The sequence below is a fragment of the Ambystoma mexicanum genome, chromosome 12, assembly GCF_040938575.1.
Source record: "Ambystoma mexicanum isolate Mex_15411 chromosome 12, UKY_AmexF1_1, whole genome shotgun sequence".
Lineage (NCBI taxonomy): Eukaryota > Metazoa > Chordata > Amphibia > Caudata > Ambystomatidae > Ambystoma > Ambystoma mexicanum.
The window spans coordinates 329,885,596-330,462,311 of NC_090936.1; the positions used below are offsets into that span (position 1 = coordinate 329,885,596).

The following is a 576,716-nucleotide window of genomic DNA, read 5'->3' on the forward strand; positions in this document are numbered from 1 at the left end:
TCCTTCCCATTCCAATCCTGAGACTCTTCTGATAGCATGAGATGTGATATCTCAATGCCTCTAATACCAAACCTGAGATCCTACCTCTAACATGAAATGTGATATCCAACTCTTTCCCCTTCCAAACCTGAGAGCCTTCCTATAGCATGAGATGTGATATCCAAGTCCTTCTAATTCCAATCCTGAGACCCTTCCTATAACATGAGATGTGATATCCAACTCCTTCCCATTCCAACCTGAGACCCTTCCTATAGCATGAGATGGGATATCCAACTCCTTCCAAATCCAATCCTGATACCCTTCTGATAGCATGAGATGTGATATCCCAATGCTTCTACCAAACCTGAGACCTATACTATGGCATGAGATGTGATATCAAACTCCTTCCCCTTCCAAACCTTAGACACTTCCTTTATCATGAGATGTGATATCCAACTCCTTCCCATTCCATCCCTGAGACCCTTCCGATATCATGAGATGTGATATCTCAATGCTTCTAATATCAAACTTGAGACCCTCCTTATAGCATGAGATGTGATATCCAAGTCCTTCCCATTCCAATCCTGAGACCCTTCCTATAGCATGAGATGTGATATCTCAATGCTTCTAATACCAAACCTGAGACCATTCCTATAACATGAGATGGGAATATCCAACTCCTTCCCATTCCAATCCTGAGACCCTTCCGATAGTAGAGATGTGATATCTCAATGCTTATACCAAACCTGAGATCCTTCCTATAACATGAGATGTGATATCCAACTCCTTCCCATTCCAATCCTGAGACACTTCCTATAGCATGAGATGTGATATCTCACTGCTTATACCAAACCTGAGACCCTTCCTATAGCATGAGATGTGATATCCAACTCCTTCCCATTCCAATCCTGAGACCCTTCCTATAGCATGAGATAAGATATCTCAATGCTTTTAATATCAAACTTGAGACCCTCCCTATAGCATGAGATGTGATATCCAAGTCCTTCCCATTCCAATCCTGAGACCCTTCCGATAGCATGAGATGTGATGTCTCAATGCTTCTAATACCAAACCTGAGATCCTTCCTATAACATGAGATGTGATATCCAACTCCTTCCCATTCCAATCCTGAGACCCTTCCTATAGCATGAGATGTGATATCTCAATGCTTATACCAAACCTGAGACCCTTCCTATAGCATGAGATGTGATATCCAACTCCTTCCCATTCCAATCCTGAGACCCTTCCTATAGCATGAGATGTGATATCTCAATGCCTCTAATACCAAACCTGAGATCCTTCCTCTAACATGAAATGTGATATCCAACTCCTTCCCATTCCAATCCTGAGACACTTCCTATAGCATGAGATGTGATATCTAAATGCTTCTAATACCAAACTTGAGACTCTTCCTATAACATGAGATGGGATATCCAACTCCTTCCCATTCCAATCCTTAGACCCTTCCTACAGCATTCAATATGATATCTCAATGATTCTAATAACAAACCTGAGACCCGTCCTATAACATGAGATGGGATATCCAACACCTTCCCATTCCAATCCTGAGACACTTCCGATAGCAGAGATGTGATATCTCAATGCTTATACCAAACCTGAGACCCTTCCTATAACATGAGATGTGATATCCAACTCCTTCCCGTTCCAAACCTGAGACCCTTCCTATAGCATATGTGATATCCAACACATTCCCATTCCAAACATGAGACCCTTCCTATAGCAGGAATGTAATATCCAACTCCTTCCCATTCCAATCCTGAGACCATTCCTATAGCATGAGATGTGATATCTCAATGCTTCTAATACCAAACCTGAGATCCTTCCTATGACATGAGATGTGATATCCAATTCCTCCCCATTCCAAACCTGAGAACCTTCCTACAGCATGCAATGTGATATCTCAATGCTTCTAATACCAAACCTGAGACCAGTCCTATAACATGAGATTGGATATCCAACTCCTTCCACTTCCAAACCTGAGACCCTTCCTATAGCATGAGATGTGATATCCAACTTCTTCCCATTCCAATCCTGAGACCCTTCCTATAACATGAGATGTGATGTCTCAATGCTTCTAATACCAAACCTGAGATCTTTCCTATAACATGAGATGTGATATCCAACTCCTTCCCATTCCAATCCTGAGACCCTTCCTATAGCATGAGATGTGATATCCAACTCCTTCCCATTCCAATCCTGAGACCCTTCCTATAGCATGAGATGTGATATCCAACTTCTTCCCATTCCAATCCTGAGACCCTTCCTATAACATGAGATGTGATGTCTCAATGCTTCTAATACCAAACCTGAGATATTTCCTATAACATGAGATGTGATATCCAACTCCTTCCCATTCCAATCCTGAGACCCTTCCTATAGCATGAGATGTGATATCAAACTCCTTCCCATTCCAATCCTGAGACCCTTCCTATAGCTTGAGATGTGATATCCAACTCCTTCCCATTCCAATCCTGAGACCCTTCCTATAGCTTGAGATGTGATATCCAACTCCTTCCCCTTCCAAACCTGAGAGCCTTCCTATAGCATGAGATATGATATCCAAGTCCTTCCCATTCCAATCCTGAGACCCTTCCTATAACATGAAATGTGATATCCAACTCCTTCCCATTCCAACCTGAGACCCTTCCTATAGCATGAGATGGGATATCCAACTTCTTCCAAATCCAATACTGATACCCTTCCGATAGCATGAGATGTGATATCCCAATGCTTCTACCAAACCTGAGACCCATACTATGGCATGAGATGTGATATCAAACTCCTTCCCATTCCAATCCTGAGACCCTTCCTATAGCTTGAGGTGTGATATCCAACTCCTTCCCATTCCAATTCTGAGACCCTTCTTATACCATGAGACTTGATATCTCAATGCTTCTAATACCAAACCTGAGACCCGTCCTATAACATGAGATGTGATATCCAAATCCTTCCCCTTCCAAACCTTAGACCCTTTCTTTATCATGAGATGTGATATCCAACTCCTTCCCATTCCAATCCTGAGACCCTTCCGATATCATGAGATTTGTTATCTCAATGCTTCTAATATCAAACTTGAGACCCTCCCTATAGCATGAGATGTGACATCCAAGTCCTTCCCATTCCAATCCTGAGACCCTTCATATAGCATGAGATGTGATATCTCTATTCTTCTAATACCAAACCTGAGACCATTCCTATAACATGAGATGGGATATCCAACTCCTTCCCATTCCAATCCTGAGACCCTTCCGATAGCAGAGATGTGATATCTCAATGCTTATACCAAACCTGAGACCCTTCCTATGGCCTGAGATGTCATATACAAATCCTTCCCATTCCAATCCTGAGACCCTTTCTTTAGCATGAGATGTGATATCTCAATGCTTATACCAAATCTGCGACCCTTCCTATAGCATGAGATGTGATATCCAATTCCTTCCCATTCCAATCCTGAGACCCTTCCTATAGCATGAGATGTGATATCTCAATGCTTATACCAAACCTGAGAGCCTACCTATAGCATGAGATGTGATATCCAAGTCCATCCCATTCCAATCCTTAGACCCTTCCTACAGCATGCGATGTGATATCTCAATGATTCTAATACCAAACCAGAGACTCTTCCTATAACATGAGATGGGATATCCAACTCCTTCCCATTCCAATCCTGAGCCGCTTCCGATAGCAGAGATGTGATATCTCAATGCTTATACCAAACCTGAGACCCTTCCTATAACATGAGAAGGGATATTCAACTCCTTCCCAATCCAATACTGAGACCCTTCCGATAGCAGAGACGTGATATCTCAATGCTTCTACCAAACCTGAGACCCTTCCTTTAGCATGAGATGTGATATCCAAATCCTTCACATTCCAATCCTGAGACCCTTCCTATAGCATGAGATGTGATATCTCAATGCTTCTAATACCAAACCTGAGATCCTTCCTATAACATGAGATGTGATATCCAATTCCTTCCCATTCCAAACCTGAGACCCTTCCTATTGAATGAGATGTGATATCCAACTCCTTCCCATTCCAACCCTGAGACCCTTCCTATAGCATGAGATGTGATGTCTCAATGCTTCTAATACCAAACCTGAGATCCTTCCTATAACATGAGATGTGATATCCAACTCCTTCCATTCCAATCCTGAGACCCGTCCTATAGCATGAGATGTGATATCTCAATGCTTATTCCAAACCTGAGACCCTTCCTATAGCATGAGATGTGATATCCAACTACTTCCCATTCCAATCCTGAGACCCTTCCTATAGCATGAGATGTGATATCTCAATGCTTCTAATACCAAACCTGAGATCCTTCCTCTAACATGAAATGTGATATCCAACTCCTTCCCTTTCCAAACCTAAGAGCCTATCTATAGCATGAGATGTGATATCCAAGTCCTTCCCATTCCAATCCTTAGACCCTTCCTACAGCATGCAATATGATATCTCAATGATTCTAATAACAAACCTGAGACCCGTCCTATAGCATGAGATATGATATCCAAGTCCTTCCCATTCCAATCCTGAGACCCTTCCTATAACATGAAATGTGATATCCAACTCCTTCCCATTCCAACCTGAGACCCTTCCAACGGCATGAGATGTCATATACAACTCCTTCCCATTCCAATCCTGAGACCCTTCCTATATCATGAGATGGGATATCTCAATGCTTCTAATACCAAACCTGAGACTCTTCCTATAAGATGAGATGGGATATCCTACTCCTTCCCATTCCAATCCTAAGACCCTTTCGATAGCAGAGATGTGTTATCTCAATGCTTATACCAAACCTGAGACCCTTCCTACGGCATGAGATGTCGTATACAACTCCTTCCCATTCCAATCCTGAGACCCTTCCTATAGCACGAGATGTGATATCTCAATGCTTATACCAAACCTGAGACCCTTCCTCTAGCATGAGATGTGATATCCAACTCCTTCCCATTCCAATCCTGAGACCCTTCCTATAGCATGAGATGTGATATCCAACTCCTTACCATTCCAATCCTGAGACCCTTCCTATAGCCTGAGATCTGATATCTCAATGCCTCTAAAACCAAACCTGAGATCCTTCCTCTAACATGAAATGTGATATCCAACTCCTTCCCTTTCCAAACCTGAGAGCCTATCTATAGCATGAGATGTGATATCCAATTCCTTCCCATTCCAATCCTGAGACACTTCCGATAGCAGAGATGTGATATCTCAATGCTTATACCAAACCTGAGACCCTTCCTATAACATGAGATGTGATATCCAACTCCTTCCCGTTCCAAACCTGAGACCCTTCCTTTAGCATGAGATGTGATATCCAGCTCCTTCCCATTCCAATCCTGAGACACTTCCGATAGCATGAGATGTGATATCTCAATGCTTCTAATATCAAAACTGAGACCCTCCCTATAGCATGATATGTGATATCTAAGTCCTTCCCGTTCCAATCCTGAGACCCTTCCTATAGCATGAGATGTGATATCTCAATGCTTCTACCAAACCTGAGACCCTTCCTTTAGCATGAGATGTGATAACCAACTCCTTCCCATTCCAATCCTGAGACCCTTCCTATAGCATGAGATGTGATATCTCAATACTTCTAATACCAAACCTGAGATCCTTCTGATAACATGAGATGTGATATCCAAATCCTTCCCCTTCCAAACCTGAGACCCTCCCTTTAGCATGAGATGTGATATCCAACTCCTTCCCATTCCAATCCTGAGAACCTTCTGATAGCATGAGATGTGATATCTCAATGCTTCTATACCAAACCTGAGATCCTTCCGATAGCATGAGATGTGATATCTCAATGCTTCTAATACCAAACCTGAGATCCTTCCTATAGCATGAGATGTGATATCCAAATCCTTCCCCTTCCAAACCTGAGACCCTCCCTTTAGCATGAGATGTGATATCCAACTCCTTCCCATTCCAATCCTGAGACTCTTCTGATAGCATGAGATGTGATATCTCAATGCCTCTAATACCAAACCTGAGATCCTACCTCTAACATGAAATGTGATATCCGACTCTTTCCCCTTCCAAACCTGAGAGCCTTCTTATAGCATGAGATGTGATATCCAAGTCCTTCTAATTCCAATCCTGAGACCCTTCCTATAACATGAGATGTGATATCCAACTCCTTCCCATTCCAACCTGAGACCCTTCCTATAGCATGAGATGGGATATCCAACTCCTTCCAAATCCAATCCTGATACCCTTCTGATAGCATGAGATGTGATATCCCAATGCTTCTACCAAACCTGAGACCTATACTATGGCATGAGATGTGATATCAAACTCCTTCCCCTTCCAAACCTTAGACACTTCCTTTATCATGAGATGTGATATCCAACTCCTTCCCATTCCATCCCTGAGACCCTTCCGATATCATGAGATGTGATATCTCAATGCTTCTAATATCAAACTTGAGACCCTCCTTATAGCATGAGATGTGATATCCAAGTCCTTCCCATTCCAATCCTGAGACCCTTCCTATAGCATGAGATGTGATATCTCAATGCTTCTAATACCAAACCTGAGACCCTTCCTATAACATGAGATGGGAATATCCAACTCCTTGCCATTCCAATCCTGAGACCCTTCCGATGGTAGAGATGTGATATCTCAATGCTTATACCAAACCTGAGATCCTTCCTATAACATGAGATGTGATATCCAACTCCTTCCCATTCCAATCCTGAGACACTTCCTATAGCATGAGATGTGATATCTCACTGCTTATACCAAACCTGAGACCCTTCCTATAGCATGAGATGTGATATCCAACTCCTTCCCATTCCAATCCTGAGACCCTTCCTATAGCATGAGATATGATATCTCAATGCTTCTAATATCAAACTTGAGACCCTCCCTATAGCATGAGATGTGATATCCAAGTCCTTCCCATTCCAATCCTGAGACCCTTCCGATAGCATGAGATGTGATGTCTCAATGCTTCTAATACCAAACCTGAGATCCTTCCTATAACATGAGATGTGATATCCAACTCCTTCCCATTCCAATCCTGAGACCCTTCCTATAGCATGAGATGTAATATCTCAATGCTTATACCAAACCTGAGACCCTTCCTATAGCATGAGATGTGATATCCAACTCCTTCCCATTCCAATCATGAGACCCTTCCTATAGCATGAGATGTGATATCTCAATGCCTCTAATACCAAACCTGAGATCCTTCCTCTAACATGAAATGTGATATCCAACTCCTTCCCATTCCAATCCTGAGACACTTCCTATAGCATGAGATGTGATATCTAAATGCTTCTAATACCAAACTTGAGACTCTTCCTATAACATGAGATGGGATATCCAACTCCTTCCCATTCCAATCCTTAGACCCTTCCTACAGCATTCAATATGATATCTCAATGATTCTAATTACAAACCTGAGACCCGTCCTATAACATGAGATGGGATATCCAACACCTTCCCATTCCAATCCTGAGACACTTCCGATAGCAGAGATGTGATATCTCAATGCTTATACCAAACCTGAGACCCTTCCTATAACATGAGATGTGATATCCAACTCCTTCCCGTTCCAAACCTGAGACCCTTCCTATAGCATATGTGATATCCAACACATTCCCATTCCAAACATGAGACCCTTCCTATAGCAGGAATGTAATATCCAACTCCTTCCCATTCCAATCCTGAGACCATTCCTATAGCATGAGATGTGATATCTCAATGCTTCTAATACCAAACCTGAGATCCTTCCTATGACATGAGATGTGATATCCAATTCCTCCCCATTCCAAACCTGAGAACCTTCCTACAGCATGCAATGTGATATCTCAATGCTTCTAATACCAAACCTGAGACCAGTCCTATAACATGAGATTGGATATCCAACTCCTTCCACTTCCAAACCTGAGACCCTTCCTATAGCATGAGATGTGATATCCAACTTCTTCCCATTCCAATCCTGAGACCCTTCCTATAACATGAGATGTGATGTCTCAATGCTTCTAATACCAAACCTGAGATCTTTCCTATAACATGAGATGTGATATCCAACTCAGTCCCATTCCAATCCTGAGACCCTTCCTATAGCATGAGATGTGCTATCTCAATGCTTATACCAAACCTGAGACCCTTCCAAAAGCTTGAGATGTGATATCCAACTCCTTCCCATTCCAATCCTGAGACCCTTCCTATAACATGAAATGTGATATCCAACTCCTTCCCATTCCAACCTGAGACCCTTCCTATAGCATGAGATGGGATATCCAACTCTTTCCAAATCCAATACTGATACCCTTCCAATAGCATGAGATGTGATATCCCAATGCTTGCTTCTATCAAACCTGAGAACCATACTATGGCATGAGATGTGATATCAAACTCCTTCCCATTCCAATCCTGAGACTCTTCCTATAGCTTGAGATGTGATATCCAACTCCTTCCCATTCCAAACCTGAGAGCCTATCTATAGCATGAGATGTGATATCCAATTCCTTCCCCTTCCAAACCTGAGAGCCTTCCTATAGCATGAGATGTGATATCCAACTCCTTCCCATTCCATTCCTGAGACCCTTCTGATAGCATGAGATGTGATATCTCAATGCCTCTAATACCAAACCTGAGATCCTACCTCTAACATGAAATGTGATATCCAACTCTTTCCCCTTCCAAACCTGAGAGCCTTCCTATAGCATGAGATGTGATATCCAAGTCCTTCCCATTCCAATCCTGAGACACTTCCTATAGCTTGAGATGTGATATCCAACTCCTTCCCATTCCAATTCTGAGACCCTTCCTATACTATGAGACTTGATATCTCAATGCTTCTAATACCAAACGTGAGACCCGTAATATAACATGAGATGTGAATGGGAAGGAGCTGGATATCACATCTCATGCTAAAGGAAGGGTCTCAGGTTTGGAACGGGAAGGAGTTGGATATCACATCTCATGTTATAGGAAGGGTCTCAGGTTTGGTATAAACATTGAGATATCACATCTCAGCTATCGGAAGTGTCTCAGGATTGGAATGGGAAGGAGTTGGATATCCCATCTCATGTTATAGGACGGGTCTCAGGTTTGTTATTAGAATCATTGAGATATCATATTGCATGCTGTAGGAAGGGTCTAAGGGTTGGAATGTGAAGGACTTGGATATCACATCTCATGCTATAGATAGGCTCTTAGGTTTGGAAAGGGAAGGAGTTGGATATCACATTTCATGTTAGAGGAAGGATCTCAGGTTTGGTATTAGAAGCATTGAGATATCACATCTCATGCTATAGGAAGGGTCTCAGGATTGGAATGGGAAGGAGTTGGATATCACATCTCATACTATAGGAAGGGTCTCAGGTTTGGTATAAGCATTGAGATATCACATCTCATGCTATAGGACGGGTCTCAGGATTGGAATGGAAGGAGTTGGATATCACATCTCATGTTATAGGAAGGATCTCAGGTTTGGTATTAGAAGCATTGAGACATCACATCTCATGCTATAGGAAGGGTCTCAGGGTTGGAATGGGAAGGAGTTGGATATCACATCTCATCCAATAGGAAGGGTCTCAGGTTTGGAATGGGAAGGAATTGGATATCACATCTCATGTTATAGGAAGGATCTCAGGTTTGGTATTAGAAGCATTGAGATATCAAATCTCATGCTATAGGAAGGGTCTCAGGATTGGAATGTGAAGGATTTGGATATCACATCTCATGCTAAAGGAAGGGTCTCAGGTTTGGTAGAAGCATTGAGATATCACGTCTCTGCTATCGGAAGGGTCTCAGGATTGAATTGGGAAGGAGTTGGATATCCCTTTTCATGCTATAGGAAGGGTCTCAGGATTTGAATGGCAAGGAGTTGGATATCACATCTCATGCCATAGGAAGGGTCTCAGGTTTGGTATAAGCATTGAGATATCACATCTCTGCTATCGGAAGGGTCTCAGGATTGGATTGGGAAGGAGTTGGATATCCCTTCTCATGCTATAGGAAGTGTCTCAGGTTGGAATGGGAAGGAGTTGGATATCACATCTCATGTTATAGGAAGGGTCTCAGGATTGGAATGGGAAGGAATTGGATATCACATCTTATGCTATAGGAAGGGTCTCAGATTTGGTATAAGCATTGAGATATCACATCTCATGCTAAAGGAAGGGTCTCAGGATTGGAATGGGAAGGAGTTGTATATGACATCTCAGGCCATAGGAAGGTTCTCAGGTTTGGTATAAGCATTGAGATATCACATCTCTGCTATCGGAAAGGTCTCAGGATTGGAATGGGAAGTAGTTGGATATCCCATCTCATGTTATAGGAAGGGTCTCAGGTTTGGTATTAGAAGCATAGAGATATCACATCTCATGCTATAGGAAGGGTCTCAGGATTGGAATGGGAAGGACTTGGATGTCACATCTCATGCTATAGGGAGGGTCTCAAGTTTGATATTAGAAGCATTGAGATAACAAATCTCATGATATCGGAAGGGTCTCAGGATTGGAATGGGAAGGAGTTGGATATCACATCTCATGATAAAGGAAGGGTCTAAGGTTTGGAAGGGGAAGGATTTGGATATCACATCTCATGTTATAGGACGGGTCTCAGGTTTGGTATTAGAAGCATTGAGATATCAAGTCTCATGGTATAAGAAGGGTCTCAGAATTGGAATGGGAAGGAGTTGGATATCACACCTCAAGCTATAGGAAGGGTCTCAGGATTGGAATGGGAAGGAGTTTGATATCACATCTCATGCCATAGTATGGGTCTCAGGTTTGGTAGAAGCATTGGGATATCACATCTCATGCTATCGGAAGGGTATCAGTATTGGATTTGGAAGAAGTTGGATATCCCATCTCATGCTATAGGAAGGGTCTCAGGTTGGAATGGGAAGGAGTTGGATATCACATTTCATGTTATAGGAAGGCTCTCAGGATTGGAATGGGAAGGACTTGGATATCATATCTCATGCTATAGGACGGGTCTCAGGTTTGTTATTAGAATCATTGAGATATCATATTGCATGCTGTAGGAAGGGTCTAAGGATTGGAATGGGAAGGACCTGGATATCACATCTCACGCTATAGATAGGCTCTTAGGTTTGGAAAGGGAAGGAGATGGATATCACATTTCATGTTATTGGAAGGATCTCAGGTTTGGTATTAGAAGCATTGAGATATCACATCTCATGCTATAGGAAGGGTCTCAGGATTGGAATGGGAAGTAGTTGGATATCACATCTCATGCTATAGGAAGGGTCTCAGGTTTGGTATAAGCATTGAGATATCACATCTCATGCTATAGGACCGGTCTCAGGATTGGAATGGAAGGAGTTGGATATCACATCTCATGTTATAGGAAGGATCTCAGGTTTGGTATTAGAAGCATTGAGACATCACATCTCATGCTATAGGAAGGGTCTCAGGGTTGGAATGGGAAGGAGTTGGATATCACAACTCATCCAATAGGAAGGGTCTCAGGTTTGGAATGGGAAGGAATTGGATATCACATATCATGTTATAGGAAGGATCTCAGGTTTGGTATTAGAAGCATTGAGATATCACATCTCATGCTATAGGAAGAGTCTCAGGATTGGAATGTGAAGGATTTGGATATCACATCTCATGCTAAAGGAAGGGTCTCAGGTTTGGTAGAAGCATTGAGATATCACGTCTCTGCTATCGGAAGGGTCTTAGGATTGGATTGGGAAGGAGTTGGATATCCCTTCTCATGCTATAGGAAGTGTCTCAGGATTTGAATGGCAAGGAGTTGGATATCACATCTCATGCCATACAAAGGGTCTCAGGTTTGGTATAAGCATTGAGATATCACATCTCTGCTATCGGAAGGGTCTCAGGATTGGAATGGGAAGGAGTTGGATATTCCCATCTCATGTTATAGGAAGGGTCTCAGGTTTGGTATTAGAAGCATTGAGATATCACATCTCATGCTATAGGAAGGGTCTCAGGATTGGAATGGGAAGGACTTGGATATCACATCTCATGCTATAGGGAGGGTCTCAAGTTTGATATTAGAAGCTTTGAGATATCACATCTCATGATATCGGAAGGGTCTCAGGATTGGAATGGGAAGGTGTTGGATATCACATCTCATGATAAAGGAAGGGTCTAAGGTTTGGAAGGGGAAGGATTTGGATATCACATCTCATGTTATATTACGGGTCTCAGGTTTGGTATTAGAAGCATTGAGATATCAAGTCTCAGAGTATAGGAAGGGTCTCAGAATTGGAATGGGAAGGAGTTGGATATCACATCTCAAGCTATAGGAAGGGTCTCAGGATTGGAATGGGAAGGACTTGGATATCACATCTCATGCTATAGAAAGGCTCTCAGGTTTGGAAGGGGAAAGAGTTGGATATCACATTTCATGTTAGAGGTAGGATCTCAGGTTTGGTATTAGAGGCATTGAGATATCACATCTCAGGCTATAGGAAGGATCTCAGGTTTGGTATTAGAAGCATTGAGATATCACATCTCATGCTATCGGAAGGATCTCAGGTTTGGTATTAGAAGCATTGAGATATCACATCTCATGCTATCAGAAGGGTCTCAGGATTGGAATGGGAAGGAGTTGGATATCACATCTCATGCTAAAGGGAGGGTCTCAGGTTTGGAAGGGGAAGGATTTGGATATCACATCTCATGTTATCGGAAGGATCTCACGTTTGGTATTAGAAGTATTGAGATATCATATCTCATGCTATAGGAAGGGTCTCAGGATTGGAATGGGAAGGAGTTGGATATCACATCTCATGCTATGGGAAGGGTCTCAGGTTTGGTATAAGCAGTGAGATATCACATCTCATGCTATAGGAAGTGTCTCAGGATTGGAATGGGAAGGAGTTGGATATCACATCTCTTGTTATAGGAAGGATCTCAGGTTTGGTATAAGCATTGAGATATCACATCTCTGCTATCGGAAGGGTCTCAGGATTGGAATGGGAAGGAGTTGGATATTCCCATCTCATGTTATAGGAAGGGTCTCAGGTTTGGTATTAGAAGCATTGAGATATCACATCTCATGCTATAGGAAGGGTCTCAGGATTGGAATGGGAAGGACTTGGATATTACATCTCATGCTATAGGGAGGGTCTCACGTTTGATATTAGAAGCTTTGAGATATCACATCTCATGATATTGGAAGGGTCTCAGGATTAGAATGGGAAGGAGTTGGATATCACTTCTCATGATAAAGGAAGGGTCTAAGGTTTGGAAGGGGAAGGATTTGGATATCACATCTCATGTTATATTACGGGTCTCACGTTTGGTATTAGAAGCATTGAGATATCAAGTCTCATAGTATAGGAAGGGTCTCAGAATTGGAATGGGAAGGAGTTGGATATCACATCTCAAGCTATAGGAAGTGTCTCAGGATTGGAATGGGAAGGACTTGGATATCACATCTCATGCTATAGGAAGGCTCTCAGGTTTGGAAGGGGAAAGAGTTGGATATCACATTTCATGTTAGAGGTAGGATCTCAGGTTTGGTATTAGAGGCATTGAGATATCACATCTCATGCTATCAGAAGGGTCTCAGGAATGGAATGGGAAGGAGTTGGATATCACATCTCATGCTAAAGGGAGGGTCTCAGGTTTGGAAGGGGAAGGATTTGGATATCACATCTCATGTTATCGGAAGGATCTCACGTTTGGTATTAGAAGTATTGAGATATCAAGTCTCATAGTATAGGAAGGGTCTCAGAATTGGAATGGGAAGGAGTTGGATATCACATCTCAAGCTATAGGAAGTGTCTCAGGATTGGAATGGGAAGGACTTGGATATCACATCTCATGCTATAGGAAGGCTCTCAGGTTTGGAAGGGGAAAGAGTTGGATATCACATTTCATGTTAGAGGTAGGATCTCAGGTTTGGTATTAGAGGCATTGAGATATCACATCTCATGCTATCAGAAGGGTCTCAGGATTGGAATGGGAAGGAGTTGGATATCACATCTCATGCTATAGGGAGGGTCTCAGGATTGGAATGGGAAGGACTTAGATATCACATATCATGCTATAGGGAGGGTCTCAGTTTTGATATTAGAAGCATTGAGATATCACATCTCATGCTATCGGAAGTGTCTCAGGATTGGAATGGGAAGGAGCTGGATATCACATCTCATGATAAAGGAAGGGTCTAAGGTTTGGAAGGGGAAGGATTTGGATATCACATCTCATGTTATAGGACGGGTCTCAGGTTTGGTATTAGAAGCATTGAGATATCAAGTCTCATGGTATAAGAAGGGTCTCAGAATTGGAATGGGAAGGAGTTGGATATCACACCTCAAGCTATAGGAAGGGTCTCAGGATTGGAATGGGAAGGAGTTTGATATCACATCTCATGCCATAGTATGGGTCTCAGGTTTGGTAGAAGCATTGGGATATCACATCTCATGCTATCGGAAGGGTATCAGTATTGGATTTGGAAGAAGTTGGATATCCCATCTCATGCTATAGGAAGGGTCTCAGGTTGGAATGGGAAGGAGTTGGATATCACATTTCATGTTATAGGAAGGGTCTCAGGATTGGAATGGGAAGGACTTGGATATCATATCTCATGCTATAGGACGGGTCTCAGGTTTGTTATTAGAATCATTGAGATATCATATTGCATGCTGTAGGAAGGGTCTAAGGATTGGAATGGGAAGGACCTGGATGTCACATCTCATGCTATAGAACGGCTCTCAGGTTTGGAAAGGGAAGGAGTTGGATATCACATCTCATGCTATAGGAAGGGTCTCAGGTTTGGTATAAGCATTGAGATATCACATCTCATGCTATAGGACCGGTCTCAGGATTGGAATGGAAGGAGTTGGATATCACATCTCATGTTATAGGAAGGATCTCAGGTTTGGTATTAGAAGCATTGAGACATCACATCTCATGCTATAGGAAGGGTCTCAGGGTTGGAATGGGAAGGAGTTGGATATCACAACTCATCCAATAGGAAGGGTCTCAGGTTTGGAATGGGAAGGAATTGGATATCACATCTCATGTTATAGGAAGGATCTCAGGTTTGGTATTAGAAGCATTGAGATATCACATCTCATGCTATAGGAAGAGTCTCAGGATTGGAATGTGAAGGATTTGGATATCACATCTCATGCTAAAGGAAGGGTCTCAGGTTTGGTAGAAGCATTGAGATATCACGTCTCTGCTATCGGAAGGGTCTTAGGATTGGATTGGGAAGGAGTTGGATATCCCTTCTCATGCTATAGGAAGTGTCTCAGGATTTGAATGGCAAGGAGTTGGATATCACATCTCATGCCATACAAAGGGTCTCAGGTTTGGTATAAGCATTGAGATATCACATCTCTGCTATCGGAAGGGTCTCAGGATTGGAATGGGAAGGAGTTGGATATTCCCATCTCATGTTATAGGAAGGGTCTCAGGTTTGGTATTAGAAGCATTGAGATATCACATCTCATGCTATAGGAAGGGTCTCAGGATTGGAATGGGAAGGACTTGGATATCACATCTCATGCTATAGGGAGGGTCTCAAGTTTGATATTAGAAGCTTTGAGATATCACATCTCATGATATCGGAAGGGTCTCAGGATTGGAATGGGAAGGTGTTGGATATCACATCTCATGATAAAGGAAGGGTCTAAGGTTTGGAAGGGGAAGGATTTGGATATCACATCTCATGTTATATTACGGGTCTCAGGTTTGGTATTAGAAGCATTGAGATATCAAGTCTCAGAGTATAGGAAGGGTCTCAGAATTGGAATGGGAAGGAGTTGGATATCACATCTCAAGCTATAGGAAGGGTCTCAGGATTGGAATGGGAAGGAATTGGATATCACATCTCATGCTATAGAAAGGCTCTCAGGTTTGGAAGGGGAAAGAGTTGGATATCACATTTCATGTTAGAGGTAGGATCTCAGGTTTGGTATTAGAGGCCTTGAGATATCACATCTCCTTCCCCTTCCAATCCTGAGACCCTTCCTATAGCATGAGATGTGATATCACAATGCTTATACCAAACCTGAGACCGTTCCTATAGCTTGAGATGTGATATCCAACTCCTTCCCATTACAATCCTGAGAGCCTTCCTATAACATGAGATGTGATATCCAACTCCTTCCCATTCCAATCCTGAGACCCTTATGATAGCATGAGATGTGATATCTCAATGCCTCTAATACCAAACCTGAGATACTTCCGATAGCATGAGATGTGATATCTCAATGCTTCTAATACCAAACCTGAGATCCTTCCTATAACATGAGATGTGATTTCCAAATCCTTCCCCTTCCAAACCTGAGACCCTCCCTTTAGCATGAGATGTGATATCCAACTCCTTCCCATTCCAATCCTGAGACCCTTCTGATAGCATGAGATGTGATATTTCAATGCCTCTAATACCAAACCTGAGATCCTACCTCTAACATGAAATGTGATATCCATCTCCTTCCCTTTCCAAACCTGAGACCCTGCCTATAGCATGAGATGTGATAGCTCAATGCTTATACCAAACCTGAGACCCTTCCTATAGCATGAGATGTGATATCCAACTTCTTCCCATTCCAATCCTGAGACCCTTCCTATAACATGAGATGTGATGTCGCAATGCTTCTAATACCAAACCTGAGATCTTTCCCATAACATGAGATGTGATATCCAACTCCTTCCCATTCCAATCCTGAGACCCTTCCTATAGCATGAGATGTGATATCACAATGCTTATACCAAACCTGAGACCGTTCCTATAGCTTGAGATGTGATATCCAACTCCTTCCCATTCCAATCCTGAGACCCTTCCTATAGCATGAGATGTGATATCTCAATGCCTCTAATACCAAACCTGAGATACTTCCGATAGCATGAGATGTGATATCTCAATGCTTCTAATACCAAAGCTGAGATCGTTCCTCTAACATGAAATGTGATATCCAACTCCTTCCCCTTCCAAACCTGAGAGCCTTCCTATAACATGAGATGTGATATCCAACTCCTTCCCATTCCAATCCTGAGACCCTTATGATAGCATGAGATGTGATATCTCAATGCCTCTAATACCAAACCTGAGATACTTCCGATAGCATGAGATGTGATATCTCAATGCTTCTAATACCAAACCTGAGATCCTTCCTATAACATGAGATGTGATTTCCAAATCCTTCCCCTTCCAAACCTGAGACCCTCCCTTTAGCATGAGATGTGATATCCAACTCCTTCCCATTCCAATCCTGAGACCCTTCCTATAGCATGAGATGTGATATCTCAAGGCCTCTAATACCAAACCTGAGATCGTTCCTCTAACATGAAATGTGATATCCAACTCCTTCCCCTTCCAAACCTGAGAGCCTTCCTACAGCATGAGATATGATAGCCAAGTCCTTCCAATTCCAATCCTGAGACCCTTCCTATAACATGAAATGTGATATCCAACTCCTTCCCACTCCAACCTGAGACCCTTCCTATAGCATGAGATGGGATATCTCAATGCTTCTAATACCAAACCTGAGACTCTTCCTATAACATGAGATGGGATATCCAACTCATTCCCATTCCAATCCTGAGACCCTTCCGATAGCAGAGATGTGATATCTCAATGCTTATACCAAACCTGAGACCCTTCCTATGGCCTGAGATGTCATATACAACTCCTTCCCATTCCAATCCTGAGACCCTTCCTATAGCATGAGATGTGATATCTCAATGCTTATACCAAACCTGAGACCCTTCCTATAGCATGAGATGTGATATCCAACTCCTTCCCATTCCAATCCTGAGACCCTTCCTATAGCATGAGATGTGATGTCTCAATGCTTCTAATACCAACCTGAGATCCTTCCTATAACATGAGATGTGATATCCAACTCCTTCCCATTCCAATCCTGAGACCCTTATGATAGCATGAGATGTGATATCTCAATGCCTCTAATACCAAACCTGAGATACTTCCGATAGCATGAGATGTGATATCTCAATGCTTCTAATACCAAACCTTAGATCCTTCCTATAACATGAGATGTGATTTCCAAATCCTCCCCCTTCCAAACCGGAGACCCTCCCTTTAGCATGAGATATGATATCCAACTCCTTCCCATTCCAATCCTGAGACCCTTCTGATAGCATGAGATGTGATATCTCAATGCCTCTAATTCCAAACCTGAGATCCTACCTCTAACATGAAATGTGATATCCATCTCCTTCCCTTTCCAAACCTGAGACCCTGCCTATAGCATGAGATGTGATATCCAAGTCCTTCCCATTCCAATCCTGAGACCCTTCCTATAGCATGTGATGTGATATCTCAATGCTTATACCAAACCTGAGACCCTTCGTATGGCATGAGATGTCATATACAACTCCTTCCCATTCCAATCCTGAGACCCTTCCTATAGCATGAGATGTGATATCTCAATGCTTATACCAAACCTGAGACCCTTCCTATAGCATGAGATGTGATATCCAACTTCTTCCCATTCCAAACCTGAGACCGTTCCTATAACATGAGATGTGATGTCTCAATGCTTCTAATACCAAACCTGAGATCTTTCCTATAACATGAGATGTGATATCCAACTCCTTCCCCTTCCAAACCTGAGAGCCTTCCTATAGCATGAGATATGATAGCCAAGTCCTTCCAATTCCAATCCTGAGACCCTTCCTATAACATGAAATGTGATATCCAACTCCTTCCCACTCCAACCTGAGACCCTTCCTATAGCATGAGATGGGATATCTCAATGCTTCTAATACCAAACCTGAGACTCTTCCTATAACATGAGATGGGATATCCAACTCATTCCCATTCCAATCCTGAGACCCTTCCGATAGCAGAGATGTGATATCTCAATGCTTATACCAAACCTGAGACCCTTCCTATGGCCTGAGATGTCATATACAACTCCTTCCCATTCCAATCCTGAGACCCTTCCTATAGCATGAGATGTGATATCTCAATGCTTATACCAAACCTGAGACCCTTCCTATAGCATGAGATGTGATATCCAACTCCTTCCCATTCCAATCCTGAGACCCTTCCTATAGCATGAGATGTGATGTCTCAATGCTTCTAATACCAACCTGAGATCCTTCCTATAACATGAGATGTGATATCCAACTCCTTCCCATTCCAATCCTGAGACCCTTATGATAGCATGAGATGTGATATCTCAATGCCTCTAATACCAAACCTGAGATACTTCCGATAGCATGAGATGTGATATCTCAATGCTTCTAATACCAAACCTTAGATCCTTCCTATAACATGAGATGTGATTTCCAAATCCTCCCCCTTCCAAACCGGAGACCCTCCCTTTAGCATGAGATGTGATATCCAACTCCTTCCCATTCCAATCCTGAGACCCTTCTGATAGCATGAGATGTGATATCTCAATGCCTCTAATTCCAAACCTGAGATCCTACCTCTAACATGAAATGTGATATCCATCTCCTTCCCTTTCCAAACCTGAGACCCTGCCTATAGCATGAGATGTGATATCCAAGTCCTTCCCATTCCAATCCTGAGACCCTTCCTATAGCATGTGATGTGATATCTCAATGCTTATACCAAACCTGAGACCCTTCGTATGGCATGAGATGTCATATACAACTCCTTCCCATTCCAATCCTGAGACCCTTCCTATAGCATGAGATGTGATATCTCAATGCTTATACCAAACCTGAGACCCTTCCTATAGCATGAGATGTGATATCCAACTTCTTCCCATTCCAAACCTGAGACCGTTCCTATAACATGAGATGTGATGTCTCAATGCTTCTAATACCAAACCTGAGATCTTTCCTATAACATGAGATGTGATATCCAACTCCTTCCCATTCCAATCCTGAGACCCTTCCTATAGCATGAGATGTGATATCACAATGCTTATACCAAACCTGAGACCGTTCCTATAGCTTGAGATGTGATATCCAACTCCTTCCCATTCCAATCCTGAGACCCTTCCTATAGCATGAGATGTGATATCTCAAGGCCTCTAATACCAAACCTGAGATCCTTCCTCTAACATGAAATGTGATATCCAACTCCTTCCCCTTCCAAACCTGAGAGCCTTCCTATAGCATGAGATATGATATCCAAGTCCTTCCCATTCCAATCCTGAGACCCTTCCTATAACATGAAATGTGATATCCTACTCCTTCCCATTCCAACCTGGGACCCTTCCTATATCATGAGATGGGATATCTCAATGCTTCTAATACCAAACCTGAGACCCTTCCTATAACATGAGATGGGAATATCCAACTCCTTCCCATTCCAATCCTGAGACCCTTCCGATAGCAGAGATGTGATATCTCAATGCTTATACCAAACCTGAGATCCTTCCTATAACATGAGATGTGATATCCAACTCCTTCCCATTCCAATCCTGAGACACTTCCTATAGCATGAGATGTGATATCTCACTGCTTATACCAAACCTGAGACCCTTCCTATAGAATGAGATGTGATATCCAACTCCTTCCCATTCCAATCCTGAGACCCTTCCTATAGCATGAGATGTGATATCTCAATGCTTCTAATATCAAACTTGAGACCCTCCCTATAGCATGAGATGTGATACCCAAGTCCTTCCCATTCCAATCCTGAGACACTTCCTATAGCATGAGATGTGATATCTCAATGCTTCTAATACCAAACCTGAGACTCTTCCTATAACATGAGATGGGATATCCAACTCCTTCCCATTCCAATCCTGAGACTCTTCCAATAGCAGAGATGTGATATCTCAATGCTTATACCAAACCTAAGACCCTTCCTATGGCATGAGATGTGATATCCAACTCCTTCCCATTCCAATCCCGAGACCCTTCCTATAGCATGAGATGTGATATCTCGATGCTTATACCAAATCTGAGACCCTTCCTATAGCATGAGATGTGATATCCAACTCCTTCCCATTCCAATCCTGAGGCCCTTCCTATAGCATGAGATGTGATGTCTCAATGCTTCTAATACCAAACCTGAGATCCTTCCTATAACATGAGATGTGATATCCAACTCCTTCCCATCCCAATCCTGAGACCCTTCCTATAGCATGAGATGTGATGTCTCAATGCTTCTAATACCAAACCCGAGAACCTTCCTACAGCATGCGATGTGATATCTCAATGCTTCTAATACCAAACCTGAGACCAGTCCTATAACATGAGATTGGATATCCAACTCCTTCCCCTTCCAAACCTGAGACCCTTCCTATAGCATGAGATGTGATATCCAACTTCTTCCCATTCCAATCCTGAGACCCTTCCTATAACATGAGATGTGATGTCTCAATGCTTCTAATACCAAACCTGAGATCTTTCCTATAACATGAGATGTAATATCCAACTCCTTCCCATTCCAATCCTGAGACCCTTCCTATAGCATGAGATGTGCTATCTCAATGCTTATACCAAACCTGAGACCCTTCCTAAAGCTTGAGATGTGATATCCAACTCCTTCCCATTCCAATCCTGAGACCCTTCCTATAGCATGATATGTGATATCTCAATGCCTCTAATACCAAACCTGAGATCCTTCCTCTAACATGAAATGTGATATCGAACTCCTTCCCTTTCCAAACCTGAGAGCCTACCTATAGCATGAGATGTGATATCCAAGTCCTTCCCATTCCAATCCTTAGACCCTTCCTACAGCATGCAATATGATATCTCAATGATTCTAATAACAAACCTGAGACCCGTCCTATAACATGAGATGTGATATCCAACTCCTTCCGGTTTCAAACCTGAGACCCTTCCTATAACATGAGATGTGATATCCAACTCCTTCCCGTTTCAAACCTGAGACCCTTCCTATAGCATATGTGATATCCAACTCCTTCCCATTCCAAACATGAGACCCTTCCTATAGCAAGAATGTAATATCCAACTCCTTCCCATTCCAATCCTGAGACCATTCCTATAGCATGAGATGTGATATCTCAATGCTTCTAATACCAAACCTGAGATCCTTCCTATGACATGAGATGTGATATCCAATTCCTCCCCATTCCAAACCTGAGAACCTTCCTACAGCATGCGATGTGATATCTCAATGCTTCTAATACCAAACCTGAGACCAGTCCTATAACATGAGATTGGATATCCAACTCCTTCCCCTTCCAAACCTGAGACCCTTCCTATAGCATGAGATGTGATATCCAACTTCTTCCCATTCCAATCCTGAGACCCTTCCTATAACATGAGATGTGATGTCTCAATGCTTCTAATACCAAACCTGAGATCTTTCCTATAACATGAGATGTGATATCCAACTCCTTCCCATTCCAATCCTGAGACCCTTCCTATAGCATGAGATGTGCTATCTCAATGCTTATACCAAACCTGAGACCCTTCCTAAAGCTTGAGTTGTGATATCCAACTCCTTCCCATTCCAATCCTGAGACCCTTCCTATAACATGAAATGTGATATCCAACTCCTTCCCATTCCAACCTGAGACCCTTCCTATAGCATGAGATGGGATACCCAACTCCTTCCAAATCCAATACTGATACCCTTCCAATAGCATGAGATGTGATATCCCAATGCTTCTACCAAACCTGAGAACCATACTATGGCATGAGATGTGATAACAAACTCCTTCCCATTCCAATCCTGAGACTCTTCCTATAGCTTGAGATGTGATATCCGAAATCCTTCCCATTCCAATTCTGAGACCCTTCCTATACTATGAGACTTGATATCTCAATGCTTCTAATACCAAACCTGAGACCCGTCCTATTACATGAGATGTGATATCCAAATCTTTCCCCTTCCAAACCTTAGACCCTTCCTTTATCATGAGATGTGATATCCAACTCCTTCCCATTCCAATCCTGAGACCCTTCCAATATCATGAGATTTGTTATCTCAATGCTTCTAATATCAAAATTGAGACCCGCCTATAACATGAGATGTGATATCCAAATCTTTCCCCTTCCAAACCTTAGACCCTTCCTTTATCATGAGATGGGATATCCAACTCCTTCCCATTCCAATCCTGACACCCTTCCGATAGCAGAGATGTGATATCTCAATGCTTATACCAATCCTGAGACCCTTCCTATGGCCTGAGATGTCATATACAACTCCTTCCCAATCCAATCCTGAGACCCTTCCTATATATAGCATGAGATGTGATATCTCAATGCTTATACCAAATCTGAGACCCTTCCTATAGCATGAGATGTGATATCCAACTCCTTCCCATTCCAATCCTGAGACCCTTCCTATAGCATGAGATGTGATGTCTCAATGCTTCTAATACCAAACCTGAGAACCTTCCTACAGCATGCAATGTGATATCTCAATGCTTCTAATACCAAACCTGAGAACAGTCCTATAACATGAGATTGGATATCCAACTCCTTCCCCTTCCAAACCTGAGACCCTTCCTATAGCATGAGATGTGATATCCAACTTCTTCTCATTCCAATCCTGAGACCCTTCCTATAACATGAGATGTGATGTCTCAATGCTTCTAATACCAAACCTGAGATCTTTCCTATAACATGAGATGTAATATCCAACTCCTTCCCATTCCAATCCTGAGACACTTCCTATAGCATGAGATGTGCTATCTCAATGCTTATACCAAACCTGAGACCCTTCCTAAAGCTTGAGATGTGATATCCAACTCCTTCCCATTCCAATCCTGAGACCCTTCCTATAGCATGAGATGTGATATCTCAATGCTTCTAATATCAAACTTGAGACCCTCCCTATAGCATGAGATGTGATACCCAAGTCCTTCCCATTCCAATCCTGAGACACTTCCTATAGCATGAGATGTGATATCTATATGCTTATACCAAACCTGAGACCCTTCCTATAGCATGAGACGTGATATCCAACTCCTTCCCATTCCAATCCTGAGACCCTTCCTATAGCATGAGATGTGATGTCTCAATGCTTCTAATACCAAACCTGAGATCCTTCCTATAACATGAGATGTGATATCCAACTCCTTCCCATTCCAATCCCGAGACCCTTCCTATAGCATGAGATGTGATATCTCGATTCTTATACCAAACCTGAGACCCTTCCTATAGCATGAGATGTGATATCCAACTCCTTCCCATTCCAATCCTGAGACCCTTCCTATAGCATGAGATGTGATATCTCAATGCCTCTAATACCAAACCTGAGATCCTTCCTCTAACATGAAATGTGATATCCAACTCCTTCCCTTTCCAAACCTGAGAGCCTACCTATAGCATGAGATGTGATATCCAAGTCCTTCCCATTCCAATCCTTAGACCCTTCCTACAGCATGCAATATATCTCAATGATTCTAATAACAAACCTGAGACCCATCCTATAACATGAGATGTGATATCCAACTCCTTCCCATTCCAATCCTGAGACACTTCCGATAGCAGAGATGTGATATCTCAATGCTTATACCAAACCTGAGACCCTTCCTATAACATGAGATGTGATATCCAACTCCTTCCCGGTCCAAACCTGAGACCCTTCCTATAGCATATGTGATATCCAACTACTTCCCATTCCAAACATGAGACCCTTCCTATAGCAAGAATGTAATATCCAACTCCTTCCCATTCCAATCCTGAGACCATTCCTATAGCATGAGATGTGATATCTCAATGCTTCTAATACCAAACCTGAGATCCTTCCTATGACATGAGATGTGATATCCAATTCCTCCCCATTCCAAACCTGAGAACCTTCCTACAGCATGCGATGGGATATCTCAATGCTTCTAATACCAAACCCGAGACCAGTCCTATAACATGAGATTCGATATCCAACTCCTTCCCCTTCCAAACCTGAGACCCATCCTATAGCATGAGATGTGATATCCAACTTCTTCCCATTCCACTCCTGAGACCCTTCCTATAACATGAGATGTGATGTCTCAATGCTTCTAATACCAAACCTGAGATCTTTCCTATAACATGAGATGTGATATCCAACTCCTTCCCATTCCAATCCTGAGACCCTTCCTATAGCATGAGATGTGATATCTCAATGCTTATACCAAACCTGAGACCCTTCGTATAGCTTGAGATGTGATATCCAACTCCTTCCCATTCCAATCCTGAGACCCTTCCTATAGCATGAGATGTGATATCTCAAGGCCTCTAATACCAAATCTGAGATCCTTCCTCTAACATGAAATGTGATATCCAACTCCTTCCCCTTCCAAACCTGAGAGCCTTCCTATAGCATGAGATATGATATCCAAGTCCTTCCCATCCAATCCTGAGACCCTTCCTATAACATGAAATGTGATATCCAACTCCTTCCCATTCCAACCTGAGACCCTTCCTATAGCATGAGATGGGATATCCAACTCCTTCCAAATCCAATACTGATACCCTTCCGATAGCATGAGATGTGATATCCCAATGCTTCTACCAAACCTGAGACCCATACTATGGCATGAGATGTGATATCAAACTCCTTCCCATTCCAATCCTGAGACCCTACCTATAGCTTGAGATGTGATATCCAACTCCTTCCCATTCCAATTCTGAGACCCTTCCTATACCATGAGACTTGATATCTCAATGCTTCTAATACAAAACCTGAGACCCGTCCTATAACATGAGATGTGATATCCAAATCCTTCCCCTTCCAAACCTTAGACCCTCCCTATAGCATGAGATGTGACATCCAAGTCCTCCCCATTCCAATCCTGAGACTCTTCCTATAGCATGAGATGTGATATCTCAATGCTTCTAATACCAAACCTGAGACCCTTCCTATAACATGAGATGGGATATCCAACTCCTTCCCATTCCAATCCTGAGACCCTTCCGATAGCAGAGATGTGATATCTCAATGCTTATACCAATCCTGAGACCCTTCCTATGGCCTGATTTGTCATATACAACTCCTTCCCATTCCAATCCTGAGACCCTTCCTATAGCATGAGATGTGATATCTCAATGCTTATACCAAATCCGAGACCCTTCCTATAGCATGAGATGTGATATCCAACTCCTTCCCATTCCAATCCTGAGACCCTTCCTATAGCATGAGATGTGATGTCTCAATGCTTCTAATACCAAACTTGAGATCCTTCCTATAACATGAGATGTGATATCCAACTCCTTCCCATTCCAATCCTGAGACCCTTCCTATAGCATGAGATGTGATGTCTCAATGCTTCTAATACCAAACTTGAGATCCTTCCTATAACATGAGATGTGATATCCAACCCCTTCCCATTCCAATCCTGAGACCCTTATGATAGCATGAGATGTGATATCCAACTCCTTCCCATTCCAATCCTGAGATCCTTCCTATAGCATGAGATGTGATGTCTCAATGCTTCTAATACCAAACTTGAGATCCTTCCTATAACATGAGATGTGATATCCAACCCCTTCCCATTCCAATCCTGAGACCCTTATGATAGCATGAGATGTGATATCTCAATGCTTCTAATACCAAACCTGAGATCCTTCCTCTAACATGAAATGTGATATCCAACTCCTTCCCTTTCCAAACCTAAGAGCCTATCTATAGCATGAGATGTGATATCCAAGTCCTTCCCATTCCAATCCTTAGACCCTTCCTACAGCATGCAATATGATATCTCAATGATTCTAATAACAAACCTGAGACCCGTCCTATAGCATGAGAAATGATATCCAAGTCCTTTCCATTCCAATCCTGAGACCCTTCCTATAACATGAAATGTGATATCCAACTCCTTCCCATTCCAACCTGAGACCCTTCCTATAGCATGAGATGGGATATCCAACTTCCTCCAAATCCAATACTGATACCCTTCCGATAGCATGAGATGTGATATCCCAATGCTTCTACCAAACCTGAGACCCATACTATGGCATGAGATGTGATATTAAACTCCTTCCCATTCCAATCCTGAGACCCTTCCTATAGCTTGAGGTGTGATATCCAACTCCTTCCCATTCCAATTCTGAGACCCTTCTTATACCATGAGACTTGATATCTCAATGCTTCTAATACCAAACCTGAGACCCGTCCTATAACATGAGATGTGATATCCAAATCCTTCCCCTTCCAAACCTTAGACCCTTCCTTTATCATGAGATGTGATATCCAACTCCTTCCCATTCCAATCCTGAGACCCTTCCGATATCATGAGATTTGTTATCTCAATGCTTCTAATATCAAACTTGAGACCCTCCCTATAGCATGAGATGTGACATCCAAGTCCTTCCCATTCCAATCCTGAGACCCTTCCTATAACATGAGATGTGATATCCAACTCCTTCCCATTCCAACCTGAGACACTTCCTATAGCATGAGAAGGGATATCTAACTCCTTCCCAATCCAATACTGAGACCCTTCCGATAGCAGAGATGTGATATCTCAATGCTTATACCAAACCTGAGACCCTTCCTACGGCATGAGATGTGATATCCAACTCCTTGCCATTCACATCCTGAGACCCTTCCTATAGCATGAGATGTGATATCTCTATGCTTCTATTACCAAACCTGAGACCCTTCCTATAACATGAGATGGGATATCCAACTCCTTTCCATTCCAATCCTGAGACCCTTCCGATAGCAGAGATGTGATATCTCAATGCTTATACCAAACCTGAGAACCTTCCTATGGCCTGAGATGTCATATACAACTCCTTCCCATTCCAATCCTGAGACCCTTCCTTTAGCATGAGATGTGATATCTCAATGCTTATACCAAATCTGAGACCCTTCCTATAGCATGAGATGTGATATCCAATTCCTTCCCATTCCAATCCTGAGACCCTTCCTATAGCATGAGATGTGATATCTCAATGCTTATACCAAACCTGAGAGCCTACCTATAGCATGAGATGTGATATCCAAGTCCATCCCATTCCAATCCTTAGACCCTTCCTACAGCATGCGATGTGATATCTCAATGATTCTAATACCAAACCAGAGACTCTTCCTATAACATGAGATGGGATATCCAACTCCTTCCCATTCCAATCCTGAGCCGCTTCCGATAGCAGAGATGTGATATCTCAATGCTTATACCAAACCTGAGACCCTTCCTATAACATGAGATGTGATATCCAACTCATTCCCGTTCCAAACCTGAGACACTAACTATAGCATATGTGATATCCAACTCCTTCCCATTCCAAACATGAGACCCTTCCTATAGCAAGAAAGTAATATCCAACTCCTACCCATTCCAATCCTGAGACCCTTCCTATAGCAAGAGATGTGATATCCAAATCCTTCCCATTCCAATCCTGAGACCCTTCCTATAACATGAGATGTGATATCCAACTCCTTCCCATTCCAACCTGAGACACTTCCTATAGCATGAGAAGGGATATCCAACTCCTTCCCAATCCAATCCTGAGACCCTTCCGATAGCAGAGATGTGATATCTCAATGCTTATACCAAACCTGAGACCCTTCCTATGGCATGAGATGTGATATCCAACTCCTTCCCAATCCAATCCTGAGACCCTTCCGATAGCAGAGACGTGATATCTCAATGCTTCTACCAAACCTGAGACCCTTCCTTTAGCATGAGATGTGATATCCAAATCCTTCACATTCCAATCCTGAGACCCTTCCTATAGCATGAGATGTGATATCTCAATGCTTCTAATACCAAACCTGAGAGCCTACCTATAGCATGAGATGTGATATCCAAGTCCATCCCATTCCAATCCTTAGACCCTTCCTACAGCATGCGATGTGATATCTCAATGATTCTAATACCAAACCAGAGACTCTTCCTATAACATGAGATGGGATATCCAACTCCTTCCCATTCCAATCCTGAGCCGCTTCCGATAGCAGAGATGTGATATCTCAATGCTTATACCAAACCTGAGACCCTTCCTATAACATGAGATGTGATATCCAACTCCTTCCCGTTCCAAACCTGAGACACTAACTATAGCATATGTGATATCCAACTCCTTCCCATTCCAAACATGAGACCCTTCCTATAGCAAGAAAGTAATATCCAACTCCTACCCATTCCAATCCTGAGACCCTTCCTATAGCAAGAGATGTGATATCCAAATCCTTCCCATTCCAATCCTGAGACCCTTCCTATAACATGAGATGTGATATCCAACTCCTTCCCATTCCAACCTGAGACACTTCCTATAGCATGAGAAGGGATATCCAACTCCTTCCCAATCCAATCCTGAGACCCTTCCGATAGCAGAGATGTGATATCTCAATGCGTATACCAAACCTGAGACCCTTCCTATGGCATGAGATGTGATATCCAACTCCTTCCCAATCCAATCCTGAGACCCTTCCGATAGCAGAGACGTGATATCTCAATGCTTCTACCAAACCTGAGACCCTTCCTTTAGCATGAGATGTGATATCCAAATCCTTCACATTCCAATCCTGAGACCCTTCCTATAGCATGAGATGTGATATCTCAATGCTTCTAATACCAAACCTGAGATCCTTCCTATAACATGAGATGTGATATCCAATTCCTTCCCATTCCAAACCTGAGACCCTTCCTATTGGATGAGATGTGATATCCAACTCCTTCCCATTCCAACCCTGAGACCCTTCCTATAGCATGAGATGTAATGTCTCAATGCTTCTAATACCAAACCTGAGATCCTTCCTCTAACATGAAATGTGATATCCAACTCCTTCCCTTTCCAAACCTAAGAGCCTATCTATAGCATGAGATGTGATATCCAAGTCCTTCCCATTCCAACCCTTAGACCCTTCCTACAGCATGCAATATGATATCTCAATGATTCTAATAACAAACCTGAGACCCGTCCTATAACATGAGATGGGATATCCAACTCCTTCCCATTCCAATCCTGAGACACTTCCGATAGCAGAGATGTGATATCTCAATGCTTATACCAAACCTGAGACCCTTCCTATAACATGAGATGTGATATCCAAATCCTTCCCGTTCCAAACCTGAGACCCTTCCTTTAGCATGAGATGTGATATCCAGCACCTTCCCATTCCAATCCTGAGACACTTCCTATAGCATGAGATGTGATATCTCAATGCTTCTAATATCAAAACTGAGACCCTCCCTATAGCATGATATGTGATATCTAAGTCCTTCCCATTCCAATCCTGAGACCCTCCCTATAGCATGAGATGTGATATCCAACTCCTTCCCATTCCAATCCTGAGACCCTTCCTATAGCATGAGATATGATATCTCAATACTTCTAATACCAAACGTGAGATCCTTCCGATAACATGAGATGTGATATCCAAATCCTTCCCCTTCAAATCCTGAGACCCTCCCTTTAGCATGAGATGTGATATCCAACTCCTTCCTATTCCAATCCTGAGACTCTTCTGATAGCATGAGATGTGATATCTCAATGCTTCTAATACCAAACCTGAGATCCTTCCTATAACATGAGATGTGATATCCAAATCCTTCCCCTTCCAAACCTGAGACCCTCCCTTTAGCATGAGATGTGATATCCAACTCCTTCCCATTCCATTCCTGAGACCCTTCTGATAGCATGAGATGTGATATCTCAATGCCTCTAATACCAAACCTGAGATCCTACCTCTAACATGAAATGTGATATCCATCTCTTTCCCCTTCCAAACCTCAGAGCCTTCCTATAGCATGAGATGTGATATCCAAGTCCTTCCCATTCCAATCCTGAGACCCTTCCTTTATCATGAGATGTGATATCCAACTCCTTCCCATTCCAATCCTGAGACCCTTCCTATAGCATGAGATGTGATATCTCAATGCTTCTAATACCAAACCTGAGACCCTTCCTATAACATGAGATGGGAATATCCAACTCCTTCCCATTCCAATCCTGAGACCCTTCCGATAGCAGAGATGTGATATCTCAATGCTTATACCAAACCTGAGATCCTTCCTATAACATGAGATGTGATATCCAACTCCTTCCCATTCCAATCCTGAGACACTTACTATAGCATGAGATGTGATATCTCACTGCTTATACCAAACCTGAGACCCTTCCCATAGCATGAGATGTGATATCCAACTCCTTCCCATTCCAATCCTCAGACCCTTCCTATAGCATGAGATGTGATATCTCAATGCTTCTAATATCAAACTTGAGACCCTACCTATAGCATGAGTTGTGATATCCAAGTCCTTCCCATTACAATCCTGAGACACTTCCTATAGCATGAGATGTGATATCCAACTCCTTCCCATTCCAATCCTGAGACCCTTCCTATAGCATGAGATATGATATCTCAATACTTCTAATACCAAACGTGAGATCCTTCCGATAACATGAGATGTGATATCCAAATCCTTCCCCTTCCAAACCTGAGACCCTCCCTTTAGCATGAGATGTGATATCCAACTCCTTCCCATTCCAATCCTGAGACCCTTCTGATAGCATGAGATGTGATATCTCAATGCTTCTAATACCAAACCTGAGATCCTTCCGATAGCATGAGATGTGATATCTCAATGCTTCTAATACCAAACCTGAGATCCTTCCTATAACATGAGATGTGATATCCAAATCTTTCCCCTTCCAAACCTGAGATCCTCCCTTTAGCATGAGATGTGATATCCAACTCCTTCCCATTCCATTCCTGAGACCCTTCTGATAGCATGAGATGTGATATCTCAATGCCTCTAATACCAAACCTGAGATCCTACCTCTAACATGAAATGTGATATCCAACTCTTTCCCCTTCCAAACCTGAGAGCCTTCCTATAGCATGAGATGTGATATCCAAGTCCTTCCCATTCCAATTCTGAGACCCTTCCTATAGCTTGAGATGTGATATCCAACTCCTTCCCATTCCAATTCTGAGACCCTTCCTATACTCTGAGACTTGATATCTCAATGCTTCTAATACCAAACCTGAGACCCGTAATATAACATGAGATGTGATATCCAAATCCTTCCCCTTCCAAACCTTAGACCCTTCCTTTATCATGAGATGTGATATCCAACTCCTTCCCATTCCAATCCTGAGACCCTTCCGATATCATGAGATGTGATATCTCAAAGCTTCTAATATCAAACTTGAGACCCTCCCTATAGCATGAGATGTGATATCCAAGTCCTTCCCATTCCAATCCTGAGACCCTTCCTATAGCATGAGATGTGATATCTCAATGCTTCTAATACCAAACCTGAGACCCTTCCTATAACATGAGATGGGAATATCCAACTCCTTCCCATTCCAATCCTGAGACCCTTCCGATAGCAGAGATGTGATATCTCGATGCTTATACCAAACCTGAGACCCTTCGTATGGCATGAGATGTGATATCCAACTCCTTGCCATTCAAATCCTGAGACCCTTCCTATAGCATGAGAAGGGATATCCAACTCCTTCCCAATCCAATCCTGAGACCCTTCCGATAGCAGAGACGTGATATCTCAATGCTTCTACCAAACCTGAGACCCTTCCTTTAGCATGAGATGTGATATCCAAATCCTTCACATTCCAATCCTGAAACCCTTCCTATAGCATGAGATGTGATATCTCAATGCTTCTAATACCAAACCTGAGATCCTTACTATAACATGAGATGTGATATCCAATTCCTTCCCATTCCAAACCTGAGACCCTTCCTATTGGATGAGTTGTGATATCCAACTCCTTCCCATTCCAACCCTGAGACCCTTCCTATAGCATGAGATGTGATGTCTCAATGATTCTAATACCAAACCTGAGATCCTTCCTATAACATGAGATGTGATATCCAACTCCTTCCATTCCAATCCTGAGACCCGTCCTATAGCATGAGATGTGATATCTCAATGCTTATACCAAACCTGTGACCCTTCCTATAGCATGAGATGTGATATCCAACTACTTCCCATTCCAATCCTGAGACCCTTCCTATAGCATGAGATGTGATATCTCAATGCTTCTAATACCAAACCTGAGATCCTTCCTCTAACATGAAATGTGATATCCAACTCCTTCCCTTTCCAAACCTAAGAGCCTATCTATAGCATGAGATGTGATATCCAGGTCCTTCCTATTCCAATCCTTAGACCCTTCCTACAGCATGCAATATGATATCTCAATGATTCTAATAACAAACCTGAGACCCGTCCTATAGCATGAGATATGATATCCAAGTCCTTCCCATTCCAATCCTGAGACCCTTCCTATAACATGAAATGTGATATCCAACTCCTTCCCATTCCAACCTGAGACCCTTCCTATAGCATGAGATGGGATATCCAACTTCTTCAAAATCCAATACTGATACCCTTCCGATAGCATGAGATGTGATATCCCAATGCTTCTACCAAACCTGAGACCCATACTATGGCATGAGATGTGATATCAAACTCCTTCCCATTCCAATCCTGAGACCCTTCCTATAGCTTGAGGTGTGATATCCAACTCCTTCCCATTCCAATTCTGAGACCCTTCTTATACCATGAGACTTGATATCTCAATGCTTCTAATACCAAACCTGAGACCCGTCCTATAACATGAGATGTGATATCCAAATCCTTCCCCTTCCAAACCTTAGACCCTTCCTTTATCATGAGATGTGACATCCAAGTCCTTCCCATTCCAATCCTGAGACCCTTCCTATAGCATGAGATGTGATATCTCTATGCTTCTAATACCAAACCTGAGACCCTTCCTATAACATGAGATGGGATATCCAACTCCTTCCCATTCCAATCCTGAGACCTTTCCGATAGCAGAGATGTGATATCTCAATGCTTATACCAAACTTGAGAACCTTCCTATGGCCTGAGATGTCATATACAACTCCTTCCCATTCCAATCCTGAGACCCTTCCTTTAGCATGAGATGTGATATCTCAATGCTTATACCAAATCTGAGACCCTTCCTATAGCATGAGATGTGATATCCAATTCCTTCCCATTCCAATCCTGAGACCCTTCCTATAGCATGAGATGTGATATCTCAATGCTTATACCAAACCTGAGAGCCTACCTATAGCATGAGATGTGATATCCAAGTCCATCCCATTCCAATCCTTAGACCCTTCCTACAGCATGCAATGTGATATCTCAATGATTCTAATACCAAACCAGAGACTCTTCCTATAACATGAAATGGGATATCCAACTCCTTCCCATTCCAATCCTGAGCCGCTTCCGATAGCAGAGATGTGATATCTCAATGCTTATACCAAACCTGAGACCCTTCCTATAACATGAGATGTGATATCCAACTCCTTCCCGTTCCAAACCTGAGACACTAACTATAGCATATGTGATATCCAACTCCTTCCCATTCCAAACATGAGACCCTTCCTATAGCAAGAAAGTAATATCCAACTCCTACCCATTCAAATCCTGAGACCCTTCCTATAGCAAGAGATGTGATATCCAAATCCTTCCCATTCCAATCCTGAGACCCTTCCTATAACATGAGATGTGATATCCAACTCCTTCCCATTCCAACCTGAGACACTTCCTATAGCATGAGAAGGGATATCCAACTCCTTCCCAATCCAATCCTGAGACCCTTCCGATAGCAGAGATGTGATATCTCAATGCTTATACCAAACCTGAGACCCTTCCTATAGCATGAAAAGGGATATCCAACTCCTTCCCAATCCAATCCTGAGACCCTTCCGATAGCAGAGACGTGATATCTCAATGCTTCTACCAAACCTGAGACCCTTCCTTTAGCATGAGATGTGATATCCAAATCCTTCACATTCCAATCCTGAGACCCTTCCTATAGCATGAGATTTGATATCTCAATGCTTCTAATACCAAACCTGAGATCCTTCCTATAACATGAGATGTGATATCCAATTCCTTCCCATTCCAAACCTGAGACCCTTCCTATTGGATGAGATGTGATATCCAACTCCTTCCCATTTCAACCCTGAGACCCTTCCTATAGCATGAGATGTGATATCTCAATGCTTCTAATACCAAATCTAAGATCCTTCCTCTAACATGAAATGTGATATCCAACTCCTTCCCTTTCCAAACCTAAGAGCCTATCTATAGCATGAGATGTGATATCCAAGTCCTTCACATTCCAACCCTTAGACCCTTCCTACAGCATGCAATATGATATCTCAATGATTCTAATAACAAACCTGAGACCCGTCCTATAACATGAGATGGGATATCCAACTCCTTCCCATTCCAATCCTGAGACACTTCCGATAGCAGAGATGTGATATCTCAATGTTTATACCAAACCTGAGACCCTTCCTATAACATGAGATGTGAAATTTAACTCCTTCCCGTTCCCAACCTGAGACCCTTCCTTTAGCATGAGATGTGATATCCAGCTCCTTCCCATTCCAATCCTGAGACACTTCCGATAGCATGAGATGTGATATCTCAATGCTTCTAATATCAAAACTGAGACCCTCCCTATAGCATGATATGTGATATCTAAGTCCTTCCCATTCCAATCCTGAGACCCTTCCTATAGCATGAGATGTGATATCTCAATGCTTCTACCAAACCTGAGACCCTTCCTTTAGCATGAGATGTGATATCCAACTCCTTCCCATTCCAATCCTGAGACCCTTCCTATAGCATGAGATGTGATATCTCAATACTTCTAATACCAAACCTGAGATCCTTCCGATAACATGAGATGTGATATCTCAATACTTCTAATACCAAACCTGAGATCCATCCTATAACATGAGATGTGATATCCAACTCCTTCCCTTTCCAAACCTAAGAGCCTATCTATAGCATGAGATGTGATATCCAGGTCCTTCCCATTCCAATCCTTAGACCCTTCCTACAGCATGCAATATGATATCTCAATGATTCTAATAACAAACCTGAGACCCGTCCTATAGCATGAGATATGATATCCAAGTCCTTCCCATTCCAATCCTGAGACCCTTCCTATAACATGAAATGTGATATCCAACTCCTTCCCATTCCAACCTGAGACCCTTCCTATAGCATGAGATGGGATATCCAACTTCTTCCAAATCCAATACTGATACCCTTCCGATAGCATGAGATGTGATATCCCAATGCTTCTACCAAACCTGAGACCCATACTATGGCATGAGATGTGATATCAAACTCCTTCCCATTCCAATCCTGAGACCCTTCCTATAGCTTGAGGTGTGATATCCAACTCCTTCCCATTCCAATTCTGAGACCCTTCTTATACCATGAGACTTGATATCTCAATGCTTCTAATACCAAACCTGAGACCCGTCCTATAACATGAGATGTGATAACCAAATCCTTCCCCTTCCAAACCTTAGACCCTTCCTTTATCATGAGATGTGATATCCAACTCTTTCCCATTCCAATCCTGAGACCCTTCCGATATCATGAGATTTGTTATCTCAATGCTTCTAATATCAAACTTGAGACCCTCCCTATAGCATGAGATGTGACATCCAAGTCCTTCCCATTCCAATCCTGAGACCCTTCCTATAGCATGAGATGTGATATCTCTATGCTTCTAATACCGAACCTGAGACCCTTCCTATAACATGAGATGGGATATCCAACTCCTTCCCATTCCAATCCTGAGACCTTTCCGATAGCAGAGATGTGATATCTCAATGCTTATACCAAACCTGAGAACCTTCCTATGGCCTGAGATGTCATATACAACTCCTTCCCATTCCAATCCTGAGACCCTTCCTTTACCATGAGATGTGATATCTCAATGCTTATACCAAATCTGAGACCCTTCCCATAGCATGAGATGTGATATCCAATTCCTTCCCATTCCAATCCTGAGACCCTTCCTATAGCATGAGATGTGATATCTCAATGCTTATACCAAACCTGAGAGCCTACCTATAGCATGAGATGTGATATCCAAGTCCACCCCATTCCAATCCTTAGACCCTTCCTACAGCATGCGATGTGATATCTCAATGATTCTAATACCAAACCAGAGACTCTTCCTATAACATGAGATGGGATATCCAACTCCTTCCCATTCCAATCCTGAGCCGCTTCCGATAGCAGAGATGTGATATCTCAATGCTTATACCAAACCTGAGACCCTTCCTATAACATGAGATGTGATATCCAACTCCTTCCCGTTCCAAACCTGAGACACTAACTATAGCATATGTGATATCCAACTCCTTCCCATTCCAAACATGAGACCCTTCCTATAGCAAGAAAGTAATATCCAACTCCTACCCATTCCAATCCTGAGACCCTTCGTATAGCAAGAGATGTGATATCCAAATCCTTCCCATTCCAATCCTGAGACCCTTCCTATAACATGAGATGTGATATCCAACTCCTTCCCATTCCAACCTGAGACACTTCCTATAGCATGAGAAGGGATATCCAACTCCTTCCCAATCCAATCCTGAGACCCTTCCGATAGCAGAGATGTGATATCTCAATGCTTATACCAAACCTGAGACCCTTCCTATGGCATGAGATGTGATATCCAACTCCTTGGCATTCAAATCCTGAGACCCTTCCTATAGCATGAAAAGGGATATCCAACTCCTTCCCAATCCAATCCTGAGACCCTTCCGATAGCAGAGACGTGATATCTCAATGCTTCTACCAAACCTGAGACCCTTCCTTTAGCATGAGATGTGATATCCAAATCCTTCACATTCCAATCCTGAGACCCTTCCTATAGCATGAGATTTGATATCTCAATGCTTCTAATACCAAACCTGAGATCCTTCCTATAACATGAGATGTGATATCCAATTCCTTCCCATTCCAAACCTGAGACCCTTCCTATTGGATGAGATGTGATATCCAAATCCTTCCCATTCCAACCCTGAGACCCTTCCTATAGCATGAGATGTGATGTCTCAATGCTTCTAATACCAAACCTGAGATCCTTCCTATAACATGAGATGTGATATCCAACTCCTTCCATTCCAATCCTGAGACCCGTCCTATAGCATGAGATGTGATATCTCAATGCTTATACCAAACCTGAGACCCTTCCTATAGCATGAGATGTGATATCCAACTCCTTCCCATTCCAATCCTGAGACCCTTCCTATAGCATGAGATGTGATATCTCAATGCTTCTAATACCAAACCTGAGATCCTTCCTCTAACATGAAATGTGATATCCAACTCCTTCCCTTTCCAAACCTAAGAGCCTATCTATAGCATGAGATGTGATATCCAAGTCCTTCACATTCCAACCCTTAGACCCTTCCTACAGCATGCAATATGATATCTCAATGATTCTAATACCAAACCTGAGACCCTTCCTTTAGCATGAGATGTGATATCCAAATCCTTCACATTCCAATCCTGAGACCCTTCCTATAGCATGAGATTTGATATCTCAATGCTTCTAATACCAAACCTGAGATTCTTCCTATAACATGAGATGTGATGTCCAATTCCTTCCCATTCCAAACCTGAGACCCTTCCTATTGGATGAGATGTGATATCCAACTCCTTCCCATTCCAACCCTGAGACCCTTTCTATAGCATGAGATGTGATGTCTCAATGCTTCTAATACCAAACCTGAGATCCTTCCTATAACATGAGATGTGATATCCAACTCCTTCCATTCCAATCCTGAGACCCGTCCTATAGCATGAGATGTGATATCTCAATGCTTATACCAAACCTGAGACCCTTCCTATAGCATGAGATGTGATATCCAACTCCTTCCCATTCCAATCCCGAGACCCTTCCTATAGCATGAGATGTGATATCTCAATGCTTCTAATACCAAACCTGAGATCCTTCCTCTAACATGAAATGTGATATCCAACTCCTTCCCTTTCCAAACCTAAGAGCCTATCTATAGCATGAGATGTGATATCCAAGTCCTTCACATTCCAACCCTTAGACCCTTCCTACAGCATGCAATATGATATCTCATTGATTCTAATACAAACCTGAGACCCGTCCTATAACATGAGATGGGATATCCAACTCCTTCCCGTTCCAAACCTGAGACCCTTCCTTTAGCATGAGATGTGATATCCAGCTCCTTCCCATTCCAATCCTGAGACCCTTCCTATAGCATGAGATGTGATATCTCAATACTTCTAATACCAAACCTGAGATCCTTCCGATAACATGAGATGTGATATCTCAATACTTCTAATACCAAACCTGAGATCCATCCTATAACATGAGATGTGATATCCAACTCCTTCCCTTTCCAAACCTAAGAGCCTATCTATAGCATGAGATGTGATATCCAGGTCCTTCCCATTCCAATCCTTAGACCCTTCCTACAGCATGCAATATGATATCTCAATGATTCTAATAACAAACCTGAGACCCGTCCTATAGCATGAGATATGATATCCAAGTACTTCCCATTCCAATCCTGAGACCCTTCCTATAACATGAAATGTGATATCCAACTCCTTCCCATTCCAACCTGAGACCCTTCCTATAGCATGAGATGGGATATCCAACTTCTTCCAAATCCAATACTGATACCCTTCCGATAGCATGAGATGTGATATCCCAATGCTTCTACCAAACCTGAGACCCATACTCTGGCATGAGATGTGATATCAAACTCCTTCCCATTCCAATCCTGAGACCCTTCCTATAGCTTGAGGTGTGATATCCAACTCCTTCCCATTCCAATTCTGAGACCCTTCTTATACCATGAGACTTGATATCTCAATGCTTCTAATACCAAACCTGAGACCCGTCCTATAACATGAGATGTGATATCCAAATCCTTCCCCTTCCAAACCTTAGACCCTTCCTTTATCATGAGATGTGACATCCAAGTCCTTCCCATTCCAATCCTGAGACCCTTCCTATAGCATGAGATGTGATATCTCTATGCTTCTAATACCAAACCTGAGACCCTTCCTATAACATGAGATGGGATATCCAACTCCTTCCCATTCCAATCCTGAGACCTTTCCGATAGCAGAGATGTGATATCTCAATGCTTATACCAAACCTGAGAACCTTCCTATGGCCTGAGATGTCATATACAACTCCTTCCCATTCCAATCCTGAGACCCTTCCTTTAGCATGAGATGTGATATCTCAATGCTTATACCAAATCTGAGACCCTTCCTATAGCATGAGATGTGATATCCAATTCCTTCCCATTCCAATCCTGAGACCCTTCCTATAGCATGAGATGTGATATCTCAATGCTTATACCAAACCTGAGAGCCTACCTATAGCATGAGATGTGATATCCAAGTCCATCCCATTCCAATCCTTAGACCCTTCCTACAGCATGCGATGTGATATCTCAATGATTCTAATACCAAACCAGAGACTCTTCCTATAACATGAGATGGGATATCCAACTCCTTCCCATTCCAATCCTGAGCCGCTTCCGATAGCAGAGATGTGATATCTCAATGCTTATACCAAACCTGAGACCCTTCCTATAACATGAGATGTGATATCCAACTCCTTCCCGTTCCAAACCTGAGACACTAACTATAGCATATGTGATATCCAACTCCTTCCCATTCCAAACATGAGACCCTTCCTATAGCAAGAAAGTAATATCCAACTCCTACCCATTCCAATCCTGAGACCCTTCCTATAGCAAGAGATGTGATATCCAAATCCTTCCCATTCCAATCCTGAGACCCTTCCTATAACATGAGATGTGATATCCAACTCCTTCCCATTCCAACCTGAGACACTTCCTATAGCATGAGAAGGGATATCCAACTCCTTCCAAATCCAATCCTGAGACCCTTCCGATAGCAGAGATGTGATATCTCAATGCTTATACCAAACCTGAGACCCTTCCTATAGCATGAAAAGGGATATCCAACTCCTTCCCAATCCAATCCTGAGACCCTTCCGATAGCAGAGACGTGATATCTCAATGCTTCTACCAAACCTGAGACCCTTCCTTTAGCATGAGATGTGATATCCAAATCCTTCACATTCCAATCCTGAGACCCTTCCTATAGCATGAGATTTGATATCTCAATGCTTCTAATACCAAACCTGAGATCCTTCCTATAACATGAGATGTGATATCCAATTCCTTCCCATTCCAAACCTGAGACCCTTCCTATTGGATGAGATGTGATATCCAACTCCTTCCCATTTCAACCCTGAGACCCTTCCTATAGCATGAGATGTGATGTCTCAATGCTTCTAATACCAAACCTGAGATCCTTCCTATAACATGAGATGTGATATCCAACTCCTTCCATTCCAATCCTGAGACCCGTCCTATAGCATGAGATGTGATATCTCAATGCTTATACCAAACCTGAGACCCTTCCTATAGCATGAGATGTGATATCCAACTCCTTCCCATTCCAATCCTGAGACCCTTCCTATAGCATGAGATGTGATATCTCAATGCTTCTAATACCAAATCTGAGATTCTTCCTCTAACATGAAATGTGATATCCAACTCCTTCCCTTTCCAAACCTAAGAGCCTATCTATAGCATGAGATGTGATATCCAAGTCCTTCACATTCCAACCCTTAGACCCTTCCTACAGCATGCAATATGATATCTCAATGATTCTAATAACAAACCTGAGACCCGTCCTATAACATGAGATGGGATATCCAACTCCTTCCCATTCCAATCCTGAGACACTTCCGATAGCAGAGATGTGATATCTCAATGTTTATACCAAACCTGAGACCCTTCCTATAACATGAGATGTGAAATTTAACTCCTTCCCGTTCCCAACCTGAGACCCTTCCTTTAGCATGAGATGTGATATCCAGCTCCTTCCCATTCCAATCCTGAGACACTTCCGATAGCATGAGATGTGATATCTCAATGCTTCTAATATCAAAACTGAGACCCTCCCTATAGCATGATATGTGATATCTAAGTCCTTCCCATTCCAATCCTGAGACCCTTCCTATAGCATGAGATGTGATATCTCAATGCTTCTACCAAACCTGAGACCCTTCCTTTAGCATGAGATGTGATATCCAACTCCTTCCCATTCCAATCCTGAGACCCTTCCTATAGCATGAGATGTGATATCTCAATACTTCTAATACCAAACCTGAGATCCTTCCGATAACATGAGATGTGATATCTCAATACTTCTAATACCAAACCTGAGATCCATCCTATAACATGAGATGTGATATCCAACTCCTTCCCTTTCCAAACCTAAGAGCCTATCTATAGCATGAGATGTGATATCCAGGTCCTTCCCATTCCAATCCTTAGACCCTTCCTACAGCATGCAATATGATATCTCAATGATTCTAATAACAAACCTGAGACCCGTCCTATAGCATGAGATATGATATCCAAGTCCTTCCCATTCCAATCCTGAGACCCTTCCTATAACATGAAATGTGATATCCAACTCCTTCCCATTCCAACCTGAGACCCTTCCTATAGCATGAGATGGGATATCCAACTTCTTCCAAATCCAATACTGATACCCTTCCGATAGCATGAGATGTGATATCCCAATGCTTCTACCAAACCTGAGACCCATAGTATGGCATGAGATGTGATATCAAACTCCTTCCCATTCCAATCCTGAGACCCTTCCTATAGCTTGAGGTGTGATATCCAACTCCTTCCCATTCCAATTCTGAGACCCTTCTTATACCATGAGACTTGATATCTCAATGCTTCTAATACCAAACCTGAGACCCGTCCTATAACATGAGATGTGATAACCAAATCCTTCCCCTTCCAAACCTTAGACCCTTCCTTTATCATGAGATGTGATATCCAACTCCTTCCCATTCCAATCCTGAGACCCTTCCGATATCATGAGATTTGTTATCTCAATGCTTCTAATACCAAACTTGAGACCCTCCCTATAGCATGAGATGTGACATCCAAGTCCTTCCCATTCCAATCCTGAGACCCTTCCTATAGCATGAGATGTGATATCTCTATGCTTCTAATACCGAACCTGAGACCCTTCCTATAACATGAGATGGGATATCCAACTCCTTCCCATTCCAATCCTGAGACCTTTCCGATAGCAGAGATGTGATATCTCAATGCTTATACCAAACCTGAGAACCTTCCTATGGCCTGAGATGTCATATACAACTCCTTCCCATTCCAATCCTGAGACCCTTCCTTTACCATGAGATGTGATATCTCAATGCTTATACCAAATCTGAGACCCTTCCCATAGCATGAGATGTGATATCCAATTCCTTCCCATTCCAATCCTGAGACCCTTCCTATAGCATGAGATGTGATATCTCAATGCTTATACCAAACCTGAGAGCCTACCTATAGCATGAGATGTGATATCCAAGTCCACCCCATTCCAATCCTTAGACCCTTCCTACAGCATGCGATGTGATATCTCAATGATTCTAATACCAAACCAGAGACTCTTCCTATAACATGAGATGGGATATCCAACTCCTTCCCATTCCAATCCTGAGCCGCTTCCGATAGCAGAGATGTGATATCTCAATGCTTATACCAAACCTGAGACCCTTCCTATAACATGAGATGTGATATCCAACTCCTTCCCGTTCCAAACCTGAGACACTAACTATAGCATATGTGATATCCAACTCCTTCCCATTCCAATCCTGAGACCCTTCGTATAGCAAGAGATGTGATATCCAAATCCTTCCCATTCCAATCCTGAGACCCTTCCTATAACATGAGATGTGATATCCAACTCCTTCCCATTCCAACCAGAGACACTTCCTATAGCATGAGAAGGGATATCCAACTCCTTCCCAATCCAATCCTGAGACCCTTCCGATAGCAGAGATGTGATATCTCAATGCTTATACCAAACCTGAGACCCTTCCTATGGCATGAGATGTGATATCCAACTCCTTGCCATTCAAATCCTGAGACCCTTCCTATAGCATGAAAAGGGATATCCAACTCCTTCCCAATCCAATCCTGAGACCCTTCCGATAGCAGAGACGTGATATCTCAATGCTTCTACCAAACCTGAGACCCTTCCTTTAGCATGAGATGTGATATCCAAATCCTTCACATTCCAATCCTGAGACCCTTCCTATAGCATGAGATTTGATATCTCAATGCTTCTAATACCAAACCTGAGATCCTTCCTATAACATGAGATGTGATATCCAATTCCTTCCCATTCCAAACCTGAGACCCTTCCTATTGGATGAGATGTGATATCCAAATCCTTCCCATTCCAACCCTGAGACCCTTCCTATAGCATGAGATGTGATGTCTCAATGCTTCTAATACCAAACCTGAGATCCTTCCTATAACATGAGATGTGATATCCAACTCCTTCCATTCCAATCCTGAGACCCGTCCTATAGCATGAGATGTGATATCTCAATGCTTATACCAAACCTGAGACCCTTCCTATAGCATGAGATGTGATATCCAACTCCTTCCCATTCCAATCCTGAGACCCTTCCTATAGCATGAGATGTGATATCTCAATGCTTCTAATACCAAACCTGAGATCCTTCCTCTAACATGAAATGTGATATCCAACTCCTTCCCTTTCCAAACCTAAGAGCCTATCTATAGCCTGAGATGTGATATCCAAGTCCTTCACATTCCAACCCTTAGACCCTTCCTACAGCATGCAATATGATATCTCAATGATTCTAATACCAAACCTGAGACCCTTCCTTTAGCATGAGATGTGATATCCAAATCCTTCACATTCCAATCCTGAGACCCTTCCTATAGCATGAGATTTGATATCTCAATGCTTCTAATACCAAACCTGAGATTCTTCCTATAACATGAGATGTGATGTCCAATTCCTTCCCATTCCAAACCTGAGACCCTTCCTATTGGATGAGATGTGATATCCAACTCCTTCCCATTCCAACCCTGAGACCCTTTCTATAGCATGAGATGTGATGTCTCAATGCTTCTAATACCAAACCTGAGATCCTTCCTATAACATGAGATGTGATATCCAACTCCTTCCATTCCAATCCTGAGACCCGTCCTATAGCATGAGATGTGATATCTCAATGCTTATACCAAACCTGAGACCCTTCCTATAGCATGAGATGTGATATCCAACTCCTTCCCATTCCAATCCTGAGACCCTTCCTATAGCATGAGATGTGATATCTCAATGCTTCTAATACCAAACCTGAGATCCTTCCTCTAACATGAAATGTGATATCCAACTCCTTCCCTTTCCAAACCTAAGAGCCTATCTATAGCATGAGATGTGATATCCAAGTCCTTCACATTCCAACCCTTAGACCCTTCCTACAGCATGCAATATGATATCTCATTGATTCTAATACAAACCTGAGACCCGTCCTATAACATGAGATGTGATATCCAACTCCTTCCCGTTCCAAACCTGAGACCCTTCCTTTAGCATGAGATGTGATATCCAGCTCCTTCCCATTCCAATCCTGAGACACTTCCGATAGCATGAGATGTGATATCTCAATGCTTCTAATATCAAAACTGAGACCCTCCCTATAGCATGATATGTGATATCTAAGTCCTTCCCATTCCAATCCTGAGACCCTTCCTATAGCATGAGATTTGATATCTCAATGCTTCTAATACCAAACCTGAGATTCTTCCTATAACATGAGATGTGATATCCAAATCTTTCCCCTTCCAAACCTGAGATCCTCCCTTTAGCATGAGATGTGATATCCAACTCCTTCCCATTCCATTCCTGAGACCCTTCTGATAGCATGAGATGTGATATCTCAATGCCTCTAATACCAAACCTGAGATCCTACCTCTAACATGAAATGTGATATCCAACTCTTTCCCCTTCCAAACCTGAGAGCCTTCCTATAGCATGAGATGTGATATCCAAGTCCTTCCCATTCCAATTCTGAGACCCTTCCTATAGCTTGAGATGTGATATCCAACTCCTTCCCATTCCAATTCTGAGACCCTTCCTATACTCTGAGACTTGATATCTCAATGCTTCTAATACCAAACCTGAGACCCGTAATATAACATGAGATGTGATATCCAAATCCTTCCCCTTCCAAACCTTAGACCCTTCCTTTATCATGAGATGTGATATCCAACTCCTTCCCATTCCAATCCTGAGACCCTTCCGATATCATGAGATGTGATATCTCAAAGCTTCTAATATCAAACTTGAGACCCTCCCTATAGCATGAGATGTGATATCCAAGTCCTTCCCATTCCAATCCTGAGACCCTTCCTATAGCATGAGATGTGATATCTCAATGCTTCTAATACCAAACCTGAGACCCTTCCTATAACATGAGATGGGAATATCCAACTCCTTCCCATTCCAATCCTGAGACCCTTCCGATAGCAGAGATGTGATATCTCGATGCTTATACCAAACCTGAGACCCTTCGTATGGCATGAGATGTGATATCCAACTCCTTGCCATTCAAATCCTGAGACCCTTCCTATAGCATGAGAAGGGATATCCAACTCCTTCCCAATCCAATCCTGAGACCCTTCCGATAGCAGAGACGTGATATCTCAATGCTTCTACCAAACCTGAGACCCTTCCTTTAGCATGAGATGTGATATCCAAATCCTTCACATTCCAATCCTGAAACCCTTCCTATAGCATGAGATGTGATATCTCAATGCTTCTAATACCAAACCTGAGATCCTTACTATAACATGAGATGTGATATCCAATTCCTTCCCATTCCAAACCTGAGACCCTTCCTATTGGATGAGTTGTGATATCCAACTCCTTCCCATTCCAACCCTGAGACCCTTCCTATAGCATGAGATGTGATGTCTCAATGATTCTAATACCAAACCTGAGATCCTTCCTATAACATGAGATGTGATATCCAACTCCTTCCATTCCAATCCTGAGACCCGTCCTATAGCATGAGATGTGATATCTCAATGCTTATACCAAACCTGTGACCCTTCCTATAGCATGAGATGTGATATCCAACTACTTCCCATTCCAATCCTGAGACCCTTCCTATAGCATGAGATGTGATATCTCAATGCTTCTAATACCAAACCTGAGATCCTTCCTCTAACATGAAATGTGATATCCAACTCCTTCCCTTTCCAAACCTAAGAGCCTATCTATAGCATGAGATGTGATATCCAGGTCCTTCCTATTCCAATCCTTAGACCCTTCCTACAGCATGCAATATGATATCTCAATGATTCTAATAACAAACCTGAGACCCGTCCTATAGCATGAGATATGATATCCAAGTCCTTCCCATTCCAATCCTGAGACCCTTCCTATAACATGAAATGTGATATCCAACTCCTTCCCATTCCAACCTGAGACCCTTCCTATAGCATGAGATGGGATATCCAACTTCTTCAAAATCCAATACTGATACCCTTCCGATAGCATGAGATGTGATATCCCAATGCTTCTACCAAACCTGAGACCCATACTATGGCATGAGATGTGATATCAAACTCCTTCCCATTCCAATCCCGAGACCCTTCCTATAGCTTGAGGTGTGATATCCAACTCCTTCCCATTCCAATTCTGAGACCCTTCTTATACCATGAGACTTGATATCTCAATGCTTCTAATACCAAACCTGAGACCCGTCCTATAACATGAGATGTGATATCCAAATCCTTCCCCTTCCAAACCTTAGACCCTTCCTTTATCATGAGATGTGACATCCAAGTCCTTCCCATTCCAATCCTGAGACCCTTCCTATAGCATGAGATGTGATATCTCTATGCTTCTAATACCAAACCTGAGACCCTTCCTATAACATGAGATGGGATATCCAACTCCTTCCCATTCCAATCCTGAGACCTTTCCGATAGCAGAGATGTGATATCTCAATGCTTATACCAAACCTGAGAACCTTCCTATGGCCTGAGATGTCATATACAACTCCTTCCCATTCCAATCCTGAGACCCTTCCTTTAGCATGAGAAGGGATATCCAACTCCTTCCCAATCCAATCCTGAGACCCTTCCGATAGCAGAGACGTGATATCTCAATGCTTCTACCAAACCTGAGACCCTTCCTTTAGCATGAGATGTGATATCCAAATCCTTCACATTCCAATCCTGAAACCCTTCCTATAGCATGAGATGTGATATCTCAATGCTTCTAATACCAAACCTGAGATCCTTACTATAACATGAGATGTGATATCCAATTCCTTCCCATTCCAAACCTGAGACCCTTCCTATTGGATGAGTTGTGATATCCAACTCCTTCCCATTCCAACCCTGAGACCCTTCCTATAGCATGAGATGTGATGTCTCAATGATTCTAATACCAAACCTGAGATCCTTCCTATAACATGAGATGTGATATCCAACTCCTTCCATTCCAATCCTGAGACCCGTCCTATAGCATGAGATGTGATATCTCAATGCTTATACCAAACCTGTGACCCTTCCTATAGCATGAGATGTGATATCCAACTACTTCCCATTCCAATCCTGAGACCCTTCCTATAGCATGAGATGTGATATCTCAATGCTTCTAATACCAAACCTGAGATCCTTCCTCTAACATGAAATGTGATATCCAACTCCTTCCCTTTCCAAACCTAAGAGCCTATCTATAGCATGAGATGTGATATCCAGGTCCTTCCTATTCCAATCCTTAGACCCTTCCTACAGCATGCAATATGATATCTCAATGATTCTAATAACAAACCTGAGACCCGTCCTATAGCATGAGATATGATATCCAAGTCCTTCCCATTCCAATCCTGAGACCCTTCCTATAACATGAAATGTGATATCCAACTCCTTCCCATTCCAACCTGAGACCCTTCCTATAGCATGAGATGGGATATCCAACTTCTTCAAAATCCAATACTGATACCCTTCCGATAGCATGAGATGTGATATCCCAATGCTTCTACCAAACCTGAGACCCATACTATGGCATGAGATGTGATATCAAACTCCTTCCCATTCCAATCCTGAGACCCTTCCTATAGCTTGAGGTGTGATATCCAACTCCTTCCCATTCCAATTCTGAGACCCTTCTTATACCATGAGACTTGATATCTCAATGCTTCTAATACCAAACCTGAGACCCGTCCTATAACATGAGATGTGATATCCAAATCCTTCCCCTTCCAAACCTTAGACCCTTCCTTTATCATGAGATGTGACATCCAAGTCCTTCCCATTCCAATCCTGAGACCCTTCCTATAGCATGAGATGTGATATCTCTATGCTTCTAATACCAAACCTGAGACCCTTCCTATAACATGAGATGGGATATCCAACTCCTTCCCATTCCAATCCTGAGACCTTTCCGATAGCAGAGATGTGATATCTCAATGCTTATACCAAACCTGAGAACCTTCCTATGGCCTGAGATGTCATATACAACTCCTTCCCATTCCAATCCTGAGACCCTTCCTTTAGCATGAGATGTGATATCTCAATGCTTATACCAAATCTGAGACCCTTCCTATAGCATGAGATGTGATATCCAATTCCTTCCCATTCCAATCCTGAGACCCTTCCTATAGCATGAGATGTGATATCTCAATGCTTATACCAAACCTGAGAGCCTACCTATAGCATGAGATGTGATATCCAAGTCCATCCCATTCCAATCCTTAGACCCTTCCTACAGCATGCGATGTGATATCTCAATGATTCTAATACCAAACCAGAGACTCTTCCTATAACATGAGATGGGATATCCAACTCCTTCCCATTCCAATCCTGAGCCGCTTCCGATAGCAGAGATGTGATATCTCAATGCTTATACCAAACCTGAGACCCTTCCTATAACATGAGATGTGATATCCAACTCCTTCCCGTTCCAAACCTGAGACACTAACTATAGCATATGTGATATCCAACTCCTTCCCATTCCAAACATGAGACCCTTCCTATAGCAAGAAAGTAATATCCAACTCCTACCCATTCAAATCCTGAGACCCTTCCTATAGCAAGAGATGTGATATCCAAATCCTTCCCATTCCAATCCTGAGACCCTTCCTATAACATGAGATGTGATATCCAACTCCTTCCCATTCCAACCTGAGACACTTCCTATAGCATGAGAAGGGATATCCAACTCCTTCCCAATCCAATCCTGAGACCCTTCCGATAGCAGAGATGTGATATCTCAATGCTTATACCAAACCTGAGACCCTTCCTATAGCATGAAAAGGGATATCCAACTCCTTCCCAATCCAATCCTGAGACCCTTCCGATAGCAGAGACGTGATATCTCAATGCTTCTACCAAACCTGAGACCCTTCCTTTAGCATGAGATGTGATATCCAAATCCTTCACATTCCAATCCTGAGACCCTTCCTATAGCATGAGATTTGATATCTCAATGCTTCTAATACCAAACCTGAGATCCTTCCTATAACATGAGATGTGATATCCAATTCCTTCCCATTCCAAACCTGAGACCCTTCCTATTGGATGAGATGTGATATCCAACTCCTTCCCATTTCAACCCTGAGACCCTTCCTATAGCATGAGATGTGATGTCTCAATGCTTCTAATACCAAACCTGAGATCCTTCCTATAACATGAGATGTGATATCCAACTCCTTCCATTCCAATCCTGAGACCCGTCCTATAGCATGAGATGTGATATCTCAATGCTTATACCAAACCTGAGACCCTTCCTATAGCATGAGATGTGATATCTCAATGCTTCTAATACCAAATCTGAGATCCTTCCTCTAACATGAAATGTGATATCCAACTCCTTCCCTTTCCAAACCTAAGAGCCTATCTATAGCATGAGATGTGATATCCAAGTCCTTCACATTCCAACCCTTAGACCCTTCCTACAGCATGCAATATGATATCTCAATGATTCTAATAACAAACCTGAGACCCGTCCTATAACATGAGATGGGATATCCAACTCCTTCCCATTCCAATCCTGAGACACTTCCGATAGCAGAGATGTGATATCTCAATGTTTATACCAAACCTGAGACCCTTCCTATAACATGAGATGTGAAATTTAACTCCTTCCCGTTCCCAACCTGAGACCCTTCCTTTAGCATGAGATGTGATATCCAGCTCCTTCCCATTCCAATCCTGAGACACTTCCGATAGCATGAGATGTGATATCTCAATGCTTCTAATATCAAAACTGAGACCCTCCCTATAGCATGATATGTGATATCTAAGTCCTTCCCATTCCAATCCTGAGACCCTTCCTATAGCATGAGATGTGATATCTCAATGCTTCTACCAAACCTGAGACCCTTCCTTTAGCATGAGATGTGATATCCAACTCCTTCCCATTCCAATCCTGAGACCCTTCCTATAGCATGAGATGTGATATCTCAATACTTCTAATACCAAACCTGAGATCCTTCCGATAACATGAGATGTGATATCTCAATACTTCTAATACCAAACCTGAGATCCATCCTATAACATGAGATGTGATATCCAACTCCTTCCCTTTCCAAACCTAAGAGCCTATCTATAGCATGAGATGTGATATCCAGGTCCTTCCCATTCCAATCCTTAGACCCTTCCTACAGCATGCAATATGATATCTCAATGATTCTAATAACAAACCTGAGACCCGTCCTATAGCATGAGATATGATATCCAAGTCCTTCCCATTCCAATCCTGAGACCCTTCCTATAACATGAAATGTGATATCCAACTCCTTCCCATTCCAACCTGAGACCCTTCCTATAGCATGAGATGGGATATCCAACTTCTTCCAAATCCAATACTGATACCCTTCCGATAGCATGAGATGTGATATCCCAATGCTTCTACCAAACCTGAGACCCATACTATGGCATGAGATGTGATATCAAACTCCTTCCCATTCCAATCCTGAGACCCTTCCTATAGCTTGAGGTGTGATATCCAACTCCTTCCCATTCCAATTCTGAGACCCTTCTTATACCATGAGACTTGATATCTCAATGCTTCTAATACCAAACCTGAGACCCGTCCTATAACATGAGATGTGATAACCAAATCCTTCCCCTTCCAAACCTTAGACCCTTCCTTTATCATGAGATGTGATATCCAACTCCTTCCCATTCCAATCCTGAGACCCTTCCGATATCATGAGATTTGTTATCTCAATGCTTCTAATATCAAACTTGAGACCCTCCCTATAGCATGAGATGTGACATCCAAGTCCTTCCCATTCCAATCCTGAGACCCTTCCTATAGCATGAGATGTGATATCTCTATGCTTCTAATACCGAACCTGAGACCCTTCCTATAACATGAGATGGGATATCCAACTCCTTCCCATTCCAATCCTGAGACCTTTCCGATAGCAGAGATGTGATATCTCAATGCTTATACCAAACCTGAGAACCTTCCTATGGCCTGAGATGTCATATACAACTCCTTCCCATTCCAATCCTGAGACCCTTCCTTTACCATGAGATGTGATATCTCAATGCTTATACCAAATCTGAGACCCTTCCCATAGCATGAGATGTGATATCCAATTCCTTCCCATTCCAATCCTGAGACCCTTCCTATAGCATGAGATGTGATATCTCAATGCTTATACCAAACCTGAGAGCCTACCTATAGCATGAGATGTGATATCCAAGTCCACCCCATTCCAATCCTTAGACCCTTCCTACAGCATGCGATGTGATATCTCAATGATTCTAATACCAAACCAGAGACTCTTCCTATAACATGAGATGGGATATCCAACTCCTTCCCATTCCAATCCTGAGCCGCTTCCGATAGCAGAGATGTGATATCTCAATGCTTATACCAAACCTGAGACCCTTCCTATAACATGAGATGTGATATCCAACTCCTTCCCGTTCCAAACCTGAGACACTAACTATAGCATATGTGATATCCAACTCCTTCCCATTCCAAACATGAGACCCTTCCTATAGCAAGAAAGTAATATCCAACTCCTACCCATTCCAATCCTGAGACCCTTCGTATAGCAAGAGATGTGATATCCAAATCCTTCCCATTCCAATCCTGAGACCCTTCCTATAACATGAGATGTGATATCCAACTCCTTCCCATTCCAACCTGAGACACTTCCTATAGCATGAGAAGGGATATCCAACTCCTTCCCAATCCAATCCTGAGACCCTTCCGATAGCAGAGATGTGATATCTCAATGCTTATACCAAACCTGAGACCCTTCCTATGGCATGAGATGTGATATCCAACTCCTTGCCATTCAAATCCTGAGACCCTTCCTATAGCATGAAAAGGGATATCCAACTCCTTCCCAATCCAATCCTGAGACCCTTCCGATAGCAGAGACGTGATATCTCAATGCTTCTACCAAACCTGAGACCCTTCCTTTAGCATGAGATGTGATATCCAAATCCTTCACATTCCAATCCTGAGACCCTTCCTATAGCATGAGATTTGATATCTCAATGCTTCTAATACCAAACCTGAGATCCTTCCTATAACATGAGATGTGATATCCAATTCCTTCCCATTCCAAACCTGAGACCCTTCCTATTGGATGAGATGTGATATCCAAATCCTTCCCATTCCAACCCTGAGACCCTTCCTATAGCATGAGATGTGATGTCTCAATGCTTCTAATACCAAACCTGAGATCCTTCCTATAACATGAGATGTGATATCCAACTCCTTCCATTCCAATCCTGAGACCCGTCCTATAGCATGAGATGTGATATCTCAATGCTTATACCAAACCTGAGACCCTTCCTATAGCATGAGATGTGATATCCAACTCCTTCCCATTCCAATCCTGAGACCCTTCCTATAGCATGAGATGTGATATCTCAATGCTTCTAATACCAAACCTGAGATCCTTCCTCTAACATGAAATGTGATATCCAACTCCTTCCCTTTCCAAACCTAAGAGCCTATCTATAGCATGAGATGTGATATCCAAGTCCTTCACATTCCAACCCTTAGACCCTTCCTACAGCATGCAATATGATATCTCAATGATTCTAATACCAAACCTGAGACCCTTCCTTTAGCATGAGATGTGATATCCAAATCCTTCACATTCCAATCCTGAGACCCTTCCTATAGCATGAGATTTGATATCTCAATGCTTCTAATACCAAACCTGAGATTCTTCCTATAACATGAGATGTGATGTCCAATTCCTTCCCATTCCAAACCTGAGACCCTTCCTATTGGATGAGATGTGATATCCAACTCCTTCCCATTCCAACCCTGAGACCCTTTCTATAGCATGAGATGTGATGTCTCAATGCTTCTAATACCAAACCTGAGATCCTTCCTATAACATGAGATGTGATATCCAACTCCTTCCATTCCAATCCTGAGACCCGTCCTATAGCATGAGATGTGATATCTCAATGCTTATACCAAACCTGAGACCCTTCCTATAGCATGAGATGTGATATCCAACTCCTTCCCATTCCAATCCTGAGACCCTTCCTATAGCATGAGATGTGATATCTCAATGCTTCTAATACCAAACCTGAGATCCTTCCTCTAACATGAAATGTGATATCCAACTCCTTCCCTTTCCAAACCTAAGAGCCTATCTATAGCATGAGATGTGATATCCAAGTCCTTCACATTCCAACCCTTAGACCCTTCCTACAGCATGCAATATGATATCTCATTGATTCTAATACAAACCTGAGACCCGTCCTATAACATGAGATGGGATATCCAACTCCTTCCCGTTCCAAACCTGAGACCCTTCCTTTAGCATGAGATGTGATATCCAGCTCCTTCCCATTCCAATCCTGAGACCCTTCCTATAGCATGAGATGTGATATCTCAATACTTCTAATACCAAACCTGAGATCCTTCCGATAACATGAGATGTGATATCTCAATACTTCTAATACCAAACCTGAGATCCATCCTATAACATGAGATGTGATATCCAACTCCTTCCCTTTCCAAACCTAAGAGCCTATCTATAGCATGAGATGTGATATCCAGGTCCTTCCCATTCCAATCCTTAGACCCTTCCTACAGCATGCAATATGATATCTCAATGATTCTAATAACAAACCTGAGACCCGTCCTATAGCATGAGATATGATATCCAAGTACTTCCCATTCCAATCCTGAGACCCTTCCTATAACATGAAATGTGATATCCAACTCCTTCCCATTCCAACCTGAGACCCTTCCTATAGCATGAGATGGGATATCCAACTTCTTCCAAATCCAATACTGATACCCTTCCGATAGCATGAGATGTGATATCCCAATGCTTCTACCAAACCTGAGACCCATACTCTGGCATGAGATGTGATATCAAACTCCTTCCCATTCCAATCCTGAGACCCTTCCTATAGCTTGAGGTGTGATATCCAACTCCTTCCCATTCCAATTCTGAGACCCTTCTTATACCATGAGACTTGATATCTCAATGCTTCTAATACCAAACCTGAGACCCGTCCTATAACATGAGATGTGATATCCAAATCCTTCCCCTTCCAAACCTTAGACCCTTCCTTTATCATGAGATGTGACATCCAAGTCCTTCCCATTCCAATCCTGAGACCCTTCCTATAGCATGAGATGTGATATCTCTATGCTTCTAATACCAAACCTGAGACCCTTCCTATAACATGAGATGGGATATCCAACTCCTTCCCATTCCAATCCTGAGACCTTTCCGATAGCAGAGATGTGATATCTCAATGCTTATACCAAACCTGAGAACCTTCCTATGGCCTGAGATGTCATATACAACTCCTTCCCATTCCAATCCTGAGACCCTTCCTTTAGCATGAGATGTGATATCTCAATGCTTATACCAAATCTGAGACCCTTCCTATAGCATGAGATGTGATATCCAATTCCTTCCCATTCCAATCCTGAGACCCTTCCTATAGCATGAGATGTGATATCTCAATGCTTATACCAAACCTGAGAGCCTACCTATAGCATGAGATGTGATATCCAAGTCCATCCCATTCCAATCCTTAGACCCTTCCTACAGCATGCGATGTGATATCTCAATGATTCTAATACCAAACCAGAGACTCTTCCTATAACATGAGATGGGATATCCAACTCCTTCCCATTCCAATCCTGAGCCGCTTCCGATAGCAGAGATGTGATATCTCAATGCTTATACCAAACCTGAGACCCTTCCTATAACATGAGATGTGATATCCAACTCCTTCCCGTTCCAAACCTGAGACACTAACTATAGCATATGTGATATCCAACTCCTTCCCATTCCAAACATGAGACCCTTCCTATAGCAAGAAAGTAATATCCAACTCCTACCCATTCCAATCCTGAGACCCTTCCTATAGCAAGAGATGTGATATCCAAATCCTTCCCATTCCAATCCTGAGACCCTTCCTATAACATGAGATGTGATATCCAACTCCTTCCCATTCCAACCTGAGACACTTCCTATAGCATGAGAAGGGATATCCAACTCCTTCCCAATCCAATCCTGAGACCCTTCCGATAGCAGAGATGTGATATCTCAATGCTTATACCAAACCTGAGACCCTTCCTATAGCATGAAAAGGGATATCCAACTCCTTCCCAATCCAATCCTGAGACCCTTCCGATAGCAGAGACGTGATATCTCAATGCTTCTACCAAACCTGAGACCCTTCCTTTAGCATGAGATGTGATATCCAAATCCTTCACATTCCAATCCTGAGACCCTTCCTATAGCATGAGATTTGATATCTCAATGCTTCTAATACCAAACCTGAGATCCTTCCTATAACATGAGATGTGATATCCAATTCCTTCCCATTCCAAACCTGAGACCCTTCCTATTGGATGAGATGTGATATCCAACTCCTTCCCATTTCAACCCTGAGACCCTTCCTATAGCATGAGATGTGATGTCTCAATGCTTCTAATACCAAACCTGAGATCCTTCCTATAACATGAGATGTGATATCCAACTCCTTCCATTCCAATCCTGAGACCCGTCCTATAGCATGAGATGTGATATCTCAATGCTTATACCAAACCTGAGACCCTTCCTATAGCATGAGATGTGATATCCAACTCCTTCCCATTCCAATCCTGAGACCCTTCCTATAGCATGAGATGTGATATCTCAATGCTTCTAATACCAAATCTGAGATTCTTCCTCTAACATGAAATGTGATATCCAAATCCTTCCCTTTCCAAACCTAAGAGCCTATCTATAGCATGAGATGTGATATCCAAGTCCTTCACATTCCAACCCTTAGACCCTTCCTACAGCATGCAATATGATATCTCAATGATTCTAATAACAAACCTGAGACCCGTCCTATAACATGAGATGGGATATCCAACTCCTTCCCATTCCAATCCTGAGACACTTCCGATAGCAGAGATGTGATATCTCAATGTTTATACCAAACCTGAGACCCTTCCTATAACATGAGATGTGAAATTTAACTCCTTCCCGTTCCCAACCTGAGACCCTTCCTTTAGCATGAGATGTGATATCCAGCTCCTTCCCATTCCAATCCTGAGACACTTCCGATAGCATGAGATGTGATATCTCAATGCTTCTAATATCAAAACTGAGACCCTCCCTATAGCATGATATGTGATATCTAAGTCCTTCCCATTCCAATCCTGAGACCCTTCCTATAGCATGAGATGTGATATCTCAATGCTTCTACCAAACCTGAGACCCTTCCTTTAGCATGAGATGTGATATCCAACTCCTTCCCATTCCAATCCTGAGACCCTTCCTATAGCATGAGATGTGATATCTCAATACTTCTAATACCAAACCTGAGATCCTTCCGATAACATGAGATGTGATATCTCAATACTTCTAATACCAAACCTGAGATCCATCCTATAACATGAGATGTGATATCCAACTCCTTCCCTTTCCAAACCTAAGAGCCTATCTATAGCATGAGATGTGATATCCAGGTCCTTCCCATTCCAATCCTTAGACCCTTCCTACAGCATGCAATATGATATCTCAATGATTCTAATAACAAACCTGAGACCCGTCCTATAGCATGAGATATGATATCCAAGTCCTTCCCATTCCAATCCTGAGACCCTTCCTATAACATGAAATGTGATATCCAACTCCTTCCCATTCCAACCTGAGACCCTTCCTATAGCATGAGATGGGATATCCAACTTCTTCCAAATCCAATACTGATACCCTTCCGATAGCATGAGATGTGATATCCCAATGCTTCTACCAAACCTGAGACCCATAGTATGGCATGAGATGTGATATCAAACTCCTTCCCATTCCAATCCTGAGACCCTTCCTATAGCTTGAGGTGTGATATCCAACTCCTTCCCATTCCAATTCTGAGACCCTTCTTATACCATGAGACTTGATATCTCAATGCTTCTAATACCAAACCTGAGACCCGTCCTATAACATGAGATGTGATAACCAAATCCTTCCCCTTCCAAACCTTAGACCCTTCCTTTATCATGAGATGTGATATCCAACTCCTTCCCATTCCAATCCTGAGACCCTTCCGATATCATGAGATTTGTTATCTCAATGCTTCTAATACCAAACTTGAGACCCTCCCTATAGCATGAGATGTGACATCCAAGTCCTTCCCATTCCAATCCTGAGACCCTTCCTATAGCATGAGATGTGATATCTCTATGCTTCTAATACCGAACCTGAGACCCTTCCTATAACATGAGATGGGATATCCAACTCCTTCCCATTCCAATCCTGAGACCTTTCCGATAGCAGAGATGTGATATCTCAATGCTTATACCAAACCTGAGAACCTTCCTATGGCCTGAGATGTCATATACAACTCCTTCCCATTCCAATCCTGAGACCCTTCCTTTACCATGAGATGTGATATCTCAATGCTTATACCAAATCTGAGACCCTTCCCATAGCATGAGATGTGATATCCAATTCCTTCCCATTCCAATCCTGAGACCCTTCCTATAGCATGACATGTGATATCTCAATGCTTATACCAAACCTGAGAGCCTACCTATAGCATGAGATGTGATATCCAAGTCCACCCCATTCCAATCCTTAGACCCTTCCTACAGCATGTGATGTGATATCTCAATGATTCTAATACCAAACCAGAGACTCTTCCTATAACATGAGATGGGATATCCAACTCCTTCCCATTCCAATCCTGAGCCGCTTCCGATAGCAGAGATGTGATATCTCAATGCTTATACCAAACCTGAGACCCTTCCTATAACATGAGATGTGATATCCAACTCCTTCCCGTTCCAAACCTGAGACACTAACTATAGCATATGTGATATCCAACTCCTTCCCATTCCAATCCTGAGACCCTTCGTATAGCAAGAGATGTGATATCCAAATCCTTCCCATTCCAATCCTGAGACCCTTCCTATAACATGAGATGTGATATCCAACTCCTTCCCATTCCAACCAGAGACACTTCCTATAGCATGAGAAGGGATATCCAACTCCTTCCCAATCCAATCCTGAGACCCTTCCGATAGCAGAGATGTGATATCTCAATGCTTATACCAAACCTGAGACCCTTCCTATGGCATGAGATGTGATATCCAACTCCTTGCCATTCAAATCCTGAGACCCTTCCTATAGCATGAAAAGGGATATCCAACTCCTTCCCAATCCAATCCTGAGACCCTTCCGATAGCAGAGACGTGATATCTCAATGCTTCTACCAAACCTGAGACCCTTCCTTTAGCATGAGATGTGATATCCAAATCCTTCACATTCCAATCCTGAGACCCTTCCTATAGCATGAGATTTGATATCTCAATGCTTCTAATACCAAACCTGAGATCCTTCCTATAACATGAGATGTGATATCCAATTCCTTCCCATTCCAAACCTGAGACCCTTCCTATTGGATGAGATGTGATATCCAAATCCTTCCCATTCCAACCCTGAGACCCTTCCTATAGCATGAGATGTGATGTCTCAATGCTTCTAATACCAAACCTGAGATCCTTCCTATAACATGAGATGTGATATCCAACTCCTTCCATTCCAATCCTGAGACCCGTCCTATAGCATGAGATGTGATATCTCAATGCTTATACCAAACCTGAGACCCTTCCTATAGCATGAGATGTGATATCCAACTCCTTCCCATTCCAATCCTGAGACCCTTCCTATAGCATGAGATGTGATATCTCAATGCTTCTAATACCAAACCTGAGATCCTTCCTCTAACATGAAATGTGATATCCAACTCCTTCCCTTTCCAAACCTAAGAGCCTATCTATAGCATGAGATGTGATATCCAAGTCCTTCACATTCCAACCCTTAGACCCTTCCTACAGCATGCAATATGATATCTCAATGATTCTAATACCAAACCTGAGACCCTTCCTTTAGCATGAGATGTGATATCCAAATCCTTCACATTCCAATCCTGAGACCCTTCCTATAGCATGAGATTTGATATCTCAATGCTTCTAATACCAAACCTGAGATTCTTCCTATAACATGAGATGTGATGTCCAATTCCTTCCCATTCCAAACCTGAGACCCTTCCTATTGGATGAGATGTGATATCCAACTCCTTCCCATTCCAACCCTGAGACCCTTTCTATAGCATGAGATGTGATGTCTCAATGCTTCTAATACCAAACCTGAGATCCTTCCTATAACATGAGATGTGATATCCAACTCCTTCCATTCCAATCCTGAGACCCGTCCTATAGCATGAGATGTGATATCTCAATGCTTATACCAAACCTGAGACCCTTCCTATAGCATGAGATGTGATATCCAACTCCTTCCCATTCCAATCCTGAGACCCTTCCTATAGCATGAGATGTGATATCTCAATGCTTCTAATACCAAACCTGAGATCCTTCCTCTAACATGAAATGTGATATCCAACTCCTTCCCTTTCCAAACCTAAGAGCCTATCTATAGCATGAGATGTGATATCCAAGTCCTTCACATTCCAACCCTTAGACCCTTCCTACAGCATGCAATATGATATCTCATTGATTCTAATACAAACCTGAGACCCGTCCTATAACATGAGATGTGATATCCAACTCCTTCCCGTTCCAAACCTGAGACCCTTCCTTTAGCATGAGATGTGATATCCAGCTCCTTCCCATTCCAATCCTGAGACACTTCCGATAGCATGAGATGTGATATCTCAATGCTTCTAATATCAAAACTGAGACCCTCCTATAGCATGATATGTGATATCTAAGTCCTTCCCATTCCAATCCTGAGACCCTTCCTATAGCATGAGATGTGATATCTCAATGCTTCTACCAAACCTGAGACCCTTCCTTTAGCATGAGATGTGATATCCAACTCCTTCCCATTCCAATCCTGAGACCCTTCCTATAGCATGAGATGTGATATCTCAATACTTCTAATACCAAACCTGAGATCCTTCCGATAACATGAGATGTGATATCTCAATACTTCTAATACCAAACCTGAGATCCATCCTATAACATGAGATGTGATATCCAACTCCTTCCCTTTCCAAACCTAAGAGCCTATCTATAGCATGAGATGTGATATCCAGGTCCTTCCCATTCCAATCCTTAGACCCTTCCTACAGCATGCAATATGATATCTCAATGATTCTAATAACAAACCTGAGACCCGTCCTATAGCATGAGATATGATATCCAAGTACTTCCCATTCCAATCCTGAGACCCTTCCTATAACATGAAATGTGATATCCAACTCCTTCCCATTCCAACCTGAGACCCTTCCTATAGCATGAGATGGGATATCCAACTTCTTCCAAATCCAATACTGATACCCTTCCGATAGCATGAGATGTGATATCCCAATGCTTCTACCAAACCTGAGACCCATACTCTGGCATGAGATGTGATATCAAACTCCTTCCCATTCCAATCCTGAGACCCTTCCTAAAGCTTGAGGTGTGATATCCAACTCCTTCCCATTCCAATTCTGAGACCCTTCTTATACCATGAGACTTGATATCTCAATGCTTCTAATACCAAACCTGAGACCCGTCCTATAACATGAGATGTGATATCCAAATCCTTCCCCTTCCAAACCTTAGACCCTTCCTTTATCATGAGATGTGATATCCAACTCCTTCCCATTCCAATCCTGAGACCCTTCCGATATCATGAGATTTGTTATCTCAATGCTTCTAATATCAAACTTGAGACCCTCCCTATAGCATGAGATGTGACATCCAAGTCCTTCCCATTCCAATCCTGAGACCCTTCCTATAGCATGAGATGTGATATCTCTATGCTTCTAATACCAAACCTGAGACCCTTCCTATAACATGAGATGGGATATCCAACTCCTTCCCATTCCAATCCTGAGACCTTTCCGATAGCAGAGATGTGATATCTCAATGCTTATACCAAACCTGAGAACCTTCCTATGGCCTGAGATGTCATATACAACTCCTTCCCATTCCAATCCTGAGACCCTTCCTTTAGCATGAGATGTGATATCTCAATGCTTATACCAAATCTTAGACCCTTCCTATAGCATGAGATGTGATATCTCAATGCTTATACCAAACCTGAGAGCCTACCTATAACATGAGATGTGATATCCAAGTCCATCCCATTCCAATCCTTAGACCCTTCCTACAGCATGCGATGTGATATCTCAATGATTCTAATACCAAACCAGAGACTCTTCCTATAACATGAGATGGGATATCCAACTCCTTCCCATTCCAATCCTGAGCCGCTTCCGATAGCAGAGATGTGATATCTCAATGCTTATACCAAACCTGAGACCCTTCCTATAACATGAGATGTGATATCCAACTCCTTCCCGTTCCAAACCTGAGACACTAACTATAGCATATGTGATATCCACCTCCTTCCCATTCCAATCCTGAGACCCTTCCTATAGCAAGAGATGTGATATCCAAATCCTTCCCATTCCAATCCTGAGACCCTTCCTATAACATGAGATGTGATATCCAACTCCTTCCCATTCCAACCTGAGACACTTCCTATAGCATGAGAAGGGATATCCAACTCCTTCCCAATCCAATCCTGAGACCCTTCCGATAGCAGAGATGTGATATCTCAATGCTTATACCAAACCTGAGACCCTTCCTATGGCATGAGATGTGATATCCAACTCCTTGCCATTCAAATCCTGAGACCCTTCCTATAGCATGAGAAGGGATATCCAACTCCTTCCCAATCCAATCCTGAGACCCTTCCGATAGCAGAGACGTGATATCTCAATGCTTCTACCAAACCTGAGACCCTTCCTTTAGCATGAGATGTGATATCCAAATCCTTCACATTCCAATCCTGAGACCCTTCCTATAGCATGAGATGTGATATCTCAATGCTTCTAATACCAAACCTGAGATCCTTCCTATAACATGAGATGTGATATCCAATTCCTTCCCATTCCAAACCTGAGACCCTTCCTATTGGATGAGATGTGATATCTAACTCCTTCCCATTCCAACCCTGAGACCCTTCCTATAGCATGAGATGTGATGTCTCAATGCTTCTAATACCAAACCTGAGATCCTTCCTATAACATGAGATGTGATATCCAACTCCTTCCATTCCAATCCTGAGACCCGTCCTATAGCATGAGATGTGATATCTCAATGCTTATACCAAACCTGAGACCCTTCCTATAGCATGAGATGTGATATTCAACTGCTTCCCATTCCAATCCTGAGACCCTTCCTATAGCATGAGATGTGATATCTCAATGCTTCTAATACCAAACCTGAGATCCTTCCTCTAACATGAAATGTGATATCCAACTCCTTCCCTTTCCAAACCTAAGAGCCTATCTATAGCATGAGATGTGATATCCAAGTCCTTCACATTCCAACCCTTCCTACAGCATGCAATATGATATCTCAATGATTCTAATAACAAACCTGAGACCCGTCCTATAACATGAGATGGGATATCCAACTCCTTCCCATTCCAATCCTGAGACACTTCCGATAGCAGAGATGTGATATCTCAATGCTTATACCAAACCTGAGACCCTTCCTATAACATGAGATGTGATATCCAAATCCTTCCCGTTCCAAACCTGAGACCCTTCCTTTAGCATGAGATGTGATATCCAGCTCCTTCCCATTCCAATCCTGAGACACTTCCGATAGCATGAGATGTGATATCTCAATGCTTCTAATATCAAAACTGAGACCCTCCCTATAGCATGATATGTGATATCTAAGTCCTTCCCATTCCAATCCTGAGACCCTCCCTATAGCATGAGATGTGATATCCAACTCCTTCCCATTCCAATCCTGAGACCCTTCTGATAGCATGAGATGTGATATCTCAATGCCTCTAATACCAAACCTGAGATCCTACCTCTAACATGAAATGTGATATCCAACTCTTTCCCCTTCCAAACCTGAGAGCCTTCCTATAGCATGAGATGTGATATCCAAGTCCTTCCCATTCCAATCCTGAGACACTTCCTATAGCTTGAGATGTGATATCCAACTCCTTCCCATTCCAATTCTGAGACCCTTCCTATACTATGAGACTTGATATCTCAATACTTCTAATACCAAACGTGAGATCCTTCCGATAACATGAGATGTGATATCCAAATCCTTCCCCTTCCAAACCTGAGACCCTTCCTATAGCATGAGATGTGATGTCTCAATGCTTCTAATACCAAACCTGAGATCCTTCCTATAACATGAGATGTGATATCCAACTCCTTCCATTCCAATCCTGAGACCCGTCCTATAGCATGAGATGTGATATCTCAATGCTTATACCAAACCTGAGACCCTTCCTATAGCATGAGATGTGATATCTCAATGCTTCTAATACCAAATCTGAGATCCTTCCTCTAACATGAAATGTGATATCCAACTCCTTCCCTTTCCAAACCTAAGAGCCTATCTATAGCATGAGATGTGATATCCAAGTCCTTCACATTCCAACCCTTAGACCCTTCCTACAGCATGCAATATGATATCTCAATGATTCTAATAACAAACCTGAGACCCGTCCTATAACATGAGATGGGATATCCAACTCCTTCCCATTCCAATCCTGAGACACTTCCGATAGCAGAGATGTGATATCTCAATGTTTATACCAAACCTGAGACCCTTCCTATAACATGATATGTGAAATTTAACTCCTTCCCGTTCCCAACCTGAGACCCTTCCTTTAGCATGAGATGTGATATCCAGCTCCTTCCCATTCCAATCCTGAGACACTTCCGATAGCATGAGATGTGATATCTCAATGCTTCTAATATCAAAACTGAGACCCTCCCTATAGCATGATATGTGATATCTAAGTCCTTCCCATTCCAATCCTGAGACCCTTCCTATAGCATGAGATGTGATATCTCAATGCTTCTACCAAACCTGAGACCCTTCCTTTAGCATGAGATGTGATATCCAACTCCTTCCCATTCCAATCCTGAGACCCTTCCTATAGCATGAGATGTGATATCTCAATACTTCTAATACCAAACCTGAGATCCTTCCGATAACATGAGATGTGATATCTCAATACTTCTAATACCAAACCTGAGATCCATCCTATAACATGAGATGTGATATCCATCTCCTTCCCTTTCCAAACCTAAGAGCCTATCTATAGCATGAGATGTGATATCCAGGTCCTTCCCATTCCAATCCTTAGACCCTTCCTACAGCATGCAATATGATATCTCAATGATTCTAATAACAAACCTGAGACCCGTCCTATAGCATGAGATATGATATCCAAGTCCTTCCCATTCCAATCCTGAGACCCTTCCTATAACATGAAATGTGATATCCAACTCCTTCCCATTCCAACCTGAGACCCTTCCTATAGCATGAGATGGGATATCCAACTTCTTCCAAATCCAATACTGATACCCTTCCGATAGCATGAGATGTGATATCCCAATGCTTCTACCAAACCTGAGACCCATACTATGGCATGAGATGTGATATCAAACTCCTTCCCATTCCAATTCTGAGACCCTTCCTATAGCTTGAGGTGTGATATCCAACTCCTTCCCATTCCAATTCTGAGACCCTTCTTATACCATGAGACTTGATATCTCAATGCTTCTAATACCAAACCTGAGACCCGTCCTATAACATGAGATGTGATAACCAAATCCTTCCCCTTCCAAACCTTAGACCCTTCCTTTATCATGAGATGTGATATCCAACTCCTTCCCATTCCAATCCTGAGACCCTTCCGATATCATGAGATTTGTTATCTCAATGCTTCTAATATCAAACTTGAGACCCTCCCTATAGCATGAGATGTGACATCCAAGTCCTTCCCATTCCAATCCTGAGACCCTTCCTATAGCATGAGATGTGATATCTCTATGCTTCTAATACCGAACCTGAGACCCTTCCTATAACATGAGATGGGATATCCAACTCCTTCCCATTCCAATCCTGAGACCTTTCCGATAGCAGAGATGTGATATCTCAATGCTTATACCAAACCTGAGAACCTTCCTATGGCCTGAGATGTCATATACAACTCCTTCCCATTCCAATCCTGAGACCCTTCCTTTACCATGAGATGTGATATCTCAATGCTTATACCAAATCTGAGACCCTTCCCATAGCATGAGATGTGATATCCAATTCCTTCCCATTCCAATCCTGAGACCCTTCCTATAGCATGAGATGTGATATCTCAATGCTTATACCAAACCTGAGAGCCTACCTATAGCATGAGATGTGATATCCAAGTCCACCCCATTCCAATCCTTAGACCCTTCCTACAGCATGCAATGTGATATCTCAATGATTCTAATACCAAACCAGAGACTCTTCCTATAACATGAGATGGGATATCCAACTCCTTCCCATTCCAATCCTGAGCCGCTTCCGATAGCAGAGATGTGATATCTCAATGCTTATACCAAACCTGAGACCCTTCCTATAACATGAGATGTGATATCCAACTCCTTCCCGTTCCAAACCTGAGACACTAACTATAGCATATGTGATATCCAACTCCTTCCCATTCCAAACATGAGACCCTTCCTATAGCAAGAAAGTAATATCCAACTCCTACCCATTCCAATCCTGAGACCCTTCGTATAGCAAGAGATGTGATATCCAAATCCTTCCCATTCCAATCCTGAGACCCTTCCTATAACATGAGATGTGATATCCAACTCCTTCCCATTCCAACCTGAGACACTTCCTATAGCATGAGAAGGGATATCCAACTCCTTCCCAATCCAATCCTGAGACCCTTCCGATAGCAGAGATGTGATATCTCAATGCTTATACCAAACCTGAGACCCTTCCTATGGCATGAGATGTGATATCCAACTCCTTGCCATTCAAATCCTGAGACCCTTCCTATAGCATGAAAAGGGATATCCAACTCCTTCCCAATCCAATCCTGAGACCCTTCCGATAGCAGAGACGTGATATCTCAATGCTTCTACCAAACCTGAGACCCTTCCTTTAGCATGAGATGTGATATCCAAATCCTTCACATTCCAATCCTGAGACCCTTCCTATAGCATGAGATTTGATATCTCAATGCTTCTAATACCAAACCTGAGATCCTTCCTATAACATGAGATGTGATATCCAATTCCTTCCCATTCCAAACCTGAGACCCTTCCTATTGGATGAGATGTGATATCCAAATCCTTCCCATTCCAACCCTGAGACCCTTCCTATAGCATGAGATGTGATGTCTCAATGCTTCTAATACCAAACCTGAGATCCTTCCTATAACATGAGATGTGATATCCAACTCCTTCCATTCCAATCCTGAGACCCGTCCTATAGCATGAGATGTGATATCTCAATGCTTATACCAAACCTGAGACCCTTCCTATAGCATGAGATGTGATATCCAACTCCTTCCCATTCCAATCCTGAGACCCTTCCTATAGCATGAGATGTGATATCTCAATGCTTCTAATACCAAACCTGAGATCCTTCCTCTAACATGAAATGTGATATCCAACTCCTTCCCTTTCCAAACCTAAGAGCCTATCTATAGCATGAGATGTGATATCCAAGTCCTTCACATTCCAACCCTTAGACCCTTCCTACAGCATGCAATATGATATCTCAATGATTCTAATACCAAACCTGAGACCCTTCCTTTAGCATGAGATGTGATATCCAAATCCTTCACATTCCAATCCTGAGACCCTTCCTATAGCATGAGATTTGATATCTCAATGCTTCTAATACCAAACCTGAGATTCTTCCTATAACATGAGATGTGATGTCCAATTCCTTCCCATTCCAAACCTGAGACCCTTCCTATTGGATGAGATGTGATATCCAACTCCTTCCCATTCCAACCCTGAGACCCTTTCTATAGCATGAGATGTGATGTCTCAATGCTTCTAATACCAAACCTGAGATCCTTCCTATAACATGAGATGTGATATCCAACTCCTTCCATTCCAATCCTGAGACCCGTCCTATAGCATGAGATGTGATATCTCAATGCTTATACCAAACCTGAGACCCTTCCTATAGCATGAGATGTGATATCCAACTCCTTCCCATTCCAATCCTGAGACCCTTCCTATAGCATGAGATGTGATATCTCAATGCTTCTAATACCAAACCTGAGATCCTTCCTCTAACATGAAATGTGATATCCAACTCCTTCCCTTTCCAAACCTAAGAGCCTATCTATAGCATGAGATGTGATATCCAAGTCCTTCACATTCCAACCCTTAGACCCTTCCTACAGCATGCAATATGATATCTCATTGATTCTAATACAAACCTGAGACCCGTCCTATAACATGAGATGGGATATCCAACTCCTTCCCGTTCCAAACCTGAGACCCTTCCTTTAGCATGAGATGTGATATCCAGCTCCTTCCCATTCCAATCCTGAGACCCTTCCTATAGCATGAGATGTGATATCTCAATACTTCTAATACCAAACCTGAGATCCTTCCGATAACATGAGATGTGATATCTCAATACTTCTAATACCAAACCTGAGATCCATCCTATAACATGAGATGTGATATCCAACTCCTTCCCTTTCCAAACCTAAGAGCCTATCTATAGCATGAGATGTGATATCCAGGTCCTTCCCATTCCAATCCTTAGACCCTTCCTACAGCATGCAATATGATATCTCAATGATTCTAATAACAAACCTGAGACCCATCCTATAGCATGAGATATGATATCCAAGTACTTCCCATTCCAATCCTGAGACCCTTCCTATAACATGAAATGTGATATCCAACTCCTTCCCATTCCAACCTGAGACCCTTCCTATAGCATGAGATGGGATATCCAACTTCTTCCAAATCCAATACTGATACCCTTCCGATAGCATGAGATGTGATATCCCAATGCTTCTACCAAACCTGAGACCCATACTCTGGCATGAGATGTGATATCAAACTCCTTCCCATTCCAATCCTGAGACCCTTCCTATAGCTTGAGGTGTGATATCCAACTCCTTCCCATTCCAATTCTGAGAACCTTCTTATACCATGAGACTTGATATCTCAATGCTTCTAATACCAAACCTGAGACCCGTCCTATAACATGAGATGTGATATCCAAATCCTTCCCCTTCCAAACCTTAGACCCTTCCTTTATCATGAGATGTGACATCCAAGTCCTTCCCATTCCAATCCTGAGACCCTTCCTATAGCATGAGATGTGATATCTCTATGCTTCTAATACCAAACCTGAGACCCTTCCTATAACATGAGATGGGATATCCAACTCCTTCCCATTCCAATCCTGAGACCTTTCCGATAGCAGAGATGTGATATCTCAATGCTTATACCAAACCTGAGAACCTTCCTATGGCCTGAGATGTCATATACAACTCCTTCCCATTCCAATCCTGAGACCCTTCCTTTAGCATGAGATGTGATATCTCAATGCTTATACCAAATCTGAGACCCTTCCTATAGCATGAGATGTGATATCCAATTCCTTCCCATTCCAATCCTGAGACCCTTCCTATAGCATGAGATGTGATATCTCAATGCTTATACCAAACCTGAGAGCCTACCTATAGCATGAGATGTGATATCCAAGTCCATCCCATTCCAATCCTTAGACCCTTCCTACAGCATGCGATGTGATATCTCAATGATTCTAATACCAAACCAGAGACTCTTCCTATAACATGAGATGGGATATCCAACTCCTTCCCATTCCAATCCTGAGCCGCTTCCGATAGCAGAGATGTGATATCTCAATGCTTATACCAAACCTGAGACCCTTCCTATAACATGAGATGTGATATCCAACTCCTTCCCGTTCCAAACCTGAGACACTAACTATAGCATATGTGATATCCAACTCCTTCCCATTCCAAACATGAGACCCTTCCTATAGCAAGAAAGTAATATCCAACTCCTACCCATTCCAATCCTGAGACCCTTCCTATAGCAAGAGATGTGATATCCAAATCCTTCCCATTCCAATCCTGAGACCCTTCCTATAACATGAGATGTGATATCCAACTCCTTCCCATTCCAACCTGAGACACTTCCTATAGCATGAGAAGGGATATCCAACTCCTTCCCAATCCAATCCTGAGACCCTTCCGATAGCAGAGATGTGATATCTCAATGCTTATACCAAACCTGAGACCCTTCCTATAGCATGAAAAGGGATATCCAACTCCTTCCCAATCCAATCCTGAGACCCTTCCGATAGCAGAGACGTGATATCTCAATGCTTCTACCAAACCTGAGACCCTTCCTTTAGCATGAGATGTGATATCCAAATCCTTCACATTCCAATCCTGAGACCCTTCCTATAGCATGAGATTTGATATCTCAATGCTTCTAATACCAAACCTGAGATCCTTCCTATAACATGAGATGTGATATCCAATTCCTTCCCATTCCAAACCTGAGACCCTTCCTATTGGATGAGATGTGATATCCAACTCCTTCCCATTTCAACCCTGAGACCCTTCCTATAGCATGAGATGTGATGTCTCAATGCTTCTAATACCAAACCTGAGATCCTTCCTATAACATGAGATGTGATATCCAACTCCTTCCATTCCAATCCTGAGACCCGTCCTATAGCATGAGATGTGATATCTCAATGCTTATACCAAACCTGAGACCCTTCCTATAGCATGAGATGTGATATCCAACTCCTTCCCATTCCAATCCTGAGACCCTTCCTATAGCATGAGATGTGATATCTCAATGCTTCTAATACCAAATCTGAGATTCTTCCTCTAACATGAAATGTGATATCCAACTCCTTCCCTTTCCAAACCTAAGAGCCTATCTATAGCATGAGATGTGATATCCAAGTCCTTCACATTCCAACCCTTAGACCCTTCCTACAGCATGCAATATGATATCTCAATGATTCTAATAACAAACCTGAGACCCGTCCTATAACATGAGATGGGATATCCAACTCCTTCCCATTCCAATCCTGAGACACTTCCGATAGCAGAGATGTGATATCTCAATGTTTATACCAAACCTGAGACCCTTCCTATAACATGAGATGTGAAATTTAACTCCTTCCCGTTCCCAACCTGAGACCCTTCCTTTAGCATGAGATGTGATATCCAGCTCCTTCCCATTCCAATCCTGAGACACTTCCGATAGCATGAGATGTGATATCTCAATGCTTCTAATATCAAAACTGAGACCCTCCCTATAGCATGATATGTGATATCTAAGTCCTTCCCATTCCAATCCTGAGACCCTTCCTATAGCATGAGATGTGATATCTCAATGCTTCTACCAAACCTGAGACCCTTCCTTTAGCATGAGATGTGATATCCAACTCCTTCCCATTCCAATCCTGAGACCCTTCCTATAGCATGAGATGTGATATCTCAATACTTCTAATACCAAACCTGAGATCCTTCCGATAACATGAGATATGATATCTCAATACTTCTAATACCAAACCTGAGATCCATCCTATAACATGAGATGTGATATCCAACTCCTTCCCTTTCCAAACCTAAGAGCCTATCTATAGCATGAGATGTGATATCCAGGTCCTTCCCATTCCAATCCTTAGACCCTTCCTACAGCATGCAATATGATATCTCAATGATTCTAATAACAAACCTGAGACCCGTCCTATAGCATGAGATATGATATCCAAGTCCTTCCCATTCCAATCCTGAGACCCTTCCTATAACATGAAATGTGATATCCAACTCCTTCCCATTCCAACCTGAGACCCTTCCTATAGCATGAGATGGGATATCCAACTTCTTCCAAATCCAATACTGATACCCTTCCGATAGCATGAGATGTGATATCCCAATGCTTCTACCAAACCTGAGACCCATAGTATGGCATGAGATGTGATATCAAACTCCTTCCCATTCCAATCCTGAGACCCTTCCTATAGCTTGAGGTGTGATATCCAACTCCTTCCCATTCCAATTCTGAGACCCTTCTTATACCATGAGACTTGATATCTCAATGCTTCTAATACCAAACCTGAGACCCGTCCTATAACATGAGATGTGATAACCAAATCCTTCCCCTTCCAAACCTTAGACCCTTCCTTTATCATGAGATGTGATATCCAACTCCTTCCCATTCCAATCCTGAGACCCTTCCGATATCATGAGATTTGTTATCTCAATGCTTCTAATACCAAACTTGAGACCCTCCCTATAGCATGAGATGTGACATCCAAGTCCTTCCCATTCCAATCCTGAGACCCTTCCTATAGCATGAGATGTGATATCTCTATGCTTCTAATACCGAACCTGAGACCCTTCCTATAACATGAGATGGGATATCCAACTCCTTCCCATTCCAATCCTGAGACCTTTCCGATAGCAGAGATGTGATATCTCAATGCTTATACCAAACCTGAGAACCTTCCTATGGCCTGAGATGTCATATACAACTCCTTCCCATTCCAATCCTGAGACCCTTCCTTTACCATGAGATGTGATATCTCAATGCTTATACCAAATCTGAGACCCTTCCCATAGCATGAGATGTGATATCCAATTCCTTCCCATTCCAATCCTGAGACCCTTCCTATAGCATGAGATGTGATATCTCAATGCTTATACCAAACCTGAGAGCCTACCTATAGCATGAGATGTGATATCCAAGTCCACCCCATTCCAATCCTTAGACCCTTCCTACAGCATGCGATGTGATATCTCAATGATTCTAATACCAAACCAGAGACTCTTCCTATAACATGAGATGGGATATCCAACTCCTTCCCATTCCAATCCTGAGCCGCTTCCGATAGCAGAGATGTGATATCTCAATGCTTATACCAAACCTGAGACCCTTCCTATAACATGAGATGTGATATCCAACTCCTTCCCGTTCCAAACCTGAGACACTAACTATAGCATATGTGATATCCAACTCCTTCCCATTCCAATCCTGAGACCCTTCGTATAGCAAGAGATGTGATATCCAAATCCTTCCCATTCCAATCCTGAGACCCTTCCTATAACATGAGATGTGATATCCAACTCCTTCCCATTCCAACCAGAGACACTTCCTATAGCATGAGAAGGGATATCCAACTCCTTCCCAATCCAATCCTGAGACCCTTCCGATAGCAGAGATGTGATATCTCAATGCTTATACCAAACCTGAGACCCTTCCTATGGCATGAGATGTGATATCCAACTCCTTGCCATTCAAATCCTGAGACCCTTCCTATAGCATGAAAAGGGATATCCAACTCCTTCCCAATCCAATCCTGAGACCCTTCCGATAGCAGAGACGTGATATCTCAATGCTTCTACCAAACCTGAGACCCTTCCTTTAGCATGAGATGTGATATCCAAATCCTTCACATTCCAATCCTGAGACCCTTCCTATAGCATGAGATTTGATATCTCAATGCTTCTAATACCAAACCTGAGATCCTTCCTATAACATGAGATGTGATATCCAATTCCTTCCCATTCCAAACCTGAGACCCTTCCTATTGGATGAGATGTGATATCCAAATCCTTCCCATTCCAACCCTGAGACCCTTCCTATAGCATGAGATGTGATGTCTCAATGCTTCTAATACCAAACCTGAGATCCTTCCTATAACATGAGATGTGATATCCAACTCCTTCCATTCCAATCCTGAGACCCGTCCTATAGCATGAGATGTGATATCTCAATGCTTATACCAAACCTGAGACCCTTCCTATAGCATGAGATGTGATATCCAACTCCTTCCCATTCCAATCCTGAGACCCTTCCTATAGCATGAGATGTGATATCTCAATGCTTCTAATACCAAACCTGAGATCCTTCCTCTAACATGAAATGTGATATCCAACTCCTTCCCTTTCCAAACCTAAGAGCCTATCTATAGCATGAGATGTGATATCCAAGTCCTTCACATTCCAACCCTTAGACCCTTCCTACAGCATGCAATATGATATCTCAATGATTCTAATACCAAACCTGAGACCCTTCCTTTAGCATGAGATGTGATATCCAAATCCTTCACATTCCAATCCTGAGACCCTTCCTATAGCATGAGATTTGATATCTCAATGCTTCTAATACCAAACCTGAGATTCTTCCTATAACATGAGATGTGATGTCCAATTCCTTCCCATTCCAAACCTGAGACCCTTCCTATTGGATGAGATGTGATATCCAACTCCTTCCCATTCCAACCCTGAGACCCTTTCTATAGCATGAGATGTGATGTCTCAATGCTTCTAATACCAAACCTGAGATCCTTCCTATAACATGAGATGTGATATCCAACTCCTTCCATTCCAATCCTGAGACCCGTCCTATAGCATGAGATGTGATATCTCAATGCTTATACCAAACCTGAGACCCTTCCTATAGCATGAGATGTGATATCCAACTCCTTCCCATTCCAATCCTGAGACCCTTCCTATAGCATGAGATGTGATATCTCAATGCTTCTAATACCAAACCTGAGATCCTTCCTCTAACATGAAATGTGATATCCAACTCCTTCCCTTTCCAAACCTAAGAGCCTATCTATAGCATGAGATGTGATATCCAAGTCCTTCACATTCCAACCCTTAGACCCTTCCTACAGCATGCAATATGATATCTCATTGATTCTAATACAAACCTGAGACCCGTCCTATAACATGAGATGTGATATCCAACTCCTTCCCGTTCCAAACCTGAGACCCTTCCTTTAGCATGAGATGTGATAACCAGCTCCTTCCCATTCCAATCCTGAGACACTTCCGATAGCATGAGATGTGATATCTCAATGCTTCTAATATCAAAACTGAGACCCTCCCTATAGCATGATATGTGATATCTAAGTCCTTCCCATTCCAATCCTGAGACCCTTCCTATAGCATGAGATGTGATATCTCAATGCTTCTACCAAACCTGAGACCCTTCCTTTAGCATGAGATGTGATATCCAACTCCTTCCCATTCCAATCCTGAGACCCTTCCTATAGCATGAGATGTGATATCTCAATACTTCTAATACCAAACCTGAGATCCTTCCGATAACATGAGATGTGATATCTCAATACTTCTAATACCAAACCTGAGATCCATCCTATAACATGAGATGTGATATCCAACTCCTTCCCTTTCCAAACCTAAGAGCCTATCTATAGCATGAGATGTGATATCCAGGTCCTTCCCATTCCAATCCTTAGACCCTTCCTACAGCATGCAATATGATATCTCAATGATTCTAATAACAAACCTGAGACCCGTCCTATAGCATGAGATATGATATCCAAGTACTTCCCATTCCAATCCTGAGACCCTTCCTATAACATGAAATGTGATATCCAACTCCTTCCCATTCCAACCTGAGACCCTTCCTATAGCATGAGATGGGATATCCAACTTCTTCCAAATCCAATACTGATACCCTTCCGATAGCATGAGATGTGATATCCCAATGCTTCTACCAAACCTGAGACCCATACTCTGGCATGAGATGTGATATCAAACTCCTTCCCATTCCAATCCTGAGACCCTTCCTAAAGCTTGAGGTGTGATATCCAACTCCTTCCCATTCCAATTCTGAGACCCTTCTTATACCATGAGACTTGATATCTCAATGCTTCTAATACCAAACCTGAGACCCGTCCTATAACATGAGATGTGATATCCAAATCCTTCCCCTTCCAAACCTTAGACCCTTCCTTTATCATGAGATGTGATATCCAACTCCTTCCCATTCCAATCCTGAGACCCTTCCGATATCATGAGATTTGTTATCTCAATGCTTCTAATATCAAACTTGAGACCCTCCCTATAGCATGAGATGTGACATCCAAGTCCTTCCCATTCCAATCCTGAGACCCTTCCTATAGCATGAGATGTGATATCTCTATGCTTCTAATACCAAACCTGAGACCCTTCCTATAACATGAGATGGGATATCCAACTCCTTCCCATTCCAATCCTGAGACCTTTCCGATAGCAGAGATGTGATATCTCAATGCTTATACCAAACCTGAGAACCTTCCTATGGCCTGAGATGTCATATACAACTCCTTCCCATTCCAATCCTGAGACCCTTCCTTTAGCATGAGATGTGATATCTCAATGCTTATACCAAATCTTAGACCCTTCCTATAGCATGAGATGTGATATCTCAATGCTTATACCAAACCTGAGAGCCTACCTATAACATGAGATGTGATATCCAAGTCCATCCCATTCCAATCCTTAGACCCTTCCTACAGCATGCGATGTGATATCTCAATGATTCTAATACCAAACCAGAGACTCTTCCTATAACATGAGATGGGATATCCAACTCCTTCCCATTCCAATCCTGAGCCGCTTCCGATAGCAGAGATGTGATATCTCAATGCTTATACCAAACCTGAGACCCTTCCTATAACATGAGATGTGATATCCAACTCCTTCCCGTTCCAAACCTGAGACACTAACTATAGCATATGTGATATCCACCTCCTTCCCATTCCAATCCTGAGACCCTTCCTATAGCAAGAGATGTGATATCCAAATCCTTCCCATTCCAATCCTGAGACCCTTCCTATAACATGAGATGTGATATCCAACTCCTTCCCATTCCAACCTGAGACACTTCCTATAGCATGAGAAGGGATATCCAACTCCTTCCCAATCCAATCCTGAGACCCTTCCGATAGCAGAGATGTGATATCTCAATGCTTATACCAAACCTGAGACCCTTCCTATGGCATGAGATGTGATATCCAACTCCTTGCCATTCAAATCCTGAGACCCTTCCTATAGCATGAGAAGGGATATCCAACTCCTTCCCAATCCAATCCTGAGACCCTTCCGATAGCAGAGATGTGATATCTCAATGCTTCTACCAAACCTGAGACCCTTCCTTTAGCATGAGATGTGATATCCAAATCCTTCACATTCCAATCCTGAGACCCTTCCTATAGCATGAGATGTGATATCTCAATGCTTCTAATACCAAACCTGAGATCCTTCCTATAACATGAGATGTGATATCCAATTCCTTCCCATTCCAAACCTGAGACCCTTCCTATTGGATGAGATGTGATATCTAACTCCTTCCCATTCCAACCCTGAGACCCTTCCTATAGCATGAGATGTGATGTCTCAATGCTTCTAATACCAAACCTGAGATCCTTCCTATAACATGAGATGTGATATCCAACTCCTTCCATTCCAATCCTGAGACCCGTCCTATAGCATGAGATGTGATATCTCAATGCTTATACCAAACCTGAGACCCTTCCTATAGCATGAGATGTGATATTCAACTGCTTCCCATTCCAATCCTGAGACCCTTCCTATAGCATGAGATGTGATATCTCAATGCTTCTAATACCAAACCTGAGATCCTTCCTCTAACATGAAATGTGATATCCAACTCCTTCCCTTTCCAAACCTAAGAGCCTATCTATAGCATGAGATGTGATATCCAAGTCCTTCACATTCCAACCCTTCCTACAGCATGCAATATGATATCTCAATGATTCTAATAACAAACCTGAGACCCGTCCTATAACATGAGATGGGATATCCAACTCCTTCCCATTCCAATCCTGAGACACTTCCGATAGCAGAGATGTGATATCTCAATGCTTATACCAAACCTGAGACCCTTCCTATAACATGAGATGTGATATCCAAATCCTTCCCGTTCCAAACCTGAGACCCTTCCTTTAGCATGAGATGTGATATCCAGCTCCTTCCCATTCCAATCCTGAGACACTTCCGATAGCATGAGATGTGATATCTCAATGCTTCTAATATCAAAACTGAGACCCTCCCTATAGCATGATATGTGATATCTAAGTCCTTCCCATTCCAATCCTGAGACCCTCCCTATAGCATGAGATGTGATATCCAACTCCTTCCCATTCCAATCCTGAGACCCTTCTGATAGCATGAGATGTGATATCTCAATGCCTCTAATACCAAACCTGAGATCCTACCTCTAACATGAAATGTGATATCCAACTCTTTCCCCTTCCAAACCTGAGAGCCTTCCTATAGCATGAGATGTGACATCCAAGTCCTTCCCATTCCAATCCTGAGACACTTCCTATAGCTTGAGATGTGATATCCAACTCCTTCCCATTCCAATTCTGAGACCCTTCCTATACTATGAGACTTGATATCTCAATACTTCTAATACCAAACGTGAGATCCTTCCGATAACATGAGATGTGATATCCAAATCCTTCCCCTTCCAAACCTGAGACCCTCCCTTTAGCATGAGATGTGATATCCAACTCCTTCCCATTCCATTCCTGAGACCCTTCTGATAGCATGAGATGTGATATCTCAATGCCTCTAATACCAAACCTGAGATCCTACCTCTAACATGAAATGTGATATCCAACTCTTTCCCCTTCCAAACCTGAGAGCCTTCCTATAGCATGAGATGTGATATCCAACTCCTTCCCATTCCAATTCTGAGACCCTTCCTATACTATGAGACTTGATATCTCAATGCTTCTAATACCAAACGTGAGACCCGTAATATAACATGAGATGTGATATCCAAATCCTTCCCCTTCCAAACCTTAGACCCTTCCTTTATCATGAGAAGTGATATCCAACTCCTTCCCATTCTAATCCTGAGACCCTTCCAATATCATGAGATGTGATATCTCAAAGCTTCTAATATCAAACGTGAGACCCTCCCTATAGCATGAAATGTAATATCCAAGTCCTTCCCATTCCAATCCTGAGACCCTTCCTATAGCATGAGATGTGATATCTCAATGCTTCTAATACCAAACCTGAGACCCTTCCTATAACATGAGATGGGAATATCCAACTCCTTCCCATTCCAATCCTGAGACCCTTCCGATAGCAGAGATGTGATATCTCCATGCTTATACCAAACCTGAGATCCTTCCTATAACAAGAGATGTGATATCCAACTCCTTCCCATTCCAATCCTGAGACACTTCCTATAGCATGAGATGTGATATCTCACTGCTTATACCAAACCTGAGACCCTTCCCATAGCATGAGATGTGATATCCAACTCCTTCCCATTCCAATCCTGAGACCCTTCCTATAGCATGAGATATGATATCTCAATACTTCTAATACCAAACGTGAGATCCTTCCGATAACATGAGATGTGATATCCAAATCCTTCCCCTTCCAAACCTGAGACCCTCCCTTTAGCATGAGATGTGATATCCAACTCCTTCCCATTCCAATCCTGAGACCCTTCTGATAGCATGAGATGTGATATCTCAATGCTTCTAATACCAAACCTGAGATCCTTCCGATAGCATGAGATGTGATATCTCAATGCTTCTAATACCAAACCTGAGATCCTTCCTATAACATGAGATGTGATATCCAAATCCTTCCCCTTCCAAACCTGAGACCGTCCCTTTAGCATGAGATGTGATATCCAACTCCTTCCCATTCCATTCCTGAGACCCTTCTGATAGCATGAGATGTGATATCTCAATGCCTCTAATACCAAACCTGAGATCCTACCTCTAACATGAAATGTGATATCCAACTCTTTCCCCTTCCAAACCTGAGAGCCTTTCTATAGCATGAGATGTGATATCCAAGTCCTTCCCATTCCAATCCTGAGACCCTTCCTATAGCTTGAGATGTGATATCCAACTCCTTCCCATTCCAATTCTGAGACCCTTCCTATACTCTGAGACTTGATATCTCAATGCTTCTAATACCAAACCTGAGACCCGTAATATAACATGAGATGTGATATCCAAATCCTTCCCCTTCCAAACCTTAGACCCTTCCTTTATCATGAGATGTGATATCCAACACCTTCCCATTCCAATCCTGAGACCCTTCCGATATCATGAGATGTGATATCTCAAAGCTTCTAATATCAAACTTGAGACCCTCCCTATAGCATGAGATGTGATATCCAAGTCCTTCCCATTCCAATCCTGAGACCCTTCCTATAGCATGAGATGTGATATCTCAATGCTTCTAATACCAAACCTGAGACCCTTCCTATAACATGAGATGGGAATATCCAACTCCTTCCCATTCCAATCCTGAGACCCTTCCGATAGCAGAGATGTGATATCTCAATGCTTATACCAAACCTGAGACCCTTTGTATGGCATGAGATGTGATATCCAACTCCTTGCCATTCAAATCCTGAGACACTTCCTATAGCATGAGAAGGGATATCCAACTCCTTCCCAATCCAATCCTAAGACCCTTCCGATAGCAGAGACGTGATATCTCAATGCTTCTACCAAACCTGAGACCCTTCCTTTAGCATGAGATGTGATATCCAAATCCTTCACATTCCAATCCTGAGACTCTTCCTATAGCATGAGATGTGATATCTCAATGCTTCTAATACCAAACCTGAGATCCTTCCTATAACATGAGATGTGATATCCAATTCCTTCCCATTCCAAACCTGAGACCCTTCCTATTGGATGAGTTGTGATATCCAACTCCTTCCCATTCCAACCCTGAGACCCTTCCTATAGCATGAGATGTGATGTCTCAATGCTTCTAATACCAAACCTGAGATCCTTCCTATAACATGAGATGTGATATCCAACTCCTTCCATTCCAATCCTGAGACCGGTCCTATAGCATGAGATGTGATATCTCAATGCTTATACCAAACCTGAGACCCTTCCTTTATCATGAGATGTGATATCCAACACCTTCCCATTCCAATCCTGAGACCCTTCCGATATCATGAGATGTGATATCTCAAAGCTTCTAATATCAAACTTGAGACCCTCCCTATAGCATGAGATGTGATATCCAAGTCCTTCCCATTCCAATCCTGAGACCCTTCCTATAGCATGCGATGTGATATCTCAATGCTTCTAATACCAAACCTGAGACCCTTCCTATAACATGAGATGGGAATATCCAACTCCTTCCCATTCCAATCCTGAGACCCTTCCGATAGCAGAGATGTGATATCTCAATGCTTATACCAAACCTGAGACCCTTCGTATGGCATGAGATGTGATATCCAACTCCTTGCCATTCAAATCCTGAGACCCTTCCTATAGCATGAGAAGGGATATCCAACTCCTTCCCAATCCAATCCTGAGACCCTTCCGATAGCAGAGACGTGATATCTCAATGCTTCTACCAAACCTGAGACCCTTCCTTTAGCATGAGATGTGATATCCAAATCCTTCACATTCCAATCCTGAAACCCTTCCTATAGCATGAGATGTGATATCTCAATGCTTCTAATACCAAACCTGAGATCCTTACTATAACATGAGATGTGATATCCAATTCCTTCCCATTCCAAACATGAGACCCTTCCTATTGGATGAGTTGTGATATCCAACTCCTTCCCATTCCAACCCTGAGACCCTTCCTATAGCATGAGATGTGATGTCTCAATGATTCTAATACCAAACCTGAGATCCTTCCTATAACATGAGATGTGATATCCAACTCCTTCCATTCCAATCCTGAGACCCGTCCTATAGCATGAGATGTGATATCTCAATGCTTATACCAAACCTGTGACCCTTCCTATAGCATGAGATGTGATATCCAACTACTTCCCATTCCAATCCTGAGACCCTTCCTATAGCATGAGATGTGATATCTCAATGCTTCTAATACCAAACCTGAGATCCTTCCTCTAACATGAAATGTGATATCCAACTCCTTCCCTTTCCAAACCTAAGAGCCTATCTATAGCATGAGATGTGATATCCAGGTCCTTCCTATTCCAATCCTTAGACCCTTCCTACAGCATGCAATATGATATCTCAATGATTCTAATAACAAACCTGAGACCCATCCTATAGCATGAGATATGATATCCAAGTCCTTCCCATTCCAATCCTGAGACCCTTCCTATAACATGAAATGTGATATCCAACTCCTTCCCATTCCAACCTGAGACCCTTCCTATAGCATGAGATGGGATATCCAACTTCTTCAAAATCCAATACTGATACCCTTCCGATAGCATGAGATGTGATATCCCAATGCTTCTACCAAACCTGAGACCCATACTATGGCATGAGATGTGATATCAAACTCCTTCCCATTCCAATCCTGAGACCCTTCCTATAGCTTGAGGTGTGATATCCAACTCCTTCCCATTCCAATTCTGAGACCCTTCTTATACCATGAGACTTGATATCTCAATGCTTCTAATACCAAACCTGAGACCCGTCCTATAACATGAGATGTGATATCCAAATCCTTCCCCTTCCAAACCTTAGACCCTTCCTTTATCATGAGATGTGACATCCAAGTCCTTCCCATTCCAATCCTGAGACCCTTCCTATAGCATGAGATGTGATATCTCTATGCTTCTAATACCAAACCTGAGACCCTTCCTATAACATGAGATGGGATATCCAACTCCTTCCCATTCCAATCCTGAGACCTTTCCGATAGCAGAGATGTGATATCTCAATGCTTATACCAAACCTGAGAACCTTCCTATGGCCTGAGATGTCATATACAACTCCTTCCCATTCCAATCCTGAGACGCTTCCTTTAGCATGAGATGTGATATCTCAATGCTTATACCAAATCTGAGACCCTTCCTATAGCATGAGATGTGATATCAAATTCCTTCCCATTCCAATCCTGAGACCCTTCCTATAGCATGAGATGTGATATCTCAATGCTTATACCAAACCTGAGAGCCTACCTATAGCATGAGATGTGATATCCAAGTCCATCCCATTCCAATCCTTAGACCCTTCCTACAGCATGCGATGTGATATCTCAATGATTCTAATACCAAACCAGAGACTCTTCCTATAACATGAGATGGGATATCCAACTCCTTCCCATTCCAATCCTGAGCCGCTTCCGATAGCAGAGATGTGATATCTCAATGCTTATACCAAACCTGAGACCCTTCCTATAACATGAGATGTGATATCCAACTCCTTCCCGTTCCAAACCTGAGACACTAACTATAGCATATGTGATATCCAACTCCTTCCCATTCCAAACATGAGACCCTTCCTATAGCAAGAAAGTATTATCCAACTCCTACCCATTCCAATCCTGAGACCCTTCCTATAGCAAGAGATGTGATATCCAAATCCTTCCCATTCCAATCCTGAGACCCTTCCTATAACATGAGATGTGATATCCAACTCCTTCCCATTCCAACCTGAGACACTTCCTATAGCATGAGAAGGGATATCCAACTCCTTCCCAATCCAATCCTGAGACCCTTCCGATAGCAGAGATGTGATATCTCAATGCTTATACCAAACCTGAGACCCTTCCTATAGCATGAAAAGGGATATCCAACTCCTTCCCAATCCAATCCTGAGACCCTTCCGATAGCAGAGACGTGATATCTCAATGCTTCTACCAAACCTGAGACCCTTCCTTTAGCATGAGATGTGATATCCAAATCCTTCACATTCCAATCCTGAGACCCTTCCTATAGCATGAGGTTTGATATCTCAATGCTTCTAATACCAAACCTGAGATCCTTCCTATAACATGAGATGTGATATCCAATTCCTTCCCATTCCAAACCTGAGACCCTTCCTATTGGATGAGATGTGATATCCAACTCCTTCCCATTTCAACCCTGAGACCCTTCCTATAGCATGAGATGTGATGTCTCAATGCTTCTAATACCAAACCTGAGATCCTTCCTATAACATGAGATGTGATATCCAACTCCTTCCATTCCAATCCTGAGACCCGTCCTATAGCATGAGATGTGATATCTCAATGCTTATACCAAACCTGAGACCCTTCCTATAGCATGAGATGTGATATCCAACTCCTTCCCATTCCAATCCTGAGACCCTTCCTATAGCATGAGATGTGATATCTCAATGCTTCTAATACCAAATCTGAGATCCTTCCTCTAACATGAAATGTGATATCCAACTCCTTCCCTTTCCAAACCTAAGAGCCTATCTATAGCATGAGATGTGATATCCAAGTCCTTCACATTCCAACCCTTAGACCCTTCCTACAGCATGCAATATGATATCTCAATGATTCTAATAACAAACCTGAGACCCGTCCTATAACATGAGATGGGATATCCAACTCCTTCCCATTCCAATCCTGAGACACTTCCGATAGCAGAGATGTGATATCTCAATGTTTATACCAAACCTGAGACCCTTCCTATAACATGAGATGTGAAATTTAACTCCTTCCCGTTCCCAACCTGAGACCCTTCCTTTAGCATGAGATGTGATATCCAGCTCCTTCCCATTCCAATCCTGAGACACTTCCGATAGCATGAGATGTGATATCTCAATGCTTCTAATATCAAAACTGAGACCCTCCCTATAGCATGATATGTGATATCTAAGTCCTTCCCATTCCAATCCTGAGACCCTTCCTATAGCATGAGATGTGATATCTCAATGCTTCTACCAAACCTGAGACCCTTCCTTTAGCATGAGATGTGATATCCAACTCCTTCCCATTCCAATCCTGAGACCCTTCCTATAGCATGAGATGTGATATCTCAATACTTCTAATACCAAACCTGAGATCCTTCCGATAACATGAGATGTGATATCTCAATACTTCTAATACCAAACCTGAGATCCATCCTATAACATGAGATGTGATATCCAACTCCTTCCCTTTCCAAACCTAAGAGCCTATCTATAGCATGAGATGTGATATCCAGGTCCTTCCCATTCCAATCCTTAGACCCTTCCTACAGCATGCAATATGATATCTCAATGATTCTAATAACAAACCTGAGACCCGTCCTATAGCATGAGATATGATATCCAAGTCCTTCCCATTCCAATCCTGAGACCCTTCCTATAACATGAAATGTGATATCCAACTCCTTCCCATTCCAACCTGAGACCCTTCCTATAGCATGAGATGGGATATCCAACTTCTTCCAAATCCAATACTGATACCCTTCCGATAGCATGAGATGTGATATCCCAATGCTTCTACCAAACCTGAGACCCATACTATGGCATGAGATGTGATATCAAACTCCTTCCCATTCCAATCCTGAGACCCTTCCTATAGCTTGAGGTGTGATATCCAACTCCTTCCCATTCCAATTCTGAGACCCTTCTTATACCATGAGACTTGATATCTCAATGCTTCTAATACCAAACCTGAGACCCGTCCTATAACATGAGATGTGATAACCAAATCCTTCCCCTTCCAAACCTTAGACCCTTCCTTTATCATGAGATGTGATATCCAACTCCTTCCCATTCCAATCCTGAGACCCTTCCGATATCATGAGATTTGTTATCTCAATGCTTCTAATATCAAACTTGAGACCCTCCCTATAGCATGAGATGTGACATCCAAGTCCTTCCCATTCCAATCCTGAGACCCTTCCTATAGCATGAGATGTGATATCTCTATGCTTCTAATACCGAACCTGAGACCCTTCCTATAACATGAGATGGGATATCCAACTCCTTCCCATTCCAATCCTGAGACCTTTCCGATAGCAGAGATGTGATATCTCAATGCTTATACCAAACCTGAGAACCTTCCTATGGCCTGAGATGTCATATACAACTCCTTCCCATTCCAATCCTGAGACCCTTCCTTTACCATGAGATGTGATATCTCAATGCTTATACCAAATCTGAGACCCTTCCTATAGCATGAGATGTGATATCCAATTCCTTCCCATTCCAATCCTGAGACCCTTCCTATAGCATGAGATGTGATATCTCAATGCTTATACCAAACCTGAGAGCCTACCTATAGCATGAGATGTGATATCCAAGTCCACCCCATTCCAATCCTTAGACCCTTCCTACAGCATGCGATGTGATATCTCAATGATTCTAATACCAAACCAGAGACTCTTCCTATAACATGAGATGGGATATCCAACTCCTTCCCATTCCAATCCTGAGCCGCTTCCGATAGCAGAGATGTGATATCTCAATGCTTATACCAAACCTGAGACCCTTCCTATAACATGAGATGTGATATCCAACTCCTTCCCGTTCCAAACCTGAGACACTAACTATAGCATATGTGATATCCAACTCCTTCCCATTCCAAACATGAGACCCTTCCTATAGCAAGAAAGTAATATCCAACTCCTACCCATTCCAATCCTGAGACCCTTCGTATAGCAAGAGATGTGATATCCAAATCCTTCCCATTCCAATCCTGAGACCCTTCCTATAACATGAGATGTGATATCCAACTCCTTCCCATTCCAACCTGACACACTTCCTATAGCATGAGAAGGGATATCCAACTCCTTCCCAATCCAATCCTGAGACCCTTCCGATAGCAGAGATGTGATATCTCAATGCTTATACCAAACCTGAGACCCTTCCTATGGCATGAGATGTGATATCCAAATCCTTCACATTCCAATCCTGAGACCCTTCCTATAGCATGAGATTTGATATCTCAATGCTTCTAATACCAAACCTGAGATCCTTCCTATAACATGAGATGTGATATCCAATTCCTTCCCATTCCAAACCTGAGACCCTTCCTATTGGATGAGATGTGATATCCAAATCCTTCCCATTCCAACCCTGAGACCCTTCCTATAGCATGAGATGTGATGTCTCAATGCTTCTAATACCAAACCTGAGATCCTTCCTATAACATGAGATGTGATATCCAACTCCTTCCATTCCAATCCTGAGACCCGTCCTATAGCATGAGATGTGATATCTCAATGCTTATACCAAACCTGAGACCCTTCCTATAGCATGAGATGTGATATCCAACTCCTTCCCATTCCAATCCTGAGACCCTTCCTATAGCATGAGATGTGATATCTCAATGCTTCTAATACCAAACCTGAGATCCTTCCTCTAACATGAAATGTGATATCCAACTCCTTCCCTTTCCAAACCTAAGAGCCTATCTATAGCATGAGATGTGATATCCAAGTCCTTCACATTCCAACCCTTAGACCCTTCCTACAGCATGCAATATGATATCTCAATGATTCTAATACCAAACCTGAGACCCTTCCTTTAGCATGAGATGTGATATCCAAATCCTTCACATTCCAATCCTGAGACCCTTCCTATAGCATGAGATTTGATATCTCAATGCTTCTAATACCAAACCTGAGATTCTTCCTATAACATGAGATGTGATGTCCAATTCCTTCCCATTCCAAACCTGAGACCCTTCCTATTGGATGAGATGTGATATCCAACTCCTTCCCATTCCAACCCTGAGACCCTTTCTATAGCATGAGATGTGATGTCTCAATGCTTCTAATACCAAACCTGAGATCCTTCCTATAACATGAGATGTGATATCCAACTCCTTCCATTCCAATCCTGAGACCCGTCCTATAGCATGAGATGTGATATCTCAATGCTTATACCAAACCTGAGACCCTTCCTATAGCATGAGATGTGATATCCAACTCCTTCCCATTCCAATCCTGAGACCCTTCCTATAGCATGAGATGTGATATCTCAATGCTTCTAATACCAAACCTGAGATCCTTCCTCTAACATGAAATGTGATATCCAACTCCTTCCCTTTCCAAACCTAAGAGCCTATCTATAGCATGAGATGTGATATCCAAGTCCTTCACATTCCAACCCTTAGACCCTTCCCACAGCATGCAATATGATATCTCATTGATTCTAATAACAAACCTGAGACCCGTCCTATAACATGAGATGTGATATCCAACTCCTTCCCGTTCCAAACCTGAGACCCTTCCTATAGCATGAGATGTGATATCTCAATGCTTCTACCAAACCTGAGACCCTTCCTTTAGCATGAGATGTGATATCCAACTCCTTCCCATTCCAATCCTGAGACCCTTCCTATAGCATGAGATGTGATATCTCAATACTTCTAATACCAAACCTGAGATCCTTCCGATAACATGAGATGTGATATCTCAATACTTCTAATACCAAACCTGAGATCCATCCTATAACATGAGATGTGATATCCAACTCCTTCCCTTTCCAAACCTAAGAGCCTATCTATAGCATGAGATGTGATATCCAGGTCCTTCCCATTCCAATCCTTAGACCCTTCCTACAGCATGCAATATGATATCTCAATGATTCTAATAACAAACCTGAGACCCGTCCTATAGCATGAGATATGATATCCAACTCCTTCCCATTCCAACCTGAGACCCTTCCTATAGCATGAGATGGGATATCCAACTTCTTCCAAATCCAATACTGATACCCTTCCGATAGCATGAGATGTGATATCCCAATGCTTCTACCAAACCTGAGACCCATACTCTGGCATGAGATGTGATATCAAACTCCTTCCCATTCCAATCCTGAGACCCTTCCTAAAGCTTGAGGTGTGATATCCAACTCCTTCCCATTCCAATTCTGAGACCCTTCTTATACCATGAGACTTGATATCTCAATGCTTCTAATACCAAACCTGAGACCCGTCCTATAACATGAGATGTGATATCCAAATCCTTCCCCTTCCAAACCTTAGACCCTTCCTTTATCATGAGATGTGATATCCAACTCCTTCCCATTCCAATCCTGAGATCCTTCCGATATCATGAGATTTGTTATCTCAATGCTTCTAATATCAAACTTGAGACCCTCCCTATAGCATGAGATGTGACATCCAAGTCCTTCCCATTCCAATCCTGAGACCCTTCCTATAGCATGAGATGTGATATCTCTATGCTTCTAATACCAAACCTGAGACCCTTCCTATAACATGAGATGGGATATCCAACTCCTTCCCATTCCAATCCTGAGACCTTTCCGATAGCATAGATGTGATATCTCAATGCTTATACCAAACCTGAGAACCTTCCTATGGCCTGAGATGTCATATACAACTCCTTCCCATTCCAATCCTGAGACCCTTCCTTTAGCATGAGATGTGATATCTCAATGCTTATACCAAATCTTAGACCCTTCCTATAGCATGAGATGTGATATCTCAATGCTTATACCAAACCTGAGAGCCTACCTATAACATGAGATGTGATATCCAAGTCCATCCCATTCCAATCCTTAGACCCTTCCTACAGCATGCGATGTGATATCTCAATGATTCTAATACCAAACCAGAGACTCTTCCTATAACATGAGATGGGATATCCAACTCCTTCCCATTCCAATCCTGAGCCGCTTCCGATAGCAGAGATGTGATATCTCAATGCTTATACCAAACCTGAGACCCTTCCTATAACATGAGATGTGATATCCAACTCCTTCCCGTTCCAAACCTGAGACACTAACTATAGCATATGTGATATCCACCTCCTTCCCATTCCAATCCTGAGACTCTTCCTATAGCAAGAGATGTGATATCCAAATCCTTCCCATTCCAATCCTGAGACCCTTCCTATAACATGAGATGTGATATCCAACTCCTTCCCATTCCAACCTGAGACACTTCCTATAGCATGAGAAGGGATATCCAACTCCTTCCCAATCCAATCCTGAGACCCTTCCGATAGCAGAGATGTGATATCTCAATGCTTATACCAAACCTGAGACCCTTCCTATGGCATGAGATGTGATATCCAACTCCTTGCCATTCAAATCCTGAGACCCTTCCTATAGCATGAGAAGGGATATCCAACTCCTTCCCAATCCAATCCTGAGACCCTTCTGATAGCAGAGACGTGATATCTCAATGCTTCTACCAAACCTGAGACCCTTCCTTTAGCATGAGATGTGATATCCAAATCCTTCACATTCCAATCCTGAGACCCTTCCTATAGCATGAGATGTGATATCTCAATGCTTCTAATACCAAACCTGAGATCCTTCCTATAACATGAGATGTGATATCCAATTCCTTCCCATTCCAAACCTGAGACCCTTCCTATTGGATGAGATGTGATATCCAACTCCTTCCCATTCCAACCCTGAGACCCTTCCTATAGCATGAGATGTGATGTCTCAATGCTTCTAATACCAAACCTGAGATCCTTCCTATAACATGAGATGTGATATCCAACTCCTTCCATTCCAATCCTGAGACCCGTCCTATAGCATGAGATGTGATATCTCAATGCTTATACCAAACCTGAGACCCTTCCTATAGCATGAGATGTGATATTCAACTGCTTCCCATTCCAATCCTGAGACCCTTCCTATAGCATGAGATGTGATATCTCAATGCTTCTAATACCAAACCTGAGATCCTTCCTCTAACATGAAATGTGATATCCAACTCCTTCCCTTTCCAAACCTAAGAGCCTATCTATAGCATGAGATGTGATATCCAAGTCCTTCACATTCCAACCCTTCCTACAGCATGCAATATGATATCTCAATGATTCTAATAACAAACCTGAGACCCGTCCTATAACATGAGATGGGATATCCAACTCCTTCCCATTCCAATCCTGAGACCCTCCCTATAGCATGAGATGTGATATCCAACTCCTTCCCATTCCAATCCTGAGACCCTTCTGATAGCATGAGATGTGATATCTCAATGCCTCTAATACCAAACCTGAGATCCTACCTCTAACATGAAATGTGATATCCAACTCTTTCCCCTTCCAAACCTGAGAGCCTTCCTATAGCATGAGATGTGATATCCAAGTCCTTCCCATTCCAATCCTGAGACACTTCCTATAGCTTGAGATGTGATATCCAACTCCTTCCCATTCCAATTCTGAGACCCTTCCTATACTATGAGACTTGATATCTCAATACTTCTAATACCAAACGTGAGATCCTTCCGATAACATGAGATGTGATATCCAAATCCTTCCCCTTCCAAACCTTAGACCCTCCCTTTAGCATGAGATGTGATATCCAACTCCTTCCCATTCCATTCCTGAGACCCTTCTGATAGCATGAGATGTGATATCTCAATGCCTCTAATACCAAACCTGAGATCCTACCTCTAACATGAAATGTGATATCCAACTCTTTCCCCTTCCAAACCTGAGAGCCTTCCTATAGCATGAGATGTGATATCCAAGTCCTTCCCATTCCAATCCTGAGACACTTCCTATAGCTTGAGATGTGATATCCAACTCCTTCCCATTCCAATTCTGAGACCCTTCCTATACTATGAGACTTGATATCTCAATGCTTCTAATACCAAACGTGAGACCCGTAATATAACATGAGATGTGATATCCAAATCCTTCCCCTTCCAAACCTTAGACCCTTCCTTTATCATGAGAAGTGATATCCAACTCCTTCCCATTCTAATCCTGAGACCCTTCCAATATCATGAGATGTGATATCTCAAAGCTTCTAATATCAAACGTGAGACCCTCCCTATAGCATGAGATGTAATATCCAAGTCCTTCCCATTCCAATCCTGAGACCCTTCCTATAGCATGAGATGTGATATCTCAATGCTTCTAATACCAAACCTGAGACCCTTCCTATAACATGAGATGGGAATATCCAACTCCTTCCCATTCCAATCCTGAGACCCTTCCGATAGCAGAGATGTGATATCTCAATGCTTATACCAAACCTGAGATCCTTCCTATAACAAGAGATGTGATATCCAACTCCTTCCCATTCCAATCCTGAGACACTTCCTATAGCATGAGATGTGATATCTCACTGCTTATACCAAACCTGAGACCCTTCCCATAGCATGAGATGTGATATCCAACTCCTTCCCATTCCAATCCTGAGACCCTTCCTATAGCATGAGATATGATATCTCAATACTTCTAATACCAAACGTGAGATCCTTCCGATAACATGAGATGTGATATCCAAATCCTTCCCCTTCCAAACCTGAGACCCTCCCTTTAGCATGAGATGTGATATCCAACTCCTTCCCATTCCAATCCTGAGACCCTTCTGATAGCATGAGATGTGATATCTCAATGCTTCTAATACCAAACCTGAGATCCTTCCGATAGCATGAGATGTGATATCTCAATGCTTCTAATACCAAACCTGAGATCCTTCCTATAACATGAGATGTGATATCCAAATCCTTCCCCTTCCAAACCTGAGACCGTCCCTTTAGCATGAGATGTGATATCCAACTCCTTCCCATTCCATTCCTGAGACCCTTCTGATAGCATGAGATGTGATATCTCAATGCCTCTAATACCAAACCTGAGATCCTACCTCTAACATGAAATGTGATATCCAACTCTTTCCCCTTCCAAACCTGAGAGCCTTTCTATAGCATGAGATGTGATATCCAAGTCCTTCCCATTCCAATCCTGAGACCCTTCATATAGCTTGAGATGTGATATCCAACTCCTTCCCATTCCAATTCTGAGACCCTTCCTATACTCTGAGACTTGATATCTCAATGCTTCTAATACCAAACCTGAGACCCGCAATATAACATGAGATGTGATATCCAAATCCTTCCCCTTCCAAACCTTAGACCCTTCCTTTATCATGAGATGTGATATCCAACACCTTCCCATTCCAATCCTGAGACCCTTCCGATATCATGAGATGTGATATCTCAAAGCTTCTAATATCAAACTTGAGACCCTCCCTATAGCATGAGATGTGATATCCAAGTCCTTCCCATTCCAATCCTGAGACCCTTCCTATAGCATGAGATGTGATATCTCAATGCTTCTAATACCAAACCTGAGACCCTTCCTATAACATGAGATGGGAATATCCAACTCCTTCCCATTCCAATCCTGAGACCCTTCCGATAGCAGAGATGTGATATCTCAATGCTTATACCAAACCTGAGACCCTTTGTATGGCATGAGATGTGATATCCAACTCCTTGCCACTCAAATCCTGATACACTTCCTATAGCATGAGAAGGGATATCCAACTCCTTCCCAATCCAATCCTAAGACCCTTCCGATAGCAGAGACGTGATATCTCAATGCTTCTACCAAACCTGAGACCCTTCCTTTAGCATGAGATGTGATATCCAAATCCTTCACATTCCAATCCTGAGACTCTTCCTATAGCATGAGATGTGATATCTCAATGCTTCTAATACCAAACCTGAGATCCTTCCTATAACATGAGATGTGATATCCAATTCCTTCCCATTCCAAACCTGAGACCCTTCCTATTGGATGAGTTGTGATATCCAACTCCTTCCCATTCCAACCCTGAGACCCTTCCTATAGCATGAGATGTGATGTCTCAATGCTTCTAATACCAAACCTGAGATCCTTCCTATAACATGAGATGTGATATCCAACTCCTTCCATTCCAATCCTGAGACCGGTCCTATAGCATGAGATGTGATATCTCAATGCTTATACCAAACCTGAGACCCTTCCTATAGCATGAGATGTGATATCCAACTCCTTCCCTTTCCAAACCTGAGAGCCGTTCTATAGCATGAGATGTGACATCCAGGTCCTTCCCATTCCAATCCTTAGACCCTTCCTACAGCATGCAATATGATATCTCAATGATTCTAATAACAAACCTGAGACCCGTCCTATAGCATGAGATATGATATCCAAGTCCTTCCCATTCCAATCCTGAGACCCTTCCTATAACATGAAATGTGATATCCAACTCCTTCCCATTCCAACCTGAGACCCTTCCTATAGCATGAGATGGGATATCCAACTTCTTCCAAATCCAATACTGATACCCTTCCGATAGCATGAGATGTGATATCCCAATGCTTCTACCAAACCTGAGACCCATACTATGGCATGAGATGTGATATCAAACTCCTTCCCATTCCAATCCTGAGACCCTTCCTATAGCTTGAGGTGTGATATCCAACTCCTTCCCATTCCAATTCTGAGACACTTCTTATACCATGAGACTTGATATCTCAATGCTTCTAATACCAAACCTGAGACCCGTCCTATAACATGAGATGTGATATCCAAATCCTTCCCCTTCCAAACCTTAGACCCTTCCTTTATCATGAGATGTGATATCCAGCTCCTTCCAATTCCAATCCTGAGACACTTCCGATAGCATGAGATGTGATATCTCAATGCTTCTAATATCAAAACTGAGACCCTCCCTATAGCATGATATGTGATATCTAAGTCCTTCCCATTCCAATCCTGAGACCCTCCCTATAGCATGAGATGTGATATCCAACTCCTTCCCATTCCAATCCTGAGACCCTTCTGATAGCATGAGATGTGATATCTCAATGCCTCTAATACCAAACCTGAGATCCTACCTCTAACATGAAATGTGATATCCAACTCTTTCCCCTTCCAAACCTGAGAGCCTTCCTATAGCATGAGATGTGATATCCAAGTCCTTCCCATTCCAATCCTGAGACACTTCCTATAGCTTGAGATGTGATATCCAACTCCTTCCCATTCCAATTCTGAGACCCTTCCTATACTATGAGACTTGATATCTCAATACTTCTAATACCAAACGTGAGATCCTTCCGATAACATGAGATGTGATATCCAAATCCTTCCCCTTCCAAACCTGAGACCCTCCCTTTAGCATGAGATGTGATATCCAACTCCTTCCCATTCCATTCCTGAGACCCTTCTGATAGCATGAGATGTGATATCTCAATGCCTCTAATACCAAACCTGAGATCCTACCTCTAACATGAAATGTGATATCCAACTCTTTCCCCTTCCAAACCTGAGAGCCTTCCTATAGCATGAGATGTGATATCCAAGTCCTTCCCATTCCAATCCTGAGACACTTCCTATAGCTTGAGATGTGATATCCAACTCCTTCCCATTCCAATTCTGAGACCCTTCCTATACTATGAGACTTGATATCTCAATGCTTCTAATACCAAACGTGAGACCCGTAATATAACATGAGATGTGATATCCAAATCCTTCCCCTTCCAAACCTTAGACCCTTCCTTTATCATGAGAAGTGATATCCAACTCCTTCCCATTCTAATCCTGAGACCCTTCCAATATCATGAGATGTGATATCTCAAAGCTTCTAATATCAAACGTGAGACCCTCCCTATAGCATGAGATGTAATATCCAAGTCCTTCCCATTCCAATCCTGAGACCCTTCCTATAGCATGAGATGTGATATCTCAATGCTTCTAATACCAAACCTGAGACCCTTCCTATAACATGAGATGGGAATATCCAACTCCTTCCCATTCCAATCCTGAGACCCTTCCGATAGCAGAGATGTGATATCTCAATGCTTATACCAAACCTGAGATCCTTCCTATAACAAGAGATGTGATATCCAACTCCTTCCCATTCCAATCCTGAGACACTTCCTATAGCTTGAGATGTGATATCTCACTGCTTATACCAAACCTGAGACCCTTCCCATAGCATGAGATGTGATATCCAACTCCTTCCCATTCCAATCCTGAGACCCTTCCTATAGCATGAGATATGATATCTCAATACTTCTAATACCAAACGTGAGATCCTTCCGATAACATGAGATGTGATATCCAAATCCTTCCCCTTCCAAACCTGAGACCCTCCCTTTAGCATGAGATGTGATATCCAACTCCTTCCCATTCCAATCCTGAGACCCTTCTGATAGCATGAGATGTGATATCTCAATGCTTCTAATACCAAACCTGAGATCCTTCCGATAGCATGAGATGTGATATCTCAATGCTTCTAATACCAAACCTGAGATCCTTCCTATAGCCTGAGATGTGATATCTCAATGCCTCTAATACCAAACCTGAGATCCTACCTCTAACATGAAATGTGATATCCAACTCTTTCCCCTTCCAAACCTGAGAGCCTTTCTATAGCATGAGATGTGATATCAAAGTCCTTCCCATTCCAATCCTGAGACCCTTCCTATAGCTTGAGATGTGATATCCAACTCCTTCCCATTCCAATTCTGAGACCCTTCCTATACTCTGAGACTTGATATCTCAATGCTTCTAATACCAAACCTGAGACCCGTAATATAACATGAGATGTGATATCCAAATCCTTCCCCTTCCAAACCTTAGAACCTTCCTTTATCATGAGATGTGATATCCAACACCTTCCCATTCCAATCCTGAGACCCTTCCGATATCATGAGATGTGATATCTCAAAGCTTCTAATATCAAACTTGAGACCCTCCCTATAGCATGAGATGTGATATCCAAGTCCTTCCCATTCCAATCCTGAGACCCTTCCTATAGCATGAGATGTGATATCTCAATGCTTCTAATACCAAACCTGAGACCCTTCCTATAACATGAGATGGGAATATCCAACTCCTTCCCATTCCAATCCTGAGACCCTTCCGATAGCAGAGATGTGATATCTCAATGCTTATACCAAACCTGAGACCCTTTGTATGGCATGAGATGTGATATCCAACTCCTTGCCATTCAAATCCTGAGACACTTCCTATAGCATGAGAAGGGATATCCAACTGCTTCCCAATCCAATCCTAAGACCCTTCCGATAGCAGAGACGTGATATCTCAATGCTTCTACCAAACCTGAGACCCTTCCTTTAGCATGAGATGTGATATCCAAATCCTTCACATTCCAATCCTGAGACTCTTCCTATAGCATGAGATGTGATATCTCAATGCTTCTAATACCAAACCTGAGATCCTTCCTATAACATGATATGTGATATCCAATTCCTTCCCATTCCAAACCTGAGACCCTTCCTATTGGATGAGTTGTGATATCCAACTCCTTCCCATTCCAACCCTGAGACCCTTCCTATAGCATGAGATGTGATGTCTCAATGCTTCTAATACGAAACCTGAGATCCTTCCTATAACATGAGATGTGATATCCAACTCCTTCCATTCCAATCCTGAGACCGGTCCTATAGCATGAGATGTGATATCTCAATGCTTATACCAAACCTGAGACCCTTCCTATAGCATGAGATGTGATATCCAACTACTTCCCATTCCAATCCTGAGACCCTTCCTATAGCATGAGATGTGATATCTCAATGCTTCTAATACCAAACCTGAGATCCTTCCTCTAACATGAAATGTGATATCCAACTCCTTCCCTTTCCAAACCTAAGAGCCTATCTATAGCGTGAGATGTGATATCCAGGTCCTTCCCATTCCAATCCTTAGACCCTTCCTACAGCATGCAATATGATATCTCAATGATTCTAATAACAAACCTGAGACCCGTCCTATAGCATGAGATATGATATCCAAGTCCTTCCCATTCCAATCCTGAGAGCCTTCCTATAACATGAAATGTGATATCCAACTCCTTCCCATTCCAACCTGAGACCCTTCCTATAGCATGAGATGGGATATCCAACTTCTTCCAAATCCAATACTGATACCCTTCCGATAGCATGAGATGTGATATCCCAATGCTTCTACCAAACCTGAGACCCATACTATGGCATGAGATGTGATATCAAACTCCTTCCCATTCCAATCCTGAGACCCTTCCTATAGCTTGAGGTGTGATATCCAACTCCTTCCCATTCCAATTCTGAGACCCTTCTTATACCATGAGACTTGATATCTCAATGCTTCTAATACCAAACCTGAGACCCGTCCTATAACATGAGATGTGATATCCAAATCCTTCCCCTTCCAAACCTTAGACCCTTCCTTTATCATGAGATGTGATATCCAACTCCTTCCCATTCCAATCCTGAGACCCTTCCGATATCATGAGATTTGTTATCTCAATGCTTCTAATATCAAACTTGAGACCCTCCCTATAGCATGAGATGTGACATCCAAGTCCTTCCCATTCCAATCCTGAGACCCTTCCTATAGCATGAGATGTGATATCTCTATGCTTCTAATACCAAACCTGAGACCCTTCCTATAACATGAGATGGGATATCCAACTACTTCCCATTCCAATCCTGAGACCTTTCCGATAGCAGAGATGTGATATCTCAATGCTTATACCAAACCTGAGAACCTTCCTATGGCCTGAGATGTCATATACAACTCCTTCCCATTCCAATCCTGAGACCCTTCCTTTAGCATGAGATGTGATATCTCAATGCTTATACCAAATCTGAGACCCTTCCTATAGCATAAGATGTGATATCCAATTCCTTCCCATTCCAATCCTGAGACCCTTCCTATAACATGAGATGTGATATCCAACTCCTTCCCATTCCAACCTGAGACACTTCCTATAGCATGAGAAGGGATATCCAACTCCTTCCCAATCCAATCCTGAGACCCTTCCGATAGCAGAGATGTGATATCTCAATGCTTATACCAAACCTGAGACCCTTCCTATGGCATGAGATGTGATATCCAACTCCTTGCCATTCAAATCCTGAGACCCTTCCTATAGCATGAAAAGGGATATCCAACTCCTTCCCAATTCAATCCTGAGACCCTTCCGATAGCAGAGACGTGATATCTCAATGCTTCTACCAAACCTGAGACCCTTCCTTTAGCATGAGATGTGATATCCAAATCCTTCACATTCCAATCCTGAGACCCTTCCTATAGCATGAGATTTGATATCTCAATGCTTCTAATACCAAACCTGAGATCCTTCCTATAACATGAGATGTGATATCCAATTCCTTCCCATTCCAAACCTGAGGCCCTTCCTATTGGATGAGATGTGATATCCAACTCCTTCCCATTCCAACCCTGAGACCCTTCCTATAGCATGAGATGTGATGTCTCAATGCTTCTAATACCAAACCTGAGATCCTTCCTATAACATGAGATGTGATATCCAACTCCTTCCATTCCAATCCTGAGACCCGTCCTATAGCATGAGATGTGATATCTCAATGCTTATACCAAACCTGAGACCCTTCCTATAGTATGAGATGTGATATCCAACTCCTTCCCATTCCAATCCTGAGACCCTTCCTATAGCATGAGATGTGATATCTCAATGCTTCTAATACCAAACCTGAGATCCTTCCTCTAACATGAAATGTGATATCCAACTCCTTCCCTTTCCAAACCTAAGAGCCTATCTATAGCATGAGATGTGATATCCAAGTCCTTCACATTCCAACCCTTAGACCCTTCCTACAGCATGCAATATGATATCTCAATGATTCTAATAACAAACCTGAGACCCGTCCTATAACATGAGATGGGATATCCAACTCCTTCCCATTCCAATCCTGAGACACTTCCGATAGCTGAGATGTGATATCTCAATGTTTATACCAAACCTGAGACCCTTCCTATAACATGAGATGTGATATCCAACTCCTTCCCGTTCCAAACCTGAGACCCTTCCTTTAGCATGAGATGTGATATCCAGCTCCTTCCCATTCCAATCCTGAGACAATTCCGATAGCATGAGATGTGATATCTCAATGCTTCTAATATCAAACCTGAGATCCTTCCTCTAACATGAAATGTGATATCCAACTCCTTCCCTTTCCAAACCTAAGAGCCTATCTATAGCATGAGATGTGATATCCAAGTCCTTCACATTCCAACCCTTAGACCCTTCCTACAGCATGCAATATGATATCTCAATGATTCTAATAACAAACCTGAGACCCGTCCTATAACATGAGATGGGATATCCAACTCCTTCCCATTCCAATCCTGAGACACTTCCGATAGCAGAGATGTGATATCTCAATGTTTATACCAAACCTGAGACCCTTCCTATAACATGGGATGTGATATCCAACTCCTTCCCGTTCCAAACCTGAGACCCTTCCTTTAGCATGAGATGTGATATCCAACTCCTTCCCATTCCAACCCTGAGACACTTCCGATAGCAGAGATGTGATATCTCAATGTTTATACCAAACCTGAGACCCTTCCTATAACATGAGATGTGATATCCAACTCCTTCCCGTTCCAAACCTGAGACCCTTCCTTTAGCATGAGATGTGATATCCAGCTCCTTCCCATTCCAATCCTGAGACACTTCCGATAGCAGAGATGTGATATCTCAATGCTTATACCAAACCTGAGACCCTTCCTATAACATGAGATGTGATATCCAAATCCTTCCCGTTCCAAACCTGAGACCCTTCCTTTAGCATGAGATGTGATATCCAGCTCCTTCCCATTCCAATCCTGAGACACTTCCTATAGCTTGAGATGTGATATCCAACTCCTTCCCATTCCAATTCTGAGACCCTTCCTATACTATGAGACTTGATATCTCAATACTTCTAATACCAAACGTGAGATCCTTCCGATAACATGAGATGTGATATCCAAATCCTTCCCCTTCCAAACCTGAGACCCTCCCTTTAGCATGAGATGTGATATCCAACTCCTTCCCATTCCATTCCTGAGACCCTTCTGATAGCATGAGATGTGATATCTCAATGCCTCTAATACCAAACCTGAGATCCTACCTCTAACATGAAATGTGATATCCAACTCTTTCCCCTTCCAAACCTGAGAGCCTTTCTATAGCATGAGATGTGATATCCAAGTCCTTCCCATTCCAATCCTGAGACACTTCCTATAGCTTGAGATGTGATATCCAACTCCTTCCCATTCCAATTCTGAGACCCTTCCTATACTATGAGACTTGATATCTCAATACTTCTAATACCAAACCTGAGATCCTACCTCTAACATGAAATGTGATATCCAACTCTTTCCCCTTCCAAACCTGAGAGCCTTCCTATAGCATGAGATGTGATATCCAAGTCCTTCCCATTCCAAACCTTAGACCCTTCCTTTATCATGAGATGTGATATCCAACTCCTTCCCATTCTAATCCTGAGACCCTTCCGATATCATGAGATGTGATATCTCAAAGCTTCTAATATCAAACTTGAGACCCTCCCTATAGCATGAGATGTGATATCCAAGTCCTTCCCATTCCAATCCTGAGACCCTTCCTATAGCATGAGATGTGATATCTCAATGCTTCTAATACCAAACCTGAGACCCTTCCTATAACATGAGATGGGAATATCCAACTCCTTCCCATTCCAATCCTGAGACCCTTCCGATAGCAGAGATGTGATATCTCAATGCTTATACCAAACCTGAGATCCTTCCTATAACAAGAGATGTGATATCCAACTCCTTCCCATTCCAATCCTGAGACACTTCCTATAGCATGAGATGTTATATCTCACTGCTTATACCAAACCTGAGACCCTTCCTATAGCATGAGATGTGATATCCAACTCCTTCCCATTCCAATCCTGAGACCCTTCCTATAGCATGAGATATGATATCTCAATACTTCTAATACCAAACATGAGATCCTTCCGATAACATGAGATGTGATATCCAAATCCTTCCCCTTCCAAACCTGAGACCCTCCCTTTAGCATGAGATGTGATATCCAACTCCTTCCCATTCCAATCCTGAGACCCTTCTGATAGCATGAGATGTGATATCTCAATGCTTCTAATACCAAACCTGAGATCCTTCCGATAGCATGAGATGTGATATCTCAATGCTTCTAATACCAAACCTGAGATCCTTCCTATAACATGAGATGTGATATCCAAATCCTTCCCCTTCCAAACCTGAGACCGTCCCTTTAGCATGAGATGTGATATCCAACTCCTTCCCATTCCATTCCTGAGACCCTTCTGATAGCATGAGATGTGATATCTCAATGCCTCTAATACCAAACCTGAGATCCTACCTCTAACATGAAATGTGATATCCAACTCTTTCCCCTTCCAAACCTGAGAGCCTTTCTATAGCATGAGATGTGATATCCAAGTCCTTCCCATTCCAATCCTGAGACCCTTCCTATAGCTTGAGATGTGATATCCAACTCCTTCCCATGCCAATTCTGAGACCCTTCCTATACTCTGAGACTTGATATCTCAATGCTTCTAATACCAAACCTGAGACCCGTAATATAACATGAGATGTGATATCCAAATCCTTCCCCTTCCAAACCTTAGACCCTTCCTTTATCATGAGATGTGATATCCAACACCTTCCCATTCCAATCCTGAGACCCTTCCGATATCATGAGATGTGATATCTCAAAGCTTCTAATATCAAACTTGAGACCCTCCCTATAGCATGAGATGTGATATCCAAGTCCTTCCCATTCCAATCCTGAGACCCTTCCTATAGCATGAGATGTGATATCTCAATGCTTCTAATACCAAACCTGAGACCCTTCCTATAACATGAGATGGGAATATCCAACTCCTTCCCATTCCAATCCTGAGACCCTTCCGATAGCAGAGATGTGATATCTCAATGCTTATACCAAACCTGAGACCCTTCGTATGGCATGAGATGTGATATCCAACTCCTTGCCATTCAAATCCTGAGACCCTTCCTATAGCATGAGAAGGGATATCCAACTCCTTCCCAATCCAATCCTGAGACCCTTCCGATAGCAGAGACGTGATATCTCAATGCTTCTACCAAACCTGAGACCCTTCCTTTAGCATGAGATGTGATATCCAAATCCTTCACATTCCAATCCTGAGACCCTTCCTATAGCATGAGATGTGATATCTCAATGCTTCTAATACCAAACCTGAGATCCTTCCTATAACATGAGATGTGATATCCAATTCCTTCCCATTCCAAACCTGAGACCCTTCCTATTGGATGAGTTGTGATATCCAACTCCTTCCCATTCCAACCCTGAGACCCTTCCTATAGCATGAGATGTGATGTCTCAATGCTTCTAATACCAAACCTGAGATCCTTCCTATAACATGAGATGTGATATCCAACTCCTTCCATTCCAATCCTGAGACCGGTCCTATAGCATGAGATGTGATATCTCAATGCTTATACCAAACCTGAGACCCTTCCTATAGCATGAGATGTGATATCCAACTACTTCCCATTCCAATCCTGAGACCCTTCCTATAGCATGAGATGTGATATCTCAATGCTTCTAATACCAAACCTGAGATCCTTCCTCTAACATGAAATGTGATATCCAACTCCTTCCCTTTCCAAACCTAAGAGCCTATCTATAGCATGAGATGTGATATCCAGGTCCTTCCCATTCCAATCCTTAGACCCTTCCTACAGCATGCAATATGATATCTCAATGATTCTAATAACAAACCTGAGACCCGTCCTATAGCATGAGATATGATATCCAAGTCCTTCCCATTCCAATCCTGAGACCCTTCCTATAACATGAAATGTGATATCCAACTCCTTCCCATTCCAACCTGAGACCCTTCCTATAGCATGAGATGGGATATCCAACTTCTTCCAAATCCAATACTGATACCCTTCCGATAGCATGAGATGTGATATCCCAATGCTTCTACCAAACCTGAGACCCATACTATGGCATGAGATGTGATATCAAACTCCTTCCCATTCCAATCCTGAGACCCTTCCTATAGCTTGAGGTGTGATATCCAACTCCTTCCCATTCCAATTCTGAGACCCTTCTTATACCATGAGACTTGATATCTCAATGCTTCTAATACCAATCCTGAGACCCGTCCTATAACATGAGATGTGATATCCAAATCCTTCCCCTTCCAAACCTTAGACCCTTCCTTTATCATGAGATGTGATATCCAACTCCTTCCCATTCCAATCCTGAGACCCTTCCGATATCATGAGATTTGTTATCTCAATGCTTCTAATATCAAACTTGAGACCCTCCCTATAGCATGAGATGTGACATCCAAGTCCTTCCCATTCCAATCCTGAGACCCTTCCTATAGCATGAGATGTGATATCTCTATGCTTCTATACCAAACCTGAGACCCTTCCTATAACATGAGATGGGATATCCAACTCCTTCCCATTCCAATCCTGAGACCTTTCCGATAGCAGAGATGTGATATCTCAATGCTTATACCAAACCTGAGAACCTTCCTATGGCCTGAGATGTCATATACAACTCCTTCCCATTCCAATCCTGAGACCCTTCCTATAGCATGAAAAGGGATATCCAACTCCTTCCCAATCCAAATCTGAGACCCTTCCTATAGCATGAGATGTGATATCCAATTCCTTCCCATTCCAATCCTGAGACCCTTTCTATAACATGAGATGTGATATCCAACTCCTTCCCATTCCAACCTGAGACACTTCCTATAGCATGAGAAGGGATATCCAACTCCTTCCCAATCCAATCCTGAGACCCTTCCGATAGCAGAGATGTGATATCTCAATGCTTATACCAAACCTGAGACCCTTCCTATGGCATGAGATGTGATATCCAACTCCTTGCCATTCAAATCCTGAGACCCTTCCTATAGCATGAAAAGGGATATCCAACTCCTTCCCAATCCAATCCTGAGACCCTTCCGATAGCAGAGACGTGATATCTCAATGCTTCTACCAAACCTGAGACCCTTCCTTTAGCATGAGATGTGATATCCAAATCCTTCACATTCCAATCCTGAGACCCTTCCTATAGCATGAGATTTGATATCTCAATGCTTCTAATACCAAACCTGAGATCCTTCCTATAACATGAGATGTGATATCCAATTCCTTCCCATTCCAAACCTGAGACCCTTCCTATTGGATGAGATGTGATATCCAACTCCTTCCCATTCCAACCCTGAGACCCTTCCTATAGCATGAGATGTGATGTCTCAATGCTTCTAATACCAAACCTGAGATCCTTCCTATAACATGAGATGTGATATCCAACTCCTTCCATTCCAATCCTGAGACCCGTCCTATAGCATGAGATGTGATATCTCAATGCTTATACCAAACCTGAGACCCTTCCTATAGTATGAGATGTGATATCCAACTCCTTCCCATTCCAATCCTGAGACTCTTCCTATAGCATGAGATGTGGTATCTCAATGCTTCTAATACCAAACCTGAGATCCTTCCTCTAACATGAAATGTGATATCCAACTCCTTCCCTTTCCAAACCTAAGAGCCTATCTATAGCATGAGATGTGATATCCAAGTCCTTCACATTCCAACCCTTAGACCCTTCCTACAGCATGCAATATGATATCTCAATGATTCTAATAACAAACCTGAGACCCGTCCTATAACGTGAGATGGGATATCCAACTCCTTCCCATTCCAATCCTGAGACACTTCCGATAGCAGAGATGTGATATCTCAATGTTTATACCAAACCTGAGACCCTTCCTATAACATGAGATGTGATATCCAACTCCTTCCCGTTCCAAACCTGAGACCCTTCCTTTAGCATGAGATGTGATATCCAGCTCCTTCCCATTCCAATCCTGAGACAATTCCGATAGCATGAGATGTGATATCTCAATGCTTCTAATATCAAAACTGAGACCCTCCCTATAGCATGATATGTGATATCTAAGTCCTTCCCATTCCAATCCTGAGACCCTTCCTATAGCATGAGATGTGATATCTCAATGCTTCTACCAAACCTGAGACCCTTCCTTTAGCATGAGATGTGATATCCAACTCCTTCCCATTCCAATCCTGAGACCCTTCCTATAGCATGAGATGTGATATCTCAATACTTCTAATACCAAACCTGACATCCTTCCGATAACATGAGATGTGATATCTCAATACTTCTAATACCAAACCTGAGATCCATCCTATAACATGAGATGTGATATCCAACTCCTTCCCTTTCCAAACCTGAGAGCCGTTCTATAGCATGAGATGTGATATCCAGGTCCTTCCCATTCCAATCCTTAGACCCTTCCTACAGCATGCAATATGATATCTCAATGATTCTAATAACAAACCTGAGACCCGTCCTATAGCATGAGATATGATATCCAAGTCCTTCCCATTCCAACCTGAGACCCTTCCTATAGCATGAGATGGGATATCCAACTTCTTCCAAATCCAATACTGATACCCTTCCGATAGCATGAGATGTGATATCCCAATGCTTCTACCAAACCTGAGACCCATACTATGGCATGAGATGTGATATCAAACTCCTTCCCATTCCAATCCTGAGACCCTTCCTATAGCTTGAGGTGTGATATCCAACTCCTTCCCATTCCAATTCTGAGACCCTTCTTATACCATGAGACTTGATATCTCAATGCTTCTAATACCAAACCTGAGACCCGTCCTATAACATGAGATGTGATATCCAAATCCTTCCCCTTCCAAACCTTAGACCCTTCCTTTATCATGAGATGTGATATCCAACTCCTTCCCATTCCAATCCTGAGACCCTTCCGATATCATGAGATTTGTTATCTCAATGCTTCTAATATCAAACTAGAGACCCTCCCTATAGCATGAGATGTGACATCCAAGTCCTTCCCATTCCAATCCTGAGACCCTTCCTATAGCATGAGATGTGATATCTCTATGCTTCTAATACCAAACCTGAGACCCTTCCTATAACATGAGATGTGACATCCAAGTCCTTCCCATTCCAATCCTGAGACCCTTCCTATAGCATGAGATGTGATATCTCTATGCTTCTAATACCAAACCTGAGACCCTTCCGATAACATGAAATGTGATATCCAACTCCTTCCCATTCCAACCTGAGACCCTTCCTATAGCATGAGATGGGATATCCAACTTCTTCCAAATCCAATACTGATACCCTTCCGATAGCATGAGATGTGATATCCCAATGCTTCTACCAAACCTGAGACCCGTCCTATAACATGAGATGTGATATCCAAATCCTTCCCCTTCCAAACCTTAGACCCTTCCTTTATCATGAGATGTGATATCCAACTCCTTCCCATTCCAATCCTGAGACCCTTCCGATATCATGAGATTTGTTATCTCAATGCTTCTAATATCAAACTTGAGACCCTCCCTATAGCATGAGATGTGACATCCAAGTCCTTCCCATTCCAATCCTGAGACCCTTCCTATAGCATGAGATGTGATATCTCTATGCTTCTAATACCAAACCTGAGACCCTTCCTATAACATGAGGTGGGATATCCAACTCCTTCCCATTCCAATCCTTTGACCTTTCCGATAGCAGAGATGTGATATCTCAATGCTCATACCAAACCTGAGAACCTTCCTATGGCCTGAGATGGCATATACAACTCCTTCCCATTCCAATCCTGAGACCCTTCCTTTAGCATGAGATGTGATTATCTCAATGCTTATACCAAATCTGAGACCCTTCCTATAGCATGAGATGTGATATCCAATTCCTTCCCAATCCAATCCTGAGACCCTTCCTATAGCATGAGATGTGATATCTCAATGCTTATACCAAACCTGAGAGCCTACCTATAACATGAGATGTGATATCCAAGTCCATCCCATTCCAATCCCTAGACCCTTCCTACAGCATGCGATGTGATATCTCAATGATTCTAATACCAAACCAGAGACTCTTCCTATAACATGAGATGGGATATCCAACTCCTTCCCATTCCAATCCTGAGCCGCTTCCGATAGCAGAGATGTGATATCTCAATGCTTATACCAAACCTGAGACCCTTCCTATAGCATGAGATGTGATATCCAACTGCGTCCCATTCCAATCCTGAGACCCTTCCTATAGCATGAGATGTGATATCTCAATGCTTCTAATACCAAACCTGAGATCCTTCCTATAACATGAGATGTGATATCCAAATCCTTCCCCTTCCAAACCTGAGACCCTCCCTTTAGCATGAGATGTGATATCCAACTCCTTCCCATTCCATTCCTGAGACCCTTCTGATAGCATGAGATGTGATATCTCAATGCCTCTAATACCAAACCTGAGACCCTTCCTATAGCTTGAGATGTGATATCCAACTCTTTCCCCTTCCAAACCTGAGACCCTTCCTATAGCATGAGATGTGATATCTCAATGCTTATACCAAACCTGAGAGCCTACCTATAACATGAGATGTGATATCCAAGTCCATCCCATTCCAATCCTTAGACCCTTCCTACAGCATGCAATGTGATATCTCAATTGATTCTAATACCAAACCAGAGACTCTTCCTATAACATGAGATGGGATATCCAACTCCTTCCCATTCCAATCCTGAGCCGCTTCCGATAGCAGAGATGTGATATCTCAATGCTTACACCAAACCTGAGACCCTTCCTATAACATGAGATGTGATATCCAACTCCTTCCCGTTCCAAACCTGAGACACTAACTATAGCATATGTGATATCCAACTCCTTCCCATTCCAAACATGAGACCCTTCCTATAGCAAGAAAGTAATATCCAACTCCTACCCATTCCAATCCTGAGACCCTTCCTATAGCAAGAGATGTGATATCCAAATCCTTCCCATTCCAATCCTGAGACCCTTCCTATAACATGAGATGTGATATCCAACTCCTTCCCATTCCAACCTGAGACACTTCCTATAGCATGAGAAGGGATATCCAACTCCTTCCCAATCCAATCCTGAGACCCTTCCGATAGCAGAGATGTGATATCTCAATGCTTATACCAAACCTGAGACCCTTCCTATGGCATGAGATGTATTATCCAACTCCTTGCCATTCAAATCCTGAGACCCTTCCTATAGCATGAGAAGGGATATCCAACTCCTTCCCAATCCAATCCTGAGACCCTTCCTATAGCATGAGATATATCTCAATACTTCAATACCAAACGTGAGATCCTTCCGATAACATGAGATGTGATATCCAAATCCTTCCCCTTCCAAACCTGAGGCCCTCCCTTTAGCATGAGATGTGATATCCAACTCCTTCCTATTCCAATCCTGAGACCCTTCTGATAGCATGAGATGTGATATCTCAATGCTTCTAATACCAAACCTGAGATCCTTCCTATAACATGAGATGTGATATCCAAATCCTTCCCCTTCCAAACCTGAGACCCTCCCTTTAGCATGAGATGTGATATCCAACTCCTTCCCATTCCATTCCTGAGACACTTCTGATAGCATGAGATGTGATATCTCAATGCCTCTAATACCAAACCTGAGATCCTACCTCTAACATGAAATGTGATATCCAACTCTTTCCCCTTCCAAACCTGAGAGCCTTCCTATAGCATGAGATGTGATATCCAAGTCCTTCCCATTCCAATCCTGAGACCCTTCCTATAGCTTGAGATGTGATATCCAACTCCTTCCCATTCCAATTCTGAGACCCTTCCTATACTATGAGACTTGATATCTCAATGCTTCTAATACCAAACCTGAGACCCGTAATATAACATGAGATGTGATATCCAAATCCTTCCCCTTCCAAACCTTAGACCCTTCCTTTATCATGAGATGTGATATCCAACTGCTTCCCATTCCAATCCTGAGACCCTTCCGATATCATGAGATGTGATATCTCAAAGTTTCTAATATCAAACTTGAGACCCTCCCTATAGCATGAGATGTGATATCCAAGTCCTTCCCATTCCAATCCTGTGACCCTTCCTATAGCATGAGATGTGATATCTCAAAGCTTCTAATATCAAACTTGAGACCCTCCCTATAGCATGAGATGTGATATCCAAGTCCTTCCCATTCCAATCCTGAGACCCTTCCTATAGCATGAGATGTGATATCTCAATGCTTCTAATACCAAACCTGAGACCCTTCCTATAACATGAGATGGGAATATCCAACTCCTTCCCATTCCAATCCTGAGACCCTTCCGATAGCAGAGATGTGATATCTCAATGCTTATACCAAACCTGAGACCCTTTGTATGGCATGAGATGTGATATCCAACTCCTTGCCATTCAAATCCTGAGACACTTCCTATAGCATGAGAAGGGATATCCAACTGCTTCCCAATCCAATCCTAAGACCCTTCCGATAGCAGAGACGTGATATCTCAATGCTTCTACCAAACCTGAGACCCTTCCTTTAGCATGAGATGTGATATCCAAATCCTTCACATTCCAATCCTGAGACTCTTCCTATAGCATGAGATGTGATATCTCAATGCTTCTAATACCAAACCTGAGATCCTTCCTATAACATGATATGTGATATCCAATTCCTTCCCATTCCAAACCTGAGACCCTTCCTATTGGATGAGTTGTGATATCCAACTCCTTCCCATTCCAACCCTGAGACCCTTCCTATAGCATGAGATGTGATGTCTCAATGCTTCTAATACGAAACCTGAGATCCTTCCTATAACATGAGATGTGATATCCAACTCCTTCCATTCCAATCCTGAGACCGGTCCTATAGCATGAGATGTGATATCTCAATGCTTATACCAAACCTGAGACCCTTCCTATAGCATGAGATGTGATATCCAACTACTTCCCATTCCAATCCTGAGACCCTTCCTATAGCATGAGATGTGATATCTCAATGCTTCTAATACCAAACCTGAGATCCTTCCTCTAACATGAAATGTGATATCCAACTCCTTCCCTTTCCAAACCTAAGAGCCTATCTATAGCGTGAGATGTGATATCCAGGTCCTTCCCATTCCAATCCTTAGACCCTTCCTACAGCATGCAATATGATATCTCAATGATTCTAATAACAAACCTGAGACCCGTCCTATAGCATGAGATATGATATCCAAGTCCTTCCCATTCCAATCCTGAGAGCCTTCCTATAACATGAAATGTGATATCCAACTCCTTCCCATTCCAACCTGAGACCCTTCCTATAGCATGAGATGGGATATCCAACTTCTTCCAAATCCAATACTGATACCCTTCCGATAGCATGAGATGTGATATCCCAATGCTTCTACCAAACCTGAGACCCATACTATGGCATGAGATGTGATATCAAACTCCTTCCCATTCCAATCCTGAGACCCTTCCTATAGCTTGAGGTGTGATATCCAACTCCTTCCCATTCCAATTCTGAGACCCTTCTTATACCATGAGACTTGATATCTCAATGCTTCTAATACCAAACCTGAGACCCGTCCTATAACATGAGATGTGATATCCAAATCCTTCCCCTTCCAAACCTTAGACCCTTCCTTTATCATGAGATGTGATATCCAACTCCTTCCCATTCCAATCCTGAGACCCTTCCGATATCATGAGATTTGTTATCTCAATGCTTCTAATATCAAACTTGAGACCCTCCCTATAGCATGAGATGTGACATCCAAGTCCTTCCCATTCCAATCCTGAGACCCTTCCTATAGCATGAGATGTGATATCTCTATGCTTCTAATACCAAACCTGAGACCCTTCCTATAACATGAGATGGGATATCCAACTACTTCCCATTCCAATCCTGAGACCTTTCCGATAGCAGAGATGTGATATCTCAATGCTTATACCAAACCTGAGAACCTTCCTATGGCCTGAGATGTCATATACAACTCCTTCCCATTCCAATCCTGAGACCCTTCCTTTAGCATGAGATGTGATATCTCAATGCTTATACCAAATCTGAGACCCTTCCTATAGCATAAGATGTGATATCCAATTCCTTCCCATTCCAATCCTGAGACCCTTCCTATAACATGAGATGTGATATCCAACTCCTTCCCATTCCAACCTGAGACACTTCCTATAGCATGAGAAGGGATATCCAACTCCTTCCCAATCCAATCCTGAGACCCTTCCGATAGCAGAGATGTGATATCTCAATGCTTATACCAAACCTGAGACCCTTCCTATGGCATGAGATGTGATATCCAACTCCTTGCCATTCAAATCCTGAGACCCTTCCTATAGCATGAAAAGGGATATCCAACTCCTTCCCAATTCAATCCTGAGACCCTTCCGATAGCAGAGACGTGATATCTCAATGCTTCTACCAAACCTGAGACCCTTCCTTTAGCATGAGATGTGATATCCAAATCCTTCACATTCCAATCCTGAGACCCTTCCTATAGCATGAGATTTGATATCTCAATGCTTCTAATACCAAACCTGAGATCCTTCCTATAACATGAGATGTGATATCCAATTCCTTCCCATTCCAAACCTGAGGCCCTTCCTATTGGATGAGATGTGATATCCAACTCCTTCCCATTCCAACCCTGAGACCCTTCCTATAGCATGAGATGTGATGTCTCAATGCTTCTAATACCAAACCTGAGATCCTTCCTATAACATGAGATGTGATATCCAACTCCTTCCATTCCAATCCTGAGACCCGTCCTATAGCATGAGATGTGATATCTCAATGCTTATACCAAACCTGAGACCCTTCCTATAGTATGAGATGTGATATCCAACTCCTTCCCATTCCAATCCTGAGACCCTTCCTATAGCATGAGATGTGATATCTCAATGCTTCTAATACCAAACCTGAGATCCTTCCTCTAACATGAAATGTGATATCCAACTCCTTCCCTTTCCAAACCTAAGAGCCTATCTATAGCATGAGATGTGATATCCAAGTCCTTCACATTCCAACCCTTAGACCCTTCCTACAGCATGCAATATGATATCTCAATGATTCTAATAACAAACCTGAGACCCGTCCTATAACATGAGATGGGATATCCAACTCCTTCCCATTCCAATCCTGAGACACTTCCGATAGCTGAGATGTGATATCTCAATGTTTATACCAAACCTGAGACCCTTCCTATAACATGAGATGTGATATCCAACTCCTTCCCGTTCCAAACCTGAGACCCTTCCTTTAGCATGAGATGTGATATCCAGCTCCTTCCCATTCCAATCCTGAGACAATTCCGATAGCATGAGATGTGATATCTCAATGCTTCTAATATCAAACCTGAGATCCTTCCTCTAACATGAAATGTGATATCCAACTCCTTCCCTTTCCAAACCTAAGAGCCTATCTATAGCATGAGATGTGATATCCAAGTCCTTCACATTCCAACCCTTAGACCCTTCCTACAGCATGCAATATGATATCTCAATGATTCTAATAACAAACCTGAGACCCGTCCTATAACATGAGATGGGATATCCAACTCCTTCCCATTCCAATCCTGAGACACTTCCGATAGCAGAGATGTGATATCTCAATGTTTATACCAAACCTGAGACCCTTCCTATAACATGGGATGTGATATCCAACTCCTTCCCGTTCCAAACCTGAGACCCTTCCTTTAGCATGAGATGTGATATCCAACTCCTTCCCATTCCAACCCTGAGACACTTCCGATAGCAGAGATGTGATATCTCAATGTTTATACCAAACCTGAGACCCTTCCTATAACATGAGATGTGATATCCAACTCCTTCCCGTTCCAAACCTGAGACCCTTCCTTTAGCATGAGATGTGATATCCAGCTCCTTCCCATTCCAATCCTGAGACACTTCCGATAGCAGAGATGTGATATCTCAATGCTTATACCAAACCTGAGACCCTTCCTATAACATGAGATGTGATATCCAAATCCTTCCCGTTCCAAACCTGAGACCCTTCCTTTAGCATGAGATGTGATATCCAGCTCCTTCCCATTCCAATCCTGAGACACTTCCTATAGCTTGAGATGTGATATCCAACTCCTTCCCATTCCAATTCTGAGACCCTTCCTATACTATGAGACTTGATATCTCAATACTTCTAATACCAAACGTGAGATCCTTCCGATAACATGAGATGTGATATCCAAATCCTTCCCCTTCCAAACCTGAGACCCTCCCTTTAGCATGAGATGTGATATCCAACTCCTTCCCATTCCATTCCTGAGACCCTTCTGATAGCATGAGATGTGATATCTCAATGCCTCTAATACCAAACCTGAGATCCTACCTCTAACATGAAATGTGATATCCAACTCTTTCCCCTTCCAAACCTGAGAGCCTTTCTATAGCATGAGATGTGATATCCAAGTCCTTCCCATTCCAATCCTGAGACACTTCCTATAGCTTGAGATGTGATATCCAACTCCTTCCCATTCCAATTCTGAGACCCTTCCTATACTATGAGACTTGATATCTCAATACTTCTAATACCAAACCTGAGATCCTACCTCTAACATGAAATGTGATATCCAACTCTTTCCCCTTCCAAACCTGAGAGCCTTCCTATAGCATGAGATGTGATATCCAAGTCCTTCCCATTCCAAACCTTAGACCCTTCCTTTATCATGAGATGTGATATCCAACTCCTTCCCATTCTAATCCTGAGACCCTTCCGATATCATGAGATGTGATATCTCAAAGCTTCTAATATCAAACTTGAGACCCTCCCTATAGCATGAGATGTGATATCCAAGTCCTTCCCATTCCAATCCTGAGACCCTTCCTATAGCATGAGATGTGATATCTCAATGCTTCTAATACCAAACCTGAGACCCTTCCTATAACATGAGATGGGAATATCCAACTCCTTCCCATTCCAATCCTGAGACCCTTCCGATAGCAGAGATGTGATATCTCAATGCTTATACCAAACCTGAGATCCTTCCTATAACAAGAGATGTGATATCCAACTCCTTCCCATTCCAATCCTGAGACACTTCCTATAGCATGAGATGTTATATCTCACTGCTTATACCAAACCTGAGACCCTTCCTATAGCATGAGATGTGATATCCAACTCCTTCCCATTCCAATCCTGAGACCCTTCCTATAGCATGAGATATGATATCTCAATACTTCTAATACCAAACATGAGATCCTTCCGATAACATGAGATGTGATATCCAAATCCTTCCCCTTCCAAACCTGAGACCCTCCCTTTAGCATGAGATGTGATATCCAACTCCTTCCCATTCCAATCCTGAGACCCTTCTGATAGCATGAGATGTGATATCTCAATGCTTCTAATACCAAACCTGAGATCCTTCCGATAGCATGAGATGTGATATCTCAATGCTTCTAATACCAAACCTGAGATCCTTCCTATAACATGAGATGTGATATCCAAATCCTTCCCCTTCCAAACCTGAGACCGTCCCTTTAGCATGAGATGTGATATCCAACTCCTTCCCATTCCATTCCTGAGACCCTTCTGATAGCATGAGATGTGATATCTCAATGCCTCTAATACCAAACCTGAGATCCTACCTCTAACATGAAATGTGATATCCAACTCTTTCCCCTTCCAAACCTGAGAGCCTTTCTATAGCATGAGATGTGATATCCAAGTCCTTCCCATTCCAATCCTGAGACCCTTCCTATAGCTTGAGATGTGATATCCAACTCCTTCCCATGCCAATTCTGAGACCCTTCCTATACTCTGAGACTTGATATCTCAATGCTTCTAATACCAAACCTGAGACCCGTAATATAACATGAGATGTGATATCCAAATCCTTCCCCTTCCAAACCTTAGACCCTTCCTTTATCATGAGATGTGATATCCAACACCTTCCCATTCCAATCCTGAGACCCTTCCGATATCATGAGATGTGATATCTCAAAGCTTCTAATATCAAACTTGAGACCCTCCCTATAGCATGAGATGTGATATCCAAGTCCTTCCCATTCCAATCCTGAGACCCTTCCTATAGCATGAGATGTGATATCTCAATGCTTCTAATACCAAACCTGAGACCCTTCCTATAACATGAGATGGGAATATCCAACTCCTTCCCATTCCAATCCTGAGACCCTTCCGATAGCAGAGATGTGATATCTCAATGCTTATACCAAACCTGAGACCCTTCGTATGGCATGAGATGTGATATCCAACTCCTTGCCATTCAAATCCTGAGACCCTTCCTATAGCATGAGAAGGGATATCCAACTCCTTCCCAATCCAATCCTGAGACCCTTCCGATAGCAGAGACGTGATATCTCAATGCTTCTACCAAACCTGAGACCCTTCCTTTAGCATGAGATGTGATATCCAAATCCTTCACATTCCAATCCTGAGACCCTTCCTATAGCATGAGATGTGATATCTCAATGCTTCTAATACCAAACCTGAGATCCTTCCTATAACATGAGATGTGATATCCAATTCCTTCCCATTCCAAACCTGAGACCCTTCCTATTGGATGAGTTGTGATATCCAACTCCTTCCCATTCCAACCCTGAGACCCTTCCTATAGCATGAGATGTGATGTCTCAATGCTTCTAATACCAAACCTGAGATCCTTCCTATAACATGAGATGTGATATCCAACTCCTTCCATTCCAATCCTGAGACCGGTCCTATAGCATGAGATGTGATATCTCAATGCTTATACCAAACCTGAGACCCTTCCTATAGCATGAGATGTGATATCCAACTACTTCCCATTCCAATCCTGAGACCCTTCCTATAGCATGAGATGTGATATCTCAATGCTTCTAATACCAAACCTGAGATCCTTCCTCTAACATGAAATGTGATATCCAACTCCTTCCCTTTCCAAACCTAAGAGCCTATCTATAGCATGAGATGTGATATCCAGGTCCTTCCCATTCCAATCCTTAGACCCTTCCTACAGCATGCAATATGATATCTCAATGATTCTAATAACAAACCTGAGACCCGTCCTATAGCATGAGATATGATATCCAAGTCCTTCCCATTCCAATCCTGAGACCCTTCCTATAACATGAAATGTGATATCCAACTCCTTCCCATTCCAACCTGAGACCCTTCCTATAGCATGAGATGGGATATCCAACTTCTTCCAAATCCAATACTGATACCCTTCCGATAGCATGAGATGTGATATCCCAATGCTTCTACCAAACCTGAGACCCATACTATGGCATGAGATGTGATATCAAACTCCTTCCCATTCCAATCCTGAGACCCTTCCTATAGCTTGAGGTGTGATATCCAACTCCTTCCCATTCCAATTCTGAGACCCTTCTTATACCATGAGACTTGATATCTCAATGCTTCTAATACCAATCCTGAGACCCGTCCTATAACATGAGATGTGATATCCAAATCCTTCCCCTTCCAAACCTTAGACCCTTCCTTTATCATGAGATGTGATATCCAACTCCTTCCCATTCCAATCCTGAGACCCTTCCGATATCATGAGATTTGTTATCTCAATGCTTCTAATATCAAACTTGAGACCCTCCCTATAGCATGAGATGTGACATCCAAGTCCTTCCCATTCCAATCCTGAGACCCTTCCTATAGCATGAGATGTGATATCTCTATGCTTCTATACCAAACCTGAGACCCTTCCTATAACATGAGATGGGATATCCAACTCCTTCCCATTCCAATCCTGAGACCTTTCCGATAGCAGAGATGTGATATCTCAATGCTTATACCAAACCTGAGAACCTTCCTATGGCCTGAGATGTCATATACAACTCCTTCCCATTCCAATCCTGAGACCCTTCCTATAGCATGAAAAGGGATATCCAACTCCTTCCCAATCCAAATCTGAGACCCTTCCTATAGCATGAGATGTGATATCCAATTCCTTCCCATTCCAATCCTGAGACCCTTTCTATAACATGAGATGTGATATCCAACTCCTTCCCATTCCAACCTGAGACACTTCCTATAGCATGAGAAGGGATATCCAACTCCTTCCCAATCCAATCCTGAGACCCTTCCGATAGCAGAGATGTGATATCTCAATGCTTATACCAAACCTGAGACCCTTCCTATGGCATGAGATGTGATATCCAACTCCTTGCCATTCAAATCCTGAGACCCTTCCTATAGCATGAAAAGGGATATCCAACTCCTTCCCAATCCAATCCTGAGACCCTTCCGATAGCAGAGACGTGATATCTCAATGCTTCTACCAAACCTGAGACCCTTCCTTTAGCATGAGATGTGATATCCAAATCCTTCACATTCCAATCCTGAGACCCTTCCTATAGCATGAGATTTGATATCTCAATGCTTCTAATACCAAACCTGAGATCCTTCCTATAACATGAGATGTGATATCCAATTCCTTCCCATTCCAAACCTGAGACCCTTCCTATTGGATGAGATGTGATATCCAACTCCTTCCCATTCCAACCCTGAGACCCTTCCTATAGCATGAGATGTGATGTCTCAATGCTTCTAATACCAAACCTGAGATCCTTCCTATAACATGAGATGTGATATCCAACTCCTTCCATTCCAATCCTGAGACCCGTCCTATAGCATGAGATGTGATATCTCAATGCTTATACCAAACCTGAGACCCTTCCTATAGTATGAGATGTGATATCCAACTCCTTCCCATTCCAATCCTGAGACTCTTCCTATAGCATGAGATGTGGTATCTCAATGCTTCTAATACCAAACCTGAGATCCTTCCTCTAACATGAAATGTGATATCCAACTCCTTCCCTTTCCAAACCTAAGAGCCTATCTATAGCATGAGATGTGATATCCAAGTCCTTCACATTCCAACCCTTAGACCCTTCCTACAGCATGCAATATGATATCTCAATGATTCTAATAACAAACCTGAGACCCGTCCTATAACGTGAGATGGGATATCCAACTCCTTCCCATTCCAATCCTGAGACACTTCCGATAGCAGAGATGTGATATCTCAATGTTTATACCAAACCTGAGACCCTTCCTATAACATGAGATGTGATATCCAACTCCTTCCCGTTCCAAACCTGAGACCCTTCCTTTAGCATGAGATGTGATATCCAGCTCCTTCCCATTCCAATCCTGAGACAATTCCGATAGCATGAGATGTGATATCTCAATGCTTCTAATATCAAAACTGAGACCCTCCCTATAGCATGATATGTGATATCTAAGTCCTTCCCATTCCAATCCTGAGACCCTTCCTATAGCATGAGATGTGATATCTCAATGCTTCTACCAAACCTGAGACCCTTCCTTTAGCATGAGATGTGATATCCAACTCCTTCCCATTCCAATCCTGAGACCCTTCCTATAGCATGAGATGTGATATCTCAATACTTCTAATACCAAACCTGACATCCTTCCGATAACATGAGATGTGATATCTCAATACTTCTAATACCAAACCTGAGATCCATCCTATAACATGAGATGTGATATCCAACTCCTTCCCTTTCCAAACCTGAGAGCCGTTCTATAGCATGAGATGTGATATCCAGGTCCTTCCCATTCCAATCCTTAGACCCTTCCTACAGCATGCAATATGATATCTCAATGATTCTAATAACAAACCTGAGACCCGTCCTATAGCATGAGATATGATATCCAAGTCCTTCCCATTCCAACCTGAGACCCTTCCTATAGCATGAGATGGGATATCCAACTTCTTCCAAATCCAATACTGATACCCTTCCGATAGCATGAGATGTGATATCCCAATGCTTCTACCAAACCTGAGACCCATACTATGGCATGAGATGTGATATCAAACTCCTTCCCATTCCAATCCTGAGACCCTTCCTATAGCTTGAGGTGTGATATCCAACTCCTTCCCATTCCAATTCTGAGACCCTTCTTATACCATGAGACTTGATATCTCAATGCTTCTAATACCAAACCTGAGACCCGTCCTATAACATGAGATGTGATATCCAAATCCTTCCCCTTCCAAACCTTAGACCCTTCCTTTATCATGAGATGTGATATCCAACTCCTTCCCATTCCAATCCTGAGACCCTTCCGATATCATGAGATTTGTTATCTCAATGCTTCTAATATCAAACTAGAGACCCTCCCTATAGCATGAGATGTGACATCCAAGTCCTTCCCATTCCAATCCTGAGACCCTTCCTATAGCATGAGATGTGATATCTCTATGCTTCTAATACCAAACCTGAGACCCTTCCTATAACATGAGATGTGACATCCAAGTCCTTCCCATTCCAATCCTGAGACCCTTCCTATAGCATGAGATGTGATATCTCTATGCTTCTAATACCAAACCTGAGACCCTTCCGATAACATGAAATGTGATATCCAACTCCTTCCCATTCCAACCTGAGACCCTTCCTATAGCATGAGATGGGATATCCAACTTCTTCCAAATCCAATACTGATACCCTTCCGATAGCATGAGATGTGATATCCCAATGCTTCTACCAAACCTGAGACCCGTCCTATAACATGAGATGTGATATCCAAATCCTTCCCCTTCCAAACCTTAGACCCTTCCTTTATCATGAGATGTGATATCCAACTCCTTCCCATTCCAATCCTGAGACCCTTCCGATATCATGAGATTTGTTATCTCAATGCTTCTAATATCAAACTTGAGACCCTCCCTATAGCATGAGATGTGACATCCAAGTCCTTCCCATTCCAATCCTGAGACCCTTCCTATAGCATGAGATGTGATATCTCTATGCTTCTAATACCAAACCTGAGACCCTTCCTATAACATGAGGTGGGATATCCAACTCCTTCCCATTCCAATCCTTTGACCTTTCCGATAGCAGAGATGTGATATCTCAATGCTCATACCAAACCTGAGAACCTTCCTATAGCATGAGATGTGATATCCAAGTCCATCCCATTCCAATCCCTAGACCCTTCCTACAGCATGCGATGTGATATCTCAATGATTCTAATACCAAACCAGAGACTCTTCCTATAACATGAGATGGGATATCCAACTCCTTCCCATTCCAATCCTGAGCCGCTTCCGATAGCAGAGATGTGATATCTCAATGCTTATACCAAACCTGAGACCCTTCCTATAGCATGAGATGTGATATCCAACTGCGTCCCATTCCAATCCTGAGACCCTTCCTATAGCATGAGATGTGATATCTCAATGCTTCTAATACCAAACCTGAGATCCTTCCTATAACATGAGATGTGATATCCAAATCCTTCCCCTTCCAAACCTGAGACCCTCCCTTTAGCATGAGATGTGATATCCAACTCCTTCCCATTCCATTCCTGAGACCCTTCTGATAGCATGAGATGTGATATCTCAATGCCTCTAATACCAAACCTGAGACCCTTCCTATAGCTTGAGATGTGATATCCAACTCTTTCCCCTTCCAAACCTGAGACCCTTCCTATAGCATGAGATGTGATATCTCAATGCTTATACCAAACCTGAGAGCCTACCTATAACATGAGATGTGATATCCAAGTCCATCCCATTCCAATCCTTAGACCCTTCCTACAGCATGCAATGTGATATCTCAATTGATTCTAATACCAAACCAGAGACTCTTCCTATAACATGAGATGGGATATCCAACTCCTTCCCATTCCAATCCTGAGCCGCTTCCGATAGCAGAGATGTGATATCTCAATGCTTACACCAAACCTGAGACCCTTCCTATAACATGAGATGTGATATCCAACTCCTTCCCGTTCCAAACCTGAGACACTAACTATAGCATATGTGATATCCAACTCCTTCCCATTCCAAACATGAGACCCTTCCTATAGCAAGAAAGTAATATCCAACTCCTACCCATTCCAATCCTGAGACCCTTCCTATAGCAAGAGATGTGATATCCAAATCCTTCCCATTCCAATCCTGAGACCCTTCCTATAACATGAGATGTGATATCCAACTCCTTCCCATTCCAACCTGAGACACTTCCTATAGCATGAGAAGGGATATCCAACTCCTTCCCAATCCAATCCTGAGACCCTTCCGATAGCAGAGATGTGATATCTCAATGCTTATACCAAACCTGAGACCCTTCCTATGGCATGAGATGTATTATCCAACTCCTTGCCATTCAAATCCTGAGACCCTTCCTATAGCATGAGAAGGGATATCCAACTCCTTCCCAATCCAATCCTGAGACCCTTCCTATAGCATGAGATATATCTCAATACTTCAATACCAAACGTGAGATCCTTCCGATAACATGAGATGTGATATCCAAATCCTTCCCCTTCCAAACCTGAGGCCCTCCCTTTAGCATGAGATGTGATATCCAACTCCTTCCTATTCCAATCCTGAGACCCTTCTGATAGCATGAGATGTGATATCTCAATGCTTCTAATACCAAACCTGAGATCCTTCCTATAACATGAGATGTGATATCCAAATCCTTCCCCTTCCAAACCTGAGACCCTCCCTTTAGCATGAGATGTGATATCCAACTCCTTCCCATTCCATTCCTGAGACACTTCTGATAGCATGAGATGTGATATCTCAATGCCTCTAATACCAAACCTGAGATCCTACCTCTAACATGAAATGTGATATCCAACTCTTTCCCCTTCCAAACCTGAGAGCCTTCCTATAGCATGAGATGTGATATCCAAGTCCTTCCCATTCCAATCCTGAGACCCTTCCTATAGCTTGAGATGTGATATCCAACTCCTTCCCATTCCAATTCTGAGACCCTTCCTATACTATGAGACTTGATATCTCAATGCTTCTAATACCAAACCTGAGACCCGTAATATAACATGAGATGTGATATCCAAATCCTTCCCCTTCCAAACCTTAGACCCTTCCTTTATCATGAGATGTGATATCCAACTGCTTCCCATTCCAATCCTGAGACCCTTCCGATATCATGAGATGTGATATCTCAAAGTTTCTAATATCAAACTTGAGACCCTCCCTATAGCATGAGATGTGATATCCAAGTCCTTCCCATTCCAATCCTGTGACCCTTCCTATAGCATGAGATGTGATATCTCAAAGCTTCTAATATCAAACTTGAGACCCTCCCTATAGCATGAGATGTGATATCCAAGTCCTTCCCATTCCAATCCTGAGACCCTTCCTATAGCATGAGATGTGATATCTCAATGCTTCTAATACCAAACCTGAGACCCTTCCTATAACATGAGATGGGAATATCCAACTCCTTCCCATTCCAATCCTGAGACCCTTCCGATAGCAGAGATGTGATATCTCAATGCTTATACCAAACCTGAGACCCTTTGTATGGCATGAGATGTGATATCCAACTCCTTGCCATTCAAATCCTGAGACACTTCCTATAGCATGAGAAGGGATATCCAACTGCTTCCCAATCCAATCCTAAGACCCTTCCGATAGCAGAGACGTGATATCTCAATGCTTCTACCAAACCTGAGACCCTTCCTTTAGCATGAGATGTGATATCCAAATCCTTCACATTCCAATCCTGAGACTCTTCCTATAGCATGAGATGTGATATCTCAATGCTTCTAATACCAAACCTGAGATCCTTCCTATAACATGATATGTGATATCCAATTCCTTCCCATTCCAAACCTGAGACCCTTCCTATTGGATGAGTTGTGATATCCAACTCCTTCCCATTCCAACCCTGAGACCCTTCCTATAGCATGAGATGTGATGTCTCAATGCTTCTAATACGAAACCTGAGATCCTTCCTATAACATGAGATGTGATATCCAACTCCTTCCATTCCAATCCTGAGACCGGTCCTATAGCATGAGATGTGATATCTCAATGCTTATACCAAACCTGAGACCCTTCCTATAGCATGAGATGTGATATCCAACTACTTCCCATTCCAATCCTGAGACCCTTCCTATAGCATGAGATGTGATATCTCAATGCTTCTAATACCAAACCTGAGATCCTTCCTCTAACATGAAATGTGATATCCAACTCCTTCCCTTTCCAAACCTAAGAGCCTATCTATAGCGTGAGATGTGATATCCAGGTCCTTCCCATTCCAATCCTTAGACCCTTCCTACAGCATGCAATATGATATCTCAATGATTCTAATAACAAACCTGAGACCCGTCCTATAGCATGAGATATGATATCCAAGTCCTTCCCATTCCAATCCTGAGAGCCTTCCTATAACATGAAATGTGATATCCAACTCCTTCCCATTCCAACCTGAGACCCTTCCTATAGCATGAGATGGGATATCCAACTTCTTCCAAATCCAATACTGATACCCTTCCGATAGCATGAGATGTGATATCCCAATGCTTCTACCAAACCTGAGACCCATACTATGGCATGAGATGTGATATCAAACTCCTTCCCATTCCAATCCTGAGACCCTTCCTATAGCTTGAGGTGTGATATCCAACTCCTTCCCATTCCAATTCTGAGACCCTTCTTATACCATGAGACTTGATATCTCAATGCTTCTAATACCAAACCTGAGACCCGTCCTATAACATGAGATGTGATATCCAAATCCTTCCCCTTCCAAACCTTAGACCCTTCCTTTATCATGAGATGTGATATCCAACTCCTTCCCATTCCAATCCTGAGACCCTTCCGATATCATGAGATTTGTTATCTCAATGCTTCTAATATCAAACTTGAGACCCTCCCTATAGCATGAGATGTGACATCCAAGTCCTTCCCATTCCAATCCTGAGACCCTTCCTATAGCATGAGATGTGATATCTCTATGCTTCTAATACCAAACCTGAGACCCTTCCTATAACATGAGATGGGATATCCAACTACTTCCCATTCCAATCCTGAGACCTTTCCGATAGCAGAGATGTGATATCTCAATGCTTATACCAAACCTGAGAACCTTCCTATGGCCTGAGATGTCATATACAACTCCTTCCCATTCCAATCCTGAGACCCTTCCTTTAGCATGAGATGTGATATCTCAATGCTTATACCAAATCTGAGACCCTTCCTATAGCATAAGATGTGATATCCAATTCCTTCCCATTCCAATCCTGAGACCCTTCCTATAACATGAGATGTGATATCCAACTCCTTCCCATTCCAACCTGAGACACTTCCTATAGCATGAGAAGGGATATCCAACTCCTTCCCAATCCAATCCTGAGACCCTTCCGATAGCAGAGATGTGATATCTCAATGCTTATACCAAACCTGAGACCCTTCCTATGGCATGAGATGTGATATCCAACTCCTTGCCATTCAAATCCTGAGACCCTTCCTATAGCATGAAAAGGGATATCCAACTCCTTCCCAATTCAATCCTGAGACCCTTCCGATAGCAGAGACGTGATATCTCAATGCTTCTACCAAACCTGAGACCCTTCCTTTAGCATGAGATGTGATATCCAAATCCTTCACATTCCAATCCTGAGACCCTTCCTATAGCATGAGATTTGATATCTCAATGCTTCTAATACCAAACCTGAGATCCTTCCTATAACATGAGATGTGATATCCAATTCCTTCCCATTCCAAACCTGAGGCCCTTCCTATTGGATGAGATGTGATATCCAACTCCTTCCCATTCCAACCCTGAGACCCTTCCTATAGCATGAGATGTGATGTCTCAATGCTTCTAATACCAAACCTGAGATCCTTCCTATAACATGAGATGTGATATCCAACTCCTTCCATTCCAATCCTGAGACCCGTCCTATAGCATGAGATGTGATATCTCAATGCTTATACCAAACCTGAGACCCTTCCTATAGTATGAGATGTGATATCCAACTCCTTCCCATTCCAATCCTGAGACCCTTCCTATAGCATGAGATGTGATATCTCAATGCTTCTAATACCAAACCTGAGATCCTTCCTCTAACATGAAATGTGATATCCAACTCCTTCCCTTTCCAAACCTAAGAGCCTATCTATAGCATGAGATGTGATATCCAAGTCCTTCACATTCCAACCCTTAGACCCTTCCTACAGCATGCAATATGATATCTCAATGATTCTAATAACAAACCTGAGACCCGTCCTATAACATGAGATGGGATATCCAACTCCTTCCCATTCCAATCCTGAGACACTTCCGATAGCTGAGATGTGATATCTCAATGTTTATACCAAACCTGAGACCCTTCCTATAACATGAGATGTGATATCCAACTCCTTCCCGTTCCAAACCTGAGACCCTTCCTTTAGCATGAGATGTGATATCCAGCTCCTTCCCATTCCAATCCTGAGACAATTCCGATAGCATGAGATGTGATATCTCAATGCTTCTAATATCAAACCTGAGATCCTTCCTCTAACATGAAATGTGATATCCAACTCCTTCCCTTTCCAAACCTAAGAGCCTATCTATAGCATGAGATGTGATATCCAAGTCCTTCACATTCCAACCCTTAGACCCTTCCTACAGCATGCAATATGATATCTCAATGATTCTAATAACAAACCTGAGACCCGTCCTATAACATGAGATGGGATATCCAACTCCTTCCCATTCCAATCCTGAGACACTTCCGATAGCAGAGATGTGATATCTCAATGTTTATACCAAACCTGAGACCCTTCCTATAACATGGGATGTGATATCCAACTCCTTCCCGTTCCAAACCTGAGACCCTTCCTTTAGCATGAGATGTGATATCCAACTCCTTCCCATTCCAACCCTGAGACACTTCCGATAGCAGAGATGTGATATCTCAATGTTTATACCAAACCTGAGACCCTTCCTATAACATGAGATGTGATATCCAACTCCTTCCCGTTCCAAACCTGAGACCCTTCCTTTAGCATGAGATGTGATATCCAGCTCCTTCCCATTCCAATCCTGAGACACTTCCGATAGCAGAGATGTGATATCTCAATGCTTATACCAAACCTGAGACCCTTCCTATAACATGAGATGTGATATCCAAATCCTTCCCGTTCCAAACCTGAGACCCTTCCTTTAGCATGAGATGTGATATCCAGCTCCTTCCCATTCCAATCCTGAGACACTTCCTATAGCTTGAGATGTGATATCCAACTCCTTCCCATTCCAATTCTGAGACCCTTCCTATACTATGAGACTTGATATCTCAATACTTCTAATACCAAACGTGAGATCCTTCCGATAACATGAGATGTGATATCCAAATCCTTCCCCTTCCAAACCTGAGACCCTCCCTTTAGCATGAGATGTGATATCCAACTCCTTCCCATTCCATTCCTGAGACCCTTCTGATAGCATGAGATGTGATATCTCAATGCCTCTAATACCAAACCTGAGATCCTACCTCTAACATGAAATGTGATATCCAACTCTTTCCCCTTCCAAACCTGAGAGCCTTTCTATAGCATGAGATGTGATATCCAAGTCCTTCCCATTCCAATCCTGAGACACTTCCTATAGCTTGAGATGTGATATCCAACTCCTTCCCATTCCAATTCTGAGACCCTTCCTATACTATGAGACTTGATATCTCAATACTTCTAATACCAAACCTGAGATCCTACCTCTAACATGAAATGTGATATCCAACTCTTTCCCCTTCCAAACCTGAGAGCCTTCCTATAGCATGAGATGTGATATCCAAGTCCTTCCCATTCCAAACCTTAGACCCTTCCTTTATCATGAGATGTGATATCCAACTCCTTCCCATTCTAATCCTGAGACCCTTCCGATATCATGAGATGTGATATCTCAAAGCTTCTAATATCAAACTTGAGACCCTCCCTATAGCATGAGATGTGATATCCAAGTCCTTCCCATTCCAATCCTGAGACCCTTCCTATAGCATGAGATGTGATATCTCAATGCTTCTAATACCAAACCTGAGACCCTTCCTATAACATGAGATGGGAATATCCAACTCCTTCCCATTCCAATCCTGAGACCCTTCCGATAGCAGAGATGTGATATCTCAATGCTTATACCAAACCTGAGATCCTTCCTATAACAAGAGATGTGATATCCAACTCCTTCCCATTCCAATCCTGAGACACTTCCTATAGCATGAGATGTTATATCTCACTGCTTATACCAAACCTGAGACCCTTCCTATAGCATGAGATGTGATATCCAACTCCTTCCCATTCCAATCCTGAGACCCTTCCTATAGCATGAGATATGATATCTCAATACTTCTAATACCAAACATGAGATCCTTCCGATAACATGAGATGTGATATCCAAATCCTTCCCCTTCCAAACCTGAGACCCTCCCTTTAGCATGAGATGTGATATCCAACTCCTTCCCATTCCAATCCTGAGACCCTTCTGATAGCATGAGATGTGATATCTCAATGCTTCTAATACCAAACCTGAGATCCTTCCGATAGCATGAGATGTGATATCTCAATGCTTCTAATACCAAACCTGAGATCCTTCCTATAACATGAGATGTGATATCCAAATCCTTCCCCTTCCAAACCTGAGACCGTCCCTTTAGCATGAGATGTGATATCCAACTCCTTCCCATTCCATTCCTGAGACCCTTCTGATAGCATGAGATGTGATATCTCAATGCCTCTAATACCAAACCTGAGATCCTACCTCTAACATGAAATGTGATATCCAACTCTTTCCCCTTCCAAACCTGAGAGCCTTTCTATAGCATGAGATGTGATATCCAAGTCCTTCCCATTCCAATCCTGAGACCCTTCCTATAGCTTGAGATGTGATATCCAACTCCTTCCCATGCCAATTCTGAGACCCTTCCTATACTCTGAGACTTGATATCTCAATGCTTCTAATACCAAACCTGAGACCCGTAATATAACATGAGATGTGATATCCAAATCCTTCCCCTTCCAAACCTTAGACCCTTCCTTTATCATGAGATGTGATATCCAACACCTTCCCATTCCAATCCTGAGACCCTTCCGATATCATGAGATGTGATATCTCAAAGCTTCTAATATCAAACTTGAGACCCTCCCTATAGCATGAGATGTGATATCCAAGTCCTTCCCATTCCAATCCTGAGACCCTTCCTATAGCATGAGATGTGATATCTCAATGCTTCTAATACCAAACCTGAGACCCTTCCTATAACATGAGATGGGAATATCCAACTCCTTCCCATTCCAATCCTGAGACCCTTCCGATAGCAGAGATGTGATATCTCAATGCTTATACCAAACCTGAGACCCTTCGTATGGCATGAGATGTGATATCCAACTCCTTGCCATTCAAATCCTGAGACCCTTCCTATAGCATGAGAAGGGATATCCAACTCCTTCCCAATCCAATCCTGAGACCCTTCCGATAGCAGAGACGTGATATCTCAATGCTTCTACCAAACCTGAGACCCTTCCTTTAGCATGAGATGTGATATCCAAATCCTTCACATTCCAATCCTGAGACCCTTCCTATAGCATGAGATGTGATATCTCAATGCTTCTAATACCAAACCTGAGATCCTTCCTATAACATGAGATGTGATATCCAATTCCTTCCCATTCCAAACCTGAGACCCTTCCTATTGGATGAGTTGTGATATCCAACTCCTTCCCATTCCAACCCTGAGACCCTTCCTATAGCATGAGATGTGATGTCTCAATGCTTCTAATACCAAACCTGAGATCCTTCCTATAACATGAGATGTGATATCCAACTCCTTCCATTCCAATCCTGAGACCGGTCCTATAGCATGAGATGTGATATCTCAATGCTTATACCAAACCTGAGACCCTTCCTATAGCATGAGATGTGATATCCAACTACTTCCCATTCCAATCCTGAGACCCTTCCTATAGCATGAGATGTGATATCTCAATGCTTCTAATACCAAACCTGAGATCCTTCCTCTAACATGAAATGTGATATCCAACTCCTTCCCTTTCCAAACCTAAGAGCCTATCTATAGCATGAGATGTGATATCCAGGTCCTTCCCATTCCAATCCTTAGACCCTTCCTACAGCATGCAATATGATATCTCAATGATTCTAATAACAAACCTGAGACCCGTCCTATAGCATGAGATATGATATCCAAGTCCTTCCCATTCCAATCCTGAGACCCTTCCTATAACATGAAATGTGATATCCAACTCCTTCCCATTCCAACCTGAGACCCTTCCTATAGCATGAGATGGGATATCCAACTTCTTCCAAATCCAATACTGATACCCTTCCGATAGCATGAGATGTGATATCCCAATGCTTCTACCAAACCTGAGACCCATACTATGGCATGAGATGTGATATCAAACTCCTTCCCATTCCAATCCTGAGACCCTTCCTATAGCTTGAGGTGTGATATCCAACTCCTTCCCATTCCAATTCTGAGACCCTTCTTATACCATGAGACTTGATATCTCAATGCTTCTAATACCAATCCTGAGACCCGTCCTATAACATGAGATGTGATATCCAAATCCTTCCCCTTCCAAACCTTAGACCCTTCCTTTATCATGAGATGTGATATCCAACTCCTTCCCATTCCAATCCTGAGACCCTTCCGATATCATGAGATTTGTTATCTCAATGCTTCTAATATCAAACTTGAGACCCTCCCTATAGCATGAGATGTGACATCCAAGTCCTTCCCATTCCAATCCTGAGACCCTTCCTATAGCATGAGATGTGATATCTCTATGCTTCTATACCAAACCTGAGACCCTTCCTATAACATGAGATGGGATATCCAACTCCTTCCCATTCCAATCCTGAGACCTTTCCGATAGCAGAGATGTGATATCTCAATGCTTATACCAAACCTGAGAACCTTCCTATGGCCTGAGATGTCATATACAACTCCTTCCCATTCCAATCCTGAGACCCTTCCTATAGCATGAAAAGGGATATCCAACTCCTTCCCAATCCAAATCTGAGACCCTTCCTATAGCATGAGATGTGATATCCAATTCCTTCCCATTCCAATCCTGAGACCCTTTCTATAACATGAGATGTGATATCCAACTCCTTCCCATTCCAACCTGAGACACTTCCTATAGCATGAGAAGGGATATCCAACTCCTTCCCAATCCAATCCTGAGACCCTTCCGATAGCAGAGATGTGATATCTCAATGCTTATACCAAACCTGAGACCCTTCCTATGGCATGAGATGTGATATCCAACTCCTTGCCATTCAAATCCTGAGACCCTTCCTATAGCATGAAAAGGGATATCCAACTCCTTCCCAATCCAATCCTGAGACCCTTCCGATAGCAGAGACGTGATATCTCAATGCTTCTACCAAACCTGAGACCCTTCCTTTAGCATGAGATGTGATATCCAAATCCTTCACATTCCAATCCTGAGACCCTTCCTATAGCATGAGATTTGATATCTCAATGCTTCTAATACCAAACCTGAGATCCTTCCTATAACATGAGATGTGATATCCAATTCCTTCCCATTCCAAACCTGAGACCCTTCCTATTGGATGAGATGTGATATCCAACTCCTTCCCATTCCAACCCTGAGACCCTTCCTATAGCATGAGATGTGATGTCTCAATGCTTCTAATACCAAACCTGAGATCCTTCCTATAACATGAGATGTGATATCCAACTCCTTCCATTCCAATCCTGAGACCCGTCCTATAGCATGAGATGTGATATCTCAATGCTTATACCAAACCTGAGACCCTTCCTATAGTATGAGATGTGATATCCAACTCCTTCCCATTCCAATCCTGAGACTCTTCCTATAGCATGAGATGTGGTATCTCAATGCTTCTAATACCAAACCTGAGATCCTTCCTCTAACATGAAATGTGATATCCAACTCCTTCCCTTTCCAAACCTAAGAGCCTATCTATAGCATGAGATGTGATATCCAAGTCCTTCACATTCCAACCCTTAGACCCTTCCTACAGCATGCAATATGATATCTCAATGATTCTAATAACAAACCTGAGACCCGTCCTATAACGTGAGATGGGATATCCAACTCCTTCCCATTCCAATCCTGAGACACTTCCGATAGCAGAGATGTGATATCTCAATGTTTATACCAAACCTGAGACCCTTCCTATAACATGAGATGTGATATCCAACTCCTTCCCGTTCCAAACCTGAGACCCTTCCTTTAGCATGAGATGTGATATCCAGCTCCTTCCCATTCCAATCCTGAGACAATTCCGATAGCATGAGATGTGATATCTCAATGCTTCTAATATCAAAACTGAGACCCTCCCTATAGCATGATATGTGATATCTAAGTCCTTCCCATTCCAATCCTGAGACCCTTCCTATAGCATGAGATGTGATATCTCAATGCTTCTACCAAACCTGAGACCCTTCCTTTAGCATGAGATGTGATATCCAACTCCTTCCCATTCCAATCCTGAGACCCTTCCTATAGCATGAGATGTGATATCTCAATACTTCTAATACCAAACCTGACATCCTTCCGATAACATGAGATGTGATATCTCAATACTTCTAATACCAAACCTGAGATCCATCCTATAACATGAGATGTGATATCCAACTCCTTCCCTTTCCAAACCTGAGAGCCGTTCTATAGCATGAGATGTGATATCCAGGTCCTTCCCATTCCAATCCTTAGACCCTTCCTACAGCATGCAATATGATATCTCAATGATTCTAATAACAAACCTGAGACCCGTCCTATAGCATGAGATATGATATCCAAGTCCTTCCCATTCCAACCTGAGACCCTTCCTATAGCATGAGATGGGATATCCAACTTCTTCCAAATCCAATACTGATACCCTTCCGATAGCATGAGATGTGATATCCCAATGCTTCTACCAAACCTGAGACCCATACTATGGCATGAGATGTGATATCAAACTCCTTCCCATTCCAATCCTGAGACCCTTCCTATAGCTTGAGGTGTGATATCCAACTCCTTCCCATTCCAATTCTGAGACCCTTCTTATACCATGAGACTTGATATCTCAATGCTTCTAATACCAAACCTGAGACCCGTCCTATAACATGAGATGTGATATCCAAATCCTTCCCCTTCCAAACCTTAGACCCTTCCTTTATCATGAGATGTGATATCCAACTCCTTCCCATTCCAATCCTGAGACCCTTCCGATATCATGAGATTTGTTATCTCAATGCTTCTAATATCAAACTAGAGACCCTCCCTATAGCATGAGATGTGACATCCAAGTCCTTCCCATTCCAATCCTGAGACCCTTCCTATAGCATGAGATGTGATATCTCTATGCTTCTAATACCAAACCTGAGACCCTTCCTATAACATGAGATGTGACATCCAAGTCCTTCCCATTCCAATCCTGAGACCCTTCCTATAGCATGAGATGTGATATCTCTATGCTTCTAATACCAAACCTGAGACCCTTCCGATAACATGAAATGTGATATCCAACTCCTTCCCATTCCAACCTGAGACCCTTCCTATAGCATGAGATGGGATATCCAACTTCTTCCAAATCCAATACTGATACCCTTCCGATAGCATGAGATGTGATATCCCAATGCTTCTACCAAACCTGAGACCCGTCCTATAACATGAGATGTGATATCCAAATCCTTCCCCTTCCAAACCTTAGACCCTTCCTTTATCATGAGATGTGATATCCAACTCCTTCCCATTCCAATCCTGAGACCCTTCCGATATCATGAGATTTGTTATCTCAATGCTTCTAATATCAAACTTGAGACCCTCCCTATAGCATGAGATGTGACATCCAAGTCCTTCCCATTCCAATCCTGAGACCCTTCCTATAGCATGAGATGTGATATCTCTATGCTTCTAATACCAAACCTGAGACCCTTCCTATAACATGAGGTGGGATATCCAACTCCTTCCCATTCCAATCCTTTGACCTTTCCGATAGCAGAGATGTGATATCTCAATGCTCATACCAAACCTGAGAACCTTCCTATAGCATGAGATGTGATATCCAAGTCCATCCCATTCCAATCCCTAGACCCTTCCTACAGCATGCGATGTGATATCTCAATGATTCTAATACCAAACCAGAGACTCTTCCTATAACATGAGATGGGATATCCAACTCCTTCCCATTCCAATCCTGAGCCGCTTCCGATAGCAGAGATGTGATATCTCAATGCTTATACCAAACCTGAGACCCTTCCTATAGCATGAGATGTGATATCCAACTGCGTCCCATTCCAATCCTGAGACCCTTCCTATAGCATGAGATGTGATATCTCAATGCTTCTAATACCAAACCTGAGATCCTTCCTATAACATGAGATGTGATATCCAAATCCTTCCCCTTCCAAACCTGAGACCCTCCCTTTAGCATGAGATGTGATATCCAACTCCTTCCCATTCCATTCCTGAGACCCTTCTGATAGCATGAGATGTGATATCTCAATGCCTCTAATACCAAACCTGAGACCCTTCCTATAGCTTGAGATGTGATATCCAACTCTTTCCCCTTCCAAACCTGAGACCCTTCCTATAGCATGAGATGTGATATCTCAATGCTTATACCAAACCTGAGAGCCTACCTATAACATGAGATGTGATATCCAAGTCCATCCCATTCCAATCCTTAGACCCTTCCTACAGCATGCAATGTGATATCTCAATTGATTCTAATACCAAACCAGAGACTCTTCCTATAACATGAGATGGGATATCCAACTCCTTCCCATTCCAATCCTGAGCCGCTTCCGATAGCAGAGATGTGATATCTCAATGCTTACACCAAACCTGAGACCCTTCCTATAACATGAGATGTGATATCCAACTCCTTCCCGTTCCAAACCTGAGACACTAACTATAGCATATGTGATATCCAACTCCTTCCCATTCCAAACATGAGACCCTTCCTATAGCAAGAAAGTAATATCCAACTCCTACCCATTCCAATCCTGAGACCCTTCCTATAGCAAGAGATGTGATATCCAAATCCTTCCCATTCCAATCCTGAGACCCTTCCTATAACATGAGATGTGATATCCAACTCCTTCCCATTCCAACCTGAGACACTTCCTATAGCATGAGAAGGGATATCCAACTCCTTCCCAATCCAATCCTGAGACCCTTCCGATAGCAGAGATGTGATATCTCAATGCTTATACCAAACCTGAGACCCTTCCTATGGCATGAGATGTATTATCCAACTCCTTGCCATTCAAATCCTGAGACCCTTCCTATAGCATGAGAAGGGATATCCAACTCCTTCCCAATCCAATCCTGAGACCCTTCCTATAGCATGAGATATATCTCAATACTTCAATACCAAACGTGAGATCCTTCCGATAACATGAGATGTGATATCCAAATCCTTCCCCTTCCAAACCTGAGGCCCTCCCTTTAGCATGAGATGTGATATCCAACTCCTTCCTATTCCAATCCTGAGACCCTTCTGATAGCATGAGATGTGATATCTCAATGCTTCTAATACCAAACCTGAGATCCTTCCTATAACATGAGATGTGATATCCAAATCCTTCCCCTTCCAAACCTGAGACCCTCCCTTTAGCATGAGATGTGATATCCAACTCCTTCCCATTCCATTCCTGAGACACTTCTGATAGCATGAGATGTGATATCTCAATGCCTCTAATACCAAACCTGAGATCCTACCTCTAACATGAAATGTGATATCCAACTCTTTCCCCTTCCAAACCTGAGAGCCTTCCTATAGCATGAGATGTGATATCCAAGTCCTTCCCATTCCAATCCTGAGACCCTTCCTATAGCTTGAGATGTGATATCCAACTCCTTCCCATTCCAATTCTGAGACCCTTCCTATACTATGAGACTTGATATCTCAATGCTTCTAATACCAAACCTGAGACCCGTAATATAACATGAGATGTGATATCCAAATCCTTCCCCTTCCAAACCTTAGACCCTTCCTTTATCATGAGATGTGATATCCAACTGCTTCCCATTCCAATCCTGAGACCCTTCCGATATCATGAGATGTGATATCTCAAAGTTTCTAATATCAAACTTGAGACCCTCCCTATAGCATGAGATGTGATATCCAAGTCCTTCCCATTCCAATCCTGTGACCCTTCCTATAGCATGAGATGTGATATCTCAATGCTTCTAATACCAAACCTGAGACCCTTCCTATAACATGAGATGGGAATATCCAACTCCTTCCCATTCCAATCCTGAGACCCTTCCGATAGCAGAGATCTGATATCTCAATGCTTATACCAAACCTGAGATCCTTCCTATAACATGAGATGTGATATCCAACTACTTCCCGTTCCAAACCTGAGACCCTTCCTTTAGCATGAGATGTGATATCCAGCTCCTTCCCATTCCAATCCTGAGACAATTCCGATAGCATGAGATGTGATATCTCAATGCTTCTAATATCAAAACTGAGACCCTCCCTATAGCATGATATGTGATATCTAAGTCCTTCCCATTCCAATCCTGAGACCCTTCCTATAGCATGAGATGTGATATCTCAATGCTTCTACCAAACCTGAGACCCTTCCTTTAGCATGAGATGTGATATCCAACTCCTTCCCATTCCAATCCTGAGACCCTTCCTATAGCATGAGATGTGATATCTCAATACTTCTAATACCAAACCTGAGATCCTTCCGATAACATGAGATGTGATATCTCAATACTTCTAATACCAAACCTGAGATCCATCCTATAACATGAGATGTGATATCCAACTCCTTCCCTTTCCAAACCTGAGAGCCGTTCTATAGCATGAGATGTGATATCCAGGTCCTTCCCATTCCAATCCTTAGACCCTTCCTACAGCATGAGATGGGATATCCAACTTCTTCCAAATCCAATACTGATACCCTTCCGATAGCATGAGATGTGATATCCCAATGCTTCTACCAAACCTGAGACCCATACTATGGCATGAGATGTGATATCAAACTCCTTCCCATTCCAATCCTGAGACCCTTCCTATAGCTTGAGGTGTGATATCCAACTCCTTCCCATTCCAATTCTGAGACCCTTCTTATACCATGAGACTTGATATCTCAATGCTTCTAATACCAAACCTGAGACCCGTCCTATAACATGAGATGTGATATCCAAATCCTTCCCCTTCCAAACCTTAGACCCTTCCTTTATCATGAGATGTGATATCCAACTCCTTCCCATTCCAATCCTGAGACCCTTCCGATATCATGAGATTTGTTATCTCAATGCTTCTAATATCAAACTTGAGACCCTCCCTCTAGCATGAGATGTGACATCCAAGTCCTTCCAATTCCAATCCTGAGACCCTTCCTATAGCATGAGATGTGATATCTCTATGCTTCTAATACCAAACCTGAGACCCTTCCTATAACATGAGATGGGATATCCAACTCCTTCCCATTCCAATCCTTTGACCTTTCCGATAGCAGAGATGTGATATCTCAATGCTCATACCAAACCTGAGAACCTTCCTATGGCCTGAGATGTCATATACAACTCCTTCCCATTCCAATCCTGAGACCCTTCCTATAGCATGAGATGTGATATCCAATTCCTTCCCAATCCAATCCTGAGACCCTTCCTATAGTATGAGATGTGATATCTCAATGCTTATACCAAACCTGAGAGCCTATCTATAACATGAGATGTGATATCCAAGTCCATCCCATTCCAATCCCTAGACCCTTCCTACAGCATGCGATGTGATATCTCAATGATTCTAATACCAAACCAGAGACTCTTCCTATAACATGAGATGGGATATCCAACTCCTTCCCATTCCAATCCTGAGCCGCTTCCGATAGCAGAGATGTGATATCTCAATGCTTATACCAAACCTGAGACCCTTCCTATAGCATGAGATGTGATATCCAACTGCGTCCCATTCCAATCCTGAGACCCTTCCTATAGCATGAGATGTGATATCTCAATGCTTCTAATACCAAACCTGAGATCCTTCCTATAACATGAGATGTGATATCCAAATCCTTCCCCTTCCAAACCTGAGACCCTCCCTTTAGCATGAGATGTGATATCCAACTCCTTCCCATTCCATTCCTGAGACCCTTCTGATAGCATGAGATGTGATATCTCAATGCCTCTAATACCAAACCTGAGACCCTTCCTATAACTTGAGATGTGATATCCAACTCTTTCCCCTTCCAAACCTGAGACCCTTCCTATAGCATATGTGATATCTCAATGCTTATACAAAACCTGAGAGCCTACCTATAACATGAGATGTGATATCCAAGTCCATCCCATTCCAATCCTTAGACCCTTCCTACAGCATGCAATGTGATATCTCAATTGATTCTAATACCAAACCAGAGACTCTTCCTATAACATGAGATGGGATATCCAACTCCTTCCCATTCCAATCCTGAGCCGCTTCCGATAGCAGAGATGTGATATCTCAATGCTTACACCAAACCTGAGACCCTTCCTATAACATGAGATGTGATATCCAACTCCTTCCCATTCCAAACCTGAGACACTAACTATAGCATATGTGATATCCAACTCCTTCCCATTCCAAACATGAGACCCTTCCTATAGCAAGAAAGTAATATCCAACTCCTACCCATTCCAATCCTGAGACCCTTCCTATAGCAAGAGATGTGATATCCAAATCCTTCCCATTCCAATCCTGAGACCCTTCCTATAACATGAGATTAGATATCCAACTCCTTCCCATTCCAACCTGAGACACTTCCTATAGCATGAGAAGGGATATCCAACTCCTTCCCAATCCAATCCTGAGACCCTTCCGATAGCAGAGATGTGATATCTCAATGCTTATACCAAACCTGAGACCCTTCCTATGGCATGAGATGTGATATCCAACTCCTTGCCATTCAAATCCTGAGACCCTTCCTATAGCATGAGAAGGGATATCCAACCCCTTCCCAATCCAATCCTGAGACCCTTCCTATAGCATGAGATGTGATATCCAACTCCTTCCTATTCCAATCCTGAGACCCTTCTGATAGCATGAGATGTGATATCTCAATGCTTCTAATACCAAACCTGAGATCCTTCCTATAACATGAGATGTGATATCCAAATCCTTCCCCTTCCAAACCTGAGACCCTCCCTTTAGCATGAGATGTGATATCCAACTCCTTCCCATTCTATTCCTGAGACACTTCTGATAGCATGAGATGTGATATCTCAATGCCTCTAATACCAAACCTGAGATCCTACCTCTAACATGAAATGTGATATCCAACTCTTTCCCCTTCCAAACCTGAGAGCCTATCTATAGCATGAGATGTGATATCCAAGTCCTTCCCATTCCAATCCTGAGACCCTTCCTATAGCTTGAGATGTGATATCCAACTCCTTCCCATTCCAATTCTGAGACCCTTCCTATACTATGAGACTTGATATCTCAATGCTTCTAATACCAAACCTGAGACCCGTAATATAACATGAGATGTGATATCCAAATCCTTCCCCTTCCAAACCTTAGACCCTTCCTTTATCATGAGATGTGATGTCCAACTCCTTCCCATTCCAATCTTGAGACCCTTCCGATATCATGAGATGTGATATCTCAAAGCTTCTAATATCAAACTTGAGACCCTCCCTATAGCATGAGATGTGATATCCAAGTCCTTCCCATTCCAATCCTGAGACCCTTCCTATAGCATGAGATGTGATATCTCAATGCTTCTAATACCAAACCTGAGACCCTTCCTATAACATGAGATGGGAATATCCAACTCCTTCCCATTCCAATCCTGAGACCCTTCCGAAAGCAGAGATCTGATATCTCAATGCTTATACCAAACCTGAGATCCTTCCTATAACATGAGATGTGATATCCAACTCCTTCCCATTCCAATCCTGAGACACTTCCTATAGCATGAGATGTGATATCTCACTGCTTATACCAAACCTGAGACCCTTCCCATAGCAGGAGATGTGATACCCAACTCCTTCCCATTCCAATCCTCAGACCCTTCCTATAGCATGAGATGTCATATCTCAATGCTTCTAATGTCAAACTTGAGACCCTACCTATAGCATGAGATGTGATATCCAACTCCTTCCCATTCCAATTCTGAGACCCTTCCTATAGCATGAGATGTGATATCCAACTCCTTCCCATTCCAATCCTGAGACCCTTCCTATAGCATGAGATGTGATGTCTCAATGCTTCTAATACCAAACCTGAGATCCTTCCTATAACATGAGATGTGATATCCAACTCCTTCCACTCCAATCCTGAGACCCTTCCTATAGCATGAGATGTGATATCTCAATGCTTCTAATACCAAACCTGAGATCCTTCCTATAACATGAGATGTGATATCCAAATCCTTCCCCTTCCAAACCTGAGACCCTCCCTTTAGCATGAGATGTGATATCCAACTCCTTCCCATTCCATTCCTGAGACCCTTCTGATAGCATGAGATGTGATATCTCAATGCCTCTAATACCAAACCTGAGACCCTTCCTATAACTTGAGATGTGATATCCAACTCTTTCCCCTTCCAAACCTGAGACCCTTCCTATAGCATATGTGATATCTCAATGCTTATACAAAACCTGAGAGCCTACCTATAACATGAGATGTGATATCCAAGTCCATCCCATTCCAATCCTTAGACCCTTCCTACAGCATGCAATGTGATATCTCAATTGATTCTAATACCAAACCAGAGACTCTTCCTATAACATGAGATGGGATATCCAACTCCTTCCCATTCCAATCCTGAGCCGCTTCCGATAGCAGAGATGTGATATCTCAATGCTTACACCAAACCTGAGACCCTTCCTATAACATGAGATGTGATATCCAACTCCTTCCCGTTCCAAACCTGAGACACTAACTATAGCATATGTGATATCCAACTCCTTCCCATTCCAAACATGAGACCCTTCCTATAGCAAGAAAGTAATATCCAACTCCTACCCATTCCAATCCTGAGACCCTTCCTATAGCAAGAGATGTGATATCCAAATCCTTCCCATTCCAATCCTGAGACCCTTCCTATAACATGAGATTAGATATCCAACTCCTTCCCATTCCAACCTGAGACACTTCCTATAGCATGAGAAGGGATATCCAACTCCTTCCCAATCCAATCCTGAGACCCTTCCGATAGCAGAGATGTGATATCTCAATGCTTATACCAAACCTGAGACCCTTCCTATGGCATGAGATGTGATATCCAACTCCTTGCCATTCAAATCCTGAGACCCTTCCTATAGCATGAGAAGGGATATCCAACCCCTTCCCAATCCAATCCTGAGACCCTTCCTATAGCATGAGACATATCTCAATACTTCAATACCAAACGTGAGATCCTTCCGATAAAATGAGATGTGATATCCAAATCCTTCCCCTTCCAAACCTGAGGCCCTCCCTTTAGCATGAGATGTGATATCCAACTCCTTCCTATTCCAATCCTGAGACCCTTCTGATAGCATGAGATGTGATATCTCAATGCTTCTAATACCAAACCTGAGATCCTTCCTATAACATGAGATGTGATATCCAAATCCTTCCCCTTCCAAACCTGAGACCCTCCCTTTAGCATGAGATGTGATATCCAACTCCTTCCCATTCCATTCCTGAGACACTTCTGATAGCATGAGATGTGATATCTCAATGCCTCTAATACCAAACCTGAGATCCTACCTCTAACATGAAATGTGATATCCAACTCTTTCCCCTTCCAAACCTGAGAGCCTATCTATAGCATGAGATGTGATATCCAAGTCCTTCCCATTCCAATCCTGAGACCCTTCCTATAGCTTGAGATGTGATATCCAACTCCTTCCCATTCCAATTCTGAGACCCTTCCTATACTATGAGACTTGATATCTCAATGCTTCTAATACCAAACCTGAGACCCGTAATATAACATGAGATGTGATATCCAAATCCTTCCCCTTCCAAACCTTAGACCCTTCCTTTATCATGAGATGTGATGTCCAACTCCTTCCCATTCCAATCTTGAGACCCTTCCGATATCATGAGATGTGATATCTCAAAGCTTCTAATATCAAACTTGAGACCCTCCCTATAGCATGAGATGTGATATCCAAGTCCTTCCCATTCCAATCCTGAGACCCTTCCTATAGCATGAGATGTGATATCTCAATGCTTCTAATACCAAACCTGAGACCCTTCCTATAACATGAGATGGGAATATCCAACTCCTTCCCATTCCAATCCTGAGACCCTTCCGAAAGCAGAGATCTGATATCTCAATGCTTATACCAAACCTGAGATCCTTCCTATAACATGAGATGTGATATCCAACTCCTTCCCATTCCAATCCTGAGACACTTCCTATAACATGAGATGTGATATCCAACTCCTTCCACTCCAATCCTGAGACCCTTCCTATAGCATGAGATGTGATATCTCAATGCTTATACCAAACCTGAGACCCTTCCCATAGCAGGAGATGTGATATCCAACTCCTTCCCATTCCAATCCTCAGACCCTTCCTATAGCATGAGATGTCATATCTCAATGCTTCTAATGTCAAACTTGAGACCCTACCTATAGCATGAGATGTGATATCCAACTCCTTCCCATTCCAATTCTGAGACCCTTCCTATAGCATGAGATGTGATATCCAACTCCTTCGCATTCCAATCCTGAGACCCTTCCTATAGCATGAGATGTGATGTCTCAATGCTTCTAATACCAAACCTGAGATCCTTCCTATAACATGAGATGTGATATCCAACTCCTTCCACTCCAATCCTGAGACCCTTCCTATAGCATGAGATGTGATATCTCAATGCTTATACCAAACCTGAGACCCTTCCTATAGCATGAGATGTGATATCCAACTCCTTCCCATTCCAATCCTGAGACCCTTCCTATAGCCTGAGATGTGATATCTCAATGCCTCTAATACCAAACCTGAGATCCTTCCTCTAACATGAAATGTGATATCCAACTCCTTCACTTTCCAAACCCGAGAGCCTATCTATAGCATGAGATGTGATATCCAAGTCCTTCCCATTCCAATCCTTAGACCCTTCCTACAGCATGCAATATGATATCTCAATGATTCTAATAAAAAACCTGAGACCCGTCCTATTGTTAGGAAAGATTTCGTTATTGTAGGGAACTTTCCTTCCATGTGGCAACCCCTAAACTTTTTGCTATTGTTTTCAACCTGTTTTCTTGACTTTGCCAGAGAAGTGCAGCCTTCTGCTGTACTCCTCTGGGCTTTCGCTCCTTTCTTACGGGGAAACTGACATGCCCTTAAGACAGTCAGTACCGGGGAACGCTGTTTCCCGTAGTTTCTCTTATCGTGTCGCCATTTTAGTGCAACACGACACAAGAGGGCACTGTAAGCTAAGTTACAGCTCTCTTGGGTCTCTAGCCTTCTACAGACCCTAGACACTCTTGTAGGATGGTTTTTGGATCGGTGCAAGTCATTCAGGGACTGGGCTGGTGGCAGCGATCATTTGGTTTATTTTGAGCTCCTTTTGCCGTTCTGAGCACGTTTTTGCCGCGAACACAAAAGGGTGGCCCGGCTACACAAAATGGCCGGACCACGAGGCTCCTTTGTCTCGTCCACTGTCCGTCTTGCTCCCTTTACCTTCCCCCAGGTCAGGCGACCCGGGGCCTTCCTTATTTGGGCATGTAGTTTCCCGCGAAACACGGTTGCTTTCGCGGGCTTCTACATGTCGTTTGAGTGCCCCCAGGATGTGGGCTGGGCTGTCTGGTCCCAATACACATCCTGGGTGCCAGAGAGTCTAGGGTGGTGTGAATGCCTGGGACCACTGTGGTCCGTGATTGGTCCACGTATGGTATGGGTGTTGATGAGCGGATCTCCCATTGGCTCCCCTCCGTTTTGGCGCGAAGGGAACCGTGGATAAGAGGGAGCTGGAAACACCACTACCATGTCGATCTCCTGAGTTCTTACGAACCCAGGGATACAGGAGCCAAGTATCCTGCGAACACGAGGCTGGACCGAGGAATCACTGGTGACCCCCTGAAGAACTTCTGCTCCTCATTGCTGTCGTCCGGTGAAGCCCTTTCCACCTAAGATCGAACAAGAAGGCCTGTACTGGCGCTTCGACCTATTGGAATAGCAGGACCAGCTATTCCCGGCACCTTCATCAACTCCTGCTGTAAGCCTTCGGAAGTGTCTCTGGGCCATCCAGTTGACTGACCAGCTTACTAAGGAGGCCTGCTCTGTAATCGCCGACAGGTTGGGTGGTATTCTGAGTCCGGGGCATGCTCACACGCTTCGTTTGCTTAGCAGTCCTAAGCTAGAGGTGAGCGGTGCTCGTTTGGCTTGAATACACCCGGCCGTTCCGTTGCCCTGCGGTGGCGACAAAACTGTGCTTGTTTCTTCGATCGGGACGTCTTTTTACTCTGCACGACGACGAGACGTTCCCTGCTCTTCAGAACCTGCCAGAAGCTGCATCTATCGAGGAGAAGCTCGGGCCTGCTTGCTTCGGGGACCGGTGAGTAGATTAGCTAGGATCTGGTCGCCCTCCTGCAGTGCCCTTTGCTTTTCCCCGCTGTGAATACAGCACCCCTTGTCCGTACTCGCGCCCGGCTTCTGCCTCACAGTGGAGGCTGCGCTAGAGTCGCGGACCGTGTTCTCCTTCATTAGAGCTCCCTACAGAGCTGTTCAACGTCCTCCGAAGAGCTTCACCTTCTGCCCATTGGCACCGGCGTGTGCAGGTACTTTTGAGCGCTAGGCTCCACTCTTCGTAGGGATTGGACTACCATCCAGTTAGGGGCCTCAGAAGGCGGACATATCACTCGCATTGGTTCGCACTGCCTGTTTTCCTTCCCCTGCAGGTGGATAACATATTTCGTGCTGCTAATGCTGTGAAACTGTGTATTCTGTATATATATTGGGTGGATAGTGTATGTGTTGGTTTAATATCGTTGTATATTGCTGCTTTTACTGTGGTTATTAGTTTCAAGGCCTTATAATAAATGTGTATCTATTTTTGATATAAACAACTGTTTGGAGTAGTTTGTAAGCGCTCTTGCTTTGTGTGCTCATTGCGGGCTTTCAGTCACCCTCACCCCTCTTGAGACCTAGTCTTGACCGCCGCGATCGCTACCTTGATTGGTCTGGCTTGTCCAGAGGTTACCCTGTTCCAAGTAATTAGGTTGGCCTTCTGAACCTCTGCGCCACCAGGACAGAGTTCAGAAATCCGTCTTAACAAATTGGTGGCAGCGGTGGGATACGACTGAAGGTATCCAGTGTTGCGCACGAGCTAAGGCGTTTTCAGGTTATTCCAACCAGGGCACGCAGTAAAGTATTGAATATAACGTTAAAAAGGCCATAGTCCTATCGACAGTATGGAAACGAATACTTTATTAACCTTAAATGCTTCGAAATCTGAAACATTGAAGAAGATGTGTGCGGAGAGAGGGGTTTCCTCTCAAGGCACTAAATTGGAAATGATCCAGAGAATCGTGGCGTGGCAAGAAGCGCAGCTTGACGCTATAACTTCCGAGGACAGTGCAGAAGGTGGTGGGGCTGCTCTCACTGGCAGAACCGACGGTTCTGCCGCTGCACTGATCCATCACGACCACGAGGACAGGGAGGATGTAATGTCTAACGTTTCCTCTGCCAGTGTTGATGGGGAGGCTATGCTTGAATTCAAGAAGCAAGAGCTGCGGTTTAGGCAGCAGGAGCTTGAATTCAGCATAGCCAAACTGAAAATCGACCAGGCAGAAAAACAAAAAGACAGGGATCACCAGTTGGAACTGGCCAAGCTTCAGTTCGCAAATGGGTCCAAGGGTCCTGGACATGGTTCTGGGGCTTCCTCTCATCCACGGTTTCCAAAAGATCTGCTCAGTGTGTATGAGGAACGAAATGACATTATGGACTGGTTAAATGCGTTTGAGTATGCATGCGAGGTTCAAGAGGTTGATAATGCGGATAAGATTGCATGGTTACTCAGCAGACTGCCCCATTCTGGTTGCAGTGCCATTATGGAAATGTCGAAGGCTGAGCGCGCTGATTTTGCAATGTTGAAGCAGACTCTCATTTTAAAGTTTGGGAAGACTCCGACCCAATATTTGAAAAGGTTTAGAGAGTATAAGAAAAAGGAAGGTGGTACTTGGGTGTCGTATGTAGCTGAGTCCCTGAAAAACTTGACTGGCTGGGTTGAAGGTTATAAGGTTTCTACCTTCGAAGGCATGATCAATCTGGTCATGCTGGAACACATTTTTGCTTCTTCTTCCCCGGAGCTTAAGCAGCATTTGGCCGATTCGAAGGAGATAGATCCTAAGAAGCTGGCCATTGCAGCAGACTTATGGGTGTCACATCGAGTGTCCCATAAGGACAAAACTCATCCTGGTAAGCAGGAGGAAGGGAAAAAGTCCAAAGATATGGAGGGTGGGGAATCTGCTAAATCTTCTTCCCATAAGGGCCACAAAAAGAAAAATAAGGGTAAGCCATCCGAGAACTCACAGGGTAGTGGAGGTTCGCCTCCGAAACAGAACTCTGGTTATAATAAGCCTCCCTACGTAAACAGACCCAATGGGGCTTGTTTTTCTTGTGGAGCAACTGACCATGTGAAGGGGGATCCCCGTTGTAAGGTTAGACCTTTGGGGGTCCACTCCGCTAATCTGGCCTTCTCCTCCTACGAGGAAGAAGAGATTACAGGAGCATCCTTCTCCTCAGACTCATTTCCCAGCGGAATAGAGGCTGAGGTAGTTTTAGTGTCCCTGGGTTCCTGGGAGCCTAAAGTCGCAGAGGCGTATGCTAGGATTCCGGATAATACCAAGCACTACTTTAAAGACAGTGTGCTGATCAATGGAGTGGATACTCCAGCTCTTAGGGATAGTGGGTGCAGTCGAACTGTAGTGGATTCTACCTTGGTAGACTCAGAGGAAGTTGCCAGAGCTACTCTGATGCCCACTAAGTTGGCTGACGGCCCCCTCCGTATGTTTCCCGTGATCCCTGTTAATCTAACTTTAAATGGTACAGCAGTTAGGATTCCAGTGAGCATTCAGAGAAACGTCCCGGGAAAGGTCTTGTTGGGCAATGATCTCAGAGCTCTAGGGCTCGTAGGAGACACTGCCGAAAGACCCTACACACGGTCTCAAGCACGGGCAGCATTGGCCAAGTCCAATACGCCGCCCCAGCCGAAGGGGAAACCCAAGGCGAAAGGAGTCAACAAGTCCCGACGGGGGAAAGAGAATATTCCCCCGAGCTCGCCTACCACTGCGGTGGAGGGAGTTGGTCAATCGCCCGAGCCTGACGAGGAGGTGGCGATGCCTGAAGTGTTCGACCCCAACGACCATCCTGAACTAAAAGACTTGTTAGTTGAAGGAGGTCCTGATAGGGACGACTTCAGTAAGGGCCAACGTGAGTGCCCATCTCTGGAAGGCCTAAGGAGACAGGCCTGCTCCCAGCTTGAGGGTGAACCTCCTGGGAAGCATCGGATTTATTGGGAAGGTGGACTCCTGTACAGTGAGCCCACAGAGTCTACAGAAGGAGACCATAGGAGGTTGGTGGTTCCCCTTTCTGTTAGACCCTTCCTCCTGCAGTTGGCGCATGAAGTTCCCCTTGCTGGTCACCTTGGAATGAAGAGGACCAAGCAAAGGTTATCTATGCACTTCTACTGGCCCAAGATGGGGGTGCAAGTAGAAAGTCACTGCAGGAGTTGTGCCTCCTGCCAGTTGTCTGGTAAGGTTGGCGCGACAATCCAAGCTCCGTTGGTACCGCTCCCAGTTGTGGGGGTACCATTTGAAAGGGTAGGGATCGACATCGTTGGTCCCCTTGACCCGCAAACATCCTCAGGCAATAGGTTTATCCTGGTGCTGGTCGACCATGCAACCAGGTATCCTGAGGCCATCCCATTAAAGACTGTAACTGCCAAGTCAGTTGCAAAAGCGTTACTCGGCATATTTACTAGGGTTGGCTTCCCTAAAGAAGTTGTGTCAGATCGTGGCAGCAACTTTATGTCGAAGTATATGCAGGCTATGTGGAAAGAATGTGGGGTCACCTACAAGTTCTCTTCTGCATATCACCCCCAGACCAATGGTCTGGTGGAACGTTTCAACAGAACGTTAAAGAGCATGATTGGGGCTCTGGAGGAGCCCCAGAGGAGGAAATGGGACCTTCTTTTACCATGCTTGTTGTTTGCCTACAGAGAGGTACCACAGGAGGGTGTTGGCTTCAGCCCCTTCGAACTTCTGTTCGGTCATCCCGTACGGGGACCCTTAGCCATCGTCAAAGAGGGATGGGAGATGCCCACTCCCCCGGTTACTACCAATGTAGTTGACTATGTGCTAGGGCTCAGAAAACGGATGGTACTCCTGATGGGCTTGGCTAGTGAAAAGTTGAAGGCAGGACAAGCGCTGGTGAAACATTGGTACGACCAGAAAGCTTCCTTAATTCACTTTACCCCTGGTCAGCAAGTCCTGATCATGAACCCTATAAGGCCTCGCGCTTTACAGGACAAATGGTCAGGCCCTTACACAGTGGTGGAGCCCCTGGGTGAGGTGAACTATTTAGTGGACCTTGGAAGGCCTGGACAGGCCCCAAAAGTGTTCCACGTAAATAGGCTGAAGGCTTTCGTCCCAAGAGTCGAAATCGCAGCACTGCTACTGGCGTCAGACGTTGAGGAAGAGGAGTCAGAACCTCTTCCCGACCTGTTCCAAAGCGGTCCTTCAGATAGCTCCGTTGAGGGTGTCCGAGTGGCCCCTCACCTGACTTCTGATCAGCAGGCTGAGGTGAAAAGTTTGCTTAGGCAGTTTTCCCCCCTGTTTTCACAGTCGCCTGGTTTGACACCTTGGTGCAAACATAACATTGACACAGGAGACAGTGTACCTACCAAAAGTAGGGGATACAGGATGTCGGATAAAGTACGGTCTTATATTAAGACCGAGGTCAACAAGATGTTAGACCTTGGGGTGATTGAACCCTCTAGTAGTCCTTGGTCCAGTCCTGTGGTTCTGGTTCCAAAGGCAGGCACCTCTGAATTGAGGTTCTGCGTGGATTACAGGGCTCTGAATGCTGTCACCAAGACAGACGCTCACCCCTTGCCTCGAACTGACGAGCTGGTGGATACCTTGGGTGCCTCCAAGTACCTCAGCACGTTTGACCTGACTGCGGGCTATTGGCAAATAGCTTTAGCAGAACATGCCAAGGAGAAGACAGCATTTTCAACTCCCGACGGGCTTTACCAATTCCGGGTAATGCCGTTCGGATTGAAGAATGCACCTGCCACTTTCCAGAGGCTTGTGAATCATGTGTTGAATGGGTTGGACGAATTCTGTCTTGCATATCTGGACGATATAGCAGTTTTCAGTGCCACCTGGGAAGACCATGTGAAACACCTCGGGATTGTGCTCCAGGCTCTTCAGAAAGCCCACTTGACCATAAAGGCGAGTAAATGCCAGATTGGACAAGGCTCAGTGGTTTACCTTGGGCATGAAGTAGGTGGAGGAAGGATACAGCCTCTCCCCAGTAAAGTACAAGCAGTACAAGACTGGCCTACCCCCACTACACAAACCCAAGTGAGAGCCTTCTTAGGACTCACGGGTTATTACCGCAATTTTATGGCAGACTATGGCACCATAGCTGCTCCTCTGACTGCCCTCACAACTCCGAAGAAACCCAAGAAGGTAACTTGGACTGACGAGTGTGAGAAGGCCTTCAATGGCTTGAAAGACTCCTTGTGCCAGGCCCCTGTGCTCAGGGCCCCTGATTATCAAAGACCTTTTATCGTGCAGACGGATGCCTCTGACACTGGGATCGGAGCTGTACTATCACAAGTAGATGAGAAGGGTAAGGAACACCCTATCGGTTTTATTAGTCGCCAGCTTAAGGACAGAGAGCTCAGATGGTCCACGGTAGAGAAAGAATGTTTCTCTGTTGTGTGGGCCCTAAGGAAGCTGCGGCCCTACCTCTATGGGACCCACTTCACTGTGCAGACTGACCATAAGCCGTTAAAGTGGCTAATGAACATGAAGGGGGAGAATCCAAAGTTGCTTAGGTGGTCCATAAGTCTACAAGGCTTCGACTTCACTATTGAGCATAGGCCAGGTGTCCAACATAGCAATGCTGATGGGTTGTCCCGAATGTTTTACCGACCTGAACAAGAGACTCATCCAGGGGTGGATTAGTTCCCCCTGTCCATAGTCTGGGAGGGGCGAGTGTTAGGAAAGATTTCGTTATTGTAGGGAACTTTCCTTCCATGTGGCAACCCCTAAACTTTTTGCTATTGTTTTCAACCTGTTTTCTTGACTTTGCCAGAGAAGTGCAGCCTTCTGCTGTACTCCTCTGGGCTTTCGCTCCTTTCTTACGGGGAAACTGACATGCCCTTAAGACAGTCAGTACCGGGGAACGCTGTTTCCCGTAGTTTCTCTTATCGTGTCGCCATTTTAGTGCAACACGACACAAGAGGGCACTGTAAGCTAAGTTACAGCTCTCTTGGGTCTCTAGCCTTCTACAGACCCTAGACACTCTTGTAGGATGGTTTTTGGATCGGTGCAAGTCATTCAGGGACTGGGCTGGTGGCAGCGATCATTTGGTTTATTTTGAGCTCCTTTTGCCATTCTGAGCACGTTTTTGCCGCGAACACAAAAGGGTGGCCCGGCTACACAAAATGGCCGGACCACGAGGCTCCTTTGTCTCGTCCACTGTCCGTCTTGCTCCCTTTACCTTCCCCCAGGTCAGGCGACCCGGGGCCTTCCTTATTTGGGCATGTAGTTTCCCGCGAAACACGGTTGCTTTCGCGGGCTTCTACATGTCGTTTGAGTGCCCCCAGGATGTGGGCTGGGCTGTCTGGTCCCAATACACATCCTGGGTGCCAGAGAGTCTAGGGTGGTGTGAATGCCTGGGACCACTGTGGTCCGTGATTGGTCCACGTATGGTATGGGTGTTGATGAGCGGATCTCCCATTGGCTCCCCTCCGTTTTGGCGCGAAGGGAACCGTGGATAAGAGGGAGCTGGAAACACCACTACCATGTCGATCTCCTGAGTTCTTACGAACCCAGGGATACAGGAGCCAAGTATCCTGCGAACACGAGGCTGGACCGAGGAATCACTGGTGACCCCCTGAAGAACTTCTGCTCCTCATTGCTGTCGTCCGGTGAAGCCCTTTCCACCTAAGATCGAACAAGAAGGCCTGTACTGGCGCTTCGACCTATTGGAATAGCAGGACCAGCTATTCCCGTCACCTTCATCAACTCCTGCTGTAAGCCTTCGGAAGTGTCTCTGGGCCATCCAGTTGACTGACCAGCTTACTAAGGAGGCCTGCTCTGTAATCGCCGACAGGTTGGGTGGTATTCTGAGTCCGGGGCATGCTCACACGCTTCGTTTGCTTAGCAGTCCTAAGCTAGAGGTGAGCGGTGCTCGTTTGGCTTGAATACACCCGGCCGTTCCGTTGCCCTGCGGTGGCGACAAAACTGTGCTTGTTTCTTCGATCGGGACGTCTTTTTACTCTGCACGACGACGAGACGTTCCCTGCTCTTCAGAACCTGCCAGAAGCTGCATCTATCGAGGAGAAGCTCGGGCCTGCTTGCTTCGGGGACCGGTGAGTAGATTAGCTAGGATCTGGTCGCCCTCCTGCAGTGCCCTTTGCTTTTCCCCGCTGTGAATACAGCACCCCTTGTCCGTACTCGCGCCCGGCTTCTGCCTCACAGTGGAGGCTGCGCTAGAGTCGCGGACCGTGTTCTCCTTCATTAGAGCTCCCTACAGAGCTGTTCAACGTCCTCCGAAGAGCTTCACCTTCTGCCCATTGGCACCGGCGTGTGCAGGTACTTTTGAGCGCTAGGCTCCACTCTTCGTAGGGATTGGACTACCATCCAGTTAGGGGCCTCAGAAGGCGGACATATCACTCGCATTGGTTCGCACTGCCTGTTTTCCTTCCCCTGCAGGTGGATAACATATTTCGTGCTGCTAATGCTGTGAAACTGTGTATTCTGTATATATATTGGGTGGATAGTGTATGTGTTGGTTTAATATCGTTGTATATTGCTGCTTTTACTGTGGTTATTAGTTTCAAGGCCTTATAATAAATGTGTATCTATTTTTGATATAAACAACTGTTTGGAGTAGTTTGTAAGCGCTCTTGCTTTGTGTGCTCATTGCGGGCTTTCAGTCACCCTCACCCCTCTTGAGACCTAGTCTTGACCGCCGCGATCGCTACCTTGATTGGTCTGGCTTGTCCAGAGGTTACCCTGTTCCAAGTAATTAGGTTGGCCTTCTGAACCTCTGCGCCACCAGGACAGAGTTCAGAAATCCGTCTTAACACCTATAACATGAGATGGGATATCCAACTCCTTCCCATTCCAATACTGAGACACTTCCCATAGCAGAGATGTGATATCTCAATGTTTATACCAAACCTGAGACCCTTCCTATAACATGAGATGTGATATCCAACTCCTTCCCGTTCCAAACCTGAGACCCTTCCTTTAGCATGAGATGTGATATCCAGCTCCTTCCCATTCCAATCCTGAGACACTTTCGATAGCATGAGATGTGATATCTCAATGCTTCTAATATCAAAACGGAGACCCTCCCTATAGCATATGTGGTATCTAAGTCCTACCCATTCCAATCCTGAGACCCTTCCTATAGCATGAGATGTGATATCTCAATGCTTCTACCAAAGCTGAGACCCTTCCTTTAGCATGAGATGTGATATCCAACTCCTTCCCATTCCAATCCTGAGACCCTTCCTATAGCATGAGATGTGATATCTCAATACTTCTAATACCAAACCTGAGATCCTTCCGATAACATGAGATGTGATATCTCAATACTTCTAATACCAAACCTGAGATCCATCCTATAACATGAGATGTGATATCCAAATCCTTCCCCTTCCAAACCTGAGACCCTCCCTTTAGCATGAGATGTGATATCCAACTCCTTCCCATTCCAATCCTGAGACCCTTCTGATAGCATAAGATATGATATCTCAATGCTTCTGTACCAAACCTGAGATCCTTCCGATAGCATGAGATGTGATATCTCAATACTTCTAATACCAAACCTGAGATCCTTCCTATAACATGAGATGTGATATCCAACTCCTTCCCGTTCCAAACCTGAGACCCTTCCTTTAGCATGAGATGTGATATCCAACTCCTTCCCGTTCCAAACCTGAGACCCTTCCTTTAGCATGAGATGTGATTTCCAGCTCCTTCCCATTCCAATCCTGACACTTCCGATAGCATGAGATTTGATATCTCAATGCTTCTAATATCAAAACTGAGACCCTCCCTATAGCATGATATGTGATATCTAAGTCCTTCGAATTCCAATCCTGAGACCCTTCCTATAGCATGAGATGTGATATCTCAATGCTTATCCTTGATTCCTGTAGTAAATTGATTTCCTTTGCAGGCCGACTCCTGTCACGAATGCCTTGTCTGCATGCATTCTCTCCTGGCCATTCGCTCACCGGGGCTATTTGCCTACCCCCTTCCTCTCTCAGTGGATGGACTTCTCCATCCTAGCCTCCTACCACTCAACTCCGCCTACTTGGATAATTCAACATGAACCTGTATGCTTCCTGACCTGGACTTTTACGAGATCTGCAACTCTTCATGTCGCTGGCCCTACACACTGCAGGGAATACTCAGGATGTTGTGATCTCAGACCTCCCCCTCTGTAACCCTCTCAACAATCCTCTCCCGTGGTGATCAAGTTCTCATCTCCAAAGAAGGCTAACTGCCAGCTGTTCCTCCTCAGAGGAGTTCTCCCTTTCTGTCCCTGCTCCCTGCACCGTTTCGCGTTGCAAACACTCGCTTCCCAGCTCTCTGGTTTAGACGCGTGTTCCCTGCCTTCTCTCTTCCCGCTGCCTTCAAATCAAAAAATGAGCTCCAAAAGATACACAGTGCTCAGAATGCTCTATAACACCCATTATTCAACATATAGCCGTAACCCGCTAGACGTATTGAAACGTGCTGTAAACTAGCAAAAACAGCTAGAAAATGTACTTTCCTCGCGTTTTTGTAAATGCTAATTCTGATGGGTTCCCATGTATGTACTGTCCGTGCGTTTGTTGTCGAATCCTTAAGTTTTTAACCACTGTTCTCCCATACAAGGGGGGGGGTCAACGTCTACTGCTGTTCACAGGCTGAATGTATACGGCTGAAATCTTCAAGGCATTATCAGCTTTCCTGACTGTTTTGGAACGTGTATTTGCCATCTGTTCATGCAGTCGCCCTGTGTTCATCGTCCCTTCTACTTTACAGGCTGCACTCCCCTGGTGATCACATTCTCCTCTCCAGAGCAGGCTGACTACCAGCTGCTCCTCCTCATAGGCGTTCATCCTTTCTATCCCTGCTCCCTGCACCGTTCCGCGTTGCATGTACTCGCTTCCCAGCTCTCTGGTTTAGATGCGTGTTCCCTGCCTTCTCTCCTCTTCCTACAGCCTTCCAATGAGCTCCACAAGATAGTGTTCAGAATGCTTTATAAAACCCATTATTCAACATATAGCTGTAACCCGCTAGACGTATTGAAACGTGCTAAAAACGAGCAGAAACAGCTAGAAAATGTATTTTCTCGCGTTTTGGTAAATGCGAATTCTGGTGTATTCCCATTTTGTACTCTGTTCGTGCGTTTGTTCAGTCGAATCCTGATCTTTTGAACCACTCTTCTCCCATACAAGGGAGGGTCAAAATGTGTTGTTCACAGGCTGAATTTATACTGCTGAAATGCTCGCTTCCCTGCTCTCTGCTTTAGATGCGTGTTCCCTTGCCTTCTCTCTTCCTACAGCCTTCCAATGAGCTCCACAAGATAGTGTTCAGAATGCTTTATAACCCCATTATTCAACATATAGCTGTAACCCGCTAGACGTATTGAAACGTGCTAAAAAATTAGCAAAAATAGCTAGAAAATGTACTTCCCTCGCGTTTTTGTAAATGCGAATTCTGGTGGGTTCCCATGTTGTATGTACTGTGTCCGTGCGTTTGTTTCGAATCCTGAAGTTTTTAATCACTGTTCTCCCATACTAGGGAGTGGGGGTCAACATCTGCTGTTCACAGGCTGAATGTATACGGCTGAAATCTTCAAGGCATTATCAGCTTTCCTGACTGTTTTGGAACGTTTATTTGCCATCTGTTAATGCAGTCGCCCTTTGTTCATCGTTCCTTCTAGTTTACAGGCTGCACTCCCCTAGTGATCACATTCTTCTCTCCTATGCAGGCTAACTACCAGCTGCTCCTCCTCATAGGTGTTCATCCTTTCTGTCCCTGCTCCCTGCACCGTTTCGCGTTGCATGTACTCGCTTCCCAGCTCTCTGGTTGAGATGCGTGTTCCCTGCCTTCTCTCCTCTTGCTACAGCCTTCCAATTTGCTCCACAAGATACAGTGTTCAGAATGCTTTATAACACCCATTATTCAACATATAGCTGTAACCCGCTAGACGTATTGAAACGTGCTAAAAACTAGCAAAAACAGCTAGAAAATGTACTTCCCTCGCGTTTTGGTAAATGCAGGGTACACGCGTCTAAACCAGAAAGCAGGGAAGCGAGCATTTCAGCAGTATAAATTCAGCCTGTGAACAACACATTTTGACCCTCCCTTGTATGGGAGAAGAGTGGGTCAAAAGACCAGGATTCGACTGAACAAACGCACGAACAGAGTACAAAATGGGAATCCACCAGAATTCGCATTTACCAAAACGCGAGGAAAGTACATTTTCTAGCTGTTTCTGCTCGTTTTTAGCACGTTTCAATACGTCTAGCGGGTTACAGCAATATGTTGAATAATGGGTGTTATAAAGCATTCTGAACACTGTGTTTGTGGAGCTCATTGGAAGGCTGTAGGAAGAGGAGAGAAGGCAGGGAACACGCATCTAAACCAGAGAGCTGGGAAGCGAGTACATGCAACGCGAAACGGTGCAGGGAGCAGGGACAGAAAGGATGAACGCCTATGAGGAGGAGCAGCTGGTAGTCAGCCTGCTCTGGAGAGGAGAATGTGATCACCAGGGGAGTGCAGCCTGTAAAGTAGAAGGGACGATGAACACAGGGCGACTGCATTAACAGATGACAAATACACGTTCCAAAACAGTCCGGAAAGCTGATAATGCCTTGAAGATTTCAGCCGTATACATTCAGCCTGTGAACAGCAGTAGACGTTGACCCCCCCTTGTATGGGAGAACAGTGGTTAAAAACTTCAGGATTCGACAACAAACGCACGGACAGTATACATGGGAACCCATCAGAATTAGCATTTACAAAAACGCGAGGAAAGTACATTTTCTAGCTGTTTTTGCTAGTTTACAGCACGTATCAATACGTCTAGCGGGTTACGGCTATATGTTGAATAATGGGTGTTATAGAGCATTCTGAGCACTGTGTATCTTTTGGAGCTCATTTTTTGATTTGAAGGCAGCGGGAAGAGGAGAGAAGGCAGGGAACACGCGTCTAAACCAGAGAGCAGGGAAGCGAGTACTTGCAACGCGAAAAGGGCAGAAAGCAAGAAGGCCTCTGAGAAGGAAAAGCGTCTAAATAAGAGAGCAGGGAAGCGAGTGTTTGCAACGCGAAACGGTGCAGGGAGCAGGGACAGAAAGGGAGAACTCCACTGAGGAGGAACAGCTGGCAGTTAGCCTTCTTTGAAGATGAGAACTTGATCACCACGGGAGAGGATTGTTGAGAGGGTTACAGAGGGGGAGGTCTGAGATCAGAAAAACCTGAGTATTCCCTGCAGTGTGCACGGCCAGCGACATGAAGAGTTGCAGATCTCGTAAAAGTCCAGGTCAGGAAGCATACAGGTTCATGTTGAATTCTCCAAGTAGGCGGAGTTGAGTGGTAGGAGGCTAGGATGGAGAAGTCCATCCACTGAGAGAGGAAGGGGGTAGGCAAATAGCCACGGTGAGCGAATGGCCAGGAGAGAATGCATGCAGACAAGGCATTCGTGACAGGAGTCGGCCTGCAAAGGAAATCAATTTACTACAGGAATCAAGGATAAGCATTGAGATATCACATCTCATGCTATCGGAAGTGTCTCAGGATTGGAATGGGAAGGACTTAGATATCACATATGCTAAAGGAAGGGTCTCAGGTTTGGTACGGGAAGGAGTTGGATATCACATCTCATGTTATAGGAAGGGTCTCAGGTTTGGTATAAACATTGAGATATCACATCTCTGCTATCGGAAGTGTCTCAGGATTGGAATGGGAAGGAGTTGGATATCCCATCTCATGTTATAGGACGGGTCTCAGGTTTTTTATTAAAATCATTGAGATATCATATTGCATGCTGTAGGAAGGGTCTAAGGATTGGAATGGGAAGGACTTGGATATCACATCTCATGCTATAGATAGGCTCTCAGGTTTGGAAAGTGAAGGAGTTGGATATCACATTTCATGTTAGAGGAAGGATCTCAGGTTTGGTATTAGAGGCATTGAGATATCACATCTCAGGCTATAGGAAGGGTCTCAGGATTGGAATGGGAAGGAGTTGGATATCACATGTCATGCTATAGGAAGGGTCTCAGGTTTTGTTATAAGCATTGAGATATCACATCTCATGCTATAGGAAGGGTCTCAGGATTGGAATGGGAAGGACTTGGGTATCACATCTCATGCTATAGGGAGGGTCTCAAGTTTGATATTAGAAGCATTGAGATATCACATCTCATGCTATAGGAAGGGTCTCAGGATTGGAATGGGAAGGAGTTGGATATCACATCTCATGGTAAAGGAAGGGTCTCAGGTTTGGAAGATAAGGATTTGGATATCACATCTCATGTTATAGGAAGGATCTCAGGTTTGGTATTAGAAGTATTGAGATATCACATCTCATGCTATCGGAAGGATCTCAGGTTTGGTATAGAAGCATTGAGATATATCTTATGCTATCAGTAGGGTCTCAGGATTGGAATGGGAAGGAGTTGGATATCACATCTCATGCTAAAGGGAGGGTCTCGGGTTTGGAAGGGGAAGGATTTGGATATCACATCTCATGTTCTAGGATGGATCTCAGGTTTGGTATTAGAAGTATTGAGATATCACATCTCATGTTATCGGAAGGATCTCAGGTTTGGTGTTAGAAGTATTGAGATATCACATATCATGCTATAGGGAGGGTCTCAGTTTTGATATTAGAAGCATTGAGATATCACATCTCATGCTATCGGAAGTGTCTCGGGATTGGAATGGGAAGGAGCTGGATATCACATCTCATGCTAAAGGAAGGGTATCAGGTTTGGAATGGGAAGGAGTTGGATATCACATCTCATGTTATAGGAAGGGTCTCAGGTTTGGTATAAACATTGAGAAATCACATCTCTGCTATCGGAAGTGTCTCAGGATTGGAATGGGAAGGAGTTGGATATCCCATCTCATGTTATAGGAAGGGTCTCAGGTTTTTTTATTAGAATCATTGAGATATCATATTGCATGCTGTAGGAAGGGTCTAAGGATTGGAATGGGAAGGACTTAGATATCACATCTCATGCTATAGATAGGCTCTCAGGTTTGGAAAGTGAAGGAGTTGGATATCACTTTTCATGTTAGAGGAAGGATCTCAGGTTTGGTATTAGGGGCATTGAGATATCACATCTCAGGCTATAGGAAGGGTCTCAGGATTGGAATGGGAAGGAGTTGGATATCACATCTCATGCTATAGGAAGGGTCTCAGATTTAGTAGAAGCATTGAGATATCACATCTCATGCTATAGGAAGGGTCTCGGGATTGGAATGGAAGGAGTTGGATATCACATCTCATGTTATAGGAAGGATATCAGGTTTGGTATTAGAAGCATTGAGACATCACATCTCATGCTATAGGAAGGGTCTCAGGATTGGAATGGGAAGGAGTTGGATATCACATCTCATGCTATAGGAAGGGTCTCAGGATTGGAATGGGAAGGAGTTGAATATGACATCTCATGCCGTAGGAAGGGTCTCAGGTTTGGAATGGGAAGGACTTGGATATCACATCTCATGCTATAAGGAGGGTCTCAAGTTTGATATTAGAAGCATTGAGATATCACATTTCATGATATCGGAAGGGTCTCAAGATTGGAATGGGAAGGAATTGGATATCACATCTCATGATAAAGGAAGGGTCTAAGGTTTGGAAGGGGAAGGATTTGGATATCACATCTCATGTTATAGGACGGGTCTCAGGTTTGGTATTAGAAGCATTGAGATATCAAGTCTCATGGTATAGGAAGGGTCTCAGAATTGGAATGGGAAGGAGTTGGATATCACATCTCAAGCTATAGGAAGGGTCTCAGGATTAGAATGGGAAGGAGTTTGATATCACATCTCATGCCATAGTATGGGTCTCAGGTTTGGTAGAAGCATTGGGATATCACATCTCATGCTATCGGAAGGGTATCGGGATTGGATTTGGAAGGAGTTGGATATCCCATCTCATGCTATAGGAAGGGTCTCAGGTTGGAATGGGAAGGAGTTGGATATCACATCTCATGTTATAGGAAGGGTCTCAGGATTGGAATGGGAAGGACTTGGATATCACATCTCATGCTATCAGAAGGATCTCAGGTTTGGTATAGAAGCATTGAGATATCAAATCTTATGCTATCAGAAGAGTATCAGGATTGGAATGGGAAGGAGTTGGATAAAGGAAGGAAGGGTCTCAGGTTTGGAAGATAAGGATTTGGATATCACATCTCATGTTATAGGAAGGATCTCAGGTTTGGTATTAGAAGTATTGAGATATCACATCTCATGCTATCGGAAGGATCTCAGGTTTGGTATAGAAGCATTGAGATATATCTTATGCTATCAGAAGGGTCTCAGGATTGGAATGGGAAGGAGTTGGATATCACATCTCATGCTAAAGGGAGGGTATCAGGTTTGGAAGGGGAAGGATTTGGATATCACATCTCATGTTATAGGATGGATCTCAGGTTTGGTATTAGAAGTATTGAGATATCACATCTCATGTTATCGGAAGGATCTCAGGTTTGGTATTAGAAGTATTGAGATATCACATCTCATGCTATAGGAAGGGTCTCAGGATTGGAATGGGAAGGAGTTGGATATCACATCTCATGTTATAGGAAGGGTCTCAGGTTTGGTATTAGAAGCATTGAGATATCACATCTCATGCTATAGGAAGGGTCTCAGGATTGGAATGGGAAGGACTTGGATATCACATCTCATGCTATAGGAAGGGTCTCAGGTTTGGAATGGGGAGGAATTGGATATCACATCTCATGTCATAGGAAGGATCTCAGGTTTGGTATTAGAAGCATTGAGATATCACATCTCATGCTATAGGAATGGTCTCAGGATTGGAATGGGAAGGAGTTGGATATCACATCTCAAGCTATAGGAAGGGTCTCAGGATTAGAATGGGAAGGAGTTTGATATCACATCTCATGCCATAGTATGGGTCTCAGGTTTGGTAGAAGCATTGGGATATCACATCTCATGCTATCGGAAGGGTATCGGGATTGTATTTGGAAGGAGTTGGATATCCCATCTCATGCTATAGGAAGGGTCTCAGGTTGGAATGGGAAGGAGTTGGATATCACATCTCATGTTATAGGATGGGTCTCAGGATTGGAATGGGAAGGACTTGGATATCACATCTCATGCTATAGGAAGGCTCTCAGGTTTGCAAGGGGAAATAGTTGGATATCACATTTCATGTTAGAGGTAGGATCTCAGGTTTGGTAGAAGTATTGAGATATCACATCTCATGCTATCAGAAGGATCTCAGGTTTGGTATAGAAGCATTGAGATATCAAATCTTATGCTATCAGAAGGGTCTCAGGATTGGAATGGGAAGGAGTTGGATATCACATCTCATGCTAAAGGGAGGGTCTCAGGTTTGGAAGGGGAAAGAGTTGGATATCACATTTCATGTTAGAGGTAGGATCTCAGGTTTGGTAGAAGTATTGAGATATCACATCTCATGCTATCAGAAGGATCTCAGGTTTGGTATAGAAGCATTGAGATATCATATCTTATGCTATCAGAAGGGTCTCAGGATTGGAATGGGAAGGAGTTGGATATCACATCTCATGCTAAAGGGAGGGTCTCAGGTTTGGAAGGGGAAGGATTTGGATATCACATCTCATGTTATAGGATGGATCTCAGGTTTGGTATTAGAAGTATTGAGATATCACATCTCATGTTATCGGAAGGATCTCAGGTTTGGTATTAGAAGTATTGAGATATCTCATCTCATGCTATTGGAAGGGTCTCAGGATTGGAATGGGAAGGAGTTGGATATCACATCTCATGTTATAGGAAGGGTCTCAGGTTTGGTATAAACATTGAGATATCACATCTCTGTTATCGGAAGTGTCTCAGGATTGGAATGGGAAGGAGCTGGATATCACATCTCATGCTATCGGAAGTGTCTCAGGATTGGAATGGGAAGGAGCTGGATATCACATCTCATGCTAAAGGAAGGGTCTCAGGTTTGGAACGGGAAGGAGTTGGATATCACATCTCATGTTATAGGAAGGGACTCAGGTTTGGTATAAACATTGAGATATCACAGCTCTGCTATCGGAAGTGTCTCAGGATTGGAATGGGAAGGAGTTGAATATCCCATCTCATGTTATAGGACGGGTCTCAGGTTTTTTTATTAGAATCATTGAGATATCATATTGCATGCTGTAGGAAGGGTCTAAGGATTGGAATGGGAAGGACTTAGATATCACATCTCATGCTATAGATAGGCTCTCAGGTTTGGAAAGTGAAGGAGTTGGATATCACATTTCATGTTAGAGGAAGGATCTCAGGTTTGGTATTAGGGGCATTGAGATATCACATCTCAGTCTATAGGAAGGGTCTCAGGATTGGAATGGGAAGGAGTTGGATATCACATCTCATGCTATAGGAAGGGTCTCAGGATTGGAATGGAAGGAGTTGGATATCACATCTCATGTTATAGGAAGGATATCAGGTTTGGTATTAGAAGCATTGAGACATCACATCTCATGCTATAGGAAGGGTCTCAGGATTGGAATGGGAAGGAGTTGGATATCACATCTCATGCTATAGGAAGGGTCTCAGAATTGGAATGGGAAGGAGTTGGATATCACATCTCAAGCTATAGGAAGGGTCTCAGGATTAGAATGGGAAGGAGTTTGATATCACATCTCATGCCATAGTATGGGTCTCAGGTTTGGTAGAAGCATTGGGATATCACATCTCATGCTATCGGAAGGGTATCGGGATTGGATTTGGAAGGAGTTGGATATCCCATCTCATGCTATAGGAAGGGTCTCAGGTTGGAATGGGAAGGAGTTGGATATCACATCTCATGTTATAGGAAGGGTCTCAGGATTGGAATGGGAAGGACTTGGATATCACATCTCATGCTATAGGAAGGCTCTCAGGTTTGCAAGGGGAAAGAGTTGGATATCACATTTTATGTTAGAGGTAGGATCTCAGGTTTGGTATTAGAAGTATTTAGATATCACATCTCATGCTATCAGAAGGATCTCAGGTTTGGTATAGAAGCTTTGAGATATATCTTATGCTATCAGTAGGGTCTCAGGATTGGAATGGGAAGGAGTTGGATATCACATCTCATGCTAAAGGGAGGGTCTCGGGTTTGGAAGGGGAAGGATTTGGATATCACATCTCATGTTCTAGGATGGATCTCAGGTTTGGTATTAGAAGTATTGAGATATCACATCTCATGTTATCGGAAGGATCTCAGGTTTGGTGTTAGAAGTATTGAGATATCACATATCATGCTATAGGGAGGGTCTCAGTTTTGATATTAGAAGCATTGGGATATCACATCTCATGCTATCGGAAGTGTCTCAGGATTGGAATGGGAAGGAGCTGGATATCACATCTCATGCTAAAGGAAGGGTCTCAGGTTTGGAATGGGAAGGAGTTGGATATCACATCTCATGTTATAGGAAGGGTCTCAGGTTTGGTATAAACATTGAGATATCACATCTCTGCTATCGGAAGTGTCTCAGGATTGAAATGGGAAGGAGTTGGATATCCCATCTCATGTTATAGGAAGGGTCTCAGGTTTTTTTATTAGAATCATTGAGATATCATATTGCATGCTGTAGGAAGGGTCTAAGGATTGGAATGGGAAGGACTTAGATATCACATCTCATGCTATAGATAGGCTCTCAGGTTTGGAAAGTGAAGGAGTTGGATATCACATTTCATGTTAGAGGAAGGATCTCAGGTTTGGTATTAGGGGCATTGAGATATCACATCTCAGGCTATAGGAAGGGTCTCAGGATTGGAATGGGAAGGAGTTGAATATCACATCTCATGCTATAGGAAGGGTCTCAGGTTTGGTAGAAGCATTGAGATATCACATCTCATGCTATAGGAAGGGTCTCAGGATTGGAATGGAAGGAGTTGGATATCACATCTCATGTTATAGGAAGGATATCAGGTTTGGTATTAGAAGCATTGAGACATCACATCTCATGCTATAGGAAGGGTCTCAGGATTGGAATGGGAAGGAGTTGGATATCACATCTCATGCTATAGGAAGGGTCTCAGAATTGGAATGGGAAGGAGTTGGATATCACATCTCAAGCTATAGGAAGGGTCACAGGATTAGAATGGGAAGGAGTTTGATATCACATCTCATGCCATAGTATGGGTCTCAGGTTTGGTAGAAGCATTGGGATATCACATCTCATGCTATCGGAAGGGTATCGGGATTGGATTTGGAAGGAGTTGGATATCCCATCTCATGCTATAGGAAGGGTCTCAGGTTGGAATGGGAAGGAGTTGGATATCACATCTCATGTTATAGGAAGGGTCTCAGGATTGGAATGGGAAGGACTTGGATATCACATCTCATGCTATAGGAAGGCTCTCAGGTTTGCAAGGGGAAAGAGTTGGATATCACATTTTATGTTAGAGGTAGGATCTCAGGTTTGGTATTAGAAGTATTGAGATATCACATCTCATGCTATCAGAAGGATCTCAGGTTTGGTATAGAAGCATTGAGATATCAAATCTTATGCTATCAGAAGAGTCTCAGGATTGGAATGGGAAGGAGTTGGATATCACATCTCATGGTAAAGGAAGGGTCTCAGGTTTGGAAGATAAGGATTTGGATATCACATCTCATGTTATAGGAAGGATCTCAGGTTTGGTATTAGAAGTATTGAGATATCACATCTCATGCTATCGGAAGGATCTCAGGTTTGGTATTGAAGCATTGAGAAATATCTTATGCTATCAGAAGGGTCTCAGGATTGGAATGGGAAGGAGTTGGATATCACATCTCATGCTAAAGGGAGGTTCTCAGGTTTGGAAGGGGAAGGATTTGGATATCACATCTCATGTTATAGGATGGATCTCAGGTTTGGTATTAGAAGTATTGAGATATCACATCTCATGTTATCGGAAGGATCTCAGGTTTGGTGTTAGAAGTATTGAGATATCACATCTCATGCTATAGGAAGGGTCTCAGGATTGGAATGGGAAGGAGTTGGATATCACATCTCATGCTAAAGGAAGGGTCTCAGGTTTGGTAGAAGCATTGAGATATCACATCTCATGCTATAGGAAGGGTCTCAGGATTGGAATGGGAAGGACTTAGATATCACATATCATGCTATAGGGAGGGTCTCAGTTTTGATATTAGAAGCATTGAGATATCACATCTCATGCTATCGGAAGTGTCTCAGGATTGGAATGGGAAGGAGCTGGATATCACATCTCATGCTAAAGGAAGGGTCTCAGGTTTGGAACGGGAAGGAGTTGGATATCACATCTCATGTTATAGGAAGGGTCTCAGGTTTGGTATAAACATTGAGATATCACATCTCTGTTATCGGAAGTGTCTCAGGATTGGAATGGGAAGGAGCTGGATATCACATCTCATGCTATCGGAAGTGTCTCAGGATTGGAATGGGAAGGAGCTGGATATCACATCTCATGCTAAAGGAAGGGTCTCAGGTTTGGAACGGGAAGGAGTTGGATATCACATCTCATGTTATAGGAAGGGACTCAGGTTTGGTATAAACATTGAGATATCACAGCTCTGCTATCGGAAGTGTCTCAGGATTGGAATGGGAAGGAGTTGGATATCACATCTCATGGTAAAGGAAGGGTCTCAGGTTTGGAAGATAAGGATTTGGATATCACATCTCATGTTATAGGAAGGATCTCAGGTTTGGTATTAGAAGTATTGAGATATCACATCTCATGCTATCGGAAGGATCTCAGGTTTGGTATTGAAGCATTGAGAAATATCTTATGCTATCAGAAGGGTCTCAGGATTGGAATGGGAAGGAGTTGGATATCACATCTCATGCTAAAGGGAGGTTCTCAGGTTTGGAAGGGGAAGGATTTGGATATCACATCTCATGTTATAGGATGGATCTCAGGTTTGGTATTAGAAGTATTGAGATATCACATCTCATGTTATCGGAAGGATCTCAGGTTTGGTGTTAGAAGTATTGAGATATCACATCTCATGCTATAGGAAGGGTCTCAGGATTGGAATGGGAAGGAGTTGGATATCACATCTCATGCTAAAGGAAGGGTCTCAGGTTTGGTAGAAGCATTGAGATATCACATCTCATGCTATAGGAAGGGTCTCAGGATTGGAATGGGAAGGACTTAGATATCACATATCATGCTATAGGGAGGGTCTCAGTTTTGATATTAGAAGCATTGAGATATCACATCTCATGCTATCGGAAGTGTCTCAGGATTGGAATGGGAAGGAGCTGGATATCACATCTCATGCTAAAGGAAGGGTCTCAGGTTTGGAACGGGAAGGAGTTGGATATCACATCTCATGTTATAGGAAGGGTCTCAGGTTTGGTATAAACATTGAGATATCACATCTCTGTTATCGGAAGTGTCTCAGGATTGGAATGGGAAGGAGCTGGATATCACATCTCATGCTATCGGAAGTGTCTCAGGATTGGAATGGGAAGGAGCTGGATATCACATCTCATGCTAAAGGAAGGGTCTCAGGTTTGGAACGGGAAGGAGTTGGATATCACATCTCATGTTATAGGAAGGGACTCAGGTTTGGTATAAACATTGAGATATCACAGCTCTGCTATCGGAAGTGTCTCAGGATTGGAATGGGAAGGAGTTGAATATCCCATCTCATGTTATAGGACGGGTCTCAGGTTTTTTTATTAGAATCATTGAGATATCATATTGCATGCTGTAGGAAGGGTCTAAGGATTGGAATGGGAAGGACTTAGATATCACATCTCATGCTATAGATAGGCTCTCAGGTTTGGAAAGTGAAGGAGTTGGATATCACATTTCATGTTAGAGGAAGGATCTCAGGTTTGGTATTAGGGGCATTGAGATATCACATCTCAGGCTATAGGAAGGGTCTCAGTATTGGAATGGGAAGGAGTTGGATATCACATCTCATGCTATAGGAAGGGTCTCAGGTTTGGTAGAAGCATTGAGATATCACATCTCATGCTATAGGAAGGGTCTCAGGATTGGAATGGGAAGGAGTTGAATATGACATCTCATGCTGTAGGAAGGGTCTCAGGTTTGGAATGGGAAGGACTTGGATATCACATCTCATGCTATAAGGAGGGTCTCAAGTTTGATATTAGAAGCATTGAGATATCACATTTCATGATATCGGAAGGGTCTCAAGATTGGAATGGGAAGGAATTGGATATCACATCTCATGATAAAGGAAGGGTCTAAGGTTTGGAAGGGGAAGGATTTGGATATCACATCTCATGTTATAGGACGGGTCTCAGGTTTGGTATTAGAAGCATTGAGATATCAAGTCTCATGGTATAGGAAGGGTCTCAGAATTGGAATGGGAAGGAGTTGGATATCACATCTCAAGCTATAGGAAGGGTCTCAGGATTAGAATGGGAAGGAGTTTGATATCACATCTCATGCCATAGTATGGGTCTCAGGTTTGGTAGAAGCATTGGGATATCACATCTCATGCTATCGGAAGGGTATCGGGATTGGATTTGGAAGGAGTTGGATATCCCATCTCATGCTATAGGAAGGGTCTCAGGATTGGAATGGGAAGGACTTGGATATCACATCTCATGCTATAGGAAGGCTCTCAGGTTTGCAAGGGGAAAGAGTTGGATATCACATTTCATGTTAGAGGTAGGATCTCAGGTTTGGTATTAGAAGTATTGAGATATCACATCTCATGCTATCAGAAGGATCTCAGGTTTGGTATAGAAGCATTGAGATATCAAATCTTATGCTATCAGAAGAGTCTCAGGATTGGAATGGGAAGGAGTTGGATAAAGGAAGGAAGGGTCTCAGGTTTGGAAGATAAGGATTTGGATATCACATCTCATGTTATAGGAAGGATCTCAGGTTTGGTATTAGAAGTATTGAGATATCACATCTCATGCTATCGGAAGGATCTCAGGTTTGGTATAGAAGCATTGAGATATATCTTATGCTATCAGAAGGGTCTCAGGATTGGAATGGGAAGGAGTTGGATATCACATCTCATGCTAAAGGGAGGGTCTCAGGTTTGGAAGGGGAAGGATTTGGATATCACATCTCATGTTATAGGATGGATCTCAGGTTTGGTATTAGAAGTATTGAGATATCACATCTCATGTTATCGGAAGGATCTCAGGTTTGGTATTAGAAGTATTGAGATATCACATCTCATGCTATAGGAAGGGTCTCAGGATTGGAATGGGAAGGAGTTGGATATCACATCTCATGTTATAGGAAGGGTCTCAGGTTTGGTATAAACATTGAGATATCACATCTCTGCTATCGGAAGTGTCTCAGGATTGGAATGGGAAGGAGCTGGATATCACATCTCATGCTATCGGAAGTGTCTCAGGATTGGAATGGGAAGGAGCTGGATATCACATCTCATGCTAAAGGAAGGGTCTCAGGTTTGGAACGGGAAGGAGTTGGATATCACATCTCATGTTATAGGAAGGGTCTCAGGTTTGGTATAAACATTGAGATATCACAGCTCTGCTATTGGAAGTGTCTCAGGATTGGAATGGGAAGGAGTTGAATATCCCATCTCATGTTATAGGACGGGTCTCAGGTTTTTTTATTAGAATCATTGAGATATCATATTGCATGCTGTAGGAAGGGTCTAAGGATTGGAATGGGAAGGACTTAGATATCACATCTCATGCTATAGATAGGCTCTCAGGTTTGGAAAGTGAAGGAGTTGGATATCACATTTCATGTTAGAGGAAGGATCTCAGGTTTGGTATTAGGGGCATTGAGATATCACATCTCAGGCTATAGGAAGGGTCTCAGGATTGGAATGGGAAGGAGTTGGATATCACATCTCATGCTATAGGAAGGGTCTCAGGTTTGGTAGAAGCATTGAGATATCACATCTCATGCTATAGGAAGGGTCTCAGGATTGGAATGGAAGGAGTTGGATATCACATCTCATGTTATAGGAAGGATATCAGGTTTGGTATTAGAAGCATTGAGACATCACATCTCATGCTATAGGAAGGGTCTCAGGATTGGAATGGGAAGGAGTTGGATATCACATCTCATGCTATAGGAAGGGTCTCAGGATTGGAATGGGAAGGAGTTGAATATGACATCTCATGCCGTAGGAAGGGTCTCAGGTTTGGTATAAACATTGAGATATCACATCTCTGCTATCAAAAGGGTCTCAGGATTGGAATGGGAAGGAGTTGGATTTCCCATCTCATGTTATAGGAAGAGTCTCAGGTTTGGTATTAGAAGCATTGAGATATCACATCTCATGCTATAGGAAGTGTCTCAGGATTGGAATGGGAAGGACTTAGATATCACATCTCATGCTATGGGAAGGGTCTCAGGTTTGGTTTAAGCAGTGAGATATCACATCTCATGCTATAGGAAGTGTCTCAGGATTGGAATGGGAAGGAGTTGGATATCACATCTCATGTTATAGGAAGGATCTCAGGTTTGGTATAAGCATTGAGATATCACATCTCTGCTATCGGAAGGGTCTCAGGATTGGAATGGGAAGGAGTTGGATATTCCCATCTCATGTCATAGGAAGGGTCTCAGGTTTGGTATTAGAAGCATTGAGATATCACATCTCATGCTATAGGAAGGGTCTCAGGATTGGAATGGGAAGGACTTGGATATCACATCTCATGCTATAGGGAGGGTCTCAAGTTTGATATTAGAAGCTTTGAGATATCACATCTCATGATATCGGAAGGGTCTCAGGATTGGAATGGGAAGGAGTTGGATATCACATCTCATGATAAAGGAAGGGTCTAAGGTTTGGAAGGGGATGGATTTGGATATCACGTCTCATGTTATATTATGGGTCTCAGGTTTGGTATTAGAAGCATTGAGATATCAAGTCTCATAGTATAGGAAGGGTCTCAGAATTGGAATGGGAAGGAGTTGGATATCACATCTCAAGATCTAGGAAGGGTCTCAGGATTGGAATGGGAAGGACTTGGATATCACATCTCATGCTATAGGAAGGCTCTCAGGTTTGGAAGGGGAAAGAGTTGGATATCACATTTCATGTTAGAGGTAGGATCTCAGGTTTGGTATTAGAGGCATTGAGATATCACATCTCATGCTATCAGAAGGGTCTCAGGAATGGAATGGGAAGGAGTTGGATATCACATCTCATGCTAAAGGGAGGGTCTCAGGTTTGGAAGGGGAAGGATTTGGATATCACATCTCATGTTATAGGAAGGATCTCAGGTTTGGTATTAGAAGCATTGAGATATCACATCTCATGCTATCGGAAGGATCTCAGGTTTGGTATTAGAAGCATTGAGATATCACATCTCATGCTATCAGAAGAGTCTCAGGATTGGAATAGGAAGGAGTTGGATATCACATCTCATGCTAAAGGGAGGGTCTCAGGTTTGGAAGGGGAAGGATTTGGATATCACATCTCATGTTATCGGAAGGATCTCACGTTTGGTATCAGAAGTATTGAGATATATCTCATGCTATAGGAAGGGTCTCAGGATTGGAATGGAAAGGAGTTGGATATCACATCTCATGCTATAGGGAGGGTCTCAGGATTGGAATGGGAAGGACTTAGATATCACATATCATGCTATAGGGAGGGTCTCAGTTTTGATATTAGAAGCATTGAGATATCACATCTCATGCTATCGGAAGTGTCTCAGGATTGGAATGGGAAGGAGCTGGATATCACATCTCATGCTAAAGGAAGGGTCTCAGGTTTGGAACGGGAAGGATTTGGATATCACATCTCATGTTATAGGAAGGGTCTCAGGTTTGGTATAAGCATTGAGATATCACATGCTATCGGAAGTGTCTCAGGATTGGAATGGGAAGGAGTTGGATATCCCATCTCATGTTATAGGACGGGTCTCAGGTTTGTTATTAGAATCATTGAGATATCATATTGCATGCTGTAGGAAGGGTCTAAGGGTTGGAATGTGAAGGACTTGGATATCACATCTCATGCTATAGATAGGCTCTTAGGTTTTGAAAGGGAAGGAGTTGGATATCACATTTCATGTTAGAGGAAGGATCTCAGGTTTGGTATTAGAAGCATTGAGATATCACATCTCATGCTATAGGAAGGGTCTCAGGATTGGAATGGGAAGCAGTTGGATATCACATCTCATGCTATAGGAAGGGTCTCAGGTTTGGTATAAGCATTGAGATATCACATCTCATGCTATAGGACGGGTCTCAGGATTGGAATGGAAGGAGTTGGATATCACATCTCATGTTATAGGAAGGATCTCAGGTTTGGTATTAGAAGCATTGAGACATCACATCTCATGCTATAGGAAGGGTCTCAGGGTTGGAATGGGAAGGAGTTGGATATCACATCTCATCCAATAGGAAGGGTCTCAGGTTTGGAATGGGAAGGAATTGGATATCACATCTCATGTTATAGGAAGGATCTCAGGTTTGGTATTAGAAGCATTGAGATATCACATCTCATGCTATAGGAAGGGTCTCAGGATTGGAATGTGAAGGATTTGGATATCACATCTCATGCTAAAGGAAGGGTCTCAGGTTTGGTAGAAGCATTGAGATATCACGTCTCTGCTATCGGAAGGGTCTCAGGATTGGATTGGGAAGGAGTTGGATATCCCTTCTCATGCTATAGGAAGGGTCTCAGGATTTGAATGGCAAGGAGTTGGATATCACATCTCATGCCATAGGAAGGGTCTCAGGTTTGGTATAAGCATTGAGATATCACATCTCTGCTATCGGAAGGGTCTCAGGATTGGATTGGGAAGGAGTTGGATATCCCTTCTCATGCTATAGGAAGTGTCTCAGGTTGGAATGGGAAGGAGTTGGATATCACATCTCATGTTATAGGAAGGGTCTCAGGATTGGAATGGGAAGGATTTGGATATCACATCTCTTGCTATAGGAAGGGTCTCAGGATTGGAATGGGTAGGAGTTGGATATTACTTTCTTGCTATAGGAAGGGTCTCATGTTTGGAATGGGAAGGAGTTGGATATCACATATGCTATAGTTAGTGTCTCAGGTTTGGAACGGGAAGGAGTTGGATATCACATCTCATGTTATAGGAAGGGTCTCAGGTTTGGTATAAGCATTGAGATATCACATCTCTGCTATCGGAAGCGGCTCAGGATTGGAATGGGAAGGAGTTGGATATCCCATCTAATGTTATAGGAAGAGTCTCTGGTTTGGTATTAGAATCATTGAGATATCACATCGCATGCTGTAGGAAGGGTCTAAGGATTGGAATGGGATGGACTTGGATATCACATCTCATGCTATAGGTAGGCTCTCAGGTTTGGTATAAGCATTGAGATATCACATCTCATGCTATAGGAAGGGTCTCAGGATTGGAATGGGAAGGAATTGGATATCACATCATGCTATAGGAAGGGTCTCAGATTTGGTATAAGCATTGAGATATCACATCTCATGCTAAAGGAAGGGTCTCAGGATTGGAATGGGAAGGAGTTGTATATGACATCTCAGGCCATAGGAAGGTTCTCAGGTTTGGTATAAGCATTGAGATATCACATCTCTGCTATCGGAAAGGTCTCAGGATTGGAATGGGAAGGAGTTGGATATCCCATCTCATGTTATAGGAAGGATCTCAGGTTTGGTATTAGAAGCATAGAGATATCACATCTCATGCTATAGGAAGGGTCTCAGGATTGGAATGGGAATGACTTGGATGTCACATCTCATGCTATAGGGAGGGTCTCAAGTTTGATATTAGAAGCATTGAGATAACAAATCTCATGATATCGGAAGGGTCTCAGGATTGGAATGGGAAGGAGTTGGATATCACATCTCATGATAAAGGAAGGGTCTAAGGTTTGGAAGGGGAAGGATTTGGATATCACATCTCATGTTATAGGACTGGTCTCAGGTTTGGTATTAGAAGCATTGAGATATCAAGTCTCATGGTATAAGAAGGGTCTCAGAATTGGAATGGGAAGGAGTTGGATATCACACCTCAAGCTATAGGAAGGGTCTCAGGATTGGAATGGGAAGGAGTTTGATATCACATCTCATGCCATAGTATGGGTCTCAGGTTTGGTAGAAGCATTGGGATATCACATCTCATGCTATCGGAAGGGTATCAGTATTGGATTTGGAAGAAGTTGGATATCCCATCTCATGCTATAGGAAGGGTCTCAGGTTGGAATGGGAAGGAGTTGGATATCACATTTCATGTTATAGGAAGGGTCGCAGGATAGGAATGGGAAGGACTTGGATATCATATCTCATGCTATAGGACGGGTCTCAGGTTTGTTATTAGAATCATTGAGATATCATATTGCATGCTGTAGGAAGGGTCTAAGGATTGGAATGGGAAGGACCTGGATATCACATCTCATGCTATAGATAGGCTCTTAGGTTTGGAAAGGGAAGGAGTTGGATATCACATTTCATGTTAGAGGAAGGATCTCAGGTTTGGTATTAGAAGCATTGAGATATCACATCTCATGCTATAGGAAGGGTCTCAGGATTGGAATGGGAAGTAGTTGGATATCACATCTCATGCTATAGGAAGGGTCTCAGGTTTGGTATAAGCATTGAGATATCACATCTCATGCTATAGGACGGGTCTCAGGATTGGAATGGAAGGAGTTGGATATCACATCTCATGTTATAGGAAGGGTCTCAGGTTTGGTATAAGCATTGAGATATCACATGCTATCGGAAGTGTCTCAGGATTGGAATGGGAAGGAGTTGGATATCCCATCTCATGTTATAGGACGGGTCTCAGGTTTGTTATTAGAATCATTGAGATATCATATTGCATGCTGTAGGAAGGGTCTAAGGGTTGGAATGTGAAGGACTTGGATATCACATCTCATGCTATAGATAGGCTCTTAGGTTTTGAAAGGGAAGGAGTTGGATATCACATTTCATGTTAGAGGAAGGATCTCAGGTTTGGTATTAGAAGCATTGAGATATCACATCTCATGCTATAGGAAGGGTCTCAGGATTGGAATGGGAAGCAGTTGGATATCACATCTCATGCTATAGGAAGGGTCTCAGGTTTGGTATAAGCATTGAGATATCACATCTCATGCTATAGGACGGGTCTCAGGATTGGAATGGAAGGAGTTGGATATCACATCTCATGTTATAGGAAGGATCTCAGGTTTGGTATTAGAAGCATTGAGACATCACATCTCATGCTATAGGAAGGGTCTCAGGGTTGGAATGGGAAGGAGTTGGATATCACATCTCATCCAATAGGAAGGGTCTCAGGTTTGGAATGGGAAGGAATTGGATATCACATCTCATGTTATAGGAAGGATCTCAGGTTTGGTATTAGAAGCATTGAGATATCACATCTCATGCTATAGGAAGGGTCTCAGGATTGGAATGTGAAGGATTTGGATATCACATCTCATGCTAAAGGAAGGGTCTCAGGTTTGGTAGAAGCATTGAGATATCACGTCTCTGCTATCGGAAGGGTCTCAGGATTGGATTGGGAAGGAGTTGGATATCCCTTCTCATGCTATAGGAAGGGTCTCAGGATTTGAATGGCAAGGAGTTGGATATCACATCTCATGCCATAGGAAGGGTCTCAGGTTTGCTATAAGCATTGAGATATCACATCTCTGCTATCGGAAGGGTCTCAGGATTGGATTGGGAAGGAGTTGGATATCCCTTCTCATGCTATAGGAAGTGTCTCAGGTTGGAATGGGAAGGAGTTGGATATCACATCTCATGTTATAGGAAGGGTCTCAGGATTGGAATGGGAAGGATTTGGATATCACATCTCTTGCTATAGGAAGGGTCTCAAGATTGGAATGGGTAGGAGTTGGATATTACTTTCTTGCTATAGGAAGGGTCTCATGTTTGGAATGGGAAGGAGTTGGATATCACATATGCTATAGTTAGTGTCTCAGGTTTGGAACGGGAAGGAGTTGGATATCACATCTCATGTTATAGGAAGGGTCTCAAGTTTGGTATAAGCATTGAGATATCACATCTCTGCTATCGGAAGCGGCTCAGGATTGGAATGGGAAGGAGTTGGATATCCCATCTAATGTTATAGGAAGAGTCTCTGGTTTGGTATTAGAATCATTGAGATATCACATCGCATGCTGTAGGAAGGGTCTAAGGATTGGAATGGGATGGACTTGGATATCACATCTCATGCTATAGGTAGGCTCTCAGGTTTGGTATAAGCATTGAGATATCACATCTCATGCTATAGGAAGGGTCTCAGGATTGGAATGGGAAGGAATTGGATATCACATCATGCTATAGGAAGGGTCTCAGATTTGGTATAAGCATTGAGATATCACATCTCATGCTAAAGGAAGGGTCTCAGGATTGGAATGGGAAGGAGTTGTATATGACATCTCAGGCCATAGGAAGGTTCTCAGGTTTGGTATAAGCATTGAGATCTCACATCTCTGCTATCGGAAAGGTCTCAGGATTGGAATGGGAAGGAGTTGGATATCCCATCTCATGTTATAGGAAGGGTCTCAGGTTTGGTATTAGAAGCATAGAGATATCACATCTCATGCTATAGGAAGGGTCTCAGGATTGGAATGGGAATGACTTGGATGTCACATCTCATGCTATAGTTAGGGTCTCAAGTTTGATATTAGAAGCATTGAGATAACAAATCTCATGATATCGGAAGGGTCTCAGGATTGGAATGGGAAGGAGTTGGATATCACATCTCATGATAAAGGAAGGGTCTAAGGTTTGGAAGGGGAAGGATTTGGATATCACATCTCATGTTATAGGACGGGTCTCAGGTTTGGTATTAGAAGCATTGAGATATCAAGTCTCATGGTATAAGAAGGGTCTCAGAATTGGAATGGGAAGGAGTTGGATATCACACCTCAAGCTATAGGAAGGGTCTCAGGATTGGAATGGGAAGGAGTTTGATATCACATCTCATGCCATAGTATGGGTCTCAGGTTTGGTAGAAGCATTGGGATATCACATCTCATGCTATCGGAAGGGTATCAGTATTGGATTTGGAAGAAGTTGGATATCCCATCTCATGCTATAGGAAGGGTCTCAGGTTGGAATGGGAAGGAGTTGGATATCACATTTCATGTTATAGGAAGGGTCGCAGGATTGGAATGGGAAGGACTTGGATATCATATCTCATGCTATAGGACGGGTCTCAGGTTTGTTATTAGAATCATTGAGATATCATATTGCATGCTGTAGGAAGGGTCTAAGGATTGGAATGGGAAGGACCTGGATATCACATCTCATGCTATAGATAGGCTCTTAGGTTTGGAAAGGGAAGGAGTTGGATATCACATTTCATGTTAGAGGAAGGATCTCAGGTTTGGTATTAGAAGCATTGAGATATCACATCTCATGCTATAGGAAGGGTCTCAGGATTGGAATGGGAAGTAGTTGGATATCACATCTCATGCTATAGGAAGGGTCTCAGGTTTGGTATAAGCATTGAGATATCACATCTCATGCTATAGGACGGGTCTCAGGATTGGAATGGAAGGAGTTGGATATCACATCTCATGTTATAGGAAGGATCTCAGGTTTGGTATTAGAAGCATTCAGCCATCACATCTCATGCTATAGGAAGGGTCTCAGGGTTGGAATGGGAAGGAGTTGGATATCACAACTCATCCACTAGGAAGGGTCTCAGGTTTGGAATGGGAAGGAATTGGATATCACATCTCATGTTATAGGAAGGATCTCAGGTTTGGTATTAGAAGCATTGAGATATCACATCTCATGCTATAGGAAGGGTCTCAGGATTGGAATGTGAAGGATTTGGATATCACATCTCATGCTAAAGGAAGGGTCTCAGGTTTGGTAGAAGCATTGAGATATCACGTCTCTGCTATCGGAAGGGTCTCAGGATTGGATTGTGAAGGAGTTGGATACCCCTTCTCATGCTATAGGAAGGGTCTCAGGATTTGAATGGCAAGGAGTTGGATATCACATCTCATGCCATACGAAGGGTCTCAGGTTTGGTATAAGCATTGAGATATCACATCTCTGCTATCGGAAGGGTCTCAGGATTGGAATGGGAAGGAGTTGGATATTCCCATCTCATGTTATAGGAAGGGTCTCAGGTTTGGTATTAGAAGCATTGAGATATCACATCTCATGCTATAGGAAGGGTCTCAGGATTGGAATGGGAAGGACTTGGATATCACATCTCATGCTATAGGGAGGGTCTCAAGTTTGATATTAGAAGCTTTGAGATATCACATCTCATGATATTGGAAGGGTCTCAGGATTGGAATGGGAAGGAGTTGGATATCACATCTCATGATAAAGGAAGGGTCTAAGGTTTGGAAGGGGAAGGATTTGGATATCACATCTCATGTTATATTACGGGTCTCACGTTTGGTATTAGAATCATTGAGATATCAAGTCTCATAGTATAGGAAGGGTCTCAGAATTGGAATGGGAAGGAGTTGGATATCACATCTCAAGCTATAGGAAGGGTCTCAGGATTGGAATGGGAAGGACTTGGATATCACATCTCATGCTATAGGAAGGCTCTCAGGTTTGGAAGGGGAAAGAGTTGGATATCACATTTCATGTTAGAGGTAGGATCTCAGGTTTGGTATTAGAGGCATTGAGATATCACATCTCATGCTATCAGAAGGGTCTCAGGAATGGAATGGGAAGGAGTTGGATATCACATCTCATGCTAAAGGGAGGGTCTCAGGTTTGGAAGGGGAAGGATTTGGATATCACATCTCATGTTATAGGAAGGATCTCAGGTTTGGTATTAGAAGCATTGAGATATCACATCTCATGCTATCGGAAGGATCTCAGGTTTGGTATTAGAAGCATTGAGATATCACATCTCATGCTATCAGAAGAGTTTCAGGATTGGAATAGGAAGGAGTTGGATATCACATCTCATGCTAAAGGGAGGGTCTCAGGTTTGGAAGGGGAAGGATTTGGATATCAAATCTCATGTTATCGGAAGGATCTCACGTTTGGTATTAGAAGTATTGGGATATCATATCTCATGCTATAGGAAGGGTCTCAGGATTGGAATGGGAAGGAGTTGGATATCACATCTCATGCTATAGGGAGGGTCTCAGATTGGAATGGGAAGGACTTAGATATCACATATCATGCTATAGGGAGGGTCTCAGTTTTGATATTAGAAGCATTGAGATATCACATCTCATGCTATCGGAAGTGTCTCAGGATTGGAATGGGAAGGTGCTGGATATCACATCTCATGCTAAAGGAAGGGTCTCGGGTTTGGAACGGGAAGGATTTGGATATCACATCTAATGTTATAGGAAGGGTCTCAGGTTTGGTATAAGCATTGAGATATCACATCTCTGCTATCGGAAGTGTCTCAGGATTGGAATGGGAAGGAGTTGGATATCCCAACTCATGTTATAGGACGGGTCTCAGGTTTGTTATTAGAATCATTGAGATATCATATTGCATGCTGTTGGAAGGGTCTAAGGGTTGGAATGGGAAGGACTTGGATATCACATCTCATGCTATAGATAGGCTCTTAGGTTTGGAAAGGGAAGGAGTTGGATATCACATTTCATGTTAGAGGAAGGATCTCAGGTTTGGTATTAGAAGCATTGAGATATCACATCTCATGCTATAGGAAGGGTCTCAGGATTGGAATGGGAAGCAGTTGGATATCACATCTCATGCTATAGGAAGGGTCTCAGGTTTGGTATAAGCATTGAGATATCACATCTCATGCTATAGGACGGGTCTCAGGATTGGAATGGAAGGAGTTGGATATCACATCTCATGTTATAGGAAGGATCTCAGGTTTGGTATTAGAAGCATTGAGACATCACATCTCATGCTATAGGAAGGGTCTCAGGGTTGGAATGGGAAGGAGTTGGATATCACATCTCATCCAATAGGAAGGGTCTCAGGTTTGGTATAAGCATTGAGATATCACATCTCTGCTATCGGAAGGGTCTCAGGATTGGATTGGGAAGGAGTTGGATATTCCTTCTCATGCTATAGGAAGTGTCTCAGGTTGGAATGGGAAGGAGTTGGATATCACATCTCATTCATGTTATAGGAAGGGTCTCAGGATTGGAATGGGAAGGATTTGGATATCACATCTCTTGCTATAGAAGGGTCTCAGGATTGGAATGGGTAGGAGTTGGATATTACTTTCTTGCTATAGGAAGGGTCTCATGTTTGGAATGGGAAGGAGTTGGATATCACATATGCTATAGTTAGTGTCTCAGGTTTGGAACGGGAAGGAGTTGGATATCACATCTCATGTTATAGGAAGGGTCTCAGGTTTGGTATAAGCATTGAGATATCACATCTCTGCTATCGGAAGCGGCTCAGGATTGGAATGGGAAGGAGTTGGATATCCCATCTCATGTTATAGGAAGAGTCTCTGGTTTGGTATTAGAATCATTGAGATATCACATCGCATGCTGTAGGAAGGGTCTAAGGATTGGAATGGGATGGACTTGGATATCACATCTCATGCTATAGGTAGGCTCTCAGGTGGTTTGGTATAAGCATTGAGATATCACATCTCATGCTATAGGAAGGGTCTCAGGATTGGAATGGGAAGGAATTGGATATCACATCTCATGCTATAGGAAGGGTCTCAGATTTGGTATAAGCATTGAGATATCACATCTCATGCTAAAGGAAGGGTCTCAGGATTGGAATGGGAAGGAGTTTTATATGACATCTCAGGCCATAGGAAGGTTCTCAGGTTTGGTATAAGCATTGAGATATCACATCTCTGCTATCGGAAGGGTCTCAGGATTGGAATGGGAAGGAGTTGGATATCCCATCTCATGTTATAGGAAGGGTCTCAGGTTTCGTATGAGAAGCATAGAGATATCACATCTCATGCTATAGGACGGGTCTCAGGATTGGAATGGAAGGAGTTGGATATCACATCTCATGTTATAGGAAGGATCTCAGGTTTGGTATTAGAAGCATTGAGACATCACATCTCATGCTATAGGAAGGGTCTCAGGGTTGGAATGGGAAGGAGTTGGATATCACATCTCATCCAATAGGAAGGGTCTCAGGTTTGGAATGGGAAGGAATTGGATATCACATCTCATGCTAAAGGAAGGGTCTCAGGTTTGGTAGAAGCATTGAAATATCACTTCTCTGCTATCGGAAGGGTCTCAGGATTGGATTGGGAAGGAGTTGGATATCACATCTCATGCCATAGGAAGGATCTCAGGTTTGGTATTAGAAGCATTGAGATATCACATCTCATGCTATAGGAAGGGTCTCAGGATTGGAATGTGAAGGATTTGGATATCACATCTCATGCTAAAGGAAGGGTCTCAGGTTTGGTAGAAGCATTGATATATCACGTCTCTGCTATAGGAAGGGTCTCATTTTTGGAATGGGAAGGAGTTGGATATCACATATGCTATAGTTAGTGTCTCAGGTTTGGAACGGGAAGGAGTTGGATATCACATCTCATGTTATAGGAAGGGTCTCAGGTTTGGTATAAGCATTGAGATATCACATCTCTGCTATCGGAAGCGGCTCAGGATTGGAATGGGAAGGAGTTGGATATCCCATCTCATGTTATAGGAAGAGTCTCTGGTTTGGTATTAGAATCATTGAGATATCACATCGCATGCTGTAGGAAGGGTCTAAGGATTGGAATGGGATGGACTTGGATATCACATCTCATGCTATAGGTAGGCTCTCAGGTGGTTTGGTATAAGCATTGAGATATCACATCTCATGCTATAGGAAGGGTCTCAGGATTGGAATGGGAAGGAATTGGATATCACATCTCATGCTATAGGAAGGGTCTCAGATTTGGTATAAGCATTGAGATATCACATCTCATGCTAAAGGAAGGGTCTCAGGATTGGAATGGGAAGGAGTTGGATATCCCATCTCATGTTATAGGAAGGGTCTCAGGTTTGGTATTAGAAGCATAGAGATATCACATCTCATGCTATAGGAAGGGTCTCAGGATTTGAATGGCAAGGAGTTGGATATCACATCTCATGCCATAGGAAGGGTCTCAGGTTTGGTAAAAGCATTGAGATATCACATCTCTGCTATCGGAAGGGTCTCAGGATTGGATTGGGAAGGAGTTGGATATCCCTTCTCATGCTATAGGAAGTGTCTCAGGTTGGAATGGGAAGGAGTTGGATATCACATCTCATGTTATAGGAAGGGTCTCAGGATTGGAATGGGAAGGATTTGGATATCACATCTCTTGCTATAGGAAGGGTCTCAGGATTGGAATGGGTAGGATTTGGATATTACTTTCTTGCTATAGGAAGGGTCTCATGTTTGGAATGGGAAGGAGTTGGATATCACATATGCTATAGTTAGTGTCTCAGGTTTGGAACGGGAAGGAGTTGGATATCACATCTCATGTTATAGGAAGGGTCTCAGGTTTGGTATAAGCATTGAGATATCACATCTCTGCTATCGGAAGCGGCTCAGGATTGGAATGAGAAGGAGTTGGATATCCCATCTCATGTTATAGGAAGAGTCTCTGGTTTGGTATTAGAATCATTGAGATATCACATCGCATGCTGTAGGAAGGGTCTAAGGATTGGAATGGGATGGACTTGGATATCACATCTCATGCTATAGGTAGGCTCTCAGGTTTGGTATAAGCATTGAGATATCACATCTCATGCTATAGGAAGGGTCTCAGGATTGGAATGGGAAGGAATTGGATATCACATCTCATGCTATAGGAAGGGTCTCAGATTTGGTATAAGCATTGAGATATCACATCTCATGCTAAAGGAAGGGTCTCAGGATTGGAATGGGAAGGAGTTGTATATGACATCTCAGGCCATAGGAAGGTTCTCAGGTTTGGTATAAGCATTGAGATATCACATCTCTGCTATCGGAAGGGTCTCAGGATTGGAATGGGAAGGAGTTGGATATCCCATCTCATGTTATAGGAAGGGTCTCAGGTTTGGTATTAGAAGCATAGAGATATCACATCTCATGCTATATGAAGGGTCTCAGGATTTGAATGGCAAGGAGTTGGATATCACATCTCATGCCATAGGAAGGGTCTCAGGTTTGGTATAAGCATTGAGATATCACATCTCTGCTATCGGAAGGGTCTCAGGATTGGATTGGGAAGGAGTTGGATATCCCTTCTCATGCTATAGGAAGTGTCTCAGGTTGGAATGGGAAGGAGTTGGATATCACATCTCATGTTATAGGAAGGGTCTCAGGATTGGAATGGGAAGGATTTGGATATCACATCTCTTGCTATAGGAAGGGTCTCAGGATTGGAATGGGTAGGAGTTGGATATTACTTTCTTGCTATAGGAAGGGTCTCATGTTTGGAATGGGAAGGAGTTGGATATCACATATGCTATAGTTAGTGTCTCAGGTTTGGAACGGGAAGGAGTTGGATATCACATCTCATGTTATAGGAAGGGTCTCAGGTTTGGTATAAGCATTGAGATATCACATCTCTGCTATCGGAAGCGGCTCAGGATTGGAATGGGAAGAAGTTGGATATCCCATCTAATGTTATAGGAAGAGTCTCTGGTTTGGTATTAGAATCATTGAGATATCACATCGCATGCTGTAGGAAGGGTCTAAGGATTGGAATGGGATGGACTTGGATATCACATCTCATGCTATAGGTAGGCTCTCAGGTTTGGTATAAGCATTGAGATATCACATCTCATGCTATAGGAAGGGTCTCAGGATTGGAATGGGAAGGAATTGGATTTCACATCTCATGCTATAGGAAGGGTCTCAGATTTGGTATAAGAATTGAGATATCACATCTCATGCTAAAGGAAGGGTCTCAGGATTGGAATGGGAAGGAGTTGTATATGACATCTCAGGCCATAGGAAGGTTCTCAGGTTTGGTATAAGCATTGAGATATCACATCTCTGCTATCGGAAAGGTCTCAGGATTGGAATGGGAAGGAGTTGGATATCCCATCTCATGTTATAGGAAGGGCCTCAGGTTTGGTATTAGAAGCATAGAGATATCACATCTCATGCTATAGGAAGGGTCTCAGGATTGGAATTGGAAGGACTTGGATGTCACATCTCATGCTATAGGGAGGGTCTCAAGTTTGATATTAGAAGCATTGAGATAACAAATCTCATGATATCGGAAGGGTCTCAGGATTGGAATGGGAAGGAGTTGGATATCACATCTCATGATAAAGGAAGGGTCTAAGGTTTGGAAGGGGAAGGATTTGGATATCACATCTCATGTTATAGGACGGGTCTCAGGTTTGGTATTAGAAGCATTGAGATATCAAGTCTCATGGTATAAGAAGGGTCTCAGAATTGGAATGCGAAGGAGTTGGATATCACACCTCAAGCTATAGGAAGGGTCTCAGGATTGGAATGGGAAGGAGTTTGATATCACATCTCATGCCATAGTATGGGTCTCAGGTTTGGTAGAAGCATTGGGATATCACGTCTCATGCTATCGGAAGGGTATCAGTATTGGATTTGGAAGAAGTTGGATATCACATTTCATGTTATAGGAAGGGTCGCAGGATTGGAATGGGAAGGACTTGGATATCATATCTCATGCTATAGGACGGGTCTCAGGTTTGTTATTAGAATCATTGAGATATCATATTGCATGCTGTAGGAAGGGTCTAAGGATTGGAATGGGAAGGACCTGGATATCACATCTCATGCTATAGATAGGCTCTTAGGTTTGGAAAGGGAAGGAGTTGGATATCACATTTCATGTTAGAGGAAGGATCTCAGGTTTGGTATTAGAAGCATTGAGATATCACATCTCATGCTATAGGAAGGGTCTCAGGATTGGAATGGGAAGTAGTTGGATATCACATCTCATGCTATAGGAAGGGTCTCAGGTTTGGTATAAGCATTGAGATATCACATCTCATGCTATAGGACGGGTCTCAGGATTGGAATGGAAGGAGTTGGATATCACATCTCATGTTATAGGAAGGATCTCAGGTTTGGTATTAGAAGCATTGAGACATCACATCTCATGCTATAGGAAGGGTCTCAGGGTTGGAATGGGAAGGAGTTGGATATCACATCTCATCCAGTAGGAAGGGTCTCAGGTTTGGAATGGGAAGGAATTGGATATCACATCTCATGTTATAGGAAGGATCTCAGGTTTGGTATTAGAAGCATTGAGATATCATATCTCATGCTATAGGAAGGGTCTCAGGATTGGAATGTGAAGGATTTGGATATCACATCTCATGCTAAAGGAAGGGTCTCAGGTTTGGTAGAAGCATTGAGATATCACGTCTCTGCTATCGGAAGGGTCTCAGGATTGGATTGGGAAGGAGTTGGATATCCCTTCTCATGCTATAGGAAGGGTCTCAGGATTTGAATGGCAAGGAGTTGGATATCACATCTCATGCCATAGGAAGGGTCTCAGGTTTGGTATAAGCATTGAGATATCACATCTCTGCTATCGGAAGGGTCTCAGGATTGGAATGGGAAGGAGTTGGATATTCCCATCTCATGTTATAGGAAGGGTCTCAGGTTTGGTATTAGAAGCATTGAGATATCACATCTCATGCTATAGGAAGGGTCTCAGGATTGGAATGGGAAGGACTTGGATATCACATCTCATGCTATAGGGAGGGTCTCAAGTTTCATATTAGAAGCTTTGAGATATCACATCTCATGATATCGGAAGGGTCTCAGGATTGGAATGGGAAGGATTTGGATATCACATCTCATGTTATATTACGGGTCTCAGGTTTGGTATTAGAAGCATTGAGATATCAAGTCTCAGAGTATAGGAAGGGTCTCAGAATTGGAATGGGAAGGAGTTGGATATCACATCTCAAGCTATAGGAAGGGTCTCAGGATTGGAATGGGAAGGACTTGGATATCACATCTCATGCTATAGGAAGGCTCTCAGGTTTGGAAGGGGAAAGAGTTGGATATCACATTTCATGTTAGAGGTAGGATCTCAGGTTTGGTATTAGAGGCATTGAGATATCACATCTCATGCTATCAGAAGGGTCTCAGGAATGGAATGGGAAGGAGTTGGATATCACATCTCATGCTAAAGGGAGGGTCTCAGGTTTGGAAGGGGAAGGAGTTGTATATGACATCTCAGGCCATAGGAAGGTTCTCAGGTTTGGTATAAGCATTGAGATATCACATCTCTGCTATCGGAAAGGTCTCAGGATTGGAATGGGAAGGAGTTGGATATGACATCTCAGGCCATAGGAAGGTTCTCAGGTTTGGTATAAGCATTGAGATATCACATCTCTGCTATCGGAAAGGTCTCAGGATTGGAATGGGAAGGAGTTGGATATCCCATCTCATGTTATAGGAAGGGCCTCAGGTTTGGTATTAGAAGCATAGAGATATCACATCTCATGCTATAGGAAGGGTCTCAGGATTGGAATTGGAAGGACTTGGATGTCACATCTCATGCTATAGGGAGGGTCTCAAGTTTGATATTAGAAGCATTGAGATAACAAATCTCATGATATCGGAAGGGTCTCAGGATTGGAATGGGAAGGAGTTGGATATCACATCTCATGATAAAGGAAGGGTCTAAGGTTTGGAAGGGGAAGGATTTGGATATCACATCTCATGTTATAGGACGGGTCTCAGGTTTGGTATTAGAAGCATTGAGATATCAAGTCTCATGGTATAAGAAGGGTCTCAGAATTGGAATGGGAAGGAGTTGGATATCACACCTCAAGCTATAGGAAGGGTCTCAGGATTGGAATGGGAAGGAGTTTGATATCACATCTCATGCCATAGTATGGGTCTCAGGTTTGGTAGAAGCATTGGGATATCACGTCTCATGCTATCGGAAGGGTATCAGTATTGGATTTGGAAGAAGTTGGATATCACATTTCATGTTATAGGAAGGGTCGCAGGATTGGAATGGGAAGGACTTGGATATCATATCTCATGCTATAGGACGGGTCTCAGGTTTGTTATTAGAATCATTGAGATATCATATTGCATGCTGTAGGAAGGGTCTAAGGATTGGAATGGGAAGGACCTGGATATCACATCTCATGCTATAGATAGGCTCTTAGGTTTGGAAAGGGAAGGAGTTGGATATCACATTTCATGTTAGAGGAAGGATCTCAGGTTTGGTATTAGAAGCATTGAGATATCACATCTCATGCTATAGGAAGGGTCTCAGGATTGGAATGGGAAGTAGTTGGATATCACATCTCATGCTATAGGAAGGGTCTCAGGTTTGGTATAAGCATTGAGATATCACATCTCATGATATCGGAAGGGTCTCAGGATTGGAATGGGAAGGATTTGGATATCACATCTCATGTTATATTACGGGTCTCAGGTTTGGTATTAGAAGCATTGAGATATCAAGTCTCAGAGTATAGGAAGGGTCTCAGAATTGGAATGGGAAGGAGTTGGATATCACATCTCAAGCTATAGGAAGGGTCTCAGGATTGGAATGGGAAGGACTTGGATATCACATCTCATGCTATAGGAAGGCTCTCAGGTTTGGAAGGGGAAAGAGTTGGATATCACATTTCATGTTAGAGGTAGGATCTCAGGTTTGGTATTAGAGGCATTGAGATATCACATCTCATGCTATCAGAAGGGTCTCAGGAATGGAATGGGAAGGAGTTGGATATCACATCTCATGCTAAAGGGAGGGTCTCAGGTTTGGAAGGGGAAGGATTTGGATATCACATCTCATGTTATAGGAAGGATCTCAGGTTTGGTATTAGAAGCATTGAGATATCACATCTCATGCTATCGGAAGGATCTCAGGTTTGGTATTAGAAGCATTGAGATATCACATCTCATGCTATCAGAAGGGTCTCAGGATTGGAATGGGAAGGAGTTGGATATCACATCTCATGCTAAAGGGAGGGTCTCAGGTTTGGAAGGGGAAGGATTTGGACATCACATCTCATGTTATCGGAAGGATCTCACGTAAGTATTGAGATATCATATCTCATGCTATAGGAAGGGTCTCAGGATTGGAATCGGAAAGAGTTGGATATCACATCTCATGCTATAGGGAGTGTCTCAGGATTGGAATGGGAAGGACTTAGATATCACATATCATGCTATAGGGAGGGTCTCAGTTTTGATATTAGAAGCAATGAGATATCACATCTCATGCTATCGGAAGTGTCTCAGGATTGGAATGGGAAGGAGCTGGATATCACATCTCATGCTAAAGGAAGGGTCTCAGGTTTGGAACGGGAAGGAGTTGGATATCACATCTCATGTTATAGGAAGGGTCTCAGGATTGGAATGGGAAGGACTTGGATATCATATCTCATGCTATAGGACGGGTCTCAGGTTTGTTATTAGAATCATTGAGATATCATATTGCATGCTGTAGGAAGGGTCTAAGGATTGGAATGGGAAGGACTTGGATATCACATCTCATGCTATAGATAGGCTCTTAGGTTTGGAAAGGGAAGGAGTTCGATATCACATTTCATGTTAGAGGAAGGATCTCAGGTTTGGTATTAGAAGCATTAAGATATCACATCCCATGCTATAGGAAGGGTCTCAGGATTGGAATGGGAAGTAGTTGGATATCACATATCATGCTATAGGAAGGGTCTCAGGTTTGGTATAAGCATTGAGATATCACATCTCATGCTATAGGACGGGTCTCAGGATTGGAATGCAAGGAGTTGGATATCACATCTCATGTTATAGGAAGGATCTCAGGTTTGATATTAGAAGCATTGAGACATCACATCTCATGCTATAGGAAGGGTCTCAGGGTTGGAATGGGAAGGAGTTGGATATCACAACTCATCCAATAGGAAGGGTCTCAGGTTTGGAATGGGAAGGAATTGGATATCACATCTCATGTTATAGGAAGGATCTCAGGTTTGGTATTAGAAGCATTGAGATATCACATCTTATGCTATAGGAAGGGTCTCAGGATTGGAATGTGAATGATTTGGATATCACATCTCATGCTAAAGGAAGGGTCTCAGGTTTGGTAGAAGCATTGAGATATCACGTCTCTGCTATCGGAAGGTTCTCAGGATTGGATTGGGAAGGAGTTGGATATCCCTTCTCATGCTATAGGAAGGGTCTCAGGATTTGAATGGCAAGGAGTTGGATATCACATCTCATGCCATAGGAAGGGTCTCAGGTTTGGTATAAGCATTGAGATATCACATCTCTGCTATCGGAAGGGTCTCAGGATTGGAATGGGAAGGAGTTGGATATTCCCATCTCATGTTATAGGAAGGGTCTCAGGTTTGGTATTAGAAGCATTGAGATATCACATCTCATGCTATAGGAAGGGTCTCAGGATTGGAATGGGAAGGACTTGGATATCACATCTCATGCTATAGGAAGGGTCTCAGGTTTGGTATTAGAAGCATTGAGATATCACATCTCATGCTATAGGAAGGGTCTCAGGATTGGAATGGGAAGGACTTGGATATCACATCTCATGCTATAGGAAGGGTCTCAGGTTTGGTATTAGAAGCATTGAGATATCACATCTCATGCTATAGGAAGGGTCTCAGGATTGGAATGGGAAGGAGTTGGATATCACATCTCATGATAAAGGAAGGGTCTAAGGTTTGGAAGGGGAAGGATTTGGATATCATATCTCATGTTATACTACGGGTCTCAGGTTTGGTATTAGAAGCATTGAGATATCAAGTCTCAGAGTATAGGAAGGGTCTCAGAATTGGAATGGGAAGGAGTTGGATATCACATCTCAAGCCATAGGAAGGGTCTCAGGATTGGAATGGGAAGGACTTGGATATCACATCTCATGATATAGGAAGGCTCTCAGGTTTGGAAGGGGAAAGAGTTGGATATCACATTTCATGTTAGAGGTAGGATCTCAGGTTTGGTATTAGAGGCATGGAGATATCACATCTCATGCTATCAGAAGGGTCTCAGGAATGGAATGGGAAGGAGTTGGATATCGCATCTCATGCTAAAGGGAGGGTCTCAGGTTTGGAAGGGGAAGGATTTGGATATCACATCTCATGTTATAGGAAGGATCTGAGGTTTGGTATTAGAAGCATTGAGATATCACATCTCATGCTATAGGAAGGGTCTCAGGATTTGAATGGCAAGGAGTTGGATATCACATCTCATGCCATAGGAAGGGTCTCAGGTTTGGTATAAGCATTGAGATATCACATCTCTGCTATCGGAAGGGTCTCAGGATTGGATTGGGAAGGAGTTGGATATCCCTTCTCATGCTATAGGAAGTGTCTCAGGTTGGAATGGGAAGGAGTTGGATATCACATCTCATGTTATAGGAAGGGTCTCAGGATTGGAATGGGAAGGATTTGGATATCACATCTCTTGCTATAGGAAGGGTCTCAGGATTGGAATGGGTAGGATTTGGATATTACTTTCTTGCTATAGGAAGGGTCTCATGTTTGGAATGGGAAGGAGTTGGATATCACATCTCTGCTATCGGAAGCGGCTCAGGTTTGGAACGGGAAGGAGTTGGATATCACATCTCATGTTATAGGAAGAGTCTCTGGTTTGGTATTAGAATCATTGAGATATCACATCGCATGCTGTAGGAAGGGTCTAAGTATTGGAATGGGATGGACTTGGATATCACATCTCATGCTATAGGTAGGCTCTCAGGTTTGGTATAAGCATTGAGATATCACATCTCATGCTATAGGAAGGGTCTCAGGATTGGAATGGGAAGGAATTGGATATCACATCTCATGCTATAGGAAGGGTCTCAGATTTGGTATAAGCATTGAGATATCACATCTCATGCTAAAGGAAGGGTCTCAGGATTGGAATGGGAAGGAGTTGTATATGACATCTCAGGCCATAGGAAGGTTCTCAGGTTTGGTATAAGCATTGAGATATCACATCTCTGCTATCGGAAGGGTCTCAGGATTGGAATGGGAAGGAGTTGGATATCCCATCTCATGTTATAGGAAGGGTCTCAGGTTTGGTATTAGAAGCATAGAGATATCACATCTCATGCTATAGGAAGGGTCTCAGGATTTGAATGGCAAGGAGTTGGATATCACATCTCATGCCATAGGAAGGGTCTCAGGTTTGGTATAAGCATTGAGATATCACATCTCTGCTATCGGAAGGGTCTCAGGATTGGATTGGGAAGGAGTTGGATATCCCTTCTCATGCTATAGGAAGTGTCTCAGGTTGGAATGGGAAGGAGTTGGATATCACATCTCATGTTATAGGAAGGGTCTCAGGATTGGAATGGGAAGGATTTGGATATCACATCTCTTGCTATAGGAAGGGTCTCAGGATTGGAATGGGTAGGAGTTGGATATTACTTTCTTGCTATAGGAAGGGTCTCATGTTTGGAATGGGAAGGAGTTGGATATCACATATGCTATAGTTAGTGTCTCAGGTTTGGAACGGGAAGGAGTTGGATATCACATCTCATGTTATAGGAAGGGTCTCAGGTTTGGTATAAGCATTGAGATATCACATCTCTGCTATCGGAAGCGGCTCAGGATTGGAATGGGAAGAAGTTGGATATCCCATCTAATGTTATAGGAAGAGTCTCTGGTTTGGTATTAGAATCATTGAGATATCACATCGCATGCTGTAGGAAGGGTCTAAGGATTGGAATGGGATGGACTTGGATATCACATCTCATGCTATAGGTAGGCTCTCAGGTTTGGTATAAGCATTGAGATATCACATCTCATGCTATAGGAAGGGTCTCAGGATTGGAATGGGAAGGACTTGGATATCACATCTCATGCTATAGGAAGGGTCTCAGGTTTGGTATTAGAAGCATTGAGATATCACATCTCATGCTATAGGAAGGGTCTCAGGATTGGAATGGGAAGGAGTTGGATATCACATCTCATGATAAAGGAAGGGTCTAAGGTTTGGAAGGGGAAGGATTTGGATATCATATCTCATGTTATACTACGGGTCTCAGGTTTGGTATTAGAAGCATTGAGATATCAAGTCTCAGAGTATAGGAAGGGTCTCAGAATTAGAATGGGAAGGAGTTGGATATCACATCTCAAGCCATAGGAAGGGTCTCAGGATTGGAATGGGAAGGACTTGGATATCACATCTCATGATATAGGAAGGCTCTCAGGTTTGGAAGGGGAAAGAGTTGGATATCACATTTCATGTTAGAGGTAGGATCTCAGGTTTGGTATTAGAGGCATGGAGATATCACATCTCATGCTATCAGAAGGGTCTCAGGAATGGAATGGGAAGGAGTTGGATATCGCATCTCATGCTAAAGGGAGGGTCTCATGTTTGGAAGGGGAAGGATTTGGATATCACATCTCATGTTATAGGAAGGATCTGAGGTTTGGTATTAGAAGCATTGAGATATCACATCTCATGCTATAGGAAGGGTCTCAGGATTTGAATGGCAAGGAGTTGGATATCACATCTCATGCCATAGGAAGGGTCTCAGGTTTGGTATAAGCATTGAGATATCACATCTCTGCTATCGGAAGGGTCTCAGGATTGGATTGGGAAGGAGTTGGATATCCCTTCTCATGCTATAGGAAGTGTCTCAGGTTGGAATGGGAAGGAGTTGGATATCACATCTCATGTTATAGGAAGGGTCTCAGGATTGGAATGGGAAGGATTTGGATATCACATCTCTTGCTATAGGAAGGGTCTCAGGATTGGAATGGGTAGGATTTGGATATTACTTTCTTGCTATAGGAAGGGTCTCATGTTTGGAATGGGAAGGAGTTGGATATCACATATGCTATAGTTAGTGTCTCAGGTTTGGAACGGGAAGGAGTTGGATATCACATCTCATGTTATAGGAAGGGTCTCAGGTTTGGTATAAGCATTGAGATATCACATCTCTGCTATCGGAAGCGGCTCAGGATTGGAATGAGAAGGAGTTGGATATCCCATCTCATGTTATAGGAAGAGTCTCTGGTTTGGTATTAGAATCATTGAGATATCACATCGCATGCTGTAGGAAGGGTCTAAGGATTGGAATGGGATGGACTTGGATATCACATCTCATGCTATAGGTAGGCTCTCAGGTTTGGTATAAGCATTGAGATATCACATCTCATGCTATAGGAAGGGTCTCAGGATTGGAATGGGAAGGAATTGGATATCACATCTCATGCTATAGGAAGGGTCTCAGATTTGGTATAAGCATTGAGATATCACATCTCATGCTAAAGGAAGGGTCTCAGGATTGGAATGGGAAGGAGTTGTATATGACATCTCAGGCCATAGGAAGGTTCTCAGGTTTGGTATAAGCATTGAGATATCACATCTCTGCTATCGGAAGGGTCTCAGGATTGGAATGGGAAGGAGTTGGATATCCCATCTCATGTTATAGGAAGGGTCTCAGGTTTGGTATTAGAAGCATAGAGATATCACATCTCATGCTATAGGAAGGGTCTCAGGATTTGAATGGCAAGGAGTTGGATATCACATCTCATGCCATAGGAAGGGTCTCAGGTTTGGTATAAGCATTGAGATATCACATCTCTGCTATCGGAAGGGTCTCAGGATTGGATTGGGAAGGAGTTGGATATCCCTTCTCATGCTATAGGAAGTGTCTCAGGTTGGAATGGGAAGGAGTTGGATATAACATCTCATGTTATAGGAAGGGTCTCAGGATTGGAATGGGAAGGATTTGGATATCACATCTCTTGCTATAGGAAGGGTCTCAGGATTGGAATGGGTAGGAGTTGGATATTACTTTCTTGCTATAGGAAGGGTCTCATGTTTGGAATGGGAAGGAGTTGGATATCACATATGCTATAGTTAGTGTCTCAGGTTTGGAACGGGAAGGAGTTGGATATCACATCTCATGTTATAGGAAGGGTCTCAGGTTTGGTATAAGCATTGAGATATCACATCTCTGCTATCGGAAGCGGCTCAGGATTGGAATGGGGAGAAGTTGGATATCCCATCTAATGTTATAGGAAGAGTCTCTGGTTTGGTATTAGAATCATTGAGATATCACATCGCATGCTGTAGGAAGGGTCTAAGGATTGGAATGGGATGGACTTGGATATCACATCTCATGCTATAGGTAGGCTCTCAGGTTTGGTATAAGCATTGAGATATCACATCTCATGCTATAGGAAGGGTCTCAGGATTGGAATGGGAAGGAATTGGATTTCACATCTCATGCTATAGGAAGGGTCTCAGATTTGGTATAAGCATTGAGATATCACATCTCATGCTAAAGGAAGGGTCTCAGGATTGGAATGGGAAGGAGTTGTATATGACATCTCAGGCCATAGGAAGGTTCTCAGGTTTGGTATAAGCATTGAGATATCACATCTCTGCTATCGGAAAGGTCTCAGGATTGGAATGGGAAGGAGTTGGATATCCCATCTCATGTTATAGGAAGGGCCTCAGGTTTGGTATTAGAAGCATAGAGATATCACATCTCATGCTATAGGAAGGGTCTCAGGATTGGAATTGGAAGGACTTGGATGTCACATCTCATGCTATAGGGAGGGTCTCAAGTTTGATATTAGAAGCATTGAGATAACAAATCTCTTGATATCGGAAGGGTCTCAGGATTGGAATGGGAAGTGTTAAGACGGATTTCTGAACTCTGTCCTGGTGGCGCAGAAGTTCAGAAGGCCAACCTAATTACTTGGAACAGGGTAACCTCTGGACAAGCCAGACCAATCAAGGTAGCGATCGCGGCGGTCAAGACTAGGTCTCAAGAGGGGTGAGGGTGACTGAAAGCCCGCAATGAGCACACAAAGCAAGAGCGCTTACAAACTACTCCAAACAGTTGTTATATCAAAAATAGATACACATTTATTTTAAGGCCTTTAAAACAACGACCGTAGCGAGAAAATCACAATAACACAGTATTAAGCCAACACATACCAAATCAACACAATATATATACAAATACACAGTCGCAAGCGTTTAAAGCACGAAATATGTAGTCCACCTGAAAGGAAAGGAAAACAGGCAGTGCGATAACGCTTTTGACTCAGTTCGCCTTTAGAGGCACCTAACTAGATGGAAGGCCGAGCCCTGCAAAGAGTGGAGCCTTGTGCTCAAAGTACCTGCCACGCCGGTGCCAACGGGCAAAAGGGGAAGCTCTTCGGAGGAAGTCAGGCAGTTCGGGTTAGTGCACAGCAGAAGGAGAACAGGTTCCGCAACTCAAGCGCAGCCTCCACAGCAGGCAGAAGCAGAGCGCGAGTACGGCCAAAAGGGTGCTGTTTTTACGCAGCAGGGTAAAGCAATGGGATACTGCAGGAGGGCGACCAGATCCTAGCTAAACTACTCACCGGTCCCCGAAGCAAGCAGACCCAGGCTTCTCCACGTTTGTTTCAGCAGCTGGCAGGTTCAGAAGAGCAGGGAACGCCTTGTAGTCGTGTAGAGCAAAAAGACGTCCCAATCGACGAAACCAGCACAGTTTTGTTGCCGCAGCAGGACAACGGAGCGGCCGTGTGTATTCAAGCCAAATGTACACTCCTCCCTTCAGACTTGGGAACGCCAAGTGTACGAAGCGTGGGAGAGTGACAAGGACTCGAAATACAGCACAACCTGGCGGCAGTTACAGAGCAGGACTCCCTTGTAAGCTGGTCAGTCAACTGGATGGCCCAGAGACACTTCCGAAGGCTTACTTGGCAGGAGATGATGAAGTCGCCGGGAATAGCTGTTCCTGCTATTCCAAAGGTCGAAGCACCAGTACAGGCCTTCTGGTTCGATCCAAGGAGGAAAGGGTTTCACAGGACGACAGCAAAGGAGGATTCCTTCAGCGGGTCACCAGCGATTCCTCGGTCCAGCCTCTGGGTTGCAGGATACTTGGCTCCTGTATTCCTTCGTTCGTGAGAACTCAGGAGATCGACATGGCAGTGGTGTTTCCAGCTCCCTCTTATCCACGGTTCCCTTCGCGCCAAAACGGAGGGGAGCCAATGGGAGATCCGCTCATCAACACACATACCATACGTGGACCAATCACGGACCACAGTGGTCCCAGGCATTCACACCACCCCAGACTCTCTGGCACCCAGGATGTGTATTGGGACCAGACATCCCAGCCCACACCCTGGAGGCACGCAAACGACATGTAGAAGCCCGCGAAAGCAACCACGTTTCGCGGGAAAGTACATGCCCAAATAAGGAAGGCCCCGGGTCGTCTGACCTGGGGAAGGTGAAGGGAGCAAGCCGGTCAGTGGACAAGACAAAGGAGCCTCGCGGCCTGGCCATTTTGGGAGCCAGGCCACCATTTTGGGTTCAGGGCAAAAACGTGCTCAGAACGCCAAAAGGAGCTCAAAATAAACAAAGCGATCGCTGCCACCATTCGAGTCCCTGAATGACTTGCACCGATCAAATACCATCCTAAAAGAGTATCTAGGGCCTGTAGAAGGCTAGAGACCCAAGAGAGCTGTAACTTAGCTTACAGTGCCCTCTTGTGTCGTGTTGCACTAAAGCTGCGACACGATAAAAGAAACTACGGGAAACCACGTTCCCCGGTACTGACTGTCTTAAGGGCATGTCAGTTTCCCCGTAAGAAAGGAGCGAAAGCCCAGAGAAGTGCGGCAGAAGGCTGTACTTCTCTGGCAAAGTCAACAACAAGGTTAAAAACAATAGCAAAAAGTTTAGGGGTTGCCACATGGAAGGAAAATTCCCTACAATTATGAAATCTTTCCTAACACTCGCCCCTCCCAGACTATGGACAGGGGGAACTAATCCACCCCTGGATGAGTCTCTTGTTCAGGTCGGTTAAACATTCTGGACAACCCATCAGCATTGCTATGTTGGACACCTGGTCTATGCTCAATAGTGAAGTCGAAGCCTTGAAGACTTATGGACCACCTAAGCAACTTTGGATTCTCCCCCTTCATGTTCATTAGCCACTTTAACGGCTTATGGTCAGTCTGCACAGTGAAGTGGGTCCCATAGAGGTAGGGCCTCAGCTTCCTTAGGGCCCACACAACAGAGAAACATTCTTTCTCTACCGTGGACCATCTGAGCTCTCTGTCCTTAAGCTGGCGACTAATAAAACCGATAGGGTGTTCCTTACCCTTCTCATCTACTTGTGATAGTACAGCTCCTATCCCAGTGTCAGAGGCATCCGTCTGCACGATAAAAGGTCTTTGATAATCAGGGGCCCTGAGCACAGGGGCCTGGCACAAGGAGTCTTTTAAGCCATTGAAGGCCTTCTCACACTCGTCGGTCCAAGTTACCTTCTTGGGTTTCTTCGGAGTTGTGAGGGCAGTCAGAGGAGCAGCTATGGTGCCATAGTCTGCCACAAAATTGCGATAATACCCCGTGAGTCCTAAGAAGGCTCTCACTTGGGTTTGCGTAGTGGGGGTAGGCCAGTCTTGTACTGCCTGTACTTTACTGGGTAGAGGCTGTATCCTCCCTCCACCTACTTCATGTCCAAGGTAAACCACTGAGCCTTGTCCAATCTGGCATTTACTAGCCTTTATGGTCAAGTGGGCTTTCTGAAGAGCCTGGAGCACAATCCTGAGGTGTTTCACATGGTCTTCCCAGGTGGCACTGAAAACTGCTATATCGTCCAGATATGCAAGACAGAATTCGTCCAACCCATTCAGCACATGATTCACAAGTCTCTGGAAAGTGGCAGGTGCATTCTTCAACCCGAACGGCATTACCCGGAATTGGTAAAGGCCGTCTGGAGTAGAAAATGCTGTCTTCTCCTTGGCATGTTCTGCTAAAGCTATTTGCCAATAGCCAGCAGTGAGGTCAAACGTGCTGAGGTACTTGGAGGCACCCAAAGTATCCACCAGCTCATCTGTTCGAGGCAAGGGGTGTGCATCTGTCTTGGTGACAGCATTCAGAGCCCTGTAATCCACGCAGAACCTCAATTCAGAAGTGCCTGCTTTTGGAACCAAAACCACTGGACTGGACCAAGGACTACTAGAGGGTTCAATCACCCCAAGGTCTAACATCTTGTTGACCTCGGTCTTAATATAAGACTGTACTTTATCTGACATCCTGTATCCCCTACTTTTGGTAGGTACACTGTCTCCTGTGTCAATGTTATGTTTGCACCAAGGTGTCAAACCAGGGGACTGTGAAAACAGGGGGGAAAACTGCCGAAGCAAACTTTTCACCTCAGCCTGCTGATCAGAAGTCAGGTGAGGGGCCACTCGGACACCCTCAACGGAGCTATCTGAAGGACCGCTTTGGAACAGGTCGGGGAGAGGTTCAGACTCCTCTTCCTCAACGTCTGATGCCAGTAGCAGTGCTGCGATTTCGACTCTTGGGACGAAAGCCTTCAGCCTATTTACGTGGAACACTTTTGGAGCCTGTCCAGGCCTTCCAAGGTCCACTAAATAGTTCACCTCACCCAGGGGCTCCACCACTGTGTAAGGGCCTGACCATTTGTCCTGTAAAGCGCGAGGCCTTATTGGATTCATGATCAGGACTTGCTGACCAGGTGTAAAGTTGATGAGGGAAGCTTTCTGGTCGTACCAATGTTTCACCAGCGCTTGCCCTGCCTTCAATTTATCACTAGCCAAGCCCATCAGAAGTACCATCCGTTTTCTGAGCCCTAGCACATAGTCAACTACATTGGTAGTAACAGGGGGAGTGGGCATCTCCCATCCCTCCTTGACAATGGCTAAGGGTCCCCGTACGGGATGACCGAACAGAAGTTCGAAGGGGCTGAAGCCAACACCCTCCTGTGGTACCTCTCTGTAGGCAAACAGTAAGCATGAAGCAAGAAGATCCCATTTTCTTCTCTGAGGCTCCTCCAGAGCCCCAATCATGCTCTTTAACGTCCTGTTGAAACGCCCCCCCCAGACCATCGGTCTGGGGGCGGTATGCAGAAGAGAACCTGTAGGTGACCCCACATTCTTTCCACATAGACTGCCTATACTTCGACATAAAGTTGCTGCCATGATCCGACACAACTTCTTTAGGGAAGCCAACCCTAGTAAACATGCCGAGTAAAGCTTCTGCAACTGGCTTGGCAGTTACAGTTGTAAATGGGACGGCCTCAGGATACCGGGTTGCATGGTCGACCAGCACCAGGATAAACCTATTGCCTGAGGATGTTTGCGGGTCAAGGGGACCAACCATGTCGATCCCTACCCTTTCAAATGGTACCCCCACAACTGGGAGCGGTACCAACGGAGCTTGGATTGTCGTGCCAACCTTACCAGACAACTGGCAGGCGGCACAACTCCTGCAGTGACTTTCTACTTGCTCCCCCATCTTGGGTCAGTAGAAGTGCATGGATAACCTTTGCTTGGTCTTCCTCATACCGAGGGGACCAGCAAGGGGAACTTCATGCGCCAACTGCAGGAGGAAGGGCCTAACAGCAAGGGGAACCACCAACCTCCTATGGTCTCCTTCTGTAGACTCTGTGGGCTCACTATACAGGAGTCCACCTTCCTGGTAAATCCTATGCATCCCAGGAGGTTCACCCTCAATCTGGGAGCAGGCCTGTCTCCTTAGGCCTTCCAGAGATGGGCACTCATGTTGGCCTTTACTGAATTCGTCCCTATCAGGACCTCCTTCAACTAACAAGTCTTTTAGTTCAGGATGATCGTTGGGGTCGAATACTTCAGGCATCGCCACCTCCTCGTCAGGCTCGGGCGATTGACCAACTTCCTCCACCGCAGTGGTAGGCGAGCTCGGGGGAATATTCTCTTTCCCCCGTCTTGACTTGTAGACTCCTTTCGCCTTGGGTTTCCCCTTCGGCTGGGGCGGCGTATTGGACTTGGCCAATGCTGCCCGTGCTTGAGACCGTGTGTAGGGTCTTTCGGCAGTGTCTCCTACGAGCCCTAAAGCTCTGAGATCATTGCCCAACAAGACCTTTCCCGGGACGTTTCTCTGAATGCTCACTGGAATCCTGACTGCTGTACCATTTAAAGTAAGATTAACAGGGATCACGGGAAACATACGGAGGGGGCCGTCAGCCAACTTAGTGGGCATCAGAGTAGCTCTGGCAACTTCCTCTGAGTCTACCAAGGTAGAATCCACTACAGTTCGACTGCACCCACTATCCCTAAGAGCTGGAGTATCCACTCCATTGATCAGCACACTGTCTTTAAAGTAGTGCTTGGTATTATCCGGAATCCTAGCATAAGCCTCTGCGACTTTAGGCTCCCAGGAACCCAGGGACACTAAAACTACCTCAGCCTCTATTCCGCTGGGAAATGAGTCTGAGGAGAAGGATGCTCCTGTAATCTCTTCTTCCTCGTAGGAGGAGAAGGCCAGATTAGCGGAGTGGACCCCCAAAGGTCTAACCTTACAACGGGGGTCCCCCTTCACATGGTCAGTTGCTCCACAAGAAAAACAAGCCCCAGTGGGTCTGTTTACGTAGGGAGGCTTATTGTAACCAGAGTTCTGTTTTGGAGGCGAACCTCCACTACCCTGTGAGTTCTCTTGTGTCTTACCCTTGTTTTTCTTTTTGTGGCCCTTATGGGAAGAAGATTTAGCAGATTCCCCACCCTCCATATCTTTGGACTTTTTCCCTTCCTCCTGCTTACCAGGATGAGTTTTGTCCTTATGGGACACTCGATGTGACACCCATAAGTCTGCTGCAATGGCCAGCTTCTTAGGATCTATCTCCTTCGAATCGGCCAAATGCTGCTTAAGCTCCGGGGAAGAAGAAGCAAAAATGTGTTCCAGCATGACCAGATTGATCATGCCTTCGAAGGTAGAAACCTTATAACCTTCGACCCAGCCAGTTAAGTTTTTCAAAGATTCAGCGACATAAGATACCCAAGTACCACCTTCCTTTTTCTTATACTCTCGAAAACGCTTTAAATATTGGGCCGGAGTCTTCCCAAACTTTAAAATGAGAGTCTGCTTTAACATTGCGAAATCAGCCCGCTCAGCCTTCGACATTTCCATAATGGCACTACAGCCAGAATGGGGCAGTCTACTGAGCAACCACGCAATCTTATCAGCATTGTCAACTTCCTGGACCTCGCATGCATACTCAAACGCATTCAGCCAGTCCATAATGTCATTCCTCTCCATACACACTGAGCAGATCTTTTGGAAACCGTGGATGAGAGGAAGCCCCAGACCCATGTCTAGGACCCTTGGATCCATTTGCAACCTGAAGCTTGGCCAGTTCCAACTGGTGATCCCTGTCTTTCTGTTTTTCTGCCTGTTCGATTTTTAGTTTGGCTATGCTGAATTCAAGCTCCTGCTGCCTAAACCGCAGCTCTTGCTTCTTGAATTCAAGCATAGCCTCCCCATCAGCACTGGCAGAGGAAACATTAGACATTACATCCTCCCTGTCCTCGTGGTCGCGATGGATCAGTGCAGCGGCAGAACCGTCGGTTCTGCCAGTGAGAGCAGCCCCACCACCTTCTGCACTGTCCTCGGAAGTTATAGCGTCAAGCTGCGCTTCTTGCCACGCCACGATTCTCTGGATCATTTCCAATTTTGTGCCTTGAGAGGAAACACCTCTCTCTGCACACATCTTTTTCAGCGTTTCTGATTTGGAAGCATTTAAAGTTAACAAGGTATTTGCTTCCATACCGTTTGATAGGACTATGGCCTTTTTAAAGTTATATTACAACAATTCACTACGTGCACTGTTTGGAATAACCCGAAATGCCTTAGTTCGAGCGCAACACTGGATACCTTCAGTCGTATCCCACCGCTGTACACCAATTTGTTAAGACGGATTTCTGAACTCTGTCCTGGTGGCGCAGAAGTTCAGAAGGCCAACCTAATTACTTGGAACAGGGTAACCTCTGGACAAGCCAGACCAATCAAGGTAGCGATCGCGGCGGTCAAGACTAGGTCTCAAGAGGGGTGAGGGTGACTGAAAGCCCGCAATGAGCACACAAAGCAAGAGCGCTTACAAACTACTCCAAACAGTTGTTATATCAAAAATAGATACACATTTATTTTAAGGCCTTTAAAACAACGACCGTAGCGAGAAAATCACAATAACACAGTATTAAGCCAACACATACCAAATCAACACAATATATATACAAATACACAGTCGCAAGCGTTTAAAGCACGAAATATGTAGTCCACCTGAAAGGAAAGGAAAACAGGCAGTGCGATAACGCTTTTGACTCAGTTCGCCTTTAGAGGCGCCTAACTAGATGGAAGGCCGAGCCCTGCGAAGAGTGGAGCCTTGTGCTCAAAGTACCTGCCACGCCGGTGCCAACGGGCAAAAGGGGAAGCTCTTCGGAGGAAGTCAGGCAGTTCGGGTTAGTGCACAGCAGAAGGAGAACAGGTTCCGCAACTCAAGCGCAGCCTCCACAGCAGGCAGAAGCAGAGCGCGAGTACGGCCAAAAGGGTGCTGTTTTTACGCAGCAGGGTAAAGCAATGGGATACTGCAGGAGGGCGACCAGATCCTAGCTAAACTACTCACCGGTCCCCGAAGCAAGCAGACCCAGGCTTCTCCACGTTTGTTTCAGCAGCTGGCAGGTTCAGAAGAGCAGGGAACGCCTTGTAGTCGTGTAGAGCAAAAAGACGTCCCAATCGACGAAACCAGCACAGTTTTGTTGCCGCAGCAGGACAACGGAGCGGCCGTGTGTATTCAAGCCAAATGTACACTCCTCCCTTCAGACTTGGGAACGCCAAGTGTACGAAGCGTGGGAGAGTGACAAGGACTCGAAATACAACACAACCTGGCGGCAGTTACAGAGCAGGACTCCCTTGTAAGCTGGTCAGTCAACTGGATGGCCCAGAGACACTTCCGAAGGCTTACTTGGCAGGAGATGATGAAGTCGCCGGGAATAGCTGTTCCTGCTATTCCAAAGGTCGAAGCACCAGTACAGGCCTTCTGGTTCGATCCAAGGAGGAAAGGGTTTCACAGGACGACAGCAAAGGAGGATTCCTTCAGCGGGTCACCAGCGATTCCTCGGTCCAGCCTCTGGGTTGCAGGATACTTGGCTCCTGTATTCCTTCGTTCGTGAGAACTCAGGAGATCGACATGGCAGTGGTGTTTCCAGCTCCCTCTTATCCACGGTTCCCTTCGCGCCAAAACGGAGGGGAGCCAATGGGAGATCCGCTCATCAACACACATACCATACGTGGACCAATCACAGACCACAGTGGTCCCAGGCATTCACACCACCCTAGACTCTCTGGCACCCAGGATGTGTATTGGGACCAGACATCCCAGCCCACACCCTGGAGGCACGCAAACGACATGTAGAAGCCCGCGAAAGCAACCACGTTTCGCGGGAAAGTACATGCCCAAATAAGGAAGGCCCCGGGTCGTCTGACCTGGGGAAGGTGAAGGGAGCAAGCCGGTCAGTGGACAAGACAAAGGAGCCTCGCGGCCTGGCCATTTTGGGAGCCAGGCCACCATTTTGGGTTCAGGGCAAAAACGTGCTCAGAACGCCAAAAGGAGCTCAAAATAAACAAAGCGATCGCTGCCACCATTCGAGTCCCTGAATGACTTGCACCGATCAAATACCATCCTAAAAGAGTATCTAGGGCCTGTAGAAGGCTAGAGACCCAAGAGAGCTGTAACTTAGCTTACAGTGCCCTCTTGTGTCGTGTTGCACTAAAGCTGCGACACGATAAAAGAAACTACGGGAAACCACGTTCCCCGGTACTGACTGTCTTAAGGGCATGTCAGTTTCCCCGTAAGAAAGGAGCGAAAGCCCAGAGAAGTGCGGCAGAAGGCTGTACTTCTCTGACAAAGTCAACAACAAGGTTAAAAACAATAGCAAAAAGTTTAGGGGTTGCCACATGGAAGGAAAATTCCCTACAATTATGAAATCTTTCCTAACAGGAAGGAGTTGGATATCACATCTCATGATAAAGGAAGGGTCTAAGGTTTGGAAGGGGAAGGATTTGGATATCACATCTCATGTTATAGGACGGGTCTCAGGTTTGGTATTAGAAGCATTGAGATATCAAGTCTCATGGTATAAGAAGGGTCTCAGAATTGGAATGGGAAGGAGTTGGATATCACACCTCAAGCTATAGGAAGGGTCTCAGGATTGGAATGGGAAGGAGTTTGATATCACATCTCATGCCATAGTATGGGTCTCAGGTTTGGTAGAAGCATTGGGATATCACGTCTCATGCTATCGGAAGGGTATCAGTATTGGATTTGGAAGAAGTTGGATATCACATTTCATGTTATAGGAAGGGTCGCAGGATTGGAATGGGAAGGACTTGGATATCATATCTCATGCTATAGGACGGGTCTCAGGTTTGTTATTAGAATCATTGAGATATCATATTGCATGCTGTAGGAAGGGTCTAAGGATTGGAATGGGAAGGACCTGGATATCACATCTCATGCTATAGATAGGCTCTTAGGTTTGGAAAGGGAAGGAGTTGGATATCACATTTCATGTTAGAGGAAGGATCTCAGGTTTGGTATTAGAAGCATTGAGATATCACATCTCATGCTATAGGAAGGGTCTCAGGATTGGAATGGGAAGTAGTTGGATATCACATCTCATGCTATAGGAAGGGTCTCAGGTTTGGTATAAGCATTGAGATATCACATCTCATGCTATAGGACGGGTCTCAGGATTGGAATGGAAGGAGTTGGATATCACATCTCATGTTATAGGAAGGATCTCAGGTTTGGTATTAGAAGCATTGAGACATCACATCTCATGCTATAGGAAGGGTCTCAGGGTTGGAATGGGAAGGAGTTGGATATCACATCTCATCCAGTAGGAAGGGTCTCAGGTTTGGAATGGGAAGGAATTGGATATCACATCTCATGTTATAGGAAGGATCTCAGGTTTGGTATTAGAAGCATTGAGATATCATATCTCATGCTATAGGAAGGGTCTCAGGATTGGAATGTGAAGGATTTGGATATCACATCTCATGCTAAAGGAAGGGTCTCAGGTTTGGTAGAAGCATTGAGATATCACGTCTCTGCTATCGGAAGGGTCTCAGGATTGGATTGGGAAGGAGTTGGATATCCCTTCTCATGCTATAGGAAGGGTCTCAGGATTTGAATGGCAAGGAGTTGGATATCACATCTCATGCCATAGGAAGGGTCTCAGGTTTGGTATAAGCATTGAGATATCACATCTCTGCTATCGGAAGGGTCTCAGGATTGGAATGGGAAGGAGTTGGATATCACATTTCATGTTAGAGGTAGGATCTCAGGTTTGGTATTAGAGGCATTGAGATATCACATCTCATGCTATCAGAAGGGTCTCAGGAATGGAATGGGAAGGACTTGGATATCACATCTCATGCTATAGGGAGGGTCTCAAGTTTCATATTAGAAGCTTTGAGATATCACATCTCATGATATCGGAAGGGTCTCAGGATTGGAATGGGAAGGATTTGGATATCACATCTCATGTTATATTACGGGTCTCAGGTTTGGTATTAGAAGCATTGAGATATCAAGTCTCAGAGTATAGGAAGGGTCTCAGAATTGGAATGGGAAGGAGTTGGATATCACATCTCAAGCTATAGGAAGGGTCTCAGGATTGGAATGGGAAGGACTTGGATATCACATCTCATGCTATAGGAAGGCTCTCAGGTTTGGAAGGGGAAAGAGTTGGATATCACATTTCATGTTAGAGGTAGGATCTCAGGTTTGGTATTAGAGGCATTGAGATATCACATCTCATGCTATCAGAAGGGTCTCAGGAATGGAATGGGAAGGAGTTGGATATCACATCTCATGCTAAAGGGAGGGTCTCAGGTTTGGAAGGGGAAGGATTTGGATATCACATCTCATGTTATAGGAAGGATCTCAGGTTTGGTATTAGAAGCATTGAGATATCACATCTCATGCTATCGGAAGGATCTCAGGTTTGGTATTAGAAGCATTGAGATATCACATCTCATGCTATCAGAAGGGTCTCAGGATTGGAATGGGAAGGAGTTGGATATCACATCTCATGCTAAAGGGAGGGTCTCAGGTTTGGAAGGGGAAGGATTTGGACATCACATCTCATGTTATCGGAAGGATCTCACGTTTGGTATTAGAAGTATTGAGATATCATATCTCATGCTATAGGAAGGGTCTCAGGATTGGAATGGGAAAGAGTTGGATATCACATCTCATGCTATAGGGAGTGTCTCAGGATTGGAATGGGAAGGACTTAGATATCACATATCATGCTATAGGGAGGGTCTCAGTTTTGATATTAGAAGCATTGAGATATCACATCTCATGCTATCGGAAGTGTCTCAGGATTGGAATGGGAAGGAGCTGGATATGACATCTCATGCTAAAGGAAGGGTCTCAGGTTTGGAACGGGAAGGAGTTGGATATCACATCTCATGTTATAGGAAGGGTCTCAGGATTGGAATGGGAAGGACTTGGATATCATATCTCATGCTATAGGACGGGTCTCAGGTTTGTTATTAGAATCATTGAGATATCATATTGCATGCTGTAGGAAGGGTCTAAGGATTGGAATGGGAAGGACTTGGATATCACATCTCATGCTATAGATAGGCTCTTAGGTTTGGAAAGGGAAGGAGTTCGATATCACATTTCATGTTAGAGGAAGGATCTCAGGTTTGGTATTAGAAGCATTAAGATATCACATCCCATGCTATAGGAAGGGTCTCAGGATTGGAATGGGAAGTAGTTGGATATCACATATCATGCTATAGGAAGGGTCTCAGGTTTGGTATAAGCATTGAGATATCACATCTCATGCTATAGGACGGGTCTCAGGATTGGAATGCAAGGAGTTGGATATCACATCTCATGTTATAGGAAGGATCTCAGGTTTGATATTAGAAGCATTGAGACATCACATCTCATGCTATAGGAAGGGTCTCAGGGTTGGAATGGGAAGGAGTTGGATATCACAACTCATCCAATAGGAAGGGTCTCAGGTTTGGAATGGGAAGGAATTGGATATCACATCTCATGTTATAGGAAGGATCTCAGGTTTGGTATTAGAAGCATTGAGATATCACATCTCATGCTATAGGAAGGGTCTCAGGATTGGAATGTGAAGGATTTGGATATCACATCTCATGCTAAAGGAAGGGTCTCAGGTTTGGTAGAAGCATTGAGATATCACGTCTCTGCTATCGGAAGGGTCTCAGGATTGGATTGGGAAGGAGTTGGATATCCCTTCTCATGCTATAGGAAGGGTCTCAGGATTTGAATGGCAAGGAGTTGGATATCACATCTCATGCCATAGGAAGGGTCTCAGGTTTGGTATAAGCATTGAGATATCACATCTCTGCTATCGGAAGGGTCTCAGGATTGGAATGGGAAGGAGTTGGATATTCCCATCTCATGTTATAGGAATGGTCTCAGGTTTGGTATTAGAAGCATTGAGATATCACATCTCATGCTATAGGAAGGGTCTCAGGATTGGAATGGGAAGGACTTGGATATCACATCTCATGCTATAGGAAGGGTCTCAGGTTTGGTATTAGAAGCATTGAGATATCACATCTCATGCTATAGGAAGGGTCTCAGGATTGGAATGGGAAGGACTTGGATATCACATCTCATGCTATAGGAAGGGTCTCAGGTTTGGTATTAGAAGCATTGAGATATCACATCTCATGCTATAGGAAGGGTCCCAGGATTGGAATGGGAAGGAGTTGGATATCACATCTCATGATAAAGGAAGGGTCTAAGGTTTGGAAGGGGAAGGATTTGGATATCATATCTCATGTTATACTACGGGTCTCAGGTTTGGTATTAGAAGCATTGAGATATCAAGTCTCAGAGTATAGGAAGGGTCTCAGAATTGGAATGGGAAGGAGTTGGATATCACATCTCAAGCCATAGGAAGGGTCTCAGGATTGGAATGGGAAGGACTTGGATATCACATCTCATGATATAGGAAGGCTCTCAGGTTTGGAAGGGGAAAGAGTTGGATATCACATTTCATGTTAGAGGTAGGATCTCAGGTTTGGTATTAGAGGCATGGAGATATCACATCTCATGCTATCAGAAGGGTCTCAGGAATGGAATGGGAAGGAGTTGGATATCGCATCTCATGCTAAAGGGAGGGTCTCAGGTTTGGAAGGGGAAGGATTTGGATATCACATCTCATGTTATAGGAAGGATCTGAGGTTTGGTATTAGAAGCATTGAGATATCACATCTCATGCTATCGGAAGGATCTCAGGTTTGGTATTAGAAGCATTGAGATATCACATCTCATGCTATCAGAAGGGTCTCAGGATTGGAATGGGAAGGAGTTGGATATCACATCTCATGCTAAAGGGAGGGTCTCAGGTTTGGAAGGGGAAGGATTTGGATATCACATCTCATGTTATCGGAAGGATCTCACGTTTGGTATTAGAAGTATTGAGATATCATATCTCATGCTATAGGAAGGGTCTCAGGATTGGAATGGGAAGGAGTTGGATATCACATCTCATGCTATAGGAAGTGTCTCAGGATTGGAATGGGAAGGACTTGGATATCACATCTCATGCTATAGGTAGGGTCTCAAGTTTGATATTAGAAGCATTGAGATATCACATCTCATGCTATAGGAAGGGTCTGAGGATTGGAATGGGAAGGAGTTGGATATCACATCTCATGCTATGGGAAGGGTCTCAGGTTTGGTATAAGCAGTGAGATATCACATCTCATGCTATAGGAAGTGTCTCAGGATTGGAATGGGAAGGAGTTGGATATCACATCTCATGTTATAGGAAGGATCTCAGGTTTGGTATAAGCATTGAGATATCACATCTCTGCTATCGGAAGGGTCTCAGGATTGGAATGGGAAGGAGTTGGATATTCCCATCTCATGTTATAGGAAGGGTCTCAGGTTTGGTATTAGAAGCATTGAGATATCACATCTCATGCTATAGAAAGGGTATCAGGATTGGAATGGGAAGGACTTGGATATCACATCTCATGCTATAGGGAGGGTCTCAAGTTTGATATTAGAAGCTTTGAGATATCACATCTCATGATATCGGAAGGGTCTCAGGATAGGAATGGGAAGGAGTTGGATATCACATCTCATGATAAAGGAAGGGTCTAAGGTTTGGAAGGGGAAGGATTTCGATATCACATCTCATGTTATATTACGGGTCTCACGTTTGGTATTAGAAGCATTGAGATATCAAGTCTCATAGTATAGGAAGGGTCTCAGATTTGGAATGGGAAGGAGTTGGATATCACATCTCAAGCTATAGGAAGGGTCTCAGGATTGGAATGGGAAGGACTTGGATATCACATCTCATGCTATAGGAAGGCTCTCAGGTTTGGAAGGGGAAAGAGTTGGATATCACATTTCATGTTAGAGGTAGGATCTCAGGTTTGGTATTAGAAGCATTGAGATATCACATCTCATGCTATCGGAAGGATCTCAGGTTTGGTATTAGAAGCATTGAGATATCACATCTCATGCTATCAGAAGAGTTTCAGGATTGGAATAGGAAGGAGTTGGATATCACATCTCATGCTAAAGGGAGGGTCTCAGGTTTGGAAGGGGAAGGATTTGGATATCACATCTCATGTTATCGGAAGGATCTCACGTTTGGTATTAGAAGTATTGAGATATCATATCTCATGCTATAGGAAGTGTCTCAGGTTGGAATGGGAAGGAGTTGGATATCACATCTCATGTTATAGGAAGGGTCTCAGGATTGGAATGGGAAGGATTTGGATATCACATCTCTTGCTATAGGAAGGGTCTCAGGATTGGAATGGGTAGGAGTTGGATATTACTTTCTTGCTATAGGAAGGGTCTCATGTTTGTAATGGGAAGGAGTTGGATATCACATATGCTATAGTTAGTGTCTCAGGTTTGGAACGGGAAGGAGTTGGATATCACATCTCATGTTATAGGAAGGGTCTCAGGTTTGGTATAAGCATTGAGATATCACATCTCTGCTATCGGAAGCGGCTCAGGATTGGAATGGGAAGGAGTTGGATATCCCATCTAATGTTATAGGAAGAGTCTCTGGTTTGGTATTAGAATCATTGAGATATCACATCGCATGCTGTAGGAAGGGTCTAAGGATTGGAATGGGATGGACTTGGATATCACATCTCATGCTATAGGTAGGCTCTCAGGTTTGGTATAAGCATTGAGATATCACATCTCATGCTATAGGAAGGGTCTCAGGATTGGAATGGGAAGGAATTGGATATCACATCTCATGCTATAGGAAGGGTCTCAGATTTGGTATAAGCATTGAGATATCACATCTCATGCTAAAGGAAGGGTCTCAGGATTGGAATGGGAAGGAGTTGTATATGACATCTCAGGCCATAGGAAGGTTCTCAGGTTTGGTATAAGCATTGAGATATCGCATCTCTGCTATCGGAAAGGTCTCAGGATTGGAATGGGAAGGAGTTTGATATCCCATCTCATGTTATAGGAAGGGCCTCAGGTTTGGTATTAGAAGCATAGAGATATCACATCTCATGCTATAGGAAGGGTCTCAGGATTGGAATGGGAAGGACTTGGATGTCACATCTCATGCTATAGGGAGGGTCTCAAGTTTGATATTAGAAGCATTGAGATAACAAATCTCATGATATCGGAAGGGTCTCAGGATTGGAATGGGAAGGAGTTGGATATCACATCTCATGATAAAGGAAGGGTCTAAGGTTTGGAAGGGGAAGGATTTGGATATCACATCTCATGTTATAGGACGGGTCTCAGGTTTGGTATTAGAAGCATTGAGATATCAAGTCTCATGGTATAAGAAGGGTCTCAGAATTGGAATGGGAAGGAGATGGATATCACACCTCAAGCTATAGGAAGGGTCTCAGGATTGGAATGGGAAGGAGTTTGATATCACATCTCATGCCATAGTATGGGTCTCAGGTTTGGTAGAAGCATTGGGATATCACGTCTCATGCTATCGGAAGGGTATCAGTATTGGATTTGGAAGAAGTTGGATATCACATTTCATGTTATAGGAAGGGTCGCAGGATTGGAATGGGAAGGACTTGGATATCATATCTCATGCTATAGGACGGGTCTCAGGTTTGTTATTAGAATCATTGAGATATCATATTGCATGCTGTAGGAAGGGTCTAAGGATTGGAATGGGAAGGACCTGGATATCACATCTCATGCTATAGATAGGCTCTTAGGTTTGGAAAGGGAAGGAGTTGGATATAACATTTCATGTTAGAGGAAGGATCTCAGGTTTGGTATTAGAAGCATTGAGATATCACATCTCATGCTATAGGAAGGGTCTCAGGATTGGAATGGGAAGTAGTTGGATATCACATCTCATGCTATAGGAAGGGTCTCAGGTTTGGTATAAGCATTGAGATATCACATCTCATGCTATAGGACGGGTCTCAGGATTGGAATGGAAGGAGTTGGATATCACATCTCATGTTATAGGAAGGATCTCAGGTTTGGTATTAGAAGCATTGAGACATCACATCTCATGCTATAGGAAGGGTCTCAGGGTTGGAATGGGAAGGAGTTGGATATCACATCTCATCCAGTAGGAAGGGTCTCAGGTTTGGAATGGGAAGGAATTGGATATCACATCTCATGTTATAGGAAGGATCTCAGGTTTGGTATTAGAAGCATTGAGATATCATATCTCATGCTATAGGAAGGGTCTCAGGATTGGAATGTGAAGGATTTGGATATCACATCTCATGCTAAAGGAAGGGTCTCAGGTTTGGTAGAAGCATTGAGATATCACGTCTCTGCTATCGGAAGGGTCTCAGGATTGGATTGGGAAGGAGTTGGATATCCCTTCTCATGCTATAGGAAGGGTCTCAGGATTTGAATGGCAAGGAGTTGGATATCACATCTCATGCCATAGGAAGGGTCTCAGGTTTGGTATAAGCATTGAGATATCACATCTCTGCTATCGGAAGGGTCTCAGGATTGGAATGGGAAGGAGTTGGATATCACATTTCATGTTAGAGGTAGGATCTCAGGTTTGGTATTAGAGGCATTGAGATATCACATCTCATGCTATCAGAAGGGTCTCAGGAATGGAATGGGAAGGACTTGGATATCACATCTCATGCTATAGGGAGGGTCTCAAGTTTCATATTAGAAGCTTTGAGATATCACATCTCATGATATCGGAAGGGTCTCAGGATTGGAATGGGAAGGATTTGGATATCACATCTCATGTTATATTACGGGTCTCAGGTTTGGTATTAGAAGCATTGAGATATCAAGTCTCAGAGTATAGGAAGGGTCTCAGAATTGGAATGGGAAGGAGTTGGATATCACATCTCAAGCTATAGGAAGGGTCTCAGGATTGGAATGGGAAGGACTTGGATATCACATCTCATGCTATAGGAAGGCTCTCAGGTTTGGAAGGGGAAAGAGTTGGATATCACATTTCATGTTAGAGGTAGGATCTCAGGTTTGGTATTAGAGGCATTGAGATATCACATCTCATGCTATCAGAAGGGTCTCAGGAATGGAATGGGAAGGAGTTGGATATCACATCTCATGCTAAAGGGAGGGTCTCAGGTTTGGAAGGGGAAGGATTTGGATATCACATCTCATGTTATAGGAAGGATCTCAGGTTTGGTATTAGAAGCATTGAGATATCACATCTCATGCTATCGGAAGGATCTCAGGTTTGGTATTAGAAGCATTGAGATATCACATCTCATGCTATCAGAAGGGTCTCAGGATTGGAATGGGAAGGAGTTGGATATCACATCTCATGCTAAAGGGAGGGTCTCAGGTTTGGAAGGGGAAGGATTTGGACATCACATCTCATGTTATCGGAAGGATCTCACGTTTGGTATTAGAAGTATTGAGATATCATATCTCATGCTATAGGAAGGGTCTCAGGATTGGAATGGGAAAGAGTTGGATATCACATCTCATGCTATAGGGAGTGTCTCAGGATTGGAATGGGAAGGACTTAGATATCACATATCATGCTATAGGGAGGGTCTCAGTTTTGATATTAGAAGCATTGAGATATCACATCTCATGCTATCGGAAGTGTCTCAGGATTGGAATGGGAAGGAGCTGGATATGACATCTCATGCTAAAGGAAGGGTCTCAGGTTTGGAACGGGAAGGAGTTGGATATCACATCTCATGTTATAGGAAGGGTCTCAGGATTGGAATGGGAAGGACTTGGATATCATATCTCATGCTATAGGACGGGTCTCAGGTTTGTTATTAGAATCATTGAGATATCATATTGCATGCTGTAGGAAGGGTCTAAGGATTGGAATGGGAAGGACTTGGATATCACATCTCATGCTATAGATAGGCTCTTAGGTTTGGAAAGGGAAGGAGTTCGATATCACATTTCATGTTAGAGGAAGGATCTCAGGTTTGGTATTAGAAGCATTAAGATATCACATCCCATGCTATAGGAAGGGTCTCAGGATTGGAATGGGAAGTAGTTGGATATCACATATCATGCTATAGGAAGGGTCTCAGGTTTGGTATAAGCATTGAGATATCACATCTCATGCTATAGGACGGGTCTCAGGATTGGAATGCAAGGAGTTGGATATCACATCTCATGTTATAGGAAGGATCTCAGGTTTGATATTAGAAGCATTGAGACATCACATCTCATGCTATAGGAAGGGTCTCAGGGTTGGAATGGGAAGGAGTTGGATATCACAACTCATCCAATAGGAAGGGTCTCAGGTTTGGAATGGGAAGGAATTGGATATCACATCTCATGTTATAGGAAGGATCTCAGGTTTGGTATTAGAAGCATTGAGATATCACATCTCATGCTATAGGAAGGGTCTCAGGATTGGAATGTGAAGGATTTGGATATCACATCTCATGCTAAAGGAAGGGTCTCAGGTTTGGTAGAAGCATTGAGATATCACGTCTCTGCTATCGGAAGGGTCTCAGGATTGGATTGGGAAGGAGTTGGATATCCCTTCTCATGCTATAGGAAGGGTCTCAGGATTTGAATGGCAAGGAGTTGGATATCACATCTCATGCCATAGGAAGGGTCTCAGGTTTGGTATAAGCATTGAGATATCACATCTCTGCTATCGGAAGGGTCTCAGGATTGGAATGGGAAGGAGTTGGATATTCCCATCTCATGTTATAGGAATGGTCTCAGGTTTGGTATTAGAAGCATTGAGATATCACATCTCATGCTATAGGAAGGGTCTCAGGATTGGAATGGGAAGGACTTGGATATCACATCTCATGCTATAGGAAGGGTCTCAGGTTTGGTATTAGAAGCATTGAGATATCACATCTCATGCTATAGGAAGGGTCTCAGGATTGGAATGGGAAGGACTTGGATATCACATCTCATGCTATAGGAAGGGTCTCAGGTTTGGTATTAGAAGCATTGAGATATCACATCTCATGCTATAGGAAGGGTCTCAGGATTGGAATGGGAAGGAGTTGGATATCACATCTCATGATAAAGGAAGGGTCTAAGGTTTGGAAGGGGAAGGATTTGGATATCATATCTCATGTTATACTACGGGTCTCAGGTTTGGTATTAGAAGCATTGAGATATCAAGTCTCAGAGTATAGGAAGGGTCTCAGAATTGGAATGGGAAGGAGTTGGATATCACATCTCAAGCCATAGGAAGGGTCTCAGGATTGGAATGGGAAGGACTTGGATATCACATCTCATGATATAGGAAGGCTCTCAGGTTTGGAAGGGGAAAGAGTTGGATATCACATTTCATGTTAGAGGTAGGATCTCAGGTTTGGTATTAGAGGCATGGAGATATCACATCTCATGCTATCAGAAGGGTCTCAGGAATGGAATGGGAAGGAGTTGGATATCGCATCTCATGCTAAAGGGAGGGTCTCAGGTTTGGAAGGGGAAGGATTTGGATATCACATCTCATGTTATAGGAAGGATCTGAGGTTTGGTATTAGAAGCATTGAGATATCACATCTCATGCTATCGGAAGGATCTCAGGTTTGGTATTAGAAGCATTGAGATATCACATCTCATGCTATCAGAAGGGTCTCAGGATTGGAATGGGAAGGAGTTGGATATCACATCTCATGCTAAAGGGAGGGTCTCAGGTTTGGAAGGGGAAGGATTTGGATATCACATCTCATGTTATCGGAAGGATCTCACGTTTGGTATTAGAAGTATTGAGATATCATATCTCATGCTATAGGAAGGGTCTCAGGATTGGAATGGGAAGGAGTTGGATATCACATCTCATGCTATAGGAAGTGTCTCAGGATTGGAATGGGAAGGACTTGGATATCACATCTCATGCTATAGGTAGGGTCTCAAGTTTGATATTAGAAGCATTGAGATATCACATCTCATGCTATAGGAAGGGTCTGAGGATTGGAATGGGAAGGAGTTGGATATCACATCTCATGCTATGGGAAGGGTCTCAGGTTTGGTATAAGCAGTGAGATATCACATCTCATGCTATAGGAAGTGTCTCAGGATTGGAATGGGAAGGAGTTGGATATCACATCTCATGTTATAGGAAGGATCTCAGGTTTGGTATAAGCATTGAGATATCACATCTCTGCTATCGGAAGGGTCTCAGGATTGGAATGGGAAGGAGTTGGATATTCCCATCTCATGTTATAGGAAGGGTCTCAGGTTTGGTATTAGAAGCATTGAGATATCACATCTCATGCTATAGAAAGGGTATCAGGATTGGAATGGGAAGGACTTGGATATCACATCTCATGCTATAGGGAGGGTCTCAAGTTTGATATTAGAAGCTTTGAGATATCACATCTCATGATATCGGAAGGGTCTCAGGATAGGAATGGGAAGGAGTTGGATATCACATCTCATGATAAAGGAAGGGTCTAAGGTTTGGAAGGGGAAGGATTTCGATATCACATCTCATGTTATATTACGGGTCTCACGTTTGGTATTAGAAGCATTGAGATATCAAGTCTCATAGTATAGGAAGGGTCTCAGATTTGGAATGGGAAGGAGTTGGATATCACATCTCAAGCTATAGGAAGGGTCTCAGGATTGGAATGGGAAGGACTTGGATATCACATCTCATGCTATAGGAAGGCTCTCAGGTTTGGAAGGGGAAAGAGTTGGATATCACATTTCATGTTAGAGGTAGGATCTCAGGTTTGGTATTAGAAGCATTGAGATATCACATCTCATGCTATCGGAAGGATCTCAGGTTTGGTATTAGAAGCATTGAGATATCACATCTCATGCTATCAGAAGAGTTTCAGGATTGGAATAGGAAGGAGTTGGATATCACATCTCATGCTAAAGGGAGGGTCTCAGGTTTGGAAGGGGAAGGATTTGGATATCACATCTCATGTTATCGGAAGGATCTCACGTTTGGTATTAGAAGTATTGAGATATCATATCTCATGCTATAGGAAGTGTCTCAGGTTGGAATGGGAAGGAGTTGGATATCACATCTCATGTTATAGGAAGGGTCTCAGGATTGGAATGGGAAGGATTTGGATATCACATCTCTTGCTATAGGAAGGGTCTCAGGATTGGAATGGGTAGGAGTTGGATATTACTTTCTTGCTATAGGAAGGGTCTCATGTTTGTAATGGGAAGGAGTTGGATATCACATATGCTATAGTTAGTGTCTCAGGTTTGGAACGGGAAGGAGTTGGATATCACATCTCATGTTATAGGAAGGGTCTCAGGTTTGGTATAAGCATTGAGATATCACATCTCTGCTATCGGAAGCGGCTCAGGATTGGAATGGGAAGGAGTTGGATATCCCATCTAATGTTATAGGAAGAGTCTCTGGTTTGGTATTAGAATCATTGAGATATCACATCGCATGCTGTAGGAAGGGTCTAAGGATTGGAATGGGATGGACTTGGATATCACATCTCATGCTATAGGTAGGCTCTCAGGTTTGGTATAAGCATTGAGATATCACATCTCATGCTATAGGAAGGGTCTCAGGATTGGAATGGGAAGGAATTGGATATCACATCTCATGCTATAGGAAGGGTCTCAGATTTGGTATAAGCATTGAGATATCACATCTCATGCTAAAGGAAGGGTCTCAGGATTGGAATGGGAAGGAGTTGTATATGACATCTCAGGCCATAGGAAGGTTCTCAGGTTTGGTATAAGCATTGAGATATCGCATCTCTGCTATCGGAAAGGTCTCAGGATTGGAATGGGAAGGAGTTTGATATCCCATCTCATGTTATAGGAAGGGCCTCAGGTTTGGTATTAGAAGCATAGAGATATCACATCTCATGCTATAGGAAGGGTCTCAGGATTGGAATGGGAAGGACTTGGATGTCACATCTCATGCTATAGGGAGGGTCTCAAGTTTGATATTAGAAGCATTGAGATAACAAATCTCATGATATCGGAAGGGTCTCAGGATTGGAATGGGAAGGAGTTGGATATCACATCTCATGATAAAGGAAGGGTCTAAGGTTTGGAAGGGGAAGGATTTGGATATCACATCTCATGTTATAGGACGGGTCTCAGGTTTGGTATTAGAAGCATTGAGATATCAAGTCTCATGGTATAAGAAGGGTCTCAGAATTGGAATGGGAAGGAGATGGATATCACACCTCAAGCTATAGGAAGGGTCTCAGGATTGGAATGGGAAGGAGTTTGATATCACATCTCATGCCATAGTATGGGTCTCAGGTTTGGTAGAAGCATTGGGATATCACGTCTCATGCTATCGGAAGGGTATCAGTATTGGATTTGGAAGAAGTTGGATATCACATTTCATGTTATAGGAAGGGTCGCAGGATTGGAATGGGAAGGACTTGGATATCATATCTCATGCTATAGGACGGGTCTCAGGTTTGTTATTAGAATCATTGAGATATCATATTGCATGCTGTAGGAAGGGTCTAAGGATTGGAATGGGAAGGACCTGGATATCACATCTCATGCTATAGATAGGCTCTTAGGTTTGGAAAGGGAAGGAGTTGGATATAACATTTCATGTTAGAGGAAGGATCTCAGGTTTGGTATTAGAAGCATTGAGATATCACATCTCATGCTATAGGAAGGGTCTCAGGATTGGAATGGGAAGTAGTTGGATATCACATCTCATGCTATAGGAAGGGTCTCAGGTTTGGTATAAGCATTGAGATATCACATCTCATGCTATAGGACGGGTCTCAGGATTGGAATGGAAGGAATTGGATATCACATCTCATGTTATAGGAAGGATCTCAGGTTTGGTATTAGAAGCATTGAGACATCACATCTCATGCTATAGGAAGGGTCTCAGGGTTGGAATGGGAAGGAGTTGGATATCACATCTCATCCAGTAGGAAGGGTCTCAGGTTTGGAATTGGAAGGAATTGGATATCACATCTCATGTTATAGGAAGGATCTCAGGTTTGGTATTAGAAGCATTGAGATATCACATCTCATGCTATAGGAAGGGTCTCATGATTGGAATGTGAAGGATTTGGATATCACATCTCATGCTAAAGGAAGGGTCTCAGGTTTGGTAGAAGCATTGAGATATCACGTCTCTGCTATCGGAAGGGTCTCAGGATTGGATTGGGAAGGAGTTGGATATCCCTTCTCATGCTATAGGAAGGGTCTCAGGATTTGAATGGCAAGGAGTTGGATATCACATCTCATGCCATAGGAAGGGTCTCAGGTTTGGTATAAGCATTGAGATATCACATCTCTGCTATCGGAAGGGTCTCAGGATTGGAATGGGAAGGAGTTGGATATTCCCATCTCATGTTATAGGAAGGGTCTCAGGTTTGGTATTAGAAGCATTGAGATATCACATCTCATGCTATAGGAAGGGTCTCAGGATTGGAATGGGAAGGACTTGGATGTCACATCTCATGCTATAGGGAGGGTCTCAAGTTTCATATTAGAAGCATTGAGATAACAAATCTCATGATATCGGAAGGGTCTCAGGATTGGAATGGGAAGGAGTTGGATATCACATCTCATGATAAAGGAAGGGTCTAAGGTTTGGAAGGGGAAGGATTTGGATATCACATCTCATGTTATAGGACGGGTCTCAGGTTTGGTATTAGAAGCATTGAGATATCAAGTCTCATGGTATAAGAAGGGTCTCAGAATTGGAATGGGAAGGAGTTGGATATCACACCTCAAGCTATAGGAAGGGTCTCAGGATTGGAATGGGAAGGAGTTTGATATCACATCTCATGCCATAGTATGGGTCTCAGGTTTGGTAGAAGCATTGGGATATCACGTCTCATGCTATCGGAAGGGTATCAGTATTGGATTTGGAAGAAGTTGGATATCACATTTCATGTTATAGGAAGGGTCGCAGGATTGGAATGGGAAGGACTTGGATATCATATCTCATGCTATAGGACGGGTCTCAGGTTTGTTATTAGAATCATTGAGATATCATATTGCATGCTGTAGGAAGGGTCTAAGGATTGGAATGGGAAGGACCTGGATATCACATCTCATGCTATAGATAGGCTCTTAGGTTTGGAAAGGGAAGGAGTTGGATATCACATTTCATGTTAGAGGAAGGATCTCAGGTTTGGTATTAGAAGCATTGAGATATCACATCTCATGCTATAGGAAGGGTCTCAGGATTGGAATGGGAAGTAGTTGGATATCACATCTCATGCTATAGGAAGGGTCTCAGGTTTGGTATAAGCATTGAGATATCACATCTCATGCTATAGGACGGGTCTCAGGATTGGAATGGAAGGAATTGGATATCACATCTCATGTTATAGGAAGGATCTCAGGTTTGGTATTAGAAGCATTGAGACATCACATCTCATGCTATAGGAAGGGTCTCAGGGTTGGAATGGGAAGGAGTTGGATATCACATCTCATCCAGTAGGAAGGGTCTCAGGTTTGGAATTGGAAGGAATTGGATATCACATCTCATGTTATAGGAAGGATCTCAGGTTTGGTATTAGAAGCATTGAGATATCACATCTCATGCTATAGGAAGGGTCTCAGGATTGGAATGTGAAGGATTTGGATATCACATCTCATGCTAAAGGAAGGGTCTCAGGTTTGGTAGAAGCATTGAGATATCACGTCTCTGCTATCGGAAGGGTCTCAGGATTGGATTGGGAAGGAGTTGGATATCCCTTCTCATGCTATAGGAAGGGTCTCAGGATTTGAATGGCAAGGAGTTGGATATCACATCTCATGCCATAGGAAGGGTCTCAGGTTTGGTATAAGCATTGAGATATCACATCTCTGCTATCGGAAGGGTCTCAGGATTGGAATGGGAAGGAGTTGGATATTCCCATCTCATGTTATAGGAAGGGTCTCAGGTTTGGTATTAGAAGCATTGAGATATCACATCTCATGCTATAGGAAGGGTCTCAGGATTGGAATGGGAAGGACTTGGATATCACATCTCATGCTATAGGGAGGGTCTCAAGTTTCATATTAGAAGCTTTGAGATATCACATCTCATGATATCGGAAGGGTCTCAGGATTGGAATGGGAAGGATTTGGATATCACATCTCATGTTATATTACGGGTCTCAGGTTTGGTATTAGAAGCATTGAGATATCAAGTCTCAGAGTATAGGAAGGGTCTCAGAATTGGAATGGGAAGGAGTTGGATATCACATCTCAAGCTATAGGAAGGGTCTCAGGATTGGAATGGGAAGGACTTGGATATCACATCTCATGCTATAGGAAGGCTCTCAGGTTTGGAAGGGGAAAGAGTTGGATATCACATTTCATGTTAGAGGTAGGATCTCAGGTTTGGTATTAGAGGCATTGAGATATCACATCTCATGCTATCAGAAGGGTCTCAGGAATGGAATGGGAAGGAGTTGGATATCACATCTCATGCTAAAGGGAGGGTCTCAGGTTTGGAAGGGGAAGGATTTGGATATCACATCTCATGTTATAGGAAGGATCTCAGGTTTGGTATTAGAAGCATTGAGATATCACATCTCATGCTATCGGAAGGATCTCAGGTTTGGTATTAGAAGCATTGAGATATCACATGTCATGCTATCAGAAGGGTCTCAGGATTGGAATGGGAAGGAGTTGGATATCACATCTCATGCTAAAGGGAGGGTCTCAGGTTTGGAAGGGGAAGGATTTGGATATCACATCTCATGTTATCGGAAGGATCTCACGTTTGGTATTAGAAGTATTGAGATATCATATCTCATGCTATAGGAAGGGTCTCAGGATTGGAATGGGAAAGAGTTGGATATCACATCTCATGCTATAGAGAGTGTCTCAGGATTGGAATGGGAAGGACTTAGATATCACATATCATGCTATAGGGAGGGTCTCAGTTTTGATATTAGAAGCATTGAGATATCACATCTCATGCTATCGGAAGTGTCTCAGGATTGGAATGGGAAGGAGCTGGATATCACATCTCATGCTAAAGGAAGGGTCTCAGGTTTGGAACGGGAAGGAGTTGGATATCACATCTCATGTTATAGGAAGGGTCTCAGGATTGGAATGGGAAGGACTTGGATATCACATCTCATGCTATAGGACGGGTCTCAGGTTTGTTATTAGAATCATTGAGATATCATATTGCATGCTGTAGGAAGGGTCTAAGGATTGGAATGGGAAGGACTTGGATATCACATCTCATGCTATAGATAGGCTCTTAGGTTTGGAAAGGGAAGGAGTTGGATATCACTTTTCATGTTAGAGGAAGGATCTCAGGTTTGGTATTAGAAGCATTGAGATATCACATCCCATGCTATAGGAAGGGTCTCAGGATTGGAATGGGAAGTAGTTGGATATCACATCTCATGCTATAGGAAGGGTCTCAGGTTTGGTATAAGCATTGAGATATCACATCTCATGCTATAGGACGGGTCTCAGGATTGGAATGGAAGGAGTTGGATATCACATATCATGTTATTGGAAGGATCTCAGGTTTGGTATTAGAAGCATTGAGACATCACATCTCATGCTATAGGAAGGGTCTCAGGGTTGGAATGGGAAGGAGTTGGATATCACAACTCATCCAATAGGAAGGGTCTCAGGTTTGGAATGGGAAGGAATTGGATATCACATCTCATGTTATAGGAAGGATCTCAGGTTTGGTATTAGAAGCATTGAAATATCACATCTCATGCTATAGGAAGGGTCTCAGGATTGGAATGTGAAGGATTTGGATATCACATCTCATGCTAAAGGAAGGGTCTCAGGTTTGGTAGAAGCATTGAGATATCACGTCTCTGCTATCGGAAGGGTCTCAGGATTGGATTGGGAAGGAGTTGGATATCCCTTCTCATGCTATAGGAAGGGTCTCAGGATTGGAATGGGAAGGAGTTGGATATTCCCATCTCATGTTATAGGAAGGGTCTCAGGTTTGGTATTAGAAGCATTGAGATATCACATCTCATGCTATAGGAAGGGTCTCAGGATTGGAATGGGAAGGACTTGGATATCACATCTCATGCTATAGGAAGGGTCTCAGGTTTGGTATTAGAAGCATTGAGATATCACATCTCATGCTATAGGAAGGGTCTCAGGATTGGAATGGGAAGGACTTGGATATCACATCTCATGCTATAGGAAGGGTCTCAGGTTTGGTATTAGAAGCATTGAGATATCACATCTCATGCTATCGGAAGGGTCTCAGGATTGGAATGGGAAGGAGTTGGATATCACATCTCATGATAAAGGAAGGGTCTAAGGTTTGGAAGGGGAAGGATTTGGATATCATATCTCATGTTATACTACGGGTCTCAGGTTTGGTATTAGAAGCATTGAGATATCAAGTCTCAGAGTATAGGAAGGGTCTCAGAATTGGAATGGGAAGGAGTTGGATATCACATCTCAAGCCATAGGAAGGGTCTCAGGATTGGAATGGGAAGGACTTGGATATCACATCTCATGATATAGGAAGGCTCTCAGGTTTGGAAGGGGAAAGAGTTGGATATCACATTTCATGTTAGAGGTAGGATCTCAGGTTTGGTATTAGAGGCATTGAGATATCACATCTCATGCTATCAGAAGGGTCTCAGGAATGGAATGGGAAGGAGTTGGATATCACATCTCATGCTAAAGGGAGGGTCTCAGGTTTGGAAGGGGAAGGATTTGGATATCACATCTCATGTTATAGGAAGGATCTGAGGTTTGGTATTAGAAGCATTGAGATATCACATCTCATGCTATCAGAAGGGTCTCAGGATTGGAATGGGAAGGAGTTGGATATCACATCTCATGCTAAAGGGAGGGTCTCAGGTTTGGAAGGGGAAGGATTTGGATATCACATCTCATGTTATCGGAAGGATCTCACGTTTGGTATTAGAAGTATTGAGATATCATATCTCATGCTATAGGAAGGGTCTCAGGATTGGAATGGGAAGGAGTTGGATATCACATCTCATGCTATAGGAAGTGCCTCAGGATTGGAATGGGAAGGAATTTGATTTCACATCTCATGCTATAGGTAGGGTCTCAAGTTTGATATTAGAAGCATTGAGATATCACATCTCATGCTATAGGAAGGGTCTGAGGATTGGAATGGGAAGGAGTTGGATATCACATCTCATGCTATGGGAAGGGTCTCAGGTTTGGTATAAGCAGTGAGATATCACATCTCATGCTATAGGAAGTGTCTCAGGATTGGAATGGGAAGGAGTTGGATATCACATCTCATGTTATAGGAAGGATCTCAGGTTTGGTATAAGCATTGAGATATCACATCTCTGCTATCGGAAGGGTCTCAGGATTGGAATGGGAAGGAGTTGGATATTCCCATCTCATGTTATAGGAATGGTCTCAGGTTTGGTATTAGAAGCATTGAGATATCACATCTCATGCTATAGGAAGGGTATCAGGATTGGAATGGGAAGGACTTGGATATCACATCTCATGCTATAGGGAGGGTCTCAAGTTTGATATTAGAAGCTTTGAGATATCACATCTCATGATATCGGAAGGGTCTCAGGATTGGAATGGGAAGGAGTTGGATATCACATCTCATGATAAAGGAAGGGTCTAAGGTTTGGAAGGGGAAGGATTTCGATATCACATCTCATGTTATATTACGGGTCTCAAGTTTGGTATTAGAAGCATTGAGATATCAAGTCTCATAGTATAGGAAGGGTCTCAGAATTGGAATGGGAAGGAGTTGGATATCACATCTCAAGCTATAGGAAGGGTCTCAGGATTGGAATGGGAAGGACTTGGATATCACATCTCATGCTATAGGAAGGCTCTCAGGTTTGGAAGGGGAAAGAGTTGGATATCACATTTCATGTTAGAGGTAGGATCTCAGGTTTGGTATTAGAGGCATTGAGATATCACATCTCATGCTATCAGAAGGGTCTCAGGAATGGAATGGGAAGGAGTTGGATATCACATCTCATGCTAAAGGGAGGGTCTCAGGTTTGGAAGGGGAAGGATTTGGATATCACATCTCATGTTATAGGAAGGATCTCAGGTTTGGTATTAGAAGCATTGAGATATCACATCTCATGCTATCGGAAGGATCTCAGGTTTGGTATTAGAAGCATTGAGATATCACATCTCATGCTATCAGAAGAGTTTCAGGATTGGAATAGGAAGGAGTTGGATATCACATCTCATGCTAAAGGGAGGGTCTCAGGTTTGGAAGGGGAAGGATTTGGATATCACATCTCATGTTATAGGAAGGATCTCAGGTTTGGTATTAGAAGCATTGAGATATCACATCTCATGCTATCGGAAGGATCTCAGGTTTGGTATTAGAAGCATTGAGATATCACATCTCATGCTATCAGAAGAGTTTCAGGATTGGAATAGGAAGGAGTTGGATATCACATCTCATGCTAAAGGGAGGGTCTCAGGTTTGGAAGGGCAAGGATTTGGATATCACATCTCATGTTATCGGAAGGATCTCACGTTTGGTATTAGAAGTATTGAGATATCATATCTCATGCTATAGGAAGTGTCTCAGGTTGGAATGGGAAGGAGTTGGATATCACATCTCATGTTATAGGAAGGGTCTCAGGATTGGAATGGGAAGGATTTGGATATCACATCTCTTGCTATAGGAAGGGTCTCAGGATTTAAATGGGTAGGAGTTGGATATTACTTTCTTGCTATAGGAAGGGTCTCATGTTTGGAATGGGAAGGAGTTGGATATCACATATGCTATAGTTAGTGTCTCAGGTTTGGAACGGGAAGGAGTTGGATATCACATCTCATGTTATAGGAAGGGTCTCAGGTTTGGTATAAGCATTGAGATATCACATCTCTGCTATCGGAAGCGGCTCAGGATTGGAATGGGAAGGAGTTGGATATCCCATCTAATGTTATAGGAAGAGTCTCTGGTTTGGTATTAGAATCATTGAGATATCACATCGCATGCTGTAGGAAGGGTCTAGGGATTGGAATGGGATGGACTTGGATATCACATCTCATGCTATAGGTAGGCTCTCAGGTTTGGTATAAGCATTGAGATATCACATCTCATGCTATAGGAAGGGTCTCAGGATTGGAATGGGAAGGAATTGGATATCACATCTCATGCTATAGGAAGGGTCTCTGATTTGGTATAAGCATTGAGATATCACATCTCATGCTAAAGGAAGGGTCTCAGGATTGGAATGGGAAGGAGTTGTATATGACATCTCAGGCCATAGGAAGGTTCTCAGGTTTGGTATAAGCATTGAGATATCACATCTCTGCTATCGGAAAGGTCTCAGGATTGGAATGGGAAGGAGTTGGATATCCCATCTCATGTTATAGGAAGGGCCTCAGGTTTGGTATTAGAAGCATAGAGATATCACATCTCATGCTATAGGAAGGGTCTCAGGATTGGAATGGGAAGGACTTGGATGTCACATCTCATGCTATAGGGAGGGTCTCAAGTTTGATATTAGAAGCATTGAGATAACAAATCTCATGATATCGGAAGGGTCTCAGGATTGGAATGGGAAGGAGTTGGATATCACATCTCATGATAAAGGAAGGGTCTAAGGTTTGGAAGGGGAAGGATTTGGATATCACATCTCATGTTATAGGACGGGTCTCAGGTTTGGTATTAGAAGCATTGAGATATCAAGTCTCATGGTATAAGAAGGGTCTCAGAATTGGAATGGGAAGGAGTTGGATATCACACCTCAAGCTATAGGAAGGGTCTCAGGATTGGAATGGGAAGGAGTTTGATATCACATCTCATGCCATAGTATGGGTCTCAGGTTTGGTAGAAGCATTGGGATATCACGTCTCATGCTATCGGAAGGGTATCAGTATTGGATTTGGAAGAAGTTGGATATCACATTTCATGTTATAGGAAGGGTCGCAGGATTGGAATGGGAAGGACTTGGATATCATATCTCATGCTATAGGACGGGTCTCAGGTTTGTTATTAGAATCATTGAGATATCATATTGCATGCTGTAGGAAGGGTCTAAGGATTGGAATGGGAAGGACCTGGATATCACATCTCATGCTATAGATAGGCTCTTAGGTTTGGAAAGGGAAGGAGTTGGATATCAGATTTCATGTTAGAGGAAGGATCTCAGGTTTGGTATTAGAAGCATTGAGATATCACATCTCATGCTATAGGAAGGGTCTCAGGATTGGAATGGGAAGTAGTTGGATATCACATCTCATGCTATAGGAAGGGTCTCAGGTTTGGGATAAGCATTGAGATATCACATCTCATGCTATAGGACGGGTCTCAGGATTGGAATGGAAGGAGTTGGATATCACATCTCATGTTATAGGAAGGATCTCAGGTTTGGTATTAGAAGCATTGAGACATCACATCTCATGCTATAGGAAGGGTCTCAGGGTTGGAATGGGAAGGAGTTGGATATCACATCTCATCCAGTAGGAAGGGTCTCAGGTTTGGAATGGGAAGGAATTGGATATCACATCTCATGTTATAGGAAGGATCTCAGGTTTGGTATTAGAAGCATTGAGATATCACATCTCATGCTATAGGAAGGGTCTCAGGATTGGAATGTGAAGGATTTGGATATCACATCTCATGCTAAAGGAAGGGTCTCAGGTTTGGTAGAAGCATTGAGATATCACGTCTCTGCTATCGGAAGGGTCTCAGGATTGGATTGGGAAGGAGTTGGATATCCCTTCTCATGCTATAGGAAGGGTCTCAGGATTTGAATGGCAAGGAGTTGGATATCACATCTCATGCCATAGGAAGGGTCTCAGGTTTGGTATAAGCATTGAGATATCACATCTCTGCTATAGGAAGCGGCTCAGGATTGGAATGGGAAGGAGTTGGATATCCCATCTCATGTTATAGGAAGAGTCTCTGGTTTGGTATTAGAATCATTGAGATATCACATCGCATGCTGTAGGAAGGGTCTAAGGATTGGAATGGGATGGACTTGGATATCACATCTCATGCTAGAGGAAGGGTCTCAGATTTGGTATAAGCATTGAGATATCACATCTTATGCTAAAGGAAGGGTCTCAGGATTGGAATGGGAAGGAGTTGTATATGACATCTCAGGCCATAGGAAGGTTCTCAGGTTTGGTATAAGCATTGAGATATCACATCTCTGCTATCGGAAGGGTCTCAGGATTGGAATGGGAAGGAGTTGGATATCCCATCTCATGTTATAGGAAGGGTCTCAGGTTTGGTATTAGAAGCATAGAGATATCACATCTCATGCTATAGGAAGGGTCTCAGGATTGGATTGGGAAGGAGTTGGATATCCCTTCTCATGCTATAGGAAGTGTCTCAGGTTGGAATAGGAAGGAGTTGGATATCACATCTCATGTTATAGGAAGGGTCTCAGGATTGGAATGGGAAGGATTTGGATATCACATCTCTTGCTATAGGAAGGGTCTCAGGATTGGAATGGGTAGGAGTTGGATATTACTTTCTTGCTATAGGAAGGGTCTCATGTTTGGAATGGGAAGGAGTTGGATATCACATATGCTATAGTTAGTGTCTCAGGTTTGGAACGGGAAGGAGTTGGATATCACATCTCATGTTATAGGAAGGGTCTCAGGTTTGGTATAAGCATTGAGATATCACATCTCTGCTATCGGAAGCGGCTCAGGATTGGAATGGGAAGGAGTTGGATATCCCATCTCATGTTATAGGAAGAGTCTCTGGTTTGGTATTAGAATCATTGAGATATCACATCGCATGCTGTAGGAAGGGTCTAAGGATTGGAATGGGATGGACTTGGATATCACATCTCATGCTATAGGTAGGCTCTCAGGTTTGGTATAAGCATTGAGATATCACATCTCATGCTATAGGAAGGGTCTCAGGATTGGAATGGGAAGGAATTGGATATCACATCTCATGCTATAGGAAGGGTCTCAGATTTGGTATAAGCATTGAGATATCACATCTCATGCTAAAGGAAGGGTCTCAGGATTGGAATGGGAAGGAGTTGTATATGACATCTCAGGCCATAGGAAGGTTCTCAGGTTTGGTATAAGCATTGAGATATCACATCTCATGCTATAGGACGGGTCTCAGGATTGGAATGGAAGGAGTTGGATATCACATCTCATGTTATAGGAAGGATCTCAGGTTTGGTATTAGAAGCATTGAGACATCACATCTCATGCTATAGGAAGGGTCTCAGGGTTGGAATGGGAAGGAGTTGGATATCACAACTCATCCAATAGGAAGGGTCTCAGGTTTGGAATGGGAAGGAATTGGATATCACATCTGATGTTATAGGAAGGATCTCAGGTTTGGTATTAGAAGCATTGAGATATCACATCTCATGCTATAGGAAGGGTCTCAGGATTGGAATGTGAAGGATTTGGATATCACATCTCATGCTAAAGGAAGGGTCTCAGGTTTGGTAGAAGCATTGAGATATCACGTCTCTGCTATCGGAAGGGTCTCAGGATTGGATTGGGAAGGAGTTGGATATCCCTTCTCATGCTATAGGAAGGGTCTCAGGATTTGAATGACAAGGAGTTGGATATCACATCTCATGCCATAGGAAGGGTCTCAGGTTTGGTATAAGCATTGAGATATCACATCTCTGCTATCGGAAGGGTCTCAGGATTGGAATGGGAAGGAGTTGGATATTCCCATCTCATGTTATAGGAAGGGTCTCAGGTTTGGTATTAGAAGCATTGAGATATCACATCTCATGCTATAGGAAGGGTCTCAGGATTGGAATGGGAAGGACTTGGATATCACATCTCATGCTATAGGAAGGGTCTCAGGTTTGGTATTAGAAGCATTGAGATATCACATCTCATGCTATAGGAAGGGTCTCAGGATTGGAATGGGAAGGACTTGGATATCACATCTCATGCTATAGGAAGGGTCTCAGGTTTGGTATTAGAAGCATTGAGATATCACATCTCATGCTATCAGAAGGGTCTCAGGATTGGAATGGGAAGGAGTTGGATATCACATCTCATGATAAAGGAAGGGTCTAAGGTTTGGAAGGGGAAGGATTTGGATATCATATCTCATGTTATACTACGGGTCTCAGGTTTGGTATTAGAAGCATTGAGATATCAAGTCTCAGAGTATAGGTAGGGTCTCAGAATTGGAATGGGAAGGAGTTGGATATCACATCTCAAGCCATAGGAAGGGTCTCAGGATTGGAATGGGAAGGACTTGGATATCACATCTCATGATATAGGAAGGCTCTCAGGTTTGGAAGGGGAAAGAGTTGGATATCACATTTCATGTTAGAGGTAGGATCTCAGGTTTGGTATTAGAGGCATTGAGATATCACATCTCATGCTATCAGAAGGGTCTCAGGAATGGAATGGGAAGGAGTTGGATATCACATCTCATGCTAAAGGGAGGGTCTCAGGTTTGGAATGGGAAGGATTTGGATATCACATCTCATGTTATAGGAAGGATCTGAGGTTTGGTATTAGAAGCATTGAGATATCACATCTCATGCTATCGGAAGGATCTCAGGTTTGGTATTAGAAGCATTGAGATATCACATCTCATGCTATCAGAAGGGTCTCAGGATTGGAATGGGAAGGAGTTGGATATCACATCTCATGCTAAAGGGAGGGTCTCAGGTTTGGAAGGGGAAGGATTTGGATATCACATCTCATGTTATCGGAAGGATCTCACGTTTGGTATTAGAAGTATTGAGATATCATATCTCATGCTATAGGAAGGGTCTCAGGATTGGAATGGGAAGGAGTTGGATATCACATCTCATGCTATAGGAAGTGCCTCAGGATTGGAATGGGAAGGAATTTGATTTCACATCTCATGCTATAGGTAGGGTCTCAAGTTTGATATTAGAAGCATTGAGATATCACATCTCATGCTATAGGAAGGGTCTGAGGATTGGAATGGGAAGGAGTTGGATATCACATCTCATGCTATGGGAAGGGTCTCAGGTTTGGTATAAGCAGTGAGATATCACATCTCATGCTATAGGAAGTGTCTCAGGATTGGAATGGGAAGGAGTTGGATATCACATCTCATGTTATAGGAAGGATCTCAGGTTTGGTATAAGCATTGAGATATCACATCTCTGCTATCGGAAGGGTCTCAGGATTGGAATGGGAAGGAGTTGGATATTCCCATCTCATGTTATAGGAAGGGTCTCAGGTTTGGTATTAGAAGCATTGAGATATCACATCTCATGCTATAGGAAGGGTATCAGGATTGGAATGGGAAGGACTTGGATATCACATCTCATGCTATAGGGAGGGTCTCAAGTTTGATATTAGAAGCTTTGAGATATCACATCTCATGATATCGGAAGGGTCTCAGGATTGGAATGGGAAGGAGTTGGATATCACATCTCATGATAAAGGAAGGGTCTAAGGTTTGGAAGGGGAAGGATTTCGATATCACATCTCATGTTATATTACGGGTCTCACGTTTGGTATTAGAAGCATTGAGATATCAAGTCTCATAGTATAGGAAGGGTCTCAGAATTGGAATGGGAAGGAGTTGGATATCACATCTCAAGCTATAGGAAGGGTCTCAGGATTGGAATGGGAAGGACTTGGATATCACATCTCATGCTATAGGAAGGCTCTCAGGTTTGGAAGGGGAAAGAGTTGGATATCACATTTCATGTTAGAGGTAGGATCTCAGGTTTGGTATTAGAGGCATTGAGATATCACATCTCATGCTATCAGAAGGGTCTCAGGAATGGAATGGGAAGGAGTTGGATATCACATCTCATGCTAAAGGGAGGGTCTCAGGTTTGGAAGGGGAAGGATTTGGATATCACATCTCATGTTATAGGAAGGATCTCAGGTTTGGTATTAGAAGCATTGAGATATCACATCTCATGCTATCGGAAGGATCTCAGGTTTGGTATTAGAAGCATTGAGATATCACATCTCATGCTATCAGAAGAGTTTCAGGATTGGAATAGGAAGGAGTTGGATATCACATCTCATGCTAAAGGGAGGGTCTCAGGTTTGGAAGGGGAAGGATTTGGATATCACATCTCATGTTATAGGAAGGGTCTCAGGTTTGGTATAAGCATTGAGATATCACATCTCATGTTATCGGAAGGATCTCACGTTTGGTATTAGAAGTATTGAGATATCATATCTCATGCTATAGGAAGTGTCTCAGGTTGGAATGGGAAGGAGTTGGATATCACATCTCATGTTATAGGAAGGGTCTCAGGATTGGAATGGGAAGGATTTGGATATCACATCTCTTGCTATAGGAAGGGTCTCAGGATTTAAATGGGTAGGAGTTGGATATTACTTTCTTGCTATAGGAAGGGTCTCATGTTTGGAATGGGAAGGAGTTGGATATCACATATGCTATAGTTAGTGTCTCAGGTTTGGAACGGGAAGGAGTTGGATATCACATCTCATGTTATAGGAAGGGTCTCAGGTTTGGTATAAGCATTGAGATATCACATCTCTGCTATCGGAAGCGGCTCAGGATTGGAATGGGAAGGAGTTGGATATCCCATCTAATGTTATAGGAAGAGTCTCTGGTTTGGTATTAGAATCATTGAGATATCACATCGCATGCTGTAGAAAGGGTCTAGGGATTGGAATGGGATGGACTTGGATATCACATCTCATGCTATAGGTAGGCTCTCAGGTTTGGTATAAGCATTGAGATATCACATCTCATGCTATAGGAAGGGTCTCAGGATTGGAATGGGAAGGAATTGGATATCACATCTCATGCTATAGGAAGGGTCTCTGATTTGGTATAAGCATTGAGATATCACATCTCATGCTAAAGGAAGGGTCTCAGGATTGGAATGGGAAGGAGTTGTATATGACATCTCAGGCCATAGGAAGGTTCTCAGGTTTGGTATAAGCATTGAGATATCACATCTCTGCTATCGGAAAGGTCTCAGGATTGGAATGGGAAGGAGTTGGATATCCCATCTCATGTTATAGGAAGGGCCTCAGGTTTGGTATTAGAAGCATAGAGATATCACATCTCATGCTATAGGAAGGGTCTCAGGATTGGAATGGGAAGGACTTGGATGTCACATCTCATGCTATAGGGAGGGTCTCAAGTTTGATATTAGAAGCATTGAGATAACAAATCTCATGATATCGGAAGGGTCTCAGGATTGGAATGGGAAGGAGTTGGATATCACATCTCATGATAAAGGAAGGGTCTAAGGTTTGGAAGGGGAAGGATTTGGATATCACATCTCATGTTATAGGACGGGTCTCAGGTTTGGTATTAGAAGCATTGAGATATCAAGTCTCATGGTATAAGAAGGGTCTCAGAATTGGAATGGGAAGGAGTTGGATATCACACCTCAAGCTATAGGAAGGGTCTCAGGATTGGAATGGGAAGGAGTTTGATATCACATCTCATGCCATAGTATGGGTCTCAGGTTTGGTAGAAGCATTGGGATATCACGTCTCATGCTATCGGAAGGGTATCAGTATTGGATTTGGAAGAAGTTGGATATCACATTTCATGTTATAGGAAGGGTCGCAGGATTGGAATGGGAAGGACTTGGATATCATATCTCATGCTATAGGACGGGTCTCAGGTTTGTTATTAGAATCATTGAGATATCATATTGCATGCTGTAGGAAGGGTCTAAGGATTGGAATGGGAAGGACCTGGATATCACATCTCATGCTATAGATAGGCTCTTAGGTTTGGAAAGGGAAGGAGTTGGATATCACATTTCATGTTAGAGGAAGGATCTCAGGTTTGGTATTAGAAGCATTGAGATATCACATCTCATGCTATAGGAAGGGTCTCAGGATTGGAATGGGAAGTAGTTGGATATCACATCTCATGCTATAGGAAGGGTCTCAGGTTTGGTATAAGCATTGAGATATCACATCTCATGCTATAGGACGGGTCTCAGGATTGGAATGGAAGGAGTTGGATATCACATCTCATGTTATAGGAAGGATCTCAGGTTTGGTATTAGAAGCATTGAGACATCACATCTCATGCTATAGGAAGGGTCTCAGGGTTGGAATGGGAAGGAGTTGGATATCACATCTCATCCAGTAGGAAGGGTCTCAGGTTTGGAATGGGAAGGAATTGGATATCACATCTCATGTTATAGGAAGGATCTCAGGTTTGGTATTAGAAGCATTGAGATATCACATCTCATGCTATAGGAAGGGTCTCAGGATTGGAATGTGAAGGATTTGGATATCACATCTCATGCTAAAGGAAGGGTCTCAGGTTTGGTAGAAGCATTGAGATATCACGTCTCTGCTATCGGAAGGGTCTCAGGATTGGATTGGGAAGGAGTTGGATATCCCTTCTCATGCTCTAGGAAGGGTCTCAGGATTTGAATGGCAAGGAGTTGGATATCACATCTCATGCCATAGGAAGGGTCTCAGGTTTGGTATAAGCATTGAGATATCACATCTCTGCTATCGGAAGGGTCTCAGGATTGGAATGGGAAGGAGTTGGATATTCCCATCTCATGTTATAGGAAGGGTCTCAGGTTTGGTATTAGAAGCATTGAGATATCACATCTCATGCTATAGGAAGGGTCTCAGGATTGGAATGGGAAGGACTTGGATATCACATCTCATGCTATAGGGAGGGTCTCAAGTTTCATATTAGAAGCTTTGAGATATCACATCTCATGATATCGGAAGGGTCTCAGGATTGGAATGGGAAGGATTTGGATATCACATCTCATGTTATATTATGGGTCTCAGGTTTGGTATTAGAAGCATTGAGATATCAAGTCTCAGAGTATAGGAAGGGTCTCAGAATTGGAATGGGAAGGAGTTGGATATCACATCTCAAGCTATAGGAAGGGTCTCAGGATTGGAATGGGAAGGACTTGGATATCACATCTCATGCTATAGGAAGGCTCTCAGGTTTGGAAGGGGAAAGAGTTGGATATCACATTTCATGTTAGAGGTAGGATCTCAGGTTTGGTATTAGAAGCATTGAGATATCAAGTCTCAGAGTATAGGAAGGGTCTCAGAATTGGAATGGGAAGGAGTTGGATATCACATCTCATGCTAAAGGGAGGGTCTCAGGTTTGGAAGGGGAAGGATTTGGATATCACATCTCATGTTATAGGAAGGATCTCAGGTTTGGTATTAGAAGCATTGAGATATCACATCTCATGCTATCGGAAGGATCTCAGGTTTGGTATTAGAAGCATTGAGATATCACATCTCATGCTATCAGAAGGGTCTCAGGATTGGAATGGGAAGGAGTTGGATATCACATCTCATGCTAAAGGGAGGGTCTCAGGTTTGGAAGGGGAAGGATTTGGATATCACATCTCATGTTATCGGAAGGATCTCACGTTTGGTATTAGAAGTATTGAGATATCATATCTCATGCTATAGGAAGGGTCTCAGGATTGGAATGGGAAAGAGTTGGATATCACATCTCATGCTATAGGGAGTGTCTCAGGATTGGAATGGGAAGGACTTAGATATCACATATCATGCTATAGGGAGGGTCTCAGTTTTGATATTAGAAGCATTGAGATATCACATCTCATGCTATCGGAAGTGTCTCAGGATTGGAATGGGAAGGAGCTGGATATCACATCTCATGCTAAAGGAAGGGTCTCAGGTTTGGAACGGGAAGGAGTTGGATATCACATCTCATGTTATAGGAAGGGTCTCAGGATTGGAATGGGAAGGACTTGGATATCATATCTCATGCTATAGGACGGGTCTCAGGTTTGTTATTAGAATCATTGAGATATCATATTGCATGCTGTAGGAAGGGTCTAAGGATTGGAATGGGAAGGACTTGGATATCACATCTCTTGCTATAGATAGGCTCTTAGGTTTGGAAAGGGAAGGAGTTGGATATCACATTTCATGTTAGAGGAAGGATCTCAGGTTTGGTATTAGAAGCATTGAGATATCACATCCCATGCTATAGGAAGGGTCTCAGGATTGGAATGGGAAGTAGTTGGATATCACATCTCATGCTATAGGAAGTGTCTCAGGTTTGGTATAAGCATTGAGATATCACATCTCATGCTATAGGACGGGTCTCAGGATTGGAATGGAAGGAGTTGGATATCACATCTCATGTTATAGGAAGGATCTCAGGTTTGGTATTAGAAGCATTGAGACATCACATCTCATGCTATAGGAAGGGTCTCAGGGTTGGAATGGGAAGGAGTTGGATATCACAACTCATCCAATAGGAAGGGTCTCAGGTTTGGAATGGAAAGGAATTGGATATCACATCTCATGTTATAGGAAGGATCTCAGGTTTGGTATTAGAAGCATTGAGATATCACATCTCATGCTATAGGAAGGGTCTCAGGATTGGAATGTGAAGGATTTGGATATCACATCTCATGCTAAAGGAAGGGTCTCAGGTTTGGTAGAAGCATTGAGATATCACATCTCATGCTATCGGAAGGGTCTCAGGATTGGAATGTGAAGGATTTGGATATCACATCTCATGCTAAAGGGAGGGTCTCAGGTTTGGAAGGGGAAGGATTTGGATATCACATCTCATGTTATAGGAAGGATCTCAGGTTTGGTATTAGAAGCATTGAGATATCACATCTCATGCTATCGGAAGGATCTCAGGTTTGGTATTAGAAGCATTGAGATATCACATCTCATGCTATCAGAAGGGTCTCAGGATTGGAATGGGAAGGAGTTGGATATCACATCTCATGCTAAAGGGAGGGTCTCAGGTTTGGAAGGGGAAGGATTTGGATATCACATCTCATGTTATCGGAAGGATCTCACGTTTGGTATTAGAAGTATTGAGATATCATATCTCATGCTATAGGAAGGGTCTCAGGATTGGAATGGGAAAGAGTTGGATATCACATCTCATGCTATAGGGAGTGTCTCAGGATTGGAATGGGAAGGACTTAGATATCACATATCATGCTATAGGGAGGGTCTCAGTTTTGATATTAGAAGCATTGAGATATCACATCTCATGCTATCGGAAGTGTCTCAGGATTGGAATGGGAAGGAGCTGGATATCACATCTCATGCTAAAGGAAGGGTCTCAGGTTTGGAACGGGAAGGAGTTGGATATCACATCTCATGTTATAGGAAGGGTCTCAGGATTGGAATGGGAAGGACTTGGATATCATATCTCATGCTATAGGACGGGTCTCAGGTTTGTTATTAGAATCATTGAGATATCATATTGCATGCTGTAGGAAGGGTCTAAGGATTGGAATGGGAAGGACTTGGATATCACATCTCATGCTATAGATAGGCTCTTAGGTTTGGAAAGGGAAGGAGTTGGATATCACATTTCATGTTAGAGGAAGGATCTCAGGTTTGGTATTAGAAGCATTGAGATATCACATCCCATGCTATAGGAAGGGTCTCAGGATTGGAATGGGAAGTAGTTGGATATCACATCTCATGCTATAGGAAGGGTCTCAGGTTTGGTATAAGCATTGAGATATCACATCTCATGCTATAGGACGGGTCTCAGGATTGGAATGGAAGGAGTTGGATATCACATCTCATGTTATAGGAAGGGTCTCAGGGTTGGAATGGGAAGGAGTTGGATATCACAACTCATCCAATAGGAAGGGTCTCAGGTTTGGAATGGGAAGGAATTGGATATCACATCTCATGTTATAGGAAGGATCTCAGGTTTGGTATTAGAAGCATTGAGATATCACATCTCATGCTATAGGAAGGGTCTCAGGATTGGAATGTGAAGGATTTGGATATCACATCTCATGCTAAAGGAAGGGTCTCAGGTTTGGTAGAAGCATTGAGATATCACGTCTCTGCTATCGGAAGGGTCTCAGGATTGGATTGGGAAGGAGTTGGATATCCCTTCTCATGCTATAGGAAGGGTCTCAGGATTTGAATGGCAAGGAGTTGGATATCACATCTCATGCCATAGGAAGGGTCTCAGGTTTGGTATAAGCATTGAGATATCACATCTCTGCTATCGGAAGGGTCTCAGGATTGGAATGGGAAGGAGTTGGATATTCCCATCTCATGTTATAGGAAGGGTCTCAGGTTTGGTATTAGAAGCATTGAGATATCACATCTCATGCTATAGGAAGGGTCTCAGGATTGGAATGGGAAGGACTTGGATATCACATCTCATGCTATAGGAAGGGTCTCAGGTTTGGTATTAGAAGCATTGAGATATCACATCTCATGCTATAGGAAGGGTCTCAGGATTGGAATGGGAAGGACTTGGATATCACATCTCATGCTATAGGGAGGGTCTCAAGTTTGATATTAGAAGCTTTGAGATATCACATCTCATGATATCGGAAGGGTCTCAGGATTGGAATGGGAAGGAGTTGGATATCACATCTCATGATAAAGGAAGGGTCTAAGGTTTGGAAGGGGAAGGATTTGGATATCATATCTCATGTTATACTACGGGTCTCAGGTTTGGTATTAGAAGCATTGAGATATCAAGTCTCAGAGTATAGGAAGGGTCTCAGAATTGGAATGGGAAGGAGTTGGATATCACATCTCAAGCTATAGGAAGGGTCTCAGGATTGGAATGGGAAGGACTTGGATATCACATCTCATGATATAGGAAGGCTCTCAGGTTTGGAAGGGGAAAGAGTTGGATATCACATTTCATGTTAGAGGTAGGATCTCAGGTTTGGTATTAGAGGCATTGAGATATCACATCTCATGCTATCAGAAGGGTCTCAGGAATGGAATGGGAAGGAGTTGGATATCACATCTCATGCTAAAGGGAGGGTCTCAGGTTTGGAAGGGGAAGGATTTGGATATCACATCTCATGTTATAGGAAGGATCTGAGGTTTGGTATTAGAAGCATTGAGATATCACATCTCATGCTATCGGAAGGATCTCAGGTTTGGTATTAGAAGCATTGAGATATCACATCTCATGCTATCAGAAGGGTCTCAGGATTGGAATGGGAAGGAGTTGGATATCACATCTCATGCTAAAGGGAGGGTCTCAGGTTTGGAAGGGGAAGGATTTGGATATCACATCTCATGTTATCGGAAGGATCTCACGTTTGGTATTAGAAGTATTGAGATATCATATCTCATGCTATGGGAAGGGTCTCAGGATTGGAATGGGAAGGAGTTGGATATCACATCTCATGCTATAGGAAGTGTCTCAGGATTGGAATGGGAAGGACTTGGATATCACATCTCATGTTATAGGAAGGATCTCAGGTTTGGTATAAGCATTGAGATATCACATCTCTGCTATCGGAAGGGTCTCAGGATTGGAATGGGAAGGAGTTGGATATTCCCATCTCATGTTATAGGAAGGGTCTCAGGTTTGGTATTAGAAGCATTGAGATATCACATCTCATGCTATAGGAAGGGTATCAGGATTGGAATGGGAAGGACTTGGATATCACATCTCATGCTATAGGGAGGGTCTCAAGTTTGATATTAGAAGCTTTGAGATATCACATCTCATGATATCGGAAGGGTCTCAGGATTGGAATGGGAAGGAGTTGGATATCACATCTCATGATAAAGGAAGGGTCTAAGGTTTGGAAGGGGAAGGATTTCGATATCACATCTCATGTTATATTACGGGTCTCACGTTTGGTATTAGAAGCATTGAGATATCAAGTCTCATAGTATAGGAAGGGTCTCAGAATTGGAATGGGAAGGAGTTGGATGTCACATCTCAAGCTAAAGGGAGGGTCTCAGGTTTGGAAGGGGAAGGATTTGGATATCACATCTCATGTTATCGGAAGGATCTCACGTTTGGTATTAGAAGTATTGAGATATCATATCTCATGCTATAGGAAGGGTCTCAGGATTGGAATGGGAAGGAGTTGGATATCACATCTCAAGCTAAAGGGAGGGTCTCAGGTTTGGAAGGAAAAGGATTTGGATATCACATCTCATGCTATAGGTAGGGTCTCAAGTTTGATATTAGAAGCATTGAGATATCACATCTCATGCTATAGGAAGGGTCTGAGGATTGGAATGGGAAGGAGTTGGATATCACATCTCATGCTATGGGAAGGGTCTCAGGTTTGGTATAAGCAGTGAGATATCACATCTCATGCTGTAGGAAGTGTCTCAGGATTGGAATGGGAAGGAGTTGGATATCACATCTCATGTTATAGGAAGGATCTCAGGTTTGGTATAAGCAATGAGATATCACATCTCTGTTATCGGAAGGGTCTCAGGATTGGAATGGGAAGGAGTTGGATATTCCCATCTCATGTTATAGGAAGGGTCTCAGGTTTGGTATTAGAAGCATTGAGATATCACATCTCATGCTATAGGAAGGGTATCAGGATTGGAATGGGAAGGACTTGGATATCACATCTCATGCTATAGGGAGGGTCTCAAGTTTGATATTAGAAGCTTTGAGATATCACATCTCATGATATCGGAAGGGTCTCAGGATTGGAATGGGAAGGAGTTGGATATCACATCTCATGATAAAGGAAGGGTCTAAGGTTTGGAAGGGGAAGGATTTCGATATCACATCTCATGTTATATTACGGGTCTCACGTTTGGTATTAGAAGCATTGAGATATCAAGTCTCATAGTATAGGAAGGGTCTCAGAATTGGAATGGGAAGGAGTTGGATATCACATCTCAAGCTATAGGAAGGGTCTCAGGATTGGAATGGGAAGGACTTGGATATCACATCTCATGCTATAGGAAGGCTCTCAGGTTTGGAAGGGGAAAGAGTTGGATATAAAATTTCATGTTAGAGGTAGGATCTCAGGTTTGGTATTAGAGGCATTGAGATATCACATCTCATGCTATCAGAAGGGTCTCAGGAATGGAATGGGAAGGAGTTGGATATCACATCTCATGCTAAAGGGAGGGTCTCAGGTTTGGAAGGGGAAGGATTTGGATATCACATCTCATGTTATAGGAAGGATCTCAGGTTTGGTATTAGAAGCATTGAGATATCACATCTCATGCTATCGGAAGGATCTCAGGTTTGGTATTAGAAGCATTGAGATATCACATCTCATGCTATCAGAAGAGTTTCAGGATTGGAATAGGAAGGAGTTGGATATCACATCTCATGCTAAAGGGAGGGTCTCAGGTTTGGAAGGGGAAGGATTTGGATATCACATCTCATGTTATCGGAAGGATCTCACGTTTGGTATTAGAAGTATTGAGATATCATATCTCATGCTATAGGAAGGGTCTCAGGATTGGAATGTGAAGGATTTGGATATCACATCTCATGCTAAAGGAAGGGTCTCAGGTTTGGTAGAAGCATTGAGATATCACGTCTCTGCTATCGGAAGGGTCTCAAGATTGGATTGGGAAGGAGTTGGATATCACATCTCATGCCATAGGAAGGGTCTCAGGTTTGGTATAAGCATTGAGATATCACATCTCTGCTATCGGAAGGGTCTCAGGATTGGATTGGGAAGGAGTTGGTTATCCCTTCTCATGCTATAGGAAGTGTCTCAGGTTGGAATGGGAAGGAGTTGGATATCACATCTCATTCATGTTATAGGAAGGGTCTCAGGATTGGAATGGGAAGGATTTGGATATCACATCTCTTGCTATAGGAAGGGTCTCAGGATTGGAATGGGTAGGAGTTGGATATTACTTTCTTGCTATAGGAAGGGTCTCATGTTTGGAATGGAAAGGAGTTGGATATCACATATGCTATAGTTAGTGTCTCAGGTTTGGAAAGGGAAGGAGTTGGATATCATATCTCATGTTATAGGAAGGGTCTCAGGTTTGGTATAAGCATTGAGATATCACATCTCTGCTATCGGATGCGGCTCAGGATTGGAATGGGAAGGAGTTGGATATCCCATCTCATGTTATAGGAAGAGTCTCTGGTTTGGTATTAGAATCATTGAGATATCACATCGCATGCTGTAGGAAGGGTCTAAGGATTGGAATGGGATGGACTTGGATATCACATCTCATGCTATAGGTAGGCTCTCAGGTGGTTTGGTATAAGCATTGAGATATCACATCTCATGCTATAGGAAGGGTCTCAGGATTGGAATGGGAAGGAATTGGATATCACATCTCATGCTATAGGAAGGGTCTCAGATTTGGTATAAGCATTGAGATATCACATCTCATGCTAAAGGAAGGGTCTCAGGATTGGAATGGGAAGGAGTTGTATATGACATCTCAGGCCATAGGAAGGTTCTCAGGTTTGGTATAAGCATTGAGATATCACATCTCTGCTATCGGAAGGGTCTCAGGATTGGAATGGTAAGGAGTTGGATATCCCATCTCATGTTATAGGAAGGGTCTCAGGTTTGGTATTAGAAGCATAGAGATATCACATCTCATGCTATAGGAAGGGTCTCAGGATTTGAATGGCAAGGAGTTGGATATCACATCTCATGCCATAGGAAGGGTCTCAGGTTTGGTATAAGCATTGAGATATCACATCTCTGCTATCGGAAGGGTCTCAGGATTGGATTGGGAAGGAGTTGGATATCCCTTCTCATGCTATAGGAAGTGTCTCAGGTTGGAATAGGAAGGAGTTGGATATCACATCTCATGTTATAGGAAGGGTCTCAGGATTGGAATGGGAAGGATTTGGATATCACATCTCTTGCTATAGGAAGGGTCTCAGGATTGGAATGGGTAGGAGTTGGATATTACTTTCTTGCTATAGGAAGGGTCTCATGTTTGGAATGGGAAGGAGTTGGATATCACATATGCTATAGTTAGTGTCTCAGGTTTGGAACGGGAAGGAGTTGGATATCACATCTCATGTTATAGGAAGGGTCTCAGGTTTGGTATAAGCATTGAGATATCACATCTCTGCTATCGGAAGCGGCTCAGGATTGGAATGGGAAGGAGTTGGATGTCCCATCTCATGTTATAGGAAGAGTCTCTGGTTTGGTATTAGAATCATTGAGATATCACATCGCATGCTGTAGGAAGGGTCTAAGGATTGGAATGGGATGGACTTGGATATCACATCTCATGCTATAGGTAGGCTCTCAGGTTTGGTATAAGCATTGAGATATCACATCTCATGCTATAGGAAGGGTCTCAGGATTGGAATGGGAAGGAATTGGATATCACATCTCATGCTATAGGAAGGGTCTCAGATTTGGTATAAGCATTGAGATATCACATCTCATGCTAAAGGAAGGGTCTCAGGATTGGAATGGGAAGGAGTTGTATATGACATCTCAGGCCATAGGAAGGTTCTCAGGTTTGGTATAAGCATTGAGATATCACATCTCTGCTATCGGAAGGGTCTCAGGATTGGAATGGGAAGGAGTTGGATATCCCATCTCATGTTATAGGAAGGGTCTCAGGTTTGGTATTAGAAGCATAGAGATATCACATCTCATGCTATAGGAAGGGTCTCAGGATTTGAATGGCAAGGAGTTGGATATCACATCTCATGCCATAGGAAGGGTCTCAGGTTTGGTATAAGCATTGAGATATCACATCTCTGCTATCGGAAGGGTCTCAGGATTGGATTGGGAAGGAGTTGGATATCCCTTCTCATGCTATAGGAAGTGTCTCAGGTTGGAATGGGAAGGAGTTGGATATCACATCTCATGTTATAGGAAGGGTCTCAGGATTGGAATGGGAAGGATTTGGATATCACATCTCTTGCTATAGGAAGGGTCTCAGGATTGGAATGGGTAGGAGTTGGATATCACATTTCATGTTAGAGGAAGGATCTCAGGTTTGGTATTAGAAGCATTGAGATATCACATCTCATGCTATAGGAAGGGTCTCAGGATTGGAATGGGAAGTAGTTGGATATCACATCTCATGCTATAGGAAGGGTCTCAGGTTTGGTATAAGCATTGAGATATCACATCTCATGCTATAGGACGGGTCTCAGGATTGGAATGGAAGGAGTTGGATATCACATCTCATGTTATAGGAAGGATCTCAGGTTTGGTATTAGAAGCATTGAGACATCACATCTCATGCTATAGGAAGGGTCTCAGGGTTGGAATGGGAAGGAGTTGGATATCACATCTCATCCAGTAGGAAGGGTCTCAGGTTTGGAATGGGAAGGAATTGGATATCACATCTCATGTTATAGGAAGGATCTCAGGTTTGGTATTAGAAGCATTGAGATATCACATCTCATGCTATAGGACGGGTCTCAGGATTGGAATGTGAAGGATTTGGATATCACATCTCATGCTAAAGGAAGGGTCTCAGGTTTGGTAGAAGCATTGAGATATCACGTCTCTGCTATCGGAAGGGTCTCAGGATTGGATTGGGAAGGAGTTGGATATCCCTTCTCATGCTATAGGAAGGGTCTCAGGATTTGAATGGCAAGGAGTTGGATATCACATCTCATGCCATAGGAAGGGTCTCAGGTTTGGTATAAGCATTGAGATATCACATCTCTGCTATCGGAAGGGTCTCAGGATTGGAATGGGAAGGAGTTGGATATTCCCATCTCATGTTATAGGAAGGGTCTCAGGTTTGGTATTAGAAGCATTGAGATATCACATCTCATGCTATAGGAAGGGTCTCAGGATTGGAAATGGAAGGACTTGGATATCACATCTCATGCTATAGGGAGGGTCTCAAGTTTCATATTAGAAGCTTTGAGATATCACATCTCATGATATCGGAAGGGTCTCAGGATTGGAATGGGAAGGATTTGGATATCACATCTCATGTTATATTACGGGTCTCAGGTTTGGTATTAGAAGCATTGAGATATCAAGTCTCAGAGTATAGGAAGGGTCTCAGAATTGGAATGGGAAGGAGTTGGATATCACATCTCAAGCTATAGGAAGGGTCTCAGGATTGGAATGGGAAGGACTTGGATATCACATCTCATGCTATAGGAAGGCTCTCAGGTTTGGAAGGGGAAAGAGTTGGATATCACATTTCATGTTAGAGGTAGGATCTCAGGTTTGGTATTAGAGGCATTGAGATATCACATCTCATGCTATCAGAAGGGTCTCAGGAATGGAATGGGAAGGAGTTGGATATCACATCTCATGCTAAAGGGAGGGTCTCAGGTTTGGAAGGGGAAGGATTTGGATATCACATCTCATGTTATAGGAAGGATCTCAGGTTTGGTATTAGAAGCATTGAGATATCACATCTCATGCTATCGGAAGGATCTCAGGTTTGGTATTAGAAGCATTGAGATATCACATCTCATGCTATCAGAAGGGTCTCAGGATTGGAATGGGAAGGAGTTGGATATCACATCTCATGCTAAAGGGAGGGTCTCAGGTTTGGAAGGGGAAGGATTTGGATATCACATCTCATGTTATCGGAAGGTTCTCACGTTTGGTATTAGAAGTATTGAGATATCATATCTCATGCTATAGGAAGGGTCTCAGGATTGGAATGGGAAAGAGTTGGATATCACATCTCATGCTATAGGGAGTGTCTCAGGATTGGAATGGGAAGGACTTAGATATCACATATCATGCTATAGGGAGGGTCTCAGTTTTGATATTAGAAGCATTGAGATATCACATCTCATGCTATCGGAAGTGTCTCAGGATTGGAATGGGAAGGAGCTGGATATCACATCTCATGCTAAAGGAAGGGTCTCAGGTTTGGAACGGGAAGGAGTTGGATATCACATCTCATGTTATAGGAAGGGTCTCAGGATTGGAATGGGAAGGACTTGGATATCATATCTCATGCTATAGGACGGGTCTCAGGTTTGTTATTAGAATCATCGAGATATCATATTGCATGCTGTAGGAAGGGTCTAAGGATTGGAATGGGAAGGACTTGGATATCACATCTCATGCTATAGATAGGCTCTTAGGTTTGGAAAGGGAAGGAGTTGGATATCACATTTCATGTTAGAGGAAGGATCTCAGGTTTGGTATTAGAAGCATTGAGATATCACATCCCATGCTATAGGAAGGGTCTCAGGATTGGAATGGGAAGTAGTTGGATATCACATCTCATGCTATAGGAAGGGTCTCAGGTTTGGTATAAGCATTGAGATATCACATCTCATGCTATAGGACGGGTCTCAGGATTGGAATGGAAGGAGTTGGATATCACATCTCATGTTATAGGAAGGATCTCAGGTTTGGTATTAGAAGCATTGAGACATCACATCTCATGCTATAGGAAGGGTCTCAGGGTTGGAATGGGAAGGAGTTGGATATCACAACTCATCCAATAGGAAGGGTCTCAGGTTTGGAATGGGAAGGAATTGGATATCACATCTCATGTTATAGGAAGGATCTCAGGTTTGGTATTAGAAGCATTGAGATATCACATCTCATGCTATAGGAAGGGTCTCAGGATTGGAATGTGAAGGATTTGGATATCACATCTCATGCTAAAGGAAGGGTCTCAGGTTTGGTAGAAGCATTGAGATATCACGTCTCTGCTATCGGAAGGGTCTCAGGATTGGATTGGGAAGGAGTTGGATATCCCTTCTCATGCTATAGGAAGGGTCTCAGGATTTGAATGGCAAGGAGTTGGATATCACATCTCATGCCATAGGAAGGGTCTCAGGTTTGGTATAAGCATTGAGATATCACATCTCTGCTATCGGAAGGGTCTCAGGATTGGAATGGGAAGGAGTTGGATATTCCCATCTCATGTTATAGGAAGGGTCTCAGGTTTGGTATTAGAAGCATTGAGATATCACATCTCATGCTATAGGAAGGGTCTCAGGATTGGAATGGGAAGGACTTGGATATCACATCTCATGCTATAGGAAGGGTCTCAGGTTTGGTATTAGAAGCATTGAGATATCACATCTCATGATATAGGAAGGGTCTCAGGATTGGAATGGGAAGGACTTGGATATCATATCTCATGCTATAGGGAGGGTCTCAAGTTTGATATTAGAAGCTTTGAGATATCACATCTCATGATATCGGAAGGGTCTCAGGATTGGAATGGGAAGGAGTTGGATATCACATCTCATGATAAAGGAAGGGTCTAAGGTTTGGAAGGGGAAGGATTTGGATATCATATCTCATGTTATACTACGGGTCTCAGGTTTGGTATTAGAAGCATTGAGATATCAAGTCTCAGAGTATAGGAAGGGTCTCAGAATTGGAATGGGAAGGAGTTGGATATCACATCTCAAGCTATAGGAAGGGTCTCAGGATTGGAATGGGAAGGACTTGGATATCACATCTCATGATATAGGAAGGCTCTCAGGTTTGGAAGGGGAAAGAGTTGGATATCACATTTCATGTTAGAGGTAGGATCTCAGGTTTGGTATTAGAGGCATTGAGATATCACATCTCATGCTATCAGAAGGGTCTCAGGAATGGAATGGGAAGGAGTTGGATATCACATCTCATGCTAAAGGGAGGGTCTCAGGTTTGGAAGGGGAAGGATTTGGATATCACATCTCATGTTATAGGAAGGATCTGAGGTTTGGTATTAGAAGCATTGAGATATCACATCTCATGCTATCGGAAGGATCTCAGGTTTGGTATTAGAAGCATTGAGATATCACATCTCATGCTATCAGAAGGGTCTCAGGATTGGAATGGGAAGGAGTTGGATATCACATCTGATGCTAAAGGGAGGGTCTCAGGTTTGGAAGGGGAAGGATTTGGATATCACATCTCATGTTATCGGAAGGATCTCACGTTTGGTATTAGAAGTATTGAGATATCATATCTCATGCTATAGGAAGGGTCTGAGGATTGGAATGGGAAGGAGTTGGATATCACATCTCATGCTATGGGAAGGGTCTCAGGATTGGAATGGGAAGGAGTTGGATATCACATCTCATGTTATAGGAAGGATCTCAGGTTTGGTATAAGCATTGAGATATCACATCTCTGCTATCGGAAGGGTCTCAGGATTGGAATGGGAAGGAGTTAGATATTCCCATCTCATGTTATAGGAAGGGTCTCAGGTTTGGTATTAGAAGCATTGAGATATCACATCTCATGCTATAGGAAGGGTATCAGGATTGGAATGGGAAGGACTTGGATATCACATCTCATGCTATAGGGAGGGTCTCAAGTTTGTTATTAGAAGCTTTGAGATATCACATCTCATGATATCGGAAGGGTCTCAGGATTGGAATGGGAAGGAGTTGGATATCACATCTCATGATAAAGGAAGGGTCTAAGGTTTGGAAGGGGAAGGATTTCGATATCACATCTCATGTTATATTACGGGTCTCACGTTTGGTATTAGAAGCATTGAGATATCAAGTCTCATAGTATAGGAAGGGTCTCAGAATTGGAATGGGAAGGAGTTGGATATCACATCTCAAGCTATAGGAAGGGTCTCAGGATTGGAATGGGAAGGACTTGGATATCACATCTCATGCTATAGGAAGGCTCTCAGGTTTGGAAGGGGAAAGAGTTGGATATCACATTTCATGTTAGAGGTAGGATCTCAGGTTTGGTATTAGAGGCATTGAGATATCACATCTCATGCTATCAGAAGGGTCTCAGGAATGGAATGGGAAGGAGTTGGATATCACATCTCATGCTAAAGGGAGGGTCTCAGGTTTGGAAGGGGAAGGATTTGGATATCACATCTCATGTTATAGGAAGGATCTCAGGTTTGGTATTAGAAGCATTGAGATATCACATCTCATGCTATCGGAAGGATCTCAGGTTTGGTATTAGAAGCATTGAGATATCACATCTCATGCTATCAGAAGAGTTTCAGGATTGGAATAGGAAGGAGTTGGATATCACATCTCATGCTAAAGGGAGGGTCTCGGGTTTGGAAGGGGAAGGATTTGGATATCACATCTCATGTTATCGGAAGGATCTCACGTTTGGTATTAGAAGTATTGAGATATCATATCTCATGCTATAGGAAGGGTCTCAGGATTGGAATGTGAAGGATTTGGATATCACATCTCATGCTAAAGGAAGGGTCTCAGGTTTGGTAGAAGCATTGAGATATCACGTCTCTGCTATCGGAAGGGTCTCAGGATTGGATTGGGAAGGAGTTGGATATCACATCTCATGCCATAGGAAGGGTCTCAGGTTTGGTATAAGCATTGAGATATCACATCTCTGCTATCGGAAGGGTCTCAGGATTGGATTGGGAAGGAGTTGGATATCCCTTCTCATGCTATAGGAAGTGTCTCAGGTTGGAATGGGAAGGAGTTGGATATCACATCTCATTCATGTTATAGGAAGGGTCTCAGGATTGGAATGGGAAGGATTTGGATATCACATCTCTTGCTATAGGAAGGGTCTCAGGATTGGAATGGGTAGGAGTTGGATATTACTTTCTTGCTATAGGAAGGGTCTCATGTTTGGAATGGGAAGGAGTTGGATATCACATATGCTATAGTTAGTGTCTCAGGTTTGGAACGGGAAGGAGTTGGATATCATATCTCATGTTATAGGAAGGGTCTCAGGTTTGGTATAAGCATTGAGAGATCACATCTCTGCTATCGGAAGCGGCTCAGGATTGGAATGGGAAGGAGTTGGATATCCCATCTCATGTTATAGGAAGAGTCTCTGGTTTGGTATTAGAATCATTGAGATATCACATCGCATGCTGTAGGAAGGGTCTAAGGATTGGAATGGGATGGACTTGGATATCACATCTCATGCTATAGGTAGGCTCTCAGGTGGTTTGGTATAAGCATTGAGATATCACATCTCATGCTATAGGAAGGGTCTCAGGATTGGAATGGGAAGGAATTGGATATCACATCTCATGCTATAGGAAGGGTCTCAGATTTGGTATAAGCATTGAGATATCACATCTCATGCTAAAGGAAGGGTCTCAGGATTGGAATGGGAAGGAGTTGTATATGACATCTCAGGCCATAGGAAGGTTCTCAGGTTTGGTATAAGCATTGAGATATCACATCTCTGCTATCGGAAGGGTCTCAGGATTGGAATGGGAAGGAGTTGGATATCCCATCTCATGTTATAGGAAGGGTCTCAGGTTTGGTATTAGAAGCATAGAGATATCACATCTCATGCTATAGGAAGGGTCTCAGGATTTGAATGGCAAGGAGTTGGATATCACATCTCATGCCATAGGAAGGGTCTCAGGTTTGGTATAAGCATTGAGATATCACATCTCTGCTATCGGAAGGGTCTCAGGATTGGATTGGGAAGGAGTTGGATATCCCTTCTCATGCTATAGGAAGTGTCTCAGGTTGGAATAGGAAGGAGTTGGATATCACATCTCATGTTATAGGAAGGGTCTCAGGATTGGAATGGGAAGGATTTGGATATCACATATCTTGCTATAGGAAGGGTCTCAGGATTGGAATGGGTAGGAGTTGGATATTACTTTCTTGCTATAGGAAGGGTCTCATGTTTGGAATGGGAAGGAGTTGGATATCACATATGCTATAGTTAGTGTCTCAGGTTTGGAACGGGAAGGAGTTGGATATCACATCTCATGTTATAGGAAGGGTCTCAGGTTTGGTATAAGCATTGAGATATCACATCTCTGCTATCGGAAGCGGCTCAGGATTGGAATGGGAAGGAGTTGGATATCCCATCTCATGTTATAGGAAGAGTCTCTGGTTTGGTATTAGAATCATTGAGATATCACATCGCATGCTGTAGGAAGGGTCTAAGGATTGGAATGGGATGGACTTGGATATCACATCTCATGCTATAGGTAGGCTCTCAGGTTTGGTATAAGCATTGAGATATCACATCTCATGCTATAGGAAGGGTCTCAGGATTGGAATGGGAAGGAATTGGATATCACATCTCATGCTATAGGAAGGGTCTCAGATTTGGTATAAGCATTGAGATATCACATCTCATGCTAAAGGAAGGGTCTCAGGATTGGAATGGGAAGGAGTTGTATATGACATCTCAGGCCATAGGAAGGTTCTCAGGTTTGGTATAAGCATTGAGATATCACATCTCTGCTATCGGAAGGGTCTCAGGATTGGAATGGGAAGGAGTTGGATATCCCATCTCATGTTATAGGAAGGGTCTCAGGTTTGGTATTAGAAGCATAGAGATATCACATCTCATGCTATAGGAAGGGTCTCAGGATTTGAATGGCAAGGAGTTGGATATCACATCTCATGCCATAGGAAGGGTCTCAGGTTTGGTATAAGCATTGAGATATCACATCTCTGCTATCGGAAGGGTCTCAGGATTGGATTGGGAAGGAGTTGGATATCCCTTCTCATGCTATAGGAAGTGTCTCAGGATTGGAATGGGAAGGAGTTGGATATCACATCTCATGTTATAGGAAGGGTCTCAGGATTGGAATGGGAAGGATTTGGATATCACATCTCTTGCTATAGGAAGGGTCTCAGGATTGGAATGGGTAGGAGTTGGATATTACTTTCTTGCTATAGGAAGGGTCTCATGTTTGGAATGGGAAGGAGTTGGATATCACATATGCTATAGTTAGTGTCTCAGGTTTGGAACGGGAAGGAGTTGGATATCACATCTCATGTTATAGGAAGGGTCTCAGGTTTGGTATAAGCATTGAGATATCACATCTCTGCTATCGGAAGTGGCTCAGGATTGGAATGGGAAGGAGTTGGATATCCCATCTAATGTTATAGGAAGAGTCTCTGGTTTGGTATTAGAATCATTGAGATATCACATCGCATGCTGTAGGAAGGGTCTAAGGATTGGAATGGGATGGACTTGGATATCACATCTCATGCTATAGGTAGGCTCTCAGGTTTGGTATAAGCATTGAGATATCACATCTCATGCTATAGGAAGGGTCTCAGGATTGGAATGGGAAGGAATTGGATATCACATCTCATGCTATAGGAAGGGTCTCAGATTTGGTATAAGCATTGAGATATCACATCTCATGCTAAAGGAAGGGTCTCAGGATTGGAATGGGAAGGAGTTGTATATGACATCTCAGGCCATAGGAAGGTTCTCAGGTTTGGTATAAGCATTGAGATATCACATCTCTGCTATCGGAAAGGTCTCAGGATTGGAATGGGAAGGAGTTGGATATCCCATCTCATGTTATAGGAAGGGTCTCAGGTTTGGTATTAGAAGAATAGAGATATCACATCTCATGCTATAGGAAGGGTCTCAGGATTGGAATGGGAAGGACTTGGATGTCACATCTCATGCTATAGGGAGGGTCTCAAGTTTGATATTAGAAGCATTGAGATAACAAATCTCATGATATCGGAAGGGTCTCAGGATTGGAATGGGAAGGAGTTGGATATCACATCTCATGATAAAGGAAGGGTCTAAGGTTTGGAAGGGGAAGGATTTGGATATCACATCTCATGTTATAGGACGGGTCTCAGGTTTGGTATTAGAAGCATTGAGATATCAAGTCTCATGGTATAAGAAGGGTCTGAGAATTGGAATGGGAAGGAGTTGGATATCACACCTCAAGCTATAGGAAGGGTCTCAGGATTGGAATGGGAAGGAGTTTGATATCACATCTCATGCCATAGTATGGGTCTCAGGTTTGGTAGAAGCATTGGGATATCACGTCTCATGCTATCGGAAGGGTATCAGTATTGGATTTGGAAGAAGTTGGATATCCCATCTCATGCTATAGGAAGGGTCTCAGGTTGGAATGGGAAGGAGTTGGATATCACATTTCATGTTATAGGAAGGGTCGCAGGATTGGAATGGGAAGGACTTGGATATCATATCTCATGCTATAGGACGGGTCTCAGGTTTGTTATTAGAATCATTGAGATATCATATTGCATGCTGTAGGAAGGGTCTAAGGATTGGAATGGGAAGGACCTTGATATCACATCTCATGCTATAGAAAGGCTCTTAGGTTTGGAAAGGGAAGGAGTTGGATATCACATTTCATGTTAGAGGAAGGATCTCAGGTTTGGTATTAGAAGCATTGAGATATCACATCTCATGCTATAGGAAGGGTCTCAGGATTGGAATGGGAAGTAGTTGGATATCACATCTCATGCTATAGGAAGGGTCTCAGGTTTGGTATAAGCATTGAGATATCACATCTCATGCTATAGGACGGGTCTCAGGATTGGAATGGAAGGAGTTGGATATCACATCTCATGTTATAGGAAGGATCTCAGGTTTGGTATTAGAAGCATTGAGACATCACATCTCATGCTATAGGAAGGGTCTCAGGGTTGGAATGGGAAGGAGTTGGATATCACATCTCATCCAGTAGGAAGGGTCTCAGGTTTGGAATGGGAAGGAATTGGATATCACATCTCATGTTATAGGAAGGATCTCAGGTTTGGTATTAGAAGCATTGAGATATCACATCTCATGCTATAGGAAGGGTCTCAGGATTGGAATGTGAAGGATTTGGATATCACATCTCATGCTAAAGAAAGGGTCTCAGGTTTGGTAGAAGCATTGAGATATCACGTCTCTGCTATCGGAAGGGTCTCAGGATTGGATTGGGAAGGAGTTGGATATTCCCATCTCATGTTATAGGAAGGGTCTAAGGTTTGGTATTAGAAGCATTGAGATATCACATCTCATGCTATAGGAAGGGTCTCAGGATTGGAATGGGAAGGACTTGGATATCACATCTCATGCTATAGGGAGGGTCTCAAGTTTCATATTAGAAGCTTTGAGATATCACATCTCATGATATCGGAAGGGTCTCAGGATTGGAATGGGAAGGATTTGGAAATCACATCTCATGTTATATTACGGGTCTCAGGTTTGGTATTAGAAGCATTGAGATATCAAGTCTCAGAGTATAGGAAGGGTCTCAGAATTGGAATGGGAAGGAGTTGGATATCACATCTCAAGCTATAGGAAGGGTCTCAGGATTGGAATGGGAAGGACTTGGATATCACATCTCATGCTATAGGAAGGCTCTCAGGTTTGGAAGGGGAAAGAGTTGGATATCACATTTCATGTTAGAGGTTGGATCTCAGGTTTGGTATTAGAGGCATTGAGATATCACATCTCATGCTATCAGAAGGGTCTCAGGAATGGAATGGGAAGGAGTTGGATATCACATCTCATGCTAAAGGGAGGGTCTCAGGTTTGGAAGGGGAAGGATTTGGATATCACATCTCATGTTATAGGAAGGATCTCAGGTTTGGTATTAGAAGCATTGAGATATCACATCTCATGCTATCAGAAGGGTCTCAGGATTGGAATGGGAAGGAGTTGGATATCACATCTCATGCTAAAGGGAGGGTCTCAGGTTTGGAAGGGGAAGGATTTGGATATCACATCTCATGTTATCGGAAGGATCTCACGTTTGGTATTAGAAGTATTGAGTTATCATATCTCATGCTATAGGAAGGGTCTCAGGATTGGAATGGGAAAGAGTTGGATATCACATCTCATGCTATAGGGAGTGTCTCAGGATTGGAATGGGAAGGACTTAGATATCACATATCATGCTATAGGGAGGGTCTCAGTTTTGATATTAGAAGCATTGAGATATCACATCTCATGCTATCGGAAGTGTCTCAGGATTGGAATGGGAAGGAGCTGGATATCACATCTCATGCTAAAGGAAGGGTCTCAGGTTTGGAACGGGAAGGAGTTGGATATCACATCTCATGTTATAGGAAGGGTCTCAGGATTGGAATGGGAAGGACTTGGATATCATATCTCATGCTATAGGACGGGTCTCAGGTTTGTTATTAGAATCATTGAGATATCATATTGCATGCTGTAGGAAGGGTCTAAGGATTGGAATGGGAAGGACTTGGATATCACATCTCATGCTATAGATAGGCTCTTAGGTTTGGAAAGGGAAGGAGTTGGATATCACATTTCATGTTAGAGGAAGGATCTCAGGTTTGGTATTAGAAGCATTGAGATATCACATCTCATGCTATAGGAAGGGTCTCAGGATTGGAATGGGAAGTAGTTGGATATCACATCTCATGCTATAGGAAGGGTCTCAGGTTTGGTATAAGCATTGAGATATCACATCTCATGCTATAGGACGGGTCTCAGGATTGGAATGGAAGGAGTTGGATATCACATCTCATGTTATAGGAAGGATCTCAGGTTTGGTATTAGAAGCATTGAGACATCACATCTCATGCTATAGGAAGGGTCTCAGGGTTGGAATGGGAAGGAGTTGGATATCACAACTCATCCAATAGGAAGGGTCTCAGGTTTGGAATGGGAAGGAATTGGATATCACATCTCATGGTATAGGAAGGATCTCAGGTTTGGTATTAGAAGCATTGAGATATCACATCTCATGCTATAGGAAGGGTCTCAGGATTGGAATGTGAAGGATTTGGATATCACATCTCATGCTAAAGGAAGGGTCTCAGGATTTGAATGGCAAGGAGTTGGATATCACATCTCATGCCATAGGAAGGGTCTCAGGTTTGGTATAAGCATTGAGATATCACATCTCTGCTATCGGAAGGGTCTCAGGATTGGAATGGGAAGGAGTTGGATATTCCCATCTCATGTTATAGGAAGGGTCTCAGGTTTGGTATTAGAAGCATTGAGATATCACATCTCATGCTATAGGAAGGGTCTCAGGATTGGAATGGGAAGGACTTGGATATCACATCTCATGCTATAGGAAGGGTCTCAGGTTTGGTATTAGAAGCATTGAGATATCACATCTCATGCTATAGGAAGGGTCTCAGGATTGGAATCAGAAGGACTTGGATATCACATCTCATGCTATAGGGAGGGTCTCAAGTTTGATATTAGAAGCTTTGAGATATCACATCTCATGATATCGGAAGGGTCTCAGGATTGGAATGGGAAGGAGTTGGATATCACATCTCATGATAAAGGAAGGGTCTAAGGTTTGGAAGGGGAAGGATTTGGATATCACATCTCATGTTATATTACGGGTCTCAGGTTTGGTATTAGAAGCATTGAGATATCAAGTCTCAGAGTATAGGAAGGGTCTCAGAATTGGAATGGGAAGGAGTTGGATATCACATCTCAAGCTATAGGAAGGGTCTCAGGATTGGAATGGGAAGGACTTGGATAGCACATCTCATGCTATAGGAAGGCTCTCAGGTTTGGAAGGGGAAAGAGTTGGATATCACATTTCATGTTAGAGGTAGGATCTCAGGTTTGGTATTAGAGGCATTGAGATATCACATCTCATGCTATCAGAAGGGTCTCAGGAATGGAATGGGAAGGAGTTGGATATCACATCTCATGCTAAAGGGACGGTCTCAGGTTTGGAAGGGGAAGGATTTGGATATCACATCTCATGTTATAGGAAGGATCTCAGGTTTGGTATTAGAAGCATTGAGATATCACATCTCATGCTATCGGAAGGATCTCAGGTTTGGTATTAGAAGCATTGAGATATCACATCTCATGCTATCAGAAGGGTCTCAGGATTGGAATGGGAAGGAGTTGGATATCACATCTCATGCTAAAGGGAGGGTCTCAGGTTTGGAAGGGGAAGGATTTGGATATCACATCTCATGTTATCGGAAGGATCTCACGTTTGGTATTAGAAGTATTGAGATATCATATCTCATGCTATAGGAAGGGTCTCAGGATTGGAATGGGAAGGAGTTGGATATCACATCTCATGCTATAGGAAGTGTCTCAGGATTGGAATGGGAAGGACTTGGATATCACATCTCATGCTATAGGTAGGGTCTCAAGTTTGATATTAGAAGCATTGAGATATCACATCTCATGCTATAGGAAGGGTCTGAGGATTGGAATGGGAAGGAGTTGGATATCACATCTCATGCTATGGGAAGGGTCTCAGGTTTGGTATAAGCAGTGAGATATCACATCTCATGCTATAGGAAGTGTCTCAGGATTGGAATGGGAAGGAGTTGGATATCACATCTCATGTTATAGGAAGGATCTCAGGTTTAGTATAAGCATTGAGATATCACATCTCTGCTATCGGAAGGGTCTCAGGATTGGAATGGGAAGGAGTTGGATATTCCCATCTCATGTTATAGGAAGGGTCTCAGGTTTGGTATTAGAAGCATTGAGATATAGCATCTCATGCTATAGGAAGGGTCTCAGGATTGGAATGGGAAGGACTTGGATATCACATCTCATGCTATAGGGAGGGTCTCAAGTTTGATATTAGAAGCTTTGAGATATCACATCTCATGATATCGGAAAGGTCTCAGGATTGGAATGGGAAGGAGTTGGATATCACATCTCATGATAAAGGAAGGGTCTAAGGTTTGGAAGGGGAAGGATTTGGATATCACATCTCATGTTATATTACGGGTCTCACGTTTGGTATTAGAAGCATTGAGATATGAAGTCTCATAGTATAGGAAGGGTCTCAGAATTGGAATGGGAGGAGTTGGATATCACATCTCAAGCTATAGGAAGGGTCTCAGGATTGGAATGGGAAGGACTTGGATATCACATCTCATGCTATAGGAAGGCTCTCAGGTTTGGAAGGGGAAAGAGTTGGATATCACATTTCATGTTAGAGGTAGGATCTCAGGTTTGGTATTAGAGGCATTGAGATATCACATCTCATGCTATCAGAAGGGTCTCAGGAATGGAATGGGAAGGAGTTGTATATCACATCTCATGCTAAAGGGAGGGTCTCAGGTTTGGAAGGGGAAGGATTTGGATATCACATCTCATGTTATAGGAAGGATCTCAGGTTTGGTATTAGAAGCATTGAGATATCACATCTCATGCTATCGGAAGGATCTCAGGTTTGGTATTAGAAGCATTGAGATATCACATCTCATGCTATCAGAAGAGTTTCAGGATTGGAATAGGAAGGAGTTGGATATCACATCTCATGCTATAGGGAGGGTCTCAGGATTGGAATGGGAAGGACTTAGATATCACATCTCATGCTATAGGGAGGGTCTCAGGATTGGAGTGGGAAGGAGTTGGATATCACATCTCATGCTATAGGGAGGGTCTCAGGATTGGAATGGGAAGGACTTAGATATCACATATCATGCTATAGGGAGGGTCTCAGTTTTGATATTAGAAGCATTGAGATATCACATCTCATGCTATCGGAAGTGTCTCAGGATTGGAATGGGAAGGTGCTGGATATCACATCTCATGTTATAGGAAGGGTCTCAGGTTTGGTATAAGCATTGAGATGTCACATCTCTGCTATCGGAAGTGTCTCAGGATTGGAATGGGAAGGAGTTGGATATCCCATCTCATGTTATAGGACGGGTCTCAGGTTTGTTATTAGAATCATTGAGATATCATATTGCATGCTGTTGGAAGGGTCTAAGGGTTGGAATGGGAAGGACTTGGATATCACATCTCATGTTATAGGAAGGATCTCAGGTTTGGTATTAGAAGCATTGAGATATCACATCTCATGCTATCGGAAGTGTCTCAGGATTGGAATGGGAAGGTGCTGGATATCACATCTCATGCTAAAGGAAGGGTCTCAGGTTTGGAAAGGGAAGGATTTGGATATCACATCTCATGTTATAGGAAGGGTCTCAGGTTTGGTATAAGCATTGAGATGTCACATCTCTGCTATCGGAAGTGTCTCAGGATTGGAATGGGAAGGAGTTGGATATCCCATCTCATGTTAGAGGAAGGATCTCAGGTTTGGTATTAGAAGCATTGAGATATCACATCTCATGCTATAGGAAGGGTCTCAGGATTGGAATGGGAAGCAGTTGGATATCACATCTCATGCTATAGGAAGGGTCTCAGGTTTGGTATAAGCATTGAGATATCACATCTCATGCTATAGGACGGGTCTCAGGATTGGAATGGAAGGAGTTGGATATCACATCTCATGTTATAGGAAGGATCTCAGGTTTGGTATTAGAAGCATTGAGACATCACATCTCATGCTATAGGAAGGGTCTCAAGATTGGATTGGGAAGGAGTTGGATATCACATCTCATGCCATAGGAAGGGTCTCAGGTTTGGTATAAGCATTGAGATATCACATCTCTGCTATCGGAAGGGTCTCAGGATTGGATTGGGAAGGAGTTGGATATCCCTTCTCATGCTATAGGAAGTGTCTCAGGTTGGAATGGGAAGGAGTTGGATATCACATCTCATGTTATAGGAAGGGTCTCAGGATTGGAATGGGAAGGATTTGGATATCACATCTCTTGCTATAGGAAGGGTCTCAGGATTGGAATGGGTAGGAGTTGGATATTACTTTCTTGCTACAGGAAGGGTCTCATGTTTGGAATGGGAAGGAGTTGGATATCACATATGCTATAGTTAGTGTCTCAGGTTTGGAACGGGAAGGAGTTGGATATCACATCTCATGTTATAGGAAGGGTCTCAGGTTTGGTATTAGAATCATTGAGATATCACATCGCATGCTGTAGGAAGGGTCTAAGGATTGGAATGGGATGGACTTGGATATCACATCTCATGCTATAGGTAGGCTCTCAGGTTTGGTATAAGCATTGAGATATCACATCTCATGCTATAGGAAGGGTCTCAGGATTGGAATGGGAAGGAATTGGATATCACATCTCATGCTATAGGAAGGGTCTCAGATTTGGTATAAGCATTGAGATATCACATCTCATGCTAAAGGAAGGGTCTCAGGATTGGAATGGGAAGGAGTTGTATATGACATCTCAGGCCATAGGAAGGTTCTCAGGTTTGGTATAAGCATTGAGATATCACATCTCTGCTATCGGAAGGGTCTCAGGATTGGAATGGGAAGGAGTTGGATATCCCATCTCATGTTATAGGAAGGGTCTCAGGTTTGGTATTAGAAGCATAGAGATATCACATCTCATGCTATAGGAAGGGTCTCAGGATTTGAATGGCAAGGAGTTGGATATCACATCTCATGCCATAGGAAGGGTCTCAGGTTTGGTATAAGCATTGAGATATCACATCTCTGCTATCGGAAGGGTCTCAGGATTGGATTGGGAAGGAGTTGGATATCCCTTCTCATGCTATAGGAAGTGTCTCAGGTTGGAATGGGAAGGAGTTGGATATCACATCTCATGTTATAGGAAGGGTCTCAGGATTGGAATGGGAAGGATTTGGATATCACATCTCTTGCTATAGGAAGGGTCTCAGGATTGGAATGGGTAGGAGTTGGATATTACTTTCTTGCTATAGGAAGGGTCTCATGTTTGGAATGGGAAGGAGTTGGATATCACATATGCTATAGTTAGTGTCTCAGGTTTGGAACGGGAAGGAGTTGGATATCACATCGCATGTTATAGGAAGGGTCTCAGGTTTGGTATAAGCATTGAGATATCACATCTCTGCTATCGGAAGCGGCTCAGGATTGGAATGGGAAGGAGTTGGATATCCCATCTCATGTTATAGGAAGAGTCTCTGGTTTGGTATTAGAATCATTGAGATATCACATCGCATGCTGTAGGAAGGGTCTAAGGATTGGAATGGGATGGACTTGGATATCACATCTCATGCTATAGGTAGGCTCTCAGGTTTGGTATAAGCATTGAGATATCACATCTCATGCTATAGGAAGGGTCTCAGGATTGGAATGGGAAGGAATTGGATATCACATCTCATGCTATAGGAAGGGTCTCAGATTTGGTATAAGCATTGAGATATCACATCTCATGCTAAAGGAAGTGTCTCAGGATTGGAATGGGAAGGAGTTGTATATGACATCTCAGGCCATAGGAAGGTTCTCAGGTTTGGTATAAGCATTGAGATATCACATCTCTGCTATCGGAAGGGTCTCAGGATTGGAATGGGAAGGAGTTGGATATCCCATCTCATGTTATAGGAAGGGTCTCAGGTTTGGTATTAGAAGCATAGAGATATCACATCTCATGCTATAGGAAGAGTCTCAGGATTTGAATGGCAAGGAGTTGGATATCACATCTCATGCCATAGGAAGGGTCTCAGGTTTGGTATAAGCATTGAGATATCACATCTCTGCTATCGGAAGGGTCTCAGGATTGGATTAGGAAGGAGTTGGATATCCCTTCTCATGCTATAGGAAGTGTCTCAGGTTGGAATGGCAAGGAGTTGGATATCACATCTCATGTTATAGGAAGGGTCTCAGGATTGGAATGGGAAGGATTTGGATATCACATCTCTTGCTATAGGAAGGGTCTCAGGATTGGAATGGGTAGGAGTTGGATATTACTTTCTTGCTATAGGAAGGGTCTCATGTTTGGAATGGGAAGGAGTTGGATATCACATATGCTATAGTTAGTGTCTCAGGTTTGGAACGGGAAGGAGTTGGATATCACATCTCATGTTATAGGAAGGGAATCAGGTTTGGTATAAGCATTGAGATATCACATCTCTGCTATCGGAAGCGGCTCAGGATTGGAATGGGAAGGAGTTGGATATCCCATCTCATGTTATAGGAAGAGTCTCTGGTTTGGTATTAGAATCATTGAGATATCACATCGCATGCTGTAGGAAGGGTCTAAGGATTGGAATGGGATGGACTTGGATATCACATCTCATGCTATAGGTAGGCTCTCAGGTTTGGTATAAGCATTGAGATATCACATCTCATGCTATAGGAAGGGTCTCAGGATTGGAATGGGAAGGAATCGGATATCACATCTCATGCTATAGGAAGGGTCTCAGATTTGGTATAAGCATTGAGATATCACATCTCATGCTAAAGGAAGGGTCTCAGGATTGGAATGGGAAGGAGTTGTATATGACATCTCAGGCCATAGAAAGGTTCTCAGGTTTGGTATAAGCATTGAGATATCACATCTCTGCTATCGGAAGGGTCTCAGGATTGGAATGGGAAGGAGTTGGATATCCCATCTCATGTTATAGGAAGGGTCACAGGTTTGGTATTAGAAGCATAGAGATATCACATCTCATGCTATAGGAAGGGTCTCAGGATTGGAATGGGAAGGACTTGGATGTCACATCTCATGCTATAGGGAGGGTCTCAAGTTTGATATTAGAAGCATTGAGATAACAAATCTCATGATATCGGAAGGGTCTAAGGATTGGAATGGGAAGGACTTGGATATCACATCTCATGCTATAGATAGGCTCTCAGGTTTGGAAAGTGAAGGAGTTGGATATCACATTTCATGTTAGAGGAAGGATCTCAGGTTTGGTATTAGAGGCATTGAGATATCACATCTCAGGCTATAGGAAGGGTCTCAGGATTGGAATGGGAAGGAGTTGGATATCACATCTCATGCTATAGTTAGGGTCTCAGGTTTTGTTATAAGCATTGAGATATCACATCTCATGCTATAGGAAGGGTCTCAGGATTGGAATGGGAAGGACTTGGGTATCACATCTCATGCTATAGGGAGGGTCTCAAGTTTGATATTAGAAGCATTGAGATATCACATCTCATGCTATAGGAAGGGTCTCAGGATTGGAATGGGAAGGAGTTGGATATCACATTGGATATTCCCATCTCATGTTATAGGAAGGGTCTCAGGTTTGGTATTAGAAGCATTGAGATATCAAATCTCATGCTATAGGAAGGGTCTCAGGATTGGAATGGGAAGGACTTGGATATCACATCTCATGCTATAAGGAGGGTCTCAAGTTTGATATTAGAAGCATTGAGATATCACATTTCATGATATCGGAAGGGTCTCAAGATTGGAATGGGAAGGAGTTGGATATCACATCTCATGATAAAGGAAGGGTCTAAGGTTTGGAAGGGGAAGGATTTGGATATCACATCTCATGTTATAGGACGGGTCTCAAGTTTGGTATTAGAAGCATTGAGATATCAAGTCTCATGGTATAGGAAGGGTCTCAGAATTGGAATGGGAAGGAGTTGGATATCACATCTCAAGCTATAGGAAGGGTCTCAGGATTAGAATGGGAAGGAGTTTGATATCACATCTCATGCCATAGTATGGGTCTCAGGTTTGGTAGAAGCATTGGGATATCACATCTCATGCTATCGGAAGGGTATCGGGATTGGATTTGGAAGGAGTTGGATATCCCATCTCATGCTATATGAAGGGTCTCAGGTTGGAATGGGAAGGAGTTGGATATCACATCTCATGTTATAGGAAGGGTCTCAGGATTGGAATGGGAAGGACTTGGATATCACATCTCATGCTATAGGAAGGCTCTCAGGTTTGCAAGGGGAAAGAGTTGGATATCACATTTCATGTTAGAGGTAGGATCTCAGGTTTGGTATTAGAAGTATTGAGATATCACATCTCATGCTATCAGAAGGATCTCAGGTTTGGTATAGAAGCATTGAGATATCAAATCTTATGCTATCAGAAGAGTCTCAGGATTGGAATGGGAAGGAGTTGGATATCACATCTCATGGTAAAGGAAGGGTCTCAGGTTTGGAAGATAAAGATTTGGATATCACATCTCATGTTATAGGAAGGATCTCAGGTTTGGTATTAGAAGTATTGAGATATCAGATCTCATGCTATCGGAAGGATCTCAGGTTTGGTATAGAAGCATTGAGATATATCTTATGCTATCAGTAGGGTCTCAGGATTGGAATGGGAAGGAGTTGGATATCACATCTCATGCTAAAGGGAGGGTCTCGGGTTTGGAAGGGGAAGGATTTGGATATCACATCTCATGTTCTAGGATGGATCTCAGGTTTGGTATTAGAAGTATTGAGATATCACATCTCATGTTATCGGAAGGATCTCAGGTTTGGTGTTAGAAGTATTGAGATATCACATATCATGCTATATGGAGGGTCTCAGTTTTGATATTAGAAGCATTGAGATATCACATCTCATGCTATCGGAAGTGTCTCAGGATTGGAATGGGAAGGAGCTGGATATCACATCTCATGCTAAAGGAAGGGTCTCAGGTTTGGAATGGGAAGGAGTTGGATATCACATCTCATGTTATAGGAAGGGTCTCAGGTTTGGTATAAACATTGAGATATCACATCTCTGCTATCAGAAGTGTCTCAGGATTGGAATGGGAAGGAGTTGGATATCCCATCTCATGTTATAGGAAGGGTCTCAGGTTTTTTTATTAGAATCATTGAGATATCATATTGCATGCTGTAGGAAGGGTCTAAGGATTGGAATGGGAAGGACTTAGATATCACATCTCATGCTATAGATAGGCTCTCAGGTTTGGAAAGTGAAGGAGTTGGATATCACATTTCATGTTAGAGGAAGGATCTCAGGTTTGGTATTAGGGGCATTGAGATATCACATCTCAGGCTATAGGAAGGGTCTCAGGATTGGAATGGGAAGGAGTTGGATATCACATCACATGCTATAGGAAGGGTCTCAGGTTTGGTAGAAGCATTGAGATATCACATCTCATGTTATAGGAAGGGTCTCAGGATTGGAATGGAAGGAGTTGGATATCACATCTCATGTTATAGGAAGGATATCAGGTTTGGTATTAGAAGCATTGAGACATCACATCTCATGCTATAGGAAGGGTCTCAGGATTGGAATGGGAAGGAGTTGGATATCACATCTCATGCTATAGGAAGGGTCTCAGAATTGGAATGGGAAGGAGTTGGATATCACATCACAAGCTATAGGAAGGGTCTCAGGATTAGAATGGGAAGGAGTTTGATATCACATCTCATGCCATAGTATGGGTCTCAGGTTTGGTAGAAGCATTGGGATATCACATCTCATGCTATCGGAAGGGTATCGGGATTGGATTTGGAAGGAGTTGGATATCCCATCTCATGCTATAGGAAGGGTCTCAGGTTGGAATGGGAAGGAGTTGGATATCACATCTCATGTTATAGGAAGGATCTCAGGATTGGAATGGGAAGGACTTGGATATCACATCTCATGCTATAGGAAGGCTCTCAGGTTTGCAAGGGGAAAGAGTTGGATATCACATTTTATGTTAGAGGTAGGATCTCAGGTTTGGTATTAGAAGTATTGAGATATCACATCTCATGCTATCAGAAGGATCTCAGGTTTGGTATCGAAGCATTGAGATATCAAATCTTATGCTATCAGAAGAGTCTCAGGATTGGAATGGGAAGGAGTTGGATATCACATCTCATGGTAAAGGAAGGGTCTCAGGTTTGGAAGTTAAGGATTTGGATATCACATCTCATGTTATAGGAAGGATCTCAGGTTTGGTATTAGAAGTATTGAGATATCACATCTCATGCTATCGGAAGGATCTCAGGTTTGGTATAGAAGCATTGAGATATATCTTATGCTATCAGAAGGGTCTCAGGATTGGAATGGGAAGGAGTTGGATATCACATCTCATGCTAAAGGGAGGGTCTCAGGTTTGGAAGGGGAAGGATTTGGATATCACATCTCATGTTATAGGATGGATCTCAGGTTTGGTATTAGAAGTATTGAGATATCACATCTCATGTTATCGGAAGGATCTCAGGTTTGGTGTTAGAAGTATTGAGATATCACATCTCATGCTATAGGAAGGGTCTCAGGATTGGAATGGGAAGGAGTTGGATATCACATCTCATGCTAAAGGAAGGGTCTCAGGTTTGGTAGAAGCATTGAGATATCACATCTCATGCTATAGGAAGGGTCTCAGGAATGGAATGGGAAGGACTTAGATATCACATATCATGCTATAGGGAGGGTCTCAGTTTTGATATTAGAAGCATTGAGATATCACATCTCATGCTATCGGAAGTGTCTCAGGATTGGAATGGGAAGGAGCTGGATATCACATCTCATGCTAAAGGAAGGGTCTCAGGTTTGGAACGTGAAGGAGTTGGATATCACATCTCATGTTATAGGAAGGGTCTCAGGTTTGGTATAAACATTGAGATATCACATCTCTGCTATCGGAAGTGTCTCAGGATTGGAATGGGAAGGAGTTGGATATCCCATCTCATGTTATAGGACGGGTCTCAGGTTTTTTTATTAGAATCATTGAGATATCATATTGCATGCTGTAGGAAGGGTCTAAGGATTGGAATGGGAAGGACTTAGATATCACATCTCATGCTATAGATAGGCTCTCAGGTTTGGAAAGTGAAGGAGTTGGATATCACATTTCATGTTAGAGGAAGGATCTCAGGTTTGGTATTAGGGGCATTGAGATATCACATCTCAGGCTATAGGAAGGGTCTCAGGATTGGAATGGGAAGGAGTTGGATATCACATCTCATGCTATAGGAAGGGTCTCAGGTTTGGTAGAAGCATTGAGATATCACATCTCATGCTATAGGAAGGGTCTCAGGATTGGAATGGAAGGAGTTGGATATCACATCTCATGTTATAGGAAGGATATCAGGTTTGGTATTAGAAGCATTGAGACATCACATCTCATGCTATAGGAAGGGTCTCAGGATTGGAATGGGAAGGAGTTGGATATCACATCTCATGCTATAGGAAGGGTCTCAGGATTGGAATGGGAAGGAGTTGAATATGACATCTCATGCCGTAGGAAGGGTCTCAGGTTTGGAATGGGAAGGACTTGGATATCACATCTCATGCTATAAGGAGGGTCTCAAGTTTGATATTAGAAGCATTGAGATATCACATTTCATGATATCGGAAGGGTCTCAAGATTGGAATGGGAAGGAATTGGATATCACATCTCATGATAAAGGAAGGGTCTAAGGTTTGGAAGGGGAAGGATTTGGATATCACATCTCATGTTATAGGACGGGTCTCAGGTTTGGTATTAGAAGCATTGAGATATCAAGTCTCATGGTATAGGAAGGGTCTCAGAATTGGAATGGGAAGGAGTTGGATATCACATCTCAAGCTATAGGAAGGGTCTCAGGATTAGAATGGGAAGGAGTTTGATATCACATCTCATGCCATAGTATGGGTCTCAGGTTTGGTAGAAGCATTGGGATATCACATCTCATGCTATCGGAAGGGTATCGGGATTGGATTTGGAAGGAGTTGGATATCCCATCTCATGCTAAAGGAAGGGTCTCAGGTTGGAATGGGAAGGAGTTGGATATCACATCTCATGTTATAGGAAGGGTCTCAGGATTGGAATGGGAAGGACTTGGATATCACATCTCATGCTATAGGAAGGCTCTCAGGTTTGCAAGGGGAAAGAGTTGGATATCACATTTCATGTTAGAGGTAGGATCTCAGGTTTGGTATTAGAAGTATTGAGATATCACATCTCATGCTATCAGAAGGATCTCAGGTTTGGTATAGAAGCATTGAGATATCAAATCTTATGCTATCAGAAGAGTCTCAGGATTGGAATGGGAAGGAGTTGGATAAAGGAAGGAAGGGTCTCAGGTTTGGAAGATAAGGATTTGGATATCACATCTCATGTTATAGGAAGGATCTCAGGTTTGGTATTAGAAGTATTGAGATATCACATCTCATGCTATCGGAAGGATCTCAGGTTTGGTATAGAAGCATTGAGATATATCTTATGCTATCAGAAGGGTCTCAGGATTGGAATGGGAAGGAGTTGGATATCACATCTCATGCTAAAGGGAGGGTCTCAGGTTTGGAAGGGGAAGGATTTGGATATCACATCTCATGTTATAGGATGGATCTCAGGTTTGGTATTAGAAGTATTGAGATATCACATCTCATGTTATCGGAAGGATCTCAGGTTTGGTATTAGAAGTATTGAGATATCACATCTCATGCTATAGGAAGGGTCTCAGGATTGGAATGGGAAGGAGTTGGATATCACATCTCATGTTATAGGAAGGGTCTCAGGTTTGGTATAAACATTGAGATATCACATCTCTGCTATCGGAAGTGTCTCAGGATTGGAATGGGAAGGAGCTGGATATCACATCTTATGCTATCGGAAGTGTCTCAGGATTGGAATGGGAAGGAGCTGGATATCACATCTCATGCTAAAGGAAGGGTCTCAGGTTTGGAACGGGAAGGAGTTGGATATCACATCTCATGTTATAGGAAGGGTCTCAGGTTTGGTATAAACATTGAGATATCACAGCTCTGCTATCGGAAGTGTCTCAGGATTGGAATGGGAAGGAGTTGAATATCCCATCTCATGTTATAGGACGGGTCTCAGGTTTTTTTATTAGAATCATTGAGATATCATATTGCATGCTGTAGGAAGGGTCTAAGGATTGGAATGGGAAGGACTTAGATATCACATCTCATGCTATAGATAGGCTCTCAGGTTTCGAAAGTGAAGGAGTTGGATATCACATTTCATGTTAGAGGAAGGATCTCAGGTTTGGTATTAGGGGCATTGAGATATCACATCTCAGGCTATAGGAAGGGTCTCAGGATTGGAAAGGGAAGGAGTTGGATATCACATCTCATGCTATAGGAAGGGTCTCAGGTTTGGTAGAAGCATTGAGATATCACATCTCATGCTATAGGAAGGGTCTCAGGATTGGAATGGAAGGAGTTGGATATCACATCTCATGTTATAGGAAGGATATCAGGTTTGGTATTAGAAGCATTGAGACATCACATCTCATGCTATAGGAAGGGTCTCAGGATTGGAATGGGAAGGAGTTGGATATCACATCTCATGCTATAGGAAGGGTCTCAGAATTGGAATGGGAAGGAGTTGGATATCACATCTCAAGCTATAGGAAGGGTCTCAGGATTAGAATGGGAAGGAGTTTGATATCACATCTCATGCCATAGTATGGGTCTCAGGTTTGGTAGAAGCATTGGGATATCACATCTCATGCTATCGGAAGGGTATCGGGATTGGATTTGGAAGGAGTTGGATATCCCATCTCATGCTATAGGAAGGGTCTCAGGTTGGAATGGGAAGGAGTTGGACATCACATCTCATGTTATAGGAAGGGTCTCAGGATTGGAATGGGAAGGACTTGGATATCACATCTCATGCTATAGGAAGGCTCTCAGGTTTGCAAGGGGAAAGAGTTGGATATCACATTTTATGTTAGAGGTAGGATCTCAGGTTTGGTATTAGAAGTATTGAGATATCACATCTCATGCTATCAGAAGGATCTCAGGTTTGGTATAGAAGCATTGAGATATATCTTATGCTATCAGTAGGGTCTCAGGATTGGAATGGGAAAGAGTTGGATATCACATCTCATGCTAAAGGAAGGGTCTCGGGTTTGGAAGGGGAAGGATTTGGATATCACATCTCATGTTCTAGGATGGATCTCAGGTTTGGTATTAGAAGTATTGAGATATCACATCTCATGTTATCGGAAGGATCTCAGGTTTGGTGTTAGAAGTATTGAGATATCACATATCATGCTATAGGGAGGGTCTCAGTTTTGATATTAGAAGCATTGAGATATCACATCTCATGCTATCGGAAGTGTCTCAGGATTGGAATGGGAAGGAGCTGGATATCACATCTCATGCTAAAGGAAGGGTCTCAGGTTTGGAATGGGAAGGAGTTGGATATCACATCTCATGTTATAGGAAGGGTCTCAGGTTTGGTATAAACATTGAGATATCACATCTCTGCTATCGGAAGTGTCTCAGGATTGGAATGGGAAGGAGTTGGATATCCCATCTCATGTTATAGGAAGGGTCTCAGGTTTTTTTATTAGAATCATTGAGATATCATATTGCATGCTGTAGGAAGGGTCTAAGGATTGGAATGGGAAGGACTTAGATATCACATCTCATGCTATAGATAGGCTCTCGGGTTTGGAAAGTGAAGGAATTGGATATCACATTTCATGTCAGAGGAATGATCTCAGGTTTGGTATTAGGGGCATTGAGATATCACATCTCAGGCTATAGGAAGGGTCTCAGGATTGGAATGGGAAGGAGTTGGATATCACATCTCATGCTATAGGAAGGGTCTCAGGTTTGGTAGAAGCATTGAGATATCACATCTCATGCTATAGGAAGGGTCTCAGGATTGGAATGGAAGGAGTTGGATATCACATCTCATGTTATAGGAAGGATATCAGGTTTGGTATTAGAAGCATTGAGACATCACATCTCATGCTATAGGAAGGGTCTCAGGATTGGAATGGGAAGGAGTTGGATATCCCATCTCATGTTATAGGAAGGGTCTCAGGTTTTTTTATTAGAATCATTGAGATATCATATTGCATGCTGTAGGAAGGGTCTAAGGATTGGAATGGGAAGGACTTAGATATCACATCTCATGCTATAGATAGGCTCTCAGGTTTGGAAAGTGAAGGAGTTGGATATCACATTTCATGTTAGAGGAAGGATCTCAGGTTTGGTATTAGGGGCATTGAGATATCACATCTCAGGCTATAGGAAGGGTCTCAGGATTGGAATGGGAAGGAGTTGGATATCACATCTCATGCTATAGGAAGGGTCTCAGGTTTGGTAGAAGCATTGAGATATCACATCTCATGCTATAGGAAGGGTCTCAGGATTGGAATGGAAGGAGTTGGATATCACATCTCATGTTATAGGAAGGATATCAGGTTTGGTATTAGAAGCATTGAGACATCACATCTCATGCTATAGGAAGGGTCTCAGGATTGGAATGGGAAGGAGTTGGATATCACATCTCATGCTATAGGAAGGGTCTCAGAATTGGAATGGGAAGGAGTTGGATATCACATCTCAAGCTATAGGAAGGGTCTCAGGATTAGAATGGGAAGGAGTTTGATATCACATCTCATGCCATAGTATGGGTCTCAGGTTTGGTAGAAGCATTGGGATATCACATCTCATGCTATCGGAAGGGTATCGGGATTGGATTTGGAAGGAGTTGGATATCCCATCTCATGCTATAGGAAGGGTCTCAGGTTGGAATGGGAAGGAGTTGGATATCACATCTCATGTTATAGGAAGGGTCTCAGGATTGGAATGGGAAGGACTTGGATATCACATCTCATGCTATAGGAAGGCTCTCAGGTTTGCAAGGGGAAAGAGTTGGATATCACATTTTATGTTAGAGGTAGGATCTCAGGTTTGGTATTAGAAGTATTGAGATATCACATCTCATGCTATCAGAAGGATCTCAGGTTTGGTATAGAAGCATTGAGATATCAAATCTTATGCTATCAGAAGAGTCTCAGGATTGGAATGGGAAGGAGTTGGATATCACATCTCATGGTAAAGGAAGGGTCTCAGGTTTGGAAGATAAGGATTTGGATATCACATCTCATGTTATAGGAAGGATCTCAGGTTTGGTATTAGAAGTATTGAGATATCACATCTCATGCTATCGGAAGGATCTCAGGTTTGGTATAGAAGCATTGAGATATATCTTATGCTATCAGAAGGGTCTCAGGATTGGAATGGGAAGGAGTTGGATATCACATCTCATGCTAAAGGGAGGGTCTCAGGTTTGGAAGGGGAAGGATTTGGATATCACATCTCATGTTATAGGATGGATCTCAGGTTTGGTATTAGAAGTATTGAGATATCACATCTCATGTTATCGGAAGGATCTCAGGTTTGGTGTTAGAAGTATTGAGATATCACATCTCATGCTATAGGAAGGGTCTCAGGATTGGAATGGGAAGGAGTTGGATATCACATCTCATGCTAAAGGAAGGGTCTCAGGTTTGGTAGAAGCATTGAGATATCACATCTCATGCTATAGGAAGGGTCTCAGGATTGGAATGGGAAGGACTTAGATATCACATATCATGCTATAGGGAGGGTCTCCGTTTTGATATTAGAAGCATTGAGATATCACATCTCATGCTATCGGAAGTGTCTCAGGATTGGAATGGGAAGGAGCTGGATATCACATCTCATGCTAAAGGAAGGGTCTCAGGTTTGGAACGGGAAGGAGTTGGATATCACATCTCATGTTATAGGAAGGGTCTCAGGTTTGGTATAAACATTGAGATATCACATCTCTGCTATCGGAAGTGTCTCAGGATTGGAATGGGAAGGAGTTGGATATCCCATCTCATGTTATAGGACGGGTCTCAGGTTTTTTTATTAGAATCATTGAGATATCATATTGCATGCTGTAGGAAGGGTCTAAGGATTGGAATGGGAAGGACTTAGATATCACATCTCATGCTATAGATAGGCTCTCAGGTTTGGAAAGTGAAGGAGTTGGATATCACATTTCATGTTAGAGGAAGGATCTCAGGTTTGGTATTAGGGGCATTGAGATATCACATCTCAGGCTATAGGAAGGGTCTCAGGATTGGAATGGGAAGGAGTTGGATATCACATCTCATGCTATAGGAAGGGTCTCAGGTTTGGTAGAAGCATTGAGATATCACATCTCATGCTATAGGAAGGGTCTCAGGATTGGAATGGAAGGAGTTGGATATCACATCTCATGTTATAGGAAGGATATCAGGTTTGGTATTAGAAGCATTGAGACATCACATCTCATGCTATAGGAAGGGTCTCAGGATTGGAATGGGAAGGAGTTGGATATCACATCTCATGCTATAGGAAGGGTCTCAGGATTGGAATGGGAAGGAGTTGAATATGACATCTCATGCCGTAGGAAGGGTCTCAGGTTTGGAATGGGAAGGACTTGGATATCACATCTCATGCTATAAGGAGGGTCTCAAGTTTGATATTAGAAGCATTGAGATATCACATTTCATGATATTGGTAGGGTCTCAAGATTGGAATGGGAAGGAATTGGATATCACATCTCATGATAAAGGAAGGGTCTAAGGTTTGGAAGGGGAAGGATTTGGATATCACATCTCATGTTATAGGACGGGTCTCAGGTTTGGTATTAGAAGCATTGAGATATCAAGTCTCATGGTATAGGAAGGGTCTCAGAATTGGAATGGGGAGGAGTTGGATATCACATCTCAAGCTATAGGAAGTGTCTCAGGATTAGAATGGGAAGGAGTTTGATATCACATCTCATGCCATAGTATGGGTCTCAGGTTTGGTAGAAGCATTGGGATATCACATCTCATGCTATCGGAAGGGTATCGGGATTGGATTTGGAAGGAGTTGGATATCCCATCTCATGCTATAGGAAGGGTCTCAGGTTGGAATGGGAAGGAGTTGGATATCACATCTCATGTTATAGGAAGGGTCTCAGGATTGGAATGGGAAGGACTTGGATATCACATCTCATGCTATAGGAAGGCTCTCAGGTTTGCAAGGGGAAAGAGTTGGATATCACATTTCATGTTAGAGGTAGGATCTCAGGTTTGGTATTAGAAGTATTGAGATATCACATCTCATGCTATCAGAAGGATCTCAGGTGTGGTATAGAAGCATTGAGATATCAAATCTTATGCTATCAGAAGAGTCTCAGGATTGGAATGGGAAGGAGTTGGATAAAGGAAGGAAGGGTCTCAGGTTTGGAAGATAAGGATTTGGATATCACATCTCATGTTATAGGAAGGATCTCAGGTTTGGTATTAGAAGTATTGAGATATCACATCTCATGCTATCGGAAGGATCTCAGGTTTGGTATAGAAGCATTGAGATATATCTTATGCTATCAGAAGGGTCTCAGGATTGGAATGGGAAGGAGTTGGATATCACATCTCATGCTAAAGGGAGGGTCTCAGGTTTGGAAGGGGAAGGATTTGGATATCACATCTCATGTTATAGGATGGATCTCAGGTTTGGTATTAGAAGTATTGAGATATCACATCTCATGTTATCGGAAGGATCTCAGGTTTGGTATTAGAAGTATTGAGATATCACATCTCATGCTATAGGAAGGGTCTCAGGATTGGAATGGGAAGGAGTTGGATATCACATCTCATGTTATAGGAAGGGTCTCAGGTTTGGTATAAACATTGAGATATCACATCTCTGCTATCGGAAGTGTCTCAGGATTGGAATGGGAAGGAGCTGGATATCACATCTCATGCTATCGGAAGTGTCTCAGGATTGGAATGGGAAGGAGCTGGATATCACATCTCATGCTAAAGGAAGGGTCTCAGGTTTGGAACGGGAAGGAGTTGGATATCACATCTCATGTTATAGGAAGGGTCTCAGGTTTGGTATAAACATTGAGATATCACAGCTCTGCTATCGGAAGTGTCTCAGGATTGGAATGGGAAGGAGTTGAATATCCCATCTCATGTTATAGGACGGGTCTCAGGTTTTTTTATTAGAATCATTGAGATATCATATTGCATGCTGTAGGAAGGGTCTAAGGATTGGAATGGGAAGGACTTAGATATCACATCTCATGCTATAGATAGGCTCTCAGGTTTGGAAAGTGAAGGAGTTGGATATCACATTTCATGTTAGAGGAAGGATCTCAGGTTTGGTATTAGGGGCATTGAGATATCACATCTCAGGCTATAGGAAGGGTCTCAGGATTGGAATGGGAAGGAGTTGGATATCACATCTCATGCTATAGGAAGGGTCTCAGGTTTGGTAGAAGCATTGAGATATCACATCTCATGCTATAGGAAGGGTCTCAGGATTGGAATGGAAGGAGTTGGATATCACATCTCATGTTATAGGAAGGATATCAGGTTTGGTATTAGAAGCATTGAGACATCACATCTCATGCTATAGGAAGGGTCTCAGGATTGGAATGGGAAGGAGTTGGATATCACATCTCATGCTATAGGAAGGGTCTCAGGATTGGAATGGGAAGGAGTTGAATATGACATCTCATGCCGTAGGAAGGGTCTCAGGTTTGGTATAAACATTGAGATATCACATCTCTGCTATCAAAAGGGTCTCAGGATTGGAATGGGAAGGAGTTGGATTTCCCATCTCATGTTATAGGAAGAGTCTCAGGTTTGGTATTAGAAGCATTGAGATATCACATCTCATGCTATAGGAAGTGTCTCAGGATTGGAATGGGAAGGACTTAGATATCACATCTCATGCTATGGGAAGGGTCTCAGGTTTGGTATAAGCAGTGAGATATCACATCTCATGCTATAGGAAGTGTCTCAGGATTGGAATGGGAAGGAGTTGGATATCACATCTCATGTTATAGGAAGGATCTCAGGTTTGGTATAAGCATTGAGATATCACATCTCATGCTATAGGAAGGGTCTCAGGATTGGAATGGGAAGGATTTGGATATCACATCTCATGCTATAGGGAGGGTCTCAAGTTTTATATTAGAAGCTTTGAGATATCACATCTCATGATATCGGAAGGGTCTCAGGATTGGAATGGGAAGGAGTTGGATATCACATCTCATGATAAAGGAAGGGTCTAAGGTTTGGAAGGGGAAGGATTTGGATATCACGTCTCATGTTATATTATGGGTCTCACGTTTGGTATTAGAATCATTGAGATATCAAGTCTCATAGTATAGGAAGGGTCTCAGAATTGGAATGGGAAGGAGTTGGATATCACATCTCAAGCTATAGGAAGGGTCTCAGGATTGGAATGGGAAGGACTTGGATATCACATCTCATGCTATAGGAAGGCTCTCAGGTTTGGAAGGGGAAAGAGTTGGATATCACATTTCATGTTAGAGGTAGGATCTCAGGTTTGGTATTAGAGGCATTGAGATATCACATCTCATGCTATCAGAAGGGTCTCAGGAATGGAATGGGAAGGAGTTGGATATCACATCTCATGCTAAAGGGAGGGTCTCAGGTTTTGGAAGGGGAAGGATTTGGATATCACATCTCATGTTATAGGAAGGATCTCAGGTTTGGTATTAGAAGCATTGAGATATCACATCTCATGCTATCGGAAGGATCTCAGGTTTGGTATTAGAAGCATTGAGATATCACATCTCATGCTATCAGAAGAGTTTCAGGATTGGAATAGGAAGGAGTTGGATATCACATCTCATGCTAAAGGGAGGGTCTCAGGTTTGGAAGGGGAAGGATTTGGATATCAAATCTCATGTTATCGGAAGGATCTCACGTTTGGTATTAGAAGTATTGAGATATCATATCTCATGCTATAGGAAGGGTCTCAGGATTGGAATGGGAAGGAGTTGGATATCACATCTCATGCTATAGGGAGGGTCTCAGATTGGAATGGGAAGGACTTAGATATCACATATCATGCTATAGGGAGGGTCTCAGTTTTGATATTAGAAGCATTGAGATATCACATCTCATGCTATCGGAAGTGTCTCAGGATTGGAATGGGAAGGTGCTGGATATCACATCTCATGCTAAAGGAAGGGTCTCGGGTTTGGAACGGGAAGGATTTGGATATCACATCTAATGTTATAGGAAGGGTCTCAGGTTTGGTATAAGCATTGAGATATCACATCTCTGCTATCGGAAGTGTCTCAGGATTGGAATGGGAAGGAGTTGGATATCCCATCTCATGTTATAGGACGGGTCTCAGGTTTGTTATTAGAATCATTGAGATATCATATTGCATGCTGTTGGAAGGGTCTAAGGGTTGGAATGGGAAGGACTTGGATATCACATCTCATGCTATAGATAGGCTCTTAGGTCTGGAAAGGGAAGGAGTTGGATATCACATTTCATGTTAGAGGAAGGATCTCAGGTTTGGTATTAGAAGCATTGAGATATCACATCTCATGCTATAGGAAGGGTCTCAGGATTGGAATGGGAAGCAGTTGGATATCACATCTCATGCTATAGGAAGGGTCTCAGGTTTGGTATAAGCATTGAGATATCACATCTCATGCTATAGGACGGGTCTCAGGATTGGAATGGAAGGAGTTGGATATCACATCTCATGTTATAGGAAGGATCTCAGGTTTGGTATTAGAAGCATTGAGACATCACATCTCATGCTATAGGAAGGGTCTCAGGGTTGGAATGGGAAGGAGTTGGATATCACATCTCATCCAATAGGAAGGGTCTCAGGTTTGGTATAAGCATTGAGATATCACATCTCTGCTATCGTAAGGGTCTCAGGATTGGATTGGGAAGGAGTTGGATATCCCTTCTCATGCTATAGGAAGTGTCTCAGGTTGGAATGGGAAGGAGTTGGATATCACATCTCATTCATGTTATAGGAAGGGTCTCAGGATTGGAATGGGAAGGATTTGGATATCACATCTCTTGCTATAGAAGGGTCTCAGGATTGGAATGGGTAGGAGTTGGATATTACTTTCTTGCTATAGGAAGGGTCTCAGGGTTGGAATGGAAAGGAGTTGGATATCACATATGCTATAGTTAGTGTCTCAGGTTTGGAACGGGAAGGAGTTGGATATCACATCTCATGTTATAGAAAGGGTCTCAGGTTTGGTATAAGCATTGAGATATCACATCTCTGCTATCGGAAGCGGCTCAGGATTGGAATGGGAAGGAGTTGGATATCCCATCTCATGTTATAGGAAGAGTCTCTGGTTTGGTATTAGAATCATTGAGATATCACATCGCATGCTGTAGGAAGGGTCTAAGGATTGGAATGGGATGGACTTGGATATCACATCTCATGCTATAGGTAGGCTCTCAGGTGGTTTGGTATAAGCATTGAGATATCACATCTCATGCTATAGGAAGGGTCTCAGGATTGGAATGGGAAGGAATTGGATATCACATCTCATGCTATAGGAAGGGTCTCAGATTTGGTATAAGCATTGAGATATCACATCTCATGCTAAAGGAAGGGTCTCAGGATTGGAATGGGAAGGAGTTTTATATGACATCTCAGGCCATAGGAAGGTTCTCAGGTTTGGTATAAGCATTGAGATATCACATCTCTGCTATCGGAAGGGTCTCAGGATTGGAATGGGAAGGAGTTGGATATCCCATCTCATGTTATAGCAAGGGTCTCAGGTTTCGTATGAGAAGCATAGAGATATCACATCTCATGCTATAGGACGGGTTTCAGGATTGGAATGGAAGGAGTTGGATATCACATCTCATGTTATAGGAAGGATCTCAGGTTTGGTATTAGAAGCATTGAGACATCACATCTCATGCTATAGGAAGGGTCTCAGGGTTGGAATGGGAAGGAGTTGGATATCACATCTCATCCAATAGGAAGGGTCTCAGGTTTGGAATGGGAAGGAATTGGATATCACATCTCATGTTATAGGAAGGATCTCAGGTTTGGTATTAGAAGCATTGAGATATCACATCTCATGCTATAGGAAGGGTCACAGGATTGGAATGTGAAGGATTTGGATATCACATCTCATGCTAAAGGAAGGGTCTCAGGTTTGGTAGAAGCATTGATATATCACGTCTCTGCTATAGGAAGGGTCTCATTTTTGGAATGGGAAGGAGTTGGATATCACATATGCTATAGTTAGTGTCTCAGGTTTGGAACGGGAAGGAGTTGGATATCACATCTCATGTTATAGGAAGGGTCTCAGGTTTGGTATAAGCATTGAGATATCACATCTCTGCTATCGGAAGCGGCTCAGGATTGGAATGGGAAGGAGTTGGATATCCCATCTCATGTTATAGGAAGAGTCTCTGGTTTGGTATTAGAATCATTGAGATATCACATCGCATGCTGTAGGAAGGGTCTAAGGATTGGAATGGGATGGACTTGGATATCACATCTCATGCTATAGGTAGGCTCTCAGGTGGTTTGGTATAAGCATTGAGATATCACATCTCATGCTATAGGAAGGGTCTCAGGATTGGAATGGGAAGGAATTGGATATCACATCTCATGCTATAGGAAGGGTCTCAGATTTGGTATAAGCATTGAGATATCACATCTCATGCTAAAGGAAGGGTCTCAGGATTGGAATGGGAAGGAGTTGTATATGACATCTCAGGCCATAGGAAGGTTCTCAGGTTTGGTATAAGCATTGAGATATCACATCTCTGCTATCGGAAGGGTCTCAGGATTGGAATGGGAAGGAGTTGGATATCCCATCTCATGTTATAGGAAGGGTCTCAGGTTTGGTATTAGAAGCATAGAGATATCACATCTCATGCTATAGGAAGGGTCTCAGGATTTGAATGGCAAGGAGTTGGATATCACATCTCATGCCATAGGAAGGGTCTCAGGTTTGGTATAAGCATTGAGATATCACATCTCTGCTATCGGAAGGGTCTCAGGATTGGATTGGGAAGGAGTTGGATATCCCTTCTCATGCTATAGGAAGTGTCTCAGGTTGGAATGGGAAGGAGTTGGATATCACATCTCATGTTATAGGAAGGGTCTCAGGATTGGAATGGGAAGGATTTGGATATCACATCTCTTGCTATAGGAAGGGTCTCAGGATTGGAATGGGTAGGATTTGGATATTACTTTCTTGCTATAGGAAGGGTCTCATGTTTGGAATGGGAAGGAGTTGGATATCACATATGCTATAGTTAGTGTCTCAGGTTTGGAACGGGAAGGAGTTGGATATCACATCTCATGTTATAGGAAGGGTCTCAGGTTTGGTATAAGCATTGAGATATCACATCTCTGCTATCGGAAGCGGCTCAGGATTGGAATGGGAAGGAGTTGGATATCCCATCTCATGTTATAGGAAGAGTCTCAGGTTTGGTATAAGCATTGAGATATCACATCTCTGCTATCGGAAGGGTCTCAGGATTGGAATGGGAAGGAGTTGGATATTCCCATCTCATGTTATCGGAAGGATCTCATGTTTGGTATTAGAAGTATTGAGATATATCTCATGCTATAGGAAGGGTCTCAGGATTGGAATGGGAAGGAGTTGGATATCACATCTCATGCTATAGGGAGGGTCTCAGGATTGGAATGGGAAGGACTTAGATATCACATATCATGCTATAGGGAGGGTCTCAGTTTTGATATTAGAAGCATTGAGATATCACATCTCATGCTATCGGAAGTGTCTCAGGATTGGAATGGGAAGGAGCTGGATATCACATCTCATGCTAAAGGAAGGGTCTCAGGTTTGGAACGGGAAGGATTTGGATATCACATCTCATGTTATAGGAAGGGTCTCAGGTTTGGTATAAGCATTGAGATATCACATGCTATCGGAAGTGTCTCAGGATTGGAATGGGAAGGAGTTGGATATCCCATCTCATGTTATAGGACGGGTCTCAGGTTTGTTATTAGAATCATTGAGATATCATATTGCATGCTGTAGGAAGGGTCTAAGGGTTGGAATGTGAAGGACTTGGATATCACATCTCATGCTATAGATAGGCTCTTAGGTTTGGAAAGGGAAGGAGTTGGATATCACATTTCATGTTAGAGGAAGGATCTCAGGTTTGGTATTAGAAGCATTGAGATATCACATCTCATGCTATAGGAAGGGTCTCAGGATTGGAATGGGAAGCAGTTGGATATCACATCTCATGCTATAGGAAGGGTCTCAGGTTTGGTATAAGCATTGAGATATCACATCTCATGCTATAGGACGGGTCTCAGGATTGGAATGGAAGGAGTTGGATATCACATCTCATGTTATAGGAAGGATCTCAGGTTTGGTATTAGAAGCATTGAGACATCACATCTCATGCTATAGGAAGGGTCTCAGGGTTGGAATGGGAAGGAGTTGGATATCACATCTCATCCAATAGGAAGGGTCTCAGGTTTGGAATGGGAAGGAATTGGATATCACATCTCATGTTATAGGAAGGATCTCAGGTTTGGTATTAGAAGCATTGAGATATCACATCTCATGCTATAGGAAGGGTCTCAGGATTGGAATGTGAAGGATTTGGATATCACATCTCATGCTAAAGGAAGGGTCTCAGGTTTGGTAGAAGCATTGAGATATCACATCTCTGCTATCGGAAGGGTCTCAGGATTGGAATGGGAAGGAGTTGGATATCCCATCTCATGTTATAGGAAGGGTCTCAGGTTTGGTATTAGAAGCATAGAGATATCACATCTCATGCTATAGGAAGGGTCTCAGGATTTGAATGGCAAGGAGTTGGATATCACATCTCATGCCATAGGAAGGGTCTCAGGTTTGGTATAAGCATTGAGATATTACATCTCTGCTATCGGAAGGGTCTCAGGATTGGATTGGGAAGGAGTTGGATATCCCTTCTCATGCTATAGGAAGTGTCTCAGGTTGGAATGGGAAGGAGTTGGATATCACATCTCATGTTATAGGAAGGGTCTCAGGATTGGAATGGGAAGGATTTGGATATCACATCTCTTGCTATAGGAAGGGTCTCAGGATTGGAATGGGTAGGAGTTGGATATTACTTTCTTGCTATAGGAAGGGTCTCATGTTTGGAATGGGAAGGAGTTGGATATCACATATGCTATAGTTAGTGTCTCAGGTTTGGAACGGGAAGGAGTTGGATATCACATCTCATGTTATAGGAAGGGTCTCAGGTTTGGTATAAGCATTGAGATATCACATCTCTGCTATCGGAAGCGGCTCAGGATTGGAATGGGAAGGAGTTGGATATCACATCTAATGTTATAGGAAGAGTCTCTGGTTTGGTATTAGAATCATTGAGATATCACATCGCATGCTGTAGGAAGGGTCTAAGGATTGGAATGGGATGGACTTGGATATCACATCTCATGCTATAGGTAGGCTCTCAGGTTTGGTATAAGCATTGAGATATCACATCTCATGCTATAGGAAGGGTCTCAGGATTGGAATGGGAAGGAATTGGATATCACATCTCATGCTATAGGAAGGGTCTCAGATTTGGTATAAGCATTGAGATATCACATCTCATGCTAAAGGAAGGGTCTCAGGATTGGAATGGGAAGGAGTTGTATATGACATCTCAGGCCATAGGAAGGTTCTCAGGTTTGGTATAAGCATTGAGATATCACATCTCTGCTATCGGAAAGGTCTCAGGATTGGAATGGGAAGGAGTTGGATATCCCATCTCATGTTATAGGAAGGGCCTCAGGTTTGGTATTAGAAGCATAGAGATATCACATCTCATGCTATAGGAAGGGTCTCAGGATTGGAATTGGAAGGACTTGGATGTCACATCTCATGCTATAGGGAGGGTCTCAAGTATGATATTAGAAGCATTGAGATAACAAATCTCATGATATCGGAAGGGTCTCAGGATTGGAATGGGAAGGAGTTGGATATCACATCTCATGATAAAGGAAGGGTCTAAGGTTTGGAAGGGGAAGGATTTGGATATCACATCTCATGTTATAGGACGGGTCTCAGGTTTGGTATTAGAAGCATTGAGATATCAAGTCTCATGGTATAAGAAGGGTCTCAGAATTGGAATGGGAAGGAGTTGGATATCACACCTCAAGCTATAGGAAGGGTCTCAGGATTGGAATGGGAAGGAGTTTGATATCACATCTCATGCCATAGTATGGGTCTCAGGTTTGGTAGAAGCATTGGGATATCACGTCTCATGCTATCGGAAGGGTATCAGTATTGGATTTGGAAGAAGTTGGATATCACATTTCATGTTATAGGAAGGGTCGCAGGATTGGAATGGGAAGGACCTGGATATCACATCTCATGCTATAGATAGGCTCTTAGGTTTGGAAAGGGAAGGAGTTGGATATCACATTTCATGTTAGAGGAAGGATCTCAGGTTTGGTATTAGAAGCATTGAGATATCACATCTCATGCTATAGGAAGGGTCTCAGGATTAGAATGGGAAGTAGTTGGATATCACATCTCATGCTATAGGAAGGGTCTCAGGTTTGGTATAAGCATTGAGATATCACATCTCATGCTATAGGACGGGTCTCAGGATTGGAATGGAAGGAGTTGGATATCACATCTCATGTTATAGGAAGGATCTCAGGTTTGGTATTAGAAGCATTGAGACATCACATCTCATGCTATAGGAAGGGTCTCAGGGTTGGAATGGGAAGGAGTTGGATATCACATCTCATCCAGTAGGAAGGGTCTCAGGTTTGGAATGGGAAGGAATTGGATATCACATCTCATGTTATAGGAAGGATCTCAGGTTTGGTATTAGAAGCATTGAGATATCACATCTCATGCTATAGGAAGGGTCTCAGGATTGGAATGTGAAGGATTTGGATATCACATCTCATGCTAAAGGAAGGGTCTCAGGTTTGGTAGAAGCATTGAGATATCACGTCTCTGCTATCGGAAGGGTCTCAGGATTGGATTGGGAAGGAGTTGGATATCCCTTCTCATGCTATAGGAAGGGTCTCAGGATTTGAATGGCAAGGAGTTGGATATCACATCTCATGCCATAGGAAGGGTCTCAGGTTTGGTATAAGCATTGAGATATCACATCTCTGCTATCGGAAGGGTCTCAGGATTGGAATGGGAAGGAGTTGGATATTCCCATCTCATGTTATAGGAAGGGTCTCAGGTTTGGTATTAGAAGCATTGAGATATCACATCTCATGCTATAGGAAGGGTCTCAGGATTGGAATGGGAAGGACTTGGATATCACATCTCATGCTATAGGGAGGGTCTCAAGTTTCATATTAGAAGCTTTGAGATATCACATCTCATGATATCGGAAGGGTCTCAGGATTGGAATGGGAAGGATTTGGATATCACATCTCATGTTATATTACGGGTCTCAGGTTTGGTATTAGAAGCATTGAGATATCAAGTCTCAGAGTATAGGAAGGGTCTCAGAATTGGAATGGGAAGGAGTTGGATATCACATCTCAAGCTATAGGAAGGGTCTCAGGATTGGAATGGGAAGGACTTGGATATCACATCTCATGCTATAGGAAGGCTCTCAGGTTTGGAAGGGGAAAGAGTTGGATATCACATTTCATGTTAGAGGTAGGATCTCAGGTTTGGTATTAGAGGCATTGAGATATCACATCTCATGCTATCAGAAGGGTCTCAGGAATGGAATGGGAAGGAGTTGGATATCACATCTCATGCTAAAGGGAGGGTCTCAGGTTTGGAAGGGGAAGGATTTGGATATCACATCTCATGTTATAGGAAGGATCTCAGGTTTGGTATTAGAAGCATTGAGATATCACATCTCATGCTATCGGAAGGATCTCAGGTTTGGTATTAGAAGCATTGAGATATCACATCTCATGCTATCAGAAGGGTCTCAGGATTGGAATGGGAAGGAGTTGGATATCACATCTCATGCTAAAGGGAGGGTCTCAGGTTTGGAAGGGGAAGGATTTGGATATCACATCTCATGTTATCGGAAGGATCTCACGTTTGGTATTAGAAGTATTGAGATATCATATCTCATGCTATAGGAAGGGTCTCAGGATTGGAATGGGAAAGAGTTGGATATCACATCTCATGCTATAGGGAGTGTCTCAGGATTGGAATGGGAAGGACTTAGATATCACATATCATGCTATAGGGAGGGTCTCAGTTTTGATATTAGAAGCATTGAGATATCACATCTCATGCTATCGGAAGTGTCTCAGGATTGGAATGGGAAGGAGCTGGATATCAAATGTAGGGGAGGACTGGCCGCGAGGCCCTCCTCACCTACAGTCTTCTCCCCAGGTGAGGACCATGACTCGGTGGGCGTCCCCTCATGCCACCCGGGCCCAGGTGGAGGAGGGTTCACCCGCCGACGACATTGCCCACACATATCCTTTCGATGCATTTACCAAAATTCAGTTAGGCCTAGAAGCCATCTTGTCCAGCAAGCAAGCCATCTTGTCCAGCAAGCATGGCGTGAGTTCAGCACACTGTAACGAGGCCCCCACCTTTGGAGGGCCTTTCATGCATCTCTGCCGCCACAGCAGCCCTGGTGGATCCGCTGCGAGCGCGTTCCCATGAGAAAGTCAGATATGAGCTAAACCCGAGATGCCAACACTGTAACCTTCTCCCATTCACAATGTAATATTGCTCCTCGCATGACCCGGTCCGCAAGGCCGGGGTGACGGGGAAAGAGCTGACGCATCACTATCTGAAGAAAGTAGAAAATAATTCAAGTATTAGTATTAACGAACTACCTCTGTTTAAACAAGTCCTGTAAACTGTGAATAAACCACAAAAATGTAACGTTATATGATATCACTCCAGGTCTGTACTAGTGCTGCTATAACCACAGAGAAAGATGTTAACCAAACGTGTAACCTCTAACTGTATAAGTGTTTTTTCAATAGTATGTAGAAACCTGAACTCATATATGCTTTCTTAACCACCCAAAGCGGCGAGCATCAATCTCTGTAGGCCATAACCTAGTAATGCCTTGTATAACGTTTTATGTACATACAAATACGCACACAATGTAGTGAATATAATGTTAGGTAATGAAAAGGTACTGGAACCGACTGTATTAAAGAAATGTGTAACGAAATGAAAATATATATATGTGTTTAAATGACATCAAAATAAGGCGGAACAGTATAAAAGTTCTGCATTTAAAAGTTAGCAACGCACGAGGAAAAAAACCTTTGTGAGTATATGCAAGGCCATTCTCCCTCCCACCCGGCCAAGCCTGTCAGATAAGGAAGCTAAGGCCTGTGCCGCGCTCCCTCACCTCCCCCAACCAAGCTGGAGCCGCTTCAGAGAGTCAGAGGCCCCGGTACCGCACCCAAGGCCACAGCCCACCACCTGGGTTATTTACAGCACGGTAATAAACCCAAGTTTTGAATCCTCTGATCTACCAGCACCCTCTCGTAAAGTCCACAACCCTCCCCCCTAGACCACCCCAAGAACGACCCCCATCACTGGGACAAGACACAGAGACCCATTTGTATAATAACTTCTAACGCGGCAGACAGGCATGTACCAGTCGTCTCAGGCCCCAAAACTCAGCCCCTCGACCTAGAATACCGGTCAATAGGACACAGGTAAATCTCACCCTAACCGACAGTCACCGGACCTCTCAAGAGGTGCATTCCTCATGCGTTGCGTTTATTGTATAAGACAAACTGCGGAGCGATTTATTGATGGACTTAAATGTCGTTTCTTGAATAACTGCAGTGTGCATGGCCTAGGGCAAACGAGTCAGGAGAGGTATTCATCTTTGTCACAGGCTGCCCCAGCATACCAACACCGCTCGGATGACCTCAAGCTGGCCTGCCAGGCCCAACCCAACCCTCGAGGCTGACCAGTGACGTCCTCACGCCAAAGACCAACCGCGCTGCAGCAACACCTATAGTTAGTCGACGCCACCCAATCCCAATTAACTTGTGCCCCCTATAGTGTGTAGGTTCCGATGACGTTTTTTGTATTAGAAATACGCCTGTCTTTGCTATTGTCAGACAGAGCGCTCTCGTAGGTTGCAGAGTTCTTTGCATGCCTTATTTTTGGATAAACTCCCACTTACGCTCACCCGCACTCTGTCTTGGCCTTATTCCCACTACGGGAGAGTCCCTTATTGTCTCTCATTGCGGGGAGGATCGTGCTGAAGTTGGGGGCGCTTCCTTTCAGTGGTGACCCCGATAGCGTGATATCTCCAAATTACTTTTCCTAACTCCTTTCTAACGACCCCCTTGTGGCACGAGAATCTCCGGTCGAGAAGGGATACGCACGGTGAGCCGGCTCCGGGAGGCCGCCCGCCAACGGCGACCGGCACAATAAGAAGTGCGCACTCAATGAGAAAGGGTACGGGATCCCGATTGGAAAAAAATCCCCTTTGAGTGCCGCTCGCCCGAGCCAGGGGCTGACCGTTGAGGTACCGGTGACACCGCCTGGACGGACCCAGTTTCGGAGACTATCGGTTCAAGACGGGCACGTGAGTACTGAGTGCGAGCGATCGTAAAGGGGAAGGGAGGGGAAACGGTGAACAGGAGAACGGGGACAGGTAGAGGAGAAGAATATCGGGGGTCTACTAAAGACGGGTCTTGAAACTTTCTTTATCTTTTCTTTGCATATGGCCATTAGGAGTAAGAAATAAGTGAAGTGGTAGAAGTGACGGAAACCTAGCTCCGAAAGGGGGTGGAAGGCGGCGCCGCATAGTGCTATCTAAACTAGTACTGGGAATATATGAGGAAGTAAGAAATAAGTTATTGGTGTCTGGCAAAAGGAGACACCGGGAATATTTTTTAGTGATTGCTACTCTCTCTATTTCTTTTTTCCAATACACGGGGCAGGGGAAGAAAGCGAAAAGGGTATAAGATAAATATACTCGTAGAAGGGCTATAAAAAAGGAAGCACATTTTGACGAGTGGGGGCTAAGTAGTGGCACGTACAGACGTGAACGGAGCAACTTTAGCAGAAAAATAGGGACAGCTGGCCAGGGAGGAAAGGGAGGAAATAAGAAGAAGTGTGAGTGGAATGGCATTGTGATGGGTGCGCGCACCGTGTGAGTGTTGGGGACGATCGGTTGACCGTGAGGTGGCGCCAGAGAGTGTTGACCATAACTAGTACTTGATCAGTTGTGAGCGGAATCACACGGGAGTGTATGGGAATGGAAAGGAAATGAGCTATGGTAGGTGCGAAAGGATTAGTGCAGTAAATAAACTTGGGTGATAAAATTTGAGACGTCCGCTCTTGTCTGTGCCATAAAGGTATACATACATAGATCTACACCTAACTAAACGTAAAGAAGGTGGACACGGCTGTGAGAGTGATTTAGAAGATGGGGGCTGAAACTCCCTTGTCACATATTTGTAAGAGCTTACCGGGATACGCTGAACGAATAAATAAATATCACGATCAATGGGTAACAGAATTGAAGGGGGAGGGTCTGCCCCAGATTTGGCCCGAGGGAGGGTCTTTTGACAAAAGCGTTCTTGATATGGTACGAACATGCATTAGCCTCAAGTATAAGGGGAAACAATGGCAAAATAGGAAGGAGATATTAGACCTCTGGAGATTGTTTGAGGAGGTACCCCCACCCAAAGCTCCGGCACCAAATATTGATCTACCTTCCACCACAGATAATCCATTGATGATCCCAAGAGAGGACAAGGAACAGCTAAGTACAGCACAACCTGCGGAAGTGATTAGTTTGTACCCGATATTACCTAAACCAGCCCCCGCAGCAGGATACAGTGACCCTACGTATGTGCCTCCCCCCACAACTGGTACACCACAAAGACCAACAGCCCCCCCCGCCATACGAAAGCACCAGAGAGCGAGCCCAGGGAAGCACACAGAGGGTGGATATAGAGAAATTAACAAGTGACTTAGAGTCGAGGCTTACTGTGGCAAGGGATGAACTCTCAAGGATAAAAGACATATGTGAGCGTACAGCGTGTGCCCCCACACAATCAGGACGCACGTCTAGAGCGTCGAGCGAAGGTAGACAGATAGAGGAAGGATGGAAAAAGGGGGAAATACTGTTCAGGATTGAGGAGGAGCCGACACGAATAATAGAGGTAGGAGCAGTAGAAGGGAGCATTGGTGATGTATCACGAGAGAGAGGGATCAGAGAGGACTTGTTATGTGATGTCAGAGGAGGATTGGATGACAGTGATAGGTTGAGTATGGCAGTGGGAGGGGAAAGCGAGGAAGTGGACGGTACATGTTCTCTAGGAACTATAGACGACGAATGGATGGGACGACTAAGAAATAGGGTGGGGAAGATGGCGTCATTGGAATCAGCAGCGACTAAGGAAAGGGAGGGTGCAACTGCAAAAGGGAAGTTACAACTTCCATTGATACACAGAGGGGGGGGGGGACCAAACTATATACCATGGGCTCAGATGGATAAGGCCAATTTAATGAAATTATTGCCCCAGCTGTCAGGAGGGGCGAGCAAGTGGATATATGCATTTGAGAAACATACCGCCGGCATACCGTTGGCAGTAGGCGATGTGAAAAGCCTACTAGTAACCGCAGTAGGAGATCAAGCGGACAGAGTATGGGCTAAGGCTGGTTTCCCGGCCGTGACGTTAGATTATGATCGTCATGATGGAGCTTCCTTTAACACAGTACGAGCAAGGGTGTGGGACGCGCTGCGGGAGACATTCCCAGATACCCCTGATTTACAGTCAGTAATGCAATGTACAATGAACGACGGGGAGGATGCTATGGATTACATTCTCCGGGTGCAGGAGATGTGGAGAGCGGAAACGGGCACGCCCTGGCACCAATCCACATCTCTATTTTATTTCATCATTAAGAGAGGGCTCCCAAAAGAGGTGCAGAAGGCACTCGATAAGATAGCGGGCGTTGAGGCGAAGGGGTGGCCAGAGATCCAAAGTATAATAGTGCACCATTGCAAAAGGATCAAAGAAAGAGAGAGGGAAGTAGCACAGAAAAGGTTGGCAGACGAGGCAAAGTTGGTACAATCAAAACTAGTGAAGGTTGCAGCAGCGGTAGCAGGACTCCCACTCATGAGGGAGGGAGAGGAAGGAGAGGAGGGGCAAATAGCAATACAAGGGAGAATAGCAGCAAATTGGGCAGGACAAGGACAACGACAGTGGACTGAGCAGGAGCAGAACGGAGGTCCAATGTGGCAAGAGTGGGCCCCAAGAGGAGGAAGAGGTGGGTACCGGGGCCGAAGAGGAGGACAAGGGTATGGAGGAATGGGAGGTAATGGGTGGCAGGGTCCCAGAGGTCCACAGGGGAGCTGCTGGAATTGTGGGAGATGGGGGCACTACTCAAGAGAGTGCAGGAGCAGACAAAACAACGGGTTCCAGGAGACAGGACAGTACGGTCACCCCCACCCAGGAAGCCCCTACGGCCTCCCCATGGGACAATATCAACAACCAGAAAATGTAGGACAAAGAAGTAACGCACAGCTACACGGACATCAGTACAGGACACAAAACCACCCACAGAATAATGACAACATGCAATACACGCCAGGTAACACTTTCGCCACAGTAGCTAACGGAGCACCTGCTCCTGCACCTTACAGCGGAGTGTCAGTAGTTTCGGGGAACATTTTTGATCAAGGAGGGGCAATGAGACACCCCGCATAGGACAGCCCACAGAGAGCACTTGCGTGTCCAGTACTATCTACGACCCACAATGCATCAGAGGAACCATTGATAGGAGCGCAGATAGGAGACAAGCAGTTCATATTCATGGTGGATTCGGGAGCGGAGAAATCATGCATTAGAGAGGGCCGGTTCCCGTTATCTAATAGAACGTTAGAGACGCAGGGGTTCTCTGGGGCTGTAATTGAAGTTCCTTACACAGAAGCATTGGATGTGACAGTGGGGGGTAAAACAGTGAAAGCACCCTTACTGTACTATGAACACTCTCCCATTAATTTGCTGGGGAGAGATCTCTTGAGCAAACTAAACATGACAATATCATTCACGGGGAGCGGTATCGTATGTTCAACGCCAGGCATATGTCCTCTCCGCATATTAGCAGTAATACACGGCCACACAATTATGCAAGAGATCAGAGGGTTACCAAGAAACGAGGAGATGTTTGTTGAGGGCATGAGAGCATTGGCTCTCATAGTACCAGAACTAAAAAGGATGGATTGGAGGATTCCAGCCGAATTTCTCTTCCGCCCCATAGCAAGCCCCGACACTGCTCTAGGGTCAGTGGTATCGTTGGATTTACACGCAGTACACGTGTCAGCAAACAGAATATGTGTGATTGGCGTTGACATGGAAGGATGTGAGTGGCGGACAGTACTGTGTACAAATGCAAATATCCCACTGAGGGAGCTCTCGGACGAGGAGCTATTTTCAGACACTGAGACCGATGGCGAAATAGTGATGGAACTAGCAATGCCGTGTGACATTGTAATTACAGCCAGAAAAACTCAAGTTGAATTAATGGCAGTGGTAGGAGCACCACATGCATTTTTTGATGATGACATGCGGTTAGTACCCGATAACATATGGACAAATGGCCCCCATGACGTGGGGTTATTACATGAGGTTCAGCCTGTGGTAATAAAACTGAAACCGGGAGCAATTATACCCCGGGTAAAACAATATCCATTGTCACGCGAAGCAGAAGAAGGGATCAGAGAGACACTAGATGCACTGCTAGCACAAGGAATAATAGTGCCCTCAAACTCCCCATGCAACACATGTATTTACCCGATTAAAAAGGCAAAGGGAGGTTCATGGAGGATGATACAGGATTTACGCCCACTCAATGATGTGATTCAGAAGGAGTTCCCTTTAGTCCCGAACCCATCAACAATACTGTGCAACATTCCAAAAACGGCATCCCACTTCACAGTTATTGATTTAAAAAATGCATTTTTCTCGATTCCCCTAGCTGAGGAGAGCAGGTACTTAACAGCATTTACACTAGGGGGGAGGAGATTTGAACACTGCAGACTACCCCAAGGGTATTGCGAGAGCCCAAGCATATTCAACAGGGTACTACATGAAGATCTGGGGAATTTGTGCGTAGAAAGCACAGTGATTCAGTACGTTGATGATTTATTGATCTGTGCACAAACTGAGGAAGAGTGTAGAAAGGACTCAATAACACTCCTGACATTATTGGCCAATAAAGGGTACAAGGTGGACAAGGGGAAGTTACAATACTGTCTGACCGAGGTCCTATACTTGGGACAGCTAATATCAAAGGACGGCAAGCGGATCATACCCGACAGGGCACAGGCGATTAGAGCAGTTGGGGAGCCCAAAACAGTAAAAGAGATGCAGAAATTTCTGGGTATGTGCAACTATTGCCGAGCATGGATATTGGATTATGCAGCATACACAAGGCCCTTGTTACAGGCACTAAAAGAGGCACAGCAGGAAAACAAACACATAGAATGGACAGAAGAGATGAACACAGCATTTGACTCACTAAAAGAGCTGATATCAAGCGCTCCAGTACTGGCAAATCCAGACTATGGACGCGAATTCTTCTTATTTTCACACTGCAAAGGAACACTGATGACAGCAGTATTGACACAAAAGACATCGTTAGGGCACAAACCACTGGCTTACTATAGTGGCACCCTAGACGCAGTAATGCAAGGTCATTTCGCGTGCGAACAATCTCTAGCTGCAGCCGCGTTCGCGATTGAGAAAAGTGCCACGATAGTGATGGGCTGTCCTGTGACACTGTTTGTGGAACACTCACTCTTTGCAATATTAGAGCGATCAAAGAGCACATTGACGACACAACGCGCCACAGCATACGAGATAATATTGTCCAGCGCAAACATCCACATAGTAAGATGTAAAACAGTGAACCCAGCCACATTCATCACAGAGGCATGCACCGTAGAGGATATGCAAAACCAGAACTGCGCTACGTTCACAGGTGACGAAGGTCAGGATCAAGTGATTTTTGAGAATGCCCTGAACGAGGGAGAGGTGTATTTCGTGGACGGGTCAGCATCAATAGACATGGAGACAGGAGAGAAACATGTGGGTATGGCAGTTGTACGATTAGAAGAAGATGAATACGAGACACTAGTGCAACACCGCCTCCCATCACACTATTCAGCCCAAGCAGCAGAACTAATTGCGCTAATAGAAGCATTGCATGCCGCCAAGGGGTGCGCAGTGACAATATATACCGACTCAGCATACATGACAACGACAGTACACGGCGGGTTGGCACGGTGGGGGCGGAGAGGGTTCCGACGAGCAGATGGAACACCAGTTCAGCATGCAGAACTATTGAAAGAACTGATTGAGGCTCTGCAAGACCCCACGGCAGTGGCCATCGTAAAATGCCAAGCCCACACCACAAATACAGATTTTATATCTTTGGGGAACGCGGCAGCAGACGCCGCTGCCAAAGAAGCTTCGTATTTACAGAAAGGTGTAGTAGGAGAATACATGTTGCACCACACAGCACGCCAAGAGGTCCCCACAGGATACAACATGATGCCCACACAGGAAATAATAGAGCTGCAAGAGGGAGCTAGTGCAGAAGAAAAATTGCTGTGGACTAAAAGGGGATGCAGCAAATCGCCGACTGATTTGTTATGGCGACAAAAAAGTTCTGGAAAAGCGGTAATGCCAGTCACATTGTTAGAAATAGCATTTCAACAACTACACTTTCCCGCACATAACGCAAAGCAACACATAATGGCAGAGATACAAGAAGATTGGTTTGCACCTTGCCTCCATGAACATGTCACAAGACTGGCTTTAGAATGCACGACATGTCAGATTTACAGCTCAGGCATGACATTGCGCACACTGAGAGGAACGATACCCAAACCAAATGGCCCATTCAGAGAGCTCCACATTGATTATGTAGACATGGGAGAAAGATGTAACGGGGCTCGCTACATGATTGTGGTTGTATGTCCATTTTCGAGATGGGTGGAGGCAGGCCCCTGTGCGCGCCCTGATGCGAAGGGCGCCGCGAAGTTCCTAGTGCGGGAAGTGTTCCCGCGCTGGGGGATTTGCGAAGTTATTCGCTCAGATAACGGCACGCATTTTGTTAATGAATTATTCAAGGAAGTGACTACCCTATTGGGAATAAAGCACAAATTATGTTCAATTTATCATCCTCAAAGTAATGGCGTAGTGGAAAAAATGAACGGTCTGTTAAAAAGCAGATTGTCAAAACTGTGTTTTTCCCTTAAAAAGACCTGGATGTACTGCCTGCCTTTGGCCTTGTTCGAGTTACGAAATCAGCCAAGTAAAGACCACCACTTGTCCCCGCATGAGATCGTCACGGGAAGGAGGATGCACACAGCGCATTCACCTCTCCGTGAACGTTCTGATGCACACAGAAGCGCAGCGATATTAGGAGAGGAGTTCACAGAGTACTTGAGAAAACTGACACGGGCAGCGCGCGTAATTGCAAAGCAACTAGCCCCCCCCTCTACAAGAGAGGAGGGGAACACAACAGAAACAGAGACAATGCCTGAAAAACCATTACAACTAATGCCTGGTGACCTTATATATGTCCGAAGTTTTGTGCGAAGGTGGAATGCACCACGTTTCCATGGCCCTTATGAGGTAGTGTTTTGCACACCGACAGCAGTAAAGGTAAAGGGCCTACGATACTGGGTGCATTTGACAGACGTACGCAGAGCTTATAACGCCGCGGAAGGTGAGGTACAGGACGAGGCACAGACAACTGCGGACAATGAAATTGTGCAGAATGGATGATGGGAATTTTGTGTGCATTAAGTGTTGAACACTGCACACGAAAGGCGCACGACATGCGCACTGAAATGAACATGTGTATATACACATATATATATATATAATTTTTTACAACTTTTGAAGGTTTTTGTCTGGTTCTTTTTGGGTTTTGGAGAAGTTTTTTCTCTCTCTCTCTCTCTCTCTCTCTCTCTCGACTTTTCTCTTTATGTATGAAATAATGTACTGATAGTAATATTTGTAAAGTTACCTTGTCTGTGGACATACCCCCTCCCTCACCCACTCCCATACTTTACCGAAAAAAAAAAAATATTTTTTCACAACGTTCTAAATGTTTACATGCGTGTACTTAATGCACTTTTATGTCTCAAACAGGATTAACTATGGCATCGGATGGGCAGCCTGCAACTAATAGATTTGTTAGATTTAGAGAAATGTTAGTAGATAGATTAACGTATTCATACGAATGTGGTTTATCAATGTGTGTTATTGTGTTCTTCATCTCAATATTGTGCCTAATGACACATTGGGTCATAGCGTTCATCTCTACTGAGATGAACGAGGGGGGAGGGGGGAGTAACACCACCCTTGCCCCTGGCACGAATTCAATTACAAATATGAATATTAAAGAAGGTGATTTTTTGATCTGGGATGGATCCCGCCTTGTATGGGGTTACTACACTGCACCACCCACTGATGCCCCGTCACGATCAAAAGACAAAGGTATGAAAAATGACACAATGTCCCTACCTGAAATATATAACAGCCCCACTACCCTTCCCGCCCCGATACAAAACAGCGACTTGTTGTTTATCGAGGAAAATGGAAAAGTAATTACAATGACAGAACACAAGTCCCTACATGAAGAAGTGGAAAAGGGGGGAGGGAATGAGAAAGGGGGGCCTATCATTACATCTATCGGAACTATAAGGTATAGGAGGGGGGAGAGAAGTAGGCAAAGAAGAGAGACAAGCAGGAGGGGGTATGATGAGTATTATGGGTTAGGATTAGACAAGATGGAAGACCCACGACACCCCCACCAAGCAAATAAATGGTATGCAGATATGAGTACAACAGCTAAACAGACAACTAATGAAAGCTGCTATGTCTGTTCGCTCATCCCCCATGCATCAGGTACACCCAAAGTGTTGTTGCCAAGAGAATTGCCCATTGTGGATGCCCAATGTCTCCTTCATCTCACACTGTGTAGAATAAAGAACACCTTTCAAGCACACGATGTCTCTTTCAAAATAATACAGGACAACAAAACGTGCTATTCAAAAGCGTCTGGAGTGGTCTGTCCTAAAGAACCTTTCTTTGCAATACAAGGGACGCTGTTTTCAGAAAACAAATGGAAAGATGAAGAAGTACTGTGCAAAGCGGAAGCACTGAGAGGTGTCCAACCAGACAAGCTGCGATGGATGGAAAAAACGTGCTTACCAATATGGAAAGAACACATCTCTAAACTAACATGGGTAACAGCGATGGAGAAACCCTTCAAGCTACAAAGTGAAATACAAAACGAACTATGTTTCGAGGGAGAAGGAAAAGTGGCAATGGGAACGAACAAAAACTGTAACAAAACTCTCACCATCCCAGACATGAAAAAAGGAACAGCAGCACTAATGGACACATACTGGGTGTGCGGGAATCAGGCTTACTTGCACCTTCCCCAGGCATGGAGTGGCAGCTGCTCAATGGCCACTTTGCATTCGGCCCTAATGGTGATTCCAGAAAGCCACGTTGACAAAAATAAAAAGACGCAAGGAAACATGAACGAGGACGAGACGTCTCCCACGGCAGAAGCACACCTCTATGTCCTGTCCTCCGGAGGGAAAGAAGAGGAGCTATCACGGAACAAGCGAGCATCAAACTATATATCACAAGCGTCATCCGATTTATTGGCACAGATCCCAGACAGGTATCGCCCGTGGAAACATTTTTTGCCTCACTGGTTTCAAGTGTCCAAGCAAGAGCAAATGCAAAATGGCTTCAGATCACACGGTGGGAATTGATTCAGCTGGCCAATGACACTGAAGAAGGATTCAACATAATAAAGGTGGAATTACGAGCTCTGCGACTAATGACTGTTAAGACGGATTTCTGAACTCTGTCCTGGTGGCGCAGAGGTTCAGAAGGCCAACCTAATTACTTGGAACAGGGTAACCTCTGGACAAGCCAGACCAATCAAGGTAGCGATCGCGGCGGTCAAGACTAGGTCTCAAGAGGGGTGAGGGTGACTGAAAGCCCGCAATGAGCACACAAAGCAAGAGCGCTTACAAACTACTCCAAACAGTTGTTTATATCAAAAATAGATACACATTTATTATAAGGCCTCAAAACTAATGACCACAGTAAAAGCAGCAACATACAACGATATTAAACCAACACATACACTATCCACCCAATATATATACAGAATACACAGTTTCACAGCATTAGCAGCACGAAATATGTTATCCACCTGCAGGGGAAGGAAAACAGGCAGTGCGAACCAATGCGAGTGATATGTCCGCCTTCTGAGGCCCCTAACTGGATGGTAGTCCAATCCCTACGAAGAGTGGAGCCTAGCGCTCAAAAGTACCTGCACACGCCGGTGCCAATGGGCAGAAGGTGAAGCTCTTCGGAGGACGTTGAACAGCTCTGTAGGGAGCTCTAATGAAGGAGAACACGGTCCGCGACTCCAGCGCAGCCTCCACTGTGAGGCAGAAGCAGGGCGCGAGTACGGACAAGGGGTGCTGTATTTACAGCGGGGAAAAGCAAGGGGCACTGCAGGAGGGCGACCAGATCCTAGCTAATCTACTCACCGGTCCCCGAAGCAAGCAGGCCCGAGCTTCTCCTCGATAGATGCAGCTTCTGGCAGGTTCTGAAGAGCAGGGAACGTCTCGTCGTCGTGCAGAGTAAAAAGACGTCCCGATCGAAGAAACAAGCACAGTTTTGTCGCCACAGCAGGGCAACGGAACGGCCGGGTGTATTCAAGCCAAACGAGCACTGCTCACCTCTAGCTTAGGACTGCTAAGCAAACGAAGCGTGTGAGCATGCCCCGGACTCAGAATACCACCCAACCTGTCGGCGATTACAGAGCAGGCCTCCTTAGTAAGCTGGTCAGTCAACTGGATGGCCCAGAGACACTTCCGAAGGCTTACAGCAGGAGTTGATGAAGGTGCCGGGAATAGCTGGTCCTGCTATTCCAATAGGTCGAAGCGCCAGTACAGGCCTTCTTGTTCGATCTTAGGTGGAAAGGGCTTCACCGGACGACAGCAATGAGGAGCAGAAGTTCTTCAGGGGGTCACCAGTGATTCCTCGGTCCAGCCTCGTGTTCGCAGGATACTTGGCTCCTGTATCCCTGGGTTCGTAAGAACTCAGGAGATCGACATGGTAGTGGTGTTTCCAGCTCCCTCTTATCCACGGTTCCCTTCGCGCCAAAACGGAGGGGAGCCAATGGGAGATCCGCTCATCAACACACATACCATACGTGGACCAATCACGGACCACGGTGGTCCCAGGCATTCGCACCACCCTAGACTCTCTGGCACCCAGGATGTGTATTGGGACCAGACAGCCCAGCCCACATCCTGGGGGCACTCAAACGACATGTAGAAGCCCGCGAACGCAACCGTGTTTCGCGGGAAACTACATGCCCAAATAAGGAAGGCCCCGGGTCGCCTGACCCGGGGGAAGGTAAAGGGAGCAAGACGGACAGTGGACTAGACAAAGGAGCCTCGTGGTCCGGCCATTTTGTGTAGCCGGGCCACCCTTTTGTGTTCGCGGCAAAAACGTGCTCAGAACGGCAAAAGGAGCTCAAAATAAACCAAATGATCGCTGCCACCAGCCCAGTCCCTGAATGACTTGCACCGATCCAAAAACCATCCTATAAGAGTGTCTAGGGTCTGTAGAAGGCTAGAGACCCAAGAGAGCTGTAACTTAGCTTACAGTGCCCTCTTGTGTCGTGTTGCACTAAAATGGCGACACGATAAAAGAAACTACGGGAAACAGCGTTCCCCGGTACTGACTGTCTTAAGGGCATGTCAGTTTCCCCGTAAGAAAGGAGCGAAAGCCCAGAGGAGTACAGCAGAAGGCTGCACTTCTCTGGCAAAGTCAAGAAAACAGGTTGAAAACAATAGCAAAAAGTTTAGGGGTTGCCACATGGAAGGAAAGTTCCCTACAATAACGAAATCTTTCCTAACACTCGCCCCTCCCAGACTATGGACAGGGGGAACTAATCCACCCCTGGATGAGTCTCTTGTTCAGGTCGGTAAAACATTCTGGACAACCCATCAGCATTGCTATGTTGGACACCTGGCCTATGCTCAATAGTGAAGTCGAAGCCTTGTAGACTTATGGACCACCTAAGCAACTTTGGATTCTCCCCCTTCATGTTCATTAGCCACTTTAACGGCTTATGGTCAGTCTGCACAGTGAAGTGGGTCCCATAGAGGTAGGGCCGCAGCTTCCTTAGGGCCCACACAACAGAGAAACATTCTTTCTCTACCGTGGACCATCTGAGCTCTCTGTCCTTAAGCTGGCGACTAATAAAACCGATAGGGTGTTCCTTACCCTTCTCATCTACTTGTGATAGTACAGCTCCTATCCCAGTGTCAGAGGCATCCGTCTGCACGATAAAAGGTCTTTGATAATCAGGGGCCCTGAGCACAGGGGCCTGGCACAAGGAGTCTTTCAAGCCATTGAAGGCCTTCTCACACTCGTCAGTCCAAGTTACCTTCTTGGGTTTCTTCGGAGTTGTGAGGGCAGTCAGAGGAGCAGCTATGGTGCCATAGTCTGCCATAAAATTGCGGTAATAACCCGTGAGTCCTAAGAAGGCTCTCACTTGGGTTTGTGTAGTGGGGGTAGGCCAGTCTTGTACTGCTTGTACTTTACTGGGGAGAGGCTGTATCCTTCCTCCACCTACTTCATGCCCAAGGTAAACCACTGAGCCTTGTCCAATCTGGCATTTACTCGCCTTTATGGTCAAGTGGGCTTTCTGAAGAGCCTGGAGCACAATCCCGAGGTGTTTCACATGGTCTTCCCAGGTGGCACTGAAAACTGCTATATCGTCCAGATATGCAAGACAGAATTCGTCCAACCCATTCAACACATGATTCACAAGCCTCTGGAAAGTGGCAGGTGCATTCTTCAATCCGAACGGCATTACCCGGAATTGGTAAAGCCCGTCGGGAGTTGAAAATGCTGTCTTCTCCTTGGCATGTTCTGCTAAAGCTATTTGCCAATAGCCCGCAGTCAGGTCAAACGTGCTGAGGTACTTGGAGGCACCCAAGGTATCCACCAGCTCGTCAGTTCGAGGCAAGGGGTGAGCGTCTGTCTTGGTGACAGCATTCAGAGCCCTGTAATCCACGCAGAACCTCAATTCAGAAGTGCCTGCTTTTGGAACCAACACCACAGGACTGGACCAAGGACTACTAGAGGGTTCAATCACCCCAAGGTCTAACATCTTGTTGACCTCGGTCTTAATATAAGACCGTACTTTATCCGACATCCTGTATCCCCTACTTTTGGTAGGTACACTGTCTCCTGTGTCAATGTTATGTTTGCACCAAGGTGTCAAACCAGGCGACTGTGAAAACAGGGGGGAAAACTGCCTAAGCAAACTTTTCACCTCAGCCTGCTGATCAGAAGTCAGGTGAGGGGCCACTCGGACACCCTCAACGGAGCTATCTGAAGGACCGCTTTGGAACAGGTCGGGAAGAGGTTCTGACTCCTCTTCCTCAACGTCTGACGCCAGTAGCAGTGCTGCGATTTCGACTCTTGGGACGAAAGCCTTCAGCCTATTTACGTGGAACACTTTTGGAGCCTGTCCAGGCCTTCCAAGGTCCACTAAATAGTTCACCTCACCCAGGGGCTCCACCACTGTGTAAGGGCCTGACCATTTGTCCTGTAAAGCGCGAGGCCTTATAGGGTTCATGATCAGGACTTGCTGACCAGGGGTAAAGTGAATTAAGGAAGCTTTCTGGTCGTACCAATGTTTCACCAGCGCTTGTCCGGCCTTCAACTTTTCACTAGCCAAGCCCATCAGGAGTACCATCCGTTTTCTGAGCCCTAGCACATAGTCAACTACATTGGTAGTAACAGGGGGAGGGGGCATCTCCCATCCCTCTTTGACGATGGCTAAGGGTCCCCGTACGGGATGACCGAACAGAAGTTCGAAGGGGCTGAAGCCAACACCCTCCTGTGGTACCTCTCTGTAGGCAAACAACAAGCATGGTAAAAGAAGGTCCCATTTCCTCCTCTGGGGCTCCTCCAGAGCCCCAATCATGCTCTTTAGCGTTCTGTTGAAACGCTCCACCAGACCATTGGTCTGGGGGTGGTATGCAGAAGAGAACTTGTAGGTGACCCCACATTCTTTCCACATAGCCTGCATATACTTCGACATAAAGTTGCTGCCACGATCTGACACAACTTCTTTAGGGAAGCCAACCCTAGTAAATATGCCGAGTAACGCTTTTGCAACTGACTTGGCAGTTACAGTCTTTAATGGGATGGCCTCAGGATACCTGGTTGCATGGTCGACCAGCACCAGGATAAACCTATTGCCTGAGGATGTTTGCGGGTCAAGGGGACCAACGATGTCGATCCCTACCCTTTCAAATGGTACCCCCACAACTGGGAGCGGTACCAACGGAGCTTGGATTGTCGCGCCAACCTTACCAGACAACTGGCAGGAGGCACAACTCCTGCAGTGACTTTCTACTTGCACCCCCATCTTGGGCCAGTAGAAGTGCATAGATAACCTTTGCTTGGTCCTCTTCATTCCAAGGTGACCAGCAAGGGGAACTTCATGCGCCAACTGCAGGAGGAAGGGTCTAACAGAAAGGGGAACCACCAACCTCCTATGGTCTCCTTCTGTAGACTCTGTGGGCTCACTGTACAGGAGTCCACCTTCCCAATAAATCCGATGCTTCCCAGGAGGTTCACCCTCAAGCTGGGAGCAGGCCTGTCTCCTTAGGCCTTCCAGAGATGGGCACTCACGTTGGCCCTTACTGACGTCGTCCCTATCAGGACCTCCTTCAACTAACAAGTCTTTTAGTTCAGGATGGTCGTTGGGGTCGAACACTTCAGGCATCGCCACCTCCTCGTCAGGCTCGGGCGATTGACCAACTCCCTCCACCGCAGTGGTAGGCGAGCTCGGGGGAATATTCTCTTTCCCCCGTCGGGACTTGTTGACTCCTTTCGCCTTGGGTTTCCCCTTCGGCTGGGGCGGCGTATTGGACTTGGCCAATGCTGCCCGTGCTTGAGACCGTGTGTAGGGTCTTTCGGCAGTGTCTCCTACGAGCCCTAGAGCTCTGAGATCATTGCCCAACAAGACCTTTCCCGGGACGTTTCTCTGAATGCTCACTGGAATCCTAACTGCTGTACCATTTAAAGTTAGATTAACAGGGATCACGGGAAACATACGGAGGGGGCCGTCAGCCAACTTAGTGGGCATCAGAGTAGCTCTGGCAACTTCCTCTGAGTCTACCAAGGTAGAATCCACTACAGTTCGACTGCACCCACTATCCCTAAGAGCTGGAGTATCCACTCCATTGATCAGCACACTGTCTTTAAAGTAGTGCTTGGTATTATCTGGAATCCTAGCATACGCCTCTGCGACTTTAGGCTCCCAGGAACCCAGGGACACTAAAACTACCTCAGCCTCTATTCCGCTGGGAAATGAGTCTGAGGAGAAGGATGCTCCTGTAATCTCTTCTTCCTCGTAGGAGGAGAAGGCCAGATTAGCGGAGTGGACCCCCAAAGGTCTAACCTTACAACGGGGATCCCCCTTCACATGGTCAGTTGCTCCACAAGAAAAACAAGCCCCATTGGGTCTGTTTACGTAGGGAGGCTTATTATAACCAGAGTTCTGTTTCGGAGGCGAACCTCCACTACCCTGTGAGTTCTCGGATGGCTTACCCTTATTTTTCTTTTTGTGGCCCTTATGGGAAGATGATTTAGCAGATTCCCCACCCTCCATATCTTTGGTCTTTTTCCCTTCCTCCTGCTTACCAGGATGAGTTTTGTCCTTATGGGACACTCGATGTGACACCCATAAGTCTGCTGCAATGGCCAGCTTCTTAGGATCTATCTCCTTCGAATCGGCCAAATGCTGCTTAAGCTCCGGGGAAGAAGAAGCAAAAATGTGTTCCAGCATGACCAGATTGATCATGCCTTCGAAGGTAGAAACCTTATAACCTTCAACCCAGCCAGTTAAGTTTTTTAGGGACTCAGCTACATACGACACCCAAGTACCACCTTCCTTTTTCTTATACTCTCTAAACCTTTTCAAATATTGGGTCGGAGTCTTCCCAAACTTTAAAATGAGAGTCTGCTTCAACATTGCAAAATCAGCGCGCTCAGCCTTCGACATTTCCATAATGGCACTGCAACCAGAATGGGGCAGTCTGCTGAGTAACCATGCAATCTTATCCGCATTATCAACCTCTTGAACCTCGCATGCATACTCAAACGCATTTAACCAGTCCATAATGTCATTTCGTTCCTCATACACACTGAGCAGATCTTTTGGAAACCGTGGATGAGAGGAAGCCCCAGAACCATGTCCAGGACCCTTGGACCCATTTGCGAACTGAAGCTTGGCCAGTTCCAACTGGTGATCCCTGTCTTTTTGTTTTTCTGCCTGGTCGATTTTTAGTTTGGCTATGCTGAATTCAAGCTCCTGCTGCCTAAACCGCAGCTCTTGCTTCTTGAATTCAAGCATAGCCTCCCCATCAATACTGGCAGAGGAAACATTAGACATTACATCCTCCCTGTCCTCGTGGTCGTGATGGATCAGTGCAGCGGCAGAACCGTCGGTTCTGCCAGTGAGAGCAGCCCCACCACCTTCTGCACCGTCCTCGGAAGTTATAGCGTCAAGCTGCGCTTCTTGCCACGCCACGATTCTCTGGATCATTTCCAATTTAGTGCCTTGAGAGGAAACCCCTCTCTCCGCACACATCTTCTTCAATGTTTCAGATTTCGAAGCATTTAAGGTTAACAAAGTATTCGTTTCCATACTGTTGATAGGACTATGGCCTTTTTAACGTTATATTCAATACTTTACTGCGTGTCCTGGTTGGAATAACCTGAAAACGCCTCAGCTCGTGCGCAACACCGGATACCTTCAGTCGTATCCCACCGCTGTACACCAATTTGTTAAGACGGATTTCTGAACTCTGTCCTGGTGGCGCAGAGGTTCAGAAGGCCAACCTAATTACTTGGAACAGGGTAACCTCTGGACAAGCCAGACCAATCAAGGTAGCGATCGCGGCGGTCAAGACTAGGTCTCAAGAGGGGTGAGGGTGACTGAAAGCCCGCAATGAGCACACAAAGCAAGAGCGCTTACAAACTACTCCAAACAGTTGTTTATATCAAAAATAGATACACATTTATTATAAGGCCTCAAAACTAATGACCACAGTAAAAGCAGCAACATACAACGATATTAAACCAACACATACACTATCCACCCAATATATATACAGAATACACAGTTTCACAGCATTAGCAGCACGAAATATGTTATCCACCTGCAGGGGAAGGAAAACAGGCAGTGCGAACCAATGCGAGTGATATGTCCGCCTTCTGAGGCCCCTAACTGGATGGTAGTCCAATCCCTACGAAGAGTGGAGCCTAGCGCTCAAAAGTACCTGCACACGCCGGTGCCAATGGGCAGAAGGTGAAGCTCTTCGGAGGACGTTGAACAGCTCTGTAGGGAGCTCTAATGAAGGAGAACACGGTCCGCGACTCCAGCGCAGCCTCCACTGTGAGGCAGAAGCAGGGCGCGAGTACGGACAAGGGGTGCTGTATTTACAGCGGGGAAAAGCAAGGGGCACTGCAGGAGGGCGACCAGATCCTAGCTAATCTACTCACCGGTCCCCGAAGCAAGCAGGCCCGAGCTTCTCCTCGATAGATGCAGCTTCTGGCAGGTTCTGAAGAGCAGGGAACGTCTCGTCGTCGTGCAGAGTAAAAAGACGTCCCGATCGAAGAAACAAGCACAGTTTTGTCGCCACAGCAGGGCAACGGAACGGCCGGGTGTATTCAAGCCAAACGAGCACTGCTCACCTCTAGCTTAGGACTGCTAAGCAAACGAAGCGTGTGAGCATGCCCCGGACTCAGAATACCACCCAACCTGTCGGCGATTACAGAGCAGGCCTCCTTAGTAAGCTGGTCAGTCAACTGGATGGCCCAGAGACACTTCCGAAGGCTTACAGCAGGAGTTGATGAAGGTGCCGGGAATAGCTGGTCCTGCTATTCCAATAGGTCGAAGCGCCAGTACAGGCCTTCTTGTTCGATCTTAGGTGGAAAGGGCTTCACCGGACGACAGCAATGAGGAGCAGAAGTTCTTCAGGGGGTCACCAGTGATTCCTCGGTCCAGCCTCGTGTTCGCAGGATACTTGGCTCCTGTATCCCTGGGTTCGTAAGAACTCAGGAGATCGACATGGTAGTGGTGTTTCCAGCTCCCTCTTATCCACGGTTCCCTTCGCGCCAAAACGGAGGGGAGCCAATGGGAGATCCGCTCATCAACACACATACCATACGTGGACCAATCACGGACCACGGTGGTCCCAGGCATTCGCACCACCCTAGACTCTCTGGCACCCAGGATGTGTATTGGGACCAGACAGCCCAGCCCACATCCTGGGGGCACTCAAACGACATGTAGAAGCCCGCGAACGCAACCGTGTTTCGCGGGAAACTACATGCCCAAATAAGGAAGGCCCCGGGTCGCCTGACCCGGGGGAAGGTAAAGGGAGCAAGACGGACAGTGGACTAGACAAAGGAGCCTCGTGGTCCGGCCATTTTGTGTAGCCGGGCCACCCTTTTGTGTTCGCGGCAAAAACGTGCTCAGAACGGCAAAAGGAGCTCAAAATAAACCAAATGATCGCTGCCACCAGCCCAGTCCCTGAATGACTTGCACCGATCCAAAAACCATCCTATAAGAGTGTCTAGGGTCTGTAGAAGGCTAGAGACCCAAGAGAGCTGTAACTTAGCTTACAGTGCCCTCTTGTGTCGTGTTGCACTAAAATGGCGACACGATAAAAGAAACTACGGGAAACAGCGTTCCCCGGTACTGACTGTCTTAAGGGCATGTCAGTTTCCCCGTAAGAAAGGAGCGAAAGCCCAGAGGAGTACAGCAGAAGGCTGCACTTCTCTGGCAAAGTCAAGAAAACAGGTTGAAAACAATAGCAAAAAGTTTAGGGGTTGCCACATGGAAGGAAAGTTCCCTACAATAACGAAATCTTTCCTAACAATGACCATGCAGAACAGGTATGTTCTGGACCTGCTAACAGCAATCGATGGAGGTGTTTGCCGAAAAATAGGAAGTGCGTGCTGCACGTTCGTACCTTCTGAAGACGCAGAAAATGGGTCCTTGTCCCACGTCATTGAAGCAGTCCATAACCTGGGAGAGAAAATGAAGCTGGAAGGTGGGGCTAAAGACAGCTCATGGTTCGACAATATCTTCTCCTGGGTTCCCTCCTGGCTTGGAATGACGATGAAATTATTGATACCGGTTGCGGTGGTCGTCCTCGTGGTGTTCTGCTTGTGCCAGGTGGGCCTTCGATGTTGTGCTAACGCAGTCCCTAACGGTGCGATGATGATGGTGACAATGGGCAACTCAGGTGGTACAATTAAGGCGACACAAGAAGTACATGTACAGACAGGACCGGATAATACTCCCAGATACCAGTTAGTGCCTATGTGCCGTGATAAGTACATAGTAGATAAACTATGGCACACCACTATCAAAGAACCCCGAGATGTGGAACTAGAATGGTATGAGGAGGTCTGGGTGGACTTGGAAGAGACGGGTGACTGTATATATTTAACCTGTACCCCAGATGAGTATGCCAGAAGAGGTGAGAGCTTGAGAGGGGTATGCAGAGCATGGATGCCTAGAAAAGGAACACCTGCATGGGATGACGCAGTGATAGAGGAGCAGGAATGTAGAAGGTTGGAAGAGCTAAAGAATTCGTTACTTTAGTAACGAAAGGGGGGAAATGTAGGGGAGGACTGGCCGCGAGGCCCTCCTCACCTACAGTCTTCTCCCCAGGTGAGGACCATGACTCGGTGGGCGTCCCCTCATGCCACCCGGGCCCAGGTGGAGGAGGGTTCACCCGCCGACGACATTGCCCACACATATCCTTTCGATGCATTTACCAAAATTCAGTTAGGCCTAGAAGCCATCTTGTCCAGCAAGCAAGCCATCTTGTCCAGCAAGCATGGCGTGAGTTCAGCACACTGTAACGAGGCCCCCACCTTTGGAGGGCCTTTCATGCATCTCTGCCGCCACAGCAGCCCTGGTGGATCCGCTGCGAGCGCGTTCCCATGAGAAAGTCAGATATGAGCTAAACCCGAGATGCCAACACTGTAACCTTCTCCCATTCACAATGTAATATTGCTCCTCGCATGACCCGGTCCGCAAGGCCGGGGTGACGGGGAAAGAGCTGACGCATCACTATCTGAAGAAAGTAGAAAATAATTCAAGTATTAGTATTAACGAACTACCTCTGTTTAAACAAGTCCTGTAAACTGTGAATAAACCACAAAAATGTAACGTTATATGATATCACTCCAGGTCTGTACTAGTGCTGCTATAACCACAGAGAAAGATGTTAACCAAACGTGTAACCTCTAACTGTATAAGTGTTTTTTCAATAGTATGTAGAAACCTGAACTCATATATGCTTTCTTAACCACCCAAAGCGGCGAGCATCAATCTCTGTAGGCCATAACCTAGTAATGCCTTGTATAACGTTTTATGTACATACAAATACGCACACAATGTAGTGAATATAATGTTAGGTAATGAAAAGGTACTGGAACCGACTGTATTAAAGAAATGTGTAACGAAATGAAAATATATATATGTGTTTAAATGACATCAAAATAAGGCGGAACAGTATAAAAGTTCTGCATTTAAAAGTTAGCAACGCACGAGGAAAAAAACCTTTGTGAGTATATGCAAGGCCATTCTCCCTCCCACCCGGCCAAGCCTGTCAGATAAGGAAGCTAAGGCCTGTGCCGCGCTCCCTCACCTCCCCCAACCAAGCTGGAGCCGCTTCAGAGAGTCAGAGGCCCCGGTACCGCACCCAAGGCCACAGCCCACCACCTGGGTTATTTACAGCACGGTAATAAACCCAAGTTTTGAATCCTCTGATCTACCAGCACCCTCTCGTAAAGTCCACAACCCTCCCCCCTAGACCACCCCAAGAACGACCCCCATCACTGGGACAAGACACAGAGACCCATTTGTATAATAACTTCTAACGCGGCAGACAGGCATGTACCAGTCGTCTCAGGCCCCAAAACTCAGCCCCTCGACCTAGAATACCGGTCAATAGGACACAGGTAAATCTCACCCTAACCGACAGTCACCGGACCTCTCAAGAGGTGCATTCCTCATGCGTTGCGTTTATTGTATAAGACAAACTGCGGAGCGATTTATTGATGGACTTAAATGTCGTTTCTTGAATAACTGCAGTGTGCATGGCCTAGGGCAAACGAGTCAGGAGAGGTATTCATCTTTGTCACAGGCTGCCCCAGCATACCAACACCGCTCGGATGACCTCAAGCTGGCCTGCCAGGCCCAACCCAACCCTCGAGGCTGACCAGTGACGTCCTCACGCCAAAGACCAACCGCGCTGCAGCAACACCTATAGTTAGTCGACGCCACCCAATCCCAATTAACTTGTGCCCCCTATAGTGTGTAGGTTCTGATGACGTTTTTTGTATTAGAAATACGCCTGTCTTTGCTATTGTCAGACAGAGCGCTCTCGTAGGTTGCAGAGTTCTTTGCATGCCTTATTTTTGGATAAACTCCCACTTACGCTCACCCGCACTCTGTCTTGGCCTTATTCCCACTACGGGAGAGTCCCTTATTGTCTCTCATTGCGGGGAGGATCGTGCTGAAGTTGGGGGCGCTTCCTTTCACACATCTCATGCTAAAGGAAGGGTCTCAGGTTTGGAACGGGAAGGAGTTGGATATCACATCTCATGTTATAGGAAGGGTCTCAGGATTGGAATGGGAAGGACTTGGATATCATATCTCATGCTATAGGACGGGTCTCAGGTTTGTTATTAGAATCATTGAGATATCATATTGCATGCTGTAGGAAGGGTCTAAGGATTGGAATGGGAAGGACTTGGATATCACATCTCATGCTATAGATAGGCTCTTAGGTTTGGAAAGGGAAGGAGTTCGATATCACATTTCATGTTAGAGGAAGGATCTCAGGTTTGGTATTAGAAGCATTAAGATATCACATCCCATGCTATAGGAAGGGTCTCAGGATTGGAATGGGAAGTAGTTGGATATCACATCTCATGCTATAGGAAGGGTCTCAGGTTTGGTATAAGCATTGAGATATCACATCTCATGCTATAGGACGGGTCTCAGGATTGGAATGGAAGGAGTTGGATATCACATCTCATGTTATAGGAAGGATCTCAGGTTTGATATTAGAAGCATTGAGACATCACATCTCATGCTATAGGAAGGGTCTCAGGGTTGGAATGGGAAGGAGTTGGATATCACAACTCATCCAATAGGAAGGGTCTCAGGTTTGGAATGGGAAGGAGTTGGATATCACATATGCTATAGTTAGTGTCTCAGGTTTGGAACGGGAAGGAGTTGGATATCACATCTCATGCCATAGGAAGGGTCTCAGGTTTGGTATAAGCATTGAGATATCACATCTCTGCTATCGGAAGGGTCTCAGGATTGGAATGGGAAGGAGTTGGATATTCCCATCTCATGTTATAGGAAGGGTCTCAGGTTTGGTATTAGAAGCATTGAGATATCACATCTCATGCTATAGGAAGGGTCTCAGGATTGGAATGGGAAGGACTTGGATATCACATCTCATGCTATAGGAAGGGTCTCAGGTTTGGTATTAGAAGCATTGAGATATCACATCTCATGCTATAGGAAGGGTCTCAGGATTGGAATGGGAAGGACTTGGATATCACATCTCATGCTATAGGAAGGGTCTCAGGTTTGGTATTAGAAGCATTGAGATATCACATCTCATGCTATAGGAAGGGTCTCAGGATTGGAATGGGAAGGAGTTGGATATCACATCTCATGATAAAGGAAGGGTCTAAGGTTTGGAAGGGGAAGGATTTGGATATCATATCTCATGTTATACTACGGGTCTCAGGTTTGGTATTAGAAGCATTGAGATATCAAGTCTCAGAGTATAGGAAGGGTCTCAGAATTGGAATGGGAAGGAGTTGGATATCACATCTCAAGCCATAGGAAGGGTCTCAGGATTGGAATGGGAAGGACTTGGATATCACATCTCATGATATAGGAAGGCTCTCAGGTTTGGAAGGGGAAAGAGTTGGATATCACATTTCATGTTAGAGGTAGGATCTCAGGTTTGGTATTAGAGGCATGGAGATATCACATCTCATGCTATCAGAAGGGTCTCAGGAATGGAATGGGAAGGAGTTGGATATCGCATCTCATGCTAAAGGGAGGGTCTCAGGTTTGGAAGGGGAAGGATTTGGATATCACATCTCATGTTATAGGAAGGATCTGAGGTTTGGTATTAGAAGCATTGAGATATCACATCTCATGCTATCGGAAGGATCTCAGGTTTGGTATTAGAAGCATTGAGATATCACATCTCATGCTATCAGAAGGGTCTCAGGATTGGAATGGGAAGGAGTTGGATATCACATCTCATGCTAAAGGGAGGGTCTCAGGTTTGGAAGGGGAAGGATTTGGATATCACATCTCATGTTATCGGAAGGATCTCACGTTTGGTATTAGAAGTATTGAGATATCATATCTCATGCTATAGGAAGGGTCTCAGGATTGGAATGGGAAGGAGTTGGATATCACATCTCATGCTATAGGAAGTGTCTCAGGATTGGAATGGGAAGGACTTGGATATCACATCTCATGCTATAGGTAGGGTCTCATGTTTGATATTAGAAGCATTGAGATATCACATCTCATGCTATAGGAAGGGTCTGAGGATTGGAATGGGAAGGAGTTGGATATCACATCTCATGCTATGGGAAGGGTCTCAGGTTTGGTATAAGCAGTGAGATATCACATCTCATGCTATAGGAAGTGTCTCAGGATTGGAATGGGAAGGAGTTGGATATCACATCTCATGTTATAGGAAGGATCTCAGGTTTGGTATAAGCATTGAGATATCACATCTCTGCTATCGGAAGGGTCTCAGGATTGGAATGGGAAGGAGTTGGATATTCCCATCTCATGTTATAGGAAGGGTCTCAGGTTTGGTATTAGAAGCATTGAGATATCACATCTCATGCTATAGGAAGGGTATCAGGATTGGAATGGGAAGGACTTGGATATCACATCTCATGCTATAGGGAGGGTCTCAAGTTTGATATTAGAAGCTTTGAGATATCACATCTCATGATATCGGAAGGGTCTCAGGATTGGAATGGGAAGGAGTTGGATATCACATCTCATGATAAAGGAAGGGTCTAAGGTTTGGAAGGGGAAGGATTTCGATATCACATCTCATGTTATATTACGGGTCTCACGTTTGGTATTAGAAGCATTGAGATATCAAGTCTCATAGTATAGGAAGGGTCTCAGAATTGGAATGGGAAGGAGTTGGATATCACATCTCAAGCTATAGGAAGGGTCTCAGGATTGGAATGGGAAGGACTTGGATATCACATCTCATGCTATAGGAAGGCTCTCAGGTTTGGAAGGGGAAAGAGTTGGATATCACATTTCATGTTAGAGGTAGGATCTCAGGTTTGGTATTAGAGGCATTGAGATATCACATCTCATGCTATCAGAAGGGTCTCAGGAATGGAATGGGAAGGAGTTGGATATCACATCTCATGCTAAAGGGAGGGTCTCAGGTTTGGAAGGGGAAGGATTTGGATATCACATCTCATGTTATAGGAAGGATCTCAGGTTTGGTATTAGAAGCATTGAGATATCACATCTCATGCTATCGGAAGGATCTCAGGTTTGGTATTAGAAGCATTGAGATATCACATCTCATGCTATCAGAAGAGTTTCAGGATTGGAATAGGAAGGAGTTGGATATCACATCTCATGCTAAAGGGAGGGTCTCAGGTTTGGAAGGGGAAGGATTTGGATATCACATCTCATGTTATCGGAAGGATCTCACGTTTGGTATTAGAAGTATTGAGATATCATATCTCATGCTATAGGAAGTGTCTCAGGTTGGAATGGGAAGGAGTTGGATATCACATCTCATGTTATAGGAAGGGTCTCAGGATTGGAATGGGAAGGATTTGGATATCACATCTCTTGCTATAGGAAGGATCTCAGGATTGGAATGGGTAGGAGTTGGATATTACTTTCTTGCTATAGGAAGGGTCTCATGTTTGGAATGGGAAGGAGTTGGATATCACATATGCTATAGTTAGTGTCTCAGGTTTGGAACGGGAAGGAGTTGGATATCACATCTCATGTTATAGGAAGGGTCTCAGGTTTGGTATAAGCATTGAGATATCACATCTCTGCTATCGGAAGCGGCTCAGGATTGGAATGGGAAGGAGTTGGATATCCCATCTAATGTTATAGGAAGAGTCTCTGGTTTGGTATTAGAATCATTGAGATATCACATCGCATGCTGTAGGAAGGGTCTAAGGATTGGAATGGGATGGACTTGGATATCACATCTCATGCTATAGGTAGGCTCTCAGGTTTGGTATAAGCATTGAGATATCACATCTCATGCTATAGGAAGGGTCTCAGGATTGGAATGGGAAGGAATTGGATATCACATCTCATGCTATAGGAAGGGTCTCAGATTTGGTATAAGCATTGAGATATCACATCTCATGCTAAAGGAAGGGTCTCAGGATTGGATTGGGAAGGAGTTGTATATGACATCTCAGGCCATAGGAAGGTTCTCAGGTTTGGTATAAGCATTGAGATATCACATCTCTGCTATCGGAAAGGTCTCAGGATTGGAATGGGAAGGAGTTGGATATCCCATCTCATGTTATAGGAAGGGCCTCAGGTTTGGTATTAGAAGCATAGAGATATCACATCTCATGCTATAGGAAGGGTCTCAGGATTGGAATGGGAAGGACTTGGATGTCACATCTCATGCTATAGGGAGGGTCTCAAGTTTGATATTAGAAGCATTGAGATAACAAATCTCATGATATCGGAAGGGTCTCAGGATTGGAATGGGAAGGAGTTGGATATCACATCTCATGATAAAGGAAGGGTCTAAGGTTTGGAAGGGGAAGGATTTGGATATCACATCTCATGTTATAGGACGGGTCTCAGGTTTGGTATTAGAAGCATTGAGATATCAAGTCTCATGGTATAAGAAGGGTCTCAGAATTGGAATGGGAAGGAGTTGGATATCACACCTCAAGCTATAGGAAGGGTCTCAGGATTGGAATGGGAAGGAGTTTGATATCACATCTCATGCCATAGTATGGGTCTCAGGTTTGGTAGAAGCATTGGGATATCACGTCTCATGCTATCGGAAGGGTATCAGTATTGGATTTGGAAGAAGTTGGATATCACATTTCATGTTATAGGAAGGGTCGCAGGATTGGAATGGGAAGGACTTGGATATCATATCTCATGCTATAGATAGGCTCTTAGGTTTGGAAAGGGAAGGAGTTGGATATCACATTTCATGTTAGAGGAAGGATCTCAGGTTTGGTATTAGAAGCATTGAGATATCACATCTCATGCTATAGGAAGGGTCTCAGGATTGGAATGGGAAGTAGTTGGATATCACATCTCATGCTATAGGAAGGGTCTCAGGTTTGGTATAAGCATTGAGATATCACATCTCATGCTATAGGACGGGTCTCAGGATTGGAATGGAAGGAGTTGGATATCACATCTCATGTTATAGGAAGGATCTCAGGTTTGGTATTAGAAGCATTGAGACATCACATCTCATGCTATAGGAAGGGTCTCAGGGTTGGAATGGGAAGGAGTTGGATATCACATCTCATCCAGTAGGAAGGGTCTCAGGTTTGGAATGGGAAGGAATTGGATATCACATCTCATGTTATAGGAAGGATCTCAGGTTTGGTATTAGAAGCATTGAGATATCACATCTCATGCTATAGGAAGGGTCTCAGGATTGGAATGGGAAGGATTTGGATATCACATCTCATGCTAAAGGAAGGGTCTCAGGTTTGGTAGAAGCATTGAGATATCACGTCTCTGCTATCGGAAGGGTCTCAGGATTGGATTGGGAAGGAGTTGGATATCCCTTCTCATGCTATAGGAAGGGTCTCAGGATTTGAATGGCAAGGAGTTGGATATCACATCTCATGCCATAGGAAGGGTCTCAGGTTTGGTATAAGCATTGAGATATCACATCTCTGCTATCGGAAGGGTCTCAGGATTGGAATGGGAAGGAGTTGGATATTCCCATCTCATGTTATAGGAAGGGTCTCAGGTTTGGTATTAGAAGCATTGAGATATCACATCTCATGCTATAGGAAGGGTCTCAGGAACGGAATGGGAAGGACTTGGATATCACATCTCATGCTATAGGGAGGGTCTCAAGTTTCATATTAGAAGCTTTGAGATATCACATCTCATGATATCGGAAGGGTCTCAGGATTGGAATGGGAAGGATTTGGATATCACATCTCATGTTATATTACGGGTCTCAGGTTTGGTATTAGAAGCATTGAGATATCAAGTCTCAGAGTATAGGAAGGGTCTCAGAATTGGAATGGGAAGGAGTTGGATATCACATCTCAAGCTATAGGAAGGGTCTCAGGATTGGAATGGGAAGGCCTTGGATATCACATCTCATGCTATAGGAAGGCTCTCAGGTTTGGAAGGGGAAAGAGTTGGATATCACATTTCATGTTAGAGGTAGGATCTCAGGTTTGGTATTAGAGGCATTGAGATATCACATCTCATGCTATCAGAAGGGTCTCAGGAATGGAATGGGAAGGAGTTGGATATCACATCTCATGCTAAAGGGAGGGTCTCAGGTTTGGAAGGGGAAGGATTTGGATATCACATCTCATGTTATAGGAAGGATCTCAGGTTTGGTATTAGAAGCATTGAGATATCACATCTCATGCTATCGGAAGGATCTCAGGTTTGGTATTAGAAGCATTGAGATATCACATCTCATGCTATCAGAAGGGTCTCAGGATTGGAATGGGAAGGAGTTGGATATCACATCTCATGCTAAAGGGAGGGTCTCAGGTTTGGAAGGGGAAGGATTTGGATATCACATCTCATGTTATCGGAAGGATCTCACGTTTGGTATTAGAAGTATTGAGATATCATATCTCATGCTATAGGAAGGGTCTCAGGATTGGAATGGGAAAGAGTTGGATATCACATCTCATGCTATAGGGAGTGTCTCAGGATTGGAATGGGAAGGACTTAGATATCACATATCATGCTATAGGGAGGGTCTCAGTTTTGATATTAGAAGCATTGAGATATCACATCTCATGCTATCGGAAGTGTCTCAGGATTGGAATGGGAAGGAGCTGGATATCACATCTCATGCTAAAGGAAGGGTCTCAGGTTTGGAACGGGAAGGAGTTGGATATCACATCTCATGTTATAGGAAGGGTCTCAGGATTGGAATGGGAAGGACTTGGATATCATATCTCATGCTATAGGACGGGTCTCAGGTTTGTTATTAGAATCATTGAGATATCATATTGCATGCTGTAGGAAGGGTCTAAGGATTGGAATGGGAAGGACTTGGATATCACATCTCATGCTATAGATAGGCTCTTAGGTTTGGAAAGGGAAGGAGTTGGATATCACATTTCATGTTAGAGGAAGGATCTCAGGTTTGGTATTAGAAGCATTGAGATATCACATCCCATGCTATAGGAAGGGTCTCAGGATTGGAATGGGAAGTAGTTGGATATCACATCTCATGCTATAGGAAGGGTCTCAGGTTTGGTATAAGCATTGAGATATCACATCTCATGCTATAGGACGGGTCTCAGGATTGGAATGGAAGGAGTTGGATATCACATCTCATGTTATAGGAAGGATCTCAGGTTTGGTATTAGAAGCATTGAGACATCACATCTCATGCTATAGGAAGGGTCTCAGGGTTGGAATGGGAAGGAGTTGGATATCACAACTCATCCAATAGGAAGGGTCTCAGGTTTGGAATGGGAAGGAATTGGATATCACATCTCATGTTATAGGAAGGATCTCAGGTTTGGTATTAGAAGCATTGAGATATCACATCTCATGCTATAGGAAGGGTCTCAGGATTGGAATGTGAAGGATTTGGATATCACATCTCATGCTAAAGGAAGGGTCTCAGGTTTGGTAGAAGCATTGAGATATCACGTCTCTGCTATCGGAAGGGTCTCAGGGTTGGATTGCGAAGGAGTTGGATATCCCTTCTCATGCTATAGGAAGGGTCTCAGGATTTGAATGGCAAGGAGTTGGATATCACATCTCATGCCATAGGAAGGGTCTCAGGTTTGGTATTAGAAGCATTGAGATATCACATCTCATGCTATAGGAAGGGTCTCAGGATTGGAATGGGAAGGACTTGGATATCACATCTCATGCTATAGGAAGGGTCTCAGGTTTGGTATTAGAAGCATTGAGATATCACATCTCATGCTATAGGAAGGGTCTCGGGATTGGAATGGGAAGGACTTGGATATCATATCTCATGCTATAGGGAGGGTCTCAAGTTTGATATTAGAAGCTTTGAGATATCACATCTCATGATATCGGAAGGGTCTCAGGATTGGAATGGGAAGGAGTTGGATATCACATCTCATGATAAAGGAAGGGTCTAAGGTTTGGAAGGGGAAGGATTTGGATATCATATCTCATGTTATACTACGGGTCTCAGGTTTGGTATTAGAAGCATTGAGATATCAAGTCTCAGAGTATAGGAAGGGTCTCAGAATTGGAATGGGAAGGAGTTGGATATCACATCTCAAGCTATAGGAAGGGTCTCAGGATTGGAATGGGAAGGACTTGGATATCACATCTCATGATATAGGAAGGCTCTCAGGTTTGGAAGGGGAAAGAGTTGGATATCACATTTCATGTTAGAGGTAGGATCTCAGGTTTGGTATTAGAGGCATTGAGATATCACATCTCATGCTATCATAAGGGTCTCAGGAATGGAATGGGAAGGAGTTGGATATCACATCTCATGCTAAAGGGAGGGTCTCAGGTTTGGAAGGGGAAGGATTTGGATATCACATCTCATGTTATAGGAAGGATCTGAGGTTTGGTATTAGAAGCATTGAGATATCACATCTCATGCTATCGGAAGGATCTCAGGTTTGGTATTAGAAGCATTGAGATATCACATCTCATGCTATCAGAAGGGTCTCAGGATTGGAATGGGAAGGAGTTGGATATCACATCTCATGCTAAAGGGAGGGTCTCAGGTTTGGAAGGGGAAGGATTTGGATATCACATCTCATGTTATCGGAAGGATCTCACGTTTGGTATTAGAAGTATTGAGATATCATATCTCATGCTATAGGAAGGGTCTCAGGATTGGAATGGGAAGGAGTTGGATATCACATCTCATGCTATAGGAAGTGTCTCAGGATTGGAATGGGAAGGACTTGGATATCACATCTCATGCTATAGGTAGGGTCTCAAGTTTGATATTAGAAGCATTGAGATATCACATCTCATGCTATAGGAAGGGTCTGAGGATTGGAATGGGAAGGAGTTGGATATCACATCTCATGCTATGGGAAGGGTCTCAGGTTTGGTATAAGCAGTGAGATATCACATCTCATGCTATAGGAAGTGTCTCAGGATTGGAATGGGAAGGAGTTGGATATCACATCTCATGTTATAGGAAGGATCTCAGGTTTGGTATAAGCATTGAGATATCACATCTCTGCTATCGGAAGGGTCTCAGGATTGGAATGGGAAGGAGTTAGATATTCCCATCTCATGTTATAGGAAGGGTCTCAGGTTTGGTATTAGAAGCATTGAGATATCACATCTCATGCTATAGGAAGGGTATCAGGATTGGAATGGGAAGGACTTGGATATCACATCTCATGCTATAGGGAGGGTCTCAAGTTTGATATTAGAAGCTTTGAGATATCACATCTCATGATATCGGAAGGGTCTCAGGATTGGAATGGGAAGGAGTTGGATATCACATCTCATGATAAAGGAAGGGTCTAAGGTTTGGAAGGGGAAGGATTTCGATATCACATCTCATGTTATATTACGGTTCTCACGTTTGGTATTAGAAGCATTGAGATATCAAGTCTCATAGTATAGGAAGGGTCTCAGAATTGGAATGGGAAGGAGTTGGATATCACATCTCAAGCTATAGGAAGGGTCTCAGGATTGGAATGGGAAGGACTTGGATATCACATCTCATGCTATAGGAAGGCTCTCAGGTTTGGAAGGGGAAAGAGTTGGATATCACATTTCATGTTAGAGGTAGGACCTCAGGTTTGGTATTAGAGGCATTGAGATATCACATCTCATGCTATCAGAAGGGTCTCAGGAATGGAATGGGAAGGAGTTGGATATCACATCTCATGCTAAAGGGAGGGTCTCAGGTTTGGAAGGGGAAGGATTTGGATATCACATCTCATGTTATAGGAAGGATCTCAGGTTTGGTATTAGAAGCATTGAGATATCACATCTCATGCTATCGGAAGGATCTCAGGTTTGGTATTAGAAGCATTGAGATATCACATCTCATGCTATCAGAAGAGTTTCAGGATTGGAATAGGAAGGAGTTGGATATCACATCTCATGCTAAAGGGAGGGTCTCAGGTTTGGAAGGGGAAGGATTTGGATATCACATCTCATGTTATCGGAAGGATCTCACGTTTGGTATTAGAAGTATTGAGATATCATATCTCATGCTATAGGAAGGGTCTCAGGATTGGAATGTGAAGGATTTGGATATCACATCTCATGCTAAAGGAAGGGTCTCAGGTTTGGTAGAAGCATTGAGATACCACGTCTCTGCTATCGGAAGGGTCTCAGGATTGGATTGGGAAGGAGTTGGATATCACATCTCATGCCATAGGAAGGGTCTCAGGTTTGGTATAAGCATTGAGATATCACATCTCTGCTATCGGAAGGGTCTCAGGATTGGATTGGGAAGGAGTTGGATATCCCTTCTCATGCTATAGGAAGTGTCTCAGGTTGGAATGGGAAGGAGTTGGATATCACATCTCATTCATGTTATAGGAAGGGTCTCAGGATTGGAATGGGAAGGATTTGGATATCACATCTCTTGCTATAGGAAGGGTCTCAGGATTGGAATGGGTAGGAGTTGGATATTACTTTCTTGCTATAGGAAGGGTCTCATGTTTGGAATGGGAAGGAGTTGGATATCACATATGCTATAGTTAGTGTCTCAGGTTTGGAACGGGAAGGAGTTGGATATCATATCTCATGTTATAGGAAGGGTCTCAGGTTTGGTATAAGCATTGAGATATCACATCTCTGCTATCGGAAGCGGCTCAGGATTGGAATGGGAAGGAGTTGGATATCCCATCTCATGTTATAGGAAGAGTCTCTGGTTTGGTATTAGAATCATTGAGATATCACATCGCATGCTGTAGGAAGGGTCTAAGGATTGGAATGGGATGGACTTGGATATCACATCTCATGCTATAGGTAGGCTCTCAGGTGGTTTGGTATAAGCATTGAGATATCACATCTCATGCTATAGGAAGGGTCTCAGGATTGGAATGGGAAGGAATTGGATATCACATCTCATGCTATAGGAAGGGTCTCAGATTTGGTATAAGCATTGAGATATCACATCTCATGCTAAAGGAAGGGTCTCAGGATTGGAATGGGAAGGAGTTGTATATGACATCTCAGGCCATAGGAAGGTTCTCAGGTTTGGTATAAGCATTGAGATATCACATCTCTGCTATCGGAAGGGTCTCAGGATTGGAATGGGAAGGAGTTGGATATCCCATCTCATGTTATAGGAAGGGTCTCAGGTTTGGTATTAGAAGCATAGAGATATCACATCTCATGCTATAGGAAGGGTCTCAGGATTTGAATGGCAAGGAGTTGGATATCACATCTCATGCCATAGGAAGGGTCTCAGGTTTGGTATAAGCATTGAGATATCACATCTCTGCTATCGGAAGGGTCTCAGGATTGGATTGGGAAGGAGTTGGATATCCCTTCTCATACTATAGGAAGTGTCTCAGGTTGGAATAGGAAGGAGTTGGATATCACATCTCATGTTATAGGAAGGGTCTCAGGATTGGAATGGGAAGGATTTGGATATCACATCTCTTGCTATAGGAAGGGTCTCAGGATTGGAATGGGTAGGAGTTGGATATTACTTTCTTGCTATAGGAAGGGTCTCATGTTTGGAATGGGAAGGAGTTGGATATCACATATGCTATAGTTAGTGTCTCAGGTTTGGAACGGGAAGGAGTTGGATATCACATCTCATGTTATAGGAAGGGTCTCAGGTTTGGTATAAGCATTGAGATATCACATCTCTGCTATCGGAAGCGGCTCAGGATTGGAATGGGAAGGAGTTGGATATCCCATCTCATGTTATAGGAAGAGTCTCTGGTTTGGTATTAGAATCATTGAGATATCACATCGCATGCTGTAGGAAGGGTCTAAGGATTGGAATGGGATGGACTTGGATATCACATCTCATGCTATAGGTAGGCTCTCAGGTTTGGTATAAGCATTGAGATATCACATCTCATGCTATAGGAAGGGTCTCAGGATTGGAATGGGAAGGAATTGGATATCACATCTCATGCTATAGGAAGGGTCTCAGATTTGGTATAAGCATTGAGATATCACATCTCATGCTAAAGGAAGGGTCTCAGGATTGGAATGGGAAGGAGTTGTATATGACATCTCAGGCCATAGGAAGGTTCTCAGGTTTGGTATAAGCATTGAGATATCACATCTCTGCTATCGGAAGGGTCTCAGGATTGGAATGGGAAGGAGTTGGATATCCCATCTCATGTTATAGGAAGGGTCTCAGGTTTGGTATTAGAAGCATAGAGATATCACATCTCATGCTATAGGAAGGGTCTCAGGATTTGAATGGCAAGGAGTTGGATATCACATCTCATGCCATAGGAAGGGTCTCAGGTTTGGTATAAGCATTGAGATATCACATCTCTGCTATCGGAAGGGTCTCAGGATTGGATTGGGAAGGAGTTGGATATCCCTTCTCATGCTATAGGAAGTGTCTCAGGTTGGAATGGGAAGGAGTTGGATATCACATCTCATGTTATAGGAAGGGTCTCAGGATTGGAATGGGAAGGATTTGGATATCACATCTCTTGCTATAGGAAGGGTCTCAGGATTGGAATGGGTAGGAGTTGGATATTACTTTCTTGCTATAGGAAGGGTCTCATGTTTGGAATGGGAAGGAGTTGGATATCACATATGCTATAGTTAGTGTCTCAGGTTTGGAACGGGAAGGAGTTGGATATCACATCTCATGTTATAGGAAGGGTCTCAGGTTTGGTATAAGCATTGAGATATCACATCTCTGCTATCGGAAGCGGCTCAGGATTGGAATGGGAAGGAGTTGGATATCCCATCTAATGTTATAGGAAGAGTCTCTGGTTTGGTATTAGAATCATTGAGATATCACATCGCATGCTGTAGGAAGGGTCTAAGGATTGGAATGGGATGGACTTGGATATCACATCTCATGCTATAGGTAGGCTCTCAGGTTTGGTATAAGCATTGAGATATCACATCTCATGCTATAGGAAGGGTCTCAGGATTGGAATGGGAAGGAATTGGATATCACATCTCATGCTATAGGAAGGGTCTCAGATTTGGTGTAAGCATTGAGATATCACATCTCATGCTAAAGGAAGGGTCTCAGGATTGGAATGGGAAGGAGTTGTATATGACATCTCAGGCCATAGGAAGGTTCTCAGGTTTGGTATAAGCATTGAGATATCACATCTCTGCTATCGGAAAGGTCTCAGGATTGGAATGGGAAGGAGTTGGATATCCCATCTCATGTTATAGGAAGGGTCTCAGGTTTGGTATTAGAAGCATAGAGATATCACATCTCATGCTATAGGAAGGGTCTCAGGATTGGAATGGGAAGGACTTGGATGTCACATCTCATGCTATAGGGAGGGTCTCAAGTTTGATATTAGAAGCATTGAGATAACAAATCTCATGATATCAGAAGGGTCTCAGGATTGGAATGGGAAGGAGTTGGATATCACATCTCATGATAAAGGAAGGGTCTAAGGTTTGGAAGGGGAAGGATTTGGATATCACATCTCATGTTATAGGACGGGTCTCAGGTTTGGTATTAGAAGCATTGAGATATCAAGTCTCATGGTATAAGAAGGGTCTCAGAATTGGAATGGGAAGGAGTTGGATATCACACCTCAAGCTATAGGAAGGGTCTCAGGATTGGAATGGGAAGGAGTTTGATATCACATCTCATGCCATAGTATGGGTCTCAGGTTTGGTAGAAGCATTGGGATATCACGTCTCATGCTATCGGAAGGGTATCAGTATTGGATTTGGAAGAAGTTGGATATCCCATCTCATGCTATAGGAAGGGTCTCAGGTTGGAATGGGAAGGAGTTGGATATCACATTTCATGTTATAGGAAGGGTCGCAGGATTGGAATGGGAAGGACTTGGATATCATATCTCATGCTATAGGACGGGTCTCAGGTTTGTTATTAGAATCATTGAGATATCATATTGCATGCTGTAGGAAGGGTCTAAGGATTGGAATGGGAAGGACCTGGATATCACATCTCATGCTATAGAAAGGCTCTTAGGTTTGGAAAGGGAAGGAGTTGGATATCACATTTCATGTTAGAGGGAGGATCTCAGGTTTGGTATTAGAAGCATTGAGACATCACATCTCATGCTATAGGAAGGGTCTCAGGGTTGGAATGGGAAGGAGTTGGATATCACATCTCATCCAGTAGGAAGGGTCTCAGGTTTGGAATGGGAAGGAATTGGATATCACATCTCATGCTATAGGAAGGGTCTCAGGATTGGAATGGGAAGTAGTTGGATATCACATCTCATGCTATAGGAAGGGTCTCAGGTTTGGTATAAGCATTGAGATATCACATCTCATGCTATAGGACGGGTCTCAGGATTGGAATGGAAGGAGTTGGATATCACATCTCATTTAATAGGAAGGATCTCAGGTTTGGTATTAGAAGCATTGAGACATCACATCTCATGCTATAGGAAGGGTCTCAGGGTTGGAATGGGAAGGAGTTGGATATCACATCTCATCCAGTAGGAAGGGTCTCAGGTTTGGAATGGGAAGGAATTGGATATCACATCTCATGTTATAGGAAGGATCTCAGGTTTGGTATTAGAAGCATTGAGATATCACATCTCATGCTATAGGAAGGGTCTCAGGATTGGAATGTGAAGGATTTGGATATCACATCTCATGCTAAAGAAAGGGTCTCAGGTTTGGTAGAAGCATTGAGATATCACGTCTCTGCTATCGGAAGGGTCTCAGGATTGGATTGGGAAGGAGTTGGATATTCCCATCTCATGTTATAGGAAGGGTCTCAGGTTTGGTATTAGAAGCATTGAGATATCACATCTCATGCTATAGGAAGGGTATCAGGATTGGAATGGGAAGGACTTGGATATCACATCTCATGCTATAGGGAGGGTCTCAAGTTTGATATTAGAAGCTTTGAGATATCACATCTCATGATATCGGAAGGGTCTCAGGATTGGAATGGGAAGGAGTTGGATATCACATCTCATGATAAAGGAAGGGTCTAAGGTTTGGAAGGGGAAGGATTTCGATATCACATCTCATGTTATATTACGGGTCTCACGTTTGGTATTAGAAGCATTGAGATATCAAGTCTCAGAGTATAGGAAGGGTCTCAGAATTGGAATGGGAAGGAGTTGGATATCACATCTCAAGCTATAGGAAGGGTCTCAGGATTGGAATGGGAAGGACTTGGATATCACATCTCATGCTATAGGAAGGCTCTCAGGTTTGGAAGGGGAAAGAGTTGGATATCACATTTCATGTTAGAGGTAGGATCTCAGGTTTGGTATTAGAGGCATTGAGATATCACATCTCATGCTATCAGAAGGGTCTCAGGAATGGAATGGGAAGGAGTTGGATATCACATCTCATGCTAAAGGGAGGGTCTCAGGTTTGGAAGGGGAAGGATTTGGATATCACATCTCATGTTATAGGAAGGATCTGAGGTTTTGTATTAGAAGCATTGAGATATCACATCTCATGCTATCGGAAGGATCTCAGGTTTGGTATTAGAAGCATTGAGATATCACATTTCATGCTATCAGAAGGGTCTCAGGATTGGAATGGGAAGGAGTTGGATATCACATCTCATGCTAAAGGGAGGGTCTCAGGTTTGGAAGGGGAAGGATTTGGATATCACATCTCATGTTATCGGAAGGATCTCACGTTTGGTATTAGAAGTATTGAGATATCATATCTCATGCTATAGGAAGGGTCTCAGGATTGGAATGGGAAGGAGTTGGATATCACATCTCATGCTATAGGAAGTGTCTCAGGATTGGAATGGGAAGGACTTGGATATCACATCTCATGCTATAGGTAGGGTCTCAAGTTTGATATTAGAAGCATTGAGATATCACATCTCATGCTATAGGAAGGGTCTGAGGATTGGAATGGGAAGGAGTTGGATATCACATCTCATGCTATGGGAAGGGTCTCAGGTTTGGTATAAGCAGTGAGATATCACATCTCATGCTATAGGAAGTGTCTCAGGATTGGAATGGGAAGGAGTTGGATATCACATCTCATGTTATAGGAAGGATCTCAGGTTTGGTATAAGCATTGAGATATCACATCTCTGCTATCGGAAGGGTCTCAGGATTGGAATGGGAAGGAGTTAGATATTCCCATCTCATGTTATAGGAAGGGTCTCAGGTTTGGTATTAGAAGCATTGAGATATCATATCTCATGCTATAGGAAGGGTCTCAGGATTGGAATGGGAAGGAGTTAGATATTCCCATCTCATGTTATCGGAAGGATCTCACGTTTGGTATTAGAAGTATTGAGATATCATATCTCATGCTATAGGAAGGGTCTCAGGATTGGAATGGGAAGGAGTTGGATATCACATCTCATGCTATAGGAAGTGTCTCAGGATTGGAATGGGAAGGACTTGGATATCACATCTCATGCTATAGGTAGGGTCTCAAGTTTGATATTAGAAGCATTGAGATATCACATCTCATGCTATAGGAAGGGTCTGAGGATTGGAATGGGAAGGAGTTGGATATCACATCTCATGCTATGGGAAGGGTCTCAGGTTTGGTATAAGCAGTGAGATATCACATCTCATGCTATAGGAAGTGTCTCAGGATTGGAATGGGAAGGAGTTGGATATCACATCTCATGTTATAGGAAGGATCTCAGGTTTGGTATAAGCATTGAGATATCACATCTCTGCTATCGGAAGGGTCTCAGGATTGGAATGGGAAGGAGTTAGATATTCCCATCTCATGTTATAGGAAGGGTCTCAGGTTTGGTATTAGAAGCATTGAGATATCACATCTCATGCTATAGGAAGGGTATCAGGATTGGAATGGGAAGGACTTGGATATCACATCTCATGCTATAGGGAGGGTCTCAAGTTTGATATTAGAAGCTTTGAGATATCACATCTCATGATATCGGAAGGGTCTCAGGATTGGAATGGGAAGGAGTTGGATATCACATCTCATGATAAAGGAAGGGTCTAAGGTTTGGAAGGGGAAGGATTTCGATATCACATCTCATGTTATATTACGGGTCTCACGTTTGGTATTAGAAGCATTGAGATATCAAGTCTCATAGTATAGGAAGGGTCTCAGAATTGGAATGGGAAGGAGTTGGATATCACATCTCAAGCTATAGGAAGGGTCTCAGGATTGGAATGGGAAGGACTTGGATATCACATCTCATGCTATAGGAAGGCTCTCAGGTTTGGAAGGGGAAAGAGTTGGATATCACATTTCATGTTAGAGGTAGGATCTCAGGTTTGGTATTAGAGGCATTGAGATATCACATCTCATGCTATCAGAAGGGTCTCAGGAATGGAATGGGAAGGAGTTGGATATCACATCTCATGCTAAAGGGAGGGTCTCAGGTTTGGAAGGGGAAGGATTTGGATATCACATCTCATGTTATAGGAAGGATCTCAGGTTTGGTATTAGAAGCATTGAGATATCACATCTCATGCTATCGGAAGGATCTCAGGTTTGGTATTAGAAGGATTGAGATATCACATCTCATGCTATCAGAAGAGTTTCAGGATTGGAATAGGAAGGAGTTGGATATCACATCTCATGCTAAAGGGAGGGTCTCAGGTTTGGAAGGGGAAGGATTTGGATATCACATCTCATGTTATCGGAAGGATCTCACGTTTGGTATTAGAAGTATTGAGATATCATATCTCATGCTATAGGAAGGGTCTCAGGATTGGAATGTGAAGGATTTGGATATCACATCTCATGCTAAAGGAAGGGTCTCAGGTTTGGTAGAAGCATTGAGATATCACATCTCTGCTATCGGAAGGGTCTCAGGATTGGATTGGGAAGGAGTTGGATATCCCTTCTCATGCTATAGGAAGTGTCTCAGGTTGGAATGGGAAGGAGTTGGATATCACATCTCATTCATGTTATAGGAAGGGTCTCAGGATTGGAATGGGAAGGATTTGGATATCACATCTCTTGCTATAGGAAGGGTCTCAGGATTGGAATGGGTAGGAGTTGGATATTACTTTCTTGCTATAGGAAGGGTCTCATGTTTGGAATGGGAAGGAGTTGGATATCACATATGCTATAGTTAGTGTCTCAGGTTTGGAACGGGAAGGAGTTGGATATCATATCTCATGTTATAGGAAGGGTCTCAGGTTTGGTATAAGCATTGAGATATCACATCTCTGCTATCGGAAGCGGCTCAGGATTGGAATGGGAAGGAGTTGGATATCCCATCTCATGTTATAGGAAGAGTCTCTGGTTTGGTATTAGAATCTTTGAGATATCACATCGCATGCTGTAGGAAGGGTCTAAGGATTGGAATGGGATGGACTTGGATATCACATCTCATGCTATAGGTAGGCTCTCAGGTGGTTTGGTATAAGCATTGAGATATCACATCTCATGCTATAGGAAGGGTCTCAGGATTGGAATGGGAAGGAATTGGATATCACATCTCATGCTATAGGAAGGGTCTCAGATTTGGTATAAGCATTGAGATATCACATCTCATGCTAAAGGAAGGGTCTCAGGATTGGAATGGGAAGGAGTTGTATATGACATCTCAGGCCATAGGAAGGTTCTCAGGTTTGGTATAAGCATTGAGATATCACATCTCTGCTATCGGAAGGGTCTCAGGATTGGAATGGGAAGGAGTTGGATATCCCATCTCATGTTATAGGAAGGGTCTCAGGTTTGGTATTAGAAGCATAGAGATATCACATCTCATGCTATAGGAAGGGTCTCAGGATTTGAATGGCAAGGAGTTGGATATCACATCTCATGCCATAGGAAGGGTCTCAGGTTTGGTATAAGCATTGAGATATCACATCTCTGCTATCGGAAGGGTCTCAGGATTGGATTGGGAAGGAGTTGGATATCCCTTCTCATACTATAGGACGTGTCTCAGGTTGGAATAGGAAGGAGTTGGATATCACATCTCATGTTATAGGAAGGGTCTCAGGATTGGAATGGGAAGGATTTGGATATCACATCTCTTGCTATAGGAAGGGTCTCAGGATTGGAATGGGTAGGAGTTGGATATTACTTTCTTGCTATAGGAAGGGTCTCATGTTTGGAATGGGAAGGAGTTGGATATCACATATGCTATAGTTAGTGTCTCAGGTTTGGAACGGGAAGGAGTTGGATATCACATCTCATGTTATAGGAAGGGTCTCAGGTTTGGTATAAGCATTGAGATATCACATCTCTGCTATCGGAAGCGGCTCAGGATTGGAATGGGAAGGAGTTGGATATCCCATCTCATGTTATAGGAAGAGTCTCTGGTTTGGTATTAGAATCATTGAGATATCACATCGCATGCTGTAGGAAGGGTCTAAGGATTGGAATGGGATGGACTTGGATATCACATCTCATGCTATAGGTAGGCTCTCAGGTTTGGTATAAGCATTGAGATATCACATCTCATGCTATAGGAAGGGTCTCAGGATTGGAATGGGAAGGAATTGGATATCACATCTCATGCTATAGGAAGGGTCTCAGATTTGGTATAAGCATTGAGATATCACATCTCATGCTAAAGGAAGGGTCTCAGGATTGGAATGGGAAGGAGTTGTATATGACATCTCAGGCCATAGGAAGGTTCTCAGGTTTGGTATAAGCATTGAGATATCACATCTCTGCTATCGGAAGGGTCTCAGGATTGGAATGGGAAGGAGTTGGATATCCCATCTCATGTTATAGGAAGGGTCTCAGGTTTGGTATTAGAAGCATAGAGATATCACATCTCATGCTATAGGAAGGGTCTCAGGATTTGAATGGCAAGGAGTTGGATATCACATCTCATGCCATAGGAAGGGTCTCAGGTTTGGTATAAGCATTGAGATATCACATCTCTGCTATCGGAAGGGTCTCAGGATTGGATTGGGAAGGAGTTGGATATCCCTTCTCATGCTATAGGAAGTGTCTCAGGTTGGAATGGGAAGGAGTTGGATATCACATCTCATGTTATAGGAAGGGTCTCAGGATTGGAATGGGAAGGATTTGGATATCACATCTCTTGCTATAGGAAGGGTCTCAGGATTGGAATGGGTAGGAGTTGGATATTACTTTCTTGCTATAGGAAGGGTCTCATGTTTGGAATGGGAAGGAGTTGGATATCACATATGCTATAGTTAGTGTCTCAGGTTTGGAACGGGAAGGAGTTGGATATCACATCTCATGTTATAGGAAGGGTCTCAGGTTTGGTATAAGCATTGAGATATCACATCTCTGCTATCGGAAGCGGCTCAGGATTGGAATGGGAAGGAGTTGGATATCCCATCTAATGTTATAGGAAGAGTCTCTGGTTTGGTATTAGAATCATTGAGATATCACATCGCATGCTGTAGGAAGGGTCTAAGGATTGGAATGGGATGGACTTGGATATCACATCTCATGCTATAGGTAGGCTCTCAGGTTTGGTATAAGCATTGAGATATCACATCTCATGCTATAGGAAGGGTCTCAGGATTGGAATGGGAAGGAATTGGATATCACATCTCATGCTATAGGAAGGGTCTCAGATTTGGTATAAGCATTGAGATATCACATCTCATGCTAAAGGAAGGGTCTCAGGATTGGAATGGGAAGGAGTTGTATATGACATCTCAGGCCATAGGAAGGTTCTCAGGTTTGGTATAAGCATTGAGATATCACATCTCTGCTATCGGAAAGGTCTCAGGATTGGAATGGGAAGGAGTTGGATATCCCATCTCATGTTATAGGAAGGGTCTCAGGTTTGGTATTAGAAGCATAGAGATATCACATCTCATGCTATAGGAAGGGTCTCAGGATTGGAATGGGAAGGACTTGGATGTCACATCTCATGCTATAGGGAGGGTCTCAAGTTTGATATTAGAAGCATTGAGATAACAAATCTCATGATATCGGAAGGGTCTCAGGATTGGAATGGGAAGGAGTTGGATATCACATCTCATGATAAAGGAAGGGTCTAAGGTTTGGAAGGGGAAGGATTTGGATATCACATCTCATGTTATAGGACGGGTCTCAGGTTTGGTATTAGAAGCATTGAGATATCAAGTCTCATGGTATAAGAAGGGTCTCAGAATTGGAATGGGAAGGAGTTGGATATCACACCTCAAGCTATAGGAAGGGTCTCAGGATTGGAATGGGAAGGAGTTTGATATCACATCTCATGCCATAGTATGGGTCTCAGGTTTGGTAGAAGCATTGGGATATCACGTCTCATGCTATCGGAAGGGTATCAGTATTGGATTTGGAAGAAGTTGGATATCCCATCTCATGCTATAGGAAGGGTCTCAGGTTGGAATGGGAAGGAGTTGGATATCACATTTCATGTTATAGGAAGGGTCGCAGGATTGGAATGGGAAGGACTTGGATATCATATCTCATGCTATAGGACGGGTCTCAGGTTTGTTATTAGAATCATTGAGATATCATATTGCATGCTGTAGGAAGGGTCTAAGGATTGGAATGGGAAGGACCTGGATATCACATCTCATGCTATAGAAAGGCTCTTAGGTTTGGAAAGGGAAGGAGTTGGATATCACATTTCATGTTAGAGGAAGGATCTCAGGTTTGGTATTAGAAGCATTGAGATATCACATCTCATGCTATAGGAAGGGTCTCAGGATTGGAATGGGAAGTAGATGGATATCACATCTCATGCTATAGGAAGGGTCTCAGGTTTGGTATAAGCATTGAGATATCACATCTCATGCTATAGGACGGGTCTCAGGATTGGAATGGAAGGAGTTGGATATCACATCTCATGTAATAGGAAGGATCTCAGGTTTGGTATTAGAAGCATTGAGACATCACATCTCATGCTATAGGAAGGGTCTCAGGGTTGGAATGGGAAGGAGTTGGATATCACATCTCATCCAGTAGGAAGGGTCTCAGGTTTGGAATGGGAAGGAATTGGATATCACATCTCATGTTATAGGAAGGATCTCAGGTTTGGTATTAGAAGCATTGAGATATCACATCTCATGCTATAGGAAGGGTCTCAGGATTGGAATGTGAAGGATTTGGATATCACATCTCATGCTAAAGAAAGGGTCTCAGGTTTGGTAGAAGCATTGAGATATCACGTCTCTGCTATCGGAAGGGTCTCAGGATTGGATTGGGAAGGAGTTGGATATTCCCATCTCATGTTATAGGAAGGGTCTCAGGTTTGGTATTAGAAGCATTGAGATATCACATCTCATGCTATAGGAAGGGTATCAGGATTGGAATGGGAAGGACTTGGATATCACATCTCATGCTATAGGGAGGGTCTCAAGTTTGATATTAGAAGCTTTGAGATATCACATCTCATGATATCGGAAGGGTCTCAGGATTGGAATGGGAAGGAGTTGGATATCACATCTCATGATAAAGGAAGGGTCTAAGGTTTGGAAGGGGAAGGATTTCGATATCACATCTCATGTTATATTACGGGTCTCACGTTTGGTATTAGAAGCATTGAGATATCAAGTCTCATAGTATAGGAAGGGTCTCAGAATTGGAATGGGAAGGAGTTGGATATCACATCTCAAGCTATAGGAAGGGTCTCAGGATTGGAATGGGAAGGACTTGGATATCACATCTCATGCTATAGGAAGGCTCTCAGGTTTGGAAGGGGAAAGAGTTGGATATCACATTTCATGTTAGAGGTAGGATCTCAGGTTTGGTATTAGAGGCATTGAGATATCACATCTCATGCTATCAGAAGGGTCTCAGGAATGGAATGGGAAGGAGTTGGATATCACATCTCATGCTAAAGGGAGGGTCTCAGGTTTGGAAGGGGAAGGATTTGGATATCACATCTCATGTTATAGGAAGGATCTCAGGTTTGGTATTAGAAGCATTGAGATATCACATCTCATGCTATCGGAAGGATCTCAGGTTTGGTATTAGAAGCATTGAGATATCACATCTCATGCTATCAGAAGAGTTTCAGGATTGGAATAGGAAGGAGTTGGATATCACATCTCATGCTAAAGGGAGGGTCTCAGGTTTGGAAGGGGAAGGATTTGGATATCACATCTCATGTTATCGGAAGGATCTCACGTTTGGTATTAGAAGTATTGAGATATCATATCTCATGCTATAGGAAGGGTCTCAGGATTGGAATGTGAAGGATTTGGATATCACATCTCATGCTAAAGGAAGGGTCTCAGGTTTGGTAGAAGCATTGAGATATCACGTCTCTGCTATCGGAAGGGTCTCAGGATTGGATTGGGAAGGAGTTGGATATCACATCTCATGCCATAGGAAGGGTCTCAGGTTTGGTATAAGCATTGAGATATCACATCTCTGCTATCGGAAGGGTCTCAGGATTGGATTGGGAAGGAGTTGGATATCCCTTCTCATGCTATAGGAAGTGTCTCAGGTTGGAATGGGAAGGAGTTGGATATCACATCTCATTCATGTTATAGGAAGGGTCTCAGGATTGGAATGGGAAGGATTTGGATATCACATCTCTTGCTATAGGAAGGGTCTCAGGATTGGAATGTGTAGGAGTTGGATATTACTTTCTTGCTATAGGAAGGGTCTCATGTTTGGAATGGGAAGGAGTTGGATATCACATATGCTATAGTTAGTGTCTCAGGTTTGGAACGGGAAGGAGTTGGATATCATATCTCATGTTATAGGAAGGGTCTCAGGTTTGGTATAAGCATTGAGATATCACATCTCTGCTATCGGAAGCGGCTCAGGATTGGAATGGGAAGGAGTTGGATATCCCATCTCATGTTATAGGAAGAGTCTCTGGTTTGGTATTAGAATCATTGAGATATCACATCGCATGCTGTAGGAAGGGTCTAAGGATTGGAATGGGATGGACTTGGATATCACATCTCATGCTATAGGTAGGCTCTCAGGTGGTTTGGTATAAGCATTGAGATATCACATCTCATGCTATAGGAAGGGTCTCAGGATTGGAATGGGAAGGAAATGGATATCACATCTCATGCTATAGGAAGGGTCTCAGATTTGGTATAAGCATTGAGATATCACATCTCATGCTAAAGGAAGGGTCTCAGGATTGGAATGGGAAGGAGTTGTATATGACATCTCAGGCCATAGGAAGGTTCTCAGGTTTGGTATAAGCATTGAGATATCACATCTCTGCTATCGGAAGGGTCTCAGGATTGGAATGGGAAGGAGTTGGATATCCCATCTCATGTTATAGGAAGGGTCTCAGGTTTGGTATTAGAAGCATAGAGATATCACATCTCATGCTATAGGAAGGGTCTCAGGATTTGAATGGCAAGGAGTTGGATATCACATCTCATGCCATAGGAAGGGTCTCAGGTTTGGTATAAGCATTGAGATATCACATCTCTGCTATCGGAAGGGTCTCAGGATTGGATTGGGAAGGAGTTGGATATCCCTTCTCATGCTATAGGAAGTGTCTCAGGTTGGAATAGGAAGGAGTTGGATATCACATCTCATGTTATAGGAAGGGTCTCAGGATTGGAATGGGAAGGATTTGGATATCACATCTCTTGCTATAGGAAGGGTCTCAGGATTGGAATGGGTAGGAGTTGGATATTACTTTCTTGCTATAGGAAGGGTCTCATGTTTGGAATGGGAAGGAGTTGGATATCACATATGCTATAGTTAGTGTCTCAGGTTTGGAACGGGAAGGAGTTGGATATCACATCTCATGTTATAGGAAGGGTCTCAGGTTTGGTATAAGCATTGAGATATCACATCTCTGCTATCGGAAGCGGCTCAGGATTGGAATGGGAAGGAGTTGGATATCCCATCTAATGTTATAGGAAGAGTCTCTGGTTTGGTATTAGAATCATTGAGATATCACTTCGCATGCTGTAGGAAGGGTCTAAGGATTGGAATGGGATGGACTTGGATATCACATCTCATGCTATAGGTAGGCTCTCAGGTTTGGTATAAGCATTGAGATATCACATCTCATGCTATAGGAAGGGTCTCAGGATTGGAATGGGAAGGAATTGGATATCACATCTCATGCTATAGGAAGGGTCTCAGATTTGGTATAAGCATTGAGATATCACATCTCATGCTAAAGGAAGGGTCTCAGGATTGGAATGGGAAGGAGTTGTATATGACATCTCAGGCCATAGGAAGGTTCTCAGGTTTGGTATAAGCATTGAGATATCACATCTCTGCTATCGGAAAGGTCTCAGGATTGGAATGGGAAGGAGTTGGATATCCCATCTCATGTTATAGGAAGGGTCTCAGGTTTGGTATTAGAAGCATAGAGATATCACATCTCATGCTATAGGAAGGGTCTCAGGATTGGAATGGGAAGGACTTGGATGTCACATCTCATGCTATAGGGAGGGTCTCAAGTTTGATATTAGAAGCATTGAGATAACAAATCTCATGATATCGGAAGGGTCTCAGGATTGGAATGGGAAGGAGTTGGATATCACATCTCATGATAAAGGAAGGGTCTAAGGTTTGGAAGGGGAAGGATTTGGATATCACATCTCATGTTATAGGACGGGTCTCAGGTTTGGTATTAGAAGCATTGAGATATCAAGTCTCATGGTATAAGAAGGGTCTCAGAATTGGAATGGGAAGGAGTTGGATATCACACCTCAAGCTATAGGAAGGGTCTCAGGATTGGAATGGGAAGGAGTTTGATATCACATCTCATGCCATAGTATGGGTCTCAGGTTTGGTAGAAGCATTGGGATATCACGTCTCATGCTATCGGAAGGGTATCAGTATTGGATTTGGAAGAAGTTGGATATGCCATCTCATGCTATAGGAAGGGTCTCAGGTTGGAATGGGAAGGAGTTGGATATCACATTTCATGTTATAGGAAGGGTCGCAGGATTGGAATGGGAAGGACTTGGATATCATATCTCATGCTATAGGACGGGTCTCAGGTTTGTTATTAGAATCATTGAGATATCATATTGCATGCTGTAGGAAGGGTCTAAGGATTGGAATGGGAAGGACCTGGATATCACATCTCATGCTATAGAAAGGCTCTTAGGTTTGGAAAGGGAAGGAGTTGGATATCACATTTCATGTTAGAGGAAGGATCTCAGGTTTGGTATTAGAAGCATTGAGATATCACATCTCATGCTATAGGAAGGGTCTCAGGATTGGAATGGGAAGTAGATGGATATCACATCTCATGCTATAGGAAGGGTCTCAGGTTTGGTATAAGCATTGAGATATCACATCTCATGCTATAGGACGGGTCTCAGGATTGGAATGGAAGGAGTTGGATATCACATCTCATGTAATAGGAAGGATCTCAGGTTTGGTATTAGAAGCATTGAGACATCACATCTCATGCTATAGGAAGGGTCTCAGGGTTGGAATGGGAAGGAGTTGGATATCACATCTCATCCAGTAGGAAGGGTCTCAGGTTTGGAATGGGAAGGAATTGGATATCACATCTCATGTTATAGGAAGGATCTCAGGTTTGGTATTAGAAGCATTGAGATATCACATCTCATGCTATAGGAAGGGTCTCAGGATTGGAATGTGAAGGATTTGGATATCACATCTCATGCTAAAGAAAGGGTCTCAGGTTTGGTAGAAGCATTGAGATATCACGTCTCTGCTATCGGAAGGGTCTCAGGATTGGATTGGGAAGGAGTTGGATATTCCCATCTCATGTTATAGGAAGGGTCTCAGGTTTGGTATTAGAAGCATTGAGATATCACATCTCATGCTATAGGAAGGGTATCAGGATTGGAATGGGAAGGACTTGGATATCACATCTCATGCTATAGGGAGGGTCTCAAGTTTGATATTAGAAGCTTTGAGATATCACATCTCATGATATCGGAAGGGTCTCAGGATTGGAATGGGAAGGAGTTGGATATCACATCTCATGATAAAGGAAGGGTCTAAGGTTTGGAAGGGGAAGGATTTCGATATCACATCTCATGTTATATTACGGGTCTCACGTTTGGTATTAGAAGCATTGAGATATCAAGTCTCATAGTATAGGAAGGGTCTCAGAATTGGAATGGGAAGGAGTTGGATATCACATCTCAAGCTATAGGAAGGGTCTCAGGATTGGAATGGGAAGGACTTGGATATCACATCTCATGCTATAGGAAGGCTCTCAGGTTTGGAAGGGGAAAGAGTTGGATATCACATTTCATGTTAGAGGTAGGATCTCAGGTTTGGTATTAGAGGCATTGAGATATCACATCTCATGCTATCAGAAGGGTCTCAGGAATGGAATGGGAAGGAGTTGGATATCACATCTCATGCTAAAGGGAGGGTCTCAGGTTTGGAAGGGGAAGGATTTGGATATCACATCTCATGTTATAGGAAGGATCTCAGGTTTGGTATTAGAAGCATTGAGATATCACATCTCATGCTATCGGAAGGATCTCAGGTTTGGTATTAGAAGCATTGAGATATCACATCTCATGCTATCAGAAGAGTTTCAGGATTGGAATAGGAAGGAGTTGGATATCACATCTCATGCTAAAGGGAGGGTCTCAGGTTTGGAAGGGGAAGGATTTGGATATCACATCTCATGTTATCGGAAGGATCTCACGTTTGGTATTAGAAGTATTGAGATATCATATCTCATGCTATAGGAAGGGTCTCAGGATTGGAATGTGAAGGATTTGGATATCACATCTCATGCTAAAGGAAGGGTCTCAGGTTTGGTAGAAGCATTGAGATATCACGTCTCTGCTATCGGAAGGGTCTCAGGATTGGATTGGGAAGGAGTTGGATATCACATCTCATGCCATAGGAAGGGTCTCAGGTTTGGTATAAGCATTGAGATATCACATCTCTGCTATCGGAAGGGTCTCAGGATTGGATTGGGAAGGAGTTGGATATCCCTTCTCATGCTATAGGAAGTGTCTCAGGTTGGAATGGGAAGGAGTTGGATATCACATCTCATTCATGTTATAGGAAGGGTCTCAGGATTGGAATGGGAAGGATTTGGATATCACATCTCTTGCTATAGGAAGGGTCTCAGGATTGGAATGTGTAGGAGTTGGATATTACTTTCTTGCTATAGGAAGGGTCTCATGTTTGGAATGGGAAGGAGTTGGATATCACATATGCTATAGTTAGTGTCTCAGGTTTGGAACGGGAAGGAGTTGGATATCATATCTCATGTTATAGGAAGGGTCTCAGGTTTGGTATAAGCATTGAGATATCACATCTCTGCTATCGGAAGCGGCTCAGGATTGGAATGGGAAGGAGTTGGATATCCCATCTCATGTTATAGGAAGAGTCTCTGGTTTGGTATTAGAATCATTGAGATATCACATCGCATGCTGTAGGAAGGGTCTAAGGATTGGAATGGGATGGACTTGGATATCACATCTCATGCTATAGGTAGGCTCTCAGGTGGTTTGGTATAAGCATTGAGATATCACATCTCATGCTATAGGAAGGGTCTCAGGATTGGAATGGGAAGGAAATGGATATCACATCTCATGCTATAGGAAGGGTCTCAGATTTGGTATAAGCATTGAGATATCACATCTCATGCTAAAGGAAGGGTCTCAGGATTGGAATGGGAAGGAGTTGTATATGACATCTCAGGCCATAGGAAGGTTCTCAGGTTTGGTATAAGCATTGAGATATCACATCTCTGCTATCGGAAGGGTCTCAGGATTGGAATGGGAAGGAGTTGGATATCCCATCTCATGTTATAGGAAGGGTCTCAGGTTTGGTATTAGAAGCATAGAGATATCACATCTCATGCTATAGGAAGGGTCTCAGGATTTGAATGGCAAGGAGTTGGATATCACATCTCATGCCATAGGAAGGGTCTCAGGTTTGGTATAAGCATTGAGATATCACATCTCTGCTATCGGAAGGGTCTCAGGATTGGATTGGGAAGGAGTTGGATATCCCTTCTCATGCTATAGGAAGTGTCTCAGGTTGGAATAGGAAGGAGTTGGATATCACATCTCATGTTATAGGAAGGGTCTCAGGATTGGAATGGGAAGGATTTGGATATCACATCTCTTGCTATAGGAAGGGTCTCAGGATTGGAATGGGTAGGAGTTGGATATTACTTTCTTGCTATAGGAAGGGTCTCATGTTTGGAATGGGAAGGAGTTGGATATCACATATGCTATAGTTAGTGTCTCAGGTTTGGAACGGGAAGGAGTTGGATATCACATCTCATGTTATAGGAAGGGTCTCAGGTTTGGTATAAGCATTGAGATATCACATCTCTGCTATCGGAAGCGGCTCAGGATTGGAATGGGAAGGAGTTGGATATCCCATCTAATGTTATAGGAAGAGTCTCTGGTTTGGTATTAGAATCATTGAGATATCACTTCGCATGCTGTAGGAAGGGTCTAAGGATTGGAATGGGATGGACTTGGATATCACATCTCATGCTATAGGTAGGCTCTCAGGTTTGGTATAAGCATTGAGATATCACATCTCATGCTATAGGAAGGGTCTCAGGATTGGAATGGGAAGGAATTGGATATCACATCTCATGCTATAGGAAGGGTCTCAGATTTGGTATAAGCATTGAGATATCACATCTCATGCTAAAGGAAGGGTCTCAGGATTGGAATGGGAAGGAGTTGTATATGACATCTCAGGCCATAGGAAGGTTCTCAGGTTTGGTATAAGCATTGAGATATCACATCTCTGCTATCGGAAAGGTCTCAGGATTGGAATGGGAAGGAGTTGGATATCCCATCTCATGTTATAGGAAGGGTCTCAGGTTTGGTATTAGAAGCATAGAGATATCACATCTCATGCTATAGGAAGGGTCTCAGGATTGGAATGGGAAGGACTTGGATGTCACATCTCATGCTATAGGGAGGGTCTCAAGTTTGATATTAGAAGCATTGAGATAACAAATCTCATGATATCGGAAGGGTCTCAGGATTGGAATGGGAAGGAGTTGGATATCACATCTCATGATAAAGGAAGGGTCTAAGGTTTGGAAGGGGAAGGATTTGGATATCACATCTCATGTTATAGGACGGGTCTCAGGTTTGGTATTAGAAGCATTGAGATATCAAGTCTCATGGTATAAGAAGGGTCTCAGAATTGGAATGGGAAGGAGTTGGATATCACACCTCAAGCTATAGGAAGGGTCTCAGGATTGGAATGGGAAGGAGTTTGATATCACATCTCATGCCATAGTATGGGTCTCAGGTTTGGTAGAAGCATTGGGATATCACGTCTCATGCTATCGGAAGGGTATCAGTATTGGATTTGGAAGAAGTTGGATATGCCATCTCATGCTATAGGAAGGGTCTCAGGTTGGAATGGGAAGGAGTTGGATATCACATTTCATGTTATAGGAAGGGTCGCAGGATTGGAATGGGAAGGACTTGGATATCATATCTCATGCTATAGGACGGGTCTCAGGTTTGTTATTAGAATCATTGAGATATCATATTGCATGCTGTAGGAAGGGTCTAAGGATTGGAATGGGAAGGACCTGGATATCACATCTCATGTTAGAGGAAGGATCTCAGGTTTGGTATTAGAAGCATTGAGATATCACATCTCATGCTATAGGAAGGGTCTCAGGATTGGAATGGGGAGTAGTTGGATATCACATCTCATGCTATAGGAAGGGTCTCAGGTTTGGTATAAGCATTGAGATATCACATCTCATGCTATAGGACGGGTCTCAGGATTGGAATGGAAGGAGTTGGATATCACATCTCATGTTATAGGAAGGATCTCAGGTTTGGTATTAGAAGCATTGAGACATCACATCTCATGCTATAGGAAGGGTCTCAGGGTTGGAATGGGAAGGAGTTGGATATCACATCTCATCCAGTAGGAAGGGTCTCAGGTTTGGAATGGGAAGGAATTGGATATCACATCTCATGTTATAGGAAGGATCTCAGGTTTGGTATTAGAAGCATTGAGATATCACATCTCATGCTATAGGAAGGGTCTCAGGATTGGAATGTGAAGGATTTGGATATCACATCTCATGCTAAAGAAAGGGTCTCAGGTTTGGTAGAAGCATTGAGATATCACGTCTCTGCTATCGGAAGGGTCTCAGGATTGGATTGGGAAGGAGTTGGATATTCCCATCTCATGTTATAGGAAGGGTCTCAGGTTTGGTATTAGAAGCATTGAGATATCACATCTCATGCTATAGGAAGGGTCTCAGGATTGGAATGGGAAGGACTTGGATATCACATCTCATGCTATAGGGAGGGTCTCAAGTTTCATATTAGAAGCTTTGAGATATCACATCTCATGATATCGGAAGGGTCTCAGGATTGGAATGGGAAGGATTTGGAAATCACATCTCATGTTATATTACGGGTCTCAGGTTTGGTATTAGAAGCATTGAGATATCAAGTCTCAGAGTATAGGAAGGGTCTCAGAATTGGAATGGGAAGGAGTTGGATATCACATCTCAAGCTATAGGAAGGGTCTCAGGATTGGAATGGGAAGGACTTGGATATCACATCTCAAGCTATAGGAAGGCTCTCAGGTTTGGAAGGGGAAAGAGTTGGATATCACATTTCATGTTAGAGGTTGGATCTCAGGTTTGGTATTAGAGGCATTGAGATATCACATCTCATGCTATCAGAAGGGTCTCAGGAATGGAATGGGAAGGAGTTGGATATCACATCTCATGCTAAAGGGAGGGTCTCAGGTTTGGAAGGGGAAGGATTTGGATATCACATCTCATGTTATAGGAAGGATCCCAGGTTTGGTATTAGAAGCATTGAGATATCACATCTCATGCTATCGGAAGGATCTCAGGTTTGGTATTAGAAGCATTGAGATATCACATCTCATGCTATCAGAAGGGTCTCAGGATTGGAATGGGAAGGAGTTGGATATCACATCTCATGCTAAAGGGAGGGTCTCAGGTTTGGAAGGGGAAGGATTTGGATATCACATCTCATGTTATCGGAAGGATCTCACGTTTGGTATTAGAAGTATTGAGTTATCATATCTCATGCTATAGGAAGGGTCTCAGGATTGGAATGGGAAAGAGTTGGATATCACATCTCATGCTATAGGGAGTGTCTCAGGATTGGAATGGGAAGGACTTAGATATCACATATCATGCTATAGGGAGGGTCTCAGTTTTGATATTAGAAGCATTGAGATATCACATCTCATGCTATCGGAAGTGTCTCAGGATTGGAATCGGAAGGAGCTGGATATCACATCTCATGCTAAAGGAAGGGTATCAGTATTGGATTTGGAAGAAGTTGGATATCCCATCTCATGCTATAGGAAGGGTCTCAGGTTGGAATGGGAAGGAGTTGGATATCACATATCATGTTATAGGAAGGTTCTCAGGATTGGAATGGGAAGGACTTGGATATCATATCTCATGCTATAGGACAGGTCTCAGGTTTGTTATTAGAATCATTGAGATATCATATTGCATGCTGTAGGAAGGGTCTAAGGATTGGAATGGGAAGGACTTGGATATCACATCTCATGCTATAGATAGGCTCTTAGGTTTGGAAAGGGAAGGAGTTGGATATCACATTTCATGTTAGAGGAAGGATCTCAGGTTTGGTATTAGAAGCATTGAGATATCACATCTCATGCTATAGGAAGGGTCTCAGGATTGGAATGGAAGGAGTTGGATATCACATCTCATGTTATAGGAAGGATCTCAGGTTTGGTATTAGAAGCATTGAGACATCACATCTCATGCTATAGGAAGGGTCTCAGGGTTGGAATGGGAAGGAGTTGGATATCACATCTCATCCAATAGGAAGGGTCTCAGGTTTGGAATGGGAAGGAATTGGATATCACATCTCATGTTATAGGAAGGATCTCAGGTTTGGTATTAGAAGCATTGAGATATCACATCTCATGCTATAGGAAGGGTCTCAGGATTGGAATGTGAAGGATTTGGATATCACATCTCATGCTAAAGGAAGGGTCTCAGGTTTGGTAGAAGCATTGAGATATCAAGTCTCTGGTATCGGAAGGGTCTCAGGATTGGATTGGGAAGGAGTTGGATATCCCTTCTCATGCTATAGGAAGGGTCTCAGGATTTGAATGGCAAGGAGTTGGATATCACATCTCATGCCATAGGAAGGGTCTCAGGTTTGGTATAAGCATTGAGATATCACATCTCTGCTATCGGAAGGGTCTCAGGATTGGAATGGGAAGGAGTTGGATATTCCCATCTCATGTTATAGGAAGGGTCTCAGGTTTGGTATTAGAAGCATTGAGATATCACATCTCATGCTATAGGAAGGGTCTCAGGATTGGAATGGGAAGGACTTGGATATCACATCTCATGCTATAGGGAGGGTCTCAAGTTTCATATTAGAAGCTTTGAGATATCACATCTCATGATATCGGAAGGGTCTCAGGATTGGAATGGGAAGGAGTTGGATATCACATCTCATGATAAAGGAAGGGTCTAAGGTTTGGAAGGGTAAGGATTTGGATATCACATCTCATGTTATATTACGGGTCTCAGATTTGGTATTAGAAGCATTGAGATATCAAGTCTCAGAGTATAGGAAGGGTCTCAGAATTGGAATGGGAAGGAGTTGGATATCACATCTCAAGCTATAGGAAGGGTCTCAGGATTGGAATGGGAAGGACTTGGATATCACATCTCATGCTATAGGAAGGCTCTCAGGTTTGGAAGGGGAAAGAGTTGGATATCACATTTCATGTTAGAGGTAGGATCTCAGGTTTGGTATTAGAGGCATTGAGATATCACATCTCATGCTATCAGAAGGGTCTCAGGAATGGAATGGGAAGGAGTTGGATATAACATCTCATGCTAAAGGGAGGGTCTCAGGTTTGGAAGGGGAAGGATTTGGATATCACATCTCATGTTATAGGAAGGATCTCAGGTTTGGTATTAGAAGCATTGAGATATCACATCTCATGCTATCGGAAGGATCTCAGGTTTGGTATTAGAAGCATTGAGATATCACATCTCATGCTATCAGAAGGGTCTCAGGATTGGAAGGGGAAGGAGTTGGATATCACATCTCATGCTAAAGGGAGGGTCTCAGGTTTGGAAGGGGAAGGATTTGGATATCACATCTCATGTTATTGGAAGGATCTCACGTTTGGTATTAGAAGTATTGAGATATCATATCTCATGCTATAGGAAGGGTCTCAGGATTGGAATGGGAAAGAGTTGGATATCACATCTCATGCTATAGGGAGTGTCTCAGGATTGGAATGGGAAGGACTTAGATATCACATATCATGCTATAGGGAGGGTCTCAGTTTTGATATTAGAAGCATTGAGATATCACATCTCATGCTATCGGAAGTGTCTCAGGATTGGAATGGGAAGGAGCTGGATATCACATCTCATGCTAAAGGAAGGGTCTCAGGTTTGGAACGGGAAGGAGTTGGATATCACATTTCATGTTATAGGAAGGGTCTCAGGTTTGGTATAAGCATTGAGATATCACATCTCTGCTATCGGAAGCGGCTCAGGATTGGAATGGGAAGGAGTTGGATATCCCATCTAATGTTATAGGAACAGTCTCTGGTTTGGTATTAGAATCATTGAGATATCACATCGCATGCTGTAGGAAGGGTCTAAGGATTGGAATGGGATGGACTTGGATATCACATCTCATGCTATAGGTAGGCTCTCAGGTTTGGTATAAGCATTGAGATATCACATTTCATGCTATAGGAAGGGTCTCAGGATTGGAATGGGAAGGAATTGGATATCACATCTCATGCTATAGGAAGGGTCTCAGATTTGGTATAAGCATTGAGATATCACATCTCATGCTAAAGGAAGGGTCTCAGGATTGGAATGGGAAGGAGTTGTATATGACATCTCAGGCCATAGGAAGGTTCTCAGGTTTGGTATAAGCATTGAGATATCACATCTCTGCTATCGGAAAGGTCTCAGGATTGGAATGGGAAGGAGTTGGATATCCCATCTCATGTTATAGGAAGGGTCTCAGGTTTGGTATTAGAAGCATAGAGATATCACATCTCATGCTATCGGAAAGGTCTCAGGATTGGAATGGGAAGGAGTTGGATATCCCATCTCATGTTATAGGAAGGGTCTCAGGTTTGGTATTAGAAGCATAGAGATATCACATCTCATGCTATAGGGAGGGTCTCAAGTTTGATATTAGAAGCATTGAGATAACAAATCTCATGATATCGGAAGGGTCTCAGGATTGGAATGGGAAGGAGTTGGATATCACATCTCATGATAAAGGAAGGGTCTAAGGTTTGGAAGGGGAAGGATTTGGATATCACATCTCATGTTATAGGACGGGTCTCAGGTTTGGTATTAGAAGCATTGAGATATCAAGTCTCATGGTATAAGAAGGGTCTCAGAATTGGAATGGGAAGGAGTTGGATATCACACCTCAATCTATAGGATGGGTCTCAGGATTGGAATGGGAAGGAGTTTGATATCACATCTCATGCCATAGTATGGGTCTCAGGTTTGGTAGAAGCATTGGGATATCACATCTCATGCTATCGGAAGGGTATCAGTATTGGATTTGGAAGAAGTTGGATATCCCATCTCATGCTATAGGAAGGGTCTCAGGATTGGAATGGGAAGGAGTTTGATATCACATCTCATGCCATAGTATGGGTCTCAGGTTTGGTAGAAGCATTGGGATATCACATCTCATGCTATCGGAAGGGTATCAGTATTGGATTTGGAAGAAGTTGGATATCCCATCTCATGCTATAGGAAGGGTCTCAGGTTGGAATGGGAAGGAGTTGGATATCACATTTCATGTTATAGGAAGGGTCGCAGGATTGGAATGGGAAGGACTTGGATATCATATCTCATGCTATAGGACGGGTCTCAGGTTTGTTATTAGAATCATTGAGATATCATATTGCATGCTGTAGGAAGGGTCTAAGGATTGGAATGGGAAGGACCTGGATATCACATCTCATGCTATATATAGGCTCTTAGGTTTGGAAAGGGAAGGAGTTGGATATCACATTTCATGTTAGAGGAAGGATCTCAGGTTTGGTATTAGAAGCATTGAGATATCACATCTCATGCTATAGGAAGGGTCTCAGGATTGGAATGGGAAGTAGTTGGATATCACATCTCATGCTATAGGAAGGGTCTCAGGTTTGGTATAAGCATTGAGATATCACATCTCATGCTATAGGACGGGTCTCAGGATTGGAATGGAAGGAGTTGGATATCACATCTCATGTTATAGGAAGGATCTCAGGTTTGGTATTAGAAGCATTGAGACATCACATCTCATGCTATAGGAAGGGTCTCAGGGTTGGAATGGGAAGGAGTTGGATATCACAACTCATCCAATAGGAAGGGTCTCAGGTTTGGAATGGGAAGGAATTGGATATCACATCTCATGTTATAGGAAGGATCTCAGGTTTGGTATTAGAAGCATTGAGATATCACATCTCATGCTATAGGAAGGGTCTCAGGATTGGAATGTGAAGGATTTGGATATCACATCTCATGCTAAAGGAAGGGTCTCAGGTTTGGTAGAAGCATTGAGATATCACGTCTCTGCTATCGGAAGGGTCTCAGGATTGGATTGGGAAGGAGTTGGATACCCCTTCTCATGCTATAGGAAGGGTCTCAGGATTTGAATGGCAAGGAGTTGGATATCACATCTCATGCCATACGAAGGGTCTCAGGTTTGGGATAAGCATTGAGATATCACATCTCTGCTATCGGAAGGGTCTCAGGATTGGAATGGGAAGGAGTTGGATATTCCCATCTCATGTTATAGGAAGGGTCTCAGGTTTGGTATTAGAAGCATTGAGATATCACATCTCATGCTATAGGAAGGGTCTCAGGATTGGAATGGGAAGGACTTGGATATCACATCTCATGCTATAGGGAGGGTCTCAAGTTTGATATTAGAAGCTTTGAGATATCACATCTCATGATATCGGAAGGGTCTCAGGATTGGAATGGGAAGGAGTTGGATATCACATCTCATGATAAAGGAAGGGTCTAAGGTTTGGAAGGGGAAGGATTTGGATATCACATCTCATGTTATATTACGGGTCTCAGGTTTGGTATTAGAAGCATTGAGATATCAAGTCTCAGAGTATAGGAAGGGTCTCAGAATTGGAATGGGAAGGAGTTGGATATCACATCTCAAGCTATAGGAAGGGTCTCAGGATTGGAATGGGAAGGACTTGGATATCACATCTCATGCTATAGGAAGGCTCTCAGGTTTGGAAGGGGAAAGAGTTGGATATCACATTTCATGTTAGAGGTAGGATCTCAGGTTTGGTATTAGAGGCATTGAGATATCACATCTCATGCTATCAGAAGGGTCTCAGGAATGGAATGGGAAGGAGTTGGATATCACATCTCATGCTAAAGGGAGGGTCTCAGGTTTGGAAGGGGAAGGATTTGGATATCACATCTCATGTTATAGGAAGGATCTCAGGTTTGGTATTAGAAGCATTGAGATATCACATCTCATGCTATCGGAAGGATCTCAGGTTTGGTATTAGAAGCATTGAGATATCACATCTCATGCTCTCAGAAGGGTCTCAGGATTGGAATGGGAAGGAGTTGGATATCACATCTCATGCTAAAGGGAGGGTCTCAGGTTTGGAAGGGGAAGGATTTGGATATCACATCTCGTGTTATCGGAAGGATCTCACGTTTGGTATTAGAAGTATTGAGATATCATATCTCATGCTATAGGAAGGGTCTCAGGATTGGAATGGGAAGGAGTTGGGTATCACATCTCATGATATAGGAAGTGTCTCGGGATTGGAATGGGAAGGACTTGGATATCACATCTCATGCTATAGGTAGGGTCTCAAGTTTGATATTAGAAGCATTGAGATATCACATCTCATGCTATAGGAAGGGTCTGAGGATTGGAATGGGAAGGAGTTGGATATCACATCTCATGCTATGGGAAGGGTCTCAGGTTTGGTATAAGCAGTGAGATATCACATCCCATGCTATAGGAAGTGTCTCAGGATTGGAATGGGAAGGAGTTGGATATCACATCTCATGTTATAGGAAGGATCTCAGGTTTGGTATAAGCATTGAGATATCACATCTCTGCTATCGGAAGGGTCTCAGGATTGGAATGGGAAGGAGTTGGATATTCCCATCTCATGTTATAGGAAGGGTCTCAGGTTTGGTATTAGAAGCATTGAGATATCACATCTCATGCTATTGGAAGGGTCTCAGGATTGGAATGGGAAGGACTTGGATATCACATCTCATGCTATAGGGAGGGTCTCAAGTTTGATATTAGAAGCTTTGAGCTATCACATCTCATGATATCGGAAGGGTCTCAGGATTGGAATGGGAAGGAGTTGGATATCACATCTCATGATAAAGGAAGGGTCTAAGGTTTGGAAGGGGAAGGATTTGGATATCACATCTCATGTTATATTACGGGTCTCACGTTTGGTATTAGAAGTATTGAGATATCAAGTCTCATAGTATAGGAAGGGTCTCAGAATTGGAATGGGAAGGAGTTGGATATCACATCTCAAGCTATAGGAAGGGTCTCAGGATTGGAATGGGAAGGACTTGGATATCACATCTCATGCTATAGGAAGGCTCTCAGGTTTGGAAGGGGAAAGAGTTGGATATCACATTTCATGTTAGAGGTAGGATCTCAGGTTTGGTATTAGAGGCATTGAGATATCACATCTCATGCTATCAGAAGGGTCTCAGGAATGGAATGGGAAGGAGTTGGATATCACATCTCATGCTAAAGGGAGGGTCTCAGGTTTGGAAGGGGAAGGATTTGGATATCACATCTCATGTTATAGGAAGGATCTCAGGTTTGGTATTAGAAGCATTGAGATATCACATCTCATGCTATCGGAAGGATCTCAGGTTTGGTATTAGAAGCATTGAGATATCACATCTCATGCTATCAGAAGAGTTTCAGGATTGGAATAGGAAGGAGTTGGATATCACATCTCATGCTAAAGGGAGGGTCTCAGGTTTGGAAGGGGAAGGATTTGGATATCACATCTCATGTTATCGGAAGAATCTCACGTTTGGTATTAGAAGTATTGAGATATCATATCTCATGCTATAGGAAGGGTCTCAGGATTGGAATGGGAAGGAGTTGGATATCACATCTCATGCTATAGGGAGGGTCTCAGGATTGGAATGGGAAGGACTTAGATATCACATATCATGCTATAGGGAGGGTCTCAGTTTTGATATTAGAAGCATTGAGATATCACATCTCATGCTATCGGAAGTGTCTCAGGATTGGAATGGGAAGGTGCTGGATATCACATCTCATGCTAAAGGAAGGGTCACAGGTTTGGAACGGGAAGGATTTGGATATCACATCTCATGTTATAGGAAGGGTCTCAGGTTTGGTATAAGCATTGAGATATCACATCTCTGCTATCGGAAGTGTCTCAGGATTGGAATGGGAAGGAGTTGGATATCCCATCTCATGTTATAGGACGGGTCTCAGGTTTGTTATTAGAATCATTGAGATATCATATTGCATGCTGTTGGATGGCTCTTAGATTTGGAATGGGAAGCAGTTGGATATCACATCTCATGCTATAGGAAGGGTCTCAGGTTTGGTATAAGCATTGAGATATCACATCTCATGCTATAGGAAGGGTCTCAGGTTTGTAATGGGAAGGAATTGGATATCACATCTCATGTTATAGGAAGGATCTCAGGTTTGGTATTAGAAGCATTGAGATATCACATCTCATGCTATGGGAAGGGTCTCAGGATTGGAATGTGAAGGATTTGGATATCACATCTCATGCTAAAGGAAGGGTCTCAGGTTTGGTAGAAGCATTGAGATATCACGTCTCTGCTATCGGAAGGGTCTCAGGATTGGATTGGGAAGGAGTTGGATATCACATCTCATGCCATAGGAAGGGTCTCAGGTTTGGTATAAGCATTGAGATATCACATCTTTGCTATCGGAAGGGTCTCAGGATTGGATTGGGAAGGATTTGGATATCCCTTCTCATGCTATAGGAAGTGTCTCAGGTTGGAATGGGAAGGAGTTGGATATCACATCTCATGTTATAGGAAGGGTCTCAGGATTGGAATGGGAAGGATTTGGATATCACATCTCTTGCTATAGGAAGGGTCTCATGTTTGGAATGGGAAGGAGTTGGATATCACATATGCTATAGTTAGTGTCTCAGGTTTGGAACGGGAAGGAGTTGGATATCACATCGCATGTTATAGGAAGGGTCTCAGGTTTGGTATAAGCATTGAGATATCACATCTCTGCTATCGGAAGCGGCTCAGGATTGGAATGGGAAGGAGTTGGATATCCCATCTCATGTTATAGGAAGAGTCTCTGGTTTGGTATTAGAATCATTGAGATATCACCGCATGCTGTAGGAAGGGTCTAAGGATTGGAATGGGATGGACTTGGATATCACATCTCATGCTATAGGTAGGCTCTCAGGTTTGGTATAAGCATTGAGATATCACATCTCATGCTATAGGAAGGGTCTCAGGATTGGAATGGGAAGGAATTGGATATCACATCTCATGCTATAGGAAGGGTCTCAGATTTGGTATAAGCATTGAGATATCACATCTCATGCTAAAGGAAGGGTCTCAGGATTGGAATGGGAAGGAGTTGTATATGACATCTCAGGCCATAGGAAGGTTCTCAGGTTTGGTATAAGCATTGAGATATCACATCTCTGCTATCGGAAGGGTCTCAGGATTGGAATGGGAAGGAGTTGGATATCCCATCTCATGTTATAGGAAGGGTCTCAGGTTTGGTATTAGAAGCATAGAGATATCACATCTCATGCTATAGGAAGAGTCTCAGGATTTGAATGGCAAGGAATTGGATATCACATCTCATGCCATAGGAAGGGTCTCAGGTTTGGTATAAGCATTGAGATATCACATCTCTGCTATCGGAAGGGTCTCAGGATTGGATTAGGAAGGAGTTGGATATCCCTTCTCATGCTATAGGAAGTGTCTCAGGTTGGAATGGCAAGGAGTTGGATATCACATCTCATGTTATAGGAAGGGTCTCAGGATTGGAATGGGAAGGATTTGGATATCACATCTCTTGCTATAGGAAGGGTCTCAGGATTGGAATGGGTACGAGTTGGATATTACTTTCTTGCTATAGGAAGGGTCTCATGTTTGGAATGGGAAGGAGTTGGATATCACATATGCTATAGTTAGTGTCTCAGGTTTGGAACGGGAAGGAGTTCGATATCACATCTCATGTTATAGGAAGGGTCTCAGGTTTGGTATAAGCATTGAGATATCACATCTCTGCTATCGGAAGCGGCTCAGGATTGGAATGGGAAGGAGTTGGATATCCCATCTCATGTTATAGGAAGAGTCTCTGGTTTGGTATTAGAATCATTGAGATATCACATCGCATGCTGTAGGAAGGGTCTAAGGATTGGAATGGGATGGACTTGGATATCACATCTCATGCTATAGGTAGGCTCTCAGGTTTGGTATAAGCATTGAGATATCACATCTCATGCTATAGGAAGGGTCTCAGGATTGGAATGGGAAGGAGTTGGATATCCCATCTCATGTTATAGGAAGAGTCTCTGGTTTGGTATTAGAATCATTGAGATATCACATCGCATGCTGTAGGAAGGGTCTAAGGATTGGAATGGGATGGACTTGGATATCACATCTCATGCTATAGGTAGGCTCTCAGGTTTGGTATAAGCATTGAGATATCACATCTCATGCTATAGGAAGGGTCTCAGGATTGGAATGGGAAGGAATTGGATATCACATCTCATGTTATAGGAAGGGTCTCAGGTTTGGTATTAGAAGCATAGAGATATCACATCTCATGCTATAGGAAGGGTCTCAGGATTTGAATGGGAAGGACTTGGATGTCACATCTCATGCTATAGGGAGGGTCTCAAGTTTGATATTAGAAGCATTGAGATAACAAATCTCATGATATCGGAAGGGTCTCAGGATTGGAATGGGAAGGAGTTGGATATCACATCTCATGATAAAGGAAGGGTCTAAGGTTTGGAAGGGGAAGGATTTGGATATCACATCTCATGTTATAGGACGGGTCTCAGGTTTGGTATTAGAAGCATTGAGATATCAAGTCTCATGGTATAAGAAGGGTCTCAGAATTGGAATGGGAAGGAGTTGGATATCACACCTCAAGCTATAGGAAGGGACTCAGGATTGGAATGGGAAGGAGTTTGATATCACATCTCATGCCATAGTATGGGTCTCAGGTTTGGTAGAAGCATTGGGATATCACATCTCATGCTATCGGAAGGGTATCAGTATTGGATTTGGAAGAAGTTGGATATCCCATCTCATGCTATAGGAAGGGTCTCAGGTTGGAATGGGAAGGAGTTGGATATCACATATCATGTTATAGGAAGGGTCTCAGGATTGGAATGGGAAGGACTTGGATATCACATTTCATGTTAGAGGAAGGATCTCAGGTTTGGTATTAGAAGCATTGAGATATCACATCTCATGCTAAAGGAAGGGTCTCAGGATTGGAATGGGAAGTAGTTGGATATCACATCTCATGCTATAGGAAGGGTCTCAGGTTTGGTATAAGCATTGAGATATCACATCTCATGCTATAGGACGGGTCTCAGGATTGGAATGGAAGGAGTTGGATATCACATCTCATGTTATAGGAAGGATCTCAGGTTTGGTATTAGAAGCATTGAGACATCACATCTCATGCTATAGGAAGGGTCTGAGGATTGGAATGGGAAGGAGTTGGATATCACATCTCATGCTATGGGAAGGGTCTCAGGTTTGGTATAAGCAGTGAGATATCACATCCCATGCTATAGGAAGTGTCTCAGGATTGGAATGGGAAGGAGTTGGATATCACATCTCATGTTATAGGAAGGATCTCAAGTTTGATATTAGAAGCATTGAGATATCACATCTCATGCTATAGGAAGGGTCTGAGGATTGGAATGGGAAGGAGTTGGATATCACATCTCATGCTATGGGAAGGGTCTCAGGTTTGGTATAAGCAGTGAGATATCACATCCCATGCTATAGGAAGTGTCTCAGGATTGGAATGGGAAGGAGTTGGATATCACATCTCATGTTATAGGAAGGATCTCAGGTTTGGTATAAGCATTGAGATATCACATCTCTGCTATCGGAAGGGTCTCAGGATTGGAATGGGAAGGAGTTGGATATTCCCATCTCATGTTATAGGAAGGGTCTCAGGTTTGGTATTAGAAGCATTGAGATATCACATCTCATGCTATTGGAAGGGTCTCAGGATTGGAATGGGAAGGACTTGGATATCACATCTCATGCTATAGGGAGGGTCTCAAGTTTGATATTAGAAGCTTTGAGCTATCACATCTCATGATATCGGAAGGGTCTCAGGATTGGAATGGGAAGGAGTTGGATATCACATCTCATGATAAAGGAAGGGTCTAAGGTTTGGAAGGGGAAGGATTTGGATATCACATCTCATGTTATATTACGGGTCTCACGTTTGGTATTAGAAGTATTGAGATATCAAGTCTCATAGTATAGGAAGGGTCTCAGAATTGGAATGGGAAGGAGTTGGATATCACATCTCAAGCTATAGGAAGGGTCTCAGGATTGGAATGGGAAGGACTTGGATATCACATCTCATGCTATAGGAAGGCTCTCAGGTTTGGAAGGGGAAAGAGTTGGATATCACATTTCATGTTAGAGGTAGGATCTCAGGTTTGGTATTAGAGGCATTGAGATATCACATCTCATGCTATCAGAAGGGTCTCAGGAATGGAATGGGAAGGAGTTGGATATCACATCTCATGCTAAAGGGAGGGTCTCAGGTTTGGAAGGGGAAGGATTTGGATATCACATCTCATGTTATAGGAAGGATCTCAGGTTTGGTATTAGAAGCATTGAGATATCACATCTCATGCTATCGGAAGGATCTCAGGTTTGGTATTAGAAGCATTGAGATATCACATCTCATGCTATCAGAAGAGTTTCAGGATTGGAATAGGAAGGAGTTGGATATCACATCTCATGCTAAAGGGAGGGTCTCAGGTTTGGAAGGGGAAGGATTTGGATATCACATCTCATGTTATCGGAAGAATCTCACGTTTGGTATTAGAAGTATTGAGATATCATATCTCATGCTATAGGAAGGGTCTCAGGATTGGAATGGGAAGGAGTTGGATATCACATCTCATGCTATAGGGAGGGTCTCAGGATTGGAATGGGAAGGACTTAGATATCACATATCATGCTATAGGGAGGGTCTCAGTTTTGATATTAGAAGCATTGAGATATCACATCTCATGCTATCGGAAGTGTCTCAGGATTGGAATGGGAAGGTGCTGGATATCACATCTCATGCTAAAGGAAGGGTCACAGGTTTGGAACGGGAAGGATTTGGATATCACATCTCATGTTATAGGAAGGGTCTCAGGTTTGGTATAAGCATTGAGATATCACATCTCTGCTATCGGAAGTGTCTCAGGATTGGAATGGGAAGGAGTTGGATATCCCATCTCATGTTATAGGACGGGTCTCAGGTTTGTTATTAGAATCATTGAGATATCATATTGCATGCTGTTGGAAGGCTCTTAGATTTGGAATGGGAAGCAGTTGGATATCACATCTCATGCTATAGGAAGGGTCTCAGGTTTGGTATAAGCATTGAGATATCACATCTCATGCTATAGGAAGGGTCTCAGGTTTGTAATGGGAAGGAATTGGATATCACATCTCATGTTATAGGAAGGATCTCAGGTTTGGTATTAGAAGCATTGAGATATCACATCTCATGCTATGGGAAGGGTCTCAGGATTGGAATGTGAAGGATTTGGATATCACATCTCATGCTAAAGGAAGGGTCTCAGGTTTGGTAGAAGCATTGAGATATCACGTCTCTGCTATCGGAAGGGTCTCAGGATTGGATTGGGAAGGAGTTGGATATCACATCTCATGCCATAGGAAGGGTCTCAGGTTTGGTATAAGCATTGAGATATCACATCTTTGCTATCGGAAGGGTCTCAGGATTGGATTGGGAAGGATTTGGATATCCCTTCTCATGCTATAGGAAGTGTCTCAGGTTGGAATGGGAAGGAGTTGGATATCACATCTCATGTTATAGGAAGGGTCTCAGGATTGGAATGGGAAGGATTTGGATATCACATCTCTTGCTATAGGAAGGGTCTCATGTTTGGAATGGGAAGGAGTTGGATATCACATATGCTATAGTTAGTGTCTCAGGTTTGGAACGGGAAGGAGTTGGATATCACATCGCATGTTATAGGAAGGGTCTCAGGTTTGGTATAAGCATTGAGATATCACATCTCTGCTATCGGAAGCGGCTCAGGATTGGAATGGGAAGGAGTTGGATATCCCATCTCATGTTATAGGAAGAGTCTCTGGTTTGGTATTAGAATCATTGAGATATCACCGCATGCTGTAGGAAGGGTCTAAGGATTGGAATGGGATGGACTTGGATATCACATCTCATGCTATAGGTAGGCTCTCAGGTTTGGTATAAGCATTGAGATATCACATCTCATGCTATAGGAAGGGTCTCAGGATTGGAATGGGAAGGAATTGGATATCACATCTCATGCTATAGGAAGGGTCTCAGATTTGGTATAAGCATTGAGATATCACATCTCATGCTAAAGGAAGGGTCTCAGGATTGGAATGGGAAGGAGTTGTATATGACATCTCAGGCCATAGGAAGGTTCTCAGGTTTGGTATAAGCATTGAGATATCACATCTCTGCTATCGGAAGGGTCTCAGGATTGGAATGGGAAGGAGTTGGATATCCCATCTCATGTTATAGGAAGGGTCTCAGGTTTGGTATTAGAAGCATAGAGATATCACATCTCATGCTATAGGAAGAGTCTCAGGATTTGAATGGCAAGGAATTGGATATCACATCTCATGCCATAGGAAGGGTCTCAGGTTTGGTATAAGCATTGAGATATCACATCTCTGCTATCGGAAGGGTCTCAGGATTGGATTAGGAAGGAGTTGGATATCCCTTCTCATGCTATAGGAAGTGTCTCAGGTTGGAATGGCAAGGAGTTGGATATCACATCTCATGTTATAGGAAGGGTCTCAGGATTGGAATGGGAAGGATTTGGATATCACATCTCTTGCTATAGGAAGGGTCTCAGGATTGGAATGGGTACGAGTTGGATATTACTTTCTTGCTATAGGAAGGGTCTCATGTTTGGAATGGGAAGGAGTTGGATATCACATATGCTATAGTTAGTGTCTCAGGTTTGGAACGGGAAGGAGTTCGATATCACATCTCATGTTATAGGAAGGGTCTCAGGTTTGGTATAAGCATTGAGATATCACATCTCTGCTATCGGAAGCGGCTCAGGATTGGAATGGGAAGGAGTTGGATATCCCATCTCATGTTATAGGAAGAGTCTCTGGTTTGGTATTAGAATCATTGAGATATCACATCGCATGCTGTAGGAAGGGTCTAAGGATTGGAATGGGATGGACTTGGATATCACATCTCATGCTATAGGTAGGCTCTCAGGTTTGGTATAAGCATTGAGATATCACATCTCATGCTATAGGAAGGGTCTCAGGATTGGAATGGGAAGGAGTTGGATATCCCATCTCATGTTATAGGAAGAGTCTCTGGTTTGGTATTAGAATCATTGAGATATCACATCGCATGCTGTAGGAAGGGTCTAAGGATTGGAATGGGATGGACTTGGATATCACATCTCATGCTATAGGTAGGCTCTCAGGTTTGGTATAAGCATTGAGATATCACATCTCATGCTATAGGAAGGGTCTCAGGATTGGAATGGGAAGGAATTGGATATCACATCTCATGTTATAGGAAGGGTCTCAGGTTTGGTATTAGAAGCATAGAGATATCACATCTCATGCTATAGGAAGGGTCTCAGGATTTGAATGGGAAGGACTTGGATGTCACATCTCATGCTATAGGGAGGGTCTCAAGTTTGATATTAGAAGCATTGAGATAACAAATCTCATGATATCGGAAGGGTCTCAGGATTGGAATGGGAAGGAGTTGGATATCACATCTCATGATAAAGGAAGGGTCTAAGGTTTGGAAGGGGAAGGATTTGGATATCACATCTCATGTTATAGGACGGGTCTCAGGTTTGGTATTAGAAGCATTGAGATATCAAGTCTCATGGTATAAGAAGGGTCTCAGAATTGGAATGGGAAGGAGTTGGATATCACACCTCAAGCTATAGGAAGGGACTCAGGATTGGAATGGGAAGGAGTTTGATATCACATCTCATGCCATAGTATGGGTCTCAGGTTTGGTAGAAGCATTGGGATATCACATCTCATGCTATCGGAAGGGTATCAGTATTGGATTTGGAAGAAGTTGGATATCCCATCTCATGCTATAGGAAGGGTCTCAGGTTGGAATGGGAAGGAGTTGGATATCACATATCATGTTATAGGAAGGGTCTCAGGATTGGAATGGGAAGGACTTGGATATCACATTTCATGTTAGAGGAAGGATCTCAGGTTTGGTATTAGAAGCATTGAGATATCACATCTCATGCTAAAGGAAGGGTCTCAGGATTGGAATGGGAAGTAGTTGGATATCACATCTCATGCTATAGGAAGGGTCTCAGGTTTGGTATAAGCATTGAGATATCACATCTCATGCTATAGGACGGGTCTCAGGATTGGAATGGAAGGAGTTGGATATCACATCTCATGTTATAGGAAGGATCTCAGGTTTGGTATTAGAAGCATTGAGACATCACATCTCATGCTATAGGAAGGGTCTCAGGGTTGGAATGGGAAGGAGTTGGATATCATATCTCATCCAATAGGAAGGGTCTCAGGTTTGGAATGGGAAGGAATTGGATATCACATCTCATGTTATAGGAAGGATCTCAGGTTTGGTATTAGAAGCATTGAGATATCACATCTCATGCTATAGGAAGGGTCTCAGGATTGGAATATGAAGGATTTGGATATCACATCTCATGCTAAAGGAAGGGTCTCAGGTTTGGTAGAAGCATTGAGATATCACGTCTCTGCTATCGGAAGGGTCTCAGGATTGGATTGGGAAGGAGTTGGATATCCCTTCTCATGCTATAGGAAGGGTCTCAGGATTTGAATGGCAAGGAGTTGGATATCACATATGCTATAGTTAGTGTCTCAGGTTTGGAACGGGAAGGAGTTGGATATCACATCTCATGTTATAGGAAGGGTCTCAGGTTTGGTATAAGCATTGAGATATCACATCTCTGCTATCGGAAGCGGCTCAGGATTGGAATGGGAAGGAGTTGGATATCCCATCTCATGTTATAGGAAGAGTCTCTGGTTTGGTATTAGAATCATTGAGATATCACATCGCATGCTGTAGGAAGGGTCTAAGGATTGGAATGGGATGGACTTGGATATCACATCTCATGCTATAGGTAGGCTCTCAGGTTTGGTATAAGCATTGAGATATCACATCTCATGCTATAGGAAGGGTCTCAGGATTGGAATGGGAAGGAGTTGGATATCCCATCTCATGTTATAGGAAGAGTCTCTGGTTTGGTATTAGAATCATTGAGATATCACATCGCATGCTGTAGGAAGGGTCTAAGGATTGGAATGGGATGGACTTGGATATCACATCTCATGCTATAGGTAGGCTCTCAGGTTTGGTATAAGCATTGAGATATCACATCTCATGCTATAGGAAGGGTCTCAGGATTGGAATGGGAAGGAATTGGATATCACATCTCATGTTATAGGAAGGGTCTCAGGTTTGGTATTAGAAGCATAGAGATATCACATCTCATGCTATAGGAAGGGTCTCAGGATTTGAATGGGAAGGACTTGGATGTCACATCTCATGCTATAGGGAGGGTCTCAAGTTTGATATTAGAAGCATTGAGATAACAAATCTCATGATATCGGAAGGGTCTCAGGATTGGAATGGGAAGGAGTTGGATATCACATCTCATGATAAAGGAAGGGTCTAAGGTTTGGAAGGGGAAGGATTTGGATATCACATCTCATGTTATAGGACGGGTCTCAGGTTTGGTATTAGAAGCATTGAGATATCAAGTCTCATGGTATAAGAAGGGTCTCAGAATTGGAATGGGAAGGAGTTGGATATCACACCTCAAGCTATAGGAAGGGACTCAGGATTGGAATGGGAAGGAGTTTGATATCACATCTCATGCCATAGTATGGGTCTCAGGTTTGGTAGAAGCATTGGGATATCACATCTCATGCTATCGGAAGGGTATCAGTATTGGATTTGGAAGAAGTTGGATATCCCATCTCATGCTATAGGAAGGGTCTCAGGTTGGAATGGGAAGGAGTTGGATATCACATATCATGTTATAGGAAGGGTCTCAGGATTGGAATGGGAAGGACTTGGATATCACATTTCATGTTAGAGGAAGGATCTCAGGTTTGGTATTAGAAGCATTGAGATATCACATCTCATGCTAAAGGAAGGGTCTCAGGATTGGAATGGGAAGTAGTTGGATATCACATCTCATGCTATAGGAAGCGTCTCAGGTTTGGTATAAGCATTGAGATATCACATCTCATGCTATAGGACGGGTCTCAGGATTGGAATGGAAGGAGTTGGATATCACATCTCATGTTATAGGAAGGATCTCAGGTTTGGTATTAGAAGCATTGAGACATCACATCTCATGCTATAGGAAGGGTCTCAGGGTTGGAATGGGAAGGAGTTGGATATCATATCTCATCCAATAGGAAGGGTCTCAGGTTTGGAATGGGAAGGAATTGGATATCACATCTCATGTTATAGGAAGGATCTCAGGTTTGGTATTAGAAGCATTGAGATATCACATCTCATGCTATAGGAAGGGTCTCAGGATTGGAATATGAAGGATTTGGATATCACATCTCATGCTAAAGGAAGGGTCTCAGGTTTGGTAGAAGCATTGAGATATCACGTCTCTGCTATCGGAAGGGTCTCAGGATTGGATTGGGAAGGAGTTGGATATCCCTTCTCATGCTATAGGAAGGGTCTCAGGATTTGAATGGCAAGGAGTTGGATATCACGTCTCATGCCATAGGAAGGGTCTCAGGTTTGGTATAAGCATTGAGATATCACATCTCTGCTATTGGAAGGGTCTCAGGATTGGAATGGGAAGGAGTTGGATATTCCCATCTCATGTTATAGGAAGGGTCTCAGGGTTGGTATTAGAAGCATTGAGATATCACATCTCATGCTATAGGAAGGGTCTCAGGATTGGAATGGGAAGGACTTGGATATCACATCTCATGCTATAGGGAGGGTTTTAAGTTTCATATTAGAAGCTTTGAGATATCACATCTCATGATATCGGAAGGGTCTCAGGATTGGAATGGGAAGGAGTTGGATATCACATCTCATGATAAAGGAAGGGTCTAAGGTTTGGAAGGGGAAGGATTTGGATATCACATCTCATGTTATATTACGGGTCTCAGGTTTGGTATTAGAAGCATTGAGATATCAAGTCTCAGAGTATAGGAAGGGTCTCAGAATTGGAATGGGAAGGAGTTGGATATCACATCTCAAGCTATAGGAAGGGTCTCAGGATTGGAATGGGAAGGACTTGGATATCACATCTCATGCTATAGGAAGGCTCTCAGGTTTGGAAGGGGAAAGAGTTGGATATCACATTTCATGTTAGAGGTAGGATCTCAGGTTTGGTATTAGAGGCATTGAGATATCACATCTCATGCTATCAGAAGGGTCTCAGGAATGGAATGGGAAGGAGTTGGATATCACATCTCATGCTAAAGGGAGGGTCTCAGGTTTGGAAGGGGAAGGATTTGGACATCACATCTCATGTTATAGGAAGGATCTCAGGTTTGGTATTAGAAGCATTGAGATATCACATCTCATGCTATCGGAAGGATCTCAGGTTTGGTATTAAAAGTATTGAGATATCATATCTCATGCTATAGGAAGGGTCTCAGGATTGGAATGGGAAAGAGTTGGATATCACATCTCATGCTATAGGGAGTGTCTCAGGATTGGAATGGGAAGGACTTAGATATCACATATCATGCTATAGGGAGGGTCTCAGTTTTGATATTAGAAGCATTGAGATATCACATCTCATGCTATCGGAAGTGTCTCAGGATTGGAATGGGAAGGAGCTGGATATCACATCTCATGCTAAAGGAAGGGTCTCAGGTTTGGAACGGGAAGGATTTGGATATCACATCTCATGTTATAGGAGGGGTCTCAGGTTTGGTATAAGCATTGAGATATCACATCTCTGCTATCGGAAGTGTCTCAGGATTGGAATGGGAAGGAGTTGGATATCCCATCTCATGTTATAGGACGGGTCTCAGGTTTGTTATTAGAATCATTGAGATATCATATTGCATGCTGTAGGAAGGGTCTAAGGGTTGGAATGGGAAGGACTTGGATATCACATCTCATGCTATAGATAGGCTCTTAGGTTTGGAAAGGGAAGGAGTTGGATATCACATTTCATGTTAGAGGAAGGATCTCAGGTTTGGTATTAGAAGCATTGAGATATCACATCTCATGCTATAGGAAGGGTCTCAGGATTGGAATGGGAAGTAGTTGGATATCACATCTCATGCTATAGGAAGGGTCTCAGGTTTGGTATAAGCATTGAGATATCACATTTCATGCTATAGGACGGGTCTCAGGATTGGAATGGAAGGAGTTGGATATCACATCTCATGTTATAGGAAGGATCTCAGGTTTGATATTAGAAGCATTGAGACATCACATCTCATGCTATAGGAAGGGTCTCAGGGTTGGAATGGGAAGGAGTTGGATATCACATCTCATCCAATAGGAAGGGTCTCAGGTTTGGAATGGGAAGGAATTGGATATCACATCTCATGTTATAGGAAGGATCTCAGGTTTGGTATTAGAAGCATTGAGATATCACATCTCATGCTATAGGAAGGGTCTCAGGATTGGAATGTGAAGGATTTGGATATCACATCTCATGCTAAAGGAAGGGTCTCAGGTTTGGTAGAAGCATTGAGATATCACGTCTCTGCTATCGGAAGGGTCTCAGGATTGGATTGGGAAGGAGTTGGATATCCCTTCTCATGCTCTAGGAAGGGTCTCAGGATTTGAATGGCAAGGAGTTGGATATCACATCTCATGCCATAGGAAAGGTCTCAGGTTTGGTATAAGCATTGAGATATCACATCTCTGCTATCGGAAGGGTCTCAGGATTGGATTGGGAAGGAGTTGGATATCCCTTCTCATGCTATAGGAAGTGTCTCAGGTTGGAATCGGAAGGAGTTGGATATCACATCTCATGTTATAGGAAGGGTCTCAGGATTGGAATGGGAAGGATTTGGATATCACATCTCTTGCTATAGGAAGGGTCTCAGGATTGGAATGGGTACGAGTTGGATATTACTTTCTTGCTATAGGAAGGGTCTCATGTTTGGAATGGGAAGGAGTTGGATATCACATATGCTATAGTTAGTGTCTCAGGTTTGGAACGGGAAGGAGTTGGATATCACATCTCATGTTATAGGAAGGGTCTCAGGTTTGGTATAAGCATTGAGATATCACATCTCTGCTATCGGAAGCGGCTCAGGATTGGAATGGGAAGGAGTTGGATATCCCATCTCATGTTATAGGAAGAGTCTCTGGTTTGGTATTAGAATCATTGAGATATCACATCGCATGCTGTAGGAAGGGTCTAAGGATTGGAATGGGATGGACTTGGATATCACATCTCATGCTATAGGTAGGCTCTCAGGTTTGGTATAAGCATTGAGATATCACATCTCATGCTATAGGAAGGGTCTCAGGATTGGAATGGGAAGGAGTTGGATATCCCATCTCATGTTATAGGAAGAGTCTCTGGTTTGGTATTAGAATCATTGAGATATCACATCGCATGCTGTAGGAAGGGTCTAAGGATTGGAATGGGATGGACTTGGATATCACATCTCATGCTATAGGTAGGCTCTCAGGTTTGGTATAAGCATTGAGATATCACATCTCATGCTATAGGAAGGGTCTCAGGATTGGAATGGGAAGGAATTGGATATCACATCTCATGTTATAGGAAGGGTCTCAGGTTTGGTATTAGAAGCATAGAGATATCACATCTCATGCTATAGGAAGGGTCTCAGGATTTGAATGGGAAGGACTTGGATGTCACATCTCATGCTATAGGGAGGGTCTCAAGTTTGATATTAGAAGCATTGAGATAACAAATCTCATGATATCGGAAGGGTCTCAGGATTGGAATGGGAAGGAGTTGGATATCACATCTCATGATAAAGGAAGGGTCTAAGGTTTGGAAGGGGAAGGATTTGGATATCACATCTCATGTTATAGGACGGGTCTCAGGTTTGGTATTAGAAGCATTGAGATATCAAGTCTCATGGTATAAGAAGGGTCTCAGAATTGGAATGGGAAGGAGTTGGATATCACACCTCAAGCTATAGGAAGGGACTCAGGATTGGAATGGGAAGGAGTTTGATATCACATCTCATGCCATAGTATGGGTCTCAGGTTTGGTAGAAGCATTGGGATATCACATCTCATGCTATCGGAAGGGTATCAGTATTGGATTTGGAAGAAGTTGGATATCCCATCTCATGCTATAGGAAGGGTCTCAGGTTGGAATGGGAAGGAGTTGGATATCACATATCATGTTATAGGAAGGGTCTCAGGATTGGAATGGGAAGGACTTGGATATCACATTTCATGTTAGAGGAAGGATCTCAGGTTTGGTATTAGAAGCATTGAGATATCACATCTCATGCTAAAGGAAGGGTCTCAGGATTGGAATGGGAAGTAGTTGGATATCACATCTCATGCTATAGGAAGGGTCTCAGGTTTGGTATAAGCATTGAGATATCACATCTCATGCTATAGGACGGGTCTCAGGATTGGAATGGAAGGAGTTGGATATCACATCTCATGTTATAGGAAGGATCTCAGGTTTGGTATTAGAAGCATTGAGACATCACATCTCATGCTATAGGAAGGGTCTCAGGGTTGGAATGGGAAGGAGTTGGATATCATATCTCATCCAATAGGAAGGGTCTCAGGTTTGGAATGGGAAGGAATTGGATATCACATCTCATGTTATAGGAAGGATCTCAGGTTTGGTATTAGAAGCATTGAGATATCACATCTCATGCTATAGGAAGGGTCTCAGGATTGGAATATGAAGGATTTGGATATCACATCTCATGCTAAAGGAAGGGTCTCAGGTTTGGTAGAAGCATTGAGATATCACGTCTCTGCTATCGGAAGGGTCTCAGGATTGGATTGGGAAGGAGTTGGATATCCCTTCTCATGCTATAGGAAGGGTCTCAGGATTTGAATGGCAAGGAGTTGGATATCACATATGCTATAGTTAGTGTCTCAGGTTTGGAACGGGAAGGAGTTGGATATCACATCTCATGTTATAGGAAGGGTCTCAGGTTTGGTATAAGCATTGAGATATCACATCTCTGCTATCGGAAGCGGCTCAGGATTGGAATGGGAAGGAGTTGGATATCCCATCTCATGTTATAGGAAGAGTCTCTGGTTTGGTATTAGAATCATTGAGATATCACATCGCATGCTGTAGGAAGGGTCTAAGGATTGGAATGGGATGGACTTGGATATCACATCTCATGCTATAGGTAGGCTCTCAGGTTTGGTATAAGCATTGAGATATCACATCTCATGCTATAGGAAGGGTCTCAGGATTGGAATGGGAAGGAGTTGGATATCCCATCTCATGTTATAGGAAGAGTCTCTGGTTTGGTATTAGAATCATTGAGATATCACATCGCATGCTGTAGGAAGGGTCTAAGGATTGGAATGGGATGGACTTGGATATCACATCTCATGCTATAGGTAGGCTCTCAGGTTTGGTATAAGCATTGAGATATCACATCTCATGCTATAGGAAGGGTCTCAGGATTGGAATGGGAAGGAATTGGATATCACATCTCATGTTATAGGAAGGGTCTCAGGTTTGGTATTAGAAGCATAGAGATATCACATCTCATGCTATAGGAAGGGTCTCAGGATTTGAATGGGAAGGACTTGGATGTCACATCTCATGCTATAGGGAGGGTCTCAAGTTTGATATTAGAAGCATTGAGATAACAAATCTCATGATATCGGAAGGGTCTCAGGATTGGAATGGGAAGGAGTTGGATATCACATCTCATGATAAAGGAAGGGTCTAAGGTTTGGAAGGGGAAGGATTTGGATATCACATCTCATGTTATAGGACGGGTCTCAGGTTTGGTATTAGAAGCATTGAGATATCAAGTCTCATGGTATAAGAAGGGTCTCAGAATTGGAATGGGAAGGAGTTGGATATCACACCTCAAGCTATAGGAAGGGACTCAGGATTGGAATGGGAAGGAGTTTGATATCACATCTCATGCCATAGTATGGGTCTCAGGTTTGGTAGAAGCATTGGGATATCACATCTCATGCTATCGGAAGGGTATCAGTATTGGATTTGGAAGAAGTTGGATATCCCATCTCATGCTATAGGAAGGGTCTCAGGTTGGAATGGGAAGGAGTTGGATATCACATATCATGTTATAGGAAGGGTCTCAGGATTGGAATGGGAAGGACTTGGATATCACATTTCATGTTAGAGGAAGGATCTCAGGTTTGGTATTAGAAGCATTGAGATATCACATCTCATGCTAAAGGAAGGGTCTCAGGATTGGAATGGGAAGTAGTTGGATATCACATCTCATGCTATAGGAAGCGTCTCAGGTTTGGTATAAGCATTGAGATATCACATCTCATGCTATAGGACGGGTCTCAGGATTGGAATGGAAGGAGTTGGATATCACATCTCATGTTATAGGAAGGATCTCAGGTTTGGTATTAGAAGCATTGAGACATCACATCTCATGCTATAGGAAGGGTCTCAGGGTTGGAATGGGAAGGAGTTGGATATCATATCTCATCCAATAGGAAGGGTCTCAGGTTTGGAATGGGAAGGAATTGGATATCACATCTCATGTTATAGGAAGGATCTCAGGTTTGGTATTAGAAGCATTGAGATATCACATCTCATGCTATAGGAAGGGTCTCAGGATTGGAATATGAAGGATTTGGATATCACATCTCATGCTAAAGGAAGGGTCTCAGGTTTGGTAGAAGCATTGAGATATCACGTCTCTGCTATCGGAAGGGTCTCAGGATTGGATTGGGAAGGAGTTGGATATCCCTTCTCATGCTATAGGAAGGGTCTCAGGATTTGAATGGCAAGGAGTTGGATATCACATCTCATGCCATAGGAAGGGTCTCAGGTTTGGTATAAGCATTGAGATATCACATCTCTGCTATTGGAAGGGTCTCAGGATTGGAATGGGAAGGAGTTGGATATTCCCATCTCATGTTATAGGAAGGGTCTCAGGGTTGGTATTAGAAGCATTGAGATATCACATCTCATGCTATAGGAAGGGTCTCAGGATTGGAATGGGAAGGACTTGGATATCACATCTCATGCTATAGGGAGGGTCTCAAGTTTCATATTAGAAGCTTTGAGATATCACATCTCATGATATCGGAAGGGTCTCAGGATTGGAATGGGAAGGAGTTGGATATCACATCTCATGATAAAGGAAGGGTCTAAGGTTTGGAAGGGGAAGGATTTGGATATCACATCTCATGTTATATTACGGGTCTCAGGTTTGGTATTAGAAGCATTGAGATATCAAGTCTCAGAGTATAGGAAGGGTCTCAGAATTGGAATGGGAAGGAGTTGGATATCACATCTCAAGCTATAGGAAGGGTCTCAGGATTGGAATGGGAAGGACTTGGATATCACATCTCATGCTATAGGAAGGCTCTCAGGTTTGGAAGGGGAAAGAGTTGGATATCACATTTCATGTTAGAGGTAGGATCTCAGGTTTGGTATTAGAGGCATTGAGATATCACATCTCATGCTATCAGAAGGGTCTCAGGAATGGAATGGGAAGGAGTTGGATATCACATCTCATGCTAAAGGGAGGGTCTCAGGTTTGGAAGGGGAAGGATTTGGACATCACATCTCATGTTATAGGAAGGATCTCAGGTTTGGTATTAGAAGCATTGAGATATCACATCTCATGCTATCGGAAGGATCTCAGGTTTGGTATTAAAAGTATTGAGATATCATATCTCATGCTATAGGAAGGGTCTCAGGATTGGAATGGGAAAGAGTTGGATATCACATCTCATGCTATAGGGAGTGTCTCAGGATTGGAATGGGAAGGACTTAGATATCACATATCATGCTATAGGGAGGGTCTCAGTTTTGATATTAGAAGCATTGAGATATCACATCTCATGCTATCGGAAGTGTCTCAGGATTGGAATGGGAAGGAGCTGGATATCACATCTCATGCTAAAGGAAGGGTCTCAGGTTTGGAACGGGAAGGATTTGGATATCACATCTCATGTTATAGGAGGGGTCTCAGGTTTGGTATAAGCATTGAGATATCACATCTCTGCTATCGGAAGTGTCTCAGGATTGGAATGGGAAGGAGTTGGATATCCCATCTCATGTTATAGGACGGGTCTCAGGTTTGTTATTAGAATCATTGAGATATCATATTGCATGCTGTAGGAAGGGTCTAAGGGTTGGAATGGGAAGGACTTGGATATCACATCTCATGCTATAGATAGGCTCTTAGGTTTGGAAAGGGAAGGAGTTGGATATCACATTTCATGTTAGAGGAAGGATCTCAGGTTTGGTATTAGAAGCATTGAGATATCACATCTCATGCTATAGGAAGGGTCTCAGGATTGGAATGGGAAGTAGTTGGATATCACATCTCATGCTATAGGAAGGGTCTCAGGTTTGGTATAAGCATTGAGATATCACATTTCATGCTATAGGACGGGTCTCAGGATTGGAATGGAAGGAGTTGGATATCACATCTCATGTTATAGGAAGGATCTCAGGTTTGATATTAGAAGCATTGAGACATCACATCTCATGCTATAGGAAGGGTCTCAGGGTTGGAATGGGAAGGAGTTGGATATCACATCTCATCCAATAGGAAGGGTCTCAGGTTTGGAATGGGAAGGAATTGGATATCACATCTCATGTTATAGGAAGGATCTCAGGTTTGGTATTAGAAGCATTGAGATATCACATCTCATGCTATAGGAAGGGTCTCAGGATTGGAATGTGAAGGATTTGGATATCACATCTCATGCTAAAGGAAGGGTCTCAGGTTTGGTAGAAGCATTGAGATATCACGTCTCTGCTATCGGAAGGGTCTCAGGATTGGATTGGGAAGGAGTTGGATATCCCTTCTCATGCTCTAGGAAGGGTCTCAGGATTTGAATGGCAAGGAGTTGGATATCACATCTCATGCCATAGGAAAGGTCTCAGGTTTGGTATAAGCATTGAGATATCACATCTCTGCTATCGGAAGGGTCTCAGGATTGGATTGGGAAGGAGTTGGATATCCCTTCTCATGCTATAGGAAGTGTCTCAGGTTGGAATCGGAAGGAGTTGGATATCACATCTCATGTTATAGGAAGGGTCTCAGGATTGGAATGGGAAGGATTTGGATATCACATCTCTTGCTATAGGAAGGGTCTCAGGATTGGAATGGGTAGGAGTTGGATATTACTTTCTTGCTATAGGAAGGGTCTCATGTTTGGAATGGGAAGGAGTTGGATATCACATATGCTATAGTTAGTGTCTCAGGTTTGGAACGGGAAGGAGTTGGATATCACATCTCATGTTATAGGAAGGGTCTCAGGTTTGGTATAAGCATTGAGATATCACATCTCTGCTATCGGAAGCGGCTCAGGATTGGAATGGGAAGGAGTTGGATATCCCATCTCATGTTATAGTAAGAGTCTCTGGTTTGGTATTAGAATCATTGAGATATCACATCGCATGCTGTAGGAAGGGTCTAAGGATTGGAATGGGATGGACTTGGATATCACATCTCATGCTATAGGTAGGCTCTCAGGTTTGGTATAAGCATTGAGATATCACATCTCTGCTATCGGAAGTGTCTCAGGATTGGAATGGGAAGGAGTTGGATATCCCATCTCATGCTATAGGACGGGTCTCAGGTTTGTTATTAGAATCATTGAGATATCATATTGCATACTGTAGGAAGGGTCTAAGGGTTGGAATGGGAAGGACTTGGATATCACATCTCATGCTATAGATAGGCTCTTAGGTTTGGAAAGGGAAGGAGTTGGATATCACATTTCATGTTAGAGGAAGGATCTCAGGTTTGGTATTAGAAGCATTGAGATATCACATCTCATGCTATAGGAAGGGTCTCAGGATTGGAATGGGAAGTAGTTGGATATCACATCTCATGCTATAGGAAGGGTCTCAGGTTTGGTATAAGCATTGAGATATCACATCTCATGCTATAGGACGGGTCTCAGGATTGGAATGGAAGGAGTTGGATATCACATCTCATGTTATAGGAAGGATCTCAGGTTTGGTATTAGAAGCATTGAGACATCACATCTCATGCTATAGGAAGGGTCTCAGGGTTGGAATGGGAAGGAGTTGGATATCACATCTCATCCAATAGGAAGGGTCTCAGGTTTGGAATGGGAAGGAATTGGATATCACATCTCATGTTATAGGAAGGATCTCAGGTTTGGTATTAGAAGCATTGAGATATCACATCTCATGCTATAGGAAGGGTCTCAGGATTGGAATGTGAAGGATTTGGATATCACATCTCATGCTAAAGGAAGGGTCTCAGGTTTGGTAGAAGCATTGAGATATCACGTCTCTGCTATCGGAAGGGTCTCAGGATTGGATTGGGAAGGAGTTGGATATCCCTTCTCATGCTATAGGAAGGGTCTCAGGATTTGAATGGCAAGGAGTTGGATATCACATCTCATGCCATAGGAAAGGTCTCAGGTTTGGTATAAGCATTGAGATATCACATCTCTGCTATCGGAAGGGTCTCAGGATTGGATTGGGAAGGAGTTGGATATCCCTTCTCATGCTATAGGAAGTGTCTCAGGTTGGAATCGGAAGGAGTTGGATATCACATCTCATGTTATAGGAAGGGTCTCAGGATTGGAATGGGAAGGATTTGGATATCACATCTCTTGCTATAGGAAGGGTCTCAGGATTGGAATGGGTAGGAGTTGGATATTACTTTCTTGCTATAGGAAGGGTCTCATGTTTGGAATGGGAAGGAGTTGGATATCACATATGCTATAGTTAGTGTCTCAGGTTTGGAACGGGAAGGAGTTGGATATCACATCTCATGTTATAGGAAGGGTCTCAGGTTTGGTATAAGCATTGAGATATCACATCTCTGCTATCGGAAGCGGCTCAGGATTGGAATGGGAAGGAGTTGGATATCCCATCTCATGTTATAGTAAGAGTCTCTGGTTTGGTATTAGAATCATTGAGATATCACATCGCATGCTGTAGGAAGGGTCTAAGGATTGGAATGGGATGGACTTGGATATCACATCTCATGCTATAGGTAGGCTCTCAGGTTTGGTATAAGCATTGAGATATCACATCTCTGCTATCGGAAGTGTCTCAGGATTGGAATGGGAAGGAGTTGGATATCCCATCTCATGCTATAGGACGGGTCTCAGGTTTGTTATTAGAATCATTGAGATATCATATTGCATACTGTAGGAAGGGTCTAAGGGTTGGAATGGGAAGGACTTGGATATCACATCTCATGCTATAGATAGGCTCTTAGGTTTGGAAAGGGAAGGAGTTGGATGTCACATTTCATGTTAGAGGAAGGATCTCAGGTTTGGTATTAGAAGCATTGAGATATCACATCTCATGCTATAGGAAGGGTCTCAGGATTGGAATGGGAAGTAGTTGGATATCACATCTCATGCTATAGGAAGGGTCTCAGGTTTGGTATAAGCATTGAGATATCACATCTCATGCTATAGGACGGGTCTCAGGATTGGAATGGAAGGAGTTGGATATCACATCTCATGTTATAGGAAGGATCTCAGGTTTGGTATTAGAAGCATTGAGACATCACATCTCATGCTATAGGAAGGGTCTCAGGGTTGGAATGGGAAGGAGTTGGATATCACATCTCATCCAATAGGAAGGGTCTCAGGTTTGGAATGGGAAGGAATTGGATATCACATCTCATGTTATAGGAAGGATCTCAGGTTTGGTATTAGAAGCATTGAGATATCACATCTCATGCTATAGGAAGGGTCTCAGGATTGGAATGTGAAGGATTTGGATATCACATCTCATGCTAAAGGAAGGGTCTCAGGTTTGGTAGAAGCATTGAGATATCACGTCTCTGCTATCGGAAGGGTCTCAGGATTGGATTGGGAAGGAGTTGGATATCCCTTCTCATGCTATAGGAAGGGTCTCAGGATTTGAATGGCAAGGAGTTGGATATCACATCTCATGCCATAGGAAAGGTCTCAGGTTTGGTATAAGCATTGAGATATCACATCTCTGCTATCGGAAGGGTCTCAGGATTGGATTGGGAAGGAGTTGGATATCCCTTCTCATGCTATGGGAAGTGTCTCAGGTTGGAATGGGAAGGAGTTGGATATCACATCTCATGTTATAGGAAGGGTCTCAGGATTGGAATGGGAAGGATTTGGATATCACATCTCTTGCTATAGGAAGGGTCTCAGGATTGGAATGGGTAGGAGTTGGATATTACTTTCTTGCTATAGGAAGGGTCTCATGTTTGGAATGGGAAGGAGTTGGATATCACATATGCTATAGTTAGTGTCTCAGGTTTGGAACGGGAACGAGTTGGATATCACATCTCATGTTATAGGAAGGGTCTCAGGTTTGGTATAAGCATTGAGATATCACATCTCTGCTATCGGAAGCGGCTCAGGATTGGAATGGGAAGGAGTTGGATATCCCATCTCATGTTATAGTAAGAGTCTCTGGTTTGGTATTAGAATCATTGAGATATCACATTGCATGCTGTAGGAAGGGTCTAAGGATTGGAATGGGATGGACTTGGATATCACATCTCATGCTAAAGGTAGGCTCTCAGGTTTGGTATAAGCATTGAGATATCACATCTCATGCTATAGGAAGGGTCTCAGGATTGGAATTGGAAGGATTTGGATATCACATCTCATGCTATAGGAAGGGTCTCAGATTTGGAATAAGCATTGAGATATCACATCTCATGCTAAAGGAAGGGTCTCAGGATTGGAATGGGAAGGAGTTGTATATGACATCTCAGGCCATAGGAAGGGTCTCAGGTTTGGTATAAGCATTGAGATATCACATCTCTGCTATCGGAAGGGTCTCAGGATTGGAATGGGAAGGAGTTGGATATCCCATCTCATGTTATAGGAAGGGTCTCAGGTTTGGTATTAGAAGCATCGAGATATCACATCTCATGCTATAGGAAGGGTCTCAGGATTGGAATGGGAAGGACTTGGATGTCACATCTCATACTATAGGGAGGGTCTCAAGTTTGATATTAGAAGCATTGAGATAACAAATCTCATGATATCGGAAGGGTCTCAGGATTGGAATGGGAAGGAGTTGGATACCACATCTCATGATAAAGGAAGGGTCTAAGGTTTGGAAGGGGAAGGATTTGGATATCACATCTCATGTTATAGGACGGGTCTCAGGTTTGGTATTAGAAGCATTGAGATATCAAGTCTCATGGTATAAGAAGGGTCTCAGAATTGGAATGGGAAGGAGTTGGATATCACACCTCAAGCTATAGGAAGGGTCTCAGGATTGGAATGGGAAGGAGTTTGATATCACATCTCATGCCATAGTATGGGTCTCAGGTTTGGTAGAAGCATTGGGATATCACATCTCATGCTATCGGAAGGGTATCAGTATTGGATTTGGAAGAAGTTGGATATCCCATCTCATGCTATAGGAAGGGTCTCAGGTTGGAATGGGAAGGAGTTGGATATCACATTTCATGTTATAGGAAGGGTCTCAGGATTGGCATGGGAAGGACTTGGATATCATATCTCATGCTATAGGACAGGTCTCAGGTTTGTTATTAGAATCATTGAGATATCATATTGCATGCTGTAGGAAGGGTCTAAGGATTGGAACGGGAAGGACTTGGATATCACATCTCAAGCTATAGATAGGCTCTTAGGTTTGGAAAGGGAAGGAGTTGGATATCACATTTCATGTTAGAGGAAGGATCTCAGGTTTGGTATTAGAAGCATTGAGATATCACATCTCATGCTATAGGAAGGGTCTCAGGATTGGAATGGGAAGTAGTTGGATATCACATCTCATGCTATAGGAAGGGTCTCAGGTTTGGTATAAGCATTGAGATATCACATCTCATGCTATAGGACGGGTCTCAGGATTGGAATGGAAGGAGTTGGATATCACATCTCATGTTATAGGAAGGATCTCAGGTTTGGTATTAGAAGCATTGCGACATCACATCTCATGCTATAGGAAGGGTCTCAGGGTTGGAATGGGAAGGAGTTGGATATCACATCTCATCCAATAGGAAGGGTCTCAGGTTTGGAATGGGAAGGAATTGGATATCACATCTCATGTTATAGGAAGGGTCTCAGGTTTGGTAGAAGCATTGAGATATCACGTCTCTGCTATCGGAAGGGTCTCAGGTTTGGTATAAGCATTGAGATATCACATCTCATGCTATAGGACGGGTCTCAGGATTGGAATGGAAGGAGTTGGATATCACACCTCATGTTATAGGAAGGATCTCAGGTTTGGTATTAGAAGCATTGAGATATCACATCTCATGCTATAGGAAGGGTCTCAGGATTGGAATGTGAAGGATTTGGATATCACATCTCATGCTAAAGGAAGGGTCTCAGGTTTGGTAGAAGCATTGAGATATCACGTCTCTGCTATCGGAAGGGTCTCAGGATTGGATTGGGAAGGAGTTGGATATCCCTTCTCATGCTATAGGAAGGGTCTCAGGATTTGAATGGCAAGGAGTTGGATATCACATCTCATGCCATAGGAACGGTCTCAGGTTTGGTATAAGCATTGAGATATCACATCTCTGCTATCGGAAGGGTCTCAGGATTGGAATGGGAAGGAGTTGGATATTCCCATCTCATGTTATAGGAAGGGTCTCAGGTTTGGTATTAGAAGCATTGAGATATCACATCTCATGCTATAGGAAGGGTCTCAGGATTGGAATGGGAAGGACTTGGATATCACATCTCATGCTATAGGGAGGGTCTCAAGTTTGATATTAGAAGCTTTGAGATATCACATCTCATGATATCGGAAGGGTCTCAGGATTGGAATGGGAAGGAGTTGGATATCACATCTCATGATAAAGGAAGGGTCTAAGGTTTGGAAGGGGAAGGATTTGGATATCACATCTCATGTTATATTACGGGTCTCAGGTTTGGTATTAGAAGCATTGAGATATCAAGTCTCAGAGTATAGGAAGGGTCTCAGAATTAGAATGGGAAGGAGTTGGATATCACATCTCAAGCTATAGGAAGGGTCTCAGGATTGGAATGGGAAGGACTTGGATATCACATCTCATGCTATAGGAAGGCTCTCAGGTTTGGAAGGGGAAAGAGTTGGATATCACATTTCATGTTAGAGGTAGGATCTCAGGTTTGGTATTAGAGGCATTGAGATATCACATCTCATGCTATCAGAAGGGTCTCAGGAATGGAATGGGAAGGAGTTGGATATCACATCTCATGCTAAAGGGAGGGTCTCAGGTTTGGAAGGGGAAGGATTTGGATATCACATCTCATGTTATAGGAAGGATCTCGGGTTTGGTATTAGAAGCATTGAGATATCACATCTCATGCTATCGGAAGGATCTCAGGTTTGGTATTAGAAGCATTGAGATATCACATCTCATGCTATCAGAAGGGTCTCAGGATTGGAATGGGAAGGAGTTGGATATCACATCTCATGCTAAAGGGAGGGTCTCAGGTTTGGAAGGGGAAGGATTTGGATATCACATCTCATGTTATCGGAAGGATCTCACGTTTGGTATTAGAAGTATTGAGATATCATATCTCATGCTATAGGAAGGGTCTCAGGATTGGAATGGGAAGGACTTAGATATCACATATCATGCTATAGGGAGGGTCTCAGGATTGGAATGGGAAGGACTTAGATATCACATATGCTATAGGGAGGGTCTCAGTTTTGATATTAGAAGCATTGAGATATCACATCTCATGCTATCGGAAGTGTCTCAGGATTGGAATGGGAAGGAGCTGGATATCACATCTCATGCTAAAGGAAGGGTCTCAGGTTTGGAACGGGAAGGATTTGGATATCACATCTCATGTTATAGGAAGGGTCTCAGGTTTGGTATAAGCATTGAGATATCACATCTCTGCTATCGGAAGTGTCTCAGGATTGGAATGGGAAGGAGTTGGATATCCCATCTCATGTTATAGGACGGGTCTCAGGTTTGTTATTAGAATCATTGAGATATCATATTGCATGCTGTAGGAAGGGTCTAAGGGTTGGAATGGGAAGGACTTGGATATCACATATCATGCTATAGATAGGCTCTTAGGTTTGGAAAGGGAAGGAGTTGGATATCACATTTCATGTTAGAGGAAGGATCTCAGGTTTGGTATTAGAAGCATTGAGATATCACATCGCATGCTGTAGGAAGGGTCTAAGGATTGGAATGGGATGGACTTGGATATCACATCTCATGCTATAGGTAGGCTCTCAGGTTTGGTATAAGCATTGAGATATCACATCTCATGCTATAGGAAGGGTCTCAGGATTGGAATGGGAAGGATTTGGATATCACATCTCATGCTATAGGAAGGGTCTCAGATTTGGTATAAGCATTGAGATATCACATCTCATGCTAAAGGAAGGGTCTCAGGATTGGAATGGGAAGGAGTTGTATATGACATCTCAGGCCATAGGAAGGGTCTCAGGTTTGGTATAAGCATTGAGATATCACATCTCTGCTATCGGAAGGGTCTCAGGATTGGAATGGGAAGGAGTTGGATATCCCATCTCATGTTATAGGAAGGGTCTTAGGTTTGGTATTAGAAGCATAGAGATATCACATCTCATGCTATAGGAAGGGTCTCAGGATTGGAATGGGAAGGACTTGGATGTCACATCTCATGCTATAGGGAGGGTCTCAAGTTTGATATTAGAAGCATTGAGATAACAAATCTCATGATATCGGAAGGGTCTCAGGATTGGAATGGGAAGGAGTTGGATACCACATCTCATGATAAAGGAAGGGTCTAAGGTTTGGAAGGGGAAGGATTTGGATATCACATCTCATGTTATAGGGCGGGTCTCAGGTTTGGTATTAGAAGCATTGAGATATCAAGTCTCATGGTATAAGAGGGTCTCAGAATTGGAATGGGAAGGAGTTGGATGTCACACCTCAAGCTATAGGAAGGGTCTCAGGATTGGAATGGGAAGGAGTTTGATATCACATCTCATGCCATAGTATGGGTCTCAGGTTTGGTAGAAGCATTGGGACATCACATCTCATGCTATCGGAAGGGTATCAGTATTGGATTTGGAAGAAGTTGGATATCCCATCTCATGCTATAGGAAGGGTCTCAGGTTGGAATGGGAAGGAGTTGGATATCACATTTCATGTTATAGGGAGGGTCTCAGGTTTGGAAGGGGAAGGATTTGGATATCACATCTCATGTTATCGGAAGGATCTCACGTTTGGTATTAGAAGTATTGAGATATCATATCTCATGCTATAGGAAGGGTCTCAGGATTGGAATGGGAAGGACTTAGATATCACATATCATGCTATAGGGAGGGTCTCAGGATTGGAATGGGAAGGACTTAGATATCACATATCATGCTATAGGGAGGGTCTCAGTTTTGATATTAGAAGCATTGAGATATCACATCTCATGCTATCGGAAGTGTCTCAGGATTGGAATGGGAAGGAGCTGGATATCACATCTCATGCTAAAGGAAGGGTCTCAGGATTGGAACGGGAAGGATTTGGATATCACATCTCATGTTATAGGAAGGGTCTCAGGTTTGGTATAAGCATTGAGATATCACATCTCTGCTATCGGAAGTGTCTCAGGATTGGAATGGGAAGGAGTTGGATATCCCATCTCATGTTATAGGACGGGTCTCAGGTTTGTTATTAGAATCATTGAGATATCATATTGCATGCTGTAGGAAGGGTCTAAGGGTTGGAATGGGAAGGACTTGGATATCACATATCATGCTATAGATAGGCTCTTAGGTTTAGAAAGGGAAGGAGTTGGATATCACATTTCATGTTAGAGGAAGGATCTCAGGTTTGGTATTAGAAGCATTGAGATATCACATCGCATGCTGTAGGAAGGGTCTAAGGATTGGAATGGGATGGACTTGGATATCACATCTCATGCTATAGGTAGGCTCTCAGGTTTGGTATAAGCATTGAGATATCACATCTCATGCTATAGGAAGGGTCTCAGGATTGGAATGGGAAGGATTTGGATATCACATCTCATGCTATAGGAAGGGTCTCAGATTTGGTATAAGCATTGAGATATCACATCTCATGCTAAAGGAAGGGTCTCAGGATTGGAATGGGAAGGAGTTGTATATGATATCTCAGGCCATAGGAAGGGTCTCAGGTTTGGTATAAGCATTGAGATATCACATCTCTGCTATCGGAAGGGTCTCAGGATTGGAATGGGAAGGAGTTGGATATCCCATCTCATGTTATAGGAAGGGTCTCAGGTTTGGTATTAGAAGCATAGAGATATCACATCTCATGCTATAGGAAGGGTCTCAGGATTGGAATGGGAAGGACTTGGATGTCACATCTCATGCTATAGGGAGGGTCTCAAGTTTGATATTAGAAGCATTGAGATAACAAATCTCATGATATCGGAAGGGTCTCAGGATTGGAATGGGAAGGAGTTGGATACCACATCTCATGATAAAGGAAGGGTCTAAGGTTTGGAAGGGGAAGGATTTGGATATCACATCTCATGTTATAGGACGGGTCTCAGGTTTGGTATTAGAAGCATTGAGATATCAAGTCTCATGGTATAAGAGGGTCTCAGAATTGGAATGGGAAGGAGTTGGATATCACACCTCAAGCTATAGGAAGGGTCTCAGGATTGGAATGGGAAGGAGTTTGATATCACATCTCATGCCATAGTATGGGTCTCAGGTTTGGTAGAAGCATTGGGACATCACATCTCATGCTATCGGAAGGGTATCAGTATTGGATTTGGAAGAAGTTGGATATCCCATCTCATGCTATAGGAAGGGTCTCAGGTTGGAATGGGAAGGAGTTGGATATCACATTTCATGTTATAGGAAGGGTCTCAGGATTGGAATGGGAAGGACTTGGATATCATATCTCATGCTATAGGACGGGTCTCAGGTTTGTTATTAGAATCATTGAGATATCATATTGCATGCTGTAGGAAGGGTCTAAGGATTGGAATGGGAAGGACTTGGATATCACATCTCATGCTATAGATAGGCTCTTAGGTTTGGAAAGGGAAGGAGTTGGATATCACATTTCATGTTAGAGGAAGGATCTCAGGTTTGGTATTAGAAGCATTGAGATATCACATCTCATGCTATAGGAAGGGTCTCAGGATTGGAATGGGTAGTAGTTGGATATCACATCTCATGCTATAGGAAGGGTCTCAGGTTTGGTATAAGCATTGAGATATCACATCTCATGCTATAGGACGGGTCTCAGGATTGGAATGGAAGGAGTTGGATATCACATCTCATGTTATAGGAAGGATCTCAGGTTTGGTATTAGAAGCATTGAGACATCACATCTCATGCTATAGGAAGGGTCTCAGGGTTGGAATGGGAAGGAGTTGGATATCGCATCTCATCCAATAGGAAGGGTCTCAGGTTTGGAATGGGAAGGAATTGGATATCACATCTCATGTTATAGGAAGGATCTCAGGTTTGGTATTAGAAGCATTGAGATATCACATCTCATGCTATAGGAAGGGTCTCAGGATTGGAATGTGAAGGATTTGGATATCACATCTCATGCTAAAGGAAGGGTCTCAGGTTTGGTAGAAGCATTGAGATATCCGATCTCTGCTATCGGAAGGGTCTCAGGATTGGATTGGGAAGGAGTTGGATATCCCTTCTCATGCTATAGGAAGGGTCTCAGGATTTGAATGGGAAGGAGTTGGATATCACATCTCATGTTATAGGAAGGGTCTCAGGATTGGAATGGGAAGGATTTGGATATTACTTTCTTGCTATAGGAAGGGTCTCATGTTTGGAATGGGAAGGAGTTGGATATCACATATGCTATAGTTAGTGTCTCAGGTTTGGAACGGGAAGGAGTTGGATATCACATCTCATGTTATAGGAAGGGTCTCATGTTTGGTATAAGCATTGAGATATCACATCTCTGCTATCGGAAGCGGCTCAGGATTGGAATGGGAAGGAGTTGGATATCCCATCTCATGTTATAGTAAGAGTCTCTGGTTTGGTATTAGAATCATTGAGATATCACATCGCATGCTGTAGGAAGGGTCTAAGGATTGGAATGGGATGGACTTGGATATCACATCTCATGCTATAGGTAGGCTCTCAGGTTTGGTATAAGCATTGAGATATCACATCTCATGCTATAGGAAGGGTTTCAGGATTGGAATTGGAAGGATTTAGATATCACATCTCATGCTATAGGAAGGGTCTCAGATTTGGTATAAGCATAGAGATATCACATCTCATGCTAAAGGAAGGGTCTCAGGATTGGAATCGGAAGGAGTTGTATATGACATCTCAGGCCATAGGAAGGGTCTCAGGTTTGGTATAAGCATTGAGATATCACATCTCTGCTATCGGAAGGGTCTCAGGATTGGAATGGGAAGGAGTTGGATATCCCATCTCATGTTATAGGAAGGGTCTCAGGTTTGGTATTAGAAGCATAGAGATATCACATCTCATGCTATAGGAAGGGTCTCAGGATTGGAATGGGAAGGACTTGGATGTCACATCTCATGCTATAGGGAGGGTCTCAAGTTTGATATTAGAAGCATTGAGATAACAAATCTCATGATATCGGAGGGGTCTCAGGATTGGAATGGGAAGTTGTTGGATACCACATCTCATGATAAAGGAAGGGTCTAAGGTTTGGAAGGGGAAGGATTTGGATATCACATCTCATGTTATAGGACGGGTCTCAGGTTTGGTATTAGAAGCATTGAGATATCAAGTCTCATGGTATAAGAAGGGTCTCAGAATTGGAATGGGAAGGAGTTGGATATCACACCTCAAGCTATAGGAAGGGTCTCAGGATTGGAATGGGAAGGAGTTTGATATCACATCTCATGCCATAGTATGGGTCTCAGGTTTGGTAGAAGCATTGGGATATCACATCTCATGCTATCGGAAGGGTATCAGTATTGGATTTGGAAGAAGTTGGATATCCCATCTCATGCTATAGGAAGGGTCTCAGGTTGGAATGGGAAGGAGTTGGATATCACATTTCATGTTATAGGAAGGGTCTCAGGATTGGAATGGGAAGGACTTGGATATCATATCTCATGCTATAGGACAGGTCTCAGGTTTGTTATTAGAATCATTGAGATATCATATTGCATGCTGTAGGAAGGGTCTAAGGATTGGAACGGGAAGGACTTGGATATCACATCTCATGCTATAGATAGGCTCTTAGGTTTGGAAAGGGAAGGAGTTGGATATCACATTTCATGTTAGAGGAAGGATCTTAGGTTTGGTATTAGAAGCATTGAGATATCACATCCCATGCTATAGGAAGGGTCTCAGGATTGGAATGGGAAGTAGTTGGATATCACATTTCATGTTAGAGGAAGGATCTCAGGTTTGGTATTAGAAGCATTGAGATATCACATCTCTTGCTATAGGAAGGGTCTCAGGATTGGAATGGGAAGTAGTTGGATATCACATCTCATGCTATAGGAAGGGTCTCAGGTTTGGTATAAGCATTGAGATATCACATCTCATGCTATAGGACAGGTCTCAGGATTGGAATGGAAGGAGTTGGATATCACATCTCATGTTATAGGAAGGATCTCAGGTTTGGTATTAGAAGCATTGAGACATCACATCTCATGCTATAGGAGGGGTCTCAGGGTTGGAATGGGAAGGAGTTGGATATCACATCTCATCCAATAGGAAGGGTCTCAGGTTTGGAATGGGAAGGAATTGGATATCACATCTCATGTTATAGGAAGGATCTCAGGTTTGGTATTAGAAGCATTGAGATATCACATCTCACGCTATAGGAAGGGTCTCAGGATTGGAATGTGAAGGATTTGGATATCACATCTCATGCTAAAGGAAGGGTCTCAGGTTTGGTAGAAGCATTGAGATATCACGTCTCTGCTATCGGAAGGGTCTCAGGATTGGATTGGGAAGGAGTTGGATATCCCTTCTCATGCTATAGGAAGGGTCTCAGGATTTGAATGGCAAGGAGTTGGATATCACATCTCATGCCATAGGAAGGGTCTCAGGTTTGGTATAAGCATTGAGATATCACATCTCTGCTATCGGAAGGGTCTCAGGATTGGAATGGGAAGGAGTTGGATATTCCCATCTCATGTTATAGGAAGGGTCTCAGGTTTGGTATTAGAAGCATTGAGATATCAAATCTCATGCTATAGGAAGGGTCTCAGGATTGGAATGGGAAGGACTTGGATATCACATCTCATGCTATAGGGAGGGTCACAAGTTTGATATTAGAAGCTTTGAGATATCACATCTCATGATATCGGAAGGGTCTCAGGATTGGAATGGGAAGGAGTTGGATATCACATCTCATGATAAAGGAAGGGTCTAAGGTTTGGAAGGGGAAGGATATGGATATCACATCTCATGTTATATTACGGGTCTCAGGTTTGGTATTAGAAGCATTGAGATATCAAGTCTCAGAGTATAGGAAGGGTCTCAGAATTGGAATGGGAAGGAGTTGGATATCACATCTCAAGCTATAGGAAGGGTCTCAGGATTGGAATGGGAAGGACTTGGATATCACATCTCATGCTATAGGAAGGCTCTCAGGTTTGGAAGGGGAAAGAGTTGGATATCACATTTCATGTTAGAGGTAGGATCTCAGGTTTGGTATTAGAGGCATTGAGATATCACATCTCATGCTATCAGAAGGGTCTCAGGAATGGAATGGGAAGGAGTTGGATATCACATCTCATGCTAAAGGGAGGGTCTCAGGTTTGGAAGGGGAAGGATTTGGATATCACATCTCATGTTATAGGAAGGATCTCAGGTTTGGTATTAGAAGCATTGAGATATCACATCTCATGCTATCGGAAGGATCTCAGGTTTGGTATTAGAAGCATTGAGATATCACATCTCATGCTAAAGGAAGGGTCTCAGGTTTGGTAGAAGCATTGAGATATCCGATCTCTGCTATCGGAAGGGTCTCAAGATTGGATTGGGAAGGAGTTGGATATCCCTTCTCATGCTATAGGAAGGGTCTCAGGATTTGAATGGGAAGGAGTTGGATATCACATCTCATGTTATAGGAAGGGTCTCAGGATTGGAATGGGAAGGATTTGGATATTACTTTCTTGCTATAGGAAGGGTCTCATGTTTGGAATGGGAAGGAGTTGGATATCACATATGCTATAGTTAGTGTCTCAGGTTTGGAACGGGAAGGAGTTGGATATCACATCTCATGTTATAGGAAGGGTCTCATGTTTGGTATAAGCATTGAGATATCACATCTCTGCTATCGGAAGCGGCTCAGGATTGGAATGGGAAGGAGTTGGATATCCCATCTCATGTTATAGTAAGAGTCTCTGGTTTGGTATTAGAATCATTGAGATATCACATCGCATGCTGTAGGAAGGGTCTAAGGATTGGAATGGGATGGACTTGGATATCACATCTCATGCTATAGGTAGGCTCTCAGGTTTGGTATAAGCATTGAGATATCACATCTCATGCTATAGGAAGGGTCTCAGGATTGGAATTGGAAGGATTTAGATATCACATCTCATGCTATAGGAAGGGTCTCAGATTTGGTATAAGCATAGAGATATCACATCTCATGCTAAAGGAAGGGTCTCAGGATTGGAATCGGAAGGAGTTGTATATGACATCTCAGGCCATAGGAAGGGTCTCAGGTTTGGTATAAGCATTGAGATATCACATCTCTGCTATCGGAAGGGTCTCAGGATTGGAATGGGAAGGAGTTGGATATCCCATCTCATGTTATAGGAAGGGTCTCAGGTTTGGTATTAGAAGCATAGAGATATCACATCTCATGCTATAGGAAGGGTCTCAGGATTGGAATGGGAAGGACTTGGATGTCACATCTCATGCTATAGGGAGGGTCTCAAGTTTGATATTAGAAGCATTGACATAACAAATCTCATGATATCGGAGGGGTCTCAGGATTGGAATGGGAAGTTGTTGGATACCACATCTCATGATAAAGGAAGGGTCTAAGGTTTGGAAGGGGAAGGATTTGGATATCACATCTCATGTTATAGGACGGGTCTCAGGTTTGGTATTAGAAGCATTGAAATATCAAGTCTCATGGTATAAGAAGGGTCTCAGAATTGGAATGGGAATTAGTTGGATATCACACCTCAAGCTATAGGAAGGGTCTCAGGATTGGAATGGGAAGTAGTTGGATATCACATTTCATGTTAGAGGAAGGATCTCTGGTTTGGTATTAGAAGCATTGAGATATCACATCTCTTGCTATAGGAAGGGTCTCAGGATTGGAATGGGAAGTAGTTGGATATCACATCTCATGCTATAGGAAGGGTCTCAGGTTTGGTATAAGCATTGAGATATCACATCTCATGCTATAGGAAAGGTCTCAGGATTGGAATGGAAGGAGTTGGATATCACATCTCATGTTATAGGAAGGATCTCAGGTTTGGTATTAGAAGCATTGAGACATCACATCTCATGCTATAGGAGGGGTCTCAGGGTTGGAATGGGAAGGAGTTGGATATCACATCTCATCCAATAGGAAGGGTCTCAGGTTTGGAATGGGAAGGAATTGGATATCACATCTCATGTTATAGGAAGGATCTCAGGTTTGGTATTAGAAGCATTGAGATATCACATCTCATGCTATAGGAAGGGTCTCAGGATTGGAATGTGAAGGATTTGGATATCACATCTCATGCTAAAGGAAGGGTCTCAGGTTTGGTAGAAGCATTGAGATATCACGTCTCTGCTATCGGAAGGGTCTCAGGATTGGATTGGGAAGGAGTTGGATATCCCTTCTCATGCTATAGGAAGGGTCTCAGGATTTGAATGGCAAGGAGTTGGATATCATATCTCATGCCATAGGAAGGGTCTCAGGTTTGGTATAAGCATTGAGATATCACATCTCTGCTATCAGAAGGGTCTCAGGATTGGAATGGGAAGGAGTTGGATATTCCCATCTCATGTTATAGGAAGGGTCTCAGGTTTGGTATTAGAAGCATTGAGATATCACATCTCATGCTATAGGAAGGGTCTCAGGATTGGAATGGGAAGGACTTGGATATCACATCTCATGCTATAGGGAGGGTCTCAAGTTTGATATTAGAAGCTTTGAGATATCACATCTCATGATATCGGAAGGGTCTCAGGATTGGAATGGGAAGGAGTTGGATATCACATCTCATGATAAAGGAAGGGTCTAAGGTTTGGAAGGGGAAGGATATGGATATCACATCTCATGTTATATTACGGGTCTCAGGTTTGGTATTAGAAGCATTGAGATATCAAGTCTCAGAGTATAGGAAGGGTCTCAGAATTGGAATGGGAAGGAGTTGGATATCACATCTCAAGCTATAGGAAGGGTCTCAGGATTGGAATGGGAAGGACTTGGATATCACATCTCATGCTATAGGAAGGCTCTCAGGTTTGGAAGGGGAAAGAGTTGGATATCACATTTCATGTTAGAGGTAGGATCTCAGGTTTGGTATTAGAGGCATTGAGATATCACATCTCATGCTATCAGAAGGGTCTCAGGAATGGAATGGGAAGGAGTTGGATATCACATCTCATGCTAAAGGGAGGGTCTCAGGTTTGGAAGGGGAAGGATTTGGATATCACATCTCATGTTATAGGAAGGATCTCAGGTTTGGTATTAGAAGCATTGAGATATCACATCTCATGCTATCGGAAGGATCTCAGGTTTGGTATTAGAAGCATTGAGATATCACATCTCATGCTATCAGAAGGGTCTCAGGATTGGAATGGGAAGGAGTTGGATATCACATCTCATGCTAAAGGGAGGGTCTCAGGTTTGGAAGGGGAAGGATTTGGATATCACATCTCATGTTATCGGAAGGATCTCACGTTTGGTATTAGAAGTATTGAGATATCATACCTCATGCTATAGGAAGGGTCTCAGGATTGGAATGGGAAGGACTTAGATATCACATATCATGCTATAGGGAGGGTCTCAGGATTGGAATGGGAAGGACTTAGATATCACATATCATGCTATAGGGAGGGTCTCAGTTTTGATATTAGAAGCATTGAGATATCACATCTCATGCTATCGGAAGTGTCTCAGGATTGGAATGGGAAGGAGCTGGATATCACATCTCATGCTAAAGGAAGGGTCTCAGGTTTGGAACGGGAAGGATTTGGATATCACATCTCATGTTATAGGAAGGGTCTCAGGTTTGGTATAAGCATTGAGATATCACATCTCTGCTATCGGAAGTGTCTCAGGATTGGAATGGGAAGGAGTTGGATATCCCATCTCATGTTATAGGACGGGTCTCAGGTTTGTTATTAGAATCATTGAGATATCATATTGCATGCTGTAGGAAGGGTCTAAGGGTTGGAATGGGAAGGACTTGGATATCACATCTCATGCTATAGATAGGCTCTTAGGTTTGGAAAGGGAAGGAGTTGGATATCACATTTCATGTTAGAGGAAGGATCTCAGGTTTGGTATTAGAAGCATTGAGATATCACATCTCATGCTATAGGAAGGGTCTCAGGATTGGAATGGGAAGTAGTTGGATATCACATCTCATGCTGTAGGAAGGGTCTCAGGTTTGGTATAAGCATTGAGATATCACATCTCATGCTATAGGACGGGTCTCAGGATTGGAATGGAAGGAGTTGGATATCACATCTCATTTTATAGGAAGGATCTCAGGTTTGGTATTAGAAGCATTGAGACATCACATCTCATGCTATAGTAAGGGTCTCAGGGTTGGAATGGGAAGGAGTTGGATATCACATCTCATCCAATAGGAAGGGTCTCAGGTTTGGAATGGGAAGGAATTGGATATCACATCTCATAGGAGGGATCTCAGGTTTGGTATTAGAAGCATTGAGATATCACATCTCATGCTATGGGAAGGGTCTCAGGATTGGAATGTGAAGGATTTGGATATCACATCTCATGCTAAAGGAAGGGTCTCAGGTTTGGTAGAAGCTTTGAGATATCACGTCTCTGCTATCGGAAGGGTCTCAGGATTGGATTGGGAAGGAGTTGGATATCCCTTCTCATGCTATAGGAAGGGTCTCAGGATTTGAATGGCAAGGAGTTGGATATCACATCTCATGCCATAAGAAGGGTCTCAGGTTTGGTATAAGCATTGAGATATCACATCTCTGCTATCGGAAGGGTCTCAGGATTGGATTGGGAAGGAGTTGGATATCCCTTCTCATGCTATAGGAAGTGTCTCAGGTTGGAATGGGAAGGAGTTGGATATCACATCTCATGTTATAGGAAGGGTCTCAGGATTGGAATGGGAAGGATTTGGATATCACATCTATTGCTATAGGAAGGGTCTCAGGATTGGAATGGGTAGGAGTTGGATATCACATATGCTATAGTTAGTGTCTCAGGTTTGGAACGGGAAGGAGTTGGATATCACATCTCATGTTATAGGAAGGGTCTCAGGTTTGGTATAAGCATTGAGATATCACATCTCTGCTATCAGAAGCGGCTCAAGATTGGAATGGGAAGGAGTTGGATATCCCATCTCATGTTATAGTAAGAGTCTCTGGTTTGGTATTAGAATCATTGAGATATCACATTGCATGCTGTAGGAAGGGTCTAAGGATTGGAATGGGATGGACTTGGATATCACATCTCATGCTATAGGTAGGCTCTCGGGTTTGGTATAAGCATTGAGATATCACATCTCATGCTATAGGAAGGGTCTCAGGATTGGAATGGGAAGGATTTGGATATCACATCTCATGCTATAGGAAGGGTCTCAGATTTGGTATAAGCATTGAGATATCACATCTCATGCTAAAGGAAGGGTCTCAGGATTGGAATGGGAAGGAGTTGTATATGACATCTCAGGCCATAGGAAGGGTCTCAGGTTTGGTATAAGCATTGAGATATCACATCTCTGCTATCGGAAGGGTCTCAGGATTGGAATGGGAAGGAGTTGGATATCCCATCTCATGTTATTGGAAGGGTCTCAGGTTTGGTATTAGAAGCATAGAGATATCACATCTCATGCTATAGGAAGGGTCTCAGGATTGGAATGGGAAGGACTTGGATGTCACATCTCATGCTATAGGGAGGGTCTCAAGTTTGATATTAGAAGCATTGAGATAACAAATCTCATGATATCGGAAGGGTCTCAGGATTGGAATGGGAAGGAGTTGGATACCACATCTCATGATAAAGGAAGGGTCTAAGGTTTGGAAGGGGCAGGATTTGGATATCACATCTCATGTTATAGGACGGGTCTCAGGTTTGGTATTAGAAGCATTGAGATATCAAGTCTCATGGTATAAGAAGGGTCTCAGAATTGGAATGGGAAGGAGTTGGATATCACACCTCAAGCTATAGGAAGGGTCTCAGGATTGGAATGGGAAGGAGTTTGATATCACATCTCATGCCATAGTATGGGTCTCAGGTTTGGTAGAAGCATTGGGACATCACATCTCATGCTATCGGAAGGGTATCAGTATTGGATTTGGAAGAAGTTGGATATCCCATCTCATGCTATAGGAAGGGTCTCAGGTTGGAATGGGAAGGAGTTGGATATCACATTTCATGTTATAGGAAGGGTCTCAGGATTGGAATGGGAAGGACTTGGATATCATATCTCATGCTATAGGACGGGTCTCAGGTTTGTTATTAGAATCATTGAGATATCATATTGCATGCTGTAGGAAGGGTCTAAGGATTGGAATTGGAAGGACTTGGATATCACATCTCATGCTATAGATAGGCTCTTAGGTTTGGAAAGGGAAGGAGTTGGATATCACATTTCATGTTAGAGGAAGGATCTCAGGTTTGGTATTAGAAGCATTGAGATATCACATCTCATGCTATAGGAAGGGTCTCAGGATTGGAATGGGAAGTAGTTGGATATCACATCTCATGCTATAGGAAGGGTCTCAGGTTTGGTATAAGCATTGAGATATCACATCTCATGCTATAGGACGGGTCTCAGGATTTGAATGGAAGGAGTTGGATATCACATCTCATGTTATAGGAAGGATCTCAGGTTTGGTATTAGAAGCATTGAGACATCACATCTCATGCTATAGGAAGGGTCTCAGGGTTGGAATGGGAAGGAGTTGGATATCGCATCTCATCCAATAGGAAGGGTCTCAGGTTTGGAATGGGAAGGAATTGGATATCACATCTCATGTTATAGGAAGGATCTCAGGTTTGGTATTAGAAGCATTGAGATATCACATCTCATGCTATAGGAAGGGTCTCAGGATTGGAATGTGAAGGATTTGGATATCACATCTCATGCTAAAGGAAGGGTCTCAGGTTTGGTAGAAGCATTGAGATATCAGATCTCTGCTATCGGAAGGGTCTCAGGATTGGATTGGGAAGGAGTTGGATATCCCTTCTCATGCTATAGGAAGGGTCTCAGGATTTGAATGGGAAGGAGTTGGATATCACATCTCATGTTATAGGAAGGGTCTCAGGATTGGAATGGGAAGGATTTGGATATCACATCTCTTGCTATAGGAAGGGTCTCAGGATTGGAATGGGTAGGAGTTGGATATTACATTCTTGCTATAGGAAGGGTCTCATGTTTGGAATGGGAAGCAGTTGGATATCACATATGCTATAGTTAGTGTCTCAGGTTTGGAACGGGAAGGAGTTGGATATCCCATCTCATGTTATAGGAAGAGTCTCTGGTTTGGTATTAGAATCATTGAGATATCACATCGCATGCTGTAGGAAGGGTCTAAGGATTGGAATGGGATGGACTTGGATATCACATCTCATGCTATAGGTAGGCTCTCAGGTTTGGTATAAGCATTGAGATATCACATCTCATGCTATAGGAAGGGTCTCAGGATTGGAATGGGAAGGAATTGGATATCACATCTCATGCTATAGGAAGGGTCTCAGATTTGGTATAAGCATTGAGATATCACATCTCATGCTAAAGGAAGGGTCTCAGGATTGGAATGGGAAGGAGTTGTATATGACATCTCAGGCCATAGGAAGGGTCTCAGGTTTGGTATAAGCATTGAGATATCACATCTCTGCTATCGGAAGGGTCTCAGGATTGGAATGGGAAGGAGTTGGATATCCCATCTCATGTTATAGGAATGGTCTCAGGTTTGGTATTAGAAGCATAGAGATATCACATCTCATGCTATAGGAAGGGTCTCAGGATTGGAATGGGAAGGACTTGGATGTCACATCTCATGCTATAGGGAGGGTCTCAAGTTTGATATTAGAAGCATTGAGATAACAAATCTCATGACATCGGAAGGGTCTCAGGATTGGAATGGGAAGGAGTTGGATATCACATATCATGATAAAGGAAGGGTCTAAGGTTTGGAAGGGGGAGGATTTGGATATCACATCTCATGTTATAGGACGGGTCTCAGGTTTGGTATTAGAAGCATTGAGATATCAAGTCTCATGGTATAAGAAGGGTCTCAGAATTGGAATGGGAAGGAGTTGGATATCACACCTCAAGCTATAGGAAGGGTCTCAGGATTGGAATGGGAAGGAGTTTGATATCACATCTCATGCCATAGTATGGGTCTCAGGTTTGGTAGAAGCATTGGGATATCACATCTCATGCTATCGGAAGGGTATCAGTATTGGATTTGGAAGAAGTTGGATATCCCATCTCATGCTATAGGAAGGGTCTCAGGTTGGAATGGGAAGGAGTTGGATATCACATTTCATGTTATAGGAAGGGTCTCAGGATTGGAATGGGAAGGACTTGGATATCATATCTCATGCTATAGGAAGGCTCTCAGGTTTGGAAGGGGAAGGAGTTGGATATCACATTTCATGTTAGAGGAAGGATCTCAGGTTTGGTATTAGAGGCCTTGAGATATCACATCTCATGCTGTAGGAAGGGTCTCAGGATTGGAATGGGAAGGAGTTGGATATCACATCTCAAGCTATAGGAAGGGTCTCAGGTTTGGTATAAGCATTGAGATATCACATCTCATGCTATAGGAAGGGTCTCAGGATTGGAATGGGAAGGAGTTGTATATGACATCTCATGCCATAGGAAGGGTCTCAGGTTTGGTATAAGCATTGAGATATCACATCACATGCTATAGGAAGGGTCTCAGGATTGGAATGGGAAGGACTTGGATATCACCTCTCATGTTATAGGCAGGGCCTCAGGTTTGGAAAGGGAAGGAGATGGATATCACATTTCATGTTAGAGATAGGATCTCAGGTTTGGTATTAGAGGCATTGAGATATCACATCTCATGCTATCAGAAGGGTCTCAGGATTGGAATGGGAAGGAGTTGTATATCACATCTCATGCTAAATGGAGGGTCTCAGGTTTGGAAGGGGAAGGATTTGGAAATCACATCTCATGTTATAGGAAGGATCTCAGGTTTGGTATTAGAAGCAGTGAGATATCACATCTCATGCTATCGGAAGTATCTCAGGTTTGGTATTAGAGGCATTGAGATATCACATCTCTTGCTATCATAAGGGCCTCAGGATTGGAATGGGAAGGAGTTGGATATCACATCTCATGTTATTGGAAGGATCTCAGGTTTGGTATTAGAAGGATTGAGACATCACATCTCATGCTATAGGAAGGGTCTCAGGTTTGGAAGGGGAAGGAGTTGGATATCCAATCTCATGTTATAGGACTGGTCTCAGGTTTGGTATTAGAAGCATTGAGATATCACATCGCATGCTGTAGGAAGGTTCTCAGGTTTGGTATTAGAAGCATTGAGACATCACATCTCATGCTATAGGAAGGGTCTCAGGATTGGAATGGGAAGGAGTTGGATATGACATCTCATGTTATAGGAAGGATCTCAGGTTTGGTATTCGAAGCATTGAGACATCATATCTCATGCTATAGGAAGGGTCTCAGGATTGGAATGGGAAGGAGTTGGATATCACATCTCATGCTATAGGAAGTGTCTCAGATTTGGTATAAGCATTGAGATATCACATCTCATGCTATAGGAAGGGTCTCAGGATTGGATTGGGAAGGAGTTGTATATGACATCTCAGGCCATAGGAAGGGTCTCAGGATTGGTATAAGCATTGAGATATCACATCTCTGCTATCGGAAGGGTCTCAGGATTGGAATGGGAAGGAGTTGGATATCCCATCTCATGTTAAAGGAAGGGTCTCAGGTTTGGTATTAGAAGCATTGAGATATCACATCTCATGCTATAGGAAGGGTCTCAGGATTGGAATGGGGAGGACTTGGATGTCACATCTCATGCTATAGGGAGGGTCTCAAGTTTGATATTAGAAGCATTGAGATAACAAATCTCATGATATCGGAAGGGTCTCAGGATTGGAATGGGAAGGAGTTGGATATCACATCTCATGATAAAGGAAGGGTCTAAGGTTTGGAAGGGGAAAGATTTGGATATCACATCTCATGTTATAGGACGGGTCTCAGGTTTGGTATTAGAAGCATTGAGATATCAAGTCTCATGGCATAGGAAGGGTCTCAGAATTGGAATGTGAAGGAGTTGGATATCACATCTCAAGCTATAGGAAGAGTCTCAGGATTGGAATGGGAAGGAGTTTGATATCACATCTCATGCCATAGTATGGGTCTCAGGTTTGGTAGAAGCATTGGGATATCACATCTCATGCTATTGGAAGGGTATCAGTATTGGATTTGGAAGGAGTTGGATATCCCATCTCATGCTATAGGAAGGGTCTCAGGTTGGAATGGGAAGGAGTTGGATATCACATTTCATGTTATAGGAAGGGTCTCAGGATTGGAAGGGGAAGGAGTTGGATATCACATTTCATGCTATAGGAAGGGTCTCAGGTTTGGAAGGGGAAGGAGTTGGATATCCAATCTCATGTTATAGGAAGGCTCTCAGGTTTGGAAGGGGAAGGAGTTGGATATCACATTTCATGTTAGAGGAAGGATCTCAGGTTTGGTATTAGAGGCCTTGAGATATCACATCTCATGCTATAGGAAGGGTCTCAGGATTGGAATGGGAAGGAGTTGGATATCACATCTCAAGCTTTAGGAAGGGTCTCAGGTTTGGTATAAGCATTGAGATAGCACATCTCATGCTATAGGAAGGGTCTCAGGATTGGAATGGGAAGGAGTTGGATATCACATCTCATGTTATAGGAAGGATCTCAGGTTTGGTATTAGAAGCATTGAGACATCACATCTCATGCTATAGGAAGGGTCTCAGGATTGGAATGGGAAGGAGTTGGATATCACATCTCATGCTATAGGAAGGGTCTCATATTTGGTATAAGCATTGAGATATCACATCTCTGCTATTGGAAGGGTCTCAGGATTGGAATGGGAAGGAGTTGGATATCCCATCTCATGCTATAGGGAGGGTCTCAATTTTGATATTAGAAGCATTGAGATAACAAATCTCATGATATCGGAAGGGTCTCAGGATTGGAATGGGAAGGAGTTGGATATCACATCTCATGATAAAGGAAGGGTCTAAGGTTTGGAAGGGGAAAGATTTGGATATCACATCTCATGTTATAGGACGGGTCTCAGGTTTGGTATTAGAAGCATTGAGATATCAAGTCTCATGGTATAGGAAGGGTCTCAGAATTGGAATGGGAAGGAGTTGGATATCACATCTCAAGCTATAGGAAGAGTCTCAGGATTGGATTGGGAAGGAGTTTGATATCACATCTCAAGCTTTAGGAAGGGTCTCAGGTTTGGTATAAGCATTGAGATAGCACATCTCATGCTATAGGAAGGGTCTCAGGATTGGAATGGGAAGGAGTTGGATATCACATCTCATGTTATAGGAAAGATCTCAGGTTTGGTATTAGAAGCATTGAGACATCACATCTCATGTTATAGGAAGGGTCTCAGGATTGGAATGGGAAGAAGTTGGATATCACATCTCATGCTATAGGAAGGTTCTCAGGTTTGGAATGGGGAGGAATTGGATATCACATCTCATGTCATAGGAAGGATCTCAGGTTTGGTATTAGAAGCATTCAGATATCACATCTCATGCTATAGGAATGGTCTCAGGATTGGAATGGGAAGGAGTTGGATATTACATTCCTGCTATAGGAAGGGTCTCAGGTTTGGAACGGGAAGGAGTTGGATATCACATCTCATGTTATAGGAAGGGTCTCAGGTTTGGTATAAGCATTGAGATATCACATCTCGGCTATCGGGAATGTCTCAGGATTGGAATGGGAAGGTGTTGGATATCCCATCTCATGTTATAGGACGGGTCTCAGGTTTGTTATTAGAATCATTGAGATATCATATTGCATGCTGTAGGAAGGGTCTAAGGATTGGAATGGGAAGGAGTTGGATATCCCATCTCATGTTATAGGAAGAGTCTCAAGTTTGGTATTGTTAAGACGGATTTCTGAACTCTGTCCTGGTGGCGCAGAAGTTCAGAAGGCCAACCTAATTACTTGGAACAGGGTAACCTCTGGACAAGCCAGACCAATCAAGGTAGCGATCGCGGCGGTCAAGACTAGGTCTCAAGAGGGGTGAGGGTGACTGAAAGCCCGCAATGAGCACACAAAGCAAGAGCGCTTACAAACTACTCCAAACAGTTGTTTATATCAAAAATAGATACACATTTATTATAAGGCCTTGAAACTAATAACCACAGTAAAAGCAGCAATATACAACGATATTAAACCAACACATACACTATCCACCCAATATATATACAGAATACACAGTTTCACAGCATTAGCAGCACGAAATATGTTATCCACCTGCAGGGGAAGGAAAACAGGCAGTGCGAACCAATGCGTGTGATATGTCCGCCTTCTGAGGCCCCTAACTAGATGGTAGTCCAATCCCTACGAAGAGTGGAGCCTAGCGCTCAAAAGTACCTGCACACGCCGGTGCCAATGGGCAGAAGGTGAAGCTCTTCGGAGGACGTTGGACAGCTCTGTAGGGTGCCCTAATGAAGGAGAACACGGTCCGCGACTCTAGCGCAGCCTCCACTGTGAGGCAGAAGTAGGGCGCGAGTACGGACAAGGGGAGCTGTATTTACAGCGGGGAAAAGCAAGGGGCACTGCAGGAGGGCGACCAGATCCTAGCTAATCTACTCACCGGTCCCCGAAGCAAGCAGGCCCGAGCTTCTCCTCGATAGATGCAGCTTCTGGCAGGTTCTGAAGAGCAGGGAACGTCTCGTCGTCGTGCAGAGTAAAAAGACGTCCCGATCGAAGAATCCTGCACAGTTTTGTCGCCACGGCAGGGCAACGGAACGGCCGGGTGTATTCAAGCCAAACGAGCACCGTTCACCTCTAGCTTAGGGTTGCTAAGCAAACGAAGCGTGTGAGCGTGCCCCGGACTCAGAATACCACCCAACCTGTCGGCGATTACAGAGCAGGACTCCTTAGTAAGCTGGTCAGTCAACTGGATGGCCCAGAGACACTTCCGAAGGCTTACGGCAGGAGTTGATGAAGGTGCCGGGAATAGCTGGTCCTTCTATTCCAATAGGTCGAAGCGCCAGTACAGGCCTTCTTGTTCGATCTTAGGTGGAAAGGGCTTCACCGGACGACAGCAATGAGGAGCAGAAGTTCTTCAGGGGGTCACCAGCGATTCCTCGGTCCAGCCTCGTGTTCGCAGGATACTTGGCTCCTGTATCCCTGGGTTCGTAAGAACTCAGGAGATCGACCTGGTAGTGGTGTTTCCAGCTCCCTCTTATCCACGGTTCCCTTCGCGCCAAAACGGAGGGGAGCCAATGGGAGATCCGCTCATCAACACACATACCATACGTGGACCAATCACGGACCACAGTGGTCCCAGGCATTCACACCACCCTAGACTCTCTGGCACCCAGGATGTGTATTGGGACCAGACAGCCCAGCCCACATCCTGGGGGCACTCAAACGACATGTAGAAGCCCGCGAAAGCAACTGTGTTTCGCGGGAAACTACATGCCCAAATAAGGAAGGCCCCGGGTCGCCTGACCCGGGGGAAGGTAAAGGGAGCAAGACGGACAGTGGACGAGACAAAGGAGCCTCGTGGTCCGGCCATTTTGGGTAGCCGGGCCACCCTTTTGTGTTCGCGGCAAAAAGGTGCTCAGAACGGCAAAAGGAGCTCAAAATAAACCAAATGATCGCTGCCACCAGCCCAGTCCCTGAATGACTTGCACCGATCCAAAAACCATCCTACAAGAGTGTCTAGGGTCTGTAGACGGCTAGAGACCCAAGAGAGCTGTAACTTAGCTTACAGTGCCCTCTTGTGTCGTGTTGCACTAAAATGGCGACACGATTAAAGAAACTACGGGAAACCACGTTCCCCGGTACTGACTGTCTTAAGGGCATGTCAGTTTCCCCATAAGAAAAGGAGCGAAAGCCCAGAGAAGTGCGGCAGAAGGCTGTACTTCTCTGGCAAAGTCAAGAACAAGGTTAAAAACAATAGCAAAAAGTTTAGGGGTTGCCACATGGAAGGAAAATTCCCTACAATTACGAAATCTTTCCTAACACTCGCCCCTCCCAGACTATGGACAGGGGGAACTAATCCACCCCTGGATGAGTCTCTTGTTCAGGTCGGTAAAACATTCTGGACAACCCATCAGCATTGCTATGTTGGACACCTGGCCTATGCTCAATAGTGAAGTCGAAGCCTTGTAGACTTATGGACCACCTAAGCAACTTTGGATTCTCCCCCTTCATGTTCATTAGCCACTTTAACGGCTTATGGTCAGTCTGCACAGTGAAGTGGGTCCCATAGAGGTAGGGCCTCAGCTTCCTTAGGGCCCACACAACAGAGAAACATTCTTTCTCTACCGTGGACCATCTGAGCTCTCTGTCCTTAAGCTGGCGACTAATAAAACCGATAGGGTGTTCCTTACCCTTCTCATCTACTTGTGATAGTACAGCTCCTATCCCAGTGTCAGAGGCATCCGTCTGCACGATAAAAGGTCTTTGATAATCAGGGGCCCTGAGCACAGGCGCCTGGCACAAGGAGTCTTTTAAGCCATTGAAGGCCTTCTCACACTCGTCGGTCCAAGTTACCTTCTTGGGTTTCTTCGGAGTTGTGAGGGCAGTCAGAGGAGCAGCTATGGTGCCATAGTCTGCCACAAAATTGCGGTAATAACCCGTGAGTCCTAAGAAGGCTCTCACTTGGGTTTGCATAGTGGGGGTAGGCCAGTCTTGTACTGCTTGTACTTGACTGAGTAGAGGCTGTCTCCTCCCTCCACCTACTTCATGTCCAAGGTAAACCACTGAGCCTTGTCCATTTTGGTGAGGGGCCACTCGGACACCCTCAAAAGAGCTATCTGAAGGACTGCTGGGGAACAGGTCGGGGAGAGGTTCAGACTCCTCTCCCACAACGTCTGAAGCCAGTAGCAGTGCTGCGATTTCGACGCTTGGGCCGAAAGCCTTCAGCCTATTCACGTGAAACACTTTTAGAGCCTGTCCAGGCCTTCCAAGGTCCACTGAATAGCTAACCTCACCCAGGGGCTCCACCACTGTGTAAGGGCCTGACCATTTGTCCTGTAAAGCGCGAGGCCTTATTGGATTCATGATCAGGACTTGCTGACCAGGTGTAAAGTTGATGAGGGAAGCTTTCTGGTCATACCAATGTTTCACCAGCGCTTGCCCTGCCTTCAATTTATCACTAGCCAAGCCCATCAGAAGTACCATCCGTTTTCTGAGCCCTAGCACATAATCAACTACATTGGTAGTAACAGGGGGAGTGGGCATCTCCCATCCCTCCTTGACAATGGCTAAGGGTCCCCGTACGGGATGACCGAACAGAAGTTCGAAGGGGCTGAAGCCAACACCCTCCTGTGGTACCTCTCGGTAGGCAAACAGTAAGCATGAAACAAGAAGATCCCATTTTCTTCTCTGAGGCTCCTCCAGAGCCCCAATCATGCTCGTTAACGTCCTGTTGAAACGCCCCCCCAGACCATCGGTCTGGGGGCGGTATGCAGAAGAGAACCTGTAGGTGACCCCACATTCTTTCCACATAGCCTGCCTATACTTCGACATAAAGTTGCTGCCATGATCCGACACAACTTCTTTAGGGAAGCCAACCCTAGTAAACATGCCGAGTAAAGCTTCTGCAACTGACTTGGCAGTTACAGTCTTCAATGGGATGGCCTCAGGATACCTGGTTGCATGGTCGACCAGCACCAGGATAAACCTATTGCCCGAGGATGTTTGCGGGTCAAGGGGACCAACGATGTCGATCCCTACCCTTTCAAATGGTACCCCCACAACTGGGAGCGGTACCAACGGAGCTTGGATTGTCGCGCCAACCTTACCAGACAACTGGCAGGAGGCACAACTCCTGCAGTGACTTTCTACTTGCACCCCCATCTTGGGCCAGTAGAAGTGCATAGATAACCTTTGCTTGGTCCTCTTCATTCCAAGGTGACCAGCAAGGGGAACTTCATGCGCCAACTGCAGGAGGAAGGGTCTAACAGAAAGGGGAACCACCAACCTCCTATGGTCTCCTTCTGTAGACTCTGTGGGCTCACTGTACAGGAGTCCACCTTCCCAATAAATCCGATGCTTCCCAGGAGGTTCACCCTCAAGCTGGGAGCAGGCCTGTCTCCTTAGGCCTTCCAGAGATGGGCACTCACGTTGGCCCTTACTGAAGTCGTCCCTATCAGGACCTCCTTCAACTAACAAGTCTTTTAGTTCAGGATGGTCGTTGGGGTCGAACACTTCAGGCATCGCCACCTCCTCGTCAGGCTCGGGCGATTGACCAACTCCCTCCACCGCAGTGGTAGGCGAGCTCGGGGGAATATTCTCTTTCCCCCGTCGGGACTTGTTGACTCCTTTCGCCTTGGGTTTCCCCTTCGGCTGGGGCGGCGTATTGAACTTGGCAAATGCTGCCCGTGCTTGAGACCGTGTGTAGGGTCTTTCGGCAGTGTCTCCTACGAGCCCTAGAGCTCTGAGATCATTGCCCAACAAGACCTTTCCCGGGACGTTTCTCTGAATGCTCACTGGAATCCTAACTGCTGTACCATTTAAAGTTAGATTAACAGGGATCACGGGAAACATACGGAGGGGGCCGTCAGCCAACTTAGTGGGCATCAGAGGAGCTCTGGCAACTTCCTCTGAGTCTACCAAGGTAGAATCCACTACAGTTCGACTGCACCCACTATCCCTAAGAGCTGGAGTATCCACTCCATTGATCAGCACACTGTCTTTAAAGTAGTGCTTGGTATTATCCGGAATCCTAGCATACGCCTCTGCGACTTTAGGCTCCCAGGAACCCAGGGACACTAAAACTACCTCAGCCTCTATTCCGCTGGGAAATGAGTCTGAGGAGAAGGATGCTCCTGTAATCTCTTCTTCCTCGTAGGAGGAGAAGGCCAGATTAGCGGAGTGGACCCCCAGAGGTCTAACCTTACAACGGGGATCCCCCTTCACATGGTCAGTTGCTCCACAAGAAAAACAAGCCCCATTGGGTCTGTTTACGTAGGGAGGCTTATTATAACCAGAGTTCTGTTTCGGAGGCGAACCTCCACTACCCTGTGAGTTCTCGTATGGCTTACCCTTATTTTTCTTTTTGTGGCCCTTATGGGAAGAAGATTTAGCAGATTCCCCACCCTCCACATCTTTGGACTTTTTCCCTTCCTCCTGCTTACCAGGATGAGTTTTGTCCTTATGGGACACTCGATGTGACACCCATAAGTCTGCTGCAATGGCCAGCTTCTTAGGATCTATCTCCTTCGAATCGGCCAAATGCTGCTTAAGCTCCGGGGAAGAAGAAGCAAAAATGTGTTCCAGCATGACCAGATTGATCATGCCTTCGAAGGTAGAAACCTTATAACCTTCAACCCAGCCAGTTAAGTTTTTCAGGGACTCAGCTACATACGACACCCAAGTACCACCTTCCTTTTTCTTATACTCTCTAAACCTTTTCAAGTATTGGGTCGGAGTCTTCCCAAACTTTAAAATGAGAGTCTGCTTCAACATTGCAAAATCAGCGCGCTCAGCCTTCGACATTTCCATAATGGCACTGCAACCAGAATGGGGCAGTCTGCTGAGTAACCATGCAATCTTATCCGCATTATCAACCTCTTGAACCTCGCATGCATACTCAAACGCATTCAACCAGTCCATAATGTCATTCCGTTCCTCATACACACTGAGCAGATCTTTTGGAAACCGTGGATGAGAGGAAGCCCCAGAACCATGTCCAGGACCCTTGGACCCATTTGCGAACTGAAGCTTGGCCAGTTCCAACTGGTGATCCCTGTCTTTTTGTTTTTCTGCCTGGTCGATTTTCAGTTTGGCTATGCTGAATTCAAGCTCCTGCTGCCTAAACCGCAGCTCTTGCTTCTTGAATTCAAGCATAGCCTCCCCATCAACACTGGCAGAGGAAACGTTAGACATTACATCCTCCCTGTCCTCGTGGTCGTGATGGATCAGTGCAGCGGCAGAACCGTCGGTTCTGCCAGTGAGAGCAGCCCCACCACCTTCTGCACTGTCCTCGGAAGTTATAGCGTCAAGCTGCGCTTCTTGCCACGCCACGATTCTCTGGATCATTTCCAATTTAGTGCCTTGAGAGGAAACCCCTCTCTCCGCACACATCTTCTTCAATGTTTCAGATTTCGAAGCATTTAAGGTTAATAAAGTATTCGTTTCCATACTGTTGATAGGACTATGGCCTTTTTAACGTTATATTCAATACTTTACTGCGTGTCCTGGTTGGAATAACCTGAAAACGCCTTAGCTCGTGCGCAACACCGGATACCCTCAGTCGTATCCCACCGCTGTACACCAATTTGTTAAGACGGATTTCTGAACTCTGTCCTGGTGGCGCAGAAGTTCAGAAGGCCAACCTAATTACTTGGAACAGGGTAACCTCTGGACAAGCCAGACCAATCAAGGTAGCGATCGCGGCGGTCAAGACTAGGTCTCAAGAGGGGTGAGGGTGACTGAAAGCCCGCAATGAGCACACAAAGCAAGAGCGCTTACAAACTACTCCAAACAGTTGTTTATATCAAAAATAGATACACATTTATTATAAGGCCTTGAAACTAATAACCACAGTAAAAGCAGCAATATACAACGATATTAAACCAACACATACACTATCCACCCAATATATATACAGAATACACAGTTTCACAGCATTAGCAGCACGAAATATGTTATCCACCTGCAGGGGAAGGAAAACAGGCAGTGCGAACCAATGCGTGTGATATGTCCGCCTTCTGAGGCCCCTAACTAGATGGTAGTCCAATCCCTACGAAGAGTGGAGCCTAGCGCTCAAAAGTACCTGCACACGCCGGTGCCAATGGGCAGAAGGTGAAGCTCTTCGGAGGACGTTGGACAGCTCTGTAGGGTGCCCTAATGAAGGAGAACACGGTCCGCGACTCTAGCGCAGCCTCCACTGTGAGGCAGAAGTAGGGCGCGAGTACGGACAAGGGGAGCTGTATTTACAGCGGGGAAAAGCAAGGGGCACTGCAGGAGGGCGACCAGATCCTAGCTAATCTACTCACCGGTCCCCGAAGCAAGCAGGCCCGAGCTTCTCCTCGATAGATGCAGCTTCTGGCAGGTTCTGAAGAGCAGGGAACGTCTCGTCGTCGTGCAGAGTAAAAAGACGTCCCGATCGAAGAATCCTGCACAGTTTTGTCGCCACGGCAGGGCAACGGAACGGCCGGGTGTATTCAAGCCAAACGAGCACCGTTCACCTCTAGCTTAGGGTTGCTAAGCAAACGAAGCGTGTGAGCGTGCCCCGGACTCAGAATACCACCCAACCTGTCGGCGATTACAGAGCAGGACTCCTTAGTAAGCTGGTCAGTCAACTGGATGGCCCAGAGACACTTCCGAAGGCTTACGGCAGGAGTTGATGAAGGTGCCGGGAATAGCTGGTCCTGCTATTCCAATAGGTCGAAGCGCCAGTACAGGCCTTCTTGTTCGATCTTAGGTGGAAAGGGCTTCACCGGACGACAGCAATGAGGAGCAGAAGTTCTTCAGGGGGTCACCAGCGATTCCTCGGTCCAGCCTCGTGTTCGCAGGATACTTGGCTCCTGTATCCCTGGGTTCGTAAGAACTCAGGAGATCGACCTGGTAGTGGTGTTTCCAGCTCCCTCTTATCCACGGTTCCCTTCGCGCCAAAACGGAGGGGAGCCAATGGGAGATCCGCTCATCAACACACATACCATACGTGGACCAATCACGGACCACAGTGGTCCCAGGCATTCACACCACCCTAGACTCTCTGGCACCCAGGATGTGTATTGGGACCAGACAGCCCAGCCCACATCCTGGGGGCACTCAAACGACATGTAGAAGCCCGCGAAAGCAACCGTGTTTCGCGGGAAACTACATGCCCAAATAAGGAAGGCCCCGGGTCGCCTGACCCGGGGGAAGGTAAAGGGAGCAAGACGGACAGTGGACGAGACAAAGGAGCCTCGTGGTCCGGCCATTTTGGGTAGCCGGGCCACCCTTTTGTGTTCGCGGCAAAAAGGTGCTCAGAACGGCAAAAGGAGCTCAAAATAAACCAAATGATCGCTGCCACCAGCCCAGTCCCTGAATGACTTGCACCGATCCAAAAACCATCCTACAAGAGTGTCTAGGGTCTGTAGACGGCTAGAGACCCAAGAGAGCTGTAACTTAGCTTACAGTGCCCTCTTGTGTCGTGTTGCACTAAAATGGCGACACGATTAAAGAAACTACGGGAAACCACGTTCCCCGGTACTGACTGTCTTAAGGGCATGTCAGTTTCCCCATAAGAAAAGGAGCGAAAGCCCAGAGAAGTGCGGCAGAAGGCTGTACTTCTCTGGCAAAGTCAAGAACAAGGTTAAAAACAATAGCAAAAAGTTTAGGGGTTGCCACATGGAAGGAAAATTCCCTACAATTACGAAATCTTTCCTAACAGGTATTAGAAGCATTTAGCTATCACATCTCATGCTATAGGAAGTGTCTCAGGATTGGAATGGGAAGGAGTTGGATATCACATTTCATGTTAGAGGAAGGATCTCAGGTTTGGTATTAGAGGCATTGAGATATCACATCTCATGCTATAGGAAGGGTCTCAGGATTGGAATGGGAAGGAGTTGGATATCACATCTCATGCTATAGGAAGGGTCTCAGGTTTGGTATAAGCATTGAGATATCACATCTCATGCTATAGGAAGGGTCTCAGGATTGGAATGGGAAGGAGTTGGATATCACATCTCATGTTATAGGAAGGATCTCAGGTTTGGTATTAGAAGCATTGAGACATCACATCTCATGCTATCGGAAGGGTCTCAGGATTGGAATGGGAAGGACTTGGATATCACATCTCATGCTATAGGGAGGGTCTCAAGTTTGATATTAGAAGCATTGAGATATCATATCTCATGCTATAGGAAGGGTCTCAGGATTGGAATGGGAAGGAGTTGGATATCACATCTCATGCTATAGGAAGGGTCTCAGGTTTGGTATAAGCATTGAGATATCACATCTCTACTATCGGAAGGGTCTCAGGATTGGAATGGGAAGGAGTTGGATATTCCCATCTCATGTTATAGGAAGGTTCTCAGGTTTGGTATTAGAAGCATTGAGACATCACATCTCATGCTATAGGACGGGTCTCAGGATTGGAATGGGAAGGACTTGGATATCACATCTCATGCTATAAGGAGGGTCTCAAGTTTGATATTAGAAGCATTGAGATATCACATCTCATGATATCGGAAGGGTCTCAGGGATGGAATGGGAAGGAGTTGGATATCACATCTCATGATAAAGGAAGTGTCTAAGGTTTGGAAGGGGAAGGAGTTTGAAATCACATCTCATGCCATAGTATGGGTCTCAGGTTTGGTAGAAGCATTGGGATATCACATCTCATGCTATCGGAAGGGTATCAGGATTGGATTTGGAAGGAGTTGGATATCCCATCTCATGCTATAGGAAGGGTCTCAGGTTGGAATGGGAAGGAGTTGGATATCACATCTCATGTTATAGGAAGGGTCTCAGGATTGGAATTAGAAGGACTTGGATATCACATCTCATGCTACAGGAAGGCTCTCAGGTTTGGAAGGGGAAAGAGTTGGATATCACATTTCATGTTAGAGGTAGGATCTCAGGTTTGGTATTAGAGGCATTGAGATATCACATCTCATGCTATCAGAAGAGTCTCAGGATTGGAATGGGAAGGAGTTGGATATCACATCTCATGCTAAAGGGAGGGTCTCAGGTTTGGAAAGGGAAGGATTTGGATATCACATCTCATGTTATAGGAAGAATCTCAGGTTTGGTATTAGAAGCATTGAGATATCACATCTCATGCTATCGGAAGGATCTCAGGTTTGGTATAGAAGCATTGAGATATCACATCTCATGCTATAGGAAGGGTCTCAGGATTGGAATGGGAAGGAGTTGGTTATCACATCTCATGCTAACGGAAGGGTCTCAGGTTTGGTAGAAGCATTGAGATATCACATCTCATGCTATAGGAAGGGTCTCAGGATTGGAATGGGAAGGACTTAGATATCACATATCATGCTATAGGGAGGGTCTCAGTTTTGATATTAGAAGCATTGAGATATCACATCTCATGCTATCAGAAGGGTCTCAGGATTGGAATGGGAAGGAGCTGGATATCACATCTCATGCTAAAGGAAGGGTCTCAGGTTTGGAACGGGAAGGAGTTGGATATCACATCTCATGTTATAGGAAGGGTCTCAGGTTTGGTATAAGCATTGAGATATCACATCTCTGCTATCGGAAGTATCTCAGGATTGGAATGGGAAGGACTTGGATATCACATCTCATGTTATAGGAAGGGTCTCAGGATTGGAATGGGAAGAAGTTGGATATCACATCTCATGCTATAGGAAGGGTCTCAGGTTTGGAAGGGGAAGGAGTTGGATATCCAATCTCATGTTATAGGACTGGTCTCAGGTTTGGTATTAGAAGCATTGAGATATCACATCGCATGCTGTAGGAAGGTTCTCAGGTTTGGAATGGGGAGGAATTGGATATCACATCTCATGTCATAGGAAGGATCTCAGGTTTGGTATTAGAAGCATTGAGATATCACATCTCATGCTATAGGAATGGTCTCAGGATTGGAATGGGAAGGAGTTGGATATTACATTCCTGCTATAGGAAGGGTCTCATGTTTGGAATGGGAATGTGTTGGATATCACATATGCTATAGGAAGGGTCTCAGGTTTGGAACGGGAAGGAGTTGGATATCACATCTCATGTTATAGGAAGGGTCTCAGGTTTGGTATAAGCATTGAGATATCACATCTCTGCTATCGGAAGTGTCTAAGGATTGGAATGGGAAGGTGTTGGATATCCCATCTCATGTTATAGGACGGGTCTCAGGTTTGTTATTAGAATCATTGAGATATCATATTGCATGCTATAGGAAGGGTCTAAGGATTGGAATGGGAAGGAGTTGGATATCCCATCTCATGTTATAGGAAGAGTCTCAAGTTTGGTATTAGAAGCATTTAGCCATCACATCTCATGCTATAGGAAGTGTCTCAGGATTGGAATGGGAAGGAGTTGGATATCACATCTCATGTTATAGGAAGGATCTCAGGTTTGGTATTAGAAGCATTGAGACATCACATCTCATGCTATCGGAAGGGTCTCAGGATTGGAATGGGAAGGACTTGGATATCACATCTCATACTATAGGGAGGGTCTCAAGTTTGATATTAGAAGCATTGAGATATCATATCTCATGCTATAGGAAGGGTCTCAGGATTGGAATGGGAAGGAGTTGGATATCACATCTCATGCTATAGGAAGGGTCTCAGGTTTGGTATAAGCAGTGAGATATCACATCTCATGCTATAGGAAGTGTCTCAGGATTGGAATGGGAAGGAGTTGGATATCACATCTCATGTTATAGGAAGGATCTCAGGTTTGGTATAAGCATTGAGATATCACATCTCTACTATCGGAAGGGTCTCAGGATTGGAATGGGAAGGAGTTGGATATTCCCATCTCATGTTATAGGAAGGGTCTCAGGTTTGGTATTAGAAGCATTGAGATATCACATCTCATGCTATAGGAAGGGTCTCAGGATTGGAATGGGAAGGACTTGGATATCACATCTGATGCTATAAGGAGGGTCTCAAGTTTGATATTAGAAGCATTGAGATATCACATCTCATTATATCGGAAGGGTCTCAGGGATGGAATGGGAAGGAGTTGGATATCACATCTCATGATAAAGGAAGTGTCTAAGGTTTGGAAGGGGAAGGATTTTGATATCACATCTCATGCCATAGTATGGGTCTCAGGTTTGGTAGAAGCATTGGGATATCACATCTCATGCTATCGGAAGGGTATCAGGATTGGATTTGGAAGGAGTTGGATATCCCATCTCATGCTATAGGAAGGGTCTCAGGTTGGAATGGGAAGGAGTTGGATATCACATCTCATGTTATAGGAAGGGTCTCAGGATTGGAATTAGAAGGACTTGGATATCACATCTCATGCTATAGGAAGTCTCTCAGGTTTGGAAGGGGAAAGAGTTGGATATCACATTTCATGTTAGAGGTAGGATCTCAGGTTTGGTATTAGAGGCATTGAGATATCACATCTCATGCTATCAGAAGAGTCTCAGGATTGGAATGGGAAGGAGTTGGATATCACATCTCATGCTAAAGGGAGGGTCTCAGGTTTGGAAGGGGAAGGATTTGAATATCACATCTCATGTTATAGGAAGGATCTCAGGTTTGGTATTAGAGGCATTGAGATATCACATCTCATGCTATCAGAAGAGTCTCAGGATTGGAATGGGAAGGAGTTGGATATCACATCTCATGCTAAAGGGAGGGTCTCAGGTTTGGAAGGGGAAGGATTTGAATATCACATCTCATGTTATAGGAAGGATCTCAGGTTTGGTATTAGAAGCATTGAGATATCACATCTCATGCTATCGGAAGGATCTCAGGTTTGGTATAGAAGCATTGAGATATCACATCTCATGCTATCAGAAGGTTCTCAGGATTGGAATGGGAAGGAGTTGGATATCACATCTCATGCTAAAGGGAGGGTCTCAGGTTTGGAAGGGGAAGGATTTGGATATCACATCTCATGTTATCGGAAGGATCTCAGGTTTGGTATTAGAAGTATTGAGATATCACATCTCATGCTATAGGAAGGGTCCCAGGATTGGAATGGGAAGGAGTTGGTTATCACATCTCATGCTAAAGGAAGGGTCTCAGGTTTGGTAGAAGCATTGAGATATCACATCTCATGCTATAGGAAGGGTCTCAGGATTGGAATGGGAAGGACTTAGATATCACATATCATGCTATAGGGAGGGTCTCAGTTTTGATATAAGAAGCATTGAGATATCACATCTCATGCTATCAGAAGGGTCTCAGGATTGGACTGGGAAGGAGCTGGATATCACATCTCATGCTAAAGGAAGGGTCTCAGGTTTGGAACGGGAAGGAGTTGGATATCACATCTCATGTTATAAGAAGGGTCTCAGGTTTGGTATAAGCATAGAGATATCACATCTCTGCTATCGGAAGTGTCTCAGGATTGGAATGGGAAGGACTTGGATATCACATCTCATGCTATAGATAGGCTCTCAGGTTTGGAAAGGGAAGGAGTTGGATATCACATTTCATGTTAGAGGAAGGATCTCAGGTTTGGTATTAGAGGCATTGAGATATCAGATCTCAGGCTATAGGAAGGGTCTCAGGATTGGAATGGGAAGGAGTTGGATATCACATCTCATGCTATAGGAAGGGTCTCAGGATTGGAATGGGAAGGAGTTGGATATCACATCTCATTCTAGAGGAAGGGTCTCAGGTTTGGTATAAGCATTGAGATATCACATCTCGTGCTATAGGAAGGGTCTCAGGATTGGAATGGGAAGGAGTTGTATATGACATCTCATGCCGTAGGAAGGGTCTCAGGTTTGGTATAAGCATTGAGATATCACATCTCTGCTATCAAAAGGGTCTTAGGATTGGAATGGGAAGGAGTTGGATATCCCATCTCATGTTATAGGAAGAGTCTCAGGTTTGGTATTAGAAGCATTGAGATATCCCATCTCATGATATAGGAAGGGTCTCAGGTTGGAATGGGAAGGAGTTGGATATCACATTTCATGTTATAGGAAGGGTCTCAGGATTGGAATGGGAAGGACTTGGATATCATATCCCATGCTATAGGAAGGCTCTCAGGTTTGGAAGGGGAAGGAGTTGGATATCACATTTCATGTTAGAGGAAAGATCTCAGGTTTGGTATTAGAGGCCTTGAGATATCACATCTCATGCTATAGGAAGGGTCTCAGGATTGGAATGGGAAGGAGTTGGATATCACATCTCAAGCTATAGGAACGGTCTCAAGTTTGGTATAAGCATTGTGATATCACATCTCATGCTATAGGAAGGGTCTCAGGATTGGAATGGGAAGGAGTTGGATATCACATCTCATGTTATAGGAAAGATCTCAGGTTTGTTATTAGAAGCATTGAGACATCACATCTCATGTTATAGGAAGGGTCTCAGGATTGGAATGGGAAGAAGTTGGATATCACATCTCATGCTATAGGAAGGGTCTCAGGTTTGGTATAAGCATTGAGATATCACATCTCATGCTATAGGAAGGGTCTCAGGATTGGAATGGGAAGGAGTTGTATATGACATCTCATGCCATAGGAAGGGTCTCAGGTTTGGTATAAGCATTGAGATATCACATCACATGCTATAGGAAGGGTCTCAGGATTGGAATGGGAAGGACTTGGATATCACATCTCATGCTATAGGCAGGGTCTCAGGTTTGGAAAGGGAATGAGATGGATATCACATTTTCATGTAAGAGGTAGGATCTCAGGTTTGGTATTAGAGGCATTGAGATATCACACCTCATGCTATCAGAAGGGTCTCAGGATTGGAATGGGAAGGAGTTGGATATCACATCTCATGCTAAAGGGAGGGTCTCAGGTTTGGAAGGGGAAGGATTTGGAAATCACATCTCATGTTATAGGAAGGATCTCAGGTTTGGTATTAGAAGCATTGAGATATCACATCTCATGCTTTCATAAGGGTCTCAGGATTGGAATGGGAAGGAGTTGGATATCACATCTCATGTTATAGGAAGGATCTCAGGTTTGGTATTAGAAGCATTGAGACATCACATCTCATGCTATAGGAAGGGTCTCAGGATTGGAATGGGAAGGAGTTGGATATCACATCTCATGCTATAGGAAGGGTCTCAGATTTGGTATAAGCATTGAGATATCACATCTCATGCTATAGGAAGGGTCTCAGGATTGGAATGGGAAGGAGTTGTATATGACATCTCAGGCCATAGGAAGGGTCTCAGGTTTGGTATAAGTATTGAGATATCACATCTCTGCTATCGGAAGGGTCTCAGGATTGGAATGGGAAGGAATTGGATATCACATCTCATGTTATAGGAAGGATCTCAGGTTTGGTATTAGAAGCATTGAGATATCCCTTCTCATGCTATAGGAAGGGTCTCAGGATTGGAATGTGAAGGATTTGGATATCACATCTCATGCTAAAGGAAGGGTCTCAGGTTTGGTAGAAGCATTGAGATATCACGTCTCTGCTATCGGAAGGGTCTCAGGATTGGATTGGGAAGGAGTTGGATATCCCTTCTCATGCTATAGGAAGGGTCTCAGGTTTGGTATAAGCATTGAGATATCACATCTCTGCTATCGGAAGGGTCTCAGGATTGGATTGGGAAGGAGTTGGATATCCCTTCTCATGCTATAGGAAGTGTCTCAGGTTGGAATGGGAAGGAGTTGGATATCACATCTCATGTTATAGTAAGGGTCTCAGGATTGGAATGGGAAGGATTTGGATATCACATCTCTTGCTATAGGAAGGGTCTCAGGATTGGAATGGGTAGGAGTTGGATATTACTTTCTTGGATAGGAAGGGTCTCATGTTTGGAATGGGAAGGAGTTGGATATCACATATGCTATAGTTAGTGTCTCAGGTTTGGAACGGGAAGGAGTTGGATATCACATCTCATGTTATAGGAAGGGTCTCAGGTTTGGTATAAGCATTGAGATATCACATCTCTGCTATCGGACGTGGCTCAGGATTGGAATGGGAAGGAGTTGGATATCCCATCTCATGTTATAGGGCGAGTCTCTGGTTTGGTATTAGAATCATTGAGATATCACATCGCATGCTGTAGGAAGGGTCTAAGGATTGGAATGGGATGGACTTGGATATCACATCTCATGCTATAGATAGGCTCTTAGGTTTGGAAAGGGAAGGAGTTGGATATCACATTTCATGTTAGAGGAAGGATCTCAGGTTTGGTATTAGAAGCATTGAGATATCACATCTCATGCTATAGGAAGGGTCTCAGGATTGGAATGGGAAGGAGCTGGATATCACATCTCATGCTAAAGGAAGGGTCTCAGGTTTGGAACGGGAAGGATTTGGATATCACATCTCATGTTATAGGAAGGGTCTCAGGTTTGGTATAAGCATTGAGATATCACATCTCTGCTATCGGAAGTGTCTCAGGATTGGAATGGGAAGGAGTTGGATATCCCATCTCATGTTATAGGATGGGTCTCAGGTTTGTTATTAGAATAATTGAGATATCATATTGCATGCTGTAGGAAGGGTCTAAGGGTTGGAATGGGAAGGACTTGGATATCACATCTCATGCTATACATAGGCTCTTAGGTTTGGAAAGGGAAGGAGTTGGATATCACATTTCATGTTAGAGGAAGGATCTCAGGTTTGGTATTAGAAGCATTGAGATATCACATCTCATGCTATAGGAAGGGTCTCAGGATTGGAATGGGAAGTAGTTGGATATCACATCTCATGCTATAGGAAGGGTCTCAGGTTTGATATAAGCATTGAGATATCACATCTCATGCTATAGGACGGGTCTCAGGATTGGAATGGAAGGAGTTGGATATCACATCTCATGTTATAGGAAGGATCTCAGGTTTGGTATTAGAAGCATTGAGACATCACATCTCATGCTATAGGAAGGGTCTCAGGGTTGGAATGGGAAGGAGTTGGATATCACATCTCATCCAATAGGAAGGGTCTCAGGTTTGGAATGGGAAGGAATTGGATATCACATCTCATGTTATAGGAAGGATCTCAGGTTTGGTATTAGAAGCATTGAGATATCACATCTCATGCTATAGGAAGGGTCTCAGGATTGGAATGTGAATGATTTGGATATCACATCTTATGCTAAAGGAAGGGTCTCAGGTGTGGTAGAAGCATTGAGATATCACGTCTCTGCTATCGGAAGGGTCTCAGGATTGGATTGGGAAGGAGTTGGATATCCCTTCTCATGCTATAGGAAGGGTCTCAGGATTTGAATGGCAAGGAGTTGGATATCACATCTCATGCCATAGGAAGGGTCTCAGGTTTGGTATAAGCATTGAGATATCACATCTCTGCTATCGGAAGGGTCTCAGGATTGGATTGGGAAGGAGTTGGATATCCCTTCTCATGCTATAGGAAGTGTCTCAGGTTGGAATGGGAAGGAGTTGGATATCACATCTCATGCTATAGGAAGGCTCTCAGGTTTGGAAGGGGAAAGAGTTGGATTTCACATTTCATGTTAGAGGTAGGATCTCAGGTTTGGTATTAGAGGCATTGAGATATCACATCTCATGCTATCAGAAGAGTCTCAGGATTGGAATGGGAAGGAGTTGGATATCACATCTCATGCTAAAGGGAGGGTCTCAGGTTTGGAAGGGGAAGGATTTGAATATCACATCTCATGTTATAGGAAGGATCTCAGGTTTGGTATTAGAAGCATTGAGATATCACATCTCATGCTATCGGAAGGATCTCCAGTTTGGTATAGAAGCATTGAGATATCACATCTCATGCTATCAGAAGGTTCTCAGGATTGGAATGGGAAGGAGTTGGATATCACATCTCATGCTAAAGGGAGGGTCTCAGGTTTGGAAGGGGAAGGATTTGGATATCACATCTCATGTTATCGGAAGGATCTCAGGTTTGGTATTAGAAGTATTGAGATATCACATCTCATGCTATAGGAATTGTCTCAGGATTGGAATGGGAAGGAGTTGGTTATCACATCTCATGCTAAAGGAAGGGTCTCAGGTTTGGTAGAAGCATTGAGATATCACATCTCATGCTATAGGAAGGGTCTCAGGATTGGAATGGGAAGGACTTAGATATCACATATCATGCTATAGGGAGGGTCTCAGTTTTGATATTAGAAGCATTGAGATATCACATCTCATGCTATCAGAAGGGTCTCAGGATTGGAATGGGAAGGAGCTGGATATCACATCTCATGCTAAAGGAAGGGTCTCAGGTTTGGAACGGGAAGGAGTTGGATATCACATCTCATGCTATAGGAAGGGTCTCAGGTTTGGTATAAGCATTGAGATATCACATCTCTGCTATCGGAAGTGTCTCAGGATTGGAATGGGAAGGACTTGGATATCGCATCTCATGCTATAGATAGGCTCTCAGGTTTGGAAAGGGAAGGAGTTGGATATCACATTTCATGTTAGAGGAAGGATCTCAGGTTTGGTATTAGAGGCATTGAGATATCAGATCTCAGGCTATAGGAAGGGTCTCAGGATTGGAATGGGAAGGAGTTGGATATCACATCTCATGCTATAGGAAGGGTCTCAGGATTGGAATGGGAAGGAGTTGGATATCACATCTCATTCTAGAGGAAGGGTCTCAGGTTTGGTATAAGCATTGAGATATCACATCTCGTGCTATAGGAAGGGTCTCAGGATTGGAATGGGAAGGAGTTGTATATGACATCTCATGCCGTAGGAAGGGTCTCAGGTTTGGTATAAGCATTGAGATATCACATCTCTGCTATCAAAAGGGTCTTAGGATTGGAATGGGAAGGAGTTGGATATCCCATCTCATGTTATAGGAAGAGTCTCAGGTTTGGTATTAGAAGCATTGAGATATCCCATCTCATGATATAGGAAGGGTCTCAGGTTGGAATGGGAAGGAGTTGGATATCACATTTCATGTTATAGGAAGGGTCTCAGGATTGGAATGGGAAGGACTTGGATATCATATCCCATGCTATAGGAAGGATCTCAGGTTTGGAAGGGGAAGGAGTTGGATATCACATTTCATGTTAGAGGAAGGATCTCAGGTTTGGTATTAGAGGCCTTGAGATATCACATCTCATGCTATAGGAAGGGTCTCAGGATTGGAATGGGAAGGAGTTGGATATCACATCTCAAGCTATAGGAACGGTCTCAGGTTTGGTATAAGCACTGTGATATCACATCTCATGCTATAGGAAGGGTCTCAGGATTGGAATGGGAAGGAGTTGGATATCACATCTCATGTTATAGGAAAGATCTCAGGTTTGGTATTAGAAGCATTGAGACATCACATCTCATGTTATAGGAAGGGTCTCAGGATTGGAATGGGAAGAAGTTGGATATCGCATCTCATGCTATAGGAAGGGTCTCAGGTTTGGTATAAGCATTGAGATATCACATCTCATGCTATAGGAAGGGTCTCAGGATTGGAATGGGAAGGAGTTGTATATGACATCTCATGCCATATGAAGGGTCTCAGGTTTGGTATAAGCATTGAGATATCACATCACATGCTATAGGAAGGGTCTCAGGATTGGAATGGGAAGGACTTGGATATCACATCTCATGCTATAGGCAGGGTCTCGGGTTTGGAAAGGGAATGAGATGGATATCACATTTCATGGTAGAGGTAGGATCTCAGGTTTGGTATTAGAGGCATTGAGATATCACATCTCATGCTATCAGAAGGGTCTCAGGATTGGAATGGGAAGGAGTTGGATATCACATCTCATGCTAAAGGGAGGGTCTCAGGTTTGGAAGGGGAAGGATTTGGAAATCACATCTCATGTTATAGGAAGGATCTCAGGTTTGGTATTAGAAGCATTGAGATATCACATCTCATGCTTTCATAAGGGTCTCAGGATTGGAATGGGAAGGAGTTGGATATCACTTCTCATGTTATAGGAAGGATCTCAGGTTTGGTATTAGAAGCATTGAGACATCACATCTCATGCTATAGGAAGGGTCTCAGGATTGGAATGGGAAGGAGTTGGATATCACATCTCATGCTATAGGAAGGGTCTCAGATTTGGTATAAGCATTGAGATATCACATCTCATGCTATAGGAAGGGTCTCAGGATTGGAATGGGAAGGAGTTGTATATGACATCTCAGGCCATAGGAAGGGTCTCAGGTTTGGTATAAGCATTGAGATATCACATCTCTGCTATCGGAAGGGTCTCAGGATTGGAATGGGAAGGAATTGGATATCACATCTCATGTTATAGGAAGGATCTCAGGTTTGGTATTAGAAGCATTGAGATATCCCTTCTCATGCTATAGGAAGGGTCTCAGGATTGGAATGTGAAGGATTTGGATATCACATCTCATGCTAAAGGAAGGGTCTCAGGTTTGGTAGAAGCATTGAGATATCACGTCTCTGCTATCGGAAGGGTCTCAGGATTGGATTGGGAAGGAGTTGGATATCCCTTCTCATGCTATAGGAAGGGTCTCAGGTTTGGTATAAGCATTGAGATATCACATCTCTGCTATCGGAAGGGTCTCAGGATTGGATTGGGAAGGAGTTGGATATCCCTTCTCATGCTATAGGAAGTGTCTCAGGTTGGAATGGGAAGGAGTTGGATATCACATCTCATGTTATAGGAAGGGTCTCAGGATTGGAATGGGAAGGATTCTGATATCACATCTCTTGCTATAGGAAGGGTCTCAGGATTGGAATGGGTAGGAGTTGGATATTACTTTCTTGGATAGGAAGGGTCTCATGTTTGGAATGGGAAGGAGTTGGATATCACATATGCTATAGTTAGTGTCTCAGGTTTGGAACGGGAAGGAGTTGGATATCACATCTCATGTTATAGGAAGGGTCTCAGGTTTGGTATAAGCATTGAGATATCACATCTCTGCTATCTGAAGTGGCTCAGGATTGGAATGGGAAGGAGTTGGATATCCCATCTCATGTTATAGGACGAGTCTCTGGTTTGGTATTAGAATCATTGAGATATCACATCGCATGCTGTAGGAAGGGTCTAAGGATTGGAATGGGATGGACTTGGATATCACATCTCATGCTATAGATAGGCTCTTAGGTTTGGAAAGGGAAGGAGTTGGATATCACATTTCATGTTAGAGGAAGGATCTCAGGTTTGGTATTAGAAGCATTGAGATATCACATCTCATGCTATAGGAAGGGTCTCAGGATTGGAATGGGAAGGAGCTGGATATCACATCTCATGCTAAAGGAAGGGTCTCAGGTTTGGAACGGGAAGGATTTGGATATCACATCTCATGTTATAGGAAGGGTCTCAGGTTTGGTATAAGCATTGAGATATCACATCTCTGCTATCGGAAGTGTCTCAGGATTGGAATGGGAAGGAGTTGGATATCCCATCTCATGTTATAGGATGGGTCTCAGGTTTGTTGTTAGAATAATTGAGATATCATATTGCATGCTGTAGGAAGGGTCTAAGGGTTGGAATGGGAAGGACTTGGATATCACATCTCATGCTATAGATAGGCTCTTAGGTTTGGAAAGGGAAGGAGTTGGATATCACATTTCATGTTAGAGGAAGGATCTCAGGTTTGGTATTAGAAGCATTGAGATATCACATCTCATGCTATAGGAAGGGTCTCAGGATTGGAATGGGAAGGAGCTGGATATCACATCTCATGCTAAAGGAAGGGTCTCAGGTTTGGAACGGGAAGGATTTGGATATCACATCTCATGTTATAGGAAGGGTCTCAGGTTTGGTATAAGCATTGAGATATCACATCTCTGCTATCGGAAGTGTCTCAGGATTGGAATGGGAAGGAGTTGGATATCCCATCTCATGTTATAGGATGGGTCTCAGGTTTGTTGTTAGAATAATTGAGATATCATATTGCATGCTGTAGGAAGGGTCTAAGGGTTGGAATGGGAAGGACTTGGATATCACATCTCATGCTATAGATAGGCTCTTAGGTTTGGAAAGGGAAGGAGTTGGATATCACATTTCATGTTAGAGGAAGGATCTCAGGTTTGGTATTAGAAGCATTGAGATATCACATCTCATGCTATAGGAAGGGTCTCAGGTTTGATATAAGCATTGAGATATCACATCTCATGCTATAGGACGGGTCTCAGGATTGGAATGGAAGGAGTTGGATATCACATCTCATGTTATAGGAAGGATCTCACGTTTGGTATTAGAAGCATTGAGATATCACATCTCATGCTATAGGAAGGGTCTCAGGATTGGAATGGGAAGGAGCTGGATATCACATCTCATGCTAAAGGAAGGGTCTCAGGTTTGGAACGGGAAGGATTTGGATATCACATCTCATGTTATAGGAAGGGTCTCAGGTTTGGTATAAGCAATGAGATATCACATCTCTGCTATCGGAAGTGTCTCAGGATTGGAATGGGAAGGAGTTGGATATCCCATCTCATGTTATAGGATGGGTCTCAGGTTTGTTATTAGAATAATTGAGATATCATATTGCATGCTGTAGGAAGGGTCTAAGGGTTGGAATGGGAAGGACTTGGATATCACATCTCATGCTATAGATAGGCTCTTAGGTTTGGAAAGGGAAGGAGTTGGATATCACATTTCATGTTAGAGGAAGGATCTCAGGTTTGGTATTAGAAGCATTGAGATATCACATCTCATGCTATAGGAAGGGTCTCAGGATTGGAATGGGAAGTAGTTGGATATCACATCTCATGCTATAGGAAGGGTCTCAGGTTTGATATAAGCATTGAGATATCACATCTCATGCTATAGGACGGGTCTCAGGATTGGAATGGAAGGAGTTGGATATCACATCTCATGTGTTAAGACGGATTTCTGAACTCTGTCCTGGTGGCGCAGAAGTTCAGAAGCCCAACCTAATTACTTGGAACAGGGTAACCTCGGACAAGCCAGACCAATCAAGGTAGCGATCGCGGCGGTCAAGACTAGGTCTCAAGAGGGGTGAGGGTGACTGAAAGCCCGCAATGAGCACACAAAGCAAGAGCGCTTACAAACTACTCCAAACATTTGTTATATCAAAAATATAAACACATTTATTTTAAGGCCTTTAAAACAACGACCGTAGCGAGAAAATCACAATATCACAATATTAAACCAACACATACCATATCAACACAATATATATACAAATACACAGTCGCAAGCGTTTAAAGCACGAAATATGTAGTCCACCTGAAAGGAAAGGAAAACAGGCAGTGCGATAACGCTTTTGACTCAGTTCGCCTTTAGAGGCACCTAACTAGATGGAAGTCCGAGCCCTGCAAAGAGTTGAGCCTTGTGCTCAAAGTACCTGCCACGCCGGTGCCAACGGGCAAAAGGGGAAGCTCTTCGGAGGAAGTCAGGCAGTTCGGGTTAGTGCACAGCAGAAGGAGAACGGGTTCCGCAACTCAAGCGCAGCATCCACAGCGAGCAGAAGCAGAGCGCGAGTACGGCAAAAGGGTGCTGTTTTTACACAGCAGGAAAAGCAATGGGATACTGCAGGAGGGCGACCAGATCCTAGCTAAACTACTCACCGGTCCCCGAAGCAAGCAGACCCAGGCTTCTCCACGTTAGTTTCAGCAGCTGGCAGGTTCAGAAGAGCAGGGAACGCCTCGTAGTCGTGTAGAGCAAAAAGACGTCCCAATCGACGAAACCAGCACAGTTTTGTTGCCGCAGCAGGACAACGGAGCGGCTGTGTGTATTCAAGCCAAATGTACACTCCTCCCTTCAGACCTGGGGACGCCAAGCGTACGAAGCGTGGGAGAGTGACAAGGACTCGAAATATAACACAACCTGGCGGCAGTTGCAGAGCAGGACTCCCTTGTAAGCTGGTCAGTCAACTGGATGGCCCAGAGACACTTCCGAAGGCTTACTTGGCAGGAGATGATGAAGTCGCCGGGAATAGCTGTTCCTGCTATTCCAAAGGTCGAAGCACCAGTACAGGCCTTCTGGTTCGATCGAAGGAGGAAAGGGTTTCACAGGACGACAGCAGTGCAAAGGAGGATTCCTTCAGCGGGTCACCAGCGATTCCTCGGTCCAGCCTCTGGGTTGCAGGATACTTGGCTCCTGTATTCCTTCGTTCGTGAGAACTCAGGAGATCGACATGGTAGTGGTGTTTCCAGCCCCCTCTTATCCACGGTTCCCTTCGCGCCAAAACGGAGGGGAGCCAATGGGAGATCCGCTCATCAAAACATATACCATACGTGGACCAATCACGGACCACAGTGGTCCCAGGCATTCACACCACCCTAGACTCTCTGGCACCCAGGATGTGTATTGGGACCAGACATCCCAGCCCACAGACATTTACCGACCTGAACAAGAGACTCATCCAGGGGTGGATTAGTTCCCCCTGTCCATAGTCTGGGAGGGGCGAGTGTTAGGAAAGATTTCGTAATTGTAGGGAATTTTCCTTCCATGTGGCAACCCCTAAACTTTTTGCTATTGTTTTTAACCTTGTTCTTGACTTTGCCAGAGAAGTACAGCCTTCTGCCGCACTTCTCTGGGCTTTTGCTCCTTTTCTTATGGGGAAACTGACATGCCCTTAAGACAGTCAGTACCGGGGAACGTGGTTTCCCGTAGTTTCTTTAATCGTGTCGCCATTTTAGTGCAACACGACACAAGAGGGCACTGTAAGCTAAGTTACAGCTCTCTTGGGTCTCTAGCCTTCTACAGGCCCTAGATACTCTTTTAGGATGGTATTTGATCGGTGCAAGTCATTCAGGGACTCGAATGGTGGCAGCGATCGTTTTGTTTATTTTGAGCTCCTTTTGGCGTTCTGAGCACGTTTTTGCACGGAACCCAAAATGGTGGCCTGGCTCCCAAAATGGCCAGGCCGCGAGGCTCCTTTGTCTTGTCCATTGACCGTCTTGCTCCCGTCACCTTCCCCAGGTCCGGCGACCCGGGGCCTTCCTTATTTGGGCATGTACTTTCCAGCGAAACGTGGTTGCTTTCGCGGGCTTCTACATGTCGTTTGTGTGCCTCCAGGGTGTGGGCTGGGATGTCTGGTCCCAATACACATCCTGGGTGCCAGAGAGTCTAGGGTGGTGTGAATGCCTGGGACCACTGTGGTCCGTGATTGGTCCACGTATGGTATGTGTTTTGATGAGCGGATCTCCCATTGGCTCCCCTCCGTTTTGGCGCGAAGGGAACCGTGGATAAGAGGGGGCTGGAAACACCACTACCATGTCGATCTCCTGAGTTCTCACGAACGAAGGAATACAGGAGCCAAGTATCCTGCAACCCAGAGGCTGGACCGAGGAATCGCTGGTGACCCGCTGAAGGAATCCTCCTTTGCACTGCTGTCGTCCTGTGAAACCCTTTCCTCCTTTGATCGAACCAGAAGGCCTGTACTGGTGCTTCGACCTTTGGAATAGCAGGAACAGCTATTCCCGGCGACTTCATCATCTCCTGCCAAGTAAGCCTTCGGAAGTGTCTCTGGGCCATCCAGTTGACTGACCAGCTTACAAGGGAGTCCTGCTCTGCAACTGCCGCTAGGTTGTGTTATATTTCGAGTCCTTGTCACTCTCCCACGCTTCGTACGCTTGGCGTCCCCAGGTCTGAAGGGAGGACTGTACATTTGGCTTGAATACACACAGCCGCTCCGTTGTCCTGCTGCGGCAACAAAACTGTGCTGGTTTCGTCGATTGGGACGTCTTTTTGCTCTACACGACTACGAGGCGTTCCCTGCTCTTCTGAACCTGCCAGCTGCTGAAACTAACGTGGAGAAGCCTGGGTCTGCTTGCTTCGGGGACCGGTGAGTAGTTTAGTTAGGATCTGGTCGCCCTCCTGCAGTATCCCATTGCTTTTCCTGCTGTGTAAAAACAGCACCCTTTTGCCGTACTCGCGCTCTGCTTCTGCTCGCTGTGGAGGCTGCGCTTGAGTTGCGGAACCCGTTCTCCTTCTGCTGTGCACTAACCCGAACTGCCTGACTTCCTCCGAAGAGCTTCCCCTTTTGCCCGTTGGCACCGGCGTGGCAGGTACTTTGAGCACAAGGCTCCACTCTTCGCAGGGCTCGGACTTCCATCTAGTTAGGTGCCTCTAAAGGCGAACTGAGTCAAAAGCGTTATCGCACTGCCTGTTTTCCTTTCCTTTCAGGTGGACTACATATTTCGTGCTTTAAACGCTTGCGACTGTGTATTTGTATATATATTGTGTTGATATGGTATGTGTTGGTTTAATATTGTGATATTGTGATTTTCTCGCTACGGTCGTTGTTTTAAAGGCCTTAAAATAAATGTGTTTATATTTTTGATATAACAACTGTTTGGAGTAGTTTGTAAGCGCTCTTGCTTTGTGTGCTCATTGCGGGCTTTCAGTCACCCTCACCCCTCTTGAGACCTAGTCTTGACCGCCGCGATCGCTACCTTGATTGGTCTGGCTTGTCCAGAGGTTACCCTGTTCCAAGTAATTAGGTTGGCCTTCTAAAGTTCTGCGCCACCAGGACAGAGTTCAGAAATCCGTCTTAACACATGAGATGTGATATCCAACTCCTTCCATTCCAATCCTGAGACCCGTCCTATAGCATGAGATGTGATATCTCAATGCTTCTAATACCAAACCTGAGATCCTTCCTCTAACATGAAATGTGATATCCAACTCCTTCCCTTTCCAAACCTAAGAGCCTATCTATAGCATGAGATGTGATATCCAAGTCCTTCCCATTCCAACCCTTAGACCCTTCCTACAGCATGCAATATGATATCTCAATTATTCTAATAACAAACCTGAGACCCATCCTATAACATGAGATGGGATATCCAACTCCTTCCCATTCCAATCCTGAGACACTTCCGATAGCAGAGATGTGATATCTCATTGCTTATACCAAACCTGAGACCCTTCCTATAACATGAGATGTGATATCCAAATCCTTCCCGTTCCAAACCTGAGACCCTTCCTTTAGCATGAGATGTGATATCCAGCTCCTTCCCATTCCAATCCTGAGACCCTTCCTATAGCATGAGATGTGATATCTCAATGCTTCTAATACCAAACGTGAGATCCTTCCTATAACATGAGATGTGATATCCAACTCCTTCCATTCCAATCCTGAGACCCGTCCTATAGCATGAGATGTGATATCTCAATGCTTATATCAAACCTGAGACCCTTCCTATAGCATGAGATGTGATATCCAACTACTTCCCATTCCAATCCTGAGACCCTTCCTATAGCATGAGATGTGATATCTCAATGCTTCTAATACCAAACCTGAGATCCTTCCTCTAACATGAAATGTGATATCCAACTCCTTCCCTTTCCAAACCTAAGAGCCTATCTATAGCATGAGATGTGATATCCAAGTCCTTCCCATTCCAACCCTTAGACCCTTCCTACAGCATGCAATATGATATCTCAATTATTCTAATAACAAACCTGAGACCCATCCTATAACATGAGATGGGATATCCAACTCCTTCCCATTCCAATCCTGAGACACTTCCGATAGCAGAGATGTGATATCTCAATGCTTATACCAAACCTGAGACCCTTCCTATAACATGAGATGTGATATCCAAATCCTTCCCGTTCCAAACCTGAGACCCTTCCTTTAGCATGAGATGTGATATCCAGCTCCTTCCCATTCCAATCCTGAGACCCTTCCTATAGCATGAGATGTGATATCTCAATGCTTCTAATACCAAACCTGAGATCCTTCCTCTAACATGAAATGTGATATCCAACTCCTTCCCTTTCCAAACCTAAGAGCCTATCTATAGCATGAGATGTGATATCCAAGTCCATCCCATTCCAATCCTTAGACCCTTCCTACAGCATGCGATGTGATATCTCAATGATTCTAATACCAAACCAGAGACTCGTCCTATAACATGAGATGGGATATCCAACTCCTTCCCATTCCAATCCTGAGCCACTTCCGATAGCAGAGATGTGATATCTCAATGCTTATACCAAACCTGAGACCCTTCCTATAACATGAGATGTGATATCCAACTCCTTCCCGTTCCAAACCTGAGACACTAACTATAGCATATGTGATATCCAACTCCTTCCCATTCCAAACATGAGACCCTTCCTATCCAAGACAGTAATATCCAACTCCTACCCATTCCAATCCTGAGACCCTTCCTATAGCAAGAGATGTGATATCAGAATCCTTCCCATTCCAATCCTGAGACCCTTCCTATAACATGAGATGTGATATCCAACTCCTTCCCATTCCAACCTGAGACACTTCCTATAGCATGAGAAGGGATATCCAACTCCTTCCCAATCCAATCCTGAGACCCTTCCGATAGCAGAGATGTGATATCTCAATGCTTATACCAAACCTGAGACCCTTCCTATAGCATGAGAAGGGATATCCAACTCCTTCCCAATCCAATCCTGAGACCCTTCCGATAGCAGAGACGTGATATCTCAATGCTTCTACCAAACCTGAGACCCTTCCTTTAGCATGAGATGTGATATCCAAATCCTTCACATTCCAATCCTGAGACCCTTCCTATAGCATGAGAAGGGATATCTCAATGCTTCTAATACCAAACCTGAGATCCTTCCTATAACATGAGATGTGATATCCAATTCCTTCCCATTCCAATCCTGAGACCCTTCCGATAGCAGAGATGTGATATCTCAATGCTTATACCAAACCTGAGACCCTTCCTATGGCCTGAGATGTCATATACAACTCCTTCCCATTCCAATCCTGAGACCCTTCCTATAGCATGAGATGTGATATCTCAATGCTTATACCAAATCTGAGACCCTTCCTATAGCATGAGATGTGATATCCAACTCCTTCCCATTCCAATCCTGAGACCCTTCCTATAGCATGAGATGTGATGTCTCAATGCTTCTAATACCAAACCTGAGATCCTTCCTATAACATGAGATGTGATATCCAACTCCTTCCCATTCCAATCCTGAGACCCTTATGAAAGCATGAGATGTGATATCTCAATGCTTCTAATACCAAACCTGAGATCCTTCCTATAACATGAGATGTGATTTCCAAATCCTTCCCCTTCCAAACCTGAGACCCTCCCTTTAGCATGAGATGTGATATCCAACTCCTTCCCATTCCAATCCTGAGACCCTTCTGATAGCATGAGATGTGATATCTCAATGCCTCTAATACCAAACCTGAGATCCTACCTCTACCATGAAATGTGATATCCATCTCATTCCCTTTCCAAACCTGAGACCCTGCCTATAGCATGAGATGTGATATCCAAGTCCTTCCCATTCCAATCCTGAGACCCTTCCTATAGCATGTGATGTGATATCTCAATGCTTATACCAAACCTGAGACCCTTCATATGGCATGAGATGTCATATACAACTCCTTCCCATTCCAATCCTGAGACCCTTCCTATAGCATGAGATGTGATATCTCAATGCTTATACCAAACCTGAGACCCTTCCTATAGCATGAGATGTGATATCCAACTTCTTCCCATTCCAATCCTGAGACCCTTCCTATAACATGAGATGTGATGTCTCAATGCTTCTAATACCAAACCTGAGATCTTTCCTATAACATGAGATCTGATATCCAACTCCTTCCCATTCCAATCCTGAGACCCTTCCTATAGCATGAGATGTGATATCACAATGCTTATACCAAACCTGAGACCGTTCCTATAGCTTGAGATGTGATATCCAACTCCTTCCCATTCCAATCCTGAGACCCTTCCTATAGCATGAGATGTGATATCTCAAGGCCTCTAATACCAAACCTGAGATCCTTCCTCTAACATGAAATGTGATATCCAACTCCTTCCCCTTCCAAACCTGAGATCCTTCCTATAGCATGGCATATGATATCCAAGTCCTTCCCATTCCAATCCTGAGACCCTTCCTATAACATGAAATGTGATATCCAACTCCTTCCCATTCCAACCTGAGACCCTTCCTATATCATGAGATGGGATATCTCAATGCTTCTAATACCAAACCTGAGACTCTTCCTATAACATGAGATGGGATATCCAACTCCTTCCCATTCCAATCCTAAGACCCTTTTGATAGCAGAGATGTGATATCTCAATGCTTATACCAAACCTGAGACCCTTCCTACGGCATGAGATGTCATATACAACTCCTTCCCATTCCAATCCTGAGACCCTTCCTATAACACGAGATGTGATATCTCAATGCTTATACCAAACCTGAGACCCTTCCTCTAGAATGAGATGTGATATCCAACTCCTTCCCATTCCAACCTGAGACCCTTCCTATATCATGAGATGGGATATCTCAATGCTTCTAATACCAAACCTGAGACTCTTCCTATAACATGAGATGGGATATCACAATGCTTATACCAAACCTGAGACCGTTCCTATAGCTTGAGATGTGATATCCAACTCCTTCCCATTCCAATCCTGAGACCCTTCCTATAGCATGAGATGTGATATCTCAAGGCCTCTAATACCAAACCTGAGATCCTTCCTCTAACATGAAATGTGATATCCAACTCCTTCCCCTTCCAAACCTGAGATCCTTCCTATAGCATGGCATATGATATCCAAGTCCTTCCCATTCCAATCCTGAGACCCTTCCTATAACATGAAATGTGATATCCAACTCCTTCCCATTCCAACCTGAGACCCTTCCTATATCATGAGATGGGATATCTCAATGCTTCTAATACCAAACCTGAGACTCTTCCTATAACATGAGATGGGATATCCAACTCCTTCCCATTCCAATCCTAAGACCCTTTTGATAGCAGAGATGTGATATCTCAATGCTTATACCAAACCTGAGACCCTTCCTACGGCATGAGATGTCATATACAACTCCTTCCCATTCCAATCCTGAGACCCTTCCTATAACACGAGATGTGATATCTCAATGCTTATACCAAACCTGAGACCCTTCCTCTAGAATGAGATGTGATATCCAACTCCTTCCCATTCCAATCCTGAGACCCTTCCTATAGCATGAGATGTGATATCCAACTCCTTCCCATTCCAATCCTGAGACCCTTCCTATAGCCTGAGATCTGATATCTCAATGCCTCTAATACCAAACCTGAGATCCTTCCTCTAACATGAAATGTGATATCCAACTCCTTCCCTTTCCAAACCTGAGAGCCTATCTATAGCATGAGATGTGATATCCAAGTCCTTCCCATTCCAATCCTGAGACACTTCCGATAGCAGAGATGTGATATCTCAATGCTTATACCAAACCTGAGACCCTTCCTATAGCATGAGATGTGATATCCAACTCCTTCCCGTTCCAAACCTGAGACCCTTCCTTTAGCATGAGATGTGATATCCAGCTCCTTCCCATTCCAATCCTGAGACCCTTCTGATAGCATGAGATGTGATATCTCAATGCTTCTAATATCAAAACTGAGACCCTCCCTATAGCATGATATGTGATATCTAAGTCCTTCCCATTCCAATCCTGAGACCCTTCCTATAGCATGAGATGTGATATCTCAATGCTTCTACCAAACCTGAGACCCTTCCTTTAGCATGAGATGTGATAACCAACTCCTTCCCATTCCAATCCTGAGACCCTTCCTATAGCATGAGATGTGATATCTCAATACTTCTAATACCAAACCTGAGATCCTTCCGATAACATGAGATGTGATATCCAAATCCTTCCCCTTCCAAACCTGAGACCCTCCCTTTAGCATGAGATGTGATATCCAACTCCTTCCCATTCCAATCCTGAGAACCTTCTGATAGCATGAGATGTGATATCTCAATGCTTCTATACCAAACTGGAGATCCTTCCGATAGCATGAGATGTGATATCTCAATGCTTCTAATACCAAACCTGAGATCCTTCCTATAACATGAGATGTGATATTCAAATCCTTCCCCTTCCAAACCTGAGACCCTCCCTTTAGCATGAGATGTGATATCCAACTCCTTCCCATTCCAATCCTGAGACTCTTCTGATAGCATGAGATGTGATATCTCAATGCCTCTAATACCAAACCTGAGATCCTACCTCTAACATGAAATGTGATATCCAACTCTTTCCCCTTCCAAACCTGAGAGCCTTCCTATAGCATGAGATGTGATATCCAACTCCTTCCCATTCCAACCTGAGACACTTCCTATAGCATGAGAAGGGATATCCAACTCCTTCCCAATCCAATCCTGAGACCCTTCCGATAGCAGAGATGTGATATCTCAATGCTTCTACCAAACCTGAGACCCTTCCTTTAGCATAAGATGTGATATCCAAATCATTCACATTCCAATCCTGAGACCCTTCCTATAGCATGAGATGTGATATCTCAATGCTTCTAATACCAAACCTGAGATCCTTCCTATAACATGAGATGTGATATCCAATTCCTTCCCATTCCAAACCTGAGACCCTTCCTATTGGATGAGATGTGATATCCAACTCCTTCCCATTCCAACCCTGAGACCCTTCCTATAGCATGAGATGTGATGTCTCAATGCTTCTAATACCAAACCTGAGATCCTTCCTATAACATGAGATGTGATATCCAACTCCTTCCCATTCCAACCCTGAGACCCGTCCTATAGCATGAGATGTGATATCTCAATGCTTATATCAAACCTGAGACCCTTCCTATAGCATGAGATGTGATATCCAACTACTTCCCATTCCAACCCTGAGACCCTTCTGATAGCATGAGATGTGATATCTCAATGCCTCTAATACCAAACCTGAGATCCTACCTCTACCATGAAATGTGATATCCATCTCATTCCCTTTCCAAACCTGAGACCCGTCCTATAGCATGAGATGTGATATCTCAATGCTTATATCAAACCTGAGACCCTTCCTATAGCATGAGATGTGATATCCAACTCCTTCCCATTCCAACCCTGAGACCCTTCTGATAGCATGAGATGTGATATCTCAATGCCTCTAATACCAAACCTGAGATCCTACCTCTACCATGAAATGTGATATCCATCTCATTCCCTTTCCAAACCTGAGACCCTGCCTATAGCATGAGATGTGATATCCAAGTCCTTCCCATTCCAATCCTGAGACCCTTCCTATAGCATGTGATGTGATATCTCAATGCTTATACCAAACCTGAGACCCTTCATATGGCATGAGATGTCATATACAACTCCTTCCCATTCCAATCCTGAGACCCTTCCTATAGCATGAGATGTGATATCTCAATGCTTATACCAAACCTGAGACCCTTCCTATAGCATGAGATGTGATATCCAACTTCTTCCCATTCCAATCCTGAGACCCTTCCTATAACATGAGATGTGATGTCTCAATGCTTCTAATACCAAACCTGAGATCTTTCCTATAACATGAGATCTGATATCCAACTCCTTCCCATTCCAATCCTGAGACCCTTCCTATAGCATGAGATGTGATATCACAATGCTTATACCAAACCTGAGACCGTTCCTATAGCTTGAGATGTGATATCCAACTCCTTCCCATTCCAATCCTGAGACCCTTCCTATAGCATGAGATGTGATATCTCAAGGCCTCTAATACCAAACCTGAGATCCTTCCTCTAACATGAAATGTGATATCCAACTCCTTCCCCTTCCAAACCTGAGATCCTTCCTATAGCATGGCATATGATATCCAAGTCCTTCCCATTCCAATCCTGAGACCCTTCCTATAACATGAAATGTGATATCCAACTCCTTCCCATTCCAACCTGAGACCCTTCCTATATCATGAGATGGGATATCTCAATGCTTCTAATACCAAACCTGAGACTCTTCCTATAACATGAGATGGGATATCCAACTCCTTCCCATTCCAATCCTAAGACCCTTTTGATAGCAGAGATGTGATATCTCAATGCTTATACCAAACCTGAGACCCTTCCTACGGCATGAGATGTCATATACAACTCCTTCCCATTCCAATCTTGAGACCCTTCCTATAACACGAGATGTGATATCTCAATGCTTATACCAAACCTGAGACCCTTCCTCTAGAATGAGATGTGATATCCAACTCCTTCCCATTCCAATCCTGAGACCCTTCCTATAGCATGAGATGTGATATCCAACTCCTTCCCATTCCAATCCTGAGACCCTTCCTATAGCCTGAGATCTGATATCTCAATGCCTCTAATACCAAACCTGAGATCCTTCCTCTAACATGAAATGTGATATCCAACTCCTTCCCTTTCCAAACCTGAGAGCCTATCTATAGCATGAGATGTGATATCCAAGTCCTTCCCATTCCAATCCTGAGACACTTCCGATAGCAGAGATGTGATATCTCAATGCTTATACCAAACCTGAGACCCTTCCTATAGCATGAGATGTGATATCCAACTCCTTCCCGTTCCAAACCTGAGACCCTTCCTTTAGCATGAGATGTGATATCCAGCTCCTTCCCATTCCAATCCTGAGACCCTTCTGATAGCATGAGATGTGATATCTCAATGCTTCTAATATCAAAACTGAGACCCTCCCTATAGCATGATATGTGATATCTAAGTCCTTCCCATTCCAATCCTGAGACCCTTCCTATAGCATGAGATGTGATATCTCAATGCTTCTACCAAACCTGAGACCCTTCCTTTAGCATGAGATGTGATAACCAACTCCTTCCCATTCCAATCCTGAGACCCTTCCTATAGCATGAGATGTGATATCTCAATACTTCTAATACCAAACCTGAGATCCTTCCGATAACATGAGATGTGATATCCAAATCCTTCCCCTTCCAAACCTGAGACCCTCCCTTTAGCATGAGATGTGATATCCAACTCCTTCCCATTCCAATCCTGAGAACCTTCTGATAGCATGAGATGTGATATCTCAATGCTTCTATACCAAACTGGAGATCCTTCCGATAGCATGAGATGTGATATCTCAATGCTTCTAATACCAAACCTGAGATCCTTCCTATAACATGAGATGTGATATTCAAATCCTTCCCCTTCCAAACCTGAGACCCTCCCTTTAGCATGAGATGTGATATCCAACTCCTTCCCATTCCAATCCTGAGACTCTTCTGATAGCATGAGATGTGATATCTCAATGCCTCTAATACCAAACCTGAGATCCTACCTCTAACATGAAATGTGATATCCAACTCTTTCCCCTTCCAAACCTGAGAGCCTTCCTATAGCATGAGATGTGATATCCAACTCCTTCCCATTCCAACCTGAGACACTTCCTATAGCAGAGATGTGATATCTCAATGCTTCTACCAAACCTGAGACCCTTCCTTTAGCATAAGATGTGATATCCAAATCATTCACATTCCAATCCTGAGACCCTTCCTATAGCATGAGATGTGATATCTCAATGCTTCTAATACCAAACCTGAGATCCTTCCTATAACATGAGATGTGATATCCAATTCCTTCCCATTCCAAACCTGAGACCCTTCCTATTGGATGAGATGTGATATCCAACTCCTTCCCATTCCAACCCTGAGACCCTTCCTATAGCATGAGATGTGATGTCTCAATGCTTCTAATACCAAACCTGAGATCCTTCCTATAACATGAGATGTGATATCCAACTCCTTCCCATTCCAACCCTGAGACCCTTCCTATAGCATGAGATGTGATGTCTCAATGCTTCTAATACCAAACCTGAGATCCTTCCTATAGCATGAGATGTGATATCCAACTACTTCCCATTCCAATCCTGAGACCCTTCCTATAGCATGAGATGTGATATCTCAATGCTTCTAATACCAAACCTGAGATCCTTCCTCTAACATGAAATGTGATATCCAACTCCTTCCCTTTCCAAACCTAAGAGCCTATGTATAGCATGAGATGTGATATCCAAGTCCTTCCCATTCCAACCCTTAGACCCTTCCTACAGCATGCAATATGATATCTCAATTATTCTAATAACAAACCTGAGACCCATCCTATAACATGAGATGGGATATCCAACTCCTTCCCATTCCAATCCTGAGACACTTCCGATAGCAGAGATGTGATGTCTCAATGCTTATACCAAACCTGAGACCCTTCCTATAACATGAGATGTGATATCCAAATCCTTCCCATTCCAAACCTGAGACCCTTCCTTTAGCATGAGATGTGATATCCAGCTCCTTCCCATTCCAATCCTGAGACCCTTCCTATAGCATGAGATGTGATATCTCAATGCTTCTAATACCAAACCTGAGATCCTTCCTCTAACATGAAATGTGATATCCAACTCCTTCCCTTTCCAAACCTAAGAGCCTATCTATAGCATGAGATGTGATATCCAAGTCCATCCCATTCCAATCCTTAGACCCTTCCTACAGCATGCGATGTGATATCTCAATGATTCTAATACCAAACCAGAGACTCGTCCTATAACATGAGATGGGATATCCAACTCCTTCCCATTCCAATCCTGAGCCACGTCCGATAGCAGAGATGTGATATCTCAATGCTTATACCAAACCTGAGACCCTTCCTATAACATGAGATGTGATATCCAACTCCTTCCCGTTCCAAACCTGAGACACTAACTATAGCATATGTGATATCCAACTCCTTCCCATTCCAAACATGAGACCCTTCCTATCCAAGAAAGTAATATCCAACTCCTACCCATTCCAATCCTGAGACCCTTCCTATAGCAAGAGATGTGATATCCAAATCCTTCCCATTCCAATCCTGAGACCCTTCCTATAACATGAGATGTGATATCCAACTCCTTCCCATTCCAACCTGAGACACTTCCTATAGCATGAGAAGGGATATCCAACTCCTTCCCAATCCAATCCTGAGACCCTTCCGATAGCAGAGATGTGATATCTCAATGCTTATACCAAACCTGAGACCCTTCCTATAGCATGAGAAGGGATATCCAACTCCTTCCCAATCCAATCCTGAGACCCTTCCGATAGCAGAGACGTGATATCTCAATGCTTCTACCAAACCTGAGACCCTTCCTTTAGCATGAGATGTGATATCCAAATCCTTCACATTCCAATCCTGAGACCCTTCCTATAGCATGAGAAGGGATATCTCAATGCTTCTAATACCAAACCTGAGATCCTTCCTATAACATGAGATGTGATATCCAATTCCTTCCCATTCCAATCCTGAGACCCTTCCGATAGCAGAGATGTGATATCTCAATGCTTATACGAAACCTGAGACCCTTCCTATGGCCTGAGATGTCATATACAACTCCTTCCCATTCCAATCCTGAGACCCTTCCTATAGCATGAGATGTGATATCTCAATGCTTATACCAAATCTGAGACCCTTCCTATAGCATGAGATGTGATATCCAACTCCTTCCCATTCCAATCCTGAGACCCTTCCTATAGCATGAGATGTGATGTCTCAATGCATCTAATACCAAACCTGAGATCCTTCCTATAACATGAGATGTGATATCCAACTCCTTCCCATTCCAATCCTGAGACCCTTATGAAAGCATGAGATGTGATATCTCAATGCTTCTAATACCAAACCTGAGATCCTTCCTATAACATGAGATGTGATTTCCAAATCCTTCCCCTTCCAAACCTGAGACCCTCCCTTTAGCATGAGATGTGATATCCAACTCCTTCCCATTCCAATCCTGAGACCCTTCTGATAGCATGAGATGTGATATCTCAATGCCTCTAATACCAAACCTGAGATCCTACCTCTAACATGAAAATGTGATATCCATCTCATTCCCTTTCCAAACCTGAGACCCTGCCTATAGCATGAGATGTGATATCCAAGTCCTTCCCATTCCAATCCTGAGACCCTTCCTATAGCATGTGATGTGATATCTCAATGCTTATACCAAACCTGAGACCCTTCCTATGGCATGAGATGTCATATACAACTCCTTCCCATTCCAATCCTGAGACCCTTCCTATAGCATGAGATGTGATATCTCAATGCTTATACCAAACCTGAGACCCTTCCTATAGCATGAGATGTGATATCCAACTTCTTCCCATTCCAATCCTGAGACCCTTCCTTTAACATGAGATGTGATGTCTCAATGCTTCTAATAACAAACCTGAGATCTTTCCTATAACATGAGATGTGATATCCAACTCCTTCCCATTCCAATCCTGAGACCCTTCCTATAGCATGAGATGTGATATCACAATGCTTATACCAAACTTGAGACCGTTCCTATAGCTTGAGATGTGATATCCAACTCTTTCCCATTCCAATCCTGAGACCCTTCCTATAGCATGAGATGTGATATCTCAAGGCCTTTAATACCAAACCTGAGATCCTTCCTCTAACATGAAATGTGATATCCAACTCCTTCCCCTTCCAAACCTGAGAGCCTTCCTATAGCATGGGATATGATATCCAAGTCCTTCCCATTCCAATCCTGAGACCCTTCCTATAACATGAAATGTGATATCCAACTCCTTCCCATTCCAACCTGAGACCCTTCCTATATCATGAGATGGGATATCTCAATGCTTCTAATACCAAACCTGAGACTCTTCCTATAACATGAGATGGGATATCCAACTCCTTCCCATTCCAATCCTAAGACCCTTTTGATAGCAGAGATGTGATATCTCAATGCTTATACCAAACCTGAGACCCTTCCTACGGCATGAGATGTCATATACAACTCCTTCCCATTCCAATCCTGAGACCCTTCCTATAGCACGAGATGTGATATCTCAATGCTTATACCAAACCTGAGACCCTTCCTCTAGAATGAGATGTGATATCCAACTCCTTCCCATTCCAATCCTGAGACCCTTCCTATAGCATGAGATGTGATATCCAACTCCTTCCCATTCCAATCCTGAGACCCTTCCTATAGCCTGAGATCTGATATCTCAATGCCTCTAATACCAAACCTGAGATCCTTCCTCTAACATGAAATGTGATATCCAACTCCTTCCCTTTCCAAACCTGAGAGCCTATCTATAGCATGAGATGTGATATCCAAGTCCTTCCCATTCCAATCCTGAGACACTTCCGATAGCCGAGATGTGATATCTCTATGCTTATACCAAACCTGAGACCCTTCCTATAACATGAGATGTGATATCCAACTCCTTCCCGTTCCAAACCTGAGACCCTTCCTTTAGCATGAGATGTGATATCCAGCTCCTTCCCAGTCCAATCCTGAGACCCTTCTGATAGCATGAGATGTGATATCTCAATGCTTCTAATATCAAAACTGAGACCCTCCCTATAGCATGATATGTGATATCTAAGTCCTTCCCATTCCAATCCTGAGACCCTTCCTATAGCATGAGATGTGATATCTCAATGCTTCTACCAAACCTGAGACCCTTCCTTTAGCATGAGATGTGATAACCAACTCCTTCCCATTCCAATCCTGAGACCCTTCATATAGCATGAGATGTGATATCTCAATACTTCTAATACCAAACCTGAGATCCTTCCGATAACATGAGATGTGATATCCAAATCCTTCCCCTTCCAAACCTGAGACCCTCCCTTTAGCATGAGATGTGATATCCAACTCCTTCCCATTCCAATCCTGAGAACCTTCTGATAGCATGAGATGTGATATCTCAATGCTTCTATACCAAACCTGAGATCCTTCCGATAGCATGAGATGTGATATCTCAATGCTTCTAATACCAAACCTGAGATCCTTCCTATAACATGAGATGTGATATTCAAATCCTTCCCCTTCCAAACCTGAGACCCTCCCTTTAGCATGAGATGTGATATCCAACTCCTTCCCATTCCAATCCTGAGACTCTTCTGATAGCATGAGATGTGATATCTCAATGCCTCTAATACCAAACCTGAGATCCTTCCTATAACATGAGATGTGATATTCAAATCCTTCCCCTTCCAAACCTGAGACCCTCCCTTTAGCATGAGATGTGATATCCAACTCCTTCCCATTCCAATCCTGAGACTCTTCTGATAGCATGAGATGTGATATCTCAATGCCTCTAATACCAAACCTGAGATCCTACCTCTAACATGAAATGTGATATCCAACTCTTTCCCCTTCCAAACCTGAGAGCCTTCCTATAGCATGAGATGTGATATCCAAGTCCTTCTAATTCCAATCCTGAGACCCTTCCTATAACATGAGATGTGATATCCAACTCCTTCCCATTCCAACCTGAGACCCTTCCTATAGCATGAGATGGGATATCCAACTCCTTCCAAATCCAATCCTGATACCCTTCCGATAGCATGAGATGTGATATCCCAATGCTTCTACCAAACCTGAGACCCATACTATGGCATGAGATGTGATATCAAAATCCTTCCCCTTCCAAACCTTAGACACTTCCTTTATCATGAGATGTGATATCCAACTCCTTCCCATTCCATCCCTGAGACCCTTCCGATATCATGAGATGTGATATCTCAATGCTTCTAATATCAAACTTGAGACCCTCCTTATAGCATGAGATGTGATATCCAAGTCCTTCCCATTCCAATCCTGAGACCCTTCCTATAGCATGAGATGTGATATCTCAATGCTTCTAATACCAAACCTGAGACCCTTCCTATAACATGAGATGGGAATATCCAACTCCTTCCCATTCCAATCCTGAGACCCTTCCGATAGTAGAGATGTGATATCTCAATGCTTATACCAAACCTGAGATCCTTCCTATAACATGAGATGTGATATCCAACTCCTTCCCATTCCAATCCTGAGACACTTCCTATAGCATGAGATGTGATATCTCACTGCTTATACCAAACCTGAGACCCTTCCTATAGCATGAGATGTGATATCCAACTCCTTCCCATTCCAATCCTGAGACCCTTCCTATAGCATGAGATATGATATCTCAATGCTTCTAATATCAAACTTGAGACCCTCCCTATAGCATGAGATGTGATATCCAAGTCCTTCCCATTCCAATCCTGAGACCCTTCCGATAGCATGAGATGTGATGTCTCAATGCTTCTAATACCAAACCTGAGATCCTTCCTATAACATGAGATGTGATATCCAACTCCTTCCCATTCCAATCCTGAGACACTTCCTATAGCATGAGATGTGATAGCTAAATGCTTCTAATACCAAACTTGAGACTCTTCCTATAACATGAGATGGGATATCCAACTCCTTCCCATTCCAATCCTTAGACCCTTCCTACAGCATGCAATATGATATCTCAATGATTCTAATAACAAACCTGAGACCCGTCCTATAACATGAGATGGGATATCCAACACCTTCCCATTCCAATCCTGAGACACTTCCGATAGCAGAGATGTGATATCTCAATGCTTATACCAAACCTGAGACCCTTCCTATAACATGAGATGTGATATCCAACTCCTTCCCGTTCCAAACCTGAGACCCTTCCTATAGCATATGTGATATCCAACACATTCCCATTCCAAACATGAGACCCTTCCTATAGCAGGAATGTAATATCCAACTCCTTCCCATTCCAATCCTGAGACCATTCCTATAGCATGAGATGTGATATCTCAATGCTTCTAATACCAAACCTGAGATCCTTCCTATGACATGAGATGAGATATCCAATTCCTCCCCATTCCAAACCTGAGAACCTTCCTACAGCATGCGATGTGATATTTCAATGCTTCTAATACCAAACCTGAGACCAGTCCTATAACATGAGATTGGATATCCAACTCCTTCCCCTTCCAAACCTGAGACCCTTCCTATAGCATGAGATGTGATATCCAACTTCTTCCCATTCCAATCCTGAGACCCTTCCTATAACATGAGATGTGATATCCAAGTCCTTCCCATTCCAATCCTGAGACACTTCCGATAGCAGAGATGTGATATCTCAATGCTTATACCAAACCTGAGACCCTTCCTATAACATGAGATGTGATATCTCAATGCTTCTAATATCAAAACTGAGACCCTCCCTATAGCATGATATGTGATATCTAAGTCCTTCCCATTCCAATCCTGAGACCCTTCCTATAGCATGAGATGTGATATCTCAATGCTTCTACCAAACCTGAGACCCTTCCTTTAGCATGAGATGTGATAACCAACTCCTTCCCATTCCAATCCTGAGACCCTTCCTATAGCATGAGATGTGATATCTCAATACTTCTAATACCAAACCTGAGATCCTTCCGATAACATGAGATGTGATATCCAAATCCTTCCCCTTCCAAACCTGAGACCCTCCCTTTAGCATGAGATGTGATATCCAACTCCTTCCCATTCCAATCCTGAGAACCTTCTGATAGCATGAGATGTGATATCTCAATGCTTCTATACCAAACTGGAGATCCTTCCGATAGCATGAGATGTGATATCTCAATGCTTCTAATACCAAACCTGAGATCCTTCCTATAACATGAGATGTGATATTCAAATCCTTCCCCTTCCAAACCTGAGACCCTCCCTTTAGCATGAGATGTGATATCCAACTCCTTCCCATTCCAATCCTGAGACTCTTCTGATAGCATGAGATGTGATATCTCAATGCCTCTAATACCAAACCTGAGATCCTACCTCTAACATGAAATGTGATATCCAACTCTTTCCCCTTCCAAACCTGAGAGCCTTCCTATAGCATGAGATGTGATATCCAACTCCTTCCCATTCCAACCTGAGACACTTCCTATAGCATGAGAAGGGATATCCAACTCCTTCCCAATCCAATCCTGAGACCCTTCCGATAGCAGAGATGTGATATCTCAATGCTTCTACCAAACCTGAGACCCTTCCTTTAGCATAAGATGTGATATCCAAATCATTCACATTCCAATCCTGAGACCCTTCCTATAGCATGAGATGTGATATCTCAATGCTTCTAATACCAAACCTGAGATCCTTCCTATAACATGAGATGTGATATCCAATTCCTTCCCATTCCAAACCTGAGACCCTTCCTATTGGATGAGATGTGATATCCAACTCCTTCCCATTCCAACCCTGAGACCCTTCCTATAGCATGAGATGTGATGTCTCAATGCTTCTAATACCAAACCTGAGATCCTTCCTATAACATGAGATGTGATATCCAACTCCTTCCCATTCCAACCCTGAGACCCGTCCTATAGCATGAGATGTGATATCTCAATGCTTATATCAAACCTGAGACCCTTCCTATAGCATGAGATGTGATATCCAACTACTTCCCATTCCAACCCTGAGACCCTTCTGATAGCATGAGATGTGATATCTCAATGCCTCTAATACCAAACCTGAGATCCTACCTCTACCATGAAATGTGATATCCATCTCATTCCCTTTCCAAACCTGAGACCCGTCCTATAGCATGAGATGTGATATCTCAATGCTTATATCAAACCTGAGACCCTTCCTATAGCATGAGATGTGATATCCAACTCCTTCCCATTCCAACCCTGAGACCCTTCTGATAGCATGAGATGTGATATCTCAATGCCTCTAATACCAAACCTGAGATCCTACCTCTACCATGAAATGTGATATCCATCTCATTCCCTTTCCAAACCTGAGACCTGTAAGGATATTTGGCATGTTACTGCACAAGTAGCATTACAGCGCTACTGCACAAGTAGCATTACAGCACTACTGCACAAGTAGCATTTTTTTTTTGCAGCACCACCACAAGGGTGCGGTGCATTGCTATATGGGTTAACAGATTAACAAGGAAAGACAGACTATTCAGTCAAAAAACGATTTTAACATATAAGATGCAAAGCTATTTTTACAGTTAAAAGCACACGTGTTCATTTAAAAATATGCACACTATTTTTCACCTGAAATGCCTATATTGCTAGAGACACATTTGAAAATTAACAGCTAACATATTAACCATTAACCTGACTAATAAAACCTTATTTTATTATAACTCACTAATAAAATGTGTTCTCTACTGCAGAATTAGGCATATTTTGAAAACCAGTTAAATGAGTGTGCAGATTTTTCCTCTCTTCTCTGCATGATTATCCGTGTTGTTGTGCACAGTAACTGCAGGAGGAAGGAAGTCAGATTTGCAACAATTGCAAATGTATAAGCGAAGCTATTGTTTAAAAGTAGGAGGATGAGAGATGATGGATTTCATTGGAACACGTCATAAAGAGGGCTGAGAGGAAAGTTTTAGTGGGCAGTAGCAGGGAAAAAGACAGGCAGACATCTTTCTGCACTACTGGGGAGAAGACCTGGCTGTGGGGGTGTCCTGCTGCAGTCGAGACTGGGGAAAGCTGAAAGAATTACATTTCCACTGGCAGAGGCTGTCCTATCTGAAAAAGCTGAGAATTCCAGGCAATGACCCCGGCTTGAGAAGGCAAGCGTCCCTTTTCGTTGGAGTTAAGCCAAGAGAGCCACATTCACAGAGAGAATCCTCTAAACAGATAAGGTAATTACCTAACTGGGGGAGCTGTGTGTGTGCACGAAAGTATGCAGTCAGTGTAGAAAAATGAAAGTCCCGTGCGTGTCTTAATCAAGTGCTAATGTTGCAATTTAAGTTCTGTTCTCCGCCACTATAATTGCAGTGTGTCATTGAAAATGCTTTGATGGTTCCCTTTTATTGCTGTAAAGAATGAGATTATGTCTAAATGCAAATTTTATAATACAGAAAATATTTGAAAACAAACGGGTGGTTTATTTTCTATTTACCATTACAATGCCAATGATGTGGGGAGATTTTTAAACAGTGCAATGGTCATTTTAAGACAGATGTGTGTATGTCAGAATCAGTATGAATAATTGTGAGTGACTGTAGTATAACTTGTTGGAGGTACATGAGCCAACGGGAAGAGAGACTCTCTGAACATAGCTCCCTACCGTATATAAGGTAGTGGAAATTACCACAAGACTACCACATATAGCTCTCTGTCGTAAATAAGTCAGTGAGTTTGCCCATGGTGGCGCACCAACACTATCCCTGGAAATTGTGGTTTCCCTAGAATGCAGGTCTGAGGTCTCTCTAGTGATCACACGAAAAATCTAAGCGAAGATAAGGGATTCTGGACATTGGGGCCACAAATAAAACAAGGGAATTATGCTCACCAAAATACCACCAACCACGTATACCAAATATGCAGGTCTGGGTGCTGAAATAATGCATGTCCATTGTATTATTGTTGCACATGGCCAAATCTGAATACAAAGAGTGATTATTGCTAAGTTATTTCTCAGCGGTAATAAAATACCGTCAGGCCCCAAATCTCCACAAAATACCCTACATATTTATGGTGCGTTGCAGGCCGGGAAAGTGATCATAGAGTACCTACTGGGCGTGGCAAGCGTGTCTCACACTGCCATTTGCACATTAAAGGGAACCCATTTTATAATAGCAGTGTGCCACTAAAAACGAATTTCAGAATGTCACAAAGGGAAACCACATTCTCAGATCTAGTGCAATATTTAGAGGCAAAGTTATTTGCACATGGGAATTGGTCTTCGAACAGTACCTTAGAATGGAGTAACCGCATTCAGGGTGAGGTGCAGAAAGAAAAACTAGACAATATTTTTGCAGAAGGCAGCATAATTCAGGTCTGCCTTACAAGATTATTGAATGCAGCCGATAAAAGTGCAGAGAAAGACTGTTTAATACGGCTATGCGGCAAAATATGGTTTATTTTAAACAAGTCACTGCGAATGCAAGAGAATGATACTCAGCTAATTAACAGGTTAAAGACTGAATTAGATGGGGCAAGTAAAAATCAGGAAATGTTGAGAGCAGAATTGGATGTATGCCAAAAAGACATGCAATTAAAATGCAGAGACTTTGATACTCAGTTATCCAAAAACAAGAAACAATTTGAAGATAGTGAGCAAGAATTGACACACTTAAAAGCCTTAGTGGATCACATTAGGCAGGATAAAGATGAGGTTGTTTCAGAAATGCAGATTTTACAAAAAGAACATTGCGAAAAAGAAGGTGATCTCCAGAGTGTAGAACAAGAAATGATTAAAATGATCCAAGAAAGAGACAAGAGAAGTAAAGAGTTCAATGAATGCCAAATGCAAATGTGCGATATGCAGGAGGCAATTAATAAAATGAGTGATGAAAATAATTATTTGCATGATGAAGCCAACAGACTCCTTAAAAAGTGTAAGGACTTAGAACAGCAAATGTGCATTCCCAGGTCCCAGGAGAGGCGGCAGGGCACCACATTCAATGGAGTGGAGGTGAATTCTAGCTCTGCCCAAAGAGCTAGTGCCCCAGTGACTGGGCCGGTGACTGAACTTGGTTGCAGCGCCCTTGGGGGATTTGATACTCCCATTGGGGGCAGCCACCAATCTCATACACCTGAAAACAGGATTGAATCACAAAATAGTGCAATTCCATGCATTGCAACAAGTAGCCCCATAAAAATAATGAAATCCATTAAAGCCCTGATCAAACCATTTAAAAAGGGAGGTGAATGCTGCATTGAGGATCACTTAGAAGCGGTGCATGACATTTTTAAAGCGCTCCAGATACCTAAGGAACAGTACAGACAATATTTTCATTTAACTTTAGATGCCCCGACGGCCAGCATCATAAGGGGATTAAATGAACAGCAGAATATGACATGGCTGGAGTTTGAAAAAGAAATTAGGCGCCATTTTTCTCCTTTTCAGTCATTGCAGGAGGCAAAGAAAGTTGCGTACACTATTACTGCTGGACCTAATACATCACCTCGCCAATTTTTACAAGACTTAAAAAGAGCATTCTCTCGCTTTGATGTATCTTTTGACTCAAATTCCAATGAATTTAAAACCGCATACTTCTATGGGCTACAGAAAGACATTATATCCCAATTGGTCCGTGAATTTGACCGTGACAAGTCCCTTGAATGGATTGTACATCAAAGCACCAAGCTATATGAGGTACTCTATTGTCAGGGTAGAGAAAGTGATAAAATGAAAGATACTAGGCCTAAATCTAAAGAACCCTCAGCCACAGTAATGGAAATCAGGTCAGCCAAAATGTCCCTTGAGTCTGCTCAAAGCCAAGGTAAAAATAATGTGACACCTGAACAAAGGGGTAATCAACAAAGATCGCCATTTACTGTACCAATATTCCAATCACATGATCCTAGTAATAGAGAGAGCTACATCAGCCCTAGATATTTAGGAGATAGACCCCGGGTAAGATACCGGTCTGATATGGCAGGTATGAACAATAATCAGAGACAAAATCAAGATCAAAGAAATGATGGTCCCTACCAGTCATTGGGGACACAGAGCAGATTTGATCCCAGCACCATGATATATGGTAATCAGGATAGGCCCCGATATGTGGATCGATTTACTGATAATGGAAATCAATATAGGGGCCAGTACCCACAATCTGAGAAACAGGACATGAAGCAAAACGTGAACTACAGTCCACGCCAGTACAATGATTCCCCACCAGGGGACTATAATCAAAGGATGGGTGCAACCCGCTCCCCTCCACAAATGAATCAAGAGTTCAGAAACCATCCCAACCGGTATCAATCACCTGAGAGGTATCAGAATAGATCCAATCAGGGGGAAAACAACCAATATCGACCTAGGCCACAGAAAGAGGATCCTAGAGAGGTGGAAAGGTTCCAATGCCTTGAGGCCCAAGTGAAAATGTTAGCTGAGCAAATAGGAAAGCTCTATACAGCGCAAAAACAACCTTCCAAAGAGGGGGCTGATGGCCATAGCAATGACCGGGGGGCTTCCGAAAAGTGACTAAGTACTCATGATAACTGCAGTGCCAAAATGACAGATAGCTCTGATATAATTTTGCATAACGACTCTGAGATGTCTAATGGATTAAAAATGAAAGTACCAGTAAATGAAATTGTGACAGAAAGTGCAAATACTTCTAAAAAAGAGGTACGGTTTAACTTAGAGCTAAATAAAACAGTAAAGATTTGCACAAATGAAAAAGAAACATTAGGAATTCCAAAAGAACAAAGGGACAGATTTAAGAAAAATGACTCATGCATGGGGAATACCAGTGAACAGGGAGTAAGTGGGGATGCCATAGCTCCTTCCCTGGGCAAGCAAAACAATTACCAAACACAGACAGAAAAAGGAAATACTCACAAGGAGGGTACAAGTCAATCACCTGAAAAATTCTTTGAGCCACATATTTTTGAAGAGGCTGAAAGGGCTGGTATTACACTAAATGATCACAAATGCACAGAATTAAAAAATGACTAATTGCTGAATGATGTTGTGACACATGTTCAGTTGGAAGGTTGTAATGTGGTCTCTGATGTTACCCAGATGGATGGGCGAACGGTGGCCACACTCCAAAAAACCTCTGAACATGGAGAAATGAATAAAATATCTCGCACAGAAATGGGTAAAAAGGAGGGAAAAATGTCTTTTCATTTACCAATGTGCTTAGCCAAAAGTGAAAAAGACCTGAGAAAGGTGAGCCCTGAAATCAGTAAGAATTCACATTTCTTATGTGTATTAGAGGAAGTTGAGGACAGATATTATGCACCCATCACTGTAGAAGAAAAATGCCACACCTTTGCTATGATTGACACTGGCGCACAGGCCACAATTATGTCCAAGGAGCTGGTAAAGAGTATCAATGAAGGGAGGCCTCCACAGAGTCAGATCACAGTGAAGGCAAATCAAGGCCCAGTGCATAACTTTAATGGGGAGGAGGTGCCCATCATAGGTGTAACTGAGGTTGACATAAAAATAGGAAAGCACAGAATGAAACAAGAGGTATTGATCACATCTATTTGTGAAATTCCATTTCTGATGGGGACAGATTGCCTGAAAAGATTGTCTCCTCTCATAGATGGGGTGAATGGAGTGCTGTGGTCCTTAACCAAAAAACCATTGAGGCCTAAGAAACTAAAATCACAAAACAGCAATATAAAAGAATGTCACACCATTGCCAAAACAAATGATGCTGTGGAGGTATATCTCCAGAATAGCTGCATACCTAGTGTCACTGTTATATTAAGGTGTCAAGACAAAGATCAGAGCGACAATGAAAAACTACCTGTACAAATATACTTGGACCCAAGGAAAGATTGGCAGACTGCCATAGACGAACACACATTACGTTTCTATTTAAAAGAGAATACATGCAAACAGAATATTGTTCCTAAAACAGATTCAGAAAAACACATTACCACTCTGGCAGAGATACACATGGAAGATGAGCAACCATGGGTTCACGCTGGTATAAATGATTATCTTAAAACAATAAAAGCCACTTTAGCGCTTGAACATGAAAGGAGTTTCATTAATGAGAAATTGTTGCAAAAAATTATGGAGAGGGAAGAAATCCCAAAATTTAGGATTAAAAACCAATATGTTTCTGGGTTGGACAGTCCAGACTTTGAAAACCGAATTACAGGCAGATGCATGCTTAAAATTAGCATTGGGCAGAAAGCAATTTACCATAATGTATGGATAGTGAGTGGAGCACAAAATGAATTTTACATGGGCAATGACATCATGCACAGAATGTGTATGGTGTTAGATTTCCTTAATCAAAAAATATGGTCACGCCTAGGTGGGCCGGCGCCTGAATTTGGAGACAAAAGAAGGGCTTATCATTGTGCACAACTAGTTCCTTATGCAGTCGAATTACAGATGAGGAAAAATACTATTGTTCCTGCATTTACAAAACAGTTTGCAATAACACTGAAATGCAAAAATGGACAGCAGATGAAAGGCTCTGATGCATTTGTATGCCTGAATGAATCCATAAAACAGCAAGGCCTGGATTATGAATACATTCCATTGGTAGACATTGGTGAGGGATCTGTAAAAATCATGGTAAATAATAAAGGTTGTCAGGACGTTCATTTAGAGGAAAACTCCCCATTAGGAATGGCCATACAAAAATCACATTATACGGCAGATTTAAATAACATGGTGATTGGGAATATTCCTGAAAAATATGTAGATGCCAGGGGCGAGTTACCAGAACACCTGGACTCTCAGCCCAAAGGAATATTTAAAATTCATTCTGTGTATCCTTATGATGCAAATGAGACAGTGTGCTGCCATCAAGAGGATTGCATAATATTTAATTTAAATGAAAATGAAACAGGAAATCAGCCCATTGAAGTGGAAGCTGATCTGCCAAAATATTTGAAAGTGGCAGCTCTACAAAAAGACACAGCCACACAGTTAGAGGAAAGCGCTGAGATTCCTTTACCAGAAGAGTTTCCAGAATTTTCCAGAATGGTAGAAGAGCAGATCTCCTTAGCGGATGCATGTAACAGCGATGAGGATCGACGCAATCTGAGGGAAATATTTATGGAGTTTAAGGATGTATTTGCAAAAGATGCTTATGATTGTGGTTTAACTGATTTACATGTGGCCACACTACCAGAAGGTTGTAGCAGAAATCCAGTGTTTGTACGCCAGTATAGACTACCGCTGGCATGTTTAGAATCATTGGCAGAGATTATTAAAAATTTGGAATCACGGGGAATAATTAGGCCCATTCATAGCACATCCAATACGCCTATTTTAGGTGTGTTAAAGCCAAATGGTCAATGGCGGCTGTGTGCAGACTTAAGAGAGTTAAATAAAAGAGTACCAGTATCTAGATGGCCACTACCATTCATTGATCAGGGCCTAGCTCAGATACATGGTTCAAATGTATTTACCACGTTAGATCTCACATCTGGATATTGGTGTGTGCCATTGGCAGAGGAGATACAACACCTATTTTCCTTTACATTTGACAGGACTCAATATGCCTGGCTTAGAGCTCCGTTCGGGTACATCAATAGTGGGAGTGAATTTGGCATATTTTTGAGAAAGGCCATGCCGGATGCAGCGGAAAGAGGGACAATAGTTTATGTGGATGATGTCTTGATAAAAAATGAAAACCTTAAAAGCCATTTTGATGAAATAAGACATGTGCTTGGCCAATTGCAGAAAGCAGGCGCCAAAGTATCTTTGCAAAAAGCACAATGGTGCAAGAAAAAAGTGAACTTTCTAGGGCATGAAGTGACTGAACATGGGCTAAATCCACAAAGGAAGAAAATAGAGGCCATACAAAGATTAAAAGATCCTAAAAATGTGAAAGGAGTAAAAAGTTTATTAGGGATGACAGGCTATAACAGAAAGTTCATTGAGAATTATGCAGAAATCACTCAACCATTGACTAAACTGCTTAAACTAAATACTCCCTGGAAATGGGGAAGAGAGCAGTCTGATGCAGTGGCTAGATTGAAGGAATGTCTTGTAAAGGCACCATGTTTAGCATACCCCATAAAGGACAGGGATTTCTTTATAGAAATAGGCTTTTCTGAACATTGTATGTCAGCAGTGTTATCACAAAAACACGATTTGAATCACAAAACCATTGCATATGCAAGTAAGGCATTTTCCCAAGTTGAAATGAAATTTAATGAATGCGAAAAGGCCCTATTAACCACTGTGTGGGCGCTACAACATTTCCGCCCCATTGTTCAGGGAGAAAAGGTGATTATTGAAACAAATCATCAACCTTTGCAATTTTTAGAGAGTAAAAGAATTAGATCAGGCAATCTAGCGCAATCCAGAATCACTTCATGGACGCTGGCATTACAAGGTTTTCCCGTAGAAGTAAGATATGGACAAAATAAAAAGAGCCCAATTGCTCAAGGGTTAGCTGACTTACATGACTGTGCAGCTGAACAAATAACAAATGAAATGGATGTGGAAGCTAGTTTGCAGGAGTTTGAACAATCACCACACAAAGCTTTTGATGAAAAAACATGCAAGGATTTGCCAACTGTATATGTGGATGGTTGTGCTTTTCACATTGAAAATGACAGTAATAAACAATTAGTGGCAGGAATAGGAAATGTCTGGTTGAAATGTGAAGGCGTTCCTAGTATAGGGATGAGGATTGGAGATAGGAGCAGTCAGGTAGCGGAATTGGCAGCCATCTATAAAGCAATTGCTACTGCAGTTGATAAAAAGTTCAGTGAAATTGTCCTGGTGACTGATTCTGACTATGCACGGAATAGCTTTGTGGAGTATTTGCCTGGTTGGAAAGCAAGAGGCATGGTTACATACAACAAAAAGCCACTTAAACATGGAAAAATGATACAAGCCATAGACAAATTGGTGTCAGAAAATAATTTAACAATATACTGGAGAAAAATTCGTGGGCATTTAAAAACACCAGGAGAGGATAAGGAGGGAAATGATAAGGCAGACCATCTGGCTAAGATTGGGGCTGTGATGGGAGAATTGCTACCTATTGATTATTTAATGGGTGAAATACAAATTGATGCAGTCACACGTTCTAAAGCACCAAAGGAGGTAGATCAACCGGTGGTGCAGTGGAGTCATGACACGCCAGACCAAGATTTGATTGAGGCACAAAAGAATGATCAAATTTTGGGAATCTATTATAATCATTTGATAGATCCTGAACAAAATCCTTTAACAGAAAATGATTGTATGGGAAAAGAAGAGTTGAGGGTGTTATTAAAGAACAAAACACGAATTAGATTACAGGATGGGCTCATGATTAGAGAGTCCATAACAGGGCAAATACAGTGGGTAGTACCCCTTTCATTCAGAGGACTAATGCTACACCATGCACACGATGCCATAACTGCAGGCCATAGAGGTTCACAAAAGACATTAGAAATACTAAAAGATTATGCTTACTGGCCACATATGTCCCAAGATGTGGAATTATATACTAGAGGATGTCTAGTATGCGCCCAATTTAAACCTGCTTCACCAATGCATAGAGCACCATTGATGAAAAGAGGCCTAACTCTCCCATGGTCAGATTTGCAAATAGACTATGTAGGTCCTTTAAAAAGGTCGAGCAGGGGACACCGCTATATTTTGAGTGTGGTATGTTTGATGTCAAAATGGATTGAGTGCATTCCCGCACCAGATTGTAGTGCGCAAACAGCAGCCACATTGCTGGTGAACCATGTGTTCTCAAGGTTTGGGTTGCCACAAAGAATTGAGTCAGACAGAGGAAGTCATTTCACAAGTACTCTAATGAGTAAGGTATGGCAAATACTAGGTGTAAAAAGGAAACTACATATCGCATATCGGGCGGCGTCTTCAGGTACAGTTGAAAGAAGCAATAGGTCTGTTGTGGACATTTTAAAGAAATTTGTGGCAGAAGCAGGTTCCAGCTGGGATTTGCGTTTACCATTGGTTTTGATGGCAATCAGGTCGACTCCTGCCAAAGCAACAGGTGTTAGCCCCCATGAGGTCTTAACAGGTAGGAAAATGGTGTTACCACAACACCTACTATACAGAACACATGAGCAAACTCTAGTGAGTGCATCCACAGTTCATGAATATATTGATGAACTGAGGAGGCATTTGCAACATGCATTTGCTTTTGTGCAGAGAAATCTGGAAAGAGCTGCTGACAGTGCTAAGTCATATTATGACAAAAAGACATCAGTAAAGGAATACAATGTAGGGGATCAGGTGTACAAGTTTCATTTTGGAAAAAGTAAACAGAAAAATTCTAAATTTCTGGCAGCCTGGCAGGGGCCATTTCGAATTATAGATAAAGTCTCTCCTGTAGTGTATAAAATTTTGAAAAATGAAGGTGAAACAGCAATAGAGCAGTTTGTCCATGTAAATCAAATCAAACCATGCCATCCCAGACATGAGATCAGGCAGCTTGAGCATGTGGAAACGGATAGAGTCCCTTGAGAAAATAAATGGGTGTGATCAGGAGGCAGTGACAAAGAAGTTAAAAAAAAGTTGATTGTTAGGATGGCACATAAACACTGTAATATATGTGAAAATATATAATATAAATAAATAAATAAATAAATAAATAAATAAATGCACATATAACGGAAGCTCGTGGTTGGTGTGCAGAGAGAAAGTGTATTAAATATTGAATGCTGTTTTATATGTGTTTGTTTTCTTTTAACTTGTGTTTAATTTCAGAAAAAAAAAAAAAAAAAAACGAAGTATTTTTACCAAGTATGTTTTATTTTTGGCAAAAGGATGAAGTTAGTATTGTGCTATGTACTTAATCTGTTTATTTTCTATTTTGATTTAGACGATTAACATTATTTGATCGGAGGTTCCGGGACCAGAGGCCACGGGAGACGATGGAGTCCTGGAGACCTCGAGGACGGATTCCGGGAAAGCCCCAAAGAGGGGTGAAGACCAAGGCTACAAAGCGATCAGCATTGAAGATGATACCGATGACATGTTTAACGATAGTGATATTTGGAGGGATCTTCAAGAATTCAGAAGCACAGGTTGTCATTGAACCTGGACCAGCATCTGGTATCGCGGTAGAAGAAGCACCAGGATTCATCATGAGTGATAGAAGGATGATTTTCCAAAATATCTACATACCATTGAATCCTGAGATTTTGATTGAAAAACATTTGAACAATACCGGAATTAAGATTGAACAGACTAAAGAGTGGCTGGAAATAAGAAAAGAGGACGCTAAGCAGTCAATAAGAGATATATTAATGCAATTGGAAAAAACATTCGTGAATTCAGCAGACATTAAGAAGAAGAGAGGAAAGAGAGGTGCGGTGATGCTCGCGATATCAATGGTAATGTCTATAATTGGGGCAATAATAGGTACTACAATATCAACAGCCAATTCTATTTCGGTAGGAACACTGAGTACTAAAGCACAACAACTGAGTATTGACCTAGAAATAATACAAAAGACATTAGATGGAATTAGAGGGGGACTGGATGAACAAGTAAGATTCATAAATGAAACTGCAATCATTCTAAATGAACAAGCGGATGTGATGCAACGGGCGACTAAAATAATACTTAAGCATGACAGAACTTTAAATGAAATATTGAACATAATGAGTCCTGTTGATAGACTATTAACGAATTATATGAGAGAAGTTCAAACTGCAGTTTCACAATTGATTCAAGGACATATTCCCTTGTATTTTGTTTCGCAGGATATCATTCGGCAAATGATAGAAAGATTGACCAGGAGGGAAATTGACCTTATACAGATAAGAATTGCATTCGAAATGGGGAATGCAATGCCGTTATATGTGGACTTGGAAAGACTAGAGATCGGATTTTTGCTATGCATCCCATTTGTAGCCCCTGAACTTATTTATCAAACGAAGTGGGTACACAACGTGGGATTTTGGCAAGAGGACAAATTCATTAAGATTAAGACTCCAGAAGTGGTGGCATTTCAGTCATGGGAACCTGAAGTTTATTTAATACCAAACCTGGAAACATGTGTAACATTTAAAGAACAAAATTATATGTGTCCAGGTAAACCGTTTGTTCCTGATGCCACAGATGCTATTTGTGGATTGAAATCTGACCCAAGTATATCAGAGGGATGTGAAGTGATTATTAGTAATATGGGGAGTGAAGAAATGGCACAGGCTAAGATGGTCAGAGGTAAATGGTTGGTCAGTACCTGTTTAAAGAACATGACGGTAGTACATTTAAACCATGGAACATACGTGGTTAAACAGGTAAAATATAATGTTTTTTATTTACAGGTTCCAAAGGATGCAATTGTGTCAATTGGGGGATTAACATTGTTCCATGTAACAAATGATGTTTGGGAAAGCCAAGTGGAAAATATCGATTTTTTTCAAAGGGATACTTTTCCAATAGATCCAGATGTGGAATATTTATTGAATCACAAAGAAAGACATGTTATGAAAATGAATTTGCGAAAAAACAATATTACAATTAGTAATCTGGGCATAATAGAAGTGGAAAGATTTAATTGGGGAACCTGGGGGGAACGCTCAATAGTGGGTTTGGCTATCCTGGTGCTAATCATGGGTGGATGGTTGATTGTGATATCAGTAAAAATGAAAATGTTACTGATTTTACTGACTACGTCAGGAAGAGAAAGATATCCCAATACACATGCATTTTAAGAGAAAAAGAAAGAACAAGTTGTTTTTGGAGATTGGCTTGGATTATAGCCAAGTTCTAAAAACAAGTTGTTTTTAGAGATTGGCTTGGATTATAGCCAAGTTCTAAAAACAAAAGGAGGGTATATGTAAGGATATTTGGCATGTTACTGCACAAGTAGCATTACAGCGCTACTGCACAAGTAGCATTACAGCACTACTGCACAAGTAGCATTTTTTTTTTGCAGCACCACCACAAGGGTGCGGTGCATTGCTATATGGGTTAACAGATTAACAAGGAAAGACAGACTATTCAGTCAAAAAACGATTTTAACATATAAGATGCAAAGCTATTTTTACAGTTAAAAGCACACGTGTTCATTTAAAAATATGCACACTATTTTTCACCTGAAATGCCTATATTGCTAGAGACACATTTGAAAATTAACAGCTAACATATTAACCATTAACCTGACTAATAAAACCTTATTTTATTATAACTCACTAATAAAATGTGTTCTCTACTGCAGAATTAGGCATATTTTGAAAACCAGTTAAATGAGTGTGCAGATTTTTCCTCTCTTCTCTGCATGATTATCCGTGTTGTTGTGCACAGTAACTGCAGGAGGAAGGAAGTCAGATTTGCAACAATTGCAAATGTATAAGCGAAGCTATTGTTTAAAAGTAGGAGGATGAGAGATGATGGATTTCATTGGAACACGTCATAAAGAGGGCTGAGAGGAAAGTTTTAGTGGGCAGTAGCAGGGAAAAAGACAGGCAGACATCTTTCTGCACTACTGGGGAGAAGACCTGGCTGTGGGGGTGTCCTGCTGCAGTCGAGACTGGGGAAAGCTGAAAGAATTACATTTCCACTGGCAGAGGCTGTCCTATCTGAAAAAGCTGAGAATTCCAGGCAATGACCCCGGCTTGAGAAGGCAAGCGTCCCTTTTCGTTGGAGTTAAGCCAAGAGAGCCACATTCACAGAGAGAATCCTCTAAACAGATAAGGTAATTACCTAACTGGGGGAGCTGTGTGTGTGCACGAAAGTATGCAGTCAGTGTAGAAAAATGAAAGTCCCGTGCGTGTCTTAATCAAGTGCTAATGTTGCAATTTAAGTTCTGTTCTCCGCCACTATAATTGCAGTGTGTCATTGAAAATGCTTTGATGGTTCCCTTTTATTGCTGTAAAGAATGAGATTATGTCTAAATGCAAATTTTATAATACAGAAAATATTTGAAAACAAACGGGTGGTTTATTTTCTATTTACCATTACAATGCCAATGATGTGGGGAGATTTTTAAACAGTGCAATGGTCATTTTAAGACAGATGTGTGTATGTCAGAATCAGTATGAATAATTGTGAGTGACTGTAGTATAACTTGTTGGAGGTACATGAGCCAACGGGAAGAGAGACTCTCTGAACATAGCTCCCTACCGTATATAAGGTAGTGGAAATTACCACAAGACTACCACATATAGCTCTCTGTCGTAAATAAGTCAGTGAGTTTGCCCATGGTGGCGCACCAACACTATCCCTGGAAATTGTGGTTTCCCTAGAATGCAGGTCTGAGGTCTCTCTAGTGATCACACGAAAAATCTAAGCGAAGATAAGGGATTCTGGACATTGGGGCCACAAATAAAACAAGGGAATTATGCTCACCAAAATACCACCAACCACGTATACCAAATATGCAGGTCTGGGTGCTGAAATAATGCATGTCCATTGTATTATTGTTGCACATGGCCAAATCTGAATACAAAGAGTGATTATTGCTAAGTTATTTCTCAGCGGTAATAAAATACCGTCAGGCCCCAAATCTCCACAAAATACCCTACAGACCCTGCCTATAGCATGAGATGTGATATCCAAGTCCTTCCCATTCCAATCCTGAGACCCTTCCTATAGCATGTGATGTGATATCTCAATGCTTATACCAAACCTGAGACCCTTCATATGGCATGAGATGTCATATACAACTCCTTCCCATTCCAATCCTGAGACCCTTCCTATAGCATGAGATGTGATATCTCAATGCTTATACCAAACCTGAGACCCTTCCTATAGCATGAGATGTGATATCCAACTTCTTCCCATTCCAATCCTGAGACCCTTCCTATAACATGAGATGTGATGTCTCAATGCTTCTAATACCAAACCTGAGATCTTTCCTATAACATGAGATCTGATATCCAACTCCTTCCCATTCCAATCCTGAGACCCTTCCTATAGCATGAGATGTGATATCACAATGCTTATACCAAACCTGAGACCGTTCCTATAGCTTGAGATGTGATATCCAACTCCTTCCCATTCCAATCCTGAGACCCTTCCTATAGCATGAGATGTGATATCTCAAGGCCTCTAATACCAAACCTGAGATCCTTCCTCTAACATGAAATGTGATATCCAACTCCTTCCCCTTCCAAACCTGAGATCCTTCCTATAGCATGGCATATGATATCCAAGTCCTTCCCATTCCAATCCTGAGACCCTTCCTATAACATGAAATGTGATATCCAACTCCTTCCCATTCCAACCTGAGACCCTTCCTATATCATGAGATGGGATATCTCAATGCTTCTAATACCAAACCTGAGACTCTTCCTATAACATGAGATGGGATATCCAACTCCTTCCCATTCCAATCCTAAGACCCTTTTGATAGCAGAGATGTGATATCTCAATGCTTATACCAAACCTGAGACCCTTCCTACGGCATGAGATGTCATATACAACTCCTTCCCATTCCAATCTTGAGACCCTTCCTATAACACGAGATGTGATATCTCAATGCTTATACCAAACCTGAGACCCTTCCTCTAGAATGAGATGTGATATCCAACTCCTTCCCATTCCAATCCTGAGACCCTTCCTATAGCATGAGATGTGATATCCAACTCCTTCCCATTCCAATCCTGAGACCCTTCCTATAGCCTGAGATCTGATATCTCAATGCCTCTAATACCAAACCTGAGATCCTTCCTCTAACATGAAATGTGATATCCAACTCCTTCCCTTTCCAAACCTGAGAGCCTATCTATAGCATGAGATGTGATATCCAAGTCCTTCCCATTCCAATCCTGAGACACTTCCGATAGCAGAGATGTGATATCTCAATGCTTATACCAAACCTGAGACCCTTCCTATAGCATGAGATGTGATATCCAACTCCTTCCCGTTCCAAACCTGAGACCCTTCCTTTAGCATGAGATGTGATATCCAGCTCCTTCCCATTCCAATCCTGAGACCCTTCTGATAGCATGAGATGTGATATCTCAATGCTTCTAATATCAAAACTGAGACCCTCCCTATAGCATGATATGTGATATCTAAGTCCTTCCCATTCCAATCCTGAGACCCTTCCTATAGCATGAGATGTGATATCTCAATGCTTCTACCAAACCTGAGACCCTTCCTTTAGCATGAGATGTGATAACCAACTCCTTCCCATTCCAATCCTGAGACCCTTCCTATAGCATGAGATGTGATATCTCAATACTTCTAATACCAAACCTGAGATCCTTCCGATAACATGAGATGTGATATCCAAATCCTTCCCCTTCCAAACCTGAGACCCTCCCTTTAGCATGAGATGTGATATCCAACTCCTTCCCATTCCAATCCTGAGAACCTTCTGATAGCATGAGATGTGATATCTCAATGCTTCTATACCAAACTGGAGATCCTTCCGATAGCATGAGATGTGATATCTCAATGCTTCTAATACCAAACCTGAGATCCTTCCTATAACATGAGATGTGATATTCAAATCCTTCCCCTTCCAAACCTGAGACCCTCCCTTTAGCATGAGATGTGATATCCAACTCCTTCCCATTCCAATCCTGAGACTCTTCTGATAGCATGAGATGTGATATCTCAATGCCTCTAATACCAAACCTGAGATCCTACCTCTAACATGAAATGTGATATCCAACTCTTTCCCCTTCCAAACCTGAGAGCCTTCCTATAGCATGAGATGTGATATCCAACTCCTTCCCATTCCAACCTGAGACACTTCCTATAGCAGAGATGTGATATCTCAATGCTTCTACCAAACCTGAGACCCTTCCTTTAGCATAAGATGTGATATCCAAATCATTCACATTCCAATCCTGAGACCCTTCCTATAGCATGAGATGTGATATCTCAATGCTTCTAATACCAAACCTGAGATCCTTCCTATAACATGAGATGTGATATCCAATTCCTTCCCATTCCAAACCTGAGACCCTTCCTATTGGATGAGATGTGATATCCAACTCCTTCCCATTCCAACCCTGAGACCCTTCCTATAGCATGAGATGTGATGTCTCAATGCTTCTAATACCAAACCTGAGATCCTTCCTATAACATGAGATGTGATATCCAACTCCTTCCCATTCCAACCCTGAGACCCTTCCTATAGCATGAGATGTGATGTCTCAATGCTTCTAATACCAAACCTGAGATCCTTCCTATAGCATGAGATGTGATATCCAACTACTTCCCATTCCAATCCTGAGACCCTTCCTATAGCATGAGATGTGATATCTCAATGCTTCTAATACCAAACCTGAGATCCTTCCTCTAACATGAAATGTGATATCCAACTCCTTCCCTTTCCAAACCTAAGAGCCTATGTATAGCATGAGATGTGATATCCAAGTCCTTCCCATTCCAACCCTTAGACCCTTCCTACAGCATGCAATATGATATCTCAATTATTCTAATAACAAACCTGAGACCCATCCTATAACATGAGATGGGATATCCAACTCCTTCCCATTCCAATCCTGAGACACTTCCGATAGCAGAGATGTGATGTCTCAATGCTTATACCAAACCTGAGACCCTTCCTATAACATGAGATGTGATATCCAAATCCTTCCCATTCCAAACCTGAGACCCTTCCTTTAGCATGAGATGTGATATCCAGCTCCTTCCCATTCCAATCCTGAGACCCTTCCTATAGCATGAGATGTGATATCTCAATGCTTCTAATACCAAACCTGAGATCCTTCCTCTAACATGAAATGTGATATCCAACTCCTTCCCTTTCCAAACCTAAGAGCCTATCTATAGCATGAGATGTGATATCCAAGTCCATCCCATTCCAATCCTTAGACCCTTCCTACAGCATGCGATGTGATATCTCAATGATTCTAATACCAAACCAGAGACTCGTCCTATAACATGAGATGGGATATCCAACTCCTTCCCATTCCAATCCTGAGCCACGTCCGATAGCAGAGATGTGATATCTCAATGCTTATACCAAACCTGAGACCCTTCCTATAACATGAGATGTGATATCCAACTCCTTCCCGTTCCAAACCTGAGACACTAACTATAGCATATGTGATATCCAACTCCTTCCCATTCCAAACATGAGACCCTTCCTATCCAAGAAAGTAATATCCAACTCCTACCCATTCCAATCCTGAGACCCTTCCTATAGCAAGAGATGTGATATCCAAATCCTTCCCATTCCAATCCTGAGACCCTTCCTATAACATGAGATGTGATATCCAACTCCTTCCCATTCCAACCTGAGACACTTCCTATAGCATGAGAAGGGATATCCAACTCCTTCACAATCCAATCCTGAGACCCTTCCGATAGCAGAGATGTGATATCTCAATGCTTATACCAAACCTGAGACCCTTCCTATAGCATGAGAAGGGATATCCAACTCCTTCCCAATCCAATCCTGAGACCCTTCCGATAGCAGAGACGTGATATCTCAATGCTTCTACCAAACCTGAGACCCTTCCTTTAGCATGAGATGTGATATCCAAATCCTTCACATTCCAATCCTGAGACCCTTCCTATAGCATGAGAAGGGATATCTCAATGCTTCTAATACCAAACCTGAGATCCTTCCTATAACATGAGATGTGATATCCAATTCCTTCCCATTCCAATCCTGAGACCCTTCCGATAGCAGAGATGTGATATCTCAATGCTTATACGAAACCTGAGACCCTTCCTATGGCCTGAGATGTCATATACAACTCCTTCCCATTCCAATCCTGAGACCCTTCCTATAGCATGAGATGTGATATCTCAATGCTTATACCAAATCTGAGACCCTTCCTATAGCATGAGATGTGATATCCAACTCCTTCCCATTCCAATCCTGAGACCCTTCCTATAGCATGAGATGTGATGTCTCAATGCATCTAATACCAAACCTGAGATCCTTCCTATAACATGAGATGTGATATCCAACTCCTTCCCATTCCAATCCTGAGACCCTTATGAAAGCATGAGATGTGATATCTCAATGCTTCTAATACCAAACCTGAGATCCTTCCTATAACATGAGATGTGATTTCCAAATCCTTCCCCTTCCAAACCTGAGACCCTCCCTTTAGCATGAGATGTGATATCCAACTCCTTCCCATTCCAATCCTGAGACCCTTCTGATAGCATGAGATGTGATATCTCAATGCCTCTAATACCAAACCTGAGATCCTACCTCTAACATGAAAATGTGATATCCATCTCATTCCCTTTCCAAACCTGAGACCCTGCCTATAGCATGAGATGTGATATCCAAGTCCTTCCCATTCCAATCCTGAGACCCTTCCTATAGCATGTGATGTGATATCTCAATGCTTATACCAAACCTGAGACCCTTCCTATGGCATGAGATGTCATATACAACTCCTTCCCATTCCAATCCTGAGACCCTTCCTATAGCATGAGATGTGATATCTCAATGCTTATACCAAACCTGAGACCCTTCCTATAGCATGAGATGTGATATCCAACTTCTTCCCATTCCAATCCTGAGACCCTTCCTTTAACATGAGATGTGATGTCTCAATGCTTCTAATAACAAACCTGAGATCTTTCCTATAACATGAGATGTGATATCCAACTCCTTCCCATTCCAATCCTGAGACCCTTCCTATAGCATGAGATGTGATATCACAATGCTTATACCAAACTTGAGACCGTTCCTATAGCTTGAGATGTGATATCCAACTCTTTCCCATTCCAATCCTGAGACCCTTCCTATAGCATGAGATGTGATATCTCAAGGCCTCTAATACCAAACCTGAGATCCTTCCTCTAACATGAAATGTGATATCCAACTCCTTCCCCTTCCAAACCTGAGAGCCTTCCTATAGCATGGGATATGATATCCAAGTCCTTCCCATTCCAATCCTGAGACCCTTCCTATAACATGAAATGTGATATCCAACTCCTTCCCATTCCAACCTGAGACCCTTCCTATATCATGAGATGGGATATCTCAATGCTTCTAATACCAAACCTGAGACTCTTCCTATAACATGAGATGGGATATCCAACTCCTTCCCATTCCAATCCTAAGACCCTTTTGATAGCAGAGATGTGATATCTCAATGCTTATACCAAACCTGAGACCCTTCCTACGGCATGAGATGTCATATACAACTCCTTCCCATTCCAATCCTGAGACCCTTCCTATAGCACGAGATGTGATATCTCAATGCTTATACCAAACCTGAGACCCTTCCTCTAGAATGAGATGTGATATCCAACTCCTTCCCATTCCAATCCTGAGACCCTTCCTATAGCATGAGATGTGATATCCAACTCCTTCCCATTCCAATCCTGAGACCCTTCCTATAGCCTGAGATCTGATATCTCAATGCCTCTAATACCAAACCTGAGATCCTTCCTCTAACATGAAATGTGATATCCAACTCCTTCCCTTTCCAAACCTGAGAGCCTATCTATAGCATGAGATGTGATATCCAAGTCCTTCCCATTCCAATCCTGAGACACTTCCGATAGCCGAGATGTGATATCTCTATGCTTATACCAAACCTGAGACCCTTCCTATAACATGAGATGTGATATCCAACTCCTTCCCGTTCCAAACCTGAGACCCTTCCTTTAGCATGAGATGTGATATCCAGCTCCTTCCCAGTCCAATCCTGAGACCCTTCTGATAGCATGAGATGTGATATCTCAATGCTTCTAATATCAAAACTGAGACCCTCCCTATAGCATGATATGTGATATCTAAGTCCTTCCCATTCCAATCCTGAGACCCTTCCTATAGCATGAGATGTGATATCTCAATGCTTCTACCAAACCTGAGACCCTTCCTTTAGCATGAGATGTGATAACCAACTCCTTCCCATTCCAATCCTGAGACCCTTCATATAGCATGAGATGTGATATCTCAATACTTCTAATACCAAACCTGAGATCCTTCCGATAACATGAGATGTGATATCCAAATCCTTCCCCTTCCAAACCTGAGACCCTCCCTTTAGCATGAGATGTGATATCCAACTCCTTCCCATTCCAATCCTGAGAACCTTCTGATAGCATGAGATGTGATATCTCAATGCTTCTATACCAAACCTGAGATCCTTCCGATAGCATGAGATGTGATATCTCAATGCTTCTAATACCAAACCTGAGATCCTTCCTATAACATGAGATGTGATATTCAAATCCTTCCCCTTCCAAACCTGAGACCCTCCCTTTAGCATGAGATGTGATATCCAACTCCTTCCCATTCCAATCCTGAGACTCTTCTGATAGCATGAGATGTGATATCTCAATGCCTCTAATACCAAACCTGAGATCCTTCCTATAACATGAGATGTGATATTCAAATCCTTCCCCTTCCAAACCTGAGACCCTCCCTTTAGCATGAGATGTGATATCCAACTCCTTCCCATTCCAATCCTGAGACTCTTCTGATAGCATGAGATGTGATATCTCAATGCCTCTAATACCAAACCTGAGATCCTACCTCTAACATGAAATGTGATATCCAACTCTTTCCCCTTCCAAACCTGAGAGCCTTCCTATAGCATGAGATGTGATATCCAACTCCTTCCCATTCCAACCTGAGACACTTCCTATAGCAGAGATGTGATATCTCAATGCTTCTACCAAACCTGAGACCCTTCCTTTAGCATAAGATGTGATATCCAAATCATTCACATTCCAATCCTGAGACCCTTCCTATAGCATGAGATGTGATATCTCAATGCTTCTAATACCAAACCTGAGATCCTTCCTATAACATGAGATGTGATATCCAATTCCTTCCCATTCCAAACCTGAGACCCTTCCTATTGGATGAGATGTGATATCCAACTCCTTCCCATTCCAACCCTGAGACCCTTCCTATAGCATGAGATGTGATGTCTCAATGCTTCTAATACCAAACCTGAGATCCTTCCTATAACATGAGATGTGATATCCAACTCCTTCCCATTCCAACCCTGAGACCCTTCCTATAGCATGAGATGTGATGTCTCAATGCTTCTAATACCAAACCTGAGATCCTTCCTATAGCATGAGATGTGATATCCAACTACTTCCCATTCCAATCCTGAGACCCTTCCTATAGCATGAGATGTGATATCTCAATGCTTCTAATACCAAACCTGAGATCCTTCCTCTAACATGAAATGTGATATCCAACTCCTTCCCTTTCCAAACCTAAGAGCCTATGTATAGCATGAGATGTGATATCCAAGTCCTTCCCATTCCAACCCTTAGACCCTTCCTACAGCATGCAATATGATATCTCAATTATTCTAATAACAAACCTGAGACCCATCCTATAACATGAGATGGGATATCCAACTCCTTCCCATTCCAATCCTGAGACACTTCCGATAGCAGAGATGTGATGTCTCAATGCTTATACCAAACCTGAGACCCTTCCTATAACATGAGATGTGATATCCAAATCCTTCCCATTCCAAACCTGAGACCCTTCCTTTAGCATGAGATGTGATATCCAGCTCCTTCCCATTCCAATCCTGAGACCCTTCCTATAGCATGAGATGTGATATCTCAATGCTTCTAATACCAAACCTGAGATCCTTCCTCTAACATGAAATGTGATATCCAACTCCTTCCCTTTCCAAACCTAAGAGCCTATCTATAGCATGAGATGTGATATCCAAGTCCATCCCATTCCAATCCTTAGACCCTTCCTACAGCATGCGATGTGATATCTCAATGATTCTAATACCAAACCAGAGACTCGTCCTATAACATGAGATGGGATATCCAACTCCTTCCCATTCCAATCCTGAGCCACGTCCGATAGCAGAGATGTGATATCTCAATGCTTATACCAAACCTGAGACCCTTCCTATAACATGAGATGTGATATCCAACTCCTTCCCGTTCCAAACCTGAGACACTAACTATAGCATATGTGATATCCAACTCCTTCCCATTCCAAACATGAGACCCTTCCTATCCAAGAAAGTAATATCCAACTCCTACCCATTCCAATCCTGAGACCCTTCCTATAGCAAGAGATGTGATATCCAAATCCTTCCCATTCCAATCCTGAGACCCTTCCTATAACATGAGATGTGATATCCAACTCCTTCCCATTCCAACCTGAGACACTTCCTATAGCATGAGAAGGGATATCCAACTCCTTCACAATCCAATCCTGAGACCCTTCCGATAGCAGAGATGTGATATCTCAATGCTTATACCAAACCTGAGACCCTTCCTATAGCATGAGAAGGGATATCCAACTCCTTCCCAATCCAATCCTGAGACCCTTCCGATAGCAGAGACGTGATATCTCAATGCTTCTACCAAACCTGAGACCCTTCCTTTAGCATGAGATGTGATATCCAAATCCTTCACATTCCAATCCTGAGACCCTTCCTATAGCATGAGAAGGGATATCTCAATGCTTCTAATACCAAACCTGAGATCCTTCCTATAACATGAGATGTGATATCCAATTCCTTCCCATTCCAATCCTGAGACCCTTCCGATAGCAGAGATGTGATATCTCAATGCTTATACGAAACCTGAGACCCTTCCTATGGCCTGAGATGTCATATACAACTCCTTCCCATTCCAATCCTGAGACCCTTCCTATAGCATGAGATGTGATATCTCAATGCTTATACCAAATCTGAGACCCTTCCTATAGCATGAGATGTGATATCCAACTCCTTCCCATTCCAATCCTGAGACCCTTCCTATAGCATGAGATGTGATGTCTCAATGCATCTAATACCAAACCTGAGATCCTTCCTATAACATGAGATGTGATATCCAACTCCTTCCCATTCCAATCCTGAGACCCTTATGAAAGCATGAGATGTGATATCTCAATGCTTCTAATACCAAACCTGAGATCCTTCCTATAACATGAGATGTGATTTCCAAATCCTTCCCCTTCCAAACCTGAGACCCTCCCTTTAGCATGAGATGTGATATCCAACTCCTTCCCATTCCAATCCTGAGACCCTTCTGATAGCATGAGATGTGATATCTCAATGCCTCTAATACCAAACCTGAGATCCTACCTCTAACATGAAAATGTGATATCCATCTCATTCCCTTTCCAAACCTGAGACCCTGCCTATAGCATGAGATGTGATATCCAAGTCCTTCCCATTCCAATCCTGAGACCCTTCCTATAGCATGTGATGTGATATCTCAATGCTTATACCAAACCTGAGACCCTTCCTATGGCATGAGATGTCATATACAACTCCTTCCCATTCCAATCCTGAGACCCTTCCTATAGCATGAGATGTGATATCTCAATGCTTATACCAAACCTGAGACCCTTCCTATAGCATGAGATGTGATATCCAACTTCTTCCCATTCCAATCCTGAGACCCTTCCTTTAACATGAGATGTGATGTCTCAATGCTTCTAATAACAAACCTGAGATCTTTCCTATAACATGAGATGTGATATCCAACTCCTTCCCATTCCAATCCTGAGACCCTTCCTATAGCATGAGATGTGATATCACAATGCTTATACCAAACTTGAGACCGTTCCTATAGCTTGAGATGTGATATCCAACTCTTTCCCATTCCAATCCTGAGACCCTTCCTATAGCATGAGATGTGATATCTCAAGGCCTCTAATACCAAACCTGAGATCCTTCCTCTAACATGAAATGTGATATCCAACTCCTTCCCCTTCCAAACCTGAGAGCCTTCCTATAGCATGGGATATGATATCCAAGTCCTTCCCATTCCAATCCTGAGACCCTTCCTATAACATGAAATGTGATATCCAACTCCTTCCCATTCCAACCTGAGACCCTTCCTATATCATGAGATGGGATATCTCAATGCTTCTAATACCAAACCTGAGACTCTTCCTATAACATGAGATGGGATATCCAACTCCTTCCCATTCCAATCCTAAGACCCTTTTGATAGCAGAGATGTGATATCTCAATGCTTATACCAAACCTGAGACCCTTCCTACGGCATGAGATGTCATATACAACTCCTTCCCATTCCAATCCTGAGACCCTTCCTATAGCACGAGATGTGATATCTCAATGCTTATACCAAACCTGAGACCCTTCCTCTAGAATGAGATGTGATATCCAACTCCTTCCCATTCCAATCCTGAGACCCTTCCTATAGCATGAGATGTGATATCCAACTCCTTCCCATTCCAATCCTGAGACCCTTCCTATAGCCTGAGATCTGATATCTCAATGCCTCTAATACCAAACCTGAGATCCTTCCTCTAACATGAAATGTGATATCCAACTCCTTCCCTTTCCAAACCTGAGAGCCTATCTATAGCATGAGATGTGATATCCAAGTCCTTCCCATTCCAATCCTGAGACACTTCCGATAGCCGAGATGTGATATCTCTATGCTTATACCAAACCTGAGACCCTTCCTATAACATGAGATGTGATATCCAACTCCTTCCCGTTCCAAACCTGAGACCCTTCCTTTAGCATGAGATGTGATATCCAGCTCCTTCCCAGTCCAATCCTGAGACCCTTCTGATAGCATGAGATGTGATATCTCAATGCTTCTAATATCAAAACTGAGACCCTCCCTATAGCATGATATGTGATATCTAAGTCCTTCCCATTCCAATCCTGAGACCCTTCCTATAGCATGAGATGTGATATCTCAATGCTTCTACCAAACCTGAGACCCTTCCTTTAGCATGAGATGTGATAACCAACTCCTTCCCATTCCAATCCTGAGACCCTTCATATAGCATGAGATGTGATATCTCAATACTTCTAATACCAAACCTGAGATCCTTCCGATAACATGAGATGTGATATCCAAATCCTTCCCCTTCCAAACCTGAGACCCTCCCTTTAGCATGAGATGTGATATCCAACTCCTTCCCATTCCAATCCTGAGAACCTTCTGATAGCATGAGATGTGATATCTCAATGCTTCTATACCAAACCTGAGATCCTTCCGATAGCATGAGATGTGATATCTCAATGCTTCTAATACCAAACCTGAGATCCTTCCTATAACATGAGATGTGATATTCAAATCCTTCCCCTTCCAAACCTGAGACCCTCCCTTTAGCATGAGATGTGATATCCAACTCCTTCCCATTCCAATCCTGAGACTCTTCTGATAGCATGAGATGTGATATCTCAATGCCTCTAATACCAAACCTGAGATCCTTCCTATAACATGAGATGTGATATTCAAATCCTTCCCCTTCCAAACCTGAGACCCTCCCTTTAGCATGAGATGTGATATCCAACTCCTTCCCATTCCAATCCTGAGACTCTTCTGATAGCATGAGATGTGATATCTCAATGCCTCTAATACCAAACCTGAGATCCTACCTCTAACATGAAATGTGATATCCAACTCTTTCCCCTTCCAAACCTGAGAGCCTTCCTATAGCATGAGATGTGATATCCAAGTCCTTCTAATTCCAATCCTGAGACCCTTCCTATAACATGAGATGTGATATCCAACTCCTTCCCATTCCAACCTGAGACCCTTCCTATAGCATGAGATGGGATATCCAACTCCTTCCAAATCCAATCCTGATACCCTTCCGATAGCATGAGATGTGATATCCCAATGCTTCTACCAAACCTGAGACCCATACTATGGCATGAGATGTGATATCAAAATCCTTCCCCTTCCAAACCTTAGACACTTCCTTTATCATGAGATGTGATATCCAACTCCTTCCCATTCCATCCCTGAGACCCTTCCGATATCATGAGATGTGATATCTCAATGCTTCTAATATCAAACTTGAGACCCTCCTTATAGCATGAGATGTGATATCCAAGTCCTTCCCATTCCAATCCTGAGACCCTTCCTATAGCATGAGATGTGATATCTCAATGCTTCTAATACCAAACCTGAGACCCTTCCTATAACATGAGATGGGAATATCCAACTCCTTCCCATTCCAATCCTGAGACCCTTCCGATAGTAGAGATGTGATATCTCAATGCTTATACCAAACCTGAGATCCTTCCTATAACATGAGATGTGATATCCAACTCCTTCCCATTCCAATCCTGAGACACTTCCTATAGCATGAGATGTGATATCTCACTGCTTATACCAAACCTGAGACCCTTCCTATAGCATGAGATGTGATATCCAACTCCTTCCCATTCCAATCCTGAGACCCTTCCTATAGCATGAGATATGATATCTCAATGCTTCTAATATCAAACTTGAGACCCTCCCTATAGCATGAGATGTGATATCCAAGTCCTTCCCATTCCAATCCTGAGACCCTTCCGATAGCATGAGATGTGATGTCTCAATGCTTCTAATACCAAACCTGAGATCCTTCCTATAACATGAGATGTGATATCCAACTCCTTCCCATTCCAATCCTGAGACACTTCCTATAGCATGAGATGTGATAGCTAAATGCTTCTAATACCAAACTTGAGACTCTTCCTATAACATGAGATGGGATATCCAACTCCTTCCCATTCCAATCCTTAGACCCTTCCTACAGCATGCAATATGATATCTCAATGATTCTAATAACAAACCTGAGACCCGTCCTATAACATGAGATGGGATATCCAACACCTTCCCATTCCAATCCTGAGACACTTCCGATAGCAGAGATGTGATATCTCAATGCTTATACCAAACCTGAGACCCTTCCTATAACATGAGATGTGATATCCAACTCCTTCCCGTTCCAAACCTGAGACCCTTCCTATAGCATATGTGATATCCAACACATTCCCATTCCAAACATGAGACCCTTCCTATAGCAGGAATGTAATATCCAACTCCTTCCCATTCCAATCCTGAGACCATTCCTATAGCATGAGATGTGATATCTCAATGCTTCTAATACCAAACCTGAGATCCTTCCTATGACATGAGATGAGATATCCAATTCCTCCCCATTCCAAACCTGAGAACCTTCCTACAGCATGCGATGTGATATTTCAATGCTTCTAATACCAAACCTGAGACCAGTCCTATAACATGAGATTGGATATCCAACTCCTTCCCCTTCCAAACCTGAGACCCTTCCTATAGCATGAGATGTGATATCCAACTTCTTCCCATTCCAATCCTGAGACCCTTCCTATAACATGAGATGTGATATCCAAGTCCTTCCCATTCCAATCCTGAGACACTTCCGATAGCAGAGATGTGATATCTCAATGCTTATACCAAACCTGAGACCCTTCCTATAACATGAGATGTGATATCTCAATGCTTCTAATATCAAAACTGAGACCCTCCCTATAGCATGATATGTGATATCTAAGTCCTTCCCATTCCAATCCTGAGACCCTTCCTATAGCATGAGATGTGATATCTCAATGCTTCTACCAAACCTGAGACCCTTCCTTTAGCATGAGATGTGATAACCAACTCCTTCCCATTCCAATCCTGAGACCCTTCCTATAGCATGAGATGTGATATCTCAATGCTTCTATACCAAACCTGAGATCCTTCCGATAGCATGAGATGTGATATCTCAATGCTTCTAATACCAAACCTGAGATTCTTCCTATAACATGAGATGTGATATCCAAATCCTTCCCTTTCCAAACCTGAGACCCTCCCTTTAGCATGAGATTTGATATCCAACTCCTTCCCATTCCAATCCTGAGACTCTTCTGATAGCATGAGATGTGATATCTCAATGCCTCTAATACCAAACCTGAGATCCTACCTCTAACATGAAATGTGATATCCAACTCTTTCCCCTTCCAAACCTGAGAGCCTTCCTGTAGCATGAGATGTGATATCCAAGTCCTTCTAATTCCAATCCTGAGACCCTTCCTATAACATGAGATGTGATATCCAACTCCTTCCCATTCCAACCTGAGACCCTTCCTATAGCATGAGATGGGATATCCAACTCCTTCCAAATCCAATCCTGATACCCTTCCGATAGCATGAGATGTGATATCCCAATGCTTCTACCAAACCTGAGACCCATACTATGGCATGAGATGTGATTTCAAACTCCTTCCCCTTCCAAACCTTAGACACTTCCTTTATCATGAGATGTGATATCCAACTCCTTCCCATTCCATCCCTGAGACCCTTCCGATATCATGAGATGTGATATCTCAATGCTTCTAATATCAAACTTGAGACCCTCCTTATAGCATGAGATGTGATATCCAAGTCCTTCCATTCCAATCCTGAGACCCGTCCTATAGCATGAGATGTGATGTCTCAATGCTTCTAATACCAAACCTGAGACCCTTCCTATAACATGAGATGGGAATATCCAACTCCTTCCCATTCCAATCCTGAGACCCTTCGATAGTAGAGATGTGATATCTGAATGCTTATACCAAACCTGAGACCCTTCCTATAGCATGAGATGTGATATCCAACTCCTTCCCATTCCAATCCTGAGACCCTTCCTATAGCATGAGATATGATATCTCAATGCTTCTAATATCAAACTTGAGACCCTCCCTATAGCATGAGATGTGATATCCAAGTCCTTCCCATTCCAATCCTGAGACCCTTCCGATAGCATGAGATGTGATGTCTCAATGCTTCTAATACCAAACCTGAGATCCTTCCTATAACATGAGATGTGATATCCAACTCCTTCCCATTCCAATCCTGAGACCCTTCCTATAGCATGAGATGTGATATCTCAATGCTTATACCAAACCTGAGACCCTTCCTATAGCATGAGATGTGATATCCAACTCCTTCCCATTCCAATCCTGAGACCCTTCCTATAGCATGAGATGTGATATCTCAATGCCTCTAATACCAAACCTGAGATCCTTCCTCTAACATGAAATGTGATATCCAACTCCTTCCCATTCCAATCCTGAGACACTTCCTATAGCATGAGATGTGATAGCTAAATGCTTCTAATACCAAACTTGAGACTCTTCCTATAACATGAGATGGGATATCCAACTCCTTCCCATTCCAATCCTTAGACCCTTCCTACAGCATGCAATATGATATCTCAATGATTCTAATAACAAACCTGAGACCCGTCCTATAACATGAGATGGGATATCCAACACCTTCCCATTCCAATCCTGAGACATTCCCGATAGCCGAGATGTGATATCTCAATGCTTATACCAAACCTGAGACCCTTCCTATAACATGAGATGTGATATCCAACTCCTTCCCGTTCCAAACCTGAGACCCTTCCTATAGCATATGTGATATCCAACACATTCCCATTCCAAACATGAGACCCTTCCTATAGCAGGAATGTAATATCCAACTCCTTCCCATTCCAATCCTGAGACCATTCCTATAGCATGAGATGTGATATCTGAATGCTTCTAATACCAAACCTGAGATCCTTCCTATGACATGAGATGTGATATCCAATTCCTCCCCATTCCAAACCTGAGAACCTTCCTATAGCATGAGATGTGATATCCAACTTCTTCCCATTCCAATCCTGAGACCCTTCCTATAACATGAGATGTGATGTCTCAATGCGTCTAATACCAAACCTGAGATCTTTCCTATAACATGAGATGTGATATCCAACTCCTTCCCATTCCAATCCTGAGACCCTTCCTATAGCATGAGATGTGCTATCTCAATGCTTATACCAAACCTGAGACCCTTCCTAAAGCTTGAGATGTGATATCAAACTCCTTCCCAATCCAATCCTGAGACTCTTCCTATAGCTTGAGATGTGATATCCAACTCCTTCCCATTCCAATTCTGAGACCCTTCCTATACCATGAGACTTGATATCTCAATGCTTCTAATACCAAACCTGAGACCCGTCCTATAACATGAGATGTGATATCCAAATCTTTCCCCTTCCAAACCTTAGACCCTTCCTTTATCATGAGATGTGATATCCAACTCCTTCCCATTCCAATCCTGAGACCCTTCCGATATCATGAGATTTGTTATCTCAATGCTTCTAATATCAACATTGAGACCCTCCCTATAGCATGAGATGGGATATCCAACTCCTTCCCATTCCAATCCTGAGACCCTTCCGATAGCAGAGATGTGATATCTCAATGCTTATACCAAATATGAGACCCTTCCTATAGCATGAGATGTGATATCCAACTCCTTCCCATTCCAATCCTGAGACCCTTCCTATAGCATGAGATGTGATGTCTCAATGCTTCTAATACCAAACCTGAGATCCTTCCTATAACATGAGATGTGATTTCCAACTCCTTCCCATTCCAATCCTGAGACCCTTCCTATAGCATGAGATGTGCTATCTCAATGCTTATACCAAACCTGAGACCCTTCCTAAAGCTTGAGATGTGATATCCAACTCCTTCCCATTCCTATCCTGAGACCCTTCCTATAGCATGAGATGTGATATCTCAAGGCCTCTAATACCAAACCTGAGATCCTTCCTCTAACATGAAATGTGATATCCAACTCCTTCCCCTTCCAAACCTGAGAGCCTTCCTATAGCATGAGATATGATATCCAACTCCTTCCAAATCCAATACTGAGACCAGTCCTATAACATGAGATTGGATATCCAACTCCTTCCCCTTCCAAACCTGAGACCCTTCCTATAGCATGAAATGTGATATCCAACTCCTTCCCCTTCCAATCCTGAGACCCTTCCTATAACATGAAATGTGATATCCAACTCCTTCCCATTCCAACCTGAGACCCTTCCTATAGCATGAGATGGGATATCCAACTCCTTCCAAATCCAATACTGATACCCTTCCAATAGCATGAGATGTGATATCCCAATGCTTCTACCAAACCTGAGACCCATACTATGGCATGAGATGTGATATCAAACTCCTTCCCATTCCAATCCTGAGACTCTTCCTATAGCTTGAGATGTGATATCCAACTCCTTCACATTCCAATTCTGAGACCCTTCCTATGCCATGAGACTTGATATCTCAATGCTTCTAATACCAAACCTGAGACCCGTCCTATAACATGAGATGTGATATCCAAATCTTTCCCCTTCCAAACCTTAGACCCTTCCTTTATCATGAGATGTGATATCCAACTCCTTCCCATTCCAATCCTGAGACCCTTCCGATATCATGAGATTTGTTATCTCAATGCTTCTAATATCAAACTTGAGACCCTCCCTATAGCATGAGATGTGACATCCAAGTCCTCCCCATTCCAATCCTGAGACCCTTCCTATAGCATGAGATGTGATATCTCAATGCTTCTAATACCAAACCTGAGACCCTTCCTTTAACATGAGATGGGATATCCAACTCCTTCCCATTCCAATCCTGAGACCCTTCCGATAGCAGAGATGTGATATCTCAATGCTTATACCAATCCTGAGACCCTTCCTATGGCGTGAGATGTCATATACAACTCCTTCCCAATCCAATCCTGAGACCCTTCCTATAGCATGAGATGTGATATCTCAATGCTTATACCAAATCTGAGACACTTCCTATAGCATGAGATGTGATATCCAACTCCTTCCCATTCCAATCCTGAGACCCTTCCTATAGCATGAGATGTGATGTCTCAATGCTTCGAATACCAAACCTGAGATCCTTCCTATAACATGAGATGTCATATCCAACTCCTTCCCATTCCAATCCTGAGACCCTTCCTATAGCATGAGATGTGATGTCTCAATGCTTCTAATACCAAACCTGAGAACCTTCCTACAGCATGCAATGTGATATCTCAATGCTTCTAATACCAAACCTGAGACCAGTCCTATAACATGAGATTGGATATCCAACTCCTTCCCCTTCCAAACCTGAGACCCTTCCTATAGCATGAGATGGGATATCCAACTCCTTCCAAATCCAATACTGATACACTTCCAATAGCATGAATTGTGATATCCCAATGCTTCTACCAAACCTGAGACCCATACTATGGCATGAGATGGGATATCAAACTCATTCCCATTCCAATCCTGAGACTCTTCCTATAGCTTGAGATGTGATATCCAACTCCTTCCCATTCCAATTCTGAGACCCTTCCTATGCCATGAGACTTGATATCTCAATGCTTCTAATACCAAACCTGAGACCCGTCCTATAACATGAGATGTGATATCCAAATCTTTCCCCTTCCAAACCTTAGACCCTTCCTTTATCATGAGATGTGATATCCAACTCCTTCCCATTCCAATCCTGAGACACTTCCGATATCATGAGATTTGTTATCTCAAAGCTTCTAATATCAAACTTGAGACCCTCCCTATAGCATGAGATGTGACATCCAAGTCCTCCCCATTCCAATCATGAGACCCTTCCTATAGCATGAGATGTGATATCTCAATGCTTCTAATACCAAACCTGAGACCCTTCCTATAACATGAGATGTCATATACAACTCCTTCCCAATCCAATCCTGAGACCCTTCCTATAGCATGAGATGTGATATCTCAATGCTTATACTAAATCTGAGACCCTTCCTATAGCATGAGATGTGATATCCAACTCCTTCCCATCCCAATCCTGAGACCTTTCCTATAGCATGAGATGTGATGTCTCAATCCTTCTAATACCAAACCTGAGATCCTTCCAATAACATGAGATGTGATATCCAACTCCTTCCCATTCCAATCCTGAGACCCTTATGATAGCAAGAGATGTGATATCTCAATGCCTCTAATACCAAACCTGAGATACTTCCGATAGCATGAGATGTGATATCTCACTGCTTCTAATACTAAACCTGAGATCCTTCCTATAACATGAGATGTGATTTCCAAATCCTTCCCCTTCCAAACCTGAGACCCTCCATTTAGCATGAGATGTGATATACAACTCCTTCCCATTCCAATCCTGAGACCCTTCTGATAGCATGAGATGTGATATCTCAATGCCTCTAATACCAAACCTGAGATCCTATCTCTAACATGAAATGTGATATCCATCTCCTTCCCTTTCCAAACCTGAGGCCCTGCCTATAGCATGAGATGTGATATCCAAGTCCTTCCCATTCCAATCCTGAGACCCTTCCTATAGCATGTGATGTGATATCTCAATGCTTATACCAAACCTGAGACCCTTCCTATGGCATGAGATGTCATATACAACTCCTTCCCATTCCAATCCTGAGACCCTTCCTATAGCATGAGATGTGATATCTCAATGCTTATACCAAACCTGAGACCCTTCCTATAGCTTGAGATGTGATATCCAACTCCTTCCCATTCCAATCCTGAGACCCTTCCTATAGCATGAGATGTGATATCTCAAGGCCTCTAATACCAAACCTGAGATCCTTCCTCTAACATGAAATGTGATATCCAACTCCTTCCCCTTCCAAACCTGAGAGCCTTCCTATAGCATGAGATATGATATCCAAGTCCTTCCCATTCCAATCCTGAGACCCTTCCTATAACATGAAATGTGATATCCAACTCCTTCCCATTCCAACCTGAGACCCTTCCTATAGCATGAGATGGGATATCCAACTTCTTCCAAATCCAATACTGATACCCTTCCGATAGCATGAGATGTGATATCCCAATGCTTCTACCAAACCTGAGACCCATACTATGGCATGAGATGTGATATCAAACTCCTTCCCATTCCAATCCAGAGACCCTTCCTATAGCTTGAGGTGTGATATCCAACTCCTTCCCATTCCAATTCTGAGACCCTTCTTATACCTTGAGACTTGATATCTCAATGCTTCTAATACCAAACCTGAGACCCGTCCTATAACATGAGATGTGATATCCAAATCCTCCCCCTTCCAAACCTTAGACCCTTCCTTTATCATGAGATGTGATATCCAACTCCTTCCCATTCCAATCCTGAGACCCTTCCGATGTCATGAGATTTGTTATCTCAATGCTTCTAATATCAAACTTGAGACCCTCCCTATAGCATGAGATGTGACATCCAAGTCCTTCCCATTCCAATCCTGAGACCCTTCCTATAGCATGAGATGTGATATCTCTATGCTTCTAATACCAAACCTGAGACCATTCCTATAACATGAGATGGGATATCCAACTCCTTCCCATTCCAATCCTGAGACCCTTCCGATAGCAGAGATGTGATATCTCAATGCTTATACCAAACCTGAGACCCTTCCTATGGCCTGAGATGTCATATACAACTCCTTCCCATTCCAATCCTGAGACCCTTCCTTTAGCATGAGATGTGATATCTCAATGCTTATACCAAATCTAAGACCCTTCCTATAGCATGAGATGTGATATCCAATTCCTTCCCATTCCAATCCTGAGACCCTTCCTATAGCATGAGATGTGATATCTCAATGCTTATACCAAACCTGAGAGCCTACCTATAGCATGAGATGTGATATCCAAGTCCATCCCATTCCAATCCTTAGACCCTTCCTACAGCATGCGATGTGATATCTCAATGATTCTAATACCAAACCAGAGACTCTTCCTATAACATGAGATGGGATATCCAACTCCTTCCCATTCCAATCCTGAGCCGCTTCCGATAGCAGAGATGTGATATCTCAATGCTTATACCAAACCTGAGACCCTTCCTATAACATGAGATGTGATATCCAACTCCTTCCCGTTCCAAACCTGAGACACTAACTATAGCATATGTGATATCCAACTGCTTCCCATTCCAAACATGAGACCCTTCCTATAGCAAGAATGTAATATCCAACTCCTACCCATTCCAATCCTGAGACCCTTCCTATAGCAAGAGATGTGATATCCAAATCCTTCCCATTCCAATCCTGAGACCCTTCCTATAACATGAGATGTGATATCCAACTCCTTCCCATTCAAATCCTGAGACCCTTCCTATAGCATGAGAAGGGATATCCAACTCCTTCCCAATCCAATCCTGAGACCCTTCCGATAGCAGAGATCTGATATCTCAATGCTTCTACCAAACCTGAGACCCTTCCTTTAGCATGAGATGTGATATCCAAATCCTTCACATTCCAATCCTGAGACCCTTCCTATAGCATGAGATGTGATATCTCAATGCTTCTAATACCAAACCTGAGATCCTTCCTATAACATGAGATGTGATATCCAATTCCTTCCCATTCCAAACCTGAGACCCTTCCTATTGGATGAGATGCGATATCCAACTCCTTCCCATTCCAACCCTGAGACCCTTCCTATAGCATGAGATGTGATGTCTCAATGCTTCTAATACCAAACCTGAGATCCTTCCTATAACATGAGATGTGATATCCAACTCCTTCCATTCAAATCCTGAGACCCGTCCTATAGCATGGGATGTGATATCTCAATGCTTATACCAAACCTGAGACCCTTCCTATAGCATGAGATGTGATATCCAACTACTTCCCATTCCAATCCTGAGACCCTTCCTATAGCATGAGATGTGATATCTCAATGCTTCTAATACCAAACCTGAGATCCTTCCTCTAACATGAAATGTGATATCCAACTCCTTCCCTTTCCAAACCTAAGAGCCTATCTATAGCATGAGATGTGATATCCAAGTCCTTCCAATTCCAATCCTTAGACCCTTCCTACAGCATGCAATATGATATCTCAATGATTCTAATAACAAACCTGAGACCCGTCCTATAGCATGAGATATGATATCCAAGTCCTTCCCATTCCAATCCTGAGACCCTTCCTATAACATGAAATGTGATATCCAACTCCTTCCCATTCCAACCTGAGACCCTTCCTATAGCATGAGATGGGATATCCAACTTCTTCCAAATCCAATACTGATACCCTTCCGATAGCATGAGATGTGATGTTCCAATGCTTCTACCAAACCTGAGACCCATACTATGGCATGAGATGTGATATCAAACTCCTTCCCATTCCAATCCTGAGACCCTTCCTATAGCTTGAGGTGTGATATCCAACTCCTTCCCATTCCAATTCTGAGACCCTTCTTATACCATGAGACTTGATATCTCAATGCTTCTAATACCAAACCTGAGACCCGTCCTATAACATGAGATGTGATATCCAAATCCTTCCCCTTCCAAACCTTAGACCCTTCCTTTATCATGAGATGTGGTATCCAACTCCTTCCCATTCCAATCCTGAGACCCTTCCGATATCATGAGATTTGTTATCTCAATGCTTCTAATATCAAACTTGAGACCCTCCCTATAGCATGAGATGTGACATCCAAGTCCTTCCCATTCCAATCCTGAGACCATTCCTATAGCATGAGATGTGATATCTCTATGCTTCTAATACCAAACCTGAGACCCTTCCTATAACATGAGATGGGATATCCAACTCCTTCCCATTCCAATCCTGAGACCCTTCCGATAGCAGAGATGTGATATCTCAATGCTTATACCAAACCTGAGACCCTTCCTATGGCCTGAGATGTCATATACAACTCCTTCCCATTCCAATCCTGAGACCCTTCCTTTAGCATGAGATGTGATATCTCAATGCTTATACCAAATCTGAGACCCTTCCTATAGCATGAGATGTGATATCCAAATCCTTCCCATTCCAATCCTGAGACCCTTCCTATAGCATGAGATGTGATATCTCAATGCTTATACCAAACCCGAGAGCCTACCTATAGCATGAGATGTGATATCCAAGTCCATCCCATTCCAATCCTTAGACCCTTCCTACAGCATGCGATGTGATATCTCAATGATTCTAATACCAAACCAGAGACTCTTACTATAACATGAGATGGGATATCCAACTCCTTCCCATTCCAATCCTGAGCCGCTTCCGATAGCAGAGATGTGATATCTCAATGCTTATACCAAACCTGAGACCCTTCCTATAACATGAGATGTGATATCCAACTCCTTCCCGTTCCAAACCTGAGACCCTTCCTATAGCAATAGATGTGATATCCAAATCCTTCCCATTCCAATCCTGAGACCCTTCCTATAACATGAGATGTGATATCCAACTCCTTCCCATTCCAACCTGAGACACTTCCTATAGCATGAGAAGGGATATCCAACTCCTTCCCAATCCAATCCTGAGACCCTTCCGATAGCAGAGATGTGATATCTCAATGCTTATACCAAACCTGAGACCCTTCCTATGGCATGAGATGTGATATCCAACTCCTTGCCATTCAAATCCTGAGACCCTTCCTATAGCATGAGAAGGGATATCCAACTCCTTCCCAATCCAATCCTGAGACCCTTCCGATAGCAGAGACGTGATATCTCAATGCTTCTACCAAACCTGAGACCCTTCCTTTAGCATGAGATGTGATATCCAAATCCTTCACATTCCAATCCTGAGACCCTTCCTATAGCATGAGATGTGATATCTCAATGCTTCTAATACCAAACCTGAGATCCCTCCTATGAGATGTGATATCCAATTCCTTCCCATTCCAAACCTGAGACCCTTCCTATTGGATGAGATGTGATATCCAACTCCTTCCCATTCCAACCCTGAGACCCTTACTATAGCATGAGATGTGATGTCTCAATGCTTCTAATACCAAACCTGAGATCCTTCCTATAAAATGAGATGTGATATCCAACTCCTTCCATTCCAATCCTGAGACCCGTCCTATAGCATGAGATGTGATATCTCAATGCTTATACCAAACCTGAGACCCTTCCTACAGCATGAGATGTGATATCCAACTACTTCCCATTCCAATCCTGAGACCCTTCCTATAGCATGAGATGTGATATCTCAATGCTTCTAATACCAAACCTGAGATCCTTCCTCTAACATGAAATGTGATATCCAACTCCTTCCCTTTCCAAACCTAAGAGCCTATCTATAGCATGAGATGTGATATCCAAGTCCTTCCCATTCCAACCCTTAGACCCTTCCTACAGCATGCAATATGATATCTCAATGATTCTAATAACAAACCTGAGACCCGTCCTATAACATGAGATGGGATATCCAACTCCTTCCCATTCCAATCCTGAGACACTTCCGATAGCAGAGATGTGATATCTCAATGCTTATACCAAACCTGAGACCCTTCCTATAACATGAGATGTGATATCCAAATCCTTCCCGTTCCAAACCTGAGACCCTTCCTTTAGCATGAGATGTGATATCCAGCTCCTTCCCATTCCAATCCTGAGACACTTCCGATAGCATGAGATGTGATATCTCAATGCTTCTAATATCAAAACTGAGACCCTCCCTATAGCATGATATGTGATATCTAAGTCCTTCCCATTCCAATCCTGAGACCCTCCCTATAGCATGATATGTGATATCTAAGTCCTTCCCATTCCAATCCTGAGACCCTTCCTATAGCATGAGGTATGATATCTCAATACTTCTAATACCAAACGTGAGATCCTTCCGATAACATGAGATGTGATATCCAAATCCTTCCCCTTCCAAACCTGCGACCCTCCCTTTAGCATGAGATGTGATATCCAACTCCTTCCCATTCCAATCCTGAGACCCTTCTGATAGCATGAGATGTGATATCTCAATGCTTCTAATACCAAACCTGAGATCCTTCCGATAGCATGAGATGTGATATCTCAATGCTTCTAATACCAAACCTGAGATCCTTCCTATAACATGAGATGTGATATCCAAATCCTTCCCCTTCCAAACCTGAGACCCTCCCTTTAGCATGAGATGTGATATCCAACTCCTTCCCATTCCATTCCTGAGACCCTTCTGATAGCATGAGATGTGATATCTCAATGCCTCTAATACCAAACCTGAGATCCTACCTCTAACATGAAATGTGATATCCAACTCTTTCCCCTTCCAAACCTGAGAGCCTTCCTATAGCATGAGATGTGATATCCAAGTCCTTCCCATTCCAATCCTGAGACCCTTCCTATAGCTTGAGATGTGATATCCAACTCCTTCCCATTCCAATTCTGAGACCCTTCCTATACTCTGAGACTTGATATCTCAATGCTTCTAATACCAAACCTGAGACCCGTAATATAACATGAGATGTGATATCCAAATCCTTCCCCTTCCAAACCTTAGACCCTTCCTTTATCATGAGATGTGATATCCAACTCCTTCCCATTCCAATCCTGAGACCCTTCCGATATCATGAGATGTGATATCTCAAAGCTTCTAATATCAAACTTGAGACCCTCCCTATAGCATGAGATGTGATATCCAAGTCCTTCCCATTCCAATCCTGAGACCCTTCCTATAGCATGAGATGTGATATCTCAATGCTTCTAATACCAAACCTGAGACCCTTCCTATAACATGAGATGGGAATATCCAACTCCTTCCCATTCCAATCCTGAGACCCTTCCGATAGCAGAGATGTGATATCTCAATGCTTATACCAAACCTGAGACCCTACCTATGGCATGAGATGTGATATCCAACTCCTTGCCATTCAAATCCTGAGACCCTTCCTATAGCATGAGAAGGGATATCCAACTCCTTCCCAATCCAATCCTGAGACCCTTCCGATAGCAGAGACGTGATATCTCAATGCTTCTACCAAACCTGAGACCCTTCCTTTAGCCTGAGATGTGATATCCAAATCCTTCACATTCCAATCCTGAGACCCTTCCTATAGCATGAGATGTGATATCTCAATGCTTCTAATACCAAACCTGAGATCCTTCCTATAACATGAGATGTGATATCCAATTCCTTCCCATTCCAAACCTGAGACCCTTCCTATTGGATGAGATGTGATATCCAACTCCTTCCCATTCCAACCCTGAGACCCCTCCTATAGCATGAGATGTGATGTCTCAATGCTTCTGATACCAAACCTGAGATCCTTCCTATAACATGAGATGTGATATCCAACTCCTTCCATTCCAATCCTGAGACCTGTCCTATAGCATGAGATGTGATATCTCAATGCTTATACCAAACCTGAGACCCTTCCTATAGCATGAGATGTGATATCCAACTACTTCCCATTCCAATCCTGAGACCCTTCCTATAGCAAGAGATGTGATATCTCAATGCTTCTAATACCAAACCTGAGATCCTTCCTCTAACATGAAATGTGATATCCAACTACTTCCCATTCCAATCCTGAGACCCTTCCTATAGCATAAGATGTGATATCTCAATGCTTCTAATACCAAACCTAAGATCCTTCCTCTAACATGAGATGTGATATCCAAGTCCTTCCCGTTCCAATCCTTAGACCCTTCCTACAGCATGCAATATGATATCTCAATGATTCTAATAACAAACCTGAGACCTGTCCTATAGCATGAGATATGATATCCAAGTCCTTCCCATTCCAATCCTGAGACCCTTCCTATAACATGAAATGTGATATCCAACTCCTTCCCATTCCAACCTGAGACCCTTCCTATAGCATGAGATGGGATATCCAACTTCTTCCAAATCCAATACTGATACCCTTCCGATAGCATGAGATGTGATATCCCAATGCTTCTACCAAACCTGAGACCCATACTATGGCATGAGATGTGATATCAAACTCCTTCCCATTCCAATCCTGAGACCCTTCCTATAGCTTGAGGTGTGATATCCAACTCCTTCCCATTCCAATTCTGAGACCCTTCTTATACCATGAGACTTGATATGTCAATGCTTCTAATACCAAACCTGAGACCCGTCCTATAACATGAGATGTGATATCCAAATCCTTCCCCTTCCAAACCTTAGACCCTTCCTTTATCATGAGATGTGGTATCCAACAACTTCCCATTCCAATCCTGAGACCCCTCCGATATCATGAGATTTGTTATCTCAATGCTTCTAATATCAAACTTGAGACCCTCCCTATAGCATGAGATGTGACATCCAAGTCCTTCCCATTCCAATCCTGAGACCCTTCCTATAGCATGAGATGTGATATCTCTATGCTTCTAATACCAAACCTGAGACCCTTCCTATAACATGAGATGGGATATCCAACTCCTTCCCATTCCAATCCTGAGACCCTTCCGATAGCAGAGATGTGATATCTCAATGCTTATACCAAACCTGAGACCCTTCCTATGGCCTGAGATGTCATATACAACTCCTTCCGATTCCAATCCTGAGACCCTTCCTTTAGCATGAGATGTGATATCTCTATGCTTATACCAAATCTGAGACCCTTCCTATAGCATGAGATGTGATATCTAAATCCTTCCAATTCCAATCCTGAGACCCTTCCTATAGCATGAGATGTGATATCTCAATGCTTATACCAAACCTGAGAGCCTACCTATAGCATGAGATGTGATATCCATGTCCATCCCATTCCAATCCTTAGACCCTTCCTACAGCATGCAATGTGATATCTCAATGATTCTAATACCAAACCAGAGACTCTTACTATAACATGAGATGGGATATCCAACTCCTTCCCATTCCAATCCTGAGCCGCTTCCGATAGCAGAGATGTGATATCTCAATGCTTATACCAAACATGAGACCCTTCCTATAACATGAGATGTGATATCCAACTCCTTCCCGTTCCAAACCTGAGACACTAACTATAGCATATGTGATATCCAACTCCTTCCCATTCCAAACATGAGACCCTTCCTATAGCAAGAAAGTAATATCCAAATCCTTCCCATTCCAATCCTGAGACCCTTCCTATAACATGAGATGTGATATCCAACTCCTTCCCATTCAAATCCTGAGACCCTTCCTATAGCATGAGAAGGGATATCCAACTCCTTCCCAATCCAATCCTGAGACCCTTCCGATAGCAGAGATCGGATATCTCAATGCTTCTACCAAACCTGAGACCCTTCCTTTAGCATGAGATGTGATATCCAAATCCTTCACATTCCAATCCTGAGACCCTTCCTATAGCATGAGATGTGATATCTCAATGCTTCTAATACCAAACCTGAGATCCTTCCTATAACATGAGATGTGATATCCAATTCCTTCCCATTCCAAACCTGAGACCCTTCCTATTGGATGAGATGCGATATCCAACTCCTTCCCATTCCAACCCTGAGACCCTTCCTATAGCAGGAGATGTGATGTCTCAATGCTTCTAATACCAAACCTGAGATCCTTCCTATAACATGAGATGTGATATCCAACTCCTTCCATTCCAATCCTGAGACCCGTCCTATAGCATGAGATGTGATATCTCAATGCTTATACCAAACCTGAGACCCTTCCTATAGCATGAGATGTGATATCCAACTACGACCCATTCCAATCCTGAGACCCTTCCTATAGCAAGAGATGTGATATCTCAATGCTTCTAATACCAAACCTGAGATCCTTCCTCTAACATGAAATGTGATATCCAACTACTTCCCATTCCAATCCTGAGACCCTTCCTATAGCATAAGATGTGATATCTCAATGCTTCTAATACCAAACCTAAGATCCTTCCTCTAACATGAAATGTGATATCCAACTCCTTCCCTTTCCAAACCTAAGAGCCTATCTATAGCATGAGATGTGATATCCAAGTCCTTCCCGTTCCAATCCTTAGACCCTTCCTACAGCATGCAATATGATATCTCAATGATTCTAATAACAAACCTGAGACCTGTCCTATAGCATGAGATATGATATCCAAGTCCTTCCCATTCCAATCCTGAGACCCTTCCTATAACATGAAATGTGATATCCAACTCCTTCCCATTCCAACCTGAGACCCTTCCTATAGCATGAGATGGGATATCCAACTTCTTCCAAATCCAATACTGATACCCTTCCGATAGCATGAGATGTGATATCCCAATGCTTCTACCAAACCTGAGACCCATACTATGGCATGAGATGTGATATCAAACTCCTTCCCATTCCAATCCTGAGACCCTTCCTATAGCTTGAGGTGTGATATCCAACTCCTTCCCATTCCAATTCTGAGACCCTTCTTATACCATGAGACTTGATATGTCAATGCTTCTAATACCAAACCTGAGACCCGTCCTATAACATGAGATGTGATATCCAAATCCTTCCCCTTCCAAACCTTAGACCCTTCCTTTATCATGAGATGTGGTATCCAACAACTTCCCATTCCAATCCTGAGACCCCTCCGATATCATGAGATTTGTTATCTCAATGCTTCTAATATCAAACTTGAGACCCTCCCTATAGCATGAGATGTGACATCCAAGTCCTTCCCATTCCAATCCTGAGACCCTTCCTATAGCATGAGATGTGATATCTCTATGCTTCTAATACCAAACCTGAGACCCTTCCTATAACATGAGATGGGATATCCAACTCCTTCCCATTCCAATCCTGAGACCCTTCCGATAGCAGAGATGTGATATCTCAATGCTTATACCAAACCTGAGACCCTTCCTATGGCCTGAGATGTCATATACAACTCCTTCCGATTCCAATCCTGAGACCCTTCCTTTAGCATGAGATGTGATATCTCTATGCTTATACCAAATCTGAGACCCTTCCTATAGCATGAGATGTGATATCTAAATCCTTCCAATTCCAATCCTGAGACCCTTCCTATAGCATGAGATGTGATATCTCAATGCTTATACCAAACCTGAGAGCCTACCTATAGCATGAGATGTGATATCCATGTCCATCCCATTCCAATCCTTAGACCCTTCCTACAGCATGCAATGTGATATCTCAATGATTCTAATACCAAACCAGAGACTCTTACTATAACATGAGATGGGATATCCAACTCCTTCCCATTCCAATCCTGAGCCGCTTCCGATAGCAGAGATGTGATATCTCAATGCTTATACCAAACATGAGACCCTTCCTATAACATGAGATGTGATATCCAACTCCTTCCCGTTCCAAACCTGAGACACTAACTATAGCATATGTGATATCCAACTCCTTCCCATTCCAAACATGAGACCCTTCCTATAGCAAGAAAGTAATATCCAAATCCTTCCCATTCCAATCCTGAGACCCTTCCTATAACATGAGATGTGATATCCAACTCCTTCCCATTCAAATCCTGAGACCCTTCCTATAGCATGAGAAGGGATATCCAACTCCTTCCCAATCCAATCCTGAGACCCTTCCGATAGCAGAGATCGGATATCTCAATGCTTCTACCAAACCTGAGACCCTTCCTTTAGCATGAGATGTGATATCCAAATCCTTCACATTCCAATCCTGAGACCCTTCCTATAGCATGAGATGTGATATCTCAATGCTTCTAATACCAAACCTGAGATCCTTCCTATAACATGAGATGTGATATCCAATTCCTTCCCATTCCAAACCTGAGACCCTTCCTATTGGATGAGATGCGATATCCAACTCCTTCCCATTCCAACCCTGAGACCCTTCCTATAGCAGGAGATGTGATGTCTCAATGCTTCTAATACCAAACCTGAGATCCTTCCTATAACATGAGATGTGATATCCAACTCCTTCCATTCCAATCCTGAGACCCGTCCTATAGCATGAGATGTGATATCTCAATGCTAATACCAAACCTGAGACCCTTCCTATAGCATGAGATGTGATATCCAACTACGACCCATTCCAATCCTGAGACCCTTCCTATAGCATGAGATGTGATATCTCAATGCTTCTAATACCAAACCTGAGATCCTTCCTCTAACATGAAATGTGATATCCAACTCCTTCCCTTTCCAAACCTAAGAGCCTATCTATAGCATGAGATGTGATATCCAAGTCCTTCCCATTCCAATCCTTAGACCCTTCCCAACAGCATGCAATATGATATCTCAATGATTCTAATAACAAACCTGAGACCCGTCCTATAGCATGAGATATGATATCCAAGTCCTTCCCATTCCAATCCTGAGACCCTTCCTATAACATGAAATGTGATATCCAACTCCTTCCCATTCCAACCTGAGACCCTTCCTATAGCATGAGATGGGATATCCAACTTCTTCCAAATCCAATACTGATACCCTTCCGATAGCATGAGATGTGATGTCCCAATGCTTCTACCAAACCTGAGACCCATACTATGGCATGAGATGTGATATCAAACTCCTTCCCATTCCAATCCTGAGACCCTTCCTATAGCTTGAGGTGTGATATCCAACTCCTTCCCATTCCAATTCTGAGACCCTCTTATACCATGAGACTTGATATCTCAATGCTTCTAATACCAAACCTGAGACCCGTCCTATAACATGAGATGTGATATCCAAATCCTTCCCCTTCCAAACCTTAGACCCTTCCTTTATCATGAGATGTGGTATCCAACTCCTTCCCATTACAATCCTGAGACCCTTCCGATATCATGAGATTTGTTATCTCAATGCTTCTAATATCAAACTTGAGACCCTCCCTATAGCATGAGATGTGACATCCAAGTCCTTCCCATTCCAATCCTGAGACCCTTCCTATAGCATGAGATGTGATATCTCTATGCTTCTAATACCAAACCTGAGACCCTTCCTATAACATGAGACGGGATATCCAACTCCTTCCCATTCCAATCCTGAGACCCTTCCGATAGCAGAGATGTGATATCTCAATGCTTATACCAAACCTGAGACCCTTCCTATGGCCTGAGATATCATATACAACTCCTTCCCATTCCAATCCTGAGACCCTTCCTTTAGCATGAGATGTGATATCTCAATGCTTATACCAAATCTGAGACCCTTCCTATAGCATTAGATGTGATATCCAAATCCTTCCCATTCCAATCCTGAGACCCTTCCTATAGCATGAGATGTGATATCTCAATGCTTATACCAAACCTGAGAGCCTACCTATAGCATGAGATGTGATATCCAAGTCCATCCCATTCCAATCCTTAGACCCTTCCTACAGCATGCGATGTGATATCTCAATGCTTCTAATACCAAACCTGAGATCCTTCCTCTAACATGAAATGTGATATCCAACTCCTTCCCTTTCCAAACCCAAGAGCCTATCTATAGCATGATATGTGATATCCAAGTCCTTCCCATTCCAACCCTTAGACCCTTCCTACAGCATGCAATATGATATCTCAATGATTCTAATAACAAACCTGAGACCCGTCCTATAACATGAGATGGGATATCCAACTCCTTCCCATTCCAATCCTGAGACACTTCCGATAGCAGAGATGTGATATCTCAATGCTTATACCAAACCTGAGACCCTTCCTATAACATGAGATGTGATATCCAAATCCTTCCCGTTCCAAACCTGAGACCCTTCCTTTAGCATGAGATGTGATATCCAGCTCCTTCCCATTCCAATCCTGAGACACTTCCGATAGCATGAGATGTGATATCTCAATGCTTCTAATATCAAAACTGAGACCCTCCCTATAGCATGATATGTGATATCTAAGTCCTTCCCATTCCAATCCTGAGACCCTCCCTATAGCATGATATGTGATATCTAAGTCCTTCCCATTCCAATCCTGAGACCCTTCCTATAGCATGAGATATGATATCTCAATACTTCTAATACCAAACGTGAGATCCTTCCGATAACATGAGATGTGATATCCAAATCCTTCCCCTTCCAAACCTGAGACCCTCCCTATAACATGAAATGTGATATCCAACTCCTTCCCATTCCAACCTGAGACCCTTCCTATAGCATGAGATGGGATATCCAACTTCTTCCAAATCCAATACTGATACCCTTCCGATAGCATGAGATGTGATGTCCCAATGCTTCTACCAAACCTGAGACCCATACTATGGCATGAGATGTGATATCAAACTCCTTCCCGTTCCAATCCTGAGACCCTTCCTATAGCTTGAGGTGTGATATCCAACTCCTTCCCATTCCAATTCTGAGACCCTTCTGATAGCATGAGATGTGATATCTCAATGCTTCTAATACCAAACCTGAGATCCTTCCGATAGCATGAGATGTGATATCTCAATGCTTCTAATACCAAACCTGAGATCCTTCCGATAGCATGAGATGTGATATCTCAATGCTTCTAATACCAAACCTGAGATCCTTCCTATAACATGAGATGTGATATACAAATCCTTCCCCTTCCAAACCTGAGACCCTCCCTTTAGCATGAGATGTGATATCCAACTCCTTCCCATTCCATTCCTGAGACCCTTCTGATAGCATGAGATGTGATATCTCAATGCCTCTAATACCAAACCTGAGATCCTACCTCTAACATGAAATGTGATATCCAACTCTTTCCCCTTCCAAACCTGAGAGCCTTCCTATAGCATGAGATGTGATATCCAAGTCCTTCCCATTCCAATCCTGAGACCCTTCCTATAGCTTGAGATGTGATATCCAACTCCTTCCCATTCCAATTCTGAGACCCTTCCTATACTCTGAGACTTGATATCTCAATGCTTCTAATACCAAACCTGAGACCCGTAATATAACATGAGATGTGATATCCAAATCCTTCCCCTTCCAAACCTTAGACCCTTCCTTTATCATGAGATGTGATATCCAACTCCTTCCCATTCCAATCCTGAGACCCTTCCGATATCATGAGATGTGATATCTCAAAGCTTCTAATATCAAACTTGAGACCCTCCCTATAGCATGAGATGTGATATCCAAGTCCTTCCCATTCCAATCCTGAGACCCTTCCTATAGCATGAGATGTGATATCTCAATGCTTCTAATACCAAACCTGAGACCCTTCCTATAACATGAGATGGGAATATCCAACTCCTTCCCATTCCAATCCTGAGACCCTTCCGATAGCAGAGATGTGATATCTCAATGCTTATACCAAACCTGAGACCCTTCCTATGGCATGAGATGTGATATCCAACTCCTTGCCATTCAAATCCTGAGACCCTTCCTATAGCATGAGAAGGGATATCCAACTCCTTCCCAATCCAATCCTGAGACCCTTCCGATAGCAGAGACGTGATATCTCAATGCTTCTACCAAACCTGAGACCCTTCCTTTAGCATGAGATGTGATATCCAAATCCTTCACATTCCAATCCTGAGACCCTTCCTATAGCATGAGATGTGATATCTCAATGCTTCTAATACCAAACCTGAGATCCTTCCTATAACATGAGATGTGATATCCAATTCCTTCCCATTCCAAACCTGAGACCCTTCCTATTGGATGAGATGTGATATCCAACTCCTTCCCATTCCAACCCTGAGACCCCTCCTATAGCATGAGATGTGATGTCTCAATGCTTCTGATACCAAACCTGAGATCCTTCCTATAACATGAGATGTGATATCCAACTCCTTCCATTCCAATCCTGAGACCTGTCCTATAGCATGAGATGTGATATCTCAATGCTTATACCAAACCTGAGACCCTTCCTATAGCATGAGATGTGATATCCAACTACTTCCCATTCCAATCCTGAGACCCTTCCTATAGCAAGAGATGTGATATCTCAATGCTTCTAATACCAAACCTGAGATCCTTCCTCTAACATGAAATGTGATATCCAACTACTTCCCATTCCAATCCTGAGACCCTTCCTATAGCATAAGATGTGATATCTCAATGCTTCTAATACCAAACCTAAGATCCTTCCTCTAACATGAAATGTGATATCCAACTCCTTCCCTTTCCAAACCTAAGAGCCTATCTATAGCATGAGATGTGATATCCAAGTCCTTCCCGTTCCAATCCTTAGACCCTTCCTACAGCATGCAATATGATATCTCAATGATTCTAATAACAAACCTGAGACCTGTCCTATAGCATGAGATATGATATCCAAGTCCTTCCCATTCCAATCCTGAGACCCTTCCTATAACATGAAATGTGATATCCAACTCCTTCCCATTCCAACCTGAGACCCTTCCTATAGCATGAGATGGGATATCCAACTTCTTCCAAATCCAATACTGATACCCTTCCGATAGCATGAGATGTGATATCCCAATGCTTCTACCAAACCTGAGACCCATACTATGGCATGAGATGTGATATCAAACTCCTTCCCATTCCAATCCTGAGACCCTTCCTATAGCTTGAGGTGTGATATCCAACTCCTTCCCATTCCAATTCTGAGACCCTTCTTATACCATGAGACTTGATATGTCAATGCTTCTAATACCAAACCTGAGACCCGTCCTATAACATGAGATGTGATATCCAAATCCTTCCCCTTCCAAACCTTAGACCCTTCCTTTATCATGAGATGTGGTAACCAACAACTTCCCATTCCAATCCTGAGACCCCTCCGATATCATGAGATTTGTTATCTCAATGCTTCTAATATCAAACTTGAGACCCTCCCTATAGCATGAGATGTGACATCCAAGTCCTTCCCATTCCAATCCTGAGACCCTTCCTATAGCATGAGATGTGATATCTCTATGCTTCTAATACCAAACCTGAGACCCTTCCTATAACATGAGATGGGATATCCAACTCCTTCCCATTCCAATCCTGAGACCCTTCCGATAGCAGAGATGTGATATCTCAATGCTTATACCAAACCTGAGACCCTTCCTATGGCCTGAGATGTCATATACAACTCCTTCCGATTCCAATCCTGAGACCCTTCCTTTAGCATGAGATGTGATATCTCTATGCTTATACCAAATCTGAGACCCTTCCTATAGCATGAGATGTGATATCTAAATCCTTCCAATTCCAATCCTGAGACCCTTCCTATAGCATGAGATGTGATATCTCAATGCTTATACCAAACCTGAGAGCCTACCTATAGCATGAGATGTGATATCCATGTCCATCCCATTCCAATCCTTAGACCCTTCCTACAGCATGCAATGTGATATCTCAATGATTCTAATACCAAACCAGAGACTCTTACTATAACATGAGATGGGATATCCAACTCCTTCCCATTCCAATCCTGAGCCGCTTCCGATAGCAGAGATGTGATATCTCAATGCTTATACCAAACATGAGACCCTTCCTATAACATGAGATGTGATATCCAACTCCTTCCCGTTCCAAACCTGAGACACTAACTATAGCATATGTGATATCCAACTCCTTCCCATTCCAAACATGAGACCCTTCCTATAGCAAGAAAGTAATATCCAAATCCTTCCCATTCCAATCCTGAGACCCTTCCTATAACATGAGATGTGATATCCAACTCCTTCCCATTCAAATCCTGAGACCCTTCCTATAGCATGAGAAGGGATATCCAACTCCTTCCCAATCCAATCCTGAGACCCTTCCGATAGCAGAGATCGGATATCTCAATGCTTCTACCAAACCTGAGACCCTTCCTTTAGCATGAGATGTGATATCCAAATCCTTCACATTCCAATCCTGAGACCCTTCCTATAGCATGAGATGTGATATCTCAATGCTTCTAATACCAAACCTGAGATCCTTCCTATAACATGAGATGTGATATCCAATTCCTTCCCATTCCAAACCTGAGACCCTTCCTATTGGATGAGATGCGATATCCAACTCCTTCCCATTCCAACCCTGAGACCCTTCCTATAGCAGGAGATGTGATGTCTCAATGCTTCTAATACCAAACCTGAGATCCTTCCTATAACATGAGATGTGATATCCAACTCCTTCCATTCCAATCCTGAGACCCGTCCTATAGCATGAGATGTGATATCTCAATGCTTATACCAAACCTGAGACCCTTCCTATAGCATGAGATGTGATATCCAACTACGACCCATTCCAATCCTGAGACCCTTCCTATAGCATGAGATGTGATATCTCAATGCTTCTAATACCAAACCTGAGATCCTTCCTCTAACATGAAATGTGATATCCAACTCCTTCCCTTTCCAAACCTAAGAGCCTATCTATAGCATGAGATGTGATATCCAAGTCCTTCCCATTCCAATCCTTAGACCCTTCCCAACAGCATGCAATATGATATCTCAATGATTCTAATAACAAACCTGAGACCCGTCCTATAGCATGAGATATGATATCCAAGTCCTTCCCATTCCAATCCTGAGACCCTTCCTATAACATGAAATGTGATATCCAACTCCTTCCCATTCCAACCTGAGACCCTTCCTATAGCATGAGATGGGATATCCAACTTCTTCCAAATCCAATACTGATACCCTTCCGATAGCATGAGATGTGATGTCCCAATGCTTCTACCAAACCTGAGACCCATACTATGGCATGAGATGTGATATCAAACTCCTTCCCATTCCAATCCTGAGACCCTTCCTATAGCTTGAGGTGTGATATCCAACTCCTTCCCATTCCAATTCTGAGACCCTCTTATACCATGAGACTTGATATCTCAATGCTTCTAATACCAAACCTGAGACCCGTCCTATAACATGAGATGTGATATCCAAATCCTTCCCCTTCCAAACCTTAGACCCTTCCTTTATCATGAGATGTGGTATCCAACTCCTTCCCATTACAATCCTGAGACCCTTCCGATATCATGAGATTTGTTATCTCAATGCTTCTAATATCAAACTTGAGACCCTCCCTATAGCATGAGATGTGACATCCAAGTCCTTCCCATTCCAATCCTGAGACCCTTCCTATAGCATGAGATGTGATATCTCTATGCTTCTAATACCAAACCTGAGACCCTTCCTATAACATGAGACGGGATATCCAACTCCTTCCCATTCCAATCCTGAGACCCTTCCGATAGCAGAGATGTGATATCTCAATGCTTATACCAAACCTGAGACCCTTCCTATGGCCTGAGATATCATATACAACTCCTTCCCATTCCAATCCTGAGACCCTTCCTTTAGCATGAGATGTGATATCTCAATGCTTATACCAAATCTGAGACCCTTCCTATAGCATTAGATGTGATATCCAAATCCTTCCCATTCCAATCCTGAGACCCTTCCTATAGCATGAGATGTGATATCTCAATGCTTATACCAAACCTGAGAGCCTACCTATAGCATGAGATGTGATATCCAAGTCCATCCCATTCCAATCCTGAGACCCTTCCTATAGCATGAGATGTGATATCTCAATGCTTCTAATACCAAACCTGAGATCCTTCCTCTAACATGAAATGTGATATCCAACTCCTTCCCTTTCCAAACCTAAGAGCCTATCTATAGCATGAGATGTGATATCCAAGTCCTTCCCATTCCAATCCTTAGACCCTTCCCAACAGCATGCAATATGATATCTCAATGATTCTAATAACAAACCTGAGACCCGTCCTATAGCATGAGATATGATATCCAAGTCCTTCCCATTCCAATCCTGAGACCCTTCCTATAACATGAAATGTGATATCCAACTCCTTCCCATTCCAACCTGAGACCCTTCCTATAGCATGAGATGGGATATCCAACTTCTTCCAAATCCAATACTGATACCCTTCCGATAGCATGAGATGTGATGTCCCAATGCTTCTACCAAACCTGAGACCCATACTATGGCATGAGATGTGATATCAAACTCCTTCCCATTCCAATCCTGAGACCCTTCCTATAGCTTGAGGTGTGATATCCAACTCCTTCCCATTCCAATTCTGAGACCCTCTTATACCATGAGACTTGATATCTCAATGCTTCTAATACCAAACCTGAGACCCGTCCTATAACATGAGATGTGATATCCAAATCCTTCCCCTTCCAAACCTTAGACCCTTCCTTTATCATGAGATGTGGTATCCAACTCCTTCCCATTACAATCCTGAGACCCTTCCGATATCATGAGATTTGTTATCTCAATGCTTCTAATATCAAACTTGAGACCCTCCCTATAGCATGAGATGTGACATCCAAGTCCTTCCCATTCCAATCCTGAGACCCTTCCTATAGCATGAGATGTGATATCTCTATGCTTCTAATACCAAACCTGAGACCCTTCCTATAACATGAGACGGGATATCCAACTCCTTCCCATTCCAATCCTGAGACCCTTCCGATAGCAGAGATGTGATATCTCAATGCTTATACCAAACCTGAGACCCTTCCTATGGCCTGAGATATCATATACAACTCCTTCCCATTCCAATCCTGAGACCCTTCCTTTAGCATGAGATGTGATATCTCAATGCTTATACCAAATCTGAGACCCTTCCTATAGCATTAGATGTGATATCCAAATCCTTCCCATTCCAATCCTGAGACCCTTCCTATAGCATGAGATGTGATATCTCAATGCTTATACCAAACCTGAGAGCCTACCTATAGCATGAGATGTGATATCCAAGTCCATCCCATTCCAATCCTTAGACCCTTCCTACAGCATGCGATGTGATATCTCAATGCTTCTAATACCAAACCTGAGATCCTTCCTCTAACATGAAATGTGATATCCAACTCCTTCCCTTTCCAAACCCAAGAGCCTATCTATAGCATGATATGTGATATCCAAGTCCTTCCCATTCCAACCCTTAGACCCTTCCTACAGCATGCAATATGATATCTCAATGATTCTAATAACAAACCTGAGACCCGTCCTATAACATGAGATGGGATATCCAACTCCTTCCCATTCCAATCCTGAGACACTTCCGATAGCAGAGATGTGATATCTCAATGCTTATACCAAACCTGAGACCCTTCCTATAACATGAGATGTGATATCCAAATCCTTCCCGTTCCAAACCTGAGACCCTTCCTTTAGCATGAGATGTGATATCCAGCTCCTTCCCATTCCAATCCTGAGACACTTCCGATAGCATGAGATGTGATATCTCAATGCTTCTAATATCAAAACTGAGACCCTCCCTATAGCATGATATGTGATATCTAAGTCCTTCCCATTCCAATCCTGAGACCCTCCCTATAGCATGATATGTGATATCTAAGTCCTTCCCATTCCAATCCTGAGACCCTTCCTATAGCATGAGATATGATATCTCAATACTTCTAATACCAAACGTGAGATCCTTCCGATAACATGAGATGTGATATCCAAATCCTTCCCCTTCCAAACCTGAGACCCTCCCTATAACATGAAATGTGATATCCAACTCCTTCCCATTCCAACCTGAGACCCTTCCTATAGCATGAGATGGGATATCCAACTTCTTCCAAATCCAATACTGATACCCTTCCGATAGCATGAGATGTGATGTCCCAATGCTTCTACCAAACCTGAGACCCATACTATGGCATGAGATGTGATATCAAACTCCTTCCCGTTCCAATCCTGAGACCCTTCCTATAGCTTGAGGTGTGATATCCAACTCCTTCCCATTCCAATTCTGAGACCCTTCTGATAGCATGAGATGTGATATCTCAATGCTTCTAATACCAAACCTGAGATCCTTCCGATAGCATGAGATGTGATATCTCAATGCTTCTAATACCAAACCTGAGATCCTTCCGATAGCATGAGATGTGATATCTCAATGCTTCTAATACCAAACCTGAGATCCTTCCTATAACATGAGATGTGATATACAAATCCTTCCCCTTCCAAACCTGAGACCCTCCCTTTAGCATGAGATGTGATATCCAACTCCTTCCCATTCCATTCCTGAGACCCTTCTGATAGCATGAGATGTGATATCTCAATGCCTCTAATACCAAACCTGAGATCCTACCTCTAACATGAAATGTGATATCCAACTCTTTCCCCTTCCAAACCTGAGAGCCTTCCTATAGCATGAGATGTGATATCCAAGTCCTTCCCATTCCAATCCTGAGACCCTTCCTATAGCTTGAGATGTGATATCCAACTCCTTCCCATTCCAATTCTGAGACCCTTCCTATACTCTGAGACTTGATATCTCAATGCTTCTAATACCAAACCTGAGACCCGTAATATAACATGAGATGTGATATCCAAATCCTTCCCCTTCCAAACCTTAGACCCTTCCTTTATCATGAGATGTGATATCCAACTCCTTCCCATTCCAATCCTGAGACCCTTCCGATATCATGAGATGTGATATCTCAAAGCTTCTAATATCAAACTTGAGACCCTCCCTATAGCATGAGATGTGATATCCAAGTCCTTCCCATTCCAATCCTGAGACCCTTCCTATAGCATGAGATGTGATATCTCAATGCTTCTAATACCAAACCTGAGACCCTTCCTATAACATGAGATGGGAATATCCAACTCCTTCCCATTCCAATCCTGAGACCCTTCCGATAGCAGAGATGTGATATCTCAATGCTTATACCAAACCTGAGACCCTTCCTATGGCATGAGATGTGATATCCAACTCCTTGCCATTCAAATCCTGAGACCCTTCCTATAGCATGAGAAGGGATATCCAACTCCTTCCCAATCCAATCCTGAGACCCTTCCGATAGCAGAGACGTGATATCTCAATGCTTCTACCAAACCTGAGACCCTTCCTTTAGCATGAGATGTGATATCCAAATCCTTCACATTCCAATCCTGAGACCCTTCCTATAGCATGAGATGTGATATCTCAATGCTTCTAATACCAAACCTGAGATCCTTCCTATAACATGAGATGTGATATCCAATTCCTTCCCATTCCAAACCTGAGACCCTTCCTATTGGATGAGATGTGATATCCAACTCCTTCCCATTCCAACCCTGAGACCCCTCCTATAGCATGAGATGTGATGTCTCAATGCTTCTGATACCAAACCTGAGATCCTTCCTATAACATGAGATGTGATATCCAACTCCTTCCATTCCAATCCTGAGACCTGTCCTATAGCATGAGATGTGATATCTCAATGCTTATACCAAACCTGAGACCCTTCCTATAGCATGAGATGTGATATCCAACTACTTCCCATTCCAATCCTGAGACCCTTCCTATAGCAAGAGATGTGATATCTCAATGCTTCTAATACCAAACCTGAGATCCTTCCTCTAACATGAAATGTGATATCCAACTACTTCCCATTCCAATCCTGAGACCCTTCCTATAGCATAAGATGTGATATCTCAATGCTTCTAATACCAAACCTAAGATCCTTCCTCTAACATGAAATGTGATATCCAACTCCTTCCCTTTCCAAACCTAAGAGCCTATCTATAGCATGAGATGTGATATCCAAGTCCTTCCCGTTCCAATCCTTAGACCCTTCCTACAGCATGCAATATGATATCTCAATGATTCTAATAACAAACCTGAGACCTGTCCTATAGCATGAGATATGATATCCAAGTCCTTCCCATTCCAATCCTGAGACCCTTCCTATAACATGAAATGTGATATCCAACTCCTTCCCATTCCAACCTGAGACCCTTCCTATAGCATGAGATGGGATATCCAACTTCTTCCAAATCCAATACTGATACCCTTCCGATAGCATGAGATGTGATATCCCAATGCTTCTACCAAACCTGAGACCCATACTATGGCATGAGATGTGATATCAAACTCCTTCCCATTCCAATCCTGAGACCCTTCCTATAGCTTGAGGTGTGATATCCAACTCCTTCCCATTCCAATTCTGAGACCCTTCTTATACCATGAGACTTGATATGTCAATGCTTCTAATACCAAACCTGAGACCCGTCCTATAACATGAGATGTGATATCCAAATCCTTCCCCTTCCAAACCTTAGACCCTTCCTTTATCATGAGATGTGGTAACCAACAACTTCCCATTCCAATCCTGAGACCCCTCCGATATCATGAGATTTGTTATCTCAATGCTTCTAATATCAAACTTGAGACCCTCCCTATAGCATGAGATGTGACATCCAAGTCCTTCCCATTCCAATCCTGAGACCCTTCCTATAGCATGAGATGTGATATCTCTATGCTTCTAATACCAAACCTGAGACCCTTCCTATAACATGAGATGGGATATCCAACTCCTTCCCATTCCAATCCTGAGACCCTTCCGATAGCAGAGATGTGATATCTCAATGCTTATACCAAACCTGAGACCCTTCCTATGGCCTGAGATGTCATATACAACTCCTTCCGATTCCAATCCTGAGACCCTTCCTTTAGCATGAGATGTGATATCTCTATGCTTATACCAAATCTGAGACCCTTCCTATAGCATGAGATGTGATATCTAAATCCTTCCAATTCCAATCCTGAGACCCTTCCTATAGCATGAGATGTGATATCTCAATGCTTATACCAAACCTGAGAGCCTACCTATAGCATGAGATGTGATATCCATGTCCATCCCATTCCAATCCTTAGACCCTTCCTACAGCATGCAATGTGATATCTCAATGATTCTAATACCAAACCAGAGACTCTTACTATAACATGAGATGGGATATCCAACTCCTTCCCATTCCAATCCTGAGCCGCTTCCGATAGCAGAGATGTGATATCTCAATGCTTATACCAAACATGAGACCCTTCCTATAACATGAGATGTGATATCCAACTCCTTCCCGTTCCAAACCTGAGACACTAACTATAGCATATGTGATATCCAACTCCTTCCCATTCCAAACATGAGACCCTTCCTATAGCAAGAAAGTAATATCCAAATCCTTCCCATTCCAATCCTGAGACCCTTCCTATAACATGAGATGTGATATCCAACTCCTTCCCATTCAAATCCTGAGACCCTTCCTATAGCATGAGAAGGGATATCCAACTCCTTCCCAATCCAATCCTGAGACCCTTCCGATAGCAGAGATCGGATATCTCAATGCTTCTACCAAACCTGAGACCCTTCCTTTAGCATGAGATGTGATATCCAAATCCTTCACATTCCAATCCTGAGACCCTTCCTATAGCATGAGATGTGATATCTCAATGCTTCTAATACCAAACCTGAGATCCTTCCTATAACATGAGATGTGATATCCAATTCCTTCCCATTCCAAACCTGAGACCCTTCCTATTGGATGAGATGCGATATCCAACTCCTTCCCATTCCAACCCTGAGACCCTTCCTATAGCAGGAGATGTGATGTCTCAATGCTTCTAATACCAAACCTGAGATCCTTCCTATAACATGAGATGTGATATCCAACTCCTTCCATTCCAATCCTGAGACCCGTCCTATAGCATGAGATGTGATATCTCAATGCTTATACCAAACCTGAGACCCTTTCTATAGCATGAGATGTGATATCCAACTACGACCCATTCCAATCCTGAGACCCTTCCTATAGCATGAGATGTGATATCTCAATGCTTCTAATACCAAACCTGAGATCCTTCCTCTAACATGAAATGTGATATCCAACTCCTTCCCTTTCCAAACCTAAGAGCCTATCTATAGCATGAGATGTGATATCCAAGTCCTTCCCATTCCAATCCTTAGACCCTTCCCAACAGCATGCAATATGATATCTCAATGATTCTAATAACAAACCTGAGACCCGTCCTATAGCATGAGATATGATATCCAAGTCCTTCCCATTCCAATCCTGAGACCCTTCCTATAACATGAAATGTGATATCCAACTCCTTCCCATTCCAACCTGAGACCCTTCCTATAGCATGAGATGGGATATCCAACTTCTTCCAAATCCAATACTGATACCCTTCCGATAGCATGAGATGTGATGTCCCAATGCTTCTACCAAACCTGAGACCCATACTATGGCATGAGATGTGATATCAAACTCCTTCCCATTCCAATCCTGAGACCCTTCCTATAGCTTGAGGTGTGATATCCAACTCCTTCCCATTCCAATTCTGAGACCCTCTTATACCATGAGACTTGATATCTCAATGCTTCTAATACCAAACCTGAGACCCGTCCTATAACATGAGATGTGATATCCAAATCCTTCCCCTTCCAAACCTTAGACCCTTCCTTTATCATGAGATGTGGTATCCAACTCCTTCCCATTACAATCCTGAGACCCTTCCGATATCATGAGATTTGTTATCTCAATGCTTCTAATATCAAACTTGAGACCCTCCCTATAGCATGAGATGTGACATCCAAGTCCTTCCCATTCCAATCCTGAGACCCTTCCTATAGCATGAGATGTGATATCTCTATGCTTCTAATACCAAACCTGAGACCCTTCCTATAACATGAGACGGGATATCCAACTCCTTCCCATTCCAATCCTGAGACCCTTCCGATAGCAGAGATGTGATATCTCAATGCTTATACCAAACCTGAGACCCTTCCTATGGCCTGAGATATCATATACAACTCCTTCCCATTCCAATCCTGAGACCCTTCCTTTAGCATGAGATGTGATATCTCAATGCTTATACCAAATCTGAGACCCTTCCTATAGCATTAGATGTGATATCCAAATCCTTCCCATTCCAATCCTGAGACCCTTCCTATAGCATGAGATGTGATATCTCAATGCTTATACCAAACCTGAGAGCCTACCTATAGCATGAGATGTGATATCCAAGTCCATCCCATTCCAATCCTTAGACCCTTCCTACAGCATGCGATGTGATATCTCAATGCTTCTAATACCAAACCTGAGATCCTTCCTCTAACATGAAATGTGATATCCAACTCCTTCCCTTTCCAAACCCAAGAGCCTATCTATAGCATGATATGTGATATCCAAGTCCTTCCCATTCCAACCCTTAGACCCTTCCTACAGCATGCAATATGATATCTCAATGATTCTAATAACAAACCTGAGACCCGTCCTATAACATGAGATGGGATATCCAACTCCTTCCCATTCCAATCCTGAGACACTTCCGATAGCAGAGATGTGATATCTCAATGCTTATACCAAACCTGAGACCCTTCCTATAACATGAGATGTGATATCCAAATCCTTCCCGTTCCAAACCTGAGACCCTTCCTTTAGCATGAGATGTGATATCCAGCTCCTTCCCATTCCAATCCTGAGACACTTCCGATAGCATGAGATGTGATATCTCAATGCTTCTAATATCAAAACTGAGACCCTCCCTATAGCATGATATGTGATATCTAAGTCCTTCCCATTCCAATCCTGAGACCCTCCCTATAGCATGATATGTGATATCTAAGTCCTTCCCATTCCAATCCTGAGACCCTTCCTATAGCATGAGATATGATATCTCAATACTTCTAATACCAAACGTGAGATCCTTCCGATAACATGAGATGTGATATCCAAATCCTTCCCCTTCCAAACCTGAGACCCTCCCTATAACATGAAATGTGATATCCAACTCCTTCCCATTCCAACCTGAGACCCTTCCTATAGCATGAGATGGGATATCCAACTTCTTCCAAATCCAATACTGATACCCTTCCGATAGCATGAGATGTGATGTCCCAATGCTTCTACCAAACCTGAGACCCATACTATGGCATGAGATGTGATATCAAACTCCTTCCCGTTCCAATCCTGAGACCCTTCCTATAGCTTGAGGTGTGATATCCAACTCCTTCCCATTCCAATTCTGAGACCCTCTTATACCATGAGACTTGATATCTCAATGCTTCTAATACCAAACCTGAGACCCGCCCTATAACATGAGATGTGATATCCAAATCCTTCCCCTTCCAAACCTTAGACCCTTCCTTTATCATGAGATGTGGTATCCAACTCCTTCCCATTCCAATCCTGAGACCCTTCCGATATCATGAGATTTGTTATCTCAATGCTTCTAATATCAAACTTGAGACCCTCCCTATAGCATGAGATGTGACATCCAAGTCCTTCCCATTCCAATCCTGAGACCCTTCCTATAGCATGAGATGTGATATCTCTATGCTTCTAATACCAAACCTGAGACCCTTCCTATAACATGAGATGGGATATCCAACTCCTTCCCATTCCAATCCTGAGACCCTTCCGATAGCAGAGATGTGATATCTCAATGCTTATACCAAACCTGAGACCCTTCCTATGGCCTGAGATGTCATATACAACTCCTTCCCATTCCAATCCTGAGACCCTTCCTTTAGCATGAGATGTGATATCTCAATGCTTATACCAAATCTGAGACCCTTCCTATAGCATGAGATGTGATATCCAAATCCTTCCCATTCCAATCCTGAGACCCTTCCTATAGCATGAGATGTGATATCTCAATGCTTATACCAAACCTGAGAGCCTACCTATAGCATGAGATGTGATATCCAAGTCCATCCCATTCCAATCCTTAGACCCTTCCTACAGCATGCGATGTGATATCTCAATGCTTCTAATACCAAACCTGAGATCCTTCCTCTAACATGAAATGTGATATCCAACTCCTTCCCTTTCCAAACCTAAGAGCCTATCTATAGCATGATATGTGATATCCAAGTCCTTCCCATTCCAACCCTTAGACCCTTCCTACAGCATGCAATATGATATCTCAATGATTCTAATAACAAACCTGAGACCCGTCCTATAACATGAGATGGGATATCCAACTCCTTCCCATTCCAATCCTGAGACACTTCCGATAGCAGAGATGTGATATCTCAATGCTTATACCAAACCTGAGACCCTTCCTATAACATGAGATGTGATATCCAAATCCTTCCCGTTCCAAACCTGAGACCCTTCCTTTAGCATGAGATGTGATATCCAGCTCCTTCCCATTCCAATCCTGAGACACTTCCGATAGCATGAGATGTGATATCTCAATGCTTCTAATATCAAAACTGAGACCCTCCCTATAGCATGATATGTGATATCTAAGTCCTTCCCATTCCAATCCTGAGACCCTCCCTATAGCATGATATGTGATATCTAAGTCCTTCCCATTCCAATCCTGAGACCCTTCCTATAGCATGAGATATGATATCTCAATACTTCTAATACCAAACGTGAGATCCTTCCGATAACATGAGATGTGATATCCAAATCCTTCCCCTTCCAAACCTGAGACCCTCCCTTTAGCATGAGATGTGATATCCAACTCCTTCCCATTCCAATCCTGAGACCCTTCTGATAGCATGAGATGTGATATCTCAATGCTTCTAATACCAAACCTGAGATCCTTCCGATAGCATGAGATGTGATATCTCAATGCTTCTAATACCAAACCTGAGATCCTTCCTATAACATGAGATGTGATATCCAAATCCTTCCCCTTCCAAACCTGAGACCCTCCCTTTAGCATGAGATGTGATATCCAACTCCTTCCCATTCCATTCCTGAGACCCTTCTGATAGCATGAGATGTGATATCTCAATGCCTCTAATACCAAACCTGAGATCCTACCTCTAACATGAAATGTGATATCCAACTCTTTCCCCTTCCAAACTTGAGAGCCTTCCTATAGCATGAGATGTGATATCCAAGTCCTTCCCATTCCAATCCTGAGACCCTTCCTATAGCTTGAGATGTGATATCCAACTCCTTCCCATTCTAATTCTGAGACCCTTCCTATACTCTGAGACTTGATATCTCAATGCTTCTAATACCAAACCTGAGACCCGTAATATAACATGAGATGTGATATCCAAATCCTTCCCCTTCCAAACCTTAGACCCTTCCTTTATCATGAGATGTGATATCCAACTCCTTCCCATTCCAATCCTGAGACCCTTCTGATATCATGAGATGTGATATCTCAAAGCTTCTAATATCAAACTTGAGACCCTCCCTATAGCATGAGATGTGATATCCAAGTCCTTCCCATTCCAATCCTGAGACCCTTCCTATAGCATGAGATGTGATATCTCAATGCTTCTAATACCAAACCTGAGACCCTTCCTATAACATGAGATGGGAATATCCAACTCCTTCCCATTCCAATCCTGAGACCCTTCCGATAGCAGAGATGTGATATCTCAATGCTTATACCAAACCTGAGACCGTTCCTATGGCATGAGATGTGATATCCAACTCCTTGCCATTCAAATCCTGAGACCCTTCCTATAGCATGAGAAGGGATATCCAACTCCTTCCCAATCCAATCCTGAGACCCTTCCGATAGCAGAGACGTGATATCTCAATGCTTCTACCAAACCTGAGACCCTTCCTTTAGCATGAGATGTGATATCCAAATCCTTCACATTCCAATCCTGAGACCCTTCCTATAGCATGAGATGTGATATCTCAATGCTTCTAATACCAAACCTGAGATCCTTCCTATAACATGAGATGTGATATCCAATTCCTTCCCATTCCAAACCTGAGACCCTTCCTATTGGATGAGATGTGATATCCAACTCCTTCCCATTCCAACCCTGAGACCCTTCCTATAGCATGAGATGTGATGTCGCAATGCTTCTAATACCAAACCTGAGATCCTTCCTATAACATGAGATGTGATATCCAACTCCTTCCATTCCAATCCTGAGACCCGTCCTATAGCATGAGATGTGATATCTCAATGCTTATACCAAACCTGAGACCCTTCCTATAGCATGAGATGTGATATCTCAATGCTTCTAATACCAAACCTGAGATCCTTCCTCTAACATGAAATGTGATATCCAACTCCTTCCCTTTCCAAACCTAAGAGCCTATCTATAGCATGAGATGTGATATCCAAGTCCTTCCCGTTCCAATCCTTAGACCCTTCCTACAGCATGCAATATGATATCTCAATGATTCTAATAACAAACCTGAGACCTGTCCTATAGCATGAGATATGATATCCAAGTCCTTCCCATGCCAATCCTGAGACCCTTCCTATAACATGAAATGTGATATCCAACTCCTTCCCATTCCAACCTGAGACCCTTCCTATAGCATGAGATGGGATATCCAACTTCTTCCAAATCCAATACTGATACCCTTCCGATAGCATGAGATGTGATATCCCAATGCTTCTACCAAACCTGAGACCCATACTATGGCATGAGATGTGATATCAAACTCCTTCCCATTCCAATCCTGAGACCCTTCCTATAGCTTGAGGTGTGATATCCAACTCCTTCCCATTCCAATTCTGAGACCTTTCTTATACCATGAGACTTGATATCTCAATGCTTCTAATACCAAACCTGAGACCCGTCCTATAACATGAGATGTGATATCCAAATCCTTCCCCTTCCAAACCTTAGACCCTTCCTTTATCATGAGATGTGGTATCCAACTCCTTCCCATTCCAATCCTGAGACCCTTCCGATATCATGAGATTTGTTATCTCAATGCTTCTAATATCAAACTTGAGACCCTCCCTATAGTATGAGATGTGACATCCAAGTCCTTCCCATTCCAATCCTGAGACCCTTCCTATAGCATGAGATGTGATATCTCGATGCTTCTAATACCAAACCTGAGACCCTTCCTATAACATGAGATGGGATATCCAACTCCTTCCCATTCCAATCCTGAGACCCTTCCGATAGCAGAGATGTGATATCTCAATGCTTATACCAAACCTGAGACCCTTCCTGTGGCCTGAGATGTCATATACAACTCCTTCCCATTCCAATCCTGAGACCCTTCCTTTAGCATGAGATGTGATATCTCAATGCTTATACCAAATCTGAGACCCTTCCTATAGCATGAGATGTGATATCCAAATCCTTCCCATTCCAATCCTGAGACCCTTCCTATAGCATGAGATGTGATATCTCAATGCTTATACCAAACCTGAGAGCCTACCTTTAGCATGAGATGTGATATCCAAGTCCATCCCATTCCAATCCTTAGACCCTTCCTACAGCATGCGATGTGATATCTCAATGATTCTAATACCAAACCAGAGACTCTTACTATAACATGAGATGGGATATCCAACTCCTTCCCATTCCAATCCTGAGCCGCTTCCGATAGCAGAGATGTGATATCTCAATGCTTATACCAAACCTGAGACCCTTCCTATAACATGAGATGTGATATCCAACTCGTTCCCGTTCCAAACCTGAGACACTAACTATAGCATATGTGATATCCAACTCCTTCCCATTCCAAACATGAGACCCTTCCTATAGCAAGAAAGTAATATCCAACTCCTACCCATTCCAATCCTGAGACCCTTCCTATAGCAAGAGATGTGATATCCAAATCCTTCCCATTCCAATCCTGAGACCCTTCCTATAACATGAGATGTGATATCCAACTCCTTCCCATTCCAACCTGAGACACTTCCCATAGCATGAGAAGGGATATCCAACTCCTTCCCAATCCAATCCTGAGACCCTTCCGATAGCAGAGATGTGATATCTCAATGCTTATACCAAACCTGAGACCTTTCCTATGGCATGAGATGTGATATCCAACTCCTTGCCATTCAAATCCTGAGACCCTTCCTATAGCATGAGAAGGGATATCCAACTCCTTCCCAATCCAATCCTGAGACCCTTCCGATAGCAGAGACGTGATATCTCAATGCTTCTACCAAACTTGAGACCCTTCCTTTAGCATGAGATGTGATATCCAAATCCTTCACATTCCAATCCTGAGACCCTTCCTATAGCATGAGATGTGATATCTCAATGCTTCTAATACCAAACCTGAGATCCTTCCTATAACATGAGATGTGATATCCAATTCCTTCCCATTCCAAACCTGAGACCCTTCCTATTGGATGAGATGTGATATCCAACTCCTTCCCATTCCAACCCTGAGACCCTTCCTATAGCATGAGATGTGATGTCTCAATGCTTCTAATACCAAACCTGAGATCCTTCCTATAACATGAGATGTGATATCCAACTCCTTCCATTCCAATCCTGAGACCCGTCCTATAGCATGAGATGTGATATCTCAATGCTTATACCAAACCTGAGACCCTTCCTATAGCATGAGATGTGATATCCAACTACTTCCCATTCCAATCCTGAGACCCTTCCTATAGCATGAGATGTGATATCTCAATGCTTCTAATACCAAACCTGAGATCCTTCCTCTAACATGAAATGTGATATCCAACTCCTTCCCTTTCCAAACCTAAGAGCCTATCTATAGCATGAGATGTGATATCCAAGTCCTTCCCATTCCAACCCTTAGACCCTTCCTACAGTATGCAATATGATATCTCAATGATTCTAATAACAAACCTGAGACCCGTCCTATAGCATGAGATGGGATATCCAACTCCTTCCCATTCCAATCCTGAGACACTTCCAATAGCAGAGATGTGATATCTCAATGCTTATACCAAACCTGAGAGCCTACCTATAGCATGAGATGTGATATCCAAGTCCATCCCATTCCAATCCTTAGACCCTTCCTACAGCATGTGATGTGATATCTCAATGATTCTAATACCAAACCAGAGACTCTTACTATAACATGAGATGGGATATCCAACTCCTTCCCATTCCAATCCTGAGCCGCTTCCGATAGCAGAGATGTGATATCTCAATGCTTATACCAAACCTGAGACCCTTCCTATAACATGAGATGTGATATCCAACTGCTTCCCGTTCCAAACCTGAGACACTAACTATAGCATATGTGATAACCAACTCCTTCCCATTCCAAACATGAGACCCTTCCTATAGCAAGAAAGTAATATCCAACTCCTACCCATTCCAATCCTGAGACCCTTCCTATAGCAAGAGATGTGATATCCAAATCCTTCCCATTCCAATCCTGAGACCCTTCCTATAACATGAGATGTGATATCCAACTCCTTCCGATTCCAACCTGAGACACTTCCTATAGCATGAGAAGGGATATCCAACTCCTTCCCAATCCAATCCTGAGACCCTTCCGATAGCAGAGATGTGATATCTCAATGCTTATACCAAACCTGAGACCTTTCCTATGGCATGAGATGTGATATCCAACTCCTTGCCATTCAAATCCTGAGACCCTTCCTATAGCATGAGAAGGGATATCCAACTCCTTCCCAATCCAATCCTGAGACCCTTCCGATAGCAGAGACGTGATATCTCAATGCTTCTACCAAACCTGAGACCCTTCCTTTAGCATGAGATGTGATATCCAAATCCTTCACATTCCAATCCTGAGACCCTTCCTATAGCATGAGATGTGATATCTCAATGCTTCTAATACCAAACCTGAGATCCTTCCTATAACATGAGATGTGATATCCAATTCCTTCCCATTCCAAACCTGAGACCCTTCCTATTGGATGAGATGTGATATCCAACTCCTTCCCATTCCAACCCTGAGACCCTTCCTATAGCATGAGATGTGATGTCTCAATGCTTCTAATATCAAACCTGAGATCCTTCCTATAACATGAGATGTGATATCCAACTCCTTCCATTCCAATCCTGAGACCCGTCCTATAGCATGAGATGTGATATCTCAATGCTTATACCAAACCTGAGACCCTTCCTATAGCATGAGATGTGATATCCAACTACTTCCCATTCCAATCCTGAGACCCTTCCTATAGCATGAGATGTGATATCTCAATGCTTCTAATACCAAACCTGAGATCCTTCCTCTAACATGAAATATGATATCCAACTCCTTCCCTTTCCAAACCTAAGAGCCTATCTATAGCATGAGATGTGATATCCAAGACCTTCCCATTCCAACCCTTAGACCCTTCCTACAGCATGCAATATGATACTCAATGATTCTAATAACAAACCTGAGACCCGTCCTATAACATGAGATGGGATATCCAACTCCTTCCCATTCCAATCCTGAGACACTTCCGATAGCAGAGATGTGATATCTCAATGCTTATACCAAACCTGAGACCCCTCCTATAACATGAGATGTGATATCCAAATCCTTCCCGTTCCAAACCTGAGACCCTTCCTTTAGCATGAGATGTGATATCCAGCTCCTTCCCATTCCAATCCTGAGACACTTCCGATAGCATGAGATGTGATATCTCAATGCTTCTAATATCAAAACTGAGACCCTCCCTATAGCATGATATGTGATATCTAAGTCCTTCCCATTCCAATCCTGAGACACTCCCTATAGCATGAGATGTGATATCCAACTCTTTCCCATTCCAATCCTGAGACCCTTCCTATAGCATGAGATATGATATCTCAATACTTTTAATACCAAACCTGAGATCCTTCCGATGGCATGAGATGTGATATCTCAATGCTTCTAATACCAAACCTGAGATCCTTCCTATAACATGAGATGTGATATCCAAATCCTTCCCCTTCCAAACCTGAGACCCTCCCTTTAGCATGAGATGTGATATCCAACTCCTTCCCATTCCATTCCTGAGACCCTTCTGATAGCATGAGATGTGATATCTCAATGCCTCTAATACCAAACCTGAGATCCTACCTCTAACATGAAATGTGATATCCAACTCTTTCCCCTTCCAAACCTGAGAGCCTTCCTATAGCATGAGATGTGATATCCAAGTCCTTCCCATTCCAATCCTGAGACCCTTCCTATAGCTTGAGATGTGATATCCAACTCCTTCCCATTCCAATTCTGAGACCCTTCCTATACTCTGAGACTTGATATCTCAATGCTTCTAATACCAAACCTGAGACCCGTAATATAACATGAGATGTGATATCCAAATCCTTCCCCTTCCAAACCTTAGACCCTTCCTTTATCATGAGATGTGATATCCAACTCCTTCCCATTCCAATCCTGAGAAACTTCCGATATCATGAGATGTGATATCTCAAAGCTTCTAATATGAAACTTGAGACCCTCCCTATAGCATGAGATGTGATATCCAAGTCCTTCCCATTCCAATCCTGAGACCCTTCCTATAGCATGAGATGTGATATCTCAATGCTTCTAATACCAAACCTGAGACCCTTCCTATAACATGAGATGGGAATATCCAACTCCTTCCCATTCCAATCCTGAGACCCTTCCAATAGCAGAGATGTGATATCTCAATGCTTATACCAAACCTGAGACCCTTCCTATGGCATGAGATGTGATATCCAACTCCTTGCCATTCAAATCCTGAGACCCTTCCTATAGCATGAGAAGGGATATCCAACTCCTTCCCAATCCAATCCTGAGACCCTTCCGATAGCAGAGACGTGATATCTCAATGCTTCTACCAAACCTGAGACCCTTCCTTTAGCATGAGATGTGATATCCAAATCCTTCACATTCCAATCCTGAGACCCTTCCTATAGCATGAGATGTGATATCTCAATGCTTCTAATACCAAACCTGAGATCCTTCCTATAACATGAGATGTGATATCCAATTCCTTCCCATTCCAAACCTGAGACCCTTCCTATTGGATGAGATGTGATATCCAACTCCTTCCCATTCCAACCCTGAGACCCTTCCTATAGCATGAGATGTGATGTCTCAATGCTTCTAATACCAAACCTGAGATCCTTCCTATAACATGAGATGTGATATCCAACTCCTTCCATTCCAATCCTGAGACCCGTCCTATAGCATGAGATGTGATATCTCAATGCTTATACCAAACCTGAGACCCTTCCTATAGCATGAGATGTGATATCCAACTACTTCCCATTCCAATCCTGAGACCCTTCCTTTAGCATGAGATGTGATATCTCAATGCTTCTAATACCAAACCTGAGATCCTTCCTCTAACATGAAATGTGATATCCAAGTCCTTCCCATTCCAATCCTGAGACCCTTCCTATAACATGATATGTGATATCCAACTCCTTCCCATTCCAACCTGAGACCCTTCCTATAGCATGAGATGTGGTATCCAACTCCTTCCCATTCCAATCCTGAGACCCTTCCGATATCATGAGATTTGTTATCTCAATGCTTCTAATATCAAACTTGAGACCCTCCCTATAGTATGAGATGTGACATCCAAGTCCTTCCCATTCCAATTCTGAGACCCTTCTTATACCATGAGACTTGATATCTCAATGCTTCTAATACCAAACCTGAGACCCGTCCTATAACATGAGATGTGATATCCAAATCCTTCCCCTTCCAAACCTTAGACCCTTCCTTTATCATGAGATGTGATATCCAACTCCTTCCCATTCCAATCCTGAGACCCTTCCGATATCATGAGATTTGTTATCTCAATGCTTCTAATATCAAACTTGAGACCCTCCCTATAGCATGAGATGTGACATCCAAGTCCTTCCCATTCCAATCCTGAGACCCTTCCTATAGCATGAGATGTGATATCTCTATGCTTCTAATACCAAACCTGAGACCCTTCCTATAACATGAGATGGGATATCCAACTCCTTCCCATTACAATCCTGAGACCCTTCCGATAGCAGAGATGTGATATCTCAATGCTTATACCAAACCTGAGAACCTTCCTATGGCCTGAGATGTCATATACAACTCCTTCCCATTCCAATCCTGAGACCCTTCCTTTAGCATGAGATGTGATATCTCAATGCTTATACCAAATCTGAGACCCTTCCTATAGCATGAGATGTGATATCCAATTCCTTCCCATTCCAATCCTGAGACCCTTCCTATAGCATGAGATGTGATATCTCAATGCTTATACCAAACCTGAGAGCCTACCTATAGCATGAGATGTGATATCCAAGTCCATCCCATTCCAATCCTTAGACCCTTCCTACAGCATGCGATGTGATATCTCAATGATTCTAATACCAAACCAGAGACTCTTCCTATAACATGAGATGGGATATCCAACTCCTTCCCATTCCAATCCTGAGCCGCTTCCGATAGCAGAGATGTGATATCTCAATGCTTATACCAAACCTGAGACCCTTCCTATAACATGAGATGTGATATCCAACTCCTTCCCGTTCCAAACCTGAGACACTAACTATAGCATATGTGATATCCAACTCCTTCCCATTCCAAACATGAGACCCTTCCTATAGCAAGAAAGTAATATCCAACTCCTACCCATTCCAATCCTGAGACCCTTCCTATAGCAAGAGATGTGATATCCAAATCCTTCCCATTCCAATCCTGAGACCCTTCCTATAACATGAGATGTGATATCCAACTCCTTGCCATTCCAACCTGAGACACTTCCTATAGCATGAGAAGGGATATCCAACTCCTTCCTAATCCAATCCTGAGACCCTTCCGATAGCAGAGATGTGATATCTCAATGCTTATACCAAACCTGAGACCCTTCCTATGGCATGAGATGTGATATCCAACTCCTTGCCATTCAAATCCTGAGACTCTTCCTATAGCATGAGATGTGATATCTCTATGCTTCTAATACCAAACCTGAGACCCTTCCTATAACATGAGATGGGATATCCAACTCCTTCCCATTCCAATCCTGAGACCCTTCCGATAGCAGAGATGTGATATCTCAATGCTTATACCAAACCTGAGAACCTTCCTATGGCCTGAGATGTCATATACAACTCCTTCCCATTCCAATCCTGAGACCCTTCCTTTAGCATGAGATGTGATATCTCAATGCTTATACCAAATCTGAGACCCTTCCTATAGCATGAGATGTGATATCCAATTCCTTCCCATTCCAATCCTGAGACCCTTCCTATAGCATGAGATGTGATATCTCAATGCTTATACCAAACCTGAGAGCCTACCTATAGCATGAGATGTGATATCCAAGTCCATCCCATTCCAATCCTTAGACCCTTCCTACAGCATGCGATGTGATATCTCAATGATTCTAATACCAAACCAGAGACTCTTCCTATAACATGAGATGGGATATCCAACTCCTTCCCATTCCAATCCTGAGCCGCTTCCGATAGCAGAGATGTGATATCTCAATGCTTATACCAAACCTGAGACCCTTCCTATAACATGCGATGTGATATCCAACTCCTTCCCGTTCCAAACCTGAGACACTAACTATAGCGTATGTGATATCCAACTCCTTCCCATTCCAAACATGAGACCCTTCCTATAGCAAGAAAGTAATATCCAACTCCTACCCATTCCAATCCTGAGACCCTTTCTATAGCAAGAGATGTGATATCCAAATCCTTCCCATTCCAATCCTGAGACCCTTCCTATAACATGAGATGTGATATCCAACTCCTTCCCATTCCAACCTGAGACACTTCCTATAGCATGAGAAGGGATATCCAACTCCTTCCCAATCCAATCCTGAGACCCTTCCGATAGCAGAGATGTGATATCTCATTGCTTATACCAAACCTGAGACCCTTCCTATGGCCTGAGATGTGATATCCAACTCCTTCCCAATCCAATCCTGAGACCCTTCCGATAGCAGAGACGTGATATCTCAATGCTTCTACCAAACCTGAGACCCTTCCTTTAGCATGAGATGTGATATCCAAATCCTTCACATTCCAATCCTGAGACCCTTCCTATAGCATGAGATGTGATATCTCAATGCTTCTAATACCAAACCTGAGATCCTTCCTATAACATGAGATGTGATATCCAATTCCTTCCCATTCCAAACCTGAGACCCTTCCTATAGCATGAGATGTGATATCTCAATGCTTATACCAAACCTGAGACCCTTCCTATAGCATGAGATCCACATGATGCCTCGCCCCCCTATTCCAATTGTTTGGTAAACTAGGGTGCTTTTTTCTCCCCTCGCAGGATTCTCAAACTTAGGTGGCCCTGACCTATTACGCACTACTGTTTTGCTCTGCATTGTGTTAAACTAGGGTGCTTTTCTCCCCTCGCAGGATTCTCAAACTTAGGTGGCCCTGACCTATTACGCATTACTGTTTGCTCTGCATTGTGTTAAACTAGGGTGCTTTTCTCCCCTCGCAGGATTCTCATACTTAGGTGGCCCTGACCTACTACGCATTACTGTTTGATTTGCATTGTGTTAAACTAGGGTGCTTTTCTCCCCTCGCAGGATTCTCATACTTAGGTGGCCCTGACCTACTACGCATTACTGTTTGTTCTGCATTGTGTTAAACTAGGGTGCTTTTCTCCCCTCGCAGGATTCTCAAACTTAGGTGGCCCTGACCTATTACGCATTACTGTTTGCTCTGCATTGTGTTAAACTAGGGTGCTTTTCTCCCCTCGCAGGATTCTCATACTTAGGTGGCCCTGACCTACTACGCATTACTGTTTGATCTGCATTGTGTTAAACTAGGGTGCTTTTCTCCCCTCGCAGGATTCTCAAACTTAGGTGGCCCTGACCTATTACGCATTACTGTTTGCTCTGCATTGTGGTAAACTAGTGCCCTCCACTCACTTCCTGTCTGCATACTCGTGTCGTCCGCCTCCCCTCCTACTCCATGGTGCTCTCTATCTCGCCTATCTACTCTAACTGCTTCTCCATTGACTATCCTGCTCTCCTCACTAAATCCGGTAGGAAAAAGTTTAAAAAGGACATCCTGGTCTCCAACCCAGGCCTCCCTATCGCTGACACCTACACGAGCGCCTGCTCCAAGGAAACTCTCACTGACATTCTCTTCTTCGTGCCTTCACCTGACCTATGGACCCTTCACATGGTCGCTGTGCTCTCTCCTTTCTCCACCTCTCCCATTAATGGTGGCACCCGTTGGGATGTCCTCTTGGCCCCTTTCCACTCCTCTAAAGCCATCATTAATGTCTATGCTAACGGGACCGTCTTGGTCCAAGGCCCTCAGGCCAACCTTCACCTCTTTGATAGACGCTTCCCATGCCTCATCAACTTCCTCTCCGCTCCCGCTGTCCCCCCTCCTCTGTCCTCGGCTACCTTGCCTCTCCCCTCCCTCCCTGCCCCTTCTCTTGCTCCCTCTTCAACTCGTTCTCTAACACCTCTGCAGGGCGTACCTCTGATCTGTACCCCTCCCCGGAAGTTTTTCAAGGGTGGCAACCTTCTCCACATTGCCACTCTAAACTCTCGCTCTGCCATCAAGCACTCCTCTGATATCTGTCGCCTTCTTGAGGAACTGGACCTCGACGTCCTCGGTCTCACTGAGACTTGGTTCACTGCCAGCTCTGCCACCAGCTTCGACACACTCCTACCTGACGGCTACAAGATCCTCTCCGTGCCCAGGCCCAACCGTTCAGGGGGTGGTGTTGCCCTTATCTTCCCTGAGTGGATTCCTGCCACTGTCACTCCTACGCAGACCTACTCCTCTTTTGAATGTCTTGTCTGCCGACTTTCTCTCTCTCCTAGCCATTCCCTTACCGTGGCTACTATCTATCGGCCACCTGGTCAAATTTCCTCCTTCCTCTCTGAGTGGGCTGACCTCTCCTCCTCACTCCTGTCCTCAACCACCCAACTCCTCTTTCTCGGTGACTTCAACATCCACCTCGATGCCTCCTGTCCCCCCACTGGTCTCTTCCGCGAACTCTGCAACTCTCTCTCACTCTCTATTCTCCCGTCTGGTCCTACTCACTCTGCAGGGCACACTCTTGATGCTCTGATCTCTTCTGACCTTCCCCTCTCCCTCCCTCTCTCCACTCCTCTCTCCTGGAGCGATCACTTTCTCCTATCCTCCCACCTCTCCCTCCCTACCCCACAGGCAAAGCCACCCTCTTCACTGCCACCCACCTTCTCGGTCATCCGACCCATGAAGCGCGTGTCAGTTGAGGCTTTCGCTGCTACCTTCTCGCCCCCTTCTCCCCCCTCGGCTGACTCCCACCCTGACACAGCCCTCTCCATGCTCTATTCCTCTATATCTGATACTCTCGATATCCTTGCTCCCGTCATGAGAATCCGCCTGAAGCCCAAAGCCAAATGTAACTCCTGGTATGACTCGGATCTCGTCACCCTAAAACGCAAGTGCAGGGTGGCAGAGAGGAAATGGCGTGCTTCATGTACATCCTCTGACAAACTGGCCTGCCGCCTGCTCCAAAGGCAATACCGGCTCTCCGTTCTCACCAAGAAGAGAGCACTTATCCAAGCCCGCATCTCTGAGGCATCTAACAACTCGGCCGAACTCTTTAAAATCTGCAAGGAGCTGGCCAACCCTGCTGCAGTCTCTACCTCTCCTGTCCCCTCCCAGGCCCTCTGCACTGCACTGGCCTCGCACTTCATCTCAAAAACTCAGGACATCCTGTCCTCGCTCTCCTCCTCTCTCCTCCCTCCCTCTCTTCCCGGCTCTTCCTCTTGCTCTCTTGCAGCCGCCCCTCCGCCCTCCTTCTCTGCTTTTCCACCTTTTTCTGCTGATGAGGTTTCCAGACAAGTCCGATCCATGAAAGCCTCGTCTAAACAGGTTCACCCCTGTTCCTCCAAAACCATCAAGGACCACATCGACTCCCTGGCTCCTGCCCTGGCTGACTTTTGCAACCACTCATTCGCCTCTGGAGTCTTCCCATCCCCCCTCAAGCACTCCCTTGTGCACCCCCTCCTCAAGAAACCCTCTTCCGACCCCTCCTGCCCGGCCAACTATCGCCCAATCTCCATTACTCCCTTCCTGGGCAAGCTCCTGGAGAAACTGGCCATCTCCCAGCTTAACCTCCATGCTGAATATGTTGGTAATCTTCATGACCATCAATCCGGCTTCAGAGCGGCCAGAAGCACGGAAACTGCTCTCCTGAACATCCGTGAGGACCTGCTCCTGAACCTCGATTCCAACACTCCATGTGTTCTCATTCTGCTCGATCTCTCCTCTGCCTTTGACACTGTCAACCATGCCATCCTGCTCAACCGTCTCCGTGATAACCTGGGTATCACTGGTCAGGCTCTGGCATGGCTGACCTCTTTCCTTTCCGGTCGACCCTCCCAGGTCCAAATGGGCTCCTTCCTCTCTGACATCTTTTTCTCCACCTGTGGTGTCCCCCAGGGATCCAACCTCTCTCCCTGGCTTTTCAACCAGTATCTGGCACTCCTTGCCCACCGCATCGCCGCTCTCTGCCCCCACTTCCAGTGCTATGCGGACGATACCCAGCTCATTTTCAGGCTACCCTCGGCCTCCTCCTCTCCTTCCCTCATCTCCGACTGTCTGTCTGCTATCCAGGAATGGTGTGCCGCCAATGACCTCTGCCTTAACGCCAGTAAGACTGAGATTCTACTCATCGGCACACCCACTCCCTCCTTCCCTGCAGCTCTCTGGCCGGCCTCCCTTGGCCCCCTTCCTGCCCCTACCTGCAAGGCTAAAAACCTCGGGGTCATCTTCGACTCCACACTCTCCTTCTCTCCTCATATATCTGACGTCTCTAAGAAGTCACACTACCAGCTGCACCTCCTCAGAGGTATTCTTCCCTTCCTCTCCTTCCCCCAGAAGCTCACTGTCTCCCGAGCCCTGGTTCTCTCAAGGCTGGACTACTGTAACAGCCTCTATCTTAATCTGCCTGCCTCCACTCTCCGCCCTCTGCAACTTATCCAGAACAGAACTGCGAGACTTGTCCTTGGCCTCAAGCCCAGGGACCGTATCTCTCCAGGACTGAAATCTCTTCACTGGCTCCCAGTGGCTGCGAGGATTAAGTTCAAAACCCTCTGCATTGTCCACAAGGCCTTCTGGGGCTTGGGGCCTAAATACCTTCAACTCTCTCTTCCTAAATATCTTCCTTCACGAGCCTTTCGCTCATCCGTCTCCAACTCCCTCATGGTCAGCCGCTTCTCGAAGCAACGAGCTGGGGGTAGATCTCTCTCCGCAGCAGGGTCCTCCCTCTGGAACAGCCTTCCTGCCTCCCTGAAACTCGAGGAGAACCATCTCCGGTTCCGGAAGCACCTCAAAACCTTCCTCTTCGCTTCTGCCTTCTCTCTCCCTCTCCCCTGCTAAACCTGCTTAACTCCCCACTGAATTCTGCACTAAACCTGCATCTGGGCCACTCTCAGTGACCTCGGTCCAGGGCCCAGCCACTCTCCACTTGCACTGCCTCCCTGGCTCCCCCTGCACTGTGGGACTGTCACTGTATCCCTACAGCCCCCTTCCCAGCACTTGCTCTGCACTTACCTCGCACTTGCCACCAGCTGGCCCTTTTATTTATTATTTATTATTTTATTACGCTACTTACCTTGTACTGCACTTTCCCCCCCACCTCCTCCCCCTGCACTTTCTCCTTTTCCCCTTACCTCTGCACTTGCGCGATCTGAATGACACCTGGCCTAGTAGGATCGTTTGTCTGTCTTCCCCTTGTTTCCCTCCCTCCCTGCCTCGTCGCGCCTTGAAACACTTGTGTATAGGCGCGTTACAAATACCATATCATATCATATCATATCATATCCAACTGCTTCCCATTCCAATCCTGAGACCCTTCCTATAGCATGAGATGTGATATCTCAATGCTTCTAATACCAAACCTGAGATCCTTCCTCTAACATGAAATGTGATATCCAACTCCTTCCCTTTCCAAATCTAAGAGCCTTCCAACAGCATGCAATATGATATCTCAATGATTCTAATAACAAACCTGAGACCCGTCCTATAACATGAGATGGGATATCCAACTCCTTCCCATTCCAATCCTGAGACACTTCCGATAGCAGAGATGTGATATCTCAATGCTTATACCAAACCTGAGACCCTTCCTATAACATGAGATGTGATATCCAAATCCTTCCCGTTCCAAACCTGAGACCCTTCCTTTAGCATGAGATGTGATATCCAGCACCTTCCCATTCCAATCCTGAGACACTTCCGATAGCATGAGATGTGATATCTCAATGCTTCTAATATCAAAACTGAGACCCTCCCTATAGCATGATATGTGATATCTAAGTCCTTCCCATTCCAATCCTGAGACCCTCCCTATAGCATGAGATGTGATATCCAACTCCTTCCCATTCCAATCCTGAGACCCTTCCTATAGCATGAGATATGATATCTCAATACTTCTAATACCAAACGTGAGACTCTTCCGATAACATGAGATGTGATATCCAAATCCTTCCCCTTCCAAACCTGAGACCCTCCCTTTAGCATGAGATGTGATATCCAACTCCTTCCTATTCTAATCCTGAAACTCTTCTGATAGCATGAGATGTGATATCTCAATGCTTCTAATACCAAACCTGAGATCCTTCCGATAGCATGAGATGTGATATCTCAATGCTTCTAATACCAAACCTGAGATCCTTCCTATAACATGAGATGTGATATCCAAATCCTTCCCCTTCCAAACCTGAGACCCTCCCTTTAGCATGAGATGTGATATCCAACTCCTTCCCATTCCATTCCTGAGACCCTTCTGATAGCATGAGATGTGATATCTCAATGCCTCTAATACCAAACCTGAGATCCTACCTATAGCATGAGATGTGATATCCAAGTCCTTCCCATTCCAATCCTGAGACCCTTCCTATAGCTTGAGATGTGATATCCAACTCCTTCCCATTCCAATTCTGAGACCCTTCCTATACTATGAGACTTGATATCTCAATACTTCTAATACCAAACGTGAGACCCGTAATATAACATGAGATGTGATATCCAAATCCTTCCCCTTCCAAACCTTAGACCCTTCCTTTATCATGAGATGTGATATCCAACTCCTTCCCATTCCAATCCTGAGACCCTTCCGATATCATGAGATGTGATAGCTCAAAGCTTCTAATATCAAACTTGAGACCCTCCCTATAGCATGAGATGTGATATCCAAGTCCTTCCCATTCCAATCCTGAGACCCTTCCTATAGCATGAGATGTGATATCTCAATGCTTCTAATACCAAACCTGAGACCCTTCCTATAACATGAGATGGGAATATCCAACTCCTTCCCATTCCAATCCTGAGACCCTTCCGATAGCAGAGATGTGATATCTCAATGCTTATACCAAACCTGAGATCCTTCCTATAACATGAGATGTGATATCCAACTCCTTCCCATTCCAATCCTGAGACACTTCCTATAGCATGGGATGTGATATCTCACTGCTTATACCAAACCTGAGACCCTTCCCATAGCATGAGATGTGATATCCAACTCCTTCCCATTCCAATCCTCAGACCCTTCCTATAGCATGAGATGTGATATCTCAATGCTTCTAATATCAAACTTGAGACCCTACCTATAGCATGAGATGTGATATCCAAGTCCTTCCCATTCCAATCCCGAGACACTTCCTATATCATGAGATGTGATACCCAACTCCTTCCCATTCCAATCCTGAGACCCTTCCTATAGCATGAGATATGATATCTCAATACTTCTAATACCAAACGTGAGATCCTTCCGATAACACGAGATGTGATATCCAAATCCTTCCCCTTCCAAACCTGAGACCCTCCCTTTAGCATGAGATGTGATATCCAACTCCTTCCCATTCCAATCCTGAGACCCTTCTGATAGCATGAGATGTGATATCTCAATGCTTCTAATACCAAACCTGAGATCCTTCCGATAGCATGAGATGTGATATCTCAATGCTTCTAATACCAAACCTGAGATCCTTCCTATAACATGAGATGTGATATCCAAATCCTTCCCCTTCCAAACCTGAGACCCTCCCTTTAGCATGAGATGTGATATCCAACTCCTTCCCATTCCATTCCTGAGACCCTTCTGATAGCATGAGATGTGATATCTCAATGCCTCTAATACCAAACCTGAGATCCTACCTCTAACATGAAATGTGATATCCAACTCTTTCCCCTTCCAAACCTGAGAGCCTTCCTATAGCATGAGATGTGATATCCAAGTCCTTCCCATTCCAATCCTGAGACCCTTCCTATAGCTTGAGATGTGATATCCAACTCCTTCCCATTCCAATTCTGAGACCCTTCCTATACTCTGAGACTTGATATCTCAATGCTTCTAATACCAAACCTGAGACCCGTAATATAACATGAGATGTGATATCCAAATCCTTCCCCTTCCAAACCTTAGACCCTTCCTTTATCATGAGATGTGATATCCAACTCCTTCCCATTCCAATCCTGAGACCCTTCCGATATCATGAGATGTGATATCTCAAAGCTTCTAATATCAAACTTGAGACCCTCCCTATAGCATGAGATGTGATATCCAAGTCCTTCCCATTCCAATCCTGAGACCCTTCCTATAGCATGAGATGTGATATCTCAATGCTTCTAATACCAAACCTGAGACCCTTCCTATAACATGAGATGGGAATATCCAACTCCTTCCCATTCCAATCCTGAGACCCTTCCGATAGCAGAGATGTGATATCTCAATGCTTATCCCAAACCTGAGACCCTTCGTATGGCATGAGATGTGATATCCAACTCCTTGCCATTCAAATCCTGAGACCCTTCCTATAGCATGAGAAGGGGTATCCAACTCCTTCCCAATCCAATCCTGAGACCCTTCCGATAGCAGAGACGTGATATCTCAATGCTTCTACCAAACCTGAGACCCTTCCTTTAGCATGAGATGTGATATCCAAATCCTTCACATTCCAATCCTGAGACCCTTCCTATAGCATGAGATGTGATATCTCAATGCTTCTAATACCAAACCTGAGATCCTTCCTATAACATGAGATGTGATATCCAATTCCTTCCCATTCCAAACCTGAGACCCTTCCTATTGGATGAGTTGTGATATCCAACTCCTTCCCATTCCAACCCTGAGACCCTTCCTATAGCATGAGATGTGATGTCTCAATGCTTCTAATACCAAACCTGAGATCCTTCCTATAACATGAGATGTGATATCCAACTCCTTCCATTCCAATCCTGAGACCCGTCCTATAGCATGAGATGTGATATCTCAATGCTTATACCAAACCTGAGACCCTTCCTATAGCATGAGATGTGATATCCAACTACTTCCCATTCCAATCCTGAGACCCTTCCTATAGCATGAGATGTGATATCTCAATGCTTCTAATACCAAACCTGAGATCCTTCCTCTAACATGAAATGTGATATCCAACTCCTTCCCTTTCCAAACCTAAGAGCCTATATATAGCATGAGATGTGATATCCAGGTCCTTCCCATTCCAATCCTTAGACCCTTCCTACAGCATGCAATATGATATCTCAATGATTCTAATAACAAACCTGAGACCCGTCCTATAGCATGAGATATGATATCCAAGTCCTTCCCATTCCAATCCTGCGACCCTTCCTATAACATGAAATGTGATATCCAACTCCTTCCCATTCCAACCTGAGACCCTTCCTATAGCATGAGATGGGATATCCAACTTCTTCCAAATCCAATACTGATACCCTTCCGATAGCATGAGATGTGATATCCCAATGCTTCTACCAAACCTGAGACCCATACTATGGCATGAGATGTGATATCAAACTCCTTCCCATTCCAATCCTGAGACCCTTCCTATAGCATGAGATGGGATATCCAACTTCTTCCAAATCCAATACTGATACCCTTCCGATAGCATGAGATGTGATATCCCAATGCTTCTACCAAACCTGAGACCCATACTATGGCATGAGATGTGATATCAAACTCCTTCCCATTCCAATCCTGAGACCCATCCTATAGCTTGAGGTGTGATATCCAACTCCTTCCCATTCCAATTCTGAGACCCTTCTTATACCATGAGACTTGATATCTCAATGCTTCTAATACCAAACCTGAGACCCGTCCTATAACATGAGATGTGATATCCAAATCCTTCCCCTTCCAAACCTTAGACCCTTCCTTTATCATGAGATGTGATATCCAACTCCTTCCCATTCCAATCCTGAGACCCTTCCGATATCATGAGATTTGTTATCTCAATGCTTCTAATATCAAACTTGAGACCCTCCCTATAGCATGAGATGTGACATCCAAGTCCTTCCCATTCCAATCCTGAGACCCTTCCTATAGCATGAGATGTGATATCTCTATGTTTCTAATACCAAACCTGAGACCCTTCCTATAACATGAGATGTGATATCCAACTCCTTCCCGTTCCAAACCTGAGACACTAACTATAGCATATGTGATATCCAACTCCTTCCCATTCCAAACATGAGACCCTTCCTATAGCAAGAAAGTAATATCCAACTCCTACCCATTCCAATCCTGAGACCCTTCCTATCGCAAGAGATGTGATATCCAAATCCTTCCCATTCCAATCCTGAGACCCTTCCTATAACATGAGATGTGATATCCAACTCCTTCCCAGTCCAACCTGAGACACTTCCTATAGCATGAGAAGGGATATCCAACTCCTTCCCAATCCAATCCTGAGACCCTTCCGATAGCAGAGATGTGATATCTCAATGCTTATACCAAACCTGAGACCCTTCCTATGGCATGAGATGTGATATCCAACTCCTTCCCAATCCAATCCTGAGACCCTTCCGATAGTAGAGACGTGATATCTCAATGCTTCTACCAAACCTGAGACCCTTCCTTTAGCATGAGATGTGATATCCAAATCCTTCACATTCCAATCCTGAGACCCTTCCTATAGCATGAGATGTGATATCTCAATGCTTCTAATACCAAACCTGAGATCCTTCCTATAACATGAGATGTGATATCCAATTCCTTCCCATTCCAAACCTGAGACCCTTCCTATTGGATGAGATGTGATATCCAACTCCTTCCCATTCCAACCCTGAGACCCTTCCTATAGCATGAGATGTGATGTCTCAATGCTTCTAATACCAAACCTGAGATCCTTCCTATAACATAAGATGTGATATCCAACTCCTTCCATTCCAATCCTGAGACCCGTCCTATAGCATGAGATGTGATATCTCAATGCTTATACCAAACCTGAGACCCTTCCTATAGCATGAGATGTGATATCCAACTGCTTCCCATTCCAATCCTGAGACCCTTCCTATAGCATGAGATGTGATATCTCAATGCTTCTAATACCAAACCTGAGATCCTTCCTCTAACATGAAATGTGATATCCAACTCCTTCCCTTTCCAAACCTAAGAGCCTATCTATAGCATGAGATGTGATATCCAAGTCCTTCCCATTCCAACCCTTAGACCCTTCCAACAGCATGCAATACGATATCTCAATGATTCTAATAACAAACTTGAGACCCGTCCTATAACATGAGATGGGATATCCAACTCCTTCCCATTCCAATCCTGAGACACTTCCGATAGCAGAGATGTGATATCTCAATGCTTATACCAAACCTGAGACCCTTCCTATAACATGAGATGTGATATCCAAATCCTTCCCGTTCCAAACCTGAGACCCTTCCTTTAGCATGAGATGTGATATCCAGCACCTTCCCATTCCAATCCTGAGACACTTCCTATAGCATGAGATGTGATATCTCAATGCTTCTAATATCAAAACTGAGACCCTCCCTATAGCATGATATGTGATATCTAAGTCCTTCCCATTCCAATCCTGAGACCCTCCCTATAGCATGAGATGTGATATCCAACTCCTTCCCACTCCAATCCTGAGACTCTTCCTATAGCATGAGATATGATATCTCAATACTTCTAATACCAAACGTGAGATCCTTCCGATAACATGAGATGTGATATCCAAATCCTTCCCCTTCCAAACCTGAGACCCTCCCTTTAGCATGAGATGTGATATCCAACTCCTTCCTATTCCAATCCGGAAATCTTCTGATAGCATGAGATGTGATATCTCAATGCTTCTAATACCAAACCTGAGATCCTTCCGATAGCATGAGATGTGATATCTCAATGCTTCTAATACCAAACCTGAGATCCTTCCTATACCATGAGATGTGATATCCAAATCCTTCCCTTTCCAAACCTGAGACCCTCCCTTTAGCATGAGATGTGATATACAACTCCTTCCCATTCCATTCCTGAGACCCTTCTGATAGCATGAGATGTGATATCTCAATGCCTCTAATACCAAACCTGAGATCCTACCTCTAACATGAAATGTGATATCCAACTCTTTCCCCTTCCAAACCTGAGAGCCTTCCTATAGCATGAGATGTGATATCCAAGTCCTTCCCATTCCAATCCTGAGACCCTTCCTATAGCTTGAGATGTGATATCCAACTCCTTCCCATTCCAATTCTGAGGCCCTTCCTATACTATGAGACTTGATATCTCAATGCTTCTAATACCAAACGTGAGACCCGTAATATAACATGAGATGTGATATCCAAATCCTTCCCCTTCCAAACCTTAGACCCTTCCTTTATCATGAGATGTGATATCCAACTCCTTCCCATTCCAATCCTGAGACCCTTCCGATATCATGAGATGTGATTTCTCAAAGCTTCTAATATCAAACTTGAGACCCTCCCTATAGCATGAGATGTGATATCCAAGTCCTTCCCATTCCAATCCTGAGACCCTTCCTATAGCATGAGATGCTATATCTCAATGCTTCTAATACCAAACCTGAGACCCTTCCTATAACATGAGATGGGAATATCCAACTCCTTCCCATTCCAATCCTGAGACCCTTCCGATAGCAGAGATGTGATATCTCAATGCTTATACCAAACCTGAGATCCTTCCTATAACATGAGATGTGATATCCAACTCCTTCCCATTCCAATCCTGAGACACTTCCTATAGCATGAGATGTGATATCTCACTGCTTATACCAAACCTGAGACCCTTCCCATAGCATGAGATGTGATATCCAACTCCTTCCCATTCCAATCCTCAGACCCTTCCTATAGCATGAGATGTGATATCTCAATGCTTCTAATATCAAACTTGAGACCCTACCTATAGCATGAGATGTGATATCCAAGTCCTTCCCATTCCAATCCTGAGACACTTCCTATAGCATGAGATGTGATATCCAACTCCTTCCCATTCCAATCCTGAGACCCTTCCTATAGCATGAGATATGATATCTCAATACTTCTAATACCAAACGTGAGATCCTTCCGATAACATGAGATGTGATATCCAAATCCTTCCCCTTCCAAACCTGAGACCCTCCCTTTAGCATGAGATGTGATATCCAACTCCTTCCCATTCCAATCCTGAGACCCTTCTGATAGCATGAGATGTGATATCTCAATGCTTCTAATACCAAACCTGAGATCCTACCTCTAACATGAAATGTGATATCCAACTCTTTCCCCTTCCAAACCTGAGAGCCTTCCTATAGCAAAAGATGTGCTATCCAAGTCCTTCCCATTCCAATCCTGAGACCCTTCCTATAGCTTGAGATGTGATATCCAACTCCTTCCCATTCCAATTCTGAGACCCTTCCTATACTCTGAGACTTGATATCTCAATGCTTCTAATACCAAACCTGAGACCCGTAATATAACATGAGATGTGATATCCAAATCCTTCCCCTTCCAAACCTTAGACCCTTCCTTTATCATGAGATGTGATATCCAACTCCTTCCCATTCCAATCCTGAGACCCTTCCGATATCATGAGATGTGATATCTCAAAGCTTCTAATATCAAACTTGAGACCCTCCCTATAGCATGAGATGTGATATCCAAGTCCTTCCCATTCCAATCCTGAGACCCTTCCTATAGCATGAGATGTGATATCTCAATGCTTCTAATACCAAACCTGAGACCCTTCCTATAGCATGAGATGTGATATCCAAGTCCTTCCCATTCCAATCCTGAGACCCTTCCTATAGCATGAGATGTGATATCTCAATGCTTCTAATACCAAACCTGAGACCCTTCCTATAACATGAGATGGGAATATCCAACTCCTTCCCATTCCAATCCTGAGACCCTTCCGATAGCAGAGATGTGATATCTCAATGCTTATACCAAACCTGAGACCCTTCCTATGGCATGAGATGTGATATCCAATTCCTTCCCATTCCAAACCTGAGACCCTTCCTATTGGATGAGTTGTGATATCCAACTCCTTCCCATTCCAACCCTGAGACCCTTCCTATAGCATGAGATGTGATGTCTCAATGCTTCTAATACCAAACCTGAGATCCTTCCTATAGCATGAGATGTGATATCTCAATGCTTATACCAAACCTGAGACCCTTCCTATAGCATGAGATGTGATATCCAACTACTTCCCATTCCAATCCTGAGACCCTTCCTATAGCATGAGATGTGATATCTCAATGCTTCTAATACCAAACCTGAGATCCTTCCTCTAACATGAAATGTGATATCCAACTCCTTCCCTTTCCAAACCTAAGAGCCTATCTATAGCATGAGATGTGATATCCAAGTCCTTCCCATTCCAATCCTTAGACCCTTCCTACAGCATGCAATATGATATCTCAATGATTCTAATAACAAACCTGAGACCCGTCCTATAGCATGGGATATGATATCCAAGTCCTTCCCATTCCAATCCTGAGACCCTTCCTATAACATGAGATGTGATATCCAACTCCTTCCCGTTCCAAACCTGAGACCCTTCCTTTAGCATGAGATGTGATATCCAGCTCCTTCCCATTCCAATCCTGAGACACTTCCGATAGCATGAGATGTGATATCTCAATGCTTCTAATATCAAAACTGAGACCCTCCCTATAGCATGATATGTGATATCTAAGTCCTTCCCATTCCAATCCTGAGACACTCCCTATAACATGAGATGTGATATCCAACTCTTTCCCATTCCAATCCTGAGACCCTTCCTATAGCATGAGATATGATAACTCAATACTTCTAATACCAAACGTGAGATCCTTCCGATAACATGAGATGTGATATCCAAATCCTTCCCCTTCCAAACCTGAGACCCTCCCTTTAGCATGAGATGTGATATCCAACTCCTTCCCATTCCAATCCTGAGACCCTTCTGATAGCATGAGATGTGATATCTCAATGCTTCTAATACCAAACCTGAGATCCTTCCGATAGCATGAGATGTGATATCTCAATGCTTCTAATACCAAACCTGAGATCCTTCCTATAACATGAGATGTGATATCCAAATCCTTCCCCTTCCAAACCTGAGACCCTCCCTTTAGCATGAGATGTGATATCCAAGTCCTTCCCATTCCAATCCTGAGACCCTTCCTATAGCTTGAGATGTGATATCCAACTCCTTCCCATTCCAATTCTGAGACCCTTCCTATACTCTGAGACTTGATATCTCAATGCTTCTAATACCAAACCTGAGACCCGTAATATAACATGAGATGTGATTTCCAAATCCTTCCCATTCCAATCCTGAGACCCTTCCGATATCACGAGATGTGATATCTCAAAGCTTCTAATATGAAACTTGAGACCCTCCCTATAGCATGAGATGTGATATCCAAGTCCTTCCCATTCCAATCCTGAGACCCTTCCTATAGCATGAGATGTGATATCTCAATGCTTCTAATACCAAACCTGAGACCCTTCCTATAACATGAGATGGGAATATCCAACTCCTTCCCAATCCAATCCTGAGACCCTTCCGATAGCAGAGACGTGATATCTCAATGCTTCTACCAAACCTGAGACCCTTTCTTTAGCATGAGATGTGATATCCAAATCCTTCACATTCCAATCCTGAGACCCTTCCTATAGCATGAGATGTGATATCTCAATGCTTCTAATACCAAACCTGAGATCCTTCCTATAACATGAGATGTGATATCCAATTCCTTCCCATTCCAAACCTGAGACCCTTCCTACTGGATGAGATGTGATATCCAACTCCTTCCCATTCCAACCCTGAGACCCTTCCTATAGCATGAGATGTGATGTCTCAATGCTTCTAATACCAAACTTGAGATCCTTCCTATAACATGAGATGTGATATCCAACTCCTTCCATTCCAATCCTGAGACCCGTCCTATAGCATGAGATGTGATATCTCAATGCTTATACCAAACCCGAGACCCTTCCTATAGCATGAGATGTGATATCCAACTACTCCCCATTCCAATCCTGAGACCCTTCCTATAGCATGAGATGTGATATCTCAATGCTTCTAATACCAAACCTGAGATCCTTCCTCTAACATGAGATGTGATATCCAGGTCCTTCCCATTCCAATCCTTAGACCCTTCCTACAGCATGCAATATGATATCTCAATGATTCTAATAACAAACCTGAGACCCGTCCTATAGCATGAGATATGATATCCAAGTCCTTCCCATTCCAATCCTGCGACCCTTCCTATAACATGAAATGTGATATCCAACTCCTTCCCATTCCAACCTGAGACCCTTCCTATAGCATGAGATGGGATATCCAACTTCTTCCAAATCCAATACTGATACCCTTCCGATAGCATGAGACGTGATATCCCAATGCTTCTACCAAACCTGAGACCCATACTATGGCATGAGATGTGATATCAAACTCCTTCCCATTCCAATCCTGAGACCCTTCCTATAGCTTGAGGTGTGATATCCAACTCCTTCCCATTCCAATTCTGAGACCCTTCTTATACCATGAGACTTGATATCTCAATGCTTCTAATACCAAACCTGAGACCCGTCCTATAACATGAGATGTGATATCCAAATCCTTCCCCTTCCAAACCTTAGACCCTTCCTTTATCATGAGATGTGATATCCAACTCCTTCCCATTCCAATCCTGAGACCCTTCCGATATCATGAGATTTGTTATCTCAATGCTTCTAATATCAAACTTGAGACCCTCCCTATAGCATGAGATGTGACATCCAAGTCCTTCCCATTCCAATCCTGAGACCCTTCCTATAGCATGAGATGTGATATCTCTATGCTTCTAATACCAAACCTGAGACCCTTCCTATAACATGAGATGGGATATCCAACTCCTTCCCATTCCAATCCTGAGACCTTTCCGATAGCAGAGATGTGATATCTCAATGCTTATACCAAACCTGAGAACCTTCCTATGGCCTGAGATGTCATATACAACTCCTTCCCATTCCAATCCTGAGACACTTCCTTTAGCATGAGATGTGATATCTCAATGCTTATACCAAATCTGAGACCCTTCCTATAGCATGAGATGTGATATCCAATTCCTTCCCATTCCAATCCTGAGACCCTTCCTATAGCATGAGATGTGATATCTCAATGCTTATACCAAACCTGAGAGCCTACCTATAGCATGAGATGTGATATCCAAGTCCATCCCATTCCAATCCTTAGACCCTTCCTACAGCATGCGAAGTGATATCTCAATGATTCTAATACCAAACCAGAGACTCTTCCTATAACATTAGATGGGATATCCAACTCCTTCCCATTCCAATCCTGAGCCGCTTCCGATAGCAGAGATGTGATATCTCAATGCTTATACCAAACCTGAGACCCTTCCTATAACATGAGATGTGATATCCAACTCCTTCCCGTTCCAAACCTGAGACACTAACTATAGCATATGTGATATCCAACTCCTTCCCATTCCAAACATGAGACCCTTCCTATAGCAAGAAAGTAATATCCAACTCCTACCCATTCCAATCCTGAGACCCTTCCTATAGCAAGAGATGTGATATCCAAATCCTTCCCATTCCAATCCTGAGACCCTTCCTATAACATGAGATGTGATATCCAACTCCTTCCTATTCCAACCTGAGACACTTCCTATAGCATGAGAAGGGATATCCAACTCCTTCCCAATCCAATCCTGAGACCCTTCCGATAGCAGAGATGTGATATCTCAATGCTTATACCAAACCTGAGACCCTTCCTATGGCATGAGATGTGATATCCAACTCCTTGCCATTCAAATCCTGAGACCCTTCCTATAGCATGAGATGTGATATCTCTATTCTTCTAATACCAAACCTGAGACCCTTCCTATAACATGAGATGGGATATCCAACTCCTTCCCATTCCAATCCTGAGACCCTTCCGATAGCAGAGATGTGATATCTCAATGCTTATACCAAACCTGAGAACCTTCCTATGGCCTGAGATGTCATATACAACTCCTTCCCATTCCAATCCTGAGACCCTTCCTTTAGCATGAGATGTGATATCTCAATGCTTATACCAAATCTGAGACCCTTCCTATAGCATGAGATGTGATATCCAATTCCTTCCCATTCCAATCCTGAGACCCTTCCTATAGCATGAGATGTGATATCTCAATGCTTATACCAAACCACCTGAGAGCCTACCTATAGCATGAGATGTGATATCCAAGTCCATCCCATTCCAATCCTTAGACCCTTCCTACAGCATGCGATGTGATATCTCAATGATTCTAATACCAAACCAGAGACTCTTCCTATAACATGAGATGGGATATCCAACTCCTTCCCATTCCAATCCTGAGCCGCTTCCGATAGCAGAGATGTGATATCTCAATGCTTATACCAAACCTGAGACCCTTCCTATAACATGAGATATGATATCCAACTCCTTCCCGTTCCAAACCTGAGACACTAACTATAGCATATGTGATATCCAACTCCTTCCCATTCCAATCCTGAGACCCTTCCTATAGCAAGAGATGTGATATCCAAATCCTTCCCATTCCAATCCTGAGACCCTTCCTATAACATGAATGAGATGTGATATCCAACTCCTTCCCATTCCAACCTGAGACACTTCCTATAGCATGAGAAGGGATATCCAACTCCTTCCCAATCCAATCCTGAGACCCTTCCGATAGCAGAGATGTGATATCTCAATGCTTATACCAAACCTGAGACCCTTCCTATGGCATGAGATGTGATATCCAACTCCTTCCCAATCCAATCCTGAGACCCTTCCGATAGCAGAGACGTGATATCTCAATGCTTCTACCAAACCTGAGACCCTTCCTTTAGCATGAGATGTGATATCCAAATCCTTCACATTCCAATCCTGAGACCCTTCCTATAGCATGAGATATGATATCTCAATACTTCTAATACCAAACGTGAGATCCTTCCGATAACATGAGATGTGATATCCAAATCCTTCCCCTTCCAAACCTGAGACCCTCCCTTTAGCATGAGATGTGATATCCAACTCCTTCCTATTCCAATCCTGAAACTCTTCTGATAGCATGAGATGTGATATCTCAATGCTTCTAATACCAAACCTGAGATCCTTCCGATAGCATGAGATGTGATATCTCAATGCTTCTAATACCAAACCTGAGATCCTTCCTATAACATGAGATGTGATATCCAAATCCTTCCCCTTCCAAACCTGAGACCCTCCCTTTAGCATGAGATGTGATATCCAACTCCTTCCCATTCCATTCCTGAGACCCTTCTGATAGCATGAGATGTGATATCTCAATGCCTCTAATACCAAACCTGAGATCCTACCTCTAACATGAAATGTGATATCCAACTCTTTCCCCTTCCAAACCTGAGAGCCTTCCTATAGCATGAGATGTGATATCCAAGTCCTTCCCATTCCAATCCTGAGACCCTTCCTATAGCTTGAGATGTGATATCCAACTCCTTCCCATTCCAATTCTGAGACCCTTCCTATACTATGAGACTTGATATCTCAATGCTTCTAATACCAAACGTGAGACCCGTAATATAACATGAGATGTGATATCGAAATCCTTCCCCTTCCAAACCTTAGACCCTTCCTTTATCATGAGATGTGATATCCAACTCCTTCCCATTCCAATCCTGAGACCCTTCCGATATCATGAGATGTGATATCTCAAAGCTTCTAATATCAAACTTGAGACCCTCCCTATAGCATGAGATGTGATATCCAAGTCCTTCCCATTCCAATCCTGATACCCTTCCTATAGCATGAGATGTGATATCTCAATGCTTCTAATACCAAACCTGAGACCCTTCCTATAACATGAGATGGGAATATCCAACTCCTTCCCAATCCAATCCTGAGACCCTTCCGATAGCAGAGACGTGATATCTCAATGCTTCTACCAAACCTGAGACCCTTTCTTTAGCATGAGATGTGATATCCAAATCCTTCACATTCCAATCCTGAGACCCTTCCTATAGCATGAGATGTGATATCTCAATGCTTCTAATACCAAACCTGAGATCCTTCCTATAACATGAGATGTGATATCCAATTCCTTCCCATTCCAAACCTGAGACCCTTCCTACTGGATGAGATGTGATATCCAACTCCTTCCCATTCCAACCCTGAGACCCTTCCTATAGCATGAGATGTGATGTCTCAATGCTTCTAATACCAAACCTGAGATCCTTCCTATTACATGAGATGTGATATCCAACTCCTTCCATTCCAATCCTGAGACCCGTCCTATAGCATGAGATGTGATATCTCAATGCTTATACCAAACCTGAGACCCTTCCTATAGCATGAGATGTGATATCCAACTACTTCCCATTCCAATCCTGAGACCCTTCCTATAGCATGAGATGTGATATCTCAATGCTTCTAATACCAAACCTGAGATCCTTCCTCTAACATGAAATGTGATATCCAACTCCTTCCCTTTCCAAACCTAAGAGCCTTTCTATAGCATGAGATGTGATATCCAGGTCCTTCCCATTCCAATCCTTAGACCCTTCCTACAGCATGCAATATGATATCTCAATGATTCTAATAACAAACCTGAGACCCGTCCTATAGCATGAGATATGATATCCAAGTCCTTCCCATTCCAATCCTGCGACCCTTCCTATAACATGAAATGTGATATCCAACTCCTTCCCATTCCAACCTGAGACCCTTCCTATAGCATGAGATGGGATATCCAACTTCTTCCAAATCCAATACTGATACCCTTCCGATAGCATGAGACGTGATATCCCAATGCTTCTACCAAACCTGAGACCCATACTATGGCATGAGATGTGATATCAAACTCCTTCCCATTCCAATCCTGAGACCCTTCCTATAGCTTGAGGTGTGATATCCAACTCCTTCCCATTCCAATTCTGAGACCCTTCTTATACCATGAGACTTGATATCTCAATGCTTCTAATACCAAACCTGAGACCCGTCCTATAACATGAGATGTGATATCCAAATCCTTCCCCTTCCAAACCTTAGACCCTTCCTTTATCATGAGATGTGATATCCAACTCCTTCCCATTCCAATCCTGAGACCCTTCCGATATCATGAGATTTGTTATCTCAATGCTTCTAATATCAAACTTGAGACCCTCCCTATAGCATGAGATGTGACATCCAAGTCCTTCCCATTCCAATCCTGAGACCCTTCCTATAGCATGAGATGTGATATCTCTATGCTTCTAATACCAAACCTGAGACCCTTCCTATAACATGAGATGGGATATCCAACTCCTTCCCATTCCAATCCTGAGACCTTTCCGATAGCAGAGATGTGATATCTCAATGCTTATACCAAACCTGAGAACCTTCCTATGGCCTGAGATGTCATATACAACTCCTTCCCATTCCAATCCTGAGACCCTTCCTTTAGCATGAGATGTGATATCTCAATGCTTATACCAAATCTGAGACCCTTCCTATAGCATGAGATGTGATATCCAATTCCTTCCCAATCCAATCCTGAGACCCTTCCGATAGCAGAGACGTGATATCTCAATGCTTCTACCAAACCTGAGACCCTTTCTTTAGCATGAGATGTGATATCCAAATCCTTCACATTCCAATCCTGAGACCCTTCCTATAGCATGAGATGTGATATCTCAATGCTTCTAATACCAAACCTGAGATCCTTCCTATAACATGAGATGTGATATCCAATTCCTTCCCATTCCAAACCTGAGACCCTTCCTACTGGATGAGATGTGATATCCAACTCCTTCCCATTCCAACCCTGAGACCCTTCCTATAGCATGAGATGTGATGTCTCAATGCTTCTAATACCAAACCTGAGATCCTTCCTATTACATGAGATGTGATATCCAACTCCTTCCATTCCAATCCTGAGACCCGTCCTATAGCATGAGATGTGATATCTCAATGCTTATACCAAACCTGAGACCCTTCCTATAGCATGAGATGTGATATCCAACTACTTCCCATTCCAATCCTGAGACCCTTCCTATAGCATGAGATGTGATATCTCAATGCTTCTAATACCAAACCTGAGATCCTTCCTCTAACATGAAATGTGATATCCAACTCCTTCCCTTTCCAAACCTAAGAGCCTTTCTATAGCATGAGATGTGATATCCAGGTCCTTCCCATTCCAATCCTTAGACCCTTCCTACAGCATGCAATATGATATCTCAATGATTCTAATAACAAACCTGAGACCCGTCCTATAGCATGAGATATGATATCCAAGTCCTTCCCATTCCAATCCTGCGACCCTTCCTATAACATGAAATGTGATATCCAACTCCTTCCCATTCCAACCTGAGACCCTTCCTATAGCATGAGATGGGATATCCAACTTCTTCCAAATCCAATACTGATACCCTTCCGATAGCATGAGACGTGATATCCCAATGCTTCTACCAAACCTGAGACCCATACTATGGCATGAGATGTGATATCAAACTCCTTCCCATTCCAATCCTGAGACCCTTCCTATAGCTTGAGGTGTGATATCCAACTCCTTCCCATTCCAATTCTGAGACCCTTCTTATACCATGAGACTTGATATCTCAATGCTTCTAATACCAAACCTGAGACCCGTCCTATAACATGAGATGTGATATCCAAATCCTTCCCCTTCCAAACCTTAGACCCTTCCTTTATCATGAGATGTGATATCCAACTCCTTCCCATTCCAATCCTGAGACCCTTCCGATATCATGAGATTTGTTATCTCAATGCTTCTAATATCAAACTTGAGACCCTCCCTATAGCATGAGATGTGACATCCAAGTCCTTCCCATTCCAATCCTGAGACCCTTCCTATAGCATGAGATGTGATATCTCTATGCTTCTAATACCAAACCTGAGACCCTTCCTATAACATGAGATGGGATATCCAACTCCTTCCCATTCCAATCCTGAGACCTTTCCGATAGCAGAGATGTGATATCTCAATGCTTATACCAAACCTGAGAACCTTCCTATGGCCTGAGATGTCATATACAACTCCTTCCCATTCCAATCCTGAGACCCTTCCTTTAGCATGAGATGTGATATCTCAATGCTTATACCAAATCTGAGACCCTTCCTATAGCATGAGATGTGATATCCAATTCCTTCCCATTCCAATCCTGAGACCCTTCCTATAGCATGAGATGTGATATCTCAATGCTTATACCAAACCTGAGAGCCTACCTATAGCATGAGATGTGATATCCAAGTCCATCCCATTCCAATCCTTAGACCCTTCCTACAGCATGCGATGTGATATCTCAATGATTCTAATACCAAACCAGAGACTCTTCCTATAACATTAGATGGGATATCCAACTCCTTCCCATTCCAATCCTGAGCCGCTTCCGATAGCAGAGATGTGATATCTCAATGCTTATACCAAACCTGAGACCCTTCCTATAACATGAGATGTGATATCCAACTCCTTCCCGTTCCAAACCTGAGACACTAACTATAGCATATGTGATATCCAACTCCTTCCCATTCCAAACATGAGACCCTTCCTATAGCAAGAAAGTAATATCCAACTCCTACCCATTCCAATCCTGAGACCCTTCCTATAGCAAGAGATGTGATATCCAAATCCTTCCCATTCCAATCCTGAGACCCTTCCCATAACATGAGATGTGATATCCAACTCCTTCCCATTCCAACCTGAGACACTTCCTATAGCATGAGAAGGGATATCCAACTCCTTCCCAATCCAATCCTGAGACCCTTCCGATAGCAGAGATGTGATATCTCAATGCTTATACCAAACCTGAGACCCTTCCTATGGCATGAGATGTGATATCCAACTCCTTGCCATTCAAATCCTGAGACCCTTCCTATAGCATGAGATGTGATATCTCTATGCTTCTAATACCAAACCTGAGACCCTTCCTATAACATGAGATGGGATATCCAACTCCTTCCCATTCCAATCCTGAGACCCTTCCGATAGCAGAGATGTGATATCTCAATGCTTATACCAAACCTGAGAACCTTCCTATGGCCTGAGATGTCATATACAACTCCTTCCCATTCCAATCCTGAGACCCTTCCTTTAGCATGAGATGTGATATCTCAATGCTTATACCAAATCTGAGACCCTTCCTATAGCATGAGATGTGATAGCCAATTCCTTCCCATTCCAATCCTGAGACCCTTCCTATAGCATGAGATGTGATATCTCAATGCTTATACCAAACCTGAGAGCCTACCTATAGCATGAGATGTGATATCCAAGTCCATCCCATTCCAATCCTTAGACCCTTCCTACAGCATGCGATGTGATATCTCAATGATTCTAATACCAAACCAGAGACTCTTCCTATAACATGAGATGGGATATCCAACTCCTTCCCATTCCAATCCTGAGCCGCTTCCGATAGCAGAGATGTGATATCTCAATGCTTATACCAAACCTGAGACCCTTCCTATAACATGAGATGTGATATCCAACTCCTTCCCGTTCCAAACATGAGACCCTTCCTATAGCAAGAAAGTAATATCCAACTCCTACCCATTCCAATCCTGAGACCCTTCCTATAGCAAGAGATGTGATATCCAAATCCTTCCCATTCCAATCCTGAGACCCTTCCTATAACATGAGATGTGATATCCAACTCCTTCCTATTCCAACCTGAGACACTTCCTATAGTATGAGAAGGGATATCCAACTCCTTCCCAATCCAATCCTGAGACCCTTCCGATAGCAGAGATGTGATATCTCAATGCTTATACCAAACCTGAGACCCTTCCTATGGCATGAGATGTGATATCCAACTCCTTGCCATTCAAATCCTGAGACCCTTCCTATAGCATGAGATGTGATATCTCTATGCTTCTAATACCAAACCTGAGACCCTTCCTATAACATGAGATGGGATATCCAACTCCTTCCCATTCCAATCCTGAGACCCTTCCGATAGCAGAGATGTGATATCTCAATGCTTATACCAAACCTGAGAACCTTCCTATGGCCTGAGATGTCATATACAACTCCTTCCCATTCCAATCCTGAGACCCTTCTTATACCATGAGACTTGATATCTCAATGCTTCTAATACCAAACCTGAGACCCGTCCTATAACATGAGATGTGATATCCAAATCCTTCCCCTTCCAAACCTTAGACCCTTCCTTTATCATGAGATGTGATATCCAACTCCTTCCCATTCCAATCCTGAGACCCTTCCGATATCATGAGATTTGTTATCTCAATGCTTCTAATATCAAACTTGAGACCCTCCCTATAGCATGAGATGTGATATCCAACTCCTTCCCATTCCAATCCTGAGACCCTTCCGATATCATGAGATTTGTTATCTCAATGCTTCTAATATCAAACTTGAGACCCTCCCTATAGCATGAGATGTGACATCCAACTCCTTCTCATTCCAATCCTGAGACCTTTCCGATAGCAGAGATGTGATTTCTCAATGCTTATACCAAACCTGAGAACCTTCCTATGGCCTGAGATGTCATATACAACTCCTTCCCATTCCAATCCTGAGACCCTTCCTTTAGCATGAGCTGTGATATCTCAATGCTTATACCAAATCTGAGACCCTTCCTATAGCATGAGATGTGATATCCAATTCCTTCCCATTCCAATCCTGAGACCCTTCCTATAGCATGAGATGTGATATCTCAATGCTTATACCAAACCTGAGAGCCTACCTATAGCATGAGATGTGATATCCAAGTCCATCCCATTCCAATCCTTAGACCCTTCCTACAGCATGCGATGTGATATCTCAATGATTCTAATACCAAACCAGAGACTCTTCCTATAACATTAGATGGGATATCCAACTCCTTCCCATTCCAATCCTGAGCCGCTTCCGATAGCAGAGATGTGATATCTCAATGCTTATACCAAACCTGAGACCCTTCCTATAACATGAGATGTGATATCCAACTCCTTCCCGTTCCAAACCTGAGACACTAACTATAGCATATGTGATATCCAACTCCTTCCCATTCCAAACATGAGACCCTTCCTATAGCAAGAAAGTAATATCCAACTCCTACCCATTCCAATCCTGAGACCCTTCCTATAGCAAGAGATGTGATATCCAAATCCTTCCCATTCCAATCCTGAGACCCTTCCTATAACATGAGATGTGATATCCAACTCCTTCCCATTCCAACCTGAGACACTTCCTATAGCATGAGAAGGGATATCCAACTCCTTCCCAATCCAATCCTGAGACCCTTCCGATAGCAGAGATGTGATATCTCAATGCTTATACCAAACCTGAGACCCTTCCTATGGCATGAGATGTGATATCCAACTCCTTGCCATTCAAATCCTGAGACCCTTCCTATAGCATGAGATGTGATATCTCTATGCTTCTAATACCAAACCTGAGACCCTTCCTATAACATGAGATGGGATATCCAACTCCTTCCCATTCCAATCCTGAGACCCTTCCGATAGCAGAGATGTGATATCTCAATGCTTATACCAAACCTGAGAACCTTCCTATGGCCTGAGATGTCATATACAACTCCTTCCCATTCCAATCCTGAGACCCTTCCTTTAGCATGAGATGTGATATCTCAATGCTTATACCAAATCTGAGACCCTTCCTATAGCATGAGATGTGATATCCAATTCCTTCCCATTCCAATCCTGAGACCCTTCCTATAGCATGAGATGTGATATCTCAATGCTTATACCAAACCTGAGAGCCTACCTATAGCATGAGATGTGATATCCAAGTCCATCCCATTCCAATCCTTAGACCCTTCCTACAGCATGCGATGTGATATCTCAATGATTCTAATACCAAACCAGAGACTCTTCCTATAACATGAGATGGGATATCCAACTCCTTCCCATTCCAATCCTGAGCCGCTTCCGATAGCAGAGATGTGATATCTCAATGCTTATACCAAACCTGAGACCCTTCCTATAACATGAGATGTGATATCCAACTCCTTCCCGTTCCAAACATGAGACCCTTCCTATAGCAAGAAAGTAATATCCAACTCCTACCCATTCCAATCCTGAGACCCTTCCTATAGCAAGAGATGTGATATCCAAATCCTTCCCATTCCAATCCTGAGACCCTTCCTATAACATGAGATGTGATATCCAACTCCTTCCTATTCCAACCTGAGACACTTCCTATAGTATGAGAAGGGATATCCAACTCCTTCCCAATCCAATCCTGAGACCCTTCCGATAGCAGAGATGTGATATCTCAATGCTTATACCAAACCTGAGACCCTTCCTATGGCATGAGATGTGATATCCAACTCCTTGCCATTCAAATCCTGAGACCCTTCCTATAGCATGAGATGTGATATCTCTATGCTTCTAATACCAAACCTGAGACCCTTCCTATAACATGAGATGGGATATCCAACTCCTTCCCATTCCAATCCTGAGACCCTTCCGATAGCAGAGATGTGATATCTCAATGCTTATACCAAACCTGAGAACCTTCCTATGGCCTGAGATGTCATATACAACTCCTTCCCATTCCAATCCTGAGACCCTTCCTTTAGCATGAGATGTGATATCTCAATGCTTATACCAAATCTGAGACCCTTCCTATAGCATGAGATGTGATATCCAATTCCTTCCCATTCCAATCCTGAGACCCTTCCTATAGCATGAGATGTGATATCTCAATGCTTATACCAAACCACCTGAGAGCCTACCTATAGCATGAGATGTGATATCCAAGTCCATCCCATTCCAATCCTTAGACCCTTCCTACAGCATGCGATGTGATATCTCAATGATTCTAATACCAAACCAGAGACTCTTCCTATAACATGAGATGGGACATCCAACTCCTTCCCATTCCAATCCTGAGCCGCTTCCGATAGCAGAGATGTGATATCTCAATGCTTATACCAAACCTGAGACCCTTCCTATAACATGAGATATGATATCCAACTCCTTCCCGTTCCAAACCTGAGACACTAACTATAGCATATGTGATATCCAACTCCTTCCCATTCCAAACATGAGACCCTTCCTATAGCAAGAAAGTAATATCCAACTCCTACCCATTCCAATCCTGAGACCCTTCCTATAGCAAGAGATGTGATATCCAAATCCTTCCCATTCCAATCCTGAGACCCTTCCTATAACATGAATGAGATGTGATATCCAACTCCTTCCCATTCCAACCTGAGACACTTCCTATAGCATGAGAAGGGATATCCAACTCCTTCCCAATCCAATCCTGAGACCCTTCCGATAGCAGAGATGTGATATCTCAATGCTTATACCAAACCTGAGACCCTTCCTATGGCATGAGATGTGATATCCAACTCCTTCCCAATCCAATCCTGAGACCCTTCCGATAGCAGAGACGTGATATCTCAATGCTTCTACCAAACCTGAGACCCTTCCTTTAGCATGAGATGTGATATCCAAATCCTTCACATTCCAATCCTGAGACCCTTCCTATAGCATGAGATATGATATCTCAATACTTCTAATACCAAACGTGAGATCCTTCCGATAACATGAGATGTGATATCCAAATCCTTCCCCTTCCAAACCTGAGACCCTCCCTTTAGCATGAGATGTGATATCCAACTCCTTCCTATTCCAATCCTGAAACTCTTCTGATAGCATGAGATGTGATATCTCAATGCTTCTAATACCAAACCTGAGATCCTTCCGATAGCATGAGATGTGATATCTCAATGCTTCTAATACCAAACCTGAGATCCTTCCTATAACATGAGATGTGATATCCAAATCCTTCCCCTTCCAAACCTGAGACCCTCCCTTTAGCATGTGATGTGATATCCAACTCCTTCCCATTCCATTCCTGAGACCCTTCTGATAGCATGAGATGTGATATCTCAATGCCTCTAATACCAAACCTGAGATCCTACCTCTAACATGAAATGTGATATCCAACTCTTTCCCCTTCCAAACCTGAGAGCCTTCCTATAGCATGAGATGTGATATCCAAGTCCTTCCCATTCCAATCCTGAGACCCTTCCTATAGCTTGAGATGTGATATCCAACTCCTTCCCATTCCAATTCTGAGACCCTTCCTATACTATGAGACTTGATATCTCAATGCTTCTAATACCAAACGTGAGACCCGTAATATAACATGAGATGTGATATCGAAATCCTTCCCCTTCCAAACCTTAGACCCTTCCTTTATCATGAGATGTGATATCCAACTCCTTCCCATTCCAATCCTGAGACCCTTCCGATATCATGAGATGTGATATCTCAAAGCTTCTAATATCAAACTTGAGACCCTCCCTATAGCATGAGATGTGATATCCAAGTCCTTCCCATTCCAATCCTGATACCCTTCCTATAGCATGAGATGTGATATCTCAATGCTTCTAATACCAAACCTGAGACCCTTCCTATAACATGAGATGGGAATATCTAACTCCTTCCCATTCCAATCCTGAGACCCTTCCGATAGCAGAGATGTGATATCTCAATGCTTATACCAAACCTGAGATCCTTCCTATAACATGAGATGTGATATCCAACTCCTTCCCATTCCAATCCTGAGACACTTCCTATAGCATGAGATGTGATATCTCACTGCTTATACCAAACCTGAGACCCTTCCCATAGCATGAGATGTGATATCCAACTCCTTCCCATTCCAATCCTCAGACCCTTCCTATAGCATGAGATGTGATATCTCAATGCTTCTAATATCAAACTTGAGACCCTACCTATAGCATGAGATGTGATATCCAAGTCCTTCCCATTCCAATCCTGAGACACTTCCTATAGCATGAGATGTGATATCCAACTCCTTCCCATTCCAATCCTGAGACCCTTCCTATAGCATGAGATATGATATCTCAATACTTCTAATACCAAACGTGAGATCCTTCCGATAACATGAGATGTGATATCCAAATCCTTCCCCTTCCAAACCTGAGACCCTCCCTTTAGCATGAGATGTGATATCCAACTCCTTCCCATTCCAATCCTGAGACCCTTCTGATAGCATGAGATGTGATATCTCAATGCTTCTAATACCAAACCTGAGATCCTTCCGATAGCATGAGATGTGATATCTCAATGCTTCTAATACCAAACCTCAGATCCTTCCTATAACATGAGATGTGATATCCAAATCCTTCCCCTTCCAAACCTGAGACCCTCCCTTTAGCATGAGATGTGATATCCAACTCCTTCCCATTCCATTCCTGAGACCCTTATGATAGCATGAGATGTGATATCTCAATGCCTCTAATACCAAACCTGAGATCCTACCTCTAACATGAAATGTGATATCCAACTCTTTCCCCTTCCAAACCTGAGAGCCTTCCTATATCATGAGATGTGATATCCAAGTCCTTCCCATTCCAATCCTGAGACCCTTCCTATAGCTTGAGATGTGATATCCAACTCCTTCCCATTCCAATTCTGAGACCCTTCCTATACTCTGAGACTTGATATCTCAATGCTTCTAATACCAAACCTGAGACCCGTAGTATAACATGAGATATGATATCCAAATCCTTCCCCTTCCAAACCTTAGACCCTTCCTTTATCATGAGATGTGATATCCAACTCCTTCCCATTCCAATCCTGAGACCCTTCCGATATCATGAGATGTGATATCTCAAAGCTTCTAATATCAAACTTGAGACCCTCCCTATAGCATGAGATATGATATCCAAGTCCTTCCCATTCCAATCCTGAGACCCTTCCTATAGCATGAGATGTGATATCTCAATGCTTCTAATACCAAACCTGAGACCCTTCCTATAGCATGAGATGTGATATCCAAGTCCTTCCCATTCCAATCCTGAGACCCTTCCTATAGCATGAGATGTGATATCTCAATGCTTCTAATACCAAACCTGAGACCCTTCCTATAACATGAGATGGGAATATCCAACTCCTTCCCATTCCAATCCTGAGACCCTTCCGATAGCAGAGATGTGATATCTCAATGCTTATACCAAACCTGAGACCCTTCCTATGGCATGAGATGTGATATCCAACTCCTTGCCATTCAAATCCTGAGACCCTTCCTATAGCATGAGAAGGGATATCCAACTCCTTCCCAATCCAATCCTGAGACCCTTCCGATAGCAGAGACGTGATATCTCAATGCTTCTACCAAACCTGAGACCCTTCCTTTAGCATGAGATGTGATATCCAAATCCTTCACATTCCAATCCTGAGACCCTTCCTATAGCATGAGATGTGATATCTCAATGCTTCTAATACCAAACCTGAGATCCTTCCTAAAACATGAGATGTGATATCCAATTCCTTCCCATTCCAAACCTGAGACCCTTCCTATTGGATGAGTTGTGATATCCAACTCCTTCCCATTCCAACCCTGAGACCCTTCCTATAGCATGAGATGTGATGTCTCAATGCTTCTAATACCAAACCTGAGATCCTTCCTATAACATGAGATGTGATATCCAACTCCTTCCATTCCAATCCTGAGACCCGTCCTATAGCATGAGATGTGATATCTCAATGCTTATACCAAACCTGAGACCCTTCCTATAGCATGAGATGTGATATCCAACTACTTCCCATTCCAATCCTGAGACCCTTCCTATAGCATGGGATGTGATATCTCAATGCTTCTAATACCAAACCTGAGATCCTTCCTCTAACATGAAATGTGATATCCAACTCCTTCCCTTTCCAAACCTAAGAGCCTATCTATAGCATGAGATGTGATATCCAAGTCCTTCCCATTCCAATCCTTAGACCCTTCCTACAGCATGCAATATGATATCTCAATGATTCTAATAACAAACCTGAGACCCGTCCTATAGCATGAGATATGATATCCAAGTCCTTCCCATTCCAATCCTGAGACCCTTCCTATAACATGAGATGTGATATCCAACTCCTTCCCGTTCCAAACCTGAGACCCTTCCTTTAGCATGAGATGTGATATCCAGCTCCTTCCCATTCCAATCCTGAGACACTTCCGATAGCATGAGATGTGATATCTCAATGCTTCTAATATCAAAACTGAGACCCTCCCTATAGCATGATATGTGATACCTAAGTCCTTCCCATTCCAATTCTGAGACACTCCCTATAGCATGAGATGTGATATCCAACTCTTTCCCATTCCAATCCTGAGACCCTTCCTATAGCATGAGATATGATATCTCAATACTTCTAATACCAAACGTGAGATCCTTCCGATAACATGAGATGTGATATCCAAATCCTTCCCCTTCCAAACCTGAGACCCTCCCTTTAGCATGAGATGTGATATCCAACTCCTTCCCATTCCAATCCTGAGACCCTTCTGATAGCATGAGATGTGATATCTCAATGCTTCTAATACCAAACCTGAGATCCTTCCGATAGCATGAGATGTGATATCTCAATGCTTCTAATACCAAACCTGAGATCCTTCCTATAACATGAGATGTGATATCCAAATCCTTCCCCTTCCAAACCTGAGACCCTCCCTTTAGCATGAGATGTGATATCCAAGGCCTTCCCATTCCAATCCTGAGACCCTTCCTATAGCTTGAGATGTGATATCCAACTCCTTCCCATTCCAATTCTGAGACCCTTCCTATACTCTGAGACTTGATATCTCAATGCTTCTAATACCAAACCTGAGACCCGTAATATAACATGAGATGTGATATCCAAATCCTTCCCATTCCAATCCTGAGACCCTTCCGATATCATGAGATGTGATATCTCAAAGCTTCTAATATGAAACTTGAGACCCTCCCTATAGCATGAGATGTGATATCCAATTCCTTCCCATTCCAAACCTGAGACCCTTCCTACTGGATGAGATGTGATATCCAACTCCTTCCCATTCCATTCCTGAGACCCTTCTGATAGCATGAGATGTGATATCTCAATGCCTCTAATACCAAACCTGAGATCCTACCTCTAACATGAAATGTGATATCCAACTCTTTCCCCTTCCAAACCTGAGAGCCTTCCTATAGCATGAGATGTGATATCCAAGGCCTTCCCATTCCAATCCTGAGACCCTTCCTATAGCTTGAGATGTGATATCCAACTCCTTCCCATTCCGATTCTGAGACCCTTCCTATACTCTGAGACTTGATATCTCAATGCTTCTAATACCAAACCTGAGACCCGTAATATAACATGAGATGTGATATCCAAATCCTTCCCATTCCAATCCTGAGACCCTTCCGATATCATGAGATGTGATATCTCAAAGCTTCTAATATGAAACTTGAGACCCTCCCTATAGCATGAGATGTGATATCCAAGTCCTTCCCATTCCAATCCTGAGACCGTTCCTATAGCATGAGATGTGATATCTCAATGCTTCTAATACCAAACCTGAGACCCTTCCTATAACATGAGATGGGAATATCCAACTCCTTCCCATTCCAATCCTGAGACCCTTCCGATAGCAGAGATGTGATATCTCAATGCTTATACCAAACCTGAGACCCTTCCTATGGCATGAGATGTGATATCCAACTCCTTGCCATTCAAATCCTGAGACCCTTCCTATAGCATGAGAAGGGATATCCAACTCCTTCCCAATCCAATCCTGAGACCCTTCCTATAGCATGAGATGTGATATCTCAATGCTTCTAATACCAAACCTGAGATCCTTCCTATAACATGAGATGTGATATCCAATTCCTTCCCATTCCAAACCTGAGACCCTTCCTACTGGATGAGATGTGATATCCAACTCCTTCCCATTCCAACCCTGAGACCCTTCCTATAGCATGAGATGTGATGTCTCAATGCTTCTAATACCAAACCTGAGATCCTTCCTATAACATGAGATGTGATATCCAACTCCTTCCATTCCAATCCTGAGACCCTTCCTATAGCATGAGATGTGATATCTCAATGCTTCTACCAAACCTGAGACCCTTCCTATAGCATGAGATGTGATATCCAACTCCTTCCCATTCCAATCCTGAGACCCTTCCTATAGCCTGAGATGTGATATCTCAATGCTTCTAATACCAAACCTGAGATCCTTCCTCTAACATGAAATGTGATATCCAACTCCTTCCCTTTCCAAACCTAAGAGCCTATCTATAGCATGAGATGTGATATCTAAGTCCTTCCCATTCCAATCCTTAGACCCTTCCTACAGCATGCAATATGATATCTCAATGATTCTAATAAAAAAACCTGAGACCCGTCCTATAACATGAGATGGGATATTCAACTCCTTCCCATTCCAATCCTGAGACACTTCCGATAGCAGAGCTGTGATATCTCAATGTTTATACCAAACCTGAGACCCTTCCTATAACATGAGATGTGATATCCAACTCCTTCCCGTTCCAAACCTGAGACCCTTCCTTTAGCATGAGATGTGATATCCAGCTCCTTCCCATTCCAATCCTGAGACACTTCCGATAGCATGAGATGTGATATCCAGCTCCTTCCCATTCCAATCCTGAGACACTTCCGATAGCAGAGATGTGATATCTCAATGTTTATACCAAACCTGAGACCCTTCCTATAACATGAGATGTGATATCCAACTCCTTCCCATTCCAATCCTGAGACCCTTCCTATAGCATGAGATGTGATATCTCAATACTTCTAATACCAAACCTGAGATCCTTCCGATAACATGAGATGTGATATCTCAATACTTCTAATACCAAACCTGAGATCCATCCTATAACATGAGATGTGATATCCAAATCCTTCCCCTTCCAAACCTGAGACCCTCCCTTTAGCATGAGATGTGATATCCAACTCCTTCCCATTCCAATCCTGAGACCCTTCTGATAGCATAAGATATATCTCAATGCTTCTATACCAAACCTGAGATCCTTCCGATAGCATGAGATGTGATATCTCAATACTTCTAATACCAAACCTGAGATCCTTCCTATAACATGAGATGTGATATCCAAATCCTTATCTTCCAAACCTGAGACCCTTCCTTCCTTTATCCAACTCCTTCCCATTCCAATCCTGAGACTCTTCTGATAGCATAAGATTTGATATCTCAATGCTTCTATACCAAACCTGAGATCCTTCTGATAGCATGAGATGTGATATCTCAATACTTCTAATACCAAACCTGAGATCCTACCTCTAACATGAAATGTGATATCCAACTCTTTCCCCTTGCAAACCTGAGAGCCTTCCTATAGCATGAGATGTGATATCCAAGTCCTTCCCATTCCAATCCTGAGACCCTTCCTATAACATGAGATGTGATATCCAACTCCTTCCCATTCCAACCTGAGACCCTTCCTATAGCATGAGATGGGATATCCAACTCCTTCCAAATCCAATCCCGATACCCTTCCGATAGCATGAGATGTGATATCCCAATGCTTCTACCAAACCTGAGACCCATACTATGGCATGAGATGTGATATCAAACTCCTTCCCATTCTAATCCTGAGACCCTTCCTATAGCTTGAGATGTGATATCCAACTCCTTCCCATTCCAATTCTGAGACCCTTCCTATACCATGAGACTTGATATCTCAATGCTTCTAATACCAAACCTGAGACCCGTCCTATAACATGAGATGTGATATCCAAATCCTTCCCCTTCCAAACCTTAGACCCTTCCTTTATCATGAGATGTGATATCCAATTCCTTCCCATTCCAATCTTGAGACCCTTCCGATATCATGAAATGTGATATCTCAATGCTTCTAATATCAAACTTGAGACCTTCCTTTATCATGAGATGTGATATCCAATTCCTTCCCATTCCAATCTTGAGACCCTTCCGATATCATGAAATGTGATATCTCAATGCTTCTAATATCAAACTTGAGACCCTCCTTATAGCATGAGATGTGATATCCAAGTCCTTCCCATTAAAAACCTGAGACCCTTCCTACGGCATGAGATGTCATATTCAACTCCTTCCCATTCCAATCCTGAGACCCTTCCTATAGCATGAGATGTGATATCCAACTCCTTCCCATTCCAATCCTGAGACCCTTCCTATAGCATGAGATGTGATGTCTCAATGCTTCTAATACCAAACCTGATATCCTTCCTATAACATGAGATGTGATATCCAACTCCTTCCATTCCAATCCTGAGACCCTTCCTATAGCATGAGATGTGATATCTCAATGCTTCTACCAAACCTGAGACCCTTCCTATAGCATGAGATGTGATATCCAACTCCTTCCCATTGCAATCCTGAGACCCTTCCTATAGCCTGAGATGTGATATCTCAATGCCCCTAATACCAAACCTGAGATCCTTCCTCTAACATGAAATGTGATATCCAACTCCTTCACTTTCCAAACCTGAGAGCCTATCTATAGCATGAGATGTGATATCTAAGTCCTTCCCATTCCAATCCTTAGACCCTTCCTACAGCATGCAATATGATATCTCAATGATTCTAATAAAAAAACCTGAGACCCGTCCTATAACATGAGATGGGATATCCAACTCCTTCCCATTCCAATCCTGAGACACTTCCGATAGCAGAGATGTGATATCTCAATGTTTATACCAAACCTGAGACCCTTCCTATAACATGAGATGTGATATCCAACTCCTTCACGTTCCAAACCTGAGACCCTTCCTTTAGCATGAGATGTGATATCCAGCTCCTTCCCATTCCAATCCTGAGACACTTCCGATAGCATGAGATGTGATATCTCAATGCTTCTAATATCAAAACTGAGACCCTCCCTATAGCATGATATGTGATATCTAAGTCCTTCCCATTCCAATCCTGAGACCCTTCCTATAGCATGAGATGTGATATCTCAATGCTTCTACCAAACCTGAGACCCTTCCTTTAGCATGAGATGTGATATCCAACTCCTTCCCATTCCAATCCTGAGACCCTTCCTATAGCATGAGATGTGATATCTCAATACTTCTAACACCAAACCTGAGATCCTTCCGATAACATGAGATGTGATATCTCAATACTTCTAATACCAAACCTGAGATCCATCCTATAACATGAGATGTGATATCCAAATCCTTCCCCTTCCAAACCTGAGACCCTCCCTTTAGCATGAGATGTGATATCCAACTCCTTCCCATTCCAATCCTGAGACCCTTCTGATAGCATAAGATATATCTCAATGCTTCTATACCAAACCTGAGATCCTTCCGATAGCATGAGATGTGATATCTCAATACTTCTAATACCAAACCTGAGATCCTTCCTATAACATGAGATGTGATATCCAAATCCTTATCTTCCAAACCTGAGACCCTTCCTTTACCATGAGATGTGATATCCAACTCCTTCCCATTCCAATTCTGAGACTCTTCTGATAGCATAAGATTTGATATCTCAATGCTTCGATACCAAACCTGAGATCCTTCTGATAGCATGAGATGTGATATCTCAATACTTCTAATACCAAACCTGAGATCCTACCTCTAACATAAAATGTGATATCCAACTCTTTCCCCTTGCAAACCTGAGAGCCTTCCTATAGCATGAGATGTGATATCCAAGTCCTTCCCATTCCAATCCTGAGACCCTTCCTATAACATGAGATGTGATATCCAACTCCTTCCCATTCCAACCTGAGACCCTTCCTATAGCATGAGATGGGATATCCAACTCCTTCCAAATCCAATCCCGATACCCTTCCGATAGCATGAGATGTGATATCCCAATGCTTCTACCAAACCTGAGACCCATCCTATGGCATGAGATGTGATATCAAACTCCTTCCCATTCTAATCCTGAGACCCTTCCTATAGCTTGAGATGTGATATCCAACTCCTTCCCATTCCAATTCTGAGACCCTTCCTATAGCATGAGATGTGATATCCAACTCCTTCCCATTCCAATCCTGAGACCCTTCCTATAGCATGAGATGTGATGTCTCAATGCTTCTAATACCAAACCTGATATCCTTCCTATAACATGAGATGTGATATCCAACTCCTTCCATTCCAATCCTGAGACCCTTCCTATAGCATGAGATGTGATATCTCAATGCTTCTACCAAACCTGAGACCCTTCCTATAGCATGAGATGTGATATCCAACTCCTTCCCATTCCAATCCTGAGACCCTTCCTATAGCCTGAGATGTGATATCTCAATGCCCCTAATACCAAACCTGAGATCCTTCCTCTAACATGAAATGTGATATCCAACTCCTTCACTTTCCAAACCTGAGAGCCTATCTATAGCATGAGATGTGATATCTAAGTCCTTCCCATTCCAATCCTTAGACCCTTCCTACAGCATGCAATATGATATCTCAATGATTCTAATAAAAAAAACCTGAGACCCTTCCTATAACATGAGATGGGATATCCAACTCCTTCCCATTCCAATCCTGAGACACTTCCGATAGCAGAGATGTGATATCTCAATGTTTATACCAAACCTGAGACCCTTCCTATAACATGAGATGTGATATCCAACTCCTTCCCATTCCAAACCTGAGACCCTTCCTTTAGCATGAGATGTGATATCCAGCTCCTTCCCATTCCAATCCTGAGACACTTCCGATAGCATGAGATGTGATATCTCAATGCTTCTAATATCAAAACTGAGACCCTCCCTATAGCATGATATGTGATATCTCAATACTTCTAACAGCAAACCTGAGATCCTTCCGATAACATGAGATGTGATATCTCAATACTTCTAATACCAAACCTGAGATCCATCCTAGAACATGAGATGTGATATCCAAATCCTTCCCCTTCCAAACCCGAGACCCTCCCTTTAGCATGAGATGTGATATCCAACTCCTTCCCATTCCAATCCTGAGACCCTACTGATAGCATAAGATATATCTCAATGCTTCTATACCAAACCTGAGATCCTTCCGATAGCATGAGATGTGATATCTCAATACTTCTAATACCAAACCTGAGATCCTTCCTATAACATGAGATGTGATATCCAAATCCTTATCTTCCAAACCTGAGACCCTTCCTTTACCATGAGATGTGATATCCAACTCCTTCCCATTCCAATCCTGAGACTCTTCTGATAGCATAAGATTTGATATCTCAATGCTTCTATACCAAACCTGAGATCCTTCTGATAGCATGAGATGTGATATCTCAATACTTCTAATACCAAACCTGAGATCCATCCTATAACATGAGATGTGATATCCAAATCCTTCCCCTTCCAAACCTGAGACCCTCCCTTTAGCATGAGATGTGATATCCAACTCCTTCCCATTCCAATCCTGAGACCCTTCTGATAGCATAAGATATATCTCAATGCTTCTATACCAAACCTGAGATCCTTCCGATAGCATGAGATGTGATATCTCAATACTTCTAATACCAAACCTGAGATCCTTCCTATAACATGAGATGTGATATCCAAATCCTTATCTTCCAAACCTGAGACCCTTCCTTTACCATGAGATGTGATATCCAACTCCTTCCCATTCCAATTCTGAGACTCTTCTGATAGCATAAGATTTGATATCTCAATGCTTCGATACCAAACCTGAGATCCTTCTGATAGCATGAGATGTGATATCTCAATACTTCTAATACCAAACCTGAGATCCTACCTCTAACATAAAATGTGATATCCAACTCTTTCCCCTTGCAAACCTGAGAGCCTTCCTATAGCATGAGATGTGATATCCAAGTCCTTCCCATTCCAATCCTGAGACCCTTCCTATAACATGAGATGTGATATCCAACTCCTTCCCATTCCAACCTGAGACCCTTCCTATAGCATGAGATGGGATATCCAACTCCTTCCAAATCCAATCCCGATACCCTTCCGATAGCATGAGATGTGATATCCCAATGCTTCTACCAAACCTGAGACCCATCCTATGGCATGAGATGTGATATCAAACTCCTTCCCATTCTAATCCTGAGACCCTTCCTATAGCTTGAGATGTGATATCCAACTCCTTCCCATTCCAATTCTGAGACCCTTCCTATAGCATGAGATGTGATATCCAACTCCTTCCCATTCCAATCCTGAGACCCTTCCTATAGCATGAGATGTGATGTCTCAATGCTTCTAATACCAAACCTGATATCCTTCCTATAACATGAGATGTGATATCCAACTCCTTCCATTCCAATCCTGAGACCCTTCCTATAGCATGAGATGTGATATCTCAATGCTTCTACCAAACCTGAGACCCTTCCTATAGCATGAGATGTGATATCCAACTCCTTCCCATTCCAATCCTGAGACCCTTCCTATAGCCTGAGATGTGATATCTCAATGCCCCTAATACCAAACCTGAGATCCTTCCTCTAACATGAAATGTGATATCCAACTCCTTCACTTTCCAAACCTGAGAGCCTATCTATAGCATGAGATGTGATATCTAAGTCCTTCCCATTCCAATCCTTAGACCCTTCCTACAGCATGCAATATGATATCTCAATGATTCTAATAAAAAAAACCTGAGACCCTTCCTATAACATGAGATGGGATATCCAACTCCTTCCCATTCCAATCCTGAGACACTTCCGATAGCAGAGATGTGATATCTCAATGTTTATACCAAACCTGAGACCCTTCCTATAACATGAGATGTGATATCCAACTCCTTCCCATTCCAAACCTGAGACCCTTCCTTTAGCATGAGATGTGATATCCAGCTCCTTCCCATTCCAATCCTGAGACACTTCCGATAGCATGAGATGTGATATCTCAATGCTTCTAATATCAAAACTGAGACCCTCCCTATAGCATGATATGTGATATCTCAATACTTCTAACAGCAAACCTGAGATCCTTCCGATAACATGAGATGTGATATCTCAATACTTCTAATACCAAACCTGAGATCCATCCTAGAACATGAGATGTGATATCCAAATCCTTCCCCTTCCAAACCCGAGACCCTCCCTTTAGCATGAGATGTGATATCCAACTCCTTCCCATTCCAATCCTGAGACCCTACTGATAGCATAAGATATATCTCAATGCTTCTATACCAAACCTGAGATCCTTCCGATAGCATGAGATGTGATATCTCAATACTTCTAATACCAAACCTGAGATCCTTCCTATAACATGAGATGTGATATCCAAATCCTTATCTTCCAAACCTGAGACCCTTCCTTTACCATGAGATGTGATATCCAACTCCTTCCCATTCCAATCCTGAGACTCTTCTGATAGCATAAGATTTGATATCTCAATGCTTCTATACCAAACCTGAGATCCTTCTGATAGCATGAGATGTGATATCTCAATACTTCTAATACCAAACCTGAGATCCTACCTCTAACATGAAATGTGATATCCAACTCTTTCCCCTTGCAAACCTGAGAGCCTTCCTATAGCATGAGATGTGATATCCAAGTCCTTCCCATTCCAATCCTGAGACCCTTCCTATAACATGAGATGTGATATCCAACTCCTTCCCATTCCAACCTGAGACCCTTCATATAGCATGAGATGGGATATCCAACTCCTTCCAAATCCAATCCCGATACCCTTCCGATAGCATGAGATGTGATATCCCAATGCTTCTACCAAACCTGAGACCCATACTATGGCATGAGATGTGATATCAAACTCCTTCCCATTCTAATCCTGAGACCCTTCCTATAGCTTGAGATGTGATATCCAACTCCTTCCCATTCCAATTCTGAGACCCTTCCTATACCATGAGACTTGATATCTCAATGCTTCTAATACCAAACCTGAGACCCGTCCTATAACATGAGATGTGATATCCAAATCCTTCCCCTTCCAAACCTTAGACCCTTCCTTTATCATGAGATGTGATATCCAACTCCTTCCCATTCCAATCTTGAGACCCTTCCGATATCATGAAATGTGATATCTCAATGCTTCTAATATCAAACTTGAGACCCTCCTTATAGCATGAGATGTGATATCCAAGTCCTTCCCATTCCAATCCTGAGACCCTTCCTATAGCATGAGATTTGATATCTCAATGCTTCTAATACCAAACCTGAGACCCTTCCTATAACATGAGATGGGAATATCCAATGTGATATCCAACTCCTTCCCATTCCAATCCTGAGACCCTTCCTATAGCATGAGATGTGATATCTCAATGCTTCTAATATCAAACTTGAGACCCTCCCTATAGCATGAGATGTGATACCCAAGTCCTTCCCATTCCAATCCTGAGACCCTTCCTATAGCATGAGATGTGATATCTCAATGCTTATAACAAAACCTGAGACCCTAACTATAGCATGAGATGTGATATCCAACTCCTTCCCATTCCAATCCTGAGACCCTTCCTATAGCCTGAGATGTGATATCTCAATGCCTCTAATACCAAACCTGAGATCCTTCCTCTAACATGAAATGTGATATCCAACTCCTTCACTTTCCAAACCTGAGAGCCTATCTATAGCATGAGATGTGATATCCAAGTCCTTCCCATTCCAATCCTTAGACCCTTCCGATATCATGAGATTTGTTATCTCAATGCTTCTAATATCAAACTTGATACCCTCCCTATAGCATGAGATGTGACATCCAAGTCCTTCCCATTCCAATCCTGAGACCCTTCCTATAGCATGAGATGGGATATCTCTATGCTTCTAATACCAAACCTGAGACCCTTCCTATAACATGAGATGGGATATCCAACTCCTTCCCATTCCAATCCTGAGACCCTTCCGATAGCAGAGATGTGATATCTCAATGCTTATACCAAACCTGAGAACCTTCCTATGGCCTGAGATGTCATATACAACTCCTTCCCATTCCAATCCTGAGACCCTTCCTTTAGCATGAGATGTGATATCTCAATGCTTATACCAAATCTGAGACCCTTCCTATAGCATGAGATGTGATATCCAATTCCTTCCCATTCCAATCCTGAGACCCTTCCTATAGCATGAGATGTGATATCTCAATGCTTATACCAAACCTGAGAGCCTACCTATAGCATGAGATGTGATATCCAAGTCCATCCCATTCCAATCCTTAGACCCTTCCTACAGCATGCGATGTGATATCTCAATGATTCTAATACCAAACCAGAGACTCTTCCTATAACATGAGATGGGATATCCAACTCCTTCCCATTCCAATCCTGAGCCGCTTCCGATAGCAGAGATGTGATATCTCAATGCTTATACCAAACCTGAGACCCTTCCTATAACATGAGATGTGATATCCAACTCCTTCCCGTTCCAAACCTGAGACACTAACTATAGCATATTGTTAGGAAAGATTTCGTTATTGTAGGGAACTTTCCTTCCATGTGGCAACCCCTAAACTTTTTGCTATTGTTTTCAACCTGTTTTCTTGACTTTGCCAGAGAAGTGCAGCCTTCTGCTGTACTCCTCTGGGCTTTCGCTCCTTTCTTACGGGGAAACTGACATGCCCTTAAGACAGTCAGTACCGGGGAACGCTGTTTCCCGTAGTTTCTTTTATCGTGTCGCCATTTTAGTGCAACACGACACAAGAGGGCACTGTAAGCTAAGTTACAGCTCTCTTGGGTCTCTAGCCTTCTACAGACCCTAGACACTCTTATAGGATGGTTTTTGGATCGGTGCAAGTCATTCAGGGACTGGGCTGGTGGCAGCGATCATTTGGTTTATTTTGAGCTCCTTTTGCCGTTCTGAGCACCTTTTTGCCGCGAACCCAAAAGGGTGGCCCGGCTACCCAAAATGGCCGGACCACGAGGCTCCTTTGTCTCGTCCACTGTCCGTCTTGCTCCCTTTACCTTCCCCCGGGTCAGGCGACCCGGGGCCTTCCTTATTTGGGCATGTAGTTTCCCGCGAAACACGGTTGCTTTCGCGGGCTTCTACATGTCGTTTGAGTGCCCCCAGGATGTGGGCTGGGCTGTCTGGTCCCAATACACATCCTGGGTGCCAGAGAGTCTAGGGTGGTGTGAATGCCTGGGACCACTGTGGTCCGTGATTGGTCCACGTATGGTATGTGTGTTGATGAGCGGATCTCCCATTGGCTCCCCTCCGTTTTGGCGCGAAGGGAACCGTGGATAAGAGGGAGCTGGAAACACCACTACCATGTCGATCTCCTGAGTTCTTACGAACCCAGGGATACAGGAGCCAAGTATCCTGCGAACACGAGGCTGGACCGAGGAATCGCTGGTGACCCCCTGAAGAACTTCTGCTCCTCATTGCTGTCGTCCGGTGAAGCCCTTTCCACCTAAGATCGAACAAGAAGGCCTGTACTGGCGCTTCGACCTATTGGAATAGCAGGACCAGCTATTCCCGGCACCTTCATCAACTCCTGCTGTAAGCCTTCGGAAGTGTCTCTGGGCCATCCAGTTGACTGACCAGCTTACTAAGGAGGCCTGCTCTGTAATCGCCGACAGGTTGGGTGGTATTCTGAGTCCGGGGCATGCTCACAACGCTTCGTTTGCTTAGCAGTCCTAAGCTAGAGGTGAGCAGTGCTCGTTTGGCTTGAATACACCCGGCCGTTCCGTTGCCCTGCTGTGGCGACAAAACTGTGCTTGTTTCTTCGATCGGGACGTCTTTTTACTCTGCACGACGACGAGACGTTCCCTGCTCTTCAGAACCTGCCAGAAGCTGCATCTATCGAGGAGGAGCTCGGGCCTGCTTGCTTCGGGGACCGGTGAGTAGATTAGCTAGGATCTGGTCGCCCTCCTGCAGTGCCTCTTGCTTTTCCCCGCTGTGAATACAGCACCCCTTGTCCGTACTCGCGCCCTGCTTCTGCCTCACAGTGGAGGCTGCGCTAGAGTCGCGGACCGTGTTCTCCTTCATTAGAGCTCCCTACAGAGCTGTTCAACGTCCTCCGAAGAGCTTCACCTTCTGCCCATTGGCACCGGCGTGTGCAGGTACTTTTGAGCGCTAGGCTCCACTCTTCGTAGGGATTGGACTACCATCTAGTTAGGGGCCTCAGAAGGCGGACATATCACACGCATTGGTTCGCACTGCCTGTTTTCCTTCCCCTGCAGGTGGATAACATATTTCGTGCTGCTAATGCTGTGAAACTGTGTATTCTGTATATATATTGGGTGGATAGTGTATGTGTTGGTTTAATATCGTTGTATATTGCTGCTTTTACTGTGGTTATTAGTTTCAAGGCCTTATAATAAATGTGTATCTATTTTTGATATAAACAACTGTTTGGAGTAGTTTGTAAGCGCTCTTGCTTTGTGTGCTCATTGCGGGCTTTCAGTCACCCTCACCCCTCTTGAGACCTAGTCTTGACCGCCGCGATCGCTACCTTGATTGGTCTGGCTTGTCCAGAGGTTACCCTGTTCCAAGTAATTAGGTTGGCCTTCTGAACCTCTGCGCCACCAGGACAGAGTTCAGAAATCCGTCTTAACAAATTGGTGTACAGCGGTGGGATACGACTGAAGGTATCCAGTGTTGCGCACGAGCTAAGGCGTTTTCAGGTTATTCCAACCAGGACACGCAGTAAAGTATTGAATATAACGTTAAAAAGGCCATAGTCCTATCAACAGTATGGAAACGAATACTTTATTAACCTTAAATGCTTCGAAATCTGAAACATTGAAGAAGATGTGTGCGGAGAGAGGGGTTTCCTCTCAAGGCACTAAATTGGAAATGATCCAGAGAATCGTGGCGTGGCAAGAAGCGCAGCTTGACGCTATAACTTCCGAGGACAGTGCAGAAGGTGGTGGGGCTGCTCTCACTGGCAGAACCGACGGTTCTGCCGCTGCACTGATCCATCACGACCACGAGGACAGGGAGGATGTAATGTCTAACGTTTCCTCTGCCAGTGTTGATGGGGAGGCTATGCTTGAATTCAAGAAGCAAGAGCTGCGGTTTAGGCAGCAGGAGCTTGAATTCAGCATAGCCAAACTGAAAATCGACCAGGCAGAAAAACAAAAAGACAGGGATCACCAGTTGGAACTGGCCAAGCTTCAGTTCGCAAATGGGTCCAAGGGTCCTGGACATGGTTCTGGGGCTTCCTCTCATCCACGGTTTCCAAAAGATCTGCTCAGTGTGTATGAGGAACGAAATGACATTATGGACTGGTTAAATGCGTTTGAGTATGCATGCGAGGTTCAAGAGGTTGATAATGCGGATAAGATTGCATGGTTACTCAGCAGACTGCCCCATTCTGGTTGCAGTGCCATTATGGAAATGTCGAAGGCTGAGCGCGCTGATTTTGCAATGTTGAAGCAGACTCTCATTTTAAAGTTTGGGAAGACTCCGACCCAATATTTGAAAAGGTTTAGAGAGTATAAGAAAAAGGAAGGTGGTACTTGGGTGTCGTATGTAGCTGAGTCCCTGAAAAACTTGACTGGCTGGGTTGAAGGTTATAAGGTTTCTACCTTCGAAGGCATGATCAATCTGGTCATGCTGGAACACATTTTTGCTTCTTCTTCCCCGGAGCTTAAGCAGCATTTGGCCGATTCGAAGGAGATAGATCCTAAGAAGCTGGCCATTGCAGCAGATTTATGGGTGTCACATCGAGTGTCCCATAAGGACAAAACTCATCCTGGTAAGCAGGAGGAAGGGAAAAAGTCCAAAGATGTGGAGGGTGGGGAATCTGCTAAATCTTCTTCCCATAAGGGCCACAAAAAGAAAAATAAGGGTAAGCCATCCGAGAACTCACAGGGTAGTGGAGGTTCGCCTCCGAAACAGAACTCTGGTTATAATAAGCCTCCCTACGTAAACAGACCCAATGGGGCTTGTTTTTCTTGTGGAGCAACTGACCATGTGAAGGGGGATCCCCGTTGTAAGGTTAGACCTTTGGGGGTCCACTCCGCTAATCTGGCCTTCTCCTCCTACGAGGAAGAAGAGATTACAGGAGCATCCTTCTCCTCAGACTCATTTCCCAGCGGAATAGAGGCTGAGGTAGTTTTAGTGTCCCTGGGTTCCTGGGAGCCTAAAGTCGCAGAGGCGTATGCTAGGATTCCGGATAATACCAAGCACTACTTTAAAGACAGTGTGCTGATCAATGGAGTGGATACTCCAGCTCTTAGGGATAGTGGGTGCAGTCGAACTGTAGTGGATTCTACCTTGGTAGACTCAGAGGAAGTTGCCAGAGCTACTCTGATGCCCACTAAGTTGGCTGACGGCCCCCTCCGTATGTTTCCCGTGATCCCTGTTAATCTAACTTTAAATGGTACAGCAGTTAGGATTCCAGTGAGCATTCAGAGAAACGTCCCGGGAAAGGTCTTGTTGGGCAATGATCTCAGAGCTCTAGGGCTCGTAGGAGACACTGCCGAAAGACCCTACACACGGTCTCAAGCACGGGCAGCATTGGCCAAGTCCAATACGCCGCCCCAGCCGAAGGGGAAACCCAAGGCGAAAGGAGTCAACAAGTCCCGACGGGGGAAAGAGAATATTCCCCCGAGCTCGCCTACCACTGCGGTGGAGGGAGTTGGTCAATCGCCCGAGCCTGACGAGGAGGTGGCGATGCCTGAAGTGTTCGACCCCAACGACCATCCTGAACTAAAAGACTTGTTAGTTGAAGGAGGTCCTGATAGGGACGACTTCAGTAAGGGCCAACGTGAGTGCCCATCTCTGGAAGGCCTAAGGAGACAGGCCTGCTCCCAGCTTGAGGGTGAACCTCCTGGGAAGCATCGGATTTATTGGGAAGGTGGACTCCTGTACAGTGAGCCCACAGAGTCTACAGAAGGAGACCATAGGAGGTTGGTGGTTCCCCTTGCTGTTAGACCCTTCCTCCTGCAGTTGGCGCATGAAGTTCCCCTTGCTGGTCACCTTGGAATGAAGAGGACCAAGCAAAGGTTATCTATGCACTTCTACTGGCCCAAGATGGGGGTGCAAGTAGAAAGTCACTGCAGGAGTTGTGCCTCCTGCCAGTTGTCTGGTAAGGTTGGCGCGACAATCCAAGCTCCGTTGGTACCGCTCCCAGTTGTGGGGGTACCATTTGAAAGGGTAGGGATCGACATCGTTGGTCCCCTTGACCCGCAAACATCCTCAGGCAATAGGTTTATCCTGGTGCTGGTCGACCATGCAACCAGGTATCCTGAGGCCATCCCATTAAAGACTGTAACTGCCAAGTCAGTTGCAAAAGCTTTACTCGGCATATTTACTAGGGTTGGCTTCCCTAAAGAAGTTGTGTCAGATCGTGGCAGCAACTTTATGTCGAAGTATATGCAGGCTATGTGGAAAGAATGTGGGGTCACCTACAAGTTCTCTTCTGCATACCACCCCCAGACCAATGGTCTGGTGGAGCGTTTCAACAGAACGCTAAAGAGCATGATTGGGGCTCTGGAGGAGCCCCAGAGGAGGAAATGGGACCTTCTTTTACCATGCTTGTTGTTTGCCTACAGAGAGGTACCACAGGAGGGTGTTGGCTTCAGCCCCTTCGAACTTCTGTTCGGTCATCCCGTACGGGGACCCTTAGCCATCGTCAAAGAGGGATGGGAGATGCCCACTCCCCCTGTTACTACCAATGTAGTTGACTATGTGCTAGGGCTCAGAAAACGGATGGTACTCCTGATGGGCTTGGCTAGTGAAAAGTTGAAGGCAGGACAAGCGCTGGTGAAACATTGGTACGACCAGAAAGCTTCCTTAATTCACTTTACCCCTGGTCAGCAAGTCCTGATCATGAACCCTATAAGGCCTCGCGCTTTACAGGACAAATGGTCAGGCCCTTACACAGTGGTGGAGCCCCTGGGTGAGGTGAACTATTTAGTGGACCTTGGAAGGCCTGGACAGGCTCCAAAAGTGTTCCACGTAAATAGGCTGAAGGCTTTCGTCCCAAGAGTCGAAATCGCAGCACTGCTACTGGCGTCAGACGTTGAGGAAGAGGAGTCAGAACCTCTTCCCGACCTGTTCCAAAGCGGTCCTTCAGATAGCTCCGTTGAGGGTGTCCGAGTGGCCCCTCACCTGACTTCTGATCAGCAGGCTGAGGTGAAAAGTTTGCTTAGGCAGTTTTCCCCCCTGTTTTCACAGTCGCCTGGTTTGACACCTTGGTGCAAACATAACATTGACACAGGAGACAGTGTACCTACCAAAAGTAGGGGATACAGGATGTCGGATAAAGTACGGTCTTATATTAAGACCGAGGTCAACAAGATGTTAGACCTTGGGGTGATTGAACCCTCTAGTAGTCCTTGGTCCAGTCCTGTGGTTCTGGTTCCAAAAGCAGGCACTTCTGAATTGAGGTTCTGCGTGGATTACAGGGCTCTGAATGCTGTCACCAAGACAGACGCTCACCCCTTGCCTCGAACTGACGAGCTGGTGGATACCTTGGGTGCCTCCAAGTACCTCAGCACGTTTGACCTGACTGCGGGCTATTGGCAAATAGCTTTAGCAGAACATGCCAAGGAGAAGACAGCATTTTCAACTCCCGACGGGCTTTACCAATTCCGGGTAATGCCGTTCGGATTGAAGAATGCACCTGCCACTTTCCAGAGGCTTGTGAATCATGTGTTGAATGGGTTGGACGAATTCTGTCTTGCATATCTGGACGATATAGCAGTTTTCAGTGCCACCTGGGAAGACCATGTGAAACACCTCGGGATTGTGCTCCAGGCTCTTCAGAAAGCCCACTTGACCATAAAGGCGAGTAAATGCCAGATTGGACAAGGCTCAGTGGTTTACCTTGGGCATGAAGTAGGTGGAGGAAGGATACAGCCTCTCCCCAGTAAAGTACAAGCAGTACAAGACTGGCCTACCCCCACTACACAAACCCAAGTGAGAGCCTTCTTAGGACTCACGGGTTATTACCGCAATTTTATGGCAGACTATGGCACCATAGCTGCTCCTCTGACTGCCCTCACAACTCCGAAGAAACCCAAGAAGGTAACTTGGACTGACGAGTGTGAGAAGGCCTTCAATGGCTTGAAAGACTCCTTGTGCCAGGCCCCTGTGCTCAGGGCCCCTGATTATCAAAGACCTTTTATCGTGCAGACGGATGCCTCTGACACTGGGATAGGAGCTGTACTATCACAAGTAGATGAGAAGGGTAAGGAACACCCTATCGGTTTTATTAGTCGCCAGCTTAAGGACAGAGAGCTCAGATGGTCCACGGTAGAGAAAGAATGTTTCTCTGTTGTGTGGGCCCTAAGGAAGCTGCGGCCCTACCTCTATGGGACCCACTTCACTGTGCAGACTGACCATAAGCCGTTAAAGTGGCTAATGAACATGAAGGGGGAGAATCCAAAGTTGCTTAGGTGGTCCATAAGTCTACAAGGCTTCGACTTCACTATTGAGCATAGGCCAGGTGTCCAACATAGCAATGCTGATGGGTTGTCCAGAATGTTTTACCGACCTGAACAAGAGACTCATCCAGGGGTGGATTAGTTCCCCCTGTCCATAGTCTGGGAGGGGCGAGTGTTAGGAAAGATTTCGTTATTGTAGGGAACTTTCCTTCCATGTGGCAACCCCTAAACTTTTTGCTATTGTTTTCAACCTGTTTTCTTGACTTTGCCAGAGAAGTGCAGCCTTCTGCTGTACTCCTCTGGGCTTTCGCTCCTTTCTTACGGGGAAACTGACATGCCCTTAAGACAGTCAGTACCGGGGAACGCTGTTTCCCGTAGTTTCTTTTATCGTGTCGCCATTTTAGTGCAACACGACACAAGAGGGCACTGTAAGCTAAGTTACAGCTCTCTTGGGTCTCTAGCCTTCTACAGACCCTAGACACTCTTATAGGATGGTTTTTGGATCGGTGCAAGTCATTCAGGGACTGGGCTGGTGGCAGCGATCATTTGGTTTATTTTGAGCTCCTTTTGCCGTTCTGAGCACCTTTTTGCCGCGAACCCAAAAGGGTGGCCCGGCTACCCAAAATGGCCGGACCACGAGGCTCCTTTGTCTCGTCCACTGTCCGTCTTGCTCCCTTTACCTTCCCCCGGGTCAGGCGACCCGGGGCCTTCCTTATTTGGGCATGTAGTTTCCCGCGAAACACGGTTGCTTTCGCGGGCTTCTACATGTCGTTTGAGTGCCCCCAGGATGTGGGCTGGGCTGTCTGGTCCCAATACACATCCTGGGTGCCAGAGAGTCTAGGGTGGTGTGAATGCCTGGGACCACTGTGGTCCGTGATTGGTCCACGTATGGTATGTGTGTTGATGAGCGGATCTCCCATTGGCTCCCCTCCGTTTTGGCGCGAAGGGAACCGTGGATAAGAGGGAGCTGGAAACACCACTACCATGTCGATCTCCTGAGTTCTTACGAACCCAGGGATACAGGAGCCAAGTATCCTGCGAACACGAGGCTGGACCGAGGAATCGCTGGTGACCCCCTGAAGAACTTCTGCTCCTCATTGCTGTCGTCCGGTGAAGCCCTTTCCACCTAAGATCGAACAAGAAGGCCTGTACTGGCGCTTCGACCTATTGGAATAGCAGGACCAGCTATTCCCGGCACCTTCATCAACTCCTGCTGTAAGCCTTCGGAAGTGTCTCTGGGCCATCCAGTTGACTGACCAGCTTACTAAGGAGGCCTGCTCTGTAATCGCCGACAGGTTGGGTGGTATTCTGAGTCCGGGGCATGCTCACAACGCTTCGTTTGCTTAGCAGTCCTAAGCTAGAGGTGAGCAGTGCTCGTTTGGCTTGAATACACCCGGCCGTTCCGTTGCCCTGCTGTGGCGACAAAACTGTGCTTGTTTCTTCGATCGGGACGTCTTTTTACTCTGCACGACGACGAGACGTTCCCTGCTCTTCAGAACCTGCCAGAAGCTGCATCTATCGAGGAGGAGCTCGGGCCTGCTTGCTTCGGGGACCGGTGAGTAGATTAGCTAGGATCTGGTCGCCCTCCTGCAGTGCCTCTTGCTTTTCCCCGCTGTGAATACAGCACCCCTTGTCCGTACTCGCGCCCTGCTTCTGCCTCACAGTGGAGGCTGCGCTAGAGTCGCGGACCGTGTTCTCCTTCATTAGAGCTCCCTACAGAGCTGTTCAACGTCCTCCGAAGAGCTTCACCTTCTGCCCATTGGCACCGGCGTGTGCAGGTACTTTTGAGCGCTAGGCTCCACTCTTCGTAGGGATTGGACTACCATCTAGTTAGGGGCCTCAGAAGGCGGACATATCACACGCATTGGTTCGCACTGCCTGTTTTCCTTCCCCTGCAGGTGGATAACATATTTCGTGCTGCTAATGCTGTGAAACTGTGTATTCTGTATATATATTGGGTGGATAGTGTATGTGTTGGTTTAATATCGTTGTATATTGCTGCTTTTACTGTGGTTATTAGTTTCAAGGCCTTATAATAAATGTGTATCTATTTTTGATATAAACAACTGTTTGGAGTAGTTTGTAAGCGCTCTTGCTTTGTGTGCTCATTGCGGGCTTTCAGTCACCCTCACCCCTCTTGAGACCTAGTCTTGACCGCCGCGATCGCTACCTTGATTGGTCTGGCTTGTCCAGAGGTTACCCTGTTCCAAGTAATTAGGTTGGCCTTCTGAACCTCTGCGCCACCAGGACAGAGTTCAGAAATCCGTCTTAACACATATGTGATATCCAACTCCTTCCCATTCCAAACATGAGACCCTTCCTATAGCAAGAAAGTAATATCCAACTCCTACCCATTCCAATCCTGAGACCCTTCCTATAGCAAGAGATGTGATATCCAAATCCTTCCCATTCCAATCCTGAGACCCTTCCTATAACATGAGATGTGATATCCAGCTCCTTGCCATTCCAACCTGAGACACTTCCTGTAGCATGAGAAGGGATATCCAACTCCTTCCTAATCCAATCCTGAGACCCTTCCGATAGCAGAGATGTGATATCTCAATGCTTATACCAAACCTGAGACCCTTCCTATGGCATGAGATGTGATATCCAACTCCTTGCCATTCAAATCCTGAGACTCTTCCTATAGCATGAGATGTGATATCTCTATGCTTCTAATACCAAACCTGAGACCCTTCCTATAACATGAGATGGGATATCCAACTCCTTCCCATTCCAATCCTGAGACCCTTCCGATAGCAGAGATGTGATATCTCAATGCTTATACCAAACCTGAGAACCTTCCTATGGCCTGAGATGTCATATACAACTCCTTCCCATTCCAATCCTGAGACCCTTCCTTTAGCATGAGATGTGATATCTCAATGCTTATACCAAATCTGAGACCCTTCCTATAGCATGAGATGTGATATCCAATTCCTTCCCATTCCAATCCTGAGACCCTTCCTATAGCATGAGATGTGATATCTCAATGCTTATACCAAACCTGAGAGCCTACCTATAGCATGAGATGTGATATCCAAGTCCATCCCATTCCAATCCTTAGACCCTTCCTACAGCATGCGATGTGATATCTCAATGATTCTAATACCAAACCAGAGACTCTTCCTATAACATGAGATGGGATATCCAACTCCTTCCCATTCCAATCCTGAGCCGCTTCCGATAGCAGAGATGTGATATCTCAATGCTTATACCAAACCTGAGACCCTTCCTATAACATGCGATGTGATATCCAACTCCTTCCCGTTCCAAACCTGAGACACTAACTATAGCATATGTGATATCCAACTCCTTCCCATTCCAAACATGAGACCCTTCCTATAGCACAAAGTAATATCCAACTCCTACCCATTCCAATCCTGAGACCCTTCCTATAGCAAGAGATGTGATATCCAAATCCTTCCCATTCCAATCCTGAGACCCTTCCTATAACATGAGATGTGATATCCAACTCCTTCCCATTCCAACCTGAGACACTTCATATAGCATGAGAAGGGATATCCAACTCCTTCCCAATCCAATCCTGAGACCCTTCCGATAGCAGAGATGTGATATCTCAATGCTTATACCAAACCTGAGACCCTTCCTATGGCATGTGATGTGATATCCAACTCCTTCCCAATCCAATCCTGAGACCCTTCCGATAGCAGAGACGAGATATCTCAATGCTTCTACCAAACCTGAGACCCTTCCTTTAGCATGAGATGTGATATCCAAATCCTTCACATTCCAACCCTTAGACCCTTCCAACAGCATGCAATATGATATCTCAATGATTCTAATAACAAACCTGAGACCTGTCCTATAACATGAGAAGGGATATCCAACTCCTTCCCAATCCAATCCTGAGACCCTTCCGATAGCAGAGATGTGATATCTCAATGCTTATACCAAACCTGAGACCCTTCCTATGGCATGTGATGTGATATCCAACTCCTTCCCATTCCAATCCTGAGACACTTCGGATAGCAGAGATGTGATATCTCAATGCTTATACCAAACCTGAGACCCTTCCTATAACATGAGATGTGATATCCAAATCCTTCCCATTCCATTCCTGAGACCCTTCTGATAGCATGAGATGTGATATCTCAATGCCTCTAATACCAAACCTGAGATCCTACCTCTAACATGAAATGTGATATCCAACTCTTTCCCCTTCCAAACCTGAGAGCCTTCCTATAGCATGAGATGTGATATCCAAGTCCTTCCCATTCCAATCCTGAGACCCTTCCTATAGCTTGAGATGTGATATCCAACTCCTTCCCATTCCAATTCTGAGACCCTTCCTATACTATGAGACTTGATATCTCAATGCTTCTAATACCAAACGTGAGACCCGTAATATAACATGAGATGTGATATCCAAATCCTTCCCCTTCCAAACCTTAGACCCTTCCTTTATCATGAGATGTGATATCCAACTCCTTCCCATTCCAATCCTGAGACCCTTCCGATAGCATGAGATGTGATAGCTCAAAGCTTCTAATATCAAACTTGAGACCCTCCCTATAGCATGAGATGTGATATCCAAGTCCTTCCCATTCCAATCCTGAGACCCTTCCTATAGCATGAGATGTGATATCTCAATGCTTCTAATACCAAACCTGAGACCCTTCCTATAACATGAGATGGGAATATCCAACTCCTTCCCATTCCAATCCTGAGACCCTTCCGATAGCAGAGATGTGATATCTCATTGCTTATACCAAACCTGAGATCCTTCCTATAACATGAGATGTGATATCCAACTCCTTCCCATTCCAATCCTGAGACACTTCCTATAGCATGGGATGTGATATCTCACTGCTTATACCAAACCTGAGACCCTTCCCATAGCATGAGATGTGATATCCAACTCCTTCCCATTCCAATCCTCAGACCCTTCCTATAGCATGAGATGTGATATCTCAATGCTTCTAATATCAAACTTGAGACCCTACCTATAGCATGAGATGTGATATCCAAGTCCTTCCCATTCCAATCCCGAGACACTTCCTATATCATGAGATGTGATACCCAACTCCTTCCCATTCCAATCCTGAGACCCTTCCTATAGCATGAGATATGATATCTCAATACTTCTAATACCAAACGTGAGATCCTTCCGATAACACGAGATGTGATATCCAAATCCTTCCCCTTCCAAACCTGAGACCCTCCCTTTAGCATGAGATGTGATATCCAACTCCTTCCCATTCCAATCCTGAGACCCTTCTGATAGCATGAGATGTGATATCTCAATGCTTCTAATACCAAACCTGAGATCCTTCCGATAGCATGAGATGTGATATCTCAATGCTTCTAATACCAAACCTGAGATCCTTCCTATAACATGAGATGTGATATCCAAATCCTTCCCCTTCCAAACCTGAGACCCTCCCTTTAGCATGAGATGTGATATACAACTCCTTCCCATTCCATTCCTGAGACCCTTCTGATAGCATGAGATGTGATATCTCAATGCCTCTAATACCAAACCTGAGATCCTACCTCTAACATGAAATGTGATATCCAACTCTTTCCCCTTCCAAACCTGAGAGCCTTCCTATAGCATGAGATGTGATATCCAAGTCCTTCCCATTCCAATCCTGAGACCCTTCCTATAGCTTGAGATGTGATATCCAACTCCTTCCCATTCCAATTCTGAGACCCTTCCTATACTCTGAGACTTGATATCTCAATGCTTCTAATACCAAACCTGAGACCCGTAATATAACATGAGATGTGATATCCAAATCCTTCCCCTTCCAAACCTTAGACCCTTCCTTTATCATGAGATGTGATATCCAACTCCTTCCCATTCCAATCCTGAGACCCTTCCGATATCATGAGATGTGATATCTCAAAGCTTCTAATATCAAACTTGAGACCCTCCCTATAGCATGAGATGTGATATCCAAGTCCTTCCGATTCCAATCCTGAGACCCTTCCTATAGCATGAGATGTGATATCTCAATGCTTCTAATACCAAACCTGAGACCCTTCCTATAACATGAGATGGGAATATCCAACTCCTTCCCATTCCAATCCTGAGACCCTTCCGATAGCAGAGATGTGATATCTCAATGCTTATCCCAAACCTGAGACCCTTCGTATGGCATGAGATGTGATATCCAACTCCTGGCCATTCAAATCCTGAGACCCTTCCTATAGCATGAGAAGGGGTATCCAACTCCTTCCCAATCCAATCCTGAGACCCTTCCGATAGCAGAGACGTGATATCTCAATGCTTCTACCAAACCTGAGACCCTTCCTTTAGCATGAGATGTGATATCCAAATCCTTCACATTCCAATCCTGAGACCCTTCCTATAGCATGAGATGTGATATCTCAATGCTTCTAATACCAAACCTGAGATCCTTCCTATAACATGAGATGTGATATCCAATTCCTTCCCATTCCAAACCTGAGACCCTTCCTATTGGATGAGTTGTGATATCCAACTCCTTCCCATTCCAACCCTGAGACCCTTCCTATAGCATGAGATGTGATGTCTCAATGCTTCTAATACCAAACCTGAGATCCTTCCTATAACATGAGATGTGATATCCAACTCCTTCCATTCCAATCCTGAGACCCGTCCTATAGCATGAGATGTGATATCTCAATGCTTATACCAAACCTGAGACCCTTCCTATAGCATGAGATGTGATATCCAACTACTTCCCATTCCAATCCTGAGACCCTTCCTATAGCATGAGATGTGATATCTCAATGCTTCTAATACCAAACCTGAGATCCTTCCTCTAACATGAAATGTGATATCCAACTCCTTCCCTTTCCAAACCTAAGAGCCTATATATAGCATGAGATGTGATAGCCAGGTCCTTCCCATTCCAATCCTTAGACCCTTCCTACAGCATGCAATATGATATCTCAATGATTCTAATAACAAACCTGAGACCCGTCCTATAGCATGAGATATGATATCCAAGTCCTTCCCATTCCAATCCTGCGACCCTTCCTATAACATGAAATGTGATATCCAACTCCTTCCCATTCCAACCTGAGACCCTTCCTATAGCATGAGATGGGATATCCAACTTCTTCCAAATCCAATACTGATACCCTTCCGATAGCATGAGATGTGATATCCCAATGCTTCTACCAAACCTGAGACCCATACTATGGCATGAGATGTGATATCAAACTCCTTCCCATTCCAATCCTGAGACCCTTCCTATAGCATGAGATGGGATATCCAACTTCTTCCAAATCCAATACTGATACCCTTCCGATAGCATGAGATGTGATATCCCAATGCTTCTACCAAACCTGAGACCCATACTATGGCATGAGATGTGATATCAAACTCCTTCCCATTCCAATCCTGAGACCCATCCTATAGCTTGAGGTGTGATATCCAACTCCTTCCCATTCCAATTCTGAGACCCTTCTTATACCATGAGACTTGATATCTCAATGCTTCTAATACCAAACCTGAGACCCGTCCTATAACATGAGATGTGATATCCAAATCCTTCCCCTTCCAAACCTTAGACCCTTCCTTTATCATGAGATGTGATATCCAACTCCTTCCCATTCCAATCCTGAGACCCTTCCGATATCATGAGATTTGTTATCTCAATGCTTCTAATATCAAACTTGAGACCCTCCCTATAGCATGAGATGTGACATCCAAGTCCTTCCCATTCCAATCCTGAGACCCTTCCTATAGCATGAGATGTGATATCTCTATGCTTCTAATACCAAACCTGAGACCCTTCCTATAACATGAGATGGGATATCCAACTCCTTCCCATTCCAATCCTGAGACCTTTCCGATAGCAGAGATGTGATATCTCAATGCTTATACCAAACCTGAGAACCTTCCTATGGCCTGAGATGTCATATACAACTCCTTCCCATTCCAATCCTGAGACCCTTCCTTTAGCATGAGATGTGATATCTCAATGCTTATACCAAATCTGAGACCCTTCCTATAGCATGAGATGTGATATCCAATTCCTTCCCATTCCAATCCTGAGACCCTTCCTATAGCATGAGATGTGATATCTCAATGCTTATACCAAACCTGAGAGCCTACCTATAGCATGAGATGTGATATCCAAGTCCATCCCATTCCAATCCTTAGACCCTTCCTACAGCATGCGATGTGATATCTCAATGATTCTAATACCAAACCAGAGACTCTTCCTATAACATTAGATGGGATATCCAACTCCTTCCCATTCCAATCCTGAACCGCTTCCGATAGCAGAGATGTGATATCTCAATGCTTATACCAAACCTGAGACCCTTCCTATAACATGAAATGTGATATCCAACTCCTTCCCGTTCCAAACCTGAGACCCTTCCTTTAGCATGAGATGTGATATCCAGCTCCTTCCCATTCCAATCCTGAGACACTTCCGATAGCATGAGATGTGATATCTCAATGCTTCTAATATCAAAACTGAGACCCTCCCTATAGCATGATATGTGATATCTAAGTCCTTCCCATTCCAATCCTGAGACACTCCATATAGCATGAGATGTGATATCCAACTCTTTCCCATTCCAATCCTGAGACCCTTCCTATAGCATGAGATATGATATCTCAATACTTCTAATACCAAACGTGAGATCCTTCCGATAACATGAGATGTGATATCCAAATCCTTCCCCTTCCAAACCTGAGACCCTCCCTTTAGCATGAGATGTGATATCCAACTCTTTCCCCTTCCAATCCTGAGACCCTTCTGATAGCATGAGATGTGATATCTCAATGCTTCGAATACCAAACCTGAGATCCTTCCTATAACATGAGATGTGATATCCAAATCCTTCCCCTTCCAAACCTGAGACCCTCCCTTTAGCATGAGATGTTATATCCAACTCCTTCCCATTCCATTCCTGAGACCCTTCTGATAGCATGAGATGTGATATTCAATGCCTCTAATACCAAACCTGAGATCCTACCTCTAACATGAAATGTGATATCCAACTCTTTCCCCTTCCAAACCTGAGAGCCTTCCTATAGCATGAGATGTGATATCCAAGTCCTTCCCATTCCAATCCTGAGACCCTTCCTATAGCTTGAGATGTGATATCCAACTCCTTCCCATTCCAATTCTGAGACCCTTCCTATACTCTGAGACTTGATATCTCAATGCTTCTAATACCAAACCTGAGACCCGTAATATAACATGAGATGTGATATCCAAATCCTTACCCTTCCAAACCTTAGACCCTTCCTTTATCATGAGATGTGATATCCAACTCCTTCCCATTCCAATCCTGAGACCCTTCCGATATCATGAGATGTGATATCTCAAAGCTTCTAATATGAAACTTGAGACCCTCCCTATAGCATGAGATGTGATATCCAAGTCCTTCCCATTCCAATCCTGAGACCCTTCCTATGGCATGAGATGTGATATCTCAATGCTTCTAATACCAAACCTGAGACCCTTCCTATAACATGATATGGGAATATCCAACTCCTTCCCATTCCAATCCTGAGACCCTTCCGATAGCAGAGATGTGATATCTCAATGCTTATACCAAACCTGAGACCCTTCCTATGGCATGAGATGTGATATCCAACTCCTTGCCATTCAAATCCTGAGACCCTTCCTATAGCATGAGAAGGGATATCCAACTCCTTCCCAATCCAATCCTGAGACCCTTCCGATACCAGAGACTTGATATCTCAATGCTTCTACCAAGCCTGAGACCCTTCCTTTAGCATGAGATGTGATATCCAAATCCTTCACATTCCAATCCTGAGACCCTTCCTATAGCATGAGATGTGATATCTCAATGCTTCTAATACCAAACCTGAGATCCTTCCTATAACATGAGATGTGATATCCAATTCCTTCCCATTCCAAACCTGAGACCCTTCCTATTGGATGAGATGTGATATCCAACTCCTTCCCATTCCAACCCTGAGACCCTTCCTATAGCATGAGATGTGATGTCTCAATGCTTCTAATACCAAACCTGAGATCCTTCCTATAACATGAGATGTGATATCCAACTCCTTCCATTCCAATCCTGAGACCCTTCCTATAGCATGAGATGTGATATCTCAATGCTTCTAATACCAAACCTGAGATCCTTCCTCTAACATGAAATGTGATATCCAACTCCTTCCCTTTCCAAACCTAAGAGCCTATCTATAGCATGAGATGTGATATCCAAGTCCTTCCCATTCCAATCCTTAGACCCTTCCTACAGCATGCAATATGATATCTCAATGATTCTAATAACAAACCTGAGACCCGTCCTATAGCATGAGATATGATATCTAAGTCCTTCCCATTCCAATCCTGAGAACCTTCCTATAACATGATATGTGATATCCAACTCCTTCCCATTCCAACCTGAGACCCTTCCTATAGCATGAGATGGGATATCCAACTTCTTCCAAATCCAATACTGATACCCTTCCGATAGCATGAGATGTGATATCCCAATGCTTCTACCAAACCTGAGACCCATACTATGGCATGAGATGTGATATCAAACTCCTTCCCATTCCAATCCTGAGACCCTTCCTATAGCTTGAGGTGTGATATCCAACTCCTTCCCATTCCAATTCTGAGACCCTTTTTATACCATGAGACTTGATATCTCAATGCTTCTAATACCAAACCTGAGACCCGTCCTATAACATGAGATGTGATATCCAAATCCTTCCCCTTCCAAACCTTAGACCCTTCCTTTATCATGAGATGTGATATCCAACTCCTTCCCATTCCAATCCTGAGACCCTTCCGATATCATGAGATTTGTTATCTCAATGCTTCTAATATCAAACTTGAGACCCTCCCTATAGCATGAGATGTGACATCCAAGTCCTTCCCATTCCAATCCTGAGACCCTTCCTATAGCATGAGATGTGATATCTCTATGCTTCTAATACCAAACCTGAGACCCTTCCTATAACATGAGATGGGATATCCAACTCCTTCCCATTCCAATCCTGAGACCCTTCCGATAGCAGAGATGTGATATCTCAATGCTTATACCAAACCTGAGAACCTTCCTATGGCCTGAGATGTCATATACAACTCCTTCCCATTCCAATCCTGAGACCCTTCCTTTAGCATGAGATGTGATATCTCAATGCTTATACCAAATCTGAGACCCTTCCTATAGCATGAGATGTGATATCCAATTCCTTCCCATTCCAAACCTGAGACCCTTCCTATAGCATGAGATGTGATATCTCAATGCTTATACCAAACCTGAGAGCCTACCTATAGCATGAGATGTGATATCCAAGTCCATCCCATTCCAATCCTTAGACCCTTCCTACAGCATGCGATGTGATATCTCAATGATTCTAATACCAAACCAGAGACTCTTCCTATAACAAGAGATAGGATATCCAACTCCTTCCCATTCCAATCCTGAGCCGCTTCCGATAGCAGAGATGTGATATCTCAATGCTTATACCAAACCTGAGACCCTTCCTATAACATGAGATGTGATATCCAACTCCTTCCCGTTCCAAACCTGAGACACTAACTATAGCATATGTGATATCCAACTCCTTCCCATTCCAAACATGAGACCCTTCCTATAGCAAGAAAGTAATATCCAACTCCTACCCATTCCAATCCTGAGACCCTTCCTATAGCAAGAGATGTGATATCCAAATCCTTCCCATTCCAATCCTGAGACCCTTCCTATAACATGAGATGTGATATCCAACTCCTTCCCATTCCAACCTGAGACACTTCCTATAGCATGAGAAGGGATATCCAACTCCTTCCCAATCCAATCCTGAGACCCTTCCGATAGCAGAGATGTGATATCTCAATGCTTATACCAAACCTGAGACCCTTCCTATGGCATGAGATGTGATATCCAACTCCTTGCCATTCAAATCCTGAGACCCTTCCTATAGCATGAGATGTGATATCTCTATGCTTCTAATACCAAACCTGAGACCCTTCCTATAACATGAGATGGGATATCCAACTCCTTCCCATTCCAATCCTGAGACCCTTCCGATAGCAGAGATGTGATATCTCAATGCTTATACCAAACCTGAGAACCTTCCTATGGCCTGAGATGTCATATACAACTCCTTCCCATTCCAATCCTGAGACCCTTCCTTTAGCATGAGATGTGATATCTCAATGCTTATACCAAATCTGAGACCCTTCCTATAGCATGAGATGTGATATCCAATTCCTTCCCATTCCAATCCTGAGACCCTTCCTATAGCATGAGATGTGATATCTCAATGCTTATACCAAACCTGAGAGCCTACCTATAGCATGAGATGTGATATCCAAGTCCATCCCATTCCAATCCTTAGACCCTTCCTACAGCATGCGATGTGATATCTCAATGATTCTAATACCAAACCTGAGACCCTTCCTATAACATGAGATGTGATATCCAACTCCTTCCCGTTCCAAACCTGAGACACTAACTATAGCATATGTGATATCCAACTCCTTCCCATTCCAAACATGAGACCCTTCCTATAGCAAGAAAGTAATATCCAACTCCTACCCATTCCAATCCTGAGACCCTTCCTATAGCAAGAGATGTGATATCCAAATCCTTCCCATTCCAATCCTGAGACCCTTCCTATAACATGAGATGTGATATCCAACTCCTTCCCATTCCAACCTGAGACACTTCCTATAGCATGAGAAGGGATATCCAACTCCTTCCCAATCCAATCCTGAGACCCTTCCGATAGCAGAGATGTGATATCTCAATGCTTATACCAAACCTGAGACCCTTCCTATGGCATGAGATGTGATATCCAACTCCTTCCCAATCCAATCCTGAGACCCTTCCGATAGCAGAGACGTGATATCTCAATGCTTCTACCAAACCTGAGACCCTTCCTTTAGCATGAGATGTGATATCCAAATCCTTCACATTCCAATCCTGAGACCCTTCCTATAGCATGAGATGTGATATCTCAATGCTTCTAATACCAAACCTGAGATCCTTCCTATAACATGAGATGTGATATCCAATTCCTTCCCATTCCAAACCTGAGACCCTTCCTATTGGATGAGATGTGATATCCAACTCCTTCCCATTCCAACCCTGAGACCCTTCCTATAGCATGAGATGTGATGTCTCAATGCTTCTAATACCAAACCTGAGATCCTTCCTATAACATGAGATGTGATATCCAACTCCTTCCATTCCAATCCTGAGACCCGTCCTATAGCATGAGATGTGATATCTCAATGCTTATACCAAACCTGAGACCCTTCCTATAGCATGAGATGTGATATCCAACTGCTTCCCATTCCAATCCTGAGACCCTTCCTATAGCATGAGATGTGATATCTCAATGCTTCTAATACCAAACCTGAGATCCTTCCTCTAACATGAAATGTGATATCCAACTCCTTCCCTTTCCAAACCTAAGAGCCTATCTATAGCATGAGATGTGATATCCAAGTCCTTCCCATTCCAACCCTTAGACCCTTCCAACAGCATGCAATATGATATCTCAATGATTCTAATAACAAACCTGAGACCCGTCCTATAACATGAGATGGGATATCCAACTCCTTCCCATTCCAATCCTGAGACACTTCCGATAGCAGAGATGTGACATCTCAATGCTTATACCAAACCTGAGACCCTTCCTATAACATGAGATGTGATATCCAAATCCTTCCCGTTCCAAACCTGAGACCCTTCCTTTAGCATGAGATGTGATATCCAGCACCTTCCCATTCCAATCCTGAGACACTTCCGATAGCATGAGATGTGATATCTCAATGCTTCTAATATCAAAACTGAGACCCTCCCTATAGCATGATATGTGATATCTAAGTCCTTCCCATTCCAATCCTGAGACCCTCCCTATAGCATGAGATGTGATATCCAACTCCTTCCCACTCCAATCCTGAGACCCTTCCTATAGCATGAGATATGATATCTCAATACTTCTAATACCAAACGTGAGATCCTTCCGATAACATGAGATGTGATATCCAAATCCTTCCCCTTCCAAACCTGAGACCCTCCCTTTAGCATGAGATGTGATATCCAACTCCTTCCTATTCCAATCCTGAAACTCTTCTGATAGCATGAGATGTGATATCTCAATGCTTCTAATACCAAACCTGAGATCCTTCCGATAGCATGAGATGTGATATCTCAATGCTTCTAATACCAAACCTGAGATCCTTCCTATAACATGAGATGTGATATCCAAATCCTTCCCCTTCCAAACCTGAGACCCTCCCTTTAGCATGAGATGTGATATACAACTCCTTCCCATTCCATTCCTGAGACCCTTCTGATAGCATGAGATGTGATATCTCAATGCCTCTAATACCAAACCTGAGATCCTACCTCTAACATGAAATGTGATATCCAACTCTTTCCCCTTCCAAACCTGAGAGCCTTCCTATAGCATGAGATGTGATATCCAAGTCCTTCCCATTCCAATCCTGAGACCCTTCCTATAGCTTGAGATGTGATATCCAACTCCTTCCCATTCCAATTCTGAGACCCTTCCTATACTATGAGACTTGATATCTCAATGCTTCTAATACCAAACGTGAGACCCGTAATATAACATGAGATGTGATATCCAAATCCTTCCCCTTCCAAACCTTAGACCCTTCCTTTATCATGAGATGTGATATCCAACTCCTTCCCATTCCAATCCTGAGACCCTTCCGATATCATGAGATGTGATATCTCAAAGCTTCTAATATCAAACTTGAGACCCTCCCTATAGCATGAGATGTGACATCCAAGTCCTTCCCATTCCAATCCTGAGACCCTTCCTATAGCATGAGATGCTATATCTCAATGCTTCTAATACCAAACCTGAGACCCTTCCTATAACATGAGATGGGAATATCCAACTCCTTCCCATTCCAATCCTGAGACCCTTCCGATAGCAGAGATGTGATATCTCAATGCTTATACCAAACCTGAGATCCTTCCTATAACATGAGATGTGATATCCAACTCCTTCCCATTCCAATCCTGAGACACTTCCTATAGCATGAGATGTGATATCTCACTGCTTATACCAAACCTGAGACCCTTCCCATAGCATGAGATGTGATATCCAACTCCTTCCCATTCCAATCCTCAGACCCTTCCTATAGCATGAGATGTGATATCTCAATGCTTCTAATATCAAACTTGAGACCCTACCTATAGCATGAGATGTGATATCCAAGTCCTTCCCATTCCAATCCTGAGACACTTCCTATAGCATGAGATGTGATATCCAACTCCTTCCCATTCCAATCCTGAGACCCTTCCTATAGCATGAGATATGATATCTCAATACTTCTAATACCAAACGTGAGATCCTTCCGATAACATGAGATGTGATATCCAAATCCTTCCCCTTCCAAACCTGAGACCCTCCCTTTAGCATGAGATGTGATATCCAACTCCTTCCCATTCCAATCCTGAGACCCTTCTGATAGCATGAGATGTGATATCTCAATGCTTCTAATACCAAACCTGAGATCCTTCCGATAGCATGAGATGTGATATCTCAATGCTTCTAATACCAAACCTGAGATCCTTCCTATAACATGAGATGTGATATCCAAATCCTTCCCCTTCCAAACCTGAGACCCTCCCTTTAGCATGAGATGTGATATCCAACTCCTTCCCATTCCATTCCTGAGACCCTTCTGATAGCATGAGATGTGATATCTCAATGCCTCTAATACCAAACCTGAGATCCTACCTCTAACATGAAATGTGATATCCAACTCTTTCCCCTTCCAAACCTGAGAGCCTTCCTATAGCATGAGATGTGCTATCCAAGTCCTTCCCATTCCAATCCTGAGACCCTTCCTATAGCTTGAGATGTGATATCCAACTCCTTCCCATTCCAATTCTGAGACCCTTCCTATACTCTGAGACTTGATATCTCAATGCTTCTAATACCAAACCTGAGACCCGTAATATAACATGAGATGTGATATCCAAATCCTTCCCCTTCCAAACCTTAGACCCTTCCTTTATCATGAGATGTGATATCCAACTCCTTCCCATTCCAATCCTGAGACCCTTCCGATATCATGAGATGTGATATCTCAAAGCTTCTAATATCAAACTTGAGACCCTCCCTATAGCATGAGATGTGATATCCAAGTCCTTCCCATTCCAATCCTGAGACCCTTCCTATAGCATGAGATGTGATATCTCAATGCTTCTAATACCAAACCTGAGACCCTTCCTATAGCATGAGATGTGATATCCAAGTCCTTCCCATTCCAATCCTGAGACCCTTCCTATAGCATGAGATGTGATATCTCAATGCTTCTAATACCAAACCTGAGACCCTTCCTATAACATGAGATGGGAATATCCAACTCCTTCCCATTCCAATCCTGAGACCCTTCCGATAGCAGAGATGTGATATCTCAATGCTTATACCAAACCTGAGACCCTTCCTATGGCATGAGATGTGATATCCAACTCCTTGCCATTCAAATCCTGAGACCCTTCCTATAGCATGAGAAGGGATATCCAACTCCTTCCCAATCCAATCCTGAGACCCTTCCGATAGCAGAGACGTGATATCTCAATGCTTCTACCAAACCTGAGACCCTTCCTTTAGCATGAGATGTGATATCCAAATCCTTCACATTCCAATCCTGAGACCCTTCCTATAGCATGAGATGTGATATCTCAATGCTTCTAATACCAAACCTGAGATCCTTCCTATAACATGAGATGTGATATCCAATTCCTTCCCATTCCAAACCTGAGACCCTTCCTATTGGATGAGTTGTGATATCCAACTCCTTCCCATTCCAACCCTGAGACCCTTCCTATAGCATGAGATGTGATGTCTCAATGCTTCTAATACCAAACCTGAGATCCTTCCTATAACATGAGATGTGATATCCAACTCCTTCCATTCCAATCCTGAGACCCGTCCTATAGCATGAGATGTGATATCTCAATGCTTATACCAAACCTGAGACCCTTCCTATAGCATGAGATGTGATATCCAACTACTTCCCATTCCAATCCTGAGACCCTTCCTATAGCATGAGATGTGATATCTCAATGCTTCTAATACCAAACCTGAGATCCTTCCTCTAACATGAAATGTGATATCCAACTCCTTCCCTTTCCAAACCTAAGAGCCTATCTATAGCATGAGATGTGATATCCAAGTCCTTCCCATTCCAATCCTTAGACCCTTCCTACAGCATGCAATATGATATCTCAATGATTCTAATAACAAACCTGAGACCCGTCCTATAGCATGAGATATGATATCCAAGTCCTTCCCATTCCAATCCTGAGACCCTTCCTATAACATGAGATGTGATATCCAACTCCTTCCCGTTCCAAACCTGAGACCCTTCCTTTAGCATGAGATGTGATATCCAGCTCCTTCCCATTCCAATCCTGAGACACTTCCGATAGCATGAGATGTGATATCTCAATGCTTCTAATATCAAAACTGAGACCCTCCCTATAGCATGATATGTGATATCTAAGTCCTTCCCATTCCAATCCTGAGACACTCCCTATAGCATGATATGTGATATCCAACTCTTTCCCATTCCAATCCTGAGACCCTTCCTATAGCATGAGATATGATAACTCAATACTTCTAATACCAAACGTGAGATCCTTCCGATAACATGAGATGTGATATCCAAATCCTTCCCCTTCCAAACCTGAGACCCTCCCTTTAGCATGAGATGTGATATCCAACTCCTTCCCATTCCAATCCTGAGACCCTTCTCATAGCATGAGATGTGATATCTCAATGCTTCTAATACCAAACCTGAGATCCTTCCGTTAGCATGAGATGTGATATCTCAATGCTTCTAATACCAAACCTGAGATCCTTCCTATAACATGAGATGTGATATCCAAATCCTTCCCCTTCCAAACCTGAGACCCTCCCTTTAGCATGAGATGTGATATCCAACTCCTTCCCATTCCATTCCTGAGACCCTTCTGATAGCATGAGATGTGATATCTCAATGCCTCTAATACCAAACCTGAGATCCAACCTCTAACATGAAATGTGATATCCAACTCTTTCCCCTTCCAAACCTGAGAGCCTTCCTATAGCATGAGATGTGATATCCAAGTCCTTCCCATTCCAATCCTGAGACCCTTCCTATAGCTTGAGATGTGATTTCCAAATCCTTCCCATTCCAATCCTGAGACCCTTCCGATATCATGAGATGTGATATCTCAAAGCTTCTAATATGAAACTTGAGACCCTCCCTATAGCATGAGATGTGATATCCAAGTCCTTCCCATTCCAATCCTGAGACCCTTCCTATAGCATGAGATGTGATATCTCAATGCTTCTAATACCAAACCTGAGACCCTTCCTATAACATGAGATGGGAATATCCAACTCCTTCCCAATCCAATCCTGAGACCCTTCCGATAGCAGAGACGTGATATCTCAATGCTTCTACCAAACCTGAGACCCTTTCTTTAGCATGAGATGTGATATCCAAATCCTTCACATTCCAATCCTGAGACCCTTCCTATAGCATGAGATGTGATATCTCAATGCTTCTAATACCAAACCTGAGATCCTTCCTATAACATGAGATGTGATATCCAATTCCTTCCCATTCCAAACCTGAGACCCTTCCTACTGGATGAGATGTGATATCAAACTCCTTCCCATTCCAACCCTGAGACCCTTCCTATAGCATGAGATGTGATGTCTCAATGCTTCTAATACCAAACCTGAGATCCTTCATATAACATGAGATGTGATATCCAACTCCTTCCATTCCAATCCTGAGACCCGTCCTATAGCATGAGATGTGATATCTCAATGCTTATACCAAACCTGAGACCCTTCCTATAGCATGAGATGTGATATCCAACTACTTCCCATTCCAATCCTGAGACCCTTCCTATAGCATGAGATGTGATATCTCAATGCTTCTAATACCAAACCTGAGATCCTTCCTCTAACATGAAATGTGATATCTAACTCCTTCCCTTTCCAAACCTAAGAGCCTTTCTATAGCATGAGATGTGATATCCAGGTCCTTCCCATTCCAATCCTTAGACCCTTCCTACAGCATGCAATATGATATCTCAATGATTCTAATAACAAACCTGAGACCCGTCCTATAGCATGAGATATGATATCCAAGTCCTTCCCATTCCAATCCTGCGACCCTTCCTATAACATGAAATGTGATATCCAACTCCTTCCCATTCCAACCTGAGACCCTTCCTATAGCATGAGATGGGATATCCAACTTCTTCCAAATCCAATACTGATACCCTTCCGATAGCATGAGACGTGATATCCCAATGCTTCTACCAAACCTGAGACCCATACTATGGCATGAGATGTGATATCAAACTCCTTCCCATTCCAATCCTGAGACCCTTCCTATAGCTTGAGGTGTGATATCCAACTCCTTCCCATTCCAATTCTGAGACCCTTCTTATACCATGAGACTTGATATCTCAATGCTTCTAATACCAAACCTGAGACCCGTCCTATAACATGAGATGTGATATCCAAATCCTTCCCCTTCCAAACCTTAGACCCTTCCTTTATCATGAGATGTGATATCCAACTCCTTCCCATTCCAATCCTGAGACCCTTCCGATATCATGAGATTTGTTATCTCAATGCTTCTAATATCAAACTTGAGACCCTCCCTATAGCATGAGATGTGACATCCAAGTCCTTCCCATTCCAATCCTGAGACCCTTCCTATAGCATGAGATGTGATATCTCTATTCTTCTAATACCAAACCTGAGACCCTTCCTATAACATGAGATGGGATATCCAACTCCTTCCCATTCCAATCCTGAGACCTTTCCGATAGCAGAGATGTGATATCTCAATGCTTATACCAAACCTGAGAACCTTCCTATGGCCTGAGATGTCATATACAACTCCTTCCCATTCCAATCCTGAGACCCTTCCTTTAGCATGAGATGTGATATCTCAATGCTTATACCAAATCTGAGACCCTTCCTATAGCATGAGATGTGATATCCAATTCCTTCCCATTCCAATCCTGAGACCCTTCCTATAGCATGAGATGTGATATCTCAATGCTTATACCAAACCTGAGAGCTTACCTATAGCATGAGATGTGATATCCAAGTCCATCCCATTCCAATCCTTAGACCCTTCCTACAGCATGCGATGTGATATCTCAATGATTCTAATACCAAACCAGAGACTCTTCCTATAACATTAGATGGGATATCCAACTCCTTCCCATTCCAATCCTGAGCCACTTCCGATAGCAGAGATGTGATATCTCAATGCTTATACCAAACCTGAGACCCTTCCTATAACATGAGATGTGATATCCAACTCCTTCCCGTTCCAAACCTGAGACACTAACTATAGCATATGTGATATCCAACTCCTTCCCATTCCAAACATGAGACCCTTCCTATAGCAAGAAAGTAATATCGAACTCCTACCCATTCCAATCCTGAGACCCTTCCTATAGCAAGAGATGTGATATCCAAATCCTTCCCATTCCATTCCTGAGACCCTTCCTATAACATGAGATGTGATATCCAACTCCTTCCCATTCCAACCTGAGACACTTCCTATAGCATGAGAAGGGATATCCAACTCCTTCCCAATCCAATCCTGAGACCCTTCCGATAGCAGAGATGTGATATCTCAATGCTTATACCAAACCTGAGACCCTTCCTATGGCATGAGATGTGATATCCAACTCCTTGCCATTCAAATCCTGAGACCCTTCCTATAGCATGAGATGTGATATCTCTATGCTTCTAATACCAAACCTGAGACCCTTCCTATAACATGAGATGGGATATCCAACTCCTTCCCATTCCAATCCTGAGACCCTTCCGATAGCAGAGATGTGATATCTCAATGCTTATACCAAACCTGGGAACCTTCCTATGGCCTGAGATGTCATATACAACTCCTTCCCATTCCAATCCTGAGACCCTTCCTTTAGCATGAGATGTGATATCTCAATGCTTATACCAAATCTGAGACCCTTCCTATAGCATGAGATGTGATATCCAATTCCTTCCCATTCCATTCCTGAGACCCTTCCTATAGCATGAGATGTGATATCTCAATGCTTATACCAAACCTGAGAGCCTACCTATAGCATGAGATGTGATATCCAAGTCCATCCCATTCCAATCCTTAGACCCTTCCTACAGCATGCGATGTGATATCTCAATGATTCTAATACCAAACCAGAGACTCTTCCTATAACATGAGATGGGATATCCAACTCCTTCCCATTCCAATCCTGAGCCGCTTCCGATAGCAGAGATGTGATATCTCAATGCTTATACCAAACCTGAGACCCTTCCTATAACATGAGATGTGATATCCAACTCCTTCCCGTTCCAAACCTAAGAGCCTATCTATAGCATGAGATGTGATATCCAAGTCCTTCCCATTCCAATCCTTAGACCCTTCCTACAGCATGCAATATGATATCTCAATGATTCTAATAACAAACCTGAGACCCGTCCTATAGCATGAGATATGATATCCAAGTCCTTCCCATTCCAATCCTGAGACCCTTCCTATAACATGAGATGTGATATCCAACTCCTTCCCGTTCCAAACCTGAGACCCTTCCTTTAGCATGAGATGTGATATCCAGCTCCTTCCCATTCCAATCCTGAGACCCTTCCGATAGCAGAGATGTGATATCTCAATGCTTATACCAAACCTGGGAACCTTCCTATGGCCTGAGATGTCATATACAACTCCTTCCCATTCCAATCCTGAGACCCTACCTTTAGCATGAGATGTGATATCTCAATGCTTATACCAAATCTGAGACCCTTCCTATAGCATGAGATGTGATATCCAATTCCTTCCCATTCCAAACCTGAGACCCTTCCTATAGCATGAGATGTGATATCTCAATGCTTATACCAAACCTGAGAGCCTACCTATAGCATGAGATGTGATATCCAAGTCCATCCCATTCCAATCCTTAGACCCTTCCTACAGCATGCGATGTGATATCTCAATGATTCTAATACCAAACCAGAGACTCTTCCTATAACAAGAGATAGGATATCCAACTCCTTCCCATTCCAATCCTGAGCCGCTTCCGATAGCAGAGATGTGATATCTCAATGCTTATACCAAACCTGAGACCCTTCCTATAACATGAGATGTGATATCCAACTCCTTCCCGTTCCAAACCTGAGACACTAACTATAGCATATGTGATATCCAACTCCTTCCCATTCCAAACATGAGACCCTTCCTATAGCAAGAAAGTAATATCCAACTCCTACCCATTCCAATCCTGAGACCCTTCCTATAGCAAGAGATGTGATATCCAAATCCTTCCCATTCCAATCCTGAGACCCTTCCTATAACATGAGATGTGATATCCAACTCCTTCCCATTCCAACCTGAGACACTTCCTATAGCATGAGAAGGGATATCCAACTCCTTCCCAATCCAATCCTGAGACCCTTCCGATAGCAGAGATGTGATATCTCAATGCTTATACCAAACCTGAGACCCTTCCTATGGCATGAGATGTGATATCCAACTCCTTGCCATTCAAATCCTGAGACCCTTCCTATAGCATGAGATGTGATATCTCTATGCTTCTAATACCAAACCTGAGACCCTTCCTATAACATGAGATGGGATATCCAACTCCTTCCCATTCCAATCCTGAGACCCTTCCGATAGCAGAGATGTGATATCTCAATGCTTATACCAAACCTGAGAACCTTCCTATGGCCTGAGATGTCATATACAACTCCTTCCCATTCCAATCCTGAGACCCTTCCTTTAGCATGAGATGTGATATCTCAATGCTTATACCAAATCTGAGACCCTTCCTATAGCATGAGATGTGATATCCAATTCCTTCCCATTCCAATCCTGAGACCCTTCCTATAGCATGAGATGTGATATCTCAATGCTTATACCAAACCTGAGAGCCTACCTATAGCATGAGATGTGATATCCAAGTCCATCCCATTCCAATCCTTAGACCCTTCCTACAGCATGCGATGTGATATCTCAATGATTCTAATACCAAACCTGAGACCCTTCCTATAACATGAGATGTGATATCCAACTCCTTCCCGTTCCAAACCTGAGACACTAACTATAGCATATGTGATATCCAACTCCTTCCCATTCCAAACATGAGACCCTTCCTATAGCAAGAAAGTAATATCCAACTCCTACCCATTCCAATCCTGAGACCCTTCCTATAGCAAGAGATGTGATATCCAAATCCTTCCCATTCCAATCCTGAGACCCTTCCTATAACATGAGATGTGATATCCAACTCCTTCCCATTCCAACCTGAGACACTTCCTATAGCATGAGAAGGGATATCCAACTCCTTCCCAATCCAATCCTGAGACCCTTCCGATAGCAGAGATGTGATATCTCAATGCTTATACCAAACCTGAGACCCTTCCTATGGCATGAGATGTGATATCCAACTCCTTCCCAATCCAATCCTGAGACCCTTCCGATAGCAGAGACGTGATATCTCAATGCTTCTACCAAACCTGAGACCCTTCCTTTAGCATGAGATGTGATATCCAAATCCTTCACATTCCAATCCTGAGACCCTTCCTATAGCATGAGATGTGATATCTCAATGCTTCTAATACCAAACCTGAGATCCTTCCTATAACATGAGATGTGATATCCAATTCCTTCCCATTCCAAACCTGAGACCCTTCCTATTGGATGAGATGTGATATCCAACTCCTTCCCATTCCAACCCTGAGACCCTTCCTATAGCATGAGATGTGATGTCTCAATGCTTCTAATACCAAACCTGAGATCCTTCCTATAACATGAGATGTGATATCCAACTCCTTCCATTCCAATCCTGAGACCCGTCCTATAGCATGAGATGTGATATCTCAATGCTTATACCAAACCTGAGACCCTTCCTATAGCATGAGATGTGATATCCAACTGCTTCCCATTCCAATCCTGAGACCCGTCCTATACCATGAGATATGATATATCAATGCTTCTAATACCAAACCTGAGACTGTCCTATAACATGAGATGCGATATCTCAATGCTTCTAATAACAAACCTGAGATCCTTCCTATAACATGAGATGTGATATCCAATTCCTTCCCATTCCAAACCTGAGACCCTTCCTATTGGATGAGATGTGATATCCAACTCCTTCCCATTCCAACCCTGAGACCCTTCCTATAGCATGAGATGTGATGTCTCAATGCTTCTAATACCAAACCTGAGATCCTTCCTATAACATGAGATGTGATATCCAACTCCTTCCATTCCAATCCTGAGACCCGTCCTATAGCATGAGATGTGATATCTCAATGCTTATACCAAACCTGAGACCCTTCCTATAGCATGAGATGTGATATCCAACTGCTTCCCATTCCAATCCTGAGACCCTTCCTATAGCATGAGATGTGATATCTCAATGCTTCTAATACCAAACCTGAGATCCTTCCTCTAACATGAAATGTGATATCCAACTCCTTCCCTTTCCAAACCTAAGAGCCTATCTATAGCATGAGATGTGATATCCAAGTCCTTCCCATTCCAACCCTTAGACCCTTCCAACAGCATGCAATATGATATCTCAATGATTCTAATAACAAACCTGAGACCCGTCCTATAACATGAGATGGGATATCCAACTCCTTCCCATTCCAATCCTGAGACACTTCCGATAGCAGAGATGTGACATCTCAATGCTTATACCAAACCTGAGACCCTTCCTTTAGCATGAGATGTGATATCCAGCACCTTCCCATTCCAATCCTGAGACACTTCCGATAGCATGAGATGTGATATCTCAATGCTTCTAATATCAAAACTGAGACCCTCCCTATAGCATGATATGTGATATCTATTTCCTTCCCATTCCAATCCTGAGACCCTCCCTATAGCATGAGATGTGATATCCAACTCCTTCCCACTCCAATCCTGAGACCCTTCCTATAGCATGAGATATGATATCTCAATACTTCTAATACCAAACGTGAGATCCTTCCGATAACATGAGATGTGATATCCAAATCCTTCCCCTTCCAAACCTGAGACCCTCCATTTAGCATGAGATGTGATATCCAACTCCTTCCTATTCCAATCCTGAAACTCTTCTGATAGCATGAGATGTGATATCTCAATGCTTCTAATACCAAACCTGAGATCCTTCCGATAGCATGAGATGTGATATCTCAATGCTTCTAATACCAAACCTGAGATCCTTCCTATAACATGAGATGTGATATCCAAATCCTTCCCCTTCCAAACCTGAGACCCTCCCTTTAGCATGAGATGTGATATACAACTCCTTCCAATTCCATTCCTGAGACCCTTCTGATAGCATGAGATGTGATATCTCAATGCCTCTAATACCAAACCTGAGATCCTACCTCTAACATGAAATGTGATATCCAACTCTTTCCCCTTCCAAACCTGAGAGCCTTCCTATAGCATGAGATGTGATATCCAAGTCCTTCCCATTCCAATCCTGAGACCCTTCCTATAGCTTGAGATGTGATATCCAACTCCTTCCCATTCCAATTCGGAGACCCTTCCTATACTATGAGACTTGATATCTCAATGCTTCTAATACCAAACGTGAGACCCGTAATATAACATGGGATGTGATATCCAAATCCTTCCCCTTCCAAACCTTAGACCCTTCCTTTATCATGAGATGTGATATCCAACTCCTTCCCATTCCAATCCTGAGACCCTTCCGATATCATGAGATGTGATATCTCAAAGCTTCTAATATCAAACTTGAGACCCTCCCTATAGCATGAGATGTGATATCCAAGTCCTTCCCATTCCAATCCTGAGACCCTTCCTATAGCATGAGATGCTATATCTCAATGCTTCTAATAGCAAACCTGAGACCCTTCCTATAACATGAGATGGGAATATCCAACTCCTTCCCATTCCAATCCTGAGACCCTTCCGATAGCAGAGATGTGATATCTCAATGCTTATACCAAACCTGAGATCCTTCCTATAACATGAGATGTGATATCCAACTCCTTCCCATTCCAATCCTGAGACACTTCCTATAGCATGAGATGTGATATCTCACTGCTTATACCAAACCTGAGACCCTTCCCATAGCATGAGATGTGATATCCAACTCCTTCCCATTCCAATCCTCAGACCCTTCCTATAGCATGAGATGTGATATCTCAATGCTTCTAATATCAAACTTGAGACCCTACCTATAGCATGAGATGTGATATCCAAGTCCTTCCCATTCCAATCCTGAGACACTTCCTATAGCATGAGATGTGATATCCAACTCCTTCCCATTCCAATCCTGAGACCCTTCCTATAGCATGAGATATGATATCTCAATACTTGTAATACCAAACGTGAGATCCTTCCGATAACATGAGATGTGATATCCAAATCCTTCCCCTTCCAAACCTGAGACCCTCCCTTTAGCATGAGATGTGATATCCAACTCCTTCCCATTCCAATCCTGAGACCCTTCTGATAGCATGAGATGTGATATCTCAATGCTTCTAATACCAAACCTGAGATCCTTCCGATAGCATGAGATGTGATATCTCAATGCTTCTAATACCAAACCTGAGATCCTTCCTATAACATGAGATGTGATATCCAAATCCTTCCCCTTCCAAACCTGAGACCCTCCCTTTAGCATGAGATGTGATATCCAACTCCTTCCCATTCCATTCCTGAGACCCTTCTGATAGCATGAGATGTGATATCTCAATGCCTCTAATACCAAACCTGAGATCCTACCTCTAACATGAAATGTGATATCCAACTCTTTCCCCTTCCAAACCTGAGAGCCTTCCTATAGCATGAGATGTGCTATCCAAGTCC

At 43.4% G+C, this 576,716-nt stretch overlaps 1 protein-coding gene across 1 annotated transcript; it reads left to right on the plus strand.

Annotated features, from left to right (window-relative positions):
* Positions 1-429,433: 429,433 nt before the first annotated feature.
* On the plus strand, positions 429,434-441,712 carry LOC138513527 (uncharacterized). The gene is made up of 2 exons (XM_069628463.1): positions 429,434-429,636; positions 439,228-441,712. Exon 2 carries the CDS (start codon positions 439,280-439,282, stop codon positions 441,068-441,070), a length of 1,791 nt encoding a protein of 596 aa, XP_069484564.1. The 5' UTR covers positions 429,434-429,636; positions 439,228-439,279; the 3' UTR covers positions 441,071-441,712.
* The last annotated feature ends 135,004 nt before the right edge of the window (positions 441,713-576,716 follow it).

What these genes read in the sequence shown, in the direction of transcription:
- LOC138513527 (XM_069628463.1), top strand. Translation starts at nt 439,280, where the DNA reads ATGGAGTCCTGGAGACCTCGAGGACGGATTCCGGGAAAGCCCCAAAGA.